Source organism: Paramisgurnus dabryanus, chromosome 6 (genome assembly GCF_030506205.2).
Source record: "Paramisgurnus dabryanus chromosome 6, PD_genome_1.1, whole genome shotgun sequence".
Taxonomy (NCBI): Eukaryota; Metazoa; Chordata; class Actinopteri; order Cypriniformes; family Cobitidae; genus Paramisgurnus; species Paramisgurnus dabryanus.
Window position 1 is genome coordinate 25,847,853 of NC_133342.1, and position 576,716 is coordinate 26,424,568.

Below are 576,716 nucleotides of genomic sequence, written 5' to 3' on the forward strand. Positions count from 1 at the left end.
CCAAGTACTTACAAGGAAAGTTTAAATGTTATCCACAGTTGTTTCGCATGCAGTCATTCATCAGTCATCCATTTTCTGTCCACTTGAAAAAATGTGGCATTTAGCTCATTTTGCCAGCAAAGTGGTATTTCTGAATGTGGCCTGAGGCCTGCATTAAGCAGATTTGAAGCGAAAGTATTTGATGAACATATAATACGTGCCGAGAGCATTCTTTTAACATCATCACATTTTTAATGGATGGTCAAAGAAATATCCTCCAGAGTTCAGTCTTAATATTACTTCATGCATTATCTTTTAAAAAAAACATTGTTTTAAAAAGGCAACTAAAAATGGTGTGACAGCTTATATAGAGATTGTGATCAAATCAAACACTCAGAACTGAGCATCAAACATTCAGTGCCTTTGGCCAAGTCAGGCTGTGACTCAATATTGCAGCTCTACAGAAAAAAAGTGAATGTTTCCTTAGTGGGTCATAAGAAGAGCTGCAGCTCGGCCTTCTTTAGCGAGACGTGACTCGTCTGTACTTCTCCACTGTAAAGATTTAACCTGCTTCTGAACATTTAAAATTACACGAAGCAACTAGAGAAAAATGCTGAGGACATTTTACAGCAATGAGCCTGTATGGTTTCTATACACTCTAAAAACAAACAGTGCTAAATGGCACTAAAAGTGGTTCTTGGCTCGTAATCATAGAGGAACCATTTTTAGTGCTATATAGCACCTATGAAGAACCATACGGGGATCATACAGCACCACTATAGCACCACATATGGTTCTACATAGCACAATATAGTGCTACACAGGGGCTTCATCGGTGCTATATGGCACTTAAAATGGTTCCTCTATGATTACGAGAAAAGAACCACTTTTAGTGTTATTTAGCACCGTTTGTTTTTAGAGTGTATCTACCTTAAGAAGACATGATGCTCAAAATGTTACAAGATACAATACGTTTTTTGGAGCAGACATATCACTGTCTGGACATCACATTTGTTTTTTTGCTTACATTCTGCTTATTCAAATATTGCACCTAAGCCCTATTTAGATGTGTGGGATGTGCACACCTTTTTAAAGGGGACATATCATGAAAATCGAACTTTTTCCATGTTTAAGTGTTATTATCAACCTAGAAAATGAGAAAAAAACAACCTAGTAAGTTTTGGTAAACCGTTCTCTGCAAGCATGTGAATAAATAGCTTATTGAAATTTGGCTCCCCATATGATGTCAGAAAGGGATTTTAATGCAATAATAACAACCCTTAAAGATCACATAACACAATTTGTGCCAATCTAATGTTATCTTGGTTACCTATAGAGTAGTATTTCATCCTTCATATATCCAAAGAGTCTTTTGTGTTGTCAGATTTATAAAAGACAGAACAGCCGTTTTTTCCAGAGAAAGATGAACACTTGAAGGTGTACGGTGGTTGGAGCTAAAGAGTTACAATTACGCGCAGCCTTTGGATACTAATCAAACAGCTGTGGCATCGAGGTAAAACAAACTTTGATACTACGCTTACAGTCAGATACAGCCATACATAATGAACCAAATGGATACTGAGCCGGTAATTGATCAACAGGAACAACAGCAGCAACGATTGCAGCAGCACTCTAAAAACAAACGGTGCTATATAGCACCAAAAGTGGTTCTTTGCTCGTAATCATAGAAGAACCGTTTTTAGTGCCATATAGCACCGGTGAAGCACCTGTGTAGAACCATATAGTGCTATGTAGAACCAAATGTGGTGCTATATGGCCCCTATATGGTTCTACACAGGTTCTTCACCGGTGCTATATGGCACTAGAAACGGTTCTTCTATGGTTACGATTCAAATCAACAGTTTTGGTGCTATATAGCACCGTTTGTTTTTTTAGAGTGAGGACGTTTCTATCTGGTGATTAATTCTTATTTGCTTATCTGCTATTTTAATATGTTAATATAAAAATGTCCCCTTTTAAATGTTTTTATTCTGATTGGCAACTTATGATGTTAAGATGTATGCTAGGACTGAAGACTGGTCCATTCGATTAAGGCACATCAGGACAACAACTGTTTATCAATCAAGATCACAACTATCATTCAGGAGTGTTTGGAAGATTTACAATAAATAAGAATGAAATGTGAACAGAAATGAGGATCAAAGAACAAAACCGATAGGGTTTTCAAATGTATAGTAGTTTGAGATGTGAACATGGGGAAGAATGTGGTACTATAAAGCTATTATATGTTATTTACTTTGTTGCGTCAGATTTGCCCCATGTCTGCTATCAGAAGGTTTTCCACTTACAGACTGCTGCTTTAGTTGAACATTTGGTTGACATTTATAAGTCTAAATATCACAGTCATTCACAGAACTCTAGAGGAAACAGCTCTGTTTTTGCTAAATTAAAAGCTTTTTCCAGTTTTGTCAACGAAAAAGGGCTCATTCTCAGTTCATTGGACTGGTGAATGTGAGGAATATGTCTAATGAGATGTTTCTTATAGTGGATGTTGCTGATGTAAGAAGAGCCAGAAAGTCAATTCTAGGTTGCACTGACCAGTAGAATTTTCAAGTACTGCCTACCTGAAGAGTTTATTCCCCAAGTGAAAGTGATGTACTGGCCAAAATGGTAGCCCATGTGACTTAACCCATCCAGTGAGTATACACACACCAGGAGCAGTGGGCAGCTATCACTGCAGCACCGGGGAGCAATTTGAGGAAGGATGTCTTGCTCAAGGGCAACGCAGTCAATGGCAAGCTTTAGGTTACAAGCCCGACTCTCTAACCATCAGGCCACAACTGACCCCAAACATCACATTGCCCCATGTGAGAATCAAAAAATGAGACTGGCATGTTACCTAACTGTGCCAACGAGGCATATGGACCATAAATCCCTAATGTGCATGTGATGCTAAGTGAAAACTTAATAGAGAATGGGTGTTTTGTTCTCCAAGCATAAAAATAATCTGTCATATGTTGTTTTGTAGGCATAGATTAAATGAATACAGTAGGTGACATGTCACAGTACAGACACTTCATCTTCTGAATTGCTCTTGAGAAGAGAAAGTTGAATTATTTTACTACAGCAGGCCTATTTATTAAATCACTTCATTTTTTTAAAACAACAAGAACAATTACATAAAGAATGAAATACAACGTGATTCGAAAAATCCTACTCTCATTTATTCTTTTGTTCATGTATTTCGCTGTGATAATGTTCAGCGTAGGCGGTTTTGATGGGTGATTTAAGGATGAGTGAATAGATTTGAATTTGCTTGTAGATGCATGAAGATTTGACATGGCTATGTTGCTGTGGGTATATCCTGCAGGCGGTGACACAGTTACACACTTTTTAAAACATTCATTAGGAAAACTGTTTGCTTGCTTGTTTACTCATACATAGATGTTAACAGGCAGAATAAGAGAAACATATCATATCAGTGTTGCCAGATCTTGACAAATACAAGCAACCAGATCTGATAAAACAAGTTCACAACATGGCCTATTTTATTTAGTTTCATGTATCCATACATTAAACAGTTAATGTTACACATCAATTGAAAGCCCAAAGATGCTTATAATATCTGGATATGGGCACACCTCATCAGTTAGACTGACTAACAGGCAGGAAAACCAGCAGACAAAAGTCTCTTTGAACTTTTTTGTCTTAACTTTTGTAGAAACACATAATTCTAAAATAGTTATGATATAAAGGATTGATGAAGACTCAAATCACATCTATCATTATCAGAAAACCTTTCATCAGTTTTCACTGCAGATGATACCCAGCTTTACATGTCCTCACATCCTAGCGAAACCCACCAGTTTTCTAAGCCATATGCTGTCTGCATCCGATGCTGCAACGTTAAGCTTATTAAAGCAATAAACCCCGAGAAGCAGTGGGTTACCAGTGCATTTTATAACAGCTAAGGGGCGTTGTTAGGCAGGACGCGAAGCGGAGTGCCTAAACCCCCTTAGCTGTTATAAAATGCACTGGTAACCCAACGCTTCGAGGGGTTTATTGCGTTTATAAAACGGTTACTTCATATGCATAATGTTAGCGGGATTTTATAAAATAAAACCCCAAAAAGTTGTAATTATATTAGTACAAATATTACTCTTCCGCCAAACAAAGTAGTTCCTCAGAATCAAGTGTGACTGAAACAGAGCGCAGTTCCCAACCAACACAGACACAGCAAAGACACAATGAAAATATGATTTAAGACTGTGGTGTTTATTTTATAAATCACCATTCATCTAATTTATACATTAACATTTATATCGTGCAACTGTTGAAGTGATGATCAATTATGCTTGGAAGCATGCTGAACTCTTTCCCCGTCAGCGTTTTTTTTTTTTTTAAGTTGCCACCCAGTTTTAGTTTAATGCCTTCCAGAAAATTATCTTCTTTATATAAACATAAAATATCAAATGAAAGAACAGACCATCCGCTTTGAAACAAAAACAAACAAAAAAACATTTCATCCTACCTTCATTTGATCTCTTATCACCTCTCAAATTTTTTTATTAAAAGCGGAGATAATTCCATTTTTGTGAAGAACTTTAGTAAGAGATCAGATTCAGACGGAGCCATGAACAGTACTACACGGTGTTTTCAGTGAATGTGTCAGTGTTTAAGTTGGGTAAGATCGCCACCCAGTGGATAATAGCGGACGTATGAACTTGAGTTATAAAATCCTCAGACAACGTTTTCTCTTTATCGACGAGATGACTCAACAATATTTATTGACATTCATCTGGATATCGCCATTAATTGTGCAATTGTAGACAAATTAAAAATATGATTTAAGACTGTGGTGTTTATTTTCATAAATCAATACGCAGTAACAGTGGCGCAGTGATACTTATGTAATGTGGTCTGAACCGTGAGGTTACCGGTGTATTTTATCACGGCTTAGAACGCGTTTCAACCAATCAGAATGAAGAACCAGAACTGCCCGTTTTATAACCACGCTTTTATGACCTCAAGAATAGACTATTGTAACATGTTACAATAGTAACTCGGGGGGTGTCACGCAAATCAGGTAAACAAGCTTCAACTGGTTCAAAATGCCGCTGCAAGAATACTTACTCGATCTAAGAGGTATGATCACATAAGCCCAATTTTGGCATCCTTACAGTGGCTACCAGTTAAATATCGCATGCGTTTTAAAATATTGCTAATCACCTACAAAGCCTTAAATGGCCTAGCACCTTTGTATCTTTAAGAATACAATCCAACGCATACACTACGGTCGCAAAATTCTGGTCACTTAATTAACTCTAGAATATCAAAAGTGTCTAAAGGTGGTAGATCCTTTTCCTGCTTAGCCCCTAAGCTCTGGAACAATTTACCCAACAATGTTTAAGAATGAGACACAGTCAATCATTTTAAGTCTAAACTAAAGACATATCTCTTTAACAAAGCATTTACATAACTCATCTTGTAAATATACTTATGTCGCAATAGTTAGTATGACACTTGCATCAAATGTGAGCGGCCCCGACGCTAATAGGAATTTGTTTCTCTTACCCGGTCTCATCCTTGAACCCGAGGACACTGAGATAAACAGATCAGATCCAGTATATATATATATATATATATATATAAATCCCTAGGGAGTCAGCTGACCTGCTATGCTTAGCTGCTGTACTTTGCTACTTTTGTTGTCCTTTGATTTTTCTGTGTTTTCTCCTACTTTATTAATGTAAAGCTGCTTGGAGACAAAAAGTACTATATAATAGTATTATATAGTAAATAAAATAAAATTGAATTGAATCTACCTAAATATTCACCAGATCAATAATAATAAAATAATAATAATACAATATCATGCCTTTAACAGTATGCATAAGCTCTTCTGGCTTTAGCATGAGCCTAATGTAGTTTCTTATACTGTTTAAAAATTATGTTCCTCAGAGGTCTCCCCAACATACTGTTAGGTCTCCACTGCATGATTTCTCCCTCTCCCGGCTTAAACCCCAGGTGATTTGTGTGGCACAGATGCTCTGAAAATAGAAGGAATCTGGTGAAAAAAGCCAGACACTGGGAATAGACCAATAGTCTGTGCTGTCACTGTCGTTGTCATGGAGAAAACAAGGACAGCGGCAAAAGATGTCAACAGTCTTTCATTTCATGCATTCACTGTATTCTGACTTTACAAAGACCTCCAGACCACATGAATTTCGACTTGGGTTTGCTTTAATTAAAGGTGAGGTGTGTACTTTCTGTCACCATATGCAAATGCAAAAAATTATGACAGGTTTTAACAGGTTTCCATCAATTTCCATCTGTATTTGAGCAGTGTTATGAACATGACATTTGCAGACAAACTTAAAATATAAATTCTCAGAGAATGCATTTAGTGCCAATATACTAAACCATGTTTTTATATTTTCCTAAACCCTGATGATAGAGTCCAGACATCAAAAAAGTATCAGTCTATTAACGAATGAATGGATTACGAAGTTTTTGGGAGACAACATATTTTGTAGGAATTTTTTTGCATTAAAAGGCACAAACCAGAAGCAATAATAGTCTACCAAACTAATTGAGAAAATATGGCTTTTTAAAGAACATTTTATATTTATTTTATCTACAATTTTTATAAAATAATAGTTTTATTAATGTTATGGACTTGAATATTCTCTGTTATGGACATGAAAATTGTGAAATTTGCACTTACTATGGAAAATAATTTTAAAAAAGGATGGGTATTTAACAAATATTGACATCTGAGACTTTTCATAATAAGGATGACAATTGCTTATTAAACTTACATCTTTTGGTTGAGCTGTTGTTGTTAACTAGTCAAACAAACAGATGGCCTAGCTGTCTCAGTTAATATCCAATTGGAAATAAATTACAAACTTCTCCTTTAAATCCATCCCTCTGTAAATGCCTATCGTAATAAACTATGCAACAGCTTCACTCTCATTTCCCATTGCAGCATTAAGGCAATTATCTTCCAAAACCACTATTCGCATAACCATACAAAGCCTTTGAACATATCCTTGAGCATAAAACAAATCACAATGTTATTTTAAGTCTCAGAAAACCTTTAATTGCAGAATAAATTGAATTAATTCCAGAAATAAATCCTCACTACGCATAGATGCGGCATGTTTGATGTTTAGGTGTGATCGCCTTATGGCGAACTTCTGCCTATATGGCGACTGAGCCTGTCGCTCTTCTCTAACCATTCCCTTTTACAAGAGACACAAAATGAATTGGCCTTGCGAAGCAGAGCTGTAGTGTTGACCTTCAAATGTCAGAAACAGTCTGGTTCATATTGAAGTTACGAAAGGCATAACTAACGTCTTTATTGGCTCAGCCCTAGGCTTTATGCTGGCTAATAAACACAGCAATGTGTGCATAGACAGTCCAATGTGGGTCACTAGTAACAGTTATGCTAAGCTTCCATGAGTCACGGTCTCCTGGGAAAGCATTCATGCATGTTTATAAGAAACCCAATTCTCTCATACATGTAGAAATAACTTTAGATGCTCACCGTTTCATTTGCAGGGCACAAAACATGGTATAATTCCACAAACTTTTACTTTTTTGGTTTGTTGGGTTCACATACGAGCCGAAAGGAAGGTAAAGGGTTTGGCTTTTTGAAATGATGGCATTGTGTATAGATGCACACTAGAGTAAACACAACTGTGTCCTCAATGGTAATTCTCTGGCCTTTAGGGAATGTAACACGTTGGAGTGTCCCTGATGCAAGTAGAGGCAACTGTTCTACGAATACTTTGCCATAAAAGATGCATTTCAGTTACACTAATGATATTTCTATTGCATCTAATTTCACCAATGTGAATTCCCAGTTTATAACCATGTATTACAAAATGACATGACAAAGACATTTTTATTTGGATTATTTGAGAATGTTTATACATTTTGAATGTTTAAAGGTGCGCCAATGGAACTCTGGAGAATGACTTTATGTGCAAAGAGTTAAAATGACAAATATGTTTTGTTTTGATTTGTTATGTTTGTAGGCTACATTACTGATACAGCACATCATCTTACATATAGCCTACATGTTACCCCAAAATTCTAAAAGTTTCATTTTTTTAGGATTAAATTGGTTTAATTTTAAGTTCTAAATTTTCAACATGCTTTTAGACCTTTGGAGTACATGTATGCTGTGCGTGTTGTGTACTTCTCTAATTGAGAAATAATGGCTTTCATGAATGTAGCGTTTACGCCCCCTACTGGAGGTTTCTCAACTTAAGCGTGTAATGTACTTTTGGGCTGTAAAGCATGAATATATCTGACTCAAGATTAATGTGAGTGATGCACAGAAATGTTAAGTGTCACTGTATTTTAATTAAATACAATAATGAGGTAAACAAACAGAACAAATAGACTACACAAATCATTTACATATTCCTCAGTGATTGTGGTTGATTGCCCCATCTTATCATAACAAACACATTAACTTTATGAGCACATTAAGTTGTAGAAATTATAGCAGAGAGGCTAATGAAACCGGTTAGTCATTTCAACTTTTATTTTTTATCTTGACTAGTGACGAGTTGCTATAACTTATAAAATAAAGTAAGCAACTTATTTCAACTTTATTTTATAAGTTACAGCAACTCATCACCCATCAAGATTTTACTTATAAATCCAAGTTAATTATATTTAAAAAAATATAAGTGCACATTTTTTTACAGTGTAAAGGCCCTAAGTAAAATAATTATGTGACCTTGCCTGTGAAACCCAGCCATTTTTTTTATGTTTTCTACATAAAAATCATCCTTTGTAATGTAATTAACATTCTGTGAAGTAATATCCTTGATATATTTGACTAAGTAAGGTCATGTAAAAAACTGAAATTAATGATTGAAATTTTTTATCTCATCATTATACTTTTGCCTGGATTTCACAGACAGGGTCACATATCTGACATTTAAAAAGCACCTATTGTCCAATTCACGTTTTTACATTTCCTTTGGTTTATAAGTGTGTATTAGTTCATGTTAACGATATGCAAAAGGTACATAGCCTAAAGTAAACGATGATGTGAGTTATCGTCTCAAACGCATATCTTTTCTTGGACTACAACAGGGGTGTCCAAAGTCGGTCCTGGAGGGCCTGTGTCCTGCAGAGTTTAGCTAAAACTTCCCTCAACACACCTGCCTCAAAGTATCTAGTCTGCCTAGTAAGACCTTGATTAGCTGGATCAAGTGTGTTTGATTAGGGTTGGAATAAAACTCTGCAGATACACCGGCCCTCCAGGAGCAGGAGTGGACACCCCTGGACTACAACAAACACACGGATTGTAGGCAACAGTTTACTTCCTGGGATTGGTGAAAGACAAGACCGACATTATCATAATTCCTCCCAGACTCATAGCCTGTAAGTTAACTCCTGTTAGCAACCGAATCTTTCAAACATTGTAAGGAGCGTCATATTTACGGCTGACGTTAGAGGTATTCAGGCCGTTCACAACCTACAGATTTGCTGGCCAATCAAAGACACAGAGCTTTTCAAATCCATGCGTTTCAGGAAGAGAGGGAAATCTGGAGCTACAAAATTGTACGGTGTATGGAAAATAATATGTTTTTTAACCATAAACCAAGCAAACACATTGTATCACACCAAATACACAAAATAATGTTATTTTTTAGCAATGAAATAGGTGCACTTTAAGGTCTGATGCTAAAACATTCTATAATTGTAATCGAAAAAAAAAAAAATGTAATTTCTGTTTATATACCATACAGTATACCTGTTTTTAAGATAAGTTAGACAAATCATCATCAAAATTGGTACAGTATGGTGATTTTAAATTTTAATGCATTTAATAACTTGAGCTTTACTGCATGTTTACTATAAGTCTACCAGCTTGATAAACATCTTGATAAAGGTCTACCAGATAGGTCTTGGTCCTACCAGGGGCCCGTACCATGAAAATGGTTAAACAAACTCAGGGTTACAGGATTAGTTTCAGATTGACAAAACCAAGCCAATGTGCAGGCCTTGTTGGTAAAAGCTATTTTCATGGTACCCAAAACCCAGGATTTGCACAAACTAATCCTAAACAAAGCTGGCTAACCAACTAAACCAGCTTCATGGTATAGGCCCCAGGTAATCCACTATAGTCTTCTTCCAGGTAAACAGTAAACATAAAGGGGCGGTTTCCCGGACAGGGCTTATCCTAGTCCCAGACTAAAATGCATGTTTGAGCTGCCTTACTTTAAAAACATCTTGCACTGACATATCTTAACTTATACCAGTGCCATTGTTTTGTCTCAAGATGCACACCTGTATTGTTTTTTGTAAGGTTTATTTGTAAGAAGTACTTAAAATTTCCTAACTAAGGCCTAGTCGTGGATTAATCTTGAACCAGTCCAGGAAACCGCCCCATTCTGTAAAGTGGAAAATGAAGGATTAAAAGAGTTGGTTTATTAATAAAGTACGATTTGTATATTTCAAAACGCCAACAACATGGTGTTATAATTGCTGATGGTTATTAACGTGTGAACACAATCCACACTATAATACATTTAGGCAAAGGTCATCTTTGTAATAAAATGTAGATTTTACCTGCATTCTCATGTTCACTGGGCAGGCCAAATTTCTATATTTCAAATAGGCATCGTTGATGTGTAATACTGTTTGGGCAGTTGTGTTTTCAAATGTCTGGCATCAAGATAATACAGGATACAGATTGATTTTTTTTTACTTATTATGCTAAATTAAAATGTTTGAGATTATTTGGTTTCATAGTAAATTAGAAAATTCCTTATTCATTGGAATATTTGTTAATTTGTTTTTTCTTAACAACATTCCAGCATCTATGGCCAGTGGTCTCGCCTATAGGGTATACGCAGGTCTATTCCCACCACTTCTTTATTAGATGTCATGCAATGTCTTCTGCTTGGGGTAAAAAATGGGGGCATAAATTATAGTATACCCACTTCTCCAGACACCAATACACCACTGTCTATGTCTATATTTTTGGTAAGAACTTAATCTACAAATGAGTTATGTTTTCATGTAGAAAACAGTAAATCACAGAAAAATAGCCTTCTTTATCTGGGTTTTTACAGTCAGGGTCACAAATTGTCACATGCCACAGCATTACAAAAAATATACAATTGTAAGTAAAGCTTAAATTATTTTTGATTTTCTTTTTAGTCTTTAAGAGAGTGTGTAAAACTTTGTAAAATAAGTATTTAGTACTCAATCAAAATAGTAAACACAACTACAAGATAAGTACACATAGCCTTGTGCTTTAAGTATATCTCTGACAAAAGATATTGAGTATGTTTACGTTTACAATTTTGTATTGTTTTTCTCTGGTCCGTGTTTGGAAAAGTCACAGCCCTCAAGTGTCCGGAGGGAGGCGTACAGTATCTAAGCATCTCCACTCTCACTACAGCAGGAGATGCCAGACATTGCCCTTAACATTGCTGGAAGTGTCGCGCGGGAAACAAAAGGGAGTGTGGAGTCAACAGACACGCGCTCCATCCCAACCCATCAAGCCATGAGAGAGAGAAAGAGAGAGAGAGAGAGAGGCAGAAAGAGATAAATCGGCTGCACAGGGACGCAGGCAGAAATATTCACCGTCGGGTTGAGCGACGCTCCCCGAAAAAGAAAAAACAACTCCACGCCAGGAGCTGAACTCCAACCCGGGAGGATAACAAAATTAATGCACATTATTAGATCATAGCAATATTGATTGCCTATATCGTATACAACGCCTCCGAGCGGGGGTTTTGTTTTTTGTAATCGGAGGAGAGAGAGAGATACATATCTTATTGGAGGGGAACGAGTCTGACCACTGAGTGAGTATTTATTTCTAGAACAATTGCTACGTTCCTTCTGTTTTTAATTTTTTTCCGTTTTCTGACATCTCTCATGCTGTACTGTAGTCTTGGCGTGGCGCTTTAAATTGTCCAGATAATTTCTAGCATACGTTACAATATGAGAGACAGATGTGGACAGCTAGTATAACAGAATTGCGCCATATAATGTAACACAGTTTGAGATTTGTTACAGTTATTCTTCCATAGAGAATACAGACGGCTATATAATATACGCAGGTTTCGCATTTATAACAGATTTTCATAAAACGCACTCGCTTTGATAAATTGAATAAAAACACAACAACAAGCTGCAGCGCATCCTTGTCCTACAGCAGTGTCAGTTTATTTATTTAAACAGATCTCGTTATTTACCGTACTGATGAAACTGGGCGGGACGATCCAATATGGCCGTGTAGACTTGGATTTAACCAACATGTGATTTGAAATTGCTTCGTATATTTTGGTTATTCAGTTTCGAGATCTGGAATTTAAAAAAATCCGCGCTTGAAAGTAAATATTTTGAAACCGTGACATTATTCTGATGTCTATCAAGTCTCAGATTTCCACACACACCCATAACGTCGATCATGATGTGGAAACGCTTTATTTTCGACAAGGACGCTGTGAAAACGAGACCGAAATAGTGGTTACGCGATGCGCTGTTGGTGCTATGAATCAGTATCAGTATTACCTACGTTGCGTAAAACAGTGTTGTTTTTTTGTTATTGCGAAATTCATGGTCTTGTGTTTACCTTTTCTGGAAAATGACAAGACGACACGCAGCGACGAGCTGTCAACCCTGCACATTCATCCAGTGGCAAAAGCTTTGTCAGTCAAGTTTACGCTCGCGTGAACATTTGAGGCATTGGGTCATTGATGAGCAGCCATATAGACTTCAATAACTAAACAAAACCTCGTAGTGCTCGCTTATATGTGTGGCTGAATTATTTAAAGGACTACTGTCATTTTTTTGAATTTTTGTTTTATAATTTTAATGAGTTTCTTATAGCTTTACATCCCTTAAATTGTAGTGCATGTCTTGCCATTTTCTAACACAGCAAACTTTTTGTCAGGAGCCCAATTCTTACCAGAGAAACCTTTGCAATGCTATCAAAATGAACATTTATGACTTTGGCAGATGCTTTTATCCAAAGTGGATTCACGTGCACTCTTTATTCCCTGCACTGTCTCTAGCTGTTACTGGGGTGGTACCCTTTCAAAAAGTACACCATTGGACATAGAGTTCATATTAGTAGCTCAAAGGTTCGTATTACTACCTCAAAGGTACATATTGGTACCAAATTTATACATTTCTAAATGGTACATATTAGGACCTTTTTAAAGTGTGCTATCCCACTGACAGCTAGGGAATGTTTATTTTGAGGATTCTACAGGAGAACTTTTATTTAAAAGTAAAAATGTAAAGCTCATACACTGACCCTCTTGTTGTTTGTTTACATCGTGAAAGGTAGCATTCGTGTTTAATGATTTTTTTTATATAATTCATTATTACATATATCGTATACATCTTCATAAAGTGTAATAATATATTCAGAAACATGTTATGATGCAGTGGTGTGTCACTTCATAGTTATAGCAGTCCAGCAGCAGGGACTCCTCTGACAGGTGCTGTGATTGGACTTGGTTAACAGTTAAAATTGAACAGCTCTGTACTGCCACTGATGCTTTAACCTTTCACCTATATCTTTCCTTTTCTTTATCAGAGCTCTGTAGTAGATAATAGCAGTAGCTTAAGCTCTTCTGATATACTCAAGCCCTTTCTCCTCACATCACCCCTTATGAAAATATCTTAATTGCTGTTCAAAACATGAGTGCACATTTTATGACTCATTTAAAAAAACGTAACAATTTACAGAAGATATTTCACAATAGTTAAATGTCCACTTGAACATTTTGTGGTTATAGACCACATGGTTGAATATCTTCGAGTGAGAAGGTCCTTTAAAGTGTGCATAATCATATGAGATGACCTATATTCTATAGGTTACATGCACACACCCATGATCTAACTGATTGAGGAGGTTGAACGCTCCCTTCCTCCCCAGCATTGTTGGGGCCCCTGCTCATGGCAAATCTCAAAAAGGGAGTGTGTGAAACTTTTGGTGTTTTTCTTAGCTATAGCCAATCTGGACCTGCTCAAAATGTTCATGTTGAAGTTTCTTTAGTCTCCCTCCCACATTCCTCGCAATCAAATATCACTTAGTTTGTAACTTAATGCTTTTTTTCTGTATTCGCTAGGTGGGTTGCAGTTGAACTAGAGCAGTAGGGATTTTTTTATCTAAAAACTATTCATAATATCTCAGTTGGCCTTTAATATGTTTTCCTAATAGTACCATATTCTAAAATTAGTCTGTATAGTTTTTGTAAGTGCTCCACCATTTCACAAAAAAAAAAATTGCTGTTGCATGAATAAGAATTGCTCTAGATGGTATGCTTTGGTTCAATGCAGCCTGCCTTAAAAATAGTTATAATATACACGCCATTAAAACCCAGAGAGCACTCTCAGGAGAGATTTACACTCTCTCTTCTTGTCTCTAAGGAATGAAGATGGGCCTGCTTTGTTGTAATTGTCAATGTAATTTGTACTAGTGCCCAGTGCACAAGTAGGACCTGACATTTTTGTCAAAGCAAAGTTTAAATGAAATTGCATCGTCAAAGTGAGGAAGTCTTTGGTTAATGCTGTGTTGTATTTTTAATGCATTTTCTCAGCCAAGCTCTTGCCACAGTTATCTATTGGCTGCTCTTTGTCACTTTTGGCATTTTAAGCACTTTTGTTGGCCAGTGAGTGATCCAGTGAAAAGGTCACAGCATGGCTTCAGTGTGTTGCCCAGCAGTGGACTAGAGAGGGGAAACAAGCTCCAAGATAAGTGCAACCACAGTGGAGACTTCACAGATTAAATAAAGCTGGCTATAGTGTTGTGTTTTTCCTGGACTCCCATGTGCTTTTCCAGTGCTGTCAATGAGATGTGGCGAAAGGAAATGGCTGCATGGTGCTGAAACTTTTCAAAGCGTTTCTTCTCATTCCTAAACCACTGATTCAGTGTTGTTCTAATTTGCATAAATCACGGATGAGAGTTTAAAATCTAGTTTCATTTATGCTGAATGAGCTTAAACCGAGAACGTAACATTCAATGAACCTGACTAACAAACGATGAAAAATGCTGGGTTATTTTCAACCGTGCATTGGTCAAAAAAGTTAAGAGTTTGCACATTGTCGAGAGTAGCAATCACACACTTTGGTAAACTAGTCCTTCAACAGCCAACTAATCAATTGGTAAAGTTTATCTAGATCTGTTCTTGTGTTTTTGTAGTTTTGATATTAGTGGGGGTGCGCTTTAGTTGTTTAGTTGTTTAGTTTTTTGTGTTATGTACATCGCTTATTGGAAGGAAGACAATTGAAGAGCTCAGATGCAAAAGCCCCTAAACACCACATCTGTCAAAAATGTGATAATAAGACTGACTTAATGCTCTTGGCACATATTAGACTAGAGCTGGGTATTGGCAAGGGCCATACATGTTGCATGATACAATATATTACAATACGTTGCATATTGTGGTACGTTTTTCCTTTTTTTTTTATCAAAGCTGTAAAAAATGACCATTTTTTTTTTAGCCAAAGTGCTTCCATACGTCGGCTTTGAAAGCTGCAGGTGTTTTAAAATTTTCTGCCATTTTCTCACTCCTGCTAACTTCTGAGACATTGTTTTTTTTTTGTTGTTGTTTAAATACGATACTACAGATTTAAATATCGACACACTGTCGTGGAAATATCGATATTTTTGCACAGCCCTATATTGGACGTTCAGATAAATACCAGTTTGTTGACAGAATCCATTACATTTTACAAGTGCACCGAAGGACAGTGAAGAGTGACTAGAGAGAGAGATAGGGTGGTACTGGGAGACGACCGTGGATTACATTCAAATATGAGTCTCTTGTGAGTACTTGGTCCTGAATACAACCCGAATGTTGCAGCCACATGCATCACATCTCCCTCTAATGTGTGGTTTAGTTTTTTCACTTTTACTTTGTTCATTTACAATGTTTCTAGTTGCATCTTTAGTGATTTTTCAACTGTGTATTAGGGCAGAGCGATTGATCGAAAAGCGAATCGCTACGTGCAGTATAATCCATCCATTAAAAATCTGATGTGTCCTTATAATTTATTACAGGGCTTGTTTAAGTACTGTGGGCCTGTGATTGTAGGAATGTGCAATTTGATGTTTAGACTTTAAACAAATTGTTATGTATGCTTTGTCAACTGCTATGCTTGTATCATTATGTGCTTGCTTGTTTTGTTTGTGTCAGTGTACTTCATGTTTTGTGAGTGGGAATCTTTCCATGAATCATCCACAATGTGATCCTAATCTGCTGTATCTATTGACATTAGTGCTTTAAAATGCAGGTATCTGAAGTGCTTTAAAAATCAAGGTATTAATGTGAAATTGTGTATATATATTTTCCACTAAGAAGTTGATCTAGGATTTGAGTTAAAGGCAGGGTGCATGATCTCTGAAAGCCAATGTTGATATTTGAAATCACCTAAACCAGTGGTTTTCAAACTGGGGGCCGCGAGGTGGTGCCAGGGGGGGGCCCAGTTTTATGACATTTTATGAAATACATTAATTTATCAGGAATTATGTGTAATTAAACCTAAAAAAAAATAAGGCTACTAACCAAAAGCACTACTTTTTGTATAATTTAATGTTTTTTATTAAAATGTTGAGTTTTAGAACAGTTTTTTGTCACAAATTGTTTTTTGGGGGAATGCAAAGGATTACACCGTACACAAGGGGGGCCACACGCTGAAAAAGTTTGGGAACCACTGACCTAAACCAACACTCCCCTACCCCAATAGAATCTGGACCTTCTTTTGATAGACCCGCCCCACACATACGCAACCCAGGCAACGATGTCGGTTAGTAGACACGACCCTTACTGCTGATTGGCTACAAGTGTGTTTTGGTACTCGGCCAGACTCTCTTTTCCAAAGTGTTTTTCAAAAATCACGCACCCCGCTTTTTTAACCAACTAGTCAAGTAAGTCATTAAAGCTATTGCTAAGATTTCATCATGATCAGTTCTATTGTGAACGGTTCTTGAGGTCTGACATCAGACAGTAAAATTTAAATAGTAACACTTTACAATAAGGTTGTATTTGTTAACATTGGCAAATCTATTACTTAACATTGACTTTACTACAATGAACATCCGGCAGATCATTAGACAGATGTGAAACAGAACCAGAGAAGGTGTGCAATAGTGATTTTTTCCCTTTTTGGGATGGCACCACAAGCCGTCGTTCGGAGGCAAAGCGCAGGGATCTAGAGGGTATACATTTAGTGTACATTTTTGACATTTCTTAATCCTTGTTAATGCCAGTAAAGTTATTCATGTTAGTTCATGGTGCATTATAGGTCCAGTGTAGGTTTTTTAGCGACATTTTGTGGTGCGTTTGCGAATTGCAACCAACCTATATTCCGAAATGAAAAAAGAAGCTACCTGTACGGTAGCTGCCACAGGACAAACAAACATGTTGCTGTCTGAGACAAAATAGGGCTGAAACACGCCCCGTTGAACAGTTTGTCCATTTAGGAAACATGGCAACTTCCATGTAAGGGGACCCCCGGTGTATGTAGATAAAATGGCTCATTCTAAAATAATAATAATACAGTTCATTATGTAAGGTCTGTATACACCACTGATAATATAGTTATGTATATGATATTGCATTTCTATCAAGAGGTCCTTCTGAAAGTTACACATTGCACCTTTAACTAATGTTAACACATACAACCTTATATTAAAGTGTTACCACCAAAATATAGAGATGAAGAGGAGATAGCATATCAACAAACCTTTTACAGTTTGTGCTGTGAGGGAGAAAACATGTGACTGGCTTCATTCGGGTGGGCCACATTGAGATTTCTAATCAGCTGGATATTTTCCCCTGCAGCTGTTTTTCACGAGAGAAGCTCTTTTTCTGTGTACCCGTGTGGAACACTGTAATAAATCAGACTATGACAAAAGACATCATTGTGCCAGGTTAAGCTTGACATTCCATTAACCATCTTCCTATTCCATGGTTGACCTCTGTTTTTATCCATGTGTCCCTTTGCTTTTGAAACTTATTGTTAGTTTCTTCAATCCCTGCATTGTGTGTTTTGCCTCCCCCTCAAAAATGACACAGATTAATGTAACAAACAGCTTTAAAACCACAAATATTGGTGCTAAGAAAAGTAATGCTGGTATCAATGTTTGTTTTAGTGTAACGAGTAACTAAAGATTTGTGTAAAAGATTTGCATATAGCAGTTAGGTTATGTTTCTCTCTTTTGGATTTCTTCAGAAAAAGATTTCTTTAGGTTGAGCTTACTGTATGTCGAAGTTCTGGAATCAATTTAGGGAGGAATTCAAAGCACTGTTAGAAATTTGCATGCCATTCATAACTTCCCTTTTCTTCCATCTCTGCTGGCCTGCTGCGATCAGCAGCATTCTGCTGTGTATAAAAGACTTGCATACGCCCTGTATATATCTGAAATTTGATTTCTGAGAAGAGTAAGACAGACAGCCATGTCTCTTATCGATTCCCATACCCTTTCCTTCGAAGGAAAGAGGTGCAAAACCTTCTTGACGTGCTGGACTCATATTTTACAAGAACGAAGCTTGTGTGGACCTAAAACAAGGTTTCGCTATAAAACATGGTAAAGGTGCATAGGTGCTGTTAGTTTAAACACTAAATTTGGCAGGTTAAAGAAGTACACCAATGTCATCAAAAGTCACATTGCACATTGTTTGTGTCAGGATTAGGACAGGATCTGACCATGCATTATGAAACGATTGGTCACACGAATAACTGTTTTAGAAGAATGGACCTGCAGCTGTGTATTATATTACAACAAACATTATACCCTCACATTTTATGTTAATAGTAATTTTGGTGTAAAATCAATAATATTGACATTTCAGACACATCAGAGAGCTCCACTAAGCTCTACTGTAGAGATCTGATCTAGATGTAAGTTAGGATAAATGTAGTACTGGTTTGGAAACACTTGACTGAAATGTTCCCCATGATCTTAAAAATCTCATAGTGTATGTTTACATTTTGAAAATTACTTTTGTAGACAAAAATTTAGTGTAGTGCCAAACAAAAATAAAATGTTATTAACATTTTTTTTTTAATTAATGATTTATACTGAATATTAAAGAAAACCAGCCTATAACATCCCAGATGTAAATTTCTATGAGGGAAGCTAACTGTATTATGTCATTTTCAGAGTGCTTGTAGAAAGTTTTTGGTGCTTTTACATAAATGAAAAGTGATCCTAATTGCATCATTAAGCTTTATGTTAAATCTAATTCCACTGCTTTTTCCTGCAGGATGTCGGAAGCTTTGTCACAGGAAGAGAGACTCCGGGCCATTGCTGTGAGTAAACATTTATGCCAATAATAATAATAATATATGTATGTCATTTTTACTTTCAAAAAGTTGATCATTGCCAGTAAAATAAAGTTATTAAACATATGCCTGTGAAATCCAGTCTTATAATCTATTCCGGAGATTAGGAGCATCAAAGTTTAATTTCAATGACATTCTGATCTTACTCAGTCAGTATTAATTATATTAAGGTTATATTTTCACTGTTTTTTACATTAAGTTGCTTGATTTTATGTAGAAAACAGTAAATCGCAAATGACTTTGGCTAGGTTTTTACAAGCAAGGTCACATTTGTTCGGGAGGAGTGCACTTATCCAATCTTCGAATTATTACCAGGATATAAAAGCAGCCTCTTACTTCTTCCCGACATACTCTCAGCATCCGTCCTTCTCCCATTCTCCTCCTATGTTTTTACCTATATAAACATCAATAATAGTTTGGTGGGGCAAATTGGAGTTTGAGTAGAGCCTCCGCGAGCCCGTCTGTAGCGGACAGTAAGCGAAAACAATTTTCATACGTACGATTATAATAAACATAACAGGCAAACTCATGAAATACAGTATTGTTAATTCCTGATTGTTATGTGTTTATATCCAATTACAATTCTTTAGCATCAGCATTTGGATACAGAATCTTAAGTGATGCTTGTCTCGTGGGATATTTGCTCCTCAGTAACTGTATGTCAATGACCATCTATAATGGCTAATGTATGTTTATCTATCAATGCTTAAGCACTTTTGTGTGTTTAATTATTGATGGGACTTAGAATCGTTGTGTAAACACCATCTCTCACTAGACTAATGCTGCCTTTAGCTGTTCTTCCTAAGAGAAGAGTTACAGAGAAATATGCGATTTCAGCATTATGACATGGTGAGGAAGTGCTAGCTATAACCTGGATATGTGATTAATGCTATTAGTCTAATGCATAAGGTTGGATTATGTGTGGTTTACAGTCAAATGTGCACAGGCAAATAATATTTATAAAATACTGTCTCTGTTTTTCAGGAGAAGAGAAAGAGAGATGCTGAGATTGAAAACAAAAGAAGACAACTGGAGGATGACCGCAGACAACTCCAGCATCTTAAGGTAGACAAGAAATAATACCTAATAGATATAAATGTTATTTAAGAATGTAAACTTCACGTCTTACTAGTGAAGATCCAACTATGGATTTGGCTTGCAGATCTTAGATTCAATTAGAGTCCAGTTTCATTAGATCTCTCTCCCCATGAGGAAATTGCTCAATTTGCACCAAAATACCCATTCTGTTGTTAATACTTCAAATCAACCACAAGGCAGATACAGAGATTAAGGGAAGACAGCAGGCAGGAGACGAAGTGATGTAAATATAATAAAGATGGTTTATTGAATAATCTTAGTTAAATTGATGGTCTGACTAACTTGGTCTGACTACACTATAAAAATATGCATATATTTTTATGTTACTGTAACTTAAAACAAATAAGTTTAACAATTTCAACTTGTTTGAAGTTTTGTCAACTTTTCACAAGCCAAAACTAAAAGGGGACATTTCATAAAAATCTGACTTTTTCCATGTTCAAGTGCTATATTTGGGTCTCCAGTGCTTCTATCAACCTAGAAAATGTGAAAAAGATCAAACCACTAACTTAGTTTTGGTAAACCATTCTCTGCAAGCATGTGAAAAATAGCTAATTGAAATTGGGCTCCCCTTGTGATGTCAGAAGGGGATCTTATTATAATAATACCGCCCCTTAATCTGCACTATCCAACCATGGCACTTAAGTGTAGAGAGAGAGAAAATAATTGACAGTGCAATTGAGTTTTAATTTTAACAAAACACCATCATGGCGATTTGTGTTTGCATGTCATCAGCTCATTTGCATTTTAAAGGACACACCCAAAAAGGCACATTTTTAATCACATGTACAAAGTGGCAATTTTAACATGCTATAATAAATGATCCATGTGATATTTTGAGCTAAAACTTCACATACATATTCTGGGGACACCAACGTTTTATTTGACATCTTTAAAAAGTCTTGTGAAATGTCCCCTTTAAAATATTAGGTTGAATTGACTTGCAAAACCAACTTCATGTTTTATTTTTATAGTGTAGAAAAAAATTCAAGAGTATAGCAGGCAAGATAGTGGTTTGAAAACATTGTCTCGTGACGTTATTATGAACCTTGAGATGGAGACCATTGGAGACAATACAGGGTCAACAAAAGAATAACAACATTAAAGGCGTGGTGCATGATTTTTCAAAAACACTTTGGAAAAGGGAGTCGGGCCGAGTACCAAAACACACTCGTAACCAATCAGCAGTAATGGGGCGTGTCTACTAACCGACATCGTTGCCTAGGTTGCATATGTGTGGGGCGGGTCTATCAAATGAAGGTCCAGATTCTATTGGGGTAGGGGCGTGTTTGTTTAGATCAGTGTTCTTCACATCCAACCCTGGGGAGCCGGTGCCCTGCAGAGTTTAGCTTAAACCTTAATCAAACACACCTGAGCAAGCTAATCAATATCTTCATGATCACTAGAAAATCATGGTTGGAGCTAAACTCTGCAGGGCACCGGCTGGGTTGGATGTAAAGAACACTGGTTTAGGTGATTTCAAATGCCAACATTGGCTTTCAAAAATTAAATAAATAAATAATGTAAATAACGTAGTAACTGAAATAGAATAATGAAATGAAACACAAATGTATGTTTCTACTCAGATCTATCACTAGGTTTGCTTGTAATTGTGTCACTGTCTCATGACTCATGACTAAGACCTTTACGCACGGGTTATAGGTCAGAGTGCTTATGTCATTTACTGATTGTTTGGTCTTACACTTGATGTTTCTATTTAAAGCCTTAGTGTGGAAAATTATAATGTGAGATTGATTTTTGGAGAGTTTGAAGTTGCTGGAAGGGGAGGGGAAGTTTTAACAGCAGTTTCCTGTTTGAGGGGACAGGGGAAAAAATCAGTATCCTCCCTTTAAGTTCTGCATTGTTATGGCAAGTTCAATCCTCTCACAAGCGTTTTGAAACGCCCATGTACTGTATATTTTCTGGGAATATTGAGACCCTTTAGCCATTGTACTGTTAGTAGTACTGTACTTCAGTTGTACTGCAGTTAGTATTTTACTTACTTTATATGTTGCTGTTTAAATGGTTATTTTTATTGTTTGTTTTTTAGTTTTATTGTTTTGTTGTTTTAAGTTGTTTATTATTGTTTGTTCCTTTGGTGACATTCCTGAAGCTCCATTGTGCACCACTTTTTGTACCAAACAGAACTTCAAATATAATATCAGTTTTAAACAGGTTTTTTAACTTTTATTGTTTGAACAACAGGTGGTCCCACTTCAAACTCAAGCCTTTGGTTGATTCAATGTGACCACATTCGGACACAAACAATGTCGAAACCTGCAGTGTTTACACTTTTTAGGGAGGTAAACCTACACGTTGTTATATCATAAAATATTTTAATACTGAAAAATGTACATACGCTTAAATTTGTAAATGTAAATCATTCAGCTGAATGTGTGACAAGACACTAATCATTAAAAAAGTCATTATTTTGCTGAATTAAAATGTCATGGTGACATTTTAACTGTGCATACATTGTTACTAGGATAGTTAGCTTCACTCAGGCAAAAGTATGAAAATTTATGCCAATCCTGAAAATCCCGGCCTGCAGTACAGAATCATTGGTCAAGAATAGCTTGCCTGCATGCCTATCCTCATCTACCAAATGTCTGGCAAAGCAATTGTTTCCATTTTGCTATCTCATGTCAGGACATGATATTTTTGTTTGTTTGTTTGTTTGTTTTATACCTGCCATTGTCTTTTGTGGATTTTGCTCTATGGGGAACAATGGAACAAGCCTGAGTTTCCTACCGAGAGAGACTCAGATCCTTTGTCCTTCCCTGTGCTGTGATTGTATTGCATGTGCATGTGAATGGGTGTGAACATGTGGTGATGTAAGCATATCAGTCACCACGCCAGAATTTGCAGACTGGAGGGTGGAGGGGAGGTGGCTGAAGGATGAGGAGAAAAACAGAGACAGCCAATTTGGCCTGTTACAAATAGTGTGTGGAAGGTTAAGTCACAAGATATAAAACAAAAGCAGAGTAATTCTTGGCAACTCTGTGTTCATAATTATGTTTAATGCTGACCCAGATTTTAAAAACAATAGAGAGACAGTGTGTTAGCAAGTAAGACATTTTCGAGAAGTAAGACATTTTCGGGAAGCATACTGATCAGGTTTTTTTTTAGAAAGAGAGAAAAATCTTAGTGATTGCCTCAGTCTTTTAAAGTTCATGTGACTGTGTTAAATGAAAGGCTCATTTCAGTCCACATTTTTTTCTGTTAATGATGAGAGGGTTGTTTGTTTTTGTAATGTCCATTTAGCAGATGCTTATACACTATTTGCAAGGTCAGTCCTCAAAGCAATTAGGACATACATAATTTTCTCAGTATAACAGATATGAGGTCTCTTTAATATCTTAATTGTTTTCTCAGTCAGACAATGATCAATAAAATTAGATGTCTGATGAATTAAATGTACATTGTGTAACTTTTAAAAGGATCTCTTGACAGAAATGCAATATAATCTACATAACTATATTATCAGTGGTGCATAAAGACCTTACATAATGAACTGTATTGTTTCATTACCTTAGAATGAGCCGTTTTTATCTACATATGCCGCGGGACCCCTTACATGGAAGTTCCCATCATGTTTCTACAGTAGCCCTAAACGGACAAACTGTTCTACAGAGCGCATTTCATCCCTACGTTGTCTCAGACGACGACATGTTTGTCCTGTGACGGCTACCGAATGCATTTTAAAAATTGAGGGGTGAGCTGTTGGTTGCAATTCCCAATCTCACCACTAGATTCCGCTAAAATTTACATGCACATCAGTCCCTACAGAAAAACACGATTACGCGATTGCATGATTCACCGCATTATCAGACAAAGTCTGCAAATTTATGCGGGGGCCATATTTTTCAAATAAGACTTTCGCAGCATAAATTGAAGATTTCAGTGCGCAAAATATGCTGGGCTTGCATGATTTCATTATCGCATATGAAATCACATAATCACATTATCTTAGCAGAAAGTTGACAAATGTTGCATTTACTTCACATAAGCGCAGCCATGTCCCCTGTTGCCATGGGAATGTTATGAAGTGACGTAATTATGTGACTTGAACATCATTCAAAAGCTGCAAGCAATTTTTGCAAGTTCTAGCCATTTTTGCAAGTCCCCGCAACTTCATCGCATACAATTGCATAAATATCCCGCTAATTCCATTGCATTTTTTAAGAACACGTGCCACAAGATCAAGAATCTTTGCCTGCAATAATCCCAAAAAAAACTCTGCGTTTTTCTGGAAGGACTGACACATACTGGCCCGGTTCATATATTTTACTGGCCCTGCCAAATTATCACTGGCCCCACCAGAGAGCAGTAAATAAAACAGGCCAGAATATTATCTTTCTTTTTTTTACCCATGTAGCCTTAATAAATAAGGTTATAACACCAAAAACTACTATACATTTTAAATATTGTTAAAGTAAACGGTCAGTAATAAAATAAGAACAATCTTATAACGCTTGTGGTTGATTTTGTGTCTAGTTAAGGACAACACATCGTGTTATTTTAACACATGTTGTGTTGTTTTAACACATCTTGTGTTGTCACAAAATCAACACAATGCATTAAAATAACACATAATGTGTTAAATAGCATTACACAAAACATGAACACATTCTTTCTTAGAGTGAACAAATACAGAACAAACATACAACATAAGTGCAATATAATAATGCTTAGCATTAAGGTAATCCTGATATATTTGGTCAAAAAGGGAAAATCATCTTGTCTCAGTTACAGAGTTGACTGGTAAATTATAAATAATGATTCCCCATTGGAATTTATTGCATTGCATATTATATGTTCATTTTGTTGTCTTTGTTTTAAGCATGTTTTGAGAACAACAGGTGTTATTAAGACCTCTGTGATCTTTCTTATCTTGGTTGTCTGCTTTACACTGTTTAATGTTGCGCAGCTGTTTGTTTTATCTGCTAGATCCTTAGAGAAGCCTCGTCTGACTGCCAGTTTAGAATAGAAATAGCACTGTTGACAGCAGTAGTAGTTTGTAAACGAGTTTATCTTCTTGAATAACTAACTACAGTATGTGTAACCTCTTGAATAAAAGTACACATATGCCATCAGTCACTATTTTGTTTTTACAAGTCTCAGTTGTTGTTGTTTTGTTATTTTCTATTGTTTTCATTTAATACTCAATAGTTTTAAATACTTTTACAGGTGATTTTCTTATCCTTCCTGTCGTTTTCATTTCATTCGTTTAAAAAGCCAAGTCACTAATTATTTAATCAAGAATAAGTACATGTCTAGCACCACCTATGTTTGTAGGTGTATGGGCACAGATTTCAAAGATCTTTATTTTAGCATTGGTGCATCATCCAGCCCTTCCAGTCTTACCCTGCTCTCTTATCCTACAAACAAGGACAGGAGGCTCTGGCAGGAAATCCTGTTTCAGCTGGTGCCTGTCAGAATGTTTCTCTCTTCAGCATGTGTATAGTGTGCATTAGCAGCAGCGGAGAATGCCCTGAAGTGAAAAACTAATGGGCAGCTAATGGTCATGTGCTACACTAACCCTAATGGGCCAGGCAACCACCAAGGAGATCTGTTTACGTCAGCACAGTTGACATTATCTCATTTTTCATGAGCATGTTTTGTCAATATGCAATTACGGAGCATTATGATGGTTGTGTTTTATATATGGATAATATTATATTATAACGGTTGTTTAAGCTTCAAATATCTTAAGTCAGATGCTCTCTTTTGACAGTCAAAGGCACTGAGAGAGCGATGGCTTTTGGACGGAGCGCCATCCAGTGGAGAGGATGAGGCACAGAAACAATTAAATGAGGATGAAGTCAAAGCCAAACTACTGGAAAAGACCATCCTCAGGTGCCTTTCTAGCCTTTACCATTGCAACATTTTATTTCAATATAATAATCATTTTATTAGAATTTCAATACTTAATTTCTTTGAATCAACAGATTAGAGCAGGAGATTGATGAACTTGAGAGTGGTGAGCCTGTGAATAAAGGAGATAAACAGGGCAATGAAAATGTAAGACTTATATGACTTTCACCTGCACTGTAAAAAATCTTTGCTGCATTAAAAATTGTATTAAATCAACTCAGATTTACAGGTTATGTCAACTTACTATTATTTATCTTGACAAAAGATGAGTGGCTACAACTTATAAAATATAGTTAAAAAGTCAACTTAATTTTTTAAGTTATAACAACTCATCTCTTGTCAAGAGATGAATAATAGTACGTTGAAATGACTTGTAAATCTGAGTTGATTCATCAAAAAATATATTAAGGCAGCAAATAATTTTTACTGAGCTTACTATAGAGTTAATGACAATAAATAATATTGTTCAATGTTATGTCTTCTTTGGTAGGCACCTGATGGTCAAGTAAAGGGTGAGTTTGAAAACGTATTTTATATCTTTTGTTGTGCTGTCATTTGTTTACAATCTAACAAATAATATGAAGATAAGTTCATTTAATTGCTGTTTTACACATTAATGCAAGTAAAAAATACACTTTAACACCGACAACACATTTAAAAGTTACATTAATGCACTCATCGGTCACGTCTGTGATTGCCTGTAATGATCAACACTTTAAAAAGAGTTCATATTAGTAGAGGTACATGTTGGTACCAAATATCTGCACCTAAATGATACATATTAGAACCTTTTAAAGGGGACATATCATGAAATTCTGACTTTTTATGTTTAAATGCTATTGGATCCCCAGTGCTTCTATCAGCCTGTAAAATGTGAAAAAGATCAACCCAGTAACTTAGTTTTGGCAAATTATTTTCTGCAAGCATGTAAAAATAGGTCATTGATATTTGGCTCCCCTTGTGATGTCAGAAGGGGAAATACCACCCCTTAATCTGCACTATCCAACCACGGCACTGCCATTTAGTGCAGATATCAGCTCATTTGCATTTAAAAGAACACACCCAAAAACAGGACATTTTTGCTCACACCTACCAAGTGGCAATTTTAACATGTTATGATAAATTCTCTTATTACTTGTTCTTAGACCATGAGGTATTAAGTAATTTAACTTGACAAGTAACCGGTATCAAATAAAACGTTCCAGCTAAAAGGAAATACATGAATAATTTGCAATAAAATCGTAAAATTATAAGTCACCACTATTAACAAAGTACAAAACCCTAACTGTCTCCCATTTATTCTGTCTTCAGCAGTTGAGAATGGCCTACAGCAGCCCAGCCCCAAAGCCGACCAAAACACCAAGAAACAGATCACAGGCATAGAGGCCAAGCTGCAGTGCACCAACCCTGATGTAGCCATAGAGAATGCCAGCGCAGAGAACCCAGTCACCATGGTGTTTATGGGCTACAAGAATGTAGAGGATGAAGCAGAAACCAAGAAAGCTCTGGGCATTGAGGAAACAGTGAAAGCTGAATTTGTGGTCATCGAGGATGGGGAGAGCAAAGGAGGAAATGAGGGGGCTAAGGGGGACCAGGCTCCCCCCAACGGCAGCACCTCCAGTCCTGACAAAGCTCAGGGTGAGGCTAAGAAAGATGAATCAAAAGAAGAAGGCAATTCAAAAGAAAAGCAGCCATGCAAGTGCTGCACAGTCATGTGAGTCCGGCCGCTCATTCTGAAGTTCAAACTCTCACGGAAAACATAACGCAACAATGAATAAGTATACACTGTATACTTACGATTAACTTTTGTTGTCTAGTATGTATTTCTTTTTTTATTTCTATTAATATTTTTCTATATTTCTGTCTTGACATTTATATATCTATATATACATATATTTTCATTATGTAATGTTATGAAGTCCAGTATTTTGCTTGTTGAAGAGAAAAATGAGGACCACAACCGACTCCACTTTAAGCAATGACGTGGTTAAAAGAACATTTTGTGGCCCTCAACCTTATTTTATTTTAAGATAAACATCTCAATATATGAACATTTAGCTATTTATCACCCGTATGCATTTGTGTTTTTAAAAGATTACTTTATTACTCAAAGAAAATGACTATATTGATATTATTATGTTATAATGCCTTTTAATATATATTTTGAGCCTTTAATTCTATTTTTTTTTTCCAAATAATTTGAGACCACTGTGAACACTGGTACATAGAGTGTAGTCTTTGTCCACAATCGTACATTATGCATTACACCTCATCATAGGCCAATATATTTGTAAATATGATTCAATTATTTATGAATGTTCATGCTATAATAGAATACATTTAATCATGTTGTTTAAAAAAGCTGGCTATATCTACCCCAGATCCCTACTTTAAACCACAGCAACTATGTGCTTTAACAGTAAACCACTTTTTATAGGCCAAACACTAATAATAACTATAAAGCTATCTCCTTTATATGGAATATCATTTAGTTATACTGTAATTGTAACAATAATACTTTTTTAAGTGTAGGTCCTTTTGTCTTTCAAGGCATTCGTGTAATAGCCCACACTGTTAAAATGCATTTTTACAGTATATTAGACTTTGCAAAATACATTTTTCTAATATTTTAAGAAAAAAGAAAAACTAATTGAGGATTTAAGCATTTTAATGTTTGTATTAACAGCTGGTTGCTGTAAATTGGTTGCCCCTTTCAAATAACAAGTGTTCAAATGTTTAGGTCAAATCACTTATTGGCGTGATTAAAAAATCTGATCTGGGGTCTAAAACATGTTTCTCATTCCAAGACAAACAGCTTTGTAAATGTAGTATTGCTGTCTTTCTGATATTTCAATTTAACAAATATTTTATTTGTGTATGACAGTATGTGTTGTGGATATCAAATAATGTCATGAGTTTTTGGTGCTTTATTGGTATGCCCAATGCCTGTTATGGTCCAAGTGTTCAAATCAGGAACAATGACAATAAACAAAAATGTTTGTTTACAATTATGTATTTGTTATTCTTTGGTCATTACATTTCTTCTAACATACAAACAAGTGGTCAGTTACTCTGCTTACTTTTTTGTTACATTTTAGAATGGACAATAAATAATTGCATTCTGCAGTAATGGCAAATATAAATTTAAGTGTCTTTGCTAATACTGTTTGTTGTCTCTTCTAGGCAATCATGACAAATGATTGTGAAAAAAATAATTTCATTGTTTTACTGTTGTTGTGTTTTAGATTACTATAAACTATAAATTTGGCTACAAATGTAATTCAGAATGTTAAAGTCTTAGCAAAAACCACTTCAAAGATGATGATCCCATATGGGACTCAAAACTTTCTATGTTGAGGTTGCCATCTGCAGGCGGAAACTGGGTAGGAGAGTTACCTGTGAAACAGGAGTACAGTTTTTCATCTAGTAAGTCGTGAGGCATCTGTTACCAAATTAAAATTAAGACTTGTTTGGTTAACTCTTTTATATTACTAAAACATAACTATAGTAATTAAGTAAATGTAAAGGTCACAGATTTTATATTAAATTAAGGTAAACTGTGCTTTTTTTTGCCATTTATCTCTATGACAAAATATGGCCTTTTTTAACCTTAATTATTCAAAAGGCTCTGGGCTGGGCCAGTTACCTCCAAGGGCCCCCCTCCCAAATTTTTTTCGTGTTTTCCCCTGAGCTGTGCATAATGCGCATTCACAGTTATAGAAAGTGAAAGTTAAGATGATCATGAATATTCAAACTATCCTCACTCTGTCTGAAATGCATGTGCGATGCGCTTAAAAATAATCTGTACAGTGCCTAAATCAAGGTTTAGGAATAAAAAATATATTTTTTATCTCTAGCACTTGTTTTCCTAAGCAAACAGATATGACTACCATTTCAACGACACTAGTCTGGCGGTAATACATATTACCATCTGATTGGACCACAGTGCGTGTACGCCTTAATATATAAAATAATCTGAACCATGCTAAACAGACTATTGCTCTCCATATGCCAATTTTTTTTTTTAAATAATCAATTTAGGCAAAATCTTTTCATTTTTCTTATATTCCTTCCTTTATTCTTTCCTTTTTCTCCTTTTTTGATTTAAACTTTAAGGGAAGATGGACAGTTAAAGGAAAACACCACAGTTTTTCAATATTTTACTATGTTCTTACCTCAACTTAGACAAATTAATACATACCTATCTTTTTTCAATTGTGTGCACTTTTAATCTTTGTACAGCACCTTGTGAATGTGTTAGCATTTAGCCTAGCCCCACACTATAGGATCCAAACAGGGATACATTTATAAGCCACCAAACGCTTCCATGTTTTCCCTATTTAAAGACTGTTACATGGGTAGTTACACAAGTAAGTATGATGGCACAAAATAAAACTTTTGTTTGGAGCCATAGAAATGAATGGGGCCAGGATAAATGCTAACATATTCAAGAAGCACTGTACAAACATTTCAAAGTGCACGCATTGAAAAAGGATAGATATGTATTAATTCATCTAAGTTGAGGTAAGAACGTTTTGAAAAATGGTTGTGTTTTCCTGTAATAATTTTACACATTTGTCTATATCTGTGCACTGAAAACTTCTTCTCTTACCAAAACAAATTCCATGTATGTGCAAATATACTTGGCAATAAATAAATAAGAGGTTTGGCATTCACTATATGAGTTGCTGCCTTGCATTTTTAAGTTGAATTAAATTAACAAGTAATTTTAACTTAACTGACATCAAGTTAAATCTTGTATAACTTAAAAAATTAAGTTGAAATATGTTTAACCTTTTTTAATAAGTTAAAGTAACATAAATAACGTAAAACCCCCTCCTGGCCCTAGCCCCATTGGCCCAGTCCACAATCCATCCCTGCCTACTGTCTTAATGTGTCCAACCCAGAAATAAGTGATATAAAAAGATGGCAAGGATGTAATTGTCATATCAATAGTCTCCATAGAAATGACAGATTCATATATAAAACGATATAAACTCCTTGTTCTTGTTAATGTTTTACATATGATACATTTATTTTATGCAATTTCACTTATTGCTTTTAATAAGGTAAGCAATACTGTAACGATTTCTTAGTTATACTTTGTCCTTTTTATGGCCAGTGGTGGGTTCAGCCCAAGGTTCAGCCACAGTTTTGTTTCGACTCATTTCTCATAGCGACGACAGGGAAAACTTTTCACAAACTTTTTTCGACCGCCTTTCAAGATTGACAAGCTTTTTGTCCAATCCCGGTGCTCAAGAACATTTAAGGTCCCGCCCACACTCGGCGTTCCAGGATTGATTGACTAATCAGAAAGCGCCAGTCCCCCCTCCGCCATTTTGTAAGGATATAAGAAATTCTAGCAGGTCTACCTCCCGTCTACGACAACCTGTAGTTTTGTTTAGTGCCATGGACGGGTAAGTTGAAAACACATTCATTCCCTGTATGATAACCCATAAAACGTTTTTCGTAGGATGTTATGTTCGTGATGGCGACTTGACATTACATGCGTGTTTAAAGTGTGTTAAAAGACTTGAAGCAAAGTGGAAATGGTGATTTTTGACACGTCTCTCACACGGCTCTTAATGTCTCCCGTGCCGGAAGAGCCATACTGAGTCCAAAAGTTGGACTAAACTGACAAACAACCTGTTGCAAGTAATCTGGTTGAAACACAATCGTGAAGTACAAGCGAACTTGAGCTTCGGTTGTTTGTTAACTTCACACTCAAGCGGAAAATATCCAACAATCCTAATAACGTATAGAAACAGTCACTATTTGGCAACCAACGTGTCTCAATTTCCGCATTGTTGTTGGGTGGCTAGCTAATTACCTGCTAGCCTGCTAAACGAATGCCAGGTCAACTTTTAACGAGTTTTATTCGCGTGTTTAGTCGGTGTAGGTTAAATATTATTTATTAAGTAAACTTTGCTAATTTACAAGGGTCCGGTTTACAGTAACTGTTTCGCAAAAATCACGCGGTGAAGATGTTGACTCGGCGTTAAGAACTGGACTATCTGTCTAACGTACTGTAATGTAAAGGTTTGATTATTTAACGTCTTATCTAAATGTTTTAGGAAACAGACGTTTTGTTACCTGTAAGGTATGATGCTTTGATCGGTGTTTCATAGTTTAAAAGGCGTGTTACATACGTGTGGAATATTAAAGTTAACTTTATTAATAATTTCCTTATTTTTTTGCAGCCGCTTAGAGACTGATTTGTATCCTCTGGGATCGAGTTACGTCACTGAAATCGAGTAAGTTGTTCGTCTCCTTTTATATTTCTCCCCTGTTTATGTAAAATCTGATATATTCCTGTATATAAATGTGGACTTGTTGCACACACATGCTACCTAAATTGAACTTCGTGACACGCAGTTGTATTTTCAAGAGAAATTTCAAGCATTTCTCATTGGGCTTTGATTCAAGGCCCAATACTAGTAGCAGGAATTATTGGTTTAACAGGCCTGATTTGTTATACTGCATGCTTCATGTATCTGGTTTCCACTTAGGAGAAGGTGCATTGACTCTTTTACAACTGTGTATAGTTACCACTTGGCCAAAGTTGGGTTATTGCCAGTTTTTGTGTGTGTGTGTGATTAAAGTATTGAAGCAATTTAATTATGTGTCCCCTTTACCCCTCTTTGGTCTTTTAATTTGTTGCTGCTTGCTGTTTATTAGTCACACAGTGTGACATCTAAACTAATGTATTGTGTTTCCTGTTTTTTCCCCCACCACTTTTAGCAGTGTCCATGATATAACCGTTGGCACAAAGGTATGTCAAATTTTATTTACCTACCTTTTCATTACCTTTGTGTAGCACCTTTGGCACGCAACAATATTACTTTCGTTACATCAGGTTTTTCAGGCTGCCCTTTCCTGAAGCATTGGTTTCCTTTTTTCTTTTTGGGGGTAATAATAGCTCAGATAAAGGTAATTATTCTGGTCAAAGGGCATCTGCTGTTTAAACAATCACTGTTGTAAACGAAATGGACGTTAATGTAAGAAAGTTAAATGATGTTATACCCTGGTCGGTTTAGCCTCTCTTTGTCTCACGTAGGGGTGGCACGGTTCACAAAACCCTCGGTTCGGTTCGTGTCACGGTTCACGGTTCAGTACGGTTCTTGTTGTTATTTTTTCTTTAAATTTTTCACACGCCAGAAATGTATTATCTTATTAATGTATTAATTATCTATAATTTAGGATACATCATTAAAAAAGTTATATCATGTAATCATGCACAAACTGAATTTGACTTTAAGCACATTGGACCATCTCTGAGGAAAGCCAGATGAGATTTTGATAGAGCAAGAGAGAAGACATTGATGATTTCAACATGCTTTTCATTTAATTGGCAAAAAAGAGAATGTGTATTGCCATCTACATAAACTTTATGTGCATTTTTAGCACACAAAGATAACTTGCATTTATTAAAATGCCAACTTCAGTGTAGCTCTTAGATTTATCACTGAGAGGCTGCTTTAATATTGAGAGTTTATGTGGACGAGAGAGAAACATAACCTTTGCACCTGTAATATTTAAATCCGTCTCTTTTGTCCACTTTTGACCACTTCTGTCCTGATTACTTTGAGGGGCAATTTCTGAAATAAGATCGCGCAACTTTCACACGCTAGCAAAATGAAACTACGCGGAAATCAGCCGCTTTAATTTTATCAATGAAAGGCTAAAAATAGCGCTGAATATGAAAAGACGTAAAACATTGTGTTCAGTACCTCAGATAAATGGTCGGAGAGAAGGCGATCTCCTGTGGCTGTTGGAGAATATTCAACCCATAGACTGCAGTTCAATCTGTTGTTTTATTTCCGCTGTCATCATAAGTAACATGAAATAAAAATATGTTTCCACACACCAAACTTATACGACGCTGGCGCATCCTCCAACTGCGGGCAGACTTCCTTTTCTCTCCCACTTGCCATTTCTACACGTAATATAACCTGCAGTACTTATACTCCAAACGAGTCACCTCTTCTTTCGCGCGAAAGGGAAACACGCTATCTGAGGTCACATACAGGGTATGAGACTACATTGCGCATGCCATGAACCGTTGAACCGTGCGGTACACACGCGCTCCGAACCGAGACAAGCGAACCGAACGGTTCGGATTTTTTTCATGGACCGTGCCACCCCTAGTCTCACGTGTTGGTTAAATAACCCTAACCCTAACTCTTAGGGTTCAATCAAGGGTTGTGGTCACAATGTAGTCGTTTTTCTATTTGTTTGTGTAACCGTGCATAGAGGATGCTGATGAGATTTACCCCTGGTGTCTTTTGACGCATGTCGGGAGGAAAGTAGACTTGCAGTCCTCTAATTACTGTGGCAGGAATGCTGTGGTTGCATTCCTGTCTTCCTGACCTATTATTTAACACAGACAGTGCTCTCACCCAGGAGCCTTGCACCGTGTCAATGAACATAAACATGTTGGTACCTGCAAGTCTTCAGCTCCTAGAGACATATGTGGGAGTCTTCGTTCTCAGCTTTTTATTCTGACTTGTGCAAGCAGTCAAGCTACAATGCCCAGAGTTTAAAAATAGAGGAAGGAAATGCTGGAGTTGGGTGGGTGTCTCTCTCAAAACAATAGATGGTTCAGCCGGAGAATGCTTGCCTGTCACAACTTTTTTGTGAAAGTGATGTTGAAACCTGACTCCTGCAGAATTTGGCTGGGAGGAATGTGGCAGGCTGCTCTCGTGCAGGAAAAACAGTGCTTTGTGAACCATATTCATTCACATTTTCCCTTCTGCAAGATATTTCGTGGTCACGCTGTACACTGCTCGAGCCTTTTTGAGGTTTGCTTGTGTAATGCATCCAAATGCAGGACCAAAGAGAGCTGCAGATAGTAAGCAGGGTGTGGTAATGTGTCCCTGTTCGTAGTTAACCGTTGGGCAAAATCAGTTTGAGGTTTGTCTGTAAAAATTTGGTAACACTGCTTTACTATTAAGCTGTTACAGAACACACAGTGTGGTAATAAAGTGTAAAGACTTATACGGGGCATGTGACTACTTTAGAGCCTTACCATGTTGAAGTGGTTTATTAAGAGAGAGATGCTGAATGATTTGCCTATTTCTCCATTGAGCTGCCAAGTAGCTCCAACTTGGCCTTGAGTGAGGGGCTTTGTGTTAGTGTTAAGGCAATGGCAGGACACAGCTGGTCTTTGTTTGCATTTCCCTTTTTCTTTGTTCTAAAATTGACCAGCTGTAAACCATAGAGTGATCTCTTGCGCGCTGAGGCCTGGGCCAGGAATAGTTATAGCCTTAAGGTAATTTTATTTTTTCTTTTTAATTCCAAAGGTTGTGTACATATATGCATTTGGCACTTCTATCCAAAGCGATTTAGTGCATTACAAGGTATACATTTTTCAGTGGGGTTCAAACTCATGAACTTTGTGCTGCTAATGCAATGCTTTACAACTAAGCTATACAGTAGCGGTAGGTAACGTCGGTCCTGGAGTGAGTTTAGCTTCAGCTCTAATCAAGCACACCTATAATAGCTAATAATCAAGGTCTAAAGAGTCACCTGAAAACTACAGGTAGGCAAGGTTGTATCAGGTTTTGAGCTAAAATCCGCACGACATCAGCACCTTGCCTACCCCTGCTATAGACTGTTTCATCGGACGCACGTGATACACGTCTGGATCCGAACCTTACTTCCGGTTTCGTTTTTTAATGGTCTGACTAGTTGCTAAACTGCTCTCTTTGTATTGTCTGCTCAGTGGGAACAAACAAACCAGCCACAAGTCTGAATCCAGTTTGAATTTGATTTATTTCTTACCTGCGTACATCAACTGCCCAGGGTGCTAGAAGTTGTCGTTTAAAGGTTTGATTTAAGTTTAATTTTTCTTTGTTTGTTGACAAACGGCCACTACACTCTTGAACAAATGCCTTGTCGAAAATAACAAATGTTTTGGTTTCCTAGGTAATCTATGTGGTGTTTTGTTTGCTTGTTATATAAATAAACTATGTTTAAAGAACTTTGTTGTTATTTATTATTAGCGGAGTTTACCGGAAGTTACGTGCGGACCGCGACAGCGGCTTGTTTATGTTGTTACTGCTGAAACGGTCTATACAGGATATATGCATGTTATTAATTTTTCTCTTGTTTATCAAATAATGGTTGGGTACATTGTAATCTTGATCATGTGTTTGATTCTTTGATTGTCATCCCATAAAAGGCATATTGGCCATTACAACATTTGAACCTTTGAACGATGTGTGTATAGTTGCTTATGGGTTAAAGGCTGATGGTGTATATTCCAAAACTGGTATATACCGTTTGCTTCATGAACCATGTGTCTTATTTCTTTCAGAGGGGATCTGACGAACTCTTTTCCTCCTGCATACCAAACGGGCCTTATATAATGACCTCTGGAGCAGGTAAGGACTTATATTTAAAGGAGTTTTAAAGTGTTTTGGTTTGGTAAAATGGAATCTATTGAGAGTGCTTATTGATTTTTTATTTTATTTTTTTATTAGCAAATGGTAATGACAGTAAAAAGTTTAAAGGGGACATCAGGAGCCCAGGCATTCCTTCAAGAGTCATTCATGTACGCAAGCTTCCAAACGACATTAATGAAGCTGAAGTCATCGCTTTGGGACTTCCATTTGGCAAAGTAACCAACCTTTTGATGTTAAAAGGCAAGAACCAGGTAAGATCATTGTCTTGCATTCCTGATCCTTATTGAGCAGTTCCATTTTAAGGGTGTTTTCACACTGACACTGTTTGGGGTGACCCAAATGAGCTTTCGGCCCGAGTATAGTTCGTTTGCGTCAGTGTGAACACACAAGCCACACACTAGACAGCCGCTCAGAGACCGCTCTAAACGGGTGCTCGTGGAGCTGCTGTCGCTGAACTCTTGTGTGACCCATCGGTGGTTCGACCTTGGGCCGAACCAAATACAGGAAGTTCTCCACCACTGGCCTTTCGTCGTGACATGAGCCGGGTGTTATACTGTGGGTTAACAACAAACAGGGCAAACTTGGTCTGTTGCAGAGATTCGCTGTCTCCTGGATGTTTGAGCTGATGATTTTGTAAATGCATAGCTGTCCTCCACACACAAAACTAGTGACATTTATGAGATTTTTAGCAAATGGCTCCATGAGAAGGGCTTTAAAAGAACAGTTGCGCAGTTTCGCATTAAAGCGAAGAAACTTTGCAAAGACGTGCATCATTTATCTCCATATCTTGCTAGCTTTGCTCTATTCAGGATGGTTGTAATGGTAATTAGGGGGGTGGTCATGGGGGTCAGAGCTGTCAGAGACCAATGACAGCACTGACAGTTTTCACATGGTGTAAGGTGCGGCGTTTCGAGTGTGGTAAAAACAACGCATGTGAACACAAATCGCACTAACTGCGAAATTATACAATGTAATCTCTGAGGTCGCACTACGGTGCGCACCAACATGTGTGAAAACACCCTTCGGTTCAATAAAATTCTTTTAATATGCCTATTATGAAACTAGTACACAAACTAAAGATGACTCTTTCAGGGGACAAAGACCTCCATGGTGTCTTTAAAAATATCATAAATGCAGCTGTCCAAGAGGAACTTCTCTTTTCTTTTTCACTTATGTTTTGTGTCCTCACAGGCCTTCCTTGAGATGAACACTGAGGAATCAGCCCAGACCATGGTCAGCTACTACTCCTCAGTTACCCCTGTTATCCGGAATCATCCAATCTTCATGCAGTATTCCAATCACAAGGAGCTGAAGACCGACAATTCCCCCAATCAAGTTGTGAGTACGAAACCTTTGCCTTGTGCATTAAATAAAGGGAACTTCTTCAGTATAATTAGTTGTTAAAAATGATAATGTATATTTGTGTCCTGTCCTCAGAGAGCGCAAGCAGCACTTCAGGCTGTGAATGCAGTTCAGACAGGAGGCATGTCTTTGGCCAGTGTTGAGGGAGCCAGCATTGGAAGCCATTGTCCTGTGCTAAGAGTCATTGTTGAAAACCTCTTTTACCCGGTTACTCTTGATGTCCTTCATCAGGTGCTTACTGACATTCAAACAAGAAAATATTTTTGTAGCCACTGTCAGGGATGCCACCCCTTATGTTTTCTGTCTTGCCATAGATTTTCTCCAAGTTTGGAACGGTTTTGAAGATTATAACCTTTACCAAAAACAACCAGTTTCAAGCACTTATCCAGTACGCCGATGGAATGACAGCTCAGCATGCAAAGCTGGTGAGTGACGCAGTAGATCATTTTAATGGATTAATAGGCTGCTAAATACCTTCACAACTCATTTTTTGATTTAACCATCCACAGTCTTTAGATGGACAGAACATCTACAATGCCTGCTGTACCCTTCGCGTCAGTTTCTCCAAGCTCACCAGCCTTAATGTAAAGTACAACAATGACAAGAGCAGAGACTACACTCGCCCTGACCTTCCTACAGGAGACAGCCAGCCATCTCTTGACCAACAGACTATGGCCGCTGCCTTAAGTAATACTTTCATTGGTTACTTTAATGATGTTCACACTGCATGTGTCAAGTCAGGAACTAATTGTGTTTCTCTGTCAGGTGCTCCTGGTTTAATCTCCGCATCACCCTATTCTGGGGCTCATGGTTTCCCACCAACATTTGCGTTTCAGCAGGCAGGTCAGTCCGCATCGCTCATAATGGCCTCTGTGGATTGCAAATCATCAGTTCTGTGTACTGATGGCTGTTCTTCTCACAGGTCTGTCTCTGCCTGGCATGCATGCGGGGGCTCTCGCAGCGCTCGGCATCCCCGGAGCCTCCGCGGCTGCAGCAGCAGCTGCTGGTCGTCTGAGTCTCGGTGGTCTTACTGCTGGAGGTCATAGCGTTCTGCTGATCAGCAACCTTAACCCTGAGGTTAGTGCTCGGAGTTGTATATATTTACTTTACTGATTTCTTGTTAGCTTATGAAACCTAAGAGGTTTGGATTTGTGTGAACTTACCTTTATTATAGTTTCCAGATATATGCTCCATAAAATCGATTGGTTGACAGTTTTTTTTGGGTGAGCGATATCAAAAATAGTTTAAATTGCCAATAGGTGTTACATTTCTAATTGGTGACGGGTGGTATTAAAGGGTAAGTTCATTCTGTAGGGAAAGTCAAGTCAATATTTTGGTCAGTTTTCATAGAACATTAGTAATTAAAAAATTTGCAATTTAAAACTTCTGATTATTGATTTTTATGGGGTCTTTTAAAAGCGACTACTATTACATGGCATCCTGACGTAAAGTAATTAATCAGCTGCCAACTTTAAATTTGCTTAGCTACAGGCAGTTTAGATAATGTGCTATATTTGAGAAACTTTGACGGGCATTTATTACTGTCGAGGCCCAGATGTACTGTTGTGCTTTGCACATAAATCATTTGACAGTGTTGTACAAACATGCATGTCAGCTTTTTATTTGTATTTTTTATTTATTATTTGATGACTCTTGTCTAAAACCATCTAAAACATTTCATTTCTAGTATTTCTTTAGAGCTGTGAGAATATATTGTCTCTACCTTTTCTGTATTTCATTGTTAATCTTCTCTCTTTTTTCCTTTAGTGTTCCTATAGTGAAGGCATTTTAATTTAGCAAGTTCTGCTGACTGGAACACTACATTTCTTTGTGTATACTGACCTTGTTTTTTACTTCCTTTTTCTTGTTTCTCTCCCTCCCCAATTCCCCTTTCCCCATTTATTATTTTAATGCCTTGACCTGGAATCTTTTGCCGACTGACTGCACCACTTTTATTTTGTTTACTCCCATGCCCACCCAACAAACACGGTTCCATATTTACCCCAATATTTGATGCCCTTTTTCAATGTACAACCACACAACAATCCCTTCCACCACTACATTGTCGGATATCCACCTCTCCCTCTGCCCTTTACCCACCTTTTCATCATGAACAATATCACCCACCTTCATGATCCTACCACCGTTTTTCGCCATTCCTGTGGAACTGCCTCGCTGTGGACATGTTCAACCTCCACTGTCCTGCCTCCGATCTTTTCCTGTCCCTTCCTCCCTACGCTGCCTTCCTCTGCTGTCTTAAGAGCGTAACGCCCCAATGCCTCTTTATTCTTTTCGGTATGTTATCATTGGCATCTTCTTTTATTACCTTTTTTGTTCTTTCATATTTTAACTTCATCTAAAATGTGTTTATGTACGTGGGGGGTTTTGAAGAAAAGGCATTCAGCTGCACTGTTTGGGGTTTGTTAGTTTAATTTGGCAGTAGCAATAATTAACAAAACATTTCCGACTGTGGCCCTGTCAGTTAATACATTTGACTAATCCTGATGTTTTCTGTTAAGACTTTTCAGCCCAATTTGAGAGTATTAAATGGTTGACTATACAACCTGAATGTTGCAGCTTTTTGCTTAATTAAAAATGTCATACCCCCTAAAGGGAGCCATCTTTTAAATGCTGCTTTCAGTAGAAACCGTATGTTTAATTCCTTGCATGTTTTTCCAATCAATTCCAGTACCACAGCTATTTCTATGAAACCAGATTTCCAAAAGCAACATAATCTTGAGTATTAACAAGTAAATGAATGTACAAGCAAGACCTAGTAGAGCGAGATCTAAATATGCATGCCTTTAAATTTGTTCCACTAAACTGAATTATCTAGACATTGAAGTAATTTTATTATAGTGTTTGATTTAAAAATGAATTATGCTGTCATGCCATGACCTTGTCTTCATGTGGCTGGTGATATTTTTTTTGGTAGGTGTGTATGGTGATGTCATGAGGGTGAAGATCCTCTTCAACAAGAAAGAGAATGCATTGGTGCAGATGTCTGATGGGACACAAGCCCAGTTAGGTAGCGTTCACATTTAGTGTTTTTTAGAAAAAGGCCAGTATGAAGTTGGTGCTTGTACAACACCAACCTGCTATTGTGTGCTAATTTTTTTTTCAGCCATGAGCCACTTGAATGGGCAGAAACTGTATGGGAAAGCTCTGCGGGTGACTCTTTCCAAACACACCACGGTGCAGCTGCCACGGGAAGGCCATGAGGATCAGGGGCTGACCAAGGACTACAGCAACTCTCCACTGCACCGCTTCAAAAAGCCAGGCTCCAAAAACTACTCCAACATCTTTCCTCCTTCCTCTACTCTGCACCTCTCCAACATCCCGTGAGTACGGTGTCGTTGCTTCAATCTGTTAAGAGGATCTTTTTTCAAATGTCTCACGCAGGTGTCATTTCTTTATTTCTTCCGTCCAGACCTTCGGTTACGGAGGATGATCTCAGAGGGTTGTTTCTAAGTTCAGGAGATGTGGTTAAGGCCTTCAAATTTTTCCAGTAAGTGTTTGAAAATGATTCCTACAGTTGTAGTTGCAATCCATTATGGGAGGCCTCAAATATGTTGTTAATCTCTTTAGGAAAGACCGTAAGATGGCTCTCATCCAGTTGGGCTCGGTGGAGGAGGCAATTGAGTCCCTGATCAAATTTCACAATCACGACCTGGGAGAAAACCATCATCTCAGAGTGTCTTTCTCCAAATCCACCATCTGATAGAGTTGGTTGGACTGGGAGGCTGTTTTGTTTTATAGAGAAGGGGGGAGGACTGTCACTTTAGACCTTCAACAGTTTATATCACTGTGGATGATTGTTTTCCACAACACACACTTAATCATTCCTTTTATTATATCAATATTCACACACACACGTATATCTATTCTACTTTGAACCAGTAGACCAGAAGAGTACTTCAACCCAAAACAATTTTTGGGTTTTAATAGTACTTTTCACAGACGGTTTGTGACACAGACCTAATTTAGTTTCTTATAGGCACACATCAGTTTGAGATCATAGATGCTGCGTAGTTTACACTTGTGCCTCTGCGGAAACCCGCACACTTTCAGGTTGCACACACAAAGCCTTTCTTCTTTTGTTGAACCTATAATTAATATTTGTAAGCTTACATTCTTTATGCCTTTCAAACAAGCTGTGCCTTACATTGTGCTTTAAGTATCCATCTACACAATGACCTTCTTGGTGTCTTTGATGTTTTTGGCTCCGTTACTGGAGCCAGTATCCTAAAACTTAAATATTGCTTCCTGCTTTCCCCATAGCAAAAGGCAGCGAGCAGAGTTCTTTAAAGGCTTTGGTTTTGTACTTGATTATCACAGTATACCCTTGTTAATATAGTTAACCCATGTATGTGGTTTTACTCCTTACTACTGTATGCTAAAGTTTCATTCCTTTTTATATTCATGGATATTTCTATACTGTATCTATATGGGCATTGGCTTACCGTGCTCTTATTCTCAGTTTGAGTCTGCTTATTTTTCCACTCCTTCCTATTGACTTCCTGGTTATGGTGTTTTGTTAATTATGACTCAGCTTGGAACCAAATCACACACAGAGTTTGTAGCCTTTGATTTTTGCATCATACTTTGTCATGGTGCATGTGGGAAAAAACTATCAAATTAATTTTTTAACATTTTCATGTTTGTCATTGCGCTATTAGTCGCCTTTTAACGTGTAATTTGAGTTAATTACAATTTTTCCAAAAGCTGATGTTTGCCTGAACCGCGACGCCTGTGACACGACTTTTGACTGTTTTGGCACTTTTGTATTTAAAGTGGGGGTTGTCAATCAATGTTAAGGCCATGGTCTTTACAATGCATTTGTTTTGTTTGTGGTATGACATTCCTTTATACCTTCCAGCTTGTACTTGTATAGAAGAAAACGTGTTCTTTCCTTTTCTTTGAGCCTTTTTGTATTCAAGCAGAACATTGGCATTCCTGACAGGTGTTGAGTTTGTTTTGAGTGGGGCATGATGGACCAAAGCATCTTTTCTGTTTTGCCAGTTTTCTGGGCGGCAATATTCGGTTTTCTTGACCAGCTGCTTTGATCCAGTGGGCAGGAGTTAAACAAAGTTTATAGGGCTTATGTGTATATTACCATTTTGTTTACAGAACACCTTAAAAGATAATATGACCGTTATGGCTTAAATGAATAATAAATGATTATTTCTGTTGTTAGGAACAGAACCAAACAAAAGTCTTAATTAGAGATGTGGCTTCTATTATATTTAGTTTTTCCTGTATGTTAAGGAAATGTTGAGTAGGTGACGGCTATTGTATATAGGTTTTTTTGTACAAGTAATTGAAAATCTACATCCGTTCTGTCTCATGTATATTTTGATAAGTAATAACAGACGTTGGGCTCTCTGTAAAGCCTTCCTTTTTTATTACACCATATTAAAGAGATTACAACACGATGTGTCTCAACATGTAATTGCCCACTTTATAGTATAAATTCCCTTTTGATCTTACTTTTTTTACTCATATGTTTCTATCTTCAATAAATCTTTGTTTCTGACTTTCACCTTTTTGTCTTAAAATTTCTGAGATTATCTTGACATTTTCCGTTCCACATCTAGTTAACAATCTTTCTGTATTAAACTTAGACTTCTCATGAGTCAATTCTCATAACTTCTTTTTCACTATCTAGATTTTTCTGTTTTGAAATGCATTACTATGTTGCTATTTAAAATCGTTGTAAATCAGTACATTAGATCAGGGGTTGTCAAACTTTTTTGTAAATTATACAATTTAGTGCTGTTGGTTAGATTTTTTTTCTGAGGTTTAAATATACTGAATTTATGATAAATGTATTTTATAAAATGTTATTAAACCCATCTCAGGGCCCCCAGTTTGAGAACCACTGCACTAGATGAAACTCAGATTTGGACTGGTGCATAATAAAAAGCATTGGTTCCTTTGTGGTATTCAAAGGAACTTGTGTTTGTATAAGCAAATGTTCAAAATAATGTATTGCAGGGTTTCCCAAATCTTACCCTGGAAAGCCAGATCCCTACAGAGTTTAGGTCAAATTACCCACCTGTGATTTTTCTAGTGATCATGAAGACCTTGATGAGCTTGCTAAGGTGTTTGATCAGGGTTGGAGCTAAACTCTGCAGTGCTCTGGTCCTCAAGATTTGGGGAACCCTGATGCAGTGGATACAGAAAAAGGGAAATTTCATCATTTTTGATTATTTAAATTGTCAAAATATCTTCCCCTTTAAGCAGCAGTAGTTTAAATATTATGCTGTTGACGTATATCTCTTACTATAAGTAAGATGTGGCTTGTCATACAGCAGGTGGCGCACTTTATTAAGACTCGAAAGTATTTTTGGTGCATTCATAAAATAGACATTTCACGGCTGAGAGCGTTGAATTATTGGATCAAGCAAAGGGTGACAGAGCTCCGATAAAACGGCTCCTTTAAAGATGCGACAGGCCATATGATTGAGAAAGTTATCTGATAGCCCCACGCTAGAGCAGTCATTTAAGTTTTCAAAACAACGTTTGCCTCGCACGCTATTTGCTGCTTGACGTTTCAGTAAATGGCGAATATAATAAGAAGAATGTCTATTCAACCTGTTGAGGCACTTGAAATGAAAACGACTATAAATAACTGGTAAAATAAATACGACACATGGATGAAAAGCTCAGGAGAGCAGTTTTACACCGCATGAGGGATCTTGTGAGTTTGAAGCGGGCGCATCCCTAAGCCCCGCCCCTTTTTGAAGATACAACGCGCGCTCGTTATAACTGTCCGACACGCATCAGAATTAGACGATCCAATCAATTATAAAGAAGTACGTGAATTAAACTGCACTTTGCACTATACTAGATTAATTTCTAAAATAAACATTCAGATATAAAACTGACAAACAGTAACAAAAGACGGAGATGTGCAGGGCAGTATGTGACAAAACTGCCTTTGTTCCTTTAGGACAGAGAGGAGTCGAGTCGATGTGCGCGTGGCGCTTGTTCCTCTCCACTGTAGCGAGCTAGAAACAACACGATTCCTGCTACATCTACCAGATAACTAACAGATAAGATGGTCTACTATGGAACTAAAATGCGCGTGTAATAGATGTGGATGTGTTTCATGCGTGTTGCAGACCACATGGGCTTCTGAGGTAACGTTATCTGGAAGTTGCTGCGTTGTAACGACAAGCATCACTGTGGGAGTCTCGACACGCGCATCAGGCATTCAGATGATGGACGGGTGTCTGATGCTGCCATAGGAAATCCAGTCAGCTCTCACTGACTCTACCGTGGACCACATAGGAGGACCCCTTTCCAGCATAATAATTTTTTTGCAATGGATTTTCCCAAAAAACTTCAGTGTATATAAAGTAAGCTTTAGAAAGTGATGCTGCTCCTGCGGTCTCAAGGAAAGAAAGTCGGTCTGGATTACGTGCGGTTTTATAATGTTGCACATTTCGCAGGTAGATTTCACTCGATCATCCAGTTATTTGGAAAGTTTCGTCTGAAATAAACGATTGTGAATATTCGTTTTGAGGTGAAGAAGAGTAACAATAACTCAAATGGAGTTGCCCGTGGTGCTTTTCACGGTATTGTGTTGGGTGTCCGTATGGTCGGATGACAGGATCATCTCCGATAGACATGCGGTGTACTGGAACAGTTCGAACTCCAGGTGAGTGTCCTGTGCGCATACCTGTCGCTCTCACACGATGAACGCTCATCAGTCTCATTTCATCAAGTAAACGGTTTAAGTTGAGCCTTCTGTTTTATGGATTTACTGTCTACACATTTGTTGCATGGGATTTCATCTGTTTAACACTTATTGTGTATAGATGATATGATAACGTAAATTATATGATCGTTTAAGAATTTATAGGTTGAGAAGAAAGTGCATTAGTGCTCATGCTGTAGTTTGTCACTTGCATCATTCTGAAGTAACACAAATAGAAGATCTGTCTGATACTGAAGACCAATTTTAGGATTTTAATGGTAATTGCAACTAAAAGGTAGTATGTAGGCCTAAAGAAACATTTAACCATTAATAATTTGTTTTTGGCAAATACAAAACTAACAAAGCATAGAAAGGCTATATAAAAAGTGTATCAGGGTAAAGTTTTAATATAAATGTACAGTGAGTTTTACTTTCCTTTTTCATGATATGTCATACTTATATCTCTGTGTATAGTCAGTGACCACCAAGTGCATGCAGTTGCGTATTAGTCCCAACCAAAATATTTGTCTGTCTGCTCTGCAAACTCATGCAACGGGATGGTCCATCCAATCATCTATTCATCAATTAAACCATCCAGCTATTTATTAATTCATCAGAACCCCCTAAATCCATATATGGGTAGTTTTAGTAAATCTAATAAATCAAAAATCACCTTGGATGTGTAACAGATTCATAATAAGCTGCAGCTTCAAAGACGTTCACAGGCGGACAGAATTTAAAATCAGAGTTGTCAGTGAAGTTCGATGACATTTCTTCTTATTTCAAGGGTATCTGTGATGCCAGGCGTCTCTCACTGGCCTGGAGGGTTTTGCTCAGGGGATGTCAGCCTAATGGCTTTTGACATGCAGCTCCTCAGGTAGAGCTTGGCTAGATAAATAAACATGGCGAAGGTGCTCTTACGGCTGAATTAACAAAGTTAAGAGTGGCTGTCTTGCACTACATCAGTAGTCTGCTTCGGTTTAAAATATTAAAGAGGCTCAGAGGAAGATTTCTTTGCAAGCTGGGTGCACACTCTTCCACCTCAATTGAACACAAGGCTGGATTTGAATTTTTTTCCATTAAATAAGCCACAGAGACGCATTCAATATGCATTAATCCTTATTTAGCGGGATGCTTTACTCGTTCCTCTTGATCGTACAGGCTTTGCTGTGTTTAGATAAATGATATAAAAGTGAAGTGTGCAAATCCCAAATCCATTTTCCCTTATTCATGACAGGTAATTTCTTTAGACCCCAGTGATGAATTTGCATGCCTCATTTTGCCACGCTTAAATTGGATTTTAAATATTGTTATGTGCCGCAATATTTCCCATAGATAATTCTCAAAAGTGAGTAAAATCCTTTATACCCAGCGTTGGGTCAAAATGGGATAAACCTAGCCATTGGGTTCAATTAACCCAGAAAATGATTAAGCAAGGTGATGCTCATGAAATGCTTTTCTATCACCAAAAAGAACAGCATTTGCACCCCACTAGGTATTGTATAAGAAACAATACAAAATAAAAGAGCACACAGGGGTCAGCTTTATTTTTTAGACTAGATCATCTTGCCCTAGCTACTGGTTCTCTAGCAGTATTATAGTCCCAATCTCGGTGAGCCTTCGCAGGCCAGTTCACCTTGAGCATTAAAAGCTTGCCATGAATCATATTTTCCTTCTCCTAAGCTCCCTGTCAGGGGTTTCTCTATTGAAGCGTGCACAGAAAAGAAGATGGACATCCCCTCAATTCCAATATGGCTGGTCTCTTGGGGGTCGACATGAAAAAAAGGAAGATGCCCAGCTTCGTAACCCAAGAGGATGGACTAATCTAATCCTGTGGTTTATCCTTCAAAAGGCCCTCTTTTCTTGAAAGCTTTGAGGTTCTTAGCAGAAGTCCCGGCTCATAGCCTCTCGCTCAAGTTGTGCCGCAGTTGGCCGGGGACAGCTCAGTGCTCGGTGTTGTTTTTGCCTTTGCGAAAAAATAAAATAAAAAACAAGCTGAGCAGAGGAATCCAGTACTCACAATGATTCATAGATGGGCGCTGTCATTATTCCCTTGACAGCTCACACAGCCTTTTCTAAGACGCCGCTGCTGTCTTTTGAGGCCGCAGTAGCGCTCGCTGTTGAGGTTCTGTCACAGCCAAGCATCTAAAGGTTATTTGCATGCCACTCTCTAAATTGTTACTATTATGGAAACAATGAATATGTGAAAAGGTCTAGATGGAAACCACAGATTCAGCCCAGGCCCTGAAATAAAGATTATGAATATCTAAAGCAAAACTGCCTTCGGAAAGCGATGCATCGGTGAGCCCGCTTTGCAAGTTATTATATGCTCTTATTGTTATTCGATTTGAATTTAATTAAACATAACCTCTCGTCTGATTGTTTGCTTTTCGATGAAGTTGCACAAGCGTTCATGTTTAATGATTTGGACGATCCACAGCTGTGGTGATGATGTAATGCCTTTGAAATACTTGTTTTGTGCCTTTGAGCTCTTAACAAGAGAGACATGTGTTTCTGGAGCGCAGTTGGCAGAGCATTGCATTAGCGCGAAGGTTTTGGGTTTGATTCCTAGAAAAGACATAGGGATAAAAAATTTATAGCTTGAATGCAATGTAAGTCTCCGAAATGCATAAATGAAATTGATCTCAGCTGGAAATCACTATAATTTAGTCATTTATATTGCTGACATTTTAAGATTTGTTAAATTTAATTTTGAGAAAATAAAACCGTGTGTCTCTTCATGCTCATTTTCCCTTAAACTCCATGGCGAAAAGGAGACTATTTTCCCAGCTTGCTTTCTGAGTAGCAGAGCGCTATCAAATTTCCTTTTGTTAGACAAAGCAGGTAGAAGCTCAAGTAGCTGTTTGCACAGTAAGAGGTTTGGTACTCATGTTCTGATTTGACATTCCTATCTATCTTAAGCCACCGAAAGAAAAAACCTCAAGATGTTTTCACCCGACCATCTCTAGAGACACAGTGCCCTTCAGGGGCCACTGTGCTGAATCTTTCTTCAGATGAGATGCATTAAAACAACAAAGTGGTTCTAGGAAACAGGAGGCTTTTGAAAACATGACTAGATGTTAATATATTTTTTGTGATCTGATTGAAAGCTCAGATGTTATTCACCAGTGACTCATCATCATATGGAAATCAGTCCTAAAAGATGTGGGTTAACTGCTTACAGATTTTATCATTTGGTCTGTTTTTAGTTTAAAACCTCATTGTTTTAATAATCCAAATAATTCAGCATATAAGGGAGAGCGGGGCACAACCTAACGCTTTTTGGTTTTCATTATATTTTTACACAAGCAACACACACATCTCTGCTACAAATGAACATTTGAAGTTTGTTTCTAGTACTTACCATTCTTGGACAATTACACCAAACGTGACAGAAGTGCAAATGTTACAACTTACCCCATAGGTGGGGTTAATTGTAACCAGCAGGGGGTTAGTTGTAACACTTGCTAAAAATTAAGTTTGCAGGCAAATATTTCAATACTATTTTGTCTATATACTTTAAGTGGATATTGTTTATATATCTGTCTATAATAGACAGGTATCCACACTGTATTTATTCATCCAGCCCTTTTCTAACAATAGTTCAATTATAAATGGATACAAATGTCTAAATATGTGAGAAAAAGCAGCACAATTATGAAAATAAATTGTATATGTTACCCGGTCTGTAATAACCGTACTACAGTTTCAAAATGAGATAATAAGCATCAAAGTCTGATTTAAGCCATTCATTTCATTATGATTTCAATCTTTGACGGGACCTTATTCAATCAACATTAAAGATATGAACAAAAATAAATTTGACACACGAGGCACATTTATTTTTTTGTCAGCCAACAATCATTCGTGTGTAGCCTATTTAAAACAATGACAAGAATTACGCTAACGTTAGCGGTTTTCATATCGTAAGTGCTGAGGGGTTCGTTGTAACACAGCGTTACAATTATCCCCGCTGGGTGAAAATATTTTCAAGCCCACCAAAAAAGTCGCTAAGAGCTGCAGACATATTTCAAAAGGATGCTATGTTTTAGTTAACAAGACACTGATTAATATAACATAGCATTGGATTTGGTACCTTACACACCCAACTTTGAAACCGAAAAAAAAACATATGATGAAAAAATGTACCACCAAAACACTCGTTCATCAACAACTCTCTGGAAAAACATTATACATTTCCAATAATTTTCGGGAGATCATCTTTTGGCTAGCGTGAAAAAATACCGGAAAAACAAAACTCTTTACCTTGTGCATCAATGTAAACAGTCCATGTTACCACTAACCCTGCGCTAGTTTTTGCCCCACGCACCCCTACCTGTAAGTTATTTATTTTTGCACTGTATAAGTGTTTTAGAGCTTATGTTTTGAAGCGCTATTATAGCCCAATTTCGGCTCAGGATCTGATGTGTACTAAAGTAGTTTTATGGTTTCTCAATCCCTAAACATTTCAGCATGTGAAGCGGCAGTAGATGTTTATCTCAGGAAACAGAACAAAACATGTACAGAGACAGACATGACACAAAGGTACCAGCAAAAGTGATGCTCTTAAACGTTTAAAAATAGCACAAGGTGCAGCGGTAGTCCTGGGGCTACAGTAATGCCCATGGAAAACCGCTGTATAACTGCATGTTTTTCCACTTTCCACAAGCAATCTGAGCATGCATGAAAGACTGTCCTTTAACAGGGACTTTCATACGTTCTCTCTTTAAATCCATATTGCTGGCTGCATTGTGAATGGTTTTTGGATGCTCCTATTTCTGTATGTTTTGCCTTTACTGCTTGCAGGGTTTGGTGTGTCTGTCTCCAGGGAGTATAATTCAGATTCTTTCAAGCTGTCTGAACATTTGCAGCACTGTGGAATAAAAGCTAGGCATTGTTTTAGGGCATGCGTTTCAGACCAGACACATGCTTGTTCAGCAGCCATTGAATGGACCAACTGTGTTTAAAATATTTTAGTCAGATGTACACATTCAGGTTGTGGGAGAAAGAGATTTCTTCATTGTAATTATTAATTGATAATATTATTATAGCATCTTTACCGTGCAAAGGTGTCACAGAAGCTGCACTTGGCTTTATACAGTACCACGAAAAAGTTGCCTTTACACAGAAATGATTGTAGTTGAAATAATATGAAATTAATGTTTTAATATTAATACAGAATCAGTTATATTGAGCGTAAAAACAATTATGAATAAATTAAATTATTTATTACAACGACCAAGTTTAAGGCTCCACTGATGCTGCATTTCTACAGAAGCCGTGCAGCACCTGATGCTAGAGACTGAGCTGGTTTAGTGCTGCTGGCATATATTTTAGTACACCACCTTTTATGTGGCATTGCGTTTGAAACAGAATTTAGATCTGGCATAAAGCAGCCTTAACCTGGACAAAAAGACAAAAGCATTTCACTTAATGCTGACAGTTACAGTCTCCTTACATTCTGGACTAATTGAGCAGACTCAGTAAATTGTGATAATGTCCTTCACCTTTATTAGGTGAAGAGTGGGAGTGGTGATAAAGGATTGAATCAGTGAATGATTCAAGACACTGAGTGTTTGTAGCTCATCAGGCTTCACTGATTAATAACATCTCTCCACTGCACTTTGTGTTATCGCCTCAATATAATGAAGAGCGCGTTTATCTCCCTAGATCTCCTCATCCGAATCTGCACACTACACGGGATTCGTTCTTTCATCTGATAATTGTGTTCATTTACATGTAGTACTATGCAAATGAATAGTTCTGGCACGGTTTTAACCAGGGAACATCTCGAAGTACGATTTTCAAGTTTCCTGACACACTGTAAAACATTTATTTATATATATTTTATCAGAGGTTTCACTAGTCGCATGCACATTCAGTCTTAAAGGGCACCTATTTCATTGCTAGACAAAACAATGTTATTTTGTATATTTGGTATAATACAATGTGTTTGTATGGTTAAAAAAATTACATGACATTTCCGGTCAGCCGGAAATGTAACGCTCCCTACCATGTTTGAAAGATTCGCTCACAATGCAATGCTAACAGGAGTTAACTTACAGGCTAAGTGCAAAGCGGGAGGAATTATGACAATGAGTACGTTTACATGCACAGAATAAGCGGATACCTATCAAAAATCTGCTTATTATAGAAAACTGTTTTCATGCGTTTACATGCAAATCAATAAACCGGCTATGCAGACAACTGCGTTTACATGGGACTTGGAGAGTTATCAGTTTTCTCGCAGGCAGTGACGTCGCCGCCTATAGTACATAGTAGTGGATCAAAAAGCCAATGGCATATCTGTCTTAAGCTGTACTGTTGTATCTCTTCTCAGGTCTTCAGAACCTGTAAATGTTAAATGAGCTTCTATTTTCACAGTTTCTCTGCCAACTGCTTTAGTCCAGCGGAGACTTTTATGCGTTACTTTGCGCTTACTTCCACGTGTGATGTTCTCTTTCATACGCGGGGACATGCGCACATGGAGAAAACCGTGAGAAAGCGGGTTAAGGTGTTTACATGCCACGCGAAATTGGCGTAATGAGCAAAAAACTACCTGTGCCGATTGGTTTTTGCTTACGCCGTTTATGGGCTTTCCCCGATAAAGGAAAACAGTTTTACCCGTTTAGATGACCCCACACGTTATCAGTTTATTGAGCATAATCGGCGTAAGACTGTGCATGTAAACGCACTCAATGTCGATCTTTACTACATCACCAATCGCAGGAAGTAAACTGTTGCCTACAATCCGTGTGTTTGTTGTAGTCCAAGAAAAGAGATTTACATTGGAGACGATAACTTGCGTCAATGCTTGCTTTAGGATTTGTACCTTTTGCATATCGTTAACATGTACTAATAAACACTTACACACCAAGTGAAATGTAAAATCGTGAATCAGACGATAGGTGCTCTTTAATGATTAATAGTAAATGGGAGCTCTAAACCTACAGAGAGAGCTGTGGCTCAAGCCCCAAGTTCACCTCCCCCTGCAACAGATCTGCACAGAGGAAGAAAGAGAGCAGTGAAGGAGGAGATGGGGAGGAGGAGGGATGCCAAAAGAATTGCAGCTAGACGCAGAGGCCTGGATGCTGCCTTATATACGCTCATAATGATGATTGACAGGCATGAATGTAGGCTCCCCTCAAACTTATGTTTATGAACTGTAACTCAAACTTTTCTAAAACTTTTCAGCGTGTACCCCCCTTTTGTAGAGTGCATTACTCTGCATTACAAAATCATGATATAAACAATCTCAAACTTAGAATATGAATTAAACAAAATGTATACATTTATACCATGTAGTGCTGTTGCTTAGTAGGCCTGAGGTTTAATTACACAGAATTTATAATCAATTCATGTGTTTTAAAAAATGTGATAACTGGGCCCCCCTGGCCCAATCTTGTGCCCGCCCCCCAGTTTGAGAACCACTGCTCCAGTGCATGCTGGGAACTTTCAAATCCTTTCTTTATGTAAAATTGTTTGTTCATATGACAAAGTTTGGAATATTGGTGAAACAGTTTGACACATTTTGGACAAACACTTGACTATGTAAGTCAAGTGCACAAATAATGTTGTTAACATGTTCAAATTAGTCTTATTGAATATGCACAAATAATACATTGACTCCTTCTGCTAAGTCCCTTTTCAAGTTGCTTTATTTCCTTTGCTTGTTGTACATAAAATTAGATCTTTTACATTGTAGAGCAGGAATTTCTCATTTCTGTCGCCTTAAGCCAAGCTATAACTCTCTATTGTACTCAGCACCGGAAAGTGGTTGTCTTATATCAAGCCCATTGCTGTCTATGTTTCCCATCCCCTTACAGACATTCCCACTGTGGCTCTTAATTAAGAATGTTGTCACAGAATAAAACTTCAACAGATTGGTTATTGATTGAAACTCCATTCTTGGCAACAGTCTCCGAATCCCCCATGACTTTTGCCAGAGGCGGCTATTACGGGCAAGCAATAGGTACTGCATGTTTAACTGCTCCATTATTCTCAAAAGCCATTTTGTGCGCTGTATATTTGTTTAGTTTGCTTATTCATCAGCGTCTCCTGCCTCAAGATTAAAACAGGCTGTAGCATAATTCTTAAATAAACTACCCCACGCCTTGGCCTGTGTGCTTTAAAGGCAATTTAGGATATTGAGATTAATGCAAACTACTAAACTTGTTTGCAGTCTTTGGGCATAGATTCCAGGATGTGGGATTAAATCCTTCCCTGAGGCTTGTTCTCACATACGGTTATCTCATTGTGAGATAAGATATCATTCATCGTTTGTTTGTGAGACCTCTGCTAACCACAGATCACCTCGTTTGATTAACGCTTTCAAACACTTTTGAGCAATGTTATATTTTCTTGACAGATCTGGGCACCCCTCTATAGGCACCATTTGTTTGACTTGTTCAACCAAAAATGGGAAGCATTTTTCATGTTTTGGCTGTCCGTTTACACGTTTGTTTGTTTTTAAAGGGGTGCCAATGTTATTTTCATGTAAACAACAAAATCACAATTCTTAGAAAATGGCGACGTAATGTGCATGAGTATGACGTGTTCAGTCTACAGGTATGCTTGAATACTTGACAACCATAACAATAATGGCGGCCAAGGGGCCAGTGATTGTGCTACTCAAGACAAGCACTTTTCACACAGAGATTACGGAAAATGCATCCAGGATTTGTACGTTTTTAGGTTTATTCACCCTGCCAGTGACTTTCCGGGATCTGTGTGTGTGTGTGTGTGTTCACACAGATACTGTAAAGGCATGTGACTTGGTATGTTTTTTCTCAGCAGCATCTGATGTTTGCTTATTATTCATTATTTCTCTCTCCAGAAACCATGCTTGTGCATTTTTGATTATAAAGAGAAGGAGCGCGTGATGCGCTGTACTATAACTGGTGAAGGATCTCAGCTTCAGGGTGGATATTTGCCAAGCTTCCTGATTTTTGCTTCATTCCAGATTGCAGACATTTTTTTATGTCAATGTTAATGTGCATTTAAAACCCCTGTTTTTAAGAGCTGAATGATATTTCTTGTTGCGATGACGCATGTGCATTTTTGTTTATTATATGCTTATTCAGTCCAGTTTGCAGACACTTCTCATTGTGAATGTTAACTCTTTCCACACCAAGAGAAAACGCTTCCCTGCCAATGACGATTATTTCCGGCTTTCTGCAATAGTGCTATTATTACTCTTTCGCAACTTATGAAACCCGGAATTATTGCCCTAGGGCAAACAGCTGTATGTCCGCGTATAATTTGAGGTTCTTTCTGCATTTCATCTCTATCAAAAGTCCTTCACAAAAATGGAATTATCTCAGCTTTTTGCTTAAAATTTTGTGTTTTAAAAGAAACCTACCCATATTGGAGAGGTGATGAAAAAAGAACTATTGAAGGTAGAATGTCTGTTCTTCCATTTGATGTATTTTATTTTTGTATATTTAAGAAGAACATTTTCTGGAAGGCATTAAACTTTTGTGGGGATTGTTTCTGCTTCTTCCTACAAAACTAGGGATGCTTAACGATTAATCGCGATTAATCGTTAGCAGAATAAAAGTTTTTGTTTACATCATATATGTGTGTGAACTGTGTATAATAACTTTGTATAAATAAATGTACACACATGCATGTATATGTTTTAGAAATGTTTACATGTGTATATACATTTGTATATTTATGTATAATTTATATTATATATAAATATAAATACTTAATATATAAATTTTTTTTCTTAAAATTATACATGAATGTGTTCATATTTATATATATACATATACACAGTTTACACACATATGTGATGTAAACAAAAACTTTTATTCTGCTAACGATTAATCGCGATTAATTGTTTAGCATCCTTTCCGTTTATCTTACGGAAATGTTACTAGGTCCTCTTTCTGGGAGCGATCCCAAAACATTTATTAGTTTATTAGTGCTTCTCTAACAACGTTTTCAAAATTGTGTCGCTAGTCCAGGGTCACTTAAAGTGACACTACTTTTTAAAAATATGCTCATTTTCCAGCTCCCCTAGAGTTAAACATTTGATTTTTACCATTTTGGAATCCATTTAGCTGATATCTGGGTCTGGCGCTACCACTTTTAGCATAACTTAGCATAATCCATTGAATCTGATTAGACCATTAGCATCGTGTTAAAAAATAACCAAAGAGTTTCGATATTTTTCCCATTTAAAATTTGACTCCTCTGTAGTTACATCCTGTACTAAGGCCGACGGAAAATTAAAAGTTGCGATTTTCTAGGTGGTATGGCTGTAGCAGGTGTACTTATATTTTGCAGCGCCTGAAACTAGTCCCCTGCTATTGAAAGTAACCGAAGGGGACTATTTTCGGGCAGTGCGTAATATCACTACGTCAGCTGCAGCAATGTAATGATGAGTTATTTCATATTTTCAAAAAAAACCAAGCAAAATTGTTTGCTGCTTTTGCCGTCTTAATTGTTCACATTTATCACTCTCTAAAAATGAATATGTGTTTCTTTACAATGTAACATCACCACCTATTGGCCTGGCATGCATAATAATACAGTGTTTTAGACGTTTTCACCGATCTGTGTAAACTGGGACCGTTTTGACCACGTTGGGTGTGTAGATTAAATGTTTCAAAAATGCAAAAGAAAATCTTTTTCATTTTTAGTATAATCATTGTCGTGTAACATGCCTTAAAACTCCGTTAAATAAAAGTGGAAATGAACCTCATTAAGGAAGAATTATAAATGGTTACAGAAGTAAACTTTGTACAGCATGTTTCTGTGAGGAAAAACTAAAGACTTACAGTGAGCGATGAAAAGGGACAGTTCTTGGCCCCTTATCGCATCTATTTACTATGTCATGCTCTTTTTGGGTTTAATGCCAAGCACTCTGCAAAGAATATCAATGAAGTGGATGAGAGAGAGAGAGAGAGAGAGAGAGAGAGGGAAGGCATTGCTAATTTCCAACACTCTCGAGAATATTTTATGCATTATATAATAAATAGCATTTGCATAGCATTTGATTGATTGGCTACACTTCAAACAAGGCAAACTGTCAGTGTGGAGAGCTTGTGTTGGTGGATTTGTTTGAATGTTCATAAAAAGTTTGAAGATTTTTCATATGAACTGCATTTTCATGTTTCATGTTCGTGTTTTGCTAAGCTCGTTTATTTATCTTAGCGGTTAAATGTTAACCAGTCATTGTTTGTATCCTGACATCTCCATGACAGTGATAGCTTGTGGCCAGACTTGAAGCATTTTTTGATCTGTAAAGCGTCTGGATTCAGGACTAAAATATTGTCTGGACTGCAGGCGGAGAGCTCTGATGCCATATGAGAGTGCCAGACACACTCGCCCGTGGGACGTTTTTGCCCGCTCAGATTAATGGCAGAGATGTTCTCTAATGGACCATAAGAGCTGGTTCCTGTTATGCACTCAGTGACCAAGTAATAATTTATTCACCTTTTGCCAAGGAGTGTTTTTATCCTTTCTCTTAGTAGCAAAACATGGCAACAACTCTGTGGTCGTTTTTTTAATGTTGCTCTACTTGTATGTAAACCCCCTGAGAACTAATTAAGTTTTCAAAATTGTGCTTATGTCTGTTCCCTTTTTTAATTTGAGGGGTGTAGCCACATTTTTGTTGCAGGAAAAGGATGTGCATTGGAGAGAAATAAGTTTTTTTATTTATAAAAAAGATTGCAAGAGAATGGGAATAAAACATTTGGAAATGCGTAACATAAACAAACCAACAAAATCCAGTGGAATTTTTTACAAAAAAGTATCTTTATTTTTTTGTTGTTGTTATTTTTTTCTTTAGAGATACCCCGCACTATCTCCAATGGTCTGAATCATGTTGCCTATCCCATTTTTGTGTGTTTACCTATGTTTGTTGCTGACAGTGTTTTAGTTCTGAGCTGCCCGGGCCTTTTTCGCTCACACTGTTGGGAATCCCACGGTCCTCACTTTAATTCCGAAAGGCAGGCCTGTATAAATAATTCATTTCTTCTTTGCTAGCCTTATTTCTGCATGTGGTACAAGTGTTATTGCTAGTCTACTGGGAAAATTCAGGAAAGCTACAAAGATAGTAAAAACTGGGCTATCAGTCCATCCTTTTTCCCATCGTTCATTTCTTCATCCCCTTTCCTCCTCTCTCTTCTCATACGCATTTTTTGTTCACGCAACATATTTGTTCCACATATCACCATTTCGCAGATTGTTTTTCCGGAGCCAGCAGCAATCAAACAATCCAATACTTTGATGAATGAAATCATTGGAGCCTTACAAACGCTTGTGCGGGTCACCAGTAAATGTTTTAGAAATGTGGCTGGTTTTAAAGAATGTGAAATGTCATGTTGGCCTTTAAGGAGCCATCAAATTAATGTTGTCAGAAACAGAGATCACACTTACCTTTGTTTGCTTGTTTATCAGAGAAAGTTTGGTTTCTCTAGGTCATGAACAACAAGGACACGCTTTAGTTTAATGGATAACCTCATAATCACCACATAAAAATACTTAAGGAAACGGCTGTACAACAGAGTCATGTATCGAAGAAAATGCGGTGTCACTGAAGTCGATAGTTTAATTTGTGTTTCTGGTAAAAACGTCAATTTTCTCTAGGAAAGCTTTTACAGTGTTTGCTGTTGTTTCCAGGCATGTGCTCCAAAAAAAAATCCTTCTTTGGCTGAAGCTAATTCAATTGTGGACAGTGCTTCCAAACTTCGGAAATGAGTTTTCTTAGCATTAAATTAGACGGTGAACTCTACTTAGATTCCTAATGTAGTGGAAACCGAATGAAGTAAACACAGCAAAATGTAGGTCAACCAAATATCTTGCAGTTAACTACTCTCAAAGCAATAACACTCATATGCATGCTAAATGTAACTATATCCATATTTAAAGAGCACCTATTGTCCGATTCACATTTTTACATTTCCTTTGGTGTGTAAGTAGTACATGTTAACGATATGCAAAACGTACATACACCAAAGTAAATTGTCTCCAATGTAAATCTCTTTTCTTGGACTATAAACACACGGATTGTAGGCAACAGTTTACTTCCTGGGATTGGTGACGTAGAGAAGACCGAGATTATCATAATTCCTCCCGCTTCGTATTCAGCCTATAGGTTAACTCCTTTTAGTATTGCATTGTGAGCGAATCTTTCAAACATGGTAGGGAGCGTCACATTTCCTGCTGACGTCAGAAGTATTCAGGCCAATCACAATGTACAGATTAGCTGGCCAATCAGGGATACAGAGCTTTTCAAATCCATGTGTTTCAGGAAGAGAGTGAAATCCAGAACTACAAAAATGTACAGTATGTGGAAAATAATGTGTTTTTTTAAATTATAAACCATGCAACCATATCGTATTATACCAAATACACAAAATAATATTGTTTTTAGTAATAAAATAGGTGCTCTTTAAGCATTTACACTTTATAGCAGCCCTATACAAAGCATGATATGCACTGCCCACTTTTAGTATAACTGTACTGTATGGATGAACTACGTAAACTTCAATTTACTTCAAGTTCAAATTATTTGAATTGTATGGAGTGACATTAAAGTTTGGCCAAATTGTTTTTGCATTAGTTGATTGTTACAAGCAAATTTAACAAGTGACAAAATAATATTAAGTGTAGTGTAGTGCAGTATAAGTTTTTGTCTGCAACACATATTCAAATTATCTTCTTCAACCAGAAATGAGATTTATCTTATAAAATATAGGGCTGGCTCTTGTTTTACATATATTAACCAATGTAATTATACTGTAACAATAGTTTTCCCCTGTACAGAATGAGTGCACCACTGTTGCAGCCCCAGTAAATGTTTGTCTACAGTATCTTACACACCAGCTTGCAAGGTTTAGTTCATCTGTCTTGTACCTTAACCTGAAATCACACTGAAGTAATGCAGTGACTCCCAACCACAGCTACATTAGGAAATACTTGGAAAGTAAGTGAGGTTTTTCTGCAGCAGAGATCTTACTCACATGTCTCTCTTCTTAACAACAAATAAAAAACAGACAAAATCCCCCTTCAAAACAAGATAAATCAAACTGCCACTGTTCTTTTAATCTCATTTTAATCATTTTAATCATTAATATATAGTATAATATAAGTTATAAAAACGTTCAATTTTTTTGTTTAGACGATTGATACATACGTTTACTTTTTTCTACATAAAAGCATCCTAATGTAAAGGAACATTTTTGTAAAAATATAGCCTTGATATCTTTAATATTGACTGAGTAAGGCTAATCAAAGATTGAAATCAATGTAAAATCATTAAGTGAAATCAAACTTTAATGCTCATAATATCATTATTTGCCTGGATTTCACAGACAGGGTCACATATGACAAATATAAAAAAATAGTACCCTTCCTCCAGAAGTATTGCATACTACCTAATGCATTCTCTCTTTAAGGGATTGGAAGAGGTCTGCTTTAAAAAAACATGAAGTGCGTTTTTTGTTGGTGATTGTTCTCTTTTTTCATGTTCTTTCAATGTGTATGTAAATAGTTGTTGTATTTTTTGTCAACCCAAAGATGCAACAGATAACATAATGAAAGGGTTCCCACCCCCTGTTGGTCTAAAAAGTCTTGTTCGGTAGCTTTTCCTATACTCGTCTGAAGACCTCAGGTGACAGACGTAGACACAAGACTTTATATTCACCATTTCGAAATGTAGTACTTGCCCAGTTTGCTCAATGCACACAGATGGCTCCTACAATGGCCCTGCTCACATTAGCAGTGATTGCTTTTAAATGATAAGTGTCATTGAAAAGGCACTTACCCAAAAAAAAATGCTTTTGGCAAATGCAGTGAGCTTCTAAAAATGCAGTGCATTGTATGAAAGGAACAGTGTGTGGTTTACAGCTTGTCACTTTCTAAACCAAACCCCTTCCCTGAACAGCCCTTTAAACAGAGCCAGTAGTCTGTGAGACTCGAAGAAAAGGGTTTTCTTCCCCGTGAACCCACAAAATTACTGTCTCGTTATGGTCTATTTGTGTTGGATAGATTTCCTCGCTGCTAATCTCTGCAACGGAGGACATTGATGCAGCACGTTGATAGCAATGCATTGTGGGGCAAACCCAATCCTACACCACCTACATTTCCTTAGAGGGACATTTCACTTCCTCCCTCCCCCAGTTTAATGTCCCTCCGTACAATTATAAAAGCCTCTCTCATGCGCACAATGCTTCGCCCTGCAATTTCAGGCCCATTTCTGATGTGGGTTATTATGCAGGCTTAGAGGTGACTTGCAAAAACTTCTGCCGGTAAATAGAGCCTTAAAGAGAGAGAGAGAGAGAGAGAGAGAGAGCAAGCGTAGATTTTCTCAGGTCCATCTTTCAGTCTGTAGGTGGACCGCTCGACTGCAAGATTTGGTTTCCATGACTGCTCAAGCTCACATTTCACAATTCAGATTTGGAAGCTTTTACATGCCATGGCCCTGTGTTTCAAATAGTATTACCGGTGGTCTCAGTATATCTGTGTGTAATCTAATACAGAGGTTAAAGTACGAACATAGCAGCTCATGACCATATAGAATTTGGGCACGTTACAATTTTACAAAGCTTAAATTCATAAAGGTATTATTATTATTAATTATATTTATATATTAATCAAGTCTTTAAAGCCATTTTTGTGATTTACTTTTTGCATAAAATCATCCTAAATAATTTTATAGAACATTCTGTGAAAATATTACCTTGAGATTTTTAATACTGACTGAGTGAGGTCATGTCCAAGATTGAAATTAAACTTTAATGCTCCAAATCTCAAAATTAGATTGTAAGACTTTAGCTAGATTAGTCATGGTTTCATATAGCATTTATTTTATGATATTGTTTATATTTTGTTACAATTAGTGCTGTGACGGATCGCAGTTGATCCGTGATCCGTTCGACTCGCATGCGATTCGTGGATTAATACGCAAATTTAAATAGGGAAAGTTTATAATTTGCACATGTTTCAAAGGCCTGTAAATTTTAACATTCAAGTAATTTTAAACAATTTGACAGCAAAAAAGGTGCTAAAGTGAGCAGCTTTCTGTACGCACAGACGCACATGTGGTTGAATTTGTCCGGCCAAGCTCCAGTCAGACGTGATCCCTATGCCCTTCAAAGATTAGAACTCTTGATGTGTAAAGTTTCGCTACAGTGTCTCATACTGTAGTCCATTAACATACATTTGGCGAATAGAGCAATGAAAAACAACATAACGTTTTTATGTGGGGCGACTGTTTACAATCAATCTTTTAACCTGATAAGGAACACTGTGCCGTACACGGCACACCCCCCCCCCCTTGCACGTGAGGCTGCATTACGTCATTGTAACTTTGAAGCATTAAATCTTCAAAATATACGGTCATGCGGCACATCGTTGTAAAGCTTAGACTTTCGGGATTCCAATAAGCGCACACAGAAAGCATAATATGATTTTTAGCAGTCATAAAACTGTAATCTAGTTGTTAGTTACCTGAACCGGGCGGCGCCGATTTAGGATATTTACTTACCTTCAAAATCTTTCCTTTATCCGCTTCGGTGAAATTGTCCAAAACAAATTGTTCATAAATCCCCAAAAGTCCAAGGAAATGGAATATCCAAGCCTTTTAATCCAAAACGATTTGTTCATCTCACAATCTTGAAGTTTCTGACCGAATTATGATATAAATAGTGTATACAATAAGTTCACTAACAGACATTCGTTCGAATCTCACTTTTCATTCATGATTTATAATGAATATATTCGGATGTCATGTTTATTGTGCAACGTCTGAGGAACAAATGCGCCCCCTTGTGGAATTTCAGCCGTTCCATAAGAGGCTACACTTTATCTTAGAAAGTAGTACTGGGCAAAAAAATAGATTTTTCGATTAATCGTTTTTTAAAAAGTGGTCGATTCAGAATCGATTCTCAAATAGCAGAATCGATTCACCCCCCCCCCCCCCATTTTTTCCCCTGCAAACATTGAACGTAAGATTAACGTTAATCAAATGACTAGTCTTCTTCACTAGATGTCACCCTCTTTTTTGTCTTGTGCGATGTTACCAAGGAGCCTGTCATTCTTTCATTCAGTGCTTAAAATGGCGGTTTCAGGTGCTTCATCGACGTTGATGCCACCTTCACATAAAAAGTACGATGTTTGGAACCATTTTAGATTTCGCAAGCAAGACGACAACGTTAGTGTTGTGGCTTTTAATTTCTTTTTATTAATTACCCACTTGTAAACTGCTGTTCACTGTTATTTTTTTATTAATATAGTATATTTGTATTAAATCTATATTCATTGAGTTGAATCGAGAATCGAGTATAAAAACCGACCCGAGAATCGGAATCGAAAATTGAATCAGATTCGAAATTGAATCGATTTGATAGCTTGTGAATCGAAATTGAATCGATCTGGAACATCTGAATCGATACCCAGCCCTATTAGAAAGACAAACCGGCAGCCTCTGTCTGTGTGTGCGCGCGGGTTTAAGAGCACTCAAAACAGCACACACGGAGAGATGCGTTTCAAAAAGCTAGTGAAAATTACATCCTTCTGTTCTTGACAGGGCACATACAAACAAAATGATCTCCACAGTATTCTTTTTCTAATAAAAACATGTGCTTATTTAATTTAAAGCGACAGTAATCTTAATTAACCTACTTAAGTCATTAATGTTAATCAAACAACCCAAGACAAAGAGAAAATCACTTCTGTAGCTCTAAAAAGTAATAATTATATTTAATTTATACAATAAAGACATTTGATTTGATTTCTGTACCTAATGCTAACTTTAGACCTTACTTAATGTGCAGCTTTGTTCTTTTTCATAAAAGTTTGTAATTTCTTTATTTGTTAGATTTTTCCCACCCCTGTTTTTTTGCTGATCCGAAAAAGTATCCGAACCGTGCCTCAAAAACGGTAATGTGATCGGAATCATACGTTTTGTGATCCATCACACCCCTAGTGTCAGGGATGGTGGAGGATGGACCCAAGTGCAGACAGCTCTCAACTCAAAAGACTTTTATTAATAAACAAAAACTCCCTCGAGGGGGTAAACAAGACAAGAATTAAATAAAAGACACGGCAAAACCAAGACAAGACTCCTGACGGTGTCACACAAATACATACAATGATACCACCAAGACAAGAGACACAAAGGCATTTAAATAGGGAAACTAATTAGGGGACAATAACAAACAGGTGAAGGGAATAAACTAATCATGAATAATTAACAAGGAAACGAGGGGGCAGGGTCAAGACTTAAGACAGGAGAGCATGCGGTACACAAAACATAAACACAGACCACATGACTCTCCACACAAACACGTATACGGGGGTGTCAGGATCCCGGCACCAGAAACAAGACAAAATACACCTAATAACATTCGGGATCCTGACACCTAGTTACAATACACAAAAAAACTTTTTATTGGGGCTGGGCGATATATATTTAATATAAGATATTCTCAAAACAATTGTGCAGAAAATATATATTACAGAATATCATAAATATCAAATATTGTTGAAATATAAGATTAATGTGGCATAAACGACACTAATAGGCAAATTCACTCCTCCTTTACGTCTCACATGTAGGGCAAAATTCTACCTCATCATTATCAAAATGGCACTGTAGGAAGAGACACGAAAGTGGATGATGAATTAGCTTTAAAATCATACACAATCTGTCATATATGGATGGTTTGGTTTATAGAAAACATACAAAAAGAAATACCATTATTTGCAATGTCGTGACAAAGTGTATCTATTTTATTATCTCAAGCAGCATTTTTATGTGTTCTAAGTAGGAAGTGGTCACAAAATCTAAATTTTTTACTGTGTTTTTGCCCTTAAAGGGATGCTTCTGCGAATAATGAAAATTACCCCATGATTTACTCACCCTCAAGCCATCCTTGATGTACATGATTATCTTTTTCAGACGAATACAATCAGAGTTATATTAGAAAATGAATGTGAGTAATTCATGATGTAATTTCCACCTAGACCAGTGGTTCTCAATCTTTTTCCACGTGCGCCCCCCACCCCCCGTGTACGGTGCATTCTATCGCGCCCCCCCCAAAGAAAATTTACGACAAAAAACTGTTCTAAAATTTAACATTTTAATTAAACAAAACATATAAAGTTATATAAAAAAGTAGTACTGTTGGTTTGTAGACTTATTTTTTTTAGGTTTAATTACACAGAATTCATGATAAATAAATGTATTTGATAAAATATCATAAAACTGGGGCCCCCCTGGCCCCCAGTTTGAGAACTGGCTTAGACATTTTAATGGTTCTATACAAATCATGCTTTTATTTATATGGGGCAAAATAAATACTTTGTCAAAACATGGAAATGACATATATATATATTATTAATATAACATTTTAAGTATATTCACCCATCCCTACTTCATTGAAAAGAAAAGTTTCATGGTTTTGCAGTCTGTAAGACGATCAGAGTTGTTTGCTACTGGCATACTGTGATTGATGGTGCTTCTGGGCATTTAGGCTAGGTGCTTGTGGACTAACCATCTCATCTTCAAGGTTGTAAAGGTTTTTTGCATCACCTTAACAAAATCAATCCATTGCCATTTCTCCTGAAAATAACTATTGACTCTTCTGAACTGAAGAAAATGCTCTAGTCAGCAAATTACAGGAATCAGGTATGGTCAAGCGGGGTTGAGAAGTACCTTTAAGGAGTATTTCAATAGCAGATGAGCTTGATAAGTTAGTTTCCCGATCTCTTTTGTTTGTGAAGAAACAAGCCATCACTCTTTATTTGACGTTCATTCAGCCAGCCTGATTAAACATGAACAGCCTCACAACATCTGTCATTTCAGACGATCGGGATTTATTTTTATGTAGCGTATTTTATCGGAAAGGCTGTTTGTCGTGAACCTCATTAAATCTCCCCGCTTCCTTAGCAGTCGGAGCACGTGTGAGGAGTTTGTCAAAATGATCTGAGAAGATTTCAGACCACAGTGTTTGTGCTGATTCATGGCATTCATCAGTCTGCCGCAGTAATGAGCTTCTTGAATCAATATCAATAAGCGGCGGATGAGAAATGTGATGAGGATGAGAATGGCCGAATCGCCGCCTTCTGCCTTCCCGTCGCTGTCAATCTGCACTTTTAACATTTTTTTCAGGGATGAACTGTCCATCACAGCTTAGTGTAACACTGACACCGACTATCGTATGTCTTCCTAAGATAAAGTTTAAAAGATAGAAGATGTTCTTCATCTTCGGTTAATCGCTCTAGGATCTCAGACATATAAACAAGGTGTGTTTTCTTAACAAAGATTAAGCCCTTTAAATATAGATGAAATATACACACCACCACCACCACAATATATAGAAAATGATTTGTAAACAAACTAACAAATATCAATTTTTCTTGCCCTGGGCTGTGTAGCAAAATGCTGACAGAGAAACGCAATACTTTGTTATTATTAGTAGAACCGTAAACGTATTGATTACAGGGCTGAACCTGAATAATTTGCAAACGCCTGATAGTATTGCTTTTCTGACACAGCAGTGAAGAAGCTGTTTCATAGGTTGTTTTAGCAAGGAAAGCAGTTTAGTGTTAAATTATACTGTAGTTACATATGATACCAGCACCAGGACTGTTTAATAAATCGTCACCTATCTGACATTTTTGACAAAACTTATTTACATTATGCAATGTTTTTTTTTACTTTAGACAAAGTTTTAGTTGGTCAATGGCACAGTCAGTTGCATCAAAATACAACAAGCACCTGAACACACACAGTTTTTGAACAGCATGCCCATGGGCACACAAATGGGTGCAAATGCATTTGTTATTTAAACAATGTGGCACAGGATGTGAAAGTGAGCTGCGTCAAGCTAAAACTAGAAAAAAACGCTTGCGTCTCGCCTTGTGCCGCATTGCGCCAGGTCTATGATAGGCCACATAAAATTAGTATTAAAATTTGACCTTTAAAGCTTAATATTGTACAATTTAAGCAATTTAAGCCTAAAAAATCATAAAGTTCAATAAGTACACATGGCTCAAGTTTAAAACTTAACCTCCCTAGTACAACAATGGGTCACATTCACTAATAATTGCGTACACTGTAAAAAAAAAAAACTTTGCTGCCTTACATGTTTTTGTTAAATCAACTCAGATTTACAAGTCATGTCAACAAAGATGAGTTGGCACAACTTATAAAATATAGTTGAGAAAAGTTAAACTTAAATTTATAAGTTATAACAACTCACCTGTAGTTATAACAACTCATCTCTAGTCAAGATAAATAATAGTAAGTTGAAATGACTTGTAAATCCGAGTTGATTCAACAAAAAATTTTAAGCCAGCAAAGTATTTTTTACAGTGTACGTTTTTCGTATTTATATGCACACTTGAACTTGTCACGTTTTTGTGCCTAATTCACAACACGTTGGTACGCACATAAGTTTGTTTTTATACTTGTTCGTATGTTAGTGAATTTGGAGTGTTCTACATGAGCGCCCACGTGCATGAGGTTAGTAATTTGCATAAAACACGCCCAAACCAGCTCCATATAAGGGCTTTCCACAGCGCAGTGCTAGTCCACAGAACATTTTAGAGCAGTTTGTCATAGAAGCAAAAGAGCTTGAAAAGAAATCCATGGTCAGATTTATTATCTTGTAAATTTTTGTTTTGCTTTGCATTTTTCTGGGGAGGTTTTGCTGTTGCTGGAGGAAGCCAGTGCTGTGTGTCCACCGACCGGAGTAACATTAAAGAAGTATTAGATGTGTAACAAATATGACATTTAATATCACAGAGAGGCGCATCTGTATCTAAAATAAAACAGACAGGAGATCAAGTGATTGACGTTTGGACTTCTCATTACATTTACATGAAGTTTACAACAGGCATTAAGTAGACGCTTTTATATAGAGATTTGAAAAGTGAGGAAGGAAAGCATGAAGATTTGTCATTACGTGCATCTTCTTTATATGTGTAGAAAAAATAAGTAAGCTATAATAATGTATAATATAATGTATATATAAATAATATAAATCATGTATAATAATGTAATAATGTAAAAAATGTAATCATGTAAATTTTATATATCAACATTTTTAACCACATTATAATTATAGCCTAGTATTTGATTATAGCGTACGTGATTATTGCGTATGAGTGGTTTTAGGTTTTCTTGAACTTTTGCGTACATTTAGAAGACATTTTGATACAAAAGTTTTTGTTGAATCATGATTTGTTCATCAAAACATACAATGCACATCTCACGCACAAATCTGTGCGTGCACATGCCTAGTGAATGACACCCATTGACTTGACTGAAAAAGCAAAACAGATACAAAATCTCGAATCTATTTTTTACTGCCTGCCTCTTAATGTGAGTTTAATGCAAAATAAATATTGCTTTGATTGTTGCATGTTTGTAGCTAACTAACTTGATTGTAGTTTAATGAGCAGATTGTGACCTAAAGAGCCTCAAAATAACGTCCTCAACACTGTTGAATAGCTTTACAGCAACATGTTGTTTGAAGTAAGCCGAAGCTTGGCACATATCAAATATTATTTTTTTAAAAAGCCTGTACTTTCCTCCAAAACAGGGGGCAGCAATAGTAAATACTGTACACATCTTTGAAGCAGGCACGTGGAGGGGATCAAAGAGCAAGCCGATTCCCCATTGGTACATTGTCTGGGAAGTATATTCAAGTATGGAATGAAGGGTCCCTCCTGGCGATTGGCGGGTCAGGTCTCAACAGAGACAGCTTTCCTCACTGAGAAGGCCTTGTTTCCCTTGGCAACATTACAATCCAGGAGGTCACAAAGGGCTGAGGAAAAGAGGCTTTGGGGTTCAGTACTGATGGTTATTTCTTTCAGCATCTGAAAGAAAAGTGGAGCAGGGATTACAGTGGACAATTCTTCCCTCTCTCCCTCTTTCCTCTTGTAATGTGTGTTAGATCAACTCGGGGGAAGCGCGCTGATAGAAAACGTAGTGGATCTGCACTTTTTGTTTCCACCTTCTCGCTCCCCGCTGTGTATGGACCTCCACCAATTCTCTGAGCCTTTAAGTGTGGAAAGCGAGTGAGATGCTTCTGTTCTCACTTATTTCAATCCTCTTATTTCAGTAACAAAGAAACAGAAATAGGAAGAGAACCGGACTTTTATTGCCTTTGTATGTATTGACAAAAATCACAGCAGTTTGCGAACCTCCAATTCACAGTTCCTCTCGAAACATTGAAGCAAAACTGAAATTTGTTTGGTGGAAAAATACAAATGATCGTTTGAGCCTTCGACAACATGCAGGGTGGCCGCTGATGTGGTAAGAGCAAATAAATGACAATCCTGTGCCTCTGTCAAGGTCCTGTAATACAAAAGCTAACGCTAAAAATCGAAACAGCAATGGAAGTCGTCAATGAATAATTCATGAGACGTAAAGTCACTATTTTGTGTTCCTGTTTATACGAGCTCCTCTGGAGAATGAGAGACAAACATGCATATCAGTGTGCCTATTTGAAACACTTACATTCATTGTAAGAGCAATGATTTTTTAACTCACTGGGGATAGATGTGTTTATACATTTCTGATATCATATTGCTGTATTTCAATCCCATGGGGTGCTCTCAAATGACATGAGCTGCTTTAAAGAAAAATAGGATAATTCTGCCTGACAAACAAGTTACATAAACAACAAAATATTTTGCTGCTTTGTTGAGATTTATTCGTACTGTCAGATTTGTAAGTTATAAATAACATGCCTTTAGGTACTACACACTTTTTACACCAGCATTCGCAGTTAAATAGATTGGTAATAAATAAATAAATAATCATTATCATTATTTTGACTATCGAACCAGAATTTATGATCTGTGTTACATTGTGTTAAAAAAGCTCTGGGATAAACAAGAATAAGTGGTTTAGGATTTATTCCTATTGATTGATTAATCTGATTAATTCTGCTGATGTCACAAGTGGAGGTTAAATGAAATGTGATGCCTACTGTGGGAGAATAGACTGAAAAATTGTCTTTAGTGTGTTATAATTTAGCTGATGTTTGTAGATGATCTATTATTTATTAAGTTGGATCATTGCTTGTTGAACCACAAAATGCTATTTAAAACAACAACAGAAACAAAACAGAATAAGACAGTGGTAGCTTAAAAGTATCGTATTTCCTCTAAATATTAGTTGATGTTATGTGAATATTTTGTGAGTGTAGGGTTATAAGATTCTCAACTCAACTGTCTTGCACTTGTCTTTTGTCTTTTACATTTTGTCTTATCTTTTGTCTGGCACTGGTTGCACACATGCACTTTATGTGGCTATGTATAAATGTACTTTTTAGTCCTCCTTAAAGACGGGGTGTATGATCTCTGAAAGCCAATGTTGACATTTGAAATCACCCAACAAACACGCCCCTACCCCAATAGAATCTGGACCTTCTTTTGATAGATCCGCCCCACACATACGCAACCCAGGCAACGATGTTGGTTAGTAGACACACACCTTACTGCTGATTGGCTACAAGTGTGTTTTGCTACTCGGCCCGACTCCCTTTTCCAAAGTGTGTTTCAAAAATCACGCACCCCACCTTTAACTCTGTTGTTTTATGTAGTTCAGTCTGTATGTAGCACCATGATCCTGGAGCAACGTTGTCTCATTTCACTATGTATATGGTTGAAAAGACAATAAAGCTTCTTGACTTTGACCATAATCAGAAAATGAGTAGAGTTGTGATAGGCTTACAATTATACTCAAAAGAACATCAATTGACAAAAAGGTTTATAAGCTGGTATGTATGGTTAAATGGCACATCTACCAACATGAGACAAAACGGCATTAAAACATATACAATATAATACTATATTCAAATTCTGGGAAAATCTCTCGGGTGACAAGATAGGATAATATAGTTTGATTTTTCAATGATACTGTAAAACTCAATGTACAAAATACAATATAGTTTTTTACAGTTGACAGTTTTTTTACTAACCTTGAAGAGTTAATAATAATCAGTAACTTTTAACGTTTAATTTTACTTACTCTAACCTACACCCAAAACTGTAATATTCACATGGCAGCAAAAAGTAACCCTTGTATAGTTGCATTTGAGCTATAGTTTAGCATCAGATGGTATACACCCACAGACTACCCACAGTGTATTCATTTGATGCATATTGCAGACAAAAATAAAAAGCATTTTGTCTATCTGACAAGCGTTAATGTGATTGGATGACTGTATGCAGCTTCCAGGAGTAAAGGCACAGTTTTTATATCAGTTTGCCAGGAATCAAATTTGTGTCTGTAATCGTTACTGGACTTGCCAGGTTTGTAACATCATATTTTTTTAAAGAGTTTTCTTGCGGCAGTTAATTAAACAGCTACATATAGTTCATGTACATGGTAAATATATGCAGTACATTCCGATTACAAAATCTATCTGTACTTTTTTTTCACTGTTTTTTTACCTGTTTTCCTTAACTTTAAAGGGATAGTTCATCCAAAAATGAAAATTCTGTAATCATTTACTCACTTTCATGTTGTTACAAACCTGTATCAATTTCTTTGTTCTGATGAACACAAAGGAAGATGTTTTAAAAAAAGTTTGTAATCAAACCATTCATGAGCCATTTACTTCCATAGTATTCTTTATTCCTATGGAAGTGAATGGGGTCCACGAATGGTTTGGTTATAAACATTTCTCAAAATATCTTTCTTCGTGTTCCTCAGAACAAAGAAATGTATGCAGGTTTGTAACAAAATGAGGGTGAGTAAATGATCACAGAATTTTCATTTTTGGCTGAACTATCCCTTTAACATTTAATGCTTTAAATGTTAAAGGGATAGGTTATACAGTTCTTACAAATATAGTAACGTACACCTCGGGTTGCCAACTTTCTTACTCTGAAATACAGGACAAAAGATAGCTTGCTGCAGCAGTGAGGATATGGTTTTGTGTATTGTGTTTTAAGCCATTTGTCAAAATGATAGCTAATCTCCTAATGAAATATTAATTTATAACTCTTATGCCTTGGCAACACTAGGTTTATTAATAGTTTGTTCATTTACAGCAGGTACTTTTAACACAGTCCTTTAATTGAACCATTGATTCAATATCTGTCTAAAATAAAACACTTGTGACTCTCGCACAAAGAGTAAAAAACATTATCCCCTTTATTTTAATTTTACGTGTGACAAACTAATACTAACATAGATTATGTAAGATGTGGAGTCAACATCAAAAACTTTATTAAAACACACTTACAGTCTTTGAGTTAGAAGCGAGAGAATTTCCTAGCAAAGTTGAAAATGCCTTGGGGCATTTCAGATTAAGGTTTTATTAGGATCAGCGATCTTTTCAGAATTGAGACTGAATTTAGACTTCAGAATTTGTAATGCAGATCTTATACATGCACAAACAGCTAAATAACCCACTATATAAAAAAGCAAACATAAAAATCGTATTATTTGACCCTCTTAAATGATACTGATTGTACTTGTGGGGGTCTGTGATTGGATGAAAGGTGTCGGAGATCATTTTCTGCTGTTGCTGCTTGTGGTATGATATATCAAATGTACCACGAGAGCATTTCAACAGCAGTCTCTTTTGTATGATTTCTCGAATTGCTCTTGTGGGATTTTGATGTTATCTGCCGCTCGGTTCTTGTGGCACCACATGAAGTCGAATAAAGCTTTTTGTATCAGTCACTGGTTTGATTGGCGTAGCAGTCAAAAAACGGGACGCGAGACGTCCTAAACGGAACAAATAAATTAGGCTCGAAATACGGGACGTCACGGCTAATACAGGACAGTTGGCAACCCTATGTACACCCCTCTAGTGTACAAACAGTACAATGCCAGTGTCAATGTAAATGGTCTTTTTAAAGAGCAACTATGGTCCAATTCACATTTTACATTTCATTACTGGACTTGCCAGGTTTGTAACATCATATTTTTTTTAAATAGTTTATCTTGTGGCAGTTAATTGAACAGCTACATATAGTACATGTACATGGTAAATATATGCAGTACATTCCGATTTCAAAATCTATCTGTACTTATTTTTCACTGTTTTTTTACCGTTTTCCAACTATGGTCCAATTCACATTTTACATTTCCTTTGGTGTCTAAGTGTGTATTAGTGCATGTGAACGATATGCAAAAGGTACAAACCCCAAAGTAAACAATGAAGTGAGTTACTGTTTCCAACGTAAATCTCTTTTCTTGACCTACAACAAACACACGGATTGTACTCAACAGTTAACTTCCCATGGGCCTGTTGACGTGGACACAACGGTCATTATCATAATTCCTCCTGCTTTGACTCACAGCCTGCAAGTTAACTGTTAGCATTGTATTGTGAGCGAATCTTTCAAACATGGTAAGGAGCGTCATATTTCCGACTGATGTCAGAGGTTTTCAAATCAATCACTACATACAGATTAGCTGGCCAATCAGCGCTTTTCAGATCGATGAGTTTAGTAAATTAAAGCGTTTAAGAAAGGCAGGATATCTTGAGCTACAAAAATGTACGATATTGAAAAATAATGTGTTTTTGAACCATAAATCACGTGAACACATTATACAAAATACACAAAATAAAGTTTTTTTAGTAATGAAACGGGTGCATTTTAATATTAGCCAGTATGCCGTTTGTGGTCAAGCGTACTGTACTGGTGTCTGGAATGTGAGAGACTCTTACCATCTTAGTACAGTGGAAGAAATCCATCAAATGAGATTTACAATGCCAGAGCGCTAGAGCTTTGGGGAGTACAGTATAAGTATGCTTTCTTTGTGCCCTCAATCCCACAATCCACCTCAAAGCATGGGTTTCAAGTGAATTATAAACGCTGACTTACCTTTACTTAAACCGTGCCAGTAGAGAGTACCATAACTGGATTCTCTGTACTGTACATTCTCTGCCACAAAAAATGCACTTGGCAATGTCTTATTAACATTTTTACAACCAGCTCTTTAAAAACCATGTTGTAAAGGCACTACTGACTTTCACTATTATGCAAGTAACCACACACAATTCCTCAATGACAGCTGAGTTTATCTGAGTATAGTTGTTTGTTGTTGTACATTATTTTGTTGAAGGGGGCGTGCACAACAAGCATTTAAACACAGCTGAAAAATCCAGGCGGACGCCAACTGTGGGCACTTGCCAACGTTTCTTCAGTTAGGTGCTTTTGTTGCTATGATACTTCTGTTCTGTTTATAAGTCGTTGAATGATGCCCCAGTTGCTTGTTTGTCCCACCCCTTCTCCGCTGTGATTGGACAGCTAAGTCAAAACTGACATTGATGAGCTGGGCACTCAGCGCTGAACATTACATTGGTTCTATTGGAAACAATTAAGCAATATCGCTTGAGCAGGAGTGTGATACAGCTCTATATATCCAGCACTCAGCCTACGGTAGGGATGGGCACGAGTACTCGATTGCTCGAGTACTCGAACGTGGCATCGATGATCGATCACGAAAACGATGATCATGTGGGTTTATTTATTTATTTATTGTGGACATAGCGGCATTTGGGTATCTGGTTAGCGTTACGAGCGCATGTGGTAGTAAAGACTGGGTCTGGAGATGCGTGTTTGACGTCGTGTCGAGCTACGCAGACCGACGTATGACATCAGTAGCATTACCATGCGTGATTCAAAAACAAACAGATTCCGCGCGACCGCGCATCAGCAACCCGCCAGTCTGCGAATGCGCGGCAGCCCGCGAGCCCGCGAAGCCGGTCACACCTCACATCACTGAGGCACTATGGTTTAAAAGGATGCCGTGATCTTCGGAAATACAGTCAGTCAGTTGCAAAATGTACAGCGCCGTCAAAAGTTCAATGGGTTATCATCTCATATTTAAACATCAAATGTCAAGAGATACCAGAGAGCCATACGAGCATTACCATTACATCTTGACTGAGGTAAGAGGACGACACGACACAGCTAAATGCTAAAATGATAGCAAAACACTTAAAGCTGCTTAATGTTATGAAGCTTGTGCTTTGACTGGACGTGTTTAAAAGTGCGCTGTTTATGATGCACATCCACAAAGGGAGTTAAACTTTCTTTTTTTTAGATAACTTAGTTGAAAACTTAGTTGAAGTCTTGCATTTATGCAGATAGATGGACGTTGTACTGTATATTTTTGTTGTATAAAGGCTTAATATTATGCAGAGTGCGTCATATAGAAAGCGCTTTGGTTTGTGTTTGTTAACCCTTTAGTTTCATGCCATCACGCAGCTTTTCCTGTTAGAGGTTTCTGTTAAAAACATTTAATTCATTAAAACTCTTGTATGCGTTCATTGTTCTGTCGTAGTTTCTTCGAAATTAAGTTTTATTTGAGTGTTTTTAATAAAAATATTTTCATTTTCACCATGACGTGTGCCCCCGCCCCTTTGATTGCCCCGCCCCCAGTTAATCGAGTACTCGTTCTTCAGACCTATGGATTAATCGAAATGAAAAAATGACATAAATGCACATCCCTAGCCTACGGCATTGTGCCTCTGGCCTAATCACAGCCGTGATGATATAGAGCTAAATTACATGACTCCGAGAGCGATATTGCTTTTATACAACCACTGACGGACACGTTTGATAAAAGAAAACTAGAAAACAACAACAGAGTTATTTAAAAAGCCTCTTTGTTGGAGAACTCCTTTCTTTCATGACGGATTTGAAGGCCAGAACGACATGTTACCCTTTTGGCTATTTGTTTTGAATGTCGCAACTCAATAGACGGAATAGCTGTTTCTTAATATTACTGTTTCTTGGTCATAAATTGTAGTTTTAAGGTTAGTTCAGTCGAGAACATATATGTATAATATTCAAATCTGCAGTCGATTAGTAAAGATAGCGCCTTTTTGAATATTTACTTAGAAAGTTTCAGACATGAGACCCAGACACATCAGCGGATGTCAGTGTTCGCTCACCCTTTGTGTTGTTATTGTTTTGGCGCGAGGTAAAAGTTAATAAAACTATATTTATATACAATTGCACTCACTCACTTTATTACTGGACTTTGTTCTTGTCAGTACTACATAAAACAGAATAATAAAGAGTTTTATATTGTAACCAGTTTTTTAATAAGTCTGAGAGATGTTTCTGCGTGCTGCTTATAAATATCACTGGTGATACCTCGCAACGTGTTTTAATTGTCATGTCACACGAAAATTAATAAATGATCAAGTGTCCCAATGTAAGAGCAACTATCCTTACCTGCAGTTCCAAGTGATGTTTTTGCGTCATTTTAATGTGAGAAGAGACGTGTAAACAGATCGCTCCAGAGAAAATTATTGTTTTTATAGCTTTTTTCCTAGTGTATGTTAGTCGTCCAGGTGATGTGACATTATTGCACTTAAGTTTACATCCAAGAGCACCAATCTTTGAATGGATTAGGGATAAACACTTCCGATTGGGATTCACAGACTGATTTATGAGCTAGGGAACTTATTGAGACACGCAGAAAGTGTTTAAAACAGCATGTGTGTGTGTGCAGTGTTGGGAAAGTTCACTTTCTACACGAACTAGTTCAGTTCACAGTTTACAAATTTTTAAATGAACTAGTTCAGTTCATAGTTCATATTTCAGAATTTTGAACTAGTTCACAGTTCCAAAAATGAACTTATTTATAGTTCTTCTTTCCCATATTATATTTAAACAATCATTGCCATTATAGCCCATATAGAACCACAGATAGCAATTATTTTATCAGTTTTAATACAAAGGCTAAATGCGTCAGATTTCATCTTCATATCCAACCAGGGTATACATTAGCATTGACTGTCTTTTAATTTTTGTATTTGCTTGCACATACCTTGAAAGGCTAATCGGGGGTCGCACATGGGCGAGAAGCACTGCGAGACGTCGCGTGTAGGACAACTCGTAGGTATTGGACACGGCACGTGCATTTACATTTACATTTACATTTAGTCATTTAGCAGACGCTTTTGTCCAAAGCGACTTACAAGTGAGGTAAACAATAGAAGCAATTATGGCAACATAAGAACAGCAATACATAAGTGCACTGGAAATAGTCTCATCAAGTCCAACACAATATACATAGCCAAGGGTATGTTAGTAGTTTTTTTTTTTTTTTTTTTTTTTTTTTTTTGATAAAGAGGAAGGTAGATAGAGAAAGAGATAAAGAGAAGGGTAACTAAATAAAGATAGTAAATCTGTAATTAGGAAGTTAGGTAATGGTGGAAGAGATGGGTTTTTAGCCGAGTCTTAAAGACAGCTACAGTGTCAGCTGATCGTGTCACGACCGGCAGATCATTCCACAGAATGTTAAATGTTAAATAGCGTGAGCTTAGTCTATTTCAAGATCCAGAATATGTGTTAGCAGCCTATGTTAATCGTTAATGATTTAGGACAAATATGATGGTATTTAATGTTAAACTATGTGACTGGCGTGGCAGGGATTTCAGCAGCATCCAGAGTTTGTGTTGTTTTGATGACGCATGCAACACTGACTGGTGGCGGTGTTGCCAGATTGGGTGTTTTATCCGCTACACATTAAGGCCTATTTACAGTGTGTTTTAGCCGGGTTTTCGCCTGGAAGACTCTATAGAAATCTGGCACCCTATTGAATGACGTTAAACTAAGAGCGTGCCGTTCACAAGCCCCAGAATGAGCGAGTTCACAGTAACGTTCATCAGGCAGTTATACAGTTCGTTCAGTTCACGTTCGCCCAAAATATGAACGAGTTCATGAACTTTCGTTCAATGAACTCGTTCAGGCACAACACTGTGTATGTGTGTGTATCAAGCGTGCGGCACAAGCCCTGAAAAGTGAAGCCAAAACATCTCGATCGCCCCCCAGTAACTGGTCCCAGTATAGGTCATAAACCCCGCCTCCCCATGTTATTCAATGGGACTTGAGACCAACTAAAAAATTTTATTACACTTCAATTATCTTTTTCCGAAGCCGGTTTCTGACATTTACTGTAGTTTTTATCACGCTGATGTAAATTCAAATGTTTGTTTTTAAAATAAGTTTGTGTTTAGTTATTTAATGATATAAAAACGGTGGTGTCACGTCATGATTGACAGCTGTGATATCGTGTGATATGCGCATTCTGCGAGAGTGAGGGCAGGGTCTTGATTTCGCGGCTTTACTTCCTGCTCACTAATGCGCATGACTGGTCCCGAAATCGCCACTTTGCAGACTTAAGACCCAAGATGTCTGCGCCGTATCGGGACACTGGCGGCTTCACTTTTCACCAATGGAAGGGAGCGAACAGGCATCGTCCATCTTTTTTTACAGTCTATGGTGTGTGTGTGTTTGTGTGCGCGCGCATGTGCAGAGATGAGCGTTTGACTCACGTGTTTAAGGAAGCCTCCCTCGCTAATTATAAAATGATGGCGGAATGAAACAAATGGTGAAGCGGTTACTGTTTTCGGTAGAATATCGCATAGCCAGGAAGAGCTCTTACCCAATCACATTCGAGAACCAGAAAGAACTGTTGTATAATTGAAAATATACAATGACCACAATATTATTTGGTAACAAGCAGTTGTCTGATGAATACAATGTAAGTTATAGTAAAGGCACAATAGGCTATTTTTGCTGCTAGAGGTTGCTAAAAAGCAACAATAGTGAAGCTTGATGACGTGTGAAAGAGCGTGGAATGATGGGAGTTGAAGCCTTCACCATCACAGTCGATAGGAATCGATCCATTCCAACGGGTCTCAAATCTTCACGGATGATATGAAAACTAAAGTTTTATAAATGTTATGTATCCCCACAGTGTGACTTGATAGAAGCAACAACGGAGTGGTGTGCTAGCCGGTTACTAAACTACTACGTCCGTATACGGCGCTGTGCAAATCAATTGATGTTTCACATCAAAGTATCTTGAGAGTGACGCAACAGTACTGCTTTTGAATCACTTCTGTGATACTACATGAGCCACAAGTCAAACACACCTATGGTTTTTATGGCAGCAAAAGCAGAAACGGGGGTATCCTGAAAATAACGCCACTAACAAGCAACCTCATAAACAGGGGCAGATCGCTGGTTAAAATTCTCTGAATTTAAACATTGTTTGGGATAATGTAAGTCACATCAACAAAATATATACTGTAACACTGTGCTTGTAATTTTTTGGATATTTTGGATATGCAAAAATCTTTACCATAGGATACTTTGAGTCAGAACAGTGGACTGGAAAATCAAAATGACATGTGTCAACAGCTGTTATACAAATGTGTTTCTGATCAGTTACGACTCTGTTAACATCCGTGTAGCACATCAGTACTTGTGTGATTGATCTGATTTCATATTGGAAACTTACCACAAAGTGTTTGATGTATTAAACATCCGCTGTTGAGGGCTGGAGCTTGATGGCACCTCACATCTGTACATAACGTCTGACAGAAAAATGAATACCCCACATGAGTTACTCACTGTGTCTGCGCTGTTATTCTTTTTGCTGTGAAGGTTGGGGAGTTGGCAGGAGGCTCATAAAGCCGTGTGGGGGACAAACAGCAATCTTTTCAGTAAGGCCTTTTCAAACATAAAGAACAAAATGTCAGGATTTTAACGTTCTGTCAATACCAAAACCTCTCAATGCTGAAACAAAGAGAATGTGTTGTTTAACCTCTTTGTCATTTTGCATCCACTCCTGTTCCAATACCATTAGTGCATTAAATGAATGGCGTGTCACTTTATTGCTATTCCATTATTTCATTCATTCGAGTGTAAAGAAAAAATAACACAGCAACAGATACACATCATGCTAATGGAAAAGAGGTCGGTGCCCACCGCAAATGCTCAATATGTTATTCTTGAATGCCACATTACAGCAATCAAAGCTTCAGCTTAGCCTCCGGCGTTGACAGCATCCTACTTAGGAGATACAGTTGGTACAGTAACACCTGTTTGGAGTTTTTCATTCTGTCTCTCATTGTGATTTTTTCCCCTGAGTCTCAAAGCCCCAGCTGCTGAGAGTCTCTCATCTGAGAGATGATTAATGAACTGGCATATGTAAGTCTGCCCAAAGAGCTCTTTAGGACCCCTCCAGTCCGCACCACAGCTCTGCTTGTAAATCATCAGTTACTGATAGCGTCCCGCTGTCAGTGATTGAGTTTAATGTGTAAATGCGTGCTTCATTTGTGCATATGGGAAATCATTGTTGATGCAGGTGATGAATTTGTTCAGGTTTCATAGCAATTCTTCGAAGTGGGGATGTTGCCTTACGAGACAGTTTCTGGTTTTGTGAAGCAGCTGGACTTGGTGAGATAAGGCTTAGGCCCACGTCGCTTCGTTCTTGCAGATGGATCACAGAGCTGGTGGAGGTGGGCGCCAACAGAGAGTCAGGCGATGAAACGGGAGCGCGGCATGAATGCATAATAAATAACGTACTTGTCAGGGGAAGATCGTGCTAACATGATGTCACATCGTAACAGAGTCACGTAGTGCGGCATTTATTAACTAAAGTACACAGAATTTGGTGTTACTGATGGATCCAAATTGGAGTTTTGTGGCTTTTACTCCGTGTCTTTCAGCTTTGAGGTCGACTATAATAACAGTGCTTAGACAAAACGTAAAGCAAGATTGTGAATCGTACAAAGCCAGAAGAGGGAGAACCATCTGGCACGTAACTCCAATATAAAGACATCTTGTTAAACATCATTAAGAGCATAAAGCTCTAAAACATAAAAGGGCTAAGATTATTATGCATAAAGGACAGTAGGGCTCTCGGGAACACTGGTTACGTTAACATCATTACGCTGTCCGAGCACCATCAAATAACTGCTTTGATCCATCTGTTTGTTGTATAAAACCAGTTCCATTAGGATAATGTGTATCTGACATCTGTGTTAAAGTTAAACTGTGTGACTATTTTGTGATTGTCAGTGTATGCAATACAGAATGAGAACGAATCCGTAGATGATTTGATATGATGTTTTATTGATTTTTGGGTCATGAATTAATGATGTTGTCATTCAGAATATTAGTATAGAAATATATGATATTTTAATTATTAACGTATTGTAGTGCTCTTTCTGAACTTTATATTGCACTGCTATATTTTTATATTTGTGGCGGCCAGTGACTTCTCTTCCAAGGGCGGCGAATTCAAAATATGTGTTCAGAGTGTCATGTGTGTTGCTCGTCATTTCAAAATATGTGTTTGTTGCGTCATGTGAACTATTGTGCATCTTGTCAAAATATGAGCCTTCTGCATACGCGTCAAAAGGATTTATGATAAAAGAGACGCTCGTGTTCACAAAATACTCGCAAGACACTAACTTAACACTAAACTCTGATTACACATGAGATTAAGCATGTATATGTCAAACCCGGACGTCTTTTTTATCATAAACCCTTTAGGTGCAGCAGGCTCGTATATTGACATCACACCTGATGCACATAAGTTTACATGACGTGTCAAACACATATTTTTAAATGACTATCCGCACACATGACAGCACTGTAAAAAATTTACTGTGAAATTTACAGTAACTTACTGGCAACAATTAGCCAGTAAGTTACTGTGAATACTTTTCACAGTAAGGGTACTGTACTTCCATTTACAGTATTTTATGTATTTACTGTGAAATCAAAAACATTTAAATACTGTGATTTTAGTAGTATTTACAGTATTTTATGTATTTACTGTGAAATCAAAAACATTTAAATACTGTGATTTTAGTAGTATTTACAGTATTTTGTGAATTTACTGTGAAATCAAAAACATTTAAATACTGTGATTTTAGTTGTATTTACAGTATTTTATGTATTTACTGTGAAATCAAAAACATTTAAATACTGTGATTTTAGTAGTATTTACAGTATTTTATGAATTTACTGTGAAATCAAAAACATTTAAATACTGTGATTTTAGTTGTATTTACAGTATTTTATGTTTGCACTGTGAAATTAAAAACATTTAAATACTGTGATTTTAATTGTATTTACAGTAACTTACTGGCTAATTGTTGCCAGTAAGTTACTGTGACTATGTTTTACAGTAAGGGTACTGTACTTACATTTACAGTAATTTGTGCATTCACTGTGAAAACAAAAACAATTAAATACTGTGATTTTAGTTCTATTTACAGTATTGATTGTTTTACTGTAGGAAAAAAATACTTTGATTTCAACTATTTATAGTACTGTACTGCATACAATACATAAAAAATAGTGCTTAGCTGTTTTTTTAATGTATTGTATGCAATACAGTACTAAAAACAGTAGATAGAGTACTGTATTCACTCTAATTTAATATTATCCATCATTAAAATAAATCACCCATATTCTAAATCATTGCACTCAACTGCAGACAATAAGAAAATTGTTAATAGTTATTTATTTAAAATTATTTGGGGAACAGGAATGACCAAACAGGTACAACATAACAAAGGGATAATGGACATTGGACAACATTTAACATACAGAGCGAACTGTTACTAGTTCAATTCACTAGTTCCGCATGAGTGTCTGCTATGACCTAACAATAATGCAAAGTGATATAAAACGGTCAAAAAAGTAACTACTTTAAAGCCGTTCAAATAACTGATTATTAACACATTCTCAAGGGCAATAAATAACACTATGGCAACAATAAAATAAAACATTGAAATAAAATAAAACATTGAACATTAAAAAAATAAAATATTTAACATTTGCATGAATATTTAAAACAGAAAGGAAAATAAACTTCCTCTGCCATTTGACAAAGGTCTATGACCTCTTGCATGCCCTGACCTTGGAGACCTGAAATTAAAGAAGAAAACACATTAGATCGGCTAAATGGTTTAGAAAACACAAAAACTTAACTGTTCAAAGGACAAGTTCGGTATTTTACACTTAAAGCCCTGTTTCAGATTGTTTATGATGAAATAGAACGGTTTTGACTGAAATTTCGACATATGCGGCTGCCCCGAGAATTTTGGGGGGTTTGTGTTTCACCTCCCACCTTTACAATGGGTTTAATGGTGCACTGGAACAATCCTTCCTAAAATGCATTAAACTTTCGTTTACAAAGACGTGAAACTCACCGAGTGGTCAGGGGTGTTCACTGGTATGCTCACACAAAAATCGCTGCAAAAGACGCATTACAGCAGGTTTTATCGTAGTTTTTGCCAACTCCATTGACTTGTATTAGTTGTGCTGTGAGGTACGGTATAACTCCGCGCCGGGAACTTTGTTTCTATTCTTGCAATTGGCAATGGCGTATTAGCGCCACCACCTGGGCTGGAGTGTCTATTATTCAAGCTCTAAGCGGAAGAATGTACGGGTGTGAGGCGTTTGGAAAAATAGGTCCACAAGTTAACAACGAATGCTAAAACAGCAGTTGGAAAGCATCTTTTGCAGCGATTTTTGTGCGAGCATATCAGTGAACACCCCTGACCACTCGGTGAGTTTCAAGTCTTTGTAAACGAAAGTTTAATGCATTTTAGGAAGGATTGTTCCAGTGCACCATTAAAACCATTGTAGAGGTGTGAGATGAAACACAAACATCCGAAAATTCTCAGGGCAGCCGCATATATCGAAATTTCAGTCCAAACCATTCTATTTCACCATAAACAATCTGAAAACAGGGCTTTAAGTGTAAAATACCGAACTTGTCCTTTAACTCTGGGGGAGTTGTAAAATGAGCCTTTTCCAAAAAGGTGGAGTGTTATTTAACAAATATAACTTTTTATTTAAATAATGTAGGCAACTGTAAAGTGTTACCAATTTGTTATACACCAATACAGAACCCTCGTGTGTTTGACAGATCAGTTGTTTTAACTATTTATTAAATGTAATCGGTTCAAAGGAGTCATTCATTCGAGAATCAGACGTATAATTAGTGGACTATTGCACGCGTTTTATTATCCCTGGAGTTTAGATTTTGTCAACACAGGAAACATTTAATCACTGGATAGTTTTGTTCGTTTATTGAAAGTGTTTTAATTTCAGCTGATGCGGAACAATTTTCAGAGTACATAAGGGAATGTTTTTAGCACAATTCACACCCAGCGATAATTCAGGGGGAAAAAATCTCAGAATGCTCGACATGAACTTCTGGCTTTCGATCTTCTGGAATCTGATTTGTTAGATTATGCCATAGTTGACTGATAGTCGAACCTTTTATTTCCTATTATTTAAATTCAGAACAACGAGGTGCACTGGTGTAGAAGCAGGGTTGGCTACATGTCTTTCCCCTTATGAGAAAAAAATTAAGAAGCTATACTACAGCTAAAAAGCCTATATATTTTTTTAAACCAAAATAAATTAAAAGAACAATTTCTTAACACGAAGGCTTTTAAGAGCAAATTTACAGAGCATTGGTAAATACAGAACAAAGCTGTTTCTTAAAGAAATTAAAATTAAGACAGTAGGCTATTTATGCACCTGTACAGAAGGCAATGAATATTTATTTAAGGCATTTTCAATAGTATATTAGTAGGTAAATTAATGTGTATCTATAAAGTATGAAAACGAATAAATCATTATTTTGGCTAAATAAAGCTGGATAGATAATTTTTAGTCAGAAAGATTTGTCATTATTTCAGAACAAGTTAAAATGAAATTTTATTACAAAACAACTTACATTATATCCGAGTGTTACTTGGTCAAAAATATGTAGAAATATAGACTATGCGAGTAAAAAATTAAGGAACAAAAATGTTTAGCTCACGCAGACTGAACGAAAAGCTGTTAATTAAAGCGGACTCTCTGCAACATAGTGGACGTACTGAAACGGTCGAGTCGCAGGTGATTTTCAATGTTTATAATGTTTTACGCCGACACTGTTGATGATAAACTTTCATACCTAAATGTCCAGGTAAGAGTCAAGTTAGGGCTGGGTGATGTGGCCCAAAATAAAAATCCCAGATTTTTTCACAAAAAAAAAAAAAAAACGATTTACGATTTAAATCGACCCCCCCACTGAAAAATCATTCTGCAGATTCCAAAGAAATTGTTCAAAATATGTTTTTAACTTTATTTTCACAGTATATATGGGGACCATATCTTTAGCAATGTACATTGCAACTGCATCTGTGATCATTTTCCAACTGCCCCTTCTTATCATATTGGATAGGTACTGGTGATGCGCGGATAAGAATTTTTTTCAAGCCTTAAGTCAAGTGTTCAGTTAGTTAATAATAAAGAAGCCACAGTCAGTATTCAGTCATCTTAGTTTCACTTTTGCATAGTAGGCTATTTTGAATAGAAATGTACGAAAAACAAGTTACTCTCTTAACTCTTGACAATCTATTTTGCCTTTATTATACACAGGGCTTGACATTAACTTTTTGAGGAACTTGTCCTTTGGACAAGTAAATTTGTGTTTCACTTGTCCATGTACAAAAGTCACTTGTCCAGGTAAAGATTTATAATATAATGTTTTTTTTGTGTTTTGCTAATCAGTGGCGGAGCAAGGGATTTTTCATAGGGGTGGCCAGGCAGGGGCCAGCAGTTACTCTTGGGTGGCACATAAAATCTCTATCATCCAACCTTAAAATACTTTTAAGTATTATAGGTGTGTTAATCAGAATAATGTATAACATACAATTGCTACCATACTTTAATTTTAATTAAAATGAATTGAGATTAACATACAATTTATAGTCATAATTTAACCTCATGCTTTTTTAAACTATTTAATCAAATAAAACTTTTGAAATGTACTTTGAAATCAGAATTTATATCTCCCATTGCTGAAAAAACTATAGAGACCAGAAAATCACGTGAATTTAGGCCACTGAAATGTATTTTACTAAGATTCATTTGGCTGCTTCTTGCTACTCTTTCTGAAGAATTATGCTATATCGGCTGCCTTTCTCTTCATTTTTCCCACATTTCAATGATTGTCTGACATTAAAACACTAAAGCAAAACATTAAAACATAACCATGTTTTAAAAAACGTATTAGGGTAAATGTATCTAGATTATCTGTTATATATAAAATCAATCCTAAACCTAGCATTTACGCTGTAATGTTTGTGTGGGATTTTTTAAATGTACAGTGACGAACTCTGTCAGTTTCAAATCAGCTGTCGCGCAGCGCACACACGCATAGGCGTGCTGAAAGAGAGATTCTCGTTATAAAACAGATTCTTAAACAAGATTTTAAGCCCATTATTTGTTTTTACCGAACGTTAGAAGAGAAAAATACGGACTTAAATCGGCTTTTTCGACACACAGTTAAGTCATTTATATTCACGCCGGAGCCTGAAGACACATCACTCTCCACTCCACTCCATGCCGTCCCGCGACTCCCGCCCCTCCGTGTTCGGCGATCAGGTTTCATGCCCGCGCAGCTTGTTTAGTAACAACAACAGCAAGGTGTAAACGTGTGTGTGTGTCGGCGTGCCACGCTCTCTGTTGAATATTCCGCTCTGTGTTTGCGCTGCGCGTTCTGCTCTGTCGTTAACGGCACATAACGTGAAGTAACATTGTTTGAAATTTAACTTGTCCAGTCGGACAACTAATTTTCTCTTATACTTGTAAAAAAATCCACTTGTCCCGGACAAGCCTTAATGTCGAGCCCTGATACATATGATGTGAAAAACAAGAAGCTATATATGAATTTAACGTGAAAAGCGCAGTTACTTGTCATCCATGCGGTTAAGCTTCTCAGTGCTGCTGCTCATTGGTTACATAAAAAAGGTTCCCTATTATTCGACTACGGTTCATAGTCGAAATTTCAGACCTCTTCGAATCGTCGAATCCTCGACTACAAGAAGTCAGCCCTAGAGCGTAGCCTACTGCTGCGAAGGGAATTAAGTTGCACTATACAGAACGCAGCTATAGTTTTTAATGGTTTTACCTCAAATATATTATTATTATAATCTTTGGAAGCCAAAATCTAAAATAAAATTAGACTTATCACAAGTCTGAAGTGTAACCAGGCTATGTTTGAATGTTTAGTTCGTCGTCACTCATTAGGGCTGTCATGTTGTGCACGCTGTGGAGATCTCCCCCTCTCTTGGGCTGCGAATAGCAAAAATGCACCACAGACAAATGGTTTAATATTATGGTATAAAGAAATGACTAGCAAGATAAAACGTCTTTATAGCAATTATAACATTACGTGTATTTTTCAAGTACCAACAGCAGAACCGATAACATCCGAGCTTATCGATGCAGCTGTCTTTCAAAATTCAGCCTGGGTGCCCGTATAATGCTTTCGATACCCAGCCCTATATTCAGTGTTTCCCCTACCATTATATAAAGGGGGCGCCCCGCCCTCCTAACGGATCGACCCGCCCCGGTTGAAGGTCAAGTAAATTTGATTTGATTTTCTTTTCTTTATAGCGCCAATTAACAATTTGTTGTTTTATTAAACAGACTAAATAGCCCTCAAGTAATACGTTATTTATCTCATTTCCAAAATGGCATGTCTTTTCTTTCTGTGTTTGCGCGTTTACAATTATCCAATTGAGTGCCCACATTTATATTTTACTGTTCGGCTTAATTTACTGCGCACACTCGCTCTCGTGTTGCCTACAGCACGTGCCTCTCACTCACATAACTGAAAAGGTGACGGTGTTTTCAAAGTCTGTTTCTCGTATAATTTCTTTTTTGCGTAAACATCATCAGTCATGGATGTTACTGACAGAGAAGACGGCTGATTGAGTTTGTCATGACTTTCCCACACACACGCACACATTCTCTCCCTCTCTATCATGCTATATATGCCCGCGCCGCGCACGTGTTTTGTAGTAACTCTGTGTAACATTAACAGTGTATGCTCTCATATTTCAGAATTTGCACCGAATTGTACAGTAAATGACCCGAATTGGGTGGCTCAATTGCCGCGAAAACACACACTTTTCCCTTTAAACACGTCTTTGTGCAAGTTGAAAATATGCAGCTCAAGCGAAAGTACGCGCACGCAGGATCATTTGACATTGTAGATGTGAGTGTGTGTGTGTGTGTGTGTGTGTGTGTGTGTGTGTGTGTGTGTGTGTGTGTGTGAGTGAGTGAGTGAGTGAGTGAGATAAAATGATGCCCATGTCGAGAAAACTTAATAGAAGACTAAAGTATGTATGTCACTCATCTAGTTACAGTATGTTAACTGGATAACACTGGATTTATCTCTTGTATAATTAGGAATGTCCTGATCAGGTTTTTTTGCCCTCGAGTCCGAGTCATTTGATTTTGAGTATCTGCCGATACAGAGCCCTGATCTGATACTTCTATAATACATAAAAAAAGAATAAAGAAGAGCGAAAAACAGATCCAGGATGTTCTTTATGTCATGCCGCACGCGTTGCTATTTCTGTGTGGAGTCAAAAGGGTCTTACTCTGTGCAAGAGCATAACTATTGATGTGTTAAAAATATTGAGAGTATATATAGTATATGTACAGGGGTTAAATTGGGATTTGTTTTGTGGGGAGGCTCTGTTGGGAGGGAGGGTTCGAGGGGTAACATGTTTAATCCTGATGACAGCAAAGCCATTGGTGTGTTTCAATGACATGTTGTACCTCTGATATGATTTTAAGTTTCAGTTTTAAAGCTGTGCCACATGTTGACCCAAACTTTTAAACCTGAACTTTAAATTATGCAAATCTATGAGTCTGACACCCTATGCATTTGGTGCACATGTCAATATGCACAAATGATCAAACTTTGAAGGAAGTTATAAGAATCAACCTCCTTGACTAATTCTAGGCATAAGATAGGCTACCAAAAAAACTCAATTAACAAGAAAAACAACATACTGATTCGGCAATATGTCTTTTAAAATAGCCATAGAGATTCCCTAAGCTGGTCAGCAGTTAGTTAAAAAAATACATATAGTTAGGTCATAATTAACTTGTATAATCAAAATACATTATTTTATTAAACTATACAATAAGTTGTATCCAGTTATCTAGTGTAATGAGATGAGTGACATGGCTATACATACTTTAATACTTTGTTTCTAGACTTCTGTTAAGTTTTTTCGACATGGGCACCATTCTTACCTCTCTCTCTATCTCTAATCTCTACAGTAATGTCAAATGATCCTGCGTGAATGCGCGTTCTTGAGGTTCTGAGTGAGACAAAAACAATCAACGTGTCGTTTAAATGAGAGGAAAAAAACCCGGTTTTGTCGTGGGTTCCCTGCACGCACGAGTGTGAAGCCTATGAATGAAAACACGCTGCAACAATCGACAGCCGGGTGACGTCAAACTACCGCGAGAGTGATCCGCGAAATCATATGGAGGAGTTTGCTTTTAAATCGCTCTCGCGAAACTCTGATGTCATCCGGCTGCCGGTTCTTGTGGCGCCGCATGAAGTCGAACAAGCCTATTCTCTTCTCGGCAGTTCACACACACCAGCGCGTACACTGGCGCGGAGCAAAGCGAGACCTCGACGCCAGATTTTAAACCCTGCATATGTATCAGAGTCCTGATCAGGAGGTAACGTCCGATTCCGATCGAGTCTGAAACCACGTGATCGGGCCGATTTCCGATCAGGTGATCGGATTGGGAAATCTCTAGTATAAAATAATGTATTTTGATTACACAAATCAAACATATAGTGATTGTTTTACTAGCTGCTGACCAGCATAGGGAATCTCTATGGCTAATTTCTAAGACATGTTGCTGATACAGTACTGTGTGTTGTACCTTTTTTGAGTCTTTTGGGGGATCTTATGCCTTGAATTATTCAAGAAGGTTGATTCTTTTAACTTCCTTCAAAAGTTTGATTGTGCGTAATGACATGTGCAACAAATGGATATAGGGTGTCAAACTCATAGACTTGCATTATTTAAAGTTTAGACGCTCTTTTTAAAATATTTGGGGTCAACCTCTGGCACAGCTTTAAAGCTGAAACTTATCAAATCCTATCAGAGGTCCAGAATATCATTGAAACACACCAGTGGCTTTTCTGTCATCAGAATTAAACATGTTACACCTCGAATTACCCCTCCCCACAGAGCCCCCATATAGCAAAATCACAATTTACCCCCCCCCAAAGCCGCAAACCTAGGGGAAACACTGTATGTTAATGGAATATTTTTATGAATGAAGGCGTGTATCACTGATATTAGTAATTTAGCTACCATTGTCTCAATGATAACGTTAAAGAATCGATATCAAACTGTAAAAATGAGAATTGATTAAAAAAAAAAAACTATATTTTTTACCCAGCCCTAATAAGGTTAACGGTTTATGTTAAACTTACATATATGATTTAGTCAATCAAGAGCAATCAACAAGTCTCTCTTTTGCTCTCGTCAGTTAACGTTGATAAGCTGCATTATGTCTTGTTTGTTTTTTTTTGCAATTTACAGCTGACTGAACTACAAACTTTTCAATGACGTCTGGTTAAAGGGATGAGCTCGACCAGCTCACACGTTTTCTAAACACAAACACCGTTTACACACCTAGCATTGGTTGTACTCGTAAAAAAGATTTTTGTACCAACAAGTACATTGAGATCAGTATCACCCTGATATCAGCATCCCTAATAATAATTATTATAATCAATTTAGGATTAATCATATAATACCTTCATATATTAATTATTATTAATTATATTATAATTATAATTATCTTTAAAGCTATTATCAGAACCTCACCTGTATTTAGTCAGTTAGCAAATAGAACTCCGTGAAGTCCCTGATGAAGGAGATTACATGGGGGTTCATGTATGAAGTCTTCCGCTTCACCACTCTCCCAGTTGTCTTGCTCATCTGCTCCTTGGCAGTGCACTTGTTGGAGTCAGGATTAATCCTGACTAAAAACCTATGAACATGAGTACATGAGTTAGGGGATGTACACATTAATGAATAACTGTAAATCCAGTGAGATATGTGGAATCATACATAAAGGCCAGCTGACAGAGGCATTTCACATCTCAACAGGAGTTAGTCAAGGCTGTCTACTTTCTCGATTACCATTCCTCTTCGAAGGTCGACTTGATCATGCGGCTGACTAGATCAGTGATTCCCAACCGGGGGTACGCGTACCTCAGAGGGTACGTGAAGAGTTTCCAGGGGGTACGCGAAAAGATTTAGATTTAGCTTTGATCTCATTTACTTTTAAGAAAAATGTCTTTCGTTGGTCCAGTAATTGACCTTACATATTGATTTTCATGAGGAAAGCATTGTAAAAATGACTTCTTTAAATGTCATTTTAATCTTATCATTACTATTATTAGGCATCGTTAGTACATGCACTGCATGCTCCAAAACGTAATAGCGATGTCCAATTGAAGAACGGTCAATCTGATTATTTTCAATGAACCTGAATCATTTCTAAAGACAAAAACTTTAATTATGCACACTTTTGAACTTTAATTATCAGTTACTTCAATTGAGATTTTAGTATATTTAGGGCCAGATTTACTAAAAAGAACGTGAGAGCTCAATTCCAAACAATCGGCGACTGGAGTGGAAAATCTGCGTGTGATTTACAACAAAGGCGCGAATAAAATAACACATGCACAATAACGACATAAGTACATTTCCATAATGACCATTGCAATCTACTTAGAGCAGCACAAATTAGTACAGGGTCGCAGATAAGCAGAGCTGATGCTCCTCGGCAGGACATTGCAATGAAAATGCAGACTGCGGAGTGTGAAACTCCAGCTAAAAAAGTAGAAGTACACAAGAAGAACCAGAGGACGAAAGATGAAGGTTTAAATGACGTTTTGAAGCACCTGATTTGACTTCTCCACCTCCTTTTCTCCAGCAAATTAAACATAGCATGGCTTGGCAAACTGTATTTTTTTTAAAAGAATGTTCCTCTGGCAAACAACATTTAAATAGCCTACTCTCATTCCTTTGTTGTGTCTGAAAGCAGGGCCGGATTATCCATAGATGGGATTGGGTGAGTGCCCTGGGGTACCAGGCAATGGGGGGCACCAAGGGCTCCAGACTGCGGCCAAAATGTTTTTTTTCACAAGTACCCGCGCACTGTGCTCCTTAATTATTTTAGTCAAATTATTTTTATCCAAAATATGACAGATTTTCCTTTTCTTAATGGCATAAACAAGCTTTACTCCCAACTGGAATGTCACTGTTTGAACAGTCGAGCACACACATCACTTTTGAGGAAAAATCTCAAATTGAGAATGCAGTGCATCGCAATGCATTGAAATATCGAATAGAACGGAAATGATGACATGGTAACCGTAATCGAACGTTGAGACCAGTGACGGTTCACAGCCCTAATTGTAAAGGGAGAAGATGATTTTGAACAGCTTTTCAATTGTCAACTTGCTTTTACACTGCAATCAAACTATTTAAGATAATAAATACCTCTGAACAAACTCCAGTGTTGTGCTGGCTTCCACCTGATACTCTAGGTTGAATACGTAGTAACAGGCGAAGAGAGCGGCCAAGGCAGTGGTGAAGTCCGTCATGTGAGCACCAGGTGGGATTACGACCCTCCCCTCGATCGACAGCATCCATTTTTTTGCAGTCAGGATTGTCTCTCCTTAGTAAAGACAGTCATCACAAAATTATATTTCATAGCAATACATTCTGTAAAAGATTTTCTCCACATAAATTACTGTAAAAAGAGGGCATTCGAAACAGTGCATTTAAGGATTAGTTCACCTAATGTTTTCCTAGAAAAGCATAATTTCTCTTTCATTGAGGAAAGAAAGACATGGATATCTTGGATGGCACTAGGGTGAGTAAATTGTTTTGAAATTTTCATTTTGAGGTGAACTTATCCTTTAAGCAGCAGTAACTGGTTTGGTGATAGAAAAACAATGATGATACGGGCATAGCAAGCAATCTGAAATAGCAATCACGACATTATAGGTGGCTACAAAACATTAGATTACTCCACATAACTTAAGTTTTTGAAGTGACTGTGCTGTTCCTGACTGGTGCAGAGGCAGAGAATGACACGACACACATTCACTAGTGTTTTCCAGAAACTTTGCTTTGCTTGTGCCTTCAAATGATACATTCAGGAGGATTCGTTAACATTAAATGTGAAACTTACCAAGCATGATGATCCTTGGAGTGATTGGGAGAGACAGATGGGCCTCTGCATCTGCGGGAGTGGTAGTCGCCTATGCCAGCAAAGATAAGAGTTACTTGAAACAAGGTAGACGGTATATTATCTCTATGACAGAATTTTTTTTTTTGAAATTTGTTGATAAGGAAGCAATGAACAATGGGCCTTTTTTGCTCCGAAGGTTTGTGCATGTTTTCACATAAAAAATTAACTAAGAACCACAATAACCTTATCAATTACAACACTACATCAATTTTCTCTTAATGAAACTATTGTGCACACAGTGGTCAACAGTGACTTTTCCCGTTATTTACCCAAGAATTGAGAAGCTTGCAGCATGTGGGTTATATTGTGAGGTGAGGTCTATCAAGGAAAAAGTGCTCAATCACCAATAGCATAAACCTGACACACACCTATATTTACTTGTTTCCTGGAGGTTCGTCAACCTGCATTAACAATTTGGCGGAGGGTGTAAAATGTTTCACTCTAATCAGGGAAAATGATCGTTCTGCAATAATTGTGACAATTAATTGTTGAAAACTCCAAATAAAAGATTTTAATAATTAAGGTACTTACATCAGCAATGAGAAAAAGTGACTCCTCTTGCTCTTTGAAGTGTGCCAACATCACAAGCATCGCTGCTAGGCCATCAGATCCTTCTCGCTCCTTCTTTATGGCTTCCTTCAGAACAGCTCTTACTTCTTTCCTCCATTTTGTAATCTGACTACTGAAGAAATCCAGGAGTCGTTTACCCTTTTTGTCCAGATCTTCATTCAGTCTTGTGTATAGTTCAACATTGGTGAGAGTGGTGAAGTGTGACAATAAAAACTTTGTTGACAAGAGAAATGGCCACTCTTTACCCACATCCAGAATGCTTGGGGAAGGCTTTGCGTTGATGTATTCCCGCTGTTTGGCATAAGTGATTGTCATTAGGTCTTCTACCCTTCCTCTCTCAGCGCCCTTGAGTCCCTCTCGGCTGAAAATCTCCATCATCTCAAGCTTCTTTTCCTCTAATGATGCTGATGTTTCCCCATCTGGATAGTCCTCTGGCTGCCAACGAACACAACCATAACTGTCGATTCTTGCACATGTAGCTACTGCTGGCTGGTCATCATCACCATCCTCATCATCTCTCTGGGTGCGTTTGTGCTTCCTCAGACGGGAAAGAGTGTTGCCTCGATTCAAATATTCTACTCTGGTTTTGAGCTGATTTGTAATGCTGAAATACCCACATCCAATTAGCTCCCCCTCTTCATTTTTGTCTAAAAAGCTATTTGGATATTTTTGAGTTATAGCTTTAGCCACTACCACACACTCTCTGCGAGTAGGGTTCAAGGAACGCTCTCTCATCGCATCAACAGTTACTTTTATCAAGTGTCTGCGGTCATCCGGAGCTGGCCTCTCACCAGCATCTTCTAAGAGTCAGCCTGACTTTGTTCCATGGCACCTCAAAACTGTTCACCCATGCAGAGACTGGACTCATAGATGATATGGGGCATGTGCTAGAAGAGGCAACTGACAGTGGCTCAGACAATGAAGGGCTCAGCTGGGAATTGGAAGGACCTGCATTACACACGTCTGAATGAAAGCACAGAATAGTCAGGTGAAAATAAGGTTTGGCCCTAAAAAAAAATCTAACAAAAGGTTTCTTAGTGGTTTACAATAGTATCATATGTACTTAAACTTTCAAAGGGGTCATATAATGGTACATGCACTTTTACAAGTTTATTGTACTGAAATGTGTGTTGGCAGTGCCTTTACACAACCATCATAAAATGATAAAAATCCATCCAGTGTTTTTTTTTCTCCTTATGTTTTTCAATCTCTTTTTTTTATTTATTTTTTGCAATGTTTTTTTTTATTTTTTTTATTTTAGAGAACATATGAACATCAATACAGAAAACAGGCATCAAAAATAGAAACTTCCAAAGTTGAATAAAAAAATAAAAAATAAATCAAACCGTTGGACCTAGTGATGTCATACGGTCAGACGCCGCCCAGGATTTTTGATTGACAGCAGCGTTTCAACACTCTTGAGCGAGCTGTCAATCATCGCAGTGGCTGAGTGTTTTCGAAGGGAATATTCCCCACAATCAAAGTCAATGCTTTCATGTTTGCGCAAATCATTTCACAGACTGGTTTATAAACGAGGGTCAGCATAAAGCTGGATTTGCTAAGAAGCTGCTCCTGAAAAAAAGCTGCACCTCCAGAAGAAGTGAGTATAACATTTTATTAAGCTTTATAATAACCTTTATATTAATCTTTGCAAATCGCTTGCTGCCCGCTTCACGATGAATTCGGCTATTTTTACACTCAGGTACATTACTGCATGTTTTCTATGTACGACGTTATTAATTTAATTCTTAATCCCACGTTTATAATGAACAACGCGTTATGGTTATTGTGTTACAAACAGCGTGCACAGAACAGAGGGGCAGGGTGAGCTAACCTCATTATCATTTAAAGACCCATGCACTTAAACGGCATGATGAAAACAAAGCTGTTTTTGACCAGGTAAAATTAGTGTTTTCTTAAAATACTAATGAGAATTTTTAATTAAAGTATATTACAAACTTTTAATTTAGACCCTAAAGAATCATATTAGCTTGTACAAAAATGGCATTATATGACCCCTTTAAAAAAAACTAAATGGTGGCCGTCAGGTCCTTATAGGTGGGGCAATAAAGGGTTAAACCAACAAAATTTATACAAAATGTTTTTTATAGGGATTCTAGTACAGTTCAAATATACCAACTATAAAAAATACAAAATAACAGACTAAAAATCTATTTAAATCTGACCTTGGGAAAAGGGTTGTTTACAAAATGGTTGCCATGGCTTTATCTCAATTACTAATCAGCCAAGATGGGTGATTTGAGGTCAACTGATGGTCAGAACAAACAAGAAAATTATTTTACATATTAATGTTGAAATATTTTTGATGATGTGCTTTTTTCAGCCGCATTGGAGGTGTATATAAAAATCAAAAAAGAGCAAATGCAATGCATGACTGTGTGATCTGCATGGATGGGGGAATATGGGAAATATCTTAAATGCTGTTTTCAATTGCAATGCGACCACTGTCTTTCTATACTGTTTTGCACTGTTCTTACATACTTGGGCCTATAATCAAGTGATTGGGCTCTTTGGAAAGCTGTTGGTCTGTAGTTTTGCGTGGAATAACTATATCTAATAGAGAGACAGCATAGCAGAGGCATGAATATAGTTTTTATTTTTCCCGGATTTACAATCTTTTTTTTTAAGGCTTTATATGCTGCTATTAGCAAACTGCACACCCAAAAGGGCATTTATTGCCGTGGGGGATTTCAATAATTTTAACCTCAATCTGTACTCCTCAAGTTCTATCAACATGTCACCTGCCTGACCAAAGGGGACAGAATCTTGTACAATGTATACACTAACATCCACATATAATAATCTGAAATCAGAGATTTTTTTTTTTTTACAAAATTAGGATTGAATGATTGTTGATTTAGTTATTAATTGTAGCGGATCAACTAATTTATTTTAATTAAAACAACAAATCTCACCTCCTTTCAAGGAATGAATAATTTTTCTGCACTGAATGGGTGTCAGCAGATGTTTGATGTCATCTTCTTGAATAAACTGCAGATCATCTGGTCCTTCAACACCTACTTTCACCAACTCATTAACTAAAGTTTCAAGCTTTGCTTCATCTAGCTGTGGTAGCACGGCCTTTATTGTCTTCTCAATGGAGTCCATTACTCATTCATCTGAAACACAGAATGATGCAAGGCAACAAGATTAAGACCAAATTGATTATATACAGAAAGAGGGTAATAATCTGCAAGCTTCTCTATGGTCAAACACTGATACTGTGCTTCTGAGTTGCTTTGTAAGCAATAAACACCAAGATCCACAACAGGCACAGACTGATACAGCTGGACAACAAAATGCACGTTTGCCTCATTTACCAGTATCAAAAGTATTTTCCCAAGTAGATACCCTGTGTCATTTTGGTCCACTACAACAGTCATGCCTCTTTTGTACAGAGTGCCTTTGAAAGTGACAGAGGGTGTTTCAATAGTGTGTTCTGGGCGGAGACCCTTGAGACTGACAGCTCTCTGAATGCCAATCTGGTAAAGTTGGTCATCAAATTTACTTGGTTGGCCCATTTGCAGAGTTGGAGGAAATAAGTTACCAGCATGTAAATATGCTTGTAGCAACTGGTGTCTTTCTGCTAAGGTACTGCAGAGGTTTTTATAGTTATGCAGTTTCCTTGCACACTGCTTAAAATATGAGTGCTTGCTTTCGAAGCGCAATGTCCACAACCTAATGAGGGGACCAAACTGAAGAATGAGTTCTGGGTAATGGACAAGATAGTGGTGTTTGGGTTTAAGTGTCTTTTCTGGGAATGTGGCAGTTCTTAGCTGGATGTATTCCTCAATGAGAATCTTAAGGTATGCTACTTGGTTGGTATGGATCTTGGGTGCACATATCAAATCCACAATTTCTCTGAGCTTTAAACACAACTGCCACACCTCATCATCAAGTGGATTTTTGATTCTGTCTCCAACCAGAATAGGAAAGAGACGTAAGAGGCACCAGTTTTGAGCAGCATGTCCTCCCAGCTTCTCCGCATTAGTTTTAACCTCACATGGCTTGTTATTTGCATCACTGCCTAGGTATGTGAACTGTGATATAGTCCGATTCAGTTGACCATAAGTGAAGTGTCTGCCCACTGTCACTAAGTGCTTAATGTACATAGCAAGATCAAATGAAACAACCCCTTCAAACAGGTCATGACCCAGACATGGAGGGAGCCCTGGCTGGCAAACATGAAAATATTTCAACTGATTAAAAATTGAGTCAAACTTTACTCCACTGTTTATTTCCTTGTCTACCAGGTCTGCCACACTGTTTTCGTAACTCTCTCTAGTTCTTTTAGGAGCAGATTTGCAGGGATCTGATTGAAAAGAAACTCTGTCGATGACACAGTACCGGCAAAAATGTGTGCTTTTACTGAAGTTTTCAGTAAACCCGCCAATACTGTGTGACCCCAGATTATCTCCAGTAATGGCAATCACAGAGGCTTTTATTTTCTCCTCAGCACCATTTTCAATTCCATTTTCCTCCATTTCTTTTAAGTCACTGACTAAAGTGGAGAAAACTTTTTCTTGACCAAAAAATTGGAAATCCTCCTCTCTGCACAACATAACAAGTTGCATTGGATCAATGGAAGACCTGTTGTGTGGTGCAATTTCTGCAAGTGTCATGTACATGGCCAGTATTTTGTGTTTTTTTCTGCCTGAGCCCAGTGGGTTTGCAACTTCGAAAGAATCCTTATACAAGATGAGAGACAATGAAGATGGTGAATCTTGTAAAAGTATATTCTCTTTAAAGTTTCTACCATCTCTCACATCTTCCAGAACATCAGGATTTGTTTCTGTGTCAGCTTTAGCTTGGGCATACTGCTCTTTAACAGAGTTCTGAGAGAGGAGTGATTTTATTGTATCCTTGATGGGCACATACTGGTAGAACCTCTCTTTGCCTTTAGCATCAATGCCCAAGTAAGTCTTGACTGGCTCAACATAGCTAAATCTGCTCTTAAAGAAGGTTTTACGGGTTTGATCTGTTCTAAACACTCCTTCGTTGCACATTTTCAGAAGGTTATCTTTTGAAAGATTATCAAGGAGCCTCTTAATATCACTTTCAGGTATCAGATTTGTTAACTCTTCATGCATCCTAGACAAAAGATGAGTCAAACCAGTGTTATGCACCTCTTGTATTTCTTCTATTAAGGTTTGAATTGTACTGGCTGGTAACAGCATTTTAGCCTGCATTCGTAGATAAAACATGGCCAGATTGTTCATAAAATCATCTGTGTCCACTTCATCATTTGTGTTGTCATTAGCATCGTCAAAGGTTGTCTCAAAAGTGTGATCTAGTTCACTGTCTGATGACATGGAGGCACAGGTGATGTTAGTACTAGCACTGGTAGAACTTTGGCTAATACGTGGAGAACTAAACATAGCACTACTCTTGTGTTTCCGATTCAAGTGCGAGGCAAATGTTGAACGGACACGGAAATGTTTTAAACAATTAATATAAGGGCATGCCACTTTTGTGCCATCTTTAATATGCCAATGAAGATGTTCATGTAAGCTTGGAAAATTTGCTGACACATAGTTACAACCTTCAACAGAGCAAGCCAAATCAACTCCATCAATTTTCCTTTTAACTCCTGGTTTAGCTGTCTTCTTGTGAAACCGGTACATGTGGCTTTGAACGGCACCACGCGTCACAAAAGTGGCAAAGCATTTTGCTACGCCACATGGAAATCTAAAGTTAGCTAGATTTCTGTGTATGCTCAAATGACGAACAAATGCAGTAATTGAAGCTGTGGTGAAATTACAGTGCTTGCACGAGTAAATCATTGTTATGGCGAGCTAAAAATTGTATGGCACTGAACTTTTTTTGTTCCTAGTAGTGATAGTAAATCGTAATAAATGTACTTACTGATTTTCTGGAAGACTCAATAAGAAGTTGGTGAAGAATCCACGATTCCAAGATGGAAACTCCGACAGAGGCCACGGGTGGGAAAAATAGTTAATGGCTGTTAACGGTCTCCGTCGAAGCTATCACAGAAACGTTATCGCTGCATATTCCTCTCAGGCAAAAAAAATGAAAGATATCAATACAAAGACGAACAAAAAAAAAACAAGACAAAGTCGTGTGTAAAAAGAAAGGAAAATTTGAGTAAAAGTCTAATTAACGTCGGTAAAAACGTCTCCGTCCGAGCTCTCACGTAAAAGTTTTCGCTGAGTTCCTCTCAGGCAAAAAGTAAAAGAAATCAACACAAAGACGAAAATAACAAAAATAAATACAACAAGACAAAGCCGTGTGTAAAGAAACGTAAATTTGAAAATTATTGGAGCTTTTCTGTCAGTAACGACGAGTCAGATATTCAAGTGCTTTCGCGCTTTTTCCCCTCAGAGGCTGGGTAAACCCCGCCCACTCTGCCGACGCTTTGATTTCGCCCTGCAGCTCAGAAACAGCTCTGGAAACTTGCACGTTAAAAAATAAATTAAAGAAAATTGCACGTTTATCTCTCCTGCTTCCGAAAAAAAAAAGATTTTTATAAATATATAAAAATCCAATTGTACGTATTTATGAGTTAACCAGACAGCACCAATATAGTAATGCATGTGACATAGCCTACTAAAAATAAAAGTAATTTTGAATAAACACGTAACCTTAGAAAGCTTGAGAGTTTTGGTTCAAGTTCAAAACTCAGAATTAATCAGATGTTATTAATATTGAGATATACAAGCTCAAAAATAAAAACAACAAATATTAAGAATATATTAATGTATAAAACTATTAATATTTTAATGTTAATATACATAATTATTTGAATATACTAGGGGTGTGACGAGACTATTAATCCACGAAACGAGATGAGATTTTTACACTTTTTAAGAAATCCTCAGTGATAAAATAAATGAATGGGAGACTAAAATCACATTATTTTGAAATAACTAATCTAGGACTGACCTAACAATTATTTTGCTAATTGATCATGAAGTAATTAGATATTTTTTGTTAATAAAAAAATAATCTTTACAATTACATTTATATAGCCTAAAAAACAATTATGTAATATAACAAATGCCTGCAGGGGGCGCTAAAGGACCCGCTTCAGTTACTTTCACTTTATATGGTTGCTTTTAGCCAAACAACGTTTAAATCAATTTAGCTCCTTAAAGAGTATAAACCCTAAACATAAATCAACTTTTTTTAGTTAATGATCTGTAAGAATGATGCTTTATTAGTGCTGTTCGTTGATTTTAGTAAGTTTTTTGACATTTGGATATAAAGTGTTTCAAACCTACATGGTGTAAAAACGTCTGAGTGCTGCCCTCTTCAGGTTGAACGGTGGCTAATGCAGTTGAATTTTCCTATTATATGTTGGGTCCAAAAATTGCCTCGTGACGTAAGCAGGTTCAAGCTCACCACGCCCTTGTTACGATCTCACCACACACTTAGTTCGTCCCCTCTATCTCCGTTGGGATCTGCCCACTTTTCTTGCATTTTTCAAATATTGCCAGTGGGTGGAGTCAGGCTCTGACCAGGGGTTTAGTTGCGCTTTAATGTTTGTCCAATTATTTACAATAGAAATGAAACAGCCACTGTTATTCCTGAGCAAGAACATGCAAAGATACAATCATGTAAACTCAGAGTAAGGGTTTAATATGTTGAGACGCTTCAGATCAACAAACACAACGCGTCTCAGACGGACATTATTGGAAACCCAAACAAAAAATAACACGCAGTGAAAGACAGAATATAATGCATGCACATTGCACCGTGAAAGCTTTAGCCAGAAACTTAACTTTATGCTGATATTAGGACAGTGTTCTCAAACAGAAAGCTGCAAACTCCGGAGGTCGCATATGCAGGCTGCATACGTTATCAAGCCTGGTTTATTTAAGTTAATTGAGCATTACATTCGCACGTCATAAGCATATTACAACAATTTATGATGAACTAAATATAATAGTGTAAAACTTTGTAATTGTTAATATTCTCTAATAAGTCAGTCTTTATGACGTATGCAGTCTAGAAATGCGACCTCCTAAGGATGCAGCCTTTGTTTGAGAAACGGCCAGCATTTCACCTCCACGAGAAATCTCATGACATAATTAATTTCGCGATACATATTTAATGTCGCGAGATCTCGTCGCACGAGATCTCGTCACACCCCTAGAATATACTATTGCAACTTAACGGTCATGCCTCATTTCAAATCTGAACACCCATTTTTACACCCAAACACCCATTTACATTCACAAAACAAACAAACAAAATATATTTTTGGAATCTTATGTGAATTCTTTAAAAAAAATATATATTGTATGGAATAAAAAAGCTCCTGCAGCAGGTACATCAGAGTACAAGTTACATGACACATTTTAATTTATTAATATTACACTTTTACTTCAAGCTCACCATCGAGTATTTATATCATATTCCGGTAATGAATTCTGAACAACAATAATCTGGGGCCGTCCATGTGAAAGGGTTACAAAGAATATAGGAGTAGTAAAAAAAAGGAAAATTACAGTAGTTTACTTTACTATTTACAGTACCATAGTGGCTAAAATGTGATTTTTTACAGTACTGATTTGATTACTGTGATTTCAACTGTAATGCTTGGACTACTGTGATTTTTACAGTCTCACTGTAAACTTTAGAATGTTCTACTGTAAAAACCTTATACAGTAATGTAACTGTGAAATCTGCAGTAAGTAACTGTAGATTTCACAGCCATTTTTTACAGTGAGGCTACATACATGTTGTGACGAGCTTTGCATCATGTGCCCTCGAAAAAGAAGTCACCGGCCACCACTGGTGATGGCTAGGGTTGTTGCGGTGACAGAATTTTCCCACCGGTTAATCAGCGCGTGACAAACCCGGTGTTACCGGTTTCACCGGGTGGGAGTGCGCATTTTACTTTCACATTTGAATTAGATGCAACTGTTGTTTAAATCCAGCGCTTGCGTACGCTGCGTTAAATCGCGTATGAATTTGCGTGTAAATGCGAGTGCAACTGCTGGTTTAAGTGCTTGAGTCAATGTGCGCAGGTACTTCTGACAGAAACCCGCCAGTCCCAAGCAGAACAACCGGCTATTCCTCCATAAAGCGCTGCTTGAATTATGGGTTTATTATTCTTAATGAAAAACACAACAACAAAACGATCTCGCCTATATTAAACATCATATTATGCATCTTATAACAAAAACGAGAAAGCACGCTTCTGCCATCGTCTGCTTGCCCCAGTCTGAGGAATTAATGAAATCTGACACCTGCAGCCGCTGCTCTGTGATGACGCGCGTTCAGCTCCGCTAGATTCAGACAGCAGACACATACAGTTGTAAGTGTTTGCTCTCTCTAACGAAACTTAATGATTTAATTACAAGAAAATATCAAAACGACGGTGAAAGACGGTGTCGCGGTGGGCAAGTGATCTAACCGGTGAGAGGCTGAAGCACCGGTAATCACCGTTTCACCGACTATTGCAACAAGCCTAGTGATGGCCAATATCTTTTTCACCAAACATCATTTTTGTTTTGTTAATAAAGTCTTATGAGATGATCAAGTGGTGATCAACCGTAAAAATGACAAATTTGACCTCTTAGCAAAAGTAAAAAACGCCAACATTCAAAAATGCATGATAAAAAGGTGTCATAGCTCTGCAATCAAAAAATGTGGTTATAATGGAAGTCAATGGGGCAAAAACAGCCACTAACAATAAATGAGGGAGAAAATAATTAAAACTGATGCTACACAAAAACTAAAAATGCTTCAAAGCCAATGTTTTTACTAATCTTTGACATGTCCAAGAATGTGAAATAGGTTAAAATAAATCCAGTTTACAATCACTTTTTATATTGAAAAAAGTCATTTTGTATGTGTTTTTTCCCCAAATCAGTGACACCACTTATAAACTTGGCAATTAAAGAGTTAAAATCATGGAATTTTTGTGAAAGTTTGGGAGTTTTGATCAGTACTGAGGTTGATTAACAGATTTATTTGAAAAAATATTTATCTAATACATTTTTATAGCCGTTGAATTTAGTGGATGTTTTCATTCACTAACGACACGAAAGGTAGTAAATTTGCTCACGGAATATATTTGAGTTTTTGAAAAATTTCAAAGCATTTTCTTAAAATATATGTAAATATAAGATTTGTCCCCAAAAATCATTCAATTTGCTAAAACAGAGAGAAGGTTGTGGCCAAATTAAGAGCAAAAAAACTCTAGTGGATGAAAACATCCCCAACAACACAGGATTAAAAAAAATAAAATTATTGTAGCTCCAGATTTCACACTCTAATTGAAACAAATTGATCTGAAAAGCGCTGTGTCCCTGATTGGCCAGCTAATCTGTATGTTGTGATTGGCCTGAATACCTCTGACGTCAGCCGCAAATGTGACACTCCTTACCAATTTTTTAGCACAATGCAATGCTAACAGGAGTCCAAAGCGGGAGAATGTAAACTGTTGCCTACAATCCGTGTGTTTGTCGTAGTCCAAGAAAAGAGATTTAAGTTGGAGGGCATAACTCGCATCATCGTTTACTTTGGGGTTTGTACCTTTTGCATATCGTTAACATGTACTAACTTACACACCAAAGGAAACCTGAAAACCTGAAACCTAAAAACCTGAATCGGACAATAGGTGCTTTTTAAGGGTTCATTCCTCTTATATAGGCTGTATATTTTATAGGTGTGTAGCAGTTCTATATATTAAGTTTTTTGTTTCAGCTTGAACATGGTTCTTTCTGGTAAAAACATCTTGACATGTACTGTACAGGCTGAAAGGCAAAGTGAACAGTTATACTTCCTTGGGAAAATGAGATAAAATAGAAGAAATTCCCTAGAACGTTTCCCACCTGGTCATTTCGCTCTGAGTCACCCGCCCTCTCACTCGTGTCTCTCTCTTATATTCTCCTGTGTTCTGAAGCATAATTGTCCATCTGTTTGGCTTGATCGTATGGGGGATTCAATGTGACTCTCCTCATGCAATTTATTACTAGTGGCATTTAAAAAGCTAGAATTTCATTTCTGAGATTCCTACCAATGTTACCGCAAAGTCAGGCAGAGTTACTAAGATGCCCAACAACAGTTTTGTAAGCAAGCCGAGTCCCTATAGGCTCACTAGGAGTCACTGAACCACCGAGTCATTGCACATTTTAGCGGTAAATGTTTGTTTAAGGGCGGCATTCCACATGAAGGCGTAATGAAGTTTAACCAAATACGAAATGTCAGTTAGTTGCACTTGCAAACATTAGTGCATTTTATTTACTTTGCTGGCAGACGCTTTTATCAAAAGCGACTTTTGGTGCATTCAAAGTGTTATTGTATCAGTATGTGTATTCCCTGAGGTTAAACCCCTATCCTTTTGCGCTGCTAAAGCTATGCTCTACCAATGAGCTACAATAGCGATTTCTCTCTGAATTAACATTGGATGAGACAACTTAAAGGGCCCTTAACCTATGTGTTTTTAGCAATATAATAAAATCGTCTCTGGTATCTCCAGAATGTGTCTGTAACGTTTCAGCTCGTAACACACCACAGATCTTTCATTATACAATGTTAAACATGGCCATTTGTGGCTGCAATGAGAAATGTGCTGTTTTTGTGTGTGTCTCTTTAAATGACGAAAGCTTCTGTTCCCCTCCCCGTATGCAAAGTAGGGGGTAGAGCGCTTACACACATGATTTGGACTACATCAAAACATGTGTCTCATGTGTTGAGCAACGCGCTCATAAGGCGGAGTCTGTGAGCGGTCATGGGTGGGGTGTAATCAATGTGACATCACATTGATAGGGGATCCCCAACAGCCTGTTTTGTGTGACTGCTGCGGTTTAAAGGACATTACACGAAGAATAGATGGATTTGTATAATAACAGAATGTTTCTGCACACACACTGGAAACTTATTTTATTATATAAACACATTTAAAAGTGCATTTTTTAGGTTAGGGGGCCTTTAAATTGATATATCACATCAGTTAATTATCATATCAGTTTAATTCAATGTTAATGCGGCAAGTAGTTACATTGGGGGGTAGTTACGAACACTTTTTACCTGTGATAATGGCATGGCCTCTCGTGGTTTATTGCTGTCATTAACATTCTAAAAATGAGAACTGTAAGGACACAATGAAGGACTTATTTCCGAGTCACGCATAGTTTAACATTTTCCCTATAATTAATATTCTGGTAGGTTAACGTACCTTTTGCCCAACAGTACCATTTCCTTGTAGTCCATTACAGAGTAGGGGACGAAATAGTGTCTTAGATCATGATGACAGATTTCGTGCTAGGTGCTAATGTGCAGCTTTTCGCCCCCAGCATTTCATGAATATGAACTCGTGACAGCTGTTGCCACCACACTTGCACAACAGTAACGGGACATTTCCCCCAAGAGTAATAGTCTGTAGGGGTAGAGATATATTACAATAACGATCATCAATGCTAATAAGCTCCATAGGGACTCTCAATAACAATTTGTTTCATCATCTGATCCCAAAGCCATGTGATACGGTCTTTAAAAACCTTAATACTATGGTATGCCAACAAGTGGAGATATGTTTGTATTATATACTGGGTGTAAAATGAAAGCATAATCATTAGTTGACATGAATGTTAAAATGTAATGATTCTTTAAAATGTAAAACAAGATTAAACGTCTTACAGATTGTGCCTAAACGTGATAATCCTTTACTGTTGTAACACAATAATGAAGCTAAAATAATCAACATATTTTATGCAAATATTGTAGGGGCCAGAAGTCTGTAAAGCTGTTCAGACTATAGGTGATAATGATAACAACTAATGATTATAACTATATTTAACCGAGTCTGTTAAAACTCATTTGAGATTTTTATACATGAAATAGTGATGCACCGATGTATCGGCCGCCTATATTTATCGGCAGATTTTTGATGAATTTGAAACCATCGGCATATCGGCAATAGCACGAGAAAGGCAGATACCGATTGTTTATTAATTAACTGCATAAAGAAATCCATTATATGTAAAAAAATGAGTTAATGTTGTTAATAAAATAAATGCTGAATAGCAAAAACCACCTTTAATGGTTGTCATGCTGTCTTATTATATTTGTTTTAGCTTAGTTTGTGCCTCTCTTATTATGTTGGTCAGTTGAATGTTAATTAGATCCAATCCATGTTCAGTAAAAATAATTTGATGCAGAAATAAACTAGCTAATAGACCAACTGTATAGTATTGTATACAAGTGTTTAATATCGGTATCGGCATCGGTATCGGCCAGAAGTTGTCTGTTTAAATCGGTATCGGCCCAAAAAAATCCTATCGGTGCATCCCTAGAAATCATCCAACATAATGTAAAGAACATTCTGTAAAAATATAACCTTGATATCTATTAAATATTGAGTAAGGCCAGATTGATGCTCCTCATCTCATATTTAGAATATGAGACTTTACCCTGGATTTCACAGACAGGGTCACAAGTTTTATAAAAGTTCAACATTTAAGAAAATAGCAGATGCCACCCCACATCTGTGATAATGTCTTGCTAATGAACAATAATTCATACTGCAAAAAGGGTCTCTGATTCCTAAATATTGTTTGGCTCATACTGATGTCCTCTTTCTTGATGTCCAAGATGCTTTGAAACTGAAACTGTCTCATAGGGAGGTTTGAATAACATTTGTCTTCAAAGAACAAGTCTTTCTGCAGATTGACAGCATCCCCTAACTTTTGAGTCGTCTTTGAAGAATTTCATGAACCCAAAAGCATCTCTTTTTCCAATTGTTTCTTTGCAAAACATAAAGCAACAGCAGGTCGTCTACATCTATCCTTCTGACTATAAAACTGAGGTGCATATAATTAACGTTATTGTCTGCTGTGGATGGCCCTTAATAGTGGATAAATAGTGCTTTTGTTTTTCATGTTTCTTTGTTAAGTCCTCCAGTGGAAGCAGGGAAATGCGTTTCTTTGTAGATTAGTGACCTTGCTATAGTGCAAAACTTGAAATATTTTTATGCATTTTATGTAACAGCATTCTTTGTTTGGATTTTTCAAAATCCTAAAGCATTCTGTTTATTTTTTAAGGTATAAAAATACATTTATGAATCCCTGAAGTACTTTTTTTCTCTGTATAAAGCTGGATTTTCCACTGAAATCATACATGCATTGTGTGTTTCAAATTGCGCTTTCTCATTTTTCTGTGAATTCATTTATTCAACTCCATGAAGCACATCGATTTCATATGAGTCGATTCATTTTCGAGCACCGTTTGATGCGCCGCTGCCTCAAGGGCTAATTACTACAATGAATCCATTCATTCTCCATTAACACAAGAGCGAACTTTTGTTTTTCGAAAACAATGAGAGAGAAAATCATGCAGTGATGAGAAGGGGGAAGGCCGATGGCAGTTGATATTTAAGATTGTTTCGTACGCAAACTGACTACAGTCATTCACCCACAGGCAACATCTTAGATTACTTCACCTCTCTCTACTGCCTCAGTAAGCACTCGGAGCAACAACAGGCTGAGTTTTGGGTAGAGAAATGTTGCAGTTGTGTGTTGTGCTACTTTGTGTTGTTGACAGGCCAGTCAGGTATGGGAGGGTGAGAACTGTTGAGGGACACTGTCTGCAAATACCCTGGGTAACTTTAATTGGCCCCAGGTGAATAGTTGTGTCAGCAGTGGAGGAGCGTGGGAGATGAAGAGGCACTTGTGGAAGAGCTGTGCACCGATCGGAGTGATCGAAAGAGACAGGGGATCGATCCCTGATTTCAAATTCACAGATACCCCGAGTTACAGTTGAGTTAAAGGGTAGTAGTCCATCTAAAAAGACAGTTCTCTCATTTACTCACGTTTTTGTCATTGCTTTTTTCCAAGGAACGCATAAATAAATAATGATGTAAACTGTACTGGCTATGTTTGGCATATGATAAAAATGAATTGGGATCCTGTTGAGCACCATAATGTAAAAAAGCCTTTAGTAAAAGAGTAGGGCTTATCACTATATTACAAGTCTAAATATGGATCATTTTAGAAATTATGTTTTATGACAAACAAATTTTATTGTCATAAAAATTACACTTAGCTTTGTCTTTTTTTGATTTTGCAAAATGCAGCCACACTTTAGAGCCCCTTCCACCACAGTCATTTGCGAACTAAGTTTTTGAGCAAACGTTCCTGCACACTGTGTGCAGATGGCTATAGGTCAGGTGACTTTTGGCAGATGATGTAAAATTATGTTGACTGTGCGGTCCAGAATCGTTAAGTGGAATGGAAATTGAATTTTTTTAAATAAGGATCCGATTCCTTTCTTATGGATCCGATTCCAGAATTGGTATCGAAATCGAATCCCAACCCTACCCATTGGGTTATACTTTAAAGGGGACATATAATGTAAATTGGACTTTTCGGGTTTTTAAAGGTAGGGTAACAGATTTGATCCTGAAACATTTTTAGTTATGCTGGTTAAAAGTCTCCTCACATCCTGATAGCAATCACTATGTTAAGTTGTTTAAATTTATTTGTAGAAATTTATGTAATCTGTGAAAGGCGTAGGACCAAAAAATGTTCAACCAATCATAGATTTCGGTCCGAACGGACGTTGCTTTTTTTGTCCCTCACACGTAATCGTAATTTGAATGCCCACCGTGCAGCGAGTCCACGCAGACACCATACGTCATCGGCGCATTCACGTGCGCTCACCTCCTGTCTGTAAACAGAGAGAATGGCAAACTTTTCTGCTGAATTGCCAACCTGCACAGAGCCACAAAACGAAAGACATCTTTTATAACAACAACAAGAGCAAAAACGCAAATTAACATCGATAACTTTACTGCTTTACTACGAGATGCAAACAGCTGCAGGAGGCAAAGGGTCTGAAAGGGTTGTTGCACTGTTTATTTTGGTAAGGTAGGTACACGATATGTTTGTATAGAGATGGATTCAGATATTCTACTTTGATGAAACATTGTGTTGCTTATGAAATTTGTGTTCGTTTACGGATTAGCGTAACGTATATAGTTACTACGTCTACACAACCGAAAGTTTGCTTAAACTAATTCTGATGTAAAACAGTTGATTATGTTGGTTATTTTGGAAATGTTATTCACTTTGTACTGTAAAGTTTTCTCACTGGTGAATGAGACATGAGATGTGACCGTCTGATCTGTGCGTGTTCATGTGTTTTGAAAGAGATGTGACTTTGGATGGCGATTAGACTGGAGGGTGGGATCGTGATTTCGTTGCTAGGCGGCTACCGTTAGCATTTTTCAAAATGTGATACCCTACCTTTAAGTGCCATAATTGGGTCCGCAGTGCTTGTATCAAATTAGAAACTGTAAAAATGATCAACCCAGTAACTTTTGGTAAACCATTCTCTGCAAGCATATAAAAAAATAGATCTTTGACATTTGGCTCCCCTTGTGATGTCAGAAGGGGATAATACCGCCCCTTAATCTGCACTATCCAACCACGACGAGATCAACTCATTTGCATTTAAAACAACACACCCAAAAATGGCACATTTGTGCTCACACCTACAAAGTGTCAATTTTAACATGCTAAAATAAATTATCTGTATGATATTTTAAACTAAAACTTTATGTACTCTGAGGACACCAAATATTTGTTTGACATCGTAAAAAAGTCTTGTGAAATGTCCCATTAACCCCAGGGATTTTCAATCTGTGGGTCGGGACCCACTTGTTGGTCGCACAGTTGGATAAGTTGGGTGGCGCACAGACGCTTGGCGACAATGATTTGGATATAGTTATTTTAAAACTACAATTAAACTTGCTTTTTATTTATAAAATTAGAAGAAAAATCTAAAATACATAATTATAAAAGAGAAAAAAATGTGTGTTTTACTCATATTTACATTTAAAAATGTGTTGGTGGGTCCCGGTATAGTATATATCTATCCAAGTTTGTCGCAAAATGTTTTAACCTATGCTTGGCTGTTTCAACCCAAAATACTGGGTTGTTTTAATCCTTTGTTGTATCCAATATAAACATTTTCTGGGTTAATTAAACCCAACAGCTGGGTTTGTACCCTTTTGACCCAACACTGGCTTGAAAATAACCTAACCCTGCATTTTTTAGAGTGTAATTACTGGTAGTTAAACAAAAAGCAAAGTATATTACAGTCAGTATTGTTTGCATTGTTGACTTGTCTTCTTGCTGAGCATATAGTTCATCACATTTTTCCCATAAATACTCTGTAATGTATCTGAGTTATGAATGCATTGTAGCAAGTTAACAGAAGTTAAAATGCTTGAGCATTGATTTTGTGGAGATATTCAGCGAAATTGATTTCGTTTTCAAAGACCATTTATGCGCCACAGATGGAGTGTAATGTTGTTAAAGGTTGCCAGAGCGGGAAATGTACAATATTGTCAAGCTGGAGGAACTTCCTGAAGGTTGACTAAGATCAACTGACAAGTCTCACAGGGGAATAAAATCAAAGCCCGGTTCAACATCAACTTCTGTTAGCCTAACATCCTTTGAATAAAAGCAGAGCAGTCGGGCGTATCGTTTTGAGAGTTGAGTAAGGCCAACCGTTCAATCTCTTTTATCAGCAAGTTTAACCTACACAACAATTAACGTGCCACTTCATTTATGATGACTAGCATCTATGGCTGCTTTGATGTGCAAATGAGCAGAGGTCTTTTTCTCCTTCCCCATCGCAGAGTATGTTTACATAACGCAGAGCACTGGGAGCCCGTGAGAGGCTGCGTGCCAGCGCTGCCAGGAGAGACCCGATAGATCTCAGTGTCTGATCTCCGCTTAGCCATGGGCAGTGGGAGAATCCCGGGAATACATTATCCACTACGGGAATTTTAAACAGGGGGAGATGGTAAAAAAGGTGGAAGAGAAAGGGGGTCTGCGGCTGAATAAGTAAGATTCCCACAGACTATTTGGCCGGATCCAACCCCTCCCTCCTTCCCTCGCTCTTTCCCACTCTATGAATTGCTCCAGCCAAGTGATCACAGATGTACTGTACTTGGGTCCTCATTCTGGAGTTTGCTCTGCTTTATTTATTTACCCCAACAGGAGCGCCATCATCCGCTCAAGGTCAAACTTACTTAAGCAGCGTTACGTAACCTCAGTAAATATTCTCTTTGTTTCTTGCGCCTGACGTGAATACTGAAACATGTGGCAAGTTGTGCATGCTGATTTGGAAAGTTATGGAGGATTCTCATCTTACACAGCTGATTGAAGTTTAGCGCTGCATCTAATGAATTTGATTTAAATATTTCACACACATGGTTTGATTACTGGTGCTGGTGGATTTCAGACGCTGCCTCGTGATTACACTGCTGAAAAAATGTAACCAGAATTTATTTCCATGCTGGTCCAGATTGGTTTCAACCGGTTAGTGCTGGTTTGATCCTATGAAACACTTGTATGGAGAAGATCCTGTTAGTCGTGTTGGAATAGCTAGTTTAGTTTTGGGAATACATTTACATTTATGAATTTGCCGGACATGTTTATCCAAAGCAACTTATACAGCTATAAATTGTATCGGTATGTGTTTGTACCTTTGCTTTTCTAACGCAGTGCTCTACCAAGTGAGCTACATGATCTTTAGTGACCTACAGAAGACCACCTGTGCCAGGGTGCAGAAGAGCTGTTTTTTATATACCAGGGTAATGTTTTTTAAATTTAGTAGTTGCTATATTTACTGCTGTGGAAATGTTGTCATACATTTTTGATGAAAACCTTCAGGAGGCTATTTTGCAGTCAGAAGATTTATTTATGGAAATAAATATTATTTATAGATTTTAAGGCAAATAAATGAGTAAAACTCTCTCTGTGGCAATGCACGGATGTTTTTGATGAATAAAATACATAAAATAAAATCACCTGTGCGGTTTAATCTGCACATGGGTGTGTGTTTTACCTCCTAAATCAGACGAAATTAAGAACCCTGGACTAAAGAGGGTGTTATTAGAAAACACCATATAGTGGAATGTAAGTCACTAAAAGTGGAAAACCGATTCCAGACCTCAATCATTTGCTGGACACGGACCAAACCACAGTGCCAAGGACCGGGAGTCAGTCAATGTGACAAACTGCTCGCCATCTGTTTAGGAAGATCATCCCCCCCTTTGAAACCACCTGCCAACGGGGCATTGATCTCAACAGAGCTTTAGGAAAGATATCATTAGCATTATTTGCGGATTAGCATGTTAGACATTTGCATTCGTTAGAGCTACAGTGCCTGATTCTGGATGTTGAGTGGCCGCAACCACTAACAAAAAAAACGTGGGCACGCAAAATTACAACATTTGCTTGTTGAGCATTCAATTTCAAATCCTTTGGCATTAAACGAGTGCCTAACAGCTTCCACTCTTCTGATTGGACGTTCACTAAATTTGGGAAAATATCTGTGTGATTAGACAGGCAGAAGAGCATCAGTGAGGTCAGTTGCTTATGTTGGGTGATTGGATCTGGCTCGCAGTCTGCATTAAAATTCATCAATGGGGTTTATGCAGCCCGGTCAATTTCTTCCATTGATTCGATAAATAATTTCTTTATGGACTTAACCTTATGCACAGTGACACTGAAATGCTGAAATAAATAAGAAAATTCCCTTAAATTGTTGCCACAAAGTTGGTAACACACACTATACATATACCATATATAAGGTTTTTGTATATATAGTGAAGGAATAGTTCATCCAAACATGAAAATTATCACTTTGTCACCCTAATGTCCTTCCTGATGTATATGACTAACTTTCTTTAGCTGTACACAAAGTTTTTTATGATAATTTCTGTAACTTTATGTTCATGTATAGATAATAATAATAAATTCAATAAATTCGAAACTTTACACAAGAACCAATAAGATTTAAAAGCATATTAGAATTTAGCACTATATGCGTTTGTTTTGGTTCCAGTTTGCTAAATAATTTAAAAAGATTAATTGTTTCCATTGTTTCCAGTTTCCAAGAGATTTAACCTATTGAAGTTGTTATTTACTACACAGCTCGTCGGAATGCTTGATTCTGATTGGCCAGTCGAGACATTTGAGGTTTGTTATTTTCAGATAAAAACCACTCAAAACTAATAAACACACAGTTACCCTTATGCTGCAAATCCTTTTGACAGGTACAGTTTAATATTACACAAAAATATAAATATGTCTTTTAATAACATATATGACATTATATTTACAAATGATTAAACCAAATAGCGTGTTCATGACATTTGAACATCTTGTCATATCTTATTTTCGAAAATAAACATGTTTTACTTGCAGAAGGTCTGCATTCGTAAAAAAGTAGCTGATAAAATATTTCAACTTGATATTTAATGTTCCTTACCTTACTTATGAGGTAAATAGCCGTGTAATAAGCAGGATAATGTACAGGCAGCTGGTTGTAATCTTGAATTCAGCTCCTTCAGTGTGTTACAAGACCCTCTGTTAAGCGCTAGGTCCTGATCACGCTGTCAGGGTTTATTTCTGCGACAACAACCTGCTGCCTAAACATTATCCTTACTTAATGATGGCTTTTATGATTGATGGATGTGTGTTTTGGAGCTTCAACATCCTATAAATAGACATTAGGTGACAGAAACATTTATTAAAACACTTTGTTTTCAGCTGAGAAAGATGTAATATACATCTATGATAGATTTTTAGATGAACTTTAAAAAAATTTTTTTAAGTCTTTCAATATTTTACTATGTTCTTACCTGAACGTAGACGACTTAATACATACCTATCTTTTTTCAATACATACACTTAATATTTTTACAGCGTGTCGTGAATGTGTTAGCATTTAGCCTAGCCCCATTTATTCCTTACTGTGGGTTCACACCAGCCGCGCTTGAGGGGTTAAAATCGTGTCTACCGCGTCTAGTGTGCCGCATGAACATTTTGAATGCATTCGCTCGTCTAGAGCGAAGTTGACTCGCGGGGAAAAAAAAGCATTTGACGCGCGTCAAAGGCGAAATCCGCTTCTTGTGGGGGGGCAAGTGCTATGCTGTTGTCTGTTTGCAAGATGGCTGATGTTGATCGTTTATTCATCGAGAGAGTTACCGGTTTGTATTTGGTCACCTTACTATAGGGGGAAAATAAACGGCGCGGGTCAATAAACGCCACGTGACTCAAAGTGAAATGTGTATTTACAACTTACCAGGTTGCCCAATGTTCTCACTGACACTCTTCCAAGCGAGGTCTCTATAGAAACTTAGAACTTGTGTCGTATAGCTCTGGGAGACTGCTCACGGACAATATCAAGCGTTCCTCCATGTTGAATGAGTGACTCTGGGCAGAGCTGCCACCACAGCAGCAAGCAGGCTCCTGATTGGTTAACACGGCGCGAAAATCCGCCAAAGTTCAAATTTTTCAACTCGGGCGTCAGATGCAAATTCGCGTGAAACGCAAAAAGCACCATTGAATGAGGCGGAATCGGGTGTACCGCAATGGGCAAAATGCCTCATTCGCACCAAGAGACCTCCAGACGCGCGTCAACACGTCTTCACATTGACTTAACATAGAAATCACTCGCGCTTGTCGCCCCTACCGCGGCTGATGTGAATGCAGCATAACCGTGCGTTTAAATCAGCCGCGTTAGAGGCGGCAAAAACGCGCTATTCACGCGTAGTTGGACGCTTGAACATTTGAGTTCACTCTCTTCATTCTCGCATGAAAGCTGCACGTGAAATTCTAGTCATCCGAGAAATTCACGCAGAAATTTGCGTCATAAGAGGGGCTTCTGCGACTCCGCTGAGACTCCGCCACTCCGCTCGCTTCCTGTAAGCACGTCATTACTACAGCAAGGTCCTGATTGGTTAACGTGGCTCGGAAATCCGCCGATGTTACTGCGCACAGAGGCTTCTTAATTCATCCGTTTGGATTCTAAGGAATGAATGGGGCACATTCCCAATGCGCTGTATAAAGATTAAGTACACGCATTGAAAAAGATAGGTACGTATTAATTTGTCTAAGTTGAGGTAAGAACATAGTAAAATATTGAAAAAAACATGGTGTTTGCCTTTAAACTTTTGGCCATTGTGTTTGTAATACAATCTAAAAAAAATGAATACCATCTAATTTAAATTTCTGCCCTCCTCAAATGTGATGTCTGTTGTCTCTCATTTTTCACTTTCTAATACGAAGATAAAATCCATCAGTGTTTGTTGTTTCTTTAAAGCAACGCCGCAATGTGTCTCTCATCCATCAACCCGATGAGTGTCAGCAGAAATCCAGAATGAAGCAAGAGGAAACATGATCTGGAGGCAATGACAGTCAACCATAATTAAATCAGTGTTTCCCTAATGCTATTAAATGATCCTGCAGAGGCCCTTAAGAAGTCATACACACATTACAGTATCCCTCCTCCTTTGCTGAGCACTTAAATCTGTCATTGTGCTGTTTCCAAACACAGCGCTTCTTCTTCACAGGTGTGTATTTGATGCTAGCAGGACACCTCTTAATTCAGATGTTTCCCGCTCACAGTTATCTTGCTGTGATCAATGCAACATGACAGTCCTGCTTTTATCAGGGGTATTTATAGGCCGGACCCCGGTGGTCTATTCTTTCCTCTGACACCACAAACTCATTAGGTGCCAATCAGAGAGCTCCCATACCTGAGATTTATTCCCACCGTAAGTGAAAAATCATGTCTGTGCTAACATCCCGGACACCTCGCAAGTGTTTGGTACCGAGATCTTCTCCCCCACTTGCTGAATCAGTCAGGGCGAGTTTTAAAGGTCCCGTTCTTCCTGTGTTTTTGAAGCTTTGATTGCTTATCTAAATTCAAATAAAAGTAAAATTGAATTTACTTATCTCTATACCGCTGCTTTCACTGTCCTAAAAACAGGCTGATATCTTCCTTGTCGGATTAAGTCCCTTCTTCAGAAATATGTATTGAGTTCTGATTTAGTGTGTTGTGAATCGACAGCAGCTTAGCTTAGCAGAGCTGTTTGAGCCGAAGTTGGCGACTGATGTATTCCTGTGGGCGGAGTTTAGTCAAAAACTCTTATATTGATGTCATTCAACCGCGAAGTACAGGGCTGTAGTACCGGCCGTTCGCTGAAGGCTTTGAAAGGAGAATTCTGTTAAAGAAAATATATCGCCTGGCAGTGAACTTTGACCTTTATCATTTTGCTGGTATTATTTATGCTCTAACAGCAACATTACACACTAACTAAAGTTTCAAAAATGGGATCAGGAAGAATGTGACCTTTAAATTAAGGCACATTGACTTTGCCCACTAAACTGCATAGTAACATCTTTAAAACATAGGCTAGTACAGTTCAAAGTAGGCACGGCTAACTGGTGCTTTGTCACAGTATGTGAAATACAATTGACTGTCAGAATGTCCTGTCGGTCAGTTTGTCATGGTGTCGGATGGTTATGACAAAAAGTGACTCAGAAGTGATGGATTTTGTCGCTAGGTGTTTTCTTACATAATACCCGGGTAGGGGCAGGATTTTCAAGACTAGGTTGTTTGTATCTTACTGTAAATAGGGAGACATCTAAAACATCTGGTAGGGCTGGGTTTGAAAAAAAAATTGGCTTAGGATATGCCGTGAGGCTTTTGGGATATAAATGAGAGTAATTGCTGAGTGGTTGTATTATTGAGTTTTATTGAGAGTGTTATAAAGTTACACATGTAATAAGTGGTACTAATAATAGAAACACTAAAATGTATTGAATATAAATATCATTGCTTTAACATACTATATATATTTTTATAGTATACATTTAGCATCCATCGGGAGTTAAGATATGTTTCTGTTATAGTACTTAGAAGCATTAAGTGGAATCAGATTTCGATTTCCATCTCCGCTCCTCTCTATGTAATCATGTTACTGTTAGGAAGATCTAGAAGGACTCAAATGTTTATCAGTTCATACACAGACCTGCAGCATGAGAGGGTTTGTCAGGCATGAGATGCTTTGAACTGATTGAATGGTTCATTGAATTAAATAATTCTTGTCACTCTCATCACGGCTCATCCCTGGAGTCAAATATTTACTGTCTGAAATGTGTTCTGCTACTGGTGTGTTTATTAAAGACCCATTACATATGCAATGTCAGATACGATAGCTCAAAAACAAATCTAAAACGACAAAGACACCGAGCATTAACATGAAGTGTTGCATGTAAGGCACTAAATGTAACATATACGATTAGATCGTACGTCAGACCCGCCAACAGGAGATTTGTGCGCATATCGGTTGCAGTGCTACGGTGAGTGCATGCCAAGCATTCAGTCTTCTTACATTGCTCTTTACGGGCTGTTAACCAGGAGGTGAAGGATCGCCCCCTTTTTGGGTCTAATTAGCTAATAGCACAGAATAAGGGAGCGAGATGCAAAAAAGAAGGAAAATAAGAGGCGAGCAGCAATGCTGGCAGAGATAATTACTGAACTTCAAAAGGAAATATTAAAAAGTGAATAAGACCAGGAGCGCCAATTTGATATAAGTGAATAATTTAGGAGAAGTGCTTACCCTGGTGCCCAAGTTTTCATTTGGGGCAAAAAGGCAAAATATAAACACCACTACGATTTATGTATGCATTGATGTTTGCATGAGTTTTAGCCCCAGGGGCTCTGTAGCTATTCAACAGTAGTGTTGGCTAAACTGTTAGGTAAGATATTTAAATTCACACCACATATTGTGTGAAAGTCACCTATTGTGTGCTAACTAATATGAAATCATAAATGTTTGTCGAGCTTTTATTTCAATGACTCCATCTGTTGTTGACCTTCATAGAACTAAATATAAAAGTCAGCAGGATCTTTTGTTGTTGAGTCACCTCTTTGACAGCAATTCCCTTGCGCTTGCGTGGGAAACATCAAAAATGTATGTTTGTAAAAGGCCTTTTTTATTTTGACTTGATGCCCCAAGACATAGTTCAATTATGAGCCTGTCTTTTATTCTGTACCTTTGGATTTTAGTTTGCATGTCTGTTATTTACAGGCAACTGAAACAAAGCAATGACCCTTTAATGTAAGTCAAGGGGCGATGAGAAGAGCCCATGTGAAGTCGAGTGAGGTCTAATGCCTTGCTATTAAAATCTAGTCGTGTGTGCTTGGTTGAGACACAACCCTTAATTTATTTTAATTTAGTTGTTGTCCATATTTTATCAGTATTATTAGGGTAAGGAAATTCTTGTCTGAAGCCGAATAAAATGAAACACTCAGACAAATACCGAACAACTGAACTATTTTTTTATTATTATTAGTTTGCCAATTTTCTCACCATTACACAAGTTACATTTGTATCAGAATGTCATTTTTACTATATTTATTTCACATTATTTAAAAATAAAAAAAATTATAACATTCCAGCAACATTATAGGGCCTTTTACACCTGGTCACTTCTCTAATCAGATAGATATCTGGTTAGTACAGCTGGGCAAAAATATCTATTTTTCGATTAGTCAGGGATTTTTTATGTGGTCGGTTCAAAATCGATTCTCAAAGGCCACGAATCGATTTTTTTTTTTTATATTTATTTAAGCAAACATTGACCATAAGATTAACGTTAATCTAGTCTTCTCCACCAGACTGTTCTGATGTTTTTTCAGCATACATTTTTTCATCTTGCATCAAAATTGTATTGTATTTAACATAATTGTATGCATTTGAAAATTAGAGATGGGTTCTGTTTTAATGTACCCAAGTGTACCCAAAATAAAAGTTTAAAATGCAGGTTTGTGGTTCTTAATTTTTTTAAATTAATTACACTTGTAAATTTATGTTTACTTTTCTTTTTTATAAATATAGTATTTGTATTAAATCTATATTCATTGAGTTGAATCAAGAATCGAGTATAAAAATCGAACTGAGAATTGAATTCAAATTGATCTTGTGAATTGCTCCCTCTACGGCGGCAAGTTTGACAGGAGCATGACAGAGGAAAAAGCATTTAACAAGGCAGTCTAACAAAAAGCTTTTGTTAATGAACATTTTATTTCTCATTTACTATAAGCGTGTTTGTCATTGTAGGACTTTTACTGGTTTTAGGAAGTTTTTATTACATACTGCTGACGCTCTTTGTCATTCTATGACATGAGATAACAGCTAAAGTCTCTCGTTCATCGTGCTTGTGCATTCAGCAGTCAGTACCCAGGATCGCTGCCATGTCTTTCTCATACGCTGCATGGTGTTCAAGATGTCTCGATTTTAACTGAAACTTGTAATGCTGTATGTTTTTCTCTGAAAGTTTAAAATGCTTACCAACATGTTTGCTGCATTTGCATGGCTCTCACTCTGCGCTGGTTGCTATTTGATCGCATCGTTAAAGACCTCATGTTCGGTAATATTTATTCAATCTTTTTATTTGTTCGTCCAAACACCGAAAATGAGTTTTTTGCTATTTTTGGCGGAACAATCGGTGCATACCTAAGTATTATCTTTTACACAAATACACTTAACATGCTTCTTTTCAACTATTACTGAATATGGTTTGTGTGAACCAATCACAAAAAAGCATTTATGACCTTTTTAAACCTGTACTTAGCAATTGGCCCGACACAAATCTAACATCTGTTGGTAATAGTCAAAAAAATGAATGAGAATTTATTCTGTTAAGGAAGCAGATTGTAAGCAATGGAGTGAAGATTATCCCAATTGAACCCCTTTGAGTTTGTGCCAACTGATCTTGATGCCAATGAAACATTCATCACCAAAGCATTTATCTGCATATAAAATAGCCATCTCATGGATGAAGAAATAAACTTAAGTCTGCGTGATTATTTTCCTTCAGTTGACTCTATTTTTAAGGGGCGGTCGTGGGTGGGGGTGGGATGAGCATTTATGCGGTCTAGATTTTTGTATTCTGTCTTTGTGACGTCTTCCTGTATTGTATAAAGAGTGGAAAGGGGAAAAATACCCAACTAGAAGTGGAGCCTCCAGGCAGAGATTTGTTCATTTGCTTTAAAATTAGGCTGCAGCAGAAGCCCGTTTTTCCCTCGAGTGTGTCCCTATTTCAAGAGCTCGACAAGGGTCAAGGTTTGGTCAGTGGAGGAGAAAACCATCGTCCTCTTTTAAACAAGAGCGACTGCCACTTTAGAGCACCGTACTGCAGTTGAGAGATTAGCCGAACCTCCCACAAACTGTTGTAGTTAAAGCATTCACGCTCCAGACACAGAGCCGGTGAGTGTGGCCTGTTCCAATAAACAGAGCTAACAAACACATTATTCACATTTTAATAGGGTCGTTGATGTGACGTTACTGCGGCATCCTGCAGTGTGACGTGCTTTACTTCATCGAAAACTATTTTGTGCTGTATTTTTCTAATTTTGTTTGAATTAATAGGTCGTTATGCAGTTTTATGGAGTCATATTAAATGTCAGAGTGCATGGAATATTTGTACTTTCAGAGTACTGTTTATAGGTGTAGTTTGTGAAACAAGCAGAGTTGTAAAAAAGTTTAAATTTTATCACAAGGTTCACAACATTTCACGTATTCCCACCCTCAAATACATGATAACCTGTAACAACATCTACAAATATACATTTTCCCTTAAAATGTTGATGTTAGTTAAAACCGTATGTCAGTTTTTTTGCATGTTGATTTTTTGTTCATTTCTCATTTTGTCAAAGCAGCTGTTGAACGAGTCCATCTGTCTGTAGGTTTGGTTTAGGTTTTTAGGCGCTTTAGGCGCTCAGTATTCTAATCACTTTCTATACCAGCATTTAAGTTTGTAGCCATGTGTCTTTGTGTTAAATTGACCGTTCTGTCTCAGAGCACTCATGCATTTCAACAGTGAAGCGAGCTTACCACAGGAGCTCCCCTGATTAAATCCAGTCAAAGGAGAGTCGATGGAGGGTGAAAGCAGGGCGCACGACTATTTACAGCCTACACGGAGCCATGCGGAATAGTCGGAGGCGGTTCGGACCGCGGCATGTGGTCGCCCTTTTCCTCGCTCAGCTGGGACGCGTTCGGCACGCTTACGTTCGTAGCAGGAGGGTGGGCTGGCTGGCCGGGTCAGTCTGCCAGAATCTGAAAGCGATTTTTCAACGGTGTTTATGAAACACAAAAGAGAAATGGGGAAAAAAGCGGGGAATTGTGTCTAACTGTCAGTGTGTCTGAACACATGCTGTATTTGTTGATTAATTCTTTGAAAAAGGCAACAGATGGTTATGTTTTCCAGCTGTCAGTGCAATTATACAATCGATCAACTTAGCCCGACCTTCACTTCGAATATGGTTAATTTACTTATCATCTGTGACATATGGGCTACGTATTAAAGTGTGTTTCATTTATAGAAATAGTTTTATGTGAGTGATAAAGGTCTGTTGTGAAGCAAATGTAGCCACAGTTTGGTTTATGTCTTACATTATCTCGCCTTTAAAATGGTTTTCTATCCATTTTGTGTTTTCCATTTAAGGTGCAAGTCACTTACTAAATCATGTTTTTGGTTTATACAGTCACATAAACTTGCTCTTTTGGTCTACTCCTAACTCGCAGAGGTTCGCACACGACTCAAGCATTTAGGCTGAATTTTTCATTATATTTTGTAATTTGTAATGATTTCAAAAATGATGAACTATAAAAGTTCATGTTTTATTTTAAACTGGCTTTATGAACAAACACTACCAAGCTGAGAACTGTTATGAGTTGATTTCTGATATATATTAAGCATTGAACCTGTTAAAAATCTGCATGTTTCTCATTTTCTATCAGCTGTGCACGTGAATAAGCAATCAACTTTTGAATGTATAATTAATTGTTTACAACCATTTTAAAAATCAGCGTAAAAACATCTTTTTATACTTTTCCATGTATGCATTTAGCAGATGTTTTTATCCAAAACGACTTTCAAAAAGCATTAACAACATGTCTTCCTATGAGAAAGCTTTTTATGCTATTTGTGTTTTTTTTCACAGCTTTCCTCTGGTGTGCTTTTTTGTAGGTCATTGTTTACAGTTTATTTCTTTATAGTTGTTATTACTTTTTAGGATCTAAAAAATAATATGTAATTATTTCACAACAGTCTGACTTATTAACACTCTTAAAGAGTTGGATTCCTCATGCTGAACATAAAACCATTTGGACGTATAACTGAGTATTTTTTGTGCTGAATGCGCTTCGTCTGGGATTTTCATACACTTTTTTTTTTTTTCGATTACTTAAACTGTTACATAACATAATTTCTGGAAATACAGTGGAAGTCCTCATATGGGCACTTCACCTGGAATAGCGCACATACCAACCAAGACCTGACATGCAATCAACATCAATTGTGTGTTGTTTTTTGGGAAATTTTTGTGTGGGAAATTTAAGCTTGTTTTGCTTCCCAAAAACCCAGCATTATGGGAACTATGGAAATAGTTTGTTTTTCCGGGTGTGAGTCATAAAACTGCATCAAATGTCTGTGTTTTGTTGGCAATCGACGCATAAGTGCATATAATGTAAACTACACAAACGTAGTGAATTATAAGTTTTGTTATGCATGGTATGCTCTGACTCGCTCCGCCCGCGGTACGCCTCCAGGAGCTCGGCTTTTATATTCGGAAGTGGCGGTACAGCTGATCTTTCTTTTATAAATCTGATAAAACTAAAGACTCTTTGGAGATATAAAGTATGCAATACTACCATAGACTGTAAAAAAAGATGGACGTAGTGTTTATGATGTCACCCATAGGTTTCTGAAGATCGTTTTTGAAGCTTTAAAGTAGGGGGTGTCTTCCGTCGCCATCTTGGCTTCACGTCAACGCGCATCACTCGTGGATATCCGAACATGGGTAAAGAGGCGGGACGTGGCTGAAGCTGAGGTGACTGGTTGCTGAAACCACACTCACCTAGTTCGACTTCAGTGACAGCAGTGGCGTTTTAACCGTCACTCAAGTGGCCACGCCCTTAATTATGCAGAACTTTAAGGCTTAATATAATTTAAACGGATAAGTTACAAAAAAATCACCCCTACAGCTATACAGACCAAAAAAACATTTTTTACCAGGCTGTAAACATATTATTTTCTAATGTAAAGTTGGCCATTTTATCATGGAGGTCTATGGGAATTAACTCCCTTTTGGAGCCAGCCTCTAGTGGCCAGTCGATGAATTGCAGTTTATATCCTTTCCGTATTGGCTTCTTCAGAAAGTTCGGAAGGTTGCCCCTTGAATACTACTCTATACTGTAGATACTCAACATTAACATTAGATTAGCAGAAACTTTGTGTTATGTGACCTTTAACACTGTCAATTCCATCGTAAAGTAAAACAGTTAAAGCTCACACACGCTGTTTCTGCATTTCTAATGTTAATTTTGAGTACCTATTACATCCTTTATATCTCCGTAGAGTCTTTAGTTTAATCAGATTTATAAAAGAAAGATTAGCTTTCCGTAATCTTTCCGATAACGTACGAAAAAATGAAGAAGGAGGAGTTACTACCGCAGGTGGAGTGAGTACGAGTCATGCAACACTATATCGTTTATATAATGTGCACGCGCATATTTACAACATAAGACAGAAGTCTTACTTACCGCATCCAACTCATGACCCGGTTGGGAAAATCCAGCGCATCAAACACACACGCAAAACTCCGCTGCTACCCCGGATAATAAACTATATCCATTGTTTTCATAAGGCTGGCTTTCTTCTCCTTACATCCAAAAACAAACTTCTTCTTTCGTGCCATTGTTGAGTTTTGAAATTAAACAAAGCTGTGTCACGTGTTAAAGATGTTTGCAAGTTCTAGCGTCTCCTGCTGATTGAGGGGTGGGCGGGGTTTTCCGGGGGAAGTGCCCATATAAAGAAGTGATGCGTATAGAAAACCCCTGAAACGTCAGCTGGACGCGTAATCGGAAAAAAAACTTTCCGAAACTTGTACGAACCCTGCTGAAGTGCATTCGGCACAGAAATACTCTATAACACATCCAACTGCTTTTTTGACACTTTGCCTACGTTTAGCATGAGGAAACAACTCTAGAGCTGTGTTAATAAGTCAGAATGCTTGAAATACCATTGAACCACCCTTTTAAGGAACTAGAATGAAAATATCCTATAAACAGCGATACACCCCACTTAGACAAGAAGATTGAGAGTTTTGGTCTTAAAATTTTGGGTGGGATCACTGGGCCTCATTTACTATACACGTAGGGCTCAGGCTTCAACCCCGTGCTTCACCTTCACTGTGTGAGTCCTCTGAGTCTGGAGGCAATCAGAATAGTCAGACCCTTCTGCACAAAGTCACAATCATGTCTTGTAAAGTGGGTGATGATGGCTGTCGGGTGAGTTGCATATGGGGCCGTGGCCTCATTGGAGTCCTGTCAGTGTAGAGAAGAGACCCTTTCACTCAGTTTTCAGACTGTGGGAATTAAAGACTCTTGTCTACTTTTGTGTAAAATCCACTGCACGACAGCTCTGAGCCCTGTTTCTTGGGCGGTTTCATCTGTAGGGCCATCACGCAGAAGCTGATCGTCTCCTCTGTGGACAGCTGTCCAGCATCATTAGACTTTCTAGATCAGAGAGACATGCGTCGACACTTTTGTGTCTCACCTCTGCAGGTGAAGCCAGATGAGACTCCACACCTCTCAATTTCATTTTCTGATAAAGACTTGATTTTTCTTCAGATTTTTGTAACAGAGAATAAAGAAAAACTATCTTTTTAATATCATAATTGTTTCTCGTAGTCAGCAATGAGATTAAATAAAGAATTTTGTTTGGGCGTCCTGCTTCTTAGTTTTCTCATGGGATAAAGACCCCAGTAATGAGACCCCATTGTGTCTCCTCTACATTTGTCTCATCAAAATCTACAATGAACATATTCTCTGAGCTTTGCCCTCTACAATAAATGTATAGCTCTTATGTCAACAATTGTTTTTGTTTTTATGTCTTAGCATTGAAAGAGAACCTTTGGGAAATAATATTTTTCTTATGGACAGTGGTTCCCCAAGTCTGTATTTTAAAACAAATGTGACCCAGTCTCTGAAAACCCAGCTAGTCATTTGTGTGTGTGTGTGTGTGTGTGTGTGTGTGTGTGTGTGTGTGTGTGTGTGTGTGTGTGTGTGTGTGTGTGTGAGTTTGATTTACTTTTTATATATTGAGTAAGGTCATGTCAAACATTAAACCCCATATAACATCAGCTAATACAACTAAATTATTGGTCACATAGGTTTAATGTTCGCTACGTCAGAATTTATTCGGCAAATGCGTTTCCATCTCCCAATATTCGCATCCACCTCAAGCAAGCATAAAAACTTTTTTTGTGAATTAAAGAGCACCAATTATCCTAATCACAATTTTACATTTCCTTTGGTGTGTAAATGTGTATTAGTACATATGCAAAAGGTACAAACCCCAAAGTAAACAATGACGCAAGTTTTCGTCTCCTACGTACATCTCTTTTCTTGGTCTACAACAAACATAAATTGGTGATGTAGACAAGACCGACATTATCATAATTCCTCCCGCTTTGACTCATAGCCTGTAAGTTAACTCCTGTTAGAAGTGCATTGTGAGCGAATCTTTCAAACATGGTAAGGAACGTCAATTGTCCGGCTGACTTCAGAGGTATTCAGGCCAATCACAACGTACAGATTAACTCACCAATCAGGGACACAGAGCTTTCAGGAAGATAGTGAAATCTGGAGCGACAAAAATGTAAGGTATGTGTAAAATAATGTGTTTGAACCATAAACCACGTAAACACATTGAATTATACCAAATACACAAAATAATGTTGTTTTTAGCAATGAAATAGGTGCACTTTATTCGAAATTTGGCATTTCCATCATTCGTTTCTTATGCGATACTTCTAAATGCGCATAAAATCAGTGTGATGGAAACCCAGCTATTGTGAAATCGAACTTTGATGCTCCGAATCTCATTATTAGGTTATGAGACTTTAGCCTGAAGTTTTTAGACCGGGTCACATATACATCATTTAAAACTGAATCTAAATAAGTATTAAATGAGATTTGTTTGAAACCACTTTATAATATCGTTCTTTATTATTAGTACACCAAATTGATTTGCCTGCATTTACTATTAGTTAAATCTATATTTCTCAATATAGGAATGATCTCTTTTTGCCATATGAATAATTAATGTAATGTTTTATTAAACATAACTGTCTTTAATCATAACGCTCTTGTCTCTGTTTTATAAAAGTAAAACGCCAGTTGAAACTCTACATTACAGTAATTTATTCCACATGTACTAGACGTATATAATCTCTAGAGTCTTAATTTTGCATTGTCCCTTACATACTTTACCCATGATAAAATCACTGTAATGCGCAGTCTCCTGTGGATTTATTAAATTTGCACTAACAGCTGTAATTCTCTTATCTATTTATAGGCTATAGCTCACCAACAACAACCCACAAGACTCTTGACAATTTACAGACAAAAAGTACTATAATTGTCACCCTTCATATCATAATCCATATTGTACTCTAACAATAAGGCACTTCCCGACTGATCCTAAATTCGTTTTACGTGAAATGAATTAGAAAATAATGCATTTTTCTAGTCCTGCTCTCTGCGCCCTTTGTAATAAGTCACACAGGACCCAAAGCCTCCAGTCCTGCCTGCAGTATCATGCAGAAGAGCTGAGAAATCTCCCATACGTGAAAGCTCATAATTTCACGTTTAAAAAGATTACGGCCCCGGCGCGGCCACAGAGGCTCCCTAAAGGCACAACGCTCCCTTTTCAATGTTATAGCTAGCTGCGAAAACTGAGTTGCCTAACAATGAGTCAAATATGCGCTGCCTGTGGTAAGATGCCACACTCCCAATCCGGTAATCGTATCCAAAAGTCTTATTTCTTCCCATGGAGATGCCATGATATTCCTGCTGTTTTTTTGTTTGGGCAGAGGGAAATAATGAAGCTGGCTGTGTGCTGTGAGGAGGCTTTGGACATCTTTCATCAATAGGATCGGTTGCTTCCACCAAAGCCCAGGAGCCTGGCAGCAGCTCTCAGCCATTGTGACCCGCGGCAGAGTTGCGATTCAGACGCCATCTATCATACAGCAGGCTGCTATAGCAGTCAATGGCCCTGATTAATCACCTCAGCCGAGCATTGCTATAGGAGGAGCGATTGAGGCTTGTGGATATTAGAGCTTTATTTATTTTTTCACCCTCCATCAATTTCACATAATAGATTAGATTTGCCGAATGCTTCAATTCAGCCAAACCACTTTGAAAATGTGTGTGTTTACATGCGCAATCGTACACCAATTTTGCTAACCCAACAACGAATAGAGTCATAATCCTTGAGTAAAAGACCGATTGAGACTGTTATCCAATATAAAAGATTTTACTTTGCAAAGTAAACACAATAACAAGCACTGTGGTGGATTATTCATTTGCATCTACTTGTTAAAACCGGAGAGTTTAAAATATCATGTAAACGTGTTTTTCTTTCGTGTTTGTATAAGAAGGTCTTTTGACAGTTATCAGCATTTTGGTGTGCATGTAAACACGCTCATTATGAGACCGGCTAGAAAATTTCAATAATTATACGCGCGGTTGAATTTCAATTCTGCAGATTTGATGATCACATTTAATCTTGTGTGTCAGTTTTATGTAGCACCCTGGAAGCAACTGCACTGGTGACATCATCAAGACTAGATTTGGGAACGTTTGGGAACACTTGTTTCGAATGACAGCACTCTCTCTCTTTCTCTTTTGGCATTGTTGGTACATCCTTGCTCCTCTTGACATAACAAGGTCCGGTTCCCAAGCCCCTGCATCAGATGCGGGCAGTAGATAGCCCCAGCGATAAGTGGCTTTTCTCCTTTCTTTTATCTTGCATGGAAGAGCTTTGCCTTGGAGCTTTGCATTCACAACATTGTGTCAGCCCTTTGCTTTTCCATATCATTAAAAGCCCTTAGTGTCTAAAAGGGCTGGCATGATGGCAAAAGGCCTGCTGGTGGCAAGAACACAATGAGAAGCACTGGAAAGCCTCCAGAATCACAAGGCTGTGGGTGCGGTTTGCCATAATGTGTAACGCAAGGGTTTGTTTTGCTTCTACTAGCTTAACAGAGTGTGTGCGTGTGCAAAAATATAGTACAGTTTGAGAACAAATTCGTCCTGGGATGTGAGCTAAATCAGACATAATTTTCCTTTGGAGATTTCGTTTTTGTAAATTAATTATATATAAATAAAGTAAATGTTTTTGTTCTAAAAATGCTTTGTTTGTCTATACTACACAATTAGCTCTATATAAAAATAGCGTATTATTTAGCTGTTTCAATATAAATTGTGCATGAATGATTATTCTAAAAATAAATTCACATGTTTGTGTGTGTGTGTGTGTGCACATGTCTTCTTTTTTGTAAGTGCAGAATGTAGTTATATGTTTCCAACGATTATGTTTGAGATTTATCTAGATTATAGTTTTTTGGTTTTGATTAGTTTAGTTTGTCATTTTGTACCTAATGCTAACAGCATGATTGTTTATTTTTTTCATTGTTTTGTGCAGGAAAATACAAATCTGATTGAATGCAATTGTATTATGGGATAATAGCTTCAATGTAATTAACTACCTTTTGTTAGTAAACTATACCGTGGCCAGTTTATGTGTGTATGTGTGTACTTGCTTCTGTGTACAGTTATCTTTATGAAAAAAGTCCATCGGAGTGTGGACAAAGAGAGAGTAAAGTGAGAACATTTTGGCCACTCCTCACTTTCTGGAACCCCTTTAAAGAGCTGTTTGAGGGTAAGGACTTGGGTTAAGGGTTAGGGTTAGGCACTTAGTTTTGATGGTTGGAGTAAAAGGCTCATTATAAGTTGCCGCCTTGGTTTTCATATAGACCACTTTCGTGTTTGCAAACAGAGATGACGGTTTTTGTGGGCGGAGCCTAACTGGTTGCAGAAAGTGATATCTCCGCAATAGCGGTGAGAAGTGTTTTAGCATTAAACCGTAATTGTTGTGGATCCGGTGTTCTGTCAAAGTCTGATTCCCCTATGTTTCCCTTTAGTCCAATGTTTCTTTTAGCGTTTTAATCACGTTATGTTTATTTTTTAGATAAATAAAAAGTTAAATGGCTTGGCTACTGATATGCATGTATGTAATGTATATGTATTGTTCTTTTTTGCTAAATCAATTATTTTTACAGTCTGAATTGCTAAAGTACAAGTAAAGCAATGTATTCTATATAATAACGTTTATTAAATATTTCATCATTTCCTGTTTTCTATTATTTCTTCCTTATATATATAGCCTACGTGTTTGTTCTAAAACTATTATAAAAGTATTATTTTTAGACATACATTAAAAAGGCCTGTTTATATATAAATAACACTTTACATCGTGTGTGTGTGTCTGGGCTATATTTATATATTTATTAAGTATATAAACATAATAATTTTAGAACAAACAGGAAGAAGACATAAGCTAAGATATAAGGAAATAAAATAAATAATAGAAAACGAAAAAAATTATGAAATATAAAAATGTTTTGATATTATTGCTTTTTCAGTATAAAACAAAACATTTATTCTAAATAAATTATATTCTAAATAAATTATAAACATAACGTGATAAAAACGTTATGAGAAACACATAGAGGGAACAGACTTCGACAGAACACCGGACATCTTCTCTACTTATTTTCTATTCTAATTATTAAAAGATTTCCAGATGATTTCATCGCTCCAGTCTGTCCGTTTAAGGGCTTATTGCAATCATAAACACCTACGTTTATCTTCAAATGGTGTCTTCGACGATGGTATTCTATTAAAATGAAGGTCATCTTTTTTGGCATTCCTATTCTGACACTTAACAGCACAACAGGACATTTTTTAGTGAGTTATCTTGCTCGTTTCACTCATGTCTAATTCATTTCCGCTGTTTTTCTGCAACCGCATTGCGTGCGCAGCTTGCAGTGACGTAACTGTGACGTCTACTTGAAATTGGTCTATACTTCTGCAGCAATGTCCGCGTTAAACACGCATGTAGACCGCTTTTAGGCAATATCCACGCGTGTAACCACAGTAGCAGCTCGACCGTTAATTAAGAAGCTGCTTGGTCAGTTTAACCCACAAACGAAGAAGAAACAGCAGCTTGTTGTGTATGTTTTGAGGAGACCAGCAGTGATGCAAGTAAATAAACAGCGACTTATGTTGCAGTTTGAGTTAAATCACGCCTCAACTTGGCCCATCTTTGTTCTCACCATCCCAAACGGAAATATCTTTGACGCAGTTTTTTTACAGACACGCTGTTAAAAATTTGGCAAAGTGCACGTCATGCTACGCAGAGGCTACGGATAACCTACTACGGCATAGCAACGGCCGACTACGCACGACCAAAAATTAGACTTTAGGGTAAGGCTGTAGGGATTGCATTACATCTATTAGTGTCGTCACAAAGATAGCTGTGCATGTGTGTGTGATTTTGTGCCTAAAGTTATCCTTTGATGCAATCACTGGGGAAAAATGTAAGAGAGCAAGACAGGAAAGTAATGCTCATATAGCGTAGCTACTATTAATAGCAAATTCAGTGAACTCTGCCACAGGAGAAATGTAGTTACAGACTGACCTTGTTGTCTGTGTGTCTATGTGTGTGTGCATGTGTTTGTGTGAGTAGGTAATGATGTATTATTTTTTTATCAATCAAAAACTCATTTAATAGAGTACTGCAGACGTATTTTTGTAGGCCAACCCCGGAAGTTAGCGAGATACTGGTTTCCATCGCTAAAAACCCCATTCACTTGTCCCGTAAACTTTTGGATTATTGCAAAAAATAAGCTTGTGTTTAACAAAAGTTTATGACACTTGCACGTTTTGTCCAACAAGTAAATCTTCACAGATAAACACAACTTTTATGAATTTTTGAGTTATTCTTAGTAAACGCATTTAGAAAAAGTTTATTAAAAAAAAAAGTCATCAAAAGTGTATTACAACTGTTCAATAAAAAGAGCTAGTTTCTCCACCAGCACATGTTACAGTATGTCCTTCACAATGTCTTAAAGGGATAGTTCACCCAACAATGACAAATCTGTCATCTTTTCTCACCCTCATGTCTTTCAATACCCATATGACTTTCTTTTGTCTTTGGAACACAAAAGGAGTTATTCATCAAGTGAATGATGACCACAGCTGTCAAGACTTTCACTGAATATTATCTTTAAACTTCACTCTGTTCCTCACACAAATTTATCATACGCCTTTAGGAGACTTGGAGTGTAATGCTCGAGTCAAAGAGACAAATTTTGTGGTCTTTTTTGCAGCTTCACAGCTGGTGGTCCCCATTCACTTTAATTATGTGAAAGAAAAACATGAACATTTTTCTAAGTAAAACATCTAATTAGTTTAACAGAAGAAAGACATTCGCACAGGTTTGAATAACACGAGGAGACAAGGAACGATGACCTAATTTTCATTTTCGAACAAAGTCTCCCTACGATATCCGTCCGTCTTAAACAAATGTGAACATGAAACAAGGTACATTTCATATTTTCTCCAGTTATGAGAGTTTGTGCAGAAGTGTTTTCTCATCCTATGAGCGTCTAAAAGAGATTTCTGATGCCTGAGCGTGAAGATCTATCAAATATCAAAGTTTAAGAGACACCGCAAAAAGAAAAAGCAAGCCGACAGCAGATGAATGAACAGCCTCATGCTGTGAGAAACTGAAGTGTGTTTGTTTACGATGCTGCATCCACCTATGTGTAAAAGCAGCAAGGTATGTGTGTGTGTGCTTATATATACAAAAAATAGAGATGTTTTTGATATTTTTTCTAAGCGTGAGCATCACTCTTTATGATTCAACTGTCAGTGTATCACATCTGTTTAACGCAACCCCCACCACCCGAACCACAGCCTGATATGAGGATGTTTTTGCGAAAAGTCATTTATTGAATTTGTTGATGGAACCAATCAGCGGTTATAGATAATGAGGTTATGGAAGCCACTGTAAATTCCCAAATCAATATTTCACCATAAACCATAAACAAGTTCCTCAGGGAGAGTTCAAGAGGGTCAGTGTGTTCTTGGAAGGATGTGCTTCACACACGCACGTACACGCGGATGGGATCCCTCAACATATGCTGGGATGTTCGGCTCGCGTTGATATATGTTCGCTCTGTAATCTGTTCATGCATGATTAAAAAAATACATCTTCGCGCCGTTTACATTGACGGTCAGGAGCTCCAAACTTTTGGGAGATTTATTCCTTCTGATAGTATAAACAAGTGATTAGACAAACAGGTCACTTGGGCTTGTTTGAAAGGGCCTAAAATGCATTTGTCAGCTGAATGTAAACTTGACTGTGGAGAGATGGTATTGAGGTAACAGTTTAGAAATGTGGCCAATCTCCAACAGGTGGACTCGATTAGGACTTTGAGAGCTGATTTACAGTAACATATCCAGAGATGTTCCGCATCAGGAAAGTCATTTGCCGCAGGTTTTATGGTGTAGGTCAGCGTTTCATGCAACGCTACTCTGCGGCTGTTCACAAGAGGTGCTGTGTCTACTGTACCGTAGCAAAATAAATTATATTTTTCCAGAGATGTGAGCTTGCGTGAATTCAGTGTGATAATAGAAAACACTGTGCGTTACAACATATTTTACTACATACATTTTACAACTCTAAATGAATATATTGCTACTGCAATGGCAATAAAACTATACAGTGTATCCTGCATGTGCAGACGCAGCACTGACCTTTGGTGAATTAGGTAGCAACAGCCATGCCCAAACCCCATTAAAAATGAACACCATACACATTATTGCCATCCATCCATCCATCCATCCATCCATCTATCTATCTGTTTATTAAAATATTAAAATTTATTGTTGCCCAGAAGAATGTTGTGACTGTTTAACGGTTATAATAAATGTAACTATTCATGTTAACTTTATAGTTCAGATAATATCTTTTTTATATATATATATATATATTTATAAAATCTTTTATATTTCATTTTCATTGCATACTTGGTAAATCTAAACTCATCAAAAATAGTGACATTTGTGAGATTTCTAGGTCTTTACAATGCAATCTCATGTCATTTTTGTGTGTTTTACAAGGTGGCTAATTCGTATTAATTTGAATGACCCAAAAAGGATATTGATCTAAACTGTTCTTTTTGTAATACAGTATAAAAAACTTTGTTTCATTTATTTTGCCATTGCTCTGTAAGAAATCTATGGAAAGATTTATCTAGATTTATAATTGTTCACACACTGAAAAAAATTATATATTCAATTTACTCATTTTTGTTTTATTAAGTGGTTGCAATATATTTATTTAAGCTACATTTAAACGAAAGTTTTTTGTTTTGTTTTCAAATTTTTCTGTTTAAATGTAGCTTAAATAAATTGATTGCGACCACTTAATCAAAAAATTGAGTAAATTGAATAAATTATTTTTTTTCACTGCATTGACCCACCTTTTCTTTATATTTAGAAAAAAAAATTTGTTTTTACAAAGATTCCCTTCAATAAGAGGAAAGAAAATGTATTAACCTTATTTTAATTTATGCAAAATTTTATATTCATAAATGCAAATATCGTAAAGATAAACCTTGTTTTTGGTTCTTGAAAAAGAAATTAAAATTAAAATGTATATAAAGAATTTTTTATAAGTTTTTTTTTTGTAATAAGAAAGGGACTTTATGTTACTTAATGGCTTTATGTAAGTTTACTGTTTATTGTATTGTTTTGTTATTTTACCTTGGTCATGAGTAAATTAAATTAATTAAAAAAAGTTGACCGCCCTTGCGATTTACTTTTGCCCCTGTGACGTTGGGGTAGGGGTTTATTATAATGTTTTTTTTTTAAATAGTCATACAAATTTGTATGATTGACTTTGTACGAATTCATATAAATTGGCCAACCCAATAAATATACGAATTCCCATAAGATCACAGAAGAAATGTACAAGACACAAACCGAAAGTATCACTTTGCTTTCAATGAAATCACTTTCCTGTCTAGGCAAAACAATAGCAATGCGAAAGATCTCATCTGTGTTTTGCTTACATATGGGTGTAGTTAAGACAAATGATGGTGGATCTGAACGGGGGCCGATCTGAGGGAACCTCTGGTCTTTAAGTATTTGTGTGCATGTGTGGGCTTACATCTGAAACGGCCATTAAGTTGAGGGCACAACAAGCAGCCTTTAAAAGGCACTTGATGTGGATTGTAAGTGCTGCTCTGTGAGGAAATCACCCTGCCAGTAGTTTGTCTAGTTAAAGGACAGACAGAGGGTGCTGGAGAGGGCATCTTCACTAGATAAGAGGACAAGACCTCATACTGAGCAATAAAGGGAAATGGACCAATACCTGACAGTCCTTCTTCACTTACCCATGTGTGAGTGCTTTCTGCTGTTCTCGCTTAGATACATGTTGGTTTATAAAAACGTCAGGTTTATAGAGTTCAGATCAAGCAGAGTGACTTAACTGTTTTTTGAAAGTATTGTGCACTTGGTTTGGACATTTATTTTAGTTTGGTTAAAGTACTTTTATAAACACTTGAAATAATTTTCTTGTTATTTGTCTAGTGAAGAAGCATGGGTCATTTTTAACCCCCTTCAAAACAAGAAAGTTTATATTTGACCCAACAATGGGCTAAAACAACCCAGGATTTTGGTTTGAAACAACCCAGTAGGCTGGGCTTGTCCATTTTTGGCACAATGCTGGGTTGAACATAACCCTGAATTTTTTTGAATGTATGTATATGGGAGTGACATAGTCACCCAACAGCAAATGTAAAAGACTGAGAGCATGCCAAGACCAATGAAAGATGTGACTACACTCTAAAAATGGCTGGGTTATTTTTGATCCATAATGGGTAAATGTTGGACAGAACACATGCTGGGTTAGAATTGACCCAACTGTTGTTTTAACCCAACTGGGTCATTCTACAAAAAAAGTGGAAATGCTTGTCCCTTGCTTTTGCAGACCCCTTAATCATTTAATTTGACCCAATAATCCCATAATGATATATATTTAATAAATATAGACTGTCCTTAACATGATGAGAGAGTTTATTTATGTAATTTTCTTTTTAAACTTTTTAAAACTTTTTTTTTAAATGTCTGGTCCTGAAAATTGCCCTGTCCCTCACATGGAAGTTGAACTATGTACTTATTATTATAAAACAAATCTAATTTACATTTACCTTTAACCCTGTATAAATTTACTACAACACTGAAATGGTAAAAATACACTTTTAATATGAATAATATCAAATAATTATTTGTCCCCCAAATTTATGTCATTGGTGTTACCCTACCCAAAGCACCTTTGTTTTGAAACAATGCATCAGCTCTTTGAAGTTTTTTTTGGGGCAAGAGGTCAGTGGAAGAAGTGCAATGAAGGAAGGCAAAAGGTTTGTGAGATGTCTTACCTTATTTGTCTAAAATATCATGATATATCTAAGAATTTTGATATAAGATTTTTTGGATGTCATTAGTGTTACTCTTTTTTATAGCTGGGAGTGTTAAGATCTTTACATAAAAATACATTATACTGAATAAGTATGTGATTGTTACATCTCTGATGAAATAGCACATGGCTAATGGCAGCCATTTTGTTAAAATGTTTGTTTTTTCTGTAAATTGTCATTAGTGTTACCATCATTGGTGTTACCGTCATTGGTGTTACCATCTTCTCTAATGAGTACTTCCTAAGCACTATTCCTTTAACTGACCAACATAAAAGCATACAAACAAAACAAGATGGAAAATTTATAAGTTTTATCATATTCATTATCTATTATTATATTCTCATTTTGTCAGGTATTGAAGATACAACGTCTTGGATTCTTTATTAAAATATATAAAAAATTAAACATAGATTAAGCTCCCCGTTTTGCGGATTCATAGATTTGACAAGTTAATGAATGCTATTATAGAAGTTTTGGGTGTTTTGAAAGAAGTTCATTTAAGCAGATTTCCATCACCCGAATTCCACCTTTTCTGTAGAATGACCCAACTGCTGGGTTATTATACCCCATGGTTGCATAACAACAACCCAACATTGGGTCATTTTTGACTCAGCATGAGGTCATTTTTAACCCAGGTTGTGTTCTGTCCAATATTTACCCATTATGGGTCAAAAATAACACAGTAATTTTTAGAGTGTAAAAACGGGCGTTTTAAATCCTAAAATACATGTAAAAACATTAGTATTTTGTTGTTGAGAAATGAATTTGAACTTGTTTTCTCTGCAGTATTGAAGAATGGAAAACACTGCATGTTTTTCATCATGTTTTCCCCATTTCAATTTGCAATAAATAAATGCAGATAAAAACATATTTTTATTAAGAATTTGTCAGAAATGTTGTTGACAGAATGAAACAAAAATGATTATTTTACTTAAACACATACCTTTAAATGAGAATGGGACTAAAAACACTGAATGGGAGCGCTGATATTTTTCCTCAACTATATATATATATATTATATAATTAATATAATTTTTTTCCATTGGCAGATTTTTCACGTTTTAAGAATAAACCTCTGTCTTATTCTATTTCTTATTCCATCAGTAGGCATTTTTTTACAGTGAGAAACATATACACAGGACATCACACAGCAGTCGCACACATTTTGCAGCATCTGTAGGTCACACTGACTTTCAAACTGATTCACTAATGCTGTCTTTTGCCCCTCCACCTCTTCTCTCTCTCTCTCTTTCTTTCTCTCTCTCTCTTTCTCTTGCTCTAAAGCTGCATTCTTAAGAAACAGATGATATAGAGAAAATTGAATGCGAAGCATAAAAAATACTTTAACAGAGCCTGTAAAATTCAAAGCTTGGATCACGTGTGCTACTTCTAAATGAAGTTTATGATTTACATGACAAGCTAACTGGAATCGACTCACTAACTACATTTGCCAGGGATTTATGTGAATATAATCAACATGTTCATTTATACATGTCATTTCTGACCTTCAGAGTTGTTTTAAAAGGCTTTATTTTAGTCCCTATTTTCATTATAAACATCCTCATTATAGAGAGAGTTTGGTAGTTTTGTGTGTTAGATTTTCCTATGCTCTGCTTTGCTATTCTCTCTCTCTCTTTGCATAATGTTGACCTAGATAAAAACTTGCATTGTGGCTTTTCATTACAGCCTATTCTGTTGCATTTCCTGTGGTTTTCTGCCCAACAGATTTAGCCTTTGTGTGTATCTGTCTGTAATGCTGTATAGCTTCAATGGAGCCAAAATGAAAAATATATATGAACTGAAGGATATTGAAGTGAAGTAAGGAGTAATGTCACTCATACTGTCTGCTCTCAGACACAGTAAATTGAGCTCATTCTCTGACTCTGTGTTGCAGGTTTTGGCAGGGGGAATATACGGTAGCTGTGAGCATCAATGACTACCTGGACGTGTACTGTCCGTATTACGAGACCCCACAGCCTCACAGTCGGATGGAGCGCTACATCCTTTTCATGGTTAACCATGATGGTTACCTCACCTGTGAGCACCGCATGAGAGGCTTCAAACGATGGGAGTGTAACCGGCCCCAGAGCCCAGAGGGACCCCTACGGTTTTCGGAGAAGTTTCAGCTCTTCACCCCTTTCTCACTTGGTTTTGAGTTTCGACCCGGACACGAGTACTATTACATATGTAAGTGTGTGCATTTCCAATACAGCCAATTTCATTTCCAAGCAACAAATATTATAATAGTCATATAAAGTCATTTATAATCATCGAAACAATGTCACAAGCTCTTTATGCATTTTTAAACATTTACATTTGCATTTATTTGTTTATTTGTTACAGCTACAGCTGTGTTTTGTTGACTATTCATATTCCCCTGGTTTTATTTCATTTGTCATCAGATCCTTTGTATACAGTGCAGGTGTAATTATGCTTTCAGACACAGAGCCGCATGTGTAATTAATTTGAGCTCAAAACTGACTAAAGCAAAATTTCAACATATTCTTAAACCCATACGACACACTATAAAAATGCTGGGTTGTTTTTTTTGTTACCCATCCATAGGTTGAAATAAGCCAGCAGTTTTTATGCGATTTATCATGATTAATCTTTTAACAGCCCTTAGCGCAATTCCAACAAAAAAGCGCAGATGGGAGTGGTAATATCTGTGGGTTATTTACTAAAAAGGCACAAATTAAATTACACAGACGCAACAGCTGATTTCCATAATGACTAACCTATTCTACCAAGAGCAGCGCAAATTAGGCCTTGTCCACATGGACACGGGTATTTTTATAACCAGTTTTTCCTCCTGCTGTATAAAAAGTCCCCTCCACACATGCTCGGTTTAAAATAAATCGCCGCCTTCATGAACACACACAAACACGCAATCACGCGCTGTCAAGAGCATGCCACACCAGCAGGCGGTGATATAACTCTAAACGTAAAGCCGCGTTGGCCAATCAGAAGCCTTAATCAGAAGCAAAAAGTCTGGTTGTACTGTATACACGACAACACTGCAACCGGCGTTTCTTGAAAAACTCACCCTGATAATGATGTTCGGCTTCAGTGATGTCATACTGCGTTTTTGTGTGGACGAAAGGCAGAACCACGTAAAAAAAGTTATGGTTATAAAAATACCTGTGTTTTTGTGGACAAGGCCTTAGTTCAGGGTCACAAATAAGCAGAGCTGATGGTCTTTAGATGCGAGTGATTTATACTAACGCCTGATGCGCTTGAGTTCAGCACCACGGACATCTCAGCTGAATATTTTACAAGAAGTTTTAAAACACCTGGTATCGTGTGCCTTCTCCTAGTGACTCTCCAGCAAAAATAAAAAATAACATGGCTTGGCAAACAATATTTTTGAATAATATGTTCCTCTGGCATTCCAAATAAACTTTTACGTGTTAAAACAATCCTCTGACTTTAAAAACACGCTATCTGATCTCTGCAATGCCTCTCTTATCAGCAACAATTGCTGGCATTTTAAACACCAATTAATTTAACACATGCTTTTTCCGGTGTTAAATAATGGTGCAAATAGCAGTAATATCACACCTGCCATCATTAGTAAATGCGTGAATCATTTTAATATTCTCCTCCCAAAAATTTTGCAGTTGAAAAAAAATAACAAGACCACATCTGTTCGGTGCTACTGATCCACTGGGCGTCTTTAGTAAATCATGACAGTCATTATTTAACGACAAAATTAAGGTTTGCGCTGGGGCAAGCTGTTAGTAAATCTGGCCCTAAATCTGTTTAATGAATAAAATGTTTACATTTCAACACTGGCGGCCAGTATCTTATTTTTCGAGGCTGCACGATGCGAAGATTGTCGCAACATGTATTTAGCCAAACATGTGTTGCCCGTCATGTCAAAATGTGAGGTCATGTGAACCATGTGCATCATGCATCTTGTCAAAATAAGTGCCTGCTGCACACATGTCTTAAGGATTTATGATTAAAGAGATGCTCGCATTTGCCAGATACTCACTTAATCTCATGTTTATTTTATTGTTAAGTTAGTGTCTTGCTAGTATTTTGTGAATGTGAACGTCTCTTTAATCATAAACCATTTCAATGCGTCTCCAGAGGCACGTATTTTGATAAAGACGCATGATGCACATAGTTCACATGAAATGACGAGCAACACAGAGTAAACTCCAAACACATAATTTAAATTTGCGCCCTTCAGAAGAGACGTCACCGTCACTGTATTTCAGATTGGATATTGGAAAAATAGTTAGTATAGGCCGGGGTATACATTTTTTCCGCGTCCGGCTCGTGCGTGCACTCGTCTGCGCAGCTTTCCAAGTATACTCCCCACGGCCACATGCGGATGGCCGGGTTCGACACTATATGCAATACAAATGATTTCTTACTCAAATTATTTCTTTCCCAGGCCGTTAGGGCAGCACTGATTTGGCAACATTTACAGTACATTAAAACATTAGGATAGGTGAAGAAAAGTAACCGATTCACCATTGCAAACACAGTTTAGAACAAACAACAAGACAACATGAACAGGAATCAAACATTATGGTAACGAACATGCTCCACAGCTTTCTGTTCTTGGAAGAAGTAAAAATTTAAGAAGAAAAACAATAGTGTGTGTGCAAATGCTGTCTATTTCCTTTGACATGACTTCTCACTTCAGATCACTAACCCCTTGTATTATTTATTACTTTATTAATACTCTCATTAAATCTACGCTTTAAAAATGCAGTTATCCGGAAAGAAAACAAAAGACTCTTCACTTAAACCGTATCAGCTTGTGGTTTGCACGCTGTTTGATCTCATAACTCATCACATCTGTTTTGTTTTATTTCTATACTATCAATTATTTTCTTATACAAATGTTTTTGATGAGATTCCGGCTTCATTGCCTCTTGGGACAGAACGTCCCTGAGTTACAGCACATATGGAGAGGCACGGATAGATTAAGAGAGGAATTGAAATGGAGAAATAGAGAAGCTTTAATCTTAATAGCTTAAGAGTTTTCTAAATGAGAAACATCCAACAGCTCATTCCCATTAACCTCCCAAAGCATTAAACAGTTCGGTTCAAACAGGAAATTTCTCCTTTCATTATTTGTTTTACTGTCCTCTGCCGAAGACAGCTCGCTGTGGCTGCACCAGATAAAAAATAGACATGGTTTGTCTTTATTTAGTTTATCGTCTAACTGTTTTATTAAGATAAGTTTAGTAAACTTATCTGGAAAATGCCAGGAAAATAGAGCGAACGAATCAGTAATGTACACAGTGATTACAATGCCAAACATGAGAGGCTTTGGTGCGGTCAGGAGCCGCATGTGTACTGTGTACAGTATGGAGCCTGATGACTTTGAGCTTCTGCAAGCTTTTTGTCCCTGTCGATCAGGAGACATCGGCACCACTGCCAGACGCGCCTCTCTCTCTCTCTCTCTCTCTCTCTCTCTCTCTCTCTCTCTCTCTCTCTCTCTCTCTCTCTCTCTCTCTCTCTCTCTCTCTCTCTCTCTCTCTCTGTCTCTCCCATTTAACTGTTGATTATTCCCTGATTGACAGCTCAGACTGAAAGAGCGAGAAGCCTGAATTGGGGGGGTGTTGTGAGTCGACATCCCCTCCGCACCAACCCCCATAAATCAGCGGGGCATAACGCTGCTTATCATACACACCACAGTGTTGTCTCTTCACGCGAGAGGGAGAGAGAAGAGTTCAAAGATACCCTTCAACTCTGCTGTTTCAGCCCTATCCCCCCAAACTGATTTTTAATGCACCCTCCTTCCAGCTCTTAGCCAGGCCCTGCATTGTGAAGACTTTTGTGGGGCAGGGCTGGAAAAGACCTTCGGACACCCCCACCTCCACCCAAGTCAACTTTAGAGCCACTCCCAGGGAGGATTGTTTGGATACCGGCAGGTCTATGGCCATCACGGGCCCTTGGGAATTGATGTTTTGAGGCGGGGTCGAGAAGGTCACTGATGATAGATAGAATTGGGAGGTTATCAGGGGAAGTGGGGGTCGATCTTGATTGTCTGCTGGTAAAAGAACACGTCCATCAGGTCTAGTCAGACTTAACCCCAGACTTCCATCTCTCCGCCCGTATTGATCGTCGTGATGACATCTTGACAGGCCTCTTTTACACAGCTGCTGGTGGTTGAGGTTGGGTGCTCTCCAATAAACCTAAGATCCGGTGTAGTGGACATGCAACAGGAATACACAATGACCTGGGAAGCGCGATGGGGGAAGGGATGCCGGGCCTGAAGATGACAAACACTGGGCAACTCGGTCTGCGACTCGTACTACAACAGCTTGACCAGGACGTTAAAAATAGTGGATGTGCTGGTGGATCAAGCGCTTTCCTTTTGACTTCACTTTTTGGATGTTTGGCAGCTAGCAAGTTCAAATCATATTTCACTTACAGTCGGGACCTTATAAGGAAATAATCGAGATGTTTGTTGGGTCTGCAGAGCAGAGATGAATAAAGTAATCTGTCAGACGGATTACGTCTGGACAGGCGAGATGAACTGTGCTGGAGATGTGATGCCGGCTCACTCAATACTGACTCTATGCTCTCAGGTCACAGACTGTTCTGTGGTATAATTCGCTATGGAGACACTCTGTGTGACAGGCTATTGTATGTGTGACTACACTAAACTGGAGAAGGTCAGAGCAATTTCCTCTGAATGGAGAAAATATGGGACTTTGTTCTTTATTTGCTTGTCGTGGGGTCAAAGTTTTAGTGTCATCTCAGAGCAACGACTGAATCTTAAACAGATTAATAGGCCACATATTTATTCAACATTCAAATGTTTCTGTTTACCCTAAGCACATTTTGCCCGATTGAAGTCAACTTCCTGCATTGTGTGGAACTCATTATTTTTTCTCCAATTTCCTGTCAACAGCTTCTCCTCATCCCAACCACGCCGGCAAGCCTTGTTTAAAGTTGAAGGTGTACGTTAAACCCACAAGTAAGTCATGCTTTATGTTTCTCGCACTGACCACCATCCAAAATAATATTTAGTCGTGTCTGCTCACCAGCCGGCTGTTATACATAACAGGCATGCAAATAATTTGTGTTAGTCACATCTTCCAGAAACATTTTGTTAATGAGATGTCCTATTTATTTTAAGCTGCAGAAATTGTGTTCAGATGAGATCTGCATCCATCACAGTAACAACTGACTTAATGGGAATGATTATTGTGAAATACAGTACGTGCAAAAGTCTAAAGGGGCGGTCACATTACACTTCTTGTTCCATTGATTTCATATGGACGATAATGCGACAGACCAAAAACGCATCGTGTGAAGATATTTCGCATTTTGCTGCGCACCAAAGATCAAGTCTGGTTAACTCTGACCTGCAAATTCGTATCACATGGAGACATGTGACTAGTAAAGTGACCTTTCTCTCTATTGAAAAAAAAGGTGTATGAAGCCAAAGAACTTAAATTAACGAAGCGCTCCCCACTCATATTCACATTAATTTTCAAAAAATATTTGCATTCCTAAAGTCTAGTGACGCCGCGCCTTTAGCTCATCATGCCACCTTTATTTTTATTGCTTTGCAATGGTATAGAGTTTGAGTTTAAAGCTTTATTTATCCCCTTGGGGCAATTAATTCAGGCTATTGTGGTGCCTCACACAATCTAAATACACACAATTAACATTAAAAGAAAAAAAAAACAAATTAAAAAAAAATCTGTTAATAAAGAAAAAGAAAATAGTAATTCATCTAAATTAACTAAATTTTTTACATAACCGTATTGCTTCGGGCACAAAAGTAAATTTGTACCAGTTTGTGGAACATCTCATTGATCTTAAACGTCAACCAAGGGGCTTCCACTCAAAGTTGTCATTCAAACGGTGTGTACAGTCACCAAAATATTGTGTCTCATCCTCATCATTTGCTGTTCACAATAAAATGTGAGACTTCGCAAAGGAACACTTACAATTTTTGAGCACAAATTTACAATACCTTGCAAGCGATTCCTATCCTTTACCGACAATAAAGAAAACCAACAGATAAAGGAAAAAATACTTTTCACAAAAGAGTTACCTAAGTCATAAGAATACCTTTCTGTTAGTGACCATATATAATTATTTCTCAGTCTCTTTATTAAAATACAACCAGAAAATGCAGGAAATTTGTATGCAGTGTTAAAACAGAATAAAATTATAAGCTGTGCCAAGTATTTAGTGTGACCTCCCCTTACACTTGAGCAATAGCAGGCAGCTGCAGGCTCACTTACACCTAAATGAAATGAAAGCCTACTTTCTAATTCTAATCTAAGGACTTCAGTTTTCTTAAGAGTTTAAAAATGTGCTCAGTGCCAAGAGAGGTCCCCCTTAATATTGACTTTTGCCGGAAGATAACATTCTGACATAGCCTGACGTTGCCATACTCAATTCTAGTCAGAATTTGAGTCTGATACCGCTCCATTGAGCTATAATTATGAGGCGTGTCTCAACCGAAAAATGCCTCTGCACTCAATTGGATAGACCTATGACCAATCAGAGCAACGGGGTGTGAGACGTATGTTGAAATGACGTATTTGCAGCTTGACCGAACTGCTAATTATTTCGTTACAATGACACACACTACAAGTCTGAGTTAGCGAACGTACATCAACACCTACTATGTTTACAACATTTCATTTATATCACAATAAGTCATACAGTAAGACTATCTCTTACCATTTGTACATTAGTTGAACTTCATCCACGACGATACCCATTACGTTTGCTTGAAAAATATCGGAACCTAGCATGTCCCTCCATTTATTCAGCAGTCACGATTCCGGGCTTCCGAAAAGAAGCTGGCAACGACCGCTAATTATATCCATCTCGTCGTGCACACCGAGTTGCATCGCCGTGATACCCATTTCAGTTGCTTCTTTAACTTGATCTTTCATAAGTGCGACAACTTTTGCCGAATCCCGAAGGAAGGACTGCAAAAACATCAACAAATGCCTTGCTCGCGTTTCTCTGTTCTTCTTTTAAAATCAATGCTCTGTCGATATCTTTTAGAACAGACTCAATGTCAGAATCCACACATCTGATTTCTACCGCGGAAGCCATTTCGTTGTAAACAGATTCAACACACGCGCTCTTTGGTGACGTGGTTGATACGTTACTGTTGATCATCTGTCCATCATCGTATAAAGCCCGCCCTCACAATTTGATTCGTCGGCCAGTTTTGGGACTCGCATAGTAGCTCCTCAACGGTGAAACCCCAGACCGATCTTCCCGTGTCTCAAAATGTTGTGGGCGGGGCTAAGATCGGCTGGCACCCAGGCAAATTCTGACAAAAAAGGTACACCTTTTCACTTAAAGGAATAGTTCACCCAAAAATGAAAATTCTGTCATATTTTTTTCACTCTCATGTTGTTACAAATCTGTATAAATGTATTTTTTTCTGATGAACAAGAAGTAAGATATTTTGAGTAATGTTTGTAACCAACCGATTATGAGCCCCATTCACTTCCATAGTAGGAAAAAAGAATACTATAGAAGTGAATGGGGCTCATGAACATTCCTCAAATATCTTCCTTCGTGTTTATGAAAACACAGAAATTTAAACAGGTTTGTAACAACATTAAGGTGAGAAAATAATGACAGAATTTTCATTTTTGGGTGAACGGTCCCTTTACAGAGTTCATATTAGTACCTCTGAGGTACATATTGTTACCAAAGGGTGCATATTAGTACCTCAAAAGTATGTATTTGTACCAAATGTATCAGTACCTAAATGGTAGGGGTGTAACAATACATTATTATGGATCATTATATCGGTTTTATTTTTAACGATCTGATACATCGATGCCACACGTAAAAAAAATCGATTTGAGGTACCTTTATTTTGACACTCTTCACGTACTCATTCCTTGACGTAAAGTCCATCTAAGTATTTCCGCCAAAGCGCGCATTTTTGTTTATTTTCATCTGCTAGCATCAGCAAGTGAATGTGATGCAGCAACAAAGCAGTTGTAGCAGTGAAAACACAGTGAAAGAGACAGAAGACAAGCATGTGTTTAGCACTGTGATATTGTCCATTCAAAACACAGTGTCCTATCTCCTGAACATGTTGATCAGTAAAAATTTTTAAAGAAAAATCTCTGAAAAGAGACCACTGCAGCACTTGTTTGACTGTGATAGATATAATGTTGTGTGACAGATCAAATGCTCAAGTTTAACAGCTTTATTTTTTATATTAATTTATTTTTCAATTGAATATTTTAATTTTTTTTCTAAAACTACCTCAGTGATTGTCACTATTGCACATTTTGGCACAAAATACTCAAAGACTTTTGACTGTTGCAATTATAAGCTTGATTTTATGTGACATTTTGATGTGACTCATTATTTATTTTTCTTTATTTAAAAAAGTTTATTTTTGTTAGTTTTTTGTTGTAAATATTCCAATTTGGACAGAGATTGTGCCATTTTCAAAGAGTTTAATTAAATGTTCATGTTATATATTTTGGTTGCATTTGTAAGTAAAAATATAACTGCTTAACTAGGCACGTAATATAAAAAAATCAATAAATTAATTGAATCGGATCAAAGAAGTTTTTTGATGTGTGGATAAAATCGATTTTGGATCAAATCGTAATGAACTGTCCGATTTTACACCACTTCTAAATGGTACAAATTAGGACCTTTTTAAAGCGTACAGCCCCAGTGACAGTGTAGCATGACCAGCTTACAACACCAGCAAACTTATTGCCAAACTATTTTGTGAATGCACTTGGAAAACCAACAACCCTTTTAAAAAACAGCGCTCTTCCTCTAAATGTAAATCCAGTGCAATCACCGGCACAAATGTGTCAATTTTTTTGTTATCTATGAAAATGATTGCATGCAACAACAAAAACCCAAAGCAGATCCTCTGAATCCCTGTAATTAAACTGTAATTAGGTCAAGCTGTGAACCCCTGCTGCTTTGAGTACAGGTATGCATTTCCTCGAGCTTCCATCCCCGTTTGCTGTCTCTCTCCGTTTATGTGTTTCAGATGGTTCGGGCTATGAATCTCCAGAGCCTTTCCTTACTGATCGGAGCCATCGCTGCAGGGCAGACGGCCCGTGCCTAACCGTGCTGCTGTCCCTGCTGCTAGCCTTACTGCTGGCCCGCGTCTAAAAGCTCCACGGCAACCCGGACTGCCCACCGTTCTCCCTCCATCCGTACTCCCTCAGGGAAGACCTCTCATCCGGCCCACGGGCTAACACGCAGTCTGAGTCATGCATCTCCCTTACCGATTGAGCCCGGTGCTCCTCGCGGCTAATCTGAGCAGAGAGACATTCGGCCGACTCTGGGGCTTTATGCTTATGGTACAAATTAGCATCTGATGAGACTTGAACACCTGGAGTCTGATGTGGAATGTGACCTTTTATGTAAGCTGATTATGTAATCAAGGCTTAATGTGCCATTTTTTCACCTTTTAGGGCATCGCAGTTTCAATCGAATAATTATAATGCACCCCTGTATCATCTTTCTGTTTACATTGTTTAAGTCCCAATGTAGAAATACCCAGAAATAAAAGGGGTTTATCCCAATAACAAGCAACACCAAAGGACTCTCTTCAGAGTGAAGAGAAAGATAAACCGTGTTTCGTTGTAGCCAGCAGTTAGGGAATTAGTGGTAGACATTCACATGCATGTGAAACACTGTGAAACCGATCTCTTGTTACAATAGTGATGATATATTTTTATTAGCGACAAAATGAAAATAGGCTCACAGACATTCTTCTGGTGTACAGGCTCTCAAATGGTGCGGATCGGATCAGCTGTCAGTGTTGTCACTGCTGGCCTAAAAACTGTGTATCTGTGCAGTGTGGTCGACTAGAGGAACAAGGACTCTCAATCTCTTAGATTAGATTATTTGCTTTGGTGCGAAACCCAAATGCCGCTTAACAAGCATCGGTTTTCTTTTCAGCTCTGTGGGATGAACAAGCAATGACTGTTTCAAAACTGATCTCAGATGATCAGGAATCAGCCACTTTTAAATCACCAGTGTAATACGACAGCACTAAAGGGTCGGACAAAAAGGAAATGGATTTTTTTGTATTCAATTTCATGTTATTTTTGTAGCATTTAAAAGCGACATTAATTATTCATGTGATATGAGGAATGGTTTTAGCGTCTTGAGTGGCGATACAGCGTCTGAGTCAGCACTCGGGACGTGTTCAGATGGGCCCACTCGTTCACTCTTACTGTTGTTATTGTGATCATGTCAAACTGTATTCAGTATTTAAAACGACAGAAAGCATTTATTTCCATCCGATTTGATTGTGTCCTCTTTTTCATGTGACGTTTTGTACAGACGACATGTTTTGTCAAACTGAAGAAACATGCTAAGAACAAAAAAAATAAAGAGCTTTTGTCTATAAGACGCAAAGACATTGCTATGAGGAAAAATGGAAATGGGAATTCATTGTCTCAACTTGACAAGTGACATCTTGGCTCAGCTTGGCTTTCTGGAGTTGAAGGTTTTGTACGTTTCGAATGGCTTTTGTGTGTTTAACCAATAGCAGATATTGAGTCATGCGAGTGCATATTAAGCATTGTGTAATGTGAGGATCTTTGCTGGCATATAGGTTACATTAAAGCTGAAGCCTTCTCCCAATTTGCATCTCCCAAAAAAACACTAAATGACAACAGAAAAAACCTTTCTTTTTACTATTTGTCACTTTGCCCTGTAAACCTTTCCTTATCCATAAGGTCTACATGTGCAGTGTATAAAGGAATCATTTGATCCAACAGTGTTATGGTACCAATTTTAGCCACAAGTTTTGTTATTGCAATACCAGTTTTGGCCACAAACCTACATACTGTTCCTTTAGGTAAAATTATAGTATTTTAGTTTATGCCCTCTTGTTTAAGGGGGTACACTTTAAAAAATGCTGGGGTATTTTCAACCCAGCGTTGGTTCAAGAATGGACGAGCCCATCCCCTTGGGTTGTAACTTAACCTATGCTGGGTTGTATCAACTCCAAATGCTGGGTTGTTTTAACCCATCGTTGGGTTAAATATAAACATTATCTGGGTTAATTTAACCCCAATGGCTGGGCTTGGCTCATCTTTGTTTTCATCACAAACTGAAATGCCTGACGCAGTTTTTTTACCTGACAGAGGGGTTCTGGTGGACCAATCACAGCGTATGCAGTCCGCGTAGATCTGACGCGCTGTTAAAATTTTTGTGAGGTGCGTGTCAGGCTACGCATAGCTACGCACAGGCTACGCCGTAAACCTACGCACGACTGTAAATCGGGCTTAAAGTAAGATGTACACCAAAACTCCAAATGCAAAATAATTCTGGAGCTCTTACAAATAAATTTTAAATTTACAGAATTAAGGGCCGTTCACATTATAACAATAATGTTGACGATAACTATAACGGCATCCACAACGGGACGATAACGATAAATTCATGCTACTTTGCTCCCGCAGGCGGCACTTGCGCAAATCATTTCTTGTAATAAAAACTTTTGCAATTGTTTACATGTCACTGAATGTGTTATTGATGCATTTACAGTTAATTTATAAAAACCCCAAAGCTCAATTTTTTATATATTTATATATATTTATTTTTAATATTTGCATGAAAATTGAACAGAATGTAGAATTTTGTTAGTTCTTTCAAATTAAATCATGAACAAAAAAAGAGCAGGTCCCCGGCACTCAGTCAAACAAAAAAGGAGAAGGAATTAATAAAAAGCCTTTATTAGATATGGCTTAAGTCATATTTAATAAAGGCTTTTTATTAATTCCTTCTCCTTTTTTGTTTGACTGAGTGCCGCGGACCTGCTCTTTTTGTATTTGGACTTTTCCCTACCTCGGAGCACCTTTCCCAAACTTTATACTCTACCTGAGCGCCAGGTTGACTTGTTTGTTATTCATTAAATCATGAACACTAACTGTTTTAGTTGGAATGGGCATCAGACCCATGGTGAACGATGCCTGCAGTGGACGTTCTTACAGGACGTTCATTGTAGTCTATTACCAGAAATGTGATTACCAAATTTCCGCAATTTATTTAAATACCATTTCCTCCGTAGATTTAGAGTGCCATGTTTCAGTACTAAGATAAAATATATATATTCATGTCCACAAACCTTTTATTAGAGTCCAGAGTTTAGTGGAAGCACACCGACCGGTTGAAAGTGACACAAATTTGCCCCGTCCCAAAAGGCACACTCCGGACTTTTGGTCCTCCTCAGAGCCCACACTTTGATGACATCATGTAGTGCAGACTTTAGGGACTCCACATGGGTGCACTGGAGTCGCATTTTGGGACAGACTCGAGCATCATGCCGGAAATAGGAAGAGAAGTTGCCCGTCAGTGTGAACTCCTCCCTTCCATCGTCTGATTGGTCTGATTACTCTTTCTCAAGGACTTCTGGGTTGGTAAAATGCGCAAAGCCTGCTGCAGTGCGGGCTTCGCTGAAGACCGCATCAAGGGGGCAAAGGGGAAGCTGATGAGCACACTTCGAAGCGTAAAAATGACAGATGAGACATCCTACGGACTCGTAGACTAAGTGAGCACATGCAATTGAAGGGCACGAGACCGAAAGTCCACATAAAGTGCGCCATTTGGGACAGGGCCTGAGTTGCTGGGAACTAAAAACACCTCCGGGTTGAAAGCTCAAAATATCAAACGCTTCTGGTGGTCGGACTTGACATATTTATTGTCGTATTTAGTAAAAACATACAACAACCATGCGGCGACGAGTGGATATTGCATGAGACGCATTGTAAGGGGCCAGTCACACCAAAAGCGTTTATGGCAGTTGCCTTTTTTGAATGATATTCTATGGGCAGGGAGCGTTTGCGTGCTGTTTATGCTCGCTGAGCGCCTTGCGGTTTTTGCCGTTGGCCGCAGCACGCGCCTTTGAAGGAACGCTGAGAGCAGAGAAGTGCCTAACGTCATTCGCGTCTTTCCATTGTCCAATCGAATGAGGGGAGATGCAGGCCTTACGTTGTTGTGAGGGACGTTTACAGTTGCTGCGTGTTTGTGCACCTCTCATCCTCAAACAAGGTCAGAGCAAGCGCCCTCTTTTTAAAGTTTCTGCTAATATGACAGTTAACAGCAAAAGAGCGCTCACGCTTCAATATTTGATTGACAAGACAGCTGACTCAGTGGTTGCTTAGCAATATAAAAAGCCGCGTCGCACTGCTCTTTTTAAAAAAAAGGCAGTGCGTTGCGCCTTGCGTTTCAAAGCGTTTAAAGCGCGGTTGGAGTGATTAGCCCCTAAAGGTCCCGCGCGGCGGAAACAGATTTTATGCCACAGAATTTCGACGCGCAACCAACAGATGTCCTCAACACGCTGTGTTTCGCGTAACTCTAAGCAGTGAATTTGGGCTGTGTTCCACTCCAGTTTTAGACACACACTCGCGAATTCCCTAAATACTTCCCCTCAGGGGAATCCCTGTCGCCATTTTGAAGTGCGTTCCAATTCGTCAAGTGGACGAGGGAAGTTTATATGGACAGACCCTTGCTCCCTCGATTTTGACAGAGGGAGCGAGTCTATGGCCCTGTCCCAAATGGCGCCCTTCATGTGGACTTTCAGTCCCGTGGCCTTAAATTGCGCGTGCTTGCTTAGTCTACGAGTCCGCAGGGTGTCCCATCTGTCACTTTTACGCTTCGAAGTGTGCTCATCAGCTCCCCCTTTGCCCCCTTGAGCAGCAGGCTTCGCGCACTTTACCAACCCAGAAGTCTTTGCGAAAGAGTAATCAGACCAATCAGACGATGGAAGGGAGGAGTTCACACTGAAGGGCAACTTCTCTTCGTATTTCCGGCGTGACGCTCGAGTCTGTCCCAAAATACCACTCCGGTGCACCGACGTGGACTCGCATCAAGGGTCCCTAAAGTGGGCACTACATGATGTCATCAAAGTGTGGACTCTGAGGAGGACCAAAAGTCCGAAAGAGTGTGGCATTTGGGACAAGGCAGAATTCATATGTACACTTCAGGCAGCTCCATATACCACAATGCATCACGATTGTGACGTCACTTCAGCAGCTCGCGCTTTGCACAGTTCAAATCATGGAGGGGATGGTCTCCACTTTCTATGTGATCAAGGGCTAGGGTGATCCATTTGAACCCACTTCAAGTGTTCCAGCAGTATTGGGCACTTGTACAACGTAAGCAATGACGTACATCCGAGTGAACGAGACTGAGGGAAGTTAGCGAGGGAAGGTCATAAAAAACGAACTGGAACGCAGGGCTAGTTTGTGTAATCTTAGTCAATGTGGTAGCGGAAAAACGTAGTCAATTTCACAGCAACTGCATCAGCGCTGAATACCTGTCCTGAGGTAATTTTGTTATGGACCTCAATAATGAGCTTCTTCACTGTAATTTCAAATGTGGGTGCACTTGAAGTTCAAATAGATTTGATTGGCTGTCAATGGTTTAATGTCATCAAGTGGGGAAAATCGCTCAGAAAGTGCTCCCAACCTTATCGTTCATTGTATCTTTATGGTTATAGTGGTGTAAACTCCGCCATTCTCTTTAATATAAAACGATTTTTAAATTTTTTTTTTATCATTGTCGTATAACGTGAATGGCCCTTTACTTTCACTAAACATAATCTAAAAAGATTAAAGGGGTAACTTGCACACAATTTGGATTATTTTGTACCATCCACAGGAAATCCCCAGCTTTCAGTTAATCTTTCATGGTTAAACAGCATCTGTACACAGGCACTTACCATATGATTGCTATTGACAATGTGTTCAGATGTCATGGTCCTCATAAAGTACATGTGTTGACGTTCAAGCAGGGCTGTGCTGAGATCAGCGCTGGACTTTGGCCTGGATGCTCAATCAGCTATTAGGTGAGGGATCCGTGGCCTGGCAAGGCTCAGAAAACTGAATGTCCTATCTGAATATTTTATGCAATGTAGACTATGATAAAAAATACATGGGCTGGAAAAGCATCAGTGCAAGATCTGCAGGCTTGAAGCGCTGGGGATGAAATTCAAACATGTAGCTGCAAAAGTTAAAGATAAAGGGTGCCTAATCTGGTATCTACAAGAAATGTTATCACAGATAATAAAATGTCTGTATGATGAGCAAATAATTTCTGTTACATCTTGACTATTGTATCAAATCACACACTTTATATTATAGTTTGATTAAATATTATATTAAATACATTATATCTAAAAATCTGTACTGATATTAAATTATATTGTTAAAGCAACAGCATGTGTTTAAAACTCTCGAGTTTGATAAAAAAAAATAGAGCTTTGCTGCCCCCTTGTGAATGAAGATTTTAAGTACCATTTGACAGTCAGCTGAAAACCTTGGTAATTTTGCAAAGCTCATTTTCTTAAGCCAACAGCTTACATAAGTTTATTTTTATATTTTAAATATTTAACCCATAGCCTCTGCCCGGCCTGCACCTTCCTGTTGTAAATATGTTGCCCTCCACTACAGTTCTCTCCCTAAGGTAGAGAAGCACAAACACACGTCTCAAACCTCCTGAGCAGTCAGTATGTGTTGAGCTGTCTGAACGAGAGAAAAGCGAACATATCAAGAGTTAAACAACACCTACAGAAAGCTGACATCAAAAACCTTTATGAAATGAAAAGATTTGGGAATGAGCAGAAAATTCTTGCCAAAGATCACAGGAGATCGATGTTTCTGATCAACAAAAATATACAAGAGGTTCAAAAGACATTGGTGGACATAAAATTGATAAGTGGATATTGTCATCAATCCTATTCTGCTCATCTGAGATCAGTAAGTAGTGCATTTCCAACTTTCAAAGATTGTAAGAGAGCAAAAAAACTTGGTAATATTGACTTGAAACTTGAAAGAGGAGACTTAGAGAAGTCAGAACTCGTGTTTGGCCGGAGGCATGACAGCATGAAACAATGTTTGTTTGATGAAGACATTGGTAACTGCAAGAGCAATTTGTCCAAATTCGACCAGCGTACACTGACTCCAGAGACAAATGCATGTAAGAAAATGCACGTAAAGAATATAAAAAATGGTTTGTGTAAACACATGAAGGATGATTATTTCAAAGCCTCATCATCTCGTGTCGATAACTTGGAATTATTCTCAAGTGTATTCACCAGAAACTATAAAATGGATGGAAATCCCCAGAAGACTTTCCAAGTGAAGACAGATTTGAAAAACAGCTCCTTGTCTCCTATACAATTCAGAGCAGCACCAGTCCATAAAAAATTGGATCTTCACGAACGCCCCATGCTGAAAAGTATCAAGCCCTCGAGGGAGCGGGATGTTTTGCTGCCACACCAAAGCAGCAAGACGTTGTCAAGATACATCCAAGATAACGACGCCATTGCAAAAAGCCAAATATCAAAGGCATCCATTAAGCATGGTCTTGATCTACTCATCAAAGAATATAATTATTCCCAAAATCTTCATCTTGTGAACAGTAGGAAACAGAGTGTTTTGCATAACAAGGTGTCTGGTTTTATATCAGAGCTTTCAGAGATTAAATGTGACTACACTGAGTAGTTTTAGAGTCTTGATCTGTAATATTAATCTTATCAGTTTTGAGTATGATTCACTTGTCAGGTAAACACCTGCATCAAAAATTAAATTATCAGTTACACTTCATCAGGTCGCAGACACCTTATTACAACAAATAGTGAGTTTAATGAAAACTCAGACAGTCATTTTAATGTACCATGGGGTTTTGAACTTAATAAGCAATTTATTAGCAAACCTTTGTGCACTATTTGAAACTCAGCATCCACTGAGGGATTCAATTTGCTTTCCATTAGATTTTCAGTTGGCTATTATCCTACATTTAGTTGGTCAATATAGGCATCAAAACCATTTTGAAATGTTTCCCGGCACACAGAAGAAGCGCAGACACCATTAGGATATGGAAAAGACATTTATGAGCTCCCTCTGTTTTAATAAATCTTTTTTGTTGTTTGTTGAATTTCTTTCCTTTAAAGACCATTACAGCCCCCTTTAAGTACTCTAGTGCATTACTAAATATTTATCTAGACCTCTTAAGTATTCATCTTAAGTTTAAATATACATCACTGCAACCACTTTACCCTAAAACATTAAAAGGATCAATAGATTCAATGCTGTAGGTGCTTTAGCGAGTGACCTAATTATGCAATAGTTGATATGTAACTGGAGAAATAAGCACTTAGATGGTTTGTTGTTGTGATATAGTTAACCATCTCTTATATAATGTTATTTAAAAATATTTATTTTCCTAATTGCCTTTTATGCTCTTGTATTGTACTTTTAAAGTTTTCATAAAGAAAATGTATTATTCTATGCCCAGTTTGTTTTTTCACTCCTGAAATGGCATTCGCCATAATTCAATATCATTTATATCTATAATTATTATATAATTGACTGTTATGTTATGGGTGCACAGATGGCAAATGTCTGTGGCGACACCTATATTCAATTACTAGAATGGCATCTGCTGATACAGATACTGATAGGTTTGATTTGCAATTTTGTTTTCCTATTGTGACCTAATTCAAATTAATCACACAATACAAGTTCTCAAACACTTTCCATTAATTGCCAGGATATAATCTGCGTCTGTTTTTATAATCAATCATCTGATAGTCGGAATAAAATGCTTTCATCTGCTGATACCAATTTTAGGCTGATATTCCAATATTGGTGCATCCCTAATTACAACCAATTAGTTATTAATAGTTATTATACATTCAACACATATGTACTGTAGTACGACTGCATTGTAAAGGTGAGCAATACGCATTTTGTTGTTTGACATTTCAGAGAGGTTTGTTAAAACATTTTTCATCATTGAAAGGTCAGGGATTGGCTCTCCAGCATTGCTGTGCCCCATCAGGGGATGCTGGTATCCCCACCAAGCTGAAGTTCTTGATTTAAAAACATTGAAGTATTAAGTTGTAGTTTTACACTCGTACAACACTTGAAATACACACCAGTAGCAACTAACAAGAGGAAATAAAATCATTAAATTGAGATTTCTTGATGGCGGTTGTGGTCTTCATTAAAGCCACCACAGGTTGTAGATGGTTTGCATGGGTTTGTGTGGTGGGATCTAACAACAAAATAACAAGTGTCAGGAGACTGTGGTGACATGTGTCACATATCTCACACTCTGAACAACTAATGAGAGCCAGTGGGATTTCACTGGAGCCTAACAACCCTCTTGTTTATCTCTGCTAATCTGCCAGGGGTCTGATGAACTTCACAAACCCTGAATTAATTACTTTTTACAAATATAAGTTTTACAGTTGATCTTTTCACTATTACCTTGTATGAATGCATTTTATTTAAATAATTTTAATGCAATTCCATTTCAAGTATAATTTCAGTCGTCATGTGAAATGCTCGGTTGACCTCAGCCAGACTGACTGACTAAAAATAAGCCTTAAATGGTAATCATTTTAACACCAACATTTTTAACTAATGCTAATCAAATCTTTTAGCACTATTGAGAAACAGTGTAAAACAGCAGGCCATCAGAATCTCATCACAATCTGTGTCAGAAGCTTCGAGGGTGATAAGTACGTAATTCCTGAAGGGTAACAGAAAACAGAATAATGAAGACGAAGTCACATCTGACATAAAAAGCCAGCTATAATTTGTTCATAGTATAAATTAGGCATAGTTTAATCTAGATTAATCTCATAAAAAAATAAAGTATTTTTTGCATAATATATGAGTTTGTGCTGTGTGTAATTATTTTGTATATATAAATACCCACACATTCATGTATGTATTTAAGAAACATTTACATGTGTATATATATTTATAAAGAAAAAAATATATATATGTATGATAGATAGATAGATAGATAGATAGATAGATAGATAGATAGGTATATAGATAGATAGGTGTATATATAGGTATATATAGATATATATAGGTATACCTAATCTATATATATATACATATATATATATATATATATATACCTATCTATCTATCTATCTATATACCTATATATACCTATATATACCTATATATACATATATATATATATATATATATATATATATATATATATATATATATATATATATATATATATATATATATATATATATAAATAGGTATATATAGGTATATATATATATATATATATATATATATACCTATCTCTCTATATATATATAAATATATACCTATCTGTGTATATATACCTATCTGTATATATATACCTATCTATCTATATATATACCTATCTGTATATATATATACCTATCTATCTATATATATACCTATCTATCTATATATATACCTATCTGTATATATATATACCTATCTATCTATATATATACCTATCTGTGTCTATCTGTGTATATATACCTATCTGTGTCTATCTGTGTATATATATACCTATCTGTGTCTATCTGTGTATATATACCTGTCTGTGTCTATCTGTGTATATATACCTGTCTGTGTCTATCTGTGTATATATACCTGTCTGTGTCTATCTGTGTATATATACCTGTCTGTGTCTATCTGTATATATATACACGTGTGTGTGTGTGTGTGTGTGTGTGTGCATGCGTGCGTGCGTGCGTGTGTGTGTAAAACATTTCTTAAATGTGTGTGTGCTTAAATATAGATCATATATACACACAGCACAAACTCATTTATTATGCAAAAAATTACCATTATTTTGTATGAGATTAATCTATGCCTAGCACTAATATAAATATTCATAGTTAAATTTTTGTACCTTTAAACAAACTACTAAAACTTTTTGCCAGTGATGTTAATAAAAAATAATTTAAATGTGCCTCAAGGCATTAAAATATATTAACAACACTAGTTAAGCAATTCATCTAGGTTTGAACTTTTATTCTACTCAAATATCTTCACATTCATGCGCCAGTTGTGAAGGTGAGTGTAAACCAAATTACAATTAAAGAATTTGCACATATAAATAGTTGCATGCACGTAATCCAGGTTTTGATGCTTAAATCTTTAAATTCACCCTTTTCGCGGAATATACTGCGCTTTTATGCTACAGTAGTGCGTTCTTGCATACTTATTTTGGAAAAGCTATCACATATAACACACTTTTCTTATATATTAAACGCTCCTTAAATGTGGCTTAATACAAAACTGAACTCTTGAATTATTAATATAAGTAAACTTATATTTGAACACGCACAGTGAAAGCCACAAAGCTCAGACATAAAGGTCATCACACATACTGTGCATACATAATGACAAGAACAATACTTAAAACAAAAGAACATAGTTAAGTCTTTTTACAGCCAAGTTTCTCAAGTCCTTGGACCTTCTGAAGGGTACACCTATTATTAGTTGAAGATGACAGCAATATGCGGCGCTCTCAACGGTTTGCTGGTTTCCCTATTTCAGAACAGGGCTGGCTGAACACGGGTAGGAGGGAAATGAAATGGCCACGTATTTCAACTCAGCAAGTCTGGTTGAAGGCCGATCCTCTGAAGCACATCTTCAGGCATGCAAAACACAGGGTTTACTTGTTTGATCTGCTCATCTCCCAGCAAAGACAGTCCAGCCACACCAAACAAAGTGTGGAACGGATCCACCTGGATAAAAGAAGATGAAAAAATAAATGTATTTGGCAAAAGCAGAAACCGTTGTAGCTCACATCATTGCTGTTTTCTACATAAAATCATCTTACATAATGTAAAGAACATTCTTGGCTATGTCAAAGACTGAAATCAAAGTGAAACCAATGAATGAAAGCTTTGATGCTCCTAATCTTATAATTAAGGTTATAGCCTGGATTATATAGACAGGGTCACATACAGTATGATCTGAATGATAAATGTGGAGTACTTCGTAAAACAACTTGTTTTGCATGTGCAACATCCAGTCTTGAGCTCACCATGTCTCCAGGCCTATCAGCAAACCCTCCAGTCTCTTCATCCTGGCAGGCAAGAATAAAATTGCGCAGTTTGGTTTTGTCAATCCAGTGGATTCTGCCAATGATTTTTAGAGAGGCAAGCACCCACCAGGAATAGCAGACATCAGGCAGCTGAAAACAGAGAATTGAGAAACCTGTTATCACCACAGTTGTGGTTGTTTTTCTCTACAGCAGGCTTATTTTGGTTTTGACAATCTTACTAGTTTTTATTTGAATTTAACTACATTTTTTCTTTCAATTTCTGTTTGGTATTAATTCTTTTAAGTCTTGATAATTATGTTTGCATTTTGACATGTTTTTATACCTTTTTTTGGTCAACAATAATAATGATCTACAGGACATTGAACTACAGGACTGCTTACCTTTTCTGGCCTCCCATTCAGGCCTCCTGATGGCAACTGTCTTTCACAGAGCCACCAACCCAACAGATCTGCATTTACCTGATGCAGCTGTCCAGTGACGGACAAGAAGCCTGTGCAACAGTAAATCTGGACCAAAAATACAAAGGAGAAAATGCAGGCTCAGAAAAACATAAGGGTATTACTCACAAATACAATAAAAACATTTTTACAGTAAGTATCATTAATATACAACTTACCAAAAATCTGATCTGCTTAATAGCATTATGAATATAACATTTCAATTACAAACCTAGAGACAATTATTCTGCTTTATTCAATTATATGCATATATAATCTCACCTGACCAGCATGTGACTCTGAGCCAGGCCTACAGCCAAATCCACCATCAAAGTTCATACAGGACAGCACAAATGCCACTGCTTTGTCTACGTTGATAGCATCCAACTTTCCCTGCAGAGAAATATAAACTTAAAACATTGCAGGAACAATCATGAAAAACGTTTAAATATAATACATAAAAAAATCCATACCAGCAGTGCCAACGTTGCAACGGCACAAAAGGAAAACCGTGTGTCTATTTCACCTGAAAAAGAAATAAGCATTCATACCGTTAAATCACTCTTAAAGTGGTTATTTGTTGAACTTTTTCTCAAATATTCAATAATTGTAAATATAAATGTACCCCATTTATCCCCTGCGAATGAGCCATCATCTTGCTGCAGTCCTTTAACATAATCCACCACTTTGCCCACATCAATGGCACTGATGCTATCATACAAGCAGAGGATCTGAAAAATCATGTAGGTTTTTTGTTTTATAAATCCCAATTTAGTGCACAATTTGCAACTGTTACATATAATTTGCTTACATTATACATTTAGTAAATTCCTACTGACCTGTACAGCACTGAGGGTGTAGAGGAGATGAGGGTCATGGCCAATGCTGGCACTGATGCCTCCACATTCATGCTGGCATGACTTGATAAACTCTATGATCTCCTCACGGTTCATTCGAGAGAGCTGACCCATCAGGTCCATTACTGTCAGGCCCCAGTAGATGCCACTCATTCTTAAGTACTCAGATAGTGTGTACTCCTTCAGAATATATGTAAATGAGCATCAACACAACCAGAAACATGGCATTTTGCAGTTCTGAAACCATTAAACTTACATAATCGTCCTTCTTGGAGCCATAAGCTGCAATATAGTCCGCGTGCTTGTCCAGAAGGACAGTGTTTGGAGCATCAGGTTTAATAATCACGTCTTTTACCTGTGTCCCCTGAAAGACAATACACGATTTGTGAGTACTTCACGTCAATTGACATAAAAACACCAGACTGACATATTTATGTAATGATTAAAGCGTGCGCAGACGCCAAAGTCTCGTTGTCAGTAAACATTTTTGCCTTAACGTTATTGCTGAGAGGATGACAAGCATGTTTATGTTGTTTTGTCATCCATTTTAAATGCGCGCTGTTGTCTTGTTGGTCATCGTAATTAATCGTTTAATTTAACTGCCGAATGGAATGGAAAATTATACACGATTATAAGTATATTTTACTTTACCATTTTGACGATGAAAAACTGGTTGGACTACAGGACGCTTCCCAGCTGTCGCGCACATATTACGTCATCACATTGCTCGTCATTTCTACTGGCGCTCATAAAGGACCATTTTTATGATTTTCTCACGTACAAATAACATTGCAACAACAATCTTTGATTTACAGCGAATTCAAAAATAAATATACAAAAAATACTTTATTTTAATTATAAATTATCTTTATTTTAAATGGTTAGTGTTGTTGTAAATCATTATTCTATGTTTTAAGTTTTTCTGCATTTTCCATCATAAGAAACTTTAAAATGCACAGAACGTTGGTTTTAGTTTGCAAGTATTTAGCTTTGCATATAAAATAATATCCCCAAAGGATGTTGTTAAGCAAAATATCATCGCTGTTATTGTTCATAACAATGTCCTGTACTGATGAACCTTTGGGTCAAGCCAGTCATAAACATAACTTATCAATATACATACACTGAGATAATTAATGGTCAGTTGTTTCAATAGTATGACAAAATATACTAACAATTACAAATCTGTTGTACTCACATGAAGACACAAAAAAACTGTTTTAACAAATTTCTTTAATTTTGGGAGACAAAGAACGTCTGTAAACATTTTACTTGATTTATCAAAACTATTTTGACATTTCCGATATTTGAGGGCGGAGGTGGAATACTGCCGCCCGGTCCAAATCTAATAAAAAGAATTCTTTTTTTATTTAATGTGTATTTTCTTATTATTTTAGTAGGCAGACTAAGTAACTTGATGCTAAAATAGTTTTCATTTAAAAACCAAGAAACCTCGTCACTCAAATTCCTGCAGTACCCTATTAGCCGGTAGGTGCCCCCAAAGCACAAACGTGAAACTCTGCCGTTATTAAAGGGATAATTCACCCAGAAATGAAAATTGTGTCATTATTTACTCACCTTCATGTTGTTACAAACCTCTATAAATGTCTTTGTTCTGAGGAACACAAAGGAAGATATTTTAAGGAATGTTTGTGACCAAACCAATCAGTAAGTAGAGGACTATAATAGCATAGTTAGTCCAAACTGGCCATTCGCTGTAGGCTTTAAAAAGAGATTTCTGTTGAAGAAAATGTCGCCTGGCAGTGAACTTTGAGCTTTATCATGTTACAGGTATTATTTATGCTATTATAGCAACATCACACACTAACTAGGGTTTAAAAAAATGGGATCATAAAGAATGTGACCTTTAAAGTAGTGTTATCCTTGTAATCAAAATGAACCCGACTGATCTCAAACCACCAAATACTTGTGTCTGACTTGTCACCCAGCACACTCCACAATCTCATGTTCATTCGAGCGAGCAGACTCATGCAGTGAACATTTATTCTTGCTATGTCAATTCAGCTAAAGCATCTCAAAGCAGAGAAAAGATAACTTGATTGGCCATGATGTTGAAAACATTTTGTGCCCCTGCACAGATTACAGTTGATCTAAAATGCTTCTCCATATACCCTTCTTGTCCTGTGACTGCTTTTATGAATTTTACTAAATGCATAAACGTTACATGGACATTTAGACGTTGATATTTTTACTAGTAACCTAAATTGCGCAATTTACACCTTTTTCCTGTTCAGCTGCAAGCAACCAAGCATCAATATCAGGAGTCGAATCAAATAAAACTACTACACAAAGCCAAAAATAACAAACCTGTATTTTTTTCAAAATGTTATTTTATTTTTGATGCATGTTTATTTAAAAAAAAAAAAAAAAGAAGAGCTATGTAACTAATGCTACTTTGATTAAACTTTTTTACATTAATTGTTCAAGGCTACAAACCAAAATAATACAAGGCATGCTGATATGACGAGGCAACTGGAGCTCTGTGTAGAACCGACAATCTGCAATCTTTATTAATCCTGAGATTTTATTCTTCCTTAAGCCATCATTATAGTTCAGTGCAAGATCTACGCCGTAGACCGGACACAGTAGGCTACGCATTGGTTTCCTTCATAATAAAAGTATTTGCGTAGTCGTCCACATCGAGGTGGAACAACAAACGTTTTTTTTTCACACATTTGCACGACGTACGCATAGCCTACACAGCGTAGAACCTACCCTGGACCATAAATTGGGCTTTAATCCTAAAATAATATTATTCCTTATCTTGAGATCCATTGATCAAAACATCAGTATGTACAAAAGCCTGTAAACAAAATTGCTTCTGGCATGATTTTATTGGGTTTACAGCTTTATTGTTTGAATCTGTCAAAGTGCTCTCTTGAGATAATAAGCCTTTGGATTTGAGCAGTGCCTTCATAAATCTGTGGAAACCAAAACATAAGCCAGTAAAATTTTAGTATCTTTACCAGTGAAACAAATACAGGTATAAAATATGGGACAACGATCCTGACCTGAAAAATCTTGGCATCTCTCATCAGCTTCTCCACAGGATATTCACTATTAAAACCGTTTCCACCAAAGATCTGGACGGCATCAGCAGCACACTGGTTTGCGATGTCTCCGGCAAAGGCCTTAGCAATGGAAGCATAGTATGTGTTTCTACGGCCCAGATCCACTTCCCAAGCGGATCTCTGATATGCCATCCTTGCAAGCTCCACTTTCATGGCCATTTCAGCAAGAATGAATGAGACTGCTTGATGCTGTGAGTCAACAGACAAAAATGCCCATATATTATTTTTGTAGAATACCAGCAGAAAGTCTTAGTTTAGGTTGTCAAACATATATTCAAATACTGTTCCCACCTCTGCAATGAGCTTGCCAAATGTCTTTCTTTCCAAAGCATACTTGGTGGCTTCATCGAGTGCTCTCTGTGCAAGACCAGTGGCACCTGCAGCCACCTGAAAAAGTGTATGAAACATCAAGATGTAATGTAATAATAGTTATTATTATTGATAATGAATAGCCAAGAAATACTAACTGGTGGTCTGGTCTTGTCAAATGCACCCATGGCAATCTTAAAGCCAGCTCCTTCTCCAATCAAAACATTCTCCTTTGGAACTACAACATCTTCAAACGTGATGCCCCTTGTATCTGAGCATCTCTGGCCCATGTTCATTTCCTGTTACCAACGAAGACAAGTGCAATTAAAAGAAAACAAGGAAAATAAAGTTGCCAATATTATTAAAACACTAATTAGTAAAATACTGTCAGTATTATCATGAGTATGCGCCATTTTCCAGAATAGGATACTATAAAATCTTACCTTTCTGCCAGGCTGGACTCCTGGGGTGTCAGCATCAACAATAAAACCTGTGAAAGCCTTGCTAGCAGGGCATTTAGGATCAGAATTTGTACGGGCCAGCAGGAAATACCTAGATATGCAAAATAAGAAGTTTTACAATGTGAACAAACAGTAACACCAAAGAGGTGTGAATTATTTAGCCTAAATTGGTTTACATACCAGTTTGCTTTTCCACCATTGGTGATCCACATTTTCTGACCATTGATCACGTAGTCATCTCCCTTCCTAACAGCCTGGGTCTTTATTCCAGCCACGTCAGACCCTGCACCCGGCTCAGTCACACAGTACGCCTGTCAGCACACGCTTGGTTATCATCAACATGCTGATTACTGCTTTGGAAAAGCTTTATTGCACATTATAAATACACAAGAGACTTACACACATTAGTGGCTCCTCTGTCAATCTACCCAAATATTTCTTCTTCTGAGCATCATTACCAGCAATAATGACTGGCATTTGCTGCATTGCAAAACAAAATGCATATATAAAACAATATATAAAGAGGAAGCATTTGGCATGTTATAATAACAGCAATTCCATGTTTTTTAAAAAGCCTCAATGTCAAACCAAATTATGTTCTCATTTGCATATTTTGTAGAAATTAGACAATCAAGAAAACATTTGTGGTCACACATTATAAAATGAAATGAAGACTTAACAAGACAGCAAAGACTTACTCCAAGAGAGTTTGCCTCAATAGCGGTCTGTACTCCTGTGCAGCCATAGGCAAGCTCCTCAGTGATGAGGCATGCTTCAAATATGCCAAGACCCATTCCACCTGTAATTGTGTTGGAAACATCCCAACTCAATACAAATTAAAATCACTGATCCTTAAGATGCTGAATGAAGATTAAGTACCCACCACAATCCTCTGGAATATGTCCATTCATTAGACCCAACTCCCATGCTTTTTTAATCAGAGGAACTGGATACTGTCAAAAAGACACCAGAACTTTGACATTTCAACAAATCAGAAAGTTAAAGGGATAGTTCAGCCAAAAATTAAAACGCTTGTCATTATTTACTCACCCTCATGTCTTTTTCTGTTGAACACAAAAGATGATATTTTGATAATTTAAGGTAACCACAGTTGATGGTAGCCATTGACTTGCATAGTAGGAAAAGCAAATACTATAAAAGTCAATAGGTACAGTCAACTGTGTGCTTACCATCATTTATCAAAATCTTTTTTGTGTTTAACAGAAAAAAGTAACTCATACAGGTTGAGAACAAAGTGAGGGTAAGTAAATGACAGAATTTTCTTTTTTGGGTGAACTCCCTTTAATAAATGTAGAATGCAATAATGTGCTGAAAGCTAACAGGTGCATTAATGATTTAAACAACTCACTTCACCACTTTTATCATATCCTGGGGCAGCAGGGATAATCTCCTCCCGTGCAAACTTTCTTGCCAATGCCTGAAACTCTTTCTGCTGATCAGTTAATTCTGTTGAAGTATGAAAAACGCAGCATGTTTTTTGACAACCCATCAAGCAGACGTTACAGATTATACTAAAGACATACTTCACAATATTCAGGCTCATTATAAACATAATTTGGTCTACAGGTGTGGTATCCAAAGATTCTAGTATAATTTTTCAGCCAGTCGTTCCCAATCGTATTCAATGCAATTTTATTAAATATGCTTAATATTGCGACTGATGTGATTCGTGATGTCACAACTAAAAATGGAGACGGTACACAGACAATAATGAGAGAAATGAACAAAATTTCTGGTGCATATGCACATTACATGATCGAATTGGTAAGGATCTGGGTGGATTAAAAGTGCTCTTATGTATATTAGGGCTGTCGAACTGATGGAATTTTCCTTTCACTTAATTTGTGTGGGTCAAAGCATGTTACGAGTAAAACCGGCTTTATTTATCCTGATTTTCATGCGAAATAAAGTAGCTATATTGTTGGGTGATTATTATGTTGATATATACTGTAGTTATAATTTTGTTTCAAATTGAGCCAATATTTGTGCAATTGCACTGTGCAATAAAAAGACGCTGTATGTTAAGAAAGGGTATAATAATTATAATTGTTTTAATGGGCACAAATATTTAGAAAATTAGTATATTTCTAAATATTTGTGCCCATTAAAACAATCACAAATTTAAATGAAGTTTGAAAAATATTCTCATTTTATGAATTACATTGTCACAATTTCAGAACAAGCTTATATTATATCCAGTATTTCTTAGTCCAAGTACAATTTTTAACATTTAAGTACAGTACTGTTTTTATTTAACTTTTGGGTGCATTTAATTTTTGTTTACCTGCGTGTAAGCCAACATTAGGCTGTTCTAATGTTCAAACTATGCAATTACAATGTTTAAAGTGGCTGACAATAATAAATATTCTTACTATGGTGTAAAGTGGCCTAATAGTTAGAGAACTGAACTTGTAACCTGAAGGTTGCAAGTTCAAATCTCACTGTCTGTGGGTTGTGACCTTTCCCCCAATTCTTCCCAGGGCGCTGATGAGATAGCTGCCCACTGCTCGGTGTGCATGTTCACAACTTGCAGTGTGTGTTCACTACTCAATGGGATGGGTTAAATGCAGAGGTCACATTTTGAGTGAATAAATACTTGACAATCACTTCACCTTCACTAGAGACAAATATTTTATGACGTAGTTTTTACGGTCAAAGATTAAAATCTATTTCAGTCTTTCAAAGTGTCAGGTCTTGTTTTAGGTAGTCATCAAGCGTGTCTCAGGCTAGAGAATATATTAAGAAAAACATACCAAAACAGAATCCTCCATGAGCTGATGTGGAGGTGGCAGCAGCAACTTTGACACCAGCTTGAGCACTAGTGCTCTGAAACCTTAGCCCAGCCTGAACACCTGCCCTCAAAACCTGTAAGACAATTATTACAGGTACATGCATATTATTAAGTGTATATACTAAAGTCTCATAATCTAAAAATAAGTTTAAGAGCATCAAAGTTTGATTTCACAAGGAGGAAATGTTTGTAGTAATATGACCTGTATATATAGATAGTATTTTTGCACGTACTCAGGGTAACAAAGGCTAGAAAGTGAACCTACGTACTCTACAAAAATTAAACAAATTAAGATAATAAATTAACACATTTTTTAATGATAATACTACATACAACAGCTTTTTCACAAACTGCGCAGTTGGGAATGCTCACTTCCATGGCTAAGTATCTCACGATCTTATCAGCTTTTATATTTACCATGCATTTACTAGAATAGCAACTGTTTGTAAAGAAACCAACAGAAATACGTCTTTACCTTATTCAAATGCATGGCTTTTTCGACAGTAAAAATGACACTTAAAAGTCGAGTAAAATCTTCACCCTCCTCCGAGCAAGAACGAAGTACACGCCAATCACCGTCACCTGTTTAATCACGTGCTTATGTACCTTTGCCCCAGTTAATTTTGCCAAATACATAATAAATACATAGATCGCGCACTGAGCGATTTGATCCGTAGCTGTGATTCGTCAACAGCGCCGCCATATTGGTCCTGGCAAAATAAACTGGCCATAAACACAAGTGACCGTGGGGGCTTGCGCTTTGTCTGGTTAAAAATCACAATACAACTTAATTGAATTATTTACAAGGTGGAGTACAAAATGTGTTGTATCTAGTTATTTAACATATAGATAGCTAGAGTTGGAAAATGTATCATAAAATCATCACTAAATAGTAGCACTTTCAAGAAATGTTGAAAATGAATATTCTAAAGGTAACTTTGCTATTTTTAAAATAAAAAGTACAAAAGCATACAGAAACCTTGAAACAGACATTTACAAAGATGAAAGATCATCCATATGACCTGGTGAGCAGTTATATAGCACTGTTTAATTTTTTTCCAGTATTTGAAGCATGTGAACATATAAAGTTTTTTTTTTTTTTTTTTTTTTTTTTTTAAAGAAGTTTATTAAATCTTTGAAATTCAGAAATTATACAAAAGGGCAAGTGCATATAACATCACATTTTTTACATATCACATACCTTACAAAAAATAAAAATAGAAAAAATAAAATAAAATAAAATAGGGCGTTACAAACATATATTAAACTCATTTAAAAGAGAAACAGTTTTTCTAGCTTTTTTGTTCTTTACAAATTGTATAGATTCTAAATATATCTTAAAGGCTGTTTGAAAATGAACAAAATTGGGTTCAGAGTTACTCCATTTAACCTGGTGAATATAGAATTTGCCTAAGAGCAAAAACAAGTCAATAAGGAACATTTTTCCTTTGGAAACGTCATATTCATTAAAATGCAGCACAACTGAAGATAAACTTAAATTTAGATTGCAGTTCAATTTAACACTTAAAAATTGAGACATCTTGTACCAAAAGACGGATGAGCAGGGACATTCATAGAATGTGAACATATAAAGTGAAGTTACATATAAATCAGTGTATCTATGTGTATACATCTATGTGTGTTTCTCCAGTAGGGGGAGTGAGGTGAACACGCATGAGCGGAAGAAGAAGAAGAGACTCATCATAGCTAGCTGCCTTGACATATGCCTGTTAGTCTGAAGAAATATCTGATGGCAGTTGAATGCCTACCTCTGTCTAGATTTCAAAAGATGTAGGATCTCGGTTAACGACTGCAAATAAAGGAAAACCATATGTAAATGTAATCGCTGACGGCCAAACTGCTCAGTGTTGTTGACACATCCTCAGCTAGCTGTCCGGTTAGCGCACTAAAACTTGAGATATGTCTCCGGGCGACAACCCTCACACTCTCCTAGGGAGGATCCGATTTTTAAACAAGTGCATTGAGTGCTTCCGAAAGAGTGAACAGCTACCGGAGTCTTTATGTTATGTGCCGAAAGAGGTTTGTTACAAAATTTGTAAAGATTCATCATCGAGCTCCACTTCCGCGTCGTCGTCAACAGCTGGTAACTCAGGTGGAAAGAGTCTGGTGCCGGTGTGGGAGAGCCCACATCAGGCCCCGCACAAAAAAACAAGCAAGTGCACCATTGAGCCGAAGAAAGGGACGTGCATACGAACAACAGGGGAGGAATATTGCAACAGCCATGGCCTGTGGGTCAAAATAAACAAGGTAATATAAGCTAAGCTGGGTGAAAATTGCATTATATTTGCCATTGCTGTAAGTTACATATGTCACTTTTAACACGAGACATGACTTCAGGATCAGTGACGTCATGTCACTGCGTGTAATGTATGTTGATGTATCGCTGTCAGAATTGTCCACTCGGCAGTTCAGTGGCTGTTGTGGTGAATTAGGCATTCAAATGACATTCATTTAGTCTGTTTTGTTTGTCAAACTCGCAGGAGCAGCTGGAGGAGTATCGTGCTGGTCTGGATATAGAGGAAGGCTGGATTCTGCTGTGTAAACATACAGAGGGTGGAGACAGGCTTGTGCCAGTGGAGTCTCCTGACACAATTAGTCGGCAACAGCAGCTGTTTGGCTATGACCACAAGCCTTGTAGCAGGTTTATACCTTTATACCCTCTGATGTATTCAGTTTAGTTACAACTTTTTATTTTGATGTTTTGTTGAATATAAAGTATCATCATATGTGTGGATAAAAACACTTTTTGTAATGTTTGTGTTCTTGGTGTAGGTGGGAACAGGTGGTGGATGTGGAACACTCTTTACATTTGGGTGCCAAACCCAAAGTGGCAGAAGCAGATGAGGCTGCTGTTCAGAAGCTGAGGTGAGTGGTAAAGCAAAAGTGCACAATAGCCATCATCCAGATTCTGAAACCCACAAGCAAGACATTTTTTATGGGTTTAAGGCAGCTTTGTAAGTTACTATGCTTGCATTCTGTCTCCCAGGTATGTACCTCCAACATGGACATTTGAATGCGACGAGGACCTTGTTCACTACTTCTATGACCATATTGGGAAGGAAGATGAAAATCTTGGGAGCGTGAAGCAATGCGTGACCAGCATTGATGTTTCCTCTAGTTCGGTGTGTAAATGCTAAGAATCAATCTACTCTAGCAAATTCATCATGCGAGTACGCAAACACAGTTTTCAAAGCATGGCCAATGCATTTTAAGTATGCAGTCAGGTTAAACATACTTATGGTGCAATGTTATGTCGTTCCGGTAGTAACAAACCTCTTCAACTTAAAAAATAAAAGTAGTTAAACTAGGGATGCACCGATAGGATTTTTTTGGGCCGATGCCGATTTAAACAGACAACTTCTGGCCGATACCGATATTAAACACTTGTATACAATACTATACAGTTGGTCTATTAGCAACAAATATAATAAGACAGCATGACTGTTAGGGTGGGGGAAAACAGGCAAATGGATCCCAGTGCGGATAACAAAAATGTTTATTTAACAGAAAATTAATGTAAACAGACAATGGCACGTCTGGGCGCAAAGGCCACTCCGAGGCAGACGGCTAGGGCGAGGAGCACACACAGACACTGGGGAGACAAGCCACACACGTTCGGGCTCCGGCCAGACAAACGAACGGTGGGAGAGAGTATAGTACAACAGTTAATTAATTCCACAACACCACAAAATGTTCCACTGCTTACTGACGGGGTAAATGATCCTCTGAGGGGAAACAGGGTGAGATGAACCAATGCCGCGGTGAATACACCAGCCAAGCTGGACCGCGGCTGCAGGCCCTGAATGGGTACGCTGGACAGCGCCCAACCAACTGGCAGTCGGAGCTGAGGAGGAGAGCAGAGCAGTGGACAACTTGGAAGATAGCACTGCAGTCCTTAAACAGGAAGATGGAGAAAGCAGTCTCTATAACAGTCAGCGATCACAGAAACAGTATCTAGAGAATGATTCCTGGGCAGCAGTGAGTACAGAATAAGGGAAACAATAAATGAACAAACTAGACGTATCAAAAGCACACAACAAGACTAAACTAGAAACTAGCAAAGCTAGTAACGGGCGAGTACATACACAGTACTGACATTGACAAACTGATATTGACAAACGAACTTGCAAAGACACACTAGACACACAGGGATAAAATACACAGATCAGACGAGAGGATAACAAGCAACAGGTGAGGAAGACGAGAGGAGGCAATCACACTGAACAGGAACACCTGTGAGGGAAGCACACGTGAACCTGTAAGACACATACAAACACAAGACAACCACAGTACCAACAAGACAAAACCATAAATATATTTATATATATATAAACATATATAAATATATAAATATATATAAATATATATATGCATGAACAGAACACTAGACTAAACAAGACATAAAAACAAAGACTGGAAAATGCAAGGGAGCGGGGAAAAAATAACACACAATGACAAGAGAATACAAGGGAGCGGGGAAAAGTCACAAGACATGGGAAAAACGTGGTCTGATATGACAATATCAAAACCACGTTCTCCCACACAAAACATTGTACTGTCAGGACCCTGCCATACACAACTAGATATAATTACCAAACCAGATTATGGCAGAGTCCTCACAATGACAACCTTCAAAGGTTGTTTTTGCTATTCATCATTTATTTTATTAACAACATTAACTCATTTTTTGCATATAATGGATTTCTTTATGCAGTTAATTAATAAACAATCGGTATCGGCCTTTCTCGTGCTATTGCCGATATGCCGATGGTTTCAAATTAATCAAAAATCGGCCGATAAATATCGGCGGCCGATACATCGGTGCATCACTAAGTTAAACTCAAAAAGGAAAATTGAAAGTAGTAAAGCTGCCCACCAATTTCTCTTGTGAAGCTGTGTTTATGTACTTGAGGATATGCACTTTTATCTACATGGGGCATGTTTAAAACAATAAAGAGCAGAGAGATTTATGTGTATCAGATATTGTAAGTAAACTAGTGATTTTATATGGTTAAAGGAGGACCCCAGTGGTAGTGCAAGCTGCTTGACAGATGGAGACACTGAGACATACTGGGAGAGTGATGGGATGCAGGGACAGCACTGGATCCGTCTACATATGAAGAGAGGCACTGTGGTTAAGTAAGGGCAACTTGTCTGCTACTTTTCTGTTTCACTAAATATTCTGATTTTTATTGATTTATTATATGTTTGTTAATATGCCACATGATGCCTTACCTCTGCACCTATTATACATTGGCTCTTAGCTATTTATTCATTTGCATTACTTCACTCGAGTCAAGAGAAGCTTTATTGTCATTTTGACTATATATAGCAGTGCACCACATGAATAAAATGAGACAACGTTTTTCCAGGACCATGGTTCTACATACAGACACTAAAGCACTATTCGGACAGGATTAGTTTTCTAAACAACGTTTGAGTTTCAACGTGTCCCCCAGGACATCTGTGATTTTATGTACCGATTCGGACGGGATTAAAATGATGCGCAGGTTATTCCAGAGATGGGAGTGTCTGTTTCTTAATTTGGGCGTTGCAGAAGAGCACATGCTCTAGATACGCGTGTTTGTAATGTTTAATATTTTGCTTTAAATGTAAAATTATGACAGAACATGTAATTTATTAATTTAATTTTAACAAATCAAAATAAAATATACAAATCCTACTAAAGTAACTTTAGCCTACGTGTTTTATATAACTGTCTGCTTATAATAAACCCAAAGAAATGAAGAAATAATGATTAATAACAATTTATTATCTTTATCAATTAACATTACCAGAGTTGAACAACTTTGAACGGAGTTTCTTATATCGTTACTGATATTACAGTGGCCAGTCTTTGATATTCAGCTTGATTTAATTATTTTATTTTGCCGAATGCGAAAAACATCCATATCTGAATGAATGGGACTCAGGAAATACAATATACGCGCATTAGTAAGACCTTATTATGGCAGATCACGGTGGCCAAAACACGAAATGATCCGCTTTTTCAAAAGATATTGCTGGCAAACACAGACATTTGCATCCGGACAGGATTAAATTTCTCAGAGGACCTCCGAGTTTGGCGAAAAACAGTAGGTAAATTGCTCTGGAATTCTTACGGAGGTCGTCAGAGAAAAACACAGACATGGCCGATTCGTACGGGATTAAAAACCCGATTTTCTCAGAGGTCCCCCTGTAAAACTAATCCCGTCCGAATAGGGCTTATGCTACATAAAATAACCCAGAGATAAGGTTTATAAAAGTAGATTTTTAGCCTAGCCACATAAAGTATATTTGTGCAACCCACCAGTGCAATATGGCTCTGATTACAAAGAGTGATTGTAAATATTTTATCAGCAGTAGGTATTAGATTAGTAAAGTGTAGTGTGCAAATGACAGCAATGAAATGTGATGTGCAAGGAAATGCATAAAAGCAGCACTAAAATGTACTTGACATAAAAACAGTGTTGAGACCAGATTTGTTGTGCAAGTGTGTGTATGTGCGAGTGTTTCTGCATGCTTAAGACGATATTCTTCTTTCAATGTTTGTTTTCGTCTCCTTTAGCAAACTAATATTAACCGTGGACTCAACTGACGATAACTACATGCCTAAAAGAATTACAGTGTATGGCGGAGAAGGAGACAACCTTAAGAAGTACAGCGATGTATCAATAGATGAGTAAGTCCTATAATACAGATACACCGTGATCATGAAGTATTTTATTTTGATGCCTGCAGTTGAAAGCATTTTATTGCTTTAGAATAATCAACAAAAAATATCTGTATGCAAATAGTAGACCATTGCTTAACCTTTAATTTTTCAGAAATAACCATTTACTGTTTTTTTTACAGCAATTTGATTGGAGAAGTCTGTGTTCTGGAGGATATGACATCACACTTGCCTGTTATAGAGATCAGGATTGAGGAATGCAGAGGTAGAATTTCATCTAAAGAGAGAAAGGTAGACTTGTGTCTCTACATATGTTCTTAATGTTTTTAATGGGATTGTGCTTCTCTGTAGATGAGGGAATTGATGTACGGATCAGAGGTCTAAAGATCAAATCGTCTTGTGAACGAGACCTGGGCCTAAACGCAGAAGTGTTCCAGTCTCCCAACTTAGTGCGTTACCCGAGACTAGAGGGCACGCCTCCTGATGTCCTCTATCGACGTGCATTGGTCATTCAGAGGTAAGGCACTTAATATGTTTGCTTTAAAAACAAAGTATCAAGATGCTGTAGATAGTAGATTGTCTATAATCATTAGTTTAGGTAGAAACTATGTGACCCTGTCTGTGAAATCCACGCTAAGGACTCATGACCTCACGAAGTTATTTTTCACTGAATGGTCTTTACATTATGTAGGATGATTTTATATAGAAAACAAATGACTCTAGCTGGGTTTTCACATACTGGGTCACATATGTATTGATATGTTATGTAGCCTTTATTTCCAATACATTCTCAGCACCTCTGTGTTTTTTTTAATTCTGTAGGTTTATCACACTTCTGGACAATCTGTTGCCTCACATGGTTCCTGCATGGGACTACAGCCTTGGAACATTCAGCCAGATCAAAGTTAGTATTGTTGTTTAAGATTTGAAGTGCTTCAAATGTCTTTATAATTCTTGTCATACTACTTTAACCCTTTCTATATTTTGGACACTTAAAGGGCACCTATTATGTCCTTTTTTATAATATTTAATATAACAATCAGGGTGCCCAGAATGTGTCTCTTGAGTTTCAGCTCAAAATACCCCACAGATCATTTTGTAGCATGTCCAAAAATGCTGTTTTCGTGTCTGTCCCTTTAAATGCATATGAGCTACTGCTCCTTACTCCCTTACCAAGAGAGAGCTTTCAGTTCAAATTGATCTGATTCCTTAGAATACAGTCTGAGACAATAGTATATCACTTTTGAGATGTGGCCATGGGCGGGGCTTTATCAGTGTGATGTCACATTAGCAAGAGAATCCAAACAGCTTGATAATGGGGATTAAAAACAAATTCATTGTAGGGTTGTTGTATTCACACACTGCCAACACACAATAATGCCCGAACACCTAGTTAAAGTGGATTTGGCACAAAAGGTGCCCTTTAAAGTAAACGCAACATCTCGGTGTGCTAAAATGTCAGAAAACAGAGCATGTGCTAAGCTCTAAATATGTTTTTCTTTTCTCAAACCCTACCCTGCCCCTTCAGAGTATAAAACAGTTCCTGCTATTGTCAAAGCGCCGCTCTGCCCTCATCACCCAGTGCCTGAAAGACTCTGAGAGCAGTAAGCCTAACTTCATGCCACGTCTTTACATAAACCGTCGCCTAGCAATGGAGCATCGGGATAACCCCACTTTGGAGCCCACATGTAAAAACGCTGTCTTCACTCAGGTACTCTCCACAACAATTCATGTAAAAAAAATGTGTTTTTTATGCTTTTATTCCAGGTGATAAATTGCATAATACTTGTTTGTGATCATATTGTGTAGGTGTACGAGGGTTTAAAGCCATCTGACAAATACGAAAAGACTTTGGATTACAGGTAGTCACTCTCTTTTAATTATTACTTTATTATATAATACAGACATTTATAGAAATCGTTACAATCGTTTTGAATCTTTTCTTGGATTCAGGTGGCCAGCACGATATGACCAGTGGTGGGAATGTAAATTTATTGCGGAAGGCATCATTGATCAAGGTTAAATATCGATAGACTTCTCATCCCCTATGTAGTTCACAGATCTGTAAGAATAACACAGTATCCAGTCCTCACATGTTTTGTCTCTGTCCGGTAGGGGGTGGATTTCGAGACAGCCTGGCAGACATGTCTGAAGAGCTGTGTCCTAGTTCATCAGAATGCCCCTTGCCTCTTCCATTCTTCACTCGAACCTCTAACCAGGTAACACTTATCATACTGTTCTGCTGGCTTCCTGTCGTAATTAGGAAAGTATCTATGAATGTGTTATTGTATAATGATAAGAGGTTTTGATGTATCATTTTGTTATAAGGGAGCTGGAGAAGCTAGAGACTTTTACGTGCCGAATCCTTCATGCAGAGAATTCAACAAGTTTGAGTGGATTGGGCAACTCATGGGAGCAGCTCTTCGTGGGAAAGACTTTCTGGTCAGTAGTGTAATTGCAGCGGTCCCATTAGATTAATTTAATGTTAATATTAAATGAATGAAATTAAATCTTCATCCTTTAGGTTCTGGCTCTTCCAGGGATGGTGTGGAAGCAGCTAATTGGAGAGGTTGTTAGCTGGAGTAAAGACTTTCCTGCTGTAGATTCTGTGTTGGTGAGAAACTCCAATATTTCAACATGCATTCTTTTCTTTCCAGCTTTACTCCATGTTTGGTGCTTACTGGTTTCTTATCTAACATGGAATTTATAGATCTCTCACAGCTTGTGATGTTTGATCTGATTTATTAGGTTAAGTTGATGGAGGCTATGGAGCATATGGACAAGGAGACGTTTGACTTTAAGTTTGGTCAGGAACTTGTCTACACCACACCCCTGAGTGATGGGCGGCTGGCGGAGCTAATTCCAGGAGGCAGTGGAGTAGTGGTCCAATATGAAGATCGCATGGAGTTCATACGCCTTGTAAAGAAAACCAGACTCGAAGAGAGCCGAGAACAGGTATTTGCCACATAGAGTCTTGCTAGGTCAGTTTTGTCATAAAAATACCTATTGTGTCGAGAATTTGCAGGACAACAGCGTGCTAATAGCAACACTTTTGAGATGAACTCTGTTAGTGTTTTTTCCCCCAGTTTCTAATCAAGTTTCTGTTTTTGCATTACAGATAGCAGCCATGCAGGCTGGACTAATGAAGGTGGTGCCACAGGCTGTGCTTGATCTCTTAACATGGCAGGAAGTAGAGAAGAAAGTGTGTGGAGACCCAGAGATCACAGTGGAGGCCCTTAAACGCCTCAGTGAGTGATACACAAGCTGACACATGCATTATAACTGATGATCTCTTACCTCAGCATAAAGTCTGAACTGAAAGCAGTGGCTCTTGCAAAACTCAGATTGTGTACATCAATACCAAAAGTATTTATTGTAAAATCTATTAACATTATCATGAACTCGCATCGACAGAAAACATTCAAAATTATTAACATGACATTTATTAAATTGACAAATTTACATTACATTAATGTATAGTACTGTGATGACTTAAAATACTTTTTACTTCCTATCAGCACGTTTTGAGGACTTGGAACAAACAGATGTCAGAGTGCAATATTTATGGGAAGCCCTAATGAACTTCACCAATGGTTAGTCAGGTTCCTTGTTGTGCATGAAAATTATTTTATAGTAAATTTCAAAATGATGTGGGTTTTTTTTGCTAATCTTGATATATTTACACTGTTACCAGAGGATCGTAGCAGGTTTTTAAGATTTGTGACTGGCAGAAGTCGCCTTCCTGCTCCAATCTACATCTTTCCAGACAAACAAGGGTAAGTAAATGAAGTACCAATAGCAAATAATATGTGAAATTCTTTAAACGTGGCCACAATAAACAGTAAACAAATCTACGTTTTTGTTAAGGTCTGAAATCACAGATGCACTTCCTCAATCTTCCACATGTTCTAGCACCCTTTATCTACCCAAATATCCAAGGTTTGTATTTGTAAGAAAATTGAACTTGAGTGGTATAGCCTCTGATTAAGATATCACATTGTTTGACTGTATTGTATGTAATTAATTTCAATCCACAGTGCTAAAGTTTGTGAAGAGAAGCTTCGCTATGCTGCATATAACTGTGTGGCCATCGACACAGACATGAGCCCCTGGGAGGAATAACCTAATATTGCCATGTTTACAAATTTTACTTTGGAATCCTTTGCATCAATTATCTGTAGCTTTCAGCAGCATCGTGCACAACCATGTCTACTCTATTGCCAACCATGTATGTACAGTATGAATAAAAATGTTATAAATGAACAGTTTTTTTTATTCTTGCAGTTTGAAATTGTGTGTAAGAGATAGGGAAGACATAAAGTGGATTTTAAGAGTCTGAGAGTACTAAATGAAAATGTTTTTCATCTGTTCTAATTGAATAGTATTTTTTATTACAAACTATAATTGAAGAATTTACATATGTGACACTGTCTGTATAATCCAGTCTACTTATCTAATTCAGAGCATTTAAATTTGATTTCACATTGATTTCAATCTTTGTTGTGACTAAGTCAATATTACAGATATCAAGGTTAAATTTTTACTGAATGTTCTTTAGGATGATTTTATGTAGAAAACTGTAAATAACAGAAAAATACAAGTTTTCTACAGACTGGGTCACAAATTTTACAATTGAGTAGCCTACTATTCAAACCATTCAGCTGTCAGACCAGAGATCCAACCATCACAATACAAATTATGTTTCAGTGTAAAAAATGTTAATGCCACAAACATTTTTTTGTGGCATTAACAGCCAAATAACCTAACAAGGCTTTGTAATATAGACTGATATTCTTTGACTAATAAATTTAAAAAACCTTTAGTTTAATACTAATAAATGCCTGGCAGGAACACATCTGGGCCATTGATTTACACTTTACAACAAAGTTAGATGTTTCTTGAAGCTGTAAGACAAACATTACACTTAATAACTGGTCAATGAAAAGTGTGTTTTCATAAATATACAAAGCATGTGTGGTAATAGTCATGAATAATAGTGTTTCTCACTCCTGAATTGTTGGGTCTCTAAATATCTCTCTTTTAAACAGCTGATCATAAGTGGAGTGACAGATTAGTGGGACTAAAATGTTTAGTACAATGAATCTCACACAACTTCAATTTCAAGGCCCCTATTGTCCACAGCAATATTTAAAGGCCCTCACACTCACAATTTCTACCTAATTCTACCTAAAAAAGTATTTAAAACTAAAAAGTTGTCAACTTATTTTAATGCTGGTTTATTTACATAATTTAATTTATTTGTGCAATAAAATACTAACACGTGGTGGCAGTCAAGGGTTTTCCGTTCGGCCACCAACAGATGAATTTCAGTGAAGAACTCCTCTGGCTCTCGCAGTTTCTCGCGATATGTTGTTGCTTAAAACCCGCTCATAAGCCCTCGTGATTCCTCTTTCTAGCCCGTGCGTGAGGTGAGAATGGGTAAGTGTTTTCACGATCCGTCATTAACTTCAGTAAATTATCCGATGATAACTTAGATTAAAGTTGTTTATCGGTATATCGCAAATGTAGTTTACAAACTATATAGTTGTAAATTAACGTTACTGCACCCATTGTGTTTAAATCACATTTGAACGCATGTGTTAGCCACTGGTAAAGTTATACTGCTATGTAATACCAGTTTCGTTTGGATTTGGTTGATTTAAGTTGAACCAAACACCCTTTGCTCCAAAACGTTATTTCTCTATAGATGGTGTTTTTGTAAGATTACTTGTAAAGAAAAGTGTTGCTGAATGGGTCTTTGAAGTCTGTGAGCTAATGTTGGCATGTTGCTAAAGCACCTACACTTGTTTTACGAGTTAAATTCTTCAAAACTAGTTTGATCTACACCACAAACTGAACTTATTCTTGAGTGTATATGATGAATCCAAATTGCGGAATCCGATGTAAAAATGCGGATACACCTTGGAGAACTGAACACTCAATTATAATGGAAAAGAAATAAATGCTTTGTGCGCTCTCATTCCGCTTTTTTAACACATGTTGCTCTCAATCTATTAACGTTACTACAGGTATCTCAGTCTATGGGGACAACTGGCACAAACGCTGTAAGACCGGTGGCAAACATGGGCCCGTCCACAAGAAAAGGAAATATGAACTCGGGCCCTCCTGCAAACAACAAGGTACCAGCATTAGCACATGGTGTTCGTAACTGGTGATGTGGATGATGTAAACACGTCCTTAGGTTGGTCATTTTTGGCCGTTTTGGTCAAAATTATTTGACCTTCCAATGTTGGGATTAGTCATAGTTACACTGACACATGACCAAAGTCACAAGTTATCTCAATGGATCTGTGTACGTGTTATGTAAGTGTAACATTTTGTGTGTTTTGTAGATTGGACCTTGTTCTATCCACACATCTAAGAATCAGTGGTGCCCTGAGGCTTGATGTGGGCAACTTCTCATGGGGACCAGAATGTAAGTGTTTTATGTATATGTGCATCTATATAAATGTAAGTCTTTCAATGATGATAATATGACCAGTTCTGCTACTGATTGTATTTGATGGATTAACTGTTCCAACGCTGAGAAAGGCATGTTAATGCTGAGTTTGTGTTGAATGTGCGCTTTTGGCTGCTATTACAAATGTACTGTCAATTATTGTAGGCTGCACATGCAAGACCAGGATCATTGATGTGGTCTACAATGCCTCTAACAATGAGCTGGTGAGAACCAAGACCCTGGTGAAGAACTGTGTGGTCCTTGTAGACAGCACTCCTTTCAGACAGTGGTATGAGTCTCACTACGCCATCCCTCTCGGAAGGAAGAAGGGTGCCAAGCTGGTAAGTTTAGGGATTGAGTTAAATTTGAGATGAGGTGCTTTTATTTGTCTTTCTTTGATGATAACTTTGTCCAGTTCTGCTACTGAATAAAAGTGATGCAGTTTAAGACTCTGAGGGAGACTTGCTTAAAAGTCAAGTTTACTTTAACAAACTATCCACATAAACATTTAGCCTAACTGCAATTTTTTTTTGTTAACCCAGACCCCTGAGGAACAGGAGATTCTGAACAAGAAGAGGTCCAAAGACATTTGATGTGCGCAGCAAGATCAGCACACTATTGGAGGAGCAGTTCCAGCAGGGAAAACTGCTTGGTAAGTCTTGTTACAAGGTCTTATTGATATTATTGTGTAATGATGAAAACTTTAACCAGTTCTGCTACTGAGACCACAGTGCTGATTTATACCATTTCTGATACACACACAGATGTTACCAGCACTAACATTTGTTTAGATTTAAAAATTTTAATTATTTCCTTTTGTTTCTCCCCAGCCTGCATTGCCTCCAGACTGGGACATTGTGGTAGGGCTGATGGCTGTACCTGGGAGGAGTAACCTGATACTGCCATGTTTACAAATTTTACTTCGGAGTCTTGTGCATAAATTATCTGTAGCTTTCAGCAGCATTGTGCTCATAACCATGTCTACTCTATTGCCATGTACAGAATAAATAAAAATGTTATAAATGAACAGTTTATTCTTGCAGTTTGAAGTTGTGTAGTAGACCTACAGTGATTTAAGAGTGAAGTGTACTTGATGTTTTAATTTTTTAAATGATTACAAACTAATAAACATGTGTAACTGTCTGTGAAATCCGGACTAAAGTCTCCTAATCTAAGTTTGATTTTACATTGGTTTTAATCTTTGTGACTTTCAGGTCAATATTAAAGGGGACATTTCACAAGACTTTCTAAGATGTCAAATAAATCTTTGGTGTCCCCAGATTATGTATGTGAAATTTTTGATCATAAATTATGTGGTAGTTTGTTAAAATGCCAATTTGTAGGTTGAGCAAAATGTGTAATTTTTGGGTGTCCTGTTAAATGCATATGAGCTGATCTCTGCACTAAATTGCAGTGTTGTGGTTGGATAGTTCAGATTAAGGGGTGGCATTATCCCCTTCTGACATCACAAGGACGGCCAAATTTCAATTCTTTTTTTTTTACCAAAAACTTAAGTTACTGGGTTGTTCACTTTCACATTTTTTTTTTTTTTAGGTGGCTAGAACCACTGGTGACCCAATTATAGCACTTAAATATGGAAAAATTCTGATTTTCATGATATGTCCCCTTAAAGATATCAAGGTTATATTTTTACTGAATGTTCTTTACATAACGTAGGATGATTTTATATAGAAAACAGTAAATCACAGAAAAATAATAGTTTTTACAGACTGGGTCGAATATTTTAGAATTGAATACTATCCTAACTTTTCAGCTGTCAGACCAGAGATCCAACCATCACAATAAACATTTATGGTTCAGTGTAAAAAGATGATAATGCCACACAAAAATTTACATTAAAGGGTTTCCAAATAATTACTCGCAGCAAGTATGTGACCAGATTTCATGATTGGTTGGGATACGTAGAAGAGATTCAGAGGAAGCTATGCACCTACAGCCAAATAACCAAACAGGAACTTTGTGATATACAGTGATATTCTTTGACAAACAAATTACCTTTAGTAAAATACTGTTAAAAAAAGCATGGCAGGAACAAATCTGGGTCATTGATTTACACTTTACAACAAAGTAGATGTTTCTAGAAGCTGTGAGACAAACATTAAAATAAAAAGCTTGTGTTCATAAACACATAAAACACATTTCCAGTGTGGTAATGGTCACGATTAATAGTGTTTTTCACTGCTGAATTTTGGACTTCTAAACACTTCTCATGTTAATGTCTCTCTTTAACACAGCTGATCATTAATAGTGCCAGATTAGTGGGGAAGCTAAAGGGTGGTTTCCCAGACATGGATTATCCTAGTCTCAGAATAAAATGCATATATGAGCCGCCTTAATTTGAAAAAAAAAAACTTCTTGCACTGACACATCTTAACATATATCAGTGCCACTGTTTTGTGTCGAGATGCACACCAGTAATGTTTTTTTGTAAGGTTTGTTTGTAAAAACTAATTTAATGTGCTAATATAACTAAGGCCTAGTCCTGGATTAATCTAAACCCTATGGGGCGGTTTCCCGGACAGGGATTAGACTAGTCCTAGACTTAAACACTTTTAAGAGCTCTCCAAACTGAAAATAACTTGCACTGACATATCTTAAAATACATCAGTGCCCTTTGTTTTACCTCAAAATGCACACAGGTAATGTTTTTAGTAAGGCATGTTTGTTAAAACTAGTTATATTTCCTAATTAAACTAAGGCCTAGTCCTGGATTAAGCTAATCCTGGTCCGGGAAACCGCCCCTATTTGTGAAATGGTTTAGTACAATGGATCTCACCTAACTTTAATCTGAAAATTTTTTAAGGCCCTCACACTCACAATTTCTACCTAATAAAGTTACTAAAGTCGTTGTCTAAAAAAAGTCTTTAAAACCAAAAAGTTGTCTTAACTTATTGTAATGCTTGTTTATTATATGTTAAATAATAAGATTACCAAACAACATGAGGCTGGAATCATTTGTGCAATAAAGTACTAACACGTGGTGTCAGTCAAGAGTTTTCCGTTCGACCTACAACAGATGAATTTCAGTGAAGAACTCATCTCGCAGTTTCTCGCGATATGTTGTTGCTTGAAACCCGCCCATGAGCCTTTGCAATTCCTCTTTCTAGCCGGCGCCTGAGAATGGGTACGTGTTTTCAGAATTCAATCGCTGGGACAATCCGTCATCATCTTCAGAATCTGATGATAGCTTTGATTAAACTCGTTTATATGTGTATCGCAAAGGTAGATTACAAACGATATAGTTGTAAATTACACAATCCAGTGTGTTTTTAAATCACTTTTGGGTGAGGACTTGCAAAATTGCTGGAGACATGGCTCAAGATGGCGGCGCTCATTGGGTACAGTGTTCTCAAACAACGTTAAAGTGTAGATTTTTGTAGTTCAGATGACCAGAGGACGAAACGGGTGCGCTTTTTGTATAATTGTTAGCAAATAAAGGACTGTCTGTTTGGAAAAGTTTAAAGAAATGCGTTAGCGAGATATGCTAAGCGTGCAGGACACGCATGTGTCAACCACTGGTAGACTACTAGTTATTAAGCGTTTCGTTTGGATTTGGTTGATTTTAAGTTAAACGAAACACCCGTTGTTTCGCATTTATCCACAGACGGCGTTTGTGTAAAATGATTTGCAAAGAAATGTTTTGTTGAGTGCGTCCTGGAAGTCTACGAGCTAATGTTAGCATGTTGCTAAAGCGTCTAGCCTTGCTTAACGGTTTAAATTCTGCAAAACTAGTTTCAAGCAACTTATTCTTGAGTGTATATGATGAATCCAAATTGCGGAATCCGATGTAAAAATGCGGATACACCTTGGAGAACTGAACACTCAAGTATAATGGACAATGACATGAATGCTTTGTGCTCTCATACCTGTTTCTCACGCGTGTCTCTCTCAATCTCTACCACAGGTATCTCAAGGGACAACTGGCACAAACGCCGTAAGACCGGTGGCAAACGTAAGCCCGTTCACAAGAAAAGGAAATATGAACTCGGGCGTCCTCCTGCAAACACCAAGGTACCAGCATGAGCACGTGGAGTTAGTTACATTAGTATTTGGCGATGTGGATGATGAAAACACGTCCTTAGGTTGGTCATTTTTGGCCGTTTTGGTCAAAGTCTTTGACCTTCCAATGTTAGGATTCGTCATAGTTACACTGACACTTGATCAAATGCACAATTTATCTCAATGCATCTGTGTATGTGTTGTGTAAGTGTAACACTTTGTGTGTGTCTGTAGATTGGACCTCGTCGTATCCACACAATAAGGGTCCGTGGTGGCAACAAGAAATACCGTGCCCTGAGGCTTGATGTGGGCAACTTCTCATGGGGATCAGAATGTAAGTGTTTTATGTATGTGTGCATCTATATAAATGTTAGTCTTTCAATGATGATAATATGACCAGTTCTGCTACTGATTGTATTTGATGGATTATCTGTTCCAACGCTGAGAAAGGCATGTTACTGCTGAGTTTGTGTTGAATGTGTGTTTTTGGCTGCTATTACAAATGTTTTGTTAATAATTGTAGGCTGCACACGCAAGACCAGGATCATTGATGTGGTCTACAATGCCTCTAACAATGAGCTGGTGAGAACCAAGACCCTGGTGAAGAACTGTGTGGTCCTTGTAGACAGCACTCCTTTCAGACAGTGGTATGAGTCTCACTACGCCATCCCTCTCGGAAGGAAGAAGGGTGCCAAGCTGGTAAGTTTAGGGATTGAGTTAAATTTGAGATGAGGTGCTTTTATTTGTCTTTCTTTGATGATAACTTTGTCCAGTTCTGCTACTGAATAAAAGTGATGCAGTTTAAGACTCTGAGGGAGACTTGCTTAAAAGTCAAGTTTACTTTAACAAACTATCCACACAAACACTTAGCATAATTGCAATTTGTTAACCCAGACCCCTGAGGAAGAAGAGATTCTGAACAAGAAGAGGTCCAAGAAGGTCCAAAAGAAATTTGATGTGCGCAGAAAGACCAGCAAGATCAGCACACTATTGGAGGAGCAGTTCCAGCAGGGAAAACTGCTTGGTAAGTCTTGATACAAGATCTTAATGATATTATTGTGTAATGATGAAAATTTTAACCAGTTCTGCTACTGAGACCACAGTGCTGATTTATACCATTTCTGATACACACACAGATGTTACCAGCACTAACATTTGTTTCATATTAAATGTTTAATAATTTCCCTTTGTTTTTCTCCAGCTTGCATTGCCTCCAGACCGGGACAGTGTGGTAGGGCTGATGGCTACGTCCTCGAAGGCAAAGAACTTGAGTTCTATTTGAGGAAAATTAAGGCCAAGAAAGGCAAATAAATGTACAGCTCTCTTTGATATGACCATTAAAGAAAATGCCCCAATTTGGCATGTTGCACTTGTCCTTTTTTTTTATATGATGAAAGTCTTTGAAGAAAACTTGATTAAAAAGTGGCATGTAAAATAAGCGGGGTTGTACTTCACATTGTGCTGGATAATCGTTTAAAATAAATGGAGGACTGAGAAAGTTAAGCAGAATGTTTAGTGCTGCATTAACTGGTTATAACCTCCTAAAAAAATTACAGGCTTTGTGGTACATTGTGTTTTCATTATCAGTGTTACTGCAATACTTGCATACATTTACAAAATAAATCTGTTGAATTTATTGAAGTATGTAATGCACAGGCTAAACGTAATCATAAATAAACTTGAGCCTCATACAAATACTGCAAGTATAAAATAAACATTTTATATTTATTTTTTTAAACAAGTATAAGGCATAAACAAGTCCTGTTACATTTAAATATTTTTATACACTTAAAGGGATAGTAAACCTTAAAATGAAAATTCTGTCATTTACTCATCCTCATGTTAATGTTTTTTTTTTTATGAACACAAAACAATATTTTGAGTAATGATGGTAAACACAGCAGATAGTGACCATTGACTTCCATAGTAGGAATAAAAAATATGGTATTTAATTGGTACCGTAATTAATCAAAATATTTTCTTCATAATTTATCACAATACTTCCAACATATTTTTTTCCTGCTATGGAAGTCAATGGTCACTATCTGCTGTGTGTTTACCATCATTTCTCAAAATATCTTCTTTTGTGTTTATCAGAAAAAAGAAATTTATACAGGTTTAGAACAACATGAGGATGAGGAAATGATGACAGAATTTCATTTTAAGGTGAATTATCTCTTTATCTTGAAAATCAAAGATTTTTTACTGGTTTTAAATCTTTAATTGGTACTTTGATACACAGATAAAATCAGAGTTAAAACTACAATTTAACAATTAAGGGCAGGTTTCCCGGTGTGAATCTTTAGACAAAACAATGCCACTGATATATGTTAAGATGCGTCAGTGTGAGATGTTTTCAAATGTTAGTCTGGGGCTAGGATAAGCACTGTCCGGGAAACTGACCCATGATGATTAAAGTAAGGATTATAAAGGTTAAATTGCGGTACACAATTTAGGGATCTTGGCTTGCTGTTTCTATATCTTCAGGGAAGGGTTCATCATGATAACCATGTTGCATTGACACGTCTTGTATTTGAGGTGGTGACAGCATGCTACTCTTTAAAGGAATTTCAAGTGCTCTCACAGAAGACTTGTCCTTGCATTTTGCTTTGCAGCAAAGACACAGCTTTTGTAGGCTTCTGCTCCGTTGTTTATTAACATGGTATGAAGTTGGCCACACGTTGACGGCAAGCATTGCTGCTGTTTTGGAGACTGGTACAGATTCTTCATTTTCATCCTCTAGAATCCTAACAAAAAAAAAGTGGATCTTATCAAAGTATAGATAATGCATAGATTCAACCCTACAATATGTTTGGCTTTTAAAGTCAATATTGATCAACTGACACATTTACTTTTGTAAATAATTATGGAACCATCTGAATTGCAGAAGAATATGTATTGATTTTTTGCCGTTTCGGGTGTTTTTGTTAAATTACCTTTGAGAAACGTTTGTATTTTTAAGTTCCCTTAAACACTTAGTACTTGTTTTAAATATATTATAAATTCATTTATTACTAATTTTTACCTCATGTCATGTGTAGATCCCATAAAGACCGGCTTTGTTGTGATGGAAGGATAAGAAGGACCCTTATCCACCCAGTATTTATCCTTTTCAAGGGGTGGAAGATTTTGATACATGTCATCTACTGCTAACATAGAGACCTGTACAAAATGGCAGAACAGTAGCTATTAGCATTAAGATAAGTTAATTTAAGATAATTTGTGGGAGGATATTTATCGATTTACTGACCTGAATGTTCCGATCAATGAGTTGGATGGTTTCAAAATCATCATCGTCTTCACCAAATGGGTTGATGATGAGTTCCCCTACCTATAAAAACACATGCACGTCAATATCCATAAGAAATACACCAGTTTAATAAATAAAATATGTTACATGTTATACCTTTAACCAGCCAGCATAAAAGAAGAATTCCAGTAGCGTGAAAACTGGCACATACAGGTCCAGATGAACATCATCAGGATTCTCAGATTTAATAAACTGTCGTCCAATTAGACTTGAGGTAAAGAAGGAATACACAGCCAATGTTACGACCTGCAAACAGACAGAAGTGAGTTGACATTTTAGTTTCTGTAAAGTTAAGTGTTTTTTTATTAGTTCACCTGTGTGTACACCAGAGGAATGCTGATCCAGTCATAGTGGAAAAGCATGCTGCATTTGGACCTGTAGTTATTCAGCTCCTAGAAAACAGGAAGTTTTCATTATTATCGCAAAAATGTGTCATCCTGAAACATGTTTAAACACACTTACGTCCATAAGCAGTCTCAAGGCTATATCATCTTTGACACGGCCCTCGCGTCTTGCCTTTGACGCCAGGTTTGCAAACCATGTAAGTGGCATCCAGTATTTGTTGAAGTCAGAATATACATGGTTCAGTTTCTTGAGCTCCTCTATGGTCATGAATCCTGATTTAAAATGTACAAAATGAATCATTTTCTTTATAATAATCTTAAATACAATTGTGATGAATTAGCTTTTTTTAATATGTGACCCTTTTTGTGTTTTTTTTTCACAGGCTGTACTACTACAAAAGTCTTAGGCCACTGCAGCTTTGTTGTTTTAGCAAAGTGTTAATGTCCATCCATATTCATTTTTTACTCTGTTTAGTAAAATATAAAAATAAGATACAAGAAATATGTACACAAAATTAAAAACAAAACAATTTTCAGAAATTTCTTCTTCAGTCAGTATTTAGTGTGACCTCTCTTGGCACGAAACACATCTTGAGCTTTTTTGAGGAGATTGAAGTCCTGAAGTCATTCGATTCAATTTAGATATTAGGATTTAATTTTATTTTAGGTTTAAGAGATCTTGCAGCTGCCACTAATGTTCAAGTGGAGGGGAGTTTACCCTAAATACTTGACACTTCAGCTTATACTTGTATACTGTTTTTAAAACTACATTCCCATTTTCTGGTTGTATTCTAATAAAGAGACTGAGATATAATTATATATGATTATTGCAAAAACAACAAATCTAATGGTAACCTAAGACTTTTGCACAGTACTGTATACTATACTCTCACGTTTAAAGCTGCTTACCCCAGTGGCTCTTTACCTATGATATAAAATATTAATTTTGTCCTTAGGCCTCCCAGTAATTTTCACGTGTATTAATAGCCTACATTAAGATCATACCTGCTTCCACGATGTCTTCCAGAGTTGGAAATCTCTTGCGTACTCTTGTACTGATGGACCGCAGGATAAGAACAGATGAGAGATTGGCGTACCTCATCAAAGTGCGTCTCAGGAGACGCCCTCCTTCATCCGTGCCATGAACATTTCCAGATACAACCATCATGAGATTATCTGGCAGTGGAAAGCTTGTATATTGACCCCACCAGCGCTGAAATGCCTGCGTGACGTAGAACCCTAAAACAAACCAAAGGCTGGATTAGCAGCCCCAGGAATAAAGAGTAAATTCATGTTCTTATAAACAATATGCTCACCGAGAACAAAGGACATAGGAATGAGTTTAGCAAACTTGTTGCAGTATCGTGCCAGTCGCTCAAACTGTTCCTGTTGTTTTTCGTTGAGGACGCACCTGTAAGATGCAACATGTTAATGGAACCAAATGCACCAAATATAATGCAAATCATACTTAAATGTTAGGCCTTTCCATCTAGATCTTTACCTTCCAACCTTTAAAACTGGGGTGATACCCCAAGGTTAAAGTACCCTTTTTGGGTACATTACTGTACCTTAAGGACCTAAAAGATACAGTTAACTGTTTTGTACCCCTAAAATTTAACTGGTACAGAATGTTTCTTAAGGTACACAATAGGTATTTAGGGTATAATATTGTATCTCAAAAGGTCCAACATTTCAATGTTTTTGTGAGCAAAAATAAACCTACCACCCCAGTGACAGAAAATGTACAGTTTTGTACCATTTTTTCTGACAAAGTACCATCCCAAGATGGCATTTATATATCATAACCCTCTATAATAATACATCAACAATTTAACGATCAAACACTTTACTCCCTTCACATGCATGTGCATCTGTCTGTTACCTCTGAATGATTTCTTGCAGCGTTTTTAACACTGACACTTTATATGTTAAGTCTGTTGTGTTGTGGACTATTCCTTACATGTCATTGCTTTAAATAAAAGTGTCTGCCAAAAAAATTGTAAATTACAGTTATTGACTTAAAATGTAATGGTACCTGTACAGAACACTGAAGAAGCCATACAGTACGCAGAAGACCAGGAATTCTCTGTATAAAAGCTTGTAAATGCTTCCTCTCCATCTGAAGAGCAACTTGGAAAAGCCTCCAAATCGAGCATTAGCCACCTTGAGGGTGTAGGACACGGTCATGGTGCAATACAAAGGACAACTCAAAGAATTTGATTTCTACTCTCACTTTTGACTTTGGGCTTTCATTCCTCCAGTGTTTCAAGCCTGTATAACTTTAAAGGGAAATGTCGCCTCTAGTTTTCCTTTATATACCTCTTTTAAATAAAGACCTATCAGTCCATCCTGTGATTTATGGTTTGGGAATCCAGTTTAAGGAACATGTCTAGATACACAGACTATGATCCTATCGATTTTACACTGTTCTCATCATTATGAAGGATTACTGTTTCACGCACACACAGTAAAGTTTGAATTTATGACAGGGCATTTATTACTCTTTCAGCATTTGTCAAATGATCTTTTTAACAAATTTTGCTCTTTGTTTAAAAAGAAGGAAGTTATGTACCAAAGGACATACTTAATTTCCAACAGCCTTTGAGCAAACCACTGTCCCATTGTATGTAGCTCTTTTTAACAAAATAATTAATGGGTACAGGTTCAGCATATGCAATAAAACTTTAATTGCCTCAATGGCTTTAGTAAATATTAAGGAAAGTAGATGCCATATACAAAATACCCACATAGGCTAACTGTTATAAATTTAATGTCATGAATGTCATGTCAATGTAGTAAATCTATTTTCATGTGAACTTTCCTGAACAAATACGCACCCAGCTGATCACAGTGTTTTTAAAGCCTGTAATGTTTTTTCCGAATTTTCTCAGTTGTTAAAAAGGGAGATGTTTATTATCCTGAGAAATGTCTAAGACAAAGTTTAGTTTGTTTATATTCATTGCTATTAAATCATAATTAGGCTATATCATATAAAAACTTACTCTTGGTGAGACTTTTTTCACTAATACTTACTAAAAAACTAGGCCTTAGTTATATTAGGACATTTGAGTAGTTTTTACAAACATACCTTACACAAATCAATACAGGTGTGCATCTTGAGACAAAACAATAACAATTATATATGGAGGGATATAGGTGTTTTTAAATTAAGGCAGCTGAAACATGCTTTTTGTCTGGGACTAGGATAAGCCTTTTATGGGAAACCACCCCAATGGGTTTAAATGGTTCAGGGGACAGATTAAACCTAAATTGGCCTAACCCGGTTCTCAAACGAAATCTTTATATTTTGATGAAATAAAAAACATATTTTTGTACAGTTTGATTTGCAAGTCACTTGTTTCAAACAATTTCAATGAACAATGTTTATGAATTCTTAGACTCTTGCAGTAGGGGGCGCTAGCTGCTAAGCACTCCAAGTGTAGTTCAGCCAATGCACTGCTGACATTAGTATGTGAATACAGGCTAAACACCTATTTACATTGAAATATTGTTTACTGTTCTCTTGCTCAGTTCAATAAAGAGAAAATGATGAAGCATGGGCCTCTATTGTATAGCTGCATTTAAAAAGCATTGTTTGTTGACTGAACACGCAGTATATACATTCCGTCTCTTATTAAACTTTATTCTGAATAAATAAAAGCAATATTTTCAAATTGAGAATACATGTGCACTAAAAGGGAACATATTTAAAGTGATACCTGTACTCTCTTTAGACATTTATGGGAGAGTGATTTATTACATTCCCAATGTCATACACTGAAAAAAATCATTCATTCAATTTACTCATTTTTTTTTTAAGGTAAGTGGTTGCAATCAATTTATTTAAATTCAGTTCTAAACGTAGGTTCGGGAGGCGCCTAAAAATTCAGGCCTGTCAATCATCATCATCATGGGCGTATATAAGGCAGCCTTCAGGCCTCCCTATCCAGCTGCATTCTTTTCCGGCATCCCTCCTCCTCCCCATCTCCTCCTTCACTCTCTCTTTCTTCCTCTTTGCAGTTCCGTTGCAGGGGGTTGAACTTGGGGCTCGAGCCCCAGCCTCAGGTTCGCTCTCTCTGAAGGTTCAGAGCTCAGGTAAAGAGCTCCCTTCGAGGACAGCAAGCCAAGTTTGTTTACCATTAATCATTAAGACCTGAATGCCCAGGCGAACTAGTGAAGCTACAGTTAAACAAAAAAGATTAGTAAAGTAAAATAAAATAAAAAACTTTTGTTTAAATGTAGCTTAAATAAATTGATTGCAACCACTTACCTTAAAAAATTGAGTAAATTGAATGAATAATTTTTTTTAGTGGAATGTGTGAATCATAACATCACTGTTCCAATGGATCTGGGCTGTAATCATCATAGACATTAATCGGGCATGTATGTAAGGTTCTAGTCATTGTTGATACACAATTATTATATTTGTGAATTTTAGTGATGGCCCTTAAAAGGACATTTTGAAATGCAAAAACCTAAACTGGAAAATAAACTATCAAGGTTTAGAAAAGAGAAGGAAACACTTTTCATATTTTTGTTGTTTTGTTTGTAAACTTAATGCAGTTTGTCTAAAGAAATGCCATTTTATGTGATTTTTGTGTCTGCTGCACGCATCAAACCATAGTTATTTTAGAAACGTTTAATAAAGTTAGGTTTAATAAAGTAACTGAGGACATTTTTTTACTTTTGTACAATAAGCGATTATTACATCCATTATAAACCAGCTGAGATGTACTACTGCATTGAAGTTTCTTTATTTAGTAATGGCACATTTATTTGATCTATTTTCCACAACTTACTTTAAAGCCAGTAAACCATAAATTCAATTTCTTTTGTCGTGCAAAACTATGTGCTTATGCTCAGAACCTATTGAGTTGTATTTTGGATACAATTGCAGTGGCATCTGATTCAGCTTCTAAAGATAGACCACTCCATTATAAAGCTTTAAATCTTGTGTGTGTTAGGGCAGGACGATAAAATAGAGATTCACAACTCTGACTCTCCTCAAGACAAGCAGGTAAAGATGCCTGTGAGTCCATTACATTGTTCCTAGTTTTACAGTGACTGAGTAACCCAATGCTATAATTACAAACTCCCCCACAGGAGGGAATCAGAGCTAGGTTTTTATTACTGTTGACTGATTTCAGCCACTAATGAATAGGCTGGGTCATTATAGGGACACAGAAGCAGGTAAATGGTGTCTTGTAAATGCCAGTGTGAGATTCTGAGAGTGGTATATTTAGTTCAGATTTAGTCCTTTAGGAAAGATGTGTCCAAGAACAATTACCATTTTTTTTCACTGTCAGTTTTACCTAAACAACTGATGATAAGAGCACACAAAAAATCTAAATACTCTGTTTATTTTTTATTATTTGCAGCATTGCTTTCATGTAAGACATTAAATTCATTATTTAATTAATTCATAAATAACTATTTATTTATTTACTATTAAATTCATACAGAACAACCTGATATTCAAAATAATTTTATACAAAATTCAGAACTTTTAAAAATTTGTAGCTAATTGTATTATATAACTGTAAAACATGAAAGCATCAGCTTTAAAATTACCATTACCTTTAAAATGACTTCATTTAGTAACACCTAAAAACATTTTTTTTCAACTAAAATTTTCTCAAAGGCTAATTTGTAAAGGTTTTTTTTTAAGTTTTTTTTTTAATATTTATGCTTTATCAACTTAAATTTCTCACTTTAAGTGAAAAATGTAAGTTAATATAAAATTTTAATATTTTAAATGTTATCAACTAAAGTAATTTTTTTAAGTAGATCCAACTTTTATTTTCTTAGGATATGCATATACCCACCATTAGACAGTAAAGCTTATGATATGTGTAGCATTTGTACAGATAAAATACAGTTATGTATTTTATTAGATAGCAAATTCAGCTTGTTTTTATAAGTGACAAAAACTTAAAGTGTGGACAAGTTAACATATGTCCAAATTTAAAAGAGCAAGTAAATAACTTGTTTATCCAATTTGATTCTACTTAAAAACTTTAGGCAGCCATCAGAAAAGCACTTTCAATTTGAAAGAGAAATTTTACTTTTAACAAACTAAGATAAATGATTAACAAGGTTAAGTGTTACGTCCATAAGTCAAATATCCTACCATTAAATGATCACTGTTTTTATAGTGTTACATAAACAGTAACCCTTCATAACTTGCTATATGGATGAGAAATGATATATCAATCAAAAGTGAATTGTAGCTCTCGGTTCATCTTTGGTAATTTATCTACTCATGATAAGGACCACAGGCCAGGCTATAGTTCTGTTTAATAATCTCTTGCTCTAGATTTTTGCCTTGAATGCAAATAAAGCTGATTTATGTTCTTCTTCATAAATGTGATATAAATTATCATAATATATAACACTTAATATAGACAATGTAAATATATTGGAAATACAACATATATATTATAACAATAAAACATTCAAATTAACATAAAATGATGGACAGAATGGACAAAGATATACAATGCAGATACAATGTATAAAGGCAACAGCTATATAATAGCTTAAGTTGGCAACAGACCTATTGAGTCTGCAAACAGCCTCTGACACATGATCATAGCTGTACAGTAATTCATTCATGTTGTATGGAAATGTCATGGTTTTGCACTGGTTCAGTAACTTCCTTTTGGTTCAGTTGTTCATTGTACTCTCCAACACGCCATGACTGATGACCTCTTCCGACAGCATGGCACAAAACTCCAATATACCTGATAGGATCTCAACCAAACACACAATAAAGGATCTTCTCAAATGTTCATCAGATGTCACGAGAGATCCACGTTCTCATACTCTCCATGATCTGAGTCTTCAATCTCGATCCCAGGAACCAAGCTGTAGTATTCAGTAGACTGGGTCATATAAGCTTTCTCCCGATCCGCCGAGTCCTTCAGAACCTCGGTTACACTCACCGTGTCCAGGTCCTGCTTGCCTGCAGTTTCTACTATGGAGCAGGTGGACAGCGGAGGCTCCAGCGAGTCCACCGAGCCCAGTTTGATCTCCACCTCTTCATAGATGTCCCGAGTGCTGCCCAGTAAGTCGGAAGAGGGCTGAAGTACCAGTTGGTTCTTCAGTATGTTCTCCTTTCTGTTGTCTACAGACAAGGCTGACTCCCCTGTGGGCAATTTGGTGTGTGGCCACCGTCCATTGCACTGTGAGTGGTTGGACCTTTTTCGAGCTGGGCTGAATGACAGGGTCTCTTTTCTCTTCTTCTTCCTGCCACAGCACCAGCACAGGACCAGACTGAGGAGGAGGAGGAGAGGAAGCAGGATGAAGAGAGGGGTCAGGTTGGCCAAGCGGCACACCTCACTGCTCTGCAAAGACCACACTGTTCGTCCTGCTAGACTTTTTGGAGATTCACAGGTCAGATTACCCACAAGGCCCTGAATGCTACTGGAGTTGTCATGGAGCATCTCCCACAGTGAGCATGTGCAATCCCAGGGGTTCCCAGAGAGCTCCAGATGCTGTAATGACGGCTTGAAGATCGAACTTGGTAGAAAGCTGAGCTGGTTCCATCCAAGGATCAGCACCCGCAACTGTTCAGAGTTCGCCAGAAATCGATCTGGCAAGTCTGCCAGATCATTCATTCCCAAGTCCAGCACCTCCAAACTATGGGCTTTAGCGAGGAAATGAGCTGGAATAGACGTCAGTCTGTTTTGACCAAGATGCAGATATCGCAATGAAGTGGAGGTATTTCCCACTTTACTGTGATCGATATGACTGATATTACAATTAGTCAGGTCCAAAATCTCCAGGTGAGTCTTTAACATGAAAGCAGACCAGTGCACCTGGTTGAAAGTGGACCCGGAGTAGTTCAAGCAACAATCGTTGTTGGATATAGATGATGGAAAGCGAGTCAATATGGTAGCCGCTGGACACTCACATCCCCCTGTGCTTCCTACAGTCACGCTCAGCATTTGGAAAATGTTTAATGCACATAACAAAACAAGACCTGCAAGAAAGAAACATGGGAATTAGATAACTTTCCTATATATTTATTTAAAGTGACAGTTCACCAAAAAATGAAACTTCTGTCATCATTTATGTGGCTTTTTTCAATGAAACATTAAAAAACATCTTAAAGGGACATTCCACTTTTTCCCACTCATTTTCCAGGTCCCCTAGAGCAGTGGTTCTTAATGTTATTCCTGGAGGCCCACTGCCCTGCACATTTTGTATGTCTCTTTTGTCTGACAGACTCAGTTCAGTTCATGGAGATCTCTTCTAATGAGCTGATGATTTGAATCAGGTGTGTTAAATAAGGGAGACATACAAAATGTGCAGGGCAGTGGGCCTCCAGGAATAACGTTAAGAACCACTGCCCTAGAGCAGTGGTTTTCAATCTTGTCCTAGGGGACCCACTGTCCTGCACGTTTTGCATGTCTCCCTTATCTAACACACCTGATTCAGATCATCAGCTCATTAAGGGAGAGATCCATGAACAGAACTGGGTGTGTCAGTTAAGGGAGACATACAAAATATGCAGAGCTGTGGGTCCCCTAGGACAAGATTGAAAACCACTGCCCTAGAGTTAAACATTTGATTCTTACCATTTTGGAATCCATTCAGCTGATCTCCGGGTCTGGCGCTAGCACTTTTAGCATAGCTTAGCACAATCCACTAAATCTGATAAGTCCATTAGCATTGCGCAAAAAAATAACCAAAGAGTTTCAATATTTTTCCTATTTAAAACTTGACTCTTCTGTAGTTTCATCGTGTACTAAGACCGACGGAAAATTTAAAGTTGCGATTTTCTAGGCAGATATGGCTAGAACTATACTATCAAACTGGCGTAATAATCAGTGACTTTGCTAATGTAACATGGCTACAGCAGGCGTAGTGATATAACGCAATGCCTGAAAATAGTCCCCTTTAGGGATGCACCGATACCACTTTTTTGGAATACGAGTACTTGCATTTCAGTACTTGCCGATACCGAGTACTTAATAAAAACATGATTTAAATTTACAGGTAACAGCTTCAGTCATATAATTAAAAAAAAAACAAGGGACTAGTTTTCCAGTTTGTTGTAAACTCTGTCTCTTTGGACAACACAAGAGGCATTAACCCCTTACACGCCGCTCAAACATAGACATTTCTCAGACCGTGGTTTCGATCCCTGGTATCGGGGGACTTTTAACGAGTACTTTAGAAAATGTGGTATCGAGGCCGATACCCGATGCCAGTATCGGTATCGGTGCATCCCTAGTCCCCTTGGTTATTTTCAATAGCAGGGGACTATTTTCAGGCAGTGCGTAATATCATTAGGCCTGCTGCAGCCTTCTGTCAGTCTTAGTACACGATGTAACTACAGAAGAGTCAAGTTTTAAATAAGAAAAATATTGAAACTCTTTGGTTATTTTAGCGCAATGCTAATGGTCTAATCAGAGTCAATGGATTGTGCTAAGCTATGCTAAAAGTGCTAGCGCCAGACCCGGAGATCAGCTGAATGGATTCGAAAACGGTAAGAATCAAATGTTTAACTCTAGGGGAGCTGGAAAATGAGCATATTTTTTTTTAAAGTGGAGTGTCCCTTTAAACATAACTAAGTCACCATTCATTTTAATTGTATGGAAAACATGACACCAGTATTTGATAAAATTGATAGTCACATGGATTTATAATTTCATATTTGCATAACATTTGCATAATCTGCAAATGATTGAATTGATAGTAATTTCCTTTTAAACAGGTAATTTCCAAACTAGACCACAGGTTGACAGCCTTTGGTTGACAATTCACATTGCTTAAGCAAACATAACAATGTTTAAAAAGCACAAGGCACTACATATACTGTATTATGAAGAGTTAAATGCACTTTGCATGCCTGTTGTATTCCCTCTCTTTCTATTGTGTTCTCGGTTGCCCCTCAAGGGATTGTTTTAGGTTGAGCAGTGAGGTAAAGATCTCGTGTGCATAGCAACATTGCCATGGCTTCGCACTGTTGTCAGTTGTGTGAGAGTCGGCATGGTGATGCGGGGAGTCTGGGATCAGGAGTCCACGCTTTATAAAGAAACATCTTATCTGGCAACCAGTGGTTGGGAACTGAACAAATATGTAACACAAGCATCCTTTGTTTGCTGGGGTCCAAAACATTCAATCTTTAGGAAATGCTGTTCTGTTCATGTATAGTAAACATAAGTGTTTAATATAAATCTTAAGGATATAAAACATTGAAATTTTGAAATTTACTACTTTAAAACTTTATAAATTGTCTTAAAAAAGATCTTCAACCTTATACTTTTATCCCTGCTGTGAGGACTGTACTTGCTTTTATATCTCCCACCAGTATAACATCAGACTTTCCTTATATATACAATGGCAGTGGAATGTGCAAAGCCCTGACAACGCTGAGTTTCAACACCAGGAACGAGACGCGGGGAACCGAGCCAACTGACCCAGCCCACAACCCTGCATGCAGAACTGCTGAAGCACTCATTTTAGTAAAGATATCATCAACAGGTGTTTGTTTATCCAACACGCTTTTTTTCATTTGGGCTATTTCATAGGTACAAGTCAAGAACATCCATCCAGATAGGAATACACACAGTTTAGTTACGCAACAAAGCAATTTAATAAAAAAATTTTATCTAATAATGTCCAAATGCTATTTATTTAATGCTATTTTTACAATGGCAATACCAGTTACCCTTTGGCATTAACTCAACAAGAAACCCTAACAAATCAAGAGCCAAAATCTTGAGCTGAGAACATAAGTGCTGTTCCCTTGTGTACACACACAAACCTCTTAGCTATGGCTGAACAGTTTTATGGCCTTTTTCTACTAGCTAGAGCATTCATATATCAAATAAAATATACATTCAATAAACTGAAATTGACTTATTCATTTGTAGAGAGAAATACATATTTAGATCAAATCCAACTGTAAGACAACTAGACGTTTTCATTATTTGACAAAAATATCTCAACAGTCAAAATCCTTACAATGATTGAATTATCTGTTTATTGTGCAATGGAGATCAATGCAGTGAGGTTAAAGTGTGTTTGGAGCACTAAATGTACTTTGTTACATGCATGTTAATTTAAAGTTATATGTCTAATGTTTGAGCGAATGCATTAAGGAATATTTAAACTTATCCTGCATGATCTCATGGCAGAACAATGAGCACTGTTACACCCAGTCGACCAGTTTCCTCTCACAACACAGCGGACCTTTTATTTCATCCATGCACGTCTTCACAATAAGTCTGCTTAACGCAGATAAAAAATAAATGAAAACACAATACAATTATAATTTCCAAGCACAGAAGGCCAACAATAACGGTTTTTAATTCATAAATTAACTTATATTAGCCGAAACAACTAATGCTGTATTTAGCTAGGAGATTTTTTTAAAGAAAACTTATGGCCACGCTTGTACACTTGTGTGAGTTCTAAATAGTGTACTGTAAATAGCAAGTAGATATGACGCTTACCTTTGTGTGGCATCATTATGTGAGCCGTTGCTCTGTCCTGTAAAGTAGCTGTCAGTCAAACCACTGGCATACACAGCTCGCTCACTCTACTGTAGTCTACGGTGTGCGCGCGCTGGGCGCGTCCTTCTCAATACAACACACAGAGCAATGCAGAAATACTAGGCCTACAGCTTCCTGTGCGCGCGCGCGCGTGTGTGTTGTTACAACATAGACTATTTTGGGGACTCACTATATAAAGTACATATTTTAGTATTTACTTGTAATTAATTGTTGTGTAGTATACTGTTGAAATATGATAAAAGAGCAATGTGCGCGCTCTTGTGGTTAAAAGCGTACGCACATGTTGCGGTGCAACACAGCCTTTCTGATTAAATAATGAAATCTGTAAAATTAGTTGTAAAATGACATGTTGCACGAGCAATGGATGGCTAAATTCCTGAAAAAAGTAATGACCAATGCTTCTTAACAACAATGTAAACTTTTGGGGAAAAAAAGAAAGATTTTCTAGAGATAAATGTAACCACTAGATAGCAGCATTTTATTAGTAATAGTCCATGGTCCTTGCTCTGCAATGTGTTAAATACAAAATGTAAGGTAATAATTTATTACGGTTGCACTAATGATTAATGCAATTATAGTTTAAAACTAGTACCAGAACATGCCTTAGCATTAACTAATGATAAATAAAAGAATGAACTAACCACACTCTAAAATTAAAACTTATGGTTAAGTCAAATATGGACAAACCCACTTGTTAACCCTTTAACTGCAACACCAAGAAAAAGGCATTTGAAAAAAAATTTGTTTGCATTTCTTATCTCCTTATGTCACCACTTAACACAATCAATGTAATTTTTTTCAACACATCCCATCATTTTTTAAAAATCGGCCTCTACCAAATGGTTGATATGTCACTTAAAGGAATTCAAGAACATACTATGGAAATTAGAAAATATGAACTATAATACTAATTTTTTACAAACATAATCAAAATAAAATGGTTTTGTATATTAAATCTTCTTTATTTATTGAAGTATAACATATTAAAATATGATTTTCATTTTAACGCAGGACATGAAATGTTTTCATGTTTTTTGCAATAAAAATGACCAAAAGTAACAAAAATAAGGACTTTCTGCATTTAAAACCTAAAATAAAAGAAGGCCAAAGATATATAAAATGGCATTTTAGTATTTTATGATTTAAGAAACACACTGTCAAGTTTGGTAGTGCAACATAATTTTTTTTTTTGTCTTTTTTAGATAAATTAAAGGGGTCATGGCATGAAAATCTGAGATTTTCCATGTTTAAGTGCTATGATTGGGTCCCCAGTGCTTCTATCAACCTAGATAATGTGAGAAAGATCAACCCAGTAACTTAGTTTAGGTAAACCATTCTCTACAAGCATGTGAAAAAATAGGTAATTGAAATTTGGCTCCCCTTGTGATGTCAGAAGGAGCCCTTATTATAATAATACCACCCCTTAATTTGCACTTTCCAACCACAGCACTGCCATTTCCAGTGTTTTAATCCAGAGAGGGAGAGACAGAGAAAATAATTCACAGCACAACTAAGTTTCAATTTCAACAAACCACCATCATTGTGATCGGTGTTTGCACTTCATCCGCTCATTTGCATTTTAAAGGACACACCCAAAACTGCAAATTTTTGCTCACACCTACAAAGTGGCAATTTTAACATGCTATAATAAATTATTTATATGATATTTTGAGCTAAAACATCACATATGTGCTCTGGGGACACCAAAGATTTATTTGACATCTTAAAAAAGTCTGGTGACATGGCCCCTTTAACATTTCTTTGTAAACCAGCAATGCTGTGTAGAGTAAGCCAACGTTGCAAACAATCCTTCAAACAATTTAAAACATCATTTAATAAGTAATTATTGATTAATTAATGAGTAATTATGATTTCCATACATTAATTATATTAATTCATTATAGTTATTTCAAAAAAATATCCTGAAGTGGCAAAAATACATACTTAAGAAATGATCTCAATATAATAAATAAGAAATAACAATAGCTGTGTCATATTCATAGCTGAAAATGATCAGAAATGTATATTTCATAGCAAATAGTACACTCTGACTGCAGAAATGGATGATCTGAAAACATTAGCCTAGCTTTTCTACTTTTACCATTAAGTGACAAATCAACCGTTTGGTTGAGCATGTTTTTGTAAAATTATTCAAAACATACAAAAGTTTTTTCATGGCACCAGGTAACATCATTTTGTAAAGTTAGGGCTCTTACAGTGTAATATGTCAAAAAAATATGGTTTCCTTGCAAAATTTCAACAAGAGCAGTTCATATAACAGAAGTGCTTTTTTTCTTTCTAAAATCCACATAACAAGATGTGTTGTGACAAGTGCTGTTGATTGACACATTGATATCTAGTGGATTTTTTTGACAAAGGATATCTTACACAAATAGTAGAGATGGCTCAATCAGCTTGAGTTAAGTTAGGTACTCCTCTCAATAAAATATAGGGACGTCACACATGTGAAGCCACCGCGCCGCCATGTTGGTATACCCAAACGTTCTATTAAAGCAATGGACGTTATCAGATTTTAATGATAAAACATCACTTTACTCGTCTTCGTTTTTAAATGTGAAGTTACCCTGTACATTATTACAACACAAACGTCCAAAGCATGTAAATAGTTATTTACTGAAAGTTGTACATATTGCGTTTTAAACAGTTATTATACATTCATCTTTATAACAGTATCAGATCAGCAGACAGACCGCAGCATATTTAGTATTAATGACAATAAACGTGCTCATTCTGAAATCTAAATAAATAATCATGCTTTGTACCGTTTCTAGTTTTGTAATTATGTTATCTAAACTTACAAGTTACCTAAACATATTTAGAGAAATAACGCTGACCGTCACAGTGTAGCTGAATGTCAAAAAAAACTTTATTTATACCCGTGTCATTAACAAATACAACAGACACACTCACCTTAACGGTTTTTTATAAATCCATTATCCTGCCCGATTAAAACATAAACATTGCAAATAACACCAGAATTAACAAATAATTAACGTACACATATCCTAAAAATTAACCTTGTGTAACTGATACGCTGTTAAGGCCAATGTTGATCATGATTTTGAATGGAAGTCAATGACGCCCTCTGCCGGTTGGGTATACCAAGATGGCGGCTTGAACTCTGCGCTGGCTTCACCTCACGCAGTTACGTCAAGCGTTCTATGCGCAATCCAGTCATTTATATAGATCAGTGGCTAAAACAGTTCAACTTAATGACAGCTGTTAATAATAATTCTCATATTGAAATCCATGTTCAACAAAAGCATGCTCGTTTGTTAAATTTTTTCGAGAATGGCCAAAGGGAATGTGTAATGTTGCTGTTAATGATAATAAATATATAAATATTTTGCAGGTGCATAAATGATACCTGCAAAATGATAAAGCTCAAAGTTCACTGCCAGGCGTGATTTCATATTTTGAAGGCATTTTTTTTTGTTGACATAATTCCCCTTTCAAAGCCTACAGCGAATAGCCAGTTTGGACTACAGCCTTTTACTTCCCGGTTGAATTACGTCAATAAAACAGTTTTTGTGACGAAACTCCGCCCACAGGAATTCATCAGTCACCAGCATTGGCTCAAACGGCTCTGTTAAAGCGTAACTAAACCCCTGGTCAGAGCCTGACTCCACCCACTGGCAATATTTGAAAAATGCAAGAAAAGTGGGCAGATCCCAACGGAGAAAGAGGGGACGAACTAGTGTGTGGTGAGATCGTAACAAGGGCGTGGTGAGCTTGAATCTGCTTACGTCACGAGTTATTTTTTGGACCCAACATCCAATAGGAAAATTCAACTGCAGTAGCCACCGTTTAACCTGAAGAGGGCAGCACTCAGACGTTTTTACACCATATATTGTAGTATTGAAACACTTTATATCCAAATGTCAAAAAAGTTACTAAAATCAATGAACAGCACTAATAGACCATTTACGCAAAAACCGGAAATACGTAAACAACGCGTAAACGCAATTCCGGTATAAGCTTTGTTGTTGGTGGAGAAATGGCAGCTAGAGTGTTTCCGACTTTCCTAACTTGTCTACCGAAGTTCACCAGCGCCGATGTGGTGAAGAGTGTGGGTATACATTCGTCCACTAAAGGGAACAAACTGGATAAGGGATATACATTCTTCCGTGCGGAGTTTATCCACAATTATCAAGGTAAGCTTTAGCTACAAAACCGGCTATAACTCCGTTTACGTTAATTGTAAATCTAGGGGTTGTGAATTTGTAATATAAGATTTAACACATCGCAGTGAATATGTCGTGTGTAAGTTATGTTTAAGTGAGATGACATGAGGTTAACATAACAACCAGTAATTTGGTGTAGCTGCTGTACTAGGTAAATGTTACTAGCAGTCTGCTGCAAAGTTGTGTATTTCTATATGAGATAACATGCAATGTTTCCTTGCTACATGCGGTTTAAGTAATAAATATACTACAGGGACAGGTAGTAGTGAGAGGTAGATGCTTCAGGTCAATGAGAGAGAGTGAGGAGCCTCACAAACTGGAGGTTTTAATATAGACAGAATGCCGGTTGGCAAAAGTTTCCCGTTCTTGCGTGTTCACTCTTCTTGCTGCGGCACTTTTTTTCACTTACTGTTACTATTATATACTATTATAAACTATTATAAAGGTAGGGCTGTTTCTGGTTGTAAGACGAACAGCCTTGAACACTACAGAAACGGCGACTCGTTGACTATTTTTGCTATTTTTCGTATCTGCCGCTACGATAACAGGAAGTTGCCATACACTTTGTTGACGTATTTCCAGTCGAAAAATGCGGAAGTGCGTAAAAGGTCTATAAAGCATCATTCTTACAGATCATTAACTAAAAAAAGTTGGTTTAGGGTTTAGTTACTCTTTAAGCTAAGCTGCTGTCGAATCACAACACACTAAACAATCTACACAAGGAAGATATCAGCCTGTTTTGAGGACAGTGAAAACAGCGGTATGCAGATAAGTAAATTGTGTGAAAAATACCGCGTTTTTTACACGTGAAACATGGGCACATGTTATATTGCGCACTGTAAACACAATCAAAGCTTCAAAAACACAAAAAGAACGGGACGTTTAATGTTTAAATCAAAGTTATATAAAGACTCAGTGTAAATTAAACACAGAAAATTACAGTGTCCATTTAGAAGCAAAACAACACATACAACAAAATGTCAGCACCGTAATGTTAGTCATTTATGGAGACAGTCTTATCTCTGACTCACTGCTTGAGGAATCTCAAAGAGGATGTGGATTCAGCACACAGTTCTGTTAAGGGAATTTTCTCAAGATAAATTTTGTCGTCATGACTCCCTCACTGTTGCTCCCAGGTGCGGTGGATCAAAGCTGTGGCTCACTTCTCAGGCTACAGAGAGCAGATCTGACCGAGACAGTGCTCATACATGCCAACTGGAACAGGGCAAGAGAGGGAGGTGATTTCCACTTACTGCCGGGGTGTCCTGGATTGGACCGTATCCTGCAACAGAAAGAAATGTTGCAGAATTGGATCAGTGATAGAGACGAGGAGCTGACAGGAGGTGAGTGACACTTACCAGATGAGTTTACGCAAGTAAAAGGAAATCCATTTTGGTCAAAAGTGTGCAGGTCGTCTCCTCCGTTACTGGAAATATGCTCAAGTCGATTACAAGAGGCCTGAAAAACTAGGCAAAGTCAGAGTCAGAATTAGCTATACACACTGATATACAATGTCTGTTTTCAGTTTGATTTGAGCAATGCTTATTAGCACATTTTATTATTCATCTGTGGCTGCAAAACCAAATGTATGCATTAACTTCCCAAACCATTCCCAAACATCTTTTATACATTTATTCACATCAATATTTAATTTAAGGATTTCTGGACCATCCTAAAATTCTCATTGTGTTTATAGAAGGATCTAAACATCTCATTTCCAGCCTAGTTCTGGTTAACATGCACATGGATCTGATTAAATGATCTAATTTAGTGGTTTTCGAGCTGTTGTTGAACACTGATTTAAAAGAGCCCGATTTAAATCATTACCACTTGTTATTATAATTTAACTACACAGACAATAGAAATGAGCAAATGCAATCATAAATCTTTAACAGCCATAATGGCTCACTTCATGAAACACTCTGTGTTCTCGTGGGAGAAATCCTTCCTGAAATAGGCCGTAAAAGCTGCTAAAGGAGATATTTGTCCCATACTTTGCTGACTAACTCTATCTTGTTGTATAAAGTTAATGCATATTTCAACACTAGTGCCAACTTGTTAGTTTGCGAAAATAAATTTGGAAATGCCATGACAATTTTTTTCTGAATTAAATACAGGATAATTTTACATACCTTGGTGATTTATTGGTATTTCATTAAACATCTGGTTAAGTTTTTGATGTGGGTTTATGTGTTTGTCAGAGACAGGCTGTAGTTCATTTGTAGCGCTGACCAGGTTGAATCCAAAAACTAATTCAGAAAGTCTGAAAGAACAAAGCAATTCACTTAAAAATGGGAATAAATTATATTTGTAAACATAAAGCCTTAATGTCTCTTAAATACATTTTTGGTTGTGGGATGCTTGAGGAATAGTCACAAGAGTGAACTTAATGCTCTTGGGACCCTACTGAAAAAAAAACTGTCACAGTACAATCCCACACAAAAGATTAATACACTTCACATGCATGTGGACATTTTTACATGAAGAAATCAATAAGCAATGCATTGCAAATGTATTCCTTCGGATCTTTCCCAAAACAGTTCAATATAGGAATGTGGCAATACTCAGAGGAGAGCCACACCAAACTCATAGCTCGAGTGACTCGAGAGTCTTCATGATGATGCACTTCATGTGGGGCGCAGCACTTGATGACATGGTCTCTTACAAAGTGACCTGAGGGATTTTGGCCTTAATGTCTTTACTGTTACTCATAAACAAGAGATGCTCTTGTCAACATAGCTCACATCTGTTCAGATGAAGCTGAACCACAGGGCCAACCAACCAGCAACGCAACCCTATTTTGAGGACAATATGTCCTTTACTTTATCACCCTAATGTAGAAATAATATTGAGTTTGGAAGGCATCTCTTAGAAACTGTCAGAAAAAATGGTCAGAAAATGGTCCCAGGCTGTCACTGGGGCAATACCAGGTCCTATTATGTATCATTTAGATAAAGAAATGTAAACATTTGGTATCAGTATCTACCTTTGAAAGGGTACCACCCCAGTGACAGCTAGGGACCAATTTTTGATCATTCTTCCAACTGTGTTTATATTGTATTTATTTGTTTGGTCTCATGCTGTAAAATGTTTATGTTTTATGGGATTTTTTTAATGATTATATTGAGTGCTGTCGTTTTAAAGTAAATGATATTGTTTTCACTCATTAACACTTTACAATAAAGTTGTATTTTTTAAAGGCGGGGTGCATGATTTTTGAAAAACACTTTGGAAAAGGGAGTCGGGGCGAGTACCAAAGCTTGTAGCCAATCAGCAGTAAGGGGCGTGTCTACTAACAAACATCGTTGCCTGGGTTGCGTCAAGCGTGCCCCACAAGCCCTAACATCTCGATCGCCCCCTAGTGACTGGTACTAGTATAGGTCATAAACCCCACCTCCCCCATGTTATTCACTGGGACTTGAGACCAACTAAACAATTTAATTACACTTTAAATATCTTTTTTCTGAAGCTGGTTTCTGTCATTTACTGTAGTTTTTATCACGCTGATGTAAATTCAAGTGTTTGTTTTTAAAATAAGTTTGTTTTTAGTTAGTTATTTAATGCTATAAAAACGGTGGTGTCACGGGCCTTGATTTAGCGGCTTTACTTCCTGCTCACTACTGCGCAGGACTGGCTCCGAAATCGCTACTGCGCAGACTCAAGACCCAAGATGTCAGCGCCGTACCGGGACACTGACAGCTTCACTTTTCACCAATGGAAGAGAGCGAACATACATCATCATTGTCATACATCTTTTTTTTACAGTCTATGGCTTGTGTATGCGTGGGGCAGGTCTATCAACAGAAGGTCCAGATTCTATTGGGGTAGGGGGGTGTTTGTTGGGTGATTTTAAATGTCAACAATGGCTTTCAGAGATCATGCACCCCGCCTTTAACAACAATTACTGTATTGAATGCATTAGCTAACATGAACTAACAATGAACAATACTTCTACATAATTTATTAATCTAAGTTCATGTTCATTTCAGCATTTCCTAATACATTTATAAAATCAGGCATTTTAACTGTTAACATTATTTAATGCATCACAAACTATGAATAACTGTATTGACATTAACTACCATCAACAAGAATTAATACATGTTGAAAAACTATATTGTTCATTGTTTGTTCATCTTATGCATTTACTAATACAATCATATTGTAAAGTGTTTACTATCACTCTTAAAAATGACTTTGACAATACTGATTTAGTTTCATACATTTGAACAGCACCACATATCCAGGACAAATTACTTATCTGGACAATTTAGTTTAAACAGATCTCAATTTATTTAACTATTTATACAAACCCAAACAAAAGCATTTTCTGAAAATATTTGACACGTTTTTAATGTAAATTAAAGTAGACAAAATGTTCAGCTTATCATTCAGTCATCCTGTGCCTGGTCTACGATTTTGTGTCCCATCACTGGGCTCCTCAGGATGAGAAGCAGCTACATCCCGTAGAGCGTCTGTCAGCACAAAACTCTCAAAACAGCTCTACTTTTCATATTTTTACAGCTAGCCTCTCTATACGCACTAATTCCAACCAGCTGCCAGCAAAGTCCTCAGGTAGGAATGAGAGCAATCTTTCATTCATCACACTAATTCTCTGAACTAGCTGGAATGAAGAACTTGTTTAAGGTTGGTTAAGGTATCCTGTCATGCTTTGGGAATCATTTTCTTGAACCAATAGTCCTCTGTTATGCTTCCATCAAACACATATCCATGGGTAAACATAATGTGATATTAAAAAGCAACATGATCTCACAGAAAGTAGTGATATAGTCACAAAAAATTTGATTATTTTATTTGTGTCCATGGCACGAAAATCAACTTTTTTCAATCCTTGAGCACGAATGTCTTTTTGGTGTCACTGGCACAAATTTTTATAAATAGTCTTCGTCTTCGTAGCAGGACTTTCTTTTTCGTGTCATTTTATGTATTGTTTAAAAAAAATCAATTTTTAAATCATTGTCGCTTGGGGTTAGAGTTGGGGTTTGGGTTAGGAACAAATGTGACAGAAAATGATTCTAACCCCCAAGACTTAAATCCATACAGTCTCACCAACCGTGCAACATTTTTCAAGGCAAATTTAAAAGCATTTCAATTTGTCAAGTCATTGTTCCTCTTAAAAACAAATACACAATGAGAGTTCAATTCAATTTGTTTAAATTTGGTAAAATTCCTATGAATTGAAGAGTTTAGATGCAAAACCCTCTAAATGCATCATTTTAGTCAGCCTCTTATGTTTAGGTTAATTTATTTCAGTTTTATGGCAATGAAAAGGTTATTATTCAGTAATTTACATGCCTTATTTTCACAAATTTCACTGCTTCATCTGTATTTAACAAATGTGATGGTTTTTCAATGCAAAACCCTTAAAGTGCATGCATGCTTTTTGGCAAAAACCTTTCCTTCTAAATAAAATTCACATCCTTTGACAAGACTTAGAAACTAGAAACATTGCGAAAAATTATAGGCCTACTGCCAATAAAGCTGAATTTTTGAATGGCCTGAGGTGGGGATTAAGCAGATTTGAAGTATTTGATGAAGGTATAATAAATGCCAAGAGCATTCGATCAATATCATTATCTCACTTTTGATCTGCATTTCTATCTGAGCTCCGCAATTATTTTAAATGCTGGGAGTAGTCACTGTTTTATTCACCTTTTGACTTTACCAGTACATTTTAAAAATTGATTTGTCAAGACTATTTTAAAACAACAAAAATCCTTGTCTCTTTTTGTATTATTAAGTCATAAAACAGCACACTTATTGTAGCTATAAAACATTTTGTGAAAGCCTGTCTAAAATTATTTTAGATCTAGATGTAATATTTAAAACTGCAGGACATAGATATTGTACTGTAAGCCGTAAACTATCATGAATGATTTTTTGTGACAAAAATACCCTGACAGTAATTGAAAAGGAACTCCAAAATATATCATAGTATTATTTCAAAAGAAAATCCATCAGCAGCATATTTACACACACTCAGCAAATAATGAAACATAATTCGCATAGTCATCCAAAATCTCATTTTACATAATAAGGGTTTGAAATAACAATGAAACTGAGTAATCAAATTATCTTAAATGGTACATTTTTGCCAAAAGAAACACATTTTGCAATTGGTTAGATTCTGACAGCAGGGTTTAGGCAAGATAATTTAGTTAGAAAGTGTATAATATCTTTCAGAATCCATTTGGGAGAAATGAGCTTTCCCACATGTTAACTTTGTTTTGGCACCACAAACCCTTTCAGTGATTCTGTCAATATTAAGATGGAAACTGGCCGTTCGTTGGAGTTTTAAGTCAGATTTTCTGATATGTTGTTATTTGATAAAACACATTAGCAGTTTCTGACACAATCTTTATTACACAGTGTTTATTTGTGATTGTGATTATTGTTTACAGGAAGCAAGCCATCACATACAGAGGGGTCCAAAAGTCTGAGATTACATAGAAACTATAAGATTATGAGATAAAGTGTAACAGAGAAGATCTTTTACAAAATCTATTACATTGAAAGAAAAATGTATAAGTTTCTTTACTCTTTATAGATCAGTAGTCCAATAAGCTAAGTAGTGAACCTGCAGTTAGCGAACCCAGTCTCTCTGAGTTGCGTATAAATAGCACGAAGTGTAAAAATCATGCAATACATACGTCAAATTCCACAAGAGACCATGGCTTAAACATAGACAAAAACATGGAGAAACCTGTATATTAAATAACCTCTTTAAGCAAATCTCAAATCTAACCCTAAACCCAAGCGAAAATAGTTTAAAAAACAGAAAAAAAATGTAAACCAATAAATAAAACGACAAAAAGATGTGCCGTTTAAGTGATTGGGAAGGACTGGTGTATCATATGCACGCCAAAGTGGAATTTGGCGTATGTATGGCACGATTTTTACACTTCGTGCTATTTATACGCAACTCTGTGAGATTGGGTTCGCTATTCCAGCATAACTGCAGGGTAGGAACAGCACAGATCATCAGGTTTGGCACAGACAACTAAAAAAAAACAAGACAGGAAAATACAAAATGCTACAAAATTCTCTTTCTTTTGATTCATTGGTGACACTATACAATCCACTTCAATCTGATAACATTAGTCAACACAAACTAACAATAGACAATATTTATATTATTAATCTTTGTTAATAATATTTTCAAGATTTACTAATACATTTTACATTTAAATCGAAAGTTGTATCTGTTAGTGTTATCTATGTAATGCACAACAAACTCATGTAAAACAAACAATGAACTATTGTGTTTTTTTAAATAATGCAGTACAAATATATTGATCATTGTTAGTTCATGTTAACTAATGCATTAAGTAAGGAATAATTGCCAACGGGCCATTGAATTATAAGAAAATAATGCGATGTGCCGTTACATCGCGCATGTGCATTATTTTCGAATTATTCAAAGGACCGGAGTCAATTATTTTGCTTATAGCACGGTTACCAAACGGTTACCGGTTACTCTGGTGCCTATTTTTAAGACCGTTTTAAGGTTACGTTTGTGGTATTGAAAAATAATCAACACCCATGGAACATTTCTCAGCCAATCGGAATAAAGCATTTAACAGCCCCGTGGTATAACTGATGTTAATCCCTGAGACGTAATGTGTTACCAGTTCTTTTTTTTACTAAAATGATTATGCAAATAATTGAATTTATTATGAGAAAACTTGCATTTAGCATTTTCACTAGTGGCCACTCACACTTTTAGACCTCTGTACATTGTTTTGTTTTTTTGTGTAGTATAACCCTGTAATAAACCCTGTATGTGTGAGTGGCAGTGCTCATTTAACAACAATAAAGGTAAATTAAATGAAAAATATTACAGCCATTCCCGACAAGAACGTGAAATTATGCTAAATTACAAATATGACAAATATAACATATGGCATAAGACTGTATAAACCACTATGCATGAAAACATCTGGAACTGCTTGCACAACAGTGGAACAGTAATAGCAAATAATCCTGCCGACTGTAAAAACAATCAGTCACATCACGTCTTGTTTCTCAAGGCAGAGAAGATTTGCTTCAATCACACTGTACATGATAGGCACAAGTGCTCTCGGGCAAATATGTGAAGTGCAGATGGACTTTGCCAGTGACAAATAGGCAAATTAGCAACATGTAAAATTGCTCCCATATGAGTCAAACAGGCAGTTACAAAACATTCAGAAGATTTTTTCCAGATTCAGTCACAACAATCAAACTTATATATTTAATGTGTCTACTGACAAATGTGCTGATACTGACCTTGGCTGACTGGTCTTGTTATTGGGCAAATTGTTGTGATCATTTATATTGCAGTGTCTGTTTGACTGGCCCAGACTCATACTGGTGGCTCCGGCTAAGGTTCTGGTACAGGATTCGTCTTCCTCTGAATATACTGTAAACCCAGCACAAATCACACATGAGATCTCTTTTAAAAAAAGTTTAATGTAGTTGTGGCTTTTAGTTTGTCTATCTATAACAGTTAACACTTAGAAGATAAACACATTTAAAATTTCCAGAGAAAAGGTTTAAAAATACTGATGATAAAATGTACATTCACACACTTTATACATTTTTGTCCAATGAAATTCACTACAGAATAAGAATGTATTTCTTTTTTTAAATTCTCCTTAAAATTGTATAGACTAATGACAGACTAACTAGACTTATTACAATAGCTGAGAACTCCAATGTCCTGAAGGAGCAAGCTAACAAAATTTTGCTTTGGGCAAGCACATCCCATGCAGAGCTTTATAATATACATAAAAAATTACATGGCCACATGATGAGTTGTAGGGTACATTTTGTGAAAATATAGCCTTGATATTTTTAATACTGCTTAAGTAAGCTCATGTAAGATATTTAAATCAATGTGAAATTGACAGCTTTAATTTTTGATACATAATGATACTTTATTGTATTTCAAGGTCAGAATTTCTCCAATTCTTTCTGATCCTTATCAGGTCAGACATGAGTAATACAGACAGTGCCGCAAGATGAAGTTGATATTTCACAGTAATTATTTAAATTAAAACACTAAACTAAGTTTGTCACTAAATTTGTTCCTTATTTCGCAGGATCAAACTACTGAAATATATGTGGCTTCTGTCTGCCTGCCACATCTCTTGGTACAGCGAGCTGTCTAAGACCATTAGCCCTGACAGCACTCCTGGATTTTCACCTCAGGTGTGGGTTAGTTGACTTGTGCTGTCTGACAGCTTCTTGAATCAGTCACAAGCATTCGAAGGAAAATTGGCTGGAATGGAAAGACTGTGGAGAGTCTGAGGGACATGCGTGGAATGGCTGCTTGCCCACGGTAGGTGCCCAGTGACTGGACAAACACTGGGCTTTTCAGTGAGATGGAGCAGCTGATGTCAGAAATAGTACGTAGTGTAAATGATGGGTAAAGGGAAATGAGGAAGGCAGCGCACATATTTAATTCTTAATGGCATTTACACACCAAAAAAATCTTCTTTTACCGGCACATATATTAAATTGTTAACTGTTCAAACAAATTAAAAGCATAAACAAAAACATGCATGCTTTGACTATATGTCTATAATATTATATCTCTTTATGGTTAATAATGACTGATAACTGTTTATTATATTAATAAAAGAAAATGTGGGGTCTTCTGCCATCCTTATCTTGAGTCAAACACAGTTAAAATCTCTTTTCAAATGGAAAACTTTTGCTACGTTTTGGCTGTTCATTTACTCGAAGCATGTGTAAAATTACAGAAAAAGACTGTATTTGTGTATTATGGAAAATCTCTGTAATTTATTGTGCACATTATTTCACTGTGTTTTTCCCGCTACCCCAGCTGCTGGAATTTTACTGTTTTTTACAGTGTTAATGAAAAATTACAGAAAAACATTTATTTTTGTATTACGGAAAATTTCCGTAATTTACTGTGCCCACATGTGTATTATGTGTTTTGACCAGTGTTGGGGGTAATGCATTCAAGTAACTTGCGTTACGTAAAAATATTACTTTTCTGAAGTAACGAGTAAAGTAACGCATTACTTTATAAATGTACACATACATATTTGAGTTACTTTTTTAAAAAGTAATGCGAGTTACTTTTCAGTTTAATTCATTTGATTAAAAAAATTATGTACTGAATTAAACTGAACTTAGGGAAGACCGGGGCTGGTTGTCTCACGAGTTGGTTGTCACACGGGTTGGTTGTCACACTGCTTATTTCAGACATACTAAATTGCACTGTGGTACAATTTTGATATCAATTTGTTAGCCTTTAATAGCTTATTCATTTGCACTTGAACTTTTGCTGAGCAGACACAAAACTTTTTTTGTTAGGAGACAATTTTTTATTTTTATGGGTCAGAGTAAATTTTCATGTTGGTGTTGTTTTTGTGTTGAGATCTTGTAGGATATCAGTAATGCAAAAACAAAACACTAATTTAAAAGCTAAAAGTAGTAGCTTTATTTTGAGTCATCTTTTAGCGATCAAGTTAAAGCGGTGTGGCAGCTAGCTTATCATGTTGGTCAAGAAGTCAGTTGGGGATGGTTGTCACATACCTTGCGGGGTTGGTTGTCACATAAGAATATTGGACATAGACCTTTTAAGACTGTTTGTGTGTTTGTTTGTTTTTGTTTGCTGTTAAAATAAAATAAATAAAGCATTAAATAAAGAGGTTTTAACACTAAAAATTATTTCATTTTATTTCTCAACACAGTAGACAATAGGCTTTATGCCCAGCTGCACTACTTCCTGAACTTCAGCCAGCTTCTTGTTTCCTGTCTGCCATTATTGGACAAACTGATTAATCCAGGTGTGCCTGACCTCAGTAGTCACAACAACAATAATCAGACACACCTGGATTATCAGTTTGTCCAATAACAGCAGACAGGAAACAAGGAGCTGGCTGAAGTTCATAGTGCAGCTGGGCATAAAGCCTATTCAAGTAACTGATCACCCACTTTAATCCCATTGTTTAAACATAAGGGGCATTAATAACAACTATCATAGGGGTGGATTCATATGAAAACTTATTTGCAGTTTCTAGCTTAAAAAACAAAAAAATAACACATTATCTTTTCAGATCCCAATTTATCATTGAAGTCCTATTGAACCTCAATAGGGACAACCAATCCATACCCTGTGACAACCAACCCCGTGATGTGTCAAAGTGTCTTTGATGGTTAATTACTTCCTGTTACAATACATTCTAAATGTAAAAAGTATACACATTTAAATCCAAGACTCCAAAGTTTCATTTCATGTAGTGTTTTCATTACTGCTGAAAGATTTTTTGAAGATGAGCAATTCATGCATGAGTAAAAATTGTGACAACCAACCCCGGTCTCCCCTATACCACGGGTCTGTTAAATGCTGTATTGTGATTGGTTGAGCAATGTTCCATGGATGTTGATTATTTTTCTGTAAACCGCACACCTAACCTGTCAAATGTCTAAAAAATAGGCACCAGAGCGATGTTTGTGGTACAAGAGGAACAACTGACTCTGGTCCTATGAATTAATGCATTAATGTGTTGGGTGTGCATTATTTTTTAATAATTCAATGGCCCGTCATCAATTATTCCTTACATATTAACGTAGAAGTACACACTCTATGCGTAGCGGCTGAGCGGAACAGTTTAAGTCAGAAACGGAGATTGCAGGGCAGAGCTTAACATTTTTGCGATGGAAATATGCAATTTCTGAATGCAGAACTTATCTCATAAAAAACACCTGCAAAGCCTAAAAGAGATCAAGCCTTAGCCGAGTAAGAAAAAGTAACGCAAAAGTAACTTAACATTACTTTCCATGAGAAGTAACTAAGTAACGCAATTAGTTACTTTTTTGGGGAGTAACTTAATATTGTAATGTGTTACTTTTAAAAGTAACTTTCGACATTGCCAACTAAGCAACTCAAAGCATAAGGGGCAGTTTGCATATGGACCGCGCCTGCCTCCTTCTTTCTAATGCACTTTTTGATACACCATTCTGAAAAGTTGTTGAAGTATTATTAATTGGGCTGCAGTGCCAGTGTGAATCGGTCTTATTACAGCATTTGTAGTTATTTTTAAGGATCTGTGTGAATGGAGATCAGTGACAATGTCGTCTGTATGCATAAAACACAAAGGAAAGATGTTGTCATTTTGAGTACAGGGTAAACCTACCATTCAGAGAGGTTAGATCTAAAGACCCATTGAGAATATGCTTACCAGTAAAGCTTTCTTGGTGAATCTTAGTGAGGGAGCCAGAACACCTGTGGTCTGGGCTGTGTACAGCAGGAGCAGAGCCATGGAGACGCTGCAGGCCAAGGCACACATCCACAACTTCCTGCTCCACCTTACTGCGTAGCTGGCCCTGTCAAAACCACAGAAAATACATACAAAAAATATCTTTACTGATCTCATGTTAAGATAAAGCAGCTTAACTGGCATACCGTGATGTTAGCACCAAAATCATGAGCTTGAATCCCGGGGATTGTATGTGGGCTACACATTTAAACATAAAGATGCTACAGTGATACTATTTGGTCAAAGGTTCTCAGAAGAACCATTTCTTTCTTACCTTATATAGCCTATTTTTTTATTTTTATTACAATGAACCTTTTGTGCAACACAAAAGGTCCTTGGATGTTAAAGGTTCTTTATGGAACCATATGACAAGAACCTTTTTTAGGAACTTTTAATTATAAGAGTGTTGAATCTACTGTAAATCACACTGAATTAAAGGGGACATATCATGAAAATCAGACTTTTTCCATGTTTAAGTGCTATAATTGGGTCCCTAGTGCTTCTATCAACCTACAAAATGTGAAAAAAAACAACCCAGTAACTTAGTTTTGGTAAACCATTCTCTGCAAGCATGTGAAACAATAGGTCATTGAAATTTGGCTCCCCTTGTGATGTCAGAAGGGGATAATACCGTTCCTTAATCTGCACTATCCAACCACGGCACTGCCATTTAGTGCAGAAAGAGAGAGAGAGAGAGAGAGAGAGAGAGAGAGAGAGAGAGAGAGAGAGAGAGAGAGAAAGGATATAATTGACAGCACAATTGAGTTTCAATTTTTTTTAAAAAACCACCATTATGGCGATCAGTGTTTGCATTTTATCAGCTCATTTGCATTTAAAAGACACACCCCAAAACGGCAAATTTTTGCTCACACCTACAAAGTGTCAATTTTAACATGCTATAATAAATTATCTATATGGCATTTTGAGCTAAAATTTCACATGTGTATTCTGGGGACACCAAAGATTTATTTTACATCTTAAAAAAGTCTTGTGAAATGTCCCCTTTAAAGCCTCTGGGAAATGCATAAATGCAAATCAGCTGCTTATAACACATTTTTCCCAGTACAGCAAAACCTTCTGCTGTTAATTCCTTTCTGCATTCATTGGAGCTGTTGAGCATGTTTGCTATTTGCATGTCACATCTGGCCTCTTGAGGAATAAAACCACGCTGCTTATTAACTGTATTACGGGAACACATGTGTTCTTGCTTAGAATGCCAAAGCCATGGGAATACACAAAGATCTCCTTCATCTTCCTTTGTTCATAGAGCAATATTAACCCATAAAACAATAGGCCTTTGTATTAAGGATCTTTGGGATAAAGACTGTCGACAGAGTAGACAATGTGACTTCGTTTATCGGGTCGTTAATTAGGTCATTTAATTGTAAATTGTTTATAAGTTTATTAAGTCAGTGAGCGAAGCTGTGCTTGCTTTAATGACTGTCCTCTATAAAGCAAACACAAACCAAAAATTGTTACCTTGTCCTGTGTCTGCAGGGCTTTACTGGAGTGGGCTTTGACGTGTTTGCGCAGGGAACTGGGGTCCGTGTAACGCTTGGTGCATCCTGGGAGCTGACATGCGTATGGTTTCTACAAGAAATACAGCATACATGAAAAAGGAGTTTCAGTTGTTAATTTAAAGGCCATAAACTCAAATTATAAGATAAAAAATATGGTTCCACTTTATAATAGGTGTCTTTAACTACTATAAGAAAAAGTATACAATGTATTGTGTACATACATGTACTTAAATTTAAAGAGTCTGCATATAACTACACTCTTAACCTTATCTCTAACCCTAAAAACATAATAATTACAATGTATTAAATGCATTTTCTTGTGGATTACAGACTGCACATTATTAAGCATCATTATAATTATTATTATTACAATGGCCATTATTACATCTACTTATTTTTACACTAACTATCTTCCTCTAAAATGTGTATTTATAATGTGTACTGTATATGTCTGACAAAGCAAAGCATTCCTGTTTGGGAATCACTAGTTTAGTATTTGATGAAAATGAGAAAATGCTTTCTTAAGTCAAAATGTATTTAACAGTGACTTTCTGGACAGAATCTAAGGTTTTCAGATGTTTCACATAGCAACATCAAACACATCCTCCACAGGATGCGACACAGGTGCAGAGCGCTACACAAAAAAGATTTTGTAAACATTAGGAAACCGTTGCATCTGTTCAGTCCAAATATTAAACACACATGTCATCGTGAGCTACACAAACTCTGAAAACAATAACTAATGATGATGTGCCTTTAGCAACATACTTCTTACGTCATACGCTTCAGCTGCACATTCAGAAAGTATGATGGTCAATGGGAAGATCATTTTCTCATGGCCTACACCATTGGGATTAAAGTGATACGAAATGATGTAAAGCTAACATCCCTGTACTATCACATATGTGCTCCACTCATGACATCCACGATTATGAACAAAACCTCAAATATATCAGTGATTTAAGTGTGCTATAAGCAAACAGGCCTGCTCATCATTGCGCAATGTTGCAGGTTGGCATGAGCCTGGTAGCTGCTGGAGTGTTTCTCTCATTAAAATGAAAAGAGATCTTTCTGAAATGCTACACCGTCATTCCTGACTCTGAATTTAGCATAGATAAAACCCTGTTATTTTAGGGGACTATCTTGTCTGGAAAAAGTGACAAGAAAGCTTTCCTGCTTATTTGTTTTCATTAGTGGTGGTTTGGGTGAGCCATACCCTAATGCCTCACAACGGGAAAACGGAGACAAAGAGCCAAAAAGAAAAGCAGAAGTGAATTTCATTTAAATAAAAATAAAAAATACAGTAAAACTTCACAATACGGCTGTATTTGTTAACAATTGTAAATACATCAGCTTTAACAAGGAGTACACTCTCAGAAAAAGCTATAAAAGTTGTCACTTTGGTTGGGATATACCTTCAAGAAACCAGTATGTACCTCTAAAGTGCCTTTGATGTAACAATATGCACCTTCTAGGTAATGAAAACAAATAAGCTTGTCAGTTTTTTCAGACAAAATAGTCCCCTAAAATAACAGTGACAACGTTTGTACCTTTTTGTATCTTTTTTTCTGAGAGTGCAGTTTCTCAGCATGTATTAATCTTTCTTAATGTTAGTTGATGGCAATACAATTGTTTATGTTAGTTCATTGCACGTTGACTAATGCTAAATATGTTTTAGAAATTGCTTATTGTTAGTTCATGTTAGCTAATGCTTTAAATAATTCAAACAAATGCAACCTTATTGTAAAGTGCTACTATAAATACATACAAAATTATGATACTTTTACATTTAGTCATTAGCAGATGCTTTCGTCCAAAACGACTTACAAATGAGGTAAACAATAGAAGCAATTATAGCAACACAAGAACAGCAATACGTAAGTGCACTGGAAATAGTCCCATCAAGTCCAACACAATATACATAGCCAAGGGTTTGTTAGTAATTTTTTAAGGAATGTAGAGATGAAGAGAAAGGTAAAATAGAGAAAGAGATAAAGAGAAAGGTAAATAGAGATAGATAGTAAGTCCGTTATTAGGAAGTGAGGTAATGATATAGTCTGGAATGAATGAGTTTTGAAAATTTAGAAGCATTCACATTTTCATTATTGTATTATTAGATGCCATTCTATATTTTTCCAAAGCATATATCAATGGCTTTTGTGTTTTAATCTAAAGGACGGTGAGAATGGCCAAACATACAGTGTCTAGGTGCGTGCGCTGGTGTTTGGCCCGATCACTGGAATTGCTGAAGGCTTTGAGACAACCGGGATGTTGGCATACGTAGGGCTTCTCTCCAGTGTGGCTACGTAGGTGGATCTTTAAGTTCTCCAGACGGGAAAATGCTTTATTGCAGCCATCAAACTAAAAGAAAACAAATACGCAAGATGAGATTTATGCATGAACATATATACACTAGTCAACATTTGAAGTGGATCAAAACCTTTCCTAAAAGTTGTCTTAAAACCAATACCCAGTACCCGTTCTTGTCTTAGGACAACTTTGATGAATGTTTTTGATCCACTTCAAATGTTGACTACTATAGTTCACAACAGCACGCAACTCTAGTATGTCCACATCCTGGCAGAAATAGTATGCACTAATATGCATGCAAAGTATGACATATGCTCAAGAGGCAGAGAGCACAGCATGTTATAATTATAAGCAAGAATTAGTATACAAAACGCATTTAATAAGAAATAGAAACATGCTATAGAGAAGAATTAAAGAAATGAATTTCAGTCAAACTCCTCAAAAAGGAAAAAGTGAAGAACTGCGTACACAAATACAGAGCCGTGCTTGATAGAGGGTTATGTAAAAGTGGTTGAAAGAGACATGAAAGCATTATATTGCTATTTTTTAACACTACAAATGATTACAGATTTAAAACAGAAAATGTTTCTTTTTGCCACAATTTTGGTAATGATTATAAAACAAAACATTTTAAATGAACTGTTTGAATAAATCTTTTTATTTACTAAGTCTTTTTGACAAAAAATCTAATTATTGTGGTTATTAAAATATTTGTCATCATTTATAATCTTTTATTTTCTTTCTTCTGTAGAACAGAGAAGAGGAAATTTTCCTAATGAAACTAGATTTTTTTTATATTTGGCTCTTAAATGCAACATGATGTTTAGTCATGATTACTCAATTGTGTAATAAAACACAAATTGAGGGGTTTACAGTGTAGAGACAAGGAACTGTCCAAAAAGCAAAAAATGAAAGAGAAACATAAATATGTCATGAGAAACAGAGAAATGTCTTTTCTGATTCCCACTTTTCAAATTTTCATTTTCGAAAAATAATGTGTTGTGATTTGATATCAAGTCAGATATACTACTGTGTTATCATCTTTTGTTGTAAATAGCAATACATGCTGTTTATGTTGCCACTTCATGCAGATTTCTAAAGATTTGCACACACATGCACTCTACAAAGTTTATTAAACAGAGCATGTTCAAAGCTGCTTCCTGTTAGAGCGACTCTGTTAAGATGTTTGAATTGGAGAAAGGCCAGCGAGGGAGTCAGTTAGAAGACCAGCTGATTCAAGGTGGCAGCCGCGGTCATGCAGACTTTTGCTTGGAGCAATTCTGTAAAATTATAAAACACATTTTGGCGGTCACAGGTGTGATGTCATGATGAGGTTATATGAAAAATGATGAACAGCGCTTTATTGAGTATCTTTTAATGTCTTTGCATTTGTTACATTTAAACCAAGCACACACTGACGCTTACATTTATTCATGTATAGTACACTGTCAGAAAAAAAGGTACAATAATGTAAAAAAGTTTAAAAAGTACCTAAAAGGTGCATATTGCTAGAAATACATACTGGTTTCTCAAATGTACATACTGTATCCCTACCAAAATGGTTCATATTAGGGCCTTTAAAAAGGTACAGTCCCTGTAAAAACTTTTGTACTTTTTTCTGAGAGTGAAAAGATGCTTTTACCCCAAATGACATAAAAAAGTATTTTTTTTTATGTATTAAGAGTGACAGAAATCTAAATTAAAAGCACAGTTTTATATGATGCAAGGAAACCAGTGTTGTAACACATTTTATTTAAACATCTGTAACTCAATGTGTTTTTTGTTTCTTTGGTATATTAATCCCATATTTATGTTCCACTAATTCAATTAGTTTTAAATCTAAACTGTGTAAATACCAGTTCTGGTCCAGTGCTTGAGGCGGGTATTGTAATCGAAAACATAAAGATTGCGGGTATGAGTTTATTTAGCATTTATTTTTTTACTTGTTCCATCTCTCCAACCCCAAGAAACTAATGCCATTTTTAAATTTTCAAAACTGTAATATAATAGTGCTTATATAACATTTAATTTAAATATATAAGGTAAAAACCCATTACATTACTTTCATCTATTAATGTGAAACTTAAAATTTTACTTTGTCACCCCTTTAATATTTTTGTGCTTAGTAAATCCTTTGTATTAATGCAAAGAAAAACACTTATGAATATGTATGATATGACAAAACATGATATATAAACTTACAACCTTTGTTACAACACTTCCCTGATCTCATACTTTTAATATAGGCCTACTTTCTTATATCTGATAACACCAAAACAATGTTAAATGGTTGTCTAGGAAAATCATATCATATCTACAAGTATAGCTTTTCTATTATAACAAAGCTGTTTACATTAATAACTGAAAAAAAAAAGATTATTAATTTTAATTTAGTTTTGACTGAAAGTCAAAATATATTTATCTCTCAGAATCAGGCTGACAGTACACAATTTAGACTTATTTTTGTATATTTAATGTTTTTCAAGATGTTTTTTCAAGAAGATGTATGTGATATCTTCTCAAACAATCGCCTTCTGGCCACCACAGTTTAAATAGGAAAATAAAACAAAAATAAAAACACTAAACAACAAATAGATTAAATTATATCCCATAGCTATCTTACATCACTAAAAAGAAACAGATTTCTTAAGTTGCACAAAGTGTAGAAAATGAGTAACAGCTTTATCAAAGGATTCGGTTGATATTGTTTTAGGACACTGTTATCCAAGCCTACCATAATATCTTTGAGCAAGTAATGCACATACAGTAACTGTTGACAAGAAAATAATTGTATTACGTGTATTATATTTCAATGCTGCCAAATCTCAAATATTTTTTAAAAGAGATCGAACAGTGGGATTTATTATTATTATTATTATGGGATTATTATAAATATGCATAACAGAGCACAGCTCTTTGTAAGAATCCATCTTCAAAGATGATTAAATTTATCATTGTACATGATCAGTCTCCATGCAGACTAGTTTCACAAATGAAATTTGCAACTATAAACAACAGAAACATTTCTTAATCTCTGAAATCTGCAATACATCCATTTTTGGAGAAATTCAATCCACACATCAGTCTCTATAACAAACTCTTACATCATATATCTGGCAAAGCTTAAACTAAGTCTCTTTTCTCTTGTTAATTCTTACTGATTGATCAGAGCAGAATAGACTATTAAACATAATATTCAATGCATGTGGGAACCAAAAACAGCACAAAACCCTCATAAATAAACAAAATGTAAAAAATATATTATAAAAGGAATTTTGAATAAATCAAAGATATGCATTAGGCCCAATTTAGTCATTTTGTGGTGGGTTTAGCAAGTTTGGGACCAAAAGAAGTAAATGTTTTGTTGAATTGAGTCTAGATTAGACTTAGAGAACAAAATTGTGACATGGCCATTTCAGAATATACTTTTCATCTCTATATGATGTTTTTCTATCAAACATATCTAATGCGGGAATGTGGAAACATTTTATTTTGATAGATATTTTACGAACTAGAAGCAACTTTGCAACTACTTATCTACCAGTCATTAGAGAATTGGTAGACTGTATATGCTTTATATCTATTAACACTTTATTGTGATGATCCCCCAAAAGACATTTTACTGACTGTAAGCATCTACATGTCAACATCTTCTACTAACCCTACACTGTCAAAAAAAAGTCAAAAAGTGGTCCAAGCTGTTACTAATATATGTGCAATATAGGTACAGGTTTGTATACATTTGGTACCAATATGTACATCTGAGGTACTAATATGAACCCTTTAGCTGCAAACGTGTACTTTTAAAAGGGTACCACCCCAGTGACAGTATTTTTTTCTGAAAACCCATACTCTAATACTTAAATGAGAGTTAGTTGCAAAATTATTTATAGTTAGCAGGATATCAAGTGGTTGGATAGTGCAGATTAAGGGGATTTATTATTATAATAAGATCCCCTTCTGACATTACAAGGGGAACCAAATTTTAATGACCTATTTTTTCACATGCTTGCAAAGAATGATTTAGCAAAACTAAGTTACTGGTTTGTTCATTTTCACGGTTGATAAAAGCACTGGGGACCCATTATAGCACTTAAACATGGAAAAAAATCCCATTTAATTCAGTTAAATAGCACAGCTGTTTAAACACTGGACACAACATTGATGACAAAGTTGAACTCACCATGCACTTGTTGGGCTTCTCACCAGAATGGACTCGCATGTGAATGAGGAGCTTGTATCGAGCGTTGAAGGGTTTGTGTCGACGGACGCATCCTGCCCAGAAACATGTAAAGTCCTCACCTTTCCTCTGATCGATGTGAATCTTCTCTATGTGTCTCACCAGTTCTTCTTTCCGTCCATAGGTTGCCCTACAATCCATCCACTGACATGAGTGTCCAATACTCAGCTGGCCATTTGCTCCATCATCTACGCTCAGTCCTGAGTCATTCTTGCATTGCTGTAGTATAGGAAGTTTTTTGACATTGTAAACATTAAGGTGCTGGGTTTGTTCCTTGGCTATGTTAGAGTCAGCACAAAGATACTGAAGCAATTCTTTGTTTTCAACATGTAGAAGCTTTTTACTCATATTCCTACAAATGTGAAATTCAGCAACAGGTTCGTTCTTGGGAGACTTGGGAAACATGGAGTCTTCTGGGGTTTTTTCCTGCTGCGGGCAACTGAAGGGGTCCTGGCCCTCAGGTGGACCGCAGAGAGTTGAGACTAGAGATGGAGATCTGAGGCACGGCTCAGATACAGAGCCAGATGAGTGGTTGGAGGAAGGAGAAGAGAAGGATGGAGAGAAGGGGCTTAAAGATGATGTGGAGAGAGAAGAACAGAATAAGGAAGAGGATACTGTATCAGCATCATGCGATAAGTTATTTCCAACAGAAAGAGTGCAGGATGCATCCCTATTTACTCCACCGATATACGATACAGCGCCTTGATTGGATGAACAGATTAAATCGAGATCATCTCCTACTATTGACACAGGTGACTCAAAAATGCTGTACATCTTCAGACCTTCAATTTGAATCGCTTGATTTAACTGCTGGTTTACACAGGACATACATTCTTCATCATTGCTGTTAACCAAGCCAAACTGTTCTAGTTGAGCAACTGCTGGGCTGAGCTTTGTAGGCCTCATGATGTTCTTCAAGTTACTTTCCCAGCAAAAAGTGAGCACATATGTTTAAATCTTCACTGGAGAATGGTTCATTCAAGTGGTTTTCAGTAATGCTGCATCTGTGATCATCTCCAAAAACCCTGCAAATACATTAGACAATTAGACAATGACTTGGACCTACGTTTATACCTAGTAATAAAGGCTTCGATGACAAGATTTTGTAAGTACGCAGTAATGTAGAAATGAGTGAAAGAAACATTTTACGATTTGGTAAAGATAATATTGAAGGACCCCCATGAGTAAAAACATCTTATGATTTGGTGAAGAAAACACTGAAGGCTTACCTACTAAAACTGTAACTGTACTGGTGAAAATAAACTGTAAAAGCACAGGATAAAAAATTATCCACAATATCTGTAACACAAATTATGTGTTTATGGGTCAGTGACAAAAATGCTTTGGCAATATGAGCAATTAAAAAATCTTTAAATAAAACTTGTTTCAAAAATGTACGTAGTGTATTTATGTTAATTGTATGCAATAAAAAATTACATTTGCACCGTTTTTATGAAAGTTAAGACTGAATGGATCTGAAAATGTAAAATAGTGTAACCGCCAATTGCGCCACAGAATGAGAAATATTAAATATTTTATCCACCTCGATGGCATATAAGCGTAATAATATAAAATTTTTTAAAATATAATTTTATTAGTTATTTCTAAATGTAATCAATGTATTAGTTATTTCTAAATGTAATCATTTTAAAATATCATTTTATTAGTTATTTCTAAATGTAAATTTTAAAGCGTTTTTGTAATATTTGTCCTGTCATATACTGAAAACAGCTCTGTTTTCTATATATATATATGTATGTATGTATGTATGTATGTATGTATGTATGTATATATATATATTTTTTTTTCATTTAAAAAATAGTTACACCAATTGACACAGACCGGTTACACCACATTGACATTTGTGCAATTATCCCACAAATATTCTTTCAAAATGAAATAAAACCTAAAATTTTAGACTTGGTCCTCGAAAAAGAGAATGTATGCAAATAATCAGCTAATTTATTTTGAAATTTTAACCCTTTTACATTTAATTGAACCATATGGACACAAAATAATTAACGTCACGTCATTGACCCTTATACAAATTATTATATATTTTATTGTGCATGTGCATGCAAATATAATAAAGAAAAAACATAATATGAAGCAAGAGAACAATCCCAACCAACAAAGCACAGCTAAGGAGTAAGCAAAACACAAATAATAAAAAAATCAACAGGGTTTTCTAAACGTTTAAAGTCTTTCAACAAATTAAATAAGCTTATTTAATTTTACTCTTCGTAAAGATTAGAGGAAAATCCTAAATTATTTTTGAAAAAGAGAAAACATCGGCTTTATATTTTCACATTTATGAAAGTAAAATTTTCCCATTATGTAGCCATAAACCTGAAGGTCTGGGAACCATGGCCGCTTTGAATGGCAAAGGACTGCCCAAGTGGCCATATGACTGACACATAAACTAACAAATCACGTTTTGCTTTGTACCGCGTCATGTATAGGGGCTTGGAGATGTCGCCACAATAACTAATGCTACAAACTTCTGCTTTCACCAGCCATAAGAGAAAAAATGATAAGGAGTCACATCTCCATGAAATATCCAAGGAATCATAGGAGTCACATCTCCATGAAATATCCCACTGTCGACAGCACAATGTGCTCATCATAAGACAGCAACAAATGTAGACAAGAGCCATAAAAAGCCATTTTTAACATAATCAATGTGCAGAAACGCCTCTGTAATGGCACTTCCTCTTTTCAGCAGACCATGCACCTCACACCTGGCAAGGTGACATCCACAGCTGTTGAAAGCCTACAGACCCCTGAGGTCAGAATCACTGAATATAGCCGAATGCATCAGTAACCACTGCTTCAGTTAAAACTCAGTCAGTCCTCTCATGAATTGGACTTGATCACGGTTTTCTCTCCTGCTGTATGTTTTGCTTCTCTTTAGGTGTGCAGGTAGTAATGTTCAGACACAGTGGCCCAGTGAAGATGAATAAAGAGACATTTGTGCAGTGGTAGATTGGTTGAAACCTCTGGCACTGTTGGGTGCAGTGATCTGGTACTAAAGGGGGAACTTTCTAATGTACCACATCCCTCAGCTAATGACAACCAGACCTGGGACAGAGGGGAAGGAGGATTCAACAGTCACACTACTGTACTGCTTTAACACTATACACACATTTCCTCAAGTGATCTAGTGATGTCCTGCCATGATGGGTTGGTTAAAGTGAAAATGTTCTTATAGGCTTCCTTAATACAGCAGAAAGATTTTTATTCAACACTGTATTAAAACTTTTGAAATGATAGTTAAATATTAAAGGTCACTGTCTTCCTGATCCCATTTTTTTGTTACTTTAGTTAGTGTGTAATGTTGTTGTTATAGCATAAATAATAGCTGCAAAATGATGAAGCTCAAAGTTCACTGGCAGGCAATATATTTACTTTAACAGAATTCCCCTTTCAGCGAACGGCCGGTTTGGAATACAGCCCTCTACTTCCCGATTAAATGACGTCAATAGAAGAGTTTTGGACTAAACTCCACCCACGAGAATACGTCAGTCAACAGCTAAGCTGTAAACACAATCAAAGCTTCAAAAACACAGAAAGAACGGGAGCTTTAAAGACATCACAACCAAATATGTAAAAGGTAGAATTAGCTACTAAAAAATATAAACAAAGTTTGATAAAATAAAAAACACACATAGTTAAAGACAAAAAAACAGTGCATTAGATCAGTGGTGTTTGTTTATCATAGTTTAGTTTATATTGTTGCACATGCTAATAGTTCATGGTAAGTTCTTGTAAAAATAGATAACTCCGTAATGTGAACAAATACATTACAGCATAGCAGCAAGACTAAAGGATTTATTCCGTGTAATTGGTCATTAAATTCTGTTCAGGTTTTACCCAAAGGTCTTTAAAATTCCTAACCCTAATCCTGTTGGATCCAGCAAAATATCAAACACATCGATTTATTTTCGGCTAAAATTAGTTAGGAATAAACATTTTTGTTTACAAATATTTTGCAAATGGATATTTTTAGGAACGACAACGAAACGAGTAACTTGCCAAAAACCAATTTGATTAAGACAACCACAGTATTTTCCTATTTAATGCCACACAGCTGCATAATTTGAGGCTTATTAAGCAATAAAAACTTCATTTGAAATGTATTTGAAACATTCAAAGCACTACTTTTCAAGACCAGACCTTATATTTAAAGTGTGCCATGTCACAACACAATTAAGATTTATTAAACAAATGGAAATTACGTGCTTCGTTGTTCATTTTCCATTTTTGTGCTATTCAATTGGTCAAGAGCCAAAATTGTTGCATATTTACTGTCTCCAGAATGGGGAAAAAATGAATGACATAAATGAACCTGCTGTGTTATTACACAGATTTAATAGCTGGAGGCAGCAGGTGCCTGGCAGCTGTTAGTTCAACACTATACACAGACGGATAAACAGAATTAAATCTCATGTTTTAAAGTTTCAAATTTGTTTCATTTTCAACACTGCCACTTTCAACAAGCCAGAAATCTTTGAAGTGCATTCAAAGACTTGATTCAAGCAAAAATAGCAGGACTATTTATAAACTTAGGAGACATTTTATCCAAAGTGTATTCATGTGTGCAGCAGATCTGCAATCTTGGCATAGTTTGTGACATCTACTAGCTGAGCTACAGAAACTATAGGATATGCAGGACATACAAAACATTGAAATATTGAAAGTAAGAATACCCATACATCAAATATGACTGCACTATATGTACTACATACTGTATGTAACCCTGCCTGGGAAAAACACAGCTAATTTAAGTCTTTTTTAGTAATTTACTGTTTTTTTTCCATAAAATCATTTTATATCAATTATAACCTTGATATATTTTATATTGGCTAACTCAAAAATTTAAATCAATGTAAAATGAATGATTAAAATTAGATTACGAAACTTAAGCCTGGATTCACATGAGGTCACAAATAATCATAAAAATCCAACATAATACCTCAGGTACTGCCAAATTAGTGAAAAAAAAATGTTATTACATCACAACAACATGCAAGTTTTCCTTATGTAAATTAAATGTGCTTTAACTATTAACTGCGGTGAAAACCAGACACATTTCCTGCTGAGTCACCAGAGGTTTATCCAATATTAAATGAAAACTCTCTCTCATCAAGACAGAGCATTACTCACATAACCAGGCCATACTACTGGCAATGCAAAAACAAATTGTAGGAAAATTTAGCAATATTCACTTATAATTGGTATCCTTTGTCAAGTCAAGCTGTTTATTTGTCATTTGCGCAGCTAACAGAGTTCTTTGAAGCCCAAATTGCATAACAAAGACAACAGAGGACTGCAAACAAAAAGATACAAGTCCATGTATTTCAAGCATTAAAAGCTACATAAAATATTAATAAATATTGTGCATAGATTATATTTGCGAATGTATATGTAAATATGTGAATGCAGTAAGTGAAAACGAATCCATTGTGGCGCCAAGACTTTTTAAAGGGTTCTTTGTGTAGTAGTTACGAAAGACATCTGGATACATGGACTTGTGTCTCATCGGAGAAATAAACGAACAATATAAAAAGATCCTGGTGTCTCACATTACCGACTGGTGTTATTAATGCTTTGATGACAGGACGGATCACTGAGCAACTACAGTCGACCACACTGACTTACTGTCCGTTCCAAACATTTACAAGCAAGTGCATATCTGTGTGAAAACTCAGCTGAACTCCAAAACCAGGACATTCCAGTGAAATGATAGTGGTTGAATCCAAACCACCAGACATGGATAGAGCTTCTTTGCAAACTGTGGTGGGTAAACAGTATGTGGAGCTGGTACTTACCAAGTCTACACATCTGCCAACGGCTTGGCATTTACGCAGACGGAGCATCTACATAATGCACTCGGTAAATTGGTTGTGACATGAATTTTACGTTTCAATAAAAATATTCTCGTTCTGGTTAAAAAAAATGACTATGATTACTAAGTTGCAAACTAAAATGTTTAAATTAGAAGAAACCTGAGATGTCATGGGGAATAAACAAATGTCACAATTTGTTTGCTTTGCCTGTATAGTGTAACAACTTGAGTCCTGTACTAACAGTAGCTAGGCATCATGTTAAAGCCTTCTAAGATATAAAAAGCTGTTTCCAATCAGGCTTCCAAACCTTAACTTCTTTAACCTTTCTGAATGTACAACTTTAAATGTAAATGTGTGCTTCGGGCATGTGGAAGAGACCTATAAATTTAGCTATTAAATACACCACACATACAAAACCTAAGTGATCAAGATTACAACTGAAGCGTTTCTGGGATTGTACTGTGGTGATTTTGGGTCGGGTGCAGGGAAAATACTTGATGATCCCCCACAGTCATCGTATTGGTCTCAGATCGTATTTCGAAGCATTTCATGAAGGTAAATGGAATCTTGGCTTTTAAGCATATACAAGGTACGAACCACACTGACATACAACCTAAAGTCAATAGGAACCTTAAAGTCCTGTTTTACTGTCGCTGTCAACACGATCATTATCACATTCAAGTAACTTTAAGAGCGAAACCAAACCACAGCCGTACACATAACATCAGCAGTATCGTGCTTTAAGATGTTTACATGGTCATGATAATGGATTCGACAGTCACTAAAGCGTTTGCTCGAAGGAACATTTAAGGAATCTTAAATGGACTGAAAGATCACTCCAATGATTTACAACACTAAAACACTGATGGCTCTGCAACATATGCAGTGTATGGCACCAAAACCATTACAGAAAACTTAAATACATATGCAATTGAAAAAGTGTAAGTTTTTTTTCCTAAACATGATACTCATTTGAGGTAACCATTATAGATCCATGGCGTTTTGTGCAGAGGTACCTGATCTCTAATCTTGTAAAAGCTAGATGATAGATGTTAGTTTAACCCTTTAACTGGCACAGCCCTTTTTGAGTGGGGGGGATGAAAAGGTGACGTACACATTCAAACTAATATAACTCTGGCATTTCTTTGGTCTAGAAGCCTAATTTTGGTCTCGTTTTAAACAAGACACTTTAAAGTTTTTACGGAAGTATCTGTAGGTGAAAATATAAATTGTTTTTATAGCTGTTTAAAATAATTTGTAATAAATAAAAATGCAATAGTATTATTTTTAATATATAAAAATAAAATAAAAAACTGAGGTTTGTGTTGGTTTGCTGCATACTCTTGTCACAAATTAATAAATTACAGTTACTGCATTATTATTACTGCTAAAAGGTTTTGAAATATGAAAACTACATTTTGAGACATTTCCAACAATATATTAACATTGACATGAAAAATATTGAAGTAAACGTAGGTGTCCCGCTCACAGGTGGGAATTTCCAGCATGCTTAGCATGAGACTGAATAATGTAAATATCAAAATAAAGGGTTGTTTAATGTATTTTATATTAAGATAAGAAAAGAGGAGGACTCGTTAATGTTTAGTATATTGTTATATTAGTATTTGAAAGAGTTTCTGTTTTGTTGTTGGGTTTTAAATGTTACACAGACGAGTAGAGCATGTATCAGTTATTTAGTGTTGTTTTGATAAAAAAAACATTGTAGGTCATTTGAAAGCATTTACATTGGACACAATTGGTTAGCTTTAATGTGTGCTGTTGCTGTAGTATAATAACTTTATATTTTGAAAATTGAGTAGAACTAACATGATTACATAATAGTAGCATTGCTGAATTTAACAAAATGTAATTGTGCTAATGTCACTAAAAACAATCAAGTAAGTTCAACTAAATTCATATATCTAAATCTAAATAATTGAATTGTGTGCAACCACTTTCTTTTAAAAATTGAGAAAAAACTTTTTAAAAAGTTACTGTGACAATGAAAAAAATTCTAAGATTAAAATGTAAAAAGAAAAATATCTGAAGAGGAAAAAAATATCTATATTTTGGAATATAACCAATGAGAAACAAACTAATTTATTTACTAATTAGCAAACAGAAAACCACATGAATTTCACATTTTTCACATAAATTCTATGCATTTTTCAGACACTTTTTTCCAAAGCGACTTATATTGCATTAGAAGGTATAATTTTTTTTTAATGTGTGTTACATGGGTTCAACCCCCTGACCTTTTGTGCTGCTAATGCAAAGCTCTACCACTAAGCTATATACAGGAGCATAAATTTAACACGTGCAAAAATGTGGTTTTACAACATTTTTGTGTGAAACCCATTGGATCACAAGTAAAAAAATGTGGTGACTTTTACATGCCATCCCATAATATGTGAAAAAACATGATATTCAGAAAGTTTTTAGAAGAAATGATGGCCACAGTCAGATGAGGTGTGGGACAGCAGTAGCTGATTCAAGCATATGATAAAGTAACTGGCAGCTGTAATGGACTTTATGGGAATTTTCACTTTCGGCTTTCCATCTTATATCTTTACAACTGTATAGAAACATGCATGATATGAACCCAAGAAAATTGAAACACTTTGACAAGTCATCTCAATGTAAGATTCCCAATACACCTGACTTCACAATATCATCATCAGGTTAAAAACATTAAAGAGGTATCACTTTATAATAAGGCTGTATTAATAAACATTAACTAATGCATTAACTAACAATGTTAGTTTTTTTTAACAATGTTAGTTAATTTATAGCTCAGAGCATTGCGATAGCAGCGCAAAAGATCATGGGTTCAATCTCAGGGAACACACATACTGACCAAATGTAAACCTTGTAATGTACTGTAAGTCGCTTTGGATAAAAGCATCTACCAAATGTATAAATAAAAAGAAATGAATGAACATGAACATACAACGAGCAATAGTTTTTCAGCATGTATACATTTTTGTCAATGTTAGTTAATGGCAATACAGTTAATCATGTTAGTTCATGGTGCATTAACAGTTTGATTTTATAAATGTAGTAAATGCTGAAATTAATAAGAACTAATACATTCTGTAAAAGTATTGTTCATTGTTAGTTCATGCTAACTATAATACATTAACTAATTGTTAACAAATAACCTTATTGTACAGTGGTACTTTTAAAGAAAATGTACATCAAGTTTTTTCAGATTGTTAAGTTTAAACAGGCATTTATCTAAATAACCAATATTAGACGTCCGTGAGTGACTGAAATCACCTGTATGTAAAGAAACTGATCTAAAATACCGATTATACACGGTCATCAAATAAAACCAGATAAAGCAAAGCCTATTAAAAAGTCTTGAAACTAATTCAGGTCATCTTGTCTAAACATCTCAACCGAACAAAACAGCCGATGGCCACGGACGAACATTACAGCACTTTATTTTTATTATATGCACGTTTCTCTCTATTGCGCTTGTTAAACTCAGAGCACTAATTGAGAACAACTGGATTTAAATGTGTTCACAGTAACCACATCATCATCTTTGTCGGTTTCCCATGTATTATTCCTGTATTCCGTGTTTGCATTTTAAATATCTTAGGTCCTTAAAAGCTATAACTAACTGATTTATGTTTCCTGAAATCTGAAACAGCGTAACTTAAATCAACTGGAGGATTGCCAAGAGCAAAATCTAATGTGTGTTCAGTAAGCACACACACAATATGATGTCCAAGACCAAAGCACATACAGTATATTACAATGAAAGTTAAAAGATGAAAGTTTTTCTAACACACATGAAAAAAGCTTGCTCTGTAAATCCACATAAAACGTTTTCAATTTTAAACGGCACTTTAATTATCTTTGTAAATTAAGCATGATACAAAAGATTAAGAGATGAAAACAAAGTAATTGACTACACATTTCACTAATTGATTATACAAACAGACCCAAAAATATGATCGCATAACCAATTATACTGGCATTAAAAACTGTAACCTTTTGTATATACTATTTATTTGTGTTTTTGATGAGGTAAAGGTGCAGTATACTCACCAAAGGTTGATTCACACCATCTTCACCAACACTACATATGACTGTTCATCCTTCCCTCAGTGAAAAACCAAACCCATTAAAACAGACCAACCTTACACAGCAAAGTTTACAAGAGACTGAGGTTCCGCCTTCACACGTATTACAACTTAAACCGGTCAACTAAAGCATTTACATTTGACAGATGCTTTTATCCAAAGTTACTTGCATTACATTCAAGCTATACATTTTATAAGCATTCGTGAACCGAAGAGCTTAGTTAAGCTTCAGAGCAAAATTGGTGTTTTATAATGCAACATAGGGGAAAACAATTATTATATTAATTGATTTAAGATAGCAAAAACAAAAGCTAAGACTGCTAGCAGCTCAAACTGACGCATAATAAACTGAAGCTGGCTGAAATTAGCCGTTAAAATAACCAACAAATAAATATTAAGAAATGTACCAACTTACTTAGGGTTAACAATAAGCATGAAATATAAAATATTTGCAGAGGTAAACACGATAATATTCGGTGTTCAACGAGTTTGAATTGTATATTCACGTTATAAACAAATATGAAATGGAACGTTGGCCTGTCAACCTGTTGCGCAATGCAAAAGTCATTAAGCAGAATACAAACAGCGACACTTGCCGTTCATCAAAGGCATTACACGCCTCCTATTACAACAAAACTCTCTGCAGCCATTTACAGGAAAATATTTTACAAAAGTTTATTTATTTTTTATAATAACTCATGGAATAACAAAAATATGATCATGGCAAACAGATGAGCCATGACTCAGGTGACCATAATTTGCAATCCAATTAGAGTGTTACTAAAACATCTCAAATAGCAACATTAACAAAGAAGCAAAATCCAAAATCAAGGTAAGTTGACACCCTCACTTTCTTTAAGGGACAGCAGATTAAATACAATCTGATGAAGAATCTTAAACCAATTCCTGAAACACCCACCAGTCTTTAACCCTTATGAAGGACGAACAGCTTAATTACAATGTGATAGGAATTTAATTCCCCAGACTACAGGAATATATTTAACAAGGCCTTGGGTGAAGTACAGTGCCAACCCTCCATAAATATCACATTATCGTCATTAAAGACAAATATTGTCCTGTTATGTGATGTTGGGCTTGCTTCTGCTGAACAGAGTCCACAAATCCAAGAGCATCTGTGAGAGAGGTGTGGCATGTGCATTATTCTCGAAACTCCAAAAACTGCTGAAGCCTTTTCCGATGTTCTGTTGATATATTCACAGCACTGTAAACAAACCAAATTAACAGTAAGATTATGGATAAACATGCACCACTGCACTACATATAGCCTAAAGATAAATCTTTAAGAAAACGACTGCCAATCTTCTAACTCAGGAATGGGCAACTTCGATCCTGGAGGGCCGGTGTCCTGCAGAGTTTAGCTCCTCCAACCATAATTAAACACACCTGAAGCAGCCAATTTAGGTCTAACTAGGCATACTAGAAACTTTTAGGCAGGTGTGCTGAGGCAAGTTGGAGCTAAACTCTGCAGGACACCGGCCCTCCAGTGCCGAAGTTGCCCATCCCTTTTCTAACTAATATAAAATTATAAAACGGTTAATTCCAGTGGTTGATTCTAATTGGTCAAAAGTTGTTTTATTTACAATAAACCACTGCACACACAACAATTCTGTGTATCACTGCTCAGCAACATAAACGTGTAATTCTGTTGCTGTTCACAGATGGTCAGAAACTACTAGTGAAAGGTAGGCTTTTGGTGATTATACTTCATGAAAGTTTCTTTGACACATTTTATGCTTTAATATTGGTATTGTGTGTGTGGTAACTGTTCTACAAAAGCAATAAATAACTGTGCTGTATATTGGGTCATGGCTGAAGGAAGCCGCTCATATCTTATTGCTTACTTAATTTATTTGGTTTAATTTCTCCAAAACAAAGCTGGGACACATTACCCTTTAAAATGTTAGGACTTACTTCAAGTGATCTCCAAAAGTGGTGGTCATCCTGTAGATAGCGCTTTTAAGTGCAGCTCGCAATGCAAACCTTAGAGTTTTGTAGGTGGAGTCATTCATACTGGAGGCAGCCCTCACAGGCTTGCTGGAGGCATGAGGCAGTTTAAAGTGTCTATCAACAGCCTACAAACGATATATTTATTATTTCACTTCCATTAGTATCTTTTGACAAATTATATTTTGACAAATATAAATATATATTTTATGTCTGGTAAAGCTTGAGGCATGAGGCCGTTTTAAGTGTCAATCAACAGCCTACAAAAGATATATTTATTATTTAACTTCCATTATTAATATTATATTATGACTGTCTGGTATTGCTGGAGTAGTTTCATGTGTGTGCCAAGTATCAATCAAAAAATGTATTTATTGTGGCTCAAGGAGGATCTTCTAGGCCAAGTGCAAGTAGAATATATATTCAAAACAACAAAAATGTTAAGGCCTTTCAAATGTTCACACTATAACCAGATTTTCTAGTATGCATCCAATTGCTTTACCTCTAACAGAACCACTAGGCAGCTGAGAATGTTAGGTAATGTAGTCTGCACCACACCAAACTGGTCTTCGGAAAAAGAGGCTGCCACCAGATGAGATAATCCTGGAAAACAAGACCAACTTAAATACACGTTCCTACAAACAAGCATGTAAAATCTCCTAAACATTCATTATAATCCTCAAACCTTGAAGAGCCCAGATATGAGCTTGGCTGTCAGCAAACAGAGCTTGGCTGGAGGCTTCTGGAAGCTGTCATAAGAATAGAAATTTCAGTATAGTCACAGAAGAGTCCATTCAGGGTTAGTGTTAAAAGCAGGTTTAACCATAAAATTAGGAATAGATTTTAAAGATTTGAAAACTACACCTGAAAATATAAACCCAGTTTATATACAGTTCCTCTAATAACTGCATAACATTACAATATGAGTGAAAATATATTTCATGAACGTGGATGATAGAAAATGTAACCACTTTGGATGAAATAAAAATTATAAAATGACTGATCAATAAAAAGCCATCATGATTTAAATTTTCTTTTAAAACTGTATGTAAACTGGGTCAGAAAACTACCCAAGACAAACTACGGCTTAAAGAGGCCAGACAGACAAAAAAGACAAATGGTGCTAATTGAAACATAGACAGAATCTAAGCATACATTAATGATTCCCATTATAAATAACTTCTGTGACAGCATGCAGATTAAAGCGATACTCCAGCGAAAAAAGAAAATTACTTCATGATTTACTCACCCTCAAGCCACCAGAGATGCAAATTACCATTTTCTTTCAAAAGTGATTTTGTAAGAAAAATATCTATATTTAAAACTTTCTAAACTTAAATAACTAGCTTCCAGTAACATCCAATAGGCATTCACAAGAGAGAAGTATAGCGTACGATTCTTAAGATCCAAAAATTGCATTGATTTCCCCCAAGAAGTCCTTTATTAACCCACCGTGTGCATGACATATGTGAAAGATGGATGCACTATTTTGAGATTTAAGGTAAGAAGTTGTTTCCTTTTCCCTGTTTACTGTCATTGTAAATTTTTATAAGAGCAAGAACATTTTTAAAATAACTTTGATTTTGTTTGTCTGAAAGAAGATGGTCATATGCATCTCGTTTGGCTTGAGGGCGAGTAATCCATGGAGTAATTTTCATCATACACAGAAGTATCCCTTTAAAATCATTCAAATAACGAATGCTTAATCTTACCTTGTTAAATAAATACACTACCAGCACCCGTTTTGCCAAAAAGCTTTTAACCTGAGCAGAACAATTAAGAATATTACAGTAACACAAGTGACTATAAGCCGTGTGTCACACTGAAACATGACTGACTTTTTCCTAAACTGAACTGGATACTCCTAAGCGTGTCAGTTTTCGTTCCTGTGGATACACATGCTTAAAAGCCAAGCAAACCCACAGAAATAATGAAGAATTAATACAAATGTGATCTGGGATTGGACCGTACCTGCTCTTTTCTGTTCTGTAGCCACTGGGCCAGGAAGCTGGGTTTCTGATTTGGATCAACTGTAGGAGAACTATAAACAGCAGTAGGAGAGGCAGGAGGACTGCCATTGGCTTGTGAGTCTGTCCAATACAGAAACAGGCTGGGTTAGAAAGTGAATGCATCAAAATAACAGATTTGTGCATAAATCTTTGCAGCATAAACAAGTCACTGTCTGATGTAAATATTAAAGGAAGAGTGCACTGGAGTGGATCTATCAAAAGAAGGTCCAGATTCTATTGGGATAGGGGCGTGTTTGTTTAGGTGATTTCAAATTTCAAACATTGGCTTTCAAACATTGTGCACTTCACCTTTAATCAAAAATTACTGCTTTAAACAATCATTAATAAAAAAATAAAATAAATGCAATATTGTGGTTACATGTGACTGAATTAATTTGTGTAAATAATTAATCTAATAATATAATTATTAAGTATGCACCGATAACGATATCGGATTACTTTGAATTCTGATAGATACTGACATTTTTGAATTTTACTTATTGTTTCGATTTATAGTGTCATGAAATCCTAGAAGTGAAAAGCACACAAACTGCAATCTCATAGCATAAGATCTGATGCGTTGTTGTTTTTCCCCCTTTTGATTGCTAGGATATAATATTCCATGATCATTGGCTGTTTTTAAACAACCATCCAAATGTCCAACAGTGAGAAAAATTGCTTTTATTGATACTGATTGTAGTCTGATACGGTCTGATACTGGTGCATCCCTAATAAAAAAATATTAATATATACATACTAATAACATTTAAATAACATAGTGTGTACAATAACATTATTTTGCTGTCATGATATGAACGATGGCATCATCACACCTATTTTTAATAAATAAATAAAAATGTATCAGTTCCAAATCAAGCAAGTGCTTCCCGGGGAGTTGTTTAATTTTAATAATTTGATATGGTCCAATGTGACAGTGTTCATCTATATGCCTCACCTGTGGAGGCACTCCACAGTTTGGGGCCTCTCCTCATGACGTGAGGGCTCTGCAAAGAGCCAAACCAGGGCGACTGAGGGTCCTGTTTGCCAACCAGCCGGCGAATAGCAGGTGAGGCGTAAGGGCTGTCCAGATCTGGGGTGAAAGGAGCGGTCAGAGGACTGTGCACACCTCTCATTGATGACTTGAGGAAGACGGATCCAGGAGTCCTGAGTGATATATTGGGTCGAGGTGTCTCAGGCAGGTCCTCTGTCCCTAACATTACTACAGGGAAAGAAAAACATGTCATGTCAAGAGTAAGATCAACTAGCAATGTAGCAGTAAGGAGGGTAAGCGTGAAAAATATGTTTAAGATTAGATTCACCTGAACTGCCTGAAGAGCCAGATTTGGTGTCACTGCTGGTAGATTGGGACTTTATTCTGCCATTAGAGGCGACCGCATCCTGATGAGCTACCAGTCTAAGTGTGAGTTCACTCAGAAGAGACAGGCATTCTTTACTGATCGCATTCCAGTTATGAGGATGACCGCCTAGACACATAGGGTACATTATTTAGAAAGTAATGAAAAGGAAAAGCATTTCACTGAAAGCTTGAGTACAGACATAAGATGCCATAAACGAAGGCTGGCATCCTACTAGCTGATGTTCAATAATTATTATTTGAAAATAAAAATCCCTTGCTTTGCAGATCTTTCTACAGAGAAAATTCGGAAGGTAAGACACTCCTAACCAAGATTAGGTTGTTTCAAGTTGGCTAGTGGGATGCCACTTTAAGGGCATACTCTCATTGTACTAAACTATACTAAACCGTACCAGAATGCGTACCACGTTCTGCAGTCACACCATTGCGCCCAACCAAACTAAACTGTACCAGAGACAACCTCTACAGGCATATCAGGGTAGAGTTTTTGGGGGTGAAACGTACTTCGTTATGGTTTGCCACGCATAGTGCGAGTATGCCCTAAGACTACATGCAAGCAATGTCGTTCATACCTGGTTGACTCAGACTGAAGACTTCCTGTCTGCGTGAAGGGGAGTGTTGTGATAAGAGAGCTAAATCCTGAAGAGCCAAAAACTTTGAAAACACAAGCATGACCAGGTAAATATGATTTAATCATAATATCTATAATATAAATACAGAAACTTCAACCGACCTTCATGACTAAAGTGTTTTTCTCAGACAGGACTTTAGGCAGACACTGCTCTGCATCCTCAGTAAATGTAGACTGCACTGGAAAACTGTAGGCCTGGTAAAGCATAATCAATAATCAGGGTAAAGTTTTGGAGTTATGCCCACTGTCTTGCTATATCGTAGAATTAAAGCATTGGACTTAAGTACCTCTGTTACGTAGATCCTGAAGAGAAGCACAGTGATGTACCAGGTTAGGTACAAGAAGGTACCACTGATGGACAGATGGTAGAGGAGGGAGAAATCTAGAAGTCCAGTAAATGAATCCAATGGCTGAACAGATCTATACAAGCGATGAAATACAGACGCATCAGCGTGAGCTGTTCCTAATTGTTTAAGTCAATCTGGTTAATATACAAAATTTTATTATAAAATACTAAAATCTGACCTGTCTATATGCAGATTAAGTGTGCTAGAGATCCAGGCCTTGGGAACATACCCTAAAACACAGACAGCACATTTTCATCTCCTTTCTATGCAGGTTCTTTCCTAGTAAATGCGTATTTGATTCTCTGTAGGTCTTACCAAAAAAGAAATAGAGTCCAATGAAGTTCCTGGCTGAATATAAGGATTGAATAACACTGCGTTTCACCACCATGGGAAGGGAGCCTTTAAACCGGAGGTACTTATATTGCTGGGAGGGACAAATGTGGTTTTGCATTAATGACTTATTCATGAATGCATTAATAATTCAGTTCACATTCATTCAATACTAATCACAGCCTAATTCTTTACTGATACTTGACAGTATGACAGCATGTTTAGCAAACTGAAGTACATAGCCAAGTACTTACTTGTATGGGTTGAAAGGACACATAATACATATTTTGAACCACCCCCAAAAAACTATGACTGTATCCCACGAAGGCCCCAGCCAGAAGTAGAAAGAGATGATATTCGTTCAGACAGGTCATGGGTTCACCGCTATGAAAACCAACATAAAAAACTGTTATTGTTCATTTTTAAGTAACTACACAGAACTCATAGAATTTGTCATTTAACATCATATAACAGGTGGACACAATATATATATATATATATATATATATATATATATATATATATATATATTTAAAGTACATCTGACTGACCTACTTTAGAACAAAACTGACCCACAGTCAATCATTGGATAAGATTACTGACATAGTGAATTAGAACGACTTAAGACAACCGAATCAGTGTCACTTTGCCTGAGGGTGAAATAACAGGAATGCCTAGGATGCAATTAAACCAAACACCATCCTTTGTTGAATGGTCATGGTATATGGGACAAACAAAATCAGGTCAACATCTCACCTCTCGCTTGCCCTGCAAGGACTTCCAAGAGCGCTATAACGTCCACCGATGATTACAGCAGCACACCACATCATCAACATGCCCATGGTGCAGTACACCAAAGAATGGACACACTGCCATGGGTGAAGCACTGCCCCCAGGAGAGCCACACGGGAACATGGGATAGAAGGCACCACTGAAAGATACACAAAGGGTTGTGTTCAGCATACATGGTTAATATAATATCTGTGTTTTTCCAAGTGACAAACTGATCTCCAGTTTACTTACAAGTGTAGAACTCCAGGTTAAAAATGCCAGTGATCAGAACAACTGCACACAGCACAACAAGTGAAAAGATGGTGCTTGGGGCAGAAAGAAGGCTCGTGCATTCTGAAAGCAAAGTTTGAGGAATTGATTAAAGAGCTTGTCTTGAGACAAAAAAATAAAGGTTTATAGTTTGGACTTATAGTTTCATCTTACCTATAATCCATTGCACGGGGTGAAACAGACAAAATCTGCTGACGAACACAAAAAGTGCAGTTGTCACAGGTAAAAGGATAACTGTCCACGCAATGCTCGCCAATGCCCTCCATATGACCACCTGTAAATAAAATGCATCCTATTACAAAAACATGACATTCTGAATAATAGAAAGACCAATAATATGCTTAAGAATTTTTCTTTGTATAACAAATTAACCACATTGATGACGTAACGTTACAGAAAAAAATGAGCATTACTTTTCTCACTCTTTACGAATACCGTTGGATCTTATAAAACATTGCTTATTGTTTATTTAACAAGTCCTTACCTTTCTTATAAACCAACAATTCTGTTTAAGTGAAAACATTTTGTCATGCTTGGTCATTTGTTCCTTACTTCTGTAAAATCCATATCAACATGGCAAAAGCGCAGTAACCGCGCCACACATTCGAAGGACCTCGTAAGGACCCCTGCTGGTGTCTAACCCGATGCCTGAGTAAAATCACATTTCGTAGCTCAACCCTAAGATCCGCTTCTTCTAAATTATACCAATTATTGTAAACACTTATTATTGTAAACACTTTATAATGTAATACACGACTATCTTAAATCAATAAGATAATTTTCTTTTTTATTTTCTTGTCCTTTATCTAGCACCGTACCTTTAAAGGGATAGTTTGCCCAAAAATGAAAACTGTAATCATTTACTCACCCTCATGTTGTTAAAAACCTGCATTTCTGTTTTGATGAACACAAAGGAAGATCTTTTTGGAGGGTTTGGTTATAAACATATCTCAAAATATCTTCCTCTGTGTTCATCAGAACAAAGAAATGTATGTGGGTTTGTAACAACATGAGAGTGAGTAAATGATTACAGTGTTTTTATTTTTGGGCAAACTATCCCTTTAAAGGTGCTAGATAAAGGAGAAGAAAATAAAAAAATGAAAAATATCTTATTGATTTAAGATAGTAAATAATTAATAATAATAAAGTACTTTAAAACTATCCCTTTAAATAACAAATTTCAGTACCAGCTTATTGTTTTTATTGTGATATTGTTTTGTGTATTATGTATAATACTTTGGCAATATTATAACTATACACAATCGTGTCAGTATAGTCCCTAATTGACATTGATATTATAAAAATGATATTAGCTTAATTAAAATAATAAAATATATTTAATGTTAAACACTAATAATTCATTATACACAGTTACATCAAACAATCACTTATAAAAGTAGGCTACATAAATAAAACAAAGTTACACAAAAATCAATCTTTGGTATGGACTGTAAATTTAAAACGTAAAAGTTTATATTTACATAAATCAAAAAATACATTTTGTAATATTAAAAGAATGCAGTTGTAGACTTTTATTCTCAGTTGTGTACTCCTTTCGCTTCATTCTGAATTAAAGTGTGTTTCTCTCTGTGAGTGCCATTTGTTAAAGTAATGCTGCGTCTCTCCAAATGGTTTCTGCCTTTATCGCTATCTCGGCGCGTCTTTGTCTCAAATGCATTTGTTGGTAAAATCTGGTTTGAACTGATCGACATTTCAGTCTGGACGCCTTTATGCACCACGAGCTTTTGCCCGGGTCTCTGCGGGATCGCAGGCAATGACAACTGTTCACGATGAGCCTTCTTATCCTCCCATAATTTCAGAAGACGACGCTGATTATTTGTCATATCCTTTAGGTTTTGCTGCAGAGACTGGACTTGATCTTCTAGCAGAGTTTTTGAAGTTACTGTGTTGGCCAGTTCAGAAGTCAGTTCATCGATGGTCAAACTTAATTTTCCCGCCTTTTCAACAAGCGAAGTGCATTCGCTCTCCTTCTCGCGCAGGTCGTTAATGATATCCTTTGTAGTTTTACCAACAAATTTTGGACTCGCCTCTAAACCGATTTCAGTCCGCAGTGTCTTCACTTGTTTCCGCAGCTCCTTGTTGTCCAAAATGAGTTGCTTTAGTTTTGGTTTGAGAGCTTCGGTCGATCTCATTCTTGACTCATATTGTCTCATCTTTTCTCTCATCGCGTTCTCGCGTTGCAAAGCATCGTCTCTTTCCTTTCGGCACTTTTCTAAAAGCTTGAGCGTCTCATATTTAGACACCTTTTCCCCTTTCCCAGCCATCTTTTATTGCACTCCTAAATGCAATATTGCAAATGCATCATCCTTATTACAGGTCGCCGGGTTAAAATGTATGTGGTAAGGTTTCCAGGTCATTAAAGCAATGTCAACAGATAGCCTTAAGTGCATTTAGTGATCCAAAAATGAAGTCTCCATTCTTATTTTTAATCCACTGTGTGAAGGTGAACTGTAGCATGGTGACTTGTCTTCACAGAGGTTATAGGTTTGGGAGTCAACATCAGTGTAACTCTAAGCTAAGGCTAGAATGACCATTAATTAGGACACAACGCACACTGGCACAGTTTCAAGTGACACAAAATGTGTTAATTTGGAAAATGCAGCTCAGACATTTTATAAAGCTGGTGCCAGGTTGAAAATAATCAATTCAATCTAATGTACGTGAATAATAAAGGTTAAAACTGGTAACCAGATGGTAGTCGGAGATATATGAAACGTTTGCACTGTATCAAATCCTGACATCAAAGACAAGACAGATCTTATCTGTGACAATAAACCTTTGCTCCTGTACCCTGATGTTCCTTTGAATGAAGTTCTATGATCTCCACCAAAACCAGGTGACTATCAATGTCACCATTAATCACTCAGACAATAATGCGATCTGGCAATAAAAACCTTGCCTGCTTACCATATGCTCACATAAGTCTGTATTTGTGTTAAAAAAATTAAACAAAAGAACAAATGGTAAATATTTATTACAAATAACTTTGTAAAACAGATACAGTAACTGTTCATATCTGCACATTCTCATTTATACAGCTTAACTACAGTGTACATAAAATACACAGTGTAAATAAACCACCAGCAACACCCACCTCAGCATAATGCAAGTTTGTAAAATATTTAAACAATTTTCAATGAATCAACTTTGGCTGTCAGCTTCATTAAAACTGAAGTAGGTAATCAATCAATGTGCGTATTCCTAAATAAACCCATTTATACTTAAAATATTTGAAGAGTTTAGTCACAAAACGAGATAACTCAGTTTTTAAAATTGTCAAAACATGGTTATTATTGTGTTATCATGTTTTCATTGTGTTTTATTGTGATACTTAGCTGTATTTTTTTAGTTATGAAGGCTTAAATCAAAACAAACCAACTGCAGGTTGATATTAATTGAAATGCACAATCAAATAACAAGATTTCTGAATACGTAACAAATACAGCTAAGTAGCACAATAAAAAAAAGATAACATAAAAATAAACATTTTGACAAAATTTAAAAAACTGAGTTATCTTGTTTTGGAACCAAACTCTACTGCTTCATCATAATGGATCTGTAGATCTTTGTAGTGTTAAAACATTTTAAGTACATGTAGAAATTTTAAAGTGGTAGAAACAGGAGCATGACCTCTAGAAAACTCTCAAGCTCAGTTATCACATAAATATTTAAAACACCTCTATCTTCTACTTGGTAACAGTACAGTAACATTTGTTTTAAACGCAGAACAGCAAACATCAGAAAAGTTGCACATGATTTGTTGACGGCACTATGCTTATAAAATTAAAGCTTAATCTGTACAGCTTAACCTGCAGAGGATTTAGTGAAATCCAGAGAACCCACAATATCAATTATCAAGATACCTGATTCTGTCTAATAAGGCAAGATGAGAAGATTTAACAGTTGCAAGAGCAGAGATTATGTACAGGAAGTCTTGTCTCATGTTAACATGGAAACAGAGAAAGGTTACAAAGTATTTTAACATCAGTAGCTACAATCAAACGATAGTTATAAAGTGCCTGCATGGTCATTTTTGTGGCAAATTCCCTTATTAATAAACTACTCATACTACACAACTATACCACCAAAATCCTGTGTTTACATTGGGCTCTAGTTTAGTTTGCTTTTGTTGGTGACAAAGTGTTGGTCACTCTTATAGGGTCACTAGGATCCGCTGATGAATTAACCTCGTATGTACTAAAAAAACATGCCTGTGGAAAAAAAGAGAGAGAAAGTCTGTCAGACTTTAACCGCACTTTTGTTCTTTAAACTTTGCTAACACTGCATTCCCCAATTCAATGCATGTTACTGATGGCACATGATAGCCATCAGGATATAATTCCTCTCACAAACTGGCACATTTCCAAGACAGTCAACTACTATTGCCAGTATTTCTGAGAATATAACCCTCCAAACCACATTCGACACCCACAAGTCTGATAAATTAACACCGCAAGAAGCAGTGCACAAACATCTGATCCAAAATACACACAGCTAAATCTGCATCATTTAAATCAATATCTGACAGCTAAAAGAATAAATACGTGCACAAATGACAATTTGCTTTTGTTGTGCATAAACAGTACAATTAGTACCATTTGCAATTATATCTATTAAGAACCACTATGATATATAACAGATATTGATTCTTAAAAGCATACCTTGCAACCAACTGCAAGTAGGACGTGAAGAATCAAAATTGTGCCCATAACTGCCATAGTAATTCTTGGTTTATCATCCCTGGTGGCCGGCCAGAATGTCAACAACAGCACAGATCCTGAGAGACACAAGGCTACCACAATGGAGCACCACCTCAACCCTTCATTTGGTATTATCCACAGTATCTGTTTTTTATGAATGCACAACAACAGTGTAATAGCAGGTCCAATGTTAGCAATCAATAGCATGTAATATGCACATGTATTCATCATACAAAGATGTGCTATTTATGCACAGAATAATGCACATATGAGATAAATGTACTCACCACAGCAGGAATATAGATGGAGAGAGAGTAACCATAGACACAGACTATCTGCAGGAATGAGTAGGACACTAGGGTTGTGGTCTTTGTATTTCGCCAAGCGAGAAAACCCCACAGAGCTAATGGCACTAACCATGCATAGCTGTAGATTGCTGTAGCTGCCAAAGTTACTTAAAAAAATAATAATAAAGACAACATTTTAATTTTTAGAATTATAATAAAAGCCGATTTGTATCTTTTATGTACAGCATACTATACATAACTTAACTTATAAAATATTAAAGGGTAAATGTCACTAAATGTCATCCGTTACTACTTCAATTAGTTTACATGTAATGCAAAATATTTTATATGAGCTTTACAAAATTTGTGCATTAATATTTAAAAATGTTTGTTTAAATAACACAAGCCTGTTTAAAACAACATATTTCTAACCTTTCCTGAAGTCAGGCACGTATTTGTACTGTGGCTGACCATGGTGCACAAGAAAACTGGATATGTTTCCACTAATTGCAATGGCAAAAACAAGAGTTGCACAAATCCAGAAAGGTCCTACAACAAAAGAGATACATAACACATTTACCTTTAAAATACATCTTTAATTTACATTTTCTCTCATTTACTGTCACCATATATATTATAGCTCACCATACAGGTCCGGGTTACTTCTTAAATACATCTCAACATAGTTTTTCCCAGGCCAAGGTAGAATTGAACCTACCATTCTGCTCTTTACCTATGAATAAATGAACAGATGTTTTTCCTAAGAAGCTTCCCCTAAGTCTGTGCATATTCTTATCATTCTTTAAAACCATTAAAAATGTAAATGTTCCTGTCATATACAATGAATGTTTTAGCATAAACTTCTTGAAATGTTTACATTTGTGGTGTGATTGGTGACAGCATCCCCATAAGAGTCAACTGGCTTACCTGATGACTGTCCACATCAAATAACATTTGGTAGTACTCAAATGTCCAGAAAGGTGCACTTTTTCTTTGACCAGACAAAAGCTGTTTGCAAAGAAAGAAATGCCTGGAGTTAATTGTTTACTTGGGAAATTAAAGTGTTACTGTTAGGTATACATTTTGTTCCTTACCTCAGTTTTATCATCGTTGTTCAATGGATCATTTATGTCCTCTTGAAAGCCTGTTTCGGCAGACCTTCGTTGTTTTCGGGATTTAATGGGTTCATCAATCGTCACTGTTGTGGCATCTTTGATGAACTGTTCATCATCTTCAAATTCTTTAGGTAAAATACAAATTTTTTTTTCAATAATTCGATTACAGAATATCTAATTTATAATCCAATTATTTGCAATTGAGATCATGGATGTCCTGACTCGCCTTGAAACTGGAAATGAAAATCATCACTCGCCATCACAAATATATCGGTTCTGTATAAAGGCATCATTAATGAACATATAAACACAAACACATATTAAAGTGATTTGTATTGACGAGCAAAAGGATTTACCACTGTGTTTAAAGTGTCCTGATCATGTACTGCGCCAGCAAAGTTGTACAACCTGTTGACAGCAGTACGGATCTTATCACTCATCAAAAATAAAAACTGCAGTTCGTTTATTTTAAAAGATTGTAAATGTCGCATATGACTTCACATGCATGTAACTACACCAAAAGGAATTAAAACGATCAATAGTTATTTCGTCGCTCGTGTAAACAAACTTACCAGTGAAATGATTTCAAACTTTGTTTTGAAAGTGCGATTTTAAAAACGCGGAAATAAGCGAAGACGCCAAAATAAAAGCTTATAAAAGTCTGCATTTGTTCAGAAATTATTTCTTTTTGTGCATTTAAATAGATTATTAAAAAACACAAAATATTAACCACCCTATCTTGACTATCTGTACACATTTTTACAATTTAAACACGTTTAAGTGTGAATATTTGAGTAAAGACTTTTATTTTGATATGTCACTGTGAAAGAATGTTTCTCCAAGACCGCGATGCTTGTAAATGTCTCTGTATTTTGCTTTTTTCTTAAACCTTAGTTTATTAAAATAGTCAAATCAACATTTGGGACAAACTATCATTGTGTTGCCGTGCTTGGAGTCGATTAAGATGTATTTAAATCATGATTGTGGAGCCGTTTATGTCCGAGAGAAAGGAGAGCTGCGTTATGTGAACGCAGACGCTCCGCAACAGCACAGACTCTTCAACAGAGACGTCTCATTTAAACTGTGCATTGACATTTTACCATCAGCTGCTCGTACAAAGAGAAACGATCACTTCATCTTTACCTACAATAAAGAGGGAAGTCTACGGTACACGGTTAAATCTTTGTTTGACATATCGTTGCAGTTCATTGCTGATCACGTTGAACATGTTGATTCACTGGTTGGTTTTCCTGAGCAAATGGCTGATAAGTTGTTTTCCGCCGCTGAAGAAAGACACAAATTCACCGACTCTCATACTGCACCCAGAGCACTGCAAGTTTTCTGTGAGGCCTATGAAGAACTGGTGCTGAAATCATTGTGTTTGAGAAATAGGTGAGATGTGTCAGATGAACACAGGCGGCAACAGTAAACATCATGGCTGTGATCTGTCTAATAATAGCCAACATAGTACAATCAGAAACCATTTACACAAATCTGTTATTGTTTTTTTAGGCATCTTTTGATATGTGAAAGATTGGAAGAGATAAGTAAGTTTCAGAGTCTAGAAAGCCTAGACCTCTATGGATGCAGATTAGGTGACAATCATGACATTTTTAAATACATAACCTCTGAGGCCCTGGCTAGGTAAGGACAACATAAATCTTTTAGTATGTACTTGAAATTGCGATTAAAAAAAGGCATTGCGGATATTATTAAAGCCATTTTCTCAATTTTTCTCCAGTCTAGTGAAGCTTTTTATGGGTGCAAACCGCCTTTCAGATGCAGGCCTGCAGAGACTGACAGCACCAGTCAGGATCATGAAAAAAGGCCTAGAGAACCTGCAGCTTCTAGACCTCTCGGGTAAACTTGTGGCAAAAAAGTATAGTCAGAAATCTCTAAATTAGAAATCAGAAATATTCATGCAATTTTCCAGTGCTAATTTAGTTTGCACTACTGTTTATGTTAAAACAGAGAATTCCATCACAGAGAAAGGTCTTGGATATCTCTCATGCTTTGAATCACTTGAAAAACTAGACATATCAAGGACAAATATAACGGTAATGCAAATAAAGACAACATAAAATGGCTTCTTTACCATTCTATTGGTTGCTTATGTTTTAAACAGAGGTCTTACATAATATTAACCATTTCCCTTAGGTGAATATGTCTTTGAAAGGATTCTTGAGAAGAAAGATGGGAATGGTCCTCTCAGAGACGCCTCTGAAGGAGTTTACTCACTCTGATTGCAAAACAGAGGGCTGGGCTGAACAGGTAACACACACACACACACGTTTTATGGTATCCATTGAAGATTATAGAAAGTAAATCTGTGTATTGTTGCTAAAATTAAATCTTAATTAGGTAATAAACCAATGGGAAGTCACAGCTTCAGAAGTACCGAAGAAAGAACACAAGCCAAAAACAAATGCTCTGCGTTTCTGTGAGTTAATTTTTTTATGCTCTACATTTTAACAAATTCAAAATAATTATAATATTGCCAATAATAACTGATTATAAATTCAGCTTCATTCTGATGATTACTCTTTCGTTCTTTAGATGGAAGGGAAAAGTTTGTTCGCGAGACATTAAACTCTTTGTCTGGGTCAAGTGACACCACAAATGAATATAAAGTTGTCCACTTTTATAAGCTTTATCCCCGTGGCTTAAATTCTGCAGCAGAACACAACATGCATTCCACAACAGCTGCTACTATAGAGAAGGGTAAGAAGAGGAGCCTGTCGATGGACGAACAACAAAGTTCAACTCCTCTTGCAAAGCGCCAGTCTCTGTCTACTTTGTCTGCAGAGGACTTAGATTTGTTAAATAGTTACTGAGTGACAACAAACATCTTTCATCTATGCATTCCTCTGTGAGGAAAGTGACATTGAAATACCTTGTTTGTATTCATTTCAATGTAAAACCTAATTTTAACATTTGTTTTTATCGCCTCACTGGCAGGAACATGGGCATATTTATACATATTCATTATAAATAAATTTGTTAAAAGAAATCACAATGAATAGAGTCAAATGATTATATAAAAAACAAACACATTGGCAAGAAAAGTATGTGAACCTTTTGGAATTTAATGGTTTTCTGAATAATTTGTAAGGGTATGTAAGTCAAGGGTATTGACAAACATAATGTGTCTGAAAAAAATTATACACAAAAAATCTGATCTTTCATGTCTTTATTAAACACACTCATTCAACATTTAATATGTAGGTGAGTAAAATTTTCAACATTGTTAAATGCTAAAACTAGTTGTTCAGATCGAAAGAGCTGGATTTTTTTTAAAAATGGACACCAATACCATGTTTATGGGTTCAAGAATAACAAAATACTGGCCATTTGAAACTCGAAAGTCATCACTTTATTTTGTTCCTTGTTTTCCATTTTTGCAGGTGGTAAAACACGCCTGGTTGTTCAAATTCATTGAAATTTCGTTTACTTGTAGTTTAGCAATTAAACTAAAAGTATATTACAATTTAAAAAATGTTTTCCCTACGTCGCCTGAGGAAATCTGCAGTTGCGTCGAGCAGATTCAAATTGGCAGCTGCGACAGCGGATATTGTCACGTACCTTCTAAATGACAGTGGAAAAAATAAGTGAACCCTTTAAAATGAATAACTGGTTGACCCCCTTGGCAGCAATAACCTCAACCAGGTGCTTTCTGTAGATGTGGATCAGACCTGCACATTGTTGAAAAAGAAATATTAGTCCATTCTTCCTGGCAGAGATACTTTAGCTCTGTCATATTCTTTGGACATCTCATGTATATTACCCAATGCTATGGATTGACTTATGTATAAGTCAATCCATAGCATTGAGTTGGGGTCTGGGTGATGATGGTGCAGTGGATACGACACTCGCCTTTGTTGTGAGAGACCCTGGTTCGAATCCACTGTGACACACCATTGTGTCCCTGAGCAAGACACTTAACCCCTAGTTGCTCCAGAGGCGTGCGACCTCAGACATATAATAGCAATTGTTAGTCACTTTGGATAAAAGCTTCAGCTAAATGAATAAATGTAAATGTCTGGGCTCTGACTTGGCCACTACAAATGGTGGACTTTGTTTTCTGAAGCCATTCTGTTGTGGACTTGCTGCTGTGTTTTGGGTCGTTGTCCAGTTGCATCACCCACCTTCTACTAAAGGGAATTCATCTTCCCTTCAGTGATTGCAAGCTGGCCAGGCCCTGATGCAGCAAAGCAGGCCCAAATCATGATGTTTTCTCCACCATACTTTACAGTTGGGGTGATGTTTTCATGATGATACGCCGTGCCCTTTCTACGCCAGATGTAGCGCTGTGTTTTTTCCAAATAGATAAATTTTTGTTTTATCAGTCCACAAAACATTTTGCCAATACTGCTGTGGAGTGCTAATGTGCTCTTTTGCAAACTTCAGGTGTGCAGCAATTTTCTTTTTAGTAAGCAGTTGCTTCCTTTGTGGTGTCCTGCCGTAGATACCCTGCTTGTTCAGTGTTATATGTATTGTAGACTCATGAACAGAGATGATGCATTCAAATTTTTGGCTGTCATTCAGGGTTGTTCCTTTACTTCATTGAGGAGTCTTCATTGTGCGCTTGGTGTCATTTTAACCTGGGGCCCAAATTCTTGGTAGAGTAGCAACAGTCCCAAAGCATCTCTATTTGTAGATTGTTTGCCAAACTGTAGATTGGTGAAGTCTTTCGAATTAATTTGTAACTTTTTAAGCTCTTTTTGGCGACGCATGGCTCACATAATTGTGTTCTACATGTTTAGAGTAAACTCCAAACGTTTGAGGGGTATTTATCAGTCAACGTAGCTGTAGTCCACACCTCCAAACGTATTATCTTAACCAGACTCCAGGTGGCCTAAAACCTGACTCTTATTAGCTTTTATTGAGGTCATTAGCACTGTGAGGTGCTTTTTTGGTTGTTCTCAATAAAGACATGAAAGAACACTTTTTTGTGTTATTATTTTCAGACACATTATGTTTGTCAATACCCTTGACTTAGATAAAGATCAGATCACATTTTATGACAGATTTATTCAGAAAACCTTGAAATTCCAAAAGGTTCACATACTTTTTCATGCCACTGTATATATTCTGACTTCATTATATACAGGATGGTTAAAATCCCTGTATAGGTACGCATGTTGCCCAATTATTAATTTGAGGAAACCTCTGCATATTAGCCTTTGATGCACATGTATTCATCAGACCAGTCAAAACAGTGCTGTCTACTGTCCTGACACAGACTGCGGGGTATGCAGTCACAGTATTGATAGTCCACAGGTGTACAGGCCCACCACTCTGCTCCACACGATGGACAGCTTGAATCTACCCAGAAGCACAGTATAGTAACAAGACAAAGTGATTTGTTGAGCAATGGTTTTGATTAAATGCACCTCTGAGTTAATTGCTTTTATAGCTTACTGAAGTTACTGATTACTAATGGACAAAAAATTGTGAATTATGAGAGTAAGGTGCGTAAAAAAACGTACACATTCCAATTTCATCTGAGCAGTCTCCACAATTGTTAATAAAGTTACATTTTTGGTCAGTGAAGATCCAGAAGTGTGGATTGCCACAATGGAAAACAAGGTTATCTGGAAGGTTGTTCGGCAGATCGCCTAGAATGAACATAGGCAGCTTTTAATGCGTGCAAACAAGAAGACTGAATTTAAGTGCACATAACAGACCTCTCAATAGAATAAAACTCTTGTTTTGATCAGACAGGCATTACATATAAGAGTAAACCTTACTACACATATGTTGGTCCTCATCTGCCCCGCTGGGGCAGTTTGGAGCTCCATTACAGAGGTCAGAGGGTGGGATGCGGGTTACTTGGTCATCACACAAAAATCCTGAGCCATTTTTTGGCGTCCTACAATCACGAGTTACTGGAAAAAACATTGAAATTAAACTGTGGATTCTACATGCAAAGATTTAGCTTTCATATCAAAGATTCATAACATGAAATGTCATACTTGGAGGTTGTTTAGGGGAAAAAGCCAAAACTAGCAGCATTGTCACTGCACTGAAGATCAGACCAGATAGAATGATCCCAGAGACACATACGGCTCTTCTAGTGCAGGATCGGCAACACTCATCACAACAATCTGATGAAAAAAACTCAAACATTTCACTCACAGATTGATAACACTGTAATCCCTAATGCATACAAATATTGCAAGAGCAGTATAACAAAAATTAAACAGGAGCTGTTCACATATTTCTGTATTTTTAACACATTTTATTGTTTATGATTATATTTAATCTGTTTTGTCCTACAGGAGTACATCTTACCTTCCTCTTGTGATTCTGTTTCCTCATTTGTTGCATTCTCAGACTGTCTCAAATTGCAGAAGTAAAAACAATTTCAACTGAAAAAATAAACAACATAAAAAATCCCAAAGTATACACAGATACCAATTTTCCTGTTTGGTTGGCTGAATTTTAATGTCCTCACCTGAGGATGTGTTCGGTTGGGTTTCATGTGTAATTGAGGCTACTTTTTTGCTCTATTAATTTCACAGTATGCACCTCTTTGCCTGTTGTCTTCAGAAGCCTTTGTTAATGGTTGAAGTGCATTGCAAGATAGTAGCTAAGTAACAACCTCAGCAGTGTATTACAGCCCTGACATGCCCATACAAATACTTTCATGAGTTTGATCTATTCTAAACAAATCACTAAACAGCATGCTACAGCAATAACATTGGAGAGTTTTAACTTTTTAAAGGATCTCTTGACAGAAATGCAATATAATAAACATAACTATATCATTAGTGGTGTATAAAGACCTTACATAATAAACTGTATTGTGTTTATTAACTTATGAGCTGTTTTAATCTACATACACCCTTACATGGAAGTCGCTGCCATGTTTCTACAGTAGCCCTTAACATTATAAAGTGCATTTTGTCCCTATGTTGTCTCAGACCCTATGTCCCTATGTTTGTCCTGTGGCAGCTTCTGTTGGTTTTCACAATCTTTATCTTACCTTTAGATGCGGCTAAAAAGCCCACACTGAACCTTTACATCATGATCCATATCAATGCATGTTTTCAAAAAAAGGCACTTTTCACATTTTGGTAGGTTCGTTTATTAACAATATTAAGTTGACAAATTAAAAATTGCAAAATATTTTCATTTACATTGCCTGAAATTGATTACTATGGTTTTTTTACAGTTACGCACCATAGCTGAGATATCTAAAAAATAATTAAAAATAGTAGGTAACTGTTACTCATTACACCAAAAACACTTCAAAAATCTCTACAAATTGGTAGTAAACATTCAGGGAAAACTGATATCCTACATAGCTTCCATTCTGATAGGTAATGCCTCTAAAGTGCCAAAACAGACAAAATATTTAGTAGTCCACGCCTCTCAAATTTATCAAAGGAGAAACATAATTCGTAGTAAATGAGCTTAAAGCAATAATCACAATTGTGACCGAAAAGACCAAATATCGATTCATAAGACTTAACAATTGGGGGCACCCGCAAATCCTTGAGATGTTTATTGAAGGGTGGCCTTTAAATGTTAGATTGACCCAGGTTGACCTTTGATGGCAGGGGTCCTGCCTCCTGTTCCTGTCCAGAAGATCTGATGATAACCAGAGAGGACTGTAGATAAGGGATCGGTTTCTGGTCCTTCATGTACTCCATATCACCATATATGCTTAGTTTCTGTTGAAAGCAGGATCAGAGACTTTGTGTTAAACTAACTGGTCCATGACTCAGTGGCAAACTGCAATAGGAATACATCAGATTCCTTCAACGGCTACCCTTAAAGGATAAGTCAATTTTCTTAAAAAAAAAAAAATCCAGATAATTTACTCACCACCATGTCATCCAAAATGTTGATGGCTTTCTTTGTTCAGTCGAGAATAAATTATGTTTTTTGAGGAAAACATTCCAAGATGTTTCTCATTATAATGGACCCCCAATACTTAACAGTTTTAATGCAGTTTAAAATTGCAGTTTCAAAGGACTCTAAACGATCTCAAACGAGGCATGAGGGTCTTATTTAGCGAAAAGATTGTCAAGTGTTGTATGTCGAATGATACTAATTAATCTCTTTGTGTCAGTTTGTCGTTTAAAATGGTCCGCAATTGTGCATTTCACATATGTAACACATGACCTTTCTTTCTTTCTTTCTTAACGCCATACCAGCTTCAAAGGCTATATTCATGGCGAGAATAAAGTATAATTAAATCAAAGGATGATTAAAAAAGATGTTTCAAATTTATTTCCTCTAAAAATCTTAAAACCATGCTTGGGCTCGCTTGATTAAAAACCTTTTTAAAACTATCAACAGAGTAAAAACGGTTTCATGACCTTTCTACGTCATTACGCAATTACGTGAGGTCGCGCTGGTGCGTCACAGGACCGGAGGAAGAAGAGAAGTTGTGGTTTAAAAGTGCTTTTTTATTTTTCTTGCCAAAAATGACAATAGTTTCGCGAGATAAGACCCTCAAGCCTCGTTTGGGATCGTTCAGAGTTCTTTGAAGCTGCGTTGAAACTGCATTAAAACTGCTAAGTATTGGGGTCCTTTAAGTCCATTAAAATGAGAAAAATCCTGGAATGTTTTCTTAAAAAAAAAACATAATTTCTTCTCGACTGAACAAAGAAAGACATCAACATTTTGGTGGCGAGTAAATATCTGGATTTTTTTTTAAGAAAATGGACTAATCCTAACCGCTAATTTACCTTTAAGATAAAAAACCATATATAAAGTGGCACCAAAAATACAATATCACACTTGAATATTTATTGGATAATAACAAAAAGGCATTTATTTTTAAATAATGCTCAAGTTAAATAATAAACTGTTTAAAGTTGACACAGAATATATTTGTTTTTAGCATTCAAATATTTTTAATCTTTGCCTTGTTGGCATCCAGAACAACTCTACCATGGTGACATCTTATGTGTCCACCTTATCCATAAACAATCTTGGGAACTATATATTTTGTGTATGTGTAATCCTAACATATAATAAAACTGATAAGGGTCAAGTGTTTTACCTCAGCAGAAACATGCTGCTCAACAGCAGTGGACACTGTGGCACAACAGATCCAGATCAGAACCATGACAGACAGAACCAAAGTGGTGGTCAGGATCCAGCCAGGCAGCCATGGGTTCCTAAAGTAAGCAAGCAAGTTAATGACCGTTCAGATAATAATTAAAGATATCAGACCAATATGATTTTCTTAACAGATCAAAATGTGACCAACCTTGAGAAACAGCTGAAAAAGTTGTAATCAAACTCAGTGTTGCTACGATCCATGAACATGTCTCGGTCTCTCTCCTGAATTAAGGTCCTTGGATAGTCTTTGTAAACAGGGTTGTTCATTCCTGGATTTACTTTTGAAAACATAAAAGGTCTTATATCAGCATTTGAAGATTGAAACTCTGATGCTGTTAAGTTTTGTTTTAGTGCCACTAATAGATATAAGATATAGTTTTCATAAAATGTGTTAAAATCAGAAGTTTTGGCTGCAAGACAAAGAAAAACAAATGAAAAGCAGAAGTCGGGGTTATTTTAGGTGCTTACAAGCGCTCCGTTGCTCTGTATCTTCTGTCTGTAAGTCCAACTGAGAGAAAAACTGAACTTGCGGCTCTGACTGATAAGAAAGAGATAAAACATGATTAGTGCCACTTACAAATAAGTTTGAGTTTTTGTATGCAGTTTAATTCCTCTCTATCATGTAAGCAATAGATATGACTAAGCCAAGGCATTTCAATCAATAAAAGGTTGTATCTAACCACATTACCTGGAAAATGATCACTTTGCCATCATCTGCCTGGAGGTAAAATGTCCAGGACGAGGTGATAAAACTGTGAGCCTGGCTCATCATGTCGTCCCAAATACCCCTTACCAAAGTCAGCGGGTACAACAGATGGATTTTGGGCACCATCGTCAACAACTTCCAACCAGACCAAAGAGAGATTTGGAAATGAACACAAACAACAGATTTAGTACATACAATATAAGGTAGCAGATTAAAAGTAAAAACACAGACAATAATTTATGTGCATAAGTCAAATGCATTCATATTTTTTTATACCTGCTCCATTCTTTGCTCTGCAAATGGCAGCTGACTCTGACATCCAAGATTACACGCATACTGCTCATCTGACTGGGTGTAGGCCTCGCGGCAGGCTGCAGGAAGTCAAACAAACAGAAGGGTCACGATGGTATTAGAATATGTAAGAGGATAAACGAGTTCTAGTTCACTCCACCTATATTACCTGACTCGCATTCAGACTTTGTTTCGTTGAGATCCTTGCTGTCACCAACAAACTGACAAATGGAGAAGAGACGACATCCTCTCTGACAGGCGTACAGAGCCTCTTCCTAACAAAACAAACATGCCTAAATAAACACGTATTTTAGTGCGCTTTCCCACCATTTATTCTTTGAGATACAATGTGCAATCTCGTACAAACACAATTTTAGTAATGACTTGGAGTCAACTCGTTTCCTTAATAACAAAGAAACCAATTCTAGTTGAATGTTTTGGTTTTTAGTGCAGCTCGCGCTTACCTGTGGATAAGTGTGCAAACTGTACGTCATCTGACATGTTTTATGACAACACGCCGAGTCTCCCAAAACACCATCAAAGACATCGGATGATCCGGAGGTGCTTGCAATTAAGTAGAAAAAACTGAGAAGAATCCAACAAGACTTTACCGCACTCATTTTTGCGACGTACCAAACAAACACAACAACCCGACACAACGGCTCTTCCTTGTTTGTCAACCTGGGAAGATATCGCGAGAGCGACGTGAACTCTCATGGCTCTCTAAGCGCATGCGCATAACTAAAGCTTTACAAATAGAAACCAACTGGCAACAATTTCAGTTTTAAAAATAGAAACCATTACAAAACACAACTTTATATTTAACCATGTAAAAATAATTTTACACAGTCATTGCTCTTAACGTAATATTTTTTTTAATGGGTGTTTTGCAAAGTTGCAAAATGCATGTATAAAAAGGCATTTACAAGGCATTACAAGTCACATAAACGGTCTTTATTGAAAGAAAACATCTATACAACTGAAACTTACAGTATTTTAATTTAAGTCAGTTTCAAGGGATCTAAAAACCATGACAGAAAATAAGACAAGTTTTCATCTTGATGGAGGACAGTCCTGATCACTGCATTGTCGTCAACATCAATTGAAGTTCCTAAGAGACATTTTAAAACACCCAACAGATTACCCTTGAGAACACTGTTCTTGTTCCAATGTACGTGAGCTTCAAAAAGAGAAGAGGGTGAAAGAGGAAATGTCTCCCACACAGATTTACAGGACAAATCTGAGGCACAAAAGACTATTCCGGCATGATTTTTATATATAAAAGCCAGCAGTCTCTCAGTGTTTGCTTTTCTTGGATTTTTTGTGAGAACGGTGCGGCGATCGTGACCGAGATCTGGATTTCTTTGAAGATTTTTTGGGTGTTCTTGATCTGGACCTGCGTGACCTTTTAGGCGTTTTTGGTGGGGAAGGAGACCTAAAATGATAAATTAAATCAATGAATACCGGCAACAGTTTCATAAACACAAACCGACACTGACAACACATCACAGTTTCATGGTGAGATTATTAAGAATGTAACTTTACCTTTTAGATGACTTCCGGCTGCTTTCTCTAGGAGAATCTTTATAGGAAGATCGAAGGCTTTCTTTTGTATAGGATCTATCAGAGCGCTCTGATCGTGGGGATGGCGATCTGCCACGTCTACTGCTGCTACTTCGAGTGGGACTGGGTGAAGGACTGTGCCTCCGTTTTCTGGAGCGGGGAAAAAACAACAATTATGTTAAATCCAGATTACGTATTAAGATTAGTTTGTTTTGGTGAACAAAGACAAAGAATCACCATTTAGTATTAAAGTGGCAAAATCTCAAAAGGCTTTCAAAGAGTTGTATATTTTTAAACATTAACATATAACCATTAGCCATGCTTGCATTCACTTTGTGAGGCGTTTTGTTATAGACAAAGTATATCTATAAAAAAATTGTCTCTAGTCTGTTCCATTCAAATGGCATTTCATCAATGAAATTGTAAGAATGATGACATCACGGGATGACAAAACCAAAATGTCGCCTACGTTTTGGTGTATCGCAAAAAAGTCTGGACTTTAGCAGTTTCCATACACATGCATATCCATACATATAGCAGTTTGCCAGCTTACTATCATTTAAATTTCACAAAAAATTGAAAGTAAAAACAAAATATTAGTCGACAAAAAGTGTATCCAAACTACTTTTTTTGCAACAGCAAGGAATACTCAACATTCATAAAGAAATCCCGATAATTTACTCAGACCCATTTCATCCAAACCATTGTTTTTTTTATTTGTTTAGTCGAGAGGTTTTTTGAGAGAAAACTTTCCAGGATTTTTCTCATTTTAATAGGCTTTATTTGACCTCAACAGTTTACAGTTTCAATTCAGTTTAAAATTACAGTTTCAATGCAGCTTTAAAGGGTTAAAAGATCCCAACCGACACATAAGGGTCTTATTTAGCAAAACAATTGTCACTTTTGGCAAGAAAAAAAAAATATATGGACTTTTAAACCACTACTCATCTTGCACTAGCCATGTAACGCACCAGCGAAACCCCACGTAAATGCGGCATTACCTCAAGAGGTCACGCGTTACATATGTAAAACAACCACCCCAGTGTTTACAAGTGTGGGGAAAGAGGACCGTTCCAAGACCGACGTTGTTGTATATGAAATTATACTAATTAAAGTCTTTTTGTCAGTTTATTGTTTAAAATGGTCCGCAAATGTGCATTTCACATATATGATGCTTACACAAAAAGGTCATGCTGGGACGTCACGCAGCTAGTGCAAGATGAGAAGTTGTGGTTTAAAAGTACTTATTTTTCTCTTCAGAAAATGGCAATCGTTTAGCTAGATAAGACCCTTATGCCTCGTTTGGCTTTAGAGCCCTTTGAAGCAGCGTTGAAACTGCAATTTTAAACCGCGTTGAAACTTTAAAATTTTGGGGTGCAATGACGGGGTCTATTAAAATGAAAAAAAAACCTGGAATGTTTTCCTCAAAATACTTAATTTCTTAAAAAACTTGGATGACATGAGGGTGAGTAAATTATGGGGATTTTATTTTTATGAAAGCGAAATATTCCTTTAAGGTATCAACACTTAATCTATGCACCAAGTTAAACAAAATTATTTTGGGGAAATTTTATTGATAAGCATTCCCATCAGTTTCATTTGGTTTGCAAAAAACCTTGGATGGACACATGGCTATAGTCTTTAATACTGTTTATTTGCTTGCTGATTCATTGTTTATCTTAACTTACTTTTCTTTTCTGCTTGGTGTAGCGTCATCTTTGTCCTTTTCCTTATGCGATACATCCAATTTCTCTTTGTCTTTTCTCTCTTTCTCACGGTCTCTGTCTTTTTCTGTCTCCTTCTCCCTCTCCTGATCAGGACAAAAATTAGTTTTCAAAACAGAAAATTGAGAGTAATGCAATTCTACAATTTAGCTGCTACTTACCCTCTGTAGTAACTTGTCCCGATAAAGCTCTACTTGTTCTTGAATACTTTGTCCAGATTTTTTGGGCCTTTTTCCAGATTCAAGCTCATCTTGAAACTTCATGACTTTAAGCTGTAATAGGAAGGAAAAATTAATTAATCATTTTCAAGAATGTTATGCTTTATTTTTCATATATTAACAATTACCTACCTCAATTTCTCTAAGTTTGGCACGTTTCTCCTCACTCATCTCAGAGAACTTTGCAGATTTCGTATCATATTCTTCTCTAGCAGGATTAATGTAGGACTGTTGCTCTGCAGCACTGGAGCTCTTCAGAGAGTCTTTGCTCTCAGTTTCACGTGTTGTCCTTTGTGACAAAGCAAATCAAAGTGAGTTTGGTCTAAAGAACATGACAGGTGTACTTCATGATTCAAAATCAATTTATCAAAAAAGTCAACTCCACAAGATTGGCTGTTAATAGAGTTGATAAAACTAACCTTTCTTTACTCTTCTCAGATTCTTCAGGCTGATCAAAGACCTCCCATTTTGATGTGGTTACAGCTAAAATGGAGTAAAATCAATGTTATGGAAACAAAGCAGATATATAAAGAGAAACATTTTAATGTGATAAACATCATCGGGACTAACCTTGCGCTTCTAAAGCAGCACCATCCACTGCTTCCCATTTTGATGGGGCTACCTTAAAACCTGGTTTTTGATCAACTAAAAGACAGAATTTGCAAAACATTATTTACACACACATCACATCTGACATTTTATAATTACATTACAGTGAAGTGCAATAGGGTTCCCGCACTTAACTCTTTCCCCGCCATTGACAAGATATCTCGTTAATTAAGAGAAAACGCTTCCCCGCCAATGACGAGATTTTCCGTCTTTCCGCAATACCGCTATTATCCTTCCGCAACTTTTTAAACCCGGAATTATTGCCTTATGGCAAGCTGCTGCATGTCCGTGTCTGTTTTAAAGATCGCTCTGAATGGGATCTCTATGAAAAGTCCGTCATAAAAATGGAATTATCTCTGCTTTTTGCTCAAAATATGGTGTTTTTGCAAAAACCTACCCATATTCAAAAGCTGATGCCAAAAGAACCACTAAAGGTAGGATGAAACTTTTTTTGTTTGAAAGCAGAGGGTCTGTTCTTTCATTTGGTATATTGTATGTTTATATATTTAAAGAAGAACATTTTCTGGAAGGCATTAAACTTTGGTGAAAATCATGAAAAACGCTGGCGCTGGCTGGCAATTTTTTTTAAAAAACGCTGGCGGTGAAAGAGTTAAAATGTCCTGAACAATTTCAGGTTTTTATTATTAGGAGAACCTTAAAATGGAAAATGTGAAAACCCAGCTAAAGTCAGTTTTAGGGATTGGCTGTTTTCTACATAAAATTATCCTACGTAATGTAAGGAAGTAGGAACATTCTGTGAAAATCATCTTGATATCTTTGATATTGAATAGGTAACGTCATGTCAAAGATTTAAATAATTGTGAAATCAATGAATAAAATCAAACTGTGTTGCTCATAATCTCAAAAATAGATTTTAAGACTTTAGATTGGATTTTACAAATGGAGTAACATATTTCAGCAATCTTACAAGGAATGCCATCCAGATCGTCATCTACTCCCTTGATAGGCACTCCATCCAGGTCATCTAGAGGTGCACCATCAATTTGCGCCAGAACAATAGGTGTGCCATCAACATCATCCAGAGGAGCACCATCCAGCTCCTCCTCCACAATAGGAGCACCATCAATGTCGAGGCTGGTTACTGGTGGCTGAGTAGCAATACATAAACAATGTATGATTCATCTATGATAAGGCCGGTTCTGATTCCATTAATACTTTGATGTTACTGATTTAATTCCATAATAACTGAATCTTTTCCAAACTAACCTCTGGAATCAGCTCTACAATTTCCTTGTCCGGATCAAGACTAACAAGTCCCAGGAAAATGTTCTGAAGTTTAATCAGGAAAGGATCAGGATAAACTGCCCAGTCCTCCCATGCACGGAAACAGGTCATTACTCTTTGCTGTGGAGAGCAAAATGAAGAAACGTTTATTTCAGGCAGTGCTTAAAATCTTAGGGTATATTTACAGAACAATCATTAAACTATAAAGTGAACATGTAATAAGCATTCACATGTCGTCATCGTTTTGACTGTTTAGCCCTGGGTATAGTCTGTTTTTCGATGTTATGTGAGCGCACAGCCTTACAATGCAGATTTCATTTGACACTATCGCACTTACTTTGGATGCGTAGGTCATGCATGGCCGTACAGGAAAATTCAGCATGTAGCTCAGGAGATTGTATTTTGTCCCAATGTGCATTCGTCAAACGTCTGTTTACACGCATGAGTCTAATAAACTATGCTTTGCATTCAAAAAAATTAACTATACTTTGATCTTTTATGGATACAAAAAAAGCCCTGTATTTAAAAGTTTGAATTTTCAGGACCCAAAAATGCTTGTGTGGAAAAATAAAAAGTTAAGTGTTTATGGTTGAAAGAGTCTTGTATATGGCCCCACTAAGAAAACAATTATGCAATAAATAGCAGTGTAAGTACAGGAAGTCTCACCTTAAAATGTTCTGATTGTAAGTGGCCTTGTATTGTCTTGTAAGTGGCATTGAGGTCAGAAAATATCTGACAAAGTTTTGCTTCAAAGCTGTAAAAGAAGGGGTACAATAAATAAACTGACAAATTATACCTAATAACATTAGAGCATGCTATAAGGTAATCTAATAAAATCAAAATACACTTACAATTTTCTGTAATAAGAGGCATTAGCAACTTTTGCAGATGAGTTATACAGCACATCTGACACCAAATATAACCTTGCAATCTGAATGAAGACAAAAGACAGTCAAGTCAACACAAATTAAAAACACACACAAAAAATATATAGTTAATCCTAGTTCTCTTGCTAACACCGACCTTCTTTGGCAAAGGCGTTTTAAGTATGGACAGAGACTCAGCAATGCATTCAACAATCTCCTCAGCTGCATCAGCGTGTTGAAGGCAGAACAGCATGGCTTCAGCTACGTCACTCTTCCTCGGCGAGAGACCTCGAAGAATCTCCTCCAGTTTATCCCTTTCGCTGCAACCAAAAACAATATTAAGTACATATCTCCAAAGGCCTAGTTAGATACTTGCTAAACAGACCAAAACTAGTGCAAATGAACCAACAAAGGGACGTACTCGTCTTTTAAGGACCCCTTCTTGCTGGTGTCGTCTTCTACGTCATCTTCACGCTCTTCATCTTCAGGAGTGCCATGCAAGTACGGGTTGAGAGGGGGTGGTCGCCAGATGGATCCATTCTTAAACATCCTGAACTCCTCAGTTTTCCATTTTGTTGGAGATTCACCCTGTAAGTAAACATTTTTGTAACCTTATGTTTGCTTACGTTTGATTTTCTATTAAAAGGTAATGAAACAGATAAGACTAACCTGTAATATCGTGTACAATTTCCACCGATAATAGACATGAGCAGGACTTTGATTTTCAAATAAAAATCTGTTTAACCAATAAAACAATGTTTGATTAGAAACCATTTTCCAAACACGTGCTTAAATAAACGATAAAAAAACTTAAAAAGACCAAATGTCTTGGGAAAAAGCCTTTAAGACTCAAAATCATCCAGATTTGACCCACCTATAGAGTGAATTGTTGATCTCTCGGTTCATGATCATGGCCTCAAACATGGGTCCCTCACGCACCACAAACTCGATCATTCGATGGATGAGAGAGAGCAAATTCCTACAAGAAAAACACAGTTAAAGCGAAACAAATTCAGCACCATCACCTAAACAGCTCCAACAAAATGGCATCTGTAGAAATGCAACATTTCTGCACTGCTATCCATAAATCAATAGACATTTTCTTTTGAGCTTTTAAGATTTAAAACTGACTGACAGTATAACACTAACAATCAAAACATGTCAATCCTCTCTAATCTACAGAGTCTCAGCCATTGGAGCTTCTTTCGAGGCACTAAATGTGATGCCATGTGACTTATTTTTGTGTGGGTGAAGAGGAACAAATAACCATGTAAGCACTTCAAGAGTCAGCTAAAGGATTGGGTCAATATAATTGGTCCCTGGTCTGGCTTGTAAAGTGGCCAATAACAGATGATGTTTCTGTAATGTACTGAAACACAAATCACAAGTATTGGAGTCGATCATACCGATATTAGGCAATCATTCTGTATACTTTCCCCAATCCATCCCGTGACGCTTTTCTGGTCCCTCGCAGCTCCAGACAGTTCAACTTGTGCTGCTCACCAAGGCCAATGTCAAAGGTCACTGAGACTATGGGGATTGGGTGCCGCTTTTGAATCACACTACTGCGACGGTTAAAGTGAGCAATAGCCAGAGGGGTTGTTTATCAGTAACTAGGTGATGTGTGTATTCTGTAGTGTTTGAGTTTATCAGTAAGTAGCAGTGTAATGGATCAAAGCTGAAAGTAAACCTGATTACATCTTAGCAACACTCGTAAAAAAACCTCAAGTAGAATAGCCGAACTATCAGCCTGAATAGATACATGTTAAAGTAACAAACAGTTATTTACACGACACACAATAGTATACAGAACATACTGAATAGGCTAAATTAACACGACAAGCCAAATCAAGTTCAAAAAGGTCCCAAAGTCATTCCACATTACTAAATCCATTGAATTACATAAATACAGAAGCAGCATAGAGCAGACTCTCCCGGCTGTAGGCGATAATGGTTTCACTTGGTTCATATGAAATAATTTAAACGTATAAGTCGCACCCAACTATAAGTTCCAGGACCCGCCCAACTATAAAAAAAGTTTGACTTATAGTCCGAAAAATACGGTATGTGACATTTTTCAAAGGCATAAAAGAAAAACTTTTCTGTTTTCACTACATCGTTGTCGTGTAAACACAGCCTTATGGGGCGTACACACCAAACACGAATTCAATGATTTGCGTGAGCAGATTACACACAAAGTCAATGCAAAGACGCAAATAGACGGGAAGAGACAAACTCACACGGGGCGATGTAAAAAAAAAAAATTTGTGCAATTGCTGCGAAAATTTGCCTTCACGCAAGTTGAAAATATTTAACTTGAGTGAAAAATTTGCAATGACACAAAGTTTAATCCTGCGAGTAATCTAGAGCGAGGAGGAATTCGATGCTTCATGTATGGTGTGTATGCAGCATAAAAATCATGTCTATATAAAACATTAAGAGGCATCTCTTCTAAAAATAAAGATTCTTATGCCCAGCGAATTCTCATACTAATTATAACTTCACTTGGCACTGTGAACCTTTGTAGTCATGTCTAAAATGTGTAATGGTTAGTGGATTTTTTTCTTTCGGTTTTCATGCAAGGCCTCAACTGTTGCTCACCCCAACCAGCCTCTGGTAGCATGCATATGTCCAATTGTTCAAACTTTAGAGATGGGATAAGTTTTCTACATTTCATTAGATTTGGAAAAAAGAAAAACATGTACCTTTCTGTTGGGATAACCACTTTGACTATGGCTTGCGACAGAGTCTGGATATGAAGTCACATCAAATAATAAACATAGAATATATGTGAGTATTGTTAAAAAGATACAAGCATAACACTAAATGCAACATATACTCCTACAACAACAAACGTGTTCTACGGTGTCAGTTTTAAAACTTGACTGAACAATTCCCTATAGAAAAAGGCACTGATAAAGCTACAAGATTTGCATAAATAGTATCTATATTTTTTATTTCTTCAGTTCTATCTAAATAATCCTTTTCAAACACCAAGACTTTTTTTCAAACAAACAGTATCAAAATAAATAGTTTAATTTTAACTTGGCACCAAAAAGCACCAAGGCCTACAGAAAGTCTAGAGTCAAAAATAGTCTACACTCCAAAAACACTTACCGGTACAATCAGCATAATACATAAATAATTTATATAATATTACAAAATGACATTTAATTTATTAAGTCTATACAATTCTAAATGTAAAACGTTTGTACAAAAATATAAAAGTCAAAAACTTTCTCAAAATAAAATTACAACATACACAAACATTTCTTAGAAAGTCAGCTCTCCTAACTACATTTATGACCATGCTAACGGAAATTATTCTGTCCCACATATGCCAAGTTACCTTCTCAAACTCCTCTTTGCTCTTCGGAGGGGGAGGCATAGAAGCGTTGGGGTTCTTGAGCCTCTCTCTGGGCTGGGCATTGAAGGGCAGTCCAGAGGGTGGAGGCGGGAGGCTGTGCTCCATCATTGAAGGTGGAATGTATATGGGGTGAGGAGGAATTGGTACACCTTTGCCCCATCCCAGTTTCATTTCAAAATTCATTACCATTTTCCCTGAAAGCAACAGCATATCCAGATTCAGAGATTTTATAACATAAACCTTAATGCAAATTGAACTCTTAACTAATTAATAGTATAGATAAATTAAATAAATTAATGAAGAGGTGGTTTACAACCTACCATTTAAATTCTTAAGTGCACGTTCAGCATCTCTCCTTGTCATGAAGGCTACAAAGCCACAGTTTCTGTCCCTGGCCCTCTCCTCATCAGTCCTGGGCCACATAATTTTCACACTTGCTAATGGACCGTAGCGACCAAATTCCTGACATAGCATTTCCTCATTCATCTGAAGAAAAAAAGATCCTCTTAGTATGGGACACTACACTACGATTGGTTTCACATGTTACCTAAAAATCAATTTTAAATTACCTGAGGATTTATATTCCCTAAATAAAGATTCGTAGTTGTTGGATCACCAACATCATGTGAGCCAGGAGCCGATTCATCCAAAACTGAAAAGCAAAACAACCGTACTAAATAATTTGATTTTTTTCCAGCTTTCCACCACCTCGAGATAATAAACACCAAACAAGGTCACACAATTGCATTACACAGTATATAAAACAAAATTACCACTGGACGGACGGTTTCTTCTTGAAGAACCATCCGCTAAAAGAAGCAGAAAAGCAGTGTAAATTTTGTTTCTTTAATTAAAAGTAAAGGCTACTGATTTTTGTGCATGTAGCCATGATATGTGGGTCTGGGACTGGGTCGGACTCCGCGAGTAAAAAGAGAGGGATAGGTTGGAAAACCCTGATACATATGACTAAACAACTTACTAGATCGTCGTCCTTCCGTTGTGGGAAGAGGCTCAAAACGACTGACTCTGCCCTTCAACTTGTGACGTTCATCACGCTCTTCCTGTATCCTACAGAAACAACCAAGGAGTAAACAGTCACAAATATTCATAAACAATGTACCACCATGGCTTGTTAAATTCGATAAGGAACACCAACTGTTTTAATTCTTCTTTAAAGAGTTCAAGGTTGCTCTTTTTCTTCTCCTTCTCTGCCATCTTCTTTGCCGCCTACAAAGAGAACAATAATGGGTTTTCAAAATATAGTTGTTTTCAATAAAGGTAATAAAATAGAACAAAGAGAGAAGAACTTACATTGCGTTTGTCAAATGCCAAAAACTGTGGTGGAGTTTCCAAAGGCAAAAAACTTTTTGGCTCCGGCACCCTTGACTTCGGTTTGTAAAGCTTTCCTTTCTTGTCATCGGCTACTGCCTCCTCTATGACAGATAAAGAACCACAGATCTTAAGACAGCGATTATCAGATGTAACCTGTAGTTGCTATATTTACACATTGTGGCATTTAGCTTGCCATGACTGCAATCAGTAGATGTGAAATAATGAACTTGCAGAAACTTTCTGATGATTAACGTACCTTTAGTAGCATTAGCAAGGCCACCACGAACAAAAGTCTTAACCTTTCCTTCACCTCCCTCAAAGGCAGCAAGAAATTCCTCATAGATCTCTGCAGCGGCCTTTTCATCCTCCTGTTAAAACCATAGATTGTTTAAGTCATTTAGCAAAGCACATTGAGTGCGTTTACATGCTTAGAATAAGCGGATAACTATAAAAATCTGCTTATTATAGAAAACGTTTACATGCAAATCAATAAACCGGCTATGCAGACAACTGCGTTTACATGGGACTTTAAGATTGTCAGGTTTCTCGCAGGCAGTGACATCACTGCCTATAGTACATAATAGTCGTTCAAAAAGCAGACGGCATATCTGTCTTAATCTATACTCCTATACCGCTTCTCATGCATTTTTTGTAAAAAAAGGACATAAAAATAAGCTCTCTCAATCATTATATATGATTAGAGCTGTGAAATACAATCATAGGAGGAAGTTGTGTGTAAATATAGCGCACTTTACTTTTAAAATTGGATGGCTGTTTAGTGTTGTTAAACCCATACAAACCTAATTGGGCATGCAAATGAGGCCACACTGCTTCAGCATTATAAACTATCACTTGCGTTTATAATTAACGAACCAGAAGCTTAATGCAATGCAACAAACAGCTGCAGCAGTAAAAGTGAATAATAAAAAGTGAAGATGGACCTATCAAAAACCCATCACATTTATAATCTTTTCTGCATGTTTATGCATATATTCGTACTTATTTTTATACATATCTCTTGGTATTTACATATCCTAATTGCAGTATAGCATAATATTTTTTGAGTCTCCTACAAAGTTAATAAATTCCTTTCCTTATACGAGTCATCTAAATGCAAATTCCCCCACTCACAATTTCAGGCCCTGTTTACAGTGCACTGCTCATTGTTTTTAAACATGAGTTTTTTTATGTTTGCATTATTAATAACACAATGGAATTGAAGGTCAAGACCCTTTAAACCATTGAATCATGAGGTTTACAAGACGCTTTAATGAATTGAAGCTTTAACGTTTGGTCAGTGGGTGTGTGGCCACAACCATGCAAGTGAGGGGGTAGTGCGGCTTTATACTTGTGTACTAAAGCTTTTACAGCATCTAACATTTACCAATGTTTATGTTTTTAGTGCCTTGATATTTCTGGTAAAATGAACAAATAGTTTTAACTAGAAAGCAGCAGCATTTGTGTGTCATACAAATAGGAATCAATGCAATAAGTCAATGTTGCTTTATAAATGGTATAGGTCAGCAGTAACTGACTTTACATACTCACCTTCTTCTTCAGTTCATTCTGTTCTTTCTTACTTAGTGTTCTCTTAGCAACTGCCATCTTGCCGATACTAAAGGCCTTTAATTTACTTTCCAATAAAGCCTGCATGAAAATATGAAAATAATTATTTCACAAATCATATTTTGCCTACATATTTCTTGAAGAGAAAAGACTTTTGCCAAAAGAAAATAAATATTTTTGTTGACAGTACATAAATTCAGTGATAAAAAACTCAAAGGGAGGAAACCCCAAAAGAAGAGTAAAGAGACTAATGATACAGACATCTTTGGCAAGGGTTTACTGTACTCATGTGACGTGAATATTAAACTAAGATCTCCAGTGAACGTGGATAAATCAGTAACCCATCATCGAGTACAGTCAAATGATAAAGCCACACTGGAGTGGATATGCAATATATTTTTATTGCACGATATTTGCTGTGTTAATTTCAGTTGTCAACGTTCACGTGGCTAGCACTATTAGCAACCATCATCACGTTAGCTTAAACCGAGTGTGTTACCTTATACATGAACACAAGCAAATATCAAACCTAATATTTATTATGCTACTAAACATTATAAAGCTATTACATAATACTGTTTAACATGGTTATCATGTCCGGTAATCTACATTAATGTTTGTTCGTGTTTTGGGTTTGTGTTAGCTTTGTTAGCATTCAGCACAGAAGCATCATCATATCTCGTGCTCATGGTGGAGTCAACATGATTAGTTAGCATGGAAACAATAAATATGATCAAATACATTATAAATTGGAGATAGGTTTCCAGTTAAATTGTTTCAGGCAAATACGTGCAGCTCCTGGATATTTAGTTAGCTGCACAGCTAATGAGTTAGCATCACAATGGAGCAGCTTCTCGCGTCACATAGCAACACACAACTTAATCAAACTAAAATTGTTCTATTTTAATCTTTATAAGTAAGACGGGTTCACTCTAACAAAACGATATAACGTACAAACGCAATTAAATACCTTTGAGCTGGCTTTCTGCGCCCCACCTGGCGTTTTGTCCGCCATTTTGCCCAACACTGTGCAAGCGCGAGGCGCGTTCACATTCTCCCTGTGAACGAGTATATATGTGACGTGTATTATACTGATGATAGAACGGTCATATCAATAAAAATGTTGAGTTATATGAACTGTTTATGATAGCCTGATACACTAAATTTATATAAATATTTTGCTCAATGCGTGTTTATTACACACAACAAGTGTGTTGTCTGAAGTTTGAATATGCACACACTAACTTCTTTGTTGATGATCTTGGTTTGGCTGCCATCTGCTGTACGAAACCTGCGTTTCAATTCGTATACTATCAGTACTAAAGTAGTCGAAATTAGATTTAGTATCTCTGTTAAAACACACACACACACACACACACACACACACACGCACGCACGCACGCACACACAACAAAACAGTACATACTTTTAGGGCATAGGACATAGTAGGCGAATTGGAACGCAGGCTCTGACTGAGTTTGGTTTCCTAAGATCTATTTTGACATTCGTCGTTTTTTGGCTATTGATTATTTATTTACTAACATTCAAAGGACTAGCACATGGGTTCTTTGATTCACGAGGTAAACGATGAATTTCTATTGTGTTATGTTACACTAAATGGTGATTTATATAAATTAAACCAAATCACAATGATTATAAACAAGCACTTTATTTCCAGCTGGATTCTTGCATACTGTTCTTCAAAAATCAGCTTCTGTTTGGTTTGGCTTGTATATACTAAGTGAGTAAGTCTTTGGAGAAAAAAATAATTAATTCATCTTCAGGGGCCAATGGATACAAAATCTAAAAGTTTTACAAAACAAACACTTTATAATACAATGCTATTATGTTAATAAATTAACAACAAATACAGATAATAAATGCAGATGTGTACTATTAAGTAGATAGTGTCTCACATAAATTAACTCTGTAAGTTTATTTTGCACATAATTTAATCAGAAAAGAGAGGTATATGTTACTCCAAGCAAGCTATTAATTTTGTTTCTATTGTATAAAATTAACTTTTTTGTTTCCTCTTAAACAATAATTAGAGAGGATTCTGAATATTCATCATACGATTCTTAAAGTTGAAGTATATAGTGAAATTTTGTTTAATAATTAAGGATTTACACTTATTAACACTAACATGTGGTTAAAGTAGGCTGTATGGATCATATGTGCCTCCCATTCTGTATAACAGTGTCACAAATAAATAACATTCAAGTTTGTTTTATTGTTGCTTTGAGAACTGTGTAGGTGTAAGAAACAGTGAGCAAGGAAAATAACCACACAAAGTTTGAAATTAACTTAAATCTAACTGTACATAAAGAAGCAACTTTTGTTGAAGATGACTCCGCTCTTGGCATTCACCGCGTGCCTTAATTGAAATATATTAAATCAAGGTCCACCGTGAACACGTACAGCGAGAGCCTAAAGACATAAAATTTTACTGGACCAGATGAGACCTTCTTTTATATGTGTACATACTACTTTATGACTTCCTTGCTAAAATAAACAATAAAACCATCACAGAAATTCTACTGGTTTCCATTAAAATTCCAATAGGAACCATTTTACCATTAAAACTACTTCAGAATTCCTTTTTGTAATGTGTTTTGGGACATATTTCTGTAGGACAACACATACCAGTAGAGGCCCAGAGAGACCATTATAGTTTCCATTACAATTAATAAGATTACTATTAAAACCAGGGCTGCGTTCAGCCCCGACAAAACGTTGCACAACGTTTATTAAACAGAAACGGTGATGCATTGAACACCCTGTTGTGATGACGCAAGAGTTGCAACTACGGTAGCTGAGAGGCCATTCTTTGTGTTCTTTTTTAAATGTTTCTAAAGCCTGATGAAATCGTTATAAATGTGTGTTTAATACTGTAAAATACCCTCGATGTTACAGTCACTGACCTTGCTGTCCAAAATGAAAGACAACATTCCAACTTGAACCCATTGAGAGAGCTGTCTCTTTACTATCGCGTGGTTTTATACATCTTGCCGCTGATTGGGCTGACATTTCTGACACACCCACCAAACAAGAGAAAACGCTTCTAAAACCTGTTGCATTCCGTTGCACACCGTTTCCAGGAAACATGTCGTTCAACCCGGAAACCGTAGCAAAACGTTGCGCACCGGTGTGAGATTGAACATGCCCCAGTAGAATTTTTGTGATGGTTTCTATTGTTTTTAGCAGGGTTTACTGCAAGTGCATCACAGGCGACAAGCAAGATATAATGATTCTGCCAACAGGGGTATTTATTTAAAAGGACACTTAAGATCTATTGAAATATAAATATCATCTATTGCTTGTCAGATGATACCAGGGACCCAGCGCAATGCATTTACTTCACAAAAATGCCTGCACAGCCAAGACATCACATAACGTCAGCCATCTCTGCAACCTATAAAACATTTAAAACATACAGTTAAACCATGATGCCAACAAGGCCTATTTAACAAAAACAGTTAGCGTCGACCATATAGGCATCACTCACACTGATATGTTAGAAGCCCCAAATCTAATAACATTATAAGAAAATCATTCATCAAAATCATCTGATATGTCACCAAATACGAAAAACATCCATACGACTATAATTGAATAGCCCTGCTGTCTGTACATTCAGCAGCATCCGTGTAATCCTGCATCATGACCGTAACTGCATCCCACAAGGGTGAATAAAACTGAGATTTTTTTATCTACGTTCATATTAGAAATTTTAAATTCGTATCCTTACCTATGTGAAGCAATGCTGACTTGATCATATCACCGTTATAATTAAAGCTGACTATCAAATAAATGACGATCCGAGGAAATAAATATGGAAACTGCGCTGAGCGAGAGAGAGGCGTCTGACGTCACCATGCAGACAGATGTGCAATCTCTGCGTCCTCGATTCTCCCATGTGCTAGTCACGTCACGCACGCTAGACTACCCATGTCCCAGCAAATGACATGTGCCCCGCGACCGTTTGAAACTAAACTGCAATATTGACATGTCACAAGAGTTCGTGAGATAAAAGTGTCATAGTGTAGTGTACAAAGTGTTGTGTCTGATGAAGCAACATTGAGAGCTTGCAAGCAAAAGCATTGTGAAATGGGCATGTTAGTAAAACACACACAGGTGTCAGGTGATGGTTTAATTACAATCATCAACATAATAAAAATAAAAAAACAGATAATTAGCCTAAGGAGATATCACACTTCCTTTTAACATCTGGAGAAATGACCACTATACACAAAAAATGGACCCAATGTTAGAAGAGAGAGAGAGAGAGAGAAAGAGAGAGAGAGAGAGAGAGAGAGAGAGAGAGAGAGAGAGAGAGAGAGAGAGAGAGAGAGAGAGAGAGAGAGAGAGAGGGGGGTCTACAATTGGTTTGGTTAATGTTTGGCAGAACATCATGACATGTACAAAGGTAAAATAAACATGACATTGGTAATAACACTGTGATTCGTTCCTGCCCCTCTTACGTAATCTTGAGGTCTGAGAGGAGAGCATGCACTATGCAACTCGATCGGGTCCCGCAGACATGAAGTGTGCCGAGGTTGAAAACATTGAGGAATTAAATAACTTGCCTGTTGATTCCAGTCGGATTGAACCCTATTTGTCAAAGCTGAAACAAAAAGCAGAAACAGAAGTACGCATTCGACACTTGGATTTGCCGACCACTTTCTTGATACGGTTTTTAAAGGCGCGAGACTTTAATGTTGAACTGGCGCTCCAGGTTTGTAGCATTGCTTTGCTCTTCTTACTATAAGTTAATTCGAATGTGCAAGCAAATGGCCACAGCACAAAAAGTAGCCTTTGCTTTGTGTTGTGATACAAGTAACATATCACATTGGTATACGTGATTTGATGTGACACAAGTATGTAACAGTATAAATGCACACGTGTAATGTATAGTGTCCAGACAAGACGACGAAAACGGAAACTGTACATTGTTTTATATTGTTTAGTTCTAATCGGCTTACGTAATTTTATTAAGGTTAAAATAGTAATTATTATGCTTAGAGATGCAGATGATACATCTGCATCTGATCTACTGGCCGTCCTGCAACGTGGTGCCCAGCTGATGCCTAACCAACGACCACCGGCAGCCTTAATCTTCTTATCTGTTTAAATGTGTATAAATACTTTACTAATATTTCCCTCCTAGGACTTTTTTTATTTCCCGGCTTTTTCGGCTAAAAAGTCCGGGTTTTTTTCACCTAGGGGTTTTTTCAAACCGGGGAGGCAGCCTTCTTGGGCTTTCCTTTCACCCTCTTCTATGTGTTATATTAGTAATACGCGCGCTTATAATGTTGATTCATATCTGCACATAGGTGTCATTTACACTGGGGACGCTGGGGACATGTCCCCACCACTTTTTGAAAAGGCTGATTTTGTCCCCACCACTTTTTGAAAGCATTTGGTTAAAATGTTCTGAAAAATCAAGCAATGCATGATTGTCTTACACTGCAAAAATTACTTTCTTACTTAGTATTTTTGTCTTGTTTTCTGTAGAAATATCAAAAAATTCTTAAATCAAGATGTATTTTCATGACCCAAGAAAAAGTCTAGTTTTTAGACAAAAAATATACAATTTAAGTGAATTTGTGATTAAAACAAGCAAAAATATCTGCCAATGGGATGAGAAAAAAAAATCTAAAAATAAGATTTCTTTTTTCTTAAACACTTAATTTAAGCAAAAAATTGTTTACCCCATTGGCAGATATTTTTGCTTGTTTTAAGAACAAAATCACTTAAATTGTATAGTTTTTGTCTAAACACTAGACTTATTTTCTAACGTCATTTTGCTCATCAAGAAAAAGCATCTTAATTTAAGAATATTTAGATATTTCTACTAAACAAGACAAAAATACTAAGTAAGAAAGTCAGATTTTATTTTTGTCAGGTATTTTTGTCTTTATTTTCAGTAAAATTATCTAAAAATTCTTAAATTAAGATGCTTTTTCTTGATGAGCAAAAATCTGATCTTTAGACCCAAAATATCAAATTAAAGTGATTTTCTGCATAAAACAAGCAAGAAAATCTGCCAATGGGGTAAGCAATTTTTTCTTGAATTTTTCTTGAATTTAGTGTTTAAGAAAAATGTTCAAGATTATTTCTTTTACATATGAATTTCATTGTAATCATTGACTTAACGTGCTGCTGTTTTCTACCGTATGGTGCTTTGGCACTGTTTGGTTGAGCTGGTGTTGCAGGGACTGTTACTTGTACAGTCAACATTGTTGAGGGTTTTATGCTGAGTATTTGTGTGATGTTGACCGGCCCATTTTTGATGAGCCGTTATTCAATATTTTTCCCGTCCTGCTGTAATGTTTTTTCTTCAAATCTTTTGTCCCCACCACTTTTCAACACAAACTGACGCCCCTGTATCTGCAGCAAATTTAGCTGCTTATGCTATCGTCACGTGTATTATGTTGTGCTATCTGTCGATTTTCTGTGCTTTTCACTAAAATTCCAAGGTACCTCGTGAGGGACCCTGCATTATTTGACAGAAAACTTCATCAAATACAACAACTCAAAAACAAAAAACAATTACCAATTGTGAAAAGCGTTATATAAATAAAATTGAATTGAATTGAATGGAATATATCGGATAATAATTGGTATCGGTTGATAAAAGCAAATTTTCACAAAACAGCCGATATATTGTCAATCAAAAGAAAACAGGAAAATGCAATGAATATGAGCTCTTTGTATAGAATATGTAAAGAAACATCACAAGTTAAATGTTCAATATAAATGGTCAATATGTGAATAAATAACATTCAGAAAATTGAATCGTCAAAATCTGGTTAATATAACCACCAAACGATCAGTATCGGCATTGGCAGATATCAGTCTGAATCATTGGCTAAAATTTGATATCGGTGCATCTCTAATAATGAAAAAATTATGTTCAATTATTCTGAATAGAATAATATTTGGGCTCTAATGTAATCTGTTTAAAATGTAACCTACAATTAGAGGTCGACCGATAGTGGATTTGACCAATATCGATAACCAAGTTGGTCCCTACTTGCCGATAACTGATTAATCTACCGATAGTTTTTTAAATGGATACTGGATAAAAACAGACAAAACATTAAAAGTGAAACTATATATAGCTAAAATGTTTTACAAAAGTAATAAAACAACAGTACTGAACCATGAAAATGTGCTAAATGTAAAAATAAAAATATATTAAAGTTATTGCGGAGGATTTTCTTTTTCCAGGTGGATCATCAAGACTATTGGTCCCCTTAGTTGTCAATCAGGAGTTTTGCGCAATTGCATTTTTTAAAAAGTGGAGAAGGCGGTTCTTTTCTAAAATTCGAGAAAATCCTCCGCTACACCTTTAATTATATTAATAATTATTGAAGAAACTACTTCTGTGAAATACTCCCACAGGTAAAATTGAAATTACAAAATGTCTGTTTTATGTGCAGTCTTGTACTTTATTTGCTTCTGTTTTAACACTAAATGATTATCAAATCAAAATAACAAAAGATGTATTGCAGTGATGAAAAAAGAACTGAAATCAGATTTTGATTTGTCGGATATGTTAGCCTAACGTATAGTCGACAGCTGCATATAGTTCGCTTAGTTATTAACTTAAAATATGGATAAATGATTGATAAAAGTAACCAGCTGGATATAAACTACTGCAAATCTATGGTAATAATCATGACATTAAACATTTGGGTTGGATTTATCTGCGTGTATTTTTGTGTAACTGTTTGAGATACTACTAATATAAGCGCCAAACTTAGGTTTCTGCTGTTGTTTCTTTGCTTATGCAGCATCTATTCATCAACTTAATTACTTCATAATGATATGAAGCAATGGAAGCACTCGGAAAATTGGCATGGATTTTTTGCAGATAGCGATTATTCCACAAATGAACTATCGGTGCCGATTAATCAGCAAAACAGATTAATTGGTATACCTGTACCTATAATAAGTAGGTACATATTATAATACTAACAAATCTTCACCCCAGTGCAGGTTTTGAAGTGGTGCACACTTAAATAGCCACACTTATGTGTCAATAACATTTAATGTTAATAATTTTCTTTATTTTATATTTTTTTATAATATTTGTTTCCTGTGCCCTCTATCCACAGTTGCTAATTAACTATCAAAAATGGAGACAAGAATGTCCTGAAATTACTGCTGACCTGCGCCCATCATCTGTCATAGGACTACTACAAAACAGTTACCATGGAGTTCTGAAATCACGAGATGATGCCGGAAGTCGAGTTTTAATCTATCGGATTGGCAAGTGCACATATACACTAACAGAAAAAAAAAGGTCAATGGTCCCAAGCTTCACCGGGGCAGTACCCTTAAAAAGGTCCTACCCTATTTAGGTAGATATATGAATATGATTTGGTACCAATGTGTACCTCTGAGGTACTAATATGTACTCTTTGGTACCAGTATGACCTCTGTAAGTGCCAAGTGTACTTTTTGACAGCTGGGGTACTGCCCCAATGACCATTTTTCAGAGAATATTTGAAAAGTTGTTTCTGCTGCTACAATAGGAAATAAAATACATTTTCAAACACTGTTTCCAGGTCGGTGGAACCCCAAAGAATTCACAGCTTATGAGGTTTTTCGTGTGAGCCTCATTACATCAGAGCTGATTGTTCGAGAATGTGAGACCCAGAAAAATGGACTTAAAACTATTTTTGATCTCCAAGACTGGTGCTTTGCTCATGCTCTGCAGATCAATCCTTCTTTGGCAAAAAAGATCTCATCTGTACTTACAGTAGGTATCTGTTAAAAGGTTTTCACTATAAATGATATTTCACAGATTAAATTATAAATAGGATATTATTTGGTTAATGGAAAGGTGAGATATTTAGCCAATTAAGGATAATATTGCTCTTGAAATATCTGGAAAACAGGTCAGCAGTTTATTGTACATATTTGTATATATAAATCATTAATACACAGCATCAGTTTAACTTAAATTGATCGAGCCTTTCTGCTTTACAGGACTCTTTTCCTTTGAAAGTCCGTGGCATCCATTTGATAAATGAGCCCATTTTTTTCCGGCCCGTCTTTGCCATGATCCGTCCATTCCTTCAAGACAAAATCAAACAACGGGTCAGTCCTTTTTAAGTGCATGTATATGGAATACAACGACAGTCAAAAGAATTCACAGTAGGATTAACTTTAACATCTGTGCTTTTAACACTCATGTGCTTTTCTTAATAGATTCACATGCATGGTAGTTCATACGTGCAAAGTCTCTGTGATTACTTTCCGAAAGCTATCCTCCCTCCTGAGTATGGAGGTACAGGACCCAGCATAGATGAAGTGTGCCAAGGATGGACTGAGAACATCATGCAGTCTGAAGACTATCTTCACAAGCTCTCTACAGACTTAGGTGAAGGCCATGCTTCTCAGGCCTATGTTCATTAATGATCACAGTGAAGGTGCTTCTTATGTTGTGCTTTTTGACTTTGTGAAGATTACTCAGTATTGGTAAATATTTTTTCCTATTTTATATTGCATAGGACTGAATTGCGCAGTTTTTACAAATGTTTCATTCTAGACTGGAAAGGCAGCTTTCACAGTGCAATGTTACATTTCCATAATTACTTGTTATGACTAAATCATGCTTTTGGATAATTGTATTAAATTTTATATATTGTTCTATAATTTGTTTAGCAAGTAGTCTATTTAATAACTATCTGAAGATACAAAACATGATGAGATGTCTATTTGCACAAACATTTTTTTTTTACTGAGGATAAATGATTCTGAAGTAACTTGTCAAAGACAACTAACTATAAGGCTGTCTGAAATATGAATGTGCCTTTGTTATCTTTAATTCAGTATTACCTATGTAGATTTACATAACAATGGACATAACTCAGGAAGAGAGTCTATGTGTTTCTGGAAGTTAAATTAATCACAAGTAAAACAAAACTGTTATGTGTAGCAGTTTAAAGTCATATTCTCTGAAACAAAGTTTATTTTACAGTAAATGACTAAAAGTCTGAAATGTAAAGGAAAAACGCAGCCTTTTCAAACTACAGCTGCATTTTAAAAATACAACTTGCACTCATGTATTCAACACCAGGAAATGGGGGAGTTACACTTTAATCTACTGCCTTTTGCTCAGACTCTTGAGCAAATATAATCAGAGACTGGTGACCTTACTTGAGCTCTTTGTGTTTACAGATTTATTTCAATGTGAATTTCTGAAACACTATGTATTTTTTAACAATTTAATGTTTACTTTTTTGCATATACTTTTAACGTTCGAAGAACACACATTTACTGTTTTACATTATTGTAAAATATCATAGTGGAAATATCTATGCAATTTATACAATGTGCGGCCTAAATAAACTTGGCAACCAGACAAAAGGTCGTGAGTAATTTTTTAACCAATATATTGGAATGTTTGTTTGACAGCAGGCAAATATAATTGCAAAAATCTGATAAGAAAGGGATATGGGTTAATGTAACAGAATAATGAGTCATGTTTCTAAGACAAATATTATTCGTTCATACTGCCTTACCCAAACATAAATTTGATGTCAGAGAATAGCAGAATATTGTTAAGTAGTGAAGGAAAAAGAAAACATTCCCCATGTCATCATTATATCCTTGCATTATTAATAGTTGCATTGCTTCTAATATTATAAAAGCAGCTATGAGTATTAATATTTAGCATTTTACCACATAGTATTGAAATTAGTTATGCTTATGATTGATAGTCTTATTCGCTGTGCATGATCAAAGCTTATACATGAATCCATTGCATAGGGCTTATAACTTTTTACTTTTAAAGGTCATGTTTGAATGAACCTGTGCTGTGTGTTTAACTTGTTGAGTTTCAGAAAGCTAGCTTGGCCAGACAGGTGTAAAAAACAGGATGCCTATTTTGTGCAAACGGGGACTTCCAAAACAAAAGTGAAATCAAAGGAGACCCACCCCCACTCAAGTCATAAATATAATGGGTCAGGGAAAGGTGAATAAGGCTTGCATCTTCTCTGTCGGCTGGTTTTCACATTGGTTGTGTGTAATGACAGGGAAAGCTGCGTGACCCACTTCATTTGAGATTCATTAAATAATTTGACTTTATTTATGTTGTCTGACCTCTTCATTCAAAAACATGCAGGACAATTAAAGTCCAACAGTAGCCAGCATGTTAAAGAAATCAAACAAAAAACAAACATCTGCAACAAATTTATAATTCTATTACCATTTCCAGATATTTCTGAGTTGTGAAAATACCCCGAGTTTGTGTTAACCACAGACTTTAATTTATGCTTTAAACAAACAAACAAAAAAACAAAAACAAACAAACATTCAAAACCCACTATTTTTGGCTACGTCATGACTGCAGCACTCATGGCAGTCCTTCTCGTTTGCATTTGCGCCATCTCCTGGTGTAACACAAGCAGCACTTAAATACACTGACTATATACTTACTACCTAAATACATTATACTATTGTGCGACTTCAGCATTAACTTTGAAGTATCCTGGTGATTACATACACGTAAACTATGAAACTAAGTGTCACAGCAACAGGAACTTTCCCACATGCACCAATTGTAAAAACAGATGTAGGCCTACTGTAGTGTGGAAAATGACCACATGGCTCCAATTCCCTAGATCCAATAGCTTCGATGGCTCCCACATCTCTTTCACATTTCATTAATCTCAAATCGCAACAAAAAATTATTAGCAACAGTTCAAAATACAATATTTGCTGAGTGACTCAATCTTGATTAAGACACAATTCTCACAAAGTAAACTCTAAATTATCAAATTATTTTATTTTATAAAATAATCTTAAAAGAACGTAAGAGCCCTGTTCTTTATCTAATCTTTCAAGAATTGCCGCATTGTTTGAATGTTTAGAATAGTTTACATTTGACCAAACAAGCATGGCTTGGTATGTGTATTGATTCTTTTATGTATCCTCTCAAATTCTCTAATTTTGATCTATAAGAAAACGTATTTTAATGCTTAAACGAACGAATAACAAACAAAGTAATTCTTTAGGGTGCCTCTAAACAAATACAGACACAAAGTAAAGAGTAGTTCAACATGCAATAAAGTTTTTCAGGCTCTAGTGAGCTTTTAGGATGAGGTGGACAAAAGCGGAAAGGGGGTGGGGCGCACCATATAGAACTGAGTAAAAACATTTGGTACTAAACAAATTAAGCTCGAACTAAATATTTTAGCTCCTCAAAATATAAAGTGTTATTAAGATTAAAGTAGAATTAGCCAAACGAGTTGAATAAAATGCAACATATTACATTTGAAATAATTACATAGGCGTACTTTTTTATTGTAATTTGCCAATTGCAATTTGCATGCAATATATACTGTCTGTCATGCATCACTTAAAACCATTATTTAATAAATAAAAAAAAAACACGTTTGATGTTGTGAAAAACAGGCATAGATTGATCTCGCGATAAATGCAATCTTCCATCTTGCCACGTTCCAGTGCTGGCTGAAAACGAGAAGAACGGGGCAGTCCTGCCTCGCAGGTATCCACAAGATTGAATAAGTCATGGGCATCTGTTTGACGATTGGATAACATTTTAATTTGCCCCGCCCTCCGCGCCTCTGAAAGGAAAACACTGGTCGAATGTTAAGTCACTCAAAAAGGGGACGGGTTGCCATGGACTTCAGCGTATGAAAGCATAGGGATTTGATTTTGCAGGGAATCATAGCAGAACTGAGACAGGAATTGCACTCAATTCATTTTCTACAGAGCCCGAAAATCCCACGAAATAGCGATTGCAATGGCTCCGAAGAAAACTGTTAAGGCACAAGTCAAAAAAGGTTAGTAAATTTATATTTTTCCCCTCAAAATACGAACATGATCAGCCTTCTGCAGAAGGCCTTAAAGTTAATGTAGCGGCAAGCTTGATTTTGTTGATCTAATTCAAACTGTTTAAATTGCATTTGGGTTTGGATTATATAAACCACAAATATACATTAGTAAAATACAAACAGGCGAGTCATAATAAAAAGCATATCCCTAGTGCGTTTTGTGGTCTTAAACTGTATTATATAAACTACGTTACATTAGGTGCGTTAACCACATTCGTCGCCACATTATGAACGAGTCACTAGTTTTGCGAGTGTTATGTATTAAATCAACACAATCACGTCTCTTTACTTAAAACCAAAACTACACGACCCTCACAAGGCCTAGTGTACGTTACTGTTTTGGTAATTCAGACAGTTACTAATTCTTGACCTATATTTTTTAATGTTTGCTTATGCTGAGTCAAGAGTTGGTTCGCGAGAACTCTTAAATGCTCACGTGTCAATATTGGTAGAGCGTGGGAGGGGTTACACGTGGCCTCTAGGGTCCCACACAGGAATTTTAAAGATATCCCGTTACTTCCCTGTCTGCAGGATCCAAACTTTTTGTAAAAATGTAATAGTCGGACTTTGTGACTTGACTATTAGATATTTGTCTCCATCTTTGTTATGTAAGCACACTCACTGGATTAGTAGATAACAATAGGTCAACAGTTAGATTCTTAACTGAGGTGACGATCTTAAAAAATAGTTTTATCGTATCTGACATAACACTATTTTTGATTGATCTTTCACTGAGCATTTACAATACATTGCTTTGGGAATTGTTTGTAGTAAACTCAGTTGTCCATTGAGTAACATTAGTGTCAATAACTATTGTTTCTCTTTTTATTAAATGTTGAAATTGCTTATTTCAGGGATTTCCTACAGCTGCACAAAATAACTGTCAGAATGGGAAAGATATGGTAAAGAAATAATAGTCTGTCATGGTGTGTTTCAAATAACCTTGCATGTTGATTTGAGGGTTTTTAATCCAATGCATTCACATACGTGTGTCAAACATGCACATTGTAAATGCGTCTGAGGTCGACTGTGATTGGCTGTTGTCACTACGACCTTGCCAGGGCCACGCTTCAGACACGCTCTGGGTCTAGTGTTAACGCTGATGCCCGGTGTGAATGGAGCGTTATGAATGCCAACCATTTCTATACAGCACTTTACAGTGTACAAAATGTTGTAAATCTGAATAATCCGGTCTGCTGTGGATTGTTGTCAAGGTTTGCATGTTTAAAATAATTTGTAAAGCCAGTTTTAGATAACACCCTATGGTTCACAGTGGTATAATGTATTGTTATTGAAAGCAGTTCAGCTGATCATTCACAATTTCAGTGTTAAGATCACATAAGGGGATGGGTAGCTGGGTCCTCCTGACATTTTATTCTGCGTTGTCATGCTTGATGGTTAGATGTTAGCCTGGAGTATAGTTTTATGTGTACTCGAACGTACGAACACCATTGCGAAGTGTAGTTTATTTGACTGATGAAGCAAAATTGTGTCACGTGCACTGTACGCAAACCCTATGGTATGCGTGAAAATGGGACCATGCTTTGGCCTATATTAGGGGTTGAGGTTAATCTTATAAGAGGTTGCACAAATACTAGGGTCTGATCCTGTGACCAAAAGGAAACTGATCAGTTAGGATGTGATGCAATGAGGTGCGTTTAGGTATGAATGAAGAAGAATGCTTTAAATTTCAAGGCAAATATTTCTCCTAAATAGGTCATTGTCTACTTGGAAAAGCATAGACATTGCAACTTCTACAAAGGCTCTTCATGAGCTACAAAAGGTGTTTGATGCAGTTTTTCAATTGGTTGTAATGGGGGAGGGAAAGATGTTGATTAGGACACAATGGCAGCTGTTTGACTACCTGTGGATTTAGAGACGAGTCGAGCATGTGTGACTTAAGAGGTGTGTCATGTCAAACACCGTCTGCAATAATGGCGTTTAAATTATAGCAATGCCGTTTTGTGTAGGGTTATTGTGCTTTCTCTTGATTGTTTAACCCCTTAGGCGTCACCCAACCCTATTGAGTTAAATCTACCCCCTTGGAGCTTTCAAACATTATACAGTTTGTCATGATTAAATAAGAATTCACATGCAAAACACTGAAGTAAACGTAGGCGTCCTGCTGGCGGGACAGTGACATTTAGCAGGATATTATAAATGTTTTGAGGCACACATAAATTAATAATTTACTCTCCCTACATAATTTATTTTATAAAACACTGTTAAAATGTCTAATTCTAGAGGCTCAATGATATCTTGTTTGTAGTGATAGATAAAATTTACATCAACAATATTGATGTAAACTTGAGTGTCTCATATTGGGGATGGTGACACTTAAAGGAATAGTCTACCCTTTTGCCATATTAAACTATGTTATTACCTCAACTTAGACGAATGAATACATATCTATCTTTTTTCAATGCGTGCACTGTACAGCGCGTTGTGAATGTGTTAGCATTTAGCCTAGACCCATTCATTCCTATGGTACCAAACAGGGAAGCCACCAAACACTTCCGTGTTTTCCCTATTTAAAGACTGTTACATGAGGAGTTATACCAGTAAGTATGGTGCCACAAAATAAAACTTTTTTTGGTACCATAGGAATGAATGGGGCTAGGCTAAATGCTAACACATTCACAATGCGCTGTACAGTGCACGCATTGAAAAAAGATAGGTATGTATTAATTTGTCTAGGTTGAGGTAATAACATAGTTTAATATGGCAAAAGGGTAGACTATTCCTTTAACACTTTAATGCAATTGTAGGTTTAAAAAACCTGAATGTTGAGCTATTCCTGTAGCTCAATTGCTGGAGCATTGCATTAGCAGTGTGAAAGGTCATGGGTTTGATTCCCAGGGATGTATAGCTTGTAATTCACTGTAAGTCGCTTTAGATAAAAGCGTCAGCCAAATGTATAAATGTAATGTGCATCTTTATATTTGTTTTGGAAAAATCCAAACTCAAGCCAGTGATACCATGTTTATTGTTTCAACAAGATATTTGGAGCACTGACCTTGCTTGGGAAATAAATAGCTTTGTATAGGGAGAGCCACTAAAGTTTGCCAAAATGGATTGATGCTTCGCTTAAAAGTTTGCATGTAGTCGCACTCGCAGTTAAGCATTACATGCTTGAATGTATACTTTTCATTTGTTAGGTATAGTAATGTCTTGCTCAATAAACCTTTCAGTTGTCATGTAGGGTCTAAAACAAATGGGATGGAGTGAGAACTACCCTTGTCCTTTTATATGAGTGCTTGAGATTGTCTGGCTTTCAAGCGGACAGCTCTAAAAATAATTCATTTGCTGGTCGAGTTCCATATCAAGTTCCGACTAAATTCACTGGGAACAAAAGCAGGAGCGCTGCAGTTGTAGAGGGGTTTGGGGTAAAAGACGCTCACTTTTTCCCCACTTTATTTTATGGGATGGGGGATCCACAGGCAGAGGTCATGGAGGTGAATGAAGAAACCGGTTAGTATTTGTGTGCTTTGGTATAACCTTCATGACAAGGGATAACAATTAAACTTGGTATTTGTTAGAAAGCCTTAACATTTCAAATGACACATGTTTTTTTTTTGGGGGGGGGGATGTAATAATCAATAATTTTTTAGGCTTAATTTGTATTTTGTGTATAAAAGCATTTAAAATTATTTTGTATTGGCAGCATCTAAAACTTACTTTTTTTAATTGTTTACTTGAGAATCATTCGATTAAGTTCAGGTTTCTTGTGACAAACGTGACACTTAAATGTCTTGAGACTTGAATAAACTACCGTTTGTATATCTGTAACTGCTAACTGTAATGTTTGCACCAGTTTTATGTGTTTATACATGAGCTGGTTTGTGTGGTTTGACCTACACTAGAGATCGTAGCGGACAAAACACCTGTTCATTCTTCCCACCAGAGCTCTAAATGCAGATGTATTTATACCAGGGGCTCCAAGGGGCGCGTCAGCACCCTCAGAATAACTGCACTCGTTTAGCCTTGCTGTTTTGTATGGATTTAGTTGAATATTCCTGTGCACACACTGATACAAAAAGACTAATCCTACTTTTAAGGCATGGGTTTATTTTGCGCATGTATGTGTTTAAAGGGTTTTGTATTGTTGCATTAAACTTGTGTTAATAATTATTGTTTGTTTTGCTGATTTTCTCGTGTATAACCTTCTTATTTGACTTTGTACAGATGCCAAGCCGCAGCATGCGAATAGGAATGGAAAGAAAGCAGAGGCTGCAGGAGGATCCTCCTTCTTCACCTGGTTCATGATTCTGGCTCTCCTGGGCGTCTGGACATCTGTAGCTGTGGTGTACTTTGACCTTGTTGACTATCAAGGTGTAGTCGGTGAGTTCGTAGTCTGTAGATTGCACTTGAAGTTCTTGTATGTAGACTTTCTTTTGATTTTGCAATTATATGCAGTTCTTTATTAATATTACTTATTTTAATTACAATAACTATAAGAAAAATAATTGTTCTTATTTTACTAAAATTCTGATTGCATGAATAATTCTTGTTGCACTAATAACTGGCTTCATTTTGCATGCAGCCAAAGCAAAGGACTTGCACTATAATCTTTCAGAGGTATTACAAGGTATGAAATCTGAAGCATTGATTATAGGATCATCTTTATAAACCTCTTTCATTGACAGAACCTATCCTTCTCAATTATTAAGCAATGAAGTTAAAATGACATTTCATTTGTAGTGCTGTTCCTGTAATGTAAATACCATATTTACATTACTAATGTAAATTTATTAACCAATTAAAGTTATATTGCATACATATATTAAAGAATCTGTACAAATATGTAAATGAAAGTAACAGAAAGATAATCCCAGTTCAGACCTCCAGCGACTTTTTCGCTGTATGTCATCCGCTTCTCAGTAAGGTTGTTGGGTGGCATTCCTAATTCTGTTTTACAAAAACAAATGAGGTGTTTTGTCAAAAACAAATAAGATCATGCCACTGCTGGTCGCTGGCGGTCTAAACTGGGCTTGTGACAACACTATAAAAAGGTTTAGGGCTGGTTTCCGGGACAGGAAGACTAGGCGTTGGTTTAATAATGAAATATAAGTGTTTTTACAAACATGCCTTACTAAAAACATTGCTGGTATGCATTCTGAGACAAAAAAGGGGGCACTGATGTATTTTAAGATATGTCAGTGCAAGTTGTTTTCAATTTGGACACTTCTTACATTTATTTAAGTCTAGGATTAGTCTAATCCCTGTCTGGGAAACCGCCCCTTAAAGGTCCTGTTCTTCCTGGGTTTTTGAAGCTTTGATTGTGTTTACAGTGCACAATATAAGGTGTGTTCATGTTTCACGTGTAAAAGGTGTATTTTTCACATAATTCTCTATAGCTCTGTTTTCACTGTCCTCAAAACGGGCTGATGTCTTTCTTGTCCTATGAACTCCATCCTGTGGGCGGAGTTTAGTCAAAAACTTTTATATTGACGTCATTCAACCGGGAAGTAGAGGGCTGTAGTCCAAACCGGCCGTTCGCTGTAGGCTTTGAAAGAGGACTTCTGTTAAAGAAAATATATCGGCTGGCAGTGAACTTTGAGCTTTATCATTTTGCTGCTATTATTTATGCTCTAACAACAACATTACCCTCCAACTAAAATTTGAAAATGGGATCAGGAAGAATGTGACCTTTAATGTCATTATTTTGTTTGCTAAAATTTGTAAGAATGTGTTTGGAAAGATAAATGTTTATGTAAAAGTTAGATTTGCAAACGTTGCATAAAAGTCTGATTTGACATTTGATTAAAATAATTCAAACTGTGTAATCCAGTATGTTGTGACTAGATACACTGTCAGAAAAAAATGACCAAAAATGGTCCCAAGCTGTCAATGGAGTCCTAATATGTACCTTTACATTTGGTACCAATATGTACCTCTGAGGTACTAATATAGGTGTACTCGTTGAAAAGCCCCAATGACAGCTGAGGACCTTTTTTTATTTCTGACAGTGTGATAGTAGTTTTGGACACAATAACTCTGATATGTACTAAATCAGATGTAAATTACTTTACTAGGTAAACTTGTATCCTATGATGCTGATGGTGATGGAGACTTTGATGTGGAAGACGCTAAAGTTCTACTAGGCAAGTGCACCGATTTCAGTTACTTTATTGCCAGGTTTATTCATTTTGCATGATTGACTTTTGGTTCACTTTTGTGCAATAAGACAAATGCACATGCATGATCCTTCAACATGCTATTGTGATCATTTTGTTCACATGCATGAATTGTGAACTAGACCAATTTGACAGTAATAAATATAAGAACGCTGCGACAACATGTTTGTTACAAGGCGAGGAAATAAAATATTTATTTCTCAAAAATATCCATCCAAAGCCGCATCATTGGTACGTAGCATGCATGTCTATTTTTCTTGGCATGTTCAGTACCTCCGCTTTTTCACACTCTCTTTATCCCTTTTTATAGCTCTGGCTCCTTAATCTACTACAGTGGTTTTCAATCTTGTCCTAGGGGACCCACTGCCCTGCACATTTTGTGTGTCTCCCTTATCTAACACACCTGATTCAGATCATCAGCTCATTAAGGGAGAGATCCATGAACAGAACTGGGTGTGTCAGTTAAGGGAGACATACAAAATATGCAGAGCTGTGGGTCCCCTAGGACAAGATTGAAAACCACTGATCTACTAAACCTTGCAAACCACTTCACCCTTTCCTGCTCTCCCACTGTTCTTTCTTTCCCTCTCTTTCTCTTTATCCCTATTTTCCCATCTGTGTAGGGCTGACCAAAGATGGCAGCAAAGAAAACACAGAATCTCTTGAGGAAGTGCTCGATATGTTAGCAGAAGAGGGCACTGATTGGTTTCAAGGTTTCTTCACCTTCCTGTTTGATGTTATGAGTCCATTTGAAACAGTAGATGATGAAGAAACCGAGGCAGCAGCAGAGGATGTTGCTGGCGCGTCACAGACTGAAGGGGTTCAGGGCCAAAAGACATGCGTTATTTTAGGCCTTCAAAATCAATAGTTGTGTTTTCTACTGCGATCGCAACAGAAGCACTTTATTAGAGGAGGACTTGCTCCCTAGACGACTTGAGTTTGGTTGCAAACACTTGAAGAATTGTTTTGTGGGGAAGATCACCAAGCGTTTCGGAAACCTGAATGAACTCTCTAAGTAAATGATGTCCTTTATACTTTTGTAAATATTGAACTTGTGCAGATCATGCTTTGTTGCAGATCTTTTGCAACAGTTATATACTATTTATCTTTTTTCTATGCCTACGGTGATGTAAGTTTTGCCAATTTAACATACCATCTCTGCTGCATGCTTCAGTTATATCATAATAATGTAGTAAATATCTATTTCATCTTTCAATATGCAAGTTATGCTTGCAGTATTGCACTAACCATTCAACTTGTTTAGAGTCTTATTTTTTTGTGGGTTGTAAATAGTTTATATTTAACAATTTTATTGCATCCTCAGGAATTTAGTGGATATCTTTCATGTTTGTTATTTTGAGTCCTTGTTGTTACTGCTGAATAGAAGCAGTTTATCTTTATTAGCTGTTTTATTTTTTTGTTCACTTAAAAGTTGCTTTTGCAGTCGTTCAAAGATGTAGAAAATATTGATAAGCATTATGAATGTTGCTGCAGTTAACAAAAGTCACAAGAGATTTAAAATACAAAAATAACTTTTAGATAACACGTGGTGGGTGCCCAACTAAGAAACTATCAGTTTGTCTATGCAAGAGCTTGTTTAATGGCCTAGTCGGGGGAATCTTCTCCTGAACCCCAGAGCTCTGTAACCGTCAACAATTGGATCCTAGCTGCCGATCTAAACAATCTGAGATGGTGTGCCTACCAAATGTTAATATACTGAACGTTTCTATTTTACTTGGTGGTACAAGAGAGGACTGTAAGTCTCAGTATATGTAAATGTCATGCTCCTTGCACACTTTTTCCTATGTACACCTCAGGAATAAATTAGGAAAATGACTGCGCTTCAGAAAACATTTGATATGAAAATGATGGGTGCTTTTGCTTAACCGTCACTTCACAATTTATTTGCTTGCAGATTGGAACAGAATCCTGTTTTTACCTACATAAATGGTTTTTTAGAGTCGGAAAATGACTAGTCACCATTTTGCAAGTTAAGTTAGTCACAATGAAACTGAAGTAACGATTGTTTTATTTTTCCCGTCATGACATATATCCGAGTGAAACGGCTTTTGAAATGAGAATAAATGTAGGGCGGGACTTGAATTTATCCATTGAGAATTGATTGGGTCATGTTGTGATTTTTCCTGGGCCCCGCCCTTGAGTCATTCCTTGTGACTGGAAGTAAACAAAGATAGTTTTGAGGAAGGGGATTAAAGATTGTAAGGACACAGTATGTTTTTATAATAAAGCTCACAGATGAGTAATTTTAAAAAATACCAAAATATTACAAAAAATTCTAGTTTTAATTTGTTTCATTGGGACTTTAAGCTTGACGAATATTGGTTGGTGGACTACATTACCTTTTTTCTCAATAAACTGACACATCCCAATTGCTTTACTGGGGAAATTCTGATTTCACTCAATTTTTCATCAGTTTTGCTTTTGTTATTAATAAATGTAATTTGACGTTTTGGCTGTTTTATACGATGCCCTGTTCTCAGATGTTTAACAAACTAAGATTAAGGTGTGCAACAACAATATTTCTGTGAATGCATTACGAATGTTCTGCTTGGAAAGAAACTCAACCATCTAATCCGTATTTACGCTTTGTTCAGCATTAATAATTAGTTTTAAATAATGAAATCAAGTTAGACAAAGTTGGATTAACGTGTCAGTATTCTCTTTACACATTCTTTTGACAGTAATGATGGCAAAGGCAGGGCATGCAAGACATAACTTGTTTTGAGTAGCAAATATTGACTTATTTTGTCTTATCCACACTAGATGAAACGAAAGATGTTTCCAGGAAAAAAGGTATATTGCACAGCTTATGTAAATGTGCATGGAGTAGACTGGGCTTTATAGTTTGTTTTAGTCATTTAACATGGTTTTCTAAATTTACTGGATCCATTTGTATTTGCATGATAGAGCAGACACAGAATATTTCCAGTTTTAACATCAATTTGCAGTTGCTACTTGACAACATGGGTGTGTTTACAAAACAAAGAACTACAAGCTCATGCAGTAACTTACCTGAATATGTTTGTAAACAAGTATATCCTTTGTCTGAGCTGTTTGCAGATAATATTAGGAAATGTTAATCACTCATGAATATACAGTATAATCCAAATACATAACCTTCCAGCATAATAATATCACAAAATGCTAATGGGATGCTCTGTATTTTCATCCCGTTACTCACCAATCCTAAACCCTTCACCAATCCTAAATCCTAAAAACTAATTGTTGCCTTGTGGCTTGACGTGAGCAACGTTTTGGAAATTTAGCTTCCATGATTACACCATCCAACAAAGTTCTCACTCCCCAGAGCTTTCCAGCGCCAAAGATGTTGGGTGGAAGCTAAGAGAAGCTCTGAAACAACAGCTCACCATCATCCACGAGAGAGTGGAGGCCAGGAAGATAGCTAAAATGGCCCTGGCAGAAGTTAGGAGCATCCTAGCCAAAGAGGAGGAAGAGAGGACCTTGAGCCGAATAAGGGAAGAGTCGGAAGCCAAGGCCTGGGAGAGGGCCGAGGCGCGGCTTAAAGAGGAAGGAGAGAGAATAGAGAAGGAAGATGTGGAAAAGGCCATGGAAAGGATTAGAAAAGAGAAGGAAGCCAGGGAAAAAAGGGTAGAAGGAGAAGCAATAAATGCCAAGAGAGTGGAAAAGGAGGAGGTGAAGGAGAAGCCAGATATGGAGAAGAAATCTCACAATAAGCCTGTTGATGTGGAAAATAAAAAGGTTGAGAAAGATGGAAAGTTCAAAGAACCCAAGAAGGTTGCAATTAAAAGGAAACTGTAATAAATGAGAAAATGTTTTTGTATTATTCCAAATTGTCAGTTCTTTTCCTTTTGTGTAAACATTGAGCGGTTTTCAGAGAACCACCCCTTTGAGACCGCATAAGTTTAAGAGCACTTAAGTGACATACAGCGAATTTCTTTATGCAACATTTGATTGGTCAGAGCCCGAAACAAGGTGCTGATCATTATGTGGGATTTCTTTATTAGAAGATATGATCTTAGTTTGCTCTTAATACATATTAGCTATAGTATAAAGATTTTATCCTCACAGATAATTTTCTCTCATGCTGTTCATGTTACTTTACTATCAAGGAGAATCTTCATGTGTTGTCAATAAACTATTAGAGTCTGTATTTTGGTTTTCACTGCTTTTAGTGTATTTCTTTTCAGTGTCATAAGAACAACAACAATAAAACCAAACATTGTTTGCCTTTATATCGTGCTTTGTTAACTTTCACAAGAATGCTTATCTTTCCTCTAAATCTATAAACTGTTCTATAAATACTCACAATTTTTCTTCTTTTCCCTTTTGATCACTTTAAAATTTTAAAGACACACCTTGTGTGTGGAAAGGTCTCAAAAGTAAACCAAAAGTTAACATTCAATTCAGTTTATTGTTTGCATTTGATTCGCTTTAAAGAGCCACATGCCTGTTTCATGATTGTATTTTACACATGCCTCATGTATGCACATTCACATGTAAAACCCTCAGGACTGAAAGATAAGCCCACCCTTGAGACCAGTGAATCAGTTGAGGATAAACCTGCTGAACATTTGAAAGAAGGTAATGTAGAATTATATAATACAATGTTTATTTAAAACAGGTTTTAATTTTGTAGTTCAGTAATTGGGAAGTTTATGCAAGATTTTTACCCTGTTTGTATTCATGACTTTGTTTTTTGGTCAACAAACCAAAACCTAATATGAGGATAAAATATGAACACATGTATGAACACATGCACATATATTAAAATGATCATTACATTTGTTGATAAAGGTAAAAAATAAAATGAACATATTTTACAGATCAATGTTTTTAATACTGTGTCCATAAAGATAGTGTTGTGCAGGTGTGTACCACTTATGTTCTGTGTAGAATTTGATATGTATTTACTTAAGAGCACTGTGAACACAAGTACTTTTGTACCTATAACATAGCAATGATAAGCCGGTCTTGCCACATAGCACTGAAATTGTTGTGCAATCCTGACATAACACTATCTGTATTGACCTGCAATGCGCAAAACGCATGAATGACTAATCTTGTCGGTATATCAGTCTTATAAGCCTTTGCACAAGCGTCTTTTACCATATTAAAAGCTCTTAATTCTAATCAACAGATGACGTTTATCTTTAAGCAAAGTTTAATAGTCAAGCCAAACATACAAATATCCAAGTGTTAAAGGGCTGATTTTTAAAGGTCACAAATTATTTTCGTTTTTAATTACTTATGTTTCTTGATCTGCTCCAGAGCCGGTTGTGGAGGAAGAGATTCAAGCCACTAAAGTTGAGAAAATTGTTCAGTCGCCATTAGGTAAAACTTATGAAGGCCTTTGAAGTCACAATATTTTTTTTCTACAGACTACTTACTATGAAGTGGTTTCAACCCCAGAGTATATTTGTCCATGTTGTGGCTATTTTTATCTTTTGCAGAACCAGAGCCTGTGGAGGAAGAGCCATTCGTTGAAGAGGAAGAGCCTGTGGATGTGGAGGAAGAGGAGCCTGTGGATTTGGAGGAAGTGCCTGTTGCTCTGGAGGAGGAGAATGTCCTTGGAGAAGATGAAGATGCTGAGGAGGAGCATGAAGTTCCTGAGGAAGAACCAGAAGTTTTAGAAGAAGAGCCAGAGGTTGAGGAAACACATACAGTTTTAGAGAATATTGAGGAGGTAGCAGAAGAGCCTGAAGCATTTGAGCAATCTTTACCATTTGAGGAGGTTATTGCAGAACAGGCTGCACCAGTGGAGGAAGCTGCACCAGAGGAAGAAGCATTCGAGGAGGATGCACCAGTAGAGGAAGCTGCACCAGTGGAGGAAGCTGCACCAGTGGAGGAAGCTGCACCGGTGGATGAAGCTGCACCAGTGGAGGAAGCATTCGAGGAGGTTATACCAGTGGAAGTAGAGGTGGAGGAGGGTACAGCAGTGGAGGTAGAGATGGAAGTAGAGGTGGAAGATGACACACCAGTGGAAGAAATAGTAGAAGTGCCAGAAGATGATGAGGAGGAAGTGGCTCCACCAGTAAAAGAGACAGAGGAGGAAGATGTGAAAGAGGCAGCAACAGAAGAGGAAGGTGAACAAGTAGATGAAGAAGCAGATGAGGAAGAACCAGTAGAAGATGCAGCACCAGTTCATGAAACACCTGAAGAGACAACTGAGGAGTCGATCCCTATTGACGAAACAGTACCAGAAGAAGAAATAGAGGAAACGGGTCAGGAGGAAGAGGAAGCAGAGCTTGAGGCAGACAATTTTGAAGAAGAGGGTATGTTTTTTTTTTTTTATAAATTGTGATCATAAAAAAAGTAGTGGTCAACCGATATTGTTTTTAAAGGCTGATATGTGGCTGATTGGCCAATATAAGGCAGATAAAGCTCAAATGTAATTGCAGTAAATGAGAGACATACAGAAAACTAAAACATTTATTGTGCCTTGTGTGATTAGCATCAAAACAGACAGACTTTGCTAATGCCGATAATTTAAAAACTACACAAAGATATATTGGTCAACCACTATACAAAAGGGAAAATATTTCTGCAGACAAACGTGCAGCTGCAGGAAGATCTAAAAATTTGATGCATTAAGTGATGGGATGAAATATGGATCTTACCAATGCTAGTTCATTTATTTTAGTACACAATAATGCAGCTTTCACATAGGATGCGGTGTGCGCTGCACTGCGCTATGAAACCCATTCATTTCAATGCGGGCGTTTTTTTGGTGCGCCGCGGTCAAAGTTCAAAATAGTTTAACTTTTGCACTGCGCTCTGTGCCGATTACCTGCGCGACCAATAGAAACGGGGCATCCAAACAAGCAAAATGGACGAAAGCTTATACTCGGGATTCTCAGAGCTTTATAATACAAGTTTATGTTCCTAGTACAGAGACATCGGAAAGAAAGCCGTGTCATGGAAACACGTAGCAATTCAAGTTGGCATGTCAGGTGTGTTTTAAGTCAAGCAGCTTTGTTGTAGGTATGCTTAAAGTTACGTGAAATGGAGACGAGCAACATCAGTCTCTGTATTCCTCATCGACTATTTAACGCAAATATAAACACTGTAGTAATTATCGAAAACCCCGCCTACTTTGGTCTGGCCATCAGAGCACAAATCGCTTGGTTGCGCGGAACCCAGCGGCGAGTGCAGGGCACACCGCATCTTATGTGAAAGCCGCATAAGGGACAACCGAGGACCTCACTAGGTGGGGAACTTATGGTGCTTTTCCATTGAATAGTATGGTTCAGTACAATACCACGTGGTAGAGTCTTCACAGGTCCACTTAGTTCCGAAAACCGAGATCCGACCCGAGCAGGTTCGGGCCTAAAAGTTTCTAGTATGCATCGCACACTGGTCGGTCATAGTATTTTTAGGGTTTGGGTAATTTAAAATAAATGTTATTTTGCTAAACGGACCCGAGAAGACCCAAACTATCTTGTGTGTATGCCTCGAGGCCTTTTCCAACCCCTATTCGCCAAGAGCGTTAGCGACATGTGGCTGGCGGTAGGTTAATTCTGACGATTTTACATTGTAAAATTGTATTGATTGTGAAATGTGTTTTGTTTTGTAACAGAGGAAGCAGATGTTGAAGAAGAACAGTATGAGGAGGACTATGCAGGTGAGTAATAGAGATCACTTTCAGCAGAATTCACTGTGAAATTCTGTATTTATTGACATACCTGGTTTAACTCATTTACAGAGGAAACTACCCAGACAGAAGACCAACCTGAGGAGCCCACAGGTAACCAGTTTTGACATTTCATAAAGGTTTTTTGTAAATACAAAGCTAAAGCTTGCTTTATATTAAACATTTGTTGATTTAATATTCATCATCAATTGTTGTCTCTTACAGAAACATAAAGTATGGAAGATGCGGAGAGGACCAGCGCCATGTGACATTCCACTGAAACTGTGCAGCTGCCAGTTCTCACCCTGGAGTTAAAAAAACAGAGCTTGCTTGTTTTCATTTTGTTGGATTTTTGTGTTTGTTTGGAATCTCAATCCTGTTTGTTTATTGAGAATGTGGTCTTTGTGTACTTTTCTTAAAGGGATAGTTCACCCAAAAAATAATTTTACTCACCCTCATGTGGTTCTAAACCTGTATGAGTCACAAAAGAAGATATTTTGATAAATGATGGTAAGCACACAGTTGATGATATCCATTGAATTCCATCGTATTTGTTTTTTGCTATTATGGAAGTCAATGTTTACAATGTGCTTACCATAATTTATCAAAATATCTTCTTTTGTGTTCATCAGAAAAATACATTCATACAGGTTTAAAAGAACGTAAGGATGTAAAAATGATGACAGGATTGTAATTTTTGGGTGTACTATCCCTTTAATATTTTGTTATATTTTGTTTTGTTTTTAATTCCCCTTTCCCCTCACCGATTCCTGTTTTGTAGTTAAAAATCAGTTTTCTCTATCCCCTAACATAGGTGTGAAGTAGCCATTTTTTTGATCATACATAATAGTCGGGTTGTAGTTACCTATCCTTTGTGTACAAACACCTTCATGTTGCTTTGTAGCTCAGAGATCTTCACATTTTATTCAGAATTTAATTTATCGGAGCGTCTCTATTTCTGTCTAATTTGTTGTTTTGCTTTAATGTGAAGGTACTATGCAAAGCTGCACTGATCTTGCGCTATGATCTCATCTATTAAGTTTTGTACTACCGATATGTATTGAGTCTACATTTCCAATGTTGCATATCTAGGACAAGTTTATGCTGGCAGGTTAACCAAGATAATTGTTGTATGGAGCGATTGGACGTGCATGTGCGTGTTTGTATGTTTGTTTGTGTATAATTCTATGCGAAACAATCGTTTGAGCCATTTTTCTCATATATATGGTTTTTACTTTTCCGTTTTTAGTTTACTGTCAGGACGTATGTACCTCTATGTGACTGCTTTGAAAAAAGCTTAAAAAAGCAGAACATGTCTTTATATTTTCAAAAGTCAAAATTCACAAGCATTTTTAAATTACAAAAAAAAAAGGTTCACACCTCATCCAGTTATTTTGTGTGGGTTGTATTCTATTGTGTGAAGTTTTGACTGTGATTCTGCTCTTTGAGCTAAAACTACAGCTAATGTGGGCCAAGGAAGCATACAGGCCCTGCATTAGGTTGTCTTGGTCAAATGGCACCGCCTTATATTTGGACAAGATCTTTTTCATGCAGACACTCCAGCTGCTGTGCAGCTTCTGTCTAATATTTTTGGGCAGTAAATCAGAGTAATCAAACAGTGTTGTTTAATAATAATGTCGTCATATTTCATGACTGGGAGTAATGTCAGAAATTGTGCTTCAGATATGGAGCTGCCTATTCTAGGAAATACTTAAATTTTTATAGTAGGGTAAAACCTTTTTTCTAGTGGTTCATCATCTGTCAATACAATAATTTGTTCATTATTTTGTCAGTGTCACTGTATTTCTGTGCATTTATGCAGCCCATTTCAAATGCTGGAGACACATCTGTTATAAAAGGAAAAGGTATTGCTAGTAAGTGTATCTTTGCATTATATATCTTTAAAACAGCAAACTTGGTTTTTATTTATGAATTCTGTCATCATTGTTTAGTTGTAATAAAAATACAACGTAGCTCTCATCCTTAAATTGTTATATTACTTTGAAGGAAACTCATGTTTGGCTCTTGAATTGTTTCACTGTGGATTTATTTTTCTTTATGGTATTGTTTTATGTACACTGTGGTTTTAAGGGGGCCTGCCAGAATAAATTGTTTATGTGATAGGCTTTAGGAAATACTGCAAGTTTCTTAAAATCAATGGCTGCAAAATAGTTTTTAGGGTTTTTCTTTTTACAACACTATAGAGGGGTTTGACCCTTAACACTTTTGAAGTCAATGTGAATTTTTAAAGTGGTATTAATATTGCATAATACAGATTTTTGTGTCTTTTTTTTTTAGAATTTTTAAGGATTTCATTTTTTTAGGATTTTACATTTTAATGTCAAATTTAATTTTAACAAAAGTGTTAACTTCTAAAAGCCATATGTTAAAGGTTGGATTTAGCAACCTTGATATGGGCCATACTTTAATGGACAGACACCTCACAACCAGCAATAAACCAGTTTGTTAAGATGTCACTTTTGTTCTTGTCCATTTACACAGACGTTTACTCAAGACTTTATATTTGGAGGTTTACATGAAATCCTGCTGTATAGGCTAACTGGTTTTAAGTAAGTTATAAGTTATTGAGGCAATTTTAGGGAGTTGTGGGTAATTCTTTCACAAATCTGTAAACTGTAAATGTTTTGAGTGCTGCAATAAAGGTTGGGACATTGATAAAGCCACCTAGATTTTTTCTGTTAATTTTAAAACCTATACAAAATATGTGCAAATTTTTGTCTACTTTCTATTCATATGAGCTAAGTCAAATTTATTATTAAACCATATAAAACAAAGATCTTTGTACTGTTTGTACAGTCAATTCATACATACTGCTATCAACTGCCAGATAACAGTTGTCTGCAGACCAGACAACATTCTTACATTGCTCCATGGTCCAGTCCTGACGTGGACCTCACATGTCCATTGTAGACACTTTTAAAGGTGAACAGGGGTCATCATAAGCCCCTTTCTCCCTTTTGCAGCAAACTGCACTGCTCTGTGTTGTCATGTGCAGCATTAATTTTTTTTCTCAGCAATTTGAGCTACAGTATCTCTTTTCATGTAAAGTAGGTCTTCTTGTACTGTCATTTTAGAGATGCTCATTTTACCATCACTATTTTTCCCTTGTCAAAGTCACAGATTTTTTCACCTGTCCATTATTCAGCACATTAAATTTAAGAATTGACTTTACATACTGCCTAATATATTTTACTCATTGACATATAAAATTTTAACGCTGCTGTCAATGTTAATCACTTAGAGTTGTGCTCTTCAGTGCATGTACAGGTCAGCTGTTAGCTGAGTAGGCAGGGAGCTTTTATTTTGACATAAGTTAGTTGTTTCGCAATTTTTGCTAGCCTTATTTTCTATGTTGTATCAGTGTTGTTCTCCAGGCTTTAATTTAATGAATGAATAACACATCCGTATACGTTTAAAATAGATTGTATACAATACTGCTAAAAGATTGATACCAAACAGTAAACCACAATACGTAAATCAAAACAATACTGCGCATGCGCATCAGTATTTGAAGACAGCGGCTGCTAACAAAACTGAGGAACTCGTGCTATTTTTTCAACAGTATAGAAAAGTCACCTACATATTTCAGTGTACTATATGACTTGATAGTTATTTCTTAATAACCCATTCCCTATGAGCTTTTTTAATCCAGTTTCGTCCTCGTCAAGAACCCGGAAACACAACACAGAGGGACAGCAGCATTAACTGACAGCTCGTGTTTATTTCGCCTATCACTGGTAAGACTTTTGTTCTTATTTTCTTTGTGTGTAGTTTTAGCGGGTTTGAAATGTTTGGTAATATTTCTGTATAAACGTAAATAAAATAAAAAAAAACCCCTGAAAAATGTTGCATTGTTTGCACTGCTTATGATTGACACATGCCACTGTACCTCATTCAGTAATGCTAGAGATGAAAAAGTACAACTGTAAAGTGTCTTGGATAAAGAAAAGATTTAGTACACTATGTGTGAATTTGATAAAATTACTTCCTGAAAGGCCATGATTGGTTTATTAAATGTGTTACATGCATAGTTAGGTTCACAGGTATCATTTTTAAAAGTTTTTTATACAATGCAGGCTGGAGAGCCAAATCCATTTCCAGGTTTGTTTGTTGTGAAACCATCTATTATGATACACGCCCAATGTTGCTGGAAGTTGGTCTAAAACAAAAGCCTATTTTTCATTCTAAGGGTACAGTGGTTACCACCATAGTTAGGAAAATGACAATAGCTAATAAATTGTAACTAATGTATTAAGTATTTATTACAATTTGATTGAAGATCCCATATCATATTTGTGTTATTTATGTTTTACATGAGTCACAATACCTGTAACTATAGTATTTAGGTGAAAACACTGCATAGGCCTATGTTAAGCCATAGCTGAATAGCACTAAAAGCTCATAATCATAGAGGAACCATTTTTAGTGCTATATAGCACCTACAAAGCACATATGAAGAACCATTTGGGGGTGATATAGCACCACTATAGCACGATATGGTTCTACACAGGTGGTGCTATGGCACTTATAATGGTTCCCCTATGATTACAAGCCAGTGAACCACTTTTTTTTTTAAAGTGAAGGATTCTGTAAAGAAAGTCAAAGACCCAATTGTGATGCTATTTATAGCAAGGACGCTATAAGAAATTTGCTTAGGGATTCAGGGATTAAGCAGCAATGAAGCAATGCAGATGTCAACCTTACCATCAAAAATAAAGTTTTTATCAATGATTTCAAGTACTGATATCTCAGATGTCAATATTTGGTACATTAAATACCAAGTTGTCAAATATTTTTTTCAGATTATTTCCAATAGTTAGTGCATCTTTAAGAATTGTCACATCCATAATGGAGAAAAGTCAAATCAATAATCCTTCCTATTTAATGCACACATAATTTTTTTTTTATTTAATTTGGTATTAACAGAATTCCTACAAATGATGTCTCACAAAAACTTGTGGCCTTACTTGTTGTCACATCCATAAAACACGTTTATTATCTTTATCTAAAATAGAAAACATGAGTATATAATATTTTTCTGATGTCTAGACTCTGTCATCAGGGGTTTAGGAGATCATACATAAACAGATGGTTCGATATACTGGTAATAAATACATTCTCTAAGATATTATATTTTAATTTTTTGTCTTTAGATTAAAGAAAATATAACATCTTTCAAAATGGAATTGCTCCTCTTTAATTAAATGGTATTATGTTACAGACATTTAAGCCTTCCCATGCAGACACTACAACACAAACGGTCAGCTTAGTAAGGTTTAAGGCACACAAACAGTTAATTCATGAATTAACTAACAGAAACATGAAAATATTTTGCGACATAATTGTGACTATAATCTAAAACTGATGAGATCAAATCCATTTTATTTCAGATCTGAAAGAAGGTCACTACATAAAGTCAAAATGCCTGATTGGCAGGATGCCATGGACCATGCCGTGACCTTGGCCAGGAAAGCAGGAGAGGTGAGTGACTGTTTTTCTAAAACTTGAGTAATATTCAATACATAAAGAATGTATGTGCCATTGTTCCTGAAACCCCCCTTGTGTCTCTGTTGACCGTAGATTGTGAGAGATGCTGTGCAGAACGACCTGAAGATCATGTGTAAAAGCTCCTCTGTTGATCTGGTCACTAAAACAGACCAGAATGTGGAGCAGCTCATTATAACATCAGTAAAGGAGAAGTTTCCTACGCATTGGTATTGAGTTCTTTATGTTAACACAGGGTTAAAAGACATCTAAATCTTTTGAAACTAGGTCGGTTAATTTAATGCATTAATAATATTTCTATTCACCGTACAGTATATAATGTACACAGTAAACACTATGCAGTATTATTACGTTTAATTACTTTTTCAGGTATACATTTTTGTACCTGAAAACCACAGACCAACCTGAAAAACATGAAAATCACAGTTTATTTTATACATTTGTATTCAATTTAAGTGGAAATTACTCCTTTACATGACAATATTTATGTGTGATTAAATGTGATTAATTTAAATAACTGTTTTAATTAGATAGTCCTATTTAAAACATATAGGTTTCACAATTTAGAGACAAAACAGGCTTTTATTTGTTTCAGTTTCATTGGAGAGGAGTCTGTGGCTGCTGGAGAGCCTTGTGTTTTGACTGACAGCCCAACATGGATTATTGACCCTGTGGATGGCACCACCAACTTTGTTCATGGGTAATGTATTCATTCACTGATTGAGACATGATATAAAAGCATATAACTGTTTGATTTCTTAATTTTCACCCCTGAATAGTGGATACCATTGTAGCATGATGTAAAGTATAAAAAAAATGTTGTGCTTTCCTTTGTCCAGATATCCCTTTGTTGCTATATCCATTGGCTTCGCTGTCAACAAAGCAGTAAGCATCATTTGATTTCAATTGCTCTCCCATTCAGTTTAAGAATAACAAAGTGACAGCACTGATAATAGATGTTGTTGGCATCTGTGTGCCGACACATCAAATCTTTCATGAAGGTTTAAAGTTAATTCATTGAAAAGAGCAGCTGTCAAAATGAAGTTTTCCTCTTGCAGTTAGAGTTTGGTGTGGTTTATAGCTGTGTAGAAGACAAGATGTACACTGCCCGAAAAGGGAAGGGTGCTTTTTGTAACGGACAGCCCCTACAGGTGTCAGACCAAGAAGGTAAGACATAGTCGATCTAATTGAATTTATGTCCATTTGTTGATATATTTTAATTTTTTTCTAATTGTTTCTCAATCATATGATAGAGATCAACCAGTCAATCATCGCTACAGAATTCGGCTCTAATAGAGATCCTCATGTCGTCGACAAGATTTTTTCTAGCATGAGGAAGATCTTGTGTCTGCCAGTCCACGGGTGTGTTATACTCCTTTTGAACACATAACCTTGTATTATCAACTCTGATGAATAGCTTTTGGATTTACATTATTTGGATAATTTGAATTGAATATCATTTTTTTGATAAGGATACGTGGTGTAGGATCCGCTGCCATCAACATGTGTCTGGTGGCCACTGGTTCGGTGGAGGCTTATTATGAAATTGGGATCCACTGTTGGGATATGGCAGCTGCGGCTGTTATAGTGTCTGAGGCAGGAGGAGTTCTCAGGGATGTCGAAGGTGAGGAGAAGTGTTTGTTATTTCATTTTTTTAAACATTTTTGATTCATTTTGTTCGTAGGCGTGACTATAATTGTTGTGTTTTAACATGGTATGATGGGGTTGTTTTAAATGTCCATAGGTGGACCAATGGATCTGATGTCTAGAGGAGTTGTTGCAGCTAATAATGAAATAATCGCAGAGAGAATCGTCAAAGAGATTGAAGCATTTTCTGCTGTTAGGGATGATGTACCTGTAAACCCTATATAATAAACATCTTTATACTGTTTGTACATTCTGTATGCATTTGCTGGTATGTTTTGTATCTTATCATAAACTATCACCATTTACAATGTTGAGTTAAATCTATTAAAATATAATGCAATAGTATTATAAAGTTTTTCCTGTGTTTACCTCCTAAATGCTGCCTTCTGTCTTCTTTAAAAATTGTATGGGGCAGTTTCCCAAACAGGGTTTAGATTAATCCAGGACTTGGTTTTAGTTATATTAGGACAATTAAGTAGTTTTTTTTTACAAACATACCTTACAAAAAACAATACTGGTGTGCATCTTGAGACAAAACAGTAGAACTGATATATGTTAAAGGGCACCTATTGTCCGATTCACGATTTTACATTTCCTTTGGTGTGTGTTAGTACATGATAACAATATGCAAAAGGTACAAACCCCAAAGTAAACTATGATGCGAGTTATCGTCTCCAATGTAAATCTCTTTTCTTGGACAAGACCTACATTATCATAATTCCTCTTGCTTCGGACTCACAGCCTGTAAGTTAAATTCGATTCGCATTGCAAGCTAATTTTTCAAACATGGTAAGGAGCGTCAAATTTCTGACTGACATCAGAGGTACTCAGGCCAATCACAACGTATAGATTAGCTGGCCAATCAGGGACACAGCGCTTTATAAATCCAGCGTTTGGAAGACAGTGAAATCTGGTTTTAACCATAAACCACGCAAACACATTGTATTATACAAAATAATCTTGTTTTTAGTAATGAAATAGGTGCACTTTAAGATATTAACATGCAAGATGTTTTTTTTTTTTATTAAGGCAAGCATGTATTTTAGTATGGGACTTGGATAAGCCCTGTCCGGGAAACTGCCCCTGTATGTTCTAAATAGTTATTTCATCAAGCATATGGAGCGCAAATGTGACACTGTGTGAAATCCAGGTTAAAGTTTCATAATCTAATAATCAATTTACTCATTGATCTCACTCTTTGACATGACCTTACCCAGTCAGTGTTATAATATAGACAGCTGAGAACAAACAAAACTAGGTTGCCAGGTTATTTCATAATTATCTTCGATAAAAAAATGAGACCATTAGAAAAAAAATGTTTTATATTCACAGTTATTCACACAATAAAATAATCCTTTGCAACATTTTCACATCGTGCCATACATTTCACAACGGCCAAATGTGCAAACTTGTGCTTAATAGAAACCCTAACAAAAGTTACAAGTGCGAGTGGACCCTTATTATCATCAGTTAGAGAATATAGTAAGTGGATTTGACAGCCACAGTCTTTTAACAGATTACAAAGTGAGAATTTAGTACATTACAGAGGTTTTAAGTGCCCTACAACCTTTAGTGTTCATATTGAAAAAAGTTTTAAACTCTTCATCATGGCTGGTTGTTTTGCACTTTTTAAAGCAAACTGTGCAAGGGTAAGATTTTTCCTTTCACAATGTATTAAAAACAAACAGAAAAAAGTTTGGCTTGTCTCTGAGCAGTTAGTGTATGAAATGGGGTCAGCACTGCAGCAATCCAGAGCTTTGATGTGACATGCTCTATATGCTCTTCAATCAGTAAGCAGCAGTAGATGCTGAGAGTCCTCGGAAACAGCACGACTCAACATCGAGTACCACGGAGCTGCTGCTGCTGCTGCTTCAGGAGGAGAAGACGGGGAAGGTGTGGGAGGTGCTGTTGTCTTCAGTCCAGAGGCCACACGGCTGGTCAAAGCCACCCTGTCTTTTAAAATCTGACAGAATACCAACACACACTTCTTAACTAGGGCTTTTAATCAACTAAACATGTTAATCAAGTAAGTAATAATGTAGAGGCAGCCTGCAGAGTCTGTTTTCGCAGAAATATAAGTATATCAGTGTGTTTTGTAGCACACTGAAGGGACCTATTTTGTAATGACAACCACATGTCTGTACATTATCCTGCTTGTCACACAACTATTTACATCATAAGTAAGGCAAGGAACATTAAATATTGATTTGAAATATTTTATTAGCTCATTTCTAACAAATGCAGACCTTCTGCAAGGAAAACCTGTCTACTTTCGGTTTTAAGATAAGACATTTAAATGCAACAAACACCCTATTTGGTTTAATCATTTGTAAACATAATGCATACATATTTATATTCAATTTTTGTGTAATATTAAACTGTACCTGTCAAAATGATTTGCAGCATCTGGGTTACTGTGTGTTATTAGATTTGAGCGGTTGTTATCTGGCAATAACAAACCTGCAAATGTTGTGACTGGCCAATCAGAATCAAGCGTTCCAACGAGCTGTGTAATAAATGAATATATAATATAGCGATCGATGAATCATATTATTTTTCTTCAGTTCTTAAAAACGATAATACAATTATAAACCTTACAACCTCTTTATTGCCATTTCTGTTTAGAATATAATGGCATTTAATTTGATATTTAATAACTAATTAATTTCCATCATTCTGTTATTTTTACCTTTGTGTAAAGCTGCTATATAAATATTGATGGATTGAGGTTAAAAAAAATGCATACCTTGTAATGCACTGTAAGTCAGTTTAGATAAAAGTGTCAGCAAAATTCATACATTACAAAAAGTGTCTTTGTAAGTCAATGTTAGGGCTGCTCAATTATGAGCAAAATCATAATCACAATTATTTAACACGATTACTCTGTGGCTTTGAAAACATGCATTTATTTACCTTTTTATCTAGTAAGTGTTGCACTAGTCCTGGACAATAATTGTTTTATCTTCATTATTGTGTTTTTGCAATTGTTTAAATACATTTTTTTAAAATCAAAAACGATTATTTGCACAGCCCTAGTCAATGTGTCAATATATTTTTCCTTTTGATTTCACTGAACACAGGCTTATTATCAGCATAGTGTACAGCAATCAATCCAAACCAGTGTTCAAATCAGTATGTCTATACTTAAATGAGATTCCTCTGATCTCTGACTAGGCCTTAGTTATATTAGGACATGAAACCCATGTCTTGTATATGTCTGTGCGTAGTGGTTCTTGAAGCACTGACTCCAGGTGCAATCCACCTTTATCTGAATCTCCCACCCATTTTTAAATGTTTTTTTCACAATCTTCTCCAGGGTTTGGTTATCCCTATTGCTTGTAAATTTTTTCTACCACATCTTTTCCTTCCCTTCGCCTCTCTATTAATATGCTTGGACACAGAGCTCTTTTGGAATGACCTTTTGTGTCTTGCCCTGCTTGTGCAAGGTGTCAATGGTCATCTTTTGGACAACTGTCAAGTCAGCAGTCTTCCCCATGATTGTGTAGCCTACAGAACTAGACTAAGAAACCATTTAAATGCCTTTGCAGGTGTTTCACAGTAGTTAAATCTCTTCAAAATTGAACCTTTTCACAATATTCTACTTTTCTGAGATACTGAATTTGGGATTTTCCTTAGTTGTCAGTTATAATCATCAAAATTAAAAGAAATAAACATTTGAAAAATATCAGTCTGTGTGTAATGAATGAATATAATATACAAGTTTAACTTTTTGAATGGAATTAGTGAAATAAATCAACTTTTTGATGATATTCTAATTATATGAGCACCTGTATATTAAAATCTGTCAGTACAAAATGTTTTAAAATGAAGGCAGCTCATACATAGATTTTAGTCTGGAACTAGGATAAAACCGCCCCATAATCTTAACAACCATATGATAAAGTACATAAACAAAGCCTTATATGGTAACATGATTGATATTAATCCACATACCTGCCGTAGTCTGTCCTCGTAGCGCTGATCAGTCTCTAAAGGTTGTTTTTCTGGGACTGGCACTTTACATCGGCACAGTTCTGCCCGTAACTCTGCACCATCAAACAGTACCAGAGGATCCAGTGCATTCTTGTTTATTAACTCCACCAGACACTCTTTATAATGTAAACTACAAACATGCAGAACATATGAGAATGTTTCTGGGAATGCTGTGTTTATGTAAGAATGCATTTTAATGAATGATGCAAGATAACATTTGAGAGCAGGGTGTGACTTACACGCAGTAACCACTGTACTCATGGCAAGCTAGTCGTCCACACGGCTCCTCTTTCACAGCTCCCATTTCTTGTAACTCCATTACACCACAAATACCTATAGCAGACATGTTATAATAATCATACTGAACTATAAAACAAATGTAAACCAGACCAAATGTATGAGCACATGTAGAAAACAATGGATGTACCTTTTGAGTTTCCCCCTATTGTACCTTTGGGTCTGAACATTAGAGGATGGGAGACTCCATAGTACTAAAAAGTTAACAGGTAACGAAAACACAGATTTGGAATGACGTAATGGTGATTCATAAAAATTAACAGTAACACATTTTTGGCTGCACTTCAATACAGATCATATTAAAAACGGTGCTCACCTGTAGCAGGTCCCGTAGTCTGGGAACACTCCAATCTCTTAAATGATACAGGCAGTCTCTAGGGTGATGGGCATGTAACCCCTTCGCTACACAATCAGCAGAAAAATTGCATGCCTGCAGAATAACACCAGATTTATATTTTTAACATAATTAATACTAAACTTTATGCTACCTTTAAGGAGAATTGCAAGAAAGAGAGACTTACAGCGCCCTGTTTAAAGGACTGACTGCATCCACCACAGAATTCATGCTGGCACTGAGTGCACTTGAAATGCAGGCATCCTCCTCTAGCCAGGAAGAATCGAAATTTGCATTTTGGACAGTCTGAAAGGAACGTGCACAGTGTTTTACAAAGGATTAACAGGGACACATTTATAGTTCAACCATGCATTGTCTCATCTATGGTTTACCTATTTTATTCCTGCTAAGAAGCTGCTCCAGCTTTGAGTTTTGATACTCCGGGCTGTTGAGTTGCTCCCACTCTCTGAACCTCTCACAGGAGATTCCTTCATGTTGTGGAGCCCACTAGAAAACAAGCAACAAGATCAGAAACATCCATCAATAAGGCATCAGGAGCACTATCAAAGCGACCGTGAGCTTTTTAGAATTCCACCACTATATAAAACCTGCAAAGAGATCACCTACAGGCCGTTTGCACTTAAAGCAGGTGCTTTTCTCACAGCTGGGGCAGTCCATCCTCAGTCTGTCTGATTCATGAAGAAGCCCAAAGCAGCACTAGGAAATAAACAAAGACATGTAAAATGTAGAGGTATAAAATGCTACTGCGGTCACGCCTGAGTACATCAAGTATTTGTGAACGATAAACCTTACATGTGCACACCAGCGGAAGTTGGGCATTTCCTGCAGTGCCTGGTCTCTGAGCTTGCTTTGAAAAAGCTCATGGATCTGAGGATCCAAATAATACCTGATCTGCAAGTACAAGATTTAAAGTACATTACAGCATATTCCATCAAATACATTTTATCTGTACGCTATAGCCGTGGTTCTCAAAAAAATAAGGCAACTAACCAACAGCACTACATTTTATAATTTAAAATGTTTTGTTTAATTCAAATTCTAAGTTTGAGATTGTTTTATGTCACGAATGGGGATGCACCCTATACAAAGGGGTGCGAACCACTGCTCTAAACCAGGCACATGGTATTCTTATCACGTTTAAATTCAGCTTGCAACACTACCCAATCTCATTTCCCCTCTCTCATTTCTTCACTTCATGTCAAAGGCCAAAAACGTGGTTGGAGCTCCACACCTGCGTGTCGAGTAGACTAAAGTACTCCATAGTGTCCTCCCTTCTGCCTCCTCGCACATCAGGAAGATTACAGAGGGGACACACCGCGTACACGATACTCTTTTCTTTAATGACAGAGGAGAAGTATTTCTTAAAGCAGCTCTCACAGAATGTGCAGGAACAGTGTGTCATGGTGATCATCTGAAAAGGAAAAGAGAGACAGAGATTAAAAAACCGGGGAAGTGTAACCCACATATGCAAATACATACAGTATGTAAAAATATGGCATAAGTCATTTGAATTAATCATATGGGTGAACATTTTCATTTTCAGGTCCAACGAAAACAATCAATGAAATATATATTACATTCAGCAGAAAAATATAAAGGCGGTTTTATTATTTTGTTCACTGTGGTGATATTTTTATGACAAATGTAAACACCTAAATTGTTTTCTATATAAAATCATCTCACCCACATAATGAAAATATAACCTTGATATATTAAATATTGACTGAGTAAGGTGAAAGTGAAATCAAACTTTGTACAAACTTTGCTCAATTATAAATAGTTATATATAGCATGATACTGTAAACAGTCAAGACACTGACAGTGGCTCAAATGAGATACCAACTTAACACTCGAATGCACGTAACGAGTTGCCATTTAAATAATGATGTTGCAGTATATAGTGTAGCTGTTGTCAGGAAATTGGCTGCATAACATTACAATGCAATCCTGTGACGCGCTTTCCTGTCAACTTCATGCACTGTGATGCGTGATGTGACAGCTGACAATTTATCCAGTACATTTCCGTTGACATGTCAAGGATTCGAAAACACAGTTGTATGCCCCAAAAATGTACTGTTGTGAGTTTGGTTTAAAAAAGCATTGACTCATTGACCCTGTACTAGGCAAGTTTTTAAATTATCACCCCAACACAAATAAATAAATAAATAAATAAACAAACAAATAAATAAATAGAAATTAAATACTTAAAACGTGATTCTAAAAACGCTAATTTTAAAAGGTAAAGTTTACTATAACTTAGCCTAAATAATGAAAAACATTAACATAAATGTGAAATAAATAGTGCTGGGCAAAGATTAATCTAGATTAATCACATACAAAATAAAAGTGCATTTTTGCATAATATACAGTATGTGTGTGTACTGTGTGTAATTTTATGTACATTTAAACACACACACAAATATGCATTAAGAAAATGTTTATTTATATATCAATTTTTTTGTTTTGTTTATATATAATATAGAATATACAAAAATATAAATAAATATATGTACACATGTAAATATTTCTTAAATGCATACATGAATGTGTGTGTATTTATATATACATAATAATTACACACAGCACACACTCATATACTATGCAAAAAAAAAACTTTTATTTTGTATGTGATTAATCTAGATTCATCTTTGCCCAGCACTAAAAATAAATCAGTACCAACTAAGAAATATCAAACATGTTTCTAATTACCTTCTGATCGTTTAAAAACTTTTATTATTGTGTATGTAAAGTCTAACTCCAGTACACTGTAAACTCTTACATTCTGTTAAGATATTTCAAAATGGTCAATAATAAACATCAATAATAATTACTGACATGAACAGTCCTTAACTTGATGCTACCTAAATTTTATGCATTGTACTTGTCTTTTTTCATTTATTTACTTCTTTTTTTTAAATATGAAAAGGATCCTATTATGTTAAGTGTAAGTGCCAAATACTAGTGGAAAAACACAGTCATGCATAATCAGGGTGATTTATTTTAATCATGTCAGGATGCAGACAGTGTTTATATTATTCCAAAATGACATGTTGTCAACTCTTAAGTTAATCTAGGTGATTTCACATTTGTTGTAACCATATATTGTAACAATGCAAAGTCGGCAACACCAAAGCTCCAAAAGTATCAAAAATATTTATTGTTTAAAACTAGTGCATGTCATCAAGGTTACGTTTCGAGCATGCAGGCTCTTCATCAGGCTCTTGGTCAAACGTAACCTTGATGCCATGCACTAGTTTTAAACAATAAATAGTTTTGATACTTTTGGAGCTTTGGTGTTGCCGACTTTGCATTGTTACACTATTACGATTTTTTGTCGAGCACCCAATTTAGATTGATGTGCGTGCTTTAGCCTGCTTATTGTGACCATATATTATAATCTGTTGTTCTGAAAGAAAATTTATGTTTTTGCCGGTGGGTTCTCAGTTAATCAGTTCACAATCACAAAAGTGCAACTTATGACAGTCCACTAAATATGGCTTCTGGGCTGCTTTTAACGCCCCTGCTATCGTAATGATAAAGAATGGGGTACAAAAAGCTATATCAATTATTTATTTATACGTGGTTATACCTTGTGTATATGCATCTACAAATTTACAATTAAATTAACAAATAGGCATTTGTACTGAATTACTAAAATAAACAGATATTACAATATCTTTATGAAGCCTTTAAAAATGAATAAAAAAAGCAAAACTATTTACATGGTATATACCAAGTGTTTTACATTCAAAAATACACAACATTGTTGTGAAATTATCAAAACATTTATTTATATTAATGGAAGTGATGTATCTATTGCATGTAAATGGCTCCACCATTCATTTAGAGATGGGCGATACAAAAAGCACCCAGACAGCAATCTACCACTAATAATAAGCTTTTGTCCTCAAAATATAGATTCAGAATACTTGAATGCTGTAGGTAAATCGACAATGTTTAGCAAATAGCGAATGTTGGTCACAATAGAAAGACATAATACCGAACTGGATCTCTCTATCAACAAGTATTGTTTTGGAATTGTAAAAACTAGTAACTAGGTAGAAGCACTTGCCTTCAAATGCTTTATTGTTTCTTTATAAGTCACTTTGGATAAAAGCGTCTGCTAAATGCCTAAATGTGAATGAAATGTAAACTATAGGAGATGTATGGGTTATCATGACAAACAATGACTATGCTAAACATAACAAAATAAAAGCCAAAACAAAAGCCAGTGGTGCCATTTGCTTTACTCACCCTATTGATGGATGCTTGCTCCTGGCATATAGGACAGACATGGGAGAGATATTTCAGAGCGGATGGGAGGTCTCGGCACGACTGCACTGCTTCCAGCACGTCTGTAGGGCTAAAACTGCACCCATCCATACTCAAGATGCTCCTAAACATATCAGCTTTCTCACCTTGGACACCACCTGGGATCTGACAGTAGGTTGTGTGTATAGTGCAATCCTGTGTAAATGAATGAGCGAGAAACAAGCGAATAAGATATTCTGATATAGCATTCTCTTACCTTCATATCTTCAAACTTCTTCAGCTCAATAAGAAATCGCTGCTCATTAATTGTAATCACCCTCTTAGGCTGTTGCAAAACCTGTGCTACATCTGCAGAGAAAAAACAAGAAAAATCACAAAGGTTAACAATTAAATGTTTTGTTTAAGTTAATTTGTTGACCTTATTAGGTCCAAAATCTGCTGCTCAAACCAAAATGGTTGTAGTTCATAAATAATCTATTTGCACTGCAGATACCAGATACCAAATTAATTTGAATATGATCAGAAATGTATTTTTATAAAATATTTGTATGACTACGAATCTTTTTATTTTACACTGAATACACACAAAAAAGCTGTGCTATACTTTAAATGTGAATATGATAACTGTGAAATTAAAACAGGTTATATGAGTTTTTAGGACACCCCAAGTGAAAAAATTATTTTGCTGTTATTAACATTATTAACCTGTCAATATGTGAATTTGAGAGCCATAGCATTAACTTATCTAAAACATAGATTTTACTTTCATTTCTCTGTAAGCAGGCTAAGTGAAAGTTATTACTTGTGTCCCATACCTCTGCGGTTTCTGAAGAGGACCAAGGCCTGGTCTGGCCTCGATGCGGGATATTTGACATCCAGAACCTCTCCTCCCGCATTCTGCTTTCTCTGAAAATAAATGGTTAGCTTGTTCCTCATCTTGCTTGGAGAGACACCCACAGGTAGTCCGCTCACCACCAGTCTGTGATGGTTATCTACTAATTGTGGGTGAACCATGGGGTCACTCTCAGAATCTTGCCACTCTTCCCCAGCATCTTTACAACAAAAGTATTGTGTATTTTAATACAGTGAAACAAATCTAATAAAACTGACGCTATTTATTGTAATTTTGTAAAAAAAAAATATATAAAGAAAGGCATTGTTTATATAGTGACAGTATTGGCAGAATAATTTCAATTTTATTTTATTTTCAAAACAATATCAATTGTTTAAACTGCTTTTAAACTTTAGGTCGTGATATACCTCTGTCTCTGCTGTCCAGTTGATACATGTTGACTACTCTTTCTAACTGAAGGCTTTTAAACAGGTCATCAATTTCATTTACATCAGCAGAATTGCTGGCTGGAGCTAAAACAGAAACAATCATCAAAGATTAATTCAAAGTTTTTACAAAAACAATGCATTTTAGTACTTAAAAAAAAGAAAAGAAAAGAAAAATAACAAAAACATTTACCAGGAGAAATGAATGGATTTGTTTGGTGTTTACTCCCTAAAGTTTGTGCTCCAAACATGATCCCGAAATCCAGCAACTCTTGTGTATATGACTTTTTAACCCCATCTGCATCCGTTCCACTGGCCTGGGACAGACTACCGTTCGACTTTGTGCTCTTGGGTAGGGCTAGAAGAAGAAACGTCATGGTTAGCACAGATAAGGAAATGAAAGTTTGAAAATGAAAGTTTAAAATATTAACCCTTTAGAACTGAAGCAAAATAGGTTGTTTTTATTTACTGTTGGTTACTTGGTTATCAATACCAGCTTCATTCGTTTTGACAAGATTCACTTTATGTTTCGATGGAAACCCAGCTACTGTTCAAATTGCCCCTTCAGCTCTCTAGAAAACAGCAGCACTTTGCTAATGGAAAGCAGGAAATTACCATAATAAACCATATATTGTCAAAAAGCGCAATAGTCTACTTTTAGAAGCAATTAAAAAAAAAATTGATAGTGCAAATGGTGGAAGAGAAACAGTAAAATGAATTTAGCTTGGTAGAATGTGTCAGCCACGACACAGGGTTAATTTATGTCATTAAACCAGCAAAGATTACAGTAACGCTAATGTACTTTCGTGGAACTGGAGAGACCCTCATTTTGAAGCATCATGCCTGTAGACACATTCCATTTGCAGTGCATATTGCAGTAGGTATGCGGTAGGATCCGTCAAGCACCCGTTTACTGGCAGTAAACAATAAATACAATAATTGTTTAAAAACAAGTAATATTATGCTGATAAAATTATAGCCGATTTATTTTTATTCTGCTACTATATATTATTACAAAAATGTGATTACAGTACAGAATATACACGACATAATCTGCTTAGTTAATGTTTATAATAGTTTGTAATGTGTTTGCGCATACTTTTGTTATGTTTTAAATGAAAAAGCAAATACTTTAAAAAGTAAGCAAATAATTTCATAAGCTCATGTCTCCACCTAGTGCATAATAAGAAGCGATGTAACAATTCTCAATACATGTAGTTTAATATGTTTATTATGGTTTGTTCAAATGACTGCTGACTGAAAGATACTGCTGACTGTGTCAGACTGCATGAATGCCGACGTGTCGCCATAAACAAGTCCATTAAAAATTGCAGTTTAAAGAGGGACAGTTGTGACATTTTAAATCATCCCCCGAAAAGTTAAAAACATGAATTCCACGTACAAACTCTCGAGTCTCGACCGACTTTCCCATTGTAAAGATTTGGGCATTGAAGACCCGTCACCTCTGATCAACAACACGAAATGATTGAATATATCTTCATATATCAAGCCAATTCTTAATTTCATCCTCACACTGGTTCATACATGGCAGGTGTAGTAAATATTAACTGTTTAAATCTGGTTTTTTACGTGCTCCCACTACACTGTTTTCTACCGGCTGGCTATGGAACCGGAAGTCTCGCACCGGAAAGGAAATATGTCACATCACTTACTTCTGCATTCGAGAAAAATGTGGATATCATAAATATAAAACACGTGCTATCACTTTAAATGACCGCGTGCAGTTTACATGCAGTACAGCAAAAATAGTGCGGAAAATAGACTCACTGCTGCATCTGCAAAGGACAGGAAAATTTGCACCGCAAACACACTGCAATTGGAGTATGTGTGAAACAGCCGTAGGGCCATTCCTATAAATCATATTTATTTTATCTATACAGAATTTTTACATTTATACATTTGGGAGACGATTATATCTATGTAAACATGTGCTTGACAGATGTCTGTGATGCATCTCAATGCATTTTTAACATCTCGTGCCATGATTTTTGAGACACATTTTAAAAAACACTATATTTCGTTTCACTCCTGTCATACTATTTTACACACAAGACAGTGTTATGTTATCAGTCCGCTTATGATGCTGATTGTGAACAATGAAAAATACGGATTTAGGGAATTTATAAGAGTGTTTTCCTCTGGACACATTCTAATATATGTATTTAAAGTAAAATTCAATGTTTACTTTTGCTGGCAAGCCGAGTCACTGAAGAGTTCGTGCTTCCATCATCAACTGTTGAGTTATTCTGCACAGATCCGCTGCCTGTATTCGGCCAGCTGCAACATGAAACAAACAAGGTTGGGGTCAAGTTTTGTTTTACTAGATTTTCTGAACTGTTTTGCAAGTGTTCACTAACCTGCCATATGATGCAACAGGGCTCTGCTTGACTATCATTTCAGCAGGTGTAACTTGGGAATGTAGTACGGGGGATCTGATTGGATAAGTTGCAAAAAGGGGAGTTTCGCGCTGAAAGGCGGCAATCATTTCCTCCAGAACTATTGACAAGTTTGACCACCCCTAGCAAATAGCAGCATTCAAATTGAAACAAGCAAGTGATTCAAAAGAATATGAAATATGTGTAATACAATTGATAATATTTAATAACGGATAATAAACCAACTTACGATTTTCCAATTGCTAAGACAGTGGAGAAGAATGCAACCAGATGCATCCACATTGCTGCTTTTAGCATTGACCACCATAGTGGGTGATGGGCAGACGAAACATCTGGGCGGGTTTTTGGGATGAGTCTCATGAATCCAGATGCAAACTGGAATGTTGTACTTGTTGCCTTTATAACAACATGATATTGATTTTAAAAGCATGTTTTAGCAATAAGTGATATGCCGTTAAAAAATGTGAACGTTTTGAACGGGACTTAGTTGCAACCAGTTACCTTCATATGTTACAGGAACAGTGCCACCTAAATAAACCAACTTCTTCTTATCATTGTTAGGGTAGACTGTAAAAAGAGAAGAAAACTGAATGCAGGAAATGTGTATGCAAGAAATTTTGCACAATAAGCTGAAGTCTGTGAAGCTTATCAGGGTTTTTTTAAATGTATTTTTATATAACACCCACACTATTTACTACTGATGTGTAAATTCAACCCTGTATTTATGCATGATTCAGAAAAAGCTACAAAGCATCCTCTGTCTGTAATTCAGTATACAGAGATCTCTGCCAAATCCTCCCATGCTTTTACATTTACATTTATGCACTAGGCAGACACTTTTATCTGAAGCAACTTACAGTGCATTACAAACTATACATCTTTTATCAGTATGCATGATCCCTGGGTTTTAAAAGAGTAACTTACAATAGTAATCCAGGTATAGTTGCAGGTCTGGGTAATCTGTTGACACATTATTGATGTCATCTTGGACCTCATTGGGATAACTGTATTTACACTATTAAGGAAACATTAAGAAAATAATCAGTCAACTAGAGGGAAATTAAATGGCACTTTAAATCCATAGTTGGTTGTTTGTGATTACTATTAGATACAGTATGTTATTAAATAATAATTTAAACATTTCAAGAGCCTAACTAGTTTTCAGGCCCTGTTTTGTCTTCTGTTCATAGAAAGTGCAATGTTTCAACAATTTAGAGACGTGCAGCAGGTCAAGGACAGGCTTCATGATCATATGGGTCAAAACACAATACTGATCTGGGCCTGTTGATATCATGGACAAAGAATCAGTATTACATACAATACTATCCACAAGGTCAAATTTTTATTTTGTATAATTGTCATATTAATAAAGATGTACAACTTCTCTGACATCATTGTCAGTTGAGATAAGAATAGGCATGGGACCTGTGGTGTGCCTAAATTTGGTGCTTTTTCCCCCAAATGGACAACATACTGTTGATTTCACAGGTGTGGTGCAATTGCCAATATGAATGAATGATAGTACCGGTAATCTGCTTCTACTGCTTCTATAATAATCGGTTCCTCTACTAATGTAACAAGGAAGGACTCATATTTAATTTTGCATTTACATTTTAATACATATTTTAAATGAAATGCATGCATAAAATAATCTTACATAATGTAATAAACATTTTGTGAAAACATTGATATCTTTAATATTGACTGAGTACGGTCATGTCAAAGATTGAATTCAAACTAATAAATAGATCATGAGACTTTAGACTGTATTTTACAGCTAGGGTCACACATACAGTATGGATATTTCCTTACACCAAAGTAAACACATAACTTAGTAGACAAATACTGTTATTGTAATACACTGTGCAAACGTAGCACTTGGTGTCATTTGCAAAATGAAATTACAAAAGAGATCCCATGATAATTGATTAAATGTTTACAATACTAACGACAGCTTTAACAGTACGGGCGGAATTGATTGTTATGGTTACTTGTGTATGGGAGTTCTCTCATGATAGCTCACAAGGCGACCAGATGTAAATATTCAGTATATCTCCTACTGAGTGACCCAATTCAGTATATCATACAGCTAAATGATATTTCACAGCAAGCCATGCCCTTTGATCTTAATTTCACACTACTGTAAATTAGCATGTTAGCTCATTAACCAGCACAACCTGATAGCAGCCTCGCGACTGCTGTCAACAACGTACCTCGACAAGCGTTTTAAATGTCAGATCAGCTGTGACACGCGACATGTTCACCTCTAAACGCCAGGTTTAGTGTCAAGTAACGTTATATTTAGGGCGCGAATTCATATCTGTTGCTTCCTCCATTGCTTAAGTTTACATGTCAATCGGGCAGTTTTGCTTTTCTTATTCCCCATTGACGTCACGAGGTGACGTTGACATCGAGAATATCTGCAGCGGTCCGCCATATTGAGCGTGGCAGGTGGCGACTTTATTTTTTGTTTTATGTCATTTATGTATTACATTTTGATACACTGATGGTCCTGTTAAATTGAATTATGTTCTTAAGAAAAACACAGAGGCATAGTCAAGCACAGACTGAAAGGTCATGGTTAGGAATTTAACCAAGAATATAGCAGAATGGCAGTTTCCAATGTTGTACTGCCTCTTAATGAACATTAGATGTCAGTATAGTACATAAAATCCGCCCCTGTAGCAATGACGCTTTAAATTACATTTCTGTGAAGATTTATGATTTATTTAGGTTTTTTAAAATGTCTTTTAATGTTTACTTATCAGCAAAAGACTTTCTGTTTCATATGAAAACAATCTTAATTATCCATTCATTATACAAAATTGTAAAGTTGTAAAACATTTTTTTAATTTGGAAAATTCCAAATACTTGTCGAAAACACGTGTTTACTTTATTGTAGCATACTGCATTGTATTTGTAGTACATTTTGCAAATGTGAGGCCCACAAATCTGGCATTTATCATTTTAGCAAAGCTGGAAACGAACTTTAAAGTTTAAGATTCTGAAAAATTATGAGTAACAAGGAAACATTTTGATGTACAATAAACATCAAATATTTTCTGCATGTTTTGAGATAATAAAATGTAGATTTGTGATACTGACCATTTTAACTTATTTGACCAAAATGTCAGATTTTACACAAGACTTTCCTAAATCATCAGGTACATTGATTCCAGTTTAAGTCAATGCTGACATTAAAGCAAAAAGGGAATATCAAATGCTAAAAATTTTATGAAGATATGAATTGTAAGAAAACCTTTAACTTAAATGTCTTGCTAACCCTAATGAAAAATCCAGCTAAGACCAGCATAAACTGATAGCTGGTTTTAGCTGGCTTAAGGTGGCAGCTGGTTTAAGGTGGTCCAAGTTGGTCCTCCCAGCCTGGCAAAGTTGGTGTTGCAAGCTGGTCTACCTGTGTTTTGGTCACTTCTTAAGCTGGTGTAGCTGGACACTAGACCAGCTTCTACACCAGCAAAACCAGCTAAAACCAAGTGATCAGCTTAAACCAGCTTAAAAGCTTATGCTGCTCTTAGCTGGATCTTTCAGTGAATGATTCAATTTATAACAAAACAGAAGGCTTTTCACAAATAGTCCTATATATTTGGACTAAACTATATAAAATCACCTTACTGTAACAAACAAAAGGTTGACCCTCCTTCATTTAAAAAAGCTATATACCAGGAAAATACCTTATATAGTGATCAAATAATGACTAATGACAGCCTAGAATTTAAGGTCCAGGTAGGGCAAAACAATCTTGTGCTACACAACCAAGATAACAAACTCATTTTCGGACTTTCTCAACCTTGAGTTTATTTTTCGACGCCTGTGAGATGACCAAGGCACAGTAGTGAGTGGGTGGACGAGCAGGGCACAGAGAGAAAGTGATTTATGATAGTGAGATCGTGATAAGAGGAGCAGTGAAACGAATGCAGTTGTCAGTCAATTGTGAAGGCATGACCCTGGATCTGCTCATGACAATATCTACCTGCCACCTGTTATTATGTGAAGGTGACCCCCAGGAGTATGCGAATAAAGTCTTCTTCATGAAAGTGGGGCATTGCATCAGGGAACTAGCATAGTGACAGACTTATCTTATCTGGATCTTTTCATATTCAGTATAATATACGTGTAGATGTCTTATTCTTGAATGTATATCAATGTGCACATACCCTGTAATTTGTTTTATTTCTTTATATATGCACATGAAAAAGGTCAGGGTGGTTGCTAACAAGACTTTTTCAAGGCACTTCTTGACATTACAAAGGGAATAGCTTTCTTTGTTCAAATCACCAAGCTAAAACATAAGAGCTTTCCCCAGCTAAGGTGAGATGGTCTCTCAGGTCCAGACTTCATTGTACCACTGCCCTATATTTCAGACAATGGAAGCACACTTGGCTGCACAGACTCTCCGTGCATTGCACTTTGTTGAGGCAAAAAGCAACAGTAGGCCCTTTTCACTTTTACCCCTGGAGTGAATTTACCCCAGCTGTGCATTAAGCCTCGCTAGTCCCCGTCTCTCATCACGTGCACGCACACGCGCGACCGCAAAGTGCACACACAGCTTCGCAGTCTTTATTGGTTATGAGTTAGGGTGTACACAGCTGCTGCGCACACTTGAAGTCAGGCTCAAACAGACCAATGCTGTCTGCGGGCCCATTCGAAACCTCTCTGAGGTTCAGTAATGGCGACATTACCGGCAGCTAAGTCGCTTTGACACATGCAGTGTTTTCCACATGAAAGTGGGGCATGCATCGCGCACTCCTGCCTGGAAATATATAAAAGTCCCACAGGCATCGGGGGCCCTTAAATTACTAGATGTGCAAGACTTTGTTTGGACTCTTTTGGCCCCAACCAAATAGATCTAATTAAAACCCTATGCAGGGTGGAGGGCTTATGATTGTCAGGGTGGGACTGTGAAGTCAAATGGATCCAGATGGGGGAGTGGAAACAACCACAAGCTTTCTACAGATGAATGGATAGATAGACAGTTGAATATATAGACAGATAGAGACAGATAGACTACAAAAAATTACAACATTAGGGCTAAATCTACTTAAACAGATATACAGAAAGATGGACAGACGGACGAACAGACTATAAAAGACTACGTTATTCTCTACGTTTTCCTTAATCTTAAATCTATAGACTTCTACAGATCTACAGACAGATTTGCATGCATGGACATTTTGTGCAACGACAGTTTCAAATTACATATAACCCACTCTAATGACTGAATCATTTATCTTGCCAACGTTTGTGGAAATGGAGTTTTAATGGCCAGTGCCAAAACCAGGAATTACAGAAAAAGCCTGAAGAAAAACCCACAGAAATGAACGCTAGCACGTGTGTATGCAAGGTTCTGTAACGTATGTTTTTTAACCTTCCCTATGTGCATATACCACAAGGTATTTAAATATATTTTGTACATTTGAACTAGTTGAAAGCTAAGGAGGGGATGTCAGATCCACTCCAGCCCAGAGAGGGGGCTCTCTAATGGGGTTTGTCATCTGCTAATGATAGCTCACAGCCGTGAGCCGCCAGAGGTTTAGGAGAGTTTTGCAGAAAGGGAAGGGATCCATAATGATTTGGCATCTCTTAATGAGAGCCAGTGGGCATCCTTGACCAGCGCTTGGTTTGCTTTACTACAGGGAAATGGTGATAGAGAAACCCCCCACTGGAAAAGAGCAGTCAGCCGTTAACCCCTCAGCCTGCCAAAGCACATTTAACATCAGCACCTCTGTAAAGCTATCCGTGCCTATATGAACCCTTAGAGCATCCGCGAGAGCACATTTAACACTAGTCGCAGCCTCAGACATCACACCCACGGACTGTTGGCTTAACGTCTGATACACCACACTTATATGGAAACACTTGAGCAGCTTCAGAGTTGTCTTCTGATTGGTTGAATTATACGGGATTATATGTGGGTCGCGTTATTTAACGTTCCGCCTAGAAACAACACTAAGCTGAAACGTATGCGAGGTTCATGGCAAAAAGTCTTTAAAAGACGTCCAAGAGATATTTTAACATATTTAGTGTTGGTATGAACTTCAGAGACATTCGTGAATGAATGATTTACTCTTCATTGCACACCCATCTGTTATTGTGGAGACCCATAAACATGACGCCGCACAAAGCGAAACATGATTAGTTGCTTTACTTTTTAGTCCTATGGCCTCTTGGGAGGACCTTGGCCGTTAAGCTTCCAAGACCTTCAGTATGTCTTCAGTCTGACTAATTCAACACCAGCTATATTTTAAGGTCAGAGAGACATGACATTTCAGCCTTAAGCCCTACAGCAGTTGTGCTTCTGACTGAAAAACATGAAAATGTAAAAATGTTTCACATACAAATACAAAGAGTGGTGAACTTGTTTTGTAAGGTTATGAGTCATGAGACTCATTTGGACTGAAATATGCTACTGATTTTATATTTCCCTGTGATTGGGGTCTATTGCGCAAACTGGTAGAAAATAGTTCTGTTCACTGTTTAATTTATAAACCATAAAGGGATTGTTTTGTTGTCATGTTGTTACAAACCTGTATACATTTCTTTGTTCTGTTGAACATGAAGGAAGATATTTTGAGGAATGTTTGTAACCAAACCGCAAGCCCCATTCACTTCCATAGTAGTCTTGGGCTATTGATCGGTTTGGTAAACATAAGAAAAAGAAAGAAAACATGTCAGACGCACTTAGAGGGTTTTGGCATTTTAATTATATTTAAACAAAAAGGCAGGCATGTGTTGTGTTTGGCCCGTATGTGACCATGCTTGTGAAAACTAAAGTCTTTTTTCAGCAAAGTCCTCTAAGTGCATGGAGGATGAATTGGATGAAATCATTTTTATCATTTGCAATGTTTCTAGTTGCATCTTTGGTAATTTTGCATCTGTTTACTATGTCATGTCCAAAGAAGTAGATTTTTTAAGTTTTTGCCAAAAAAGCTTGAATGCACTTTTGGGGGTTTCATGGGTTTTGCAGCGAAAGACAGTCAAATTTGTTTATACCAGCGAAATGACTTCAGTGACATTTCTGAAAAAAATAGGAATAATTTCAATTACTGACTAATAACATTTTAATTGGCATTTAAGTGAAATTACTGAACCTATAAGAACCTGATAAAAAATCGTTATTTACAAGAAAACATGTCAGACACACGTTTTTGCATCTGAACTCCTCTTAGGTTCCTTGAAGTGATAATGACGATGTTTTTTAACTCTCTTGTTAAAGCAAAAGAAGGCTCTTGAATTTACTGTTTGTTATTGTGAAAGTATTACTGAAAACAGATACTGACAGGCATTAAGCTATACTGGCTGTTAATGAACCTACTTCAAAGACACTGCAGAGTTAAACACAAATTACCCAATTTTTAAGTCTGATAAACAGCTTACAATGCACAAAAAGATGACACAGGCATATAAAATATCAAAAACCTTTTGTCTCACAAAGTCTGAGAAGAGAGACATGACAGTTTGTTGTATAAGTCTGTATTTGTTAAAGTGCCAATGAAATCAAAACTAACAATTATTATTTTGTAATGTTATATTGCAGTGCTTGTAAAGAATTTATCTTCGTAATTAATTATAAAAAAAAGAATGTCCCTTCATAAACTTTATTTAAAATTTGAAAATGTATTGATTCTCTAATGAAGTTACGAAAATTAACCATGGTTTTATTGTGGTAAAAGTGTAGTAACCATGGTTTTTTGGTGAATTGATTACTATGAGCAAAACCATGGTTTTACTACACTAACCATGGAATAACTATGGTTTTTGAAAACCATGGTTGTCAAAATCATGGTTATTTTGTGGTTACCATGGTTTTACTACAGTAACCATGGTTTTTTGGTTTTAACTGTAGTAAAACCATGGTTAATTTTCGTAAGGGCTGCTAGACGGCTTGGGTGGGATCATTTGTTAACTGCCCCCCTTTTATGGTCGGTCTGATACCAGTTCAATTTCTGAATAAACGCCTACTTTTCTATATCCAATGAAAGCACAGTTGAAAACACAAACCACGGCCACTATTTTCGTATTGCGATATTCTTGCTGCATCCGAAATGTCTAAAATGCCACCATTAGCGCGTACCACTGCATACGCTCAATTCACGCCATTCGCGCAATCTTTTTCGCACCACGCTAAATTCCTCATCCGCGCCGCGGGACCTCAACGCACGCGTCAACGCGTCTTCACATTGACTTAACATTGAAATCACTCGCGCTTGCCGCCTCTACCGCATCTGGTGTAAACGTAGCATTAGTTTTTGGACACAGCCTCTGTTTCACTCGAAATACGTCACAACACGCAAATAAAGTCGATTGGGACTTCTGGTTCACAGGGACTTTAAAAATACACACTCAGTGAGATTACAGAATGGACTTAGTGAGCTTGGACCAGGGTCAGTGTTTAGGATGTACATCAATCAGGTGCCTTAATACAAAAGCCACTATAATGAAGCCAATCCCTGTGGAAATGAACAGTGTTGCCAAACACTGCAATCAAGCTTTTTCAATATGACAGTGTGCTATTGTATCACTGACATTATATGTGGCACTCGTATGTCCACTCTTGCTGAGGGTTTTGTATGACAACATGCAGATTGGTGTTTCACTGTCACCTGAAAGTCGAATGAATAAAAGATATAAGAGATGGTACAGACTAAACTACAGATGATATTGCATCATATTTACTGCAGATTATCTCACACAGAAACCAAACACAAAGCACAGCGTGAAACCTAATACAGAGTTATATCACAGACATTTGATAAAATATTTAGTAATTATGATTTGACTTTATATTGTACAATGGTCAGATTCCCATTTGAAGGTAATTGTGTGAAATTAAAGTTATTTCTGTTATAAATGCAAACCCTACTGTGCTGTTTAACCCTACCTTGCTCTTTAGTCAGACCGCTGACTAAAACAATCTTACTTAAATTTTAAGTAAATACAATAGCATGCCAAATAAATGTAAACAAGGTGGGTTTCGGACTTGCGCCTGGGTCGGATTGACGCCAGAGTTGGTTTGTTTGGAACAGTACATTCGTAAACTGCACTCGAGTCCGCCTTAAAAGGGTGGTCTGGGGTATGGTTCTTGTGGACTGCGGTGCGGCTAATATGCTGATGAATGCAATTAAACTTTTTGAACTCAGTCGAACTCATTTACATTGATGACAAGTGCTTGTGGATAATCCTGTAGTCTATTGTTATCTGCGTCTGGGAGTGACACAAAGTAAAAATTATTTCGGTTAATTTCTGCTTGCCTCCACAAACTTCGGTGGACAGGCCACTTTCTTTGACACAGTTGAAGTACTTTTGCAGCAGGCAGATGCAAGTTGGTTTCTGTAGTTATTTTTTTATTTTATTTTTTAGGTTTATATAAAGAACAAAGAGGAGTCAAAGAGGGCTTGTTAAGTCATGAAGTAAGGATTACTGTTTTCGGGGTCCAAGTCTCTGCATATTTTAAGTGAGACTACAATCTCAACAGCAGTGTATGAGCTTTGTTTTATGCATTAAGCAAAGCTTTTACTGTGTAATCTTACGCATTACACTACATTCTCCTGGCTTGCGGCATCCCAGACTCAATATTTTACTGATTCATAAACGATGAACTGCTGTCTGGTCATTTGGGATTTCAGTAAGGAGATAGAGGTAAGGATCGTGATTTTTTTCTGTAGTTTTAATGCACAGTTTAAGTGAATATTAGTATTATTTGTTGTTTGCTTAAGCATATGATACAGCATTACACGACTGCAGTTTGATGACGCAAATATACCGCACTTCAGAACAAAATAATATAACGTGAAAAGAAACCAGCGTGGGAAGGGAGCAATCAAACTTGGGTTCGGACGGCAATTGAACCAATACAATTGAACCAACCATGAAAGCTCCCTGAATCACTGAAAACTGTATTTGTATAACTTATAGGTAATAATGTAGAACTTGTATGAAAAATAAATGATGTAGGATGGCAAATATAGATTGGCAGCAGCATGCCTTCAAATCTGACACTGTGTACAGTATGTGACAGCTGTCATTCTAGCAGAATCTGCTTATGGAAAACTGCAACTTGGCCAACATTGCTCTACAGCAGGGGTGTCAAACATATGGCCCATAATGAATTAATACACATTTAAAAAAATCCTTTTAGGCAGGAAGTGGCAGTCGCATGTGTCTAGTTTAAATAAGATAGTAAATTTACTAATAAACACATCATTTATTTTTGCTTTCCTGCATATTTTCTAATCTCCTGGAATTTGTTGGGTCGGGTTTGTCTTTAACCATGGAGAACCCACAGGGTCAAATTTGTTCAATAGAAGAAATGGTTTTGTTTGATTCTCCTGGGTTTTCCAGAGTTAAAAAGATTATTTATGCACGTCGGGTTAGGGTTAAAAATTTATCGTATTTTCAATTCGCAATGCCAATATGCGCAATTTGAAGGGTAACAAAAATGCAGATACTGAAAGAGATGGGCGACACACAGCAAGAAAGTCGCTGGTGGTTTGAAGGCTTTAAGCTGTGATGGCGACACGCAACGAACAGCTGTGGGTTCTAGTTTAGAAATGGTTACTTTTATATGTCGTGGCCCCAAAACTGGTGATGTTGATCCGGTGGTTGAAGAAATGTAAGGAAGCACAATTTTATTAATTAATTCAAACTGTGCAAGGTACTGTAATACTTTTCAAACATGGCATTTTCTTTGCTAAATGACTGTTCTCATTATTTCAAAGAAAAGTTCTGAAATAAGATTTGTTAGGGGTTGTGCACACCAAAGCTTTTAAACGTGGCTGAAAACACCTGGAGGAAGCTGAATGCCAGCTGTTTTTTTGAGCTGAGCTTTGTTTAGGTAATATTAACACAATTAAAAGCACACTAAAGTTGGAAAATGTTATCCAGGCCTCACATGGTGAAGTTATTTACCATCCAACCCTTAACCTAAAATGAGTTTGACACCCCTACTCTAGAGGGACACTAAATCACATCATCCTGTAAGCCAGAGGTGTTTAAAGGCCAAGTCAAGCTGATCCAGTGAACACCAACAAACACTGTCATTTTAATTTGGGATCCTGGCATCAGTTTGAATTACATATACAAGAAAATATGCAGGAAAGAAAAATAAATGATGTGTTTATTAGTAAATTTAAGTATAAGCAGCATAAATGTTCATGAATGAAAATACACTATACGTTGCTACTGTAGAAAGAACATAATTTTGTGCATATGGTGTAATACAATGTAATAGCATGGTTTATGGTTTAAATTATACATTATATCATACATTATTGTTGCTCCTATAGACCTTTTGCCTGTTTGAAACAGAGATGACATTTTTTGTGGGTGGAGCCCAACTGGTGGCAGGAAGTGACTGGCCAGCAATCCTTTGCAATGTGATTGGCCGAATACTTGTAGTATCTGTCAGAAATTTGATGCTCCTTACCATATTTGGAAGATCAGCTCCCAATGCAATACTGACAGGAGTTAATATCGTCTTTGTTATCAATAAAAGTCCGAATCTGATTCAGAAAATGCAGATAACCAAGGTGATCGATCAACTTTACCAGTGCAGCTTGGGCAAAATGTAACATATTGGTAAGGTAAGGATACTAAAACATTAAACCATGTCTGCATTTGTGATCGTAGAAATTACAAAAACAAGCACTACTCTACACTGCTCAAAACTCGAGTTTGAGTCATATTTTGAACAGTCGCAAATTCATTAAATATGAAAACATAGGCTGCTAGATAGTAGGTGTTCTTTAAAAAGTATTATAATAAAAAATACTTGTTAATATTATAAATGATTTCATACAGCCCACAATGTCTTAATACTGCGGTTAGAGTAGAAACGAGCAGTATTGCAATTCTACTGACTATGATGAGAAATAGGAATTATGCTTGAGAAATCATATGTGGGGACTGTTTATATTAATGTTATCATTTACATGTTCAAACTTGTACAATTTCCATGCACTCAATTTAAATGATGAATCACCTTTTTATTAGAGATTTTTTTACACTTAGGCGTGTGTGGTGAATGTTTCAGTACCCAATATGAAACTATTTAGATTTGAATAACAAAATGACTGTAATCAGCAAAATTCCCCAACTATTATATTTCACTCTTATGTGAGAAAGCGGATATGAATTAAGCATTTGGGAAGCCATTGATATTCAAGCCATTGTGGATTTATGTTCTTTAAAATCAAACGTCATCCCATTCAAGGTAAATTGAGGTGGGTCAGAAGAAAATGAAAAAGAAATCAGTTCCAAAGCACAGGTTTATCACATTTAAAAGGAATTTTTATAAAAAGTGAACAGTCAAAGCTGAACTTATGTCCAACTCAGTGGGTTCCTATACAGTTTAGTATTAATGATCTTCTTTTGCAAAGCTCTTAGTCAAATATACCCTTTTCTGTATTTGGATTTGCAAGAAATCCACTTTCTGTACCTCAGTAAATGGCAAGTGGGTGGGTGGGTGGTATGGTTAAAAATTGAATCTGAAATTCATTTTCTTTTCTGATTCATGAAAATATATCTTTACAAACTATATTACACGTTTAGAAAAGCACATTAAATGTGAAATTCTCTTCGTATATGCCCCTTTTGCTTTCATGACAGCGTGCTTGCGAGTTTGTGCAAAACCCTACGGATCCATGTTATCCCAGCATGATTACAGAATGTTCCAAAGAGCATCTTGTGTGCTTCAATGGAAATCTGACCTTTAATGCTTCAAAGGGATTTTGACCTTTTGCACAAAGGAGTTAACATCGTCATCAAAAATGTGCTTAAATGATTAGCGACCGAAAAACAATATAAGATTTTCAATTTGCTTAAAGACTCTAAAATTTCAGAAAAAAGCTCTTACATATCCAAAACGTTGCAGCAAGTTTAATAACAATACAAGCAGCGGTAGTTAGTGTGCGTCAATTTAAACCCGGCATTTCTCCTGCTCACGATTATACGAAATCAGAGGGACTCGCCCATATAGTTCCCTCAAAGTAATCATGCAGGACACAAGGGGATGAAATAGACAAAAGAGACAGTTTAAAAAACAAGGTGTGAACGAACATGCGTCTCTCTCATCCACTTGTCATTCGAACAACCAAAACGCATTTTAATATCAGGTGTAAATGTGCTCTTAGATAAATCTTAAAAACCAATCTATGCTCCCTGGACACAGATGAATGGATTACCTGCTTGGAATTTATTGTAATTTGTGATTCTGCATATTTTTGTATGTGATCAGCCGGCTAAACAGAAAAACTATATGAGACAAAGTGGGTTAACATATTGGTGAAACAGCCATTTTAAACTGTATACTGTATCTCTCTCTCTCTCTCTCTCTCTCTCTCTCTCTCTCTATATATATATATATATATATATATACATTAAAAAAGGAATGACTGCATTAACTACACACTCACATGTTGTAAAACGATCAGCAGAATAAGTTATAAAACTTTCCCTCAGAGATCAATAAAGTTTCTCACCCTCTCTCCTCTATCTCTTGGAGTAGTTACAAATTATTGCAGCTAAAGTACACACTAACTAGAAGTTGGGCCACTATTAATACCCGTAGTTTGCTGAACAGTCTTTGGGTTTAATATTTCATTGATCCCTTGGTGGCTTACAGACATGAAATATCCTGGGTTTCCATGGTGACCTACCACCCTTTCTTTCTGCGGATGACAGAAACTGGGCAAGTCAGCAGCAACTTCTGCAAAGTAAATTACCCCAACCTGAACTAAAGCTCTATTCTGTCCCCTAATCCCTTGATATTGTCAGTCTTTAAGAAAATAAATAACTAAGCATGAAGCAAATAAATATCATAAATTCCCTCCTACTGTAATACCCGCAGAGTGTTAAGTTAATTAATTTTAGAAATCTGTCTCTGTCTCTCTCTCTCTCTCTGTCTGCTGTGGCAGTAAGTCCTCTGTTGCTCTAAACATCTGTAACCAGTTTACCAGAATTAAGACTTTGAACAAGTGCCAACACAATTTCAATAAGCTATCTCAGTTTCTGCAGGTCTGTTACCCCTCTTCAACTCCTCCCAATAGGATCTTATCGCCCCTCGCTGGATTTCATGCTTACATAAAAACATTTGCTTTACCAATTGGTTCACATGGAAGTGTAAGTGAGGGAGGCATTCCAAAAGAGGAATATTCCCTTTATTGTTTCCAAACCAGCACAATACCAAATTCTTGGTGTGATGCAAGCACAGATATAAAGAGCGGTGAAGTAGACACACGGCCACAATAACCTTGTTGTGTTACTAGTGCACAAAAAGCCATTATGGATTAATGTGAAGGCAGAAAACAGAAATATTAAGTCGACACTAATGAAACCTGAACGCAATTCGAAAACATCCTCATCATTTATCTATGAACGAGAAGAAAAGCATATTGTTTTATGTGCTTGCTGCCACACGCACGTTTTTGCATCACCTGGATGGAAAAATCCATCAAGGTTTTTGAATGCTTCAAATGTTGAATTGCCTTGACTCGGTTTTCAAGCTATAAAATAATTTTGGAAATATTAGATAAATCACTTGATTTCAAAACTGCGCCCACACACTTTCCTTTGCCGTCATATTTTGATGGCTCAGAGACAGAAGATTGTTTGCTACAGGGCTGTCTCTCCCACCTCTAATCTTCATATTCAGTTGAAATGGTGAAATAAAGACACCCCGTGGGTATTCTTCATTACTAGGCAAACAGCTTTGTAGATATGTGTGAGCCATGTTCTTCTCAGGTGCAGCATTTATATCGGTGTTAGTTTTGCCCATGGGTTTCTTTTAGGTTTGTAATTATCAGTGCATTTTCCAAAATCCAAGTTGAGCTAAGCTCTCATACTTGACATGCAACATTGACGCAATTTATAGCTACGGATAGGGTATTCACGAAACAAACTTTTGACACAAACAACCAGAAGCATTAATCACCACAGGCACTAGAAGAGAGAAAGGTGTGCTTTAATTTCTAACACATAAGACAGCCTGTCTTTCCTGGTAGAGCGGTTTTGGTTGAAAGGTGATTAAAACTTTTTTTCTCCCCCATCAACCAAACAGTCTGCCAGGGCTGTCCAGTCTGTTTCCTGAGGCTTGGCCCTGCCCACCTCAGGGAGCGTGCCATAATGAGATTTTACTCGCAGGCCAGCACAGTGAAATGTGTGAGTGGAAAGCCTTCATGGAAAGTGAAAACAAGAGCATTATGAATTTCTAATCCCTGATACATTATTCATTCATATTACAAGCCCAGAACACAAAGGCGGGCAGGAGAGCACTCACTTCAAACGCTTCTCTGATATCTCGGCGTGGGTAACCGTTGCATTCTTCAAATGAAGACGGAGTCTTTAAAATGCATATATTAACGTCTGAAAATAACCGGCGCATGCCACGTAGCTCGGCGCCGGTAAGGGCGATGACTGAAGTTAAATAAAAGAGAAATGAATAGCGAGAGGTAGCACATCTGTCAGGAATGCGATTCTGTTGGAGAGGGGATAGATTCAAGGAGATTTTATTGAGTTATTTTAGCTCCTCTTTGAAAAAGGCCAGATAAAAGAATTCCTCTTTTTCTATTTCAGCCACAGTCTTGCTTGTTGCATAGCACACATTACTCTCTGAACTCTTTCTTTGTCACTTTTCCCATACCAACAAAAGAGAAAATGATTCACATTTGGATGGAAATGGTCTTTTAGCAGCTCGGAGGCATTGCAGCCAACCGTAAACGTGATGAATGGTATCGAATCGGGTATATTTAACTTCAAAAATGTATTTCTATGTATTTCATATGAATTGTAATGCACGGCGTGTCAAGATATATACGAAAAACATGGCCGGTATAGTACACATTCTGACAGGTCGCTGGAGAAATGAAGTGGAGACGTGGAAAAATCACTGCAAGAAGAAAAATGAAGTCAGCGGAGGAATAACAGGCGAACCGGAGTGGACTGAATTATGATTGGTTAAAATTAGATTACTGCTTCTTACTGAAATGGATCTGCATTAGCCAGAACTTATATCAGGAGATTGTTAATTTTTCTCTTTTGTCTCTCTGTCCTGAAAGTGATTGCTTGATATATCTCTTCAGTTGCAAAACTGCTTAATAAAATTGTTTGTGTTTTATCGATGCAGATCTAATTAATGGTTGAATATGATGACAGTGATAAAAATGTTTGGAGTCTAAAACTTTGTAGTTGTCTCAGTGCATTGACCCATTTTTTTCCTCATCCTCACTGTGCGATTAAAAGATTCAGTGGATTGTAAAGCCCAAACAAACAAAACAAACAAATAAATAAAGCTAAATAAAAATGATGAATAGATTGAAGAAAACATTGTCTGTCATGATGCACCTTGTAGATAATACAAGGTTTAGCAAATATCTTAACAAATGAATGGCTAATTATGAAATTATGAATATCATATCACGGCATTACAAAATAAATAATTTATTGTTGTGTTAAATTATCCTAGCTAGAAAATATTTGGTGTCATTTTCGATGCCCCTTCATACAGCAGTATCCTTGTAATTTCTTTGAAATATTTTGAGTGCCTTGATAATACTATTGCACTATTTGGGAGTACCATGGTAATGCCATCTGATACACACAAAAGGTGCAAAATCTGTCACTATGGTGATACCCTTTCAAAGTGTACACCTTTTTACATAAAGAGTCAATATTAGTACCTCAGTTATATAATTATTGGTACCAATTTTAAACATTTATGTACATATTTGGACATTTTTAATGTGTATAAAAATGTCCCAGTGACACCTTTTGTATCTTCTAACACATTTATTATAGCGAATAGGGCAGGGTTCTCCAACCTTTTTGTGAGTGAGGACTACCACAATGAATAATCATTGTTTAAAATGTTAACATACATAAAAGAAGCCAAGCTAATATAAAAAAGATGTAATAAATAAATATTAAACTTGCTATGGCGGACAACTCACACACTCAGTGTGAGCAAACCTGGTGCTCGTGGGCACCATGTTGGAGACCATAAGTGTAGGGAGTGCTATACAAATTAACAAATGATCTGTAACACTTTACATTTAGGCTCATTAGTTAACATTAGTTAACTACATTAGTTAACATGAACCAATAATGGACTGCACTTATACAGCATTTATTATTCTTTGTTAATGTTAATTTCAACAATTACTAATACTTAAAATCTTGTTAACGTTAGTTAAAGGCGGAGTGCACAGTGTTGATATTTGTGTTGATGTTTGAAAGCCAGTGTTGATATTTGAAATCACCTAAACAATAACGCCCCTACCCCAAAAGAATCTGGACCTTCTTTTGATAGATCCGCCCCACACATACGCAACCCAGGCAACGATGTCGGTTAAAAGACACACTCCTTACTGCTGATTGGCTACAAGTGTTTTTTGGTACTCAGCCCGACTCCCTTTTCCAAAGCAGTTTTTAGAAATTGTGCACTCTGCCTTTAATGCACTGTGAACTATGAACAAACAATTAAAAGCTTTATTTCTATTAACTAATATTAGCAAAGATTAATAAATACTGTGACAAATTTATTGCTCATGGTTTGTTCGTGTTAGTTAATACATTAACAAATGTTAACTAATGAACCTTATTGTAAAGTGTTACGAAATTATCAATATACACTGAAAAAAAATTATTCATTCAATTTACTAAATTTTTTTAAGGTAAGTGGTGGCAATCAATTTATTTGATGTAGGTTAAATAAATTGATTGCAACCACTTACCTTTAAAAAATTGAGGAAATTGAATGAATATTTTTTTTCAGTGTACTCAAAATTTTTTTGTTTTAACTCCTTCACTGAAAAAAATTATTATGGCCCCAATTAAATGAAGCATAACAATTTAGCTAGATTAAACTATTTAATTTAAGTTTTTGATTTTAATAAATATATATTACTAGGTTTTATGCGAATTACATGTGTTTTAAATCCAAGACATGTCAATTACTTAAATTCAGTTTAAAAAAATTAGATTGGTTCTTTGCGCATGCGTGCAAATGCACATTTTCCCTTGGGTCAAATACGGACATATGCATCCCTGCCTGTGAAATCCAGGCTAAAGTCTCATAATCTATGAGATTAGGAGCTTCAAAGTTGGATTTCGCTTATTGATTTCACATTATTTTCAATCTTTGACATGACCTTACTCAGTCAGTATTAAATATATCGAGGTTATATTTTCACAGGAAATAAAAACGGTGCAGTTGTGGCCAGTTTTACCTCAGTTGCCCTTGAGCAAGTCCATTGCTCTGGGTGTGTGTGTTCACGACTTGCAGTGTGTGGGTTCATTACTCACTGGGTTAAATGCAAAGGTCACATTTTGAGTATGGAAATCCTTGACAGTCACTTCACTTCAAAATGATCTTTACATTCTGTAGGATGATTTTATGCAGACAGTAAATGACTTTAGCTAGGTTTTTGAAAGGCAGGGTCACATGATTCAGGCCATTAGCTGCAATAAAAGCAAGAGATTTGAAAAACAAGCGAAACAATAACTATTAATAAAACTACACAAATGCCAGTGGAGATCTACATACACAATTAATGAAGCATGTAAAGACTTCGGTGTTCCCCAAACGTCTCTAATCGTATTTTGTGCTATAAGATGTTTATAGTTTGACAGCTAATTGAAACCATGCTTTGTGTTAATCTCTCTCTGGTTATTGCTGTCTGTCTGATAATCCCTTGAAGAAGTACGGTTGATGAAACCCGCTCGTAGAAACCTCTCAAGGTCTGATAATGCATTCTGATCACCTGCATCACCGCACCTTGACAACTCCAAAATAACACCCTTCTCCCAATGACCCTGATTTAATTCTATTAGTAGACAACAGAGAATGGGGAAAATAAGGGACGAAATGGGGAAAAAAAATCAATTACCTTCAGAATCTCTCAGAGGATCCTGTTACACACTGTCAAATGACTCTGAGCCAAAAGCTTTCCTCTTCTGTGAATGATGGCTCTTTTGTTCTTCGCTTGTGCAATCTTATTTGCCTGGGTAGGACATTAAGTCGGGTCATTGGATGCAGATGTGTTGTGCAGCAAAGTGTAAAAAGAGAATCTTAGGGGAGGGAAGATTTCGAAGAACACTACCTAAATTTGCCTCACACCACATCACACATACACTGTCACCTCATTTCAGCTTGTCGCTCTCTCTCTCTCTCTTACACACACACACGGATAGATGCACAAATGCAAACGTTTTTTCACACACACATGCATTTTCTGTCACATTGACAGAGCAGCACGTTCACAGCTGTGCCATATGGCTGTCAGTCATAGTGTCAGGCCTCTAAGCTGTCACATCCAGACTGGTTCCTTCAGGGACACTGATAGTTGGTCAACTGTCTTAGGGGACTCAAAATGCAAAATGCTTTGGGTTGGCGCTCTTGTCTGTATACTTGCTCTGTGTACTGTATAATTGCTGTGGTTTTCCAAGTAAGTCCATTCATGTGTAAGTACAAGGGTACGTGCTGTTCAGTATTCTGTGTTGATGTGAGATGGTTATGATTTTAAATAGTCACATACTGAAGGTCTTGAGACTGTGCAACTAGTCACATTGCATTTACAGCTCTGAGCCAATAGGCTTTATGCCCAGCTGCACTACTTCCTTAACTTCAGCCAGCTCCTTGTTTCCTGTCTGCCATTATTGGACAAACTGATGAATCCAGGTGTGCCTGACCTCAGTAGTCACAAACAAACTGATTAATCCAGGTGTGCCTGACCTCAGTAGTCACAACAACAACAATCAGACACACTTGGATTAATCAGTTTGTCCAATAATGGCAGACAGGAAACATGGAGCTGGCTGAAGTTCAGGAAGTAGTGCAGCTGGGCATAAAGCCTATTGGCTATTAAAATAAGCCTGTGAAACCATATTTTAAATGTATTCTGTTATGGCTTTTAGTTGACAGTTTGGGTTTTACCAGGAAGAGTTAAAAAGGGCAGCAGGGTTGACTCCAGGCAGTGGTGGGATGTATGGTTTGAATGGAAAAAAGTGAGTTTTTAGCTTGAAGGGGTTGGCAGGGCAGCAGCAGGTTGGAGTGGTTTGCCGAACAGTCGGGAGCTGAGTGCTTGGAGGACTTGTGACTAATAGGCACAGATCCCTTAAGGTAAAAGTCACAAGGGGGGCTGCCAACAGAAAGTGACAAGAGGGAGCCCACCCACAAATCTGCTTTTCATTTTAATTAGCCTCAAAAAGCAAAAGAGGACAAAGGAAAGGGAGGGCAAGTGGGATGAGCCCCCAACCCTTCAGGTCCAGCAAAACCCCTCAGAGCTTTAAGTTGGGTTGGATTGCACATGACTTATTTGCTGGCTATGAACTTCTAGACAAATTTATAATCAAACCAAAATAGCAAATATACAGTACCTCTGTTTTTGAAAATTCAGTGAGCTTTGACAAAATGGGGGGGGGATTCATTCAACAAGAACAAATAATAAATCATATCGCAGGATGTGGTTTGTGAAGTGTTTTATTTACTATTTTTAGCTCCTGTGTTTTACTTTGCACAATATGAAAAGTGCAGATGTTTGTTTTTGCTAGTGCAGGGCATCTCCTTATGCTTTAAAGTAAAAAAATGTATTGATTGATTTTATGTAAATATTTACAATAATAAAATGCAGTTAAAAACACAGGAAACATTTTGAAAGAGTGTTTCCAGCACAAACTGTTTTTGGTTTTTAATCAACTGCTTTTATGATATGACCAAATCAAATCTCTCTCTCTCTCTCTCTCTCTCCTGCCTAATGAATAAAATTATAGTCTGGCTGTGGAAATAGGAGCACAAAGCGAAGCTAATTTATTGTTTGCTTTAAAAACAACAACTACCTCTATTTAAGCAATGAAAATATGAGAAATTGGTGCAATGTCTTGGAAATTGATGTGTATGGACTTGAATCATACATAATTGTGGAAATATTCATTGCAAATGACTTAATAATAGTTCAGCATTGCTTGTGCTTTATTAATTCCACATTTAACATAGCTGCAGAGGAACTTGTTTACTTCAGAGGTCAATACTTTACATACATTATGCAATAATAATATCCATTTTTTATATTAAGATTATCTACAAGGTGCAAGCTTGTAATTACAAATGAATGAAGTGATTTACAGCAGACATCACTTCAACATTACATATGGACAAGTGATTAATAAGATATACGCTGCCATATGCTTCAGCAGTTTCCTGCACTAAGCTCCTCTCTTTTACATTCAATTGAAATAGATCATTTTTTTCTCTAATGTTATATTATTCATTTTTTTCTAAATGTATGACAACATTCATATGTAAAAATCTCTATATTTCATGTTTAAGAAATTATATATAAATTAAGCATTAGTGCCTCAGTGAAGGAGATCAACATTGCTTTGAAAGGACTCTTCTGCTCTTCACTGGTTCATACCTGCCACAGATAGATTTTTTTATATTTTATTAAATTTGGATGGATATTTACCTTTGTACAATATGATAAAACTATCAGTACATCATTATGTTCAAACTTTAATTGCATCTTCAAGCTCAATAGATCAATTGTTTTTTTTCTTTTTTCTTGGCACAAAGCAAAAGCATATTGACTGTACATAATGTGAAGTGGGCCAATAATACTTGCTAACACAAGCTATCATTAGACATTTTTGACATGACCTTTGACCTTGTGGCATTCAACCCAAAAAATTTTTTGAAAAGAAGGTTTTTCCAAATCATTGAAAGTGAAATGGGTTATTCAAGGGTTGTTCATGTTTTCTTCATGTATAATGACTTATTTCCAAGAACCAGAACTTACATTTATTTAGTTATTAAACTATAACACAAATTCCAAAATTGTAATGGAGATAAAATAATGTAGCACTTTACTGATAGTATTGATTAATAAGGTTACTTTTGAAACTTATGATTATTTCCATGATTATTTTAGTGGCGGTTTAAAAATCAGATATTAAAAAGTCCATTAAATATATTATTACTAAATGAAAATTAATTATGGACTATGGTGGTTCCTGGAGGTGCGTGTGAAATGGCACATGTACTTTGGATCTTTCAGTGACTCTAATCATTTAATATTTAAAAGTACAATGTTTACAAAATCTAACTGTGTGTGTAAGATTGACCCAAATCTTTCTTTCTCTAAAGTTTCTGTATATATGTCATTCAGTCAGCCACCCATTACTGTACAGACTTCTGTTCTATTTTTCTTGGGTTAAATATATCTTTCTATATTCTAGTAAAACTCAGAGATGCTTTTCATGGGCCTCTAACACTATCAATAGGTGTAAGTGTGTCAAGGGTGTTTGTTCCTGGCTCACCCCAGGAGTGCTCAGCTGCAGAAGCATGCAGGTGTGACTCAGAGAAACAGTCCTGCTGAGGATCTTTACAGTCTGATCCAGAGAACACTGCCCGCCAACTTGATAATCTCACCAATGCCCCCTGGTGCTGTTGCCTGGTAACAGAGCAAGCTTGGCTGCCTCTAATTAGCTGTTTGGGTGAGTCACATGAGCGACAAGTAGATGCCAAGGTACTTCAGCAAAAGACCCAACATACACTTTTTGTTCCATATTTGAGGAGGTTTAGAGATTGTGCCTTTAAATGTGTATTCAATTTAAGCTAACTATTGCGACATAAGTATATTTATAGACAAATTATGTAAATGCTTTGTTAAAGAGCAATACAGTCTCCTGAAGATGCGTATAAATAGCACGAAGTGTAAAACTCGTGCAATACATACGCCAAATTCCACTTTGGTGTGCATATGATACGCCAGTCCTTCCCATTCACTTAAACGGTGCATCTTTTTTGTCGTTTTATTTATTGGTTTCTCAATTGTTTTCTGTTTTTTAAACCATTTTCGCTTGGTTTTAGATTTTAGATTTGCTTAATGAGGTTATTTAATATACAGGTTTCTCCATGTTTTTGTCCATATTTAAGCCATGGTCGCTTGGGATTGGGGTTAGAGTTGGTGTTTGGGTTAGGATGTCATTTTTATATAACAAAAAGTTGTTCTAACCCTAAACCCAAGCGAAAATGGTAAAAAATAGCAAAAAAATTGAGAAACCAATAAATAAAACGACAAAAAAGGATGCACCGTTTAAGTGAATGGGAAGGACTGGCGTATCATATGCACGCAAAAGTGGAATTTGGCGTATGTATTGCACGAGTTTTACACTTTGTGCTATTTTCTTCAGGAGACTGGGCTGTAAAGAGATTGTCTTCAGTTTAGAATTGATCAACTGTTTCTGATTCTTGAACATTGTTGGGTAAATCATTTCAAAACTTAGGGGCTAAAAGGATTGACCACCTTTAGACACTTTTGATTTTCTAGGAATAATTAAGTGACCAGAATTTTACGACCGCAGTTTACGGGATGAATTATAATTCTATAGATTATAAAATATATTTGATATTTAATCAGTAACCAGTGTAAGGATGCCAAAATTGGGCTTATGTGATCAGTGCCGCTGCCAGCCATTTTGGTGCCCTAAGCACAATTCCTTTATGATGCCCCCCACCTGAACCCCGAGAATAAAAACTTTTGTTTTTGCCAATTTAACTTTTTACTAAACATATAACTCAATACCAATAACTCAATAGCAGCATCACAGTAGCCTATAAAACTTAAGAACAGTAAAAAGAGAAAGTAAAATCTTCATAGCTTTGCTGACTTTGTAAAAATATGTAAAATAGCCAACACACACTACACATTTAAAAGTGCAAACTTTTCCTCAGTAAAATAAAAAATTTAATAAAATATAAATATAAAATGAATGATAAAGCAAACATTACTTTTGTGTGCATTATTGCACCTTATTTTATTATGCTTTTATATTAGATTAGATTAGATGTTTTAGCTGTTCTACATAGCCTGTGTTTGCAAAGTAAGTAAATGTGTGACTTTTAGTCCTCTAAATCTTTATTTTATTTAAGTAAATTGGCTATTCTTGTTTGTCATTATTGATGATTATTAATTTATTCAAAGTGACATTTAATGTGGGAAAAACATGTCTGGATTATTATTGATAATATATTTAACAGGAATTGTTACCCTGACTGCTAACGTTAATTGTTACTGAGAAAGTATTAACAACCGTCACGTCAATTTAACCATAAACTACAGCTCAGTATCTAAAGAAACTTGCATGATTAAATATAGACTTACCTGCAAGTGATGCACGGGCATCATCTCGCAGTTTCTTGTTCTTTCTTTTCTCAAATCCTGACTCCTGCTGTCTTTTCGGAGCCATTTTCATAAAAGTTGCCTACTGTCTGTCAAATTTGGTCAGGTGCCTGCGCGATCAACTGGCGCAGACCATCCAAGGCGAGGGGGGCATACTTTCTAGACTAGAGCAATTAAATTATCTCGTTCCCCCATTTAGTGCCTAATAATATTTCTATAGGCTAAAGAAATAATATCGCCATTATATTTTTTTCATTAGGCTAATATTTTTGGTGCCCCTCAGCACTTGGTGCCCCACGCACAGCACGTGATGCCCGTTATGGGAGCGGTGGCACTGTATGTGATCATACTTCTTAGATCGAGTAAGCACTCTTGCAGTGGCGTTTTGAACCAGCTGAAGCTTGTTTATCTGATTTGCGTGACACCCCCAGAGTAACGAATTACAATAGTCTACTCTTGAGGTCATAAAAGCGTGGATAAGCTTCTCTGCGTTAAATGCAGACAGCATATCATATTTCTTGTGTGTCAGATGTTAGGGATATGACGTTAAGGATATAGACAGATAAGTTGCTGTTGAACATCACACCTGTTCATGACTTTGGAAGATGGCACAACAGTGCAAAGTCTATGGAAAAGTTATAATTTGACATATTTTCTTAGGGAGCGATTCGGTTCAATAATATTTATCGCTGTCTTATTGGAGTTCAACATAAGGAAATTATTTGCCATCCAGTCTGTTAGCTTAGAAAACTGGTGCTTCACTAGGATGCGAGGAGATTATCACCGTTTTTGTGGCATCGCCTGCTGCAGGGGTGATTATGTTGAAATTAAATTGTTTAATTCAAGATGCCTTGAAAGAAGCTACTAAAGATAAACAACCCATGTCCATCGCATATGCCGGTTGATATTTTAAAGTTGTATTATTTTGACATTTTGATACTTAAATAAAATACCACAAATAGAAACAACTAGCTAGGTTAGCTGAACACCTTAAAAGTCCATCAATTTGCCAACAGTTCATACTGCAACACTTTCTCGACAACCGGATCATGTTTTCCGGTTTGTTTATGTGATGTTCATCACAAACATCACTTTGCTTGTTCGGGCATCAAAAAGTAATTAGAGTGTAATAAATGTATTTTCAGTTTACATGAATATACTGTCACAAAGCTCTGAAGTGTTCAGTATAGTCATTATTCAGTGTAAACACAAATTATCAATGTATCACAACATTTAAAAAAATCACACCCTTTTGGTACACAACTGATTACTACTTGCAAATCTGCACAGACGGGAGGGGTGCTTATCAGAAGTTACAACCTTCAGCATTTGGGACTCATTGTACAACCACTAATTAGAAGTGAATGTCTAAAACTCCTATAAATAACTTGTGTTTAATTGGTGGCCAATAAAAGGGATGCCATGTTTTACCCTACCATTTAATTTGATACAGCCATGACATTTCAGTTTCCGATGGGATGTGAAGAAAAATCAATGATACAAATTTTTCTACAAAGCACGAATACCTTAAACAACAATTTTATACAGAGACCTGCTTGTCATATCACTGTCCTCCTAAGTTTGGAGGTGATTAGCTCAAAATAACCCAAACTAAGCCTTAACTCACCCTCCCCTTTGGATCATTTGCATGGTTGAGTTAAGTTTATGTAAAGTATATGCAACAGAAGCAACTAATTCTCAGCGGCGACAAAGAACTGACAGCTCGGTAAATGCTAGATGTCATTAACAAACACAGGCCTTTGTGGCACATTCTTTAATTGCTCATACACAAAAGCATCAGGCAAGAGAGAAAGAGAGAGAGAGAAAGTGGCCGAACTCAAACTGTGCACCGTGTGATATTCAAATAATGGGGTGGTGCAGCCATGTGCAAAACAACATCAAAGCTTGGTTTCTCTCTCTTGTCTTCCTCACCACCTCTCTGTCAATCCCTGATATATTGTAAACTTTTTAAACAGCAGATCTGTTAACTGCTCTTTCTGCTGGGAGCAGGTGGATGGAAGAAATCCGCAGCTATAGGAAGGATATTTGTGTTCTTTACAATTAGATAGATACAACAAACCAACAAACAAACAAACAAACAAACAAACAAACATATCTGAGTCATTCCCACCAAGCTTTCCATTAACTATACACTGTATTCATTAATACAGTATTTTAAATACACAAGTGGCTCATTTTAAAGGGATAGTTTGGCCAAAAATGATATTAAACCCATGATTTACTCACCCCCAAGCTGTCCGAGTTGCATATGTCCATCGTTTTTCAGACAAACAAATTTTCGGATATTTTAGAAAATGTTTTAGATCTTTCAGTTGATTAAATGTAATGTTACGGGGTCCACTACCTTCAAGTCTAAAAAAAGTGCGTCCTTCCTTCACAAAATAATTCCAAACGGCTCCAGGATGATAAACAAAGGTCTTCTGAGGGTAATCCACACGGTGTTGTTGTAGAAATATTCATATATAAAACGTTATTAACGTAAATAACTACCTTCCGGTAGTGCCGCCATCTTAGACTCCTCTGTATTCAGGAGAGAGTGTCAGCGTAGTGTACGCACTTTTCTTAGTGACGTATGACAAATTCGGAGGGCACAGAGCAGCAGCGGAGAAACCTCCGTAGGCTGCGTAAGCTCTCATTCTGAATGCGGACGGGACTAAGATGGCGGCGCTACCGGAAGGTATTTATTTACGTTAATAAAGCTTTAAATATGGATATTTCTACAACAACACCGCACGGATTACCCTCAGAAGACCTTTGTTTATCATCCTGGAGCCGTGTGGAATTATTTTGTGAAGGATGGATGCACTTTTTTTGGACTTGAAGGTAGTGGACCCCGTAACATTACATTTAATGAACTGAAAGTTCTAAAACATTTTCTAAAATATCTGAAAATGTGTTTGTCTGTAAAACGATGGACATATGCAACTCGGACAGCTTGGGGGTGAGTAAATCATGGGTTTAATATTAGTTTTGGCCGAACTATTCCTTTAAATAATTTGTCACATTGGAAATATAAAGTCCTATCTTAAAAATAAAGGTGGTTTGTGATGCCATAGAACATTGGTCACCCACATATTACTACTCAACCAATCAAGTCTGTCCATTTCATGTGGTAAACATTGCGACTTTATAGTGCAGACAGATGAGAAAGATGCAAGTTACACATGAAAAAGGAAGATAGAAAAGGAAAGATAGCAATACATGGAGAAAACAAAGGGAGAGAAACAGATGAGGAAACAGAGAAAGTTGAAAAAAATAATGAAATGGGAAAATCAAGCTTTTCCTTATTTTATTTTATTTTATTTTATTTTATTTTATTTTACTGAGGTTAAGCACTTAATTTAAACATCCACAATTCATTATTATTTATTTATATTATTTATATATATTTTTTCTCTTATTTTGAAATGCATCCCTACTTTTAATTAGTTCTTAAGAGAACATTGTTTATATCTAGAGTCATACAGGTGCTGGCCATATAATCAAAAAGTTAATTTATTTCACTAATTCCATTCAAAAAGTGAAGTATATTATATTCATTCATTACACACAGACTGATATATTTCAAATATTTATTTCTTTTAATTTAGATGATTATAACTGGCAACTAAGGAAAATACCAAATTCAAAATCTCAGAAAATTAGAATATTACTTAAGACCAATAAAAAAAAGAGGATTCTTAGAAATCTTGGCCAACTGAAAAGTATGTTCATGAAAAGTATAAGCATGCACAGCACTCAATACTTAGTTGGTGCTCTTTTTGCCTGAATTACTGCAGCAATGCGGTGTGGCATGAAGACGATCAGTCTGTGGCACTGGTCAGGTGTTATGAGAGCCCAGGTTGCTCTGATAGTGGCCTTCAGCTCTTCGGCATTGTTGGGTCTGGCATATCACATCTTCCTCTTCACAATACCCCATAGATTTTCTATGGGGTTAAGGTCAGGCAAGTTTGCTGGCCAAATAAGAACAGGGATACCATGGTCCTTAAACCAGGTTTTGATAGCTTTGGCACTGTGCCTGATGCCAAGTCTTGTTGGAAAATGAAATCTGCATCTCCATAAAGTTCGTCCTTGTTTTAGGCCACTCTTGAACAACAGACAGCGTCAGAAGTGTCTCGCCTGGGCTAAAGGCATAAAGGACTGGACTGCTGCTGAGTGGTCCAAAGTTATGTTCTCTGATGAAAGTAAATGTTGCATTTCCTTTGGAAATCAGGGTCCCAGTGTCTTGAGGAAGAGAGGTGAGGCAAACAATTCAAGTTTGCTTGAGTTCAGTGTAAAGTTTCCACAGTCAGTGATGGTTTGGGGTGCCATGTCATCTGCTGGTGTTGATCCACTGTGTTTTCTTAGGTCAAAGGTCAACTCAGCCAGGAAGTTTTAGAGCACTTCATGCTTCCTGCTGCTGTGCCATTGCAACCAGAAGCTATGGTTCAGCTCTTTGACACGGGGATTTAAACGCAGATCAACATTCACAACTAAAGAAATGTCGGCATACCGGACTAAGGCAAAGATCAGGGAGCTCGTCACTATCAGCGCTGAAGCTGAGATCATTCACCAGCATCAGATAACAGTGCATCATGCTCTCCTTATGACCTGTCATCAACTTAATGCATGCACATCTTGAGAGAGAAATCACGTATAATTAGCAAACTTCGGAAGCTGTGGTATAACCTACAGTTTTTGGAAAAAACGAAATTACAGGACTTTAAATACGTCTCATGAATGTATGTGTGTGAATGCACGCACAGATTCCAGAAAATCATTGCCAGTGTTAATTAAACCAAAAATCGAACAATCCCAGACAAATCCCTGAAGCTTTTCTGTGTGTTTTCTGTAATCTCTGTGTGAAAATGGCTTATGTGTACCTTTGAGGTACCAATATGCACCTTTGAGGTACTGCCCCAACAACTTTTGTACCTTTTTGTACCTTTGTCTGATTTGAGCCGCAGGAAAGCTTTATTGTAACTGTTTAAGGAGTTGTGGATGTTGCCATTTTCCTCATGACCTTATTCTAACACGAGAAAGGAGAAATATATAGAAGGTGTTCCTTTTTCTTTTCTTTATTTCTACAATAAAAAAAACTCCCACAGAACTGTAAACATGTTCTCCTAGTTTCATTTGATATTATAAATAATAAGGTGAAGTGCCTGAGCTTCACATTTATAACTGCAAGTCATTGCCTTCAAAATGTATCGCAATAAAGGAAGGAGCCAGTTGTTTGCACAGCTTCTGATGCATCACAAAAAGTATTAGCGACAAAAATATACATTTCCACATGACCACTTTTAGTCCAAGTGAAAAGCTCAGAGACGACTCACTTATAACATTTGTTGATCGAATTTTCAGGAACAAGGCATGTATCTTCAGAACATTTTTAGATCACATAGGAAGAACAGGAAGACAAGCAGAAGCTTGACAGAATGAAAACATGAAAAAACCAAGCAGACAAGGAAATGATGAAGGGGAAGCAGGAGATCTGATGAAGAAGAGGATGGAAAGGTAGACTAGGGAGCAGGTGCACACACTGGGATGACAGGTGATCCTCCCTTCCTCTGTGAAGGAGAGCAGATGGGGGTAGACACTGGGGACCAACCCCTATTTGATCTGAAGCAAAGTTTTTGGTCAGAGCAGAGGAGGAGAAGCTGCAAGGAGAATCAAACATCACGTCCTTGTGGGAAAAAACTCATGTTTCTTTACTGTCTGTATAAAACAGACATGCCTCTTAAAAATGGGGTTAAAACAGTGCATTAAAGCGGTCATGTTTATGCTTTATTTTTTCTGTGTGATCCATAGATATCACGTCGATAACCTGCATGATTTACTTAGGATTGTTTTATTTACAAATACAGTACAAAGAATCATGCCTGACATTTCATTTCCATCATTAAATGTTTCCCCGGTGCTAAAACAGCAGACTCTATAGCAATTATGTTTTCTTTGCACAGATTTAAAGGAATTAGCTCATACTTTTTATCAGTGGATGTGAAAATGTTGCCAAGGTAATGAAGGTCAGTAATAACAGTGTCTGTAGGAGTGCCCCATATTCCTTGCCTTTCTGATGGATGCAGTTTGTTTGATGAATGGACCTTATTATAATTTAGACACCTGATACATCTAGGGGTGAGAATGTTTTATGCTTCGCTTGATCAGTCCACATCATCTACTAGGGGACAAGTTTGCTTTTGTATTCTTAGAAATGTTGGGTCATCGTGTGGGAGGCCTGGCTGCCATTTCATAGGCCGTGCAATTTAATGGTTTAGTGGACACAAGCTAGAATAGCCAGATCTGCCAGATCTTTACTCTTGAGTCTAGCCAAGAGTTGAAATTTGCAAATGGTTTGTTTTAGAAGAAGATTTAACCATTTCCTTAACCAATATTACACATCAAGATAGATAATCATTTCCCTCTCAATGTCCAAATCATTTTTTGGAGTTTAATCTTCTATAAACTTGATATAGTATGCAGACAAATAATCCTAAACTATGGCCCTGTTTACACCTGGTAGTAAACCTAACCTGATCTCATATGAAGTGAATCATACAAAAACATATGATTATTAGAAAAAAAAAACAATAATGATACCCCAACACTTAACTTTAACCCCTAAACCGAAAGCAAATCATACAAAAAGGCACACATTTGTTCATAAGAATTTATATGAGCCAACTCGTAAAACACGTAATTGCCATGAAAAGTACTTTATTCCCATACATTAAAGGGGACATATCACGAAAACTTTTTCCATGTTTTAGTGCTAAAATTGGGTCCCAGTGCTTCTATCAACCTAGAAAATGTGAAAAAGATCAACACAACTTTTTCTGCAAGCATGTGAAAAAATAGGTCATTGAAATTTGTCTCCCCTTGTGATGTCAAAAGGGGATAATACCGCCCCTTCATTTGCACTATCCAACCACGGCACTGCCATTTAGTGCGGAGATCAACTCATTTGCATTTAAAAGGACACACACAAAGATGGCACATTTTTGCTCACACCTACAAAGTGTTAATTTTTATATTGCTATAATATATTCTCTATATGATATTTTGAGCTAGAACTTCACACATGTACTATGGGGACACCAAAGACTTATTTGACATCTTTAAAGAGTCTTGTGAAATGTCCCCTTTAACATAATACTTTTAAAGAAGTTTTCTTTTACAGTAACATAAAGATTAGATTAACTAAAGACTTGTCTAAAACAGAGGTTGATTGACAGGTGAGTTTACCTCCAAATGTGGTTTAAGGGATCCGATCACAAAATACATGCAGCCCATAAATGTGCATGGTTTGAACCCTTTTGTGATTGGGTTCCAATTTGGATCATAATACTAGCTGTGAAACAGGCTAAAGCAAAGGTTTGAACCAGTTTCACGTGGATTACTTCAGTCTCCATTAAAGCCATTCACTGCTGTCTCTCCATAACCCCCACCAGCATTAACCCTCCTTCCCCCTCCTTTCCCTCCAGTCATTCCACCATCACGTTTTCTGCTTGGTTATTGGAGCTGAACATGATTCAATCAGAGTTGCTGATGAAGAAAACATTTTTTATTGAAAAGGGAAAGTGAAGACAAAGGAACGCAGCGAGTGAAAAGGTGCATGTGGAAAACAATAGCCCAGATTCAAAACAATAGATGCTGCGAAAGACCACCGGGGTTTGCTAATCTCACAAATTTTATTTTATATTAAATCAAAGATTAAAAAGGCTGTATGCTTCTGGTTTACACAATGAAATCTTATGCATTGAGATATGAGGCTGTCTTCTTTTCCTCATTTACTTCAAAGTCAATTTTATTGTATTTTTTCTTGGCAGGGCAAAGAGAGAAAAATGAATATTTTGTTTCCTGGGAAACCTTGCAGCAAAACTTCAGCATGTACAAATGCACTGTTTAGCACAGCAGATCAGCACATTGTTACAGGTCATAAATAGACAAACTGGACAACAATAACCGTTCCAAAAGACCAAGTAAGTGCAAAACAAAGAAAAAGCAAAGACATTGATGCATCCATGCATGTTGTCATATTGCATTCAATTTTAAATCACTGATTAATTATTTTGTGATGGTCCTCATTTGTCACTTTGAATAAAAGTGTCTGCTCCATAAATAAGTGTACATTTCTCAAACTCCTCTATTTCAGTTTTCATATTCTGTAGTTTAACATTTTTGTGAAAAAATATATAAATATAAAGTCAGCACACAAAAGCCCTTAAAAGATGCTACATCTAAATAATGGACTATTTATTTATTTATTTATTTATATACAGTACTGTGCAAAGGTCTTAGGCCACCATCACCAGCTATGTTATTTTAGCAAAGTTTTAATGTCCATCCATTTATTTTTCACTCTTTTTATTAAGATACAAACAGAAAATACAGGAAATATGTCCACAACATTAAAAACAAAACAATTTTTAGAACTAAATGTCTTCTTCAGGCATCAGACAGTATTTAGTGTGACTTCTCTTGGCACAAAACACATCTTGAGCTTTTTTTAGGAGACTGAAGTCCTGAAGTCATTCAATTAGAATTAGAAATTGGGATTTAATTTCATTTCGGTTTAAAAGATCCTGCAGCTGCTCAAGTGAAAAGGGAGTTTACCCTAAATACTTTACACTTCAGCTTATACTTTTATACAGTTTTTAATACTACATAAACATTTCCTGCATTTCTTGTTGTATTCTAATAAAGAGACTGAGAAATAATTATATATGATCACAAAACAATTGCAAAAACAACAAATCTAATGGTAGCATGGTGGCCTAAGACTTTTGCACAGTACTGTATATATAAACTATGAACGTGAATAACATTAACATGAATTAATAAATGCTGGAAAACTATATTGTTCATTGTTTGTTCATGTTAACGTATTTACTAATACAACCTTACTGTAAAGTGTTAAAATATATTGTTTTTTATTTTAAATAATATTGATTTTGAGAGCATGATGGTGGCCTAAGAACTCTAAGTTGTTCTTCTGTACACAATCTCTCTTTATTCTATTACAATTTATTTTATGAAAGCCAATTTGTTAAACAATTTCTTCAGAGGTTATATAGGGTAATATCACCAAAAATATATTTGCTGAACAGTGAGATGTAACACGAAGGCCAAGAAGTTTGTAAGAATTCATCATCGACATTACTTAATGAGGGGCATTAATAAATGAAGGGAGGCAGCCGAGTTAAACAATCTCTGTATAATGATACGAAGAGGAAAGAGCTTTCTTGCATTCCCATTTGAAAAATTAAACCCTCGCTAAAATCGCTATTTTCCTTCAGGCGGCTCATTAAACGTGTTGCTGTCCACCTTGCTCGCTTTTTTAATCAACCTCCTCCTGTTACCCACTCTCAACAAAAGGAGGGTGGATTTAAGAGGGTGCCATCAATGTGCGGCCCTCCCCTAAAGCAAGGAGTTTCAGTGGATGAAGTGCCAAGGTAATTAAGACTCTTCTTGCAGCTCAGACACTGCACATTGCCACTGCAGACTTTAGTGGACTCTTCAGTCATCTTAGGAGAAGTGTTGCTGAAGTCAGGAGAACAAATTAATCACGGTGAATGTCGAAAAGAAAGTGCTAGAAACATCGGCCTTGCCAAAAGTTAAGTCTTTGAAATCTTTCACTTTTTATTTATTTTGATATGTCTTATTTTATATTACGGGTTGTGTTAAACACTGGAACGTTGGGAAGCAGCTAATTATGAGTAGCAAATCTGCTTACTGCATTTTCAGTTGCTTGATAATAGCTAAGCTATGTTAAAAAGTGCTTTTCCAGCAGCAGGCTGGCAGTCGAGCGGTGTGACAAAATGCTACATTGCCACATTAGTAAGTCTATATGTCAGCGAGGAAAGGAACAGAGGAGCAAGAATTTCAGACGCACAAGAATCTTTATTCTCGAACTGTGGGAAGTGCAGTTCATGAATTAGGTTCAATAAACCGCTTCAGTGACTTCCCAGAAATCACGGCATGATTTCAGTTGTTTGTATTCGTAGTAAAATAAATGTTTGGTTAAACCCTGCTGCCTACCACAATGTCTTTGCTGTATGCCTTACATTACTTCATTTACACATTTAGGCCTTTAGCAGACGCTTTATCCAAAACAAATTAAAAAAGTGAGGAAAACAAGCGATTCGTCAGAAGAAAGCAATAAGGTGAAAAGTGCAGTGCGAGTCCCGTACATGGGGACTTTTAGTGATAGGTAGTGTTTATGGGAAGTTACTGTCAGGGGTTCATGAAAAAGACAGCCCAGTCACCAATAGTCACGTAATTATTTGATTATTTTTTGGTACTATATAGTTTGTCCTAGTTTCTTACCATTTTCACTTCGGTTTAGGGTAAGATTGACATAATGACATCCTAACCCAAACCCAACTTTAACCCTAACGCCAGGCGACAATGTTTTAAAATTTAGAAAAAAAAAAAAAAATTCAGAAAATAGTATAAACCAATCCTTCAAGTGACATCCTAATGCAAACACCAAATCTAACCATAAAACCGAAGTGAAAATGGTTTGAAAATAGGAAAAAGCAGTTCAGTAACCAATACGTGACAATGACACATAAACTTTGGAAAAAAAACTGTGGAAATTCGTGACAGTATCACAAAAAAGAATAAAACGTGTACCTATAGTCATAATACGTGACTATAGGTACAACATTTTGTGAGACTGGGTATAAAAAAATATGTGTTTTTAGATTTTTTATGAAGATTGAAACCAGGGTTGGAAAATCAAACTCATGTTAAAGTACTGTTACATCCCAAAAAATATAGTGTGAGTAGAGTAAAAAATACCTGTCCTAAAATCTACTTAAAGTATGAGTGAAAAGTAGCTCTTTATGAGTAGTGAGTATCCACCTTATTTTCCAACGCGGAAGTAAGTGATGTGATGTATTTCCCTTCTTTGTGCGAGACGTCCGTTTCAGATTTGTTGTAGAGATTTACTGTATTTGTTCCAACTATTATGGCAACCCTTAAATGCACAAATGATGCCAGTATTCCTGGACTTCATAATAAACATTAAAAAGCCAGTCAAAACGGCACACTTGTGTTCCTCACGATACGACTACCATTAGCTGTAGTGGCTCACAGGAAGTCTTACATAGAGGAGCATGGCTCGCCCACATTTACGTCAAAAATAAGGTGGGTTACAGTATAAATCAGTGGCGGCTGGTGACTTCTTTTTTTGAAGCGCACGATGCGAAGTTCGTCACAACATGTATGTAGCTTGTCATGTGTGTGGCTCCTCATTTCAAAATATGTGTTCTGCGTTTTGAGAGATCGTGTGTGCATCACGTGTCATGCCAAAATAAGTGCCTGCTGCAGACGCGTCAAAGGTTTCAAAGTTTATTAAAAGAGACAGTCGCGTTTGCCAGATACTCACATAATCTCATGTGTAATCAGTGTTAAGGAAGTGTCTTGCGTGTATTTTGGGAACGTGAGCGTCTATTTTATCATAAACGGTTTTGATGCGTCTGCAGCAGGCATTTATTTTGACAAAACACGTGATGCACACAGAATCTCTCGACACGCAGAACACATATGTTGGAAAAGGGAACCACACACGTGACAATACGAACACTTATTTTGAATTAGCGCATCCTCGGAAGAGCAATCACGAGCCGCCACTGGTATAAATTTACATTATACGCACACGTTCATAAAATACTCTTGCAAGATACTAACTTAACACTAAACTCTGATTACACATGCAATTAAGCGAGTATTTGACAAACTTTAGCGTCTCTTTTATCGTAAACGCCTTCGAAGCGCAGAGGCGCGGGAAGATATTTTCGGTAGGGGGTGCTGGGGTGCGGATGCGGCGGTGGGGGGGGGTGTATAGAGTTATAGAATTCTAAAGTTGTTCACAAGCTTTTTATTCTGCAGACCACTTTTCTTTTAAAAACTCACTCGCACCTCCCATCCATAATGTACAGCTGAGCTGACGGTGCATACAAACTATATAGCCTATTGCAACATAGTAGAGTTTAGATTCTCTGCAGCCAGGGTCGTTATTTTCTGCTACTATTCTCTGGCCGGGCCGGACCGTTGATTAAGCATATTTTTTTATCATTACTTTATTATCCTCATTGGGTGGGGAGAAAACTATGCCATATAATCAGAAATATTATATATAGACTATATTTAGGCCAAAGTAACAAATGTGTCCAAAAAGTTACACAAATTACAAAATGCTTTGTAAAAGTTACAAAATGCAACGCGAGTCATGTGCGGAGTCTCCTCTGGCACCCATCACACACCGGGTCTGCTGTTCTGTATGATGTAGCTTAAGTGCAACACGGAGTTTGAAGATGTAAAGAAAAAAAGAAAAACAGGAGAATTAACTTTAAGCAAGTTTGGAGGAAAGTCGGAGGTATGGAACCAGTTATACATTCTCACTCGTGCCAGTAGCCTACGCCGGCTTTGTTTTCCTTTGCTTTTTTAAGTTTTTAATATTTATAATTTCTAACATGGAAACTTTATTGACATCACTCGAGTTAAGGCGATTAGTGGGCCTTTCAATTCACGGGTTTCATTTAATTCTATTTTTTAAACGTAAATGTAATTTTTTTTCTTAAGTTTTGTTTCAGTTTGCAATGCCTCCTGCGCAGCGGTGTAAAAATAAGATATTTTTCGACTTTAAAATTCAAACATCATATCCTAAATTGTCGGAATATATTCCATATGTATTAATTTGGATTTATAGATGTTTAACATTAAAATCGATGCATGGGAATAATTTACATTAATTTTTGAAATGCCCACCACTCTTAAATGCGCAGGTTCCTTATTGTACATCGAGGCTTTACAATTTAGTTCCTTTCATGTCGTTTTAATAATTTAATTCAATCTTTTTTACTTTAAATGTTTACTTTAAATGTTCTGTTACATTTACATGTGCGTTAAATAGTTTTTGAAAATATTACCTTTTTCTGATATGCAGGATAAGGAGTTATTTGGAGAAATAACGCTAGTCCTCGGGACTTTTGGGCTGTGTGATTGAAAAAAATCAAAAATTCTCTTCTGAGACATTGTGAAGCTGATAGATAGGCTACAGATAGCCTAGTAATTCGTTCTATGTGGCTGTGAGTGTGCGTGCTTGTGTGTTATGCTTATACGTAGCCTACGCAGCTTATCGGCTGAACCGCAATCACGTCGTCAAAACAAATCTGATTGGCTAATACACACTGAAATAAATTAAATAATTTTAAAATTACTAAATTAATAATTCTCTCTTCATCACAAACATGACATACAAAATGTCTTGGAACAGTAACAAACAACAATCAGAGATATTTATAAGCGATCATTTTATGGTCATTGCAGTTTTAAATCTTTGCCACCAGGGGGTGCTGCAGCACCTGCAGCACCCCCACTTCCCGCGCCCATGTCGAAGCGTCTGCAGCAGGCTGGTATTTTGACATGACACCTGATGCACATAGGTTCCCATGATGCACCGCACACATATTTTGACGTGACATTAAAATATGACGTTTAATTACATATATGACGGGCAAAATACATGTTTTGATGAGCTTCAGATCGTGTGCCATCGAAAAAGAAGTCTCCTTCCTTATACAGTTGTTATAATCTACATTTAATTTTCATCGGTACTTTATAAATGTATCTGTTTCCTAAAAATCATTAACAAGTATTCATGCTGAGTTACATCTGTATTTGCACATAGGCCTAGTAAAATCTTGCATATGTTTTTATGGAATTGGTGTTAATTGTGACTCGTTTAATTGCTACTGCATTTAAACAATACAACTATTTCAGAAAAAAAATCTTGTGTATGTAATGTAATGTGTCAAAAAGATATGATGCTTCATAAAAATATTGGATTAACCAGTGTCTGACTATTTTTCCAACTTTTCCCCTAAAGCCAGTAACCTATGAATGCAGTTAGTGTTACTGCATTTACATTTGATCAACAAGACGTCTGCACTTAATGATGTTAAAATTACATTGGTTGGCCCACACCTTTAACTGTTCTGCCCAGAGAATTTGTCCAGGTCTAGGGCATGACATGACCCACAGTCACAACAATGTAAACCGTTCATATATAAAAAATTTAATTGGAAAATGCAATTTTATAATCAAAGAATAAGTGCATACTTATGAATAAATTACTTGGTTTAACATTGATTAAAATAAAGTTTGTAATCATCGGGAAACCACTTTAAATTCTATATACATGTAGCACCCATGTAGAACCACAAGTGGTACTATAGTTGTGCGAGTGGCTATGATTGGACGCTAGTTAACCACTTTTAGTAATATTTAGCATAATTTTATGTTGTTCCTGTACAGTACAGTAGCTCAGTTGGGTTGGATAAAAAGTGTCTGTCAGTGCAGAAATGTGCAGAAAATGTAAACAGATTATTTGCAAAATGCATAAAATATTAGTTAATTGTCTCAATCTCTCATGCTATATACTGTATATCCTATACCAGTGGCGGCTGGTGACTTCTTTTTTCGAGGGCGCTCGATGCGAAGTTCGTCACAACATGTATGTAGCCCGTCATGTGTGTGGTTCTTAATTTTAAAATAAGTGTTCTGCGCGTCGAGCGATCCTATGTGCATCACGTGTCTTGTCAAAATAAGTGCCTGCTGCAGATGCGTCTAAAGGGTTTATGATAAAAGAGACGCTCGCGTTTGCCAGATACTCTCATAATCTCGTACATAATCAGAGTTTACTGTTAAGGGCGTGTCTTGCGTGTACGTGCGCGTTTTTTTATCCTAAACAGTTTAATGCATGTGCAGCAGGTACTTATTTTGACAAAACACGTGATGCACATGGTTCACATGATGCAACAAACACATATTTTGAAAACACAAGGCACACACATGACACTCCGAACACTTATTTTGTATTTGCGCCCCTCGGATGAGCAGTCACGAGCCGCCACTGTACAATACATATATGGCCATGTATCTTACAGTAAATGACTTGAACTCTTGTTTGCAGGTAGCTGTAAATGCAACTCTTGGTGCAGTCGAGCACACAGGTGCAGCATGAGGGAGTTATTGCAATTAATTAAGCTGGGAACAGATGAACCCTGTGTGTGTGTATGAGAGTGAAGACACAGTGGAGTGAGCAGTAATTAATTTAGTCAGGTTTTTACAGAGGTGTAATCTGATGGACCTCTTTCCAGACGCACTGCCCACATTTACAGCCAATCATGATATATCCTGCTCCGAGGCTTTTTGTAATGTCGAAACCATCCATTAAAGGGAACTCCACATGCCGGTTTGTGTGCACAGCATTAAACAGCAGTGTTGAAAGACAACACGCTGTAAAAATGCTTTGTCAGGTAATCTAAAATGTTTTTTATGTGGAAACTGGTAAATGGTTATGTTCAGGTCAATATATTTTTAATAATAGTTCATATGAATAATTGTTAATGGGTTAGATGAAGTTGAATATAATAAGGTAATTGGTATGCATACACATCTAATGTTATATATTTTTATATATCCTTAAAATACTTGATTCTGATTGGTCAATCTCACAGCTGTTTGATATTCTTCAATATTTACCCCACATTTAGTAATTATGTGATTTTGACCTGCTCATCTGAAATATTATGTTAATGTTATTTATACGTTTTAAATAATAAAACAATGATTAATATTTTTTCTCATATCATTTTGCAGTATTTAAGTATGTGGCAGGTACTGTAGCTAAGCAAGATTTTGTAAAGTCAGCTGCTCATTATCTCAAGATAAATCCCTTTAGGGTGATACAAAACGCTTCTGCTCTCTGATGGGATCCTGATCACCCTGTTGGGGTTTATTTTGCAATAACAACCAGCTGACTTTGCATTATTTCTCACATATGTTTTGGGTATAAGCCTGTAGAGCAAGAAATGGATGAACTGAATCATGACTCTCTGTGGTTTGATTACCTCAGTGGATATCATTTTTGTAAGACATTTTTTGTGTTAAATTTAAGAAACTTAGGGTTAAAGCACGATTATATTGTAGATCGTGTAGATTATGTAGAAAAGTAAATACTGTAATACAGTTAGCTTGAGTAAACTTTATTGAAGTAAACTTTACAGTAAACACAGTATCTAAGTACTGACTGTGATGAAAATGTTGATGAACTAAACATGACAACTGAATAAAATCAGTTTGAAACCAGTTGAAATTCATTCAATGCAGTGAAAGCTACATTTGTTGACATTTATAAATACATGAGAAACTAACACTAAAAAAGAGCATAAATAAAACAGGAGATTGCACTAACAAATTAAATAACAAATTGAGTCTCAGAAAGCAAATATTACAATGATATTTAGTCAAGCATGTACTGGCCATCGTGACTAACGGGAGATTCCTGTTTGGCCGCGGCCTGGTTGGGCCGGTGCGTTATTTATTTTCAGGGGCGCGGTGGCCATCTGGCAGACCGGGCAATTTCCTGGTGGGGCTGACGTACTTTTTGGGCCGATTCATCTCACACTATTTTTGTCTGACCAGCCCATAACACTCGTACATTGCGTATCGCGGCCCATTGCTTTCTTATTTCTTTCTGTTTTCACGTAATTCATTAATGTCACTAAAAGGCGTTGTGGCAATGTACTGCATTTTACAAAAAAGTTAGAGGAAGATGTTTTTTTCCGGACAGACTGGCCCAGGAGTCACCTACGTAATCAGGAGCCCATTGGTTCTTTTTTATTTCACATTTGACCAGCCCAATTTCTGCCTTTTTCATGAAACTTGCAGCGTCAGTGTGCCTCTGTCAAAATAGGAGATGAGAAGCGAGTGGAAAATTGAGGTGTGATCATTAGACAAGAAATCCTGATTCGGGCAGCAAGGTCATAAAATAGTATAAAAAGGAAAAGATATATACAAAATTGAATGTTAGTTATTAAAATTACTGTGGTTTGGAAATGGTAAAAGGTGTTCAGAAAAAAGTGATCAAAATATTCTGCAATCACTGTAATGGGACTTGTGGCCAGTGTTAATTTTGACAGCGAATTCTGATATACAGTTGTCTTAGTCTTAAGTCTTTTGAATAACACAACATTTAGTTTTAGTCTTATTTTAGTCATCTGAAATCTTTTATTCTTACACTCTAAAAAAACAAACGGTGCTATATAGCACCAAAACAATTGCTTTGGATCGTAACGATAGAAGAACCATTTTAGTGCCATATAGCACCGGTGAAGAACCAGTGAAGCACCAGTGAAGCACCAGTGAAGCACCTGTGTAGAACCATATAGGGGCCATATAGCACCACATATGGTTCTACATAGCACTATATGGTTCTACACAGGTGCTTCACTGGTGCTTCACTGGTGCTTCACTGGTTCTTCACCGGTGCTATATGGCACTAAAAATGGTTCTTCTATCGTTACGATCCAAAGCAACTGTTTTGGTGCTATATAGCACCGTTTGTTTTTTAGAGTGTAGTCTAGTTTTAGTCGACTAAATATCATAAGAGTTTTAGTTTTAAGCCCGATTTACAGTCGTGCGTAAGTTCTACGCCGTAGCCTGTGCGTAGCTCTGCGTAGCCTGACGTGCACCTTGCAAAATTTTTAACAGTGCGTCAGATCTACGCGAACCGCAAGCGCTGTGATTGGTCCACCAGAACCCCTCCCGTAAGGTATGAAAACTGTGTCATAGGTATTTCCGTTTGCAACAGTAAAAACAAAGATGAGCCAAGTTGAGGAGTGATTTAACTCAAACTGCAACAAAAGTCGTTGTTTATTTACTTCCATCATTGCTGGCCTTCTCAAATTATACACAACAAGTTGCTATTTCTTCTTCGTTTGTGGGTTAACTTGCCAAGCTTCTTCTTCATTGACGGTCGCGCTGCTACTGTGGTTACACGCGTGGATACTGCCTACCAGCAGCCTGCGTGTGTTTGCACGTTGACGCGGACGATGACGCAAAAGTATAAATGAAAACCGACACGCAACCTACTATTTACGCACAACTATAACGAGCCCTTTAGTCTAGTCTTAAGTTTTTTAGTCATTGGTAGTATCCTCAGTCTATTATGGAATAAAATCAAGGTTTGAATATGCAATACAGACACATATTTAATGGTTGTTATAGAAAACACATATTTTATTTTATTCTTAGGCTATATCCACACGAAGCCGGTGCATTCCCTATCCGATCATTTTTTTTCCTTGTGTAAAGGGTTAATAAATGTTTATACAATAATTAATTGAAATTTGACACCCCCCTCTATTTTTTTTAATGTGAACACCAATAGTTCAGAATCAGTTCACCGCCACGCCAGCGGGTGGCGCTTGAGCGCTCCTGTGAATCGCATTATAGAGACTAGCTTTTCCCCGGGTGTGATCTCAGAAGTAAACAGATGCACCAAGGGAAAGACACTTATTTTGTCCGTCTCTTTATTATTTCACAGGTAAAATAATATGCACTTTAAACATTCATCTGATTGTTTATATGATGATATGAAGGTTTAAGAACGTATTTAGGAAGTGTTTTGAGTAACTTTCATGTTCTAATGTGTTTTATACGAATTTAATTAACTAGAGGGTCACAAATGCAAACGATTTATTGTTTAGTAAATGCATTCAAAAGTATTAAGTTATACAGCATTGTTGTGATGTTTGAGTGCATTGGCAATTCAAGGTTGACTGTTATTTTTTATGTTTTAATTGAGTAGTTAAGTATATCTGTTGCATTAACAATCCATCCGCCATTTTGAGTGCTTTTGTGCACGTGTTTAAGAAGTGATATGAGTCAATGAGTGTAAACTGGTGTATGTAAAATGGCTTTAGGATTTTAAATGTATTATTAGTTTATGTATTCTGTGTGTTAAGTGACACAGTTGTCATCTTTCTAGTTATGTGAGTAACAAAAGTGACCTTTATGTGAATCTTTATTAATTATTATTTTCTGTACACACTCTTCTTTATACATTATATGTATAAATCATATATTGCCTTTATGTGAAACAGGTTAGGGAATTCAGGTGTGTATGTATCCAAATAAGTTGTGTACATGTGTGAGTCATATATTAGTTAATGTGCAGATGAAGTTATTTTTGTATGTAACTCAAAAAAAATGTTTACAGTTACTAAAGTTTGGTGATCTCAGAAGTAAACAGATGCACCAAGGGAAAGACACTTATTTTGTCCGTCTCTTTATTATTTCACAGATACACAGTGCTTCATTGCCTGTGTGTCCTTTGCTGCCAGCTCAGATATCCCCTAGGTCTGAGGCCGGTAACACTTGCTCTAAAAAAATAATCCGTAAACACGAAACCACTGAAACCGACTGAAAGCGCTGTAGTATATATGCCGGACCAGTATGGGGCACTGTAATTCTGCCACAGATATACACTATACACAGAAGAAGACTTTGAGCATGCGCATAGCCAACGTATGGTGTTGTCCATTATCGCTTGTTGGTCACCACAATTGCATAGACGCAATAGATTTTGCTGTAATAAAGCTAGTAGGCTTTAGTAGCTTCTGTAGCACGAACACAATCACGTAATCCGCCGTTATTGTTGTTGCTGTTACGTGTGACGCTTCCGACACGTGATGTGATGACGTTTTCGCTTCACAAAATATACGGATTGGCTGTACAGACGAAACCGCAAGGGTGTCGGTTTCAGATTTATCCACTTTAGGACCAGGTTTCAAAAAATAGCGGTTTCACTCTCTGAAATCGCCGGATCCGTGTGGATGAAACGCCAATACGATAACAAATTTATGCGTATACAGTGATTCGCGTCTCCGTGTGGACAGCCCCTTAATGTCAAAAACAATGACACAAAAGATAATCTTACATAAAATAAGTATTCACGGACAGACGCACGCGCACGCACGCACGCACGCACGCACGCACGCACACACACACACACACACTTTGTCCAGTAATGTAACACCACAGCATCTACTATAATAGTAACGTTACACATTTCATTCAATTTGAGGACATTGAATATTTATACTCAGTATTAATTCAGACAATCCAATACAATCAATCAGTTCAGAGGTCTATGTATTCCTTTAGTTTCAATGTTATTCCAAGTTTAGCGAAAACACGGTGGATCATTTTATAAAATAACCTTAGAGTGTATGTTTACTTTCACATCTATTTCTGTATGAGTCGTCTTTACAGGCAGTCTTCGGTTTTGTTGTCATATTTGAAGTGTGACCAGATTAGACGTTAGCTCTGACATTTTTGTTGTCAATGAGACATGTCTTCGGACTGGGTGTCAAAGCTGGGTAACTAAGACTGTACAACTAAATATAACAACCTGTTGTGAAAATGAACTTTGCCGCAGGTTTGCCTCTGCTGCCTGCATAGATCAACCTACCCTCAAAGATTCACTCTGATTGGTTTCTTCCCAACTTGTCCCACAAAATGAGTAGCATTGATTGGATCTCTTCTCAATTCATCCCTCCCTAACATTTTCGTCTTTCATTCGTTGACTAAAGTGTCAGTTATATTTCATTACAGTCTTCGTCATCATATCTGACTTTTATTTAGTTTTTATTTAGTTTTCGTCCGTGAAAAAGGTTCGTTGACGAATATTTTTCGTCATCGTCTTCGTCAACGAAATGAACACTGCTCGTGGCTCTGCCGCAAGACTGCGACTTCATTGTAACATTTATCAGGTCTCAGTGTTATCATAAGGTGGTCAGAATTAAACATTGTGCACATTTTTAAAACCTGCAAAGCCTTTTACAGTGCTTGCATTTATTGTAATGTACTTTTCTACTTAATCATAATGTGGAGTTGGTAGTCAAGATTGCACAAATTAGTGGGCCGGTCTGGGCAAAAATGCCAGGGCCGATTTATTGTCCCAGTCCAGCCCTGTGTTTAGTTAAATAGAGATCAAACAGCAAAGCATAAACACAGAGCCAGACGTACACAGTGCTATTTTTTATTATTTTTTTCAGTTTTCTCCATGCATTTAAAAATCAATAGAACAGATGTAATTTATCTAGGTTAGTCATAATAATGTTGTTTTGCAAGGCACCTTAAAACACCTGGTGTGATAAGTATGGTACGTGACAGAAGGCACTGAACAATCAGATGGTTGAGGAGTTTGTTTATTTCTGCCAGTGTGGGTGATGTAAAAAGTGAGATTATTGGCTTGTGTATTTGTGTGTATTTCCCCGAAACTCCTCAACTCAAGAGTGTCACATAACTTCTTGACATATGTCTCAGGTTGAGCTCTTGTAAGGTGAAGGTCCTCTGCTGGGTCGACTGTCTCTCCCTCATCTCCACCTACCGCATCTCTCTCAGGCTCGCACGGAAGATGCACTATGCAGATTTCACGTTATTTATGAAACAGAACAGGGTCCCATTCAGCTTCAAAGGTTTTTGTCAGCACTTCTTCTTCTGTTCCCAGATCTCAATGTTCCAGAAACATCCAGTGAATAAAACGTAACCTTGCAGAAAATCTTTGATAATACAACACTATTTTCCAATTCTTAATTCGATTGCAGTGTCCAAAGAATGCATACATTTCCTATTTCTCATTTTTTATTGGTTAATATATCATATCATTGTTAAAAAAACACTATTATCGTTTCATATACGTATGCAAAACAGTAAAGTTAGTGTTTTGCCAATTAAAATAGTTTGTTGTGTACAACATCCACACTAAAGACCATTTAGTGTCTCAGTAACTCACACTATGTCTAGGTTATGGTCGGTATATAAAGTACTCTGCTCACTTTCGGTGTTTTTATTCAAATGTGGTTTAGCTTTACAGCGTTCAGCATTGAGCTGTTGGCACTTTATATCACTGGCCTTCTGCCATGCTGTCATTTCGAAAATGGCACACGGCCCCTAATTGTGACACTTAAAAAAAATTATTTCTGCCAGGGATTTCACTGCTGTCAATTAAATGCATATTTTAAATATATGCTTAAACTAAATAGTAAATACAGCCCACTGTGCACTCTTTAGACAGGACTTCGATGTGATAGTTTATGCCCGGTGCAAATCAATTCAGATTTGAACATCATCACTCCAGGAAGCAGAACTGGAAGTTCTTCTGCATCAGCCGTTTTTTTAAATTTATATGTAAAACAGTGTCTATAAATCTCATGCGCTAATATTTGCGAAAAGACAAAAAACACTGGAGAATCGTTCAGAACCCGAAGCTGTGAGGTCTAATGTTGATACTGATTCATAATACTAAATAAGACTGCTTGATGTGGCCACCTTAGTAGTGCCGTAAAAATGTACCTCTCTTTAGAAATATGTTCAGGAGCTGCTCTTAATTAACATTGGTACATTTTTGCTACCATTGATGGTTTAGAGAAAAATAATTACCCACAGATCAATTTATGTGTCACTCCAATTAGTATGAATTACGACTATAACTGGCCGACTGTATCTTTGCCCATCTACTCCAATCCGGTTTAATTAAGAGAATGTGCTTGCCGCACTTTCCGATGTGTTAAGTCACATATGAACATGACAAGGGCTTGACAGCCCGTGGCCTCGGCTATGTTTAACATGGATTAATGGGCACCTAAGCACACGTGTTGTGAGGAACACCGCAAATCAGATGATGGACCGTGTATAAGTGTTCAAAGACTGATGTCACCAAACCAATTCAGATGGGGCTTCGTATCTATACTATAAATTGTAAATGATAAGGGTCTTGCTGTCTGAATAAATGAAAACGATTACGAGGCATGTTTCCGGAAATAGATATCTCACATTGACAGCTGTCAACACTCAAATACTAAAATAAACCAACAACAAAATAAGTCCAGAGTTTGCTTAGCTGACAGTATAACACAGCCTCCGAAGTGTAAAAGCCACTACCAAATACGAAGTACCAAGAGAGTTGCCCAAGGAGAATTTAAGGCAGTCGCACATTATGTTATGGCAGCAAAGTGTGATTCTTCACAGACACATGCACACACAAATTCTCAAGTGATTAAACCATACGGACGCTCACACATACACACACTTTGCGTATGGTGGGTGAACAGCTGCTAAAGCTCAGCATCTGTAAAGAGATAAGGGTGAGTGATGTTACTCTGTTTATATCTTCTATGCAGCTTAAGGAAATCATCCATGATTCACATTCATATTCGTCCACATTCACAAAGGTTCAAATGTCATGCTACTGATGATTCTACGGCTCGGCGATCAAGATGACATTTCACACCCGGGGACGCTTTTTCTTGTCTATCGCACAATCCACACGGCTTATCTCAGTTTAATTCCCTAATGGTATCGTTGCTTAATTTACACATTATGTTTTGGTGATTAATCTGAACAGTACTGTCGCTCATACAGTCCATATCAAATCTGTGATCCAGTGACATTTTCTTTGTAGTTTGATGATGTGCATGTGTGGTCAAATAGGGTGAGTAAGAGATCAACCTTAGAAAATACTGATAGCATGTCAAAAAAGGCGTATAGGGCAGTTGTGCCCACAGAAATCTGATATATGGAAATGTCTCTACTGTATCTATATATTCATGTATGGATTATACAAGTATAAAATGTCACATTCTTTGCAACATTTATTTGAAAATACAGCATTGGCCATCTTAGTCTGAGTCCAAATGCGGTAAAGCCCGAGACAAGACCAAGACTATCAAAGATCAAGACCACTCTTACCTTGACTTTCTTACTTCGTATTTTTGTCTTGTTTTCAGTAAATTCTTAAATTAAGATGTATTTTCTTGATGAGCAAAATGACCTACTGTAGGAAAATAAGTCTAGTTTTTAGGCAAAAAATATAAAAGTTGTGCTTAAAATATGCTAAATAAATAAATAAATAAATAAATCTGCCAATGGAATAAGAAAAAATTCTTAAATTAAGTGTTTATGGAAAAGTAAACTTATTTCAAGAAAATGCTCTTATTCCACTGGCAGATTTGTTTTGCTTGTTTTAAGCACTAATCTATTAAATGTTTATATCTTTTTGTCTAAAAACTAGATTTATTTTCCTAGGTCATATTGCTCATCAAGAAAATACACCTTTACTTAAGAAATTTTAGATATTTTTACCGAGCACATTGCAAAAAATTATTTTCAAGAAAAAAAATTCTTAGTATTTTTGTCTTGTTTCCAAATTCTTAAATTAAGATGTTTTTTCTTGATGAGCAAAACGACCCTAGAAAATAAGTCTAGTTTTTAGAACAAAAATATAAAATTTAAGTGATTTTGTGGATAAAACTACCGAGCCCCTAAGGTGACATTGGAGTAAAAAAAATCTAAAGTTATTTTCATGTGCTCATGTTAAACTTTCATGTGCTCAAGCAAAACCTTCATGTGCAGAATTTTTTTTTTTAAGTTTAGTTTCGCGTGCTTGCGTGAAACTATCGAGTGCTCGCGTGAAACTAAACTTTAAAAAAAAAAATCTGCACATGAAGGTTTTGCGTGAGCACATGAAAGTTTCACGTGAGCACATGAAACTAAACTTTATTTAATTTTGCTCCATGTCCCCTTAGGGGCTCCGTATAAAACAAGCAAAAAAAAAAAAAAAAACTGCCAATGGGGTAAGCAAAAAATCTTGAAAATTTTTCTTAAACACTAAATTCAAATTGGCAGCACAAGTTTTGAGAAAATGAGAAACAAATTTTTTTTTTCAAAATTTGTGATTTTGGTCCAAAAATAGTAAGAATTACGACTTTATTCAGCATTGTCTTCTCTTCCGGCTCGAGCGTGAAGTCACGTGACTGACGCGGCTGCCCTGTTCCTCAGACAAATTTGCTAAGTTTTTTTTTTCAAACTAATAGCGTGCGTCTCCCCAGACTGTAAAGCTCGGGCGCACAAAACAAATGAAAAATAAAAGAAGCTGGGGCGGAACAAATAACAGTCAGCCGCATCATACGTCAGCCGCGTCACTGACTTTATGCGGCGCCGCAGTCGGATGACGTCAAAGTAACGTGAGAGCTCTTCAAGAAATCTTACGGAGTAGTTTAATTTTGACTCGCTCTCGTGGTACTTTGACGTCATCTCTATGTCAGTTCTTGCAGCGCAGCATGAGTCCAAACACACAGAAGTTACATAGAGATCGTTGTATTCTTTATATAATTGGCTACATGTTTTGTCTATCAATATTTTCCATGAAGTCATTGGCTGATGGAGGAGTGAGCGAGCGAGCGATTGGTAACATCTCTAAATGACGTCACGTTTTCGACAGCGCTGTTTGGATGATCTATTATACTACCTCCCTATTTTAAATACAAACTTTGAAGGCGGGTTCATGTGTTTAACGGAGTGTAATCTCATATACCCTTACATGATACGATGTAAATAGTCCTCAGATTGTATATTATATTGTATTACTAGACGTTCATGCAAAATCTGATGTAAACAATAGACTATACATCTATATTTCACGGATTATACGCATTTGTGGACAAAAATGGTCATTGGATAGTCTGAAACAGACTGGATTCGACTTGTGATCCCCACAAAGGTAAAAAAGTCATTTTGCATGTTGTCATTTGGACTTCTGTTATAAAATACTACATATATGATGCTAGAACATCTGTATCTCAAAACGGGGGTATGGCTTAGCTAAATGAGATGTAAATGAGCCCTATTGTCTCCCCCAGTTGGAAAGAAGAGTCCCTTTCGTCTCGATTTTCTCGGTTTGAGTATTTCTGAGTTCCTATATTCAAATGGCCACAACTTCTCCAAATCGTATCAGATTTCCATGTGTTACACATCGTTGGAAAGCTTAGAAACTGCACTTTCAGAATGTGTGAATAACTCAAAATGGCCCAGATCCAACTTGTGTCACTACTTTCCGTGACTGGTCACAAATACTAAGAATTTTTTTTCTTGAAAATCATTTTTTTCAGTGCAGTACAACATAATAATTTATTATTATTAAAAGAAACATAAGTAACCCGTTATAAAATAGTCATTATTAAAGTAAATTAAAGCATTTATTCATTACATAAAATGCGTTTTTTGCTCTAAATGACCCAAATACAAACAAAATCACTAAAACTAAACCATCACATAATCAAAACAGACAGTGAAAGCATCACAATGTTACAGAGGAACCAATAATATAGCTCTCAATGCCTCTGGGAGGAAAATGTCCTTCACTTAAGTCACATGATCAGATGCTGGACCTTGACAAGTTTGCATCCAGTGTTGATAACTTTTATATGTAACCTCAGAGACCACATGCAGGGAAAAAACTAGAGACAAAAGGGATGAATTCGAACATCACAGTCAGCGGATGCAATGAAGCATCTGCCTTAAAACAGTGATGTAGTGTCAGAGAGCGTCACATCTCCGCGTTTCAAACCTTACCTCTAGCCTCCTCTGTTTTCTTTGGCTCTCCTTGCTCTTTTGCTGTATACCCCCGAGTCGGCTGTCCTTCAAACTTATCAACGGGCACCACCGTTGTGAGCGAGGTAATTAAAAGTCAGCCATATATCTGGGAAGAGATAAGTGTATTGAGAGCAATGTGTAAAATGGTGGGGTCGGGATAATGAGGGGTTGGGGACTATGGAAGGTTTTTTTGGTCTTTTTTAAATTAATTAATTAAATTACAAAATAATTAATTAAATTATAAAATAAAAATAAAATTGCAAAATATGTCCCAAATTTGAAAATTAAATGCTAAAATTAAAATTAAAACATTATTTCATTTTCATTTTTAACGTGATGAAGCATCATTCCGGCCAAATTAAAAAATAAAATTAAATTGATGATTTGACATTTCATTTTCAATATAATCTTGAGTCAAGACTGACAATATTAAAATAAAAAGGCAAGCTTGAAAAGGAATCTGTAAATAAATTTTTTTAAAGGCTTTTTATTCATGCCCAAGCAATAATAGGGACAAAATTAAAATGTAAAGTTCAGTTTTAATTTTATGTTCTGTTTAAATTATTTGTTTTCATTTTCTTTTTCGTTTTCATTTTCATTTTCATTTTCAACTTGTTTGCAAATTCAATGTTAATCAATGGGTGGCGTTTACTTGCTTAAAAAAAAGGGGATTGGCTGAAGCAGCGTTGCCAACTCAGCGACTGTTTTGCTAAAATAGCGACTTTATTGCTACATCTAGCGACTTTTAGGCCCATTTAGACAAACTTAGCGAATGTTTGGATGAATCTTAGCTTCACATCTGTACAGATAGGCTACTGTGTCGCTTGTACTGGCCCACGAGTGCCGGGTGGCGCTGTCCCGGTGAAATGTGCGTCTGGTGTCTCTGTGCATGGAGCTGGGCAGTGTAGGAGCTGACGCGTGGATGGGATTCGCGTACATTGTTTACATTTCAAAGGAGGAACAAACAATAAAAAGTGGCTGGTCCGCTGTTATATATGTGCGTATTTTCACACATCTGGTCACACATGTGTTGTCTGTACAAGTATCAGAACTTGCGTCCTCTGTGAAATGCGAGTCTCTCGGAGTCTTCTGTGTACACTGCACTGGACACAACATACAGTTCTTCTGACCATAGCTGAAGCGTGGAAGACGAGCTACGCACATAAGGGCTGTGACGATATCACAGTAATACTGCATCACTGCTGTAATAAGATGCCAGCTGCGGTGATGTCACGGCCGCAACCTTATAAAGCGCGTCATGCCCAAGTGCTCTGATTTCTTGAACTGTACCAACTCACTCCCTGGTTTTAAACCCCTGCGCGAATAACAATATCTCTGCAAGAAAATGTCAGAGCCATGCCCATGAAATTTCATGTGCAAGGAGTCCGAGCCACGCGCATATTAAGCTTTCTCATTCAAGGAGAAGCACTGTGCTGGTGATGATAATGACAGCATCATAATAATTTAAAACTATAATGGGCAAACATGACAACTATCGTTATGAAGGCAGGAGCGCGTACTGACAGCACAACTCGTTATTTGGTTGAATGCTGTGCTTATATCTGGAGCTACTGTAAGCGAATTTCTGAAAGCAATGATTGGAGTATCCATAAGTTTTGCGCAGTTATTTACGTAATGATGCAATTGTCGATTTCGTTTTGTATCCACTTTGAGAAAATCTAATTAAACATACTAACAATAATAACATTAAATAATATTTATTTTCTATATCTTTTGAGTTTAATGTCAATTATGGAACAGTTTTTGTCATTGTTTGTAACCCATTTTTTGTACAATAAATTATTAAAAGTTGCAACATGTTTGGAGAAGTGTGTTTCTATTCACGGAGAGTTTACAGAAAATGAATGTCTAAAGAAATAGGAATCAGGTTTTGCACAACTCATCAGAAACAATCTTAAACTCTGCATGTTCTTTCTGCAGGTTTTCAGGTTGTTATTCTATGAAATGTATTGTATAAAATGGGTTATAAACGATGACATAAAAGGTCTATAAATCATTGTATATTCAAAAGATATAAAAAAACAAAAGTTAACATATAGAAATACATATTATTTCACATTGTTATTGCTAATATAATTTGTTGTTTTAATAATATGGGGTGGGTTGTTGTGCTAACAGTCTAACCGCGTGATTCTGTTGCTTCTTCACCACGGTAAAATAAAATCCCGTACGGTCACAGCCCTACTCACAAATCAGCATTACAAATGAGGACCGCTTACAAATATGCCACAAAGGCTGAAGGTCTGCTCTGCCAGTGTGCCCGCTGCAAAAGTAAGTGACTGGTCACTCATGTCCATTTTCATGAAATGCATACAAATAACACGCAGTGTGATTATAGTGCTATATATACGCCAATATTGCGAGCATATGATACTCCAGTCCTTCACGGATTTTGGCATAATTATGTATTGCACGATAATCACACTGTGTTATGTGTATGCATTTGATGAGAATGGCTGACGCCTCACCGGATCAGATGTGTGAAAATACGCACATATATAACAGCGGACCAGCCACTTTTTATTGTTTGTTCCTCCTTTCAAATGTAAACAATGAACGAATCTCATCCACGCGTCAGCTCCCACACTGCCCAGCTTCATGCACAGAGACACCAGACGCACATTTCACCGGGACAGCGCCACCCGGCACTCGTGGGCCAGTACAAGCGACACAGTAGCCTATCTGTACAGATGTGATGCTAAGATTCATCCAAACATTCGCTAAGTTTGTCTAAATGGGCCTAAAAGTCGCTAGATGTAGCAATAAAGTCGCTATTTTAGCAACACAGTCGCTGAGTTGGCAAAGCAGCGTTAGCCAATCCCCTTTTTTGAGCAAGTAAATAAACGCCACCCACTGATTAACATTAAATTTGCATACAAGTTGAAAATGAAAATGAAAATGAAAACGAAAAAGAAAATGAAAACAAATAATTTAAAGAGAACATAAAATTAAAACTGAACTTTACATTTTAATTTTGTCCCAATTATTGCTTGGGTATGAATAAAAACCCTTTTTAAAATTTATTTACAGATTCCTTTTCAAGCTTGACTTTTTATTTTAATATTGTCAGTCTTGACTCAAGATTATATTGAAAATGAAATGTCAAATCATCAATTTAATTTTCTTTTTTAATTTGGCCGGAATGATGCTTCATCACATTAAAAATGAAAATGAAATAATTTAATATAATGTTTTAATTTTTATTTTAGCATTTAATTTTCAAATTTGGGACATATTTTGCAATTTTATTTTTTATTTTATAATTTAATTAATTATTTTGTAATTTAATTAATTAATTTAAAAAAGACCAAAAAAACCTTCCATAGGGGACTGTTGGGCTGGTTTTAATCACGGGGACATTCACAGCTAATTGGAGATGAGCTGAACTGCCTCGTCCTGAAGAAACACACCAACACACTTTCCCTCAGGACGCATGGGGACGTCAGCAGCCTCCGTGCCCTTTCTTCTATCTTAATTGCCATATTGAGTTATGTTAATCATTTTCTTTTCTTGTTAAAAGGTAGTTTTTCCAAACTAATTCAAAGTTGGCAGATGCTGTGCTGGGTGTCGCTGGCTTCCGGAGTCGGTGAAAAAATATGGCTAATTTATAGCAGCCTTGGTGACTGAGGAGCAATAACACAGTGGCAGCGTTTGAGTCGATTGGCCCTAATGAGAAAGCCGAGGACAGATAATAAACAAAAGTATGAAATGCAAAGAACCGCCTCAGATCTTTGTCAATTAGTAACAAAAGGGTCTTTGGTATTTCCTGTTATTTTTATGCTTGTCTTTGTGCTGCGCTGAAGGTAAATCTTATCGGGATACAGCTGAAAAGGCAGTTTTTCCTTGACATAAAACATACATACAGTGCCGTTATTACTCCGAATAACTTACGGTTTATTAGTTTTCCCCCTATTTCACAGATAAATTAAACTCACACAACACACTCGGCTGTAATTGTTCCTATGAATCACAAGTACTCACTGGATGTGTGGAGGCTAGCATCAATGCACATTTTCCTTGGCCAAAAGACAGATCTTTGTGTGAGCTGAGGGAATGTTTGGAGAGCTCGCTGGGCATCCATGATCAGTCTGCAGCTCACCTTGCCTGCGGCCTGACAAATAAACGTCACCCTTATTATTCTGACAAATGTCCTTTGTCATTTCTCTGGCACACGCTTGTTCTGCAGGCAAGGCACGAAAGATAGCGTTTGAAAACATTTCGCTTCATGTCACTCGTGTTTGCTTGTTAGGAACAGGATGGATTCAGTAATGTACTGTTTTTACTGTCAATTAATCTTGCATGAAATGGAGGGCGGTGATGTTAAATTAAGGTGCACTCAATTACTTGCTCTTCTTTGTCCCATTGGTCTTGGACACTTTACTCGTACCTATCGTGATTATGAAAGGTGATTATTTATTCTTAAGTTTAGTTTATTTTCTTTGTATCTCATAGAATAAACGTCTGAGAAATTACTACTGTATTAGATTTGGTCCAAACTATTTTTTGTACTTTGTTCCCTAATGCTGTGATGTGGTGCTGGTGGGACATTTTGTGGTGTAGTTGCTATGGCGTAGAAGGTGCAAAGCATCATCACGGTTAGATTTATTCTGGCAACTTTACAATATGGTTGTACTTGTTATCATTAGTAGACGCATTAGCTAACATGAACTAAAATGTTCATGTAAAGTTACTATGCATTAACTAATGGTAATAGATAAACTTTAGATTTTAAAACTATATTAATGAATGCTGAACCTTGTGAATTCTGACTTTCATTATTTGCAAACTTTTTAATTGCATTTTTAGTGATTTTGCATGTTAGTGATTTTGCATGCTTTTTGGAAGTGGAGGTTTATGCATGCACTTAGAGGGTTTTGCAGTGAAATATAGCCAACTTTGTTAAATACCAATGAAATGACTGAAATGACAAAATATGGCATTTCTTATGGCATTAAAGTGAAATTACAGAACCTAAACATAAGAACCTGATAAAAGGGGTAATTGCAAGGAAAACACATAAGACACACATAGAGGGTTTTGCATCTGAAACATTTAATACAACCTTTTTGTGAAAAACCATTGACTCCCCTGCAAAAAATGACATTCTTACCTAGTATTTTTGTCTTGTTTTCAGTACAAATATCTAAAAATTCTTAAATTTAGATGCTTTTCTTGATAAGCAAAATGACCTAAGAAAATAAGTCTAGTTTATATACAAAAAATATACAATTCAAGTAAATTTAAACTTAAAACAATCAAAAATATCTGCCAATAGGGTGAGAAAAAAAATCTAAAAATAAGTTTTCTTTTTTATTGAACACTTCATTTAAGCAAAATTTTCTCACCACAAGAAGATAATTTTGCTTGTTTTAAGTACAAATTCACTTAAATTGTATAGTTTTTGTCTATAAACTAGACTTATTTTCTTAGGTCATTTTGCTCATCAAGAACATTTTTGAAATTTCTACTGAAAACAAGACAAAAAAAAAATACTAAGTAAGAAAGTCATTTTTTGCAGTGTGAAAGGTTCTTTGGTGTGCCAAAAATTATTCCTCTTTGGCACCACTGAAAAACCTTTCATAGCACCTCCACTTTCAAGTGTGTGTTTTTAATCATTTCTCAAAGTCGCCATTAACTTTTTTAATTAGCAAAGGAACTAAAGTTAAAACTAAATTAGATTTCTTATGTATTTATTCTTACACTATTCCAGCATCTACAGTACGTGTCAGGGATGACACCGGAAAGAAAAACCCAAGCGCAGACAGAACTGGATGCGGGGACTTTTATTATAACAAAACAGAATACCAAGGCCCACAAGTGGGCAAAAACATCAGGACAGACTAAATAAATTAACTAAGGATAATTAATCAGGGAACGAGGCAGAAGAGCACATGGCAGGGAAAAACACAAACAATAGTCATGTGCTTCCACATAAAAAAATGTGGGGCTGTCATGATCCTGGCACTAGATTAGGGAAACCAGAACAAGAAAGCCAGAACCATGACACCATGGCTATATTTATGGATCAAGAAATCTACACAAAAGTTAATCTATACACACACTGGGAAAGAGCAATTTGAGATTTGAATTTACCTAAGCTGCATGTATTCGCACTGTGGGAGAAATCCGGAGTACCCGGAGTAAACCTACGCTGACATGCAATCTCCAAACAGAAAGGCCAACTGGGGACCTTCTTGCTGTGAGGCACCAATGCGATCCACCCTAAAACTAGATCAAATAAACAAATACTGCGTATTCCCCAAAGTTTGAAGTGATTATGGAATTTAGGTCGGTTCAGAAATCATTTCGTGTTTTACTAACAGTATAAATGGCTGTATGGGATGTTTTATGCCTGATCCAGTTAAATCAAAGGGAATAGAAAAACAACTCGGTGTGCCAAGTGAAACAGGTAAACAATAATTCTCTTTGGCAAAAAGCAAGGAAAGGTCATTAGATAAAACAGACAAACGTTCCACTCTCGTCCCCAGACTCATGTGTTTTGAGGCTTAAATCTCCTGAGTTGATTATTTAAAGGCACTGTACTGCATTGATGTTTAATTCCTCTCATTAGAGCTATCTCCATGTCTGCCACACTGGTTTATTTGACTGCAGGCGCTGTTTGATTGGATAGAGTGTCTTGCCAAAATTGCCATTCATTAGTAAACAAACTATTTACCCTGAGCACATAAAAGACGGCACTTAAAGCCACAGCCGATAGCATGAATCAAAATCCGATAGGGTAGATCTATCAAAAGAGCGTTGGCTTCCTTTAATCAGTGGTGTTTTCAGTGTGAAAGCAATCAAGCCTTTACACACATCACCACTGGTAATTAAAATAAACTGACTGCACACAAACACAACACAAACACTGACAAAACAGCCAGGACAGCTGAGCTCTGCCTAAACGCGCATGACTGCCGTCTTTAGCAAACTTCCTTATAAAGCTAAATGATGGGGTTTTTTTCAGACAATGCAAGCAAGTATTAAATGTAAGCAAGTATTTAAGTTTGCAGTGTTTTTTACACAACTCTTTTGACAAACCGTCATGATTTAAAATCACACATTTAAAAATAATATATGCACTGACTGAACTTACATTACAGAGATTAATAAAAATACACAGAAAATATGGATTTTGGTGCATTCACACTGCCAATAATTTTCCCGGACCAAAAGCTTTTTTAGCAGTTTTGGTTCTTTTTCACACCACACTTGAATCATGATAAGATCCACATCAGTCATTGGCCACATGTATTTGAAAGTATTTCCTAAACTGCCTTTCGATTGGTCAGAATCAACGTGCAGGAAATTCCAAAGGAAAACTGGAAGTAAAGAAAAAGGGGGAAAATACAGCAGACACCATGGACTAGAAGTCTACACGGAAGACCGAGGACCCAGGACCTGACCCGAGACCGGTAAAGGTCTATATTTTTACTGATCAGCCGGGTTCGGGTCGGGTCTCAATCTATTACTTCGGGTCCCGGGTCTGTTTAACATTGTGGGTAATACCAGAGTTGATCGGACTCGGAGAACACACACTCACATTTAAATAAAATTCAACCAAAACGTAGATGAATTGTCGCATAAATTCTTGCTATGACGCTCAAATTGCGTTATAAAGTTTATATTTGGTTGCTCCAACCAGGCAGCTAACGCGCATGTGCTTTTGTAATGTTTCTCTGGCTACCAGTCAGCTTCTGCAGTGAGACGCAAGACTTTACCCTTGACAATTGGCTCTTTAATTTAGAAGGCGGGACTTATTCCGCCATACCGCACATTTTGCACTGACTTCTTCAATTTTTATAATAATATAATACATTGACCGTCTTGCTGTTATATCTAAAGTGCAGACTCCGCTCAAAGAGCACAGAGATGATAGCAAAGAAGTAAAGCTAACAAAAGCAGCTATGGCACTGAACGAGAAATCTTTTTTATAATCCAAATGGGCAAACAGTATAAATTATTATGCAAGTTGACCCAATAAACAACAAATGTAAAACGGCGTTATTCATCACCGTGACTGTAAAGTGGACTTTAAAAGCTGGAATAAGCATTAAGCATTTCGATTGTCAAGAGAGAAATAACATGGATGGAACTTTCTTGGCAATGGATTGTGCATCACAGTCAGGTACAAGGAGGGAGAAGGCTAACTTCTATGGGTAAGACGAAAAGTTAAATTTTTTGCTACTTGTGTATTCACTTATTAATAACATTTCACACACCTCGTCGGTTCTGGGTCCAGCTTTTAAATAATAGACGGGTCCGGGTCGGTTCAGGGTCCAGCTTTTAAAATAACATGTGAGTCCGGGTCGGATCAGTGTAGCACATTTACGGGTCTCTTCGGGTAGGAATTTTTAGACAAGTGTAGACCTCTACCATGGACAGACGCCTGCGTGCTGTCATTATGTCCGTGGTTGTTATACATAGTTTGTATACAGCACTCTAGACAAACTCTTCATTCCCAGAATCAAGTGCGGATGCGGCTTAAAACATCGCTTTAATGCACTGCAAACAGAGAAGCCACCAAATTTCTGAGGCTCTGCACATCCTCGCAACCCCAGATATGTTCGCGACCTGCCATTGTGGCAATATTGCTAATAGAAACTGTCAACAAACACTTTCTCATACCATAATGCACAGAACAGCTGACGTAAGACATCTGGTTTAGTCCAAAAATGCGCAGTACTTTTGCAGTTACACTGTCAAAAATAAAGGTACAAAGCTGTCACTGGGGCAGTACCCTTTAAAAAAGGTACTAATATGCACTAGGTATAAATATGTATGTTTGAACTGCCAATATATACCTTTAAAGTACTAAAATGCACTTTTTGGGTACAAAGGTGTACCTTTTTGAAAGGGTACTGTCTCAGTAACAACTTTTGTACCTTTATTTCTGAGAGTGTAGGTCAGTTCAACCTCTGATCATGTTCTCACCACAAACAAACCGCCCCAGAGTTTGTTTGAAAGCATACAGAGACCACCTCTTCAAGGAAGATGTTTGGTTTGTTTTTGGTGCGCACCAGAGTTCGACTGTTGCATTCTCACCTGCCCAAATGAACCACACAGAGTGAGCTATCGAACTCTGGTACGATTCAACTGAACTAAGGTACCTTATTGTGTAAATAAGGCAGGTGTGAAAGCACCCTAGGTCTTCTTTTCAGGTGCGATCCCAGAACATTTACGGGACATTTGCGTTCAGAAGCCTATTTGCCAATTTTACGGAAATTTTCTGGGACCAAATTACTGTGTGAATGGGTTTTAAATTAGAATGATTCAGCCTTGTTGCTTTGACTGCATTCAGTTCTGTTGAAAGGCTCTTGAAAGGAAAAGTTTTCACAAAGTAGTGGAGAGCAGGGGCGAAAGTACAATTTTCAGAAAAAAGATAATGATTTAGACGGAGATATATTTTCGCTGTGGTCAATAACTCACAAGTGTGGGCTATCAATACCAGGTGGAATTTTGAACAAATGTAAAACGACTTCGCTATAATTTCACTTTGAACAAAAGTAGCACATTGTTACTTTGGACCCTGTCAGCCGTGACGAAAGTAACACACAGGTAGGATCACAACAGAACAAGATAGATTTTTGTATTACACTTGATTTTAGTAAATATACATGACTATGACCTTGTTAATATGTAACTGCAAACATATTTTGTTGTTTATCCTTGCAAAAAATTATTAAATTATAATTAAATAAAATTTTATTTAAAATTAAATTTTTATCAAATGTTTCAATAAAGTTAAGAATAAAAAAATTTTTAAACAATTTTTTAATGCAACACTATTAGCAGCTAGACAAAAGTAACAAGTTTTACTTTCGTCCCGACAGGAACTCCTGACATTTAAACCCGATTAACTTTTATTTTGAAAAACTCTGAGAAGTTCAGACTTCAGGATGTGTTAGAGCACTAAATAACCAGTACTTAAACACATGAAACAAGAAACACAACGCATAAGAAAAAAATGACCGCTTTACTTATCATGCTCAAAAAACATCTTTCTGGACATAGACGCGCAAAACGGTGAGGAAATAACGCGATATTTGTCAGCTCTGTCAAGAATTGAGATGCTGTCATAGTGTGGAATGCAAATGTAATCAGGGCTCAGAGAAAATCTATTTCTAAATCTATCGTTACTTTTGTCCCACGTTATTTTCGCCCCGGTTCTCCCCTAAGGTGGGCTATGTGCCATAATTCACAATCGGAAAGTATAATTTAAAAAAACACAAAATCTGTCATCTAACCTTCACAAATCTCCAACAGTCAACACTGATTTAGTTTTTGTTCCACGCGCAACCGACGGCTTGGAGCTGACTGACAATCAGAATCAATGAAACCTACTTGTAAAGTCAACATCGGTTTCCACTGTCTACCAATGTTTTATTTATATATTCTGCCATTTGTTATGCATCAAACAGGAGAAGCACCCAATGACTGAAGACAAAGCATACAGTGTGTTTCAACTTGGTTATTATGCTTACATGAACCTTAGCTACTTTATATTGCTCTTACACCTCAGTCCAGATGCGAGCTCAGTCTTAACCGACTTGCTTAATTTTGTTGATTTGGAGTAACATTACCACAGGTCAAATGCGTCTTGGTCTATTAATCCGGGAATTAGACGTTCATTTCTCCAAAAATCTGTTAAGTAACAGTTCAGTGATTTTGAGTGTCTCTAATTCTCTGCTTTAAATTCCTGCAATGTCAGAGCGAGTAGGACCTTGCCACTCTTTTAATTAAATTTTTAACTATTTAAAAAAAAATTAAAACCAGTCTAATGTCTACTAGAATCTATATTAGTCCAGTCAGTATAGTAAAAAAAATGACACAGTCTTATTTATGTAAGCGTAACACTTTATTCCGATCGAACTTGCATTCAAAGAGTGATGATTTTTAGTATCACTAACAGTGCTGCATTGTTAGTATCACTTTATGCGTGCAATCATTCAAAAAGACTTTTCATCGTTTGCTTTGCGACACACAACAGCTAATCCTGTATTGGCTTTGTTTGTAACTCTTTTTGTTAGCAGAGCAAGAAATGTATATACTATCTGAACTAAAAGGTCAGTGACTAGTTTACAGAACTGTTGTGCAATTTCAAGAGCGCTCGGTTAGCAGACTCACAGCCATGCTGAAATTTAGTACAACTGGTGTGATATTGCTTCCATTAATATATCGCGGACAATGAAAGTCCCTTAGGGGAAAATTATACTGGCTCATCAAAAACCCAGTATGAATATGCATATTGCATGATTGCAAACTATCCATAATGAATGACAGACATCATGACCCCTTATAAAAATGCAAAGCACACCGTCACATTTATTACATTGTCTCCACGAATTTTCAGGTCAGTTTGGACTTAACTGAATTAGTTTCAATAATGATTAATTAATGTACATTACACATGGACAAGAACTTCATTATTCTAATGCTGCCTAAACATCACCTATTACTTGCAAATGACATCATTAATCTTTAATAAACATGCTATGGGAGTTTCAGAAAAGGGCATCGTTGACATTTACAAAGATTCCTCCAGGAATTACCGAGGTGCAGGAGTTTAGATTTGGATGTGAATTTAAATTTGCTCATACATACCATCCCAATTATTGTGGAATGTTACGTGCTTTTTATCCTTTAGATAAATCTCCTCACCACAAAACACTGTGGCGTTAAAACCACCAAGATAATTACTTATGTTGGTAGGATTTTTTAGTATTAAGAGCAGCCTGGAATTTTATGATGCCAAAAGGTTAATTACACAGGGAATGCAGAAATATACAAATGAATACTTGCCAACAATTAACACGACAGTCTTAATGTTTTAGCTCTGCAGTTAATTACAACCAAGAATAATGTACCGGACAGATCCAATGATGTGGGTGTTAAATGTATTTCACAGTGATTAACCATCAATCATCTGCTCTTGTGATGATGACAGATATAGTGAAGACAATTAATGGTAACATTCACAAAGAGCTTTACATTTATATGACAGTATGTGATGTTTGGTATCTTTGCCTTGGTCATAATATTGTAAGAGTGGTTAAGAAAGAAATGCATCAAAACAAAACAACAAAACCATCAAACACAAAGCTAACAAAGGTCATTGTAAATACATTTCTTTCCAATAATTTATAACTTAGTGAAGGTTTTCATACACTGTAAAATGTTTTTAGCTGATAATACTTAAATGCCTTTTATGCATAATTCATTCATAATTCAAACCATGAGCAATACAAGAGAGTGAAGCAAACAATAATAATAAAAAAACAAAATAATTCAAGTTAACTATAAGCAAACTTAAATAGATGGTTGTAGACATCTTTTTAAAATGCTCCAAAATTGGAGCGTTTCTATCAGTGAGGGAAAGTGCATTTCAAAAACTTCCAAAAAAGCTCTTCCACCCATTGACTTGAGTTTGAATAAAGGCTGGTGAAGTAGTCGGGTATTAACAGAGCATAGAAGTGATAAGGAATATGTGGACTATTCAGATCACATGCAGGTGTTGTCCCATGTATTGCTTTATATGATACAAACATCAATTCTAGCATTGACTATGCAATGTGCTACCCAGTCTCACAAAGTTTCGTGATATAGTCACGTATTTTTTTTATTCTTTTTTCGTGCTATTATCACGAAATTTCGTGTTTTTTCGTGATCGTATAACGAATTCCTGTTTTCGTGTGATTATCACGTATTGGTTACTCAACTGCTTTTTCCTATTTTTAAACCATTGTTGCTTCGGTTTAGGGTTAGATTTGGTGCTTGCATTAGAATGTCCCTTTATATATTGGTTTATACTATTTTTTCTGATTTATTTTTTTATATGTCGCCTGGCGTTAGGGTTAGAGTTGGGTTTGGTTAGGGATGTCATTTTATGTAAATCTAACCCTAAACCGAAGCGACAATGGTGAGAAAATAGGACAAAACAGTTGAGTAACCAATACGTGATAATCACACGAAAACAGGAATTCGTTATACGATCACGAAAAAACATGAAATTTCGTGATAATAGCACGAAAAACGAATCAAAAAAAATACGTGACTATATAACGAAATTTCGTGAGACTGGGCTGGCAATGTAATACATAAAGAATTGGTGTGATGTGTTCATGAGGAGATGTATGAGTAAGATCATGAGCAGCTGAATTTTTAATGTACTGTAAACTGCTTAAAGTTTTTGCTGGAAGATCAAAGAAACAGGAAATTACAAAAATCTAACATGGATGTCATGAACGCATGAATTATATTTTCAGCATTGACAAAATACAGATGTTGAAGTCGAGCAATGTTCTTAAAAGATATGTTTTTGAAATGTGCATCAAATGTTAGCTGAGGATCTAAAAAAACTAGATTCAGCTGCAGTGAGGTGGGGATTACCATATTATATCAACAACGAGACTAATGTGATCAACCTTATAAGTAGCCACCAATTTACCAATAAGCATCAGCTCTGTGTTGGAGCAATTTAATATCAGAAAATTATTTTGCATCCAAATTTAGATCTCCTCAAGACACTTATTTAAAATGGCTAACATGCAACAGACAGTATATGCTGAAAAGAATCGGTCCCAACACTGAGCCCTGAGGAACTCCTTGATAAACAAGCACAATATCAGATTTATAATTTACTGTTATACATTTTGACTACATCATAATTTTTCAAATGAAATTGAACATTTACTCCACATATTTTTTACAGTGTACGAGTGGCAGGAACCAAGCCTGAATTACCATGCAAACAGTATAAGAAATACTGCACACACCCCATTTCACTTTGGCCGTGAACTGCCCGTTCCAAGTGCTATAATCAGCATTGTGTAAAGCCAAAGGAGGTCTGCTCATGTTATCCCTGTGTCCTGTCCCCCATGGCTGAGGAAACTGCTAGGGAGGCTTCATTAGCATGTAGATTGCAGAGCACAGAGCAGTGGTTAAGCAGCTAGTGAGCCATAATGAAGCCTGGTTATGATGAAGGCATCACACCGCCCAGTCCAGATCTGATCCACAGATCTGCTGACCTGCTCTGTGAAACCTTATCAAAGACAGGCCCACAAGTCATCAACTCCCCCATCATTCCCTTCATTACAATAAGCTATCATTGCTATGCCGATGACCTTCAAATTTACATATCTGCACGTTCAATTTCTACTCTCCCTTTTGACTCATTAAATGCCTGGTTTGCCGATATTAAAATCTGGTTACACAACAATTCTCTAAAACTGAATATTGATCAAACTGAAGTTATAGTGTTTGGTTCACCTCCCTTCTAAAAAATTCTGAACTCCTTTGATGGGGTCACCCAAACTCTGTCTCACTCTATCAAAAATCTGGGTGAATTATTTGACTATTCACATTTTTAATCTATAAGTTCTGTTACCAAGACTGCATTTTACCACCTCCACAATGTTGCCCGAAATCCTAATTATTGCACTGATCACATCTTAGGTCTGCCCGATAAAGCAATAATGAGCCTACAACATGTCCAAAATTCTGCTGTAAGAGTCATTAATCGAGCTAAAAAGTCAGAGAACATCACTCCATTACTTTGTTATCTACATTGGCTGCTTGTGTCCTTCTGTATTCGGTTTAAATTTCTCCTGTTAATGTTTAATGTTTATATGGACTTGCACCAGCTTATCTCTTTTTAGCTTTTTCACACTTTTTACCATTGCTCCCTTAGGTCTTCTGAAGCAAAACTGCTTACTACACCTTGTTTCTGTCTTTCCTCGATGGGTGGTATATCATTCAGGACTGTGGCACTAAAACGATGACACTTCTGATAATTATAAATGGACAACAAATAAAATCATTACCATGTCTTAACCAAATGACTTTTGTAACTTTAATAAGGATTAATCTATATTTGTATTATACAGTTTCTGTACCTGAAAACTACAGACCAACCTAAAAATAACATTAAAATGCACAAACTTTATCTGTGTTTTTCTATTATAATACCATACAGTATAGATAATTTATTATAAAAATGTGACATTTTTGGGTGTGTCCTTTTAAATGCAAATGAGCAAAATGGCAGTGCTGTGGATGGATAGTTCAGATTAAGGGGCAATTCTCCCCTTTTGACATCACAAGGGGAGCCAAATTTCAATGAGCTATTTTTCACATGCTTGCAGAGAATGGTTTACCAAAATTAATTTACTAGGTTGTTCTTATTCACATTTTCTAGGTTGATAGAAGCTCGCGGATAACCATGAATGGGGCTGGACGTGGGACGTTCACATTTGTAACGCATGATGACTCATTTACATGAGGTCACGCTGGGCATCACACAGCTGAAGTTGTGGTTTAAAATGACAATGGTTTTGCTAGATAAAACCCTTATGCCTCGTTTGGGATCGTATATAGCCCTTTGAATCTGCGTTGAAACTGCAATTTTAAACTGCATTGAAACTGTAAACTGTTGGGGTCCAATAAAATTTATTAATTTGAGAATTTTAATCCTGGAATGTTTTTCTTAAAAAAATTAATTTCTTCTTGACTAAACAAATGAAGACATCAACATGTTTGTACCAGGCTGTAAACATATTATTTCCTGCTGTAAAGTTTAGCATTTTAACATGGGGGTCTGTGGGATTGGGGGAAAGTTGACCCTTGTTTTTAACGGAAAGTGCTCACTATCTGTTTGTAAGGGATTGAGGAGCTGTAGCTCATTTGCATTTAAAGGTACAGACATTAAAACTGCGTTTTTGCTCCCACCTAAATAATAGGGGCATTTTGGACATTATAACAATTGATCTGTGGTGTATTTTAAGCTAAAAATTCACAGACGCCTTCTGGGCACACCTGTGACTAATATTACATCTTGTAAAAAGGCCATTATAGGTGCCCTTTAAATCTTTTTAGGTATTTGGTTTTGAAACTTGTCTGGTTTTTGAGTGCATAATTGAATTACGTAAATCCAAAAAATAATGTTTTGTAAGGGTGGATTCACTACAGTGGTTCAGGCTGGAGGAACACCGGAATGACTGAGAAAAGTTAACAGCAAGATGGTGTAAAAAATGGTGTGTATTTCTTGTCAATTATCACCTTCTGCAATACCAACAACAAAAATAAGCGCAGTTATGATAGCAAAATATGTGGGAGAGCATTGCTAGAATAAAATTATACTGTATTGCAATATGTAACATTTAAGTATTAACATTAAATTAAACTACACAACATATTTATAAATAAAAAGGTTTGATAACAGTACTGACTTAAAATTACAATTAGAATTTTAAATATAAATGCTTGAAATGGTAAATAACACATGTATAAATAACTGTTAGAGAAAAGTGAAAAAAAAGTTTAGAAGAAAGAAAGTCATTGAGAACTGGAATCTTGGCCTTATGGACTAAACCCCAGAGCTCAGGTAAAGAAAAAGCGCATAAATGAGCAGGATCCCAAACATAGTCTTTTATCCCTTTCCTTAACCATGTGACTAAACCAACCTGATCTCACGAATTTCCGTGGCATAGTCACGGAATTTTGTGCTCATTTTTCCGTGGCATTCTCACGGATTTCCGCATTTTTCCGTGGCCCTGCTACGGACTGTCTTTTTCCGTGGCATTCTCACGGATTGGTTACTCAACTGTTTTGTCCTATTTTCTTACCATTTTCGCTTCGGTTTAGGGTTAGATTTACATGAAATGACATCCCTACCCAAACCCAACTCTAACCCCAACGCCAGGCGACAATTGTTTAAAGTTTAGAAAATATAAAAGAATAAATCAGAAAAAATTATATAAACCAATAGTTAAAGTGACATACTAATGCAAACACCAAATCTAACCCTAAACCGAAGCGAAAATGGTTTGAAAATAGGAAAAAGCAGTTGAGTAACCAATCCGTGAGAATGCCACGGAAAAAGACAGTCCGTAGCAGGGCCACGGAAAAATGCGGAGATCCGTGAGAATGCCACGGAAAAATGAGCACAAAATTCCGTGACTATCCCACGGAACTTTGTGAGATCATGTTGGACTAAACCCAACATGATACATTCAAACTGACCAATCAGAAGACCACCTTTAACTTCCACTGCCAATAGTCTTTGGTCACTATTGGTAAGCACAGGAATGCAGATGGTACAGGATGGGGGTTGTGACAGAGTAATAAATCCCTTAAATGTAAATCTTACAATTGAATAATATTTGCATTTACATCTGTTGCAGTCCTTATGCTTACTTTATTATACAGCGACCTTGAGCTTGGGAAAGGCACTTTATATATAATTTTTTGTATTATTACATTTTGTAACTACTATCACTCACAGATCCTGCTATCTGTACTGTAGATGTTAAACACCGAAAAGTAAACCTGTAGAAATAATGCCCTAGTTATATAGTCAACTAATTCAGTGTGGATTATTTACAAAGCTGAAAAGCATTTGTTGGCACATCAGAATGAGACATGATAAGAAGTAACTGTGACATGCTTTGTTTATTTACACTTGCATCAGAGAGATTATTTGTTTTGACACATCTTTGCCAGGAGAGACGTATATTCAAATTGACAAAAATAGTAAATGCGTCTTTGAAAAGGTGAGACAAGTCACCAGGATAAGTTGTAAATTACTATAATCGCACATTGGATAGCTGGCGGCTTCTTGGCAGTGGCTTTGTTTTAAAAGACAACAGATGCCTTTTGTTTCATAGTCACTTTTATGCCAGGAAACATCACAAATCCATCAATCAGACTTAAGTATGGAAGATCAGTTCTTCTCTGTAAATATGACTGACGCTTCCCCCAAGTCATGAATGTTTGTGAAAATGAAAGACACAGCGATTTTGATTGAACAATGAGTGGATTAAACATAAAATATGATTGTTATCTTCTTAACTTACAGGAGATCATAAGAAACCTGCATGGTACATCATTAACATGACTCACAATGGATACTGCAATTTCCTTTAATTTAAACAGATCACAGGACCTCGGCTGAATATGTGATAGAATCCAGCACTGTAATTTAGTGTAACATAGCAACAGAGACCATTTCTAAGAAATAGTAATTCATTCAAACAGCTATAATCTGTTTCGCAGTATTACGCTAAAACAAAGAAATGTAGTCACCATGAACACTTTACCAGAAGGCTACTAGTTTACTTAGTCAAGAGAAATGCGTGATCTGTAGTTACACTCTACCGTGGTCCGAATTACATTTAGTCTAACTTTAACTGTGGATTCAACAAAACAGGCATGTTTCCTCTTCACTGCTAATAAGCGGCTATTAACACACAGTAACTCTAAAAGCACCCCGTGCTGTGCAAGATCGCATCCACTGAACTGGATTCTTTCCAATAAAGCTGTGGAGGAAATACATATCAGCAGATATCAAAGAAGATGCCTACTGTGAGGCGGCATGAATTATTTTTTCATTAATTACCATGGTGAGGGTTGGCTCCTGTTTCCCTATTGTTTCATTTACAGTAACAGCCAGGAGTCCATTGAGACATCAAATCTCCCTAAGAAGACATCTTTATTTTAAACACTACCTTGTAATTTCTTCATTTTGAATCTGTTTTATAAGACTGCATGGATCTAATGTAGGTCATCCCTGTTGTAAATCTATTGCAAGGTATTCACTGTTATGCATTTGGTGTTTATCCAAAGCGACGTACAGTACATGCAAGCTATACATTTGATCAGTTTGGTGTGTACCCTGGATCGAACCCATTACCTTTGTGTTGTTACCACAATGCTCTACCAATTGAACTACAGAAACAATGCTTTAATTACCTGTATGAGCTTTAAATAGACCATAGACCTGGAACCATGGCAGTGCTCTTTAAAAAGGTACTAATATGTATACATTAGGTACTAATTTGAACTCTTTGGGTGCAAATGTGTACATTTTTATCCTTATCAATAGTGAGATTATTACTTATTGTCACGATTTACAGATGGATGAGACAAGGAGTACGATTAAGTAACTATGTAAGGAATAATTGACGACGGGCCATTCAATTATAAGAAAATAATGCACACCCAAGGTGCAATGCGGCACGACGCAAATAATTCAAATGACCGAAGTCAATGTTTCCTCTTATACCACAATAACAACAAACATTGCTCTGGTGCCTATAAGACATTTGAAAAGTTAGGTGTGCGGTTATCAGAAATTAATGCATACCCACAGAACATTTCTCAGCCAATCAGAATACAGCATTTAACAGACCCATAGTATAAAATAATATAACTAAACAGGTTTAATACAGGAAGCAGAACCTAACTTGGGATATACAGAAGCCGTTTCTCAATGTCAAGGAAGGATCCTCGGAAGCCAGAATTTCGAGGATGCAACATCATCGACGTCCATCGAAGGACTGTTCCAATGTCGAGGATCCTCAAAATTTCAGCCAAGGACTGAGTCCTTCGTTCGAGAAATATCCCATTTACAGGAAAGGATGCATATGCGTATCCTTCGCGCTCTTCACGCGCTGAAATCACCCACAATCCTATGCGCGCAGCACCGAAAGCACACCTTTCAATCACGCAATGACGTGCACTTGCTAGCCTGTTCCATTTAACGTCTTCGCCGAATGCTTAAGAGGAGCCTCGCCTAGCCTCTGAAGGAAGTGACTTGTAAGGACTAGTCCTGCCAAGGAAGTATCCTTGACATTGAGAAACGGCTAGAGACGAGATCCATCAAAGACAAAGGGAAAACACAGGGCTTAAATACACAAGGATAATTACAGGGAACAGGTGAAGACAATTAAACAAATGAGGACAGGTGATGATGATGAAACAATAATATAATGATTAAATTAAGTCCAGATTATGACACTTATACTGTAGAAAAATAAAACTAGTATTTCCTTTTTTAGATTGCTAATGTGTAGTAATTGTGTGTGTGTGTTGAAGAAAAGGTCAATGTGGATTGAAACTAAGCTCACACAGTGAACATCCATAATTCATTTTAAACAGAGTTTATGTAGGTAAACTATTATTACGGTTGAAATCGGATGCAAAAATAATATTCATTGTATGTCATTGGTGCCGCTGCATTAGTGGCCTTAATCCCCATGTGACACAGAACCTGAGTCAAATTTATTATTACTATCACACACCATGTCCTTTCCCTTGTACTTTAGCTGATCCTTGGCCTGTATTTGCATTGCTAATTCTGCTCTTGTCTCTCTCTCGGCTCCTGTGTGATAAATCAGCTGAAGCAGATGGTCTTTAATTCCACTGTTGAGTCACTTGCTTGTTTGCTAGCTCTTTCTCATTCAAGACCTGCGCTGTAACTTTCACAAGATGCACCGCAGTAAAGACACATGGTTGCATCCGGTCCTTATTTTTTACTCTTGCAAGTAAAAAGTACTGGTGACTTAAACATAAGGACAATGCAAAAAAAAAAAAAATCATATGTTAGAGAGCAAATAAGAAAAACTAAATTTATCTAAACATGAAAGACTCACATTAATAATAAATATAAGAACATATAAGATCATTTTGAGGTCAGATGGGATTTGAACCTGCAAAACGGCAAGAGATGTTAAACATTCATTCTGAAACATTACATCGGGGAACAGACACAAAGACTGAACACTTCTGTATTTCTCATAGACCAAAAAAGAAAAGGCTAAAATCAGTCTAGGGAGGTTTGGATTATGTATTGTAGCATTGTTGTGATACCTTATCGCTCTGACACATTCGCTCAAAGTGAACACTTTGCCAGGCTTTTAGTGCACTTTCCACAGTGGCAGTGTGCGTAATTGCACGGTAGACTCAGTGAAGTCAGTATTCCTGCATCATTTCCACGTCGTCATTGCCTCAAAGTTCTGTCGCTTTACTTTCCGCATGCCAGTGTAATTTCCGAATCCATGTCTTACTGATGGAGAGACAGAGCATTGTGTGCTAGGATGTGTGCGGTGTGTTTTACTGACTGACAACAGCAGCAGTGGTACTGTATACTGTAACTGCATTGACGTCCTGAACAGCATTTTTGTGGCTCATTCTATGAAAACAATATAAATTAATAACAAAATAAACAATGAATTGTAATAACCCAAAACATGACTTATCAAAATATCATTGCCAAAAATAAAGTTATTTTGTTTATTTGGTATAATACAATGTGTTTGCGTGGTTTATGGTTAAAAAAAATTATTTCCAAATACCGTATATTTTTGTAGTTCCAGATTTCACTCTCTTCCTGAAACGCATGGATTTGAAAAGCTCTGTGTCCCTGATTGGCCAGCTAATCTTTACTTTGTGATTGGCCTGAATACCTCTGTTGTCAGCCGGAAATGTGAAGCTCCTTACCATGTTTGAAACATTTGGTAACAATGCAATGCTGACAGGTGTTAACTTACAGGCTGTGAGTCCAAGTGGGAGGAATTGTGATAATGTCGGTCTTGTCTACATCACCAATCCCAGGAAGTCAACTGTTGCCTACAATCTGTGTGTTTGTTGTAGTCCAAGAAAAAAGATTTACGTTGGAAACGATAACTCGCGTCATTTTTTACTTTGGGGTTTGTACTAGGGATGTCAAATTATGCAATTTCCCATATACGACGATCATTTAAATAAACTATCAATCAATCAATCGAATAATCGTTAACAGAAATAGTGCAATAAGCCATGACAGCAGTGGCATATAGCCAATGACAAAAATGCCAGCTTCCTCACGCGAATTGAAAGATTTTATTTTGTCTAAATAACATGCTAGTGGTGGGAATGTAGTTGGTGTTTTGATAAAAATCTTCAATTTAATCTCGTAATGAAATATAATGACTAATAGACACAGTAAACTCTGCCTCATAACGAGCACTGCGCACAGTCGGATGAAAGTCCGTGCGTCCATAACAAAATAAAAGTTTCAAGCTTCCCTGAAGAGGGTCTTTGCTTTCAGTAACCGTGTTTGCATTTTCGGCATCTGACCCTCTCAGATTGCGTTAGCATCCAGCCTCTTCTCGAATGAGGTTAAAAAGCCCAGGTGTGTGTTTGGCATCGAGCATGGTTGTGATCATGGCTAGTTTGACTTCTTCGCGCTTGTTTAATTTTTTCATCAGCTGTGTATGTGGTTGCTTTTTCGACAATCGTTTAGTTTTATCGATTTAATTCTCATCGACAATTAATCAAAGATCGATTAATTGTTAACATTCCTAGTTTGTACCTTTGGACATCGTTAACATGTACTAATTCACACTTACCAAAGGAAATGTAAAAACATGAATCGAACAATAGTTGCTCTTTAAAGGAACTTAACCAGTAAAAGATACAACTAACAACTGTCAAAAGCACTAAAATGTAATCTATTCTGTTATCTAAAGCCATACTGTATGATTAAAATGACTTGAATGTCACAGTGTTTCTCCTTATAAGCCACTGTACCAATATGGTTTTAGCAGAACTCAAATAGCCTTAAGTGCATGTCAATCTGATTAAATGGTCAATAGGGACCCTACTGTACTCTCAATGGGGCTGTACTATTTTAAAAAAGTACACCTTTGCACCTAAAGAGTTAGAACCTCAAAGGTGGATACTGATACTGTATCAAATGCATACATATCTGTACCTAAATCGTACATATTAGGAGCTTTTTAAAGCTACTGCCATAATTTTTTATGGGACATGGCAACCTTAAAACTGTGTGCTATCATTTACAGCATTTGCATTTACAGTATGCATTTAGCAGACACATTTATCCAAAGCAACTTACAGTGTATGCAATTCTTTTTTAGCATGGCTGTTCTTTGGGATTCGAACATATAACCTTTTGTGCTTTTATGCAATGCTCTACCAACACTCAAAGAATCAGTGTGAACATTCTTCAGAAGAAAACCACGAATATGGGTTTGGGTTTGCAAAAAACAAGTTGAGATTAAAATAGTTCATAGACACACAAGACATCCTGTCATGCTGAATTACCACACTGTCACAGACCCGCTGTCTGTTTTGATTCTCCAGTTATTGAATCTTGTTCAGCCGGTTCTAAAAATGTATTATCTCCACATATGCAATAGCAGTGATGAGGAGCTGAACTGGACCCACAATGGGGGACAGAGGAAATAATGCATCTCTCCAATGGGGTTTGAGAAATGTTTGAAGACATAAGCAAAACAGCTTGCCACATGTCACTGGACCTGCCACGCCAGTTTAATGTCATAAACACTGACATTTTCTCCTCGGGGTAAAAGGGGTTGACATGTTATTTCCCCTGAAATAATGTTGAAGATGTCTCATTTTGAAGAAGATGGCACAATATTGTGAGCCTGTAACCAAGACGATGTTTATTTGCCATGCACTCAAAACAAAAATATACTAATCAGAGATGGGAGGTAGCGTAACAAAGTAAAATACTTTGTTACTGTACTAAGTAACATAAATTTTTACGTTCACTAAAAAACTAAAATAAGCCAGACAAACGCTTGACAAGTGTGAGTTTTAGGAAATCCTTATGACAGTTATAACATTTTCAAGTCTTAAACATCCATACTGTACATGGGACGAAACGTTTCTGTACTCCTTGTGCGTTTATAGGGCACTGCCGCCATAACTACTTATATGTATTCAATGTCTATACCTGGGTTTCAATCCAAACGTGAAGCGAATCTTTTCAAAATCCGCAACAAAAACCCAACAAAACAAAAACAAATGAAAATTAGTTGCGTTTCCATCAAGTTGTTTGGGCGAATGACCGTGGTCTTGGTAACCTAGTAACCAACAGTAAATAAAACAAGGCATGCTTGGAAAATGGAGACAGGACTGCATGTAGTCACGATTGGGCAAGTTATTCATTTATTAGCAGCACAGCTTGTAATTGCCAAACTGAATGCTGTGCACAGAACAAGGAATGCAGCATTTTTGATGCAGGCACTAGCGCAGGGGTCTCAAACTCAAATTGCCTTGGGGCCATTTCTGAGATTTTATCGGAAGGCCGCAGAGCTATTTTAAGGTTAAAAAGTACAATATTTCTGTAAATAGACAGTTAAAATTCTATTATTTAATGTATACTAAAAGCAGTGGTTTTATCTTTTAAATATACATTATTTTATATAAGTAAATCATTTCTTAACCTTCTCTTTAATAACTAAGGCCTATTAAAACCTTGCACTAAACTAACAAATAACATTTCTGTATACATTTATAAACTAATATAAAAAATTACCATCAGTAAGTGTTTGTGTTTTGATTTATTTTGGATTGTTTACGGTCATAGTATAGACTTTATTATGCTCCATCTTTGTTATTCCACAGTTTTAATGAATTTGCTATTATATGTGGAAAAATATGAATAAGTGAAAGTGATCCTTAAACTTCTGAATGGGTAGTAGTCAATGTTACATAAGCTAGTTAAACAGAAAAACATTATAATACTGCTAGGTGTAATTGCATAGCAAGCTACATAATAATATATTATACTTCATTATATATAGCAGTATACATACTTTTATCCTCTGTATGTTTCTCCTCATCTTTCCTCTTTTAACCTGGGCACTTTGATGGCAATTTTTCTTATCTGTAGTTTATGTGTTGCATTACATCTACGGCTCTGCCTCATATTATGCGGTGTCTCTATTAGAAGCTGTGACTTGTTGATGTGAGTCCCACCGCAGCTCTTCTCTGAGTAACAGCTGATATTCACCCGGAAGTAACAAATCTTCTCTGGATAAACACTACAAAGTCCCGACCAGATTAACTGATCGCATGGTGACAATGATATGAATGACGCGAGGTTCAGATGAGGAATTAAAGTCCGATCACGCATTCCGTTATCCTCGCAATCACAGAGCGCGCGCGGCTCATGGCTGCGTAGCAACGGGTGACGTGACCCACGCCACGGAGCGCAACTTCCGCTCCCGAGCACTTTAGAAAGTAAGAAATGCTTTGACCCGTTTTAACACTTAAACGTTTAAATTAAAAATGAAATGAATATGAAACAAAGTGAATAAAAATCTTTCTGCGGGCCAGATTATGTTATATTGTTGAAAGGTGCCGCGGGCCGCAGAGAGGGGGAGGGCGGGCCGCAAATGGCCCGCGGGCCGGGAGTTTGAGACCACTGCACTAGCGGCAAGGAGATTGCGACGACGTCAAGCCGCATATATGGTAAAGACAACGACAGTGGAAACAGCTAGACGGTCAGTCCCATGGGTTTAATGTTTGCTACGTCAGAATTTATTCTGCAAATGCGTTTCCATCCCACATTATTCACATATAATTCTTTTTCCGCATAAATAAAAAAAACACCTCAAGCGAGCGCAACATTTTTTTATCAAATTTAGGGATTTTTAATCGAAATTTGGCATTTCCATCACTCATGTTTGATGCGATACTTCACAATTCATATAAAATCAGTGTGATGGAAACATGGCTTATGGTTGCTAACTACTAAAAAATAAAAACATTAATGTAATGAGCTTGTGCAATAATGTACATGTGGTTGATTCTTTTCCGTGCCACTGTCACGTTTTTCCTCGTTCATACGTGACCATATCACGCATTTCTGTTTACGTGTCCCTGTCACGTATTAGTTACTCAACTGATTTTTCCTATTTTCTTCCCATTGTCACTTCGGTTTAGGGTTAGGTTTACATAAAATGACATCCTTACCCAAACCCAACTCTAACCCTAACGCCAGGCGACAATGGTTTAAAAATTAGAAAATATAAAAAATAAATCAGAAAAAATTTTAGAAACCCATGCTTAAAGTGACATCCTAACACAAACAGCAAATCTAACCCTAAACCGAAGCAACAATGGTTTGAAAATAGGAAAAAGCAGTTGAGTAACCAATACTGTGCGTGACAGGGACACGTAAACAGAAATGCGTGATACGGTCATGTATAAACGAGGAAAAACGTGACAGTGTCACGGAAAAGAATCAAAAATTGACATGACTATAGGTACATAATTTCGTGATACTGGGTTGTGTGGTTACAAAAATCCAGAGGTGTGCTTGGAGTATGCACATATTATTCTGATGATAAAATTTACATCACGTGAATATTGTGTCATTATTGTAAAATCATTATAATAATTTTAAGTCGTTTCCAAGGACAACCCTACACTCTCAAATAAAAGTTAAGAAAAAGGTACAAAACTGTACATTTTCTGTTGCTGGGGTGGTAACCTCAAAGGCAAATTTTTGTACCTTTAAGGGTATACAACACATTGAAATGTTACCTTGTGGGGTACAATATTATACCCTAAGGACCTTTGTGTACCCTAAGGAACAATTTTGTACCAGTTCATATTTAGGGATACACAACAGTTAACTGTACCTTTTAAGGTACTTGTACATAATAGATCCTTGAGTTACAGTACTGTACCAAAAAAGGTACAAAATTGTATTATGTTTAGTAAAGGGACAAAACAGAACTTTAGGGTACCACCTTAGCAACAGAAAAGGTAGTTTGCGTACAATGTAGTATGTGGCCTATGGCAAATTTGGCAAATGACAAAAATTTTTTTAATCTTTTGACTGCTTCTGTTCTGCATGGTGGATGTTCAGCATGCATTAATTAATTTCCTAACAAAATTTGTACGTTTTTTATTAATATGATGTGAGGTACAGCACCAGCATGACACTAAAACATATAATACTAAGGGCTACTTTTTAAAGTACTTTTAAGTACTGCTTTACGCTGACTTGAGTGAAAAACTGGACATAGTACTTTAACCAGAGTAGTTTTAAACATGAGTACCTGTACTTCTATTTAAGTGAAGGATGTGTGTAGTTTTGCCATCTTTTCCCATAAACCCATAAAACACTAGTATTGTAATCAATTGCATTAACTTTTCTTTCATGTTGGGCTTCATACAGCGTGAGCCAAAATAAAGACTCCCGAGATGTTTTTGTTATACCTTCATTATTGTGTTACAGTCACTCCGTCAGTCTTGTGCTCACCTACATGTAGACATTTGTCCCATGAGGTAAAACAGGAGCCCAGAAGGCTGTTAATTATTAATTTTTGAATCACTGGTTTCTCTGTGACATATTAAGTTATTAAAATCATATTATTCATTTTCATCTGCCGTGATTATGTATACATGTGGCCTGAGGAGAGAGAGGACTTTTTTTCTCTTTCCCCCTCATAATTAAAATAACAGAAAGAAAGTGCTGAATTCTGTACTGTGGGCACCACATATTTATTCAACACTATATAAAATATTAATGCATTTTTTGAGTACATGTAGAAAAATGCCCTGAATGCTTGACCTGGGTATGGAAAAAACAGATTGTTTCGGGAAATGCTCGAAGGGCTTCTCAGTAAAGGCTTTGTGATTTTAGAGCGGTACTCGTAGCTATGAAATTTTAATCCCCTTCTAAACTCTCTGTTGGTGAAAGTTGATTTATCAACCAAGGGTCACGCTCAAAAACACTGTGGGTCATTTTCAGGTTAGTGCCCAAGAGTCCACATGGTGCAATACTGTACTGAGCACAAGAAAGGATGCATTAAGAATAAAAGGAGGGCCAGGTTAGCTAACAGCACGAGTTTGAATTTAGCCAAAGAAATTCGAATTGATGTGCAGAGCTTTTTTCCCACTGCTGTACTCGCATCTAAGAATCTCATGGTGAAGTGTAAGTGCTGTCTTTATCCACACTTTGGACCGCCTTAGGCTGAAGGGCAGTTGTAGCATGGCTGTCAATACTAAGTCCATCTCAAGAGAGACAAAAAGATTGAGGTCTTATTGGACTATTTAGTCAAGTAGTGTCCTCAAAAAGTTATAGCTAAAAGCCCCTCTTTCACTATACTAACAGACCCACTTTTAAGAGACTTTGCTTGAGTCCAAACCCACTATGTCTGGCTTCTACCTGATTTGGCTGACTATGCCTTTCACCATTGCTGACTTTTGGTTCATATCTTATATGCATGTACTGTATACTGTACTGGGAGCATGCAGTATGCAGCACTTCAGAGTATATGCAGTAAATCGGTACGCCTGTTTTGGGTCCAAGAGGGTCAAGGTTTGGCTGTTAGCATGCACTCGTTCCTGCTGGTGGATGCTATAATTATACCATCTGGTTCCAAAAAAACATTCCATATTGAAGGTCGTTCAAAATTAGTAGTGAATTCAGATTCACCCACATATCTCAATTTATCAGATGAATGGTACCCACACACAACAGTTTATTTTTCCTGTTTTTATTAACATTTTTGTTAACGTGTAGACCACGGAGAACTGCTTGTGATCTTTTTAATTTATAAGTCACTTGAAAAAAATGAAAAACCTTTGAAAATTATTTAATCATTCTTGACCATCTTTAACTCGGAAATTAAAACTCATTCCACAATCAACAATAGCCAAACATTCAAGAATTCACCAGCAATTATACTTTTATTTTTATATTGTTAAATTTATCGTCATCGTCCATAGTGTGAGCGGACCTTTATGTGTTAAAGTTAAAGGCACACCGTGGAACAAGCGCCGCAGCACCTTGGCAAAGGTGTCATAGGTCTGTGACGCTACCGCGACACCACAGTGTCACGTTATTTACATCTCTCTCTACACTCTCCAGTAAAATTTACGTAAAAAAAATAGTGTTTGGGAACCAGACATGACTTATATATGCAAGCAATATAACATTACTTACTTGTCCAAAAACATGACGGCCAAGTCAGCATCGGTCAGGAACCCCTCCTCCTCCTTCAGTTCATGCCAGCGAACACTGGCCCAATATTGATCCTCGTCCTTTTATTCTGACACTCTCCTGTTTTCTCTTTCTGGTCTCCTCCGCCAAAACCTTGTTTTTTTTTCTTAGTTGCTGCTTTGGCCATGACAAAAACATCAGGAAAATAAGTAGTTGCGCTCTCACGTCCGAATTTTAGGAAGTGGAAGAAGTGACGTATGCCATAAAGCAGATTTTTGTAGTTCTTTTTGTGCTCGCGTTACTACCCGAAACCCCAAGTTTTAAAGTATGAGTAAAAGTGATATAGACCCAGTCAGGCTATGGTAGACATGTCATTCAACCTATTTTAAGTCAATGTACCATCACAAGGGTCTTGAAAATATATTATAAAGGTGAAAATCTACAAAGTGTCACTTTGGTTGGTTTAAAAAAACAACGTCATGTAGCATGTGTTGTATGTATCATGTTTGACCATCGCTACCAATCAAAATACAGATTCATTAAGGGTGTTTTCACACATAGTTCATTTGAGCCCTCCAAATGCTCTCGGAACTTTTCAGGGTGTGAACAAACGATCTCAGACCCCCTAAAAGGACCCGGAGGTGGTCTAAATACGGTTCGCTTTTGGGTTCTTTTGTGGTTAGATTTTTTTTTAGAAGTGAAATCAATGAGGTCTCGGTTCACTTCGCGTGTTGTTTGGACATTATATCAAAATAAACTGCTGCACAGAAAGCTGGGGTCTGAGATCACTTCAGTTCTGAAAAGGACAAAAAAAGAACTGTCCACTATATTGTGAACACCAAAAGGACTGGGGTCACATTAGGTTAGTTCCTTTTCTGGTTCACTTTAAGTGAACTGGGTTTGATTCTTTTAAAATGAACTGTGTTTGAAAACACCCTTATAAGCAGTGCTTGAACTGGACCGGTACGCGAATAAAAGCTGTCTATAGTAAGCTTTTTTTAGAATTTAAATACCCAGTGATCTTCAGAAGGGGACCAAAAGGATAGTCAGATCCCCCAGATAAAGTAAATGGTGGGTACTTTGGCTGGTTAAATATATTTTGTAATAGTATCAATCACACAAAAAAGCAGAGATCAAACCTCACAATGCATTAGTTTCTGTGGCATATACTTTTGCGGGTATACAGGTGAAGTGTGGGTGAAGTAAAAGATACTGTATGTTTCTACAGTAAATCTACATCAATATATAAATGTACATGCTATTTTAAAGACTGACACTGGGCACTGTTCTTGATTCGATGCTCATGACATTATCTTATGAGAAACTAGAAAGAACATTTCAGATGAAGTAAGATGAGATTTGATTTACTAATAATAATCTGCTTGAAAAACAATCTGTTACATTTTAACATCAGAATACTGCAAGGAGGCTCTTAGGCACTACCAGCATTTGTTTGGTTCAGGCCACATAACTGCTCTTAAAACACTACCTATGGGCCCTTGTGAATCAGGGTACAATAAAAATCAGGAGTTGTTCTTAATCTTGTGGAGTTCAATTTAGATATTAAATATGACTGCTGATCTTACACAATGACGACTGAATGATGGACCAGAAATACCCGATCACTGATTGGATGTTACAAAAGCACCTTAGTAACTTTCATTAATGTCCCCTGTGATTTAGAAAGGACTCCTGCGTTTTTGATCTGTGGGAAACTTACTCTATGTGCTCGGCCTTAACTTAATGGTATGAATACAATACATGTTCTCCCAGTCAATGCCCAATCACCACACCAGTATCTTTACTTAAAGTGGTGCCGCTGCCGTGGCAACTGAACCTCCTGTTGTTTCCTCAAAATCAGAGCCGTTGAAAGAGAGAGTTATGTCAACTCCATTCACTCCAATTTAATAGTTTTTTTTTACAGCAATGATGGATAATGAGCCCTTTTCACACGAAAAATACAATGAAAATGCGTCTGGGATCGTTAGATTTTTGGTTCATTTACACTGCCAATGATTTTCTCTTTTGAGAAACCACACGCGTGCATTTTAGTTTATGACAAGATCATAAAAAGCGTGTGATGCACTGTTCTGTCATCCTGGAGAATGATCTCGGATAGTGACAAGCTCCCTGATCTCTGCTTCAGTCCAGTTTGCGGACATTTCTTGTCATGAATGTTGATCAGCTCCTTACGGCATTGTTTCTGCATCTTGTTCATACAGAATGCTTTTTGTGAATGTTACGGCAATATTAGGTCCTCTTTATTCCTGGTGAATCTTAGGCTGTGATGGTTGTGACACACGTTAGCGCACCATCATCAGCATGTGCTACCGATAAACAAACACCGTCAGCAAACACACTGTGCGTTGATCATGCTGAATTTCTGACTTTGTCAGAAAACTATCGTAGGCTATCCGATAGGTTGCAAGACCAGATAAACCATCGTTTTTTAACCCTGTTTTACTGTACGACATAGGACCAACGATAAAGAGCCACGATAACAGAAATCGCAACGATTGTTTCACGCTGGCAATCTTTCATCTGGGACAGCCAAAAATCATGCAGTCTACTCTTTAAAAGGCTTTAAAGAATAAGGGGTAGGGTATATTATCACTACATCTGAATCAAATCACTTTGTGCATCAATGCATTGTAATGCATTTCTCATTATAATTGTAGATTTAGAGGATGTTTTTAGAAAATGTGTCAGGCAAGGTCAGCTACTACACTGTTAACGATTTCCCTGTATTTTTACAGTATGGTACTGGCAGCACGGTTGCCAGTAAGTTACTGTATTTTGGTTTTACAGTACTGTACTGTAATACCATTTTACAGTACACAAACTAGTACTGTATAGTTACAAAGCAGTACTGTACTGTAATTTTACAATATTTTATTACAGTAGTCTATTTTTACAGTAATTTACTGTAATGTCTATATTGACCCATAAATACTATTTATTACTTATTGCAGTTAATACAATAATATTATATAAAATAGCTAGAGATTTAGGTTTAAATCTATAGTTATTAATATGGTAAAAATGCTAAATTAAAACATAATGAATTAAAAGGCAATCCAAGCAATGTATGTATCAAAATTTTATTTAAAAAAACATTTAATTGAAACAAACATATTTAAAACAAGATTTTAAACAATAATAAACATATAATCAAGTAACATAAAATAAAATCAACAAGTATAAACAAGTTTGGAGACCCCTGCTGTAACATATTTAACTCTGGCAAATAGAACACTGGTCCATAGTTTGAAGTTTTCAGTTTAAAGTCCATCATCGACTAAAAGGTAACATTTCACTGTGGTAAAAAGAACACTGGCCCATAGTTTTAAATATTCTACTTAAATTTCATTTAACACTAAAAATAAATGCATTAAACTGTGGCAGACAGACCACAGTGGCCTTTACTTTGAAGTCGTCCATTCGAACTCAATCAGGGACTGCATGAAGCTGTTCACATGGGGGTTAATGGCCACAGCTTTTCTCTGCACCAAGTTCCTTGTCTTTTTGCTTGCTCCTTGTCTGGATGTGCACTTTTTCCCATCTTTGGAATTAATTCTATCCAGAAACCTGTTAGAAATATCATAAACATTAAGTCAACAAATATAAGATAGAAAAAGATTCTTAAAAAATTAAACTCAGCCTTGAATTTACTCCTATTCTGAAACCATTTGCTCTTATTCTACTGTTCCACACCTAATTTCACTAAAATACAGAAGATTCACTTACCGCTGAACAAACTCTTTCATCAATGGACAGCATCCACCTGGATCCTGTCATGATTGAATGTCCTGAACAGAAAGTACAATTGTTACTGATTTGGACACAACTTTTTATTCTGAAAACAAAATCTTTTGTCAATAAAGTCCAGGGACACCTCTGCTAAATAAATACAATTATTAAATTAAATTTCTTATAACCAAAGTCTGAATATTTCTGTTTGTATATTTCTACATGGCAAACTAAGACAATTATGTACATGTTGTGTATGGTCGTGTTACAGTGTTGTGTGTGAATGAGTGAATGAGTGTAAACATGGGTATTTAAAGAAACTGTAGTGGTAAAGTGCAAACTTACCGAACATAATGTGCTTGGTGTGTGTCTGGTATCACCCGTTGTGCCTCCACATCTGCCTTAACTCCTGAAAAGTGCAATGACACTCATGTAAACTACAAATAAAAAGTCAGCCACATTCCTGTGTAATTTTGCATGTGACGTGAAAGCATTTAATATTGCAGTCGAAAAAATACATGACTTGTAACTGTACATCATGTACTTGCCTGGTGCCTTTAAAGATGATCCATCTTACCCAATCCAGTTTACAAGCAATGGTAAGACTGTAAAAAAGACAAATGTTACAAAATCTGTTAGCCATAGAAATAAATAGACATTGTGAAGGAAATGGTAAAAGAAAATTTAGTAACACTTTACTATAAGAGTTTATTCCTTAACATTTGGTAATGCCTTAGCTAATATGAACTAACAATGAACAATATATTTTACAACATTAATAATATTTGATAATGTTCATTGTGCAGAGACAAAGTGATTGATTTAAAAATTGATTAAGTGTTTAAATCTAATATCATGCTATGCTAACAAATAAAACATTACTGTAAGTGTTTAGTCAGTTGTAAAACAAATATATATATATATATATATATATATATATATATATATATATATATATATATATATATATATATATATATATATATATTAGTTGTTATATTATATATTATATCTAAATATTTAAATAAGTCTTTTTTTAATTATAACATCTTGTCTACAGAAAATCTCTGAAAATGTCTCGTTTAGTGCAGAAAATAGCGATTTATAGTGACAAGGTAAAAAGACTGTCCCTTTAATGTTTTACCCGGACCGGCTGCGGTGTAACACGCTATTTCACGCAAAGTTTTTTAACAAGTTAGTAGCTAGCTGCTCACTTTAAAGATAAACATGATCGCCTAAATCTGAGCAATCCTGGTGATGCCAGTTTCCTACACGATGTTATAATGGACTACCGTATTTTACATCCAGAGATAAAGGATCAGATGACAGAGACGAGAAGACAAAGGTACGTAAATGCGGAGCCCATTCTCTTTTCGTGCATTGATTTGATGTGTTTTGGAAACTTATATATACTGCATGTAATGCATCTGAAGTGGTGGAAACAATATGCCATAAAAATGTATTGGACAACTTACTGGGAGTGTAAAACGCTTAAGAGAAGATATTCTCTGCTTTTGCGGATATACCGTAATATAATAACAACAACAATACGCGCGGCAATCCCTTTCGTTCATCTGATATTAAGATGGTCTGAATGATATTTGGTCGAAGTTAAAGCTGCGATGAGTTCGATGCATGTATCCAGTTAAATATGAGGTTTCTTGTTTTCACTTCTGTGGAGGAGTTCGGTATGCTGTGTACGGCGTGTCAAGTCCTGTCTGTTTACAACCACAGCCTTACCAAACAGTCGAACTTAATACTTTTCTCTGACGCTAACTGAACGGATGAAACGCCGAGATAAACGACCGTTATGCTGGGACCGCAAGACCGCGCTGGCGGGTTGTCTTTGTCCATTTCGTTAAAAATAGTTTCATTGTCACCACACTTTCATCACAATATAAACTCACCAAAACCCTCATAATTTAGTTAAAACAACCCTATATTCATTAAAAAAGGTGTAAAGCGAGTTAAAGCAGCGGTAGACATCTGTGTGTAACGTTAGCTTACTTTCTGAGGGAGATTGAAACTTTGTTGGCGACCGTTTTTTTCTCTCATTGCACGTTTAAAACAATATTGTGACAAACTATTGACAACATTCTTAAACTAAAAATTAAGTTTTCATGAAACAGAAATATTTCAAACTTACCGAACTGCCAGAAATCAATCATCCTCCTTCAGCTGCAGCCAGGAGTTGTGCTCTCTCTCCCTCTGTGTGATTTGACTCTGGCGCACTTTCTCTGATTATTGCAAGTACACCTGGCACATTACAGCAATGGCTACAGCAAGGTTACATCAAGACCAAAATATACTGTAAAATTTTCCCGCTCAAACAAATTTACCCAGAATGCATTATGAACTGCAGTACTGTACTGTAATGTATACATACAGTATAGTACTGTGGATTTTTACAGTAATGTACTGCTAAATCTACAGCGACATCTAACAGTGTAGATAAAGTTAGTAACACCCAACAAACCACCAACAGCTTTTTAATTGTAAATCTCGTTCTCTTAATGCAGATTCGTCCATTATTGTGTAATTACAAAGGCTATTAAACACGTTGGGGATTCATATAGTGGTTATGCAAAACAAAAACAAAACACACACACAAAAAAAAAACACTGCGATTCGGTTGATTATTACCTAAATTAAATGCAATAAATCAATAACTTAAATAAAATGTCTATAAAATAATGTATTAATAAGTTCTCCCATCAGATATTAATAATAACAACAACAACAACAAAAAGAAAATGAAACATAAAGGACACTGAGCAAGTGGTATTATTATAATTTACAATCAAACAAAATGAAAAACTCCCTTATGAGTCATTTTATAAAATATTGTATATTTATAAATTAAACAGCCACAACTGGCATATACACAGCACAGCTATAAACATTTAAACATACACAGTGTGATGGATGTAAAGCTTTAAAGTTGCTGGAGGCGGTGTAAATTATGTTAACAAGGCAAATACCAGAATACCATACTAATACCACACTAATCTTCCTATATTAGTGGATTTATTTATTTTTAAAACATTGTTGATGTAACTACATACAAATACTACCTACACGCTTGTTGTGATGTATAAATATTGTAAATCAATGCATTTCTTGAGAATTAGTTACAAAAAAATAGCAGCTCTTTGCTTCCAACTCAGTGTATTTCAATGGCCCATGAGCTTCAAGGAACTTGTCGCAACTCTCACTTTTAACGGCTCTGCTCAAAATATAAGGATGAAGCTGACGTAAATGTCTGATCAGTACGTAAAACTGTATTTTGTAATTAAAAACTTGCCTGAAAATGTTTCATTCAGATCTCAAGATATTACTGATGATCTGCTGGTTGTTGACATATCAATAAATGAGAGATTACATATTTTTATTCATTTGTCCCTTGGGTAATAATAGGGGGCCTAAATAATTGCTTCCCACTGTTTATCTGAAGCATGCTAAGACTGATTATAAGATAACTGCAGAGATTATGATCACGAAGGAAATAAATGTCCTTCTCTGCGTTTTGTCAGTCAGACATCTGTTACGATTTGGCTCAAGATGCATGTGTCATCAGCGTATGTCTTGGACTTTGTTGTATCGAACTCGAAAGCAATTGTCTCTCTGTTTGTAAGGAACCGGCTGTTTCTACTGTATCCGGACATGTTGTGTGTTGTCTATCTTTCTCTTGTGCTGGAGGCTACATCAAATCTCTTGTTAATGTGATCCCGTCTCCGATTTGATTGACAGGCCAACCTGTCCCTGAGGAAAGGGGAGATTCGACACCTTGACGAAGTGATTTAAGAAGCGCGAAACAGACTCCGTCATTATGCGGTCTTCAGATGAAGGTCAAAACGTTGTTTGCGTCCCGGTTCGTATCGTAATTCACACCCCTTACCACTCAGGAAGGCCGTGTAAGATATTCATGACAAAGGGTTGGTTCTGAATGCTTCAATAAACACCACAATTAAGATCTAATTTACTTAACTCGACCTTGGCGCTTTCTAATGCTATAAACAGTTACCTGCTTTCAATTTTGCAGCCCGTACAAGACGTTAAAGAAACTCTCAAGCACCTCATTATTTCAATATTAAAAGTGCATTATGCATGCAATAAAAGCAAGCGTAGAGGTACTTTAATAAAGTTACGTTTAGCTGTTGTAGCAGGTATTTATCAGAAAAGCATATTTTTCTTGTTAGCCGGGTAATATGGATGCATAAAATGAATCGTGTGTCTCTGGAAGCCTTTTAGCAATAGAATTGCACGTTCCCAAGAGTTCATATATTGTAAGATTTCAATGCTCGATTAATTCAGAGGGGCAAGTCTCATTATGAAGAAAGTCATTGGATTTAAAGTGAAAACTGACAAGTTTTACATATTACCTTGTCACTTTGCAATTTAGCACATTTTTCAAATTCATAGCGTGAGTCATGCAAAGATTTTTTGGGTTATACATTTGTTAGTAATGTCACCCTGTTGTCTTTCCCCTAAAGCTAGCTTCGAGGTTTCTATGCAAGTGCCTAGAAATAAAATTGTACGTAATGCAAATGAAACACTGAACGGACATAAGAGGACACAGAATTCATGTTCACTCCCATGCACCACACACGCAGACACACACACACACAGACACGCACCAATTCACGCCATTGACTTTCTGCCAGCACATTTTGCTGCCACTGCAGGACTTGACATTTAATGATCTTTAGACAGAATGATGTCACATTTATCAGTCTTCATCAGAGCAGACAGATCCCAAATCCCCAGTGTAAAAACAGGCTGGAGAAGCACAAACACACATGCAAGTCACACACTCCTTCTCCCCTCTTTCTCACATGCATATAAATACAAAATCGTACAAAATGAGATCATCACGGTCATTTACATCCTAAATCTATAGTATTTGAACCCCGCTTAAAACGAAACACATCTGTTTTTCCAGCAAGCACATTATTTTAGCACTTCCCATTTCCTTTAATAGCTTAATGTAGTACCAGCACCTCAGATTCAATATTTATTCAGCAACTCAGGATGGGAAATTACAGTAACAGCCACACATATTTCACAGTAACAATGCATCTACATTATTACAGCAATTAGTTTGTTCTTTGTTGCCCTGCATCAAATCCATCACAACGTATAAATGATGAACCTCATAAACAGGGACATCAGCGGAGGGCATCAGTTTGTACATTATCACGCACATAATCTGGTCATTGTACTGAAATGTTCGACCGGAAGCTTATGCCCCTTTAATTATGTCGGAGTAAAACATCACATGCATTGATCTCCTCAAGTGATTCATCTATTGGGAAATAAAGTCGTAAAAAGCATCCCACATTAGCGATCTGGCACAGGATAATAGTTTAGATTGATTGAACCGACAGACCAGCTTTTATGGTGCCTTATTAGCCCCAGTAAGGACAGAAGATCCAGGGCAGTAGCAGTTCTCGCTCAAGATTTATGGGAGAATAATGCACCTTGGCCCAGCTTCTTTATGCCCTCGACACCATATCCTATTAACCTCGGTAATGTTTATCAATTGAAGTACGGCCACCAGCATAATACTGCTGAAATAATGCTATTGAATCATTGACCTATGTTGGTGACCCAGGGTGGAATGTGATTGCTGTGCGGAGGTCAACATATAGGGCTGGGAGACCGGAGGACACCCGAGACATTACCTCCTCATGACGGGCATCTCTTCATCTACAATAGCCATCTCATCTGCTCTTGTGGATGAAGAGTGACTGTCAGATGAGCCAACGTCAAAACACGCTTCAGCGACTTGTCACTATGGTCGTGGTGTGAATTATGTGGGTGGTGGAAGGAGGTGAGATACATTTAAGTCTATGCATTTTCAATAGGATGCTTTATAGTAACAACAAAAGTTCAATCGAAAAATAAGCCAGAATTTCACAGATTTACAATGCCCTTATGTAGTTGTTGTATTCGCCTGAGCTGGTAACCATAGCAACAGTAAGCTTCTCAAGTGCTTTTCAGTGGAGTCTGTATTGTGTAGGGTACATTGACAAATGTAATGACTTCATTATAGTGTTACTGTACATATCACAGTTGTATCACATAAACTTCGTTTTTTTGTTTGAAATGACTTTAAGATCAATACGATTATTTAACTTATAGCTAGCTTTTGTTCCTGTAGCTCAGTTGGTATAAGTATTGAGCGTATTGCTATTGTACATAGTGTAATTATGGGTACTATTTTAAGGGAACACACATGGTGTTAAACTGAATACACTCTTAGTCACTTTGAATAAAGAAGGACTGCCTAATGCATAAAGGTATAATGTAAAACTAACTGTGCTAGGGCAGCAAAAGACAATTTGGATTGCATGAGATAAACTTCAGTTGACTGGCGCACGAAATAACTTACTTTCACTGTTGGGATTACAGGGACACTCCACTTTTTTGGAAAATATGCTCATTTTCCAGTTCCTAGAATTAAACATTTGATTTTTACAGTTTTGGAATCAATTCAGCCGAACTCCGGGTCTGGCGCTATCACTTTTAGCATAACTTAGCATAATCCATTAGATCTGATTAGACCATTAGCATCGTGCTAAAAAATTACTTATGAGTTTTGATATTTTTCCTATTTAAAACTTGACTCTTCTGTAGTCACATTGTGTACTAAGACAGACCTAAAATTAAAATTTGCGATTTTCTTGGCAGGAACTATACTCTCATTCATGCGTAATAATCAAGGAGTTTGCTGCCGTACCATGGCTGCAGCAGGCGCAATGATATTATGCAGCACCTGAAAATAGTCCCCTGCTATTATAAGTTACCAAGGGGACTATATTCGGGCAGTGCATAGTATCACTATTATTATGCCAGAATGAGTGTATAGTATAGTTTCTATCTGCCTAAAAAATTGTAACTTTTAATTTTCAGTCGATCTTAGTACACAATGTAACTACAGAAGAGTCAAGTTTTAAATAAAAAAATCAAAACTCTTTGGTTATTTTTTAGCGCGATGCTAATGGTCTAGTCAGATTCAATGGATAAGGCCAAGCTATGCTAAAAATGCTAACTCCAGACCCGAAGATTGGCTGAATGGATTCCAAAACGGTAAAAATCAACGGTTAAAGTCCCTTTAAGGCTTTTGCCTATGATAAAAAGAGATAAAACATATTGATTTTATGTAAAGTTGGCTCACTTTATCTATTATAAAATTAATACATTTTGTATTTTTTCCAAAGTTGAGAGTGTTGATTAATCTGAAAGGTCCAGCAATTATTGTGGCTGTGCCACAGGCACAAACCAAAGGTTACTCATTCTATTTCACTATTTTATTTGTTTTTAAGTTTATTAAAATCATAAAAAAACATGAATGCCTGAGGCACAAACTAAATGTTTTACTGTAAACTTCACAAGAGAATCATAATACAAAGGTTAACAATTCAATAGCATCAGAATATAAAGTGATGTGCAGTTGATATGTTGGCCTACAGATTCAAATTCACCCACGCGCACACATTCTTTAATACACAGTACAAAGTCTCAAGTATACAGTCGTAAATCACATTTCCTCCCCTTCTGCCAGGGCAGCGCTGCTCAGGGTAAAATACACAGCATCAACCCAGTGCACTGCCATGCTCGTAAATTCAGTGTGATGAGTAATGAGAATGCTCAGCCCCCTCCCTTACCGCCTTCATCAGCTCACGCTGACCTGAGATCAGCGCCGGCTCAGCTCAGTCGGTCAATCTCAGATCCTATCAGAAGAGACTTGCTCTTTGACCGACACTGGATTGCTTTGCGGTCAGTTTTCCTAGTATTTAAAATTAATTAGGCTTTCATTTACCAAGCTGGTGAGCAACATATGCATACTGTGAAAGTCAAAGGCCAGTGCTGGGTGAGCTGGAGTCATCCACTTCCTCACAGCTCTAGAAAAATACAGAGACCAGTCTAAAATTATTTTCATTTTTTTCCAAATGCACTATTTTTAGGTATGTAAAATTATCAGACCTCGAATACTGCAAGACGATCATGTTTATTTTTATACAACACAATAATAATGTTTTACATGTGTTTTAAAAGAGTTACAATATTAATATTTGATAGATTTTTAATAACAGTTTTCACTGGCATGCTGTCAGTCTTTCATAATGCTGTTGGTTGATCTCATGTCGTTCAAGGCATTAAACAGACAATGAAGTCAATGAAACAACTGCATTTCCACTAAAGCTCTGAAATTAGGGAATTATATCTTTATATATATACTTCTATACTTACTTTATCTATACTTTTTTTCTTGACTGTGCTGTAAAGAAATTATTTTTCAATTTAAAAGTGCAATACTGTGTATGTAACACATGCTCTCTATCTGCACTTAACACTTTAACACCCTTGCTGCTACACAAACTGCCTATTACTGTATGTTTTCATGTCATTATGCCATTTTGCACTGTTTACCGAGCATGCGATACACATGACCTCTCTCTTTTCCACAGATTTCCTTTTTTTTTACTAAAACCATAATGCTGTCCCTTACAAAAACTTAATTGCACCGAGAAACATTTTCAAAAGTTTGCACTTGTGGAACCCAAAAATAGACAAAACACAGCTTTAACAGTTTAATTTTAGCTTAAAGTTTAATCTTATACTCTTATGGGTGGTTTCCCGGACAGGGATTATCTTAAACCTGGACTAAACCTTAGTTTAATTAGGAAATATAACTAGTTTGAACAAACATGCCTTATTAAAAACAATACTTGTGTGCATTTTGTGAGCAGTTTGTCACCGAAGCAAAAAAGCTAGAAAAGAAGTTCATGATCATATTTATTATCGGTAAAGTTTTGCTTTGCATTTTCGATTTGGGAGGTTTTGCTGCGGTGGAGGAAGACAGATGTGCTGTGTATCCACCCGAGTAACAGGTGTTGGTAAAAAGAATTATGAGATGTGATAACGAAGACTTAATGACTTCACCAGAGACACGCATCTGTATGGAAAGTAAAACAGACAGAAGGCCAGAAGTGATTAACATTTGGACTTCTCGTACATTACATTACGTTTACATTAGGAATTAAGCAGATGCTTTCATAGTGATTTTAAAAAAGCGAGAAAGCAAAGCTTGAAGATTTGTCATACGCGCATCTTCTTTATGTGTTAAAAATTATATAGGCTATATAATAATGTATAATATATGAGGATAAAGAGCAATATCACACGACTCCGAGAGCGATAATGCTTTTATACAACAATTCGACGGCACACGTTTGAAAAAACAAAACAAACTAGAAAACAACAACAGGGTTATTTTAAAAGCCTACTAAGAGAGCTACTTTCTTCCGCCACAGATTTGAAGGCCAGAATGACAGGAAACACTTTCAGCTGTTTTAAATCTCAACAACTCAATAGACGGAATAGCCATTTCTTAATATTATCGTCACAAAGTTTAGTTTTAAGATTAGTTCAGTCGAATATATATATATATATATATATATATATATATATATATATATATATATATATATATATAATATGAAAATCTGCAGTCGATCAGTAAAATATATAGTGCCTACTTGAACATTTGCTTAGAAAGTTTTGGTACGTGAGAAACAGACGCATCAACGAATGTCATTGTTCACTCACCCTCCAGTACTGCCGTATCTGAACTACATCTCTTACAGGGTTTCCCTCGCTCTGAGTAGGCCTATCTGTGTTCAAAAATGAGATTAAACCCACAGTATTTGGTGTCATGAAACTATTACGTGTTTTTTTTGTCTTTTGCGTTGTTATTGTTTTGGCGCGAGGCAATATATAATATTATGCTTCTGATTGGGATTCACAGATTCACGAGCTAGTGAAATTATATGCCACACGGAAAGTGTTTAAAAACAGCGTGTGTGTCCGTGTGCGTGCACTGTTAGCAGCTTTTTTAGTCAGAAATGAGCGAATGGCTCCTAAAGAAGCCACACTCACTAATACAAAAATGACCAGTAGGTGGCGGAATGATACAAACGGTGAAGCAGTTACTGTTATGTTATTAGTAGAATAACACATGCCTGGGAAGAGCTCTTCGCCAATCACATTCGAGAACCAGATATAACTGTTGTATAATAACATATATATATTATAATTAGCCTAGTATTTGATTATAGCATTTGTGATTATTGTGTATGTGTGGTATTACATTTTTGCGTATTTAGAAGAACGTTTTTGTTTAATCATGATTTGTTTGTGAAAACGCACATTTCACGCACAAATTTGTGCGTACACAGGCTTAGTGAATGAGACACAATATATTTTTGGATTTACTACAAATATACCCATGCTACTTAAAACTGCTTTTGTGGTCCAGGTTTACATGAATGTTAAATGTGTACCACAAAATGTCCATGTTTTGTAAATCCACTTATACAAAATGATAATAAAGCTATCCTGAACTTGAAAACAAAATGTTGGACGAATGTTGTAAGTGTCACTGACACCACATGTGAACCACAGCAGGGAAAGCATTTCAGCAAATAAAGACCATGAGAGGAAGAAAGCTATAAGGTTTGGAATGGCATTACAGCAAGTACATGACAACAGAATTGTAATTTTTGCAATTTTGTTATAAGAAACGATTCCTTTAAGCTTAGTGCTAAATGTTGCATGCGATGCATTATGTATATCAAAAAATTCTAGCATCCTTTAATAAGTGTTAAAAGGGCCTGATGGATTAGTCAGACGCGAGTGGCTGCAAGCAATTTAGACTTGTCACTCAGGTGATGGGCTTCACTGGCTAATTGTTAAAGTTTTAAACTTTTCTAAAGTCGTTAAACTTGTTAAAGAGCTATAAACAATCCTCTCATAACGTGACATGTGCGAACAAAATAGACATAAGAACACAATAGATGAATTATATTTTTAAACATATTTCTCATTAGCTCAATTAAAGGTGACAGCCCTTCCACTGAGTAAACAGCTATGTCGCAGAGAGCACACAAACACCTGTCATCATTTCAATGCTTTCTGTGTCACATTCTCATCAACTGACAGAAATGGGTGACTGCTGGTTTCTTTTAATGTCTTGTAGATATTAGAGAGAGAGAGAGAGAGAGAGAGAGAGAGAGAGATTGCATGTCTATTCTGGGGAATAATTTGAGTGTTTGAGAGTTGGTGTTGTGGCAGAAGTCATGCTGTGCTGGGATTAATCAGAAACGTTAGGATGTGTTAGTATAATTCTCTTGTGGTGTTCTTCACATGTGGGAGATTGACCTGGGTCTCATACACAGAGAGTTTGATCAAAATCAATTAACCTAAAATATCTTTCAGTTTTTATCGCATCAATTTGCAAGCTTTTTCTAAATTTGTCTGCACATGTATATATGTATCATTTTAGTTATTATATAAGGCCAAACTGCAAATTTAAATTGCCACTGCTTTATCGCTAGCACATTTTAATAAATGGTTTCAGTTACATTAAGCTTTCAATCATTATGTCTGGAATAAGTAAGTTAATGATCATTATGTATACTTTATGATTGACCAATCATAATCAAATACTCTGTGGAGCCATTTATTATATAATCATTTCAATTATGCATTGAACAGATGCTGTTATCTTATCTAAATGAAAGCACATTTAGGGAAACATACGTAATGTGTTCATTGGGTACCTTTGAACCTGGTGTTGCTAACACTGCTCCACCAGCTAACGAAATGTTACGTTTTGCATTTTACACTGTAAACATTAAACTTTTTCTTTAATATGTGTCAGGTGTATTTCTACACAGAGCTGTTTACATTAACATCCGCAGTGACATTATGTTAACATACTGTACCATCCGTCAACATTTCTTGTTTAAATAATCATCCCAAAGGTCATTTTTAATTACACATGGGCAAATATCAAATTAATTAACATCCAGCAGACAAAGTATTATAAATTCTGCCACTGAGACACCTCTGCTTAATTAGAACTTGCACCATATTAATTATAAGCACAGATAATATCAAAAATGATGTTTATATCTTGACCTACGGGCAGTTATGCAGGTCAAACAGACATTTAACAAATTGCCAAGTAACTGTCCAAATTTTTTTGGCCAAACCGCAAGTCTACTTCAAAACTATTCAACTTTGGTTTCTAGGAGTATTTTCATCCACACAGCTCATGTTCACACCGAGCAGGAATTAAAGGGCAAGCAAAAGCCAGAGATTGATTTTTCGCCTAGTATGTGGTCTTAAGACAAAACTGACTCTGGTAACGAGTGTACAATTTCAACAAAAGACAAAAATCAAAGGACTGGAAAGTCGTAGTGTTAGAGAAATACAGGTAAAATTTGATGGGATAGCAAAGCATTGTTGTTGACATTTATCACAAAATCAGTGATGGGATTAACACAGTATAAAAATCTTTTGTTTATTAATTTTGTTTATTCTTCAGCTTGACTAACTGTGAACAAAATGCATAACATTTATTTATGTAAGAAACAAGGCAAGTGCATTTATAACTTTGGCACGCACATACATTATTACTATAAGTTCATGCATGTCTTTGAAGGGTGAGTTTAAGAAATAAAGAGCGTGTCTAGTGTTAGAATGATTAAAATTGCACCTTGGATAATTTAAATGTGATAAGAAATGTTTGAGTTCAAACTGAGCGTTTGAAGACTTTACATCAGCAGACGTTTTGTTGAGATATCATCTGAAACTACAGAGAGATTACTAAAATCTTATTTCTGGGATGTCTCTCTCCTGAGAAGCAGAAGATTTAAACTAAACAATCTTATTTCAAGACAAAAACAGCTGAGATTTGAAAGGGATCTCATTTGTGTTTCTTTCTTTCCTATGAGGAGTCCTATAAGGAGTCATTCCAGTCTGTTCCTCTCCATTGGAGAGATATATGTGAGGTAATGGAGCACAGTGAGGACACCGGTGTGGCATCCTGATCCCAGCGAGGGGCCGCTGAATGTCAGGGCAGGCCAGCATTTAGCATCAGCGGGCCTCAGAGTTGTGGAAATGCTTCTGCGGAGGACACAGAGGGGGATGATATTTGTCAGCTTGGCTGTGGTTTCTCACCCCACAGGTTGCCTGTAATTCGAGGGAGGAGAGTGGCTATCCTAGAATAGCACTCAAGATCTGATAAAACATCTATAGGAAACTATATAACACACCCAGCTAGCTGAGAAACTCGATTAGCACCCTATAATTACACTCATTAGTAAAATTAATGGCAGGGTTGGTGATTGAAGATTACATTGAAGATTTTATTTCTCAGATTATTGACTTGTCAATTGGTAATTAATATTCATTTTGTTTTTGTAGGTGTTAAAAAAACTTAGATTTTACAGTTATAATACAATTTTCTCAAAAGACCTGCAACTCAGACCAGCCAAATTGTTCATATATTGTACTTGCTGTGATCGCAAACCTGTAATTACTGCTTTAATGTGCTTATTGTTTCTGCCAAAATGAATGCATGATTTACAGTTTCTTAGAATTTGACCATGTCAACATTTCGGCACAATCACCTGCTTTGAAACTATAAGTATTTTGAAAAGCGCAATACAATGAATTTTGTGAATTCTGACCCACCCACGAATTATCTCAGTTAACAAACAGTGGCAAGAAAAATTATGTGAACCCCTAGGAATAGAAAAGGGGATTGTGACAAAGTAATAAATTCCCATATTTTTAAACTTACAATCCAACCTAACTTTAATCTTACATTTTCTACAGTGATTTGCCATAAAATGTGATTTAATCCTCATCTATAGGTCACAACAATAGACAAACACAATCTATATACTGTAAGCTGACAACACATATAATTTTTGTTTATTGTGTCTTTTTTTAAAACACCCATTAAACATTCACAGTCCTGCATTGAGGAAAATGTAAGTGAACCCATGGACTATTTACTTTAATGAAAGATATTTGTGTCAGAAGCTGGCAAGCTGGAGTCCAATTAATGAAATTAGTTTAAATGTGTGGTTTAGTGCTACTTTGATTAATTAAAAGACACTCAAACATTTTAAGATTGCTGTTCTTAAGAAGCATCAACTCTTATGAATCATGCCTCTCTAAAGATATCCTATCAAGAGTTGTTGCATTACATAAAGCCGAAAAGGGATACAAAACAATCTCAAAATGTTTAGACATCCATCATTCGACAGTTAGACCAATTCTCTATAAATGGAAACAGTTTAATACTGTATCTACCCTTCTTAGAAGTGAGTGCAGAACACCACAGAGGAAGACGATGCTCTCCCAAAAAACATTAATGTGAGCCTGAAGCTTGCAAAAGAGCACCTTGGCAAACCCCACTAGGAAAATATTTTATGGACTGATGAAACAAAAGTTAAATTGTTCTGGAAAAATATTGCAAAAATGTGTGCAAAAAGGGCACTGCTTACCAACAGTGAAGTATGGTTGAGGGAATATCATGATTTGGGCATGCTTTGCTGCCTCAGGGCCTGGACCACTTGCCATTATTGAGTTTAACAAAATATCCTACAGGATAATGTCAGGGCGGCTGTCTGCCAGTTGAAGCTCAGTAAAAGTTGGTTGATGCAGCAGGACAATGACCTTAAGCATCGAAGTAAATCCACCACAGACTGGCTTAAGAAAAACAAAATGCGCCATTTGGAGTGGCCAAGTCAAACCGCAGACCTCAAGAGAGCGGTTCACACCAGACATCCTACAGATGTGTCTGAGTTGAAGTGGTTTTGTAAAGGGGAATGGGTAAAAAATCCTTCTGAAAGATGTGCAGGTCTGATTCAGAGCTACCAAAATCGCTTGCTTGAAGTAATCGCTTCAACAAGCTATTAAATCCAAGGGTTCACTTACTTTTTCCTCCAGCACTGTGAATGTTAAATGAGTGTTTTTTAAAAAAAAGACACAAGAAACAAGAATTATTTGTGTGTTGTCAGTGAGCTTATACACATTGTATCTGTCTATTGTTGTGACTTAAATGAGGATCAGATGTGATTTTATAGCAAATCATTGCAGAAAACCAGTTCATTCCTAGAGGTTCACATACCTTTTCTTGTCACTGTAGTTTCCATCATAAGAGATTTTTGTTTTTTAACATGCTAAACCTAACATAATGTAACTTAAGACAAAATGCTCACTGCGCCTTTAAGGGTCTGTGATACATTTCTGACATTCTGAAAGAAACTTTTGCTGTAAACAACCCGCACACAATTCAATCCCTGTAGTCTGATATCATTTTTGATTGAATTTCATAGTCTGGATGTTGCTTATCACTCAGTAACCTGAACAAGTGTACAGTATTATCTCTCGCTGTAACTGCACAAATAAAATACGAGGATGAACCGAAGAGCGATGTGACACTAGCTGCGGTGTATATCCTCTTCAGGGGCTAATATTGTTTCATCTGGTCAGTCAAGCATATCGCTTTACCTTACATGCATCCTGGGAGTCCTCTTCTGTTGGAGAGATACATTCACACCTGCTGACCGCTATTACCTATCTATCAAACCACCACATCGGTTTGACAAGAGAAAGAAGACAGCACACACAAAACGGTTGGTTTATTCTGTCTCTATAGGGACTTTCCACTGATTTGTATTGTATTTATACTGAGGTAATCACATTTTATATGCCCTAAACTTAGATCTTTAAAATTAGGATTAAACTAGTAGCCTATGTTAATTAAACTGTTTTCCTTGAAGCAGACAATGTATGCCAAACCTGACAGAACACATGCACACGTGCACTCCTCCATTCCTTGCACATACAATATATTGCCAAAAGTAATGATCACCCAAATTCCACACCCATATGAGCTTGAGTTTCAAAACCACAGGCATCAATAGGAAGTTGGCTGGAGGATTTCCACTAAACGTTGGAATTTGGCTACAGTGATTAGCTCCCATTCAAATACATGAGCATCAGAGCGTTCAAGCACTATTGCTGGGTGATTGAATCTGGCTCACAGTCAATGTTTCAATTCATCCCAGAGGTATTCAATGGAGTTCAGGTTGGGATTTTGTGCAGGACATTTATTTTTAAGACTTCACTTAGTAAATTGTTATAGATCTTGCTATGTGCAAAGGGGCTTTACCACACTGTTGTTACAAAGTTACAATTTTATACTGTAAATGTAATTAAAAAAAACTCAAAATCCACCAGGGAGATTTGCATTTATTTGAAGAGTATCTTTGTATAAGAAACCAAATAATAAGCATTCTATCTTTATTTTAAAACACAGTTGAAGGACGCTGCGAGGCCTCCTAATGTATGATGTGAAACAGCTCTAAGATCTGAAGCGGACCACATGAGACGATTCTGTTGCCCCTGACACACAGCTTCTGCAATCCTTCGGTAGTCATTGTCCTCACTTTGGAGAGGTTTGTTTGCTTACCTTTAGTGTGTAATAATAGCCCAAGACTCCCGTGAATATTATTTAGCTTGATGCTCATTATTCATCTTCACAAACACCTGAGGGAACACATTTACATTGCCAGATGAATGCTAATGTTGCCGCAGGCTTCAAGTTCATACAGAAGTTTTCAGGAAGAACGTTTGGATGAGCAAGTTCTGCACAAATCCAAATACCTGTGATCATCGCCAGGTGTTTGACAGCACGCTGATGTGTGCCATATTTCTTTGTGAAGTCAGGGCCACAGACTAAAAGCATGGTGGGAAAGTGCATGTTGCTGCATTAATTCAGCTTGATATTTAATAGAAGTGTGTAGCGAATTCACCGCAGACTTCTGCTTCAGTCTGGGATGTTTCAAGCGGCTCTCGTACCCAGGCCTGCTTCACTAGCAGGTGGTGGATCTGCTTCTCCACAGCCTCCCGTTCCACCTGTGACATGATGTCACTGACAGGTGACAAAGGAAGGATGCTACAGTGGTTACAATTGTAATTATCTCTGGATTTAGACATTGAAATCATTTGGGATAATGTAATGTGATTTGTTTTTAGATATTTTAATGCTGTCCTTAATGCTGTCCTTGCTTTCAAAGTGTTTGGCAATTCAAATAATCCTAGTTTCTTTTTTTGGGAAAAAACAAAGCTCATATCCTTTTCCAGTATTTTATTTAACAATGAACTGATGCACTTATACCCTCATACCCATTAGACAGACACAGCCAGTCTACTGAATATAGCCATGCACAAACACTGGAAATCACCGGAATAAAAGCTATGCTTATTTTTTCAGTGTCTTTTATATGAATGCTTTTTGTTGATTTGTGAAAAGTTTCAGTTCACTGTATGGGCAATTATTTCTTTCCACGAAGTGCTTCGGTCTGATCCGTTATTTGCCCTGCAACAATGTCAAGTTATTGTTTTGCTTTGAAGTCATGACTTATGAACCTGCAGCTATAAGGCTTAGTGGCTAAAATATTGTATTGTAGCTTTCTGATATTTTTTGTTCTCCTGCTTTGTTTGAAAACAAGATACAGTATTTCATTGCCCATAACACATTATTATGTTGTGTATACTGCACTGTCATATTCATGCCCCCATGTGAAAATATTTATGAATTAAAATAATATTTGAGAATTTTTTGTTATTTATATACTAACTATGAAAAGTTCATTTTGAGGTTTTATATATCCATACAGTTAATTCGACATATACAGGCATAAATATGCAGGCATATATAAATTACTGAGTCTGATGTAAATGTTTTGCATTTACATTTATATACCAATTGAACTTGACTTGATTTTATTACCAACATTATGTACTTTTATTTTTATTGCTTTTCTCTCTGTTAATTTCTGCATGCAAACAAATCTTTCATGTGATGGGTAATTGTTTTGTAGATGTTCACAGACTTACTTATCTTCTTGGCATTTCAGGGATGAAAGAGGAGCTGCAATAGACTTGAATAACACAACGACACTGTGTCTTCATATCTGCTTTAATAGCTCTGCCTCAATCAGAAAAGCAGACCATTTTGTGTTTTTCAGAGCGTTCATGCTATTCGGTTTAGTCCTATGAGCTAAAATGTGAAATGAACAAAAATTAAAATTCACTGATTTGATTGCTGTTAAGGCAGAGAATATTAACAAGGTCTTGCCATATGCCATGTATTTGTAAGATTCAAATAAGTCAGACCAATTTGATATGAATTCTGCCATATTTCAAGGATACATATTCTTTTTAATAAACTTCTAAAACATTTATAGATTTTTATGGACTAAGTGTTCGGTCTGGTTATTCTCAGTATGAAACCTGGTCATGATTGGTTGAATGTCATTTATATTTTATATATTTTGATGGCTCAAAAAGTATTCAAGGTTCACAGCATAAAGTCTTAAAATAAAAGATCTCCAAGAGTTTAGCTTGAAGCAATTAGTGAAATCTAAAAGAGATATTTTAGCAACCAGCTGAAAAGCTCGCATAACTTTAGGCAGAAAGTTTGGGTTAATGTGTGTATAGCGTAACTTAAAATATTTACTAAATGTAGATTTTAATGTGGTTTTATAAAATGCTCTGAAATACAAACTTCACGTTCTTTCTGATCCCATTTTCTAATCCATAGTTAGTGTGTAATGTTGCTATAATGGGATAAATAATACCTGTAAAATGATAAAGCTCAAAGTTTACTGCCAGGCGATATATTTTCTTTAACAGAATTCCCCTTTCAAAGCCTACAATGAACGGCCGGTTTGGACTACAGTCCTCTACTTCCTGCTTTAATGACAGTTTTTTGACTAAACTCCGCCCACAGGAAAACATCAGTCGCCAGCTAAGCTAACGACAAGCTAAGCTGCTATCGAATCACAACACACTAAACTACAGAATCAGAACTCGATACGTCTTTCTGAAAGAGGGACTTCACAGAACAAGGAAGACATCAGCCCGTTTTGAGGACAATGAAAACAGCGCGGTATACAGATAAGTAAATTGTGTGAAAAATACTGCGGTTTTTTACATGTGAAACATGAACACATGTTATATTGAGCACTGTAAACACAATCAAAGCTTTAAAAACACAGAAAGAACGGGAGATTTAATTAAGTTAGTTTTAAACTTAATTTTAAGCTTTTAAAATGTTGGTCCTTGGCACCTAAATCTGCTTGCACTTTAATGCGTAAGTTCACTTTCTTTGTTCTATACTTTTTTTTACACATTTTTCTTACTCACTGACCCTTTAAATTAAAAGGATCATTTTCTGCTGTTGTGTCTTTAGGATGCCCATGTACATATCCTCTTTGCACACAAAATGAGAAACAATCCTTTGCCTACTTGCACTTACTTGCAAATTGAGGGTTTGCTGTCAGTACAGTTTTTGGACTGCCCTATCCTTTTAAAACAGCCTTTTTGCAAACCTTCAATTAGATTTTGACAGATTCATAAACCAATCCATGCTGAAATGTGCATCTGAAACGGTAAAGGTCAGACTGAAATGACCAGGGACGTGGTTAACAACTTTAACTGCTTTTTTATAAAGTTGAGCTCTTCAGAATGACATGCAGAACAACAGTATATTGTTTTATAGACATATTATATACTGTACCCATCTCTATTAGCAGGCCATGCCCAGTATACTCTTAGGTCAAGTTATGGCCACCTTAACTTTGTTAACGTCTCCCTTTAACATGTTGTTTAGAGGACACCCTAAATTGCTGAATCTTATAAAACACAATCTAGATTAATTTAATGACATACACTTTAAGGTCATATTTTTGCATGCTCAAGGTGATGTAAAACAGCAAGTGTGGATGCCAACAAGCAATTGTTTAAACAACTCATCTGTCAGTTGTGAGGTGTACTCGTCAATGTGATTAATATGCAAATAGGAATGTTATTTGCCCAATCAATGTCACAAAAATCATGAATATGCAAATATAAATGTTAGTCCACGGTTTACACAGCTTAATATCTGGAAACCTGCATTTTCAGGATTGATTATTAACCCGGAGATAAGTAAAATACTTTTAAGTTACAAATGATCATGGGTTAACAGTTTGATTGTGTGACACGCCATTCTGAGTGTACTTGAAAACAGGAGTACATACTTACAATACACTCACATACTGTAATAAAACATAGCATAATTTAATCCATTGTTGATACCGTAAGTTATCTTACATGACCCACAGGACCGAAATAACATGTTTTATATCAAGCATACTATTTCAAATCATATTCACAACTCGGATATATTAATGAAAGTATGTTCTGTCACATGACAGCCTTGCTAGTAAATATTGAAATGACTACATAATGTTGTTTCCTGTGACAAACAAAATATGAATATCTGGCATAAATATGACTTCCATCTCTCACTCATTTGAATCTCACAGCAAAGTACCTGAGTGTCAAATGCTTTTGACAGCATGTGTTATGTGCTGCCAGATATTAAAATGAAGAAATACTTTAGGCAAGGGGAAAATGGATTTGAACAAGAGTTACTAAAAGGGCTTACACTCTTGTCCAATTTATAAGTAAAAAATTGTAAAAATACAAATCAAAAGAATTATTTGGCATTTCTTACAATAAGCAAAATAACAACCAGCATTCATCCTTGTAGACATACAATTCATATTTGCTGAGTAAATGAACAGCTCAGATGCAAAAGTCGCTAAACACCACCTCCATCTAAAATGAGATACTGATACTTAATGTAACTATTAGACGGTAGTCAAATACTTTTACTTCAAGGGTACTTAGAGGGGTTTGCAGTGAAAGACTTCAATTTTGTTAAATGCCAATGAAATGACTAAAGGGACATTTGTAAAAAATTGAAATTTGACGAATACCATCTTCATTGCCATTAAGTGAAATTACTGAACCTAAACATCTGATTAAAACATGTCTGATGCATTTAAAGGGTTTTGCATCTGAGCCCTTCAGTATTTACTTACAAAGCTGACTGCTGTTTAATCGCTATGAAAATGAATCTTGAAGCCTGCCTGTGGTTTTACTTTCTGAAGTCAGGTGCATTACTAGTGGTACGTCCTCTCGCTGGAGTCTCTGGAGACGGTATAGCTCTCCGTAATTGATTCACTTGTTAATGCTGACGCTCAGAGACAAACAGGAACTCCCTGGGACGTCCTTGTCCAAGCTGGAAACAATTCAGGACTTTTAACATAGCATGCTCATGAAGCAACCCTTGCAGTAGGCCGGGGAATCGACTTGATATCGATGTACCTCCCAACCGGTTAAAGGCAGGAAGGTGGAGAAAAATCAACAGCGGTGGGCCTGTGGGAGAAACTTTGGAAGCAAGATTGATGCGTACCATGTTCCTCATCACTGTTAATTCATGTCCCCTTGGTCCACACATCAGTGATTTTCTTGTATTGAACGCTCCTGGAACCATCCCAGGGTCGTTGGATCTCCTAACAGCTTTACTGGATGCTCTTTGATGGATCACAGAATACGTACTGTAACCTGTTGTTTGTCTTTTCTTTTAGGATTTGTGCACCATTGTCATTCTATGGTATATAATGCATGGGTAGGTTTTTGAAGAAAGCTTTAGTCTGCAGTTCTGTGCAGCTGTACACTGTGTGCTCTTCCATCTTTCTCCATCACCACAGATCGTCCTCTGAGGAACAAGTCTTAATTACTTCCCTCACTACTTTAAGGGGAGAGGCCTGGTGTGATGGCAAGGTGTCACTTCCAGAGTTTTCTATCTCTGTGTGAGATCCCAGTCTAGCTGTTGTTCTCTGAGGCTTCCTGCCTCCAACCTCAGCAGACAATCATATACAACCGCACATACAGTGCCATAACCTCCATTCATTAAAAGATAATTAGCCTCATTAGAATTAGCCTGTTAGCAACTCCAGCCAAAGAGGTGTGATGAAATATAAACAGACTAAAATTAGCATTAAAGACTTGAAATACTTTTAATGAGTTTGTAGAAAGAGGTATCTAAAAAGTAGTAATTCTTATATATATTATCTATTGAAACTCATAACAATAAAATAATAATTAAGACAGTAAGACAACATGCTTATATTATTTCCTATGTTCAATCTTTCAAACAATGTCTCCCTTCACTCTCAGAAAAAAGGTACAAAAGCTGTTACTGGGACTTTGTACCTAACTTTGTACCTAAAGGATGTATAGGGGTGATTCCACAGTTTAGGGCTCACTACAGAGACATTAGCCTGCAAAAATCAATCTTCACGGAGAAAGCCATTGTTTTCAGGTTAATATCCTAAGAAAACCTGGGATGCAGCTGTGTGAAAGGCAGGATAAATCTGGCAATGGTAAACTAGTAAACTTTGATTAAAGTTGAGTTGATCTATGTATGTAACACTGCGCGGAGGCACGGAGACTCCTGTTGACAATATGATTTTAATGATGATTGACACATGACTAAATGTTTAGGTTCCTTTCAAACCAATGTTAAAAGTGTAGCCGTTAAATATTATTACTGCACTAAAAGAGTTTATTTTGATCATGGTGCCACGATCGCTGGATAATTCTGAAATTACTTTTCAGTCATTTGCGATGTTACAAGGTTGAACGTCGTATTGACATTATTTGCGAGGTACATTTGCAAATGATTCATAAAGTCATACCTTTACAATTCTTTGATCGATTGTGTTTTAGAAGTACTGTATAGACCGTTTCATCGGGCGCACGTGCGTGACGCAATAAGTGTCTTGTCTGAACTTTACTCTCAGGTTTCAGCTTGTTTAATGGTCTGACTAGTTGCTGAAACTAAACTATTAAACAAATACCTCATCGAAAATAACAAATGTTTTGGGTTCCTAAATCTACGTGTTGTTTATTTTGCTTGTTATATAAATAAACTACTTTAAAAGGACTTTGTTGTTATTTATTCTTTGCGGAGTTTACCGGAAGTTACGTGATGAACACGAAAGCCGCTTGTTTATGTTGTTATTGCTGAATACGTTTATACTCAAACTCTAATGACAGCAATGTGATCGCTGATGCGCTGTTAGAGAGAGAGAGAGAGACCGAGAAAAAGAGAGACCTTGGCTCTGTAGAAATGTTATTTGAAGTCGGCTCTGAAAGGACAAAATACCCAAGTAAGCTATTACGTGGCTATCATACACATTTTTTCAGGAGGTTCTTGCAACCCGGTGGCAACTTGTCCACGACCCGGTACTGGGTCTCGACCTGTTGGTTGAGGATCTCTGCTCTAGCTGCCATCAAACGGTGCTTTGATGTGCAGAATCTGTCAAAATGTATACAACCACCATAAATGCTCTGTCGTGCTAAATGAACACGACGCCGCTTTCTGTCCGAAACCACTAGCAATGATCTGACTAGCACACTCTTTTATCATTTCTCTCCACAATTTAATATTTACTTAACTAAAGTTTAGCACATTTGTAACAAATGTACCCACATTTGTCAAAATCCGTGAAATCCTGTCAACTCTTCCTCCCACGCAGAGCATGTGTGACCTTGACAATCATATCTGATTTGAGAACCGCTGACATTAGGAGATGGAAAATAGCGTCAGAATAAAATGTTCGAACGTTATGATTTTTTTTGACAGAAACTCTCTGCCCCTGTTTTATGCCAATTTATTTATTTATTTTATTTTTTTGCTACTGATAGAATTACAAGCAGAATTGATATCTGGTGGATTAAGGAGATTATACTTTCAGTGTTAGTAGTAGTATTTTGTAGAAGACACACCAATATAAATGTTATGTACCAAAATTCAGGATTTTATTAAAGGAAATGAAAGAAATGACTTAGTATAAACCCAGATGCACTGAATGTCTAACCCTGACATCCCTAATTTCTGGGGACGGAAATAAAATAAAGTCTCATTTCACGATAATGCCAAGGCTTAGTGGGATAAAATTAACTTGATCATTTCTTAAATCTATCTTAAACACAACAGTAGACCAAAAATAAATAATGACAACAACTGTATTATACGATCTATATTGTTCATTACACCCCCTGAGGACTGAAACTGTGGAATCGCCCATATTAGCTCATCAAAGGAAAATATCTGTACATAAATGATACATTTTAGGACTGTAGCAAAAAGTATCATCACAGTGACAGTGCTTTTTTGGACAGTTTTTAATGTAATTACGCAAACCGTTCTCAACAAATGGCAGATTTGCACATTCTTAAGTAAAAAGCATAATCTAATAATATCTCATAAAATGTTTAGTAATATAGACTTTGTACTTCTTTTTGTAGATCTTAAGCTGGGCACACACCACAAGATATTTGGGCTGAATTTGTGCCGATTTTCCCCCTTATGTCAATCCTAGGTAGAGTCCAGGGGCCGTATTCACAAAGCATTTTATCTTACCACTAAGAGTACTCCTAAATTGCACTAAAAGATTTTAGCTAGGAGTTTTCTCTTAAAAGTTATTCACAACGCCTTTCAGACCTACTTTTAGTAAGGAAAAATGATAACTCCTAAACTAAGAGTGAGTCTTCGTTGCTACGGATGACGTCAATTCTCATGCACGAGCTGCCTCGCAATGACCACGGTGATTGGTTGTTAGATGACAGGGCTGTCATGCGTAATAACACAGACGCACCAAATCATGGAATTACAACATCGAAATATGTCTGTGTCCTACACAAAATAATAATAGTAATGCCATCGAAATGCATATATTAAAGAAAAGTCGTGAATGAAATGAAATTAAATCAAGGTAGCCTAATACCCAAATGAAAACCGCCAATTGCCTAATAATAAAAAACGACATTGCATTAACACTTGCTTGATTAATTGACATCCTATTAGCCTAAATAGACTTCTTAAAGCAAGGAAATGTTGCCCATATTGAAGAATCCTAATGTAATAAATAAATGACGGTGGATTATGAACTCGCCAAAACGGAAAAGAAAGCCCAACTGGATGCAGGATCAGTTACTGCTGCTGTCCCAGCTGGTGCTGGAAAAAAAGAAACGTTATAAAAGGGAAATTCGGCACTGAGATATCAAGCAAAACTAAGCGTGAGACATGCGAGACAATGATGCGCGGGTCAATGTACAAAACAACCGGCACCCGACCAACGTTTTCAACTAACCGGCCCGCAAGTCGGACCGCAAAAAACCCGCGGGTGACCTCAGTCATCCGCTCATTTCGGATCAACCCGCGCATTACTGATGGGAAAGGATTTGTTGCAGATCAATGCAGCATTCCCGCTTATGTCGCGGACCCCGGACGAATGCGAGAGGCGGTGGTATGCATTACAATCGCAGTAGAGGGTTGAGATTGCAGCCTTTAAACAGACTAGCATGGCAACAGGTATGCCTATAATATTAAATATTTAATTTCATTATTGTTTCATGTAATTCTAAAAAACTTCCTGCTTGTCATGAATGTAATGAATTATGAAACAAATGTCATAAACAATATGCTTACATTAAAGTGTGCTTTTAAGAATGTGCAATGCTTTTGAGTTGGTGAAACTGTCCATGTAAAGGAGGACCAGCACCTAAGCCATTTTAAGATCCTTTGTGAATAGGTCTTAGTGAGTTAGGAGTCCTCTCAACTTCTTTTAAGCTGTCTCAGACTTAGGTGCTACTTTTAGGGCTAAAATGCTTTGTGAATTACTCTTAGTGAAAAAAATTAGGAGTCCTAAATTTAGGAGTGACACGTCCAGTATTTTTAGGAGTTGCTCCTAAATTCGCCAGTTAGGAGCTACTTTTAGCCTTAAAATTCTTTGTGAATACGGCCCCAGATCGTCTTCGTAGTTGCACCAATTATCTTAACAGATTTTCCTCTGGTGCGCTTTGTGCTAATGCTGCTACCGTGCCTAGTTTGCAGCTTGAACAGTTTAAATGCATTCGAACGTGTAGAGCGAAGTAGACGCGCGGAAAGAGCAAGCATTTGACGCGCATCAGAGGCAAAATCCGCTTCTTGTGGGAGGGGCAAGTGCTATGCGCTTGTCTGTTTGCAAGATGGAGGATGTTGATTTATCGAGAGAGTTACCGGTTTGTATTTGGTCACCTTACTATAGGGGGGAAATAAACGGCGCGAGTCGATAAATGTCACGTGACTCAAAAGTGAAATGTGTATTTACAACTTAACAGGTTGCCCAATGTCCTCACTTACACTCTTCCAAGCGAGGTCCTTTTTATTCCTGTCTCTATAGAAATAAGAACTTCTGTCATATAGCTGAATGAGTGACTCCGGGCGGGGCTGCCTCCACAGCAGCAAGCAGGCTCCTGATTGGTTAACGTGGCGCGAAAATCCGCCAAAGTTCAAATTTTCAACTCAGGTGTCAGCCACAAATTCGCGTCAAACGCAAAATGCACAAAAAGCACCATTCAGCGTACCGCGCCATGCGCTCAATTTGCGCCATTCGTGTGAACTAGACGCGCGAACAAGGTGTCTTCCGCGTCTTCCGTGCCGCGTTTAATGCCTCATCTGCGCCGCGGGACCTCCAGATGCATGTCAATGCGTCTTCACATTGATTTAACATTGAAATCACTTGAGCTTGCCGCCTCTACCACGTCTGGTGTAAACGCAGCAAAGAGCATCTGAATCTAGCCCCCCTAGGACAAACGCACACATACAGTATGCTGTAGATTTTCACGTGAAACAAAATGATACCCAATCAGAAAGCGAGCAGATAAAAGATAAAACCTTAACAACTTCATGGCGCAGCATGCACAGTCCAAAGTGAGATGGACATCAGAGATGTAAAAAAGCAGTCCATTGTATTAATGACATTTCTTTATGCCTGTTGTTTGCCATGTTTGTTTACTGTGAAGTCACGTTTGGACGTTTGTGAAGTTAATCTGATGGTGCCTGATGTGCTGTCATTACCACATAGTGGCACTTCACACACTATAGGAACAAACGTGTTAGATTTAAAAAATCTTTTGTTGTGGCCCTAGCTTTAGTTGATCACCCGGTCAATCCATAAATAGACATTAGTCCACAAAAAACATTTGTTTATGTGGTGGCTGCTGAAACCATGTATACATGAACATAACGATTTATATAATGATCTATTTCATATACTGTGCTGAAAAACTGCATTCTGGGTTTTGACTGACATAGATAAAATGCTTCAAAGACCTTATAAGCATCACATTTTGCATTTCTGCACTTAAATTGTTGTGAATGTCAGATTGCAAATACCAAATATTGTGAATACGGATTTACTGGGGTATCAGCGATTTTTCATAAAGCTGAATATTTGCCCTGGTTTTCTGCTTCAATTATTTTCTAAGCAGGTCTTGAGAATGAATGAATCATAGTGAATTGGTTATGATGTTCTCAATCAAAACAGATCATAAGTGAAGAGTTCCATTTCCCAGAATTATGCAAAATCCAAGATATACATGCACATCATCTCCTTTATTATTAATGGGAACAGTCTACAATCTAGAAAAATAATTTTGATGATTATGTATAATTTGTAGGCTTTATAAATTCTCTGTCAGCGGTTTGCTGTGTTGAATATATTCTTTTAACAGTGTGATCATCTTCACAAAATGTAAATAATAATTAGAGCAGGTGATATGTCAAGATAATGCTTCAGTAGTTTTGTTAGAATTAATACAGTTTAATTTAAAAAAGGCTGATGCTTGCACATACTATACAATTCTGTAGAAATTACAGTATTACTGGCAGCTGTTTGCCAGTAACTTACTGTGGATTTAAATGTCTGTTATTTACTGGCAACAGCTTGTTCAAAGTTAAATGAACATTAAACATAAAGGGGTTGTTTCCCGGACAGGGATTAGTTTAAACCAGGACTTGGCCTTAGTTTAATTATAAAACATAACTAGTTTTAACAAACATGCCTTTCTAAAACCAAAACGGTAAGACTTTACTTGAAGGGGTGTTCATAAGACTGACATGGCCACATTATGCACGTTTATGACAACTGTCATTAAAGCAACACCAAAGAGGTTTTTTTTACCTTAAAATAACATTTTCAAAAAAGTTTCAATCATTCATCCACTCGAAACAGGGTGAACAGCACTTTCACATTTGCTTTGCAGCCCACTATCGGCCAAAACCACACTAAAGAAGTTTCCAACCGTCGGGTCGCGGTCCTGTAGTTTGAGTGAAAACTACAAAAACTTGCTTTACGGCAGACCTACAATCCAATCAGAGTCAGCTTTGCTGCAGTAAGCTAAATTATTTACAACAGTGGTAATGGACAATTCCGCTTCCAACCTGTGGGGGAAGCAAAGAGCAAAAACCTCTTTAGTGTTGCTTTAAGTGTCATTTGTTTAGTTATGTCATTTTTAATGCAAAGATGACATTGTTTGAGATGTCTTTGTTATGACAACTTAACATAAACCAATATATCATAACTTGTCATGACAACTTGACATTACCAAGACAACATAACTGACCACTTTTTTTACCAGTGGTACAAATATAATTGGTCATAAAAATGTCATTAAGTGTTATTACTCTGTCAAATAGTTTTATAACAGCATCATGAATATTTTTCTTGACCTCAACTACAGTGGTACAAAATATAATTTGTCATTAAAATGTCATTAAGTGCTAATACTCTGTCATATAGTTTTATAACACTGTCATTCATATTTTTCTTGACCTCAACTACAGTGGTACAAAATATAATTTGTCATTAAAATGTCATTAAGTGCTAATACTCTGTCATATAGTTTTATAACACTGTCATTAATATTTTTCTTGATCTCAACTACAGTGGTACAAAATATAATTTGTCAATAAAATGTCATTAAGTCTAAATACTCTGTCAAATAGTTTTATAACAGCATCATTAATATTCTTCAGTTCTTAATGTTTTTTTTTTATTTCCTCCAGGTGTTTAAGAAATAAAACCAATCATCCAATATAATAATAATTAAAATGTATAAAATTGTATTTTATTGCATTTGGAGATTGATTCATCTTAAATTAAATGAAAACAGTACAATATTGGGTTAAGCCATGCAGCATTGTGTCCATATCGCTGTAAAAACTAATTAAATTATTTTTAAAAAATTTCTTCTATGTCAGAAAATTTCAGAATGCATTGCGTTAGAAAGAACAAATTAGCTAGGTTGTTTCTAAAGTATGATAATTATTTTTCTATGTCATGTTTATCACAGATTTATGGCAAATTATGATGTATTGGTTTATGTCAAGTTGTCATAACAAAGACATCTCAAACAATGTCATTTTTGCATTAAAAATGACATAATTGAATAAATGACACTTAATGACAGTTGTCATAAACGTGCATAAAATCTCCTTTATGTTGATGACACGTGTCATGTTATGATTATGAAGGTGTCATGTCAGTCTTATGCACACCCCTACAAGTAAAGTGTTACCCTAAAATCATTACTTGTGTGCATTTTGAGGCAAAACAAAGTGCACTGATGCATGTTAAGACATGTAGGTGTTTTTTGTTTGGACAGCTCTTCCATTTATTTTAGTCTAGGACTAGTCTTATCCAACCCAGTCTCACCAAGTGTCGTCAAATATTGACGACATGGGGTGAGACTGTGTTATCTAATCCCTGTCCGGGAACGCGCCCCAAAGTCTTTATCTTTACAGAATAAAAATAAAATTACAGCCTCATGCAAAGCACTCTGGAAAGCAAAATCTGAAGGAAAAAAACGAAAAAGGTTTACATCAGGCTGTTATTTTATAGTTAATAAGACCCTTATTGTTCTTATTTGTGGTTATACATGTACTTTTTAATGTATGTTAAGCATTATGTTAAAGTATTTAAGTGTTTTGCCATTTTCCATACGCTCCAGCGCCACAGTAATGCTCCCCTATAACATTACTTACAATAACAAAGTCATTTGGTAAGAAATTATTACTCTGTGTCTGATCTTGCTTAAGTATACTGTCTATGAATATTTTTGATGACCTAGTTTTTCTTCATAGCATTTTGTTCAGACACTTATATAAGCAGCGTGGGACATTTGTCTCTGACCAGTGAAGTCGAACTAGGGAATTCTGATATTGTCATAAAACACTACAAATTCACGTAATCACCTGAAGCAAATGTGACAATAGTTTTTCTCTGTCTTTCCCCTGTTGAAACACGGATTGGGCAAGTACATGAGAGAGAATAAACCGAAGGTAAGTTTTACTGTACTACTTACCTCCTTATAACATTAATTAGGGGTGTGATGAGACACAGACATAAACATATCAAAACCAAGAGAAGAAAATTTGAAATCCAATCAGATTTGGTGTGAATAGTTCTGGTGTGAAAAGCCTTTTGGTTTTCCCTCCTTAGTAGAAGTGTGTGACATGAGCACCAATTTTAGATAAATCTAACAAAGTGTTGATATAAACGGACCACCCCCAAATCCTTAAGTCTCTTTGACACGACTGGAATGTAGCCATTCAGTGACTGCGCATCTGTTGGAGAGTATTACACCAAATAGTAAATTCCACCCCTTCAGCCAAAGAAAGGGATTCTTTTACTAACCTCTAAACAAACTTCACCTGCTTCTCAGTTAATTTATTTTTTTCTTATTTAACAAAAGACCAGTCCGAATGAGAGAATCCTTTCATAGTCCTATTGTTGATTATTAACCTTCCACTGAACTCTCAATTAATCCACCCGGAGGTCATGGCAAGCAGAGCAGGGGCAGTTCAGCCCACTGTAGCCGGGCGAGCTTGCTGCATTTAAACAGCCCGATACCAACCCACCGATGCTCATTGGTATTCTGTGCAGTGGCGAGCGTGTGTGGAAAATTAATTTGTTACATATGTCATGTTCCTCATGCAGTCCTGGCACACATTATGGCTGGGTCTTCAGGGACTACCCTCAAAGCACGCTCCGGGCCTGTCTCTGCACTCCCCGGAGAGCTGCCGAGAAAAAAAAGGGAAAGAATTAAGAAATTAAAATGTTGCACAGCCCTGGAGGATTAGCAGCTATGGTCTGCTAGCACTGAGGCAGGGGGAATGATGCACACGCACCAAAGAAAAAGCAAAGTCTGAAAAATGCTAAAAAAGAATGCTGTGTCAGCAAGGTAATGCTTTGACTGATATTGATATGTTGTCTGCACACGGACTCATTGAATTCTTCAAAACAAGAAAAAGGAAAGATATAACATGGAGCAATAACGCAAATATAGCCATCAGTATGAATGGAGAGCAGATAAGGTCAAGTAAGATTTTTTGTAGTGCACAGTTAAATCAATAAAAGACAGTAAGAAGGCAGAGGCAGCAATCTAGTCTATTTAAACATACGAGTATGGACGCATAAACTTATTAGAATGTGAAATGTATTGAATAGCAAAACATAAAAGACAAGATCCTTCCCAACTACAGTGTGCATAGAAAAGATAATAGCAGTAGAGTCATATAAGAGAAAAGGGAGCGTCTTAAAAGGTCAATGTTTTCTCATATGTAAGATGATTAAATGTCCCCAGCACAGGACAAACACTTTTTTCTATTTCGCTGTTGTCTCTTTCTCTGTCTCTCTCTCTCTCTCTCTCGCTCACCCTCTCTCGCTCTCACCCAATCTAGGGTGAGATGAAGTGCTCTTACTCATTAGTGTCACATCTGTTTCCACTGGCTGAGGTGAAAACTGTCCTTCTAGAACACTCCTCTGGGTGATTGACACATTTCGGTGAGCTCTGGTTGATCGATTGCTCTTAACGGCAAATCAAGACGAGCGAGATTGCTCTGAGTTTTGGCTCCAGCTCGGTTGGAACACAATGACAAAGTGAGTCTCAGTGATGCTGTCCCAGGCCTGCCTCTCCTATACTCCCGTCCCCAGAGACTCCTTTTTAGTGACATTCCCACAATGAGGCTTCCAGTGTCCAAGGTCTCTTAAAGAAAAGGATGGTGTTTCCATCAGATTGACCAAGCCTCTGCTGGGAATTGATTTTTTTTGTCTGAACACCTCAAGTTGTCCTCTTTTCTTCCTCGTATATTTAAATAATTTGGGTCGTTTACTGTAGCAAGAAATAGAAAATAACGCGTAAGGAAAGTTTCGAGGTCACTGTTGCCAGTTTGGTTTATCTTCCCCAAGTCCATTCAGAGCTCATCGACCAAAAACAATGCGACCTATCTATTAAATATAGGACATATGTACTTAGTCATCTACTTTACATAAAATTTCACCTGCAGGGCACCTTGTGTGCTTTTGTAATAGGCCTATTACTTAAACACACTTTTACGTCAAAGAAGGCATTATAGAAAAATTATGCACATGCACATTACAGACTATGCAAATTCGATGTCCTAAATACCACATTTAAAGCAACAGACGTTGTAAAGCTTTCATCAAAGGGACGTTTTTATAGATTTGCATTATATCTGACAGTTTTTTGAGCAGTGGTCATGGGTGGTTCTTATTAACAATGATATCATTGACCTTTGCGTGTGCCAAGATATTTCCTGCGGCAAGCCCAAGGAAGAACCTCAGCAAAGAATGAGAATGTGCTCGCAGTTTCGTGATGGGTGGTCGTCTTTATATGCCAGGCCGCTGTCACACATAAGTGTTTCGACCCTTGCATCATATTCTGAGTGTTAGACCAAAGCTTTCCTAAGGATAAAACCTTAAGAAGTTAACCTTTGTATAAAGGGCCGATATTTATTAAGGGGGCAATATTTTGTGTTAATACAAGGGCATATTTGATTTCAAATAATATTAAACTCATCATGTCTATTTATGTCATAAAACACAATCGATTAATTGAAGTAAATTCTCAGTCTAGTCAATTATGGCTGTTATAATTATAAGACACTTTGTAATCAGTTGATCTTCAAATACAAGTAGATTTAAATAATGAACAAACAATAATTACACAAGAAACGGAAACACTTTACTTGAAAGGTGTTCATAAGACTGACATGACACCTTCATAATCATGACATGACACGTGTAATGAACATAAAGGAGATTTTATGTACATTAATGACAACTGTCATTTAGTGTCATTTGTATAATTATGTCATTTTTAATGCACAGATGACATTGTTTGAAATGTCTTTGTTATGACAACTTGAAATAAACCAATACATCATAACTTGTCATAAATCTGTCATAAACATGACATAGCAGAATAATGATCAAACTTAAGAAACTACATAGCTTTATGGGTTAACATTACATTAAACTGTCATTTAAGTGTCATTAAGTGTTAATACTGTGTCAAATAGATTTAAATACCATAACAAAATGCAACAGACACGTCAAAAGATTATACTTAACTTTATGTATGTGCAAAATACATAAAAAACTGACAACTTACAGAACTTGTTCTTCCCCAAACAGAGGGTTCTGAAATTGTCTGACATAGAAGAAAAAACTAACAAAACATTTAATTAATTAATTTAATTAAATTAACTGTTTTCCAGTGATGGACCCAACACTGCATGGCTTAACCCATTATTGTACTGTTTTCATTTAATTTTAATTTTTAAGTCTCCAAATGCAATAAAATATAATTTTGTCAATTTTAATTATTATTATTTGTATTATTATTATTGATTTTATTTGTTAAACACATGTAGGAAACTTAAAAAACATTAAGAACTGAAGAATATTAATGAGACTGTTATAAAACTATTCGACAGAGTATTAACACTTAATGACATTTAAATTACAAATTATATTTCTACCACTGTAGTTGAGGTCAAGAAAAATATTCATGACGCTGTTATAAAACTATAACAGAGTATTAACACTTACACCCAATCTCATGGAAAATTTGTGTTATAGTCACAACAATTTTGATTATAGTATTCGTGCTATTGACGTGAATTTCTGCTGTTTTTCGTGCCCCTGGAGCATGAATGTCTTTTTCGTGGCACACAGCACTTTCTTTATTGTGTAATTTTATATTATGTTTTCTCATTGTTTTGTCCTATTTTTTACCATTGTCGCTTGGGGTTAGGGTTAGAATCAGGGCTTGACATTAACACCTGCCAACCCGCCAAATGCGGGTAAATTTCGGCTGTGGCAGGTAAGACAGCCAATCCCACTAGCGACTTTGGCTGGTTGAATATACTTTTTTTTATTGTAGTTTTCTTAAAAGTTATGCGAAATTATAGACAATGCGAACTGATACTGGAAAACTACAACTTCCATGAGCACTCCCTGCACCCAGCACAACGTACTGAGACCGTCTGTTGAGACGTGCGTGCGATCAGCGGAGCGTTGCGAACCAAAGCGCCACCTTTTTTTACCAGAGAGAGCGCGAGAGCTGATGGATTTCCAAATGCACGGGACGCAGTCTTAGCGCACACACTTCGGGAAAGATAAAACAATTGCATGGAAGGGATTGAAGAGATTTAAAGTGCGTGCACACTCTCTGGGCAAGAATGCACACATACTAATTTTGTCCGAATTTAAAGGAATAGTCTACCCTTTTGCCATATTAAACTATGTTATTACCTCAACTTAGATGAATTAATACATATCTATCTTTTTTTCAATGCGTGCACTGTACAGCGCGTCGTGAATATGTTAGCATTTAGCCTAGACCCATTCATTCCTATGGTACCAAACAGGGAAGCCACCAAACACTTCTGTGTTTTCCCTATTTAAAGACTGTTACATAAGGAGTTATACTAGTAAGTATGGTGCCACAAAATAAAACTTTTTTTTGGTACCATAGGAATGAATGGGGCTAAGCTAAATAGTAACACATTCATAACGCGCTGTACAGTGCACGCATTGAAAAAAGATAGGTATGTATTAATTCGTCTAGGTTGAGGTAATAACATAGTTTAATATGGCAAAAGAGTAGACTATTCCTTTAAAGGAAACCCACCAGTGCAGAGGTTTGCGCATCATTTTAATGTACGTTGTGCAACAATAATGCCCTCTTGACATTTGCCATTAAAAGTCTTAAATAACGTTGAACAGAAACCATGATCAAGCATATCAAATTTACTGCTGTTGTTAATAAATATTTAAAGTGTTTATCTAGGGTTTTTGTGTTTATCTTTTTAGGTAACCTTCTACGACCCGCTCCACTTTTAATATATTCATTAGAAGTGAATCTATTTATGCCTTTCTAACACATTTTACATGCACCTAAATATATGATATGATCTACATTGATATTAACAGCTAAATAATGTAGTCTTAATTTGGGGGATCAGTCTGCATTTGAAAGTCAATCTGCATCTAATCTAGCTAAATCGAGTACATTTACTCAAATTAAAGTCATTTTAGGATGCCAAAGTCAAGTTTAATCATATAAAATTTATTTTACCAGCAACACAATTGTGGCTAGTGAAAATGCTGAGTGCCTTGTAACTTTGGAAAACAACTAGCCACTTTGGCTGGTGAGCAAAAACGTTAATGTCAAGCATGGGATAGAATCACTTTCTACGACATCCTAACCCAAATCCCATCTCTAACCCCAACTCCAGGCGAGAATAGTTTTTAAAGCGGACAAATTTAATGTCATTTTAATGACAAATTATATTCGTATCACTGATTAAAAGTGGTCGGTTATGTTGTGTTGGTAATGTCAAGTTGTCATGACAAGTTATGATGTATTGCTTAATGTCAAGTTGTCATACCAAAAACATCTCCAACAATGTCATCTTTGCGTTAAAAATGACATAATTTAATGAATGACACTTATTGACACTGTCATGATTATGAATGTGTCATGTCAGTCTTATAAACACCCTTTCAAGAAAAGTGTTACCAAAATCTCTGCTAGTAATTTTCTGTTCATGGGTTCAAACTCAGGGAACACACATACTGATAAAAATATGTACATTATAAGTCGCTTTGGATAAAAGCTTGCGTTAACACATTTTTACATTGGACTTGTTAAAGAACAATACTTGCCTCTGATCACAGTAAATACTAAACAAATCTGACAACTACAGTTTTTACAAAAGCAATAAACCCATAACCAGATTGGCTTTGAATAGTAAAATACATACAGTAATAGACTATTATTGTTTTTATGATAATGCATTATATCATTTAATATTATTTGTATTACCCACCAAATTGTTATTTCCTTTAATATAAAGGTCCATAACACCACTATAGTACAGGACTCTAATAATAGCCATAAACAGATTGGCTTCAGTAGTCAAGACATTGTTCTCTATGCAGTGGCTGTCTTACACTGTATTCCACTGAGTGCATGCCAATGAACATTTCTAGGTTTTAGTCAGGCCTTCATCTTAGTGTTATTCAGTATGTCATCTGCATTCTCAGACGTTGCAGACACAGTTATAAATTAGATCTGGGAACTAGAGGCAGTGGGCCGACCACTCAAGTACAGCGCCACTGTGCCCTGTCTATGGCTATAGGGACCTAATGTGATTTAATAAAGACTTTCATTGAAGCAAGGGGCTTGATATTTCAAGCAGCGCTATGATGTCAAAAGCACCATGGCTGTTATGAACTTTTATGACCTCGTGTGGGGGTATGGACATCTTGGGTGTTGTTTTATGTGACCTTGAGCTCGGTGCTATATATCCAATTCATTTCGGTGTCCCCATTAAACATCACTCTTATGGGACGCTGGCTCGCAGTCACCATGCTGTACCATTACATTATTTAAGTCACAACAAGCCAAAAGAATTACACGTTTCAATGCGTTGTTGCGAATCCATTAACGTTTAGTCTCGTATTGTGTAGGACCGTGGCTTTCTAACCTGTGCGACTTCTGTAATAAATTCATAACCCAAAGTGCATTGCTATGTAGCATTTACTACGGACTGTAAATCAACGATGACCTCCGCGACACAAAAGGTTAAGAGGATTTCACTTGTCCAGATGTCGATAGCCGAAACAAGCAGCTGGGCTGAGTGTGAGCAGATTTAGGTGATAAACTCTGTGTGGAGTCAGAGGTCCATTGACTCGGACAGAGGGGGCAGTAATTCTCTAGTTGCTGGTGCAATGGTCTCTGCGTGCCCGGCAGTTGATGGGGACTAACTTGGGGATCTTTTGATGTGGAAGGTCACTGCAAAAGTCCTCATTAAATAAAGTTTTATTTGCCTCTGAGCTGCCGATCTCCAAACTGGCTAACCTCTAACTACCGTATACCATTTGCATTATAGTGCTACTTCCCATCCTGGAACAGCAATATCATTAGCTTTCTCTCCTGGAGGGTCTTGTTGTTGAGATGTCCTCAAGATAGGGGCTTTGTTGCTGTACCTTTGAAACGGGTTTATCTTCTCAATGATGAGTCAAAGAAACCCCTGTGGTGGGCTATGATGTGGATTGAACTTCAGATTCTGTTGAGGTTATATATGAGGAGGTATATTTGAACATGTAATTGTCATTTTATACAGTAGTTGGTGCTGTGAAGAGGGAGATGAGACTTGGGCCGCATAAAATGCCATGCTGTAAAATTATATACTGTGCCTGTTTACATGATGTGGCAAATTACTATATTTATCAAGAGAAATGCTTTGAAGTGGTATGTTTGGGGCGGAGAACAAGTAAGTTGTGAAAGCTGTACTTCGTGACTAGCATGAATTATTATTTTTTATTTATTTTTTTAAATCAGCTTTTTGATGTATGCATTTACTGTTGTGACAAGACTGATTTTAGTTTAGACTCATTTGTCTAAGCAGTCTTCAAAAACATTCCCCATATAAGGAAATAATTATTGTTCAGTAAATGAAATCAAATGTAATCAAAATATTTGCAATTTATAACAGTCCAAATTATTAATGTAACCATTTTCATTGTCACTGAACATAATGATGAAATTCTACTTTTATGTGCTTTGAACTGCAATTCAGTAAATCATTGTAACATGCTCTCTGGCGTGGCCAATTCAGCTTTACATCCAACTCATAAATCTAAAGAGAGACAGTTCTACCATGAAAACAGTGAACATCAGGGTATGGAGACAACATACCATCATATCTGACATAAAGTCTGTAAAATGTCAATTGTTTGTGATTCACGATCTTCTACATTCAGTCAAAATATAACCTTGATATCTTTAATATTGACTGAGTTAGGTCATGTCATAGATTGAAATCAATGTGAAATCAATTAATGAAATCAAACGTTGATCCTCATAATAAGATTTGGTTGGATTCAAAGACAATGTCACATACCTGTATACAGTATTTTAGAAAAAAGCTTTTTTTTGTTTAGGTTGCATATCACATTTTACCAGAGAGCAGAGCAGCAGAACCACATTGTTAAATTAGGATAAGGCAGAGGAACCACTCTTAGAGGCTGTTTACACTTGGCATTAACATGCGTTTTCATCGATCGGATCACAAGTGGACGACGTTAATGCCAGGTTTAAACGGTGTTCAAAACGTTTTGAACGCGTCCACTTTCGACCACTTTCAACCACATTCAGAGGTAGTCGAAACTTTCGATCGGATCGCTTTGGAGTTGCGGAACGCAATGGGGTTGAATGTGTTCGAACAGCCACACGCGACCGCCTTCTCTCCGCCCATTTATCTAATCTGAGTTGATAAACGCAAATTTTACGTCTTTTTTTTACTTCTGCCGTGAACATACGGTGAACAGCGCTATTTTTAGCCTTTCATTGATAAAACTACTGCGGGTGTTCTCCGTAGTTTAGTTTTGAAAGCGTGAAAGTTGCGCGATCCTATTTCATCAATTGCGCTGAAAATTCAGAGAAAGCTCCAACAAATAAACGTACAAAACACTGTGCAGCATGTATACTTGCTAAACAAGCAGCGGGCTCCGACATGATATAAGTTTGCGTCCATATAAACTCATAATTACTCCCGCTCGCGTTTGAATGACAGCAGAGAGACTCGCCCACCGTCTCACAGACCACCCCCTCACAGTATTCAGGACAGATGCGGTCGAAAGTGGACAAAAGAGACGGATTTAAATACCAGGTGTAAACGTAATGTGTCTCTCTCGTCCACTTGTGATCCGATCGATGAAAACACATCTTAAAACCAAGTGTAAACAGCCCCTTAGATTTCTGGCAACAAGAATAAAGGCTAGAAGCAATAACTGTTCACAACAACCCTACATGACTCAAAACGGCTGGACTTTAATGCCAATGTTCAGACATTTAAACACCTACTGTACTTCACAGACCTCTGACCTGTTTATAGAAAGTCTTAGCGTACAGAAGTATATTTTATTCTTATACAAGCTGCCATTCAAACAGTGACCTGAAGCCCTTGATTATAATTGTTAAGTGTTTCTTTTATTCTTTTAAATTCTAAATGACACATCTGTACAATGGATTTAATAGAGTATGTTGTAATTGAAAATACAATCAAATTTTGTAATAGATTGGTCATTCTTTGCGTATGTGTCTTACGAAAGCCAATAGCTTCAGTCAAATCCTATGTATGAAACGTCTGTGGAATAGTTAAATTTTCCCAAGCTTTGAAGGTTGCTGTAATTATCATCTGCTAAATGATAATTATTATAATGTCTGGAAAATAAAGGGATTAAACACAACACAGGGATTATAAGAGTCCAGGCAATTATAGAAAACGTGTTTCAAACTTAAAGTGAGTCCGGTATGCAATTATTTGTACCTGTATTATCAGGCATCAAGTTTAAGAGGAGCGAGGGAACGATTAAGCTCAGCCATTCCTGACCTGGACTGCCCTGCATAATGCTGGTCAACCTCTTGGTTGCATCGTTTCTTCTCAAAATTTTTCACAAGCGACGTATGTTTAAGTAGGCCTGCTCTTTTAAATGGTCTCATAGTTAATTTCACTTATTTGTGATTAACTGAGTCTCATAACTGTAAAATATAGTGTCTATCTGTAAGCTAGCTTTATTAAAGTCTGCCTAAAGTCTGATATTAAGGGCCAGATTTACTAAACAGGGCAAATTAGCGCATGAGCGCAATTCCAAAAATGCGCTGATGGGAGTGGTGATATCTGCGGGTTATTTACTAAAAAAGCGCTAATTAAATAACACAGGCGCAACAGCTGATTTCCATAATGACCAACCAATCTACTAAGAGCAGCGCAAATTAGCGCATGGTTGCAAATAAGCAGAGATGATGCTCCTGCAGGTGCATGTGATATACAGGCCGATAAATAAAGGCAGAGAGACGCGTGAACTTATCTGGTAAAATGATCCTGGAAATCCTCTCCCTTCTACCATGCAGTCTCTGATTTCTGCGATGTCTCCTCCTAGCAACAACAATTGCAGCCATTTCGAGCGCAAAATGATTTAAGACATGCTTTTTTTCGGCGTTAAATAGTCGCGCAAATGCCATACATAACACATGCGCAAACATTAGTAAATCGCGTTGCGTGAATCATTTAAATAGTCTCCTCCCAAAATGTTTGCGTCTGAAAGGGAAACTCCTAGAAATGCATATGCAATCAGGTCAGTCGCAAAAAGAACTAGACCACACCTTTTCAGCGCTAACGATCCACTGCGCGTCTTTAGTAAATTCCGACATCGCTATTTACCGCCAAAATGATGGTTTACGCTGGCGCAAGCGCTTAGTAAATCTGGCCCTAAATGTGTTCTCTGTTTGTCACACCACAGAAAAATGTATCAACCACCCAGACAAATTTGATAAAAAAACCAATCCAAGTTTATAAAATAAGTTGTTAAAATCTTGGAAACAGGCAGGATTCTCTGCTCTCAAATGCTTGGGGTATGTTCGCTGTTGGCACTGAAACCACACCCACTCGTGGGAAAGCTGCCATCTCTCTCAACTCTCAAATACCGCTACAACCTGAATAGATGCTCGCGATTGTGGTAGGGGGCGGGGTCATGCTCGTTGTTTTTTGGGGGGGGGGATTTTAGCCCTGAGCACGGAAGTTGGAAAAACAGTTAAACAATCTAACTCCACAATTCACTACATGGTTCACAATCTTTGTAACGTGTTTCAGCAATACATTTCTAAAATGTTTAATGTGTTTAGATGCAATACTCTGACTTTATATGGACTTTAAAACATTATTACATCACCAGGAGTGCTCTGAATAAGCAGGCTGTGATATAATCACAATAGTTGAAACTTAAAATGCTAACTTTGTCCCTGGAAAATAAAACTGAAAATTAAAAAAATGGCCAATGGATCAATAAAAAAAAATCTAATCTCGCATGGTTGTCAGGCAATTTGAAAAATAAATATATTGCAAACCTGCAAAAGAAACTATTTACAGGTCATCTGAGGTACTGTATGTAGAAGTCACATGATCATTCTTTGAAGATGTGAAATCGCATACTATAAGCAGAGTTTAAATTTGGCTGTTTCCTTCCAGGGCTGATAGGCTGACGGTCTTGCTCTGCTTCACACCAGTGTGCAAGTACACACCGGTGGACACAAAGCAAGAAAACTGCTTTTTCATTAGTTTGTATGGAGTTTACAAGATTACATTAGAGCTCCACATACATTTGCGAGTACCTTGTACCTATCAACGCATATACCTAACTCTTAACTCTACCCCTTACCCTAAACTTAACCAATGAGGTTAACTGCAGGGTGGTACTTTTGCTGATCTGGTTCTCATCACAGTAATGATTATGCACTCGCCACATGAAGAGTACATTTTTATTTAATACATTTTTTTCGCACTGACTGTTTATGCTTTTAAGTTATGTTTTACCGTTTGCTAATTTTGCATACCACTCAAAAGCCCCCTGCCACATAAACCAACTGACAATAACCACCAATGCAGAAACACTGCATACATGGCCCCTTCTGAGTATAAGGGGAAAACCCGATGCCCAAGTATGTTATTTTAAATGTGTTGAACGTTATTTTTAAATGTGTGTAATTGTTCAACTTTTCAGATTTCCACATCCACCCCAAAGGTCATGTGCAACCCCCATGTCGTCAATATTTGACGACACTTGACCATTCGTCATATGTTGACGCGAAGGGTATACCTTTCGCATCATTTTTTGACGAACTGGGGACTTCAATACTATTACGTCCGTTGCATTCTCTTTCCTATTTTCTTACCATTTCCGCGTCGGTTTAGGGTTAGATTTACATAATGACATCCCTACCCAAACCTAACTCTAACCCCAACGCCAGGTGACAACTGTTTCATTTCGCGTACCTAACTCTCTAACCCCAACGCCAGGTGACAACTGTTTAATTTCGCGTAGACTGTTTAATTTTGCGTAATCTAACCCTAAACCGACGCGAAAATGGTAAGAAAATAGGAAAGAGAATGCAACGGACGTAATAGTATTGAAGTCCCCAGTTCGTCAAAAAATGACGCGAAAGGTATACCCTTCGCGTCAACATATGACGAATGGTCAAGTGTCGTCAAATATTGACGACATGGGGTGAGACTGTGTTATCATGTATTATGTAAACAATGTATCCTTCCATATCACCTCAAGGTGGAGGAACAGCTGAACGATAGAAACAATGTATGAAGACGCATTACTGAAACTATGGAGAGTGTGGCTCGTGGTTGCTTAGCAACGGCAGATGCTACAGGAGTGCAAGCAATAGCTTTGGAAAGGAGGAGAAACGCGGCGCAAACACGTTTTATGCACTGTTTTAGACGCGACATTTGAACCACCCCTAAGCTTCCTAAGCTTTTTGAATAAAGTCTGTATTAGTCAGTGCAGCCTGCAGTGGAAAGTGATTATAATCTGACATGTCACATAATGAAATGTAACCAAACACACAAGCAGTCATTTGAAAGTGAAGCTTTGAGACAGTCTGGATTGGGTCATCCAAATTGTGTTTCCTACAGCTAACAAGGCGAGCCAGGAGTGATCGTGATCTAATGGAGCGTGATTGAATGAGAAATAATTGAATTATGAGGGGACAAATCTTCACAGCAGAGAAAATGAATCAAGGCAAAGCGTCTCTGCTGTTGACTGATGAGAAAAAAATTGTTTATGTGCGTTTCAGAGTCTTCTGACGGATGCAGCTCTACTCAATCCTTCTCAAAAAGGGAAAATAGTCAACCAGGAAAGCCATGCATATTGAGGTGCCTCTTCAAGTTATGATTAGTCTCATGGAAACCAAACTCCATTACATGAAGTCACTTCATTCAGTGATCTCTTTACAGAGTGCAGTGGCATTAATGCACTTCTCACAGCGTGCTCTTTACAGACTAATGCCTTGTTGGTATGGGCTGTTCAATAAGATCACAAGCAGAAGAAAAGGCCTTGTGTCATATCACTACCGCTTCATCAGTTACAAGTGCCTTCATCAGTTACAAGCAGCTTTTATTAGCACATCAGGGTAAGCACATTGGCGTTTGTGTTTAGAAACTGTATATGACACACAGTTGTAACCATGTGTATAACTCCAAGGTTTATGAGAAATGCATCCTTTGTGTTAGGAGTGCTCAATTCATGGGATTGTGGCCCAGGGAACACAAAGTGATTAAACATATGCTGGTCATATAATTAAAATATCATGAAAAAGTTGATTTATTTCACAAATTCAATTCAAAAAGGGAAACTTATATTCATTCATTACACACAGACTGATATATTTCAAATGTTTATTTCTTTTAATTTTGATGATTATAACTGACAACTAAGGAAAATCCCAAATTCAGTATCTTTTCTATTTCAAAATTTGAATATTGTGAAAAGGTTCGAATCTGAATATCTGGTGCCACACTCTAGTCAGCTAATTAACTCAAAACACCTGCAAAGGCCTTTAAATGGTCTCTCTATGAAGTTAAATTAGCACCTAAAAGATTTGCATGCACAGGATAAAGTTTGTGAGAATGTACGTGACATTGCAAGCGTAAAATAAATTTGCATGCGCAAAAACAGTTTTGTAAAGGTGTAAATCAAGTTGCAGGCGTAAGAAAACAAGTTTTGCATCATTGTACTGTTAATTGTAAGTGTAATTCATGTCTTGTAAAACTGAAACTTCATATTTACACTAAATAAGTATAAACTGTATGCATCTGACCTCAGTTTTTCCACGCTTACACTTTTGGCACAGTTTTTGCGCTGAAATACTGCCAAAAGCATTGCAAGTCTGCAAACAGTGGTGTGCGATAAAAAACACAGTTTCATGAACGGCAAAAATGAATTAAGCGCGCAGAATCTGTCTATGTGTGTAAAATAAACCAGTTGTAAATGACTTGTTTTTAAGCTGGTGTTTCGTAATACACTCTCAGAAATAAAGGTACCCAAGTTTTTTATATGGGACAGTACCCTTTCAAAAAGGTACACCTTTGTACCCAAAGAGTGCATATTAGTACTTCAAAGATGCATATTGTCAGTTCAATACATATTCGATACATATTTGTACCTAAATGGTATTAGGACTTTTTTTTAAAGGGTACTGCCCCAGTGACAGCTTTGTACCTTTATTTTTGACAGTGGATATAATATATAATAATGTTATATATATAAATATAAGAATATATATAAAATATATAAAAGTAAGTTTTATTGATGTAGTTTTATTGATGTAGTTTTAAACAATTTTTCATCATACCAAAGCAGCTTCAAATAAAATAGAAACAAAGAAAACAGAGAAAGAACAACAAAGCATGGCAGTTTTTAAGTATACAGACTAGAATGGAGTATTTGGTGCTACATTGAGTCATTTCTTAGTAAGTATTAGGGGTTTTGTACACCAAAACTTTTACACCCACGGCCGGCGCATGTTTTCAATTGTTTCCAATGGAAGCTCGGCGTTTTTCAAATAAGCCAGCAGCTAGCGGTTTTCTTCCGCGCTGAAAACCGGCGCACATCGGTTTTTCTACGCTCAGAGCTGAGCACCTGAGAGTTTAAATATTTTCAACTTTGGATGAAAAGCTCCACTCGGCAATTTCAGTTCTCACGTGGCCGTCTAATCACAGTGGAGGAGGGGCGGGACAAGTATCACAGCAACCAACCATCTCACAGCTGACGTATCAGAGCTACCAAAGAGCTTAGCTGAAGAAAGCTGGCACTCAGCTGAAAAAGAGCAGGTATTCGGCGTTGTCCAGGCTGTTCAGCCGCGTTTAAAAGTTTTGGTGTACACAACCCCTTAATGTGAGCAGTTTTACTGTAATGTATAAATGAAAGTTCTAAGTAAAACTATCAGCAGTCTCCTAGTAAACAAGTCTACAGGCAGGCTACGATCAAAGGGTTGAAAAAACTCCTGGCATTATTGAACCAATTAGAAAAGAGAAAACAATAAGTCATCAGGAGCCTCATTTGATAGCCCGCCTTCCCACCCATGCTTGAAAACTCAAATGAGTGAGAGAATAGTGACAAAACTTGAAGCGCAGAGGAAAAAGTAGATGTCGGGTTATTTCATTTTTCCCTCCGAAAGCAACAAGTCTTTACATCTGGTTTATTTTACACACATAGACAGATTCTGTGCGATTAATTCATATTTGCCGTTCATGAAACTGTGTTTTTGATTGCACATCACTGTTTGCAGACTTGCAATGCTTTGTCAGTATTTTAGCGCAAAAACCATGCCAAACGTGTAAGCGCGGAAAAACTGAGGTCAGATGAATACAGTTCATACTTATTTAGTTTAAATATAAAGTTTCAGTTTTACAAGACATGAATTACCCTTACGATTAACAGTATAATGATGCAAAACTTGTTTTCCTACACTTGAAACTTGAATAACCCCCTTGATGAAACACAATCCATGTTGCTTGAGGTCCAATGTAAAGTTTCCACAGTCAGTGATGGTTTGGGGTGCCATGTCATCTGCTGGTGTTGGTCCACTGTGTTTTCTGAGGTCCAATGTCAACGTAGCCGTACACCAGTAAGTTTTAGAGCACTTCATGCTTGATGCTGCTAATCAACAATGGAGATGCAGATTTCATTTTCCAACAGTACCTGCGCACAGTGCCAAAGCTACCAGTACCTGGTTTAAGGTCCATGGTTTCCTTTTCCTAATTGGCCAGCAAACTCTTCTTACCTTAACCCCATAGAAAATCTATGGTGTATTGTGAAGAGAAAGATGCGATATGCCAGACCCAACAATGCAGAAGAGCTGAAGGCCCCTATCAGAGCAACCTGGGCTCTCATTACACCTGAGCAGTGCCACAGACTGATCGACTCCATGTCACGCCGCATTGCTGCAGTAATTCAGGCAAAAGGAGCCTCAACCAAGTATTGAGTGCTGTACATGCTCAAACTTTTAATGTTCATACTTTCCTGTTGGCCCAGATTTCTAAAAATCCTTTCTTTAAGTAATATCCAATTTTTCTGAGATACTGAAGTGTCAGTCATAATCATCAAAATTAAAGAAATAAACATTTGAAATATATCAGTCTGTGTAGTGAATGAATATAATATACAATTTTCATTTTTTGAATGGAATTAGTAAAATAAATCAACTTTTCATGATATTCTAATTGATAGACCAGCACCTGAACAGCTGATGTAGCTTTGGATAAAACATTTTGCCAAATGACATTATTGGAAATTAATTCATATTTAATGCCGGGATTTTAATAAAAAGAGAATTTTAAGTCGAGAATAGAACTAAAATAAAATTTTATAAAAAGTTAATAAGAGATTGTTAATTTATATTAAGATTAATTCCATTCCACTTGAGGAATGCCCTAATAAATTAAACTCCGTTCGGCAGTCTAGCTACAGCCTTGACTTTAACGCTGCTGTTTCCTGAAATTCATTCCACTTGGCTCATTAAGAGTCCATATAATTTAAATTCCATTTACTGTTTTCACTAATTTTGCCTGCTGGACTCGTGACACAACAAGGTAAACAAAGCTTTTAGGCTATAAAAGCAATTGTTTAATTAAAAGGCACCAGAATATAAGTAAACGTCATCTACTAATTTTTTGGACCCACACACATTTTTTTTTATTTTAAGCAAATTTGGGGTTAAATAGACAATGTTGAAGTTAGTTTAGCGAATATCTGAAATAAAAATGCATTCTACAGTACAAATTTGGTCAACTTTCCCATTACTGCTGACTTACTACAGTATAAACATTCATTAGAAAGGAGCGCTTTTGCATGATAAGTGGTGTAATCTGCATTTCTCTCCCCACTAGAGAATGCATTTTCATTTAACAAATGCTGATATTTTTAGACCGGTGAACGATTATACATCTTTCTTTTCCATATCAGAGGTTGTGGTACCCTTTCTCTGTTGGTTTGTTGACTCAGGAACACGAATGGATAGCAGGCACTGTAAAGTAGTGTGCCACAAGGACAAATGAGGCTTGATGCATAACATTACGAGTTAGACAGCGAGGCCTTCAAGAGCATTTCTGTCACATGAACAATGCCTGCTTTGCTGCATGCCTCATTATTTTCTAGCATGCTCATGTGTTTGACATAAACATTCATAGGTACGCTGTCCCACGCGAAGATTGCTGGCTTGTGCCATTTGTCTGTGACAAAAAGAGAATTTGTGAACATGACCTTAAAATAGCTATACTATATAAAGTGTGCATGCAATATCTGTTTTAAATATATTATTAAAATAAATACACATCTTGTTTACATATAAGGTGTTTGTGTGCGTGTTTGTGCTGTCCCGAGTGTCATTATCAACCTCATTGATCCATAATAACTGAGCCGTTCAATGTGTAGAACCTTACACTGTAGCAAATTAATGAAATATTTGTAAAAAATGTATTTACTTAATAAGAAAAGATTGATGTACTTGATAAATGATAACTGTATTAGAAGGGAGAGACGGCAGACTGAGAGATTTCTAAAAAATGTGCTTATATTGGTTGCTACATCCCTGTTTATATCTTTAATTTATTCCTTTCCCCTTTTGACCTTCATCCCCTCATGGAAATGATTTCATGTGGTATTAATCCCCAGCGTTTAACTTGCACGCTTGAAAAACGCCACACCTGAGACACAATGGCTTGCCTTATTCCGCAGCACCCGAAGGCAATGACAGCGATGGCAACATCTGGGAGTGCTTGTGAGATGTGATTTCAGATGTGTTGAGTGTTTACTCAAAACAATCTTGTTACTGATGTAGGCAGACAGGCTTCTGGAGAGACACTTTAGCAGCAAAGCAGACGTGTCGTGTTGCCTGACATAGATAAACACCCGTTTTATCTTTGTGTTTCCTTTTTCGGTTGGGGGTTTGTGGGTGGGAGCGATCTACAACTGATACGATTAGCTAGATCCAAAATTGATCAATGGGATTCCTGGGGGTTTTCTCATATATTAACCGTTTCTAGTCCTACACTAATCTAGTCTTGTTTCTTTTCATCCTGACTTTTCTTCCAAATCTCCCCTTAAAATTGGATTTTCATGCTCTAATTAGGTGTATCTTTGTAATCTCTATAACCTCCTCCGTGTCATGTAGAGATGGTCACTTCATTGTATCCCTGACAATCAAACTATCCCGTAGCCCAAATGTACAACATGCTTCAATATTGACTGTATCAAATCCAATCCCATGGTACTTTGTTGAAGTGACTCAAAGTGCGTTTAAAAGCGCCCTGAATGGCTCCATCCCCATTGAAACAGAAGCTAAATATGTTCACACCCTCAGTGGTACTCTGATTGGTCACAGCACATCTGTTTGAAGAAAAGAAGCTGCTGAAACAGACCGAGTGGTTAAAGAGAAGCATTTGTTCAGATCCGCGCAAGCATGATGGCAGGCTGAACCGTGTGAATGAGAGCAAGACGTAGCCCCTTGTCTTTCAGCACGACTGCTGAAGCATGTGCACAAACACACCCCTCAAGAGATGAAACTAAAGACACACAAAGGCTCCCATCTTAAAATCCACCCTCTCCCTCTGTGCCTCTCCTGATCAATGAAGGAGTGAGATGTGTGTGGTTCGGGGGGGTGGGTCACTGAGTTGGTGCCCCAGTGTTGGTGACATCTGCTACCCTTCACTAAGGGCCTGATTGATTGAAGACACGGTCAGCCTCCACAAGGAGAGAGAGCAATTGAAAAACGCAAGAAAAACCATTGAGACCAACGAAAGAAGCAGTGACAATGTTGTCCATTTCTTTTTAAACCATGGGAGGAGATTGATGCAATTTTCTGGCTTTGAAAGCCAGCAGAGTTGGGTCTGGCTGTTGGTATTCACTTCTCAAGCACCGATGAGAGTCACGTGAATGTTCCCTTCCCCCAGTTAGCAAAAAAATGGAGGCGTATTATCATTTAATTATAAAGTTTACTAATTTACTTCTAAAGGGAATACTTATTTTTTGCTTCCGACGGGCAGATAATCATTCCGCTTGACAGCCTCAATGACACAAATAAACACATCTTTTAAAAATTTTCACACTTATTACTTTGTGCTAGAAAAGCTGTTTATAGCCCCATGTCTCTTTATAACGTTATGCGCCAAGGTTGAAGTAGTTTGATAAACTTGTCAAATTAATTTGCAGTGTTTATTCAGTCATTTTTGTTGTTGTTGTTGTTGTATATTTCCGTGATAACCAAATGGACTGACACGCTGTATGTGAAACCGTACAATATGGTAAATGGTATTAAACATCTGTGTCAAGGTTAATAGCTCTCGTCAATGTGAAATATATAATTTTCAGAAACCAGAAAATGATCTGGATCCGTCTAGTGAGCATCAAAGGCGAGCACAAAAAGCACATACAGTATGTGTTCGACGTGTTCTTCCAGAATATATCAGCGCTAACCCTCTATTATCAGTCAAGAATGTGGGGTAATTTATGCTGCCTGTGAGCAAGATTTGAAGAATAGAGATAATTGATTGACATGGCGGGCATTGTTACAACCATTACCTGTTCTAAAATACTGGGTGGGCTCTCAATGGAGTCCCATTGTCCGAGTGCAAGCACCCTACGTGGACTAATACGAGCTTCACATCAGGAAACCCAAAGTAGCTCAGCAAGGGAACTGCGGTTACTACGCTGATACAAGAGAAGCATTATTTTCACCGTGTTACTTAGCTTCGGAGATGAAGGGTTTCCATGGCTCCGTATGCTTCTTGTGTGTGTGTCTCTGATGAGGGTACAAACCAAACATAAGTGGAATTAAACAGAACAGATTGGAATAGAATCGAAAATAAAAAAGGGTTAATGCAATGGGTCGAGGTGGTTTGTTAAATGAGAAAAACGCTATTTAAACTCTTTTAAGTGCAGTTTTAATCTTTGTTATGATTCACTAAAGATTTCTTCAACCTTACAACTCCTCAAGGAGAAAGTTATAAATTTAGTTGAGAATATAAAATACTTTCTTTTAAGTCAGTAAGTTTCTTACCAGCACAACACTGCGGTTGTGAGACCTCCAAGTGACTATTAGCATGGAGGAGATCAATCCATCCAGTCGATTAACCATATTATTTTCAGTGACTATAGCCTTTATAAACACTTTAACAATGGGTTTTACCTTGTGGAATTTGTATTATCAGGTGGATTGTATTTTATATTGAATGAAATTCATTTTGGCAGATAGGATTTAAGCATACTGTATGAATGACCTTCCATGACAGCTCGCTTTACTTTTTTCATTTTTTATTCGGTGTAAAGAATGGCCTTGATGAATCGACCTTGTAAGAAAGGTATCAGATTTTTTGATTATGTTATTTGGATCTGTCATACTGTATGTTGAGGAAAGGAAAACCGAAAGACAATTATGTGCGTTAGAATTCATGTGCTATCCACAAGACCTTTGAGGTGACCCTTAAAATTTTTGTCTTACAGTTATCTATCTAAATGTGCTTGCTATATTGTGCACTTAAGCAAATACAATACCACAAGGCTGGCACTCTCCCACACACAGACAATGTCCGTTAGTGTCAAGCGCTGTGCGGCTCTATGTGTGAATGCCACATGTTGGGAAAAATCTATAGCAGCAAAAATGAATTTTTATAGCACAGTACAGTCTTAACATTCTGAAATATAGCCTCTCCTGGTTAAATCTAGCTTGACTTCACCCTCACATACGAATTGGAGATTTGGGCTACTATTCGATACTTCAAAGAACTACCCTTTCCCTGCCTCGCTTCTTCTCAGATGTGGGATTAAATGGAAGAACATTGGTCTCTGAGTAGCTCTAAAGCTCAGGGCTCTAGCTGTCGCCCATGTTAGTTAATCCTGGGCTATATGTGACATCATAAAGTGTCCCACTATAATTGAGGAGTTGTTGCATTTGTGTAATTTTGACTGGCTCAGCACCGCTGTTGAAAGCATCCGTTGATGGTGACATAAGCCAGCAACAGTTAATTAACTTTTTCATAAAGTAATGCTTGTGACTGGATTAGAGGACTCTCTTTAAGAAAAAAAGGTTTCTCTTATTTGTTTTAGGTCATAGAGGAATTGAGGGTTTTGCTTCCCGGAGGAGCCCTGCAGCTATTTGACTTAAATCAAGTGGAAGATACAAGCACATTTTCCTATTGGTTAAACAAGTAATAATTCCAGGTGATTGATTCATGTTTTATACATACTTCAGTCTTTTTGTCAGAAATCTCAGCAGGCAATTTAAAATTGTAATTAGAATAATTTAATTACTCCAACAAACAGGTACTGTACTGTACTTCATGAGGTTCAATTTGTTAGCACTAGTTAATTTATGAACTAACATGAACCAACAACAAGCAAAATATTTTACATTATTAATCATTTTAATAAAATACAATTGTAAACATTATTTGCTTATGTTGGTTCATTGAGCATTACAATTAGATACGCATTTAAAAAAAGAAAAGTTTTAATATTTTCAATAAATATTGAAATGAACATTTATTAAGATTAATGCTGTAGAAGCACTGTTCATGGTGACTACACTAAAGGTAGTTGCCTTATGTTCACAAATTGAACTTTATTGCAGTGATACCAATAGAAATGCATCCTTCATTTTCAGTAAGAGTGCAGAGGAGCCCATAAAAACTATATACTACAATATTTACTATGGTAAACTGTGCTTAAATTCCTAGACAGTATATTATTTTTAATCTTATCAGTCTAATATTAAAGTATTGGTTTATCAATATAGTTAATACTACAGAATGCTAACGTAAAGTGTATAACAAAGTGTATTCAATATACAGTGTACAGGTACTATACAATAGTAAATACATTATTAAACAGTATTTATCAATACTTAAGGCATTAATGTATTTTTTTATGCCAATTAAGACATGTCCAAACTAATATAACATGAAGAACCAAGGAGGCTTACACTTTTTTGTCAATAAAAAACAGTTTCTGTCATTTGTTGGCTAACTGAGTAGTCAAAGCCAGCAAATCCACGCGCTGAGTGACATCGGCACCTCCCCTCGACGCAGCGTGTCCCTGCTGATCGATGCTTGAGAGTGGCACGCTAACAGAGACTTGTTCGCTGTGTCAGGGTAGAGTGGACACTTTCACGAGAGAAAATAAGTTAGGCTTAACCCACTGCAGTCCCAGAGTTTGTCTGACTCGCTGTGGCTCCCGAGGCGTGCTTCACGGCTGGCCGACAGTGTCGCGCTCTCTTTGTGAGCGTGTGTGTCCTCAGTGCACGGCGCTCTGGCTGAGGCTCGCTGCAGCTGTGTCTTCTCAATAGCGCTTATTGTAGCCGCTGTGTTGTAGACGCGCGCGGAGTCTGCTGAGCGCGATCACGCTGAGCGGAGACGTCTGTACTTCAGGGATGCTTTCCGACGTGTTTCATTGACTTGTTGGGTGAAGAAAGCGTCTGAACGGGCTACGACGTGAAGGAGTCCTTCTACATTTTCCAAACAATTCCAATTTATAAGCACGCAGAGGAGCGGAAAGATAAGGTACGAGTGTAATTTATGCTGTGGTACAATACCGTACGGACAGCTGGCGGTTAAATTGATTTCTGGTGCATGTGTAGAAAAAACAAAATTATATTTTAGCTATCTAAAAGTTCATTTGAGTGTTGTGGCGTTGTTTGCAGCTATTTTATTTTTTTTATGGAAAGGACAAGCAGATCTGTCAGATAGATGAATGCTAGAGGAATAACGAATCGTTCGTTTTCTCTTTACATTTTTCATCTTATGAAACGGAACCGTTATTTTCCTCTGCGTTATTTTAACGTAGGCTACACCACAATTAATCTGCTATTTCTTAGTTATAGCGTTTTCAAATGAATGTGATAATAAAAATCAAGAGTGATGCTGATTTCATGTGCCACACTTTTCAAAGTTTCTCTCACTGCCTGTGATGTTATAATATGCAGCGCGTTTCCCTCAGGAGCATGAGATGCGATGTTCAGAAGTTGAGCTCTGACAGTCAGCATGTTAATCGAGTGCCATTTCCCAGTCCTGGAAGCAATAGCTGGTACCTTGCCAAAAAGTCTAGTTTGTGATGCAAATAATGTCGTCTGTACCGTGAAATGTCGTTTTGATGTAAAGACTTAAAAACAATCATTTCATAGAAAACGCTCGAATGCAATGTGTCTGTATTTGCCCAAGAGATTGTATTTTTTGTTTTATTTTTTTTTTACAATTCTGCGTGTTCTTATATCAAAACAAAATCAGTTACCTCAGGTACAGAGATTATTTTTCTTCACACCTCGGTATCAACTACAAACAAATCCGAGTCAGGACACGGACACCACTGCAATGCCAACAACAGTGATGCTCCTGTCGACCTCAACTTTACTGTAATGTGAACTTGACGACCACTAGGTGGCGCATCACGTGAACCGTGAGGCCAATTTGCTATTGTTTTCTGTCCAAATATATTGTGTGAGGGTCTAAAAATAACAGAAATGTTTAAATTCTCAACATTCTTTACAAATTATGTCAAAATCTGAATAATGTTACTTTCCAACTCTACGTTTAGTCCTAGGTAATATTGCACTTTATGGATGTTTAATAAGTACAATGATGTCCTGCTAATGGTTACTAACTAGAGTGCTTTGTGGTATGTTTTATAGTATGCCCTGTGAATGTAAACAAAGTTGTGTATTATTATGTTTGCAAAAACTTACATTTGCATGCATTATGACAAAAGTACGTAAATTAACAAAAATATTTAACCCCCCAAAAACAATAAATAAAAAAAATACAGTAAGTTGTAAAACACTGTTTTTTTGTAAGCATTAAATAGAAATTGTCAATTAAAATACATGAATTCTTCATTCGAAATTTACATGTTCTGGAGCGACATTTAGCACGCTCAAAACCAATTATATCCATCCCAGATCCTTGCATAATCCAGTCGAAGTTACCCTCAAGACACTTTATAGGGAAGGGCAGCCATAATAAGAAGACCATATGCTGCCAGTCCTCTCTGTACTGTGTTTGATGTCCAGATGCCAGGAGTCATGCTTGTTCTGTGTTTGAGCATACTGTCCCTGGTGAGCGGCACAATCGCTATCCCGCTGCGGGGAGGCTATGACTAGAGAGTGTGCTAAGATCGGTTTTGGAGCTCAATACCTGGCGGTGACTGTGGGTGCTCTCTTAGAGGGCGGTCTGTGTTGAAGTCTCAGCTTTTCTCGTCAGATGGCATGGGGGGGTAATGAGACTTCATCATCCTGTCCCAGACCATTTGGGCGATCTGTGCAGAACACAAAGTCCGGGGCCTCAGCCAAGCCTGACAGCGAGCAGATTCGGGCAGAGAAAATGTTAGCGGGGGGCTGGAGTGGGAAGAGAAACAAATATAGTACACTCATGGTAGTGTTGTCACGATACCAAAATTTTGACTTTGATACTATACATGAGTATAGTTTCTTGATACTGATAATGAATAAATACCATTATTTGATGAATTAAAATATATGGAACTTAAACTTCTTTTTTAGTTATTAATAAAAAACACCAAAACTGTCACTTAAAACGAGTGTTCCTGAGCATTTCGTTTTCTTTATTTAAAAAAAAAAGACGTCACCACACAGGCCTATTTTAGTGAGCATCAGCTACCGTATAAGGCTATGATACAGTCTGACTGAGTGGCCAACAAGTTTACTGATCGATTGGGAATGTTAACTCTTTACATACTAGATAACACTTTACAATAAGGTTTAATTCATTAACATTATTAATGAACTAACAATGATAAACAAGTATCATTTATTCATATTTATTATTTATTGTGCCTTAACAAATGTTAACAAATATAACTTTTTCTAATATTATATACGAAGATGAATAAATGCTTTAGAGATCCTGTTTATTATTGATTCAATAATTTTTAGTAAAGTGTTACTAATTTAGTATATTTTGCTGGTATGTCACATGTGCGTTTGTCACAGAATAATTCACTTGTTTGGGTTATATGTGATGGCATGAGCATAACGTAAGCTAATTTTATCCATTACATTCCCTACCTGTCTCTATTTAAATTCTTTGAACGGGTTGGGATGTCTGTCACAGACATGTTTTCCCAAGCTGCTCTTGTTGGCTCTCTTGGTCTGTGAGATTTAAAGGGGACATATTTTGAAAATCTCACTTTTTTCATGTTTAAGTGCTATAATTGGGTCCCCAATGCTTCTATCAATATAGAAAATGTGAAAAAGATCAACCCAGTAACTTAGTTTTGGTAAACCATTCTCTGCAAGCATGTGAAAAAATAATTAATATTTGGCCCCCCTTGTGATGTCAGAAGGGGATCTTATTATAATACCCCCCCCCCTAACCTGCACTATCCAACCACAACACTCCTATTTAGTGCAGAGATTAGCTCATTTGCATTTAAAGGACACGCCCACATTTTTGCTCACACCTACAAAGTGTCAATTTTGACATGCTATAATAAATTATCTATATGGTATTTTGAGCTAAAACTTTAGTTATACTTATACGTATTAAGACTTGTTAACTCTTTCCCCGCCATTGACGAGTTATCTTGTCAATCTGCAATACCGCAACTTATAAAAACCGGAAGTATTGCCCTAGGGCAAACAGCGGTATGTCTGTGTATGTTTTAAAGATCGCTCTGCATCTGATCTCTATCAAAAGTCCTTCACAAAAATGGAATTATCTCAGCTTTTTGCTCAAAATTTGGTGTTTTTGATGAAACCTACACATATTTGAGAGGTGATAAAAACAGAACACATGAAGGTAGGATGTAACTGATTTTTTTTGTTTGAAAGCAGAGGTTCTGTTCTTTTATTTCATATATTGTATGTTTATATATTTTAAAAGGATAATTTTCTGGAAGGCATTAAACTTTTGTGAAAATCATGAAAAATGCTGGCGGCGAAAGAGTTAAATGTCCCCTTTTGAAACTGTTTTCAATTAAGCCACACATTTACGTTCAAAAAAGTTTTGGCACATTTGAAAAATGCCCTGTCATGAAAACATATTTTAAGATATTGCTTCAGACGCACTGCATTGAAAACATCTCAGGGTTTGTTTCTTGTGTCCTTGTTTGCCACGTTTAATGCAAGCCTGATAAACGATCCATTTCACCTTCCAGCTCTCTTTATTAGTCTCCGCTACGCTGTTAGCATTCCAGATTCTTAGCTCTTTTCTTCTGTAATAGTGTCATGTAGCACTTCAATGAAAAGCATCGGAGGTCGGAGATAATCAAGACGCGCGGAGGATTATGTAGCTGTAACTGTGTTTTTCTTCATGCGTGTTAGCCATTTACTTCAAATTCATTGAATCCACTTATTCAAACGTATAGAGATCTAATCAGTAGCTAAGCACTTGTAATTCCCCTATAAAGTGAAGCTTATGATAAAGATTACAGGCTTTAGCTGAGACTTTTCCCTACTGAGGGGTCCTGGCACTGTGGTCTTGTGAAGAAAAAGCTCAAGACGCTCTGTTCTTCTCCAGCAGCGCTAGTGCTTTTGAGCTTGGAGGGAAAACAAGTGAGGAATGTCTTCCCTGAGGGATGCTTTGTGTTTCACTTCTCTATTCACCTCCAGAGCTCTGCTTTCAAATATGCAATTATTTAGCACAGCATCTGATGCAGCATCTGTCATATATCTTCAATGTGACAGATGTGAAGAATATAATTTAACACTTAGTATTTAACATCTCTATTATGTTCCAATATTAAGTTAAATATTGATTTCGTATACTTAATAGCAGCACTGTTTAAAGGCCATCTGCAAATTCATCATCATATGATCATATAATTAACTTTGCTAATATGCAGCAATTATCACACATTTTTGCATTTTGAATTACACACTTCATGAATTTTAAACCAAAATGCCTTTCTGCTATCTGCAAAGCTTGGGTCAGATCTCTTTTTTCTCGGACAACGACGGATTTCCGTGGAGATTTTAACATCCGCTTCAACATCAAAATAAGCTGTTGGTCCGTGAATCGTGCTGCCGACGGTTTTGAACTGCTAGAAGGACAGATTCCTCCAGAGAGCATATGTGTGCTTTACCCAAATCCCTTTTGAACTATTTTTTCCAAACTTGTAAGTGTTTGACTTTAAAAGGATTTTAGAAACACCTAAAAGGCGCTCTTGGACCGAGAAGCTCCGGGGACCCCTTAGTGCCTGGAATTTTGTCACTTCGACTTAGAGTGCATACTTTTACATTTTAGTTCTTGCAATTTAGACCATGAGGATTGTGATATGGCTCAGTAGCTGGATCTCAGCTTTAAACGTAGAAGACTAAAACCCAGGTTGGCCTGAAGTAAATGCATTCGATTAGGGAGTAAGATAAAAGACTAAAACCCAGGCAGGCCTGGAGAAATAAAGCAAAACATGACATGCAATAGATAGTATCTGTACTAAATTGGTCGTATATTATGCTGTATTTAATGTTCAATATATTGAAGTCAGATATGACAATTGAGCCACCTTCCCCTGTGTGAGGACTTGGTATATATTTGCTTTATTTCTCCATATCTTTGTATAGGAGCTTTTCCTTTATCCCTCTCTCTACCTCTCCATCTTCCTTCAGCCGTCTCTCAGGCCGGAAGATTAATGTGCTCCACTTTCAGCAGCGCTGTCAAATACTCATCCAGAGGAACTGCATGTCCGTTTTGCTCACCTGTTGCCATCTCCCAGCACCTGCTTTGCCATCATAGATGGCTGTTTCCAAAATGCCAAAAGTCATGTTGTCTTAATCTGAGGTTTAGCTGTGAAATGTGTATTATATAAAATGACATTAAATCAACCCTGCATCTGGGCTGACTGACACTTTATTCTATATTTTCTCTCTCTGTTTCTCTCTATATTCAACCTCTCTCCGATGTCTGTTCTCGCCACAGGTTGGAGAGCTACGATCATTCATTCCTGAGGTCTTCGCCATCAATAACTGGTCAGATGGTCTGGTTTGTTGTGCTACCTGATCCAGTGCTGAGGGCGGTCTGCAGCTTTCCATGAGCTTGTTTTGAGCCTCAAGTTCTTTAGTGCACATTCACTACGGAGGAGTGTATTTTTTTGTTTTCTTTTTTTTACTTTTGTACTTCATCCAAATGATGCAGAGAGGCTCTGCGGTGTGGAGTGGACTAACTTTAATGACTATCTTGTTGTTGGCCCATTGGGACGTGGGCTGCCGGGGGATGACACTGAACTCAATTCCTCTCCGCTCGGCTTCTCAGAGGCCCTTTGGAGCTGGTGTGGCCGAATCCCTTCGCAGACACAAAAGAAACTGGGTGTGGAATCAGTTCTTCGTCCTGGAGGAGTTCACAGGAGATGAACCGCTTTATGTGGGCAAGGTAAAGCTTGTTATTTCCATTAATAGTGTCTAAAAGGATTAATAAAGTATTATCGTACCCCTGGTATCACAGACACAGCTTAAGGATAGTCCTACTAAAACACATGTTTGAGCTGTCTCAACTGAAATAACTTGCACTGACTGATGTTAAAATATGCCAGTGCATTGATTTGTATCAAGATACACAAACTACTGTATTTTCCTAAAGTATGTTTATAAAAAAACGAATTTAACTAGGGATGGGACGGTATGAAAATTTCATATCATGATTATAGTTATTACTATATGAATATTATCATGGTTTTGTTAAAATGAGTTGGAAATGTTCAAAAGAACTGATACACACACTGAATTTTTTTTTAAAGTTTTATTTTTGAAAATCACAATTTAATATTTCATGTCCCTGAAATTATTTCTGGGGTAAATAAATAAATAAATCAATCTGTCTAATAAGTTTACTGTAAATGAATACAATACATTATCCCTTAAATGCCTTCTTGTGCAAAATACTATGTTGCATATGCGCGCCTGCGTCAAACTGATTCTGGCTATATAGGATTTACCACGACTGTTCAAAATCACGGTACTCAAACACGGTTGTAATAATAATTACAATTTAAAGCGGAAGTCCACCCTAAAACAACATTATGCTCCAACACTATATTTCATGCCATATATGTAGTTGATTGTGCTGCCATCAAATGTACTAACTCCATATAAAAAATTAAAGCTTTTAACTGCTACAGTAACGGTGATTTGACGCGTCATCAAATCACCGGAAGAAAAATGCACGACTACATTCATTCTGAATGTTCTAAATGGAGGCGGGTCTTGAGGCGAGATGATTGACAGTAGATTATAACGTTTTTGATTGACAGCTGCACAGGAGCTAACGTTAGCTTGCTTTGCTCGTGTTTATAATAACAACAACATGATAATAACTTTCTACGTAGTATGTTTGCCGTAGTTACACAAAACAAGCAACAACTAAGCCAAATTATGTTTTAGATATTTTAACAATTTTACATTACCTGAGTCCGCGGAAAAACTGGGCTGAAAACAGTACTCAAAATCTTCCTGACGAAAGTGCTGGCTGCATATTCAAAGTAGTGTAGTGGTGGGTCAGCTGAGGGTCGCGTTGATGTCAACAATAAAAACTCCCGGTGGCCTGAATTTGTTGTCCTTACATCCACATACTGCACAGGTTCTAGTCATCTTTTATCGAGGGCTTTGGTGATTTCCCCCTCAGAGACGGTTAAAGCGGAGTTACTCTTTGGATGGGTTCGTCTGCCGGCTAACTTCAAGTTGACTTGAGTTGATTTGAGAGCTAGTTGAGCGGTAAAAGAAGTTATTAGGCTTGTTCAACTTCATGTGGCGTTGCAAGAATCGACAGCGGGATGACGTCAAAGTACCGCGAGAGCGATTCGCGAAATCATACGGAGGAGTTTGCTTTTAAATCCCTTTCGCGGAACCTTGACGTCATCCAGCTGTCGGTTCCTGCGGCCCCGCATGAAGTCAAACAAACCTGACGACTGCATCGAACAGTGGTTAGTGGGTGGAGCTAATGACTCAGTTTCGCGCAGTGCATTCTGGTTAATTGTGTCCATTAAAGACCGTTACGAAAATTCCGCTTCAACACACTATCAATCTAATAATCGAAATCGTGCAAATTTATTTATTTTTCCTCATGTATAATGCAAAGTGGACATAAATTACCCGTGATAAACAGGCTAAAATGTCTAGATTGGACTTCCCCTTTAAACGATAATACCAACCATCAGGACATTTTATCATGGTTAATCGTGAAACGGAAAATCGTCCCATCCCTAAATTTAACTAAGACCTAGTCCTGGTTTTAGCTAAGCAAGCCTTGTCTGTGAAACCAGGTGCAGGTTCCATAAACATAGCCGTGAAGTTAAGACTGTGTCATAAGCACTAGTCTGATCAACTAGCAATTAGTTTGGGGCTAATTAGTCTTACTATTTATATTTAAATTAAACCAATATACTTTTTCATGTAACATACTTAATCATAATCAATCGTGAAGAAAAAAATACATGATTCACTTTTAAAACTAGTTTTAGGTGATTATTCAACCGGCCACAGGTCTTAAAGGAACAAGTCGACTTTTTGGGACTTTAGCTCATTCATCGTATACTCTAGAGTTAGATAAGTCCATACATTCCCTTTTCATCTCCGTGTGTCTCATAACTCTGTCTGACACACCCACCGTTATCCTAGCTTAGCACAAAGACCGGAAGTAATTGACTCCAGCTAGCATACTGCTCCCAATAAGTGATAAAATAATGCCAACATTTTTTCTAAGTCACAGTGTAAAAATAACAAGGTCATATGAGAAACAGCCATCTTTTAACCGTATACATACTGGGAACTATTTTCTCAGAAGGCAAAGCACTGCTACTTGGGTAGACAACATAAAAATAGGAAACTGTTGGTGTTATTTTGTCACTTATTGGGAGCAATTGTGTTGTAGGAGCAGGCTTCACTCAATTTCTTATTTGTGTTATGAGAGTGCTTGACCAAACATATAATAATCTCAAAGAAGGAAGGGCCACACTTTGCATATAAAATGTTTTTATTGCACGGATGTGTTTCGGCTAAGCACACTGCACTGAGGAAGGTGCTAAGCCGAAAAGCATCTGTGCAATAAATACGTTTTATATGCAAAGTGCGGCCCTTACTTATTGGGAGCAGTATGCTAGCTGGAGCCATTTACTTTTAGTCTTTGTGCTAAGCTAGGCTAGTGGTGGGTGTGTCAGACAGAGTTGAAAAGAGATGAAAAGGGTATGTATGGACTTATCTAACTCTGGGGGATACGGTGAATTAGCTAAAGTCCCAAAAAGTCGGCGTGTTCCTTTAATGTCATAAGCCTTGCTGACATGAAAAAACTGAAGCTTGTTGATCTTTGAAATTTGCAAAAACACAGCAACTTACAGCACGTGTCCATCTACTGTATGACAAGTTGTAAGTGCAATGGCAAACCTCAATCTTTCGACATCAAACTGGGAGCCAAAAAATCCACATCAAACTCGTGCCTAACCACACATCTCATCCAATTTTTACTTTTGTCCAGTCTGTGCAAATAAGTGCAAAAACAGCCACATGTTTCTCTTTCATGTTGTTTGCAGACATGTTTTCAAGCAGACTTTCGTGGTGCTACTGTATGTACATAAATTTGTGGGCGAATCTATTTCAAGATCATAGCTTATGTCAGTGAAAACGTTCCTGTAATTGCTGCATCTTCACCAATAAGACAAAAATACAAGAAAATGACATACTTTATGCACAGGATGACAAGGTCCAGTCTTGTAGTAAGTGCTTGGCTTTACAATTGAACTATGCTTGGTGTAAAAATGCATGTGCAGTGGTTGAGGTCATTGAGGTAATTTCTCATGACATCTACAGTATATCTGCTGCAACTCCTCGACAACCTTGACTTTAAGAAGGTTTTGTAGATGGCAGTCTGCCGCAGCATAGTGTACCTGTCCTATGCTTAGTGCCACGCTACAGTGTTAAAATTCATCCAGTGACTGCCTGTTAACTGAGGTGACATGTTTATTTAGATAATTCAGTTTGTGTGCCCGGAAGCAAAAAGAGCTGTCCGGCTGTGCAGACTTATTCCTTTGGAGTATCTGGCAATGCATTCTGCCTCAGATTCCAAGAGCTGCACATGATCACAGCTTCTGCTTAACGTGTGACACTTATTAAACATGACTACCTATTGTGCATGGACAATGCTTATAGACGCTTTCAAGCCAGACTCTTGCTGAGGCCCGAAAAGCTACTTAGCAGAAGTAGTTTTGTGACAGAAGGCAGAAAATTAAAATGTGAATTTACCGTTTCTATTTTTTAAAGGGGTCATTTAACAATTAATCAAATTTTCATGGTCTTGGAGCTTGATGTACTGCACTATACTATGAAAACATTGATACTTTCATAACTTTACCTTGTCTATACTTTTTCTCAATCTATACATTGATTGAGCAAAGTAGAACATTTGGTTGTTGCATGGATCAACATTTTATTTACAATTTGGGCATTAAATTAGGCATCCGGAAACAGAGAGGCAATAAGGAGAAAGTCAAAAGACAAAAACGCTTCACACAGTGTAAAATGAGTTGGCCAACTTTTTGCGGCAACTGTACATTTTAAATTATTTTAATATAACTTTTTCAGTAAGATAAGCAAAATAAATATGACTTCTTTTTAGAAACTAAATAATTTATTGATTAATTCTTTCCCTATTGCCATATTTCTGTTTTAAGCATGGACCTTATAATATTTTTTAGAATTAAGTTTAAAACAAGAATAAACAATTTGCTGACAGGGAAAAGCAGCAGAAAATGACCTGAGTGGGCTGAAAAACGAAAACATTGAAGGGGACATATCATGAGAATCTGACTTTTTCTACGTTTAAGTGCTTTAACCTAAAAATGTGAAAAAGAACAACCCAGTAATTTAGTTTTGGTAAACCATTCTCTGTAAGCATGTGAAAAAATAGGTCATTGAAATTTGTCTCCCCTTGTGATGTCAGAAGGACACACCCAAAAACGGCACATTTTTGCTCACACCTTAAGTGGTAATTTGAACATGTTATAATAAATTATCTATATTTTGAGCTAGAACTTCACATACATACTCTGGGGACACCAAAGATTTATTTGGCATCTTAAAAAGTCTTGTGAAATGTCTCCTTTAAAGAGACACTAGTTTAGACACTTTTAGCATAGCTTAGCACAATCCATTAAATCTGATTAGACCATTAGCATCACGCTAAAAATAACCAAAGAGTTTGGATATTTTTCCTATTTAAAACTTGACTCTTCTTCCATTGTGTCTAAGACCGACAGAAAATTAAAAGTTGCGATTTTCTAGGCAGATATGGCTAGGAACTATACTCTCATTCTGGTGTAATAATCAAGGACTTTGCTGCTGTAACATGGTTGCTTTGCTGCTGTAACAAAGTACTAAAACACCTGAATGTTTATCACAGTTTTTGAACTGATGTTTTATGTAGCACTACCTCATTATTGCACAATGAAGTGACAGATGATATCACTTGCTCATGCCTAGTGCTCTTCATGTTTTTTACTGTATAAGGCAGATTTATCTGTACTTGTAATAATATGTCAATCAGTCTCCTTAATTGGCCGCATATAATGTACGCCTACTGTCTGCCTGTATACATCAGATATGTTAACTTTGTGATTTTAATCAGTAGTTAAGTAGTATTAAAGAGAGCTCTAACAATAATGGCCATAAAATGGGGTTTCATTTTATGGCCATTATTGTTAGAGCTCTCTTTAATACTCGTCTACACAGATTTCAAGTGAGAGAATACCAATTGACATGGTTTCAAGCTGGGCTTAGGCTTTTAAGGGCTTTAGGTAGTCAGTTTTCTTTTTATTGATGCCTGATGCAAATGGTTTATGAATGTTTGAGGCGTTGCTTGATCAAATCACTTTCGCATGTGGACGATCATGTGTTTAATAAATATTGCACATACTGTTTGATCAAACCTCTTTGATATGATTTTACAGTTCTGCTTTGAACTAAATGAGTCTAAATGGCTTCTTGCACATAGAGAAAAAAAGCCTTAACGCACAAAGGACAAAAAGCTACTGTTCTTTTATGTATTGGCTTCAGTTCACTAGCGACGTGATTGCTTTATACACTCAGACTTGTTAGTAGTTAGCTCAATGCTACACGCAAACGCAGCCAAACACTTTCTCCTTTTAAAGATAATGAGCCAGACACTCCAACATGCCACCTGTTATACTATCCTTGGCTTTTACAATACATTATCTCTCAGACGCAAAACCACACACACACATCCCTCTACCATCACACGCTCAAACCCTGACAGCCAGGTTGAACGTTATTAGATTTTGGCTCAACTCCAATTCACTCTGCTCCGAGGGATCCAGGCAAAATAGAAATGACTGAACACAAATGTTTCCCCCGCATTGAATGATGGGCAGAGTAATGTACAGTTCGCCGTGAAGGGAATGGACTATCTCACTTGCATTCTGTATTATGGTCGTTGGTTTGCATTAACCGTCTTCTTTCAGTCATGGCTTTTATGTGGTCATCCATCATTTGATCACAAGTGGGTGGGAAATATGGTGTTATTCATCAGAATGGCTATGAGGTTAGCATAACACAGACATAAATGACAGGATCCTCACCAAGAACTTTATTATCGGGAGATCTCATATAAATTTTCATATTCTCTTTCTCGTCGTGCCGCCTGCCTTATTAAACCAGATATTACTGGCTAAACAATACATTTATGAGTCGTAGATGACTTACACAAGTTTTTAAATGGCCTATGCTTATACCAATATTTTAAGAGCTTGAAGGCTGAGGGGCAATAAAATGCTTATAATTATTATTTATATAGTTAAAAGCATAAATATCAGCAATTTAATATGGTAATTAAATGGGACTTACAGACATAAGAATGCATTGCTTGATCTAAATATATAAATACATTTAAACAACTTTAGTCCTGACTGTGCTTATGGATTAGACTAAAGCATAAGTAAAATACAGTAGTATAAAACCCTCCATTAACAGTAATGGGAAATGTAGAAGTTGCATTCGACATGAGCTGGACGCTCATTTACAATAGCCTAGAGACAGCTGTTAAATTCATACAGACAAAATGAGCTGTACATGCTACAATGTCAGAAATAAAGGTACAAACGCTGTCACTAGTGCAACTTTTTCTAGTGATTTTACAACTGTTTATGTCTATGTCTTGTCCAAAGAAGTAGATTTTAAAAGCTTTAAAAAAGCTTGCTTGCACATAGAGGGTTTTGCAGCAAAAGATAGTCAATTTAGTTAAATATCAATGAAATGACTAAAGTGACAAATTTATTCATGCTGCAAGTCTAGCATGGAAACTATGGCCCTTTTTTGCCCCTGAATGAGAGAACCAATCACAGAATGTGGAGGGCGCAGCAAGACGATGACGACGTCTATGCGACACACTGAAACAGTTTTGTTATTTGTTATAACACGGCAACAGACGCCACATTTTCTTTTTATTGCAGCCTTAGATAGTGCTTAAGTAGTCTTGAATGCAAGTTTATTTAAAAAAATGGAGCAACTTTTGGCATTAAACAATTTCATATCCAAGAAGTATGTTTGGATATGGCAAGACATGATAGCCACAGAGTTTTAGAGGACCAACCTGCTAGGCATCGTCGTTGACGAAGTACAATTAACTTATAAGTGGTATTTTATCATTATGCCTGTACTATGGTTGTCACAGTGCCACTAAAATGTGTTGCTTTTCAATACAATACTGTACACAGCTACTGGTTTAGTTGCATAGCTTTCAGTTGTGTGCACACGAACGGATAAAAGTCGTTTACGTTTGAATTGATGTCGCTCTAAATACGTCATCTGATATAATTGAAATGATTGGCTATGAGCTACGTACAGACGCATTCGATAGACATTCAATAAACGGCTCTGGCCATTCGTAAACCACGCCTCAAATACGAGAAAATGAGCATGTGGTCCCAGACCACGCCTCATTCTCTATGAGACTGGTCTGGTGTTAGCCAGGCTACCTAAATATAAGAGCCTGAAAAAAGTGCTCATTTACAAGAAAATATGCCAGACGCATTTAGAGGGTTTTGCATCTAAACCTTTTCAAATGTAAACTTTATTGCTTTATTCTTATGCCACAATAATGCAATGTTTTGAAGTAATCTTCAATAACAGATTTTGTTTCATTGATTGGCATGTAATTTATTCAATTTAAAATGTTAATCGACAGCGCTAATATATTTATAATTGAATGACAGCAAGTAAGATGTACAAAACATTTTCGAATGTTACTGCTAAGACTCCGGAAAGATGGAAGACTGACTTCATAGCCTAATTTGAACCTAATATAAAAGTTTTTCACATTCGGTCTCCTGCTGTCTCAATTATATCCAGTACAACTGTTTAAATCTTTGTTTTTTAGAACACTTTTGCAAGAAACAAAGACAACCTTCAATTTCCATCTCTAATCAACACTTTTCTACTCTTGGTTTTCACGCTGCATCGATTGTCACTCTTTTTTATTACCGTGAGCAGGGAAAGGCCAGGGCAACACAAAGAGAAGCCTATTCTTAACCAAACATTCAGTGGAAATATAGCGCTCCAATCTACTCGTCCATTATTATCTGTGAAATTATACCAGAATGAATTTAATGAATATGTCTGTGCCATCTTGATCTCGTACCATCAGCTACTGGGATTATTGCCCACGGTGACCTCTTTGCAGCCTGATGAATATGGATATGATAGGTCCAGCTTGAATAAAATGCTCAAATGAAGAGATGTCACAGAGAGCACGATGAATAATGCATATCCGTGTCTCTGGGGTGGGTTCAGTAATATCAACAATTATTAGAAATGACCCCGGTGTCTCCGCTGAAAGTACACATTCATTACAGCACTTCCAGGCTATTTCACGTCAGGATAAGCATAAACAAGTGTCCGGTGTTGTTAATAGTTCCGTTGCACTAAGTTACCTAGACTTTTATCCTGGCACATCATTAAAGATCTAGCCTCTGGTTCAGAAAAACACAGGAATATATTTCTGATTATGTGTTACTGTATCGGGACCTCTCAGATGCTTGCTGTACCACCATTCTGGTCTTTGAGCTTCATAAGATGTGCTAGGCCTGTCAGCTGGAATCCCTCTGTTGGGTGTCGAGTGTCCGATCGTATTCCACCCATATTCACAGAGAAAACACCTTTGAATCCAGCCCTAATTGGAAGGGATCCTTTGATGGTGAAACCTATTTAATATCAAGGGGCGTGGAGCAGTCCCAAGCTGACTTCCGTCGTAACCCATTTACATTTTCTTTTCCAACATTGCACGTACCTTCCTAATGTTCGCTTAATGAGAGACAGACTAGGGGTGCCGGTGGAACTCCCTTAAGCGGGGGTGAGAGATCCACACTTTTCTACCATTTGGCCGCCGGGAGGCTTTCGTCAGCCGGGCCAAGCAGATTAAGCATGCTCTCCACTGCGCACGCCCTCCCACCACATCAATGATTTGCGCAAGCCGAATTAAACAAAATGAAACAGAAAGAGAAAGAGCTCTTTTCATGTTGTGGATCAACAAGCATTCCCCATATCCTCTTTGGAGTGATTTCTAACATATGCTGGGTAATTAAATGCAATGCGAGAGGAGATGCTTTTTCATCTGCTTCCAGCCCGCACTGGTCCATGCCACAGCCATTTGTCATCGGTGCAGATGAAAGTCATTGGGTTGGCAGTCACGGCCCGAGACCTTCTGCCAATCGGCACACACACACATACATACACAGCGATCTACGCGCATTCATATTGTTTTACGCGCAAATGGAGGATGTGAAGAAGGGAATCATGTCTTTTCAGATAATTAAGACTAAGGGCATTGAGGGTGTCTAGTCACAGAGGTGCTTTTTAATACAATCTGGCAGTCTTTCACATAAGAAGAGCGATATGAGCCGACAACACCGAATCTAATGACGGGGAATAAAGATTCCTCTATGAGGAATCCTCAATGAGGACGAGATGAACCTCGCACGTCTTCAGCGAAAAGCAGCCCCACAACACAATAAAATACCATTTGCATTTATATAGCAGTCTGCAGGTGTTGATTCAGGTGAAATATTACAACATGGAAAAGGATTTCACACCATAAGAGAGTACTGAAAAGGCACAGGCGAATAGGTCCAATATGTAAAAAGCTATCAGGTACAAATAACTGCCTTTTCTCACAAATTCAGCCATTTGCTTTCATTATAAGCTTGAATTTTATGGGATTTAAATCCTGCCAGGATTCAAAACTGAAAATAAAGCTCTGAAAGGTTGAAATTTAGTGTTCGAAAACTCAAAATCTTACAAAAAAAGTTTTGCAACATTGAAAAATAAGATTTGCAAGCTTGCAAAATGTAAAAAAAAATATATATATCTGCAAACATTATGTTGTTTTTGAGATTTCCTTTTTCGGAACCGCAACATCTTTTTTACGATGTTGCGCAAACAATTTTTCAGAGTTTCAAATTTGTCAGTGTTCTCCCACTGTATAGTTTGTTTTCCAAGTTTGAAACCTTGTAAATGGTGATCTGAAAACTGGTGTGCAAATAGGTTAAAAAAAGTTTTGAAACTCTGAAAACTGAGGTTTGAAAGGGCGAAACTTAATACATTACATTACATTTGCACTCCTTTGCAGACTATTTTTTCAGAGCTAAGTTTACAACACCCACTTTGCGGAGATACGCCCAAAACGTTGCGAGCTTGCGACTCATGTGATTTGTGGCAGCGTTGTCACGCAGCTCTGCTCTGAAACTCTGAAACTCAGACTGAGCGAAAATGAAGCCTCGCAACCTCACAACTTAAAAAAAGCGTGGAGGGAGGGCCTTCTGCTCTTGGACAATGCTTTGCTGTCTGCTGACGTACAGTCCAATCACAAGTCGTATTTACTGGAAAGGTGGGATTGACCGACTTCTCCGCCAATGACGAAAGCGCACAGGATACGCAAACAGGATGCACGGCTCTCTGGCCACAAATAGGTCAATTAACGCCACTTAACAAACCAATAAACACATTTTCTTCAATTTCTTTATTAAATAATAAGATTTTAAACATCTGTTTACTCTTGTATTTGTAACTGTGTTGAACTGTTTACCGCTGGTTGCGGTAGCCGAACGGACTGCGTACGTGAGCCGCGAAAGCAGCCGGTTAAAGTAGCTAAAGGCGTGAGCCCCGACAATACATTTCCGCTCTTTTGTATTATTATTCTAAGGTATGTCCTTTCAATTTGGGAAAACGAATCTGTTGCTGATAACCGATGAATTAAAAGGAAATCCGTATTGCTTTAATACATCATGTAACAGCTGAGCTAAGCCTGCTTGCTGTACTGTGGCCATTGTGGATGCGTTTTTGATTGTTAATTAAACATGATTGCCCATACGATTATTTTACTTATACTGTATACCCTCCACTTGCATGCTAGCCTAGACTATTTTTATAATAGAAAAATCGACCTTATTCTTTTAACCAAAGAAAGGAATGCTGAATGAATGCTTAGGTTCTCTTTTCAAAAGTATATAGATAGAGATCCAGCCTCTTATGAAGCCATCACCTGCGGAGAGATGACGCCAGCCAAGACGAGAACTCAAGATGAGCGCGGATCTGGCCCATAACGTTCATATTAATAGACATCTTTTTAATCACACGGTAATTACTTTAAAATGCACATTAATTCTGGTAACCGTATGGTATATTTTATGTACTGTATAACGGCATCTTTTTGGCAAGCCTTAAACATTTAGCGATTTTAACCCTAAAACATAAGGCAAATGCCTCAGTCAAAGTATAAACAGTAAAAAGAAAATAGTTAAGTAGTTAAATAATTTGTTATTGGGTAGCCTGCGTTTTCATTATTTTGGGTTTGTTTTTGTCAGAATTTGTTCTAATGCATCACATAAATTTACAATAAAAGCAAACGAAAAATCAAGCTTTTTATGATCAAAAAGGGAGGCATATTACAGTGATGTGACACAACGGAAGACATTATGTTTTGTAATAAAGTAATATGTCATATACAATGTTATAACACCTAAACTACACTGTAAGAAATAATTCAGTGGCTTTATAAATATCACTAAAATAAAAGACTAAAGAAATGTAATAAAATCTCTTAATGTCAGTAGGTCAGGGCCGCCACCACGAGGGGGCGTGAGGGGGCGTTGCCCCCTCACTGGCACTATCCCGCCCCCTCAGATCACCATTAATGTTGAATGGGATTTTAATGATAAAATGCGCTATTTAAAAATCACGTTTGCCTTGTGTATTGTCTTCCTAAAGTGAATTTTAAAGTCTAATTATTTAACAAAACAAAAAAACAAGTGTGCATGTATTCTACCGTGACACACGCCCACTCATGTGTAGCCTATCGAATTCATCAGGCGAAGACGTCAAAATGCCGCGAGAGCGAGACGAAACGACCCTTAGTATGATTTCTCGAATCGTTCTCGCGGTACTTTGACGTCATGTGGTTGTTGGTTCTTGCAGCCCCGCCTGAAGTTGAACAAGTTTGTGTTGACGGCTTGAGGCACGCCGACAATGAGCCCGCGTTCTGAGTCTCAGAGGGAAATCAAGATGTCGAAGTGGGAAATTATATAAAAATTTACAGACAGGAGTGTGAGAGTGACCTGGGCCTGCCCTGTAGCAATGGATATATGGAAAATAGCATTGGAAGTTCTACAAACCGGACTCCGGATTGCCGTGGCGTGGATGAATTATCGGAGCATTTCAGGTGCAAAGATCCAAATGTTCGGCTGTCATTAAGTCAATTCGGGCACCATGAACTTCAGCCAGACTGTACATAGTTTTGAAAAGTTCAGATGTTCATGTTCTTCAGCATCCTTGCAAGTCAACGTACAACCGACAGCCTATTATTGTTCTGCATTTAACGTTAAAGGTAAGCCTGTACGATCTCTCTCTCTCACACACCTGTTTATCAGGAGTAAATAGATAAAAAACAGACATTGTTAAATTTATAATTAAAGAATTTGAATTAGCCTATCCTACAGCATAGCTGTATATGTAAACGAGTTATTGTCATTTTGCTATTGTGGTTCTCTAGCTGCTTAATCGCTAGCTTATGGTGCATTACTTGTGGCAGTTAAAATAACTACGTTATATGATCAAATTGAACCAAAATGTTGCGTTTGGACCGTTTTTGGGCTGAAAACCATCAACTCTATTTGCCAACACTGCCCCCCACCATTATGTAAAATTTATTTCTACCTCTGGGTCTGAACTTCTAATGAGTAGTGTTGTGCTATGTGACGTTAGGTATGCGTTTTTTTGTTGTTGTTGTTGTTGTATTGTTCAGAGCTCTGTACGTTCCTCACTATAGCTGTAGTTTTTGTGGTTGTATTACAGAGATGTTTGTTTATAACACTTTAAAACTTAATGTACCAAACCTATGTATTTTCTAGCTGGGGGAATTATATGAATTCATGTGATCGCCCCCTCTGGTATTTTAGACGCCCCCTCATCAGCGCTCGGCTGGCGCCGGCACTGCAGTTGGTGATTTTAGATATATATTAGAAATAATTTGTTGTCATTTATTTTGGTTTGTCTCCAAATTTAACAGATATTTTTGTGTAAAATGTACAGATATAATTTAGGTTAAGCCTATACATCAAATAAAATAAGATTTTAACTTACAAATTATTTCTAATAAATATCCTTATTTATTCTTGTAAAATATGGGGGGGGGGCAGTGATGCCGGAAAAAAAAATAACCACCGCATAATAAGTTTTTAGTCCCTTTAAAATTACACCTCATCGCTTTACTTTGAATGTCCGTGCGTGAATGCAGTTCCTGCGCAAGAAAATCTCTCACTTACTGAACCCTGCAATCAATGATCATTAGTGAGCATTATTAAAAATGTTGTCTATTCAATAAAAATATCAGTTATTGCTTAACATTTCTGAAGGTGTCCAGTAATTGGCCTGCTTGTTTTGTATGCTTAATAAGCAAACTGCGTCATTTGGTCAAATGGACGAGTTCATGAGATGTCTCTAAAATACGAAAGCGGATCTCAAAAGAGAAAAGTAGCGAAAAGTAAAGATGAACGTCAATGAAATTTGTTGGCAAAAATGTCCAAGTTCATATACAGGTTGAGAAGATGAGGACGAAGATCGTGGGGAAGGGGAAATTTATTTGTTTTCAATGAAAAGGTCGAACATGCGGCTCCTTTGTGCATGTGTTGGACGTTATTTATTATCTATAAATATTATTATTATTAGCCTATATATCATATAAATGATAAGAATATAAATATATATTGACACATTAGGCTACTTAATGTGATTTGAAAATGACAAACAAATTTTTATAGCATATGATTTAACCTCCTTAAAGCCGCTATGAATAGTTTGAAAAATAGACCCTGTGACTTCATCACATCAGTAGTATTATTGTGCCTCTGCGTTGTTGCGTCTGTGTTGCTTGCAATCATTTTGCTTCTAAAAAACTACAATTGTCGGAAGGTGTTATGACATTTCTGTATATGCATAGGCTATTTGTTTATTTCATGAAATCCTAGGTGGAAAGAAAAAAAACGTTTTAGAAACGGAACAAGCCCCATGAATGTTTAGTTTACACTGTAAAAACTTTTAGTGAGCATAGCTTATTGGTTACTGTATGTCTTAAAAGAATAAACATTTTATTCCATTGGTCTTATAATAAGCCGAAGTCTCTGTCATTAAAGTTATTTAAATAACTAAAGAAATAAAATCACACACTAGTCCTGACTGAGTAACTTCTGTAACTTTCTGTAAAAAAAATCCATATTTACTTTAAATAAATTCCTTTTTTTTTGTGCCAAAAATCAATTGTGTCGAACTCTGCTATTTGAAGAAAGTGAGTTTGGATTTCGTGAACAACTTTTACAAAAAGTTACTGCAGTTTTGTAAATGATAAATGTAAATGCATACTTCAAAATTAATAAACTATTGCAATACAATTCTCTCTTCTTTTCTGCGGTAAAAAATACAAAGTTGGCAATTCTGGCTATACTTTCGTTATTTTAATAATTTCTATGCTTTTATTTAATTTGTAGATCATGCAGGGTTAACTGTGTGGCGTGTCTATATTCCCCTGTGCATTTACAAATCTCATAAAGTTCCGTGGTATTGTCACGGAATATTTTGATAATTTTTCCGTGGCATTGTCACGGATCTCCGCATTTTTCCGTGGCCACATCACAGACTTTTTTCCGTGTCATTGTCACGGATTGGTTACTCAGCTGCTTTTTCCTATTTTCAAATCATTGCGCTTCGGTTTAGGGTTAGATTTGGTGCTTGCGTTAGGATGTCACTTTAAGTAGCCAGTTTACAATTTTTTCTGATTCATTCTTTTTTCTTTTAAACCGTCGCCTGGCCTTAGGGTTAGAGTTGGGTTTGGGTAACGATGTCATTTTATGTAACGCCACCAAATGTTCCCATCCTAGTTAAAGCAGTTTGTAATAGAATTAGAAAGATTTTAAATAATAAGCGTGTTTGTTCCAGTGGCTGTACTTAGATGCTATGCCTCCCTTTTTGATCATAAAAAGCTTGATTTTTCATTTGCTTTTATTATAAATTTATGTGATGCATTAGAACAAATTCAAAAACAAACCAAAAATAATAAAAACACAGGCTATAACAAATTATTTATACAGCCAATAAAAATAGGCATGTCCTATTTGTCAACTGTTTATACTTTGACTGAGGCACTGCCTTATGTTTTAGGGTTAAAATCCCTAAATGTTTTAGGCTTGCAAAAGAAATTCCCTAATTAAATATGAGGACGCTGTTATACAGTACATAAAATACACTGTACGGTTATCAGAATTAATGTGCATTTTAAAGTAATTACCGTTTGATTAAAAAGATGTCTATTAATATGACAGTTATATGGGCCAGATCCACGCTCATCTTGAGTTCTCGTCTTGGCTGGCGTCATCTCTCCGCAGGTGATGGCTCATCTAAGGTCTTCATAAGAGGCTGGATCTGTAGTGGGGGCCGGGCTGGCATAATCTATAGTTACCTACCTAGTTGAAGCAGTTTGTAGAATTAGAAAGATTGTAAATAATTAGCGTAGCTGCTGTTTATAATATTTTAAGCTAGGAAAGCAACTTCATTTAGACTAATGTTAATAACGGACTAATGTTACGCGGGTAAGCCGTTTTCTGTTGTTTTAATTATCTATCTATCTATCTATCTATCTATCTATCTATCTATCTATCTATCTATCTATCTATCTATCTATCTATCTATCTATCTATCTATCTATCTATCTATCTATCTATCTATCTATCTATTGTTGAAAAGGGAACCTAAGCATTCATTCAGCATTCCTTTCTTTGGTTAAAAGAATAAGGTCGATTTTTCTATTACAAAAATAGTCTAGGCTAGCATGCAAGTGGAGGGTATACAGTATAAGTAAAATAATCGTATGGGCAATCATGTTTAATTAACAATCAAAAACGCATCCACAATGGCCACAGTACAGCAAGCAGGCTTAGATCAGCTGTTACATGATGTATTAAAGCAATACGGATTTCCTTTTAATTCATCGGTTATCAGCAACAGATTCGTTTTCCCAAATTGAAAGGACATACCTTAGAATAATAATACAAAAGAGCGGAAATGTATTGTCGAGGCTCACGCCTATTTACTTTAACGCGCTGCTTTAGCGGCTCACGTACGCAGTCCGTTCGGCTACCGCAACCAGGGGTACACAGTTCAACACAGTTACAAATACAAGAGTAAACAGATGTTTAAAATCTTATTATTTAATAAAGAAATGGAAGAAAATGGGTTTATTGGTTTGTTTAGTGGCGTTAATTGACCGATTTGTGGCCAGAGAGCCGTGCATCCTGTTTGCGTATCCTGTGCGCTTTCGTCATTGGCGGAGAAGTCGGTCAATCCCACCTTTCCAGTAAATACGACTTGTGATTGGACTGTACGTCAGCAGACAGCAAAGCATTGGCCAAGAGCAGAAGGCCCTCCCTCCACGCTTTTTTTTAAGTTGTGAGGTTGCGAGGCTTCATTTTCGCTCAGTCTGAGTTTCAGAGTTTCAGAGCAGAGCTGCGTGACAACGCTGCCACAAATCACGTGAGTCGCAAGCTCGCAACTTTGTGGGCGTATCTCCGCAAAGTGGGTGTTGTAAACTTAGCTCTGAAAAAATAGTCTGCAAAGGAGTGCAAATGTAATGTAATGTATTAAGTTTCGCCCTTTCAAACCTCAGTTTTCAGAGTTTCAAAACTTTTTTTTAACCTATTTGCACACCAGTTTTCAGATCACCATTTACAAGGTTTCAAACCTGGAAAACAAACTATACAGTGGGAGAACACTGACAAATTTGAAACTCTGAAAAATTGTTTGCGCAACATCGTAAAAAAGATGTTGCGGTTCTGAAAAAGGAAATCTCAAAAACAACATAATGTTTGCAGATATATTTTTATTTTTTTACATTTTGCAAGCTTGCAAATCTTATTTTTCGATGTTGCAAAACTTTTTTTTGTACGATTTTGAGTTTTCGAACACTAAATTTCAACCTTTCAGAGCTTTATTTTCAGTTTTGAATCCTGGCAGGATTTAAATCCCATAGAATTTACTCTGCCTCTTGATTACTCGGTGTGTAAGATGGGTTTAAAAGCAAATGGAAATGACAATCTGCTATATCACCTCAGCTCAAAATAAAAAAGACAATTTTCACCCTTCTTCTGCCATTTGCAGATGAGTCACAAACAAGCATTGACATATAAACCATTCCAGAATGCTAAGCTAGGTCTCTTTCACCTTTAAATGGCGAGTCAAGGGTATCTGTAAGGAAATTGTCGCTCTAATGAGACTTTGTGAGCCTATGCTTATGTGCTTACACAGCAAATAATGATTGCTGACAACTCTGTAACAAACCTGAGTTCACTCGTTTATGCTTTAAGCCTTTATGTTTTTCTTTAGAGGATGCATATTCTTAAAAGTTTTGGTATCTTGATCTTGTTTAAAAATAAATGAATTGTCCTAAATTAGACAATGAAAGGTCATGGGTTCGATTTCCAGGAAAACATATTTATAAAATTCATGGCTTAAAGCACTGTACTGTAAGTTGCTTTGGGCAATAGTATCTTTCAAATGCATATTTGTAATTGTGCTTCATATTATTATAAAATCAATATTTATTACTTCAATATTTTTTTGATCTCAGTGGTTCTCATACTCATATTCTGTGAGTAACAAGCCCTCCCAGTGTAGGGAGCATTCCTTTGCAGCCCCCCAAACTTGATCAAACAATCTCAGACTTAGAATTTGAAGTAAACTAAATATATTAAATGATGCAATGAAGTGCTGTTGGTTAGTTTTCCTGTGGTTTAATTAGAAGTTATGATAAATTAGTGTGTTTTATAAAATTTCAACTGGCACCATCTCGCACCCCACAAGGGAAAACGCTTAGGTTACTCACGTAACCCCGGTTCCCTGAAATAACGGGAACGAAGCATTGCGTCAGTTAGCTGACGCTATGGGGGGAAACTCCTGTTTACTCCGTGACTGAAGCCTATTGGTTAACGTCTGTACAAAGTACAGACCAATGACGTTTGAACCCGCGCGCGGGAGGAACGCGTCCCTATATAAGCGCGGTTCAATCGTCAGGAGCTCATTATTATTCGACTGAAGCGCGCAGCCGAATAACACTCGCTGCGTAGACGTTTGTAGCACGGCAAGAGACGCAATGCTTCGTTCCCGTTAGGGGTGGGACGGTTGTCATGACCACCGCACCACCGTGGTGGTGCAATGCCACCGCAGTGTTGAAGTGCCACCGACAGTTGTGTGACGTCACATATCAGGTGAATAATTAAACAAAATAATTATTTTTGCAGTTTTTTGTACAAGTGAAAAAATAATAACAAAAGTTGTACAGTAATTTATAGCCTAAGATACAAATTTATAACATTGTTTTATGTTAATACACAAATCTCCGCTACATGTATGGCGTTTCCACTAAACTGGTGGATTTTAGCATAACTCAGCACGTTGGAGTTTAGCCATGTCACTGTGTTGTGCGTCTGCGTTAGTTTCTTTTGGTCTCCAGTGACAGTGAAATACATACACATCACGTTTGTCTTTTGATGTGAAATAAAAAAATTACCAGGTTAAAGTCGCGCGCATCAGGAAGCGCATTTAGTGAAACGCTATTTTCTTTCACCATTTAATACACCCTAACCCCCCCCCACGGACCCCACTACCGCAACACCGGCGGTTGTTGTTGATGGTTCCACCGCGGTGGTAAAAATTTGCCACCGTCACAGCCCTAGTTCCCGTTATTTCAGGGAACCGGGGTTACGTGAGTAACCTAAGCGTTCCCTTTCAATACGGTTCACTTCGCATTGCGTCAGTTAGCTGACGCTATGGGGGAACGTAATCCCATCACGCCGTGCATACACAACGTACTGAAGTGCCTTACCGGAGAGACACTGCGTGTGGCCCTATACCCGGCATATTCACAGCTTTAAAAGCAAATGTGTAAGCACCATATAAATTGTTGACGCGCACACGGTGGGGTTTTAAACGCACCGGGGGCACATAACATAGCACAAGACGGCGAGGTACGCGCCGCGGCTGTGCGAGATAAGTAAATTCAGAGTCACGTTGGTGAGCTCGCTGAGCGCACCGTGGTGTACACATAAAACGCATGAGCGTGCATGATTGAGCCGAGAGAACCTGCGCTCGTAGGGCAGGGACGTCTAAGCTGTACAATCTGACAACGTAGACGGCGAAGACCAGCCGGCCGCGTAGCAGATATTAAATATAGATATAGATACCCCTGTAGACCAAGTTCATGAAGAAGCCAAACTCGCACAGAGTGGGCTCTATATAGGACATAGCTCATAGAGGGGCGTGAGCCAGTGCGATGGTTTCAACGATCCATCTAAATAACCACTGTTAGCAACAGACATACGTAGTGAGTGATCTGCGAAGCTCACGAACGGCCGATCTGACTATAATATGCGGCAGAACGGTTCGTAGCGTGGGATTATACAGATACCACAATAGTGTGAACCCCGGTGCACCCTCGAGCGCATCGGGATGCATATAGGTAGTATTATAGTGCACAGATCGGTGAGCTTTCCAAGCGCGCCGTAAATGTGTATTGACTATAAATTGCACGGGCACAGGTGAACACTTGAATACATCGTGAATGCATATAGATGAATCAGAGTGTTATAATGCACAGGCCGGCAAGATTCTCGAGCGCGCCGTCATGTGTTCTGATAATAAATTGTGCGCACACGGGTGAACTCTTCAGTGCACCGTGAATGCGTATAGATAAATCAGTGCACACAACGCGCCGTGAATGTGTACAGATATGATTGATGAACGTAACGGTGGGCACCCAACGCACCGTGAACGTACACAGATGAACAACAATGTATGTGTCACAAAGCATAACACAGCTGTGTATACAGATGAGCTTTCCCAAGCGCATCTTATTGTATACCAAAATGTTATAGCGTGTACATGTGAGCTTCTCTAAGCGCACGGTGGACGCATATAATTAAAACCCATATCGTGCATACAGGTGAGCTAATGGGCGCACCTTTAATGCAACAAACCTCAGTAGTGCGCGAAGCAGGGATGTCGAAGCTGTAAACTGACAACCTGGACGGCGGGGACCAGCCGGCCGTGTCACAATTGTCAAATGAGAAACCTCTAAGACCATGCCCATGCTCTAAGACAAGTGAGCATAATTGTCACGGGAGGTGATAACGTCAACGATCCATAAATAGCCTGTATTGACAGGTGCTCTAGTGAGTGATCTGTGACGCAGATAAACAGCTGATCGTCTGATGTACGTCAGACGTATGTGTCATACAGGACCTTGGACAGTTCCAGAGCGCTGTGCCTCGGGCACCGTCCGCATCTGAGAAATGACAGGCTTATGAATAAAGTGAATGGCCAGCCGTAAAAGCATGGTTCGCTGTTACCGCCGCCGTCCGCATCTGAGAGATGACAGGCTTGTGAATTAAATGAATGGTCGGTCGTAAAAGCGTGGTTCGCTGTTATCACGGCCACATAGATATAGGTAGGGGAGAGAGCCGCCGTGCCTCTGTAGTGAGGAGAAAAGTGTTCCACCGGCGATTCGCGGGGGGTTATGACTTTCAAATGTCACTAGACAGAATGGATCAGACTTTGCATAAGGACGCCTCGTGAAAGGGGTCCTAGCAGCTTGTGTCAATGTGTCATAAGGCACGTAATGTAGGTCGTGTCCCACGGATGCCATCTCCGCACGCCCATCGTAATGGGTTAATATTGGTAGTTTAAGCATGAGATGCGTATCACTCTGATTGAACATAGCTTATAAAGCGATGCAATGAGTTTATAAAGGAGATGACTCGTCAGCTTGTTCAGGGGGCGAGATCTCAGTCTGGTTCGGTAAATATGAAACCACCGTAGATTGCCCGACCGCATTATCACAATAACACGGTCGAGAGTGCTGCAGTGCTAAATCATCCTCATAATGTACCGTATTCACAGTACAAGGTGATTTATATGAGACAAACGGCGTTCCACGCGCCGAAGGCTGATTGCCGTCGTAAAGCGTGTTCAACCCACAGCAAATGCTGGGCTAGCTCGTAATGACAGCACTTCATGCAGCCGTGTGTAACTTAAGCAAGCTTCCCGGCCGTCAGCTCGGGGCGGGACCTTTGCTTAGTCAAACTGAAGTGGACTTATGAACAGAATGCCACGATATTCAGCTTTCTGAGGCTCGTTAGAGGGGTACGTGTGCCCGTCTTAAACGAGATGCCGCGCGCGTCTGACTGTGCGCGCGCTTTAAGCTTTGAAACTTATTGTGGCGGGTAGCAAGCTCACTTGAGGTTGATATTACCCTTAATATCTCCGAGTATTGGAGCGGAGGTGTGAGCGTCTTCGGATCCGCTAATATAAATCAGCTATATGGCCGAAAAACGTCATAAACCGCTTGGCTGTAAGCCTTTGAGTGGCCGTCCGGAGAGGGCGCGATTCAAACGCTTGGAGGCATGCAAAAGTCTGAGGCTGTCCTTCCTCTAGGAAGAGAGAATAACAGCCGTAAGACCGTGCTCGTTTGCGCCATCAGCATCGTAGCGGAGAAACTGAGGTGGGCTGCGAGCGAATTTGGCAGAAAGGTGTTAGAGACACCGTACAGTCGTGGGGTGTCAATACACAGTATATGGCCAAACCGGGGTCTTTTCGGCTAGCGTCGATAGAATTATGGACAGCGGACCATGTGTGCGTATTACTGATTGCTTGTCAGTAAGGCGATAAAGTGTTTAGAGACACCGTACAACCGTGGGTGTCAATACACAGTATAGTAAGCACGGAAATTACTCTTTTTAGAGGAATTAAATACCGTTCGCCACTATAGTGAGGTCGCATAGCCGACAGTATTACACAGTATGTTTGGATAAACAGCACACAGAAAACATTACAGGGCAGTCCAGCCGAGGCGCGACATAACCCCTTTTCTCCCAGACAGTTTCGTTCTCTGTTGATGCAGCTGTGCTGCGGAGACCAGAGCTCAGCCGTTCAGGTGCACAAGCCTCAGTAGTGACGGTGACCGAACGGCTCACGGAGCAGAGCAGTATGTCTAGGTTGTTTAATGTCAGACTGAACCCATCGCAGAGAGGAAGTCTGCCGTGAGGCCCGCGGTTTTGCCGTTTATTAAAAGGGCAGAAAAACCGGGTATATATATATAAGAATGTACCAATATTCAGCGCACTGATATAGGACGGGACTGAATAAAGGGAGGTATTCGGGCCTCAGTATATTATAAACAAATTCGTTCTGCCTCTGATTCCGTCTAAACCAGAGAGAAATTACCAGGCAGACGAAAAATTAGCTATCTGAAGTGAGATCGGCTCAGGCCAGTAAAGCTCTATAATAAGTGTTTTAGCGCTCCAATAGAGGCGTGTCCGCCTTATCGAGCAGACGAATGAGATCGTGCCGCTCCAGGAGGGGAGGGGCATGAAGCTCTCTTATAATGAGTGTTCTTGGTGCTCCAATAGCGGCGAATCGGCCCTATCGAGCAGACGAATGAGATCGCGCCGCTCCAGAGGGGAGGGGCATGAAGCTCTGTAATCGTTGAACACTGGACAGCTGCATTTAGAGGCAGCGAGCCGTAATACCGCGTTAAGCCGTTAAGAGACCTCACCACTGTGGGGAAAGGAGCGAGGGACTCCGCGAGCGTGGAGCACGAGTGGCTGTGCTATGACAGAGACAGGGGCAGACCGCCCGTGTTTGCTTGTCGTATGCATCTATCCAGGTCTACGGTTCCCCGCTTGTTCATCTCAACAAGAGAGGAACGGCAGAGGGGAGCAGCAACACAGACAGAACAGCCATGCGTCGTGACGGTATCACCCGATGCACTCGGGGGATTAATATATGTGCCAGAGATCTCGCCACTGAATTTGAGAGGAGCGAAGGGACTCTGTAAGCATGAACGGTTGCGGTGTGACAGAACACAGGGGGGGTTAGTCCGTGTGTGCTTGTCTATGCATCCATCTAGTCTCATGGCTCGCCGTGTGTTCATCCCGGCGAGAGAGGAACAGCAGGGGGAGCACGAAACATGGATAAGACAACCAAAGCATAAGCGCGGTCCCGGCGTGGGAGGTGCCAGACCGGTAACGCGCTCGGAGGAAATTCATAGCAGAGAGGCTCACCGAGCCGCTGTGCTGGACGCTATTACAACAGCGCCTGCTCTTTTAGCTTATAGCTTTATATTAAAAATATTGATCTTACCGGGCGGCCGCAGGGGAGACCTCGTCAGGCGTGTCCGCTGCACAGGGCTCGTACCACGGCAAGCGAAGGCTATCTTCGGTTCTCGGCCGGAAAGCGGCAGGGGAAGACGCTAGACCTGGACTCTGCTATCTTCGGTTCTCAGCCGGAAAACGGCAGGGGAAGACGCTAGGCCTGGACTCCGCTGCAGGGCTTTTGTCAACGGCGAGGTAAGGCTTCTTCTTTTCTTCGGAGCAGCGAGAGGTTCGCGCTGAAGGAGAAAATAATGAGCTCCTGACGATTGAACCGCGCTTATATAGGGACGCGTTCCTCCCGCGCGCGGGTTCAAACGTCATTGGTCTGTACTTTGTACAGACGTTAACCAATAGGCTTCAGTCACGGAGTAAACAGGAGTTTCCCCCCATAGCGTCAGCTAACTGACGCAATGCGAAGTGAACCGTATTGAAAGGGAACACTTCCTTATCTCATTATACATTTTCAACGCATCTTACCGATTAAGCTTAAAAGTCTTAGTGCTTAGTGCTTAGTGCACAATGCTGGTGCTAATGAAGCGCAAATGAAAAAATGGGAACAAGTAGTAGCCACATGGCAAACTCACAAATGATTTGAAAACTTGCTGTCATTGACGAGACACTATATGAGTAGTTGTGTTATGCTTTACTCTGAATCATTTCTCCCTGTTCTTCAATCCTGAAACAGAATACTGCTATCTTCAAAGTGCAATGCTAATAATGTTACCTCTGTAAAAGTAGGTTGCCTTCTCCTTAAGGGAATGCTAGGAAGTTGGAAAATTCTTCGAACCACTATTTGATGTCAACACTTCTAGAATTATAATATAAATTCACTGTTGATGACTACTATGGTGTATATTTTTAAAACTGACCATAGCTTTACTATAATTACATAATTGCTATTTTTTACTAAAAAATGCTTATCCTAACCTTTAAAAATTTGTTTCATGTATTTTGGCAAACCGACTTATGGTGCATTTAGGATTCTGTTATGTTCGGTTCTCTAGGGAATAAACCTTGCTATTGCTTGTGCCATGCAGTAATAATTACCTAAATTATAATAAATACTGTAAATACCCATGATAATTAAATACTTGTGATGATTTCACAATCATCGAATTTATAACTTAATTGCAGAGGTGGAAAGAGTAATAAAGATTTTGCTCAAGTAAAAGTAACGTTACTTTAATGACATTTTACTAAAGTAAAAGTAAAGTTACTGCTCTAAAAATCTACTCAAGTAAAAGTAAAAAGTAGGTCATTTTAACTTTACCCAGAGTAAAATTTACTGATTCTCGTTCAAAAAGGAAAAGGGAATATAAATCTCAAACTAGTTGTTTAAATAGAAGGAACCCCATTTACAATTACAGTGCAATTAAAAAAGTAAATAAAATATAAAGCTTTTTTATAACTAAGAAACATTTATAGAATTGTTTTGTGAACTTTTGAGGCAAAAAAAATATGAAGTTAGCAGCTAGTAAATACAATAACTATAGTTAGGTTGTAATTGATTTACTGCTGGTAACATATATATAACATATATATTTTGTTTTGTATATATATATATTACGAGCAAAGAACCACTTTTGGTGCTATATAGCACCGTTTGTTTTTAGAGTGTATATATATATATATATATAAAATTAGCATATTGAGCATTTAATAAGATGAATTCCATGGGTATATACATTTATCCTTTACACGTTTATCGTCTTCTATCTGGTTTTCCTGAACTGGGTACATGACGTCTAAGACCTTAATTCTTTCTCTCTTTTTCGCTCTGTGCAATGTCTAATGACCCTGCGCATTCTCAAGGATGTTCTTTAGTTGTTTGAATTCACGCGACGCTGCTAGACCTCGGAAGATATTGTGCATGGTGTCAAAAACGATTGACATGTCGTTAAATATGGCCAGGGGTTTCTTTCATAAGAATTTATTTGAGAGTCAGCATCAGCTGGCGCCTGTCTCGTCAGTCTCCATGGTTTGTGAGTTTAGCGCGTTCCCCCGCCCGTCAATCAATTAGTATACGTGCCGTGGCTTTTTCACCAGGCTTTATTTTTAATACATTTTTTTACTCAGTAATGGATATGATTTAAGATATAGTACTTTAAACAAAACATACTTAAGTAAAGGTAAAATTACAGATTTTAAAAACTACTTAAAAAAGTAGAAGGACATAAAAAATACTCAATTACAGTATGTGAGTAAATGTACTGTAATTCGATACTTTCCACCTCTGCTTAATTGCATCAAATACAATAAAACAGGATTTAAGCAAAGGCCAAAATTATATTTATAACACCCATGCTTTAAACTTCTAATGGTGGTATAGATGACACATTATCAGTAAACAAAAAAATCTCTATAATGACAATGATTGCATTGTATATCCTGTATAAAGAAGTATCATCATAAAACACATTCTCAAACACTACACATCTAAAGGTAAGGTTATAATTGTGACATCATGAAAACAGTCTATGTATAACCTTTTAAGAAGGAACATTTAAATGAAGCCGAAAGATTCACTTTTTTACATAAATAGGAACATAAATAACTTCTTTAAAATCTATTAAAGGTTATGGATGCTGACTATTTTGCACAGCATAGGCCCTTTATTTACAAAACTAATTGTGAAATCACGGCAACACAGGAATGCACTTACACAGGACTCTCCACAATTTGTTTGCATGATGCGGCTCATTTCGCAGTGCTTAATTTATAGACAAGATGCATGTTTCTTGCTTTGATGGAGTAGATGTAGTTAATTAAAAGAGGCACCATCTGTAATGTAGCTACAGTAGCTGTGCAATTTTAGTCACACTTTCCAAATCGCTATTAGGAAATTACAGTAAATCAGAGTGAATGCCTCGCCGATCACTTAGGAAACGACACCCATATCAATTGTGTTATTTATGATGAAGTTTTAGTTTGAAAGTCACTCATTAGGCGGGATTGTGATGAAAGTAATTGATTCGCGCTGGCAGACTAGACACTTCCACATTCGCCACATTCATAATCATTCTGTTTGGATGGAGCGAGAGGAAGAGGGAGATAGCGTCATATTAAGGGCATCCCTGCAGGATATAAGAAGGAGACAGATGAACATAAATTAGCTGTGTGTAAAACAGGCAGCGTTCGTAATCTCACAACGTAATTGGGCTCGCTGGTTTGCCAGAGACAGATGACATGAATGTAATGACAGTCTTCATTTATCTTCTTTATTGCGGTGGAATGCATTGGCAGTGCGAGTGTAGTCCTGGTCCAGAGGAAGGAAATGTTTTGTGGCGGTAGTCAGCGTCAACAACAACCCACATCGCAGATAAAGAATCTGACAATTCGCGTAGCGTGACTCAGCTGAACAGATCATTAGGGCCTTGAGCTCACTGCCAGCCCTAACTAAAGGTGAGCACTCACCCCTAGACTTCACTTATCTAAATGGCTTCCTCTTATAGTTCCCCGACTTTCTTCTTCCCTCCCACACTTCAGCTTCTGTTCCTCCTTCGTCTCGCTCTTGTTTTTAGCCTCTTGTTCTTGTTCTCAGCAGCCTATTACCTCGCATCTTTAAGTCTCTACTTTTTTCCACTTCTTAGTTGTTTTTATCGCTTTCTTTATACTTAAATGTGTTAAAAGGCGTAAAAACATAGCAGAGTATTTCAAACATTTTTGCTTATTCACTCATTCAAACACACCGTATCTCACACACACACACACACTATCACACACACTCAAACAAAGAACTGCACTAAAAACTGGCTAAGTTTTGTTGTTGCAGTACCATATGGATTGTACAAAATCCTACACTCCTACCCCCACCACCACCTCTTATGTAAAAAAAGGCTGTAAAACTGCCTACAAAAAACTTTTAGAAAAGTGCTCACCTCACACTGTCAGAAAAAAATGGTGAATAAAAATTCTCTAGCTGTAACTGGGGCATGGTACCCTTTCAAAAAGTTCACATTTGCACCTTAAGAGTTTATATTAGTACCTGAGAGGTACATATTAGTTAAATATGTTCCATGGTAAATACTGGGACGAGACCGCCTATGCCGAGTCAAGAGTCTTTGAAGGGTCGAGACCGAGTCCAGACCGAGTCCATTGGTTTTCAAATAGAGTCGAGTCCGAGTCAAGACCGAGTCTTTGAGGAAGCAAGTCCGAGTCGAGACCGAGTCCTTTAGGAGTCAAGACCAAGACCATAAAAACATGTTAGTTTTCATATTCATGATTTAATATCACCCCAGTTAATAATCAACAGTTAGACCTACAGACTAAACTAGATTGGGAATTGTTTAGAGGAGCAGTCTTAACATCTTAATATGGACTATGCTTTTACTATCATTAAAAAAATCCCTACCACATGCATCATCTTCTGCCTATTGTTCTAGAGATAACAAATGGCTCTGATGGAAGTATCTTTGCATTTCAGCATGAGATGTCATTTTCAAATAATGCCGTCAACATTGCATTTTATAGTACTCGAGTACTACATCACTAAATATTGGTGCCAAAGGTATACATATCTGGACCTAAACGACACATATAAGGACATTTTTAAAGCGTTGAAACAATTTTTATGGAAGTTCGAGAAGAACATGATCATGTAATCCAACCTATCAGCGCAAAGAGGTGTCTATAAATAGCTATCCCTCACCTCTGTCCCATGACAGTTTTTGCAGCATCCCTCCTCCACCCCATCACCTCAACCTCAGCTAGTTCATCTATCCCAGTTAAAGAGGGGGGAGTACTCTAGGTTCAGCTAAAATTCCGACCCCTCCCTTCGGACAGCGCGCCAAATATGCTTTATCTCATATCAAAACTGACAATATACAGTAGTGACCTAAACAAGTTCAAGTGTAAGTGCAAAACTTTTTCCTATAGTTACCGTACCTACAGTCTATTGCTGAATAAACAGATTTATTAATGCAATAATGTTTGAATATCTAGTTTAAGCTCATTCATTTTGGATGAACATAGTTTAATTGAAACTCATACTTTTTGAACTTCTGCCAAGGAATTTCAACTTAAAAAAAATTGATTATGGATATGAGTTTGGTTCAAAAACCAGAAAATGTTTGTCAAACATGTTTATTATGCTTTCATGTTTTTATTGTGTTTTATTGTGCTACTTGTATTTTTTTGTTATGAAGGCTTAAATCAAAACAAATCCTGCAGTTTGATTGATATTATTGGAATGTACAAACAAAGTTATCTAGTTTTGGAACCTACAGTAACTCTTTATAATAGTAATGCAATGATCTATCGACCACCGGCCTTCGGCATATTGGCAAAAGCACGAGAAAGGCCGATTACATTTACATTTATCTGACGCTTTTATTCAAAGCGACTTACAATTGCTATTATATATGTCATAGGTCGCATGCCTCTGGCGCAACACAGGTCTCTCACACCAAAGGTGGGTGTCTTATCCACTGCACCATCACCACCCGATTATTGTTTATTTATTTACTGCGTGAAGGCAATAAGTTGCATGTCTGTTGCATAATCCAGCATTTTTTTAAATAATTATTTAAAAAATTCAATACTTCCCAAAACAAAAGAAAATCTGTACAAATTATAGATTGTCAGGCGTGCAATGAAAAAAATAGTAAATCATTTAGTTAATCACGAGAGAGATTACTCATTCATGCGAGCCATGCGGTCAGAGTAAAGGCCGTTTCACATGGTACGCGGCAAGCGACAAAATCGCATTTTGTGTAAATGTGTGTATCTTCAAAGGCGCCTGCCATTAAATGCCATGTTTAATATCGGTATAGGACAATAGTTGTGTGTTTAAATCGGTACCTTAACCCCCCCCCCCAAAAAAAAAGTAATATTGGTCCACCCCTACTTCATATATTTTAATAATTTCAGATGAGTCCACTCAGAGAAGCACAGCTGAGCACAGAAACAAATGACCCCCAGTCATTTTCACAATAAATTATGGTCAAAAATAAACATTTCAAATTAGAAATAGAGGCTGTGGATGCATACCGAAGCACAGACACAATAATCATTGTAGCTGGCCTTGGATATCTGCCAACACTTATCTCCAAGCACATTTACTTTGATTAATTAGGTACAAATGACATTAGCACGCTCCGTTCCTGCACAAAATCCATAGTAAATTTTGATTAACTGACATCATATGTGGAGCATTGGTGTTTTATTGGTGGGTAAACTGCAAACTAAACAAGATGGGGCAAATTCTGCTTGTATAGGACCAGAAGTAAATACTGTAGGTAGGACACAAATAACACAGACAGTTTAGGTCAATATATGTTACAGTTGCAGTATCTTAAAGATACTTTTCCCTTTACACAGACACACACACACACATATTGTGTATTTACTGTACATTTATGCATTTGGCATTCATTTTTATACAATGTGACATATGGTGAATTCAAGCAATGTGTTTGGTCAGCATGTGTGTTCCCTGGGAATCAAACCCACGACTGTTGCACTGCTAAGGCTACTGTATGTAAGAAAAGTGTATATTTTGGAAACTGCAAGCAATCACCGGTAGTTTTCTAATTTTAGTGTAGACACGTTTAATTTCATTAGTAAAAATGGCAGGGTGTAGTGAATTATTAAAGATATAAATATTTGAATGTTATGCTATCTCAATTAACATAAGGGTCACACAGCAGCATGAAGGGAAAATCCTGTTTAAAATCACTTTAATTAATTAATTTGTTACATTTAAACTGTATAGCGCTTTTCTGCAGCACTCAAAGCGCTTTACAGGGGGATTCTCCCCAACCACCACTAATGTGCAGCATCAACCTGGATGATGCGACGCCAGCCATATTGTGCCAGAACGCCCACCACACACCAGCTTATTAATAGAGAGGAGACAGAGTGATATAGCCAATTAGTATGAGGGGATGATTAGTAGGCCAACGGGTAAGTTTGGCTAGGATGCCGGGGCACACCCCTACACTTTTTCGAAGGACATCCTGGGATTTTTAATGACCACCTGCACGATACTGCATAATGCGGGCGGCATCTCTACTACTCAAATAAAACTGTAGAAACATGGTACAGTAGAGTACATTTTTCCAATGACAGTAATACAGCTTAGATGTTAAAAAACAGCATTCCAGAATTGGTAGGACTACTTAAATGAAGCACACAAGTTGTCATTTCATCTGGCATGAAAGTGTTGTTCCACAATAAAGTATCTTGTAGAATAAAGGAATAGGGGCGGACGAGTTTGGGGGACCAAAAAGTTTTGACATTTTTTAGAATAAAGGAAGACAAACAAAAAGAAAATGTTTGTGGTTTATGATGCTGCCGAGAGCAAAAATAAAGTCTCTAAGCTACAACCCAACAAAATAATAAAGAAAATAAAACTGTTCAATGCTGATAAAAGAAATACCAACTCAGATACCATGAAATACCAACAGCAAGGCTCATAATGAGGATTTCTGCACTGTGAATAAAGCTGGCCCTTGTATCTAATATCTAATGTAATTTGGTGTAATAAAATGTGTTTGTGTTTTAATGCTGATGTGCGTTGTTGGCACTATTCAGCCTCAATTGTAAAAATAAACATTAAAAGAGATTATTTTCCACAACAACGCATGTATAATTATTTGGCTTTATATAACACAATGCGGTGCATTTGTCTTATTATACGAAACAGAAACTCCTTAGCATCATATTGTGTCTATATAGCCTAAACTATTGGCCATCTGAAAGGTAAGAGTTACACTTTATACACCAATAAAAAAAAAGATGCAACCATCTTGGTTTCACCGCTGCAGTGTATACCGTAGATCAATCTGCCTGTCACAGCTAAACGAAAGCGCACACTCGGCCTGTAAGAATGAAATGGGCAAGTTAATTTGGTGTGGGGAAGGTTTCTCAATAAACTGTTACATTTACTGCAAACATCGCAATTGCGTGTTAAAATACTGAATGACAGCATGTGCTCGGTTTTACTAACAGCATTGCATTTAACCCAGAGAATCTTACTTCTGGTACATTTCTCATCAGTATTTCAATAAGCAATGTCCATTAGGATTTTTCATTAAAGTATTTATACATTTGAAGAAGTAGTGCAGACTTTTTGTTTGTTTAACTTGACATTTCTTTAAAGGTAATCATCATGTGTTTAGCGACGGTGCATCTGGTTTCAAACTGATCAAGTTATATGATTTCACTAGTTACATCACACTTTCGAAATGTTGGAAATTATGGTTTATTTCTGAAAGTCTCTTTTTTAATTCTATAACATTTCAGATGCCATTTAAAAAACAAAAATCAAGTGCGACAAATCTATAAAAAAAACTACATACACAATCATAGAATACTTAAATGTTAATCAATTGTATATTAAAGTCGCCATTAGTGATGGGTCGTTCGCGAACGCCGGCTCTAAGAGCTAATTCTTTTCTAGCGAACGAGCAGAGCCGAATCTTCAGACGCAGGCAGGGGAGCCGGCTCTTCTAAAGGGCCGGGTATACTTTTTTTCCGCGTCCGCGTCCGGCTCGCACGCGCACGCGTCCGCGCAGCTTTCCGAGTATAGTCCCCGCGGCTACACGCGGATGGCCGCGTTCGACACTATACGCAATACAAATGATTTCTTATTCAAATTATTCGTCTAACAGGCTGTCAGGGCAGCACTGATTTGGCGACATTTACAGTACATTAAAACATTTGGATAGGTGAAGAAAAGTAACTGATCCACCATTGCAAACACAGTTTAGGAAAAACAACAAGACAACAAAGAACAGGAATCAAACAAACATGCTCCACAGCTTTCTGTTCTTGGAAGAAGTAAAAGTTAAAGAAGAAAAACGATAGTGTGTGTGCAAATGCTGTCTATTTCCTTTGTATAATTGTTTATAGTGGAGTGTCCTGTCTAAATATTTTCTCGCGCATGCGCTGTCGTACGCGGACTGTACGCGCACTGTCCGCGCGGTCTCAAATTTTGGGCTGCACGCGGACGGTCCGCGCGGCCGGCCGCGGACCCTCCTGATGACGAAAATGACGTCATGCGGACGGCGCGCATACGCGGACGTCCCTAGTATACTTTCGGCTTAAAGCTTAAAGAAAATATTTAGACAGGACACTCCACTATAAACAATTATACAAAGGAAATAGACAGCATTTGCACACACACTATCGTTTTTCTTCTTTAACTTTTACTTCTTCCAAGAACAGAAAGCTGTGGAGCATGTTTGTTTGATTCCTGTTCTTTGTTGTCTTGTTGTTTTTCCTAAACTGTGTTTGCAATGGTGGATCAGTTACTTTTCTTCACCTATCCAAATGTTTTAATGTACTGTAAATGTCGCCAAATCAGTGCTGCCCTGACAGCCTGTTAGACGAATAATTTGAATAAGAAATCATTTGTATTGCGTATAGTGTCGAACGCGGCCATCCGCGTGTAGCCGCGGGGACTATACTCGGAAAGCTGCGCGGACGCGTGCGCGCGCGAGCCGGACGCGGACGCGGAAAAAAAGTATACCCGGCCCTTAAGGGAGCCGAGCCAGAAGAGCCGAATCTATGAAAAGAGCCGGACTGCCATCACTAAAATGTAGAGCCGGAGCTTGAGCCGAAAGAGCCGAATCAATGGGAAGAGCCGGACTGCCCATCACTAGTCGCCATGAAACGTAGCGATTGCCTTTTTTCCATATGGTGACGTATATCCGAGTAAAACCTGCTTCTGAAATGAAATAAGGCAGGGCTGGATTTGAATTTGTCCATCGAGATCTGATTAGATCGTTTGATGTTGGGTCGTGTTACTAAATGCTAATCGCAGCAAACTTCTCCTGGACCCCGCCCACACGCGACCGGAAGTAAAGAGAGATCATTTTGAGGAGGGGGGGAGATTTGCGTTTTTGATTATAGATTAGGGCACATTAATTTTTTTTAAAGAATGAAGCTCACAGATAAGTCATTTGTAAGAAAATACCACAATATTCCAAAACAAATGACAGTTTTTCATTTTATTTTCATGGCGACTTTAAACTCAGCAATTAGAACAATAAAAACAATAGAGGAGCACAGATGCAAAAGCCTCTTTTGATACCACCTCCGTCAATAATAATAATAATTCACTGAATCTGATTAGACCATTAGCATCACGTTCAAAAAATGACCAAAGAGTTTCTATATTTTTCCTATTTAAAACGTGACTTTTCTGTAGTAACATCGTTTACTAAGACCTCCCGCTATATAATAGTCCCCAGCTATTGAAAGTTCCCAAGGGGACTATTTTTTGGTGCTGCGTCATATCATTGCGCCTGCTGCACCCATGGTACGGCAGCAAAGTACTTGATTATTACGCCGGAATGAGAGGATAGTTCCTAGATGTATCGGCCTAGAAAATAGCAAATTTTAATTTTCTGTCTGTCTTAGTATAGGATGTAACTACAGAAGAGTCAAGTTTTAAATAGGATAACTATCAAAACTTTTTGGTCATTTTTGAGCGCGGTGCTAATGGTCTAATCAGATTCAATGGATTATGCTAAGCTATGCTAAAAGTGGTACCATCAGACCAGGAGATCAGCTGAATGGATTCCAAAACTCTAGGGGAGATGGAAAATGAGCCTATTTTCAAAAAAGTGGAGTGTGCCTTTAAGATTGTTTTGCTCTTTAATTGCAATTGGATTGTAAGCAAGCACACTTGTGTTTTGACTGTGTATTTAACCTTCTAAGACCTGGTGTGTCCACCTTTGTGGACATCACATTTTTGTTGTTTGCACCATAATACATAATACTTAATTCTGTGTAACTGGAACCTGTTGTACACAAACATTGACAACTACACTGCTTCATGTTCAAAGAAATATATGGTTATTATATTTATTAGTTCTTCCTAACCCCAGCTGGAAGAAATCTAAAACCCAAGCCAAACCAAAGCTCGGGTCTTAAGAGGTTAACGTTTTTGAGATTTTAAACAGAATGCAGATAGCTTTGGCTTTATGTGTTGTGAATCTAGAGTCTGTCAAGGACAGTTTCATGCATCTTTTTCATATAAATGCGCTGGTAAGAGTTAGGTTAAAAACAAACATTCAAGGGTGAAAATAAGCATAACCCATAAGCATAACTGTACATAGTATTAATATAATACATTTTCATTCATGATTGAATCTGTGCCCACATGGGCCACGCCAGTAAAAGATCTGTAAGGCTTTTGACCATAAAGCGCTGCGCTATCATCATCTCCTCCGCTACAGTTGTTCAAGCACTGGAGCTTTTTGTCTTTCTGACAGAAAAGTAACTCACTGCAGCAGCATCTAAAGACATATTCTGTGTAACACCACACAAACCAGAAATAGATATTTCTAGTATATAGATATGTACCCATGTATTCTGAGATAGTAGGAGAAATGTGACATATTTATTCAGTCAGTTTCCATTTTGTTGACATGGGCATTTCTGTGCACCATTCTGCTGTGGAGATTCAATTTTATTTATATAGCACTTTTCACAATTGTTCATTGTACAGCTTTACATAGAATAGAAACACAGAAAGGCAAAGAACAACAAAAGCATGGCAGGTTTTAAATATAGTTTAGTATGGAGTACATGAGTTATTAAAATGTATTCTCATTTAGATAATGTAATAAGTAGTACTCCATTCCAAAATATGTCTTTGAATCTTGTCCAGAAATTGAGTACATGGGTGTATTCAAAATTGTTTCCTGATGTATTAGGTTAATAGTACTAAAGTGAATTAGTGTTATCTGTAAGATTGTAACTGAACCATAATAATGAAAGCACTATTTACGTAATGTACAAAAAGAAAGTCCTAAGTTAAGCTAATGTCAAGCAATCTCCCAGTACGCAAGCCAACAGCACAACTATAATGTACCCTATATAGAGTATAGTTAATAGTATGCATTTTAACTGAGCTACAAGTGCAAAAAAAAAATTGTCAGTTGTCGCTAGGCAGTCATCAATTTGGCTTTATGTATTACTATGCTAACTAGACAAAAATTGTCAAATTGCAATGACAATAGATGAGCCTTACTGATTTTCTCCTCTCTTTTCTATCCCCTTACAGCTTCACTCTGATGTAGACAAAGGTGAGGGGAAAGTAAAATATGTGCTCAATGGTGAGGGTGCAACCTCCATTTTCACCATAGACGAGAACACAGGCGACATACACGCCACTAAACGCCTGGACCGAGAAGAACAAGCCTACTACACACTTCGAGCTCAGGCCAGAGACCGTGCCACCAACCTGCCCGTTGAACCCGAGTCCGAATTTGTTATCAAAGTGCAGGATATCAACGACAACGAACCAAAGTTTTTGGATGGCCCTTATCAAGCTCAAGTACCAGAAATGTCTCCTGTTGGTAAGTGCCTTAGTTTTTGACCAACAAAGCTAATCACCAATAGGGCTGTCACAATGATTAAATAATCGTCTCATCGCGATTGTTGAACAGCATTGTGATGATTTTAGATCACCATAATGATTGCACATCTCTTTAAAAAACACAAGGGGAGCTGCAGTGCCTGTATAAACGAGACAGTATAACGATCCTTAAATGATAGTTACATACAATGCAAAGCCATTCAATACAGTGCAAAAAACACCATAAAAAGAAATGCTGCAAAACTTTGATAAGCAGTATGAACTGGTAGGTAAAACATACATTTCCAAGACAGCAATTCCAAATTTATGGAAGTGAAGGATGATATTCTTAAGGATCTGTAAGGAATTGATTTTTATGCAGCCACTACAGACATGTGGTCCAGTACTAATATTTCCTTAGTAGAATCTGTTCTGGTATAGTCTGTTTATTTTGATTGCATTTTTTTTTCTTTTTTTTTCAGACACAGATTATGTTTATTTTTTATTTTTTTTTTTTATCTGTTTTTGAAAGATATATTCATTAAATAATTATTATTATATTAATATGTGTTATGTCTATTAATATTTACTGCCAGGTAAACCTTGCAAAATATAATACACAACAATGTGTTTAGATTATTTCATGAACTAGGGATGCTTAACGATTAATCATGATTAATCGTTAGCAGAATAAACGTTTTTGTTCACATCATATTTGTGTGTGTGAACTGTGTACAGTATAATAACTTTTATAAATAAATGTACACACATGCATGTATATGTTTTAGAACTGTTTACATGTGTATATACATTTGTATATTTATGTATAATTTATATTATATATAAATATAAATACTTAATATATAAAAAAATTCTTAAAATTATACATGAATGTGTTCATATATATATATATATATTTATTATACACAGTTTACACACATGTTATGTAAACAAAAACTTTTATTTTGCTAACGATTAATCGCGATTAATTGTTTAGCACCCCTATCATAAACAAACAAAAAATATGAGAATTAAATGTCAAAGCAATAAAACAAACAATAATCGTCATAATCGCCAAAGACCTAAAACAGGCAATTAATCGTCATACCATCCCAATTTATTGGTCAATTAACCGTGACAGTCCTAATCATTAATGACAAATGTTTTAAGGTAAAGTTTAATGCCGATTATTAGCATCAAAGCAATTCGTAACTATTTTTCTAAGATGGATAATTCATATTAATTCGTAAAATCCCATTCATACATTTAAGTAGAATCTGCATTCAGCGTAGGGATGTTGTGTTTGTGTGTTTTTGTAAAAAAATTAACATCATACAATTAAAAAAAATAGCCACATTGTAACATTTGTATGAATTTACGCGAGATCAGGCCTTTTATTAGCTACAAGCTCTACTTGCAAAGACAGCCCTCTACTAAGGATCAGAACGTCATAAGTGACCTTTTTTTTTTGCATAGGCAACAGTTCACACAAATAGTACTGATCCATTACAATATATTAGAGGCAATATATTTAAAATACCTATATTCTGGAACAACCTTTATGTCAGTAGTGTATATATAGTTTGAGGCCATAAAATGCGACTTGCTCGGTTTTGAAAAGAGCAAAGGTGCAACTTTCTTGCTTGGGTTTAAGGGTTGCTTAAGAAGACTTAATCACATAAGGACATCGATATTGACATTGATTGTCCCCCATACAGGACAGCTGTTTGTCATTTCGACCATGCACACCATACTAGCTGACAATCACACAAGCATTGACATGGTGTTTTAAAAGAGCAATTAACATGCTGGCTGCAAGTGTCTATCCAATGCCGTGAACAAAGCCATTAGCCTCTGTGAATGCAAGCGACCCTTGTCCTCAGTGTCTGCTTTATAGATCCATTTAAATTCATTAGCAGTCAACCGGTGATGAATGGATTTGATTAACGAGAAAATGATTAATTTAATTTGGTAATTAAGAAACAGGAGATTGTTTGCAAGTGTGAGGAGGACCACAACCTAACCCAGAGTCCCAGACATATCTCCCTCACACACCAGACCAGAGTGCAAGTTCACAGCATATGCCTTTGTACAGCACTCTCACATCCAGTTCCTTTGACTTATGGAGAGTTTTATTGTGATGTGTGTTGAATGGATTCTCAGCTGTACCGTCCATATGTCTGTGTCCTTATAGTGACTGTCTGCAAATGCGCCAGCTTGGAAAATCATAATTGAATTTGCAGAAGTACAAGGTTACGTATAAAACTAAAATCATATCACACCATCTGATAAAGAGTAGTGCTCATTTGGCTCGGGTCACTGCGGTTGGAGTTGCCATGGTGCCTCCAGATGTTGGAGTTACAAATATGACAACATCTGGGCTTGTCCCCAAACGTCTTTTGGAGTTTTTTACGAGCAAACGCATTTAGGTATAATCTGCGAACACCGCATTCTGGACTGGCCTGTAAATTGTGTTCAAATAAAGGCCTGGCACTTTCTATTAGCTAGTTTACAGTTTAAATCAAATCTGGGAAATATCAGCGAGCCAGTAGAGCAGTGTTAAACTTCACTTGGTGTTGCTTTGTTCCAGTTTAACAGGATAAACGGAGAACAGTGTGTGAGAATAATTGCTGCAGATGTCCAGTTTGTCTCATAGAGCGAGAAACCTTGATTTTATAGGAAAGTCAGACGTGTACAAATTTGTAAGATATGGTTGTTTTGTCCTTCTGGGCTTTTTGCAACGGTCCATGCCTTAATGAGTACTGAAGAGACACACATTTGTAAGTAACCAAGACAGGTACAGAAATGCAAAATGCTGCAGAAGTAAACAGAGCAAGAGGGGTAAACATTTACCATCCTTGAGCTTGTTTATTGTAATTTCTGCAGTTTTTTCGGGCTTGCCCATGTTTAACCAATAAAACGTATCAAATGGCAGGATAGTAATTCATGAAGGTTTAATTATTTTGATTTAAGTTTATGTCTGTTACTATTTTAACAAGATCGGGTTCTTGATTTGTTCCAGGCACATCTGTGGTTGAGGTTAAGGCGACCGACGCAGACGACCCTACGTATGGAAACAGTGCCAGAGTCGTGTACAGCATCCTTGAGGGACAGCCATATTTCTCAGTGGAGCCTAAGACAGGTACGGTACACATAATTTAAGGATACTTTTATGACTTGGCAGAATGGTCAGTACACTATTAAGGTCATTGGCCTAAAATGTTTTAACTTGTATAAATCCACCACCAACAAGATAATTTTTCATTTTGGTCAACAATATACAAATAGTGTCTGTTTGATGTTTATTAAGAAGTGTGATATGAAATTATTAGCGTTTGTTCATATGAAGAGTTTGGTTCCAAAACGCAATAAATCCATTTTGAGTAATTTGGGTAAAAATGTGTTTTCTATAACAAGAAAGTGACAAGATGAAAACCACTATTTTCTGTTACAAACTTTCATATAGCATCTTTAGGTTATAATAACATAAAAAATTCAAATCCATAATTGGATTTTCAAAGATTTATTATAAAAACTGATGATTTTTTTCACAAAATGCAATAAATCCATGACAAGTTTTTTTCCAAAATGCTATAAATCTATTGAATTTATATATAAATGTGCATTCATCTTTGCCATGCTATATTCATTTAGTTGACTAGTGGTATACACTGATTTAAAAAAAAACTAACATTAATGGCATTAATTAAAACATTTACTTTGTCATATTAAGAATACTGTCATTGCTGCTGTTATACTTGGGACGTCGTCGCTGAACTTTTTTGACAGCGATCAGCTGTAAAATGTTTTGGTCCTGCTCGATTTTCGTTGAAAGTTTTTCATAAGATCCCTGGGGTCAATGTGTTAGCATGACAGAAGCTTGATACTGCCAGTGAGAACAAGCAACACCCGGCATTTTTCCTTCGCCCGAGTGCCCGAGTGGCTTAAGTTTCTTCCCCGCCACAGAAAGCCACCACAGGTTTATCAATGCCATCAAAAGTATTATATTGTTTTTGTTTGTTTATTAATCACGAAGTACAAAGTAGATGAGGAAAACTAGAATTCAGTGTGTATTTAAAGTGCCGCCATTGTTGTTTACAATGCCTGGAATGGTGCGCTGTAATTGGTTAAGCGGATTTATTGCATTTTGCAGAGAAGGAAGACAAAAGGGAGAAAAGATGACAGAATAACACAGATATCAGATTTTGTGTAAAATTAAGAATTTACTTTTTAATACTGACCTGATACAATACTGATTTTGGTGGTAACTTTTTTTTATCGTGTTTTGGAACCAAACTCTTCATATAATACGTTTATTAAAGAAAAAAATGAACGCATGCTTCTATTATCGACTTGAGTAACATGACTGACATGGTAACCACCAGTTACTTTAATGGGAACATGGAGATATCTAGAGACCAGTGTTTTGATTGACTCACTTTAACACGGAAAAAGTTGATGGGGCTTGTGATGAAGTTACTGGCACACATTACCATTTGATTACAGGGAATGAAATCCTTAATGTAATCAGCACTCCAGCTGTAACTGAGGTCATTTCCACATATGGACTCAATCAACGGTGTAAATTACAAACCCTGATTAAACTTTTTCTATTCAAAGCGTAGGACTAATTTTAAAGATTCCACCACAAAAATAAAAGGATGTGGTATATAGCAAATAGCAGCGTGTATTGATCAAGATTTATCGCAGCTGCTTTGAGCTAAAGGAAAGATGTACAATTTAATCAATCTTGGGTGTGCAAAGCAATGATAATCCAAAACTAACAGTGGTTTGGGGAGGAAATTGATTTTAAAGTTCTGCGCCCGCTCCGGTGAATTTGACTCATCGATGAGAGATCCATTATGATATGGACTAACAAATCTGGTAAAGGTCCTTGCTTTAGGGAGATTACGAAATGGTAATCCTATTTTAATTGATGCACACTCCATCTCCTTAAAATGAGGAGGAAATTCATTCTGCAGTCTTGCTGCGTTTCGTAGCTCCTACTGGCAAGGACATTATTATTAATCTGAATGACATGCATCAGACAATAGGACGTTCTGTAAAACAGGCAACACTTTTTCTGTGCAGGCATTGTGAGGACGGCTTTGCCCAACATGGATCGAGAAGCACGGGACCAATATCTGCTGGTCATTCAAGCCAAAGACATGGTCGGTCAGATGGGAGGGCTCTCGGGCACTACATCGGTGACGGTCATGCTGTCGGACGTTAACGACAATCCACCCCGCTTCTCACGGAGTATGATTATACTACCAGCTATAAAACAAACGTGGACCTGATCCATCATTAATGCACGCTGTCACTTTGGTTCATTTGCATACAAGTAATCTACAAAGCTTAATGACTCGGGCTAAACTTGTATTACCCAGATCACTCGCTGTAGTTGCTGTGCAATTACAAGGTAGATTTTCTGAAATGAAGAAGAATAGAGATGTAAAACCTAATAGGGGATTTTTTTTTAGATCACAGTCATTTCCTTCGCTATTTTTAGCAGCATGATGATAACATCCCATCACCAGCAAGTGTCTAGGAATGAGAGTGTACGACTTAGACCGTCTATGTCTGTAGAGTGGCTTTACCTGCCACAGAGCAGAGAGATACATTATTAGCTTAGACCAGACTCTAACAGCTGGGTGATAAGAAAGAAAAAAAGAAAAATAGCATCATCAATAACCTCTGTGTGGGTGTGTGTGTGTTTGTTTGCCGGGCGTCTTTGCAGAATCCTATCAGTTTGCTGTGCCTGAATCCCTGCCCGTGGCATCGGTGGTGGCCAAGATAAAAGCCTTGGATTCTGACATCGGACCAAATGCTGAGATGGACTACAGAATTATAGAGGGCGACGGCCTTGGGGTGTTCAGGGTCGCACCAGACAAAGATACCCAGGAAGGAGTCATAACTCTGCAGAAGGTAGGCCAGACACAGCCCAAACGTTATATGTACTGTTATGGCCTTTGCTATGATGACAGCATATAAATGAGCGTCAAAGATGTGCGAGTGCTTGGGCAGCCCGGTCCAAACATATCCTACTTTTATCACCCATGAAAAATATAGGCTGCAGGCACCAAATCTGATTAAGACCTGGAAATAAACACAAAGAACATTTGTGAACATGAATGTGAAAACCCAGATAAAGTCTATTTTTATTTAATGTTTTCTACTTAAAATTAAACTATATAATGTAACGACCTTTCATATCAAAGACTGAAATTAAATTGAAAATCAAACGCAAGAGTCTCATGTTATGAGAGTGTATTACGCAGTCAGGCACACATTTTAGTTAATAAAAAGCAAATGCAAAATAAAAGCATTTTCACTAAGTGTCTCAGACAATTGGACCTCACAGCAGCGGAAAAATGCTGTGACTTTTAGCTCTTTGCAATAACGGTGTGTGCCATCTGGGTTACTGGATGTGTTTTGTGCTAGTGAGGGCAACACTATACCACAGTTTGTGTTTTCACGTAAGGTCAAGGGTCAATCTCAAGGTTTTGTCCACAGAAGATGCTTAAGTCAAATCAAGACCTCTTTGATTTCTGACATAGTCATTTACTCTTTGCTTGGCTGCCATCTGCAGAATAAGCACTGAAGAGGTCAAAACTAGCATGTTTTAATGGTTTGCATCCTGTTGCACTCACTTCCATAATATTGAAATACTTTTAACAGCTGGTCATGACCCATGTCAAGACCTCTATCCCACCCACATCCTGACATTTCGCTCGCAGGCAAAACAACTCAATATTCATTGGCTCAATATTTTTGCTGTTTAATATCTGTTTTGCTCTAGAATTAGTTAAAACCTACAAACAGATCTTACGTAGATTGGACCTCAAACTGACCACAGGTGCCCTCAACCCTCTATTATTCATACTGTCGACCTTCAATTTGGTTGCCAGGCACCCTCGCAATCGCATCATCAAGTATACAGATGACACCGCAGTGCTAGGGCTCATCAACAACAATGATGAGATCGCATGCAGAGAGGAGATGAGAGACCCAGAAATATGGTGTGTAGTCAACAGCTATCTCTTAATGTCAACAAGACAAAAGAGATAATTGTTGACTTCAGGAAATCATCAGTGTTTGGAAACTGCTTTTCCTCCGACTGGAAGCCCCTGCCGTGAAGGCTGCTCAGCATGTTATTTCCCCGCAAGCAGCAGATAGAGCATGAAGGACAATATTTTGGCCTTTAGCTTTTTTGCCCCTCTCACCTTTGGGACTTTTGAAACACAAAACTCAAGAAAAGTTTCTTCCCACAGGCTATCATGATATTTAACATGCTTTATTACCTGTACTCACCCCTCCTTCCTTTTTTAGGTTCAGATGTTTTTTGGTGCAATTTTCAGAGCAATACTCATGCACAATGTTTCAAAATATAAGCATATCTTTTTAAATTGGGTTTTTATTTTAATTTGTGACATGCCATGAATAAAAAAATTTTATTTTATGCAATGTAATGTTTTTAAATGTAGGCTTTACTGTTTATAAGGGGCTTGGGGGCTAATTTTCACATACATTGATGCATATACCTTAAAGGGTTGTTCACCCAAAAATAAAATTCTGTCATCATTTATCTGCCCTAGAGTTGTTTAAAACCTGTATGAGCTTCTATATTCTGTTGAATGCAAAAGAAGATGTTTTGATAAATGATGGTAACCACACAGTTGACGGCACTCATTCACTTCCATAATATTTGCCTTTCTTAAAATGGAAGTACCACAAAATGTGTGCCCAACATCATTTATAATGAGTAAGTAAATAATGACAGTTTTAATTTTTTTGTGATCTATCCCTAAAGTTTTGGCTATAAAAAGCTGTTTAATATTTCTAGTATTATTGACTCACAAAAAGGATACAACTAATTTCACAGTTTTTGTACCCAAAATACAGAAAATTTGTCAACACTTTACTTGAAGGGGTGTTCATAAGACTGACATGACACCTTCATAATCATAACATGACATGTGTCAACACCATGAATGAGATTTTATGCACGTTTATGACAACTGTCATTAAGTGTCATTCGCTTAATTATGTCATTTTTATTGCAAAGATGACATTGCTGGATATGTCTTTTTTATGACAACTTGACATTAACTAACTTGTAATGATAACTTGACATTACCAAGACAACATAACTGATCACTTTTTATCAGTGATACAAATATAATTTGCCATCAAAATGTCATTAAGTGATAATACTTTGTCACATAGTTTCATAACAGCATCATGAATTTTTTTCTTTACCTCAACTACAGTGGTACAAATCTGATTTGTCATTTTGTCAAGCTTCATAAAAAATCTTCAGTTTATAATGTTTTTTAAGGTTCCACCAGGTGTTTAAAAAAAGATCAATCATTCAATAATAATAATAATAATAATTTAAAAATATATATTTTATTGCATTTCAAAACCTATTCACCTTAAATTAAATAAAAACAGTACAGTAATAGGTCCATATAATTGGAAAACAGTTAATTACATTAAATTAATTAATTTGTATTGTTTTTTAATAATTGTTTTGTTAGTTTTTCTTCCATGTCATAAAAGTTCAGTGTTTATGTGTATTATGCACATACATAAAGTTAATTATAATCTTTTGACGTGTCTGTTGCATTCTGTTAAGGTATTTAAAATTTAATATTTGACATAGCATTAACACTTCTTGACATTTTATGACAATTTCAATGTGTACCACTGCAGTTGAGGTCAAGAAAAATATTTAAGATGCTATTATAAAACTATTTGAAAGAGTATTAACACTTAATGACATTTAAAGTACAGTTTAATGTAATGTTAATCCATAAAGCTATGGAGTTTCTTAAGTTTAATAATTATTCTGCTATGTCATGTTTATTATGACAGATTAATGACAAGTTTTGATGTCAAGTTGTCATAACTCATGTCAAAAACATCTCATACAATGTCATCTTTGCATTAAAAATGACATAATTGAACAAATGACACTTAATGACAGTTGTAATAAATGTGCATAAAATCTCCTTGATGTTCATGACACGTGTCATGTCATAATTATAAAAGTGTCATGTCAGACTCTTATGCACACCCCTTCAAGTAAAGTGTTACGAAAATTTAAAAAATATTTCTTGTTTACACTTATCAGGAACATTTAAGTTACATTTCTCATTTAAATGATTGAATTGACAATAATAATTTGCTAATGTATGTGACATGAAGTTCAAAACTAATATACTTACAAATCATACTGCTAGATATTTTTAATTAAAAGTTTCACTTAAAACCTTGTATTATCTAAGATACAGTACATCCCTTGTGACAACATCCCCATATGACAACCCAACTGACTCTTTTACAATATTAAATATTTGTTGTTTCCAGACAGACTGCATTTTATTTCTTCCCCTACCGCATAGAAACGAATCGACAATTAACTGACTTTGACTTTTCATTTTAAAGCCGCAGTTAAACGTGCTAGATCTGGTGGTACCCTTAGGGAAGTTATGTATTGTCGGTGATATGAAGCAGGCACAGAAGATAGTTTTCAATGCACTGCATATTACAGCAGACAGGAGTGATAAATGACTATATGAGAAAGTATTCCACAAGACATTTTCAACATCATGTATCTCTGTCTTAAAATCAATGTACTGCTTTGACACTGTTCTTTTTGTGTCCTGCCAATCGATAGCAATACTTAAATGAAATATGAGAGTTAAGAGGAGAGCATTAGGGGTGTTCGGACGCATAACGCGTATACGCGTTTCAAGCGTGAACTTTGTTTTTGTGCGACTTGCCTCAGCGCTTATCACAGACACTGTGTCCTTGTTTAGTAATTCAAAACTAACTCTTTGACACTTTTCTCCACCCTCCTTTTTTTGCTCTGTACCTTAGAATCTCGACTTTGAGACAAAGTCAAGCTACACTCTGAAAATCGAGGCATCCAACAGGAACATAGATCCACGCTTCTTGTCTCAAGGACCGTTCAGTGATACGGCAATGGTGAGGGTGTCTGTGGAGAATGTAGATGAGCCTCCGATTTTCTCCTCCCCGCTCAGTAAAATGGTCGTCTCTGAAGCTGCTAAAGTGGGAACCATCATAGGCACCGTCTCTGCTCTGGACCCCGATTCCACCAATAGCCCTATTAGGTAGGATATGGCCTGGTGCAAAGAGGTCTATACGATGTTTTACAACGTAGCGATACTGCTTTTATGAAGGCGAGATTAAATTACATTCTCGAGAAAGACTAAAAGATTAAAGCATTAAACCTTAATTGCCTCATAGACAGTTTTAACTTTCGTTTTATTGCATTGCTTTATGAATTAGCCCAATAGGCGGATACAGCGAGAGAATACATGTGCAAGCCATTATTACTGCATTTAATTATTTCCTCTTCTTATAGAAGAGTGGATGTAAATGTTGATTGTAAATGAGTTGTGGGCTCAGGTGTTTTTGCGAAAAAGACAAATGTTCATAATTAACTAGTTCTGTGCCTAAGAGCTGCTGGAAAATATTCAGATGACCAGCTGGGGATCCTCACTTGTAACTATGGCTTTAGGCTACATCTAGAAGAACTGCTTGATATGCCATGTCGTTCTGACTTTGCCATTTATATACTCAGGTACTCGATAGACAGAAACACAGACCTGGAGCGATTTTTCAACATCGAGGCGTCAACGGGGGTCATCAGCACAGCTAAACTTTTGGACAGAGAAGTCAATGCTGTACACAACATCACCATCCTCGCCATTGAAAGTTGTGAGTAAACTCATAATTAAATAATAAAATGTTAAGGTCAAACAAATATGTTTTCTTCCTAAAGCAAAGAATGGTATTCAAGTATCATATACATATGAAAGATATTTGATTAATGTACATATGCTGCAGAGCTTCTTTGTGTTTTGGACCAAGGTCAGTCCAAAACTGCTTGATTTGTCCTTCATAAATGAACCATTCAAACATAGTTTAGTATTGAAAGAGTCTGCTCACTTTTAATTTCATTTCATATTGTGGAGCTTCGAGCAGCTGCGTTTCACTTTTTGCAATTCAAAATTCTATTAGGATGAAATCCTTCAAACTGTAATAAGAGATAAAATTCAAGCCTTCCTGCAATTCCCCAATGAATGTCATTATCCCAAGACTAGCAGGCTTTGCCCGGGCTTACATTTAGCATTGCTCGGGAGTGATCAATTTTTCAAAGCATGTGCTGTGAGCATGTGTTGTGTCTCTCTCATTTCGGTACAGCTGCGAGTTTTGTGCAGCTAATAGCGTAAGCGTTCAATCTGTGCGAGCGCGCTAGCCAGGCTATGAACAGATGCCGTGCCACGGAGGTGACCGCTGTCCGCTGGCACCTCCAGAGTTCGTTCGGTTTGATCGAGTCTTGTCCTGATTGTAGCCGATCGCCAAAACTGCAGCTTTGACGCTGATAGCCTTTCATTCTGTCCTAAAGGATCCAATGCATACCTTGCATAGACAAACATAACCGTGTTGACTTGAGTGATGATGGGGAATAATATAAATTTTTGACCCACATTCTCAAATGTGGTCACTCTTAAGCAGGTTTACTCTAGTCAAGGGTCTGAAATGAGTTTTGTCAGAGAAGATTGAAATGTCCTCTTCTATTTGCTTGTAAGCATGAGAACCCTAAAGGTAACTTCAAAGTCATTTGTCCTCTGGCAGTGTTCGGTAAGGTGCTAATGGCTCTGAAAATCATGAGGGAGGAAATCTCAATTTTGGTTAATGGATTTTTTAGATTCTTAGGATAACGAAATTTGAAGGGGGGGGGATGCTGAGCGTGCCAGGATCTTTTTTCTGGTCAATAATTTACAACCTATTATATTTGTGACTGCACTTAACATGCCGAATTACGAGTCTATGCCCAGAGGCACCAGTAGTGGCATTATAGTCATTGGAACGACAATGTGGTTAATGGCCACTGGCACATCGACTCTGAGGTAACTTATCACCCGTTTTATTGTTTAGAACATTGTAAAGCCCGTTATGATACGAATCCAGCAGTGCCAGGCTGCCTGGGTTTTCTCCTACCCTAAAAAGTCACATTAATGGATGAATTAGCTTAATCCGACCACTGTTTCTCTGTCCGCGGCTGCAACTCAGCATGTTTCCTGCAGGTGTGTAAAGTACAGATGGGCTCTATATATCTCTGGCTGAAGATACCTGAGGCAAGAAGCATATATTTACTTCAGCCATTTTGCTTAATCCCGAAGAGTTCTCGGTAGACAAAACTGGTTGCTGTGTAAAGAGGCAAGCTGGTGTAGTACAAACAATAAATCATTGCATTTTCATTGAAAACTCGGAATGAGCCAGCATATTTCCAGCCCACTGCCCGCTGTGTGTTCACAACTGCAGAATTGATTTATTTATGCTCTCCATCAACTCATTTGGCTGAAGAACACATTTTGTCCTACTCGATGTCCTCGCCGTCTTTGGTGCCAAAATTATGAGATGCTGAATGACAGGACGGCTCGCAAATATGCATGTATTTTGTTAAACCATGTCGATAAGCACACAACCAAGAGGCTTTTAAATGCTTTTGACGTATTGATCGTGTAGAAGACAGAATGCATTATAAGCCTACATAGAATGCAAGAATTAAGTAGAAAACATTAGTACACAGCAAAATCACTGGTGTTAAAATAACACCCAGGGTGTCAAATTTAACACTGGAAAAGTGTGTATATGTGTCCACACTACACTGTGTTAATTTAGTCAAAAGTGTAGTGTTAATTTAACAACACTCATTATATGTTAAATTTAACACTCAATATTGTTAAATTTTACACTTTGTTCACACTATTCATTGTTGTTTCCACACTACACTGGTGTTGGCACAGAAATACAGTGTTAAAAATTAACACTCCTAATTTAAGGTCAACACCAGTGTAATGTCAATTCAACAATGTTAAGTGTTAAAATACTGATTAATAGCCACTTTTGTTGCTAATGGGTTGTTTCTATAAAAGACAAATGACAAGAAATATTGCAAAACCTCTTTTTATTAAAGTACATCACATTTAATATTTACATTGATACACACAACACTTTGCATTTAACACTGCTTATTTAAATACCTCAGCTACAATTAGAAACAGAATACAGTATGGAATAATGAAAGTTATCTTATACCACAGCGCAGTGACATGAAAACCACTTATTATAAGGTCTTTAATATATCAAATGAGAGTTTAAAAAACATTAGCCACCCTACTCAAAACTTGAACATTAAAATACACTGCAATTACCTTACTGGCAGGCAGAAATGCTTATCCTTCACAATACTAAAGATTTATCCATAACAAAACAGACATTTCAATTCAAAAGACATTTCATTTTTCTTAAATACGTTCCAACCTGGTATTTGTAGTTGTTTTACTCATGATGTAGTGGAAGGCTGCACCAGTGGTCTTCATCATGGAGGGAATGGCTTTTTGGTCCAGAATGATGCAAAAATTCTGGATGCAACTTCTGTTCCCAACGCAGTGCAGGCAGGGCTGTGCTGATTCATCCCCCTCAAAGCATGGACTGATGCTCATCACCTAAGTGTTTTAAAAGAGTGTATTTGATGAATGTATTTGTTGTGTATTTATGAACTTGTATGCATTTACATGGGGTGAACAATGCAAGCAAACTAACTGCTGAATAAATAACTAGAACAAAATACTAAAAAACTTACACAGCACAATCAGTAGCTTCAGTTGCACATTGACCCTCTCCAGTCTTTCTTCCTTTCACAAATGAAAGGCAAGAGGTGAATGAGCCAGGGAAGAGCTGCCACATAACTGTCCCGTCCTAGCAAAACAGAATTTAAACACCATGAGTATACAGTTAAACTGTAAAACCGTAAAAGTAGCAAACCCATGTACACTTACCATATTTAAACTCCTGTTGACCAGACAGAGGGTCATCCATATTGTTGTATGTTGGCTATTTTGCAATACATCACCTCAGCATATTTCTGCAGATTTTCAAAGACAAAAAGAGTCAAGAAAATACCAAAAAGGGTGCAGTTTTAACCGTTATTTGAATCAAAATCTTCTCAGTATAATAAATCATGTTAGAGACAGTGTACAGTACAAATGTACTGTGTGTACTCACATAACTAGTTGGTAAGCTCTTATCCTCCAAACTGGGTTAAGGAATAACAGTTCCAGAATTCATGGGTATGCCGTATTCAAATATAGTCTGGTAGGGTCCTATCACAAAAAATGACAATAAAGACTCTGAAAACTCAACATTCTTTTTATATTAAAAACAGCACTCAAGACAATATGAATCTTCATTTATACATTTTCAAAATAGTAATCAATTTGATTGCTATTTAATATGACATCAATAGCAAAACGATTTATGAGAAGATAATATATTTTTATTAAAGTTGGCAGCAGGTCATGTGAGTTTCTTTCCAGATTAATAATAATAATAATATGTACAAAACTACATATACTAAAAAGATTGGTTAACTGTTCAGTTATGTCAAATAAAATGATTTATATGTATAAATATATAAACTTACCTTCTGTAATGAATTTATATAAGTATTAGCGGTCGTTTCTCATTGGAAGTCATCCATGTCAGGTCTTCTTTAATAAACTGCCCTAAAAACAGCATCTCTTCTGAATGATTTGAAGCACTCAGTGTGTACTTTCACCAAACTAGCATCTATAATGACAGAAAAACAAATGTTCGCCATACACGTTTTACACTTTCGTATGTATTTGCCATTTGCATCTGTCTGACATCTAGCGCCACGAAAAGCTTACAACACACAATGCATCCAATCTGTGCATACAAATGATGATATATTGTGAGGTTTTGGTCAAATTAATTGTTGGTTTGGCGATATTTCCCCTGTTTGCATACATCTTAGAAAAACACATGACGATGCGGTTGCGGTTTTCTCCGTGTTTTTCAGTAATTTGAATAATTAACCGATATCCGTGCACTCACGTGCATGTAAACGACCTCGTTAACTCACGGTATCTAGCCTATATGATTACCTTATAACGAGCATCATATGGTGAATAAACGAGCTTTCATTTAACTTAATTTCATAACGTTACCTTCAATTTGTAGTGCATGTCGCGTTTTATCATGGTTCAATTCTTTCGTTCATATCTCCTGTTAAAATTATCCTCTTGGTTTTATTTAAACTTTTAGCTAGCAGTTTAACTTTATACTAAACTAACAAGGGAACAACGTAACACAAGGTAGCTCTGATTAAACTGAACCAAATAACGAATAAAGGGGAAATAAAATGGAAAAAATATCTTATTTAGGTTTTTTGGCATATGGCTGCGTAGAGTCAGACAGAGAAATAACAGTTTAATTTAGCTAAACCATGTGAAAATTATGAGACTGATTTACCTGATCTCTTCAGTCCTCCTGTGAAAGAAAATGGCGGTAAAATCCCTGACAGGAAATGTTTAGTGGAGGCGTGGCTTGATTTACACCGCTCAGAGTGAAATCTGATAACACCCTTGTTTAACACTGACACTGTTGTGGATATAACACTGGCCTAGCAATGGCAGTGTTATTTTATTACCAGATAGTGTTAAAACAGCATCAACACTGTGTATTTAACACCATCCCCGAAAATTTAACACTGGTGATTTTGCTGTGTAGTCAGCCCACTCAAAGGAAACTAACAGCTGTGTGTGTTCTGGTTGACTAAAGGCGGCGTGCCCTCAACAGGTGTATGGTGTTGGCTTGTGCTTAAATAAAAGTATCATTTGAGAAATCTCTGTTGCATAGTTACACAACATGAAATAACCCCGAGCCCTCTCGCAGTCTGTTAATTTGTCGATTGCCAAGTTCAAAATATCACATTTAATAATAAAAGAAAAGTAGAATCAGATGCACAATCTGTTTAATGTACAAAACCCACATGTACTGCATGTACCATACTGTAGTTGTATAAAATTAGATTTTTATAAATAATTTATTCTGTGTTTATTGTTCTTTTTTGGCAGAAGCCCATTCGTGTCTGCTGTTTGAGTTGCTGATAGATGGGATTATGTTGCAATTGTCTTATTTATTTCGACAGCTCAATGTCACAAAATATTCTATTGCTTGTTTTGCAGCAGTAAATTTTCTGTTGTCTTTTTATGGCATTGGGCTCATGGGAACAATAAAGAAAGATACAAAACAACTAATTTCCCATTTCACTTGTGCCGCAGAAGTATGTAATTGTGTAATTCATTTGAAAGCATTACTCTTTTTTCCGAGGCCTTGTCTCTTTATGAAGGGGTCAAATTATTCATGTAACCCTACATCTCCCACATCTAAAATAAATCTGCAGATATTATGTGCAATGTTTTTCTTCTCTCTGATCATTTTATCCCCCCCAAAAGTTATTGGGTTTGGAGTGTTTTTGTTGTGTTTTGGCCTTGAGCTTCTTCATTACCGCCAGGCAGCACACCAACAGAGTTGAACTCTTAAGTGTTTTGCACTAAAATGGACACACGAAAACAGAAAATAGTGGCTTACAGGAACAGTTTACCAAAAATAAAATTCTATGGTTATTTACATTACTTACATGCAGTGTTATCCCAGACCTGCTAAACACAGAAAAGGCCTGTTTGACACCGCACACAGGATTATTTTTAGCCACACATATTAGCAGGTTTCATTGTTCACACTTTGTTCACACAGCAGCAGCACAGCAGCAGTGATGAGCCTGTCACGCTTCTCACGCTCACTTATGGTGCTTTTCCATTGCATAGTAATCCACGGTTTGGTTTGGGTCAGGTCGGGTCAGCTTACCTCACTTTGGCTTGGTTATCTTTTCCATCGAGTTTAGTAACACTTTGGAGTGGGAGGAATTATAGGCGTGTCGTTATATTTGCGCTGCCTACTGCTGTGACATCATACAATAAGAGCGTCGTTGTACACTCACATACATTCAGTTATTTCTCAGTCTGCCACAAAATAAAAATTGACCACCACAAATAAATGTGTGCACATCGCGTTTATCACTACCTCTGTCTCACATGACTGTACAAACACCTGTGGCATCAGTTGACGCACTCCGCTGAGCCTCATTCAAGTTGCATTTAAGCATAAATACGGAGGTGCGGGTGGCAAATGTGCCGGCACAAACGCAAAGTCTGGAATAAAACTGTTATGGTGTTCCTGATTCTCAACCTGTGGATGTTTTTCATCGCTAAAAGGGAGTTTGGGAACTTACAGCAAGGCACATATGACAACAGGTTTACTCGAGACAGCGCAAGCTAGCATAAAGTTTAAGCTAATTTACATTATAGCGATTATGCTGGTAGTGATGATTCTTTCAGACCAATCAGTGATCTTATGTGTTTTCACGTCACGTTTTGGTATCAGCTCGGGTCGCTTGGATCTAAAAAGCGGGGTGGTAATAAAAAAGTATCTGGTACAACGTACTGCACCCAGTGGAAAAGCCACCAAAAGTAAATTGACCCAAACCAAACTATTTGGTACTATGCAATGGAAAAGCGCCATTTAAAGGGATAGTTCACCCAAAAATGAAAATGATGTCATCATTTACTCCTTAAAGTTGTTCCAAACCTCCACTGTTAGAACGGATGTGTTAAAACCAACACACCACTGTTAGTTTAGGGACAACACATAACATGCGTTCTCCCAGAATCCACACATCTCTGTGTTATTATTGAAACAACACATTTATTTTAACACAAAATCAACACAAACAGCATAACAAAAAATTAACACATAATTTCTTAGAATGTGTATAAGTTTCTTTGTTCTGAGGAAACTGGAGCACCATTGACTTTGATAATAAGAAAAAATACTATGCAAGTCAATAGTGCTCAAGAACATTTGGTTACAAACATTGGTTTAAAATATCATCCTTTGTGTTCTCAGAACAAAGAAATTTATAGAGGTTTGAAACAACGTAAAGGTGAGTGAATGTTGACGGAATTTTTATTTTTGGGTGAACTATGCTTTAAAGTGATGGTACACTCTTGATGGGCATAATTAAAGTGCCATGATAATGCCTTATTTTTGTCTAGTATGTTTTTATTTGAATTTGAGTATGCCAGGAAACACATAATAACAGCATGCTGTTGCCAGAAGAAGTGTCTATTGACACAGAAAATAAGTAGGTGTGTGCTTTTGTAATTTAAAACTTCAGTCAAGTATAGAGGGGTAAACAAATACATGATACAGAGCTTATAACTTGGCAAATCAAGAACTAACCTTTTTCTTAGCTACAGCAGCACCAGACTGATTGTGGAAAAAGAAAGAGTATTTTTAATATAAATAAATATTTTAAATAAATAAATGATATTAAGTGTGGGATGTAGAAGCTTTGGCAGATGTTAAATTAACTTTGTATATGTATATCTTTATATATAACTTTTATTGATATGTGTCTTTCATTGAAGGAAAGTGTTGCATGATAGAGCCGCAGTTGTTTTACATTAAAAACGCACCGTGTGAAAGACCATAGTGAACCTGCCGCTGTTATATTTGTGCTTCAAACACTCGCATATAGCACAGTGCAATACTTTTTTCCCATATAATGACAGTTCAAAGCAACCAGACTGTCGGTCTCATAAAAAGATAGAAAAGCACTGTAAAAGCACCTTAGAAGTAGTTTGTGTGTCCATGCACTATATTTCAAGATCCCTGAAGCCCTAAGATAGCTTTGAGTGATGATTACTGGTGATCTTCCCCTGTTAAGTCAAATATGGTGCAAAGATGAAACATCAAATGCCATTGCTTCTCAAGTGTCTCAGAATGTTCAACCTATGGTTTACACAGAGTTATGTTCACAAAATATCATAAATATAAAAATAAAAATAATAGCTTATATGTTTAAAATGGCAAAAGGGTGAGTATATAATTAAAGAGTTGTTTGGGTGAGCAACAGTGCTGAGCAAATACACTCCCTGAGATGTTTGGATAGATTAGAGAAAACATGAAAAAACGTGTAGAGAAGCACTGATATATCATCCGGTAACTATCGAACGATAAAAGCAATTTTTTTCACATTATTGGCTATCGGTCGATAGTTTAAAACAGACTGATCTAACGGAAAGTCTTGTTATAGTCACGCAAAATTTGATAAATGTATTCGTGTCCATGGCACAAATGTCTTTTTCTTGTCACTCGCACAAATTTCTCGTGTCCGTGGCATCCTTCTTAGTTTCATTTTATGTATTGTATTTTCATTGTTTTTTCCTATTTTCTTACCATTGTCGCTTGGGATTGGGGTTAGAATCACTTTCTGTTATATTTTTAGACATCCAAACCTAAACTCCAACTCTAACCCCAACTCAGGCGAGAATAGTTTTAAAAGAGAAAGAAAACATGTAGAAATCAATACATAAAAGTACATTCTAACCCAAACCCCAAATCTAACCCCAACCCCAAGTGACAATGATTTTAAAAAACTAAACTAAAAAACGAATGGACATGAAAAACTATTTATAGAAATGTGTGCGAGTGACACGAAAAAGACATTTGTGCTCAAGACATGAAAAAAGCTAAATTTCGTGCCATGGACACAAATAAATAATTATCAAATTCTTGTGACTATAACACGACTTGCCGTGAGATCATGTTGACTGCCTATAGTCATGGCCGATATATCCTGTCAATCAAAAGAGAACAGAAAAATGTATTTGAGCTCTGTGTATAGAAAATGTAAAGAACATCACTAGTTTAATGTTCAATATTAATAGTCATTATATGAATAAATAACATTCAGAAAATTTAATCTTCAGAATTTACTTAACACAAGATAATGTAACCACCAAACTATCGGTATCTTGATAGGTATTGGGAGATATCCGTCTGAATAATCGATATCGATATATTTTTAATTAATAAATATTTAGTTTACTCTGTGTCTTTATGTTAATTTGGTATTTACATATGTATATTGTTCCTCTGTTTACAGTGGATCCATCACAGGTGGGGAAAGGTGTGGCTCTAATCACAGTGATGGATATCAATGACAACGCACCGGTGTTTGCCATAGAGTATGAAACCTACCTGTGTGAAACCGCTGGACCAGGACAGGTACTGTAGCAAACCCTTTATGCCGTAACATAAAGGCTTTTATACCAAACTATGCATGCATATCTGCTGATAGTAGCTACTAAATGAGCACTATTATGCGCTGCAGTGTGCAGCTGTGGATGTTTGAACCAACGTAATAATACTCCTTATTTTTTAAGCCATTTAATCTTGATTTTAGCATACTTAGATTTATCTTCGAATTCCTCCATCAGAAAATCCAACAGAAATGGACATTGGTGCTGATTCATAGGCATTATAGAGCTCAGAGAGACACAGATGGACAAAATTACAGCGACAGGATTCATGTGGCTTACTGCTGCAGATCACTCTAATCAGGGGATCAAAACATTGTGTGCTCATGTGGAAAAAGCCTTCCACCAATGCAAATGAGACAGAGGTGACTGTGGCATGAAATTGGTTTGTTGGGGAGCGTGCCGTTGTGTCAAGTAGCCAATGTGAGGTCCTGCAGCGGCCAATAGCAGAAGGGATGCATGCAAATAAACAGTTTAGTGTTTCTAAGTTCCCCAGCATTGTTGGTAACATTTATGAAGGGATTGTTTGTGAGAATGTCACTGCTGTGATGAATTTCACATGCTTAACAATGTTTAGTGTATAATTGGTCATCCTGTAACCGCAGTTGGTAGGGCATTGGGTTAGCGGCAGAAATATTGCGGATTTGATTCCCATGCAACACATATAGTTTAAATGTAGATGTTCGGTATAGCTTAAAGGCGGGTCCATGATTTTTGAAAAACACTTTGGAAAAGGGAGTCGGCCTGATTACCAAAACACACTTGGAGCCAATCAGCAGTAAGGGGCGTGTCTACTAACCCACATCGTTGCCTGGGTTGCGTATGTATGGGGCGGGTCTATCAAATGAAGGTCTGGAATCTATTCATGAATATCAGCTGACGTCACTCACATCTCAAACTTATCTTCCAAAGCCCGCTGAACTTTTTTATAAACATAATGCAACGTTGATCTAGAAAGTTGTTTTTTATGGGAAATTATGTTCTCTGAAAAATCTCATTTAAGAAGATACGCATTTAGTCAAACCCTACTTAGTAAGTGTAATCGGTTAATTTACATCTTTTGACAGACGGAGTGTGTATTTAGAGGAGAATTAATAGTTGCGCTTTGGCGGAGCTGTTTGAAATTCCTGCTTATTACATTACAATGTTATTGTTAGTGTATCAGAAATTGACTTGATCTAATCAGTTATTTTGGGAGCCGTGAAAAGGATAATGAAAGCTGTTTTTCTTTATTCTTAAAAAAAGAATCTCTCCCGTAAGAGCCCTCAAAACAAAGAGAGAACAAAACAAGGCTGCAGGGTCTACTGAGCATGAGATACAATCCCCTGTTGTAGCATCATTGTCTGCGCCATAACAATTAGTCCTGGCCTACCCGTGTCCCAGAGTCACAGTGAATCATGTTTGTTTTGCCTAAGTGAAAAGGTGCTGGTGGTCTCCTTTCACCAATGCTATCTCAGCCTTGAAACGCATTACTGAAATCCCTCAAGATTCTGTATGTGTTCTGGACACCTCCGACTTCCATCACTAACTTTCAAAGGCCTCTCTTATATTAGAGGCTAAATTACTTTCTCACCTCTCCGAGGAACAGTGGATTGGTCGGTCCTTCTCTGAATGGAGATGAAAGCTCCTGTATGTTTTCATAATCATATTGCTTCCCCGGTGACTCACGCCTGCTTCTGTATCTTTAAACATGGGGCCACTTGAGCGAAAGTCAGCGAACGCAGTCTCGGTAACAGATCTCTCCTGCGAGTCTTAGCGCGACGAATCTGTCCTTATCACAGCCCTTAAACCTCTGTACCTGCAGCAAAGAGGCTCTCAGACATCCTGGAGTGCTTTTGGAAACTAAATCTGTAAGTCAAAGCCTTTGAACGAGGCGTTCCTGCAGCTGTTAGACGAGGAATTTTGATCAGATAGATGTGTGCCGTGAGACACAACACCATCAACAAACAGTAATGACACTTCCACGTTCTCTGTCACTTCAGCACCTTGCAAAACAGTTGCGAATGCTGTCAATGATTTGCATCTCAGGGAAAATAAGCTCTCTTTCGGCAGATGTGTGCCTGTTGTTACATTGTCTGCGAGTATATAATATTGGCTGCGTGGTTTTCATATGCCTCATTTGCACATTTAGAGCTTTACACCTGTTCCATCAAGATGCCAGCCTTTCTGAAAGACAGCATATAGAGACATTGAATTTGAATAAATTGCCAGAAAAAGCCAGAAAAAAGGAATTGTTGCATGGTAAACCTATTCCAAACCAGCTAAGTGAAGTTAAATAGTTTCGCTTCTTTTTTATGCACCATTGATTGCAAGGATTTATGTGCATTTTCCAAATGCAATAATCATCGGGTCGCCTAGTTCACCTCGCTAATCGACCAGTCGACCATCTTGACCTATACTTTATAGGTGGGGGTGATAGGAGTTAGCGGAAATTTCTGCATCATTGCATCCGAGTCTAAAACAGATGGCTTGCTGAAAAAGGTCCCCAGATCCCCATCCAACAAGTGCCTGTAATGGGGTCACACCAAACGCATGTCTTCACCTTCTACTTTCAGCTCTGAGCTTTTCCCTCGGTGCCCTTGGTTTCTCTTTTGTTCCTAATATGACTTTTCAAATTTAATAGAAGCTTAATACGAATGGATGCTGCGGTCTCTAAATGAGCCAGATGATTTGTTACAGGTGATTTAGCAGATTAGATTATGAGAAGTGAGTGTTTTCCCGGGGGTTCTCTATCTCTTTAAGGTCGTCTACATTCTGACTTGTCTTTTATGCCTCGGAGACGCGGTCAGCAGTGGCTGGCTGACAGAGAGAGCTAACTCGTCACTGCGAACATTTCCCTTTCACTCTCTGTGAGCTCGGACGGCACAAGAGAGATTCTTGCCCTCCAGCCAATTTTATATGGGAAAGAGAGATAAAATCCCCCGCGTTTCTTTTACACTTTTTGGCTGCACATCAGTCGTTTGGTACTTGTTAATGATAATGAATTGACTTTTCCAGGTCTTAAGGGTCGGTAAATGCAATGTTTTGTTTAAAACCTCATATTTCCACTTGGCAAGATATTCATATTTGTTTTACATTTGGCAGACACTTTTATTTAAAGTGACTTAGGGGAAGATCACACAGAATACGTTTATTGCAGTGGAAGACGCCTTTTTTGAATGATTTTCTATGGGCAGTGAGCATTATGCACGCTTATTATGCACGCTGTTTTTGCCACCTCCATGCGTTTTTGAAGGAGCGGCCAACATCATTTGCGTTTTTTCTATTGTCCAATCAAATGAGAGGATAGGCAGGCTTTCTGTTGTGGTGACAATTGCTTGGAACAACCAGACACGGCAGTCACTCACTCCTGCGTGTTTGTGCACCTCTCACCCTCGATCAAGGTCAGAGCAAACCCCTCTTTTTAAAGTTTTTGGTAATATAACAGTTAACAGCTAAAGAGCGCTCACACTTCAATACAGTGGGGAAAATAAGTATTTGATACATCAGCATTATTGACATAAAATTTCCACCAGATGTAGCCATCAAGCCAAATATTGAATTCATACAAAGAAGTCAGAACATTTAAGTTTACAAGTTGAGTCATAATAAATAAAGTGAAATGACACACGAAGAGAACAAGGTGAAAAATGGCATAGAAAGCCAGGAGATCACCTGAAATTTGTCAGTATTGAGAGAGAAACCCTGCCCCCTATCAGTCCTAATTGATGACCTATACTGTTGCCTAGCAACAAAAAAAGTCTTTTTTAAAAGTGACCCATAAAAAGCCAGTGTGGCGCTCCTTGCGTTTCTAAACGTTTTAAATACGATTTGTTTGATCGGCCCCTTGCAGTGGATTCAAGGTATACATTTGCTTCACAAAAAAAATTTGGTTATTTTTAACCCAGCGTTGGGTTGTAATTTAACCTATATCGGGTTGTTTTTACCCCAAATGCTGGGTCTGTCCATTTTTGAACCAACAATAGGTTAAAAATAACTCGGCAAACACATGATCTTTGTGCAGATGACGCAACGTTATTAAATTTCAATGACTCAATTTTTCAATAAACATTACATTCATCCTAATGGATTATGTGTAATTAATTTAGTCACAGTTTACTGTAATCGGCACTGAAGGAACATCCTGCACTGCGTGTGGCGTTCAGGCTGGGGGATTTTTAATAGCACCGCGTTTTACGATTTCAAAAATATTTACAGATAAATGATAAATCCTTCATACAGTAGCTTCCATTGCCAAATGATCACTTAGCGTAAGTGGGGGAGGTGGATTAAATAAAATAACCGAGAGGAGAATTATAGCACTGAAAAACTCTCGCTTAGCACAAGGTCATATTGTTCCAGCAGACGAGGAGAAAAATCTGTGTCTCTGCTGCATTTGCTCCTGCTCGACCGGCGCATGGGGTTTTAAGAGATTTTTCAAGCAGATTGAGTTTGTGCTGACTGTAGCCTGACGCTAGGGAAGAGCTGTGCACACAGTATTTAACCCGGCCAAAGCCTACAGATTAGGCCACAACAGTGTGTCAGGGGAATCTTCTTAGTGTGCCACCTGATGGGTCACCCTGATATTCATCTCTAAAACGCAGCACTTTGCTTCGGGGGGTACGGTCCAGCTTTAGGATGGGATGGCCCTCTACTTTGCTAAATCCGTGGAAACCGCATAAGCGTCGTCTTTCGCAGATAGCTTAGAGACTTACTTTATCCTCCGGATGGTGTTTTCGGCACGATTTAAGAATTTAATGTGCAGTTTGACATTGCGTAATGTGTGTTTTTCTTCAAGTTCACGCCCTTGAATTCAGTTGTTCGCTTTAAATTGTGCTGTAGTTTAGCATGAAATATTCAGGTTTACCTATTATATGAAATATTCATCGTTTAACTGACACTGCAGCATTTCGAGTGAGAGATCTGTGGGTTGTTTTGTCACGAGTGAAGGACTGCTGTAGGGGGAACCGGGATGATTGTAACACTTTTTGTGCAGTTGTCATAAGTGTTGATGTTTGACATGTAAACATGCTGTGGTGCAGATTGTTTTCTTGACATATTTTCAGTTTCTAAAAACAAACCTGACAACTTCCACCTTCTATTTTAGGATATTGTTGCCTACGCATATTTACGACTTTCTAAAACTTTGTTTTATCTACTCAAAAATGATACACCAAAGGCCACAGGCCTTACTTTTACTGCAGCCTTGCAGTTAATGTCTACCGAAATCCCTAAATCACTAAACTGTCTTTTATTTTTAATGCCTGTTTCAAAAGGTCATGGGTTCAATAACCAGGGAACACAAACACTGAAAAATGCACTGTAGGTTAGGCAGCACTGTAGGGTACAGTATGCCAAATAAATAACTGTAATGTAAATAGGTTTACACTAATGGTGACAACATGGCTATATTTTGTCGATGTATTGTGAAACTACCAAGCCATGTTATAATAATCCCGTATTCATGTTCTTGTCCTTTATTTCTTCTTTGACATCGTCTCAGGTCATTGAAACCATAAGTGCAGTGGATAAAGATGAACCGCCCACCGGGCATCGCTTCTTCTTCTCCCTTACTGCAGAGACAGCTGGAAACATGAACTTCACTCTTAGAGACAATAAAGGTACGTGATTTCATTACGACAGTAAGAGTTTATAGCTCTTGTTTCTAAGAAGATTAAGCATGACTGTCATGCTGCCTATTTATAGGAGTCATTCTACATATTTTCTCTAATTTCACCTTCCAAGTGAAGTCATGTGTTATATATCTTTTTCTTTTTAGACAATACTGCTTCTATACTAACTAAGCGGAGTGGCTTTCAGAGGAGGGAACAGGCTATGTATCGTCTGCCTGTGTTGATAGTGGACAGTGGCAGCCCGGCCCTGAGCAGCACTAACACACTGTCTATAAGAGTGTGTGACTGTGACTCTGATGGGACTCCCCAGTCGTGTGGCACAGAGGCCTTCATGCTGTCAGCGGGTCTCAGCACCGGAGCGCTGGTTGCCATCCTGGCTTGCATCATCACTCTGCTTGGTAAGAGATCGATTTTAAAGTTTCAACACCCATAACAGTGTTTTTAAAGGATGTTTAATGAAACACATAAAGCATTGTTTTTTCTGTATTTGCATTTTTCGTCATTTTTCTTTGCTATTAACTTATTCCCAGCAAGCCATTTTTTTTTAAGGTGCCCGCCAGCATTTTTTGTGAATTTTCTAGGAATTTTTGATTATTTTTTTTTTTTTTGATATATAAACAAGTATATCAAATGAAAGAAAAGACCCTCTGCGAACTTTAAAAAAAAGTTCTTCATCCTATTTATATTTTTTTCTGCTTATATGGGTGGTTTCACGGACAGAGATTAGCTTAAGCCAGAACTAGACCTTAGACCTTCTGATGTTAATCTGGAGTACCTATAGAGTAGTATTATATCCTTTATATCTCCCCGAAAAGTCTTTAGTTTAATCAGATTTATAAAAGAAAGATTAGCTTTACCGAATCTTTCCAATAACGTATGAAAAAATGAAGAAGGAGGAGTTACTACAGCGGGAGCAGCGAGTACGAGTCATGCAACACTATAGACCCCTTCAAGGTTTGTAAACATTGAATGACTTTCGGGTGCACGTGCAGCATGGGGTCAAACTGTTCATACCATTTAGGCTTTCTAGTTTAATCTAACAGGGCTGAAAAATGATGACTTACGTAAAATGAAGTGAGCACTACAAACACAAGCCTCTTTGATCTTTGCATTGTCCCAGTCTGCACGTGTAACTGCTTGCAAATGCACAGATGTTGAATTTTTATTTTTGAGATTCTGCAGGAATCCCGAAAAACTTAACGGCAGACCTGGTGCGATTTTCAAATTCCACGAAGCAAGTAGGCATTTTTGACCATCCCGAATAATACGCAACTCAATCTGCTGTAATGACTTTTCTGACCCCGACATGCGCAGTGGGAACCGCCTGTGACGTGAACTGTGAAAGGGTCTATACAACACTGTTTAACTTATGATTCACTACATGCTCGTGTCATTTATATAATATGCACGCGCCTATTTCCAATATAAGACAGAAGTCTTACTTACCGCATGCAACTCATGACTGGTTGGGACTTTTCAACGAAATCCAGCGTTAAACAATAACACACACAAAACTCCGCTGCTACCCCGGATAATAAACTATATCCATTGTTTCCATAAGGCTGGCTTTCTTCTCCTAACATCCAAAAAAAAACACTTCTTCTTTCGTGCCATTGTTGAGTTTTGAAATTAAACAAAGCTGTGTCGCGTGATGTGATGTTTGTAAGTTCTATCATCTCCCGCTGATTGAAGGGTGGGCGGGGTTTTCTGGGGGAAGTGCACATAGAAACGCCTAAAACTTCAGCTGGACCCGTAATCGAAAAAAACTTTCAGAAACCTGTACGAACCCTGGCGAAATGCATTCGGCACTGAAATACTCTGTAACACGCCCAACTGTTTTTTTGGCACTTTGCCTACGTTTAGCATGAGGAAATAACTATAACTGTTTTAAGAAGTCAGAATGCATGAAATACCATTGAACCACCCCTTTAGGATATGTCAGTGCAAGTTGTTTTCAATTTGGACAGCTCTGAAATTTATTTTAGTCTAGGACTAGTCTAATCCCTGTCTGGGAAACCGCCCCTTAAACTCTTAAATATGGGTATTTTTCTTAAAAAATACAATTGTTTTAGCAAAAGCTGAAAGAATTGCATTTTTGTGAAGGAATTTTGTTAGAGATCAGATACAGAACGATTATCAAAACATACACAGAGTTTAAAATTATTAATTTTTTTTGCTTCAGTTTTTTATAAATTGGGTAATCGCCATCTACTGGATAATCGTGGTATTACAGATTAACATAAAACCTCATCAGGAACACGTTTTTTATGCAAATATTTTCTAATAATTGATGAGATATCTTGTCAATGGCAGGGAGAGAGTTAAAAACCAATCTTGGCATATTTCAGAGTGAATTTAAATATACTACATAACGTCTGATGCAGGTTTGAAAATATTTATTTGAATTCGATTGGATAAAAGAGCATTGGCTCTAATGTTTTTGATTAATATTGATTTTCCCTTTGTAACACTGTTAGAATTTTTTAGAACTTTCAAATGTACCCCTTTGCACCTACAGAATTCATAATATTAGTACCCCAAAGGTTTATATTAGTAAGCTCAACTGTACATATTGGTACCAAATGTATAAAAATCTGAACCCAAATGGCCTTTAAATGGAACCTGAGATTTTTGCCACATTTTCTGATAGTGTATACATCCACAAAAGAGAAGTTGTGAAGGCTCTTGCTTTCACACAGTTTGAAAGAAAAACTTTATGGGAATAACATACAATGACAATTTATGGACAAAAACCAGGGACATTTATTAAGCGAGGATTTTTATTTCATGTTTAATTTCAAGGTAACATGAATACGTTTTGTCACATCATCAGCCTTAAAATTTGCTAGTTTGTTCTTTAAAAGCAAAAGTCAATGGCCACTTGTTCAATCTACAGTATGTCATTGCTTTCCGAACACTTTCAAAGACCTTTATTGCGTATTGTGACATTTCGCATACGGCTAGGCTGCCGTTTCTTTAACAGTACAGATGCGGCAGCACCACCGCCGGGAACACGGTGTGCAGTGAGAGGTCTGCTTGGTCACAATTGACTTGTTTACCCTCTCCTGGGAGGCTGCCGGTGTGTCTGATTACTACATTTGGACTCTTATTAGTTGATTGTTTGATGACTGACCTCTACCCAGTATGTACCATTCACTTGGTCTGATTGGTTGACTGGTGTGTCTTTGTGTTGATTTGTTGACCTGATGACTGTGCAGAGGGAGTGAATGCAGTCCTGATGGTTGGATTGATTTCTTGATTATGCCATTGATAGGTTGTCTCTCTGGCTCGGCCGGCGCAGCGGAGATCTGTCCGCCGTAGCTCTTGTTGCTGACAGATGTTGCCTCGGTCTTAAAAGAATTCTATTATTGAGACAAGGCAGGAATTTGTATGTGTACACACGTTGAACCGAGACGATTTTATTGTTTGACTACTGTTTCATTTTCAAAGCGCACAGATGACAAATAAGCAACAAAAAAAATGTTTCTTTCCACCTCCTTGGTGCCATTATAATAAAGTATGAACTAGTTCATTTCAATCTCCACAGAGGCGTTTTAACTAAACTGTAGATGTTTAACACACCCCAGTGAAGCCTAATGCAATATGTTTAAATTTTAGGTTTTCCAAGAAACTTTTCTTATTCTGAAGTGTTTGCACTATTATTGTTGTTTTTGTTATTTTGTGATTGTATTATTTTTAGTTTTTCATCCACCTGAAAAGATCACAATGTGACGTATTGATCAACTATTGGTATACACTGTATTGTATGCAATGTATAAAAGTTAACTACAAATCGGCTGCCAAACCTCTCTCCACACACCAATGTTTCGTTGTCACCATCTCCCCTCGTCTTTAGGAAACCAAAACATTTTATTTTTGACAAAGTATTTCTTCCAGATGTCAGTTTAGCCACTAGCCACACCATTAAACAAACAGACATGTAATCATGACAACGTGTATGCGTCCGATGAAGGCATCCATACTGTAGATGTGCTATCAACATAAAAGCTGTTCAAAATGGATTCAACTTAATGGTGCTGAGTTCTGAAGATATCAAAAATTCTGATAAAAACAGATAAAAATATATAGATTAAGTGCACTGTTAGTTGCTTTGAATAAAGTGTCTGCCAAATGCTTACTGTAAATGCAATATGTAAAAAAAAACATCGTAACATTTTCTATGAAGCCCATACTTATGATGAATTATAGCCCCCTTTATAATTGTTTATAGGTAATTATTACTATTCTATAAACAAATAAAGACGTGACAACATATAGACGTTTCCAGCAGTAACAACATAATTAAAGGCTTTCGTGGAACACACGTAACTTCCAGTAAACTCTACTAAACCACTAAGTCCTTTTAGAAGCAAAATAAACAAGTAGATTATCTTAGTTCATATTTCATCGTAAATTTTTATCGTCGTATTTTTTTACGAGGTATTTGTTCCAGAGTTCATTTTAGCCACAAGTCAGACCTTTAAACAAACAGTAACCGAAAGTAAAGTTCTGACCAGACGCGTAACCACGACAACGCACGTGCGTCTGATGAAACCGCCTATACCCCATTATAAGAACATTTAAAGTTACATTTATAATATTGTTATTATTACTTATAAGTGATGCATTTGCTTTTTCAATGTACATAATCCATTATACACTGATTTATAAGTATTAATTACCCAGGCATAAACTTCCATGAGTGTATTTTTAAAGACGCAGCATGGATTGTTATATGTCATTATAGTATAATTATGACTTATTAATTATGCAGATTTAGTTCTTTGTCAGATAAGTAAAGCATACAGTTTTCCTAATGCACATTTTATAGAGGTTAATAACTGCATTATGACTCACAATAAGTAACTCACAACATGGCTATTAAAAAAATATAAAACAATTCAGTTATTTGATGAATAACTAAATCTACATTACTAATAAGTCACAACTATAATACTGTATAATGACATTATAACAATGCAGGCTGCGTCTTTAAAGCTGCAGTCCTGCACTTATTTGGGTTTAAAAATAGCCCTTTTTTTTTTTTTTTTTAGAAAAAACATAAACATCCAGTGTTCAAAACTACCTGCTTGCCTTAGCTTGATTCAAAACGGTTAGCTTGTAATAATGATTTTAATTCCAGTGATACTGGTGGATTTTCGCGGGAAATTCGAGCACGTCTTGCGTCATTACGTCACTTCAGCACACATAAAGAAGGAGACCCGGCTAGTAGGTTATATTGCGTGTGAGGATCATGGAGGTGGATATTTATAGTTTTTTTCACAGCACTTGGTGAACATCTGCAGTGCTTAGTTGTTCGACTCGGTGATTGACATATTCTCCTAAATACATCCGCGCTGTTTCGTGCCGTTGTACAACCCCAAAAGAGTTGATAATTCCGCAAATAGCTGCAATTGCAGAATCAAGCATCTTTGCGTCCTTTGAAAAGCGCTATATAAGACTTATTATTATTAGTTATATAAAAAGCTGTTTTCAGATGCCCATCGACTCATCGAGCTGCTGTTTTTAGTAATTTTTCAATTCATGTGTTTCTGTAAACGCGTATAAACTGACTGGCATCGCGTCACGTGCAAACAGCAGCGCAATGTATGGAATCATATTAGAGCACACACTTAAAATATCCTTTAGTGCATCCTTAATATTAAGATAACATAATAGCGAATGTAATACACAACATGTAGAGAAATACACGCCATGCGAGTAACGCATCCTCTTTTGTAAACAATAAATACGTGGACGCGTGTAACTTACGTGACGTGTAATAAGAATATTACATGACAGCAAATAAAAATAAAAATAAATGACTTACTTCAGGAACATTATCTTCCTCCAGTCGATATTCCGTTGATCTGTAAAGATTTCCACTGGGATAAATAAAGTATCTAACTAAGATGGACGCTTCTTCACTTTTCCTCATTGTCCAGACATAACTGAAGATATTACTCACGTGTGTATATAAAGTTTAACATCCAAATACGCAGTATTTAGACTTTAAATCTGATAAAAAAAATCAGATAATGAAGTTAGTCAGGATGACAGTATCCATAACGACGCGGTGATTGACAGATTCACCTAAATACATTGTGTTCATCCGCGCTGTTTCGTGCCGATGTACAACCCAAAAAAGTTGATAATTCCGCAAATAGCTGCAGTTGCAGATTTCCAACAGAGATGGAGACAAAGAGGAAAAACACCAGACAGCAGCTTTAAAAATACACTCATGGAAGTAATTATTACTTATAAATCAACGTATAATGGATTTTGAGCATGCAAATTGAAAAAGCAAATGTATAACTTATAAGTAATAATAAAAATATTATAAATAACAATATCTGGGGTATAGGTGTTGTTGTGTATTTAAAAATTTATTTATAGAATAGAAATAATTACCTATAAACAATTTAAAGGGGGCTAAAATTCATTATAAGCATGGGCTTCAATGAAAGTGTTACCAAAAAGATTACCAAAAATTTTGAAAATTTTACCTAACAATTTTGTAATTTTTTATTTTTTGTATTTTTGCTTATTAGAGTACTGTATAGCTTAGAAACATCTTCATGTCAATTACACTTTCAGAAAAAAGGTAAAAGAAGGTAAAAAAAATTGTCACCAGGGCGGCACCTTTTCAAAAAGTACAATTTTGTAGCTAAAAGGTGCATATTGGTATATCAAGGGTACATACAGTATCTGTACCAAAACGTATGTATTAGGACCTTTTTAAAAGGTCCCTTCCCAGTGACAATTTTTTTCAATTTTTTTCTGACAGTTTATTACACACATCACATCTAAATCCTGCCTTTATGTAAAGAATTTCAAATCAGTCCACTTTATTGGGTTTCATGATGACTAGAATGCTTAGAAGGATGCTCCCTTTGTTGTCGGCTCACTAGATTTTGGACCAAAGCTTCAGTCAGCAGTCTCTTATGTAACCACATTTTATAGTAAAGGAAAGGAGAGAGCATCTGTGTATCTCAGGTTGAGCCCTAATTAAGATCGACAGGCCTTTTGAGAAATTGTATCCTCACGAAACAGCACAGTTTGATGCCAACAGTAGCAGACTCCCTCCTTGCCTGTTGATTGATCACAGACTCTTAAGGATTTATCATCGAAATGTGAGCTCAGCTAACTTGTTAACGGCTCCAAAATGATGCGAAACAGTCGTTCCTGTGGTTTGCAGTGGCGTGTGAATTCAGACTCCCCAGTGAAGCCACCCCGCCCCTCTTTTAAACTACATGAGTTGGATCAGACCTTTGCTGTGCCTGATCTGAGCAATGCAGTTATTTTTGGCAAAGAGAGCTTGGCCCCAGTGTCTCAAGACTGCTCACTCATGGTTGCGGGAGGAGGAGAGCGATGAGACTGGCTTCAGAGGAGAGTCGTGTAAGGAGAGAGATCTTTCTTCTTCTCCTTTCATCTATACTCGGAGTAATGAATCAACAAGCTTCCTGCCTTCCATCGCTTCAAAGGAACGCACATTCAAACCTGCCAGACACTGAACGATACAAAGCACGAGTGTTTTTTATTTTGTGTACTTCCATTTTACCTAATGACATACGAAATCACCTAACGACACACAAAATAGCTTCTCCATTAAATCTATTGTGCGTTTGCACATCGTCATTATTACAACATCAGAGTCATGAACCCAAAAGCTTGATAATGGCTCATAAAATATTTGATACAGAAAAAATTAATTGAGTTCAACAGGAGGGATCCAGCCAGGCTTTTGTAGTAAACAAATTAGGTTTTACCAGTGTTGCGCATGAATGTTTCAGGAGTAATGACAGACGCTATGTAGCCGAGTTACGTTGGAAATCTTCTCCTCAATACTCCACAGTCTTAGGCAGAGGAATAAAGAAAGGTCAGGTGAGCCCGGGGCGTTCTGGTACATTTGTACCCACGGGTCACATTCGCAAGACTGACATCACCTTTTTGGTCTCTGCTGAGCCAATCACGCGCCTTCTCGTCCAGGCGCACTTCCCCTACGGCCTCTGACAGCGCGAGCGGACGGCAGTTGCTAATACTCATAAAGCCCCTTAAGGCAATGTGATATGCCGTTGCGTCACCCAGAATAAATCATATTTTATTTCGTAGATAATGTCCCTGCTGTGAAAGCGCAGATAGACAGGTGTCATAAAGTACAAACATCGTTTGTTAGAAACTGGCAGAAATGTCAACAGTCAGATAAATCCGGGTATCGCCGGTATATCTTCATTAGTCTTCAACGCCCGGGGCTATATTGGCAGTGGTTGAGATATGTGAAGATAGCGAGAAAGTAGGAGCGAATGAGAAAAAGAAGGGCAGTGCATAATCTAGTAGTCACTGCCTCATTTTTAAGAGGTCGATGGGAACCAGGCCCCCACAAAATATCCCACTTGTTGTTTAATTGATTCTGGATGACGGATTGTTTTCTCAATCCAATTACTGCAAATTGAGGATAATGTTAAATTGATCTGCTGCCCTCGTTGAACATCCATCTTGTGTCAAAACTGCGCCGAGGCTAAATCAAGCCTTAAAGTGGGTGCAGTCTGTAACAGTTAAGACTTAAGACTCTACATTAGATCCATATAACTCTTCGTAATCGTATAACAGTGGCTCGGAAAATCAAACCTTATGTTTTTAAAGACTTGTTTCGACCGTCGAGAGGCAGGCGTGCTCGTGTCTTCTCCAATAAAACGATGCTTCATGTAGGATTAGCTTTCAGCAAAACAGACGTGTCTGCGTTAAACTTCAACTTTGATTTAAAGCTACAAATTCACAGCTTGATTGTATGCACAGGAAAAATCCTTTGTCTTTGTCCTAGAAAATATTCAGAGGTATAGAGGTGCATAAACAGTATATTCACCATGTAAAAGTTTCTCCTTACTCTTTGAAATGCGAAAATTGTCTTGCTGAACATTCAAGCTGAGTATGTAAGCTGTACTCTTATATACTCTTACAATGGTGACTAAGCTGACATGTTGCAAAAACCCCACCATAAAAAAGTTCATATGTTTTGTTTGACACAATATCATTCCTTCGTGTGATTGGCAGAAAATTAAGTGCCTTTAAATTCTTCCTTGACAGCCATGGACGATTATTTTCAACCCAACGTTGGGTCAAAAAGGGACAAGCCCAGCCCCTTGGGTTCAAATATAACATACGCTGGGTTGTTTTAACCCATTGTTGGGTCAAATATAAACATTGAGTGCATGTACGTTGATTATGCTTAATAAAGTGATAACACGTGGGGTCATGTAAACGCGCAAAACGGTTTTCTTTTATCAGGGAAAGCCCATAAATGGCATAAGCAAAAACCGATAGGCACAGTTAGTTTTTTGCTCATATCCCAATTTTGCACGGCATGTACAGTAAACACCTTAACCAGCTTTCTCGCAGTTTTGTTTATGTGCACATGTCTCCGCGTGTGAAAGATAAACGTCACACGCGGAAGCGCAAAGTAACACATAAAATTCTCAGCTTGACTAAAGCAGGTGGCAGAAAGCTGAAAATCAAAGCTTATATTATATTTACAGGATCTGCAGTAGAGGTCTTCTTGTGTCCAAAGAAATGCACCCAACCCAAAATGACCCAAATCACTTTATACCCGCCCCCGACTTGAATAAATATTTTTTTAAAGAAAGACCCAACACAACACAAACCCGAGAAAATTAGACCCGAGTCTTACCCGAACCAGTGGCAATTTTTTTAACCCGTCTGGACCTGAATGTAAACGACACCGACGTGTGTGCAGCCCCGCACACAGCAGTCAGAAAGAAAGAAACCCCGCTGGTCTCGCAACCAATTTGGTGAGCTGTTCCATTTGTTTTACTTTGTTATTTGTTAATGTACATTTAAAATTGACTGACGTGTCTATCTCAACGAACATTAACCTACTGCCAGCCACACAATGACGCACACAAGCGAGAGAGTTCGGGGCTTCGGGTCCGTTCAGCAAAAAACGCATTTATTTTAAATTACCCGAGACCCGATGCCGCTATTATTATACCCGACCCGTGTCCGAGGCACCCGTGAAACTTTTAGACCTGACCTCGGGTCGGACCCATGAAGACCTCTAATCTGCAGACACGAAAAGAGATACAACAGTATAGCTTAAGATAGATTTTCCGGCGGCTTTTTGAACGACTATAGGAGGTCGCACACCGAACGCGCAGCGCCGCATCGAGTCGCGTCTAGGACAACTTGGAGGTATCGTACACCGAAAGTGCCCATTAAATAGTACATTTAAACCAGCATTTTTTTAGAGTGTGGTCACCATTTAGATTTGTGTAGTTGCTGTAAAAAAAACTTTTTTTGGATATAATATTCCTTAAAGTTTCAGTAGTGTTTTATTTACACCTTGGCACCACAAACTTGCATGTAAGATTGTTAAACTTGAATGAAAGGTCGATGTTGGCACTAGTTTCGTTTATATCATTTTTGGTATGTATGTGTATGTGTGTGTGTGTGTGTGTTTGTGTGTGTGTGTGTGTGTGTGTGTGTGTGTGTGTGTGTGTGTGTGTGTGTGTGTGTGTGTGTGTGTGTGTGTGTGTGTGTGTGTGTGTGTGTGTATACTGTGATTATGACTGCACATGTGCAACCGCTGCCTTCCCCGGCCCACTCGCCCAGCTTGTCTGCCCCGCGAAACGACACCAGGCCCGAGGATGAAGTATGAGGCTTCGGCACAATATTTCACACTCGCTGTGGCAGGCCTGAAGGATGGATCATTAGACGTTTGCCTCCCTTTCCCCCCACTCTATCTTTCTCTCTCTCTCTCTCTCTCTCTCTCTCTCTCTCTCTCTCTCTCTCTCTCTCTCTCTCTCTCTCTCTCTCTTTCTCTCTCTCTTCAGCCTGCTCCCACTTACACCTCCTCCTTCTCTCTCCTTCACTTCATCAGCTCCCCTCGAGCTTGGTTTGGCAGCCAAATACACATATGCGGTATCCACACAGAGAGAAAGATAGACTCCCGTGGGAGGACTGTGTTGTGGCTGTACTGTAAGATCCTGCGCATTCATGAGAGCAGCAACACGAGAATTGCTTTTGCATTTCACACAACCACACAAAACAGATTTCTTTCACTTTATTGTGCTTGTGCCCTGCTATGTTCTTCATTTCGCACTGTGTACTCTCCTTTTATGAATAAGTTTTGGTGCATTATGTATTTGAGCCATGGTTTGATAGCTGCGTGTTGTGATATGTGTACAGGGTCTGTAATGTTAGGGCACGGTGATTTTTTTGACTGACGTATAATCCAGTATTATTTTACTCATACAGTAGGCATATGCTGTACTCATTAAAAGGATTTACCGCTGGTCTTTCCAGAATAAGCTGCTTGTGTTGGAGCAGGGTTGTGGGGAGAGGAAATGGCCATTAAAGCCTCATATTTACAGCACATACACTGCCCTAAATCTTTCTGTTCATGCACCTATATGTTTATCTCAATCTGTTTGCTTATATTCACACATGAAGGGACTAGAAGCGAGAAGACAAAAAAGCTGCCATGTGCTAAATCCGAGCAGCGCGTGTTTGTGGATAAGGGCCGTTACAGTTAATAACCGTTGTATACAAACACATAGGATAAGATTAAATCTGACTGTATCTCCTTTACCACCTCCTGCTCCCAGGAGCACCTCCCATGATGAAACACCTCCTGCACCGAATCTGTCAGCAGGGTTATTAAAGGCACTACAGCCCAATCTGATGAACGTATTGATAAAACTAATGTACCAGATCTGCCCTAATTGAACTGCAGAGATAATTCAGGTTATCTTTCATGTCGTACGTAGATGCCTTGAGGGTAACAGAAATGTTCAATCGGGTGTAAAACATTGCAAAAGTCACAATTTCACGGGGTGTCATAAATACTGTTGACTCTCTCAGGCTTGTCATGCTCAATCTGATTTTGAATATCTTATTGTGTGTCTTTCTTTATCTTGCAAAGAAGGAAGGTAAATGGGCTGCCGGAGATGTGCACATGGGCATTTAAAGCTGATGTGTGTTGTTTGTCGTCAGACTGAATTGCAAAAATAATCATTGTTTTCAAACATAGTTTACCGAACACTCCACTGCTATTGGTTGCATAAAAATGTAGTCACACCCTTAAGCTCATGCAGCTGTGACAGGCTAGTCCAACATGATCTCACGGAAAGTCGTGTTATAGTCACAAAAAAAATGTGATTAATTTATTCATGTCCATGGCACGAAATTCAGCTTTTTCGTGCCTTGAGCACGAATGTCTTTTTCGTGTCACCAGCACGAATTTCAGTAAATAGTTTTTCGTGTCCGTGGCACGACTTTCTTTTTCGTGTCATTTTATGTATTGTTTTTTCCGTTTTTTAAATCATTTTCGCTTGGGATTGGGGAAAGATTTGGTGTTTGGGTTAGGATGTACTTTTATATATTGGTTTCTACATGTTTTTCTTAAAACTATTCTCGCCTGGTGTAGGGGTTTGGGTTAGGATGTCTAAAAATAAGTAATAGAAAGTTATTCTAACCCCAACCCCAAACGAGAATGTTAAGAAAATAGAAAAAAACTATGAGAAAACAATACATAAAATAAAACGAAAATCGTGCCATGGACCCAAAAAAATATTTATAAAAATTAATGGGCTGACACGAAAAAGACATTCATGCTCAAGGCACGAAAAAGCTGAATTTTGTGCCATGGACCGAAAGAAATTATCAAAATTTGCGTGACTATAACACAACTTTCTGTGAGATCAGTCTGGGCTGCTCATGATGTTTAGACAAACAGTAATGTAGATATTGCCATGGTGTTTACGCTTTTCAGGGACAAATCTTTGAATCATCCACAAGCAACTTAGTATATAGTTTTAAAAAAAGTGCTAGTTATATTTAGTAATTAAAGTGATACAGTAAGGTCCCTCATAAGTACTTGGACCTAAATACAATGGCAGCCACATGCCTCACAGCTCCCCTTAAAGTGTAGTTCAGGTTCTTCATTTTTACCTTTGAATTCTGACTTGTATGATTTGTTTCTAGTTGCCTATTTAGTGATTTTGAATCTGTTTGCTATGTCTATTTTTTTAGAAGTGGTGGTAAAATGCTTGCATGCACTTAAAAGATTTTGCAGGGAAAGACAGTCAAATTTGTTAAATACCAATGAAATGACTTATTTGTGAAAATTACTGACTGCTCTTTTCATCGCTATTAAAGTGAAATTACTGAATCTAAATATACTGTAAGATATAAAAATGCTAATTTACAAGAAAACACATTAGTCACACTTAGAGGGTTTTGCATCTTAATATTAAATATTTTTTTCTATTTAATGTGTTTTCTTTCCTTTATGTAAAAACTTCTTATCTTCTTCTGTCTAACACCAATGTTTTTGTGTGTGTGTGTGTTTACAGTGCTGGTTTTGCTGATCGTATCGATGAGGAGAAGGAAAAAGGAGCCTCTGATCCTGGATGAGGACAGGGATGTGCGGGAGAACATTGTGCGCTATGACGACGAAGGCGGTGGCGAGGAAGACACGGAGGCCTTTGATATGGTGGCTTTGAGAAACCTCAACGTAGTGCGAGACAGCAAAGCCCGGAGAGACGTCACCCCCGAAGTTTCTACCCTGTACTGCTCCCGTCCTCCACCTTACAAAATCACCCCGGACAACGGCATCTTCCGGGAGTTTATATGGGATCGCCTTAAGGATGCTGACGTGGACCCCTCCGCTCCTCCCTACGACTCCCTGCAGACCTATGCTTTCGAGGGCAGCGGCTCGGTGGCCGAGTCCCTCAGCTCCCTGGACTCCCTGAGCACAGACTCGGAGCAGAACTATGACTATCTGAGCGACTGGGGTCCTCGCTTTAGGAAGCTGGCCGACCTGTACGGCCACGGCGACAGCAGCAATATATTCTCCTCCTAGCTGGGATTAAAATTCCTGCCAAGGTCTGCTCAATCAAGGGCATAATGGAAATGAACAATGATCAAGAGAGAACCACTGACTCATTGAGCAGGAAAAAAAAGGGGAACAGTCAATGCGCGGGGGGATATATCTGCAGAGAGCAGCGGTTTTGATAAAAAATAGACAGTGGAGATTCAACTTTGAAGCACTTCTATTTAAAATTGCAGTTAGATGCCAAGTCTAGACTTGGGGTGTGGTCACAAAGTTAAAGAGAGGTCTTCAAGCCCAAGAGAATAATGGACCGTGGGATGCAGGGCCGTGTGAGCCGGCCCAGGAATACCAATTGTGCAGAAGAGACATTTAAAGTGCTATCCTCACGGTTATAAAATGAGAACGGTACCATACAGCGCCGTTGCGTGAAAGATCAATGTTTCTGTTGCGTCAAATGTGACTCACACAAAAAAAAAATTTAATCGAACAACCGGGAACGCCAATATCTTTTCCAAACATATTGCATAGTGAGAAACTGCAAATGTTGCTTTGTAAAATATCCTTTATGCATAGCTTCACATCTGTTATCTGGCCTTAGTTCTGTAAGACGTTTCGGCCGAGCCGCATCACTATCGCAACTTCTGTAATAGCCTGCGGTTACGCTGACCAAAATACAAGTCAAACCCGTAGTGAATAGGCTATGGAGGGTTTGAGCCGGACATACCGGAGTGGATTTAATCATGGAAAATATATAGTACTTGCCTTTCAGTTGAGGCTGTCAACCTGAGTTATTTTGAGATGTTATTTTGTAAGTTTGTAGAGCGAACCCTTACGACAGTAAAGGGGTTTGAAATGAAGTATTTTGTATTAAGCCTATTCCTTTCCTTTTGAAAAACCTCAATCGGCAACATGTTTTTGTAGTTCTCTATGCTGTCCTGTGTACAGTTTTTTGGCAGTGGTTCTTGCTGAATGTTGTGAGAGCTGTTTTGTTTTTGTTTTTTTGTTTTCAAAGCAGGCCTATTGTTCATATCTGAGTGAGTTTGAGTGGCTGTAAAAGAGTGTAAAGAAATGATCCTACAGTAAACAATTACTGCTGAACCAGTGTATAAGATAAGGACAACACAGAACTTAATTCAGTACGGTATATTCAATGTTTAGCTGTTGTCCGGCAGGTTATTATGGTTTTAAATTGTAACAATATAAAATGAAATTAGCAGTCTATGGTGTTATACACATGCTAAATTCTAAAGCCGGAAAGACATTTTGTACAGATTTTTGTAATAAAGCAAATTACAGCACACAGCTTGGCGTGACAAATTTCTTACGACTGCTTTCCTTCATTACGGCAGCCATATTTTGAGCCGTGCCGAATGCAGAGATCTTACTGGTAAATCGGCCGCATTTGTTTGTGAAACAGGGTGGTTTGCACAGACATGATGTGTAATCAGGCCAAGCATAGAGAGCCAACAGAGCCTTGAGTTTGATGAATGACACAAGGCTTGTCAGAGCATTTAAAAGGCCTCGGCTAAATTAGCCTTTGAGAGACGAGATTGATGATTCTGTTAGAGAACGCAAACATGCACCCAGAAATACGATCGCATTTTAAACACGGGCAGACGCCGTAGATGGACGTGAAGCTTAGCCTATAAATTGTCACGCCCAGGCTAGTTTGAACCCTGAGCATGCTCAAATCAAGCCTCGTCTCCCTCACACACAGCTTGATGTGTTTGGATCGCAATCTTTTTCACAAACTGCTATTGCAGCCTGGCCTACACTATCACAGTTTGAGATATCGGCGATCTCTTCTGAGTTATGAGATGTTCAATTTTGGTTTCCTCCCCCACAAATGTTGGCACTTGGATATTCACTGTTTCTCAGACAGCGTTTATGTTTTGTTACTGAATCTCTAAGTTTTATTTGCGTCTAAACAATACACTTATTTTAACATTACACTGATACCGTACTTTGTACATCACACACTTAGTATAAATAAATAGATTGTGTGGTTGGGCGTTATACGTGCCATTTTCTTCGGACGCTTCCTGGCCACGATTTTGGCTGGGTCCTCCGGAAGTCACATTGGTCGACCGCATACATTCATCAAGGTTCTCACATTTCATTTAAAAACATTATTAAATTAAAATTTGGTTCCAAAACGCAATAAATTCATTTTGACTAGTTTTGGTAAAAATGTGTTTTCTATACCAAGAAAGTGACAAGATGAAAACCACTATTTTCTGTTACAAACTTTCACATAGCATCTTGAGGTTATAAAAACATAAAAAAATTAAAATTCATAATTAGATTTTTAAAGATTTGTTATAAAAATATGATTATTTTTTTTTTCAAAATACGGTAAATCTATTGAATCAATATATAAATGTGCATTCAACTTTGACATGTTATATTCATTTAGTTGACTAGTGGTGTACACTGATAAAAAAATAAACATTAATGGCATTAACCAAAACACTTACTTTGTCATATTAACTCTTTCCCCGTCAGCGCCAACATTTTTCATGATTTTCACAAAAGTTTAATGCCTTCCAGAAAATGTTCTTCTTTAAATATATAAACATACAATATACCAAATGAAAGAACAGACCCTCTGCTTTCAAAAAAAAAAAAAAAAAAAACGTTTCATCCTACCTTCAGGAGTTCTTTTGTAATCAGCTTTTGAATATGGGTAGGTTTTTGCAAAAACACCATATTTTGAGCAAAAAGCAGAGATAATTCCATTTTTATGACGGACTTTTCATAGAGATCCCATTCAGAGCGATCTTTAAAACAGACACGGACATGCAGCAGCTTGCCATAGGGCAATACTTCCGGGTTTAAAAAGTTGCGGAAGGGCGCCACCTGGTGGATAATAGCGGTATTGCGGAAAGACGGAAAATCTCGTCATTGGCGGGGAAGCGTTTTCTCTTAATTGACGAGATATCTCGTCAATGGCGGGGAAAGAGTTAACAGAAGTCTAATACATTTATGTTCAACATGATCATCTTCACAGATGAACACAATTTTTATGAAGTCTAAATGCGTTTACCAGAAATAAAAATCAGCACCAAGCATCCTTATTAGGAAATACTCTGTGGATGAATCTTTGTTGGAAATTGTGCACATGTTGAATTGTTTTTAAGATCCATTTCCATTCTATTGGTTGGTGTGGTATTTGTCCCACCCTTCCTGTACTCTGATTGGACGGCTGAGTGAAAAGTGACTGACAAGCCCAGTGTTTTTCCCAAATGTGACATTTTTCAAGTCTCAAAAACTGGTTAATCACTCAGCGCTTAGTGTAAAATAAATGCTCAGCGCCTCGCCAGCTGCATACATACAGTTTGACGTGCAGTATATTGAGTTATATTTTCCCTTTTGTGTTTTATGGTGACTGTTTTACCTCCTCTGATAACTGAGTTCGTTTTCAACCCTGGTGGTATGGTATCATTTTGTTTGTTTGTCTGACTAAAGGTGATGGAGACTGAGAATACTGTCTGTGAGCATTAGAGGGAAGCCGCTATCAGAAAGCAAATGTAATTATTTGTTAACTGGCTTGCTAAATGAAAAGTAAAAGGGCAATTGAAATCTCATTTGACTTGGCACTAAGTAATAATAAATACAGTTTTAATTAAGCAAGTCACTGCAGTGAGCAGATAATACAAACAAAGGAGGTTGGGGGGTAACCCTATCATTCTCTTTACAGACATAAGACACTATAACATGTATCAGAGGGGCTGAAAATCAATGGAGCCATTTCTTTAAAGAATCAAGATCCATTCATGAGTTTAATTTGGTTTACGTTACCGAACTGGTTGTTGTATGGTTTTATAGGATTGTGAGAGTTAATAAGGTCTTCTAGCAAATGATCTTATATGGCACAGCACACAATATGAGTGCTAGGTTCGATTATGAAAAGCAATGGAGTTTAATAAAACATTTACCTCCTTTCTTGCTATGACAAAATAATTCACTGCTTCTCAAGACCACATAAACCAGACATGTGTAAATTAGGTTGCCACAGTAAAAGTCAGATATTAAATGTGTGAGTTTGTCACACCACAGAAAAATGTGTTATTTATCCACCCAACCAAATTGAAATTATGGAAAAAAAAGAGTGGTGGGGCCATGTGGGGTGGCTCAAGTGTGTCATTTAGGCCCGCCTAAAAATCCTGAACTCAGAAATAGTGAAAAACTGTTCAGTACTACATCATTTACAGTCTTTGTGACACATTTCAACAATAAATTCTTCCTATGTCCAGGAGTTATGTCTTGTTTAATAGAGCAACATTCATTTCAAGATTACCTATCTTTAGCAGACAATCTGATACTTAACAGCTTCTTTGCATAGACCCATGATGCACAGACACATGAGTTAGGTTTATAAAGAACACGATTGACTTAAAAAATTTTAATTAAGCAGTACATATTTTTTATGTGAGTACAGAGCAATGTCATTTCGACTGCACGGCAACTGGCTGATTTAAAAGAGTGATAATGACAACTTGAATCCAATGGTTGATTGCTTCTAATTAATATTACTCATAAAATGATTTGAACAGCACAAAAGTACTTCTTACATGCTTCTTATTTGATTAAGATAATGTAAGAAGCAGTTTTGTAATGACTCTCAAGATTCTTGGCCTCAGTGCGAGCGCACAGCTATCAGCACTCAAACAACCTCAGCCATTCAACTCGGTGTCCTTGCAGATTTTAAATCAGTTTGACAGACGCAAATGTCAGAGACGGACCTCGGGGATATCGATAGGAAATGTAAATGGTCTGTTTGACTATTCTTGACTAAAATATGACGGCTTTGAGCTTTCGGCGAAAATTGAGGTCCATTTAGAAAATTAACAACATTAATAAAGCCTCTCTAACGCAACAGAATGTCCGATTCTTGCTTATACGGTTCCCATGAAACACTTATAAAGCTCACGCTTCGGATTTACAGCTTTCATTACAGTAACTAGATGTTAGTGTGCGTGTTAATGTATTGCCTCCCTCCTCAGTCCTTCTCTTGCATGTCCACGACGACGCGAGCGCTGCCAACGACACTCACATCGCCATCGATTTCCTCTCTAAATTAAATATACGATTTTATGCATTTAACAAGATTGCTCCCAGAAAAATCCAATTACCGCTCCGAGCCAGTGGAAAACTCATTAAAAGAGCTAGGATAATTATGCAAGCAATGGCTGTTTTAGGCCGAAGGAAAGGCTAGCGAACGCTTTTGAAATGTTATGAAAACACTGGGGATCTTTGCTCGATCGCCTCGTGTGTTTGAGAGTCAAATAATATTAAAACGAGAGGCTGTAATAACAAAACAAATAACAGAGGGATGCAGAGGAAAGTTTTTTAAAGGTTGCAAGGGTGTTTTGATCAATAATTTTAAAGAGCGCATCTTAGATTTGTATTCATAATGAGTCACTAACGCCCGCCAAATGCGCCCGCTGCCTGCTAAAGACTTGCGTTTTCAAGTCATATATTGACATTCCTGCTGCTTTGTCCTCTGAGCTGAAGCCCTGGGTTGAGCTCTGCGCCGTATTGTGCCTCGTGTATGTTTAATGTAGTATGCTGTAGTGCCATGCACATATCTTGACATTGCTGAGTGTGCTTTTCATTTGCTTTGAACTGACCTTGGATGACTGTGATACTTTACTTTGAAGTTGAATCTGTCAAAATATATACAAACACATAAAAGTGCTCTCTGTTTATATTTTTCTCTCAAAAATACAGTAGTCTGTCCACTGTGAAATAGTTTTATGTTGGAAAATATTTAAAAACACTATATACTGTAGATACTATCGCTATTGACTCATTTGTTAAAGTCCGTCGTGTGTTTGTTCTGCTTAAATGCATATTCTGTTATTTTTGTAAAACTGTATATTTCTGGACTTTGCACCATCTATTATTCTCTATATTTTAAAAAGATGCGCACTCCTGATGATACAGAGAGTCACTTCAGGATATCACCACTATTCTGCATTTCGGGTATGCTGTTTTTGGAAGTGTAGGAAGTGTGAGATTAGCACCATACCAATCATTTTGAATTTTGGCTAGAAAGCTCTCTCTTGGTGTAATGTGACCATGAAACCATTTTACACTTAGAAAATAGGTCAGTACCATGCTTTGCGACATGCTTTCACATGGTTTACATCAGTAGTTCTCAACTCCAGTCCTCGCCTCCCCGCCAGAACATTTTAGATGTCTCCTTATATAAAACACCCGATTCAATTCTATTTTACATGGTAAAATTGTAAAATAAAATACTTCAAAATAGTGCTGTCAAATGATTAATCACAATTAATTGCATACAAAATAAAGGTTTTTGTTAGCTTAATATATTTGTGTGTGTGCTGTGTATAATTATTATGTATGCTACATATAAATACACAGCGATATAGAGATTGGATATAGGAAGTGGATTCCAAATGCAGAAGTTTATTGTAACACAAGGTAGAGAAATCCAAACAGCAGGCAGAGACATGAGCTATGGGCTATGAGCTACGCGCTATGAGCTACGCGCTATTAGCTACGCGCTATTAGCTACGCGCTACGAGCTATGCACTACCAGCCACGCGATACCAGCTAGGAGCTACGCGCTGTGTGCTATGAGTTACGAGCTATGAGCCATGCACTATGAGCTATGCGCAATGATCTACGCACTACCAGCTACGAGCTATGCGCTACGAGCTATGCGCCATGAGCTACGAACTATGAGCATACTTTGGCCCTGTCACAAATGGCGCATTTCATGTGGACTTTCGGTTTTGTGGCCTTAAATTGGCTTGCTTGCTTAGTCTACAAGTCCGTAGGATGTCCCATCTGTCCTTTTTATGCTCCGAAGTGTGCTCATTAGCACCCCCTTTGCACCTTAGATGCGGTCTTCGTTGAAGCACTGCTGCAGGCTCCACACACTTTACCAACCCAGAAGTCCTTGCAAAAGAGCAATTAGACCAATAAGATGACAGATGGGAGGAGTTCACACTGATGGGCAACATCTACTATTTCCGGCGTGATGCTCCAGTCTGTCCCAAAATATGACTCCGGTGAGCCCTTGTGGACTCACGTCAAGGGTCCCTAAGGTCTGCACTACATGATGTGATCAAGGTGTTGACTCTGAGGAAGTTAACAAGTCCGAAGTGTGCCATTTGTACCATCATGTGAACCATGTGCATCTTGTGTTTTGTCAAAATAAGTGCCTGCTGCACGCGCGTCAAAACAGTTTATGATATAAGAGATGCTCACGTTCACAAAATACAAAGTACAATACAAAAGACACTCCCTTCACATAGAACTCTGATTAAGCATTAGATTATGCGAATATCTGGCAAATGCGAGCGTCTCTTTTATCATAAACCCTTTAGACGCGTCTCTAACAGGCACTTATTTTACTCGAATGTTATGCTCAGGTAATTTTTAAAAAACATCAGACTCGATGACGTACAGTATGCAGCCTGGATATGCGACCTCCACAGGCTGCAGCCTTCGGATAGAGAAACGACCATCAATAAAATGTAATGGCATTGCTTTTATATACAATATACAGGAAGTGAATGCAGAGTAAGAATAAGAGTCTCCATAGTCCAGTTAGGTTGCCACGTCGTGGTAGGATAAATTGGTACTCATAAAATATATACACATGTAAATGTTTCTGTAATGGTGCATTCACACCAATCGCAGTAGAGGCGACAAAAACGTAGGTTGACGCTTGAACATTTGAGTTTACTCACTTCATTCGCTTGTGAAATTCTAGTCATTCGAGACATTCACGTGGAAATTCGCGTCATGGGAGGGGCTTCTGCGATGCCGCTGAGACTCAGCTCGCTTCCTGTAATCACGTCACTACTACAGCAAAGTCCTGATTGGTTACTAGGATGACTAATCGCGTCTTTGCATTGACTTAACATGTAAATCACTCGTGCTTGCCGCGTCTATCGCGTCTGGTGTGAACCTTGCATAATGCTCCGTACACACCAAACGCGTAGCATTGCGTTGCTCGCTCTAGATTACTTGTGGGATTTAACTTTGTGTCATGCGAATTTTTCGCTTGAGTTGAATATTTTCAACTTGCGCGAAGGTGCATTTGAGGCGGATAGCACGTGTTTTTGCGGCATTCGCACTGCCCTGCACGAGGACGTGTCTGATCGCATCTTTGCATTGACTTTGTATGTAATCTACTCTCACAAATCGTAGAACTTGCTTTTGGTGCATTTGGTGGGAACCCACAGTAATACATACGTGTTTGTGTGTGTTCAAATATTAAGTTAAAAATGAACACATTTAAGGCAGATGAATATGTTTTGCAGTCTGGATCGATGGAAAAATAATTAATAAATCTCTTGCAATGTTTAAGAGTTACTGACTATTTTCTGATGTTAAATATATCCACCACTGTAAATCAGACCTGGACAAATCCCTTAGATGCTTTAAGTGGATGCCAATAAGACTACTGTTTAGTTGGCACATTTTACATCACTAAAGTCCAGCAAAATATGACAGACGACTACCCATTTTTGCACTTGCCTACTGATATTTCTTATTACTGTCAATTGTTATGATCAAAATTGAGTGCTTAAGCTGAGACAGACAAAAAATCCCTCTAGCCAATCAAGAGTAGGATGACACAGCTTGGAGAAGGGCAACCCCCTCAGGGAAAGTGAGAGCAATCAGACACACATAGAGCTATCAGCACCTCAATCTGCAGATTAGGACAGGCAGACCTCAGGCTACACAACTTTAGGATGAGACAGACCCTCCACGCCTTTCTTAAGTGTTGGCAAATCAACTGTAAATTGGCACTCAGAAAAGAAGTTCTCTAAACCGTCAGAGCAAGACTGGTTTTCGAACCTCATAAACTCGTTCAATTATCTTTGGAGATAGGTCGAAGAGCCGCATAAGTCACAGTCGCAGTGTTGTGTTTTGACATGCAAAGAAAAACTTTTTGGACGACCATGAGAAAAATGCATCTGAGAATGTCAGATCTAGATCATGGCTCATCCGCAGTGAGAGGCTCTCAGTTAAAGCTGAGACTTAAGTACTCTATCTTCTTTGATAGACTGTCATCATTCTTCACCCAGATCTATTCAGTTTCCCTCTGCTAAATGCTTCCACTTCATATCAAAAGCATGTCATTACAAGTTGCATCTTCAAAGAGAGATGTTAAAAAGTTGAAGTGCCTCATCACAAAATGGACCTTTTGTAGAGAATATTGTCAGGAAGGCAGTGAAAAATGTGAACATTGTCTTACACTGCTTCTCATTATATGTCGAAGCTAAGCTATAATTGGATTAATCTTTATCCAGTATCTAAAACGAAGCGCTCCAGCACCAAGTCTACTGTGTTTAAAACCGGTGTACAGTCACTGGAAAAAGCTGCACTATCAAAATGCCAACATTTTAGTCATACAGGGGACGTTCTGCTGACTTTTGCAGCTTTGTCCACTGGGACAACACCTCAAGGGCACAAGATATTTGGTAAACCGTGCTTGTAGCCAGGGGTTGAATGGCTTTCTGGAGGCTGGGACATTTCATGTAAATGAAGTTTGGAAAGAGATTGACCTGCATCCTTGATCACTGCGGCATCATTCATTCTGATTAGGGCACAGATCCACAGGATCCTCATCTAGGCTGCTCTGATGGATTAGCCAGCCAGACTGAAGCCTCCTACAGGAATTCAAAACCCTTACAGTTTAATCACCCTTAAAGCTGCTGGATGACAATATTTACGAATGGGCAGACAACAGCAGACTGGACCCATAGGGAGTGAAAATCACAAGTGAGATTTCTATAATATCTCAGTTGTTTCTTCTAGCCTTCAGTGAGATTAACTGAGAGAATTTTGTTTAAGTGTCCTGCTTAACAGATTTTTCTGTGGAAAAGAAATTCAAGCATGGGAATTTTTTTTCAGCTAAGATCAAATTCATTTCTATAGCATTTTCACCCTTTTGCATTGTTGTAAACTTGCTTTGCAGTACACATTAGTACAGAAAGTAAAGGAAATATTCGTGAGACTGAGAAAAAGTAGAACCCAACTCAAGTTTAACCACTCATGTGCAGCTTCGATGTTCACAAATTTCAGCCATGTAAATAATAATAATGGAAGTTAATGAATTTCAATAATAAATGTTTATTCGTATTGTCAGGTGTAACCCTTACGAAATTAACCTTTTACTACAGTTAAAACCAAAAACCATGATTACTGTAGTAAGACCATGGTTACCACAAAATAATGTTGGTGGTTTTGCTGATAGTAATCAATACACACACAAAAAAATGGTTACTACACTTTTACCACACACACACAAAAAAACATGGTTAATTTTTGTAAGGAAAGAACTGGACAATGTATTACGTTTTTAATGCTAACTTGAGCTTGTGGACATATTCAAAACTGTCAATCTGTCACCCAACAACAGAGGCAGAGAAGCGTGCAAATGTCTAATCTTCTGTTAAATTTTACAGTTAAACAACTTAACCTTTCCATTCATGATGATATTCACAAGTAAAAAAAACGTACCTGTAGCCAGGGGCGTCATGCACCATTTTTTTTTAAGAGGGCACAGTGTGCACAGTTCACAGAAATTTGTGCATACACAGACATCAAACGAAATATTATAGAGCTTTCAGTCTTTTCCATGACACTTACACAGTCCTTCCAGAAAAACGCGGAGTTTTTTTGTGATTGTTGCGGGCAAAAATCCTCGATTTTGCGGCACGTTTTCTTAAAAAATGCGATGGAATATGCGGGATATTTATGCAATTTATGCGATGGAATTGCGGGAATTTGCGAAAATTGCGGAATTTGCAAAAACTGCAGAAACTTGCAAAAGCTGCAATGATGTTCATCACGTCAGATAATCAGGTCACTTCATAACGTTCCCATGGCAATAGAGGACACGGCTGCGCTTTTGGGAAGTAAATGCAACATTTTTCAACTTTCTGCTAATATATATGTGACTTTTTGCTACGAAAATGCGGGGATTATGAAATTATGCAAGCCCCGCATATTTTGTGCGTTGAAATCTGTAAATAATGCGGTGAAAGTGTGTCATATTTGGAAAAAATGCAGCCCCGCATAAATATGCAGACTTTTTATGCAATATATCGCGCGATCGCACAATCGCTTTTTTTGGAGGGACTGCTTACAGTTCTAACAATCTGAACACCCCTGCTTTCATGCAAAACCTCCAAAATAAAAGTGTTGACTAACTTTTATATCAAATACTATTCAATCGGAATAATGACATATTGGCATCATATTTACATCTGAAACGGCATGTTTTGTTTATTTACGTTTTGTTTAATGACTTTTTTAATTGTGTCATTAATGCATTTTGCACAACAATTGCATTTGAAATTAAGGTAATTTTAAACCCATAAAGTATATAAACAATGAAAATAACATAAGCTAGCCACGTGATTGATTTTAATGTTCAATAATGATTTAAAAAATAAGTTTAGATAAAATGATTAGAGGAACGGATTTGTGCATTAAATTTTACCTCATGTGTGATTCCACGCTCCGGTGAACTTTGGCGTTGTACCAAGAAGATGAATCTAGAAATCTCTACTATTATAACGTCATGTTTTAAACTATAAAATTTCTACACAGAGGAGGTTAACTGCACATTACCGTAGTGGAGATTGGAAATGTTGTGAGCGTTTCTTACACGATTTAATTCCTCATGGAGCAGGAACAGCAAAGCTTGTGAGCGCGCTCAGACCCTGATGACGTCTGCAACTGCGCTGACTGCAGCGCCTGCTGCCAGAATAGAGTAATGTAACACGATCAAAACTATAAAATCTACAAAAATCTCTGAAAAGTGACAAAGATGCAGCACAGAATTGATTATATTATGCATATTAAACAGATTAACTGAAAGTAACAGATTAATGGCACTTCTTTGATTTTGAGGTTGCATGCAAAATCCATTTGGCTAAAAAACCAAGAGGGCACGTGCCCCCTCAGTTTGAATGGGCATGACACCTCTGCCTGTATTCCAAACAATCGCGGGTCTCCCACCGCGCCAATGACAAGGTAAATGGTGACTCGAGTCCCGCATGGATGTGACGCATGCGCACTTAGCGGTGCCAAAGCTAATATTTTGGGGTATATTTTACTTCATTTTGCAGTGTTGCAGTTATTATTGTTAAAAAAAAAATAGATAGTGTAGGTAGAATGTACCCATAATTTTGTATTTTACTTGCTAGCTCATATACTTAAGTAAACTATTAACTACATTTTTTACACTGCGCATAACTTTACATCATAATAAGGTGCTTGCACAAGGAAACTATGAGGTCGTTGCTTTGGCGGAAAGTCTTGTATTTTGAAAAATTGCATCAAATTTCGTCTAAGGTGGTTTTTGTTTTGTGCGACAGAGAGTTAATTTGAAAAATGGTAAATGCAAGCCCATTTGCCAAATACATTTTTACGTACCAAAAAATAAGCCCACCCCTGACTAATCAGGTGCCTCCGCTGAGAGATTGCTTTAGCATTTATTGACCTTTACCCCTGATGAAAGAAAACAGTTTTATGATCTTACACGCTATCAGTTTATTAAGCATAATCGAAGTAAGACTGTGCACATAAACGCACTCATGGACTAATAAAATGTACAGGTCTGTCAGATAAAAAGCATCCCCAATGTGAAAATATCCTTTTATGATATGTGTTATGCTGCTATCCACATTAATTGTCTAGCTGTATACGCAAATATTGTCTCTGTTTGGTTTTCCAAAGCATTTTTAGGAAATGATTATTACTCTTGAATGTTACCTTGTCTGCAGTGCTAAATGACATTGTAAGAGAACGAGTCCGTCTGCAAAGTCACTTTGATTGGATTGCTATTGAGAAAAACAGACAGTCCTTCATTAGCCCTCGGTGAGAATGAATATTGACTTTAATATACGCTGTCCGATTTTTCCGTTCATCTTCGCGCCTGTCATACTCAAGGGCTTTCTCACTGCTAAAGCTGAGCTGCACCAATCACGGCGCTATTGGCTCCTGCTGTCAGATGACTGCTGCTCTGTTTATCATCCTCCAGCGGTTATCTCCTCATAACCTACCCAACAGGATTATCACAGACACAGAATAGCCATAATCGGGTTAATGTTAGGATGGGGGGCAGTCTCGGTTCCCTGTCTGCAACATTCGGAAGGAGTATGGCCGTGCTGTGTGAAATACGTCTGGGGTAACATGTTCAGACGCGAGCCACATAAGTTCTGCCACATTAGCTGTTCTCTGTACGGTGCGTTGCATCGCATCAGTGTACACGATGGGCCGTTGTCCCTCGGCTTGACACTTATATTGCATATTGATGGCATTAGTTGTGTGACAAAGAATGCTTGCTGACATGCTGAATGGATTTTCAGTTAGTTTTAGTGGTATGAACATCAAAAATGTAGAGCAAATGTACACTAAAGGTTATACAAGCATATGGCTTGTTGTATTTGTACAGCATAATTCACAGTCAACTGGTCACTATCATGAAATATTACGCAGTACTGCAAAAGTCAAGCCACTATGTCATGCACCGTTAGATTTGTTTTGGCAATGGTATAATGAACATATATAATTAATTCTCATAATAAAATTAGAACAGAATAAAATGATTAGTGCCCAGTATTTAGTGTGACCTATCCTTACACTTGAACAATAGCAGGAACCTGCAGGCTCTCTTTTTACCTAAATGAAACACTAATTTCTAATTCTAATCTAATTCAGGACTTCAATCTCCTCAAAAGTGCCAAGGGAGGTCCCACTAAACACTGACCTTGCCAAAAGAAATAGTTTTGCTCAGAAAATTGTGCTTTTATACATGTTATTTTCTTAATTATTTGTTTGTACTGTATCTTAAAAAAAAATTCAAAGTTCTGCAAGGTGTCCCCACTGTATATACATGTATGAAGAGTTCAGATGCAAAACCATCATGCGCATCTGACATGTTTTTTTGCTCTTATGTTTTGGTTTAGTAATTTCATGTTAATAGAATAGTTATAATAGTATGTCTTTTCCTACAAAACCCTCTAAGTGCATGCAAGCTTTTTTTGGCAAAAACCTCCACTTAGTCAACAGTTGCAAAAGATGCATTGCAAATGATGAAAGTATTTCTAAATGGCACGAGTCTGGGATTAAGCGGATTTGAAGCTAAAGTAATTGATGCATGTGTAATATGTGCCGAGTGCATTCGGTTAATATCCTTCTCTTTGGGCAGGGTTTATGGCTTTTGCATCTGAGCTCTTCATATATATTTTACTATAAATGTATATTTTTACTATCAATATATTATTTTATACTGTTGAATTGTTCCATGGGTATGTAATATTTTTCAATAGACGCACAGCTGACCTGTCAAATGTCTTCAAATGATCACCAGAGCAATGTTTTAGCAATGTCTGTGCACTGGGTTATTTTTGGACCAATAATGAGTAAATATTGGACAGGACACACAGCTGGGTTAAAATAACCCAACTGCTGGGTTAATATACCCCACAGTTGCATAATCCAACATGGGCCATTTTTAACCCAGCATGGGGTAATTTTTAACCTAGCATGTGATCTGTCCCATATTTACTCATTATGGGTCAAAAATAACTGCCATTTTAAGAGTGTAGTAACCATGATATAAATGATTGACTCGGGTCCTTTAAATTATTTAAAAAAAATAATAATAATGCACAACCACAGTGTAACCACCATGCATTACCATGCATAATAATTTAAAATAATTTAACGGCCTGCATCAATTATTCTTTATATATTTTACTGTGATTTTACAGTACAAACCAGTTTGAGAGATGAAAAGAAAAAACATACTGCAAAAAGATTGTTTGCTCATACTGTATGTCTACATCGTTGCATGAAATGAACTGAAAGTTTCTGCTAAAAATCTTCTAAAATACAGATCTGTACATAGCTAATAAACTTCAGTGTACCTTCATGACTTTTGTGCACTTGTGAGAAGAGAACATCCGCGGAAAGTCTGTGCACCTTAACATATGAATACAATTTCCAAAGAAGTGAATATTGTTACAGCATCCTCTGTAGATGCTGGGCAGAGTGCAATTGAGAAGCACATTGAGCACATTGTACATTGAGGTTGCTTCCTTCCCCGCATCAAAGAAAACCGGCGAAGGGAATTGTACAGACAGAGCGATTGCTCAAGCCAGTGGTCTCAAATATTCATGCTTTAAAGGTGTAGACAGGTAGATTATAGTTTTTTAACCTGTGCATTGTGCAGTCACACCTGACACGTCGAGTTGAGGTATGATATTGGTCATTTTGTATGTCAGTTAATACAGCAGCTCTGACTCTTGCCATTTTAATCCCTTTAGTGACCAATACCTCTGTAGACGGATGTTCGGTTCAAAAGCTCTCTGAAGAAAGTCCCACTGCAATTTTAGCACCATCCTGCTTTGTAGCCGTTGCTTCACACATCTCACACCTAACTGGCTCTCACAACCTGATCCTATCACCCTCACCTCGTGCAAGTGTGAATGGAACCATTCGGATTTTGTACTAGCCCTGCTGGACTTGAGAAAAACAACTGGATTAATATTTACACAGTAGGCAGGCAGTGTGTGGTGTGATATTGTATCTCTTCTGCATTTCTCCTGTGTCACAGAGCCAAGCAAGAATTTGGATGTGACTCAGAGGTTATATTCACTGTAGCCAAGAGTTATTTCAGTTTTGCCAGGTGTGACTCAGACACACTCAGGCAATTTTCAGACATTCTTCTTCGCATTTTACAAGGATTTGTTCATGTACGTTTTTGCGCTATCTAAATATATATATATATATATATATATATATATATCACCTAGATCATGTAGGATGCTGATATGGGATGTCTTAAAATATTTTGCCCCTCACCAAATAATATAAAATGATAAATCCAACCTCTATTCAGAAAGGGCCAGTTTTCCAAAGGAAAAAAAGGGAAATTTGGGTTTCACAAATATCAGAATTAGGTGTGACATCTTCATTTCTTTGTATGATGCTATAATTTTATAAGCAATATCATACAAGTTTGGTTGTTGTAGGCAGGCAAAAAATTAAAGATACTGTACAGTTTAAAATGAATTAATTTGATCTTTGCACTGCTGCTATGCCATATGACCATACATACGCAATGCACACATCAAGAGCATGGTGTTCTGAAGCACCTATGAAGCAAACTACCACGCTTAATGTCATAAATAGTATTCAAAATTAGAATCAGTATGTCCCAACTCACAAGAAAATTGTAAACTTTTAAGCTTCTGTGAGCTTCATTACTTACAAAAAATCATGTGCCCTCATAATCTTTAATCAAAAATGCAAATCTCCCCCCATCCTCGAAATGTTCTCCCTTTACTGACTCAAGGGCGGGACCCAGGAAAAGATAAGAGCAATTAGCAAATAGCAACATGACCCAACTGCCAACAATCCAATTTTCAATGGACGAATTCAAGTCCCGCCTTTTTCTCATTTAAGAAGCTGTTTCACTCGGATATGCACACTCCAATTGCTGATATTACCCACAACTCACCCCAAGAAGGAGGAATTTATTTTACTACACTAAATAATAAATAAAAGAAGTGATTTTTCACAAAATGTATTAATGTATTAATAGTGCACTGCAACGTTCATTCGCAAAAATCAGTGAGCATTGATGGTCCCCGTGTTCTATCACAGGAAAATACTGTAAGTAAATAGTAATGTGAAGTGAGCTAGTGCCCGAACCCGTGTATACAATATAGCTATTCACGACCTCTGGAGCTATAGGGAGCTAATTTAGACACACCCGTAGTTAGGGATTCATTTTTTTATATTTCCACTTAATCATTCCAATAATTGACCATTGTAAATTTTGTTGTTATTTTAAAATTGATATTGTAAATTGTTAATTTAATGCTGTAATTATGCATGTGTAATTATTTTTAATTAAGTGTATTTGTAATTATGAAACATAATTATTATAAGACAACTATTTAAAAACCTTTACTCCTGAAGTATTTGCCACTTTGAGTGTTTTCATTATATTATTGTGGTCTGTTGGTTTAAGTCAAGGCTTTCAGTAATAGTCATTTTAACATGCCATGATGATGATGTCTGATACGGTGCATGAAAGCACAGATTTCCCATGATAACAATTATAACTCAAATGTTGTTTAGAAAACTAGTGATGTCTGAAATCAAGTTGACACTTAAATAAAACCAAACAGAAAACACAAAAAGTCTCCAGAGCTATGGTATGAAAGAGCATTTACATATTACAGTTACATTATACATTTGGCAGGCACTTTTATCTGAAGTGACTTACGGTGGATTTGGAGCGCGAGCAACCTCTGAGCAATAACATTTTCATCTTATTTTGTCACGAATTAAACATTACAGAGTCTAAAATTATTCAAATTGTGTCACTTTCACTAACCTGATCTATTGTATGAAGACTTTATTATGGTGCTTTTTAAAATTTATATTATATATAAAAAGCAGTGGATTAAATTAAATTGTAGATTAAATTGTATATTAATACATACAGTACACATTTTAAAATTGTCAAGTGTTTTTTTTTTTTTGTGGTGTTGAATATTTTAACAACACAAGCAATATTCTCATCTTCTGACCACTGTAGTGCTATAAACGTTTTTTTCACAAAGGCTCTTAACAGTTTATCAAACTCAATGCTTCACATTATTCAGCGCAATTTCTCTGTCACATGTATAGCAGCTACAGTGCAAGTGGATACAGTACATCACCTCCCATTAGCTGCTTTCCTCTGTGTCTGACTTGTTTACTTTCTCTTCTCTGCCTCCTGGCAGTTGAGTCACATCCTGTAGTGTTCCAGGCTTGCCGCTGGGAGCCAGCGAACATGCAGATGATCCGCGCAGAGTATCCTGTCCCAATTGAGATTGACAGGCTAAGTTTGCAGTGGACCATGCCAGCCGCTCTTCCCTTGAAAGCATTCATGCAGGTACATCTGGCCCAGTGGCAGGCGGTGAGGGGGATGGGATGCCTGGGGCCGGATCACTGGATCCTGGGGCAGACCACGCCATTTCCTTTAAGTGGGCTGGAGTATGCATGGTTGAAAATGGAAGAGTCTGAAATGAGGTGAGGGGAAGGTTAGTTTTTCTGCATGGCATAGTAGAGGAAAACCTATCCAATGAGTGATTGTGATATTGTTACATTAATCAAATACAGATGTGGCCTTTAAAAATGCGCGTCTCTGAGAGCAGAATGCCGCGGAGACTTCCGAAATTCTGCGAGATCCCGCAGAAGGGGAGTTCGGTGGGGGACGCAGGAAATATAAAAACCTGTAGAGGGCAGTCGTGTTTCATGTAGGCCATACTGACGACAATGTGTGTGCTCGACTTCATGCTTAGCGTATACTGTATGATATTGAAGTAACATGACACGGATTATCAATGTTTAGGCGATAGACTTTGATGTCATACAAATGCATGCTTTTTGGCAAACATTTTGTTGGCGAAGTTTTCTTTTGCCAGTTACATAAACAGTCACATATTCTTCATAAAAATCGGACTCAAACGCGCATCATTTGTCTTATTTTTTCCGTGTACTTACAGTAGAAGAGACGTGATGTATGATAATCGAGTCTTATAACAAAATAATTCGCGAAGACCTTTGAAGAGACCGAGCGCATTTACGCAATATCATTAACTAGTTTATCTAATTTTACATTTAGTTCATTTTTGCATCTGAACGTTTTAATAGCTTTAACATGGTTGTGTTGCGCTTTTCTGCATTACTGAACAGTAGGCTACTTTTTATATTATCATGTTTCCCTTTACATGGTATGAAACACGATAAAAAGTATGCAATGGTGTTTAATACATTTCACTGAGAATTTGTATAATGTGTTATACTTTTGTACTAAGGAAATAAAATCATATTGTGAGTGTAAATATTCATAAATTGGAGGAGTTTCTGAGGTGTTTGTCATCGGCAAAATGTGCGTTTCTTTGTTGCTGATTAAAACCGTTGGCTATGTGATTGTTTAAAATTGACATTTTCTCTACTTATTATTAATTTATTTTTTGCCTACATTTACTCAAATAATATCAATGTGAAAATATAAGTAAATCATACTTCAAGTTAGGCGTAAAACTTACACATTTTTGATGTCAAATAGAAATAATAATAATTTGAAATATGCAATTATTACAGTTTAAAAAACTTAAATATATTACTCTGACCTTTTTAAATATATTGACTAAAATAATCTGTAAATGTAATACTTATATTATTAAGGCGTATACATCAAATAATATATGTACATTTTACACAAAATATCTGTTTTATTTTAAGTAATTTATTTTCCAACTAAAAAAATCGCATAACTGCATTAAGAGATTTTATTAAGTTACTTTAATCATTTATTTTAGAGATATTTACAAAGCAGTGTGTACATTATGACCTTACGGTAGACTATTATTAAATGCATATAAATAAAAATATGTAAAACTAAATAAAAAATATATCATACACGGACTGTATGTAAGCATACGTTTTCTTGTTCGGTGCACGTGGGTTTAAATGCCGTTTTTCTAAAGAAGAATTTTAAAACTTTATTGGTGGTAGTTGAGAAGAATTCCTTTTTCCATTTCTAAATCATTTTGAGCGCAATATAAATATATCATATTGAATAATAATAATAAGAAGAAGAAGAATACGCAATTTTTACAACATTTTTAACATATGGAAAATATACGTTAAGCATGTTGTGTGTATTTCCTAATTACAAGCTTTTGATGAAATTGCACCAAAACTAAACGTGCATAAAAACATTAAAAAAGTCATTTAAATAAGCGAAAAATCTTTTTTATGAGCTCAAAATGTTGAATATAATGTGCTATTGCTGAAAATTGCCCATCTCTAAAGGAGAATATTCATCTTTAAAGTTAAAGAAACAAAAAAGTACTGATAAGCATTCTCAAATATATATATTCTGCAAGCACTCAGTTGAGAAGAATTCCTTTTTCCATTTCTAAATCATTTTGAGCGCAATATAAATGTATCATATTGTTATTCTTATTATATAAGAATACGCAATTTTTACAACATTTTTAACATATAGAAAATATACGTTAAGCGTGTTGTGTGTATTTCCTAATTATAAGCTTTTGATGAAATTGCACCAAAACTAAACGTGCATAAAAACATAAAAAATCGAAAAATCTTTTTTATGAGCTCAAAATGTTGAATATAATGTGCTATTGCTGAAAATTGCCCATCTCTAAAGGAGAATATTCATCTTTAAAGTTAAAGAAACAAAAAAGTACTGATAAGCATTCTCAAATATATATATTCTGCAAGCACTCATTTATCCATAATGATGTAATTTATTTTTTAATAACATATTGTCGCTGTCGGGCAAAGATACTCTCTGGACACCAAGACCATGTCTATGGGTTCAAGAATAACAAAATATTGGCCATTTGAAACTCGAAAGTCATCACTTTATTTTGTCCCATTGTTTTCCATTTTGCGGGTGATAAAACTCCTGTGCGCGTCGTTCAAATTCATTGAAATTTCGTTCACTTGTAGTTTAGCAAGTATGTATAATACAATTTCAATAATGTTTTTACACTGCACATCGTCTGAGGAAATCCGAAGTTGCGTCGAGGGGAACCAGGCTGACAGCCGCGACAGCAGAGATTGTCACGTACCTACAAAAGGGTATTGGAAAAAGCTGGCATCTGACCTGCAGCGATATCATTCTGGCTTGGTGGGATATCAGCCAGCGAGAGTCCTCTGATTCTGACCTTGTTCTTTTACTCCTCAGAGTCTAAAACCAGGAGGGCATATTAAGTATTCATTGTATTTTCATTTTAACAGAGCAGTTGCGCTTTTCACACACCTCTCCAAACCACGTTGTTAACACTATGCTTGTTCGACTTCATGCGGCGCCGCAAGAACCGACAGCCGGATGACGTCAGAGTACCGCGAGAATGATTCAAGAAATCATATTTCGCCTCGCTCTCACGATACTGTGACGTCTTCCGGCTGTCGATTCTCGGGGCGCCGCATGAAGTCGAACAAGCCTATTGACAGCAGCAAAAGCTACGCATGCGCTTTTAACTTGTAAAACTCAAAGGTGTATGGGTAATGTAGTCTCTGCTCTCGGTGGGACGAATTAGGTAGCTTGCATTGTGAAGGGCGCTTTGAAAAGCGGCAGCGCAGCCAAATAATTAAATTAAGCCTCTGATTTAAACAGATGTGCAAATTAGCGTTCTGGTACGCTAGAAGTACGTTCTGGGCGCAGGGAGAGGTGGTGGTACGCTCAAGAGCTATATTTGGAAGTGGCGGTACTGAGTACTGGCGCCTACCGGCCCACATTAAAGCACTGGCGGTAGCAAAGGTAGACGGCCCTTTGAAAAGCAAAAGAAAGCTGATAAAAATGAGAAACCTACACTGAAATAAATTGGAGTATTAGGCTACTTAACAAAATCTAAACATTTTTCACTCAGAAAAGGCTAGTAAATATAAACAAAATTATCAGCAGCTTTAACTTTATTACTTTTTTAATTTTAATTCACTCTTTGTTTCAGCGATGTTTATAAATATACTATATTTTTGCATTTTGATTACAAACTGTTCTACACTGAAAAGAAACTAATGTAATCTTCCTGATTTAATCACGTAAAACACAAGTCTAAACACAAGCACCACTTTTCTGAATGATGATAATCACAAACATCCCAGAGTTTGTAAACCAATTGTTTGTAAAACATATTTAATGCTAACTACTTAAAAATTCAGAAAATATTTTTTACAGTGTATAAATAAAAAGACATGAAGGAAGTTAATTTCAAAATGTAATTAATTGTACATGGTTTAGCTGCTTGTTTTAGCAGCTACCAATGACACAGAGTCAAGAAATTAAAAACCACCCACCCTCTAGGTCTGCCAATTCTTTGCCAACCCCCAATGCTAATCGATCACCTCATCAAAGAAAACCGGTTTATCCAGTTTTCATCAGCGTGTTGGGTTTTAATTTCAACCCTTGCAGTTTCTTTGTTAAAATGCAATTTAAGCAAATAGGCCTAATACATACGCTGTATATTATTTTAAATGAATGTTTATAACTTATAAAATAAAGTGGATATCAGGTAACTTAATTTGACATATGTTGATATAACCTAGGCTCTCAAGTCCCACCATGAGACACACGCATTTCTGTCAGTTCACACGCTCACACACCAAACCTTGTAAGCTATTTATCACGCTGAGAAGTAAAATAGAACTTTTCCTGCTATACAATTAATAAAGGAGGTGCTGGTATACAGAGCATTTCTGTCGAGTTTAGCAGTACATTTTTTAGGTGTGGTCAACTTTACGCAGCGCCACAAGAACCGACAAGCAGATGACATCAGAGTACCGCGAGAAATAAAGCGGAGGAGGTTGGTTTTAAATCGCCCTCGCAGTACTCTGATGTCATCCACTCATGTTTGAGTCTGTATCAGATGAAAATACAGATTTTGAGGAACAACTTATTGTTTGGAGATTGTCAATGGACGTTTCTGAGTGGTATGTTTGTTTTTTCAGTGTAGACCTGCAAAACGCCAAATGCATAAAAATTAATTAATATTGTAATGTCTTAGCATGATATGTTTTCTAAAATGTTTAAAAATGAACAAATCAGTTGTGCGAAACTACACAGAATTTTTTTTTGTTATGAAACATGTTCAATGGTTACAATGCCGCATGGTGGGGTTGAACCCCTGGTTCAGTTTACCCCATCTGGTTCACTTTGCCCCACAGCCACCGTTTTGGGAAACTGCCTAGTTTAGTAATTCAGGCTAATCTTTAGCTAAATCATTCACATGGTTTTATACATTAGCCTATCACCAATATTTCTGGTATGAATATTTAGACCTGGATAAATCTACTTTAACATAACAGCCTTTATACCTGGTATGTATAAATTTTACTTTGATAGGATAAAAACTGTTTTTTTTGTTGTTGAAAAAAATCATACTTTAATCATAACTCTTTAATTTGTCCTTCTCTTTAACATAGCCAAATATAAATTATGGTTGCTACCTGTATTTGTGGTCACACGGCTACAAATCTGTATGGTTGCCTAGATAAAGGGGGTGGGTCAACTTACCCACTGGCTCACTTTGCCCCACTCTCCCCTACTTGGTATTGAGAAACGGGCATTGTTTATCGAAGCCGGAGCGCGAGCTACAAACTACAGAGCGAGTGCGCGGGTGCACAATGGTGAAAGAGCAACACACGATGTAAATAAATAAACCAATGCTCGCAGTACAGACACTTTATATTTTAGCGTACTGTGTACCTTCACTTTCTTTTGCGTGCCACCACTTCTCATTTTGCTGGTACTTTGCCTTAAAGAGTCAAAGGGCGTTTCTATGTGGCGCTGCGCAGACAGTTCGGCACCGAAGACATCAAAGTACCGCGAGAGCAAGTCGAAATGTTACAAATGGTCCGACTTTACCTTTGCTCTCGCGGTACTCTGATGTCATACGCCGACCAGTCAGCGCCGCACCATTTAAAGTCGAACACACAAAGCGTCAAGGCAGGGCCGCTGGAAGTCATTTTGAACAGGGGGTGCTGTGAATTTTTTTAACCAAAAAACCTATGAGCCTATAGGCCTATTTAAAATACATTTTAAAAATAAAAACATTGAGATTTACTACTTTATTGTCATATACACTTCAGGGCACACAGCCAGGGTCTGAAACACACAGACATCATCAGTTCTCAGATGAATATGCGCTATTAATCAGAAGCAAAAATACTTATCCCAGGGGGAATTACTTTCGTTACAATTTACATACAACATATAATATTATAACAACATATAATATTAATTAAACTTCACAGTTTTCAATGTCCATGCGGACGAACATATTTTACTTTCGTTTTTAAGTTAAGATCACACGTCGATTAACAGATGTAAAATATTCTCACATTAACATACCTAGTATATTTTTATATAGATCTTTTTTTACTGAATAGTACTATTACTGTCTTTTTTAAACTTATAAATAATTCATAATTTGAACAAAAATAATAATGGGTTTAGTTCTGATATTGTATAGTTTTATAAAGAAATACATGGTGTATAATTACATTTTTAGAATAGGCTTTATATAAGGTTTGTACTGTAAAAATACTTTATTTGTTACAAACAAAAGATAAAGAATTTACAAACGTGTGGAGAGCCATTTCAGCACTTGGATAGCGAAATGTTTTTTTTAAAAAGCATTACTTAAAATGTTTTCTCATCTCACCATATCTACAGGTACAGAGTCATTATATACAATAAATCCGTTGGGTAGCATTTAAAAAAAACACATTTAAAAGTAGATGCATTTGTTTAAAGCAAAGCATTTATTTACTTAGCTACAGATGAAGCAGCTCTTTGCGCCTTCTAACGTCTCATAATTGGTCATCATTTATGTCCAAGAGACTCAATAATAATCTGTTACATTTTAATCCTTTAATTTTCATATTAAAAAGCGTTTTTGTGCTGCTGCGCATCCATGTAATAAACAAACCCGCGTTGTCATTCCGTTAATACGCATATTATCAACGCGCTCTTTACTCGAGCAGAAAAAACTCGCCTGGCGAATTGCGCCGGTTGTATAATAGAGATTCCAAAGTCTCTCATGAGCTAGAGGACGAATGTCCAGGGAGTTCAGAATTTCTGTGTGGGCATGCATCAGGGAAAGGTGTGTGAGTCTTTTCTGGGTCATGGGGCTGCATACCAATGTCTTCAAAAGATGCAAGGCGGAGAAAGTGAGCTCGGATGAGGCCACGGATAGGCACAGTAATGAAATTAAAATCCAAAATACACGTAATAACCTACGTGTGTCAAAAATAATTTCCTAAAATATTCATAAGTAATATATCAATTGTGCAAAATATTTTAACTTAAACAAAATATATTTCTCGCCTTCCCGCGACCATGCGTCAAGGTCTGGAGGAAAATGATACCTGCCCGGATCCCACGCACGCATCTGCAGTTATATACATTTTACAAAACCAGTATTCATTAGATTTTAAGAACTTTTTTGCCAATTTTAAAACTGTAAAACTAAATAAAAAAGATATCATATGCCGAATGAGCATGTAAGCATATGTTTTCTTGTTCGCTCCACGCAACACGGGTTTAAACGCCGTTTTTTTTCTAAAGAATAATGTTTACACTTTATTGGTGGTGGTTGAGAATAATTTATATTGCTTGCAGAATAATGTATATTGCATTTTAGCGCAATATAAATGTATCATATTGTTATTCTTAAATTAAAGAATACTAATATATTTTTTACAACATTTTTAACTTTAAAATATACATATAAAGATGCTTTGTACAATAGCTTTGCTTCTGACAACAATTTTCTGTAATAAATCAGTAAATGAATCACAAAATGTGTTGAAAGTGGCGAATAAAATGCTTGTCAATTCAAACAAAGGTGTATAAAACCGCTTTAATTAACAATAACTAAACTGTGCCCTTTTGCATACCTCTACTTTTCTCATGTCTTTCTTTATACCACCTTTATCTTTTTAAAATCTTGCCACTTTGAGAAATAATTTGTTTGCATTTTTTGTATACTGCACACTTTATTTGCATCAACTATACCCATAATAACATTTTCTACGTTTTTCTTTCAATAAAAATAAACATATTTATTATTGTCTTAACTTAAAACTTTGTTTTTTAATTTATAAATTAGATTTTATTTAAAAAAGTTTTAAAAGTGTTGACTGCGAACGTCTGAGATAAGATATCTGGAAGGACAATAATAACAAGGATAATATACGCCTATAATATATGTACATTTTTAATTAAAATGTCTGTTCTATTTCTAGCCATTTATTTTGTTTTGACCAACTAAAAACATACATAAGTGACATTAAGAGATTTTATAAAGTTACTTTAATCCATTATTTTAGTAATATATTTACAAAGCCACTGAATAATATTTTTATTGTTATGAATAACGGCTGAAAGGATTAAAAAAATCATAACACTGACTGCCTATATGCGCAAGAAAGGTATTATTAAAGTTTTAAATATGTAAAACTAAATAAAGATATCATATGCCCACTGTACAGTATGTAAGCATAGGCCCATGTTTTCTTGTTCGCTCTGCGTGGGTTTAAACGCTATTTTTCTAAAGAATATTTTTTTAACTTTATTGGTGGTGGTTGAGAAGAATTCCTCTTTCCATATGTATAGCATTTTAGCGCAATATACATGTGTCATATTATTGTTCTTAATATATTAAGAACAATAATACTAATATATTTTTACAACATTTTTAACTTTAAAACATGTATTTTTATACCACATGAATCTCTTTAAAATATTAATACTTTTAGAAAAACGGACATAATTATTAATATTATGAACAAACAATGAAACGGTGTCAAAATTCGACAACACAAATAATTAAGATATTCATTGTAAATAGAGTTAAGTGTATTAGGCTCACACTAAATTCTTTGTTGCACTTAGTATAAATGCCCATTGCACGTACAGTCATCTTAATATATGTATGCGCTGTTATGCTGGCAAGAAGGGGTTGACGTCACTTTGCTGTTTTAATAGAAATATTAAATATTCAGCAATGCCCTTATTAACTTCTGGAAACAACCGCAATGACAACGCATATAAAAATGTAGTTTTTTATGCGCCACCTGGTGGATTTTCTGTGAAGCGAAACACATTAAGGGAAAAGGGAAAGTAGCCCCCCCGAAAACACTTGCAGAATTCTGCGTGACTCCGCGAGACGATTTGGCGAATGCCGCGGGAGAAAACGCGCGTTTTTAAAGGCCACATCTGTATTGACCATATTTGCCTCTTGTCATGTGTGACAAATAGAGAACAGAGGCTGCATTCACAATGGAATGAAACTGCGCACTTTCTGCGTATTCTGCGTTATATGCAATACTTACTGTAGTGGCCAAAAGTGATGTTTTAGGGGGACATTTGTACAATATATTTGCTTTTAATGCCCCCATGGGTTAGATTGATCCAATTTAGCCAAAAGCAAATCAAAGTATATTAGGCCATCAGGGTTTTTTCAAGTACAAAAACAAAAAGCTCACAGGTAACAAAGCATACATTCATTGATGTTAATAAAAGTTTCCCTGCAATCAATCATTTTATCAGTTAAAAATAATCTTTGAGCATCATAATAGCATACGTATAAAAGATTTTCCTATGACAGTAATTGGTGCATGCTTTAAAGGAACACGCCCACATTTTGGTAATTTAGCTTATTCACTGTAACCCCCAGAGTTAGTTAAGTCCATACATACATTTCTCATCTCCTTGCATGCAATAACTCTGTCTGACGCGGCCCCGCTACCTTAGCTTAGCACAAAGACTGGAAGTGAATGGCTCCAGCTAGCATACTGCTCCCAATAAGTGATAAAAAATAACGCGAACATTTTCCTACTTATGTGTTGTGATTTGTAAAGTCACACCAAGTACAAATACTTACAAAGTAGTATTTGTAATAGTACAAAGAACTCTCTGCTCCTCACCAGGGGGCTTCTTGGGTGCTGCAAGCAAATCACTCCGCCCAAGTAACAAAATATATTTTGTTAACATTCATACCTAACAAAGTTGTATTGCATAAAATATAAAGTGAAAATGTTTTACTTTTTAAGACAAAAAATAAGAACATTGTGCTAATGTCAGATAAGAGCAATCTTGACCACATGTGAACACGAAGTTGACTATAGAAGAAGTAGTCATACAAAGTGGCTATCTGATTTTTGAGACAGAGCCTCTAGTGTTGGAGTTATGAACAGTTTGACAACTTACCCATTTTACAATTGAAACTTAGGTTACTTGTACTATAATAGAACCATGGTATATTTTTGTGAGGCTGTTTACATAAATGAAATACGTAAATGCTTTGAAAATATTTCAAATCTATATTTTGTGGCCATTTATTTACTTGTGTCTTAACTGAAATAATGAATTCTTACAATAGCTGGATGTACATTACCCCCTACATAATCTTACTACATACAGTAAGCAAGTGTGAATTTACCAAGTGTTATTCGCTTATAATCTTGTGAATAAATGTTTATGTTGCATTTTCAAAAAATATATTTGACTAGATTTACCATACAGTATCTGTCTACTGCAGTAAAAAGAAAAGCTCTCGCTTGATATATTTTTCATGTCAGTCACCACGGTGGAAATATAGTTGAAGTACAGGTTCATCTCAATTATTTAGAATGTCATGGAAAAGTTCATTTATTTCAGTAATTCAACTCAATTGTGGAACTCGTGTATTAAATAAATTCAATGCACACACACTGAAGTACTTTAAGTCTTTGGTTCTTTTAATTGTGATCATTTTGGCTTACATTTAACAAAAACCCACCAATTCACTATCACAACAAATTAGAACACTTCATAAGACCAATAAAAAAACATTTTAGTGAATTGCTGGCCTTCTGGAAAGTATGTTCATTTACTGTATATACATTCGATACTTGGTAGGGGCTCATTTTGCTTTAAATGAGTCATATGACCCCATTTCATGTTTTCAGCTAATTTTAAGAGTATTAAAAGATGTCTGTGCACATAAATATCTTTAAAGTTGCAAAATTAAAAAAATCGAAAGATATATTCTTTTTAAAAGTGAAACCTTCTTTCTTCTTCTTCTCCTTAGCCCAGGTAAGATGCCTTACCAAGAGGAATACAACACTTGTAGCCAAATTCCTTGACATGTCTGTGTGCCTAGACCCCAGCCTCAGTTCATTCCTAGTAAAGTTCACCCAAATTCTTGAATCGATTTTGCTTTACAAGTCTCTCAACGCTGTGGTTCTCTCCATGGGTTGTGCATCTTTTTTGTTGAATTGATTAGCTGATTGGCATGTCATCTATTTGAATTTGTTGAATTGGTGGGTCTTTGTTAAATGTGAGGATCATAATTAAAAGAACCAAAGACTTAAAGTAATTCAGTCTGTGTGCATTGAATTTATTTAATACACTATTTGAGTTGAATTACTGAAATAAATGAACTTTTCCACGATTTCCTAATATATTGAGATGAACCTGTAGATATTATTCTGCACGTTTTGCTAAAAGTAGCATGGCAGTTACCAAACATATGAGACAGAGCAAAATAAGAATGTGATATACACTGTATGTCTGATCAAGCGTTTACGGTTGTGGTGTTTTTTTATTTAAGGCGTGCAGAAGATAAACAGCAGAAGTGTCAGCATTAACTGTAAGGGCATCAGCACTAAATTAAGCAGAGAGGCATCAAATTGAACTGTCAATATGTCACCCAGAGAGTATCATGGGAGTCAAATAAAAGAAACCTTATGGCCTTTTCTTGTTTGTGTGCCCAAAACGTGTCTGTGTTTACAGGATCTCTGAGGTAAAATTAAAGTCTATAGTGTTGTTTACAAACACACACGCACACACACACGTGCGCACACACACACGCACACACACACACACACACACACACACACACACACACACACACACACACACACACACACACACACACACACACACACACACACACACACACACACACACACACACACACACACACACACCCTCATGAGTGTATTACAAAAAAGATCAAATGCCTTTGGTAACACTCTCAAATGGGTTACTTGGAGCACATATATTCTATGACCCATCCTAAACATCAAGACGCCAGCTTGTCTCTAGTATTAAATTATACATATTGTATTTGCATGATTTTGTGCTAACATTTCAGTCAGACATCTGTAGGCTGTTTGAACTCTGTGAATGGGAAGTGACTGACAGGCACCACTGGTTGCATAAGATCAGCATATGCTTATCCTGACTGATAAAGTGTAACATTCGTTTTAGTTCAGTATTTATCAGACATTCTCTTCATAGCTTTACATTTCTGAAATGCTTTCTTGGAGTTACACCATAATATTTTTAAAACTAAGAGGTTGGTAGGCTTTAGAGATACCAAGATAGTAAAACAGCACAAATTTAAAGTATTTCATTATGTGTTTAGAAGATGGTGTTGTTTTGCTATCTACTGTTAATATTAGACAAAAGCTTAAACGTGCTATCTTCAGATAAAAATTGACACACATGCTTGTTTGATAACGCTATGATGAATACAAAAGTCTGATTGCAAACCTACAGACTTTGTTCTTGTCAGCTGGTATTGCTTATTATTTTTTATATTTCGTAAGGCTCTTTTTTATGTCTGTACCACCTAAACTAATATGTATCTACTGTTATGGGTGATTTATAGTTCTGCGTAGGACCTATGCCCAAGGCAGTTCCAAGCCTATCTGCATCGCATTTCCTCATACACATTTCCGCTTGCGACAGCAAAAACAAAGATGGATCAAGTTTAGGGGCAATATTTAACAAATGTCTATAAACCTCCATTACTGTCGATGATCCTGTAGGTCAGGGGTTCTCAAATAAAGTGGGGTCCATAGCCGGGGGTCTGCGCAAAATTTTTCTATAAAATCTAAAACAGCCACCGCAGCCACAGCTGTCTGCTCAGCCACAGCTGTCTGCGCAGCCACCATATCCATCTGAGTGGCCACCATCGTCTGCGCAGCCACCATGTAGGCCAATGCCCAACCCTCCATGGACTCCACCCTAATGAACTTTCATTTCCTGTGTTTAGTTAAATATATCACAATTGGACTTTTTTCTGGTTTATTTCTTTGATCTGCTATGTTTTTTTGTCATAGTCTGTGTCATAGTCTTGTCTTGTACATTGTCTTGTGTACCCCTTTGAGGAACGCATGGAGGCGTTCCTTTAAGGCAAGGGTGGGGAACCCAGGTCCTGGAGGGCCACTGTCCTGCAAACTTTAGTTCCAACCCTAATTTAACACACCTGAATCTAATTCAAGTCTTCAGGATTACTTGGAAATTAAATCCAGGTGTGTTTGGTTAGGGTCGGGACTAAACTCTGTAGGACAGTGGCCCTCCAGGACCCATGGTTCCCCACTCTTGCTTTAAGGGGAGGGTACTGTCATGATCCTACCAGTCTGTCATAGTTATTCATAGACTGAATCCGAAACCGCATACTTAACTGAGTAGGTACTGAATTTCACGGAGTCCCTACTTAATGCATGGTAAGACAGTACATACATTTGTGTTAGTATGGACAACATCCACCATGTTGACGTTATCATGTGACCTATGACGTAGTAGACTTGTTCGAGTTCATGCGGAACCACAAGAACCGACAGGAGGATAACATCACAATACTGCAAGAACAACTCAAAATCAGACTTCTCCGTATGATTTCTGGAATCGCTCTCATGGTACTTTGATGTCATCCGGTTGTCGGTTCTTGTGGCGCTGAATGAAGTCGAACAAGCCTATTAACAGGCATGAAAATGTATGTGTTTGTATGAGGGACAGGTGCACTAACACCTGATTGCATCAGTAACTTGCCAACTCTAGTTTCTATGGTCTCTGTCAGTGGTTGAAATGTTGGGACAAATGAGAAAAGGGCAGCTTCTCAAAGATCTCGCCTTTGGAGAAGTTTTTATACTTGGAAAATAATTAATAATTAAGATCTCTCTATATCATACCCCAGAATTACAATACTAGCCCACACCAAAAGTTATGCACACTATTATATTACACGTTATTTTTTTAGTGGACAAAAATTAGTAAAACATGCAGACTGTAATAAAAAAAAAATTCAGATTGAATACAAATAGAAAAATGCAGACAATGCGAATATACATTTTTAGTGAAGCAATGATGCTGAAAACATGATGTGAATACCATGTGAAACAAAGCTTTATATAAATGTATTTTTCTGACAAATTATCACATATTTACTACCATCTCAACATAGCTGTGACAATTCTGCAGCAATTCTTTCATGAATCATCTGAGCACTTTGTGGGATTTCCAGGGTCTGTGCGTGAAGTCAGGGTGCTGAGGAACAGCCCTGTGTATCGAAATCACCCGATTGGCTGGTGTCCGGTCAAAATGACGATTGCTTTGGTTTCCTGTGGCATCCTGGGAAAGCTGAGATAGTTAAGTGTCCATTGATGCTTGCTTCAAGAATCTCAGCAGGGCATACGGGGATTTCTCGCCTACTGATTTTGTGAATACTGAGGATTCAGACATGCTACTCTATTCAAGTACTGTTTTCCCTACTATATTGTGGGTAAGGCGGTTTCGTACGATACTTAAACGTGTGTCTGAGTCTCACGAGAAATAATCTTGCCTACCCTTTTAGGTTTCGGACACACTATTTGTTTACCTGCTGCTTTTTGCCTACTATATAGTATGGCAGTATGCGGTTTCGGATCTGTAGGTGCTAGCAAATGAGGCCATAAAGGCTGCCAAGTTAAAGTGTCATCTACATACAAAGCAACCAGAATATAAGGGGTTAACAAAATATTTTTCTTCAAAAGAGAAAGAAATACATTCACCAGCAAACACAGATGGTAAAGCTGGCCACAGCCTCGGCGAAAGCTCAGAAGGCTTTTCATTCGGTGGCTCAACGGATTTCTAAAAGTATAAAACCAAACACAATTGCACACAAACACAAAGCTGCTATTGAAACGTGTAAAGTTATGCTCGGTACAGAGAGATTTTCTATTCAATTGGACGAATCAACAGACATTATTAAGTTTGGCAATGCTCATTGCTTTGGTTCGCTATCTATGGGAAGGGAAGATTTTGGATACAACTCTGTTCTGCAAATAAGGACATTTAGACTGTTGTGAACACAGCTGCCAATGCAGGTAATTTTGTGAAATCAAGAGCACTACAGTCACATTTGTTTGGACAGCTTTGTAGCGATGAATGCTGGGCATGAAACACTGCTATACCACACTGAAGCGCGATGGCTCTCTCGTGGGAATGTTTGCAGTGTATGTTTGATCTACGCAACAAGATTATGAGACTGTACAACGATTGCTGAGTTGTTTTTCGGCCCCGCAACATGTTGCCAATCTGGCATATCTTACTGATATATTCAACCTGCTTAATAGCCTAAAACTCTTTATTTAAAGAGGCTATGCATCTATCCTGGAAGTCAGCGACAAAATCAATGCCTTCATCAAGAATGAGAAATCATTTAAAGGCTCAATTTTAACAGGTGCCTCATGCAGACTTTTGGCCCTCCCTCTCACATGAGTATCCTTGATTCACTGCCAAGGCCATGAGAATATTGCTACAATTTCCTATCACTTACCTTGAATTCTAGTATCATTTAGCTGCAATGAAGATAAGTATGGAGCTTGTTTGAATGTTGAGATTTAAGAGTCTACCTGTCATCAATTACTCCTAATAAACAAAATGTGTTGTGAGACACAAACTCACCCATCTTATTGGATTAGGTGAAGTCCTCAAGTGAGTTATTTTATAATGTAGGATGCCAATTTGATGTTGTCTAATTTGATGATAGTTTTTATTACTTCTGCTTATGATTCATGTTCATGATTGCTTTTTCTGAATATTAGGATCTATGTTTTGAAGATAAAGTAATGTTAAAAAGAGTTTTTCATAAATGTACCTTTTGTTTGAAAGTATACAGTATAAGTGGTATCAGCATGATTTAATTTGTTTTTGTTTATCAATATGAAACGGTTTTAAAGTATGATAGAGAAAGTACAAGTCTAAAAGTACAAATTGTAGTAAGAATGTGCCTTTTAACTGAATTGTAAGGGGAACCTTGATAAAATTGTTTCCTTGTAAGGGCTTCTCAACAACGAACGTTTGAGAACCCCTGTTACACCAGTAATGTGTAATGTAGTAATGCATTAGTAATGCGTAGGCTGTGCGTAGGTAATGCGTAGGCTGTGCGTAGCCTCCATTCTTCTCAGACCACAAGCGCTGTGTTCATTAACCCCTTTCGGTCAGGTAAAAAATATGCATCTTATTTCTTTAAAGGCTTTTTCACTTGCGACGGTAAATACAAAGATGGGCCAAGTTGAGGAGTGACTTAACTCAAACAAAAGTCGCTGTCTATTTACCTCTATCATTGCTGGTCTTCTCAAGTCATACACAACAAGCTGCCTCTTCTTCTTCGTTTGTAGATTTACTGGTCACGCTGCTTCTTCTTTGGCTGTTGCACTGCTACTGTGGGTTACATGCTTGGATACTGCCTACTACCATTTTGCATGTAACTGAATGTTGACGCATAGACAGTTTCATCGGACACACGTGTGTTGTTACGCATCTGGTCAGATCTTTACTTCTGGTTTCTGTTTGTTTAATGGTCTGAATGAACTCTGGAACAAATACCTCATCGAAATTAACAAATTGTTTGGTTTCCTAAAGAGAAGGGGAGACGCGATCATGGATCAGCTGTGTGAAGGGAGGTTTGGCAGGCAGTTTGTAGTTATACATTAGAGTACACATTTTACACAGCAACGTTAGCTCAGTGTCGTTTTTATACATCACGTCAGCAGTAGTCTGGTTGTGAATGCACTCTGAACAACCAAGGACGAGAACAAATTGTAGAAAAAAATTGTTTGTTTTGTTTTCTTTGTGCACAAAAGTGTCCTCGTCGCTTTATAATATTAATATTGAACTACTGATGGAACATGGACCTTTTTGGTGATGTCTTTCATTTTTTCTGGGAAAAAAATTGTGAAAACAAAACTGCAGTCTGTGGGACAGTCACAAGCCTCCCGGTTTTCTTCAACAATATCTAAAAATGTGTTCTGAAGACAATCTGAGGACTTGATGGTTTAGAACGACACATGGGTGGGTGATTTATGATAAAATTATCATTTTGGGGTGAACTTACTCTTAAACATGCCCGTGGACACTGCTTACCCAGTCTCACAAAATTATATACCTATAGTCACGTAAATATTTTATTCTTTTTCATGATACTGTCACGAATTTACGAGTTTTTTTTCGTGATCATATCACAAATTTCTGTTTATTTGTCATTGTCACGTATTGGTTACTCAACTGCTTTTTCCTATTTTTAAACCATTTTCGCATCGGTTTAGGGTTAGATTTGGTGTTTGTGTTAGGATGTCACTTTAAGTATTGGTTTATACCAGGGGTTCTCAAAGTTTACATTCAAAGGTCCAAATCTGAATTCTCATCATTTTCATAGGTCCGGAAAAACTTTATGTAAATCATTTGTTTATATAACAAATCAACACAAATAGTTTGGGGAAAAAAAAAGTGTTTTTTGCATTTAAAGTTATTTTTTTTTAAACAAACACAAAAAAATATGCCAAAAGTAACCAGGTGCAAAATACAGAGCAACCTAATTAAAGAAATGGCACAGTTTGTTCTCCATCAGTTGCATAAACCATGGCAAAAAAGTGTGGTTGGTAGGCAGAAACACTGACCAAAATTAGGGGTGCACCTATAAATTGGCTGATGATGCTTGCTTTGCTTCTCAATGAATTACGGTGAACTGCCGCTACATCCAAAAGCCAGGGGGCGCTCTCGGGCAGAAACTTAATACAGTATGCGCTGCAGATGAAAAACTAGACACACGCATCTCCAGGAAATGTCTTAAGGATATATTTATATTGCTGTTCTTCAAACCTTTTCAGGTATTTCATGATATTAAAGAATATGTATAAAGATTATGTATGCCGAGTGTTGCTTTTTCAAATGTATGTTTTAAACAACTCAAACCAACAGTGATTTCAGATTGATAAGGACTTACTGATCAAAAGCCGTAGTACACGAAGTAGCTGTGCATAATATCTGGGTGTGATGGCTACAGCGTTAGGACATTTTTGAATAACTCGTTTTATTTTCGGACCAGAAATACTCTTAAATCAAAAAAAAAAAAAAAACTAAACGAATGGTTAACAAGTTTAATATGCATTTGTAAAGTAGCAAATGCACACATTTAATCAATCACATAGAAATTAATGCACTTGTAATATGAAGTGAACGCGGGTCCGGATCAAGTTCCCGTCGGGTCCGGATCCGGACCGGAGTCCGGACTTTGAGAACCCCTGGTTTATACTATATTTTTAATTTTAAAACATTGTTGCCTGGAGTTAGGGTTAGAGTTGGGTTTGGGTAAGGAGGTTATTTTATGTAAATCTAACCCTAAGCCAAAGCGACAATGGTAAGAAAATAGGACAAAGCAGTTAAGTTACCAATACGTGACAATGACACATAAACAGAAATTTGCGATAAAATCACGAAAAACGCGGAAATTCATGACAGTATCACGAAAAATAATAAAAAAATTACGTGACTATAGGTACATCATTTCGTGAGACTGGGTTGATGTGTATAGTATGCATGTGTAATAACATCTTGACGCAAACAACAACGCAGAAGTATACTGTAAAAACTGACGATGTAGGTTATATTTTTACAGAGTATTCTTTGCATTATGTAAGATGATTTTATGGAAAATAGTAAATTACTAAAATAAATGAATACTGTGCTAGTTCATAATCTATTCACAGTCATACTGTATGTACTACTTTTATTGTACTTTGTTTCAGTGTCAAAGAGAGATACAAAACGTTAATTTTTATCTTTTTTTTGTTCCCGATAAGAAAGACATACAGGTTTGGAACATGAGTGCTAGTAAATGACAATACTTACATTTTTTGGTGAACTATCCCTGCATTTATATATACCAAATTGAAAACTTCAGTTTGCACCCAAGTTACAAAGTAAATCAGACTTGAAATTTACATTTCCCTTAGGTACAGTAGCTTATGGATGCTAGAAGATGCCTGACATTTTGATGCTGGAGCTTGATCATAAAGACAAGACCTTCAAGGTGAAGATGGAAAATAGAAGCGAAACATGTTGCACAACGGTGAAAATGCGTGGTGTTAAACAGCTCGCATGAAGGAAGAATTCACAATAACCGCTCCGTTCCTGTGAGGCAAATAAGTTTCTTCTTCAAGGACGAGCAAGAGGTGGATATACTCACAGAGCGATAAAAAGATTTAAAGGAGTTTGAACTCCCACTGCGTTAAGTATTTTGAGCTTTATACAGAAGCCTAAAGACTCTATTAGCAAATGTTTACATAAGACTTTGTCTTGTCTAACATTCTGCTCTGTCTCTTCCATCAAAGAGAAACTGAAGATATGCAACTTTTACCAGCATTTGCTCATGCTACAAGTTCTTGGTGATGAAAGAGTACCTGTGGGTTTACATTGACATGTTTCTTGAGCGATATTAGATTAAAGCAACAGCTTTTAAGCCGAGCCTCAGATAGGAACTTCTACCGAAAGGCATAAATCAGAATTTTCTTCTCGCTTTGATATCAGCAGGCCTGGCTTCTGAATCAGAGGCCTTTCCGTCAGTTACCATCCAGCACCATCAGCGATCGCTTTGATTTGCACAACAGAGAGAAAGTTGTACGTTTCCCACCTATAGCTCGGTGAATTCTTCGGATGCCTCTTTTATATCACACCATCCAGTACGGTTGTTTGACAGAATAAAGTCTTCCTGTGACTGAATCAATACACTTGATTATTTACTTTACTGAACTGTGCTGAATAATGGATGAAGACATGTTGAAACTCAAAATCAATCGCTAGAAAGAGAGCAACTCTAGTGCATTGTTTGATGTTGACAATTTCAAAGACTGCCCGAGGAATTCGGTCAGTACTGGATATAAATTATATGAAGATCAATGGCACTGAATTTACCATGTAGCGTTTGTCCGTTATATATTAACAAACCTGTTTCAGGTGGTCATTAGCAAAGCATTAGATTGCTAACTGACCGAGGAGGGTCACAGTAAATGATTGAACATCTGCTTTATACAGGAACTAAACAGACATTAACCGCTACCAAGGTTATCTGGAATATAACCAAATTACTAAACCTACCATACGGTACTTGATCGTACTGCACAGGTCACACTTAACCTTCCTTATTTCACTTTTAAATGCAATAATAATTCTATTAGGTAAGCAGAAAAGCTTACCACACACATCACTGCCAGCTGTGCATGCGTGTGTGTTTATCTCATCGTTATCTTTTGCCGTGCAGGTTTCGTGTCTGGTCTCCTGATAGTGTAGCTATCCTATAGACAGCGGCTTTTTGCCCTTGTAAAGATACTCATTATATAGCCATGCTTAAGACCCGCTTCAGATCAGATAAGGAAAAAAGTATGATCTTTCTTCCATCTTTATCCCGTTCGGACAAAAAGTGTCATCAGTCCGGCCTTTATGCGATGCCAGGTACACCCCCCTTCAGACGACTGAAGTTTTCTTCCATTATCATGGAAAAATGAATGTTTTGATATGTAAATGATTTAATTAATTAGACTTATGCCTTTAGTTCTTTTAAAAAAGAAAGTTGAGAGAGGTTGAATGGGCTCTATTATAGCCCTCACTCCTTCAACCCTTCCTCAAAAAGATCCTGTATTGCTGAAATTAGTTTCCTGCCGTAAGTTTTGCTTTAAAACGTTAAATGTTACCTTTTATCCATTGAGAGGAATATTTGTGATGCCATTCAATCATTTAGTTCCTTTTGTGAGCGAATCTATATTCTTTAATGGCCACTATTAGAGGGATGCTGAAAGCCGAACAGGCTGGAGTGCCAGTGACAGTTTGACTCACAGGGGAAACAAAGGCGGGCATTAGAGCTGAATCTCCCCAACAAATATTCACTAATCTCAGCTTCGCGACATAAGATCCCAGCAGTATTTGCGAGAGCTGCTCGTGAGCAAACATCTTCCCATCTTCCTATTTAGAGCTTGGACTCAGTCCAGCTCACATTGTTTCTTTATTAAATCACCATAACCACAGTTGTATGCGGTTTACATTAGAAAAATGCAATTAGGTTTGACCATTACCACAAAGATATCAATTAAGATTTATTGTTGTGCTGTACCGCTGTAATGACATTGCGTGTTTCATTTTTTCACTGTGGGTGCTGTGACTGAAACAGGCATGTGAGAAATGAGGGAATATTTTATATGAAAGATTTATCCAGTGTTAATTTCACTGGGAATTTCCACGATTACACTGTCAGAGAAATATAATTAAATAATGGTCCCAAGCTGTCACTGGGGCAGTACCCTTTAAAAAAAGTCCTTATACAGTACTGTGCAAAAGTTTTACAGGAAATATGTACAAAAAAGGACTTAATGTCTTCTTTAGGCATCGTCTGTGTTTAGTGTGACCTCTCTTGGCACTAAACACATCTTGAAAGTTTTTGAGCAGAATGAAGTAAAATTAATTTCTTTAAAAATAGAAATTAGGATGTAATTTTATTTAGGTTTAAGAGATCCTGCAGTTTCCTGCTCTTGCTCAAGTGGAAGGGGAGTTTACCCTAAACTTTTAAATACAGTTTTGAATACTATATACACATTTCCTGTATTTTCTGGATGTATTCTATTAAATTATATATGATCATTATTACATTGCAAAAATGACTAATCTAATTCTGACATGGTGGCCTTAGACTTTTGTAAAGTACTGTGTGTATACATTGCACTAATAAGTACCTTGGAGGTACTACTATGCACTCTTTGTTACCAGTTTGTACCTCTGAGCTCCTAATATAAACTCTTTAGATGCAAATGTGTACTTTTTGAAAGTGTACTACCCCGGTGACAGCTAGAGACCATTTTTTTTTACCCATTTTTTTGACTCTGAAATATGAAGGATCATTTACATTTATGCATTTGGCAGACACTTTTATCCAAAGCAACTTACAGTGCATTCAAGGATAAACTCTAAAATTGCTGGGTTACATTAACCCAGCGTTCGGTAAAAAGGGACAAACCCAACTCGTTGGGTTGTAAATGAATGGACTGTTTCTTATCCATTGTTGTCTTAGATATAAAAAAATTCTGTGAGAATTTAAAGGTCACATTCGTCCTGATCTCATTTTTCAAATTTTAGTTAGTGTGTAATGTTGCTGTAATAGCATAAATAATACCTGCAAAATGATAAAGCTTAAAGTTCACTGCCAGGCGATATATTTTCTTTAACAGAAGTCCCCTTTCAAAGCCTACAGCGAATGGCCGGTTTGGACTACAGCCCTGTACTTTCCTGACGTCAGTATAAAAGTTTTTGACTAAACTCCGCCCACAGGAATACATCAGTCGCCAGCTTTGGCTCAAACGGATATGCTAAGCTAAGCTGCTGTCGAATCACAACACACTAAACAATCTACACAATCAGAACTCGTTACTTATTTCTGAAGGAGGGACTTCGAACAAGGAAGACATCAGCCTGTTTTGAGGACAGTGAAATTGTAAATTGTGTGAAAAATACTGTGTTTTTTTTATAACTAAGCACATGTTATATTGCGCACTGTAAACACAATCAATGCTTCAAAAACACAGAAAGAACAGGACCTTTAACCCAACAGCTGAGATCCTTTTCTGACCCAACACTTGGAAACAAACTGCTAATGCAATGCTCTACCAGTTGAGCTACAGTGACAATCTCATTGCGTCGCACTAGGTCTTACCAATGATGAGCTACATGAATCACCAAGACACCTTCATTTTTGGTACACTTTATATTTCATCTTTAATGAAGAATAGTACCAAACAGTCATTTCTTCAAAAGCCTTTTCTGCTTTTCTTCCTATGCCAGATGAAACACGTGATGGAGCAAGACATGAAATATCCTCAGAGCACTCCGAGTTTACTGGCAAGCACACTCATCCTTGTTTGGAGTGGATTAACTTTGTGTCTTTTGAGGGTGGTGTTTGGTTCAGGAAGTTTGTGGGCAAGTGATGGAACTTCAGCGGTGCTAAATCCCTCTCAATCAACCTCTTCCTCTAGCTATGCCCCGTCTCAGCGCATCCGCCCAAACATATGAGCTGTCAGTAAGCAGCGGAACGGGGTAACGCGCAGTATTTCTTTATGTTTTGCTCCTAGATGACAATAGGGAGGTAGACAGAGTGGTAGGTTTTGTGAGGACACGGCGATCCATTTTTCTACTCCTGTGAAGACTACTCCTGTGTTTTTGCAATCAAAGTTGTACAGAGCTCCATAAAAAATTAAATTATTTTATTGGTTCGTACGGTAAAAAGACAAAATAGTTCATACAAGCTTTTTGTAACAGCTGAATGCCTTCAAAATATACAACAATGAGAAAGTTTGAGGAAGACACAGTGGCAAGTTTGCGTTCCTGTATAGAGTTGAGATAACTTAGTCTTTGATGGACTTGGAATTTAAAACCAATTTGCTTTCAGTAATGAGAATCTCCATTAGAAGCTCCAGCCTAATTGAGAGAAAGTGAGGGAGGAAAATAGAGGGTTGGTGCAGGCGGCGGGTGAGCGAGCGGATGTGGGGAGGGGCGCAGGCGACGGACACAGTCACATTTGCACATTAATTACCGGGCAGGTGCTGGCAGTCCGCTTTAATGGGCTGAGTGAAAGGTCAAGAGGGTTTAGCTGTCATTTTTCCCTCCCATTAGATCCTTTTTGGTATTTCACAGTCCAACTTTCTCATTTAAATATATCAGTGTCTTATTACGAGGTTAATGAACCGATTGCTAGGGGAAGTTTGTAATATAGTTTTATTTTGTAATCACGGTTTTAATTTTTAAAGGATACGTTGTAATTAATTGAGCTTTACTTGCAATAAAAATGTTGGAACGCTGGATATCAAAAATATCTTCTGTTTCAGTTCCTCATTCCACAACAAGTCAAAATTTTGATTGTTCACCCTTTTTTCATTTTAACAATGAAGTAAAAATTGAATCAGTCATGACAGTTTGAATATGTGCGCATCTACGCGGTAAAAACTCTGGGGTATGCACCGATCTCACAGATGCGTCTGCATTTTCTGCATGATGGTGTTTGGCGCATACAAATGGAAATTTCAAAATGTATCGCGTTAGTTGCTCACTGGAGAATACCGAGGCTCTGAATGGCCAGACAATCTTATTGAAATAAGCAGGGCAAACTCGTTTTGCCAACACTGTGAGCTTAATATGACACATTACAGCAATTATTTGATGTGTTTTCCACTATTAATAATTCAAGTGCTGTCCTGCCGCTCTGAAATGCCAATCCATCAAAAACAAAAGAAAACTTTCAGCACCACCAGAGGGAAATTAAGATCTTTTGTTGCTCTCTAGCAATATTTCTATAGCTAAATGCTACTCTACACACCGTGTCATAATGTAGCATGCCCCATTTTTCTTAACATCAGCATTTTCTTTAGCTTTGTCTTAGAAGAGGAATGCCATTTAGTAAGCAGGAAGGGTTTCATGAAATTGAAGAGGAGCACAATAACAATGGTGCTTGAAAAACTGCAGTGGATGAAAGGCCTTTGAAAGGCTGACGAGTTCTCTCAGAGGTTCTTCGGATTGACGATTTGATTGTTTGCTCTGTGCGACTTTGACTGCTTGTCCTTTTTGTCCACGCAGAGGGAAATGGCAACACTGTGATGTGAAATCGTTGCCAGGTTGTGTTTGTCAAAGAAGTGTACAATCAGTTTTTTCCTTTTTCTTTATGTAGTTGACATACAGTGGTTCCACGAATTCCAGCTTAAAAACTCTGCATTAGAAGTAAAAAAGAAAATGGAGAGAAAATGGAGGAATAAAATTTTATAAATGAATTTCTAGTTTCTATATGCATCTTAGAGCAGGGGTGGGGAATCCTGGTCCTGAAGGGCCAATGTCCTGCTGAGTTTAATTCCAACCCTAATTAAACACACCTAAAATCAAATCAAAGTCCTCATGATTAGTTGGAAATTAAATGCAGGTGTGTTTGATTAGGATTGGAACTCAACTCTGCGGGACAGTGGCCCTTCAGGACCCAGGGTTCAGTGTTGGGGAAAGTTACTTTTAAAAGTATTCCATTACAACAGTGCTTCCCAATCCTGGTCCTCGCACACCCCCTCCCAGAAAGTTTTAGATGTTACCATATTTAAAACACCTGATTCATCTCATCAGCCTCCTTCCAGAATGGTTAACGTGTCTCCCTAACGAGCTGATGAGTAAAATAAGGCAAGGTCTGAAACTTTCTGGGAGGGGGTGCGCGAGGACCAGGATTAGGAAGCACTGTTGTAATAGAATATTTTTAAAAGTAACTTTCCCCAACACTGCCAGGGTTCCCCTTGTCTTAAGCCCTTTTCACACAGAAATTACGGAAAATACACAGATAAAGCATCAGATCGTTCAATTTTTGCATTCACACTCCCAATGATTTTCTGGAATCTGTGCATGCATTCACACACATACCGTAAAGATCCTATAAATACATGAGTTTTTTCCCACACCGTCTGAAGTTATTTAAGCTAATTATTTGTGATTTCTATATCAAGAAACCACATAAGTGCATTTTTGTTTATGATAAGGAGCGAGTGATGTGCTGTTCTGTCATGCTGGTGAATGTTCTCAGCTTCAGCGCGTATAGTGACCAGCTCCCTGATCTCGGCTTAAAGGCGCTTTAAGCGAATAATGTGCGACGTCACTTCCTGTTGATGTTTGAACTGTTTTCAAACAGACAGAGCGTAGCTAACTCCTCCCCCTCCCCCTCCCTTCCGTGCTTTCATGAACGCGCCCAACCCCCACCCCCAAATCCTTCTTGTCGTTTATTGGCTGGAACACTTTGTTATGGTTTCTGTTTGTAGGTTTGGCCATTTGTTGATATTGCCGTTTGTGAAGCCTGGGCTGTCTACAAAGATCGCGTTTTTTTACAGTTTGATCAGCGGACAGGCAGCAAGCAGATAGTGAGGAGATGTTTCCGGTATGTAACAAAAAATGTTTTATGGTCTAAAACGCTTCAATTCGCTTAGAGCACCTTTAAGTCCAGTTTGCCGACATTTCTTGATGTAAATCTTGATTTGCCTTTGAATCCCTGTTTCAAATAGCTGAACCATAACTTCTGGTTGGGATGACATGCGCGTCCTCACTACGCCCTTACCTTACGCCATCTGTGTCTTGTTCACACAGAATGCTTTCTGTGTATGTTACGGCAATGTTACTAGGTCCTCTTTATGGGAGCGATCCCAGAACATTTACGGGATGTGTTTGTGTTCACACACGCAGCCTCTCTGCCAATTTTACGGAAATTATCTGGGACCTAATTGCTGTGTGAATGGGGATTTAGGGAGTTCTTTGCCAATGCAGCCTTGCTCGCTGTGAGTTTATACCATGTCATTGTAAAGCTCCTTTTGAAAATGTCACTTTAGACATAAATTGAATTGTAAAGGTTTCTTTTAAGGTTCATACACAGGATTGGTTAAAAAGTAAAAAAGCTACAGTATAAAACCAAAACACCGGAATAACCTTAAGGTAATATTTCCATTATATATATTTTTTCTCTAAAACAACAGTTTATTCTGTATGAAAGTAATTTTTGTCCTTACCAGTGTTGGGAACGTTACTTTAAAAAAGTAATTAGTTATAGATACTAATTACTTCTCAAAAATAGTAACTGAGTTATTAACTGCGTTACATTATTATAAAAGTAATTAATTACCAGGAAAAGTAATTACTGCGTTACTTAAAAAAATCTAATATTTCAAATAACTTGAATACCCCTTACAAATTAAATATGTTAAATGACTAAAATGAATACTTAAGAGAAATCACAAATTTT

The 576,716-nt window shown here is 37.0% G+C and overlaps 23 protein-coding genes, 3 long non-coding RNA genes, 7 other non-coding genes and 1 pseudogene across 44 annotated transcripts; 19 read left to right on the forward strand and 15 right to left on the reverse strand.

The window, feature by feature from the left end:
- The first annotated feature begins 11,382 nt into the window (after positions 1 to 11,382).
- palm1b (paralemmin 1b) lies at positions 11,383 to 29,270 on the forward strand. 2 transcript variants are annotated; one of them, XM_065276355.1, is made up of 7 exons: positions 11,383 to 11,786; positions 19,209 to 19,254; positions 20,272 to 20,352; positions 26,123 to 26,244; positions 26,337 to 26,409; positions 26,753 to 26,774; positions 27,577 to 29,270. In XM_065276355.1, the coding sequence occupies exons 2-7, from the start codon at positions 19,210 to 19,212 to the stop codon at positions 27,978 to 27,980; spliced, it is 747 nt and encodes a 248-aa protein (XP_065132427.1). In that variant the 5' UTR covers positions 11,383 to 11,786; position 19,209; the 3' UTR covers positions 27,981 to 29,270. The 2 variants fall into 2 exon arrangements, with proteins under 2 accessions (XP_065132427.1, XP_065132426.1); XM_065276354.1 differs by having other exon boundaries at positions 11,386 to 11,786; positions 27,574 to 29,270.
- Positions 29,271 to 31,584: 2,314 nt separating this feature from the next.
- On the forward strand, positions 31,585 to 43,572 carry ptbp1a (polypyrimidine tract binding protein 1a). 2 transcript variants are annotated; one of them, XM_065276356.2, is made up of 16 exons: positions 31,585 to 31,679; positions 32,463 to 32,516; positions 33,004 to 33,034; positions 36,581 to 36,647; positions 36,747 to 36,919; positions 37,860 to 38,006; positions 38,106 to 38,261; positions 38,345 to 38,455; positions 38,540 to 38,717; positions 38,796 to 38,873; positions 38,953 to 39,107; positions 40,292 to 40,325; positions 40,966 to 41,058; positions 41,155 to 41,371; positions 41,461 to 41,538; positions 41,619 to 43,572. In XM_065276356.2, exons 1-16 carry the CDS (start codon positions 31,672 to 31,674, stop codon positions 41,749 to 41,751), a joined length of 1,713 nt encoding a protein of 570 aa, XP_065132428.1. In that variant the 5' UTR covers positions 31,585 to 31,671; the 3' UTR covers positions 41,752 to 43,572. The 2 variants fall into 2 exon arrangements, with proteins under 2 accessions (XP_065132428.1, XP_065132429.1); XM_065276357.2 differs by having other exon boundaries at positions 31,630 to 31,679; positions 33,007 to 33,034.
- A 1,219-nt stretch (positions 43,573 to 44,791) lies between these two features.
- Positions 44,792 to 148,049, forward strand: efna2a (ephrin-A2a). Of its 2 annotated transcripts, none has more exons than XM_065276358.1 (4): positions 44,792 to 45,696; positions 137,393 to 137,685; positions 142,382 to 142,447; positions 146,492 to 148,049. In XM_065276358.1, the coding sequence occupies exons 1-4, from the start codon at positions 45,587 to 45,589 to the stop codon at positions 146,614 to 146,616; spliced, it is 594 nt and encodes a 197-aa protein (XP_065132430.1). In that variant the 5' UTR covers positions 44,792 to 45,586; the 3' UTR covers positions 146,617 to 148,049. The 2 variants fall into 2 exon arrangements, with proteins under 2 accessions (XP_065132430.1, XP_065132431.1); XM_065276359.2 differs by having other exon boundaries at positions 146,495 to 148,049.
- LOC135765540 (sterile alpha motif domain-containing protein 3-like) lies at positions 91,895 to 93,972 on the reverse strand. Its single transcript, XM_065275847.2, has 3 exons — positions 93,199 to 93,972; positions 92,608 to 92,677; positions 91,895 to 92,088 (listed from the first exon to the last, which is right to left on the reverse strand). The coding sequence occupies exons 1-3, from the start codon at positions 93,970 to 93,972 to the stop codon at positions 91,895 to 91,897; spliced, it is 1,038 nt and encodes a 345-aa protein (XP_065131919.2).
- A 9,231-nt stretch (positions 148,050 to 157,280) lies between the features above and the next one.
- On the reverse strand, positions 157,281 to 160,364 carry rabggtb (Rab geranylgeranyltransferase subunit beta). The gene is made up of 9 exons (XM_065276360.1): positions 160,283 to 160,364; positions 159,888 to 159,995; positions 159,614 to 159,811; positions 159,400 to 159,505; positions 159,248 to 159,300; positions 159,057 to 159,167; positions 158,718 to 158,843; positions 158,317 to 158,466; positions 157,281 to 158,014 (listed from the first exon to the last, which is right to left on the reverse strand). The coding sequence occupies exons 1-9, from the start codon at positions 160,283 to 160,285 to the stop codon at positions 157,874 to 157,876; spliced, it is 996 nt and encodes a 331-aa protein (XP_065132432.1). The 5' UTR covers positions 160,286 to 160,364; the 3' UTR covers positions 157,281 to 157,873.
- Positions 160,365 to 162,008: 1,644 nt separating this feature from the next.
- Positions 162,009 to 166,930, reverse strand: acadm (acyl-CoA dehydrogenase medium chain). Its single transcript, XM_065276362.1, has 12 exons — positions 166,781 to 166,930; positions 166,268 to 166,379; positions 164,863 to 164,960; positions 164,377 to 164,446; positions 164,192 to 164,292; positions 163,893 to 163,973; positions 163,674 to 163,804; positions 163,476 to 163,584; positions 163,191 to 163,331; positions 163,015 to 163,110; positions 162,664 to 162,912; positions 162,009 to 162,573 (listed from the first exon to the last, which is right to left on the reverse strand). Exons 1-12 carry the CDS (start codon positions 166,793 to 166,795, stop codon positions 162,502 to 162,504), a joined length of 1,275 nt encoding a protein of 424 aa, XP_065132434.1. The 5' UTR covers positions 166,796 to 166,930; the 3' UTR covers positions 162,009 to 162,501.
- A 1,042-nt stretch (positions 166,931 to 167,972) lies between these two features.
- hectd3 (HECT domain containing 3) lies at positions 167,973 to 177,262 on the forward strand. Its single transcript, XM_065276361.1, has 21 exons — positions 167,973 to 168,573; positions 168,807 to 168,967; positions 169,099 to 169,191; positions 169,313 to 169,448; positions 171,344 to 171,465; positions 172,895 to 173,008; positions 173,182 to 173,264; positions 173,351 to 173,516; positions 173,822 to 173,903; positions 174,528 to 174,710; positions 174,809 to 174,861; positions 174,953 to 175,017; positions 175,115 to 175,218; positions 175,328 to 175,441; positions 175,524 to 175,613; positions 175,748 to 175,954; positions 176,118 to 176,247; positions 176,518 to 176,592; positions 176,694 to 176,775; positions 176,867 to 176,938; positions 177,037 to 177,262. Exons 1-21 carry the CDS (start codon positions 168,226 to 168,228, stop codon positions 177,119 to 177,121), a joined length of 2,565 nt encoding a protein of 854 aa, XP_065132433.1. The 5' UTR covers positions 167,973 to 168,225; the 3' UTR covers positions 177,122 to 177,262.
- Positions 177,263 to 178,434: 1,172 nt separating this feature from the next.
- LOC135765635 (small ribosomal subunit protein eS8-like) lies at positions 178,435 to 180,685 on the forward strand (annotated as a pseudogene).
- On the forward strand, positions 179,174 to 179,280 carry LOC135767528 (small nucleolar RNA SNORD46). Its single transcript, XR_010542064.1, has one exon. It is a non-coding gene; the product is annotated as a small nucleolar RNA SNORD46 (small nucleolar RNA).
- LOC135767523 (small nucleolar RNA SNORD38) lies at positions 179,850 to 179,919 on the forward strand. The gene has a single exon (XR_010542060.1). It is a non-coding gene; the product is annotated as a small nucleolar RNA SNORD38 (small nucleolar RNA).
- On the forward strand, positions 180,146 to 180,217 carry LOC135767525 (small nucleolar RNA SNORD38). Its single transcript, XR_010542062.1, has one exon. It is a non-coding gene; the product is annotated as a small nucleolar RNA SNORD38 (small nucleolar RNA).
- Positions 180,686 to 182,501: 1,816 nt separating the features above from the next.
- Positions 182,502 to 184,838, forward strand: LOC135766866 (small ribosomal subunit protein eS8). The gene is made up of 6 exons (XM_065276363.2): positions 182,502 to 182,604; positions 183,385 to 183,491; positions 183,714 to 183,813; positions 184,003 to 184,178; positions 184,374 to 184,503; positions 184,681 to 184,838. The coding sequence occupies exons 1-6, from the start codon at positions 182,601 to 182,603 to the stop codon at positions 184,788 to 184,790; spliced, it is 627 nt and encodes a 208-aa protein (XP_065132435.1). The 5' UTR covers positions 182,502 to 182,600; the 3' UTR covers positions 184,791 to 184,838.
- On the forward strand, positions 183,535 to 183,640 carry LOC135767529 (small nucleolar RNA SNORD46). Its single transcript, XR_010542065.1, has one exon. It is a non-coding gene; the product is annotated as a small nucleolar RNA SNORD46 (small nucleolar RNA).
- Positions 184,228 to 184,297, forward strand: LOC135767524 (small nucleolar RNA SNORD38). The gene has a single exon (XR_010542061.1). It is a non-coding gene; the product is annotated as a small nucleolar RNA SNORD38 (small nucleolar RNA).
- LOC135767527 (small nucleolar RNA SNORD38) lies at positions 184,538 to 184,609 on the forward strand. The gene has a single exon (XR_010542063.1). It is a non-coding gene; the product is annotated as a small nucleolar RNA SNORD38 (small nucleolar RNA).
- A 124-nt stretch (positions 184,839 to 184,962) lies between the features above and the next one.
- Positions 184,963 to 185,093, forward strand: LOC135767536 (small nucleolar RNA SNORA47). The gene has a single exon (XR_010542071.1). It is a non-coding gene; the product is annotated as a small nucleolar RNA SNORA47 (small nucleolar RNA).
- A 794-nt stretch (positions 185,094 to 185,887) lies between these two features.
- On the reverse strand, positions 185,888 to 189,606 carry best4 (bestrophin 4). The gene is made up of 9 exons (XM_065275396.1): positions 189,169 to 189,606; positions 188,450 to 188,544; positions 188,139 to 188,372; positions 187,252 to 187,406; positions 187,104 to 187,181; positions 186,886 to 187,035; positions 186,730 to 186,810; positions 186,505 to 186,641; positions 185,888 to 186,226 (listed from the first exon to the last, which is right to left on the reverse strand). Exons 1-9 carry the CDS (start codon positions 189,318 to 189,320, stop codon positions 185,932 to 185,934), a joined length of 1,377 nt encoding a protein of 458 aa, XP_065131468.1. The 5' UTR covers positions 189,321 to 189,606; the 3' UTR covers positions 185,888 to 185,931.
- A 3,303-nt stretch (positions 189,607 to 192,909) lies between these two features.
- Positions 192,910 to 198,756, reverse strand: LOC135766868 (uncharacterized). Its single transcript, XM_065276364.2, has 2 exons — positions 198,602 to 198,756; positions 192,910 to 195,117 (listed from the first exon to the last, which is right to left on the reverse strand). Exons 1-2 carry the CDS (start codon positions 198,615 to 198,617, stop codon positions 193,934 to 193,936), a joined length of 1,200 nt encoding a protein of 399 aa, XP_065132436.1. The 5' UTR covers positions 198,618 to 198,756; the 3' UTR covers positions 192,910 to 193,933.
- A 4,753-nt stretch (positions 198,757 to 203,509) lies between these two features.
- On the reverse strand, positions 203,510 to 233,694 carry glis1a (GLIS family zinc finger 1a). Its single transcript, XM_065276368.2, has 9 exons — positions 233,141 to 233,694; positions 223,176 to 224,257; positions 218,882 to 219,043; positions 216,642 to 216,752; positions 215,085 to 215,229; positions 211,156 to 211,288; positions 204,999 to 205,129; positions 204,225 to 204,332; positions 203,510 to 204,148 (listed from the first exon to the last, which is right to left on the reverse strand). The coding sequence occupies exons 2-9, from the start codon at positions 224,136 to 224,138 to the stop codon at positions 204,069 to 204,071; spliced, it is 1,833 nt and encodes a 610-aa protein (XP_065132440.1). The 5' UTR covers positions 224,139 to 224,257; positions 233,141 to 233,694; the 3' UTR covers positions 203,510 to 204,068.
- LOC135766871 (uncharacterized) lies at positions 204,076 to 216,763 on the forward strand. The gene is made up of 3 exons (XR_010541832.1): positions 204,076 to 204,209; positions 211,971 to 212,079; positions 216,660 to 216,763. It is a non-coding gene; the product is annotated as an uncharacterized lncRNA (long non-coding RNA).
- Positions 233,695 to 234,129: 435 nt separating the features above from the next.
- ndc1 (NDC1 transmembrane nucleoporin) lies at positions 234,130 to 241,515 on the reverse strand. 2 transcript variants are annotated; one of them, XM_065276365.1, is made up of 18 exons: positions 241,379 to 241,515; positions 241,048 to 241,168; positions 240,856 to 240,957; positions 240,589 to 240,763; positions 240,087 to 240,216; positions 239,818 to 239,926; positions 239,681 to 239,732; positions 239,443 to 239,575; positions 239,258 to 239,350; positions 239,097 to 239,178; positions 238,469 to 238,633; positions 238,105 to 238,368; positions 237,112 to 237,230; positions 236,853 to 236,903; positions 235,826 to 235,889; positions 235,643 to 235,743; positions 235,108 to 235,268; positions 234,130 to 234,397 (listed from the first exon to the last, which is right to left on the reverse strand). In XM_065276365.1, exons 1-18 carry the CDS (start codon positions 241,433 to 241,435, stop codon positions 234,334 to 234,336), a joined length of 2,043 nt encoding a protein of 680 aa, XP_065132437.1. In that variant the 5' UTR covers positions 241,436 to 241,515; the 3' UTR covers positions 234,130 to 234,333. The 2 variants fall into 2 exon arrangements, with proteins under 2 accessions (XP_065132437.1, XP_065132438.1); XM_065276366.1 differs by lacking the exon at positions 236,853 to 236,903.
- A 664-nt stretch (positions 241,516 to 242,179) lies between these two features.
- LOC135764468 (uncharacterized) lies at positions 242,180 to 243,179 on the reverse strand. Its single transcript, XM_065275397.1, has one exon. It carries the CDS (start codon positions 243,177 to 243,179, stop codon positions 242,433 to 242,435), a length of 747 nt encoding a protein of 248 aa, XP_065131469.1. The 3' UTR covers positions 242,180 to 242,432.
- Positions 243,180 to 243,870: 691 nt separating this feature from the next.
- yipf1 (Yip1 domain family, member 1) lies at positions 243,871 to 247,650 on the reverse strand. The gene is made up of 10 exons (XM_065276369.1): positions 247,590 to 247,650; positions 247,374 to 247,425; positions 247,244 to 247,293; positions 246,997 to 247,142; positions 246,830 to 246,910; positions 246,548 to 246,635; positions 246,335 to 246,451; positions 245,903 to 246,069; positions 245,577 to 245,759; positions 243,871 to 245,126 (listed from the first exon to the last, which is right to left on the reverse strand). Exons 3-10 carry the CDS (start codon positions 247,275 to 247,277, stop codon positions 245,031 to 245,033), a joined length of 912 nt encoding a protein of 303 aa, XP_065132441.1. The 5' UTR covers positions 247,278 to 247,293; positions 247,374 to 247,425; positions 247,590 to 247,650; the 3' UTR covers positions 243,871 to 245,030.
- A 176-nt stretch (positions 247,651 to 247,826) lies between these two features.
- Positions 247,827 to 250,007, forward strand: lrrc42 (leucine rich repeat containing 42). Its single transcript, XM_065276370.2, has 7 exons — positions 247,827 to 248,409; positions 248,530 to 248,661; positions 248,759 to 248,877; positions 248,989 to 249,074; positions 249,175 to 249,288; positions 249,379 to 249,457; positions 249,574 to 250,007. Exons 1-7 carry the CDS (start codon positions 247,982 to 247,984, stop codon positions 249,849 to 249,851), a joined length of 1,236 nt encoding a protein of 411 aa, XP_065132442.1. The 5' UTR covers positions 247,827 to 247,981; the 3' UTR covers positions 249,852 to 250,007.
- A 209-nt stretch (positions 250,008 to 250,216) lies between these two features.
- LOC135765651 (low-density lipoprotein receptor class A domain-containing protein 1-like) lies at positions 250,217 to 253,795 on the reverse strand. The gene is made up of 4 exons (XM_065275852.2): positions 252,993 to 253,795; positions 252,768 to 252,905; positions 252,455 to 252,635; positions 250,217 to 252,374 (listed from the first exon to the last, which is right to left on the reverse strand). Exons 1-4 carry the CDS (start codon positions 253,144 to 253,146, stop codon positions 252,194 to 252,196), a joined length of 654 nt encoding a protein of 217 aa, XP_065131924.1. The 5' UTR covers positions 253,147 to 253,795; the 3' UTR covers positions 250,217 to 252,193.
- A 288-nt stretch (positions 253,796 to 254,083) lies between these two features.
- Positions 254,084 to 257,792, reverse strand: tmem59 (transmembrane protein 59). The gene is made up of 8 exons (XM_065276374.2): positions 257,560 to 257,792; positions 257,265 to 257,370; positions 257,081 to 257,175; positions 256,787 to 256,939; positions 256,567 to 256,636; positions 256,247 to 256,376; positions 256,037 to 256,154; positions 254,084 to 254,696 (listed from the first exon to the last, which is right to left on the reverse strand). Exons 1-8 carry the CDS (start codon positions 257,713 to 257,715, stop codon positions 254,544 to 254,546), a joined length of 981 nt encoding a protein of 326 aa, XP_065132446.1. The 5' UTR covers positions 257,716 to 257,792; the 3' UTR covers positions 254,084 to 254,543.
- A 235-nt stretch (positions 257,793 to 258,027) lies between these two features.
- u2surp (U2 snRNP-associated SURP domain containing) lies at positions 258,028 to 270,665 on the reverse strand. Of its 3 annotated transcripts, XM_065276371.2 has the most exons (26): positions 270,556 to 270,665; positions 269,568 to 269,666; positions 268,276 to 268,387; positions 267,999 to 268,120; positions 267,844 to 267,914; positions 267,667 to 267,755; positions 267,461 to 267,496; positions 267,257 to 267,339; positions 267,008 to 267,173; positions 266,670 to 266,881; positions 266,026 to 266,069; positions 264,195 to 264,299; positions 263,990 to 264,056; positions 263,742 to 263,908; positions 263,478 to 263,640; positions 263,306 to 263,385; positions 263,121 to 263,208; positions 262,437 to 262,574; positions 262,138 to 262,318; positions 261,171 to 261,245; positions 261,020 to 261,083; positions 260,733 to 260,889; positions 260,544 to 260,654; positions 260,347 to 260,468; positions 258,641 to 258,808; positions 258,028 to 258,530 (listed from the first exon to the last, which is right to left on the reverse strand). In XM_065276371.2, exons 1-26 carry the CDS (start codon positions 270,598 to 270,600, stop codon positions 258,392 to 258,394), a joined length of 2,904 nt encoding a protein of 967 aa, XP_065132443.1. In that variant the 5' UTR covers positions 270,601 to 270,665; the 3' UTR covers positions 258,028 to 258,391. The 3 variants fall into 3 exon arrangements, with proteins under 3 accessions (XP_065132443.1, XP_065132444.1, XP_065132445.1); XM_065276372.2 differs by lacking the exon at positions 267,461 to 267,496; XM_065276373.1 differs by lacking the exons at positions 266,026 to 266,069; positions 267,008 to 267,173; positions 267,257 to 267,339; ... (5 more) ...; positions 269,568 to 269,666; positions 270,556 to 270,665 and having other exon boundaries at positions 266,670 to 266,876.
- A 3,403-nt stretch (positions 270,666 to 274,068) lies between these two features.
- On the forward strand, positions 274,069 to 280,691 carry ttpa (tocopherol (alpha) transfer protein). The gene is made up of 5 exons (XM_065276375.2): positions 274,069 to 274,323; positions 277,712 to 277,865; positions 278,165 to 278,358; positions 278,589 to 278,699; positions 278,811 to 280,691. Exons 1-5 carry the CDS (start codon positions 274,096 to 274,098, stop codon positions 279,015 to 279,017), a joined length of 894 nt encoding a protein of 297 aa, XP_065132447.1. The 5' UTR covers positions 274,069 to 274,095; the 3' UTR covers positions 279,018 to 280,691.
- Positions 280,692 to 282,227: 1,536 nt separating this feature from the next.
- Positions 282,228 to 298,917, forward strand: asph (aspartate beta-hydroxylase). 3 transcript variants are annotated; one of them, XM_065276377.2, is made up of 10 exons: positions 282,228 to 282,412; positions 286,649 to 286,804; positions 287,007 to 287,051; positions 288,499 to 288,567; positions 293,113 to 293,184; positions 293,872 to 293,934; positions 294,054 to 294,875; positions 296,180 to 296,224; positions 296,306 to 296,347; positions 296,459 to 298,917. In XM_065276377.2, the coding sequence occupies exons 1-10, from the start codon at positions 282,373 to 282,375 to the stop codon at positions 296,464 to 296,466; spliced, it is 1,362 nt and encodes a 453-aa protein (XP_065132449.1). In that variant the 5' UTR covers positions 282,228 to 282,372; the 3' UTR covers positions 296,467 to 298,917. The 3 variants fall into 3 exon arrangements, with proteins under 3 accessions (XP_065132449.1, XP_065132448.1, XP_065132450.1); XM_065276376.2 differs by lacking the exon at positions 282,228 to 282,412 and adding an exon at positions 285,770 to 285,934; XM_065276378.2 differs by lacking the exons at positions 282,228 to 282,412; positions 287,007 to 287,051 and adding an exon at positions 285,773 to 285,934.
- A 668-nt stretch (positions 298,918 to 299,585) lies between these two features.
- On the forward strand, positions 299,586 to 303,783 carry impa1 (inositol monophosphatase 1). Its single transcript, XM_065276384.2, has 9 exons — positions 299,586 to 299,991; positions 301,645 to 301,735; positions 301,835 to 301,968; positions 302,355 to 302,459; positions 302,599 to 302,644; positions 302,818 to 302,926; positions 303,013 to 303,121; positions 303,232 to 303,383; positions 303,504 to 303,783. Exons 2-9 carry the CDS (start codon positions 301,676 to 301,678, stop codon positions 303,629 to 303,631), a joined length of 843 nt encoding a protein of 280 aa, XP_065132456.1. The 5' UTR covers positions 299,586 to 299,991; positions 301,645 to 301,675; the 3' UTR covers positions 303,632 to 303,783.
- A 927-nt stretch (positions 303,784 to 304,710) lies between these two features.
- Positions 304,711 to 318,408, reverse strand: LOC135766879 (uncharacterized). Of its 3 annotated transcripts, XM_065276382.2 has the most exons (22): positions 318,232 to 318,408; positions 316,943 to 317,033; positions 316,520 to 316,585; positions 316,248 to 316,414; positions 315,980 to 316,140; positions 315,808 to 315,899; positions 313,795 to 313,959; positions 313,584 to 313,688; positions 313,139 to 313,375; positions 312,580 to 312,671; positions 312,306 to 312,488; positions 309,283 to 309,462; positions 308,844 to 308,942; positions 308,658 to 308,747; positions 308,423 to 308,537; positions 308,218 to 308,336; positions 308,013 to 308,126; positions 307,827 to 307,890; positions 307,639 to 307,732; positions 307,361 to 307,529; positions 305,791 to 305,912; positions 305,221 to 305,369 (listed from the first exon to the last, which is right to left on the reverse strand). In XM_065276382.2, the coding sequence occupies exons 1-22, from the start codon at positions 318,274 to 318,276 to the stop codon at positions 305,363 to 305,365; spliced, it is 2,577 nt and encodes an 858-aa protein (XP_065132454.1). In that variant the 5' UTR covers positions 318,277 to 318,408; the 3' UTR covers positions 305,221 to 305,362. The 3 variants fall into 3 exon arrangements, with proteins under 3 accessions (XP_065132453.1, XP_065132452.1, XP_065132454.1); XM_065276381.2 differs by lacking the exon at positions 305,791 to 305,912 and having other exon boundaries at positions 304,711 to 305,369; positions 312,306 to 312,518; positions 312,640 to 312,671; XM_065276380.2 differs by lacking the exon at positions 305,791 to 305,912 and having other exon boundaries at positions 304,711 to 305,369.
- A 79,750-nt stretch (positions 318,409 to 398,158) lies between these two features.
- LOC135766881 (uncharacterized) lies at positions 398,159 to 401,270 on the reverse strand. Its single transcript, XR_010541834.2, has 5 exons — positions 400,968 to 401,270; positions 399,370 to 399,426; positions 399,167 to 399,230; positions 398,819 to 398,880; positions 398,159 to 398,659 (listed from the first exon to the last, which is right to left on the reverse strand). It is a non-coding gene; the product is annotated as an uncharacterized lncRNA (long non-coding RNA).
- A 49,149-nt stretch (positions 401,271 to 450,419) lies between these two features.
- cdh7a (cadherin 7a) lies at positions 450,420 to 533,546 on the forward strand. The gene is made up of 12 exons (XM_065276385.1): positions 450,420 to 451,199; positions 456,567 to 457,016; positions 492,401 to 492,695; positions 495,717 to 495,836; positions 497,786 to 497,953; positions 498,435 to 498,622; positions 502,583 to 502,836; positions 503,310 to 503,446; positions 512,613 to 512,734; positions 518,249 to 518,366; positions 518,525 to 518,776; positions 531,749 to 533,546. The coding sequence occupies exons 2-12, from the start codon at positions 456,774 to 456,776 to the stop codon at positions 532,255 to 532,257; spliced, it is 2,406 nt and encodes an 801-aa protein (XP_065132457.1). The 5' UTR covers positions 450,420 to 451,199; positions 456,567 to 456,773; the 3' UTR covers positions 532,258 to 533,546.
- On the reverse strand, positions 505,522 to 508,323 carry LOC135766883 (uncharacterized). 2 transcript variants are annotated; one of them, XR_010541836.2, is made up of 6 exons: positions 508,073 to 508,323; positions 507,222 to 507,367; positions 506,804 to 506,901; positions 506,578 to 506,663; positions 506,382 to 506,497; positions 505,522 to 506,244 (listed from the first exon to the last, which is right to left on the reverse strand). It is a non-coding gene; the product is annotated as an uncharacterized lncRNA (long non-coding RNA). The 2 variants fall into 2 exon arrangements; XR_010541835.2 differs by lacking the exon at positions 508,073 to 508,323 and having other exon boundaries at positions 507,222 to 507,778.
- Positions 533,547 to 576,716: the final 43,170 nt, after the last annotated feature.

Bases quoted from the DNA above. Each gene is read 5' to 3' on its own strand.
- palm1b (XM_065276354.1), top strand. From the start codon at position 19,210: ATGTCGGAAGCTTTGTCACAGGAAGAGAGACTCCGGGCCATTGCT. The intron at 26,245-26,336 runs GTGCCTTTCTAG...TTGAATCAACAG, and splicing joins CTGGAAAAGACCATCCTCAG to ATTAGAGCAGGAGATTGATG. The intron at 26,775-27,573 runs GTGAGTTTGAAA...TTCTGTCTTCAG, and splicing joins ACCTGATGGTCAAGTAAAGG to CAGTTGAGAATGGCCTACAG.
- ptbp1a (XM_065276356.2), top strand. The intron at 38,718-38,795 runs GTAATACTTTCA...TTTCTCTGTCAG, and splicing joins GACTATGGCCGCTGCCTTAA to GTGCTCCTGGTTTAATCTCC. The intron at 41,539-41,618 runs GTAAGTGTTTGA...TAATCTCTTTAG, and splicing joins AAGGCCTTCAAATTTTTCCA to GAAAGACCGTAAGATGGCTC.
- efna2a (XM_065276358.1), top strand. From the start codon at position 45,587: ATGGAGTTGCCCGTGGTGCTTTTCACGGTATTGTGTTGGGTGTCCGTA. The intron at 137,686-142,381 runs GTAAGTGTGTGC...TCCTGTCAACAG, and splicing joins ACACGAGTACTATTACATAT to CTTCTCCTCATCCCAACCAC. The intron at 142,448-146,491 runs GTAAGTCATGCT...TATGTGTTTCAG, and splicing joins GGTGTACGTTAAACCCACAA to ATGGTTCGGGCTATGAATCT.
- LOC135765540 (XM_065275847.2), bottom strand. From the start codon at position 93,972: ATGAGAGAGCGTTCCTTGAACCCTACTCGCAGAGAGTGTGTGGTAGTG. The intron at 92,678-93,198 runs GTAAGTACCTTA...TTGCTGGCATAG, and splicing joins CACTTTTTCTCATTGCTGAT to GCGACTACCACTCCCGCAGA. The intron at 92,089-92,607 runs GTAAGTTTCACA...GTCTTTACTAAG, and splicing joins TCCAAGGATCATCATGCTTG to GAGAGACAATCCTGACTGCA.
- rabggtb (XM_065276360.1), bottom strand. The intron at 158,844-159,056 runs GTGAGATTATAT...TTTTTGGTCCAG, and splicing joins CAGAGTCACATGCTGGTCAG to ATTTACTGTTGCACAGGCTT. The intron at 158,015-158,316 runs GTGAGCTCAAGA...TCTTTTATCCAG, and splicing joins CTGATAGGCCTGGAGACATG to GTGGATCCGTTCCACACTTT.
- acadm (XM_065276362.1), bottom strand. The intron at 164,447-164,862 runs GTGAGTTGTTTA...TCTTTTTGACAG, and splicing joins GATATGATAAAAGTGGTGAA to TATCCAGTTCCTCTGATTAA. The intron at 163,805-163,892 runs GTAAGTCTCTTG...GTGTGCTGACAG, and splicing joins CAGAGGAGCCACTAATGTGT to GCGTACTGTGTGACTGAGCC.
- hectd3 (XM_065276361.1), top strand. From the start codon at position 168,226: ATGTCTCCGGGCGACAACCCTCACACTCTCCTAGGGAGGATCCGATTT. The intron at 174,862-174,952 runs GTAGTCACTCTC...TCTTGGATTCAG, and splicing joins GAAAAGACTTTGGATTACAG to GTGGCCAGCACGATATGACC. The intron at 176,776-176,866 runs GTAAGTAAATGA...GTTTTTGTTAAG, and splicing joins ATCTTTCCAGACAAACAAGG to GTCTGAAATCACAGATGCAC.
- LOC135766866 (XM_065276363.2), top strand. The intron at 183,492-183,713 runs GTACCAGCATGA...GTGTGTCTGTAG, and splicing joins GTCCTCCTGCAAACACCAAG to ATTGGACCTCGTCGTATCCA. The intron at 183,814-184,002 runs GTAAGTGTTTTA...TAATAATTGTAG, and splicing joins CTTCTCATGGGGATCAGAAT to GCTGCACACGCAAGACCAGG.
- best4 (XM_065275396.1), bottom strand. From the start codon at position 189,320: ATGACCGTGTCCTACACCCTCAAGGTGGCTAATGCTCGATTTGGAGGC. The intron at 187,407-188,138 runs GTATGATCTTAA...ATTTTAAATCAG, and splicing joins GGAAGACATCGTGGAAGCAG to GATTCATGACCATAGAGGAG. The intron at 187,036-187,103 runs GTGAACTAATAA...GTCTGTTTGCAG, and splicing joins TTCCTCTGGTGTACACACAG to GTCGTAACATTGGCTGTGTA.
- glis1a (XM_065276368.2), bottom strand. From the start codon at position 224,138: ATGAGGCCTACAAAGCTCAGCCCAGCAGTTGCTCAACTAGAACAGTTT. The intron at 216,753-218,881 runs GTATGTTTGGCC...TATTTCTTGTAG, and splicing joins AGCGCACGCACCTAGACACT to AAACCATACGCATGTCAGCT. The intron at 215,230-216,641 runs GTAACAATTTTT...TGGTTTTGACAG, and splicing joins CCCTGCAGACACAGGACAAG to GGCCAGCTACGCAGTAAGGT.
- ndc1 (XM_065276365.1), bottom strand. From the start codon at position 241,435: ATGACCAAGCATGACAAAATGTTTTCACTTAAACAGAATTGTTGGTTT. The intron at 240,217-240,588 runs GTGAGATGTTGA...TGGTTTTCATAG, and splicing joins CCTTGCAGGGCAAGCGAGAG to CGGTGAACCCATGACCTGTC. The intron at 235,269-235,642 runs GTAAAGCAATTG...TATCGTTTGTAG, and splicing joins GCCTAGTGGTTCTGTTAGAG to GCTGTTGATAGACACTTTAA.
- LOC135764468 (XM_065275397.1), bottom strand. From the start codon at position 243,179: ATGGCTGGGAAAGGGGAAAAGGTGTCTAAATATGAGACGCTCAAGCTT.
- yipf1 (XM_065276369.1), bottom strand. From the start codon at position 247,277: ATGGCGAGTGATGATTTTCATTTCCAGTTTCAAG. The intron at 246,636-246,829 runs GTAAGCCAGTTG...ATTTATTCATAG, and splicing joins TTGATGTGGACAGTCATCAG to GTAAAGAGCAGAATGGTAGG. The intron at 245,760-245,902 runs GTGAGTACATTT...CATAAAAAACAG, and splicing joins CCATCTATATTCCTGCTGTG to ATACTGTGGATAATACCAAA.
- lrrc42 (XM_065276370.2), top strand. From the start codon at position 247,982: ATGTATTTAAATCATGATTGTGGAGCCGTTTATGTCCGAGAGAAAGGA. The intron at 248,410-248,529 runs GTGAGATGTGTC...TTGTTTTTTTAG, and splicing joins TCATTGTGTTTGAGAAATAG to GCATCTTTTGATATGTGAAA. The intron at 249,289-249,378 runs GTAACACACACA...AATCTTAATTAG, and splicing joins CAGAGGGCTGGGCTGAACAG to GTAATAAACCAATGGGAAGT.
- LOC135765651 (XM_065275852.2), bottom strand. From the start codon at position 253,146: ATGTTTGAGTTTTTTTCATCAGATTGTTGTGATGAGTGTTGCCGATCC. The intron at 252,906-252,992 runs GTATGACATTTC...TGTTTTTTCCAG, and splicing joins TTCCCCTAAACAACCTCCAA to TAACTCGTGATTGTAGGACG. The intron at 252,636-252,767 runs GTAAGGTTTACT...TGTTCATTCTAG, and splicing joins TGAGGACCAACATATGTGTA to GCGATCTGCCGAACAACCTT.
- tmem59 (XM_065276374.2), bottom strand. From the start codon at position 257,715: ATGAGTGCGGTAAAGTCTTGTTGGATTCTTCTCAGTTTTTTCTACTTA. The intron at 256,637-256,786 runs GTAATGTGGTTA...CTTTCTTATCAG, and splicing joins GCAAAGTGATCATTTTCCAG to TCAGAGCCGCAAGTTCAGTT. The intron at 256,155-256,246 runs GTTGGTCACATT...TGCTTACTTTAG, and splicing joins TTTTTCAGCTGTTTCTCAAG to GAACCCATGGCTGCCTGGCT.
- u2surp (XM_065276371.2), bottom strand. From the start codon at position 270,600: ATGGCGGACAAAACGCCAGGTGGGGCGCAGAAAGCCAGCTCAAAG. The intron at 267,756-267,843 runs GTTGGTGTTCCT...TTGTTTCTGTAG, and splicing joins TTTAAAGAAGAATTAAAACA to GATACAGGAAGAGCGTGATG. The intron at 263,386-263,477 runs GTCGGTGTTAGC...GTCTTCATTCAG, and splicing joins AAACGCCTTTGCCAAAGAAG to ATTGCAAGGTTATATTTGGT.
- ttpa (XM_065276375.2), top strand. From the start codon at position 274,096: ATGCACTATGCAACTCGATCGGGTCCCGCAGACATGAAGTGTGCCGAG. The intron at 274,324-277,711 runs GTTTGTAGCATT...CTCTATCCACAG, and splicing joins ATGTTGAACTGGCGCTCCAG to TTGCTAATTAACTATCAAAA. The intron at 277,866-278,164 runs GCAAGTGCACAT...CACTGTTTCCAG, and splicing joins AGTTTTAATCTATCGGATTG to GTCGGTGGAACCCCAAAGAA.
- asph (XM_065276376.2), top strand. From the start codon at position 285,889: ATGGGGGATCCACAGGCAGAGGTCATGGAGGTGAATGAAGAAACCG. The intron at 286,805-287,006 runs GTGAGTTCGTAG...TTTTGCATGCAG, and splicing joins TGACTATCAAGGTGTAGTCG to CCAAAGCAAAGGACTTGCAC. The intron at 293,935-294,053 runs GTAAAACTTATG...TATCTTTTGCAG, and splicing joins AATTGTTCAGTCGCCATTAG to AACCAGAGCCTGTGGAGGAA.
- impa1 (XM_065276384.2), top strand. From the start codon at position 301,676: ATGCCTGATTGGCAGGATGCCATGGACCATGCCGTGACCTTGGCCAGG. The intron at 302,645-302,817 runs GTAAGCATCATT...TTCCTCTTGCAG, and splicing joins GCTTCGCTGTCAACAAAGCA to TTAGAGTTTGGTGTGGTTTA. The intron at 303,122-303,231 runs GTGTGTTATACT...TTTTTTGATAAG, and splicing joins TTGTGTCTGCCAGTCCACGG to GATACGTGGTGTAGGATCCG.
- LOC135766879 (XM_065276380.2), bottom strand. From the start codon at position 318,276: ATGTCGCGTGTCACAGCTGATCTGACATTTAAAACGCTTGTCGAG. The intron at 308,943-309,282 runs GTGTGGAGCTCC...TTGTACTTGCAG, and splicing joins TTAGTCTACTCGACACGCAG to ATCAGGTATTATTTGGATCC. The intron at 308,748-308,843 runs GTAAGGTTTATC...TTTATTTCCTAG, and splicing joins ACTTCCGCTGGTGTGCACAT to TGCTGCTTTGGGCTTCTTCA.
- cdh7a (XM_065276385.1), top strand. From the start codon at position 456,774: ATGATGCAGAGAGGCTCTGCGGTGTGGAGTGGACTAACTTTAATGACT. The intron at 492,696-495,716 runs GTAAGTGCCTTA...GATTTGTTCCAG, and splicing joins ACCAGAAATGTCTCCTGTTG to GCACATCTGTGGTTGAGGTT. The intron at 503,447-512,612 runs GTGAGTAAACTC...CTCTGTTTACAG, and splicing joins CATCCTCGCCATTGAAAGTT to TGGATCCATCACAGGTGGGG.